Here is a 537,472-nt window from a genome sequence, read left to right on the forward strand (position 1 = left end):
CGAAAGATACAGATTACTAAAGCGAGCTATTGGAAAACTAATGGATTTGTCTTCACTAGAAGTCGTATTATTGGAGGCAACTATCAATTAAATTCTAGGTAGCTATGGTAATATCGTCATACCACAGTTAATTCAACTCACCTAAACTTATTACATAAAGCTCTGTATACGAGTATAACCCTCCCATTTACGTATGATTGAAAAATGCACGATTTTGGAATGTTTTCCACCTCACTCGAGTTGAAGGTAAAAGCTTAAAAAACCAATTTCATAATATATCAAATATGCTATATTGGCATTAGGAAGTCAAATCCAATGCATAAATGCCATCTCATGCATCTATTGAACTACTGAAAGTGTTTCGATGCTCTCTCTATATAACCAAATATGTTACATTTAAAGTTATCATTTATATGCCACCGGCTATATTATAGCTACGCTTGTATTAGCAGCGTTGGGGAATTACATATTTTAGAAACTAATTGTATATCTCTTACGTCTTTCGTCATTTAAAAAATATGTAAAATACTCATTGATTTAAATTTTAAAATTAGTTTTATTTATTAATTTTATTTCAATACAAAATAAACTAATTTATTTTTACAAAATTCGTAAGTACAATATTCGAAACTATCATATATAGAAAAAATATTAAAAATACAATGCTATATCTTCACTATTAATTATAATACATAAAAAAGTTAAATATTTGTTCGCTTAATAGGTTCACTTTATTTAAGTTATAATCAAAATGTTTCATAAAATACTTTAATATATTAATATACAAATTATTTATAATTTTTTTTTTCCTCGTTTCACTCCAAACTAACAAATTTGCTTTACTAAGTTTCTGTGTCTAAGCTCTTTTTTTTATTATATAATTTTTTTCCATTACTTTTAAAAATTTTACAAAATTTATTATATTTTTTCATTTAAAAAATAAGTTTTCTTTTCAAATTAAATTAGCATTTCTTTTATATTATCGCTATAACTAAAAACAAACAATGTTTAAATAAAATCTATGTAATAAATGATTTTTTTATAAATTTTAAAATTATATTTTTCATATTTAAATAAATTTAGTTTTTTAATAATATTTTAATATATATTTTTATAGTATTTTTAAGAAAACTCAGTGTACTTTATTAAACTATTTTTTTAATTATTTACTTTTTAATATAAAGATAAACTTAAGTGATGTCATTCTGCTTCTGCTTAAATTTGAAAGCAGCTCTTTTTAATTACATAACCTGATTTCTGTGCTAACATAAATTAAATGTTGTCATTCAGAAATTGTTTGAACTGTCAAATAATTACTTAATAATGACAGCTAACAACCAATGAACAAGAATTTGCTTGCGAACTTATAAAATAATATACAAATATATACTGTATCAAAAACGGTACTTATTACAAAAACCCTTACGAAGCGAGGATACCTGGTAACCCTTGCTCACATAACGACTATAAAAACTCACGCAATTGAGATGACTAAATAATTTCATCTAAATTTGCTAACTGAACCTTTTTCATCGTATTTTTTTTTTGCTTTTCCTTACAAGTTTAATTTTTCTGCTTTTATTTTTCTTTGTTTTCTTTTTCTTTTAACTCATCCTTAATCTGAAGAGCAACGGCAAACGCAAAAAGCTTGCACTAATTGAGTTATGCTGCTTCCGCATTGTTTTCTCACTATACCACTCACTTGACTTTCACATGTAGTCCACCCTTGACGACCGCTTCGGCTGGCGGAAACCTTCTCGCCTGACTAATGTCACTCTTTCTACGTATGCCAGCGAAAAAGCCGCCACCACGGCGTGGCGCCGTAACAGCACTCGGACGCAGTGATGTAGTCGGCACCACCGATTCGCTAACGGCATCCTCCACAACCTCTGCCACACCGGCCACACCAGCCGTACCAAGCAGCACTTCTGGCACAACTTCCACCTGACCGGTGCCCTCAGCCAAAGGCAATTGATCATTGCTACTGCTACTACGCGCTTCAGATTCCTCATCCACAGCCGGTCGGTATGTGCGTATGCCCGAGTTGGAACGTACGGGCAGCAATGTGACCAATTGTGGTGCCGTTTCCGTTGTGGTATCCGCCGCAAACTGTGATGACTTCAACATTTCCTCGTATTTATTTGGGTCAATGACCTCCACCTCGGCCTCACCCACAACTGGTATGGCCGCACCGATGCCCTCAGAGGATGTGTCTTCCATGAAACTGGACATGGGCTTGATGAATGGCTCTTGTCGTTGTAGCGGAAGTTCAATGAAATGTTCAGTTGTTGCTGTTGTTGTTGTCGGCGTCGAAATTGTTGTTATGGTTATGGCTGGCCTCGTGCGCAATGTTGGCATTGTCGTTGGTGTTGTTGTCGTAGTTGTCATTCTTCTCGTTGTTGTTCCTGTTGATGTCCAAGGCATTTTGGTTGCGGTCGCTGGTACTGCCGTTATTGTGCCTCTTCTAGTTGTGGGCATCCAATACACTGTGGTCATTGTTGCCGGTTTGTCTCTAAACGCTAATGGACGTGCTGTGGTGGTGGTTGTTGTTGGTACTGCCGTCGAGTTTGGCAACTTGGTTCTGCTCTCACTCGTGACCTGTGTGTGCTTGAGCTTGTTCTGCGAGAATGGTGGCACTTTTGTTTGTACCATGGGCGTAATGCCCAACTTGGATGCCAACGTATCGAAGATAAGCGAAATATCTTGTATGTTGGTCGCATTATTTATGCGTGTCTTGATGTCATTAAGCGTGAAGTTATCCTCCGTATTACCGCCCACATCCTCGGATATCCACGCCTGCAGCGTCTTATTGAATACCTTACGCATGTTGCCCGTATGACCGAAACTATTGGTGGCTGAACTGTTCATGAACTCCCATTTCGATTGTGATGGAAAGAGATTGGAGTCATCAAGTATGGTCGGTGGTTTCTGATTGTATGTGGGTCTAGGACGATTCCAATTTGTCACTGGCGGCTTGAGTGTGGGGCTAAAGAGAGTTGGTGGCGTGGTTGGCGTTTTAGTTGTTGGTGTTGTTGTAGGTGTTGGACGTCCGGTTATGTTCTCGATATTGCGCGTTTGGTTTTTAGCCTGATTACGCTTCAGAATAAGTTCTTTAATATTTAAGAAAGTGGGTTTTGCTGTTGTTGCCACTTCTTCAACAACTTCCACCACAGGCTTTTCAACACTCTCAGTTCCAACCGTGGCTGATTCACTCGATGCTGCCGTAACCGTTACGGTAGTTACTTGTACTTCGTCCTCTTCAACCTCCTCATTCGGCAACACTTTAGTTTCTAGTCCGGTCTCCATATCTTCTACATTTTCCTCTGGTTCAATACGTGACTCAATCGGCTCTACTGCCGGTTTGGTCGTATTGCGTGCATTTTCTTTTGGTAAGTTCAACAATCCCATAAAGAATTCACCAATTGTGTCAGCCAACTCAGAGTTAGCGCTCGATTCGATACGATTTATATTCGGCGTACTCACTTTTGGTCTAAATGTCGAGGTTGTAACACCCTCCATAGCGAACTGCTGCAACAATGTTGGTAATTCGGTCTCACTCTCACCATCGCTATCACTGGCAACGACCTCGGTATCGGGTTTCGACTTCTCCTGCCCAGTCGCCAACTCCAACTCGTGCTTCTTAACTATCACACCACCGCCGAGATGCTCAAATTTCTCATTGGTCTCAATCGGCACTTTATCCACGCCTGGTATGAGCGGTTTAAATGGCGGTATGATGACATCATCGATTAGCGGTACCGGCAGTGGATGTGGCTTGACATGCGCGCCTGCGCCTAAACGTTCTATATCTTCAGTGCCGGGCATGAAAACGGGATTACCAAAACTGTGATAGAACATCATATCTTGCGGATTTGTCGCTTCTGCGCTTATTTCCGGCTTACGTACAGCGGTACCAAAGTAACCGGATGCGTATGGATTGAAGGCAGCTGGTGTCGGCGGTGAAGGGTTGTCCGGTATAAACGGCAGCTCCATCTCATCATTTCTTCGTATTGGTAGATCAGGTCTATAGGCCGGTGCGAGTGGTGCGACGAGCATTGGTTTGTCTACGCTAGCGAGTGTTTTTGTAGGAAAGGCTGGCGGTGGCCCAGGCATCAGTTCAGGCACCTCACGATGTATCGGACGCCAGGGTTGTGTATCGAGCACAGGAACTGAAGCAAAGAGGTTAGCATCCAACTTCGGCACGCTCAAAACGATGGACGGTGTAGTCATGGGTGGTAAGCTGAATTGTTGTTTTGGCGAAAAGGCGGTTGGGGATGGAAATGTTAGCGGCAGGATGGTTGCTGGTTTTTCGGTTGTGCTTGTTGTTGTGGTAGACGCAGTAGTTTTAGTTGGTGGTGGCGTCGGTGGTGGTGGTGCTGTTGTAGTTGTGGTAGTAGTGCTGGTGCTGGTGCTAGTGCTTATCGTGGTCGGTTTGCGTGTCGTAGTACTTGTTGTGGGAGTCGTACTAGTGGACGTGGTCGAAGTGGTGCGTGTAGTTTTAGCAGTGCTCGTGCCACGAGTAGTACTTGTCGATGTTGCAGCAGAAGTCGTTGGTGAAGGCTGATTCTGAGGTATAATAGTCGTAAGCTTCTCTATCGATGGTTTCTTCGGCTTGACGCGCAACGCAAATGGCGTTACTGCCTTCGGTGGTAAGCTAGTGTATGCCTTGGTCGGTGTAACCTTCTTGCGTGAGATATCAGCATCAGTTTTAGTAATTTCGAACGAGCCCTCAAAGGAACCTTGTATAACTGGCGCATTCTCGACATCAACATCGGGTTCATCATCAACCGAGTGTGGACGATGTGTAGTACGCGGTTTAACTGTTGTAGCTGGCTTCGAGAGCAGAGTTGGCGCATTCGGTTTCTTCATTAGACGTTTCTCCAGCTGAGACTGACTGGTGGGCTGCTGCACCTAGTAGTTATGAGGTCAAGATAATTATGAGCTCAATAATTATTAAGAATAGTGTGAAAACCTAATAATACTTACAGCATCCTTGAAGAGCGACGCAGCGCGCACCACTGATTCATCCAGTATGCGTTTAATCTCCACCGACTCAGCATCTATACGCAGTGAACGATAAAGCGACTTGGCAGTAGTGGTTTCCAGAAAGAGTGATTCTTTTATGTAGTCCTCAACGCTGTGTATATTTCTGCAATAAACTTTGAGCTTAGTCTTATTCGGTATATAGAAAAAACAGTTTCCAACTCACTGTGGTAATTTTCTCACATCCAAAAATGTGCGAAAAGACACTTTTATCAGCGGTCCCTCACCGAAGCCCCACGTGTCCACACGCAACGGCTGCAAACCGTTATCCATCAGCGAACGTTCAACGAATCGTTTATAAAATTCGATTTTCTGCTTGTAAGTAGTAGTGTGATTGTACTTCAGACCCGTCGAGAAGAGATCACCCTTCGCTATGCGAAACGAACCCTCGAAACCCAACACAGCTGTAAGAGTAAGATAATATTATTTGTAAAAAAAAATGTCATACATTAACGTCAAAATACTCACGATCCTCCATATTCGCTTTTACCGAACTAAAGTAGAACGCTAGTCCGGCTATTGAGATCACGGCGAGTAATACAATAAATACAGCGGTCGTGAGTATAATAGAGAATGAACGCGGCTTCTGGTAGTGTGTATGCGTTTTGGCGGAAAATGTTGAGGGTGCTATATTGCGTCCATCACGCCATATACCCCACGCATTATAACTGTATTGACTATTTAGACTGTGATCGTTCGTATACGAGGGTTGTTTGTTCATGTGGTAGTAAGCCCCAAGTGTCGAGCGACGGCCCAATGTGTTTTGGTAGGTGTAATCGTTGGACTGGAAATAGAGAAAAGAAAATGATTGTAAGGCATTTTATTCATATAAGAATTATCTTATATATTAACTAATATTTTTTAGAAAAAATAGGGAACTAAAATTACCATTGTTTCAATGTAAAGTTTTGTAATAGCTTTTAAAGCTGATTAAAGTCGAAAATACACGAAGGGTACGCTTTATAAAATTTGTGAGCTTTATAAAGGGGCTTTTTTATACATTAAGCTTTACTCGGAAGCTTTTTAATGTCTTTCTGATCCAATATTTCTTAGAAGAAGTCAAAAGCTGAACTACATAAGATTTGTGAGTTTTTAACTGAAGCCTTTTATATACTTTCTGCTTTGGAGAAAAGCTTTTTAAGGCCCAAAAGAGCTAATTATGGCCACAAGAGCTAATTATGGCCGGAGTTGTTCGAGGTGTAAGCTATATAAAAATTGTTAGCTTTATGGAGGGGCTTTTGTTAACTTAAAGCTTTAGTTTGAAGTTTTTTATGGGTTTCGGGGTCTAATATTGTTAAGGAAAACTCAGATGGTGAGTATTACACTGTACTGAGCCTTACACTGCAGTATTTATTAACTATTAACTTTGGTGTGCAGCTTTTCAAGAACTATAGAAGTTTATGGCCAGAGATGCTCGGTGAGTTAGTTTTATGAGACTTATGAGATTAATACCGCCGCTTTTATTATCCTCTTTTAGGGTAAAACACTTCATGATCTTCTAGAGCTACTTATGCTGCACAAAGCTTGAAATGTGACTTGATAAACTTTGTCAGCTTTACAGTGCAGCTTTAATAGAGTGTAAACTTTAATGCGAAGCTTTTTAAGCCATTAAAGGTATAAGTATTCTCGAAGAAGCCTAAAAAATAGGGTTTAAAAGTTTTTGAGCTTTTTTCTGGCGCGTTTTTGTTGTTGAGGCCAAATGTGCTGTCGGAAGCTTTATGGATTCTTCTTTTAAAGTTCATTGGACTCAGAGAGTATTGAAAGCTTAGTTGATTAGCGATGGTACTCTGGAAGATCTATATCTAAAAGTAGTGATTTTTAGAGTCTTAGGAGATGGTAATGCTATTTCTAAAGCTGGCAGCAGCGCAAAAGCTCTTTGTACAAGGCAACATTCGTAACGGCATGCGTTCAACCAAACCTAACCGCTTCATACAAATAGCTGCCGAGACACGAAAAGCAATGAAAGTGATCAAGAATGTGTGGAGATGCGATAATAATAATAAAAATTCCTACAAACTTCCATCCGCGCACTCAGCGCTGCCAGTGCCATGCTGCGATTTTCTGCAGCAACAATTAACAGCAAGCGATTATCAGATACCAGTTATGTGGCAACGCCTAGTTAATTAAAGCTCTACAAGCGGCAAACTTTAAGTGGGCAACAGCATGCTGCGCCGACGTCGACGACAACGCCCAAACTACGAAATTAATATCCGACAGGTACTGCAGAGATGCCAGCGACAGCATCTGATTACACATATATACTAATATATGTGTGTATGTATGTGTTAGTGCTTGGAGTTAGTCCGCCAATTTGTAATCCGACACATGCCACTGCCAATGCTAGTCAACTGATTAACAATTAACCAGTTTTCGTCTGGCAGACAATGATGTCCCGGGGGACAGCACGGGCGCGCATATACACACACATATGCAAATACAACGAAATGAGCGCAAGATAATGCTGGGTTGAGAGATAATGGCTGCAAAAATAACTATTCGAGTCTGTATCTGTGCATATGTATATAGATATATATATGGAAGGCACAAAACTTCATCTCGATTAGCTGCTGCCGACTACACGACTGACTAGCTATTTGATAGGCACTGCATACCAACTAAATTGGCAGTATTGTAATTATAGAAATTTGCCTATAATCGCTGTGTATGCATGTGTGTGTGAACATGTTGCATGTGGGTACATATATATATGTTTGTATGACTGTGTTTGTGCCACTTTGTAGTAAGACCTTCAAAACCGTTTCAAGAGCAGTCATTGCCACAACGAAACTATACATCAAATTCGATATGCTTTGCAGCAGAAATGAGCGCGCATACTAAAAGGATTCCATTGAACTCGCCGGCTGAAGGCAACAAAAGGCTAGCAAACACCAAAAAATGCAAAGAGAAACATTAAAATCATCAGTCGTTAATGGTTTTGCCATTAAAATAAATTACTTGCTTCTAACTACATGATATGGTTGCTAGGCGTACACGCACACACACCCCTACACTAATACAAATGTAGTTGTACGCTTTTATGACTGTAGTGTTATTGTGCGGCAAGCAGCAAATGCAACAGCTTCCTGCATTTAATGGAATTTAATACTTTGTAATACTTAGCAGCACTTTACAGCGGGCCCTTAAGAGCGTAGAGCATACAAATATCATATACACACATATGCATACTCATAACTATATATGTATATTTGTAATTGTGACATAACACATTTTTATACCCTGAATAGGTTACATTAAGTTTGCCATTTGTAACACCCAGAAGAAAACGTCGGAGATCCTATCTATATATGTATATACATAAAAATGATCAACGTGGCGAGCTGAGTCGATTTAGCCCTATCCGTCTGTCTGCATATGCGCGAACTAGTTCTTTAGTTTTGAAAAATCGATCTGAAATTTTGCGCACAGTCTCCATGAAGCTTCTCATCGTCGGAATCATATCAACTAAACGATCAAAAAAATGTCCTTATATGGAAAACTTTTCCATTGGATGAGATATATTCACAAAATTTGGCAAAGTTTATAATCTTTATCAATTGTTTAGATCGGATCAATATAGCGTATAGCTGCCATACAAAATGATCGATTTAAATCAAGTTAGTGTACGGAAAGCTTTTTTATTTTACAATATCCAAAGAAACTGTTCAGATCGGACTACTATATTATATAGCCTCCATACAAACATATCGATCAAACTCAAATCCTTGTATGGGTAACTTTTTTGTTTGATAAGATATTTTTACCAAATTTGACACAGATTATTGCCCAAAGCATGGCTGTAATCCCCGAATATATTATTCAAATCGAATCCAAATCAACATGAACAGCTTTTTATAAACTTATTTTATAATAAATGAAATACGATGAAGGGTATTCTACCTTTGCTTTTCTCTTTTCTTGTGGACATACAATTATAACAGCACTGTTTGAATGCCACCAACATGTTGCTGCCGTTAATAGCTTCCTTCTAGTCACATATACGCATGTTTGTGTATTTATATATGTGTGTGTATGTATGAGACAATTCCGCTGCCCGCTCAAGGCTGTCATAAAGTATTTGTAGCCATACTTATAAGCTCGTGATATCAGTTGCATAGCTTAACTCAATTAAATTGCTTTCAACTGTAAGCATAATGCCGTACATGCCACACATTATTGCAACAATGCGCGCGCCACCAACAGCAGAAAAAATATAAAAGTGTATATTTAGCTACAATTCCTATGCGTTCAATAAATGTGATATTTTTTCACACAAATGTCCATTGAAGCAATACAAATGCTCACCACTACTGTCACATGCACCTTCTGCCATACATATCAATATTCAGCACGTTTATCGAAAGTGTTTACTTTGCACTATGAAATTTTTTTCAGCTTTACGATTCGCATATCAAATCAACTGCTTAATATCAAGAGTAGGTGTCTACCCCACATACAGCCTTATCTACTGTTCTAGCTCTTAGTCACACTCTCTTATAGTTACCCTTTCTAAACCATCCACAAGCAGCTAAAATCATCTTTTAGCCACACTTCACACACCGGTGTTGCTTTCGCTCTTTGTTGCCTTAGTTCATTGAACTGTTTGCCGTCTGCCTGTCAGTTGTCAGATTTATCACTCAAACAGCCATCAATTCTTTTGCTCACAGTGTCCAAGTAGACACATCTAACTGCCTGCTTTTGTGCTCTATTTTTGGCATGGATATGTGTGTGTTTGCCTAAAGGGAGTGAGTGTTAACATCTATATTTACAGCACAAGTCTTCTAACTCATGCGAGGGTTACCACGTATTTTAATGACATTTTTCCAAATAATAAAATTTCAATGATATGAATTTTCATATACCAAAAGGTTCAGGGGTTTTGCCAATTTTCTTTGTTCCTGCTTTTCCAGGATTACAAAATCGTTGCGAAACAGCAGGGGTTAAGTATAATAAATGAACTTTATTATTTTAACCTCAAACTAACAGTTTTATAAGTGGCAACCCTATCGAATCTTATATAAAATGGGGAACAGTATTTTATACCTTTTGTATGAAATTATACGAGTGCTAGATTTAAACATATATTATTTATTGATGGCAAGCCTAAAAAGAAATTAAATGAAAAAGTGTGCACCAATGATTTTAAAATTTGTTCGGCAGAAACTTCAGATGAGCTTGTTCCAAAGAGGTTTTATAAAGTGTTTTCTCAAAATTATTATTTTTATATATAATATTTCTGATATTGACAGTTGGCAACCCCTTTTTTAAAAAAATTGTTATGCCTTATTATTCAAAATTTCTCATATAATACTTTTTTATTTTTTTCGACGACTGTTTTGTTTTAATATTACACATTTTAAACAGTCTGGCAACGCTTAATTTTTTTTTTTTTTATTTAACCAAATTTACTTTTGTTATAATAATTTTCGTCATATTTTTCACCGCATTTAATAAAACAAAAGTTTATATTAGTGGCAACCCTGTTAAAAATAAAATGCAGCGGCGTTTAGGGCCTTTACATAAATTACACATGTTTCTGTCAAATTAGTATATATTATATATGTATATGCAAATACATACATGGATACATATTGCAGTTATTATTTATTAAGGCCACATATGGCAATCCCACAATTCCAAATTTCTGGAATTTCAAATTTCTAAATAAATTGCCATTTCAGAAATTTCTTTTACAAAACTGAGCGGAGTTTTAATTAATATTTATTTTTTTAGGGAACAGGTGGCAACTTTAAAAACATTATTTTATTTTATCTTTTGTGCAATTAATGTAAAATATATTTTTTTACACAGTCATTATTTCCACCTGTATCCATCCTTCATAGTAAATAGTCACCCACGTATCTTTAGCGAATGCCAGCGTCTTTTCAGCAAATATCGATAGTTCTTAATCTTTGTTTGCTTTGCATCGTTTTCATATTACTTCTTCGTATCTTTGCATGCCGGTCTTTGATTTTTTTTTTAAGACTCTTCACTAATGCCGCAAATCCCAGCACACACAAATTCAAGTGGTCGTTTGTTGTTTGCAAGTTCTTCCGTTGCATGCTGTAATGTTTATTTCCCTTCCATCCGTCGTTTTTCACACTTTTTATTTCAAATATTTGCCGATATTACTTTCATGTCGTCTCCTACCCAGCTGTTGACGAAACATCAAACCGCTTGTTGTCAGAAGGCTCGCTCCACTGAACGTTTATTCCGCTTTTGCGATGGATGTTTGCTTGAGTTTTTTCTTTCGTATTGCTGCTTGTTTACACATTCTATTGTCTGCGGCAATAATTGTGGGCCTTTACCGGTCGTTTTGTAGTGCTTTTCTACTCTTAATTTTTGTTTGTTTTCGTTTTCATATCGTTTGGTGTGTGGCGTGTTGCAGGCGTTTTGATTTCCATTTTCTAATCATATTTACAACTGCAATGCTACAACTCTATATATATTTACCTCAAATCGGCATGAACACGACAACGTTTACCTAGGCTGAGTGCAGCAGAAAGGATATAGTTGTTGATCTCTGTTTATGTGCCTCAAATAATGCTTAATAAGAATGCACACGGGTATGTTAATGACTAAATACACACACTTATTTACGTTCATACAGTTTTTAGTGAAATCATTCTACATGCATAATATTTTGAATTTTTTTAGCGCAACAAAGATAAGATTAGAAGTACATATGTAAAACATTATAATTTCATATGAACAAGGGCTCAAAAGAAACAGTAATGTTAGGTGTTAAGAAAATTCTTTACAAAAAAATTAATAATGTGATAGCTGCTTCAGGAGCTTTCACGTTTTGATGAACAACGCTGATATAAAAAAAATTTCGAATAACGAAATCTTAACTTTCAAACTAAAATTAGGTCTCAACAATCTCTTATCTAAGCTAAACAATTATTTAATATATTCTGCTCAAAGGTGCTTCGAAACAAGTGCTTTGAAACAAGTGCCTCGAAATATTATGTTCATCAATGGATGTATTTTTGAGAACATATAATAAAGTGCAAATGGACTTAATGCACAATTCCCTTTTTATTTAGAAATCGCTCGTTGATCGCACCAGTAATAACTGGCAGTAATTTCCGCAATCCCTTGTAAACCTTATCATTATAATTTTACATAGAATTAGAAGCTTCCATTATCAAAAACTCAGTACACAGCTTAAAGAGTTTTTCGTGTCAAGTCGCTTGTTTTGTTTCAAATTCATCCGATCGCTTTATTATATCTTTTCTCATGCTGGGTCAAACTTGTCAGTGCGGGTCAGATCTCAAAGCTATCTGGTTTTGTGCAAATTGAGATTATTAAACTCCATAAATAGATAGAAGTTCGTTTAGAAAAAACTTTCACTTTATTTGAACAGCGAAGATAGTCGTTTTATATGGAAAAAATCACTTGTTAGGAAGACAAAAGATCACTGCCGAACTGTCACTTAATATCTCACTACATTTAATAGCAATAATAAAGTTTCACCTCACTTACCGTTGCTCTGGCTTTTGATCTCTGAAACTAGCATAACCTCAAATATTTTTTATGTACACGGATATGTTAAGTTTCGTATTTATCATTATAATATCATTATAAAATACTTCGGGAAATTACTTAATTTAGAAATGAAAGTACCCATTCCTGAATATATTACGATTTTCATTTTAATGGAGTTAGAATTAAAATTTTATGCTTCTGCCCAACAGCTAATACGCCTAGCGTTCGAAATTCGTAATATTCACTCGATCAGAAATAAATGCGAATTTAAAGTAGAAGAATGAGAAATAATGAATAGCATTTTCTTGGTAAGTCACACGATAATATAGCAAATTGAATTTTGTGCAAAGTTAGTCCAAAATTAAACAGTCTTAATAAAGTTTTGAAAAGGTTTGAAGCTAACTCAAATAGCTTATACATGTGTATATATTTTTAATTATCTTAGGATTACAAAGAACCTAGAAAGTGATTTCAATTGCTATTTTTCTAAAATATATTCAAAAATATTTTTAATTGCAACAATTTTACAATTTTCGTTTGATTTCTTGATAATCACTCTTCAATGCAATAGTGAAAAATTTAATCATAGTTACCTTTTCTAACATTCTCTCACAGTTCACACCAGCTCTTTTAGCCTTATATTGCTTAGAAAGCAGTCAATGATCTTGCTTGCTTTAATATTATATATTAGAAGAAGAGAGCACCCAAAAATCACTTACTTACTATAAATGAAGAGAAGAGAAAGCGCGAAAAACAATTACTTATTGTATGAAAGAGCGTATAGTTAACACAGATTTGCGTCAACCGCCGCTTAGCAAACTAAGCAATTTTTTTCTGACACTAAATAGCACAAAAACTCTTTAAAAATAAAAGAACAGCAGAACATCGATGTGTAAGCTAATAATTATTTTGCATTCAGCCACTACTTCTAAATTAAGTTAACTGTAACAATAGAACGCAGACAATTGATGTCAATAACCTTCATTGTATTTATGTATAAAAATTAATTTGCATAATATTTGTTATTAATAATAATATATTTATTAAGTGCTAGAATTGAATAGTTCTTTATCTACTTAAGCGCATATTAAATATTATCGTGATTGTTTTGGGTGTGTGGTTTTGATCGACATTTTAGCGATTCTAGGTAAATAGAGTTGGGTAAATTTTCTTGCAAAGAAGGCAAAAAGCCTTTAGCGCTTGTAACTTCCTTACGTTTGTAAACCAGTACGGTTCTTTTTAGTCATCAGAACGTTTAACTCGGAATCTGAACTGTCCCGGCCAAACCGGGACTAATGAATGAATGGACTTGAAACTTTCACAGGATCTTCTTAGACATACATATTTGTTAGGTCATGATCGAAGAAGTAAGTTTTTTGCTAATAATTTCGTTTTTTAAGCCACTATAAAGTGTCAATTTTTTCACAAAAACGACTATTTTAGAAAGTCGTCGCATTGTCTCTAATAAATTTTTTAACTAATTCTTCGATCGTTACCAGTGTTATTCTATTGGAATAATAAATTATTTTGGTATACGGATGTGAGATAATTTTCGCAGAAGAATCTGCCTCCCGCCAGATACCATTTTCGTAGGTTCTCGTTTAGATAGGCTGCGGCATTAAAGGAATCCGAAGCTTTTCAAAATGAGTCACCGGTCATTAAAGTACACTAAATTATGTAAATGTGCATTATATATATTTTATTATTATTATTATTAAGTACAATGTACCTACAAAATGAAAATTAACGCAGAAACAGCTTTTCTCTGACATGCAAGTGGGCAGAACCCCTTAAAGATCTCATCGCCTGAGGAAGAAATCGAAGAAGGAAAGAAAAACCAACAAAGGATTCTTAAAAAATATTCAGATGAAACTTCATTTCAAAATCTTACCATACCCGTTGATGTATCTGTTTTTGTTAATATTAAGTAAATTATGGTTTAGATACCTTTTTGCTATAGCTGTGTTATAGTATTAAAATCCTTAAAAAAAAATAGATAAATGGCTCGGCGAATTTACAGTAGTTCGATGATAGAAATGGTTAGCTTAGCTCGCACTTTGCCAAGATAAAGAATTTGAACCAATCGGGAAAATGTATTGCACTACAGCCAGAAACCAGCTCCTGATCTGCACAAACGTATTTAAGGACATAATTTGTAGGAAGCTTTCAATATGTTTCTTTCAAAACCTTTTTCTCGGCTGAGTAGGTCATAGCACTATAAAAAGAACGCGATTAGACAATATTTGCTTTCGATTCACCATTTGTATGCTCAATTAAGCTAAGCTCTACTTGTGAAGAAATTTAGATATGTTAACAGCGTTAACAAAGTGTATTAAATGCGAAAGATTATTTTATGAAAGTGGCATAAAAGCTTGCCCTTCTTTTTCTAATCGTGTATACTAATTCAGCTGACTTATACCAGTTTTTTGTTCGCTTCGTCCAATTTTCCATATTTTGGTGGATTGCCAGCTTACTATTGCTATTCGATTATACCAGTTCAGCTGAATGATACCATTGGATCACTTGCTATTCAATTATAGCAGTCTAGCTGATTTATACCAGTTTTCATTCGATTGGTCCAATTTTAGAAATGTTGGTGGATTTCTTACTATTATATTTTAAAAATGTTGCGTTGCTGTTTGATTGTATTAGTTCAGCTGACTGATACCATTGGATGACTTGCTATTCGATTATACTAGTCTAGCTGACTTATACCAGTTGTTTGTTTGCTTCGTCCAATTTTCCATATTTTGGTGGATCGCTAGCTTTCTGTTGCTATTCGATTATACCAGCGTCCCGTCCAATTTTCTCAATTTTGATGGGTCACTTGCTGTTCGAGTCGTCTAGCCGATTTATACCATTTTTGTGTTCAATTCGAAAAATTTCTAATATTTGGCGAACGGAAACTGCTTATAAATTTTTGATTCTATGCAATCTTAAAAATCTTTGTGTTTTAAAAGTTTGCTAAAAAATGTATCATAACAGGAATTGAGCGATCATTCTGTATCCAGCCTTTTATCGTGGTTTTTAGCTATCTGGATATTTTGAATAGAGCTCTTAAGCTTCATTTAAACTAATATTTTTATTAAAAATAAATTCGGAAAGAATGTGTGTCGGGTTAAGATATACATATATATAGGATATTTTATTTTACTAAAAAACATATCCTATGTACATACCGTTACATCCAGCGCTTATAAAAATGTTGGCGAAGTAAAATATTTAAATCTCACTTTTATATCACACTCAAAATGAGTGACTTTTATTATGCAAATTTATGTTTAGTGCGAAAAAAATGTTGGTTGCAACTGACTGACAGCTGCAACAATGTTGCCAAAATGTGGCATATAAAATATACGCATGCAAAGTGAGCAACAATTGCAAGTGTCAAACAAACTTTTATTAATTTCTTGCCAACCTGAGCAACAGTACGCACGGTAAATATGAAAATAAACACACACACATAAACACGAAATTTTACCGCTTATGCGTCTTTGCGAAAACTTTTGCCAAAATGACGAGCTGCAGCAATTCAGATATTTTTTTTTACGATTCAAATTTTTGTTGTTATTTGCTGCCAAAAAACCAACAAAGGCTAAAAACAACAACAACAAAACATGCATGTGTCATAAACGTGTGCATTTTGACAGCAATTCAGCTGCATTGCATTGCCCGATTTTTTTGCAGCACAAAACTTTTTCCCACACTTCTTTTTCACACACACATACATACATATATGAATGCTTAGGCGCCGCACTGTCGCTTTTGCGTTACGATTTGCTTATGCAGCTCAGCGCAGCTTGAGATGGGCGACCGTTTTTTGGGTTTTTTAACAACAACAAGCATATCCATGCATACTACTTGTATTGTATATGCAACTTGTATGCAAGAAAGTGGCAGCAACGCACTTGAAAGTCATAAAAAAGAACTTGTTGAGTAAAAACTCAGCAACGAGCTGCTTGCCAAGCAAGTTGAGTGTATAAAAAGATGGGTGAACAAAATCTGCCTTTTTAATGCTGCATGCAATACTGACAAATGTTGCAATAGCGCTAGCAGCCGCAGCAAGCAACATTTTTATGACGTATTCAATGCAAAAAACAACGCATATTATTTGTGGCATGAATAGAAGTGTTGTGTCAAAAGAAGCTACATGCCACATAAACACACAGAAACACATACAAACACACACAAACACATACATACACGTACAAACATGCATACATTTATTGCTTTCAAATACGTATGCGCAAGCGGCTATGTACTTTTCTTTGCCGTAAGTTGTGTCTGTTGCAAACAAAAGTTGACATATCGTTGACATATGAAAAATCGCTTTTCTGTCGACAACACACACACAAACGCATGCACACTTTTTTCTTTCTAGCACTCAAAATATAGCAACACTTGGAGGAAGTACTCGTGCAGACGAGTGTTGCAAGCACAGTTGAAGGAGTTGTTGCTGCGCAAAATAAGCAAAGCAACACTTTTTGCAGCAATTGCTTGCCACACGCACACACGGAAACTATTTAAGGCGCTGCAATACACACACACACACACATGATACAAATACACATACATACAAAACAACACATTAAAAAAATAGCTAAGCGTGCCTGTATTGGTTTATAAGGAACAAAATGCAACAACAACAAATACATCAACACGCACAACAAAAACAGCGTGCACAAAATCAAAGCGCCAGCACTCAACACTCTCCTGCTGTGGCAGTCTTTTTCAATTTCGCCATGCTACCCTCTTCAACACTATTTGACTTCTGCTTTATTTTCTTGCTACTTTTTATTATTTCTTATCAATTGCGGTAGATGTAGAAAAAAAACAACAAACAAATTGCAAATAAACGCAGTTACACAGAGATGCAGAGAGATAGTATACGTGTGGTGAAGGAAAAATCAAGCAAATACCATTTGCAACGACAAATTTTCACTATGCTGCTGGCTGCCGTCATTTAATAGTTTTTAACACACACACAAACACACCTACAAACACACACGCACATACACTCACACGCGTTGCAGTGCAAATGCAAAGTGTTTTTTGATTTTCTGTTACCAGCATCATTTACATCCTCTCTCCCTCTACTGCTGCTGCTGCTGCGTTTATTTTTTTCCTGCTTTGCTTTGCCTGCAACCTACATAATCTATCTGGCATTTCCGCTATCCGCTTCACTTCACAACACATCACATTACATTGCTTTGGCATTTTTGCAGTAAAAAGGACGCAAATATTTTTCGGTTTGATATGCCCCTAACCCTGCTGCAACAGCAGCTCGTTGCTGGTAATTTTAATCTGTGACTCCTTCAACTCACTTAGCCATGCATGTTTGTGTGTGTGTGTGTGTGCGTGCACCTACATGCACATGTGTATGCACCTATGCTGCGTCTACTATGCTGCTTCGCTCTTATCCTATTACGATGCTGCTGTGACTCTTTAAGTGGTTTTTTCAGATTCGTGTGACCACAAAAAAGGCTATAAATGAATACAGCATGGTAGCTACATAGATGCATAGGAAATAGCAAATCTATAGTTAGAGTATGCATACAGGGTGATGCAAAAACTCTGATTTACCGCATGAGCTACTAATTGGGTATAAAAGTGTATAAAACGATTTTTATACTGACTTCAATCGGTCAGTTTGTGTGGCAGCTATAAGATATAGTGGTCTGATCTAAAAATTTTTTTCGAAGATTATAGCTTTCTCCTGGACAATAAATCATACCAATTTTTTTGAAGATATATCGTCAAATGAAAACGTTTTCCGTACAAGAGCTGGGTTTTGTTCGGTCAGTTTGTATGGCAGCTATATACTATAGTGATCCGATCTAAACAATTTCTTCGAAAATTACATTATTGCCTTAGAAAATAACTCATGCCAAATTTCGTGAAGATATTATGTTAAATAAAAAAGTTTCCCATATAAGGACTTGCTTCCGATTGTTCAGTTTGTATGGCAGCTATATGCTATAGAGGTCCGATATCGGTCGTTCCGACAAATGAGCAGTTTCTTAGTGGGAAATGTCCAGGTGTAAAATTTCAGATCGATATCTCAAAAATTGAGGGATATATACGTACAGATAAACACACGGACGTGGTTAAATCAACTCAGCTCGTCACGCTAGTCATGCTAATCATTTATAAATATATATACTATAAAGGATCTCTGACGTTTCCTTCTGAATGTTTCAAACTTTGTGGTAAACTTAATATACCGTAATTAGATTTCGAAAAATATCAGTAATTTTGACAAAACAATACCAGCTTTGAGGTTAATGCTCGATCGTTTTTTATTGTAACGGAAGAACTTTTGTTATGACAACCTAATCGAAAAGTATACTCACTAATATAATTGAACTGTTTGTCATTTCTAAGACTTATGGTCAAAGCGTAACTGTCAAAAACCAGTTAACTACAAATTTGTTCAGCAACATATCTTAAACAAGCTGTGAAACAAAAATGCATTACTATTGTAGTTTTTAATCCTCCTTCTATTATTATTAAATTACTTAAATCGAGATGTCAAAAAATAACATGAAAATCTTTAAAAAAATTTCAAAGCAAATGGCATAAAACTGTCAAAGAATATTACACGAAAATGTCAAAAAAATTGCATGAACATGTCATAACTTTAGTATAGTCTATCGCATATAGCTTATGATAAATATATTTTGAAAATTTTCTTTGCTTTGATATAGCTATCAAGTTTTGTCAATATTTTGACACTATTTAGGTACATAGTCAAACAAGTTTTAATATAAAATAAGTAGATATTTATATATATAGATATTAGACAATAAATAAATTTTGTGTATCTACAAGCTTGTACAGTTTTCGTAGACTTGCTAGAATATAAATTTTAATTGCCATATATTGTATTTGTCAAAAAATGGCATTGTCAAAACTGACCATTAATATCATGCTGCGCTACGAAAGTTTGTATATTTGCATAAAAAATTATTTTGAGAACTTAATTCCATTTAAACTTTATAACAAATTAAAATTGCTATAAACTCTTGACAAATTGTTTATTAATGTCAATATTTTTGTCGAAAAAGTGACATCGTCTAAAATGCCTATTATTAACATGACAAATTACGAACTTTTGTAGCTTTGGAGGAAAAAATATTTTGAGGATTCAATCCTGCATAGAAATTTTGTCGCTGAGACTTATGTTACATTAAAATGGCAAAAAGTTTTGACAAACTTTTTTCTAATGTCAAAATATATGTATCAAAAACTATATTATGAATGACAACATATTACGTATGTATCTATATGTAAATTTTTTTCAAAACAGTGGCATCGTCACAATGTTGCAAGTTAAGAAATACAAAATTTGTTTGGGGATTCGATTCAAGTTTTTAAAAACTGATCAACAATGTCAAAACTTTTTTTTTTGAAAAAAAAAAAAACATTTTATACATCCTTTTTCTAAAATATGAGATAAATCATACGTCCAAAACTATGAGGGACGTATCTTACTTAATAATTTTTGAACAAAATTTTTGAAATTTATAAAAAACGTTACACTATGCTTAATATCTTATTAAAAAATTTTCTGGACTTTCGAAATGATTTGACTTTATCAACATAATAATTTATCTGCATAAAGTGGTGGTAATACTGAAAAAGTCTGCGATATCTCTGATGCTATATTGGATCATCTTATAATATAAATAAGTATAGTTATTGGGTCTTATGGAAACTCAACGGAGTGAGTAAGTCACTTTATATATAAATACTGTGCATCTTTAGAGATTGTTCAGTAATATTAAACCATATCGGGATGATATTTTATACCAGTTCATAGGATATATGAACACCTTTTATATAAGGAACTTTAGTGATTCGGTTAAAATGTGTCTGTATAATCAGATATTTATTTAAAAGTATATTAAACTAAGGCTTTACAAAATATGTATAAATTAAACTGCGCTTATACTCCATTTATATGCACACAGCTGTATAACAATTTAAAAATATACTCGTGTTATTTTAAAAAAGTATCTACCGTGAGCAACAACACCATACCTACTCATTAATGCCTGCATCTAGAGGCCAATTTGTAGACACTAATGCACGAAGCATTCACACAGCGCCCCAACCATTTGCATACCTAGCGCTACGCGCCACATCGCCAGCGCTGCCACTTGCACCCCTCATCATTTCAATACTCAAACATTTGCAGCATACGGGTACTTCAGTGAAGCTGCGCGCCATCAACTTATTTACAACGCTGTAACTGATATGGATCGCATTGCTTTTGTTGTTTAGCATATTTTCACCTTTGGGGCATAACACAACACAGGCGCATGTAAGCAGCGTATAATAAGTGACTCCGCACACAGCTTAGGCAGCTCTATTAAGAACAGAAGTATGTGGGTAAGCAAATAAGCACGTAAAAGAGTGTGTAAGTGGGGGAAGAGGGGTGCTACAACAAAACGGAGGCAGCGTTGGCAGATGTAAAGCCGAAAACATCATCAGATATCACTAAAACGTGCCACACGCTGCTGTACGCCTGTACGCCTGCACGCGCAACACACAGTTTAATGCTTTTGCCTTTTTATTTCATTTATTGTTTATAACTTGAACAAGGTGTATTAAGTGTACGAAGTTTGTAGTACACAGAAGGAAAGTATATATACTATAAAGTATGTATATGAATTACGAGCTGAGTTGATTTAGGCCTGTTCGGCTGTCTGTATATACGGGAACTAGTCCCTCAGTTTTTGAGATACCGCTCTGAAATTTCACAGATGTCTTTTTCTATCTCTGGAGCTACTCATTTGTCGAAACCGAAACTAATATCGGAACACTAAAAGATATAGCTGCTGTATAAACTGACCGATCCAACTCAAGTCCTTCTATGGAAAACTTTTTTATTTGACGAGATATCTTAACGTAATTTGGCATGGACTTTTACCAAAGGCAACTCTTTAAACTTCGAATGAAATATTCAGCTCGGATTGCTATAGCAAATTGCTGCCATACAAATTGAACGATCAAAATTCAGTTCTTGTGCAACTGAGAAGGGTACTATAGCTTCGGTGCAGTCGAAATTTACATTTTTTTTCATGTTTAAATTTATTTTATATTTATTTTCTATAAATTGCCTTTTTCTCCGCACTTCTTTATTTCTTCTGCTTTACATACCTTGTGTTCAGGCGCTGGACCCTCAAGGCTACTTTGCTGTATACGAAATGCAATGAGTAATTTAGCGCTGTGGCGCGTTCTAGTTAGCGCAAATTGTATTTTTGTTGTTATTGTTACTGTGATTTTGGCTTTACAGGTTTCGCATCTGCTTTTTTGTGTGCTTTTAGTTGTTCTGTATTGTTGTTGTAATTTTATATTTTGTGGTTTTTTTTATGTATTGTATTTATTGTTGTTGTTGTTTTTTGTAAATTTTTAATACATTCCCCATACTCCACGCTTGACTTTTTGCATTTTTCACGCCTCAAAAGCAGCCCTGCATATGCCACTTTGTATATCTCTGCGTATACATATATGCATTTTTATGTACTTGTGTGTGTGTTTATATTACCCTCACGCTCCGTGTAAAATATGAAAATTAACTTTAATTTGATATTTGCCTTCGGCAATTTTCAATTTGTTTATGCTAGAAATTCACGCCTCAGCGCACGGGCAAGCGGCTGATGAGTATCAGCATCACCGGGCGGATGGGAAGCTCGCTCTCAACGTCATAGCGACCAAGCAAAGCCGTGTCCAACCACTCAGCCTACCCACCTTGTTTCTGCTTGCCCGCTTTGTTCGCTTGCGATATCCACATGTCTGTCTGACTGGAGTCGGTTACGTCTGCCTGTGCCTTGGTGTGTCAGCATCTGTGTGTGTGTGTTGCTGCGTCGGTGTGTCTGTCTGCTTGCGGTTTGTTGTGCGACACCATAGCGCCTGGAGTTCGTGGCACCACTTGAATGTCGCCTTTATGTGCGTCACGCCAAGCATAAAGAGGAAATTCGCACTGATGTTTAATGCTGATGTGAATGAGTATGCTGTGGGGTAGGCAGCGGGACAGGCAAGCGGGCGCACTGGCGGACAGACGGGCATTCTAGCAGCCAGCCGCGTGTAGCTAACAGAGATCTGTTATCAGCCGTGTATCGTCGACGCTGTTGAAGCTGCTGCTGCTGCCACCGACACTGAGCCCCTACAACACTCCACCATAGTCGGCTTCTCGACTCGATGGTTCGTCGGCCTGTCGTTCTGTCACGCTGTGCCGCGGCTTAAGTGTGCTGCCTCAGCTTTGCAGCATCACTTCATCTTTCAGCGATTTTCGTGTGATTTTGTGTGGCATTTGATTTGTGTCGTCCGCTTATAAAGCGATTATGCTGATTTGATGTTGTTGAAAATTTCTAAATACAACTTGACTCGGTGGATGCCACATAAATCTGTTCAAGCGTACAAAAATGTGTGTGCTGAAATATTAATGAGTGTGTGTCTCAGCTACGTGTTGGCAATTTGCATGCAAAATATGCTTAATACCCCCGAACAACCACACATACATATAAGTTCTTTACAACCACCACACACTCAATTCGCATTTCAAAGTCACTTGAAATACATGCACGATTCATGAGAGTACATGTTTTTTTGTATGACAAATGCGGATTTTCCATTATCAACTCATGCACAATTTTTTCCAAGAAAACTAAATTGGATTTTTAGGTATTTTGCGCGCAACTCAAGTGCTTTACCATATATCCGAAAAGCTGTGATTAACATATATACAGATTTGCACTTGTTGAACAAGATTTCACAGCGAAATAGCAAACACAATAGCTAGCAGCTTAGTCCAATCATATTTATATTATTAAATAATTGTACACATATATGTATGTATATAATTTGTGAAATTTGTGAAATAATATATGCAAATATTTTTAATACACAGATTTTTGATTAATTTAAGAATTTTGCATTAAGGCATTCAAATATCTAAAGACCTCTAATGAGCTTATAATAATGAATGTGAAATTCCAATTCTCAAGCAGTGATAATTTTTTCTGAGAAGAAAGTGTTGAGATATTTGATAGTTCTGTTGAAAAAAAGGAGTTCTGAATCAAAATATTTCCAGCACCAGAACCAAATCTACGTGATTCCATTTTTCAAACTCTAACCAGTTCTCAGCTATCAAGAAGGCCTTAAAATACAACACATAAGTCAAACCATGACAGCAAAACTTATACTGTTTTCTTAGGATGAAGATGTCTTCTGATCATTTGCAAATGAAATAGAATAACCGTCTGCTCTCAGCTTAACATCTTGTAACAACTTCTAAAGGAATTTTGAAAATCGAAAGTTAGAGAACATTAAAGTGGACGCAATAAAATTAATAAAATTATTTGTCTCTCGCCGGCTTTCATCGCCGTCTCCGTTGCACTGCGCACTACACCCACAAAATCACTAAATGTCATTTTACAGATGGCACCCCAGAAGCCGCATTGCTGCAAAGTGCACACACGTTCAGGGAAGCTGAATATAAAGCTGGGTATATGAAGGGGTCTAAATAAAGGCACGCCAAAATTTCTTCTCCTTCAACTGCATGCCTGAAAACTTGGATTACTGCGTCGCAGAGGCTACTCGTGGTGGATTTTTTTCTGCTCATATACCGACAAGGGATATGTGGATGGGGAAGTGTCGCGGTTGAAGGAGGTGGAGTTTTCTGTAAGCAGCTCTCCGTCAAGCTTAGCTTTAGGCAACCGTATCACTGTAGTGTTTTTCAGGCAGAAATGTAAAGCCGATGAGTTGTTGACGCATTCTAGCACTGGACCAATAGACCTCGCATGCGCATAGCAAGTCTCATCAAAACCGACTTTCTTCCAAAGCGTCTCCAAAAACCTAAACTCTGATCTCTAACAAACCAACCCTATAGTAATAAAAAAAAAATCCAACAAAGCTGCTTACAAGTGCATACTAGCGACATGCAAAGTACCAGTGTCTTCTTAGTGGTTCTACAAAATCAGTGAACTGCAATATTGGTTGATCTGTGGTAATGAAAGCTGTATGGTTTCTAATTGAAATCGAAGTTACACACAACAAAATATATTTCACGTTGCGTAGAGAGTGTTAGTGTGAGCGACGAGACTCTATTTAGACCCACTCACATATGAAGATCGCCAAATCCACCTATCCACTAGACAAAGATAGCTTTCATAACTAACCCAAGTTCTTCCAGCATATTGTGTGAAATATAAAAGCTACCACCACAAACTCTTTGAGACAGGCTAAGGATTTGAAAACTTTTAGCAATACAGACCTAAATTAATTCTTGTAGAGACCTGGATTAGACAGCTGTTTGCTTTAAGTTGTTCGGAATGACGTTGAGAGCGAATGTTAACTCATTCATATTCAAAAAACACGTTTCTGGAGTCCTCGTTGGTTTTAGATTCTCTAGGCAACTTTTTCGAAACAATAAAAAGAAAACACTAAATAAACCAAAGCTATTCAAGACAAAACTTGAATACTACCTTTATTCGCTTACAAATCGGTTCACACATTTATATATTAGAAACTGTGGATAATTTCCTCTAACAGGAGCTAGCAGCAATGCTTAACTCAATTTCTGACTTGGAAGCTATGGTTAAATCCCCCGTGTCCAAAATTACTGGTCGTGAAGTACCGAAAGTATTCAATGTGTTGGAAACCGTTGTTAGCAGAAGAGGAACAAAACTCATAATGGAAAAACATATTAATGATTTATTGAGAAATCAAATGTAATCCTTTATTCTGTAGAATCTTAGTTAAAACTAGGCCTTTGGAGATGAATCGAACCCTCGACCTTATGAGTTCGAATTTTTCGGCAATTTTTTACTCTTTATTTACTTTTTATTTTTTCTTCATCTTGCCGCCAACACACCTGTATGTTTTAAGCAAAAATTAAGTTTTATAAACTTAAACGCAATTGGAGTGTCACTCAGATAAATTGTGTTGAAGTTTCCGCTCGTTTGCTACCGTCCACAGTTTTGCAACGATAATGAAATTATCATTGCATTTTCATAGATTTAACCAACCTAGACTATTTTAAAGTCAGTTGCCATTGTATTCAGAATGTTTCTTAATCCATTACATATTTCCTATCACTCCTTTCCGCTTCCAACTACTCTTAAGTAATGCAATGAGTGTGGCAAATTCATCGTATCTCAATTAAAATACTGCACATTTCCTTAAGTAAATTACAACTATAACAAGCGCGCACTTAAAAAATTTCCAACACTAAATAAAAACATGGCAGGAGCGCTTTAGCGCTGTTTTGCGCACTTTTTTAAGCTTTCATTGAGCTTTTATCCATGTCTTTTTTCTATTATTATGTATTTTTATTTTTTTTTTTTTGCTTTTGCAATGCCATACTTCATTAATGCTTGCTGCATTTGCTTTTTTACAGCTGCTGCTTATCTACAAAGTCAACGTAGTGCCATAGCTTCCTATAACCCGCATATTGTGTATCTGTGTGAATGGAAAAAAGTGCTAAAAAGCTACAACAGCAGAGAAGCAAATGAAGCGTGTTGCAAACAATGAAAAACCAAAGCATTTGCGCGTTCGCCTCTTAAGACAGACATAATAACAATTAAATTAAAAACGCTTAAAAGGCATTAAATAGCAATTGCAACAACAGCAGCCAAAGCAACTACAAGCAGTACAAAAACAACCGGAACAATGACCATAAGCAAGCATAAGCTGCCAGTAACAGCTAAGCGTATAAAAACCAACAATTACAACTACAAAAACACTAAGCATTAATGCAGAAATCTTATAGAAGTTTTGCTGTGGCAATTGCGCCCTTAATGCGCCCGTGTGCCTGTGTGTGTATGTACACCGACAGCCATCTAAATATGCACACTCACAAGATAGCAGTTCCAGACTGCAACTTGTTGGCTTCAATGCCACCCTTAACCGCTACATACAAGTACAACAATTTTTACACCATGCACCTACTCCTCTTCCTTCACCAACCATGTCTTTTTGTCTTTAAGTGCAATAGACACAGCGTCTCACAGCAAACCAGTTGCAGTTCTTGCACTTAACCAAAGTTATTGAAGCTCTAAAAGCAACTTTAGCACTTGAGCTGTTGTTGTTACCGTTGTTGTTGTACGATGTTGCTGCGTGCGTTGCATGCACACAAGTGGCTCTCAATGCTTTTATGTTTAATATAAAAATTTTTTTTTCTTCGCTTTCACTACACTGTTGCATAGTCATTTTATCTGCCGTCTTCGGTTGCTGCTTGGCTAGAGTCGGTGGCATTTTCTTAATGGTCTATTGGCTGGTTGACTGCTGCTGTTGCCGCATATCGCTTGGTTACTCCTTTTAGCTACCACACTCCGGCCACCACTTCGTCCACATTAGCTTTCATACTGTTAGTTGTTGCCTTTATTTGATTTTTATTGCTTTATAATTGAATCTTCGAACGGCAGCTGCATTATGGCATAGTGAGTGCCGGCAGCAGCAGCAGCTTTGGTTTGTGTAAGGGGCTGACTTGCGAGGATAGGCAAATTGCACGTACGTTGATTATGAGCGGAAATGGTTTTGCAGTTTTCATACTAAATTTTATATGCTGCGAGGCAACGCTTCACTTCTTTAACGCAACGCATCGCAGTAGAATATTGAGAGATGGCAGTGAAGCGAAATTATTATAGAACAAGAAAAAACATTAACTTCAGTCGCACAGAAGCTATAATACCCTTCACAAATAGAAAAAGTTCGGTAGAAGAACTAGATACCGATCGTGCAGCTTGTAGTACAGCTATATGCTATAGTGACTCGATCTGAACACGTTCTTCGGAGATTCCATTATTGCCTTATATAATAACTTCTGCTTAATTTCTTGAAGATATCTCGTCAAATGAAAATTTTTTCCAAGCAAGCAAGCACTTAATTCCGATTGTTCACTTTGTATGGCAGCTATATACTATAGTGGTATGATATCGGCGGTTCCGACAAATGAGTAGCTTCGTTGGGAGACAAGGTCAGGTGCAAAATTTCAGATCGATATCTGAAAAACTGAGGACTAGATCGTATATATACAGACAGACAGCCGGACAGACAAACCGATATATATATTTTATAGCTTCTCCGACATTCTCTTTTGGGTGTTACAAACATCTTGGCAAACTTAGCATACCCTGTTAAGGGTATAAAAAGTATGTAAGTCAAAAACATTCAAACTTGGCATCGTATATAGCCAGAAAGTGAGTTACATAGAGGAAAGAAATCGACTCGGTCTTTCTAAGGTTAATTTTATAGTCTTGAAAAAATTTACTCTATTATCGACACTTTTTTAGAACCTCGGAAAAGTTTCAAAAAGAGGTTTTTAGTATCCGTTCCAGCTTTTGCTGATGCCATCAAGCGTTTTGGTATGACACCTTTTGTGACCCCAAGCTTATTTTGTTTTATGAAAATTGTCTGGAAAATGTTAACTAAAAAATAATGATTTGCCATAATTGGATAAAATTTTAACACCAGAGAGTTAATATTTTTTTTTTTTTGAAATATCATCAAAAAAAATATAACTAAAACATAATTTTTTCGTTATTGTTAAATAAAATTCAGTAAACCTCACGTTGCCTCAGCAAGTTATTCCTTTTTTAATTATCTTGTTACTTTAAACAAAATTTTGTATTACTAAAATGATATTTTATGAGGATCGAATTCGATAAAGCGTAAAATTTAAATTTCAAAAAGGTTTACGAGCTTTTTTAGAGCTATACTACCAAAGCTCTAAAAGCTTTTTTCAATAAAAGTCCAATTTGATAAAGTGAAAACTTGAATTTCCAAAAAACTTTACGAGATTTTTTGAGCTTTTCTACTATTTTCAAAAACTTGCTTTTTTCCATCAAGATCGAATTTAATAAAGCGAACTTTCAAAAAAAAGTTCCAAAAAATTGTACTTCCAAAGAGCTTGACGTGCTTTTGTTCAGAGTTTTAATGCTGTTTCTAAACGCGTTCTTTTTTTATGAAGACGGAATTTATAAAGCGAAAAGTTATAAAATCAAAGAACTTTACGAGCTTTTTAAGAGCTTTTTTGCAGATGATCCCTTGGTGCTTAGAGTGGCATATTTTTCTTGCGCAGTTAATGTTAGTATCAGTTAATTTTATATTTTTTTTTTGTTTTGGAAATGGAATTGCTGTGCTATGTTATTCAAAGTATTGTATATTATATATGCAATCCAAGGTCAATCCAATTTTAAAACTAACAAAAAGCTTTGCGGAACTAACCAATGATATTCTTTTAGGTAGCTTTAAGGTAGTTGAATTTTGTATGAGTAACGTTTCTACTATTTCTTGATATTTTTTTTCTCATCTTTTCTAAATAAATAACCCCTTAACAAGCGCAAAGCCACTTGCAAACAGTGATTGCCGCTGCCAGCAGCATCAGCAATCAGTGCAGTCAACCGCCACTGCCATCACCACCAACACAGGTGACAGGAAACATTAAATGCTACTTGCAATGAAAGCAGTGCCAACGATAGTTGACTCCTGACAGCGGATGCTTGCCGCTTGACTTTCATGTGGCGACAAATAGAACCTGCCACCGACTAGAAATTCAATCAAACGCAAAGCTATGACCCCAAAAGCAACAAAGCGACAGCAGTAAAAGCTCAACAGTGTCGCTATAAAAGGGCTAGTGTTTGTATTAGTGTATGCATGTTTGTTAGCGCCAATCCTTGTGTGTGTGTGTGTGTGTGCAGGTAACTGTAAGACACGAGTGCTTTGCCGAAAATACGAGCACAGCGCTGCCACGAGCAACATAACTGCATTCGGTGCGCATCGCTAGCCAACCAGGTTCATATCGTGTGCGATTCAGGTTCAATGCAATTTGTGAAACTGCACAAATAAGCTGTTGTTGTTGTTGTTATAGTGGTATTTACTATGCGATATGCACAGACCAACAAAGAGGCAGACAAACAGACAGGTAGCCGGTTGGTGAGGTTATGGTGTAAACAAATTTTTAAGGCCAAAAACATTCTGCGACAATTTGTTGCAACGAATGGAAATGTTGCAAAGTGCAAAAAATAGTCACAACAAAAACAAAACAAAAATCTAAAAGCAACGAAAAAACATAGAAAAAACGCAAAGAACTGGCGAAACATTACGAGTGTGGTATTTGTATTTGCATTGAGCGACGTTGAATAAAATATAAAAGCGCAAATGCGGTGGCACATAACGGTAAAAATGTGAGAGAGCAAAAAACAAGGGCTAAAGCAGACATGCTAACAGATGTATGCAACAAAGTGTGGCTAGCATACAGCGACAGACAAGCGAAACAAATGTATTGCATTAAACTCATACATACAAACCGGTCGAACACTTTTTCCCACACACACACACATAAACATGCAGTTGGCAAACTTGACAAAAATGCATGGGAGCGTGAAAGAAAAGTCTTTCAGACAACTTGCTGTAGCCGAAGTTATCTGCCACCCGCCCTTTTGTTAAGCTACTCAACACCTTTTGCATATTAAATGCCAAACTCAAATGCAAATACACACACACATATACCTACACAACGGGTAGCTACACTTACCAGTGCAAGCACGAAAAACTATTGAGCGAAAGGATTAAGTGAAGCTGCATGTAATTGTGGCAAAAAGAAATTGAAAATGGACAGCTTTTATGCGCACGAGATTGATATGGCGGCTCAGACAAGCACGTATCGACTGATAGTTATACTTATATGCGTGTATATGTGTGTTTGTATGGGTGTATGTATGGATATGTATGTGCATACATAACAGTTGAGTGGTAGACGTCTGCAGCTCAATTGTCTACGCATGAATGGAGAGGATGTTGAATTCGAATGGTTGGAAGACTAATTTAAGCAGATACTCATAACTCCAAGTATACGGTGAGCTTACTGATTTTATTTGTATATGCTTTATGCTTTTTTACAAAAAAAATACTTTTTTACTTCTTTAATAATAATAATTTTTAATTACTGAAAATAAATTTTACACTCTTTTTGATAAGCAATCAAAAAATGGCAGGCACCCCTTTGAGGCATTACATTTGCCATAATTTCCTTCATATCTTGCATATTTATGTATAATGTTATATGAGGTGTATGCAAAAGAAACTTTAAGGGACCAAGCTCCTGAAGCGTCTAGCGCATCTCTATCGCTATATGTAAACATGTGTTGTGTCGATGCAACACAAGTCTTCGCCTGTTGGCCAATGCTGGTTACTTCTGGGAGATTACTACCGCCAAACTGTCGTATTGTAAACAGCACGGGTCCGAATTAAGAGTTTGGCTGTCGGGGAGCAGCCTTAGTAAGTGATCTTCTGACAATTTCACCAAACACAAAGCAAAACCTTTCAGATCGTCAATCTTGACTTGGCTGTGGTTTGCGCCAACTCACCGTCGTAAGTAACTCACTTTTGATCATCAGTAACCAGCCACTTCAAAAATTAATATTATATATATATATTTTTTTTTTGCAATTCAGCAACGAATCGCTGATGAAAATTCGGTCCATGACTCATGTGGCACCTATATTTTGGATTCTTTTTGACAATTTACCTCCTAAAGCTTGGTAGATCTTTGACATGAAAAATACCAGATCTACTAGGATAACAACCAGATAGTTTTATCTGCTGTCTTCACTAAGGTGTTCAGAACAGACCGAATAAAATTAACTCGTATCATTCAGTTCTAAAACGTTCAATGAAAGCAATGAATAATGTTGACTGACAGCGGCTTTCAAAGTTCATTACTAGTGCTTAAAATCAGACTATACTCTGTTCTACCGAGGTTTTCATGATACTTTTACTTTTACTTTCCTAATCGGAGATGAAACGGATTGGTTATTCAACTCGCCAAAATACCGCAATTTATACCATACACAGAGAAGAACCAAGCTAATGAAACTTATATACATTTACGCGGTGTGAGAGCTTCAGAGTGCTGAAGATCTCTTACAGTTCAAATCTTGCAGTAACCAATGGCATCACAAGATTATTTATGGATCTTTAAAGAAACTTAAAAGACCTCCAAAGTAAATTTCGCTCATTGATAGCAAGAAAAAACTAGGGTTTATAGTCACTTACTAGGTGTAAAGAAACGTTAAATCTAAAGACTGATATAGACTTTTTAATAACCGTTTCATCTCGCTTTTTCGTCCTTTATTTTATTATCTCCAAACTTACTGAATATTTGTAGTTTCTACGGAGGAAGACAGCAGCTTAATGCAAAACTATATAGAAATGTAATAGTCTTATTTTTTTTTAAGACTAAATCAGTAGCGATTTCTTAAGTTCGGTTTTAGGATAATTAAGGTAAGACTCTGAATCCTGAACTGTCCAATCACAGAACAGAAACGAAATTTAAGTCTTGTCCTTCAATAACTACTTACCATATCCCTTTCGGTTTTGAAAAAATTTCTCTTTAAATTCTTTTTTGTGTAATTTTTCTTTGCTACCAAGTGACCTCGCTTAATAAGTGCAAGATGATAGTTCAGGATGATTGGATGCTTTGAATGATTATGGTCTATCACGAAAAAATTTCATAATGTAGTGGGAATACTGCAATAAATTATTATTTGGTTTAATTATACTGCATAAAGATGGGGAAAATAAGCTTGCATACTAAATACAAAGTAGCTGGAAGACCACGTGAAGCTATTCTTGATCAGTATAATACTTAGAGATCAATAGAAATTATACTAGCAGCGATTCTTGCTTCCATATTCATTGCCGTGGACTTTAATTTTTTCCGCTTTTTCAATTATACATTGTTAAATATCAAAAAAAGGTGCCAGAAAGATACATCGAATGTCACTTTTCAATGTTCTTAAAAGCTTTTAGTGAAGACTTTCAAAATAATTAAGCAGTTGATAGGATCAGAGAGAACTCTAAGCTCTTCTGAAGCAAGTTGAACTAATATCTTCTAACAAGTATGCTTTAACTTCATTACTGAGAGTTTAAGCTAGAACTTATATCAGACTTGATTGAATATATAAAAATTAAATAAGCCCACAAACAACTTCAATGTTGTATAATAATAAATAAGCACGGAAAATTAACCAAGAGTAAAAAAAAAATATATTTTAAATTTAATATGCAATTATGTAATGCACCAAAGCAGAGAAAAAAACATTGTGTAAAACAAACTCAAAAAAGTAGAAAAACTTTGCATACATCAAGGCGCTAAACCGCGCTACCACACTGAAAAGCTGTCAATGGCAGCAACCAAAGGGAAATTTACAACCCGCAAGGACAAAAAAATAGAGACTGCAAAAAATATAAAAAATAAGTAAGTAAATGCAAAGCAAAAACCAAAAAAAAAGAGAAAATGAAAAAAAAGCAAATTGTATAAAGAAATGGTGTAACTGCTTGTTATATGATACTTGTAGCAAGCACACGCAGACACACATACACGCGCAAAAACACGCAATCTAACACACTTGCTTGCTGCTTGCGTAAGTGGCATATGTTAAGTTGCAAAGTACGCTGTAATAACAACAAAGTGCAATAATGTTGCAACACCAAACACTTTGCCACAGCAAAACACAAACAAACAAATAACAAGAAAGACAGTAAAAAAATAAAAATAAAACAGTAAAAGGCAACGAATGCACAAAACACCAAACACTTTTTAGCAGCAGCATAAACAACTGCAACAAAAATGACATCAACAACAACAACAAATCTCCGTAAGTAAGTAAGTGATATGGAAAAAGTAATAAAGCAAGTTCTATGCAAAAGGCGAAAAAACACAATTTGTTGTCGCTGTTGTTGGCAATGTTAATGTAGCATACGCATATACATATGTATGTGAACATTTGTGTGTTTATGTGTGTTGGCAACTACGTGCATATAATGTTGCAGCTTGAAGTGCTGCGCACACAAAAAAAAAGGCCAAGAAATAAACAACACTGTTTAGCAGTTTATTGCATAACAACAACAAAATAAACGTCAACTGCAAAATTTACAGTTGACACTGCAGCTTCTAAAGTAACGAAACAACAACAACAAAATAGTTGCGAAAAATAATAACAAAAATAACAAATATAAAAGTTGCAAATGAAAACATGCGTAAATTGTGTGCGATAACACAGGCAACAACAATAACAAACGTGTGAGTGACAGCAAAACAACAACACAGTAGCTGTCAATCTATTGTTGCAACACTGACATATAAACATATATTTAAGACTTTTAATAGCAAAAATTAAAGATGCTATTGCGCTTACAAGTACCGTAATATGTGGCATTAATTTTTATTTATTTTTTTTTTTTGCTGTAGTTGAATTTTCATTTTCTCACAGGTTTCAAAAACAACCCATGCAGATTTAGCAAGCAAAAACATTAACTTTTGACCAATATCCTTCACGGGTAAATTTTGTGTAGCATAAAAGCGTATAAAAAGTATTAAATTTATTTTTGACCGATCAGTTTGTAGGACAGCTAAATCGACTCAGCTGGTCAAACTGATCATTTTGTATCGTTTTATACTACCTTAAATTTCCTGCTGGTAGTTACAAACTTCACAACAAACTTAATACACCCTGTTCAGGGTATAAGAAGTTTATAAACAGTATTTATATTAGAAACCTTTATATATAATATTTTCTACTGTAACACAAATATGTACCAGGCACAAGGCCTCTATTTCGATAACTCGTTCCCTTATTACTCATATTACGTCGATACATAAGATTCCTCTCACTCTCACTCTCACTCTGAGACAATCAATCGACACGTTGGTTGAACTTGACTAGGAACAAAACTCAACTGCCTTAGACCAAAAGTCATCCAACTGCTTAGCTTCCAACTAAAATTTTATACTTCCAGGTTACATTAGCTTCTCGATAGTCCCATGCGTGTCTGCCGATTTCAAGATTTGTAAAAGTTATACTTGATAGCACCGAATGTTTGAAATGTTTTATTAAAAAAATTTAATTTTTCATAGAAAAGTGTAGTTACTTTTCTTGCAAGGATGTTGACTAAAAACAGAGATAAGGAGATGCCCAACTCGTCTCTCACTGGAAATGAGAGCGGAATTGATAAACGTCAAAACTCAAAGCTCAAGCAACTGTCAAAGTTCAGTAGGTCTGACGTTTAGCAATTGGAAAAAGAGGGACGGCCAGATTAAAATCCCACAGAAAAATATGTGAACAGAGAGATTTGTTGCCGCTGTTGAAGATCACTAACAAAACTTGTAAAACAATTAAAATGAAAGAAAACGCAAAATTGAAATGTATGTGATTAAATCTTTTGTGATGCCATGTTTCGTAGTATTAATTTTCAATTGAAAATGATAAAAAAACATTCACTAATTGAGAGTTAATACATTTTTTTACTCTTTAAGTATTGCAAGTGCAAAAATCAGTTGTTTTAATATATCACAATATCACATAAATGGATTTATATAATTTTTCCATATGTTTAACGCATACATGTGAAATAATATTTAATCTTAATAAATGTTCGGTATTATAATTTAAATGCCCAAAAATTATTATTATGTCCGATCTGGCTACAGTGCAAAATGTTATAAAAAACGCTAATTTTGAGGCGCTCTCACACTGGAAAGAGTTGGGCATCCCATTATCCCTGCTAAAAATATAAATGATTAGCGATAAAACTGGCCACAGAAATGTTTAGTGGTTTTCAACAGGCTTCCAACTATTCCAGAAATTTATTCATTCTTTGCAACTGCGCTCTCTCTCTGTTTCTCTCTTTGTCTGTCACACTCTATCTCTATATATAAGCATGTAGCAGTGGTCTATTATGGCCATCACTCTTTCACTCAAACTAATAAAAGCACAGCACTCTGATGAATTCCCAGATCCTGCTGGACGAAATTGAGGCCATATGCTGCTTGATCGCATATAAAGATCCACGCACCTTGTTTATTCTATATATGTATATCTCTGTCTCTCCTTCCAAATTTTTGTCCCTATCTTTCTCTTTAGTTACAACTGTGTCTCTATACCTTCTTATTCTATATATGTGTATATCTGTATGTCTCTCTTTCGATATTTCTTTCTCTGTCTCTGCCTTTCTATTTAGATATATGCTATAGTTCGCTCTATATTTGTATATATCTGTATCCGTCTCTCGCAATATCTTCGTCTATATATGTTTATGCATATTTGCCTCCAGCTCTTTATACGCCTGTCTCTGTCTTCCGCTTTCCTTCTCTTATTTGTGATTTTGTAAACCTTCTCCTCTTCATTCTTTCTCTCTGCCTTCGTTTTCTCATTTAAATATATTCCCAAATAGCAAGCTGTCTCCATGAATCATTTAAATAAATTTTTAATTTCAATATAAAAATTGAAACTTCATTCAAGTGGCATTAGCACCAACTTTAACAGTAATCGACGCTTTGCTCTTCTCTTTTGAAGCAACAAAGTTTTTCCACAAAAGCAAGTGAAATAACACGTCTAAAACGACAAGCGTAAAAAAGTGAGTTGGCAAACTACAACTTTTCGTCAATGTCTTTCATTTGCTACTTTTATATTTTTAATTCTTCCGACAGCTGGCAGCTTAAACATCAAAAAATAGCCAATAAAAAACCGTTAGTTGGGACATCAAAATTGCAAATGCCCGACGTCTGCATATTTCCAAATGGAATGTGTGTGCGGCACCCACTTTATCCGTCACTTTTATCCAGCTTTGCAATTTTTATATATTTATTTTCATTTTTAGCTGTTTTCATATTTTTCCCCAACAAATAACGGTAAAAGGAGCTACTAATGTCGGCAATGTCAGGCTTTGAGCGCAGCTGAAGTTTGTCAGAAGCTGGCGGAGGTTGTCATAGAAACTCCCGCCGCTGAATGGTCGGGTGAATAGGCTGGGTCGCATGAAATAAGAGCAAAAGCAGAGCACAATAATAACAACAGCAAATGCCGTGACGTGCAAAACTACAGTGGGATGACAACAACAACGGTGCGCTAACAGACAGCCGCAGGAAACGTACTCGTCTACGGAAGCGGATGAGGAATTGCGACAGCCAACGGCGACGGAATGTCACATTCTCGATGCAAAGAATCGGTGGAGTCGCCTGGCTTTTCCCCTCATTTTTTTACCGCCAATTTATTGCAATTGCACTGCGCTTTGCAAGCTCGTGCTTTTTAAGCAATGTTGTCATATTATTTAATATTTGCAAATTCGCGTGCGATTTTAAAAGCATTATAGAGAGACAGGGAAGAAAAACATACAGCTTCCCTTATTCATACTTAAACTATAAGTGTCTGGAAGCAATGTCTTTCCAGTGCCTTTTGTATAATGAGTAAGGCAATGACTACCCTCGCTCAGTTATTTCATTCATGATTTTATGAATGAGCTTTTGTCTGGTCGTGTCTACCAACACGAAGTCTACAAGTAATGTACAGGTTTGTGTTGTTAATTTTGACATCTCAGTCGCTGACGTTAGCATTTTTTTTGCTTTATATAGTTATTTTTTTAATTTTCTCAAGTATCTTTCACTGCTCTTTTCTACACTCTTTCGCTAATCCCTTAGGTGCAAATAAAGGTGCGACATGTTGAGCCGCTTAAGTGGTGCTGATGGTTGCGGTTTGGTGTGTTTCACAAGTTCAACTTGTTGTATTTTGCTGATGCAAATTTAAAAAAACAATTTTTGCGAACCGCACAAGTGCAAGGAAACTTTGAAATTAGTGTTTTATTGTGTTTCACTCTTTCGTTTGAGAGTATGATTTTTAATGACAATCTGGCTTGAAACTGAAATTTAGTTATTAAACTCAATCGTAAAAAATACGTAATTTGTTTGCTTCGTAGTTTAATTGATTACTTATTTTGAAAAGCTGATCCTCGAACCAAAGATATGCAGGATCCTAATTTAACAGCTGTGAAGGCTGATCCTTTCGGATTCCCTATATATGAATCACCAGACTCTGAAAGATCGACGAATCGACCAATCTCAGTCACCTTGCCAAGTTCGCCAAAGTCTGTCCGAGATGTATCTTTTTGTATTCCACTCTGCGCCATAAGAATTTCACAGTCGCACAAGTTTTGATCCCTCGACTAAACAATGTAATAAAAATGTGAGTGGAGAGCTTCTTGCACTTCCTTCTACAATGTTTGCAGAATATCTTGGCTTTATTTATTTCTTTTCCTCCTCGTAAAAGGGGCATGCAAACATCTTTTGTAACATATTTTACTTTTTCGTTGTTATTTAATTTTTGTTCTGTTCTAGACCTACAGATAACGACCACAAATACACTCTTCTTTAATATTAATTTTTTTTACCTTTTTATGCGATAAGAAATGCACCTGTGAAGAATATTATTTTTGCGGTGAAACCAAAGTTAACGTTTTTTCTTTTTTATATTTTTTTGTGCAACTCTCATATAACAGGTTATCCTTATTATACTCCCCATCACCAATGCTTCGTGTGTTGTCTGAGAGAGCAAGCATACAAATAAAAATATGTATAAAGCTAATAAGTACATCATATTTGTGTGTAAATATATATAGTATAGGGCATTGCGGCTCTTGTGTCAAGTAGCCAAAATAGTGGCAGCAAACGCCATTCAAACACAGCGCGCAGGGATGAGAGTTAATTTTTGCTTTAGCTGCTGTAAAATGGCGCTATCACACACACACCTAAACATATGTGAAGAAAAAACCAAAAAGCTGTAATGTACTATAGTCGTTGTTTATTTATTTCAAGTAAAAAAGTGCATAAGTAAAACTAACAGTGAGTGAGTGACTGAGTGCCCTAACATACAATATTATAATGAGGTGAAAAATATATGTAATGTTGCTGGCTGCTGAAAAGTTCTCATGCAAGGTGTTCGTATGTGTGTGTTTGTTGTGCGCTTCCTTTACAAGTAATTTAATTTTTATTTGCCTCCTCTACTTTCTTATTTCTTAATCTTGTCTTCTGCTTTTGGTATTTCCTCTTAAGCGCTTCCTTAGCTTGCACTGCCTTTAGTGTAATGCTGCTCAGTGTGCTTTAGTAGTTTCTCCTGTTTGGCCGCCAGTTAATTAGACATGCTGTAGTAGTTACTTGAGTGCACTTTTACTCGTAAAGCTAATTAAAGTGTAAAATCAACGTAGAAGATGTTAGATATAGGAAATTCAATAAGATGGATCAAACAAAAATATTTTTTATTTATTTTTTTTTTCTGTACCTTTGATAGGCATTGCTATTTGACGCTGAATATCTCGTAAACGCTAAACTTAATCGAAAAATTATACAGCCCATTTTTGAAGATCAAACCAGAAAATCTCTTATAAGACCATGAGCCTTGCAATTTAAAATTATGTTTTTTTTTTATTGAGTTATAAAAGTTTACCTTAAAATAGTGATACTTCAACCGTTAAAATGTTTTAAACGGTAAAGTTTGCGAAAAAACCGTAAGACAGCATTTTGTAGCGGCTTGAATTTCCTACAAAATTCATAAAACGAAATATTTTTTCAAGTAGCTGGAAGCGAGATATGAATTTTTCTATCTGACAATAGGAAAAAATAGAAAACTGTTAGGCAAAGGAACTTCCCGTTAAAATTAAGGGCGCATACTTGGAGAACTTTTCTTAGAGGTTTCTATCAACCAATTTTTTAGAGTACCAAGGGAAAAAGAAACATTCGTGTTTTATTGAGTCACCCTAATATACAGTGTTCTATATTTGCATATTCAAAGAGTTTATTCTCTTGAAAATAATTTTTTTGAAGTGAATTAGAAATTCGATTTTGCTAAATGCGTATTTATTTATATTTCTCAAAATTAAATTTTTTTTATACTATCTAAATAATTCCACATGGTTTTTAGAAGGATGTTTTTGAGGGACTGTTAGTAAATTTGGATGGCGCATACTTTTTAAGAATTCGTTAACACATTAAAGACCTAAAAATTTTGTTTAATTCGGACTTTCAATGAAAGGAGTTTGAGATTTAGTTTTCATTTAGGGTATTATTGGGTTAATTTCTTGTAAAATAATGCTCTTGAAATCAAAAGCTTTTGAAAAACAAATTTTTTTAAATTAACCTGAGTGACTGTATGTCTTATCGATTTTCAGACTCGTTGCATACCTTTAGGTGCCACTGACTGTAGCGTTTCACATAATTTGTGGAGGATTTGTTAGAAATAGGCTGTTAGTAAAATTTTATGACGCAAAATTCGCCAGCACATTTCAACACTCAAATGAATACCGAAATAAATATGTGTAGGGATTTCAATGAAAAGTGTTGAAAGTTATATTTAGAGCAGAGACTGATTAAAATTGGTTGACATTAGTTGTTAAGCGAACAGCTATGGAGCACTCGAAGAGTTTGTTTCTGTTCACAAAAAAAAATCTTTCTTGAAGTTCAATTGAGCAGCTGTATATGCTTTTAACGATTTTTTTGAGATTTGTTGCATACATTTAGGGATAATATTTGTTTTTACAGACTCTAGAGTTTTACATAGTTTGTAAAGGTATTTTTTCTTGGTAAACTTCTACCGTATTTTCATGGCTCATAATTCTCTAGAATACTTTAAACTTCTTGCTACTTGCTTTCACAATTTTTCCAAAAATTCTAACAGAAAATATTCTAAAATGTTGAATTTTGAAAAGATTTTCGATGTTGGTTTTTGAAAAAAAAAAATTATTCTATACACGGAAATATGTCTACTATGCTGCTAAAATTTCGTTGCATAAGTACAAAATATTACTTTGGGATTTTTTAACTTTAGTTTCGGAATTGTTTACTTTCCTTAAAGCTGCACTTTTCTTAACTTAATTTCTATTTCCATGCACCCTGGCGTATTTTTTCACTCTAACCTCTTTGCACTATCATTTGCTTATCAGTTTGTCATTTACTTTCAATACACCATTGAGCTCGCCTTTACAACTCATTACATTGCAAACTATGTATGCAACACTCTGTGGCAACAATGCGGCAGCTGCTTAATGTAATTCATAGCATACGCCGCTGCTGCGACATTGGCTTTTCAATTTATTTTCAAAACACCTACTTTACTTATCGGCGCAACATTGTTGTATGCCATAAGTACAATGTACATAAGCGAGGGCAAACAATGAGCAAGCAACAACAACAACCACAACAATATCAAGAACTTTCAATTCTTGCAAATACTCGTTAACGCCAACGCTTGGCTGAGCGGCACAAACAATCCTTTTTCTATTATGTCATGGCACTTCGCCTGCTGCTGCTTCTTCTTCTTCATCGTCTTCTTCCTTCATTTGATACTCCTTGTGTCACATTGTATAAGCGTTTAAGCTCTGCTGTTGCCATATAACTACTTGGGGAACGAGAAATCGAGCATGCAAAATGTTTTGTAAATTTCACGTACATTGTATGTGTGAGTGAGTATGTGTATGGATGTGTGAGTGCCTTTGTGCCAGGTTTCGGCAGCTTTAAAAGCGCAGCGCAAACAACAAGTGCAACATATGCAATACCAGCAACGTCAAAAAGTCACACTATACGAAAGGCAACTAGGTTGCATGCAACATGCATATGCAACGTTACGTTGCAAGTAAAGACATCAAAAGCGGAAGTCGATACAAAGCGTCTGCCACATAAGTGGTTTCCGATGCAACAAACTCATGAAGTGGCAGTAGTGCAAGCACAACAACAACGACAACAACGCAGCAGGAATGCAGCTTGCAACACACACAAGCAAAATGATAACAATAATAATAATAATAATAATCAGAAAGCGAAATGCGAGTACCAACAATACCAATAATAACAACAACAACAAAAGCGCATTTGATGTAAGTAAAACTTGCGTTGCAACAGTGGAGTGGCAACATCAATGTCACATAACCAGCAGCTACCAGTGACAGCAGTAACTACAATATGAACTCGTATCAACTCGCTCTACATTCATATGCAAATTATGCGCAGCAGCAACAACAACAACCACAACAAAAACAACAAGGAAAGATTTACTTGTACAACTTGAATGAAAATTGAAAAGGCGCCACATGCCACAGCAACATTAACCGGAGCAGTGACACAAGCCAGTATATAACTACCGTTATACGTATGTATATATGTATATACATACATATATATAGCTATGAATATGTGTGCGCCGGAAGTCGCATGCAGATAAAGCAAACAATGCGCTGAAGCTGTGCAACATGCGCATACTAAGTACGCTCCCGATAAAAGCTGGCGGCGTGCGGGTTGCTGCCGTCGACTTGTGCTGTGCACGGCTGTGTGACATTTGCTAGCTTTTTGACTTTTTCCACATTTTGCCGCTTCAACTGCAGCAGCAGCTAGCGCATGTTGTACGTACGCCAACTGTGCAACATCTTCAACTTCAACTTCATTTCTTAATTTTCTTGTTGCTTGCTGTTTGTTTTTCTTTTATACGCGTATATGATTTTTTTGTTGTTTTTTTTTTTGGTTGTTGTAGCTTTTTGCATCTTTTACGCTTGCCTCTCGCTGCATGTAAATGAAGTTGTATCTTGGCTTCTTATGATCTTATATTCTTGTCCTCAAGCATTTTTTTGTTGTTGTGTTTGTTATTGTTGTTGTTTAAATGCCCGCTTGCTGTTTTTGATTACATTTGCTTTTATATATTTTTGATTTTTCTTGCTTGTTGGTTTTTTTAAGAAAATAACATATTATATTGTTTTTGTTGTTTGAAAATTTCGTAATAAATATTTGTATTCTCCTATTACTGAATATTATTATTGCATTTGCTTGCTTTGAGCTTGTTAACAATGCTGGAGAGCATATTAAATAGCACGAAGCATACTTTAAGGCGCTTCAATATTTCTTAAATGCTTTGTACATGAAATTGACTTCAAAAATATTTTTATGAATTGAAAAAATATTTGGTTTTTTGATTTGAAAAAGTCTTAAGCAGAAAAAATCTGCCTTACCGCCGTATACCTTTTTACTGCGGTCTTCCAGCAGATCAGCTAGGAGCTCAAGGGAATTCTAAAATTTTCAAAACGAAACGCCGATTATTAAATACATTAAATTCTGTAAATATTTTTATTTATTTTTTAAATAAAATCACTCTTTAAAAAAATTCACAAGCAAACGTGTTGCGTAGCAAGTGGATATAACCTGTTAATTAAGCTCTAATTGTCCGGCAATCATCATAGTAACTACTTCTACACTTAAATAAAACACTAAAAAAATAAATTCGTTTACTGCGCTAATAAAATTAGCTTCGAGTACATGCACATCTAAGCCTGCTAATGAGCTATTCAATTTAACATAGCACACTTTTAGGTGCTTTGCCCACGTTTGACGCTTATATACTTCACTATTGCATCGCTTTTGTTATCTATGTTGATTAAGAGTTTATTTATATTAATTTCCATTGCTACAACACTATTTTGTGCATCGCTTTATTGCCAATTTTCTGGTACTTTGTAACAATTTTTTTGAAGTGGCTAGTAAAATACTAGAATTAATCTTTGATTCATTGCAACTAGAAGGATCTACAGTTCATTCTTAATTAAATTATGCTTATCTAGTTATTTGTAGTAGTTTAGGTAAATATTATTTTATCATGGAAAAAAAAATGTTTTTCTTTAAAATTGAAACATGAAAATTTCGATTGCATATAATTAAGGTGCTGAACATGCCTCAGAACTGTTTGTTTCTTCTAAAGGCTCATTTCTCTGAAAGACCAATTTAGACTTCTACTTTTGCATTTTTCACTATTAACATAAACAATGTAAAGATCTCTTAAAACCACTGTGCCATTTAGCCTCAAGTCGTGCTCTTTGGAATGCTTTCCAATGAGTCAAAAGTTGTGAAAATAACAATTTAGTCGGAAATAAATATTTCTTTGAGCAAACTACGATCTAAAGATCGATTTTTGTTAGAAGTTATTTGCGCATATATATGGTGGATCTCTTGAAAGGTTCTAGAATCAAGACTTGCAGTAAGATTTCTATATATACGTTTAAGGATGTCGTCTTGATTCCCTTGTTTGAAAAAATGTTATTTATATCAATGTTTGATCAATCTACGTCAAACTTAATCGCGAAAGTCTGACCATAACACATAAATGAAATTGAATCAACTAAGGAGACCAACTGATTATGATTAACATATAAGCACGGTATGATTCTGATCACATTCGAATCATTTTTCATGCTAGAAAAAAGTCTTCAGCCTGCCAGATGGAACTGGAGCATGTATTGTAGTTGCCTTCTGGTTTCTCTGTTTCTTTTCAGGTTTTCCAAAAGAGCTCTAGATATTAAATATACCGTCTGATCAAATTTGATCCGCACTGACAAAAAATTTAATTTAGACGTATTCAAATTATTAAATTTTTTTATCAATTCGGTTGGCGGGCAATGCTGTAATAGACTAGTCCAGGTCAATTTTGAGTTGGTATTACTTGATTTTATAGATATCACTAATGGAAGATAATATTGTATAATCTCCATTGATGAATAGCCATATAATCTAGTATTACATTGCTAGCTCTGAAAGCTCTCCCTTGAAGCATTCATCAAGCAAAACACATCTACTAGAACTCGAAAAAATTCCGTCACTTGTTAAAAACTGTGAAAAATTCGCAACAATAAAATTTATAAGCTCTTAAAAGTTTTTAACATAATTTCTACACCGAATTTTGGCATACAGATGCCGAGACCTATAAGCCAGTAAAAGGTTTTTATGAACTTTTTAAATATAAAATTCACAGCTTATAATTTTGGAATTTTTATTTGAGTGAACAAGCATGACTTACTTGATCCTTTTCAAACAGGTGATATCCCAAGCGTAATATTCGCTGTTCCCCGTTCTTTCCTATAACTCATTTTTTTCACATAAAAAAATTACAATGTATCTAAGTTTCATTTTGTTACTCCTTCCATATTTACTGCCATAAAATCTTTAAGTAGGCTCTTAAGCTATAATCTATTAAATATCTATATTAACCCTATATGCATATTCTACTCGCCACCTTTAATGCTCCCAGCGCTAAATAATGTGTTAACTCCTTACTAAATAAATAACTTTACTGCGCTTGCCGCTAGCAGCTTATTTATATTTTGTTCCAGCATAAAATTGACCCCACGCCAATCATAGCACATTCGCTTAATAGCTCACGACTGCTTAGCAGCTCAATAACACGCACTTACGTTTTTATTATACGCCCTGTAGCAGGCAACAACTACAATACACATATAAGTATATATATATATATATATATATATATGAATATATATGTATACCCTCACTGTAACGCCACTCACTCGCATTAAATAATAGTTCCGTAGTATTTGCTTTGCTCTGTTCTATGCTCGCACCATTTCTTACCCTAGCGGACGGCTGCTGTTGCGCCGCGCGCCTTAAGTGCCAATAAAAGTCAATCTTAACACTTTTCCGATAACCACTTAAGCTTTTCACATATTTCACCAAGACGCCAGCAACTGCATAAATCAGCTAATAAAGGCGTTTGTCGAGCGTTAGAGTGAAATGATGGAGCAAACACAAAATCCTGTAATACTAGTAATAGTTAAGGAAGCCACCCCTTTGGAGTGAGTGTTTTTGTGTTAAACTATTTTCTACTGAAGGATTTTATTGAACAAATGTAAGTGGGATTTTGGTTGTGCTCGTAAAAAATTTGGTTACTTCAAATAGTTGAAGCGTTTTCGGTGTTTCTGTTCATAGGCAGTCAGTTTGCCACTGCGTATGAGTAACCGCAAGCAAGCACAAGTTATTGTAATATTTTCATCAACAATTTAAGAACTTAGGCTGAGCAGATCATAAGAATATTAAGCCAATGAAATTTGGAAGTTTTAAGTATGAAAATATTTTAAATATTTTAAGTATTTCATTAATTTCAACGTAAAATCCTTTGATATGATATTTTGACCGTAATAAAAAATATGACAGTTAGAAAAGTATTAAGTAAAATATATTTTTTTTTAAATTTTGTTTGTAGTTCTTTTTTGTGGTTCCAAATATTTGAATATGAATCTTATAATATTTTATTTTTTTCCATAGGTGCTGTGGCATCTTTTTTTATATTCTGCTGAGTTTAAACTTATGCGATAGATCGCAACTCTATTGTTCAATATATTGTATTTAAATTAGATAATTCGACAATACTTTCCTTCTGATCCCTATACTTGTGTACTTGTATTATACAATTTATTGTGATTTTTTTGTTTAGGTACTTCGGTGCTGCGGGAACACTATATACACTATATAACTATAGACTTTACCACTCTACCACCGACTAAACCATCAATTTTCAACAACATTAAACATATAAACAAAATATATGTTTTTTTTTTAAATTTGGTTAAAAATAATTTCAAATTTTTAATTTATATCAAATGTTTTTTTTCGCCTTTATTCATATTTCTAAAATTTTCAAAATATTCAAATTATTTATTCTACTTCTGTTGTATTAATTACAATTAAAACAGTAAACAAGAAATTGTAACTCAAAAATAATAATTTAATATTAAAAAATTTAAATTAAAATTAATTTTTATTACAAATTATTTAAAAAATAATAATTTTTTGAAAAACTTTGAGTTTTGTAGGTAAAATAAATGAAATTTAAAAAAATTTAAATATGAAGAAAATTTAAAATATTAGGAATTTTTCAAATATCAACTTAATTATTTAATTTTGCAACGATTTTTGTAACTTAGAAATAAAATTTAAATAAAATACATAAAATTTAAAATACTAAGTAATTTTTAAACTTTTTAAAAAAAATTATTTTTTAAATTTTATTTTGAACTTTAAAAAAAAATTTTTAATTTTTTAAATCAAATTTAATTTTTACTTTTTTTTAATACTTCTTAAATTCGTTGAAATTTTGTTTATTAAGCTTTGGTATTAAAAAGATTTCAATAAAAATAAGTGTACAAATGGTAAAGGTTTTCAAAAATTTGCTTTATAATTAGTTTTATTTATAATTTTTTAATTCAAAGTATAACTTATAATTCTTGAATTATTGTTTTTTTTTTAATTTGTGAATTATTTAATTTGTTATTGGAAAACTTATAAATTTATAATTAAAAAAAAGTTTGTAATTTTTACTTTTATTTCTATTTAGTTTTTAATTTTCTTTAATTTTTTAATATTTGTTCAATTTTTGACAATATTAAAATTTTTTTTTTTTTTTTTTTTTAGTTTTTTATTAAACATATTTTAATAAAATGAATATAGGTAACAATAGTAAATATTTTCAAAAATTAATTTTTTAATATTTTTTTATTATATATTTTTTTCTTTTATCTCATTATTATTTAATTTTTATATATTGTATAGATTTTTATTGTTTTTAATGTTTAATTTCTTAATTTTTTCTTTGTTCATAAATAGCATGCTTTTTCTGATTCTTCTTGTTTCTTGTCTTAAGTATTTTCTTAAAAAATAAAAATATTAAATAATTAAAACCATATATACTCACCACAGCGCGGCACGCCGGCGTCCGATAAATATCACTAGCGCCAGAGAGGCTCTGAAAATATTTCTTTGTGCCGTAAACGGTATCCATTTTTGCGCTCCTTATGTAGTCTGCCGTGCTTCTTAATGATGATGTAAAATATGACGAAAAAATAAATATGTCTCACTCTTTTAATTTCGCTGCACTAGTGAGCACTGTGCGTCTATTTATTAACTTCAAAAAAATTCAGTAATAACCACTTGCAACGCAGTATTTTACATTTAACGCTGATTTCGAAAATTTTCATATAAATAAATTTTTTTCACTGACACACAGGATCACATATGCATGTGTATGAGCATCAGCGCTGGCCAGTGGCTGTGAGCGGCATATTGCTAAGTGGATCGCGACAATTTCATTGTCATAACGTGCGTCACTCACACCGTCTTTCATGCAACATATCAACAGCGCCGCTGAAGTGACACCTGAGTCGCAGTTGCAGGCGTCGCGCGAGTATATGCGTGTCTGTAGGTGGCTCAGTGTATGTGTTGCGGCGCGTGGAACTGTATTAATAGCATCAACTAATGAATGCAGCGCAGCAAAAAAACAGAAAAAAAAGTTGGAAAAGTGCAGCTGGTGCTGTTCACGCTTAATATGCGTAATGAAATTGAGTTGGCAATGGTTGTTGTTCTTGTTGTTTTTGTTATCGCTTGCACATTTTTGTTGCTGCTACCCTGCACTGGGTTCCGTTGCCAACCGGCAGCGATTCGGCTTGTAAGTTTGCTTGTTCCGTTGGTTTGTTGTTCAGTCGAGTTGTTGCTGTTGTTGTCGTTTTTGCTTGAAGCATTAACATCAGTGTTGGTTGTCGGCGTTCTGACGTTCGTTGATGATGAGCGATGAGCTGCCGCCGTTGGCTCTTTTTTCTGCTACTCGATGGATTTTATGTGGTAGGTGAGCGCTGTAGCTTCAGGTGAAGTGTTTCATAAATTTTCTGTAAAAAAAATTTTAATTTTGTTAATTTAAGGTATATAATTAATGGAAAGTTTGACAATTTGGATTTATCTTCTTTAAAGCCTTAATTCATAAATACAGATTCTCATATCAGAAAACATATAGTTTTGCATTAATTAGAAACCATTTTTATGTTGTCTTTCCCTGAAACCACTATGAGGAAAATTGAACATAACCTCACAACTAACTGTATGGTGCCTTAACTTAGGTAGAGGTCGCAAACTAAAGTATAATTTAAATAATATCGGACCTCTACTGGTCAGGTATAGAAGAAGCAGCTATTTATATTTACTTCTTCTTAAATTTCAAAAAACCTAATTGGTCAACTCTTTCTCAAATAGCTTGCAATTAATTCGAACGCCGCTACAAAAGTCATTCTTAGAGTAGAGGTCTTCTTACGGCATGTCATATATAAAAGGTATAAAATATGGCAACAACAAAAGAAAATGCACTGGCTCTTTAGAATATACGGGCACAGCAAAATGTCTGCATTGAATGCGATTTTTTGATAGAGCTTTCAGTTCGCTGATACTTTCCCTAATTAACCCTTTGACTTCTTTTTCAAGCTTGCATTTTTAAGACGGTCTTCGGGCTTCCGCGATATCTGCTGTCTTGTGGGTTCCGCTCCAGCTGCAGATTTCATCCATTTGCTGCCGCAAAGTTTATATAAGTCTAACCCTCTTTACGCCTGCATATTTCCTCGGTTATTGGCGTTTGTGGACATCTTGTTCAAAGTTCTGTATTTTGGGTTGCATTTGGCCACCTAATCTTTAAAAATTTATTCAGACACTTATGAACAAACACTTGCATTATGCTTGACGAGGTGTTGCTTATCAACCAAGTCTCGCAACTATAAAATTATGAATAAGCGCCAGATTTTATTGACTTGTAGAAAAGTAATCCAAACTTTGAAGAGTCTGGTGCTTACATCAAGCATTCAGTTTTAGACCCGCTTTGTTTGACTCAGCGAGAAGGACGTTGATTTTGATTTGCTTGGCAGATTTTCTCGAAAAGATTAAGCAGATGTCGTTTACATAGTCAAAATTGTCAAGGTCCCTTAAAGTTTCATCTAATATCACAGTTGCATGCTTTGATCGATGATGAACATAATGTCATCAAACAGACATAAGAGAGCCCTGTCGAACGTCGATAGTCTACGAATATCAATTACGGTGCAGTGTGTCACTCTATCGATTGCTCGACAGAAAAATTTACACCTTAAGAAGTTAAATTGATTTAAAAAGGAGCGGTAATGCCTGAAGCTTGCTGTTTACATATTGAAATATCCAATTTTCTTTTAAGGCGGTTCAGCAGAATCCTTGTTAGCACCTTCGACGGTATAGAAAGTAGCTTGATGCGTATCTAATTGCGGCATTGGCTGTCTTCCTAGCTAATGCGGCTCTATCGACCGGGATAAGGGGTATAACCTTTCATCGCAAAGATGCTGAAATGTATAATGCGCCTAACATATACTGGTTGAGTCGCTCAGGCCTAACACTTGACATGCATCCTTTGAACGGGGCTCTAACTATTCTACTACCATTAAAAAGAATTACAAATTGCTTCACTGAAAAAATTATCACTAACATGAAAATATACTAAGCATTATTTAAGGTCTGAGTAATCAATGAGTAATCCTTCTTATAGATTCCCACAAATTCATTTTGCTTCAAGTCATCTGGATGACCACCAATTTTTTGATAATATTTTCTGCATACATCTCATTTATGCGATGCCAAATAGCCTGTCATTACTTAGTTTATGAGATGTAGTCATACTTCAGGATGCAAACGCTTGACGCGAATTTCGATAGGTTTCGCGGCCTCACTTACAGTGTCTCATACTGTGGAGGCCTCAAATGTTTGTGGTATTGCCTAGATAGTGCGTACCAAACTGTGACCAGTGAGTACTCCCATCATGATCCTACAGTATTTCGTTCAAGAGTCATGAACTTTATGTATTTTTGATTTACTGCGATGTACATAAATTTTACAGTATTGCACACAGGTAGATCATTCGATTAAAAGGTTCCGAAAGCAAAATATTATAATATCATATTATGAAAAAATATATATATATTTGGCTTCCACCATCATTTCAGGCTAATAAGTACCCTGCTTTTACTCTTCTTATCCATATTAACCTATGAGAAAACCCTAATGGTAACGTTCAACATGAGTCTAATCCAGAGATTGAACTCAATATATGTATCCCATGAAATTGCACTTTTTCCATCATTAACCACATATAGTCTAAGTGGACTAGAAAATGTATATCATATACAAGCTTTATTAACATAAAAATCAATTGATTTTAAGGCCAAAGTGACCCATTGCTATTGTCAACGGTTTAAAATCACTCAATTAACATAAGAAAATCAAGGCTAGTCAGCTTTCAAAACTTAGACAGCTGATTTTTTCATTATGTCGTGCTAACAACAGCAATTTGGCAACTCTAACACTTTTATCTTGAATTCTTACCTTACTAGATTTCTATATCAAGCAAAGTAGTCTGAAATTATTTATTTATATCGAACGCAGCATGTCCTTAGTCTACAACAATTTTTCAACAACAACAAAAAATATTAGAAATTAAATTGAACCGAAGTGCTTGAGGATTGCCACCCGCTACGTATTATATTTACTTAATTGTCAAGTCACTTTATTTAGCGCGCAATTTACAGCATACAACTTGTTTCTTTTCTACAACAACAAGAAATATGATATACGCAGCAACAAATGGAAAGAGATAGATAAATTGCAAGTCAGCGAGTTTAAAGGCCAGACAAGTAGTCAAGCCGCGCACAAAGTCAAACTGACTGACAATGCCAATATCACAGCGCCACAGCGAACAAAAGTGGACAATCCTGTTTATGCAACAAACAAGCGGCCGCAAGGAGTGGAGGCAATGGAAAACTGCAAGCGAAAAATTAAAAAAAAAAAACGCTGCAGGGAAATTCTCACTTTTCGGCGAAAACTTCAACGGCAGCAAAAAGCAACAACAACGACGAACAAACAAGTACAAAGCAACGCCCAAAGTCCAAGTCCAAGTCTGAAGCCCACAAACAACGCATCATCCGCTTGGCGACAAATAAATGGCAAAGCAGGAAAAGTGAACAACAGGCGTGTGGAAGCGACCAGCAGTTGCCAACAAGCAAACTGGGGAGTTTTACCAAATTCCACTGCCACAACGGTGACTGCCCGCTTTTGTTTGTTGTTTGCAACAAAATTGAGAACGAGTTTTGCGCGCAGCAAGCGCTAGCAACAAATAGTTGCAAGGAGAATAGTGAAAATTTTCGGTGCAAAAAAAAAGCAAATAAATTGCACATTCAAACAGCCAACAGCTTGCAATGCAATATGGACTATGGACACAATGATAGCAACAAAGATTAGCGCTTCGTAACACAACTTTACAACAAAGCAGCGCTGCTTACTTACAAAGACGCTTTTCTTAGCATTCTTAGACGGAGGAAATGCAGCTAACAGCCGCTAGCAACAGACAGATAGTGGAAATTGGAGCACAAGAGGTGAAGACTACTTAACAGCGGGCGACAATGAGGCGCAGCAACAAAAGCAATGCGCGGGCAGTAGAGATAAAGTTGTGTGATTAGCCAGCGGCTAATGGAGTAAAAGGAAATGGAATGTGTTGGAAATGAGTAGAAAAATGTGAAAAAAGTGAAAAATAATATACAGCTAGTTAAGCTAACATAAATGCTGTATATACAACAGTTGTTGAAAAAACGTATAATACGAACAGAATCTGCTAGCTTTAAGTGCAGTGTTAGGGCTCATATCCACTAGTTTAAAATTAGATATATTTGTTGTTATTTGCTTGTTATTAATAATGGGTTCCTTAAGATCTCGGTTCGCCTTCAAACATCCACTCTGGATACATTTGTCAGGTAATGATCGACAAGATATGATTTTTAGGCCACACATTTAACACCTCAGAAATTTTTTTCACAAGAAACGACTTTTTTTGAGAAGTCACCAATACCCGAATTTATCTATAACAACAAAAAAAAATATTTTTTTTGTTTTGCTTTTTGGATTTGCGCTAATTTTAAACAAAGAGTTCTTTTTCACACAGAGATACATTTTTGTTTTGGAAGTTCTCCTGGAGGAGAACTACAGGATCAAGGGTATCCATAACTATTACAAGCTTGTTGTTTATTTTCTCTCGACTCGCACTTGATAGATACACTTAATTTGAATTTTGATAGCAGCGCCATGAAGTAATCAGTTAGAAAGTAATGTCAATCGACTATGTTAATACTATTTATTACTTGACTGAAATAATTTATTAATTCACCAAAATAATTTTAAAAAAATTTTAACTTAGTAAATTTACATGCTGAATTTGCTAATTAACATAATTAAAACTCATAAACTTAAGAACCATTCGTCTCAATTTAAATATGAACTGAATGTTGATTAAACTATTTAATTTTCTTGCTTATTAATATCAGTTGAAAATTATTGTTTGACCATATTAAAACTTAATACTTTCAATCTGTTAATTCACTAAATTAATATTGTCAATTTGTCAATCGACTTTATTAATATTAATTATTAATTGATAAAATTCAAAATTAATATTTTCAACTTGTTAATTATTTAATTAATGTAGTTAGTTTACTAAATAAATATTGCCGATTTTATTAATTTTAATTATTAATTGACTAAACTTAAACTAAATACTTTCAGTTTGTAAATTGACTCAATAAATATAGGTAAATTAACGCTGTCAATTTATTTATTAACTTTGTCAATTCGTTAATCAACTAAATTAATGCTATTTAATAATTGACTATATTAAAACTTAATACTTTTAATCTGTTATTTCATTAAATTAATATTGTCCATTTGTCAATCGACTTTATTAATATTAATTATTAATTGATTAAATTCAAAATTAATATTTTCAACTTGTTAATTATTTAATTAATGTAGTTAGTTCACTAAATAAATATTGCCAATTTGTCAATCAACTTTATTAATATTAATTATTAATTCACTAAATTTAATATAAATATTTTCAGTTAGTAAATTTACTCAATTAATATAGGTAAATTAACGCCGTCATTTTATTTATTAACTTTGTCAATTCGTTAATCGACTAAATTAATGCTATTTAATAATTGACTAAATTAAAAATTAATACTTAAAATTTTTCAATTCACCAAATATATACTGTCAATTTGCCAATCGACTTTATTAATAATAATTATTAATTGACTAAATTGAAAAATTATAATTTGAATTTATTTATTTACTCAATCAATATAGTTAATTAAATAAAGAAATATTGCCACCTTGCCAATCGACTTTAATTTGATAATTGAGTCACTTAATATAGTTAAATCAACACCGTCAATTTATTTTTTAACTTTGTCAATTCGTTAATCGGCTAAACTAATATTCTCAATTCGTTAATTGTTTCAATTAATGCAGCTAATTTCTTGTTTTACCAAAATAGCACATGCTAATAATTGACTAAATTAAAAGTTTATATTGTCAATTTACTAATTCACTAAATTAATAATTCCTAATACTCAATTAACTATCTTAAGCTTCCTAAAAATACTATTATACGTACTGAAATTTTTTTTGAAGACAACTAAACAAAAATGCATGCATTTCTGCATGAAAATTAATGTTTTTCTTATTTATTGTCATATTACGTATGTCAGTTGCATTCAATTTTAGCAATTTACACGAATATGCGTCACTAGCAAGCTACCAATAAAGTGCAAAAAGCAGGCAGGTGTGGCAAGCGATTTTACTAAAACTATCGAGCATACCAATTTGGCGGATTTTTACCCAATTATGTGTTATTTTTTATTTATTGCTTACTATTTTTTATTTTATGTTGTGAAATTCCAGAAATTGTAAAGAAATTAAATACTTTTCATTCAAGTCAGTTGGGTCCGGCTACCTTTGGTAACAAAGCAAGTTAATAATAGTAAAAAATTTCATCAGCCTGCTCAGTGGCAAGTCTATAAAGCTTTCAAATGCCTGCAAATTTATTGATATTTTACTCAATATGTCACTGAGACGCCAGCAACAATAATTGGAAATTTGAAATGTTGATAACTCCATTAGGGTGCAGCATAGCCTAGCCCGCTACAAAGCACACACCAGCTTAGTGTGGTATTTATTGGCGCTCCGGCACTTTGATATTTCTCTAAACTAAGCATAAATATATCTAAATATGTTGCTGTGTATTGGTAGCGCCACTGAGGCAAGCACATTACTGTCAGCAGCATAGCGCAACCTAACAACATATTAGCCACTCAAATTGTCAGCCAGCAGGTGTTGTTGCGATCAATAGCAGTTCTCTGTGGTGTGCTTATTTTTTTGTTATTGTTGTTGTAGCTTTCTTTCCTTTTTTGCACAATAAAATATGAGAAGTTAATACAAACGCTGGTATTTGCAATTTATAACCAGTTTTACTACTTACTGCCTCACGCCCACAGCCACAAGCAGACACTCCTTTCTTGGCACTTTGCATTTTCTGTATACCATCATCCTTCAATTCACTTCCATCGCAGCTTTGCGCTAGCCGCAACCTTTAATCTTCATCGCTTTTGATTAATCACTAGCTTCTAGCCGCTTTTCTCTCCCTTTCAACGCTCTCTTTTACTTGAATTCACTCACATACACTCACTCTATCTAGCTCTCTCTCAACTTCTCACCTTTTTCCAGCCATCATAACTAAATATTTATATATAATCACACATACATACATATATTTGCAGATACCACCATCCATCTACAGTTGGCATGCGTGTTGCATGCATCTTTGCAACATGAAATTGATGTCATGTCAGCTCGGCATTGCTTGTGTCAAATGCCAGATTGCTACCGCCACTGTCGCCACCGCTATCTCAGCGCCAGCTACTCGTACTGTGGCCTCCACTGTGTGACACCTTGCGGACCCCGCTGTTGCCGCAGTGACAACATCATGCACTTACACACACACACACAAAGGCGCAAGCAGACGAACAGCCAGTTGTTGCAAGATAATCAAATACATTTATTGGAGGTATGTATTTGAGATATATATATATATACCGTATGTGTATACCGTAAAGCGCGCTCTTGGGCATCACAAATATTCACTCCACTCAAAAGCACGCAAAGCTCACACACACATGCACACAGACACAAATATTACTGTTTATGCTTATTTATTTATTTGTATGTATGTATGCATTTGTTATATTGCTTGTAATCAAGCAATGCCAATAGTTTGCGTCAAATATTGATTCAACGCTGATCGATTGGCCAGCCAGCATCACACATACGTGCATACATATACATGGTCGGCTGTGCAGCCAAATGCAAGGAAAGTGATTGAAGAGCTTGTAGTCGTTCTTATTACACATATTGCTGGCGAATATCTATGCATACGTTTTCTTGTTGTTGTACATATGGTACATATAAGTACTTTTACTTGGATTACAGTTTATTCGTGCGGAAGTCTCGTCACTGGCCACGCACGAATTGATACGAACTACTAGTTGCGAATCTAATAACTTCGAGACAAGAAATGCTATAAATGCGGATATTCGTATATAAAGTAAAATTATTTCCGAAATTATAAAATAATTTAATTATATATCTTATTTTTCTTTACTTATTTTGTTCCCTGTCGGTATCGGAACCACTACTACAAATTTAGTAGATTCTAACATCAGCAATTGATTTTATTATTTTTTCTCAAATATATGTTTGTTTAATAAAAGCTGATGACAGCAATTCGATTCCTTTTTCCTCACACTCAGCATAAATTGACATAACCTTTAAGAGAGGGTTTTAAAATATCTTCCATTTATTACCAATACATGGAATTAATTTTAGCAAGATGTAGTGGCAGTATTTTACGAAAATATATCGAAGAAAAATCGTTATTAAACTGTTTCAGCTTTACAACCTTCTGTAATATATTTAATTTTTTTTTTTAATTTAAGTAATTACATAACAAGAAAGTAGGTGGCAACACTCTTTTGAAAAATATTTGAACCTTAAACACCTTTGTATCCTCATGCATTTTGTTTATATCATTAATTATGTTGTTTAAAATTTTTCGAAAAGGTGGCAACCCTTCTTAATAAAAGTTTTAAATTTAAAGGATTTATTAAATTTAAAGCCTGTTCACCATTATTATACCGGTATTGTAGTGGTTTGTGTGATAAAAATTTATTTCTATGAAATTTTTCGAATTGGTGGCAACTTTGTACCTTTTTTGTTTCATCTGTTAACTAATGCACTGATCAATCAAAAGTAATTGTTCATATCAGTTCAAGCTACACTATACTAGTAATCTATACAAAACGTGCGTGACGGTATTTTGTTGCGTAACACAATTTCGTTGCGTTCTACTTTTATATATACTTGTAGTATAGTAAAGTAGAAAGTAGTTTAACTACCACAATAAATATCTTATTCATTTAGGGTAAAGCATTTATTTATCTCAATCTAAATCTGTCTACTTGAAATATAAGCCACGCTCATAGTACACAGTTTGCCACTTACGAGTCGTAGTCGGTTCGTGACAACATTTTACTCCAGTTTACGTGGCGTGGCAGGTACAACAGCGGTTTCACTTCGGCAGCCAAGTTGACCGTGCAAAAGTAAATTTTTGGCACAAACACTCACGTGTGTGTATGTGTGTGTGTCTTTAGCATGTGTGTGTATGAGAAATGTACGCTACAGTATTTAGCAGATTTGAAGAACCGCTGCGGAGCATTTGCATGGGATGAATTTGTTTGTTCCTTCCACATTTTCACCACACAGCGAAACAGCATTGCAAAATACTTGACATCGAACGTGACACACGACTATAACGACTGTCTAACACTTATTTAGGCGGCAAGGTGTTGTTGTTTTCACTTCTCTTTGGCACTCGTGCGTTCATTAGAATTGTTACAATTAAATTTGTCAAAATGTCTGACCAGCGCTGAGGTATCGTGTGAATCGCCAGCAAGCCAGCAAATGTGTCGGCGCCCAGTCACAAAAGTTGCACAAACCAACGCTCTAAAAGCAACGCACCCAAACTGGCGTGCACCTGCCGGTCGCACCTCAACAACTTCAACTTCAGCTCTAACCAGACTAGCTCCACTTCGGCTACTAGCTTTGCTATAATTTTATCAGTTTTTGTGCGCCTTCTCTGCGTTGCTATTCACTCAATCATTTCAGCATGCTTTTGTGTCTCATTTCCTGTCTGCTTACCACAATTGGTTGCCGTTGCCCGCCGTCGGCGCAGACTTCCAGCTAAAACGCCAACTCCAATGCCGATTCTGTCTGACGCGCAGTGAGAGTTAATTCTTTTCGTTTTCTACATTATTATAGATATTAAGTTAGTACGTGCTAGTATGCCCATACATACAAGTATACTTATTTACTTGCCGCATATTGTCAATATGTTAGTAGAAAGGAAATTGTAAATTTCCGTTATTGATGCGATAATGATTATATTTATTTGCGTTCGTTTGCCAGCGGAAAGCACGATTGAGCTTTTAGTAAAAATGCCAGCAAGTTTGTGTGTGTGTGTGTGTTTAGAGGAGAATTTAGCCTCAATGCTTAAGTGTTTCCTAACCTAAATTGTTGTTGAAAAAACAAAAATTTTAATACTGAAGTTAGCAATAATATTTTGTTTGTTTGTGTTTTTTGTTTTGTTTTCTCTTTCGTTGCTTTAGCCAAGAAGGTCAGTGAAATTTTCGTTTGCTCCACTTTTGCAACTAGCGAATTGATAATTAGGTTAATATATCGATTAAATTAACGAATTCTGCTATAAAATAACTTTTGAAATACAGAAACAAACATTAACACCGATTTAGGTCTGCTCAAGTTAATTATCCATAAAACGTAGTGAAGCAGAAAAAGCAGTCATAAATTGCCTAATTTAGTTGGAAAGCTATTATTATTGTAAGTAGTACGGACCTTTAATTTCACTACAAAAATTTTTTTATTTGAATAACATCCTTTGTTTCGTCAGAATTTAACCATTTCGACTGCGTTCTCTAAAGACTAAGCTAGCGCATCGCCACTTTTCTCAGCATAACTAGCCGTATCTCATCAAATAACGCACCGAATGTTGGATAGCTGTGACAATCAAAAATTGGACCGCCTGAAAGAAGCAATTGCCCAGTAGCGACCAGCTTTGGTCAATAGGAGAGGAATTCTGTTCCATCAGTACAAAAACATATTCATCGACAGTGACTTGACAAAAGCTCTGTGAGCTTAGTACGGTGATTCTTACATGCATGGCTATAAGTGATTACTTTTTGTCTCTGTCTATGCCGAATGATTTGGCTGGTGAGAAATTCAAAAAAAGTTTGTGGCTGTGTCCCAGTTTTTTTGGAATAATGACGCGGATTTTTAAGAGATTAGCACTATAAAATTAGCTTCCAAATGGCAACAAGTTAACTAAGTAACAAAGGTGCATATATTTCCTTTTACTACAACTTATATGATTTGGTCACCAATAATTTATCTCAATAAAGTAATAGTAATAGTTTCAAGACCTTTTTGCCCGGCCTGCTGGAACTAGTTAGCATGATAGATATTTATATGTCTTAGATGATGATAGCTCGCTCTTTAGCTTTAAATGTGTGAATCCGTAATAGCTTTGGTATTTAAACTAGGACAGGCTGTAACTTTTGTGAGTTGTGAGTTCCAACCAATTTCGCTTAGTTAGATATCCTTTAGGTCCAAATTAGACTTTAAAGAATTATAGGCTCTAACTTTGATACAGTTCAGAGCAGTTTTTTGTATGATATACTAGCATCATAACAAAGTACCATTCCTTTTAAAATGTATTCAAAAATTTGTAAAGATCAACGTTTCTCCACCATAACTTTTACGGAATTTCAATACTATATCACACCAAGAATTATTCTAGCTCGGAGGAAAGAATGACAGATAGCTATTACGAATCGCGCTCGAGAAAATGAAATACAATGATTGATGTAAGAAAACCCGTATTGAGTTGTAATTTGAGGACTCCCTATGAAGGAAATGCTAAAGTGGTGAGTTAGCGTGTGGCGAGTTCACATATGTTGTACTAAGGTTAAGGTGAGTTAAATAAGCAAAATAACATAATCTGATTTCTTATAACAGAAATTATAAGTTTCAACTCTTGTTTTTTTTTATCTGTTCATTTCTGGGAATATATCTATATATTATTATTTTAAGGCATTATTTTGTAAAAATATATAAAAAATTATCTTTTTCGATTTAAGATTGGACTTTGACATCGAATAACTTTTGAACGTGTTAACTTAACAAAAAATCATTTTAGATCTTTTTTGTAGACTGTTGAATTCGCTACTAGAATATGTTTTAATTTTTACCATACAGGGATTTGTTCAAATTAAGATTAATATTATATTAAGAGCTCTAATTTCAACATAATTCATTTTTTCCATCATTTCGTATCTAAAGTAAAAAAATTAAAAGTTTTTAGCGCACCCTAATGCATATTTTTCATATTTTTGTAGCTCAATGCCGATTCATCTTTGTTATAATTTGTATACCCGAATATACATAAGTAGGCCGAGAAAAGAAAGTGTTATAGAATAAGTCAATTTATAGCTTAGCCATTGCGGATACTTATATAATATTCCTTCGTCTTCCTAAAAAGAATAACTGCGAAAAAATCGTTCAAGATTTTTTCAGCTTAAGTGCGTTAGTATCAAAATATCGTTATTGAGAAATTGTAACTCGGACTTAATCTTGTGAAATATTTTAGAAAACTTCTTTCCTACAGTTTTATAAATTTTAAATATAGATATATTTTAAAATCTTCACCGAAATTGCGTGAAATTTTTCAGAAAAACCGCCCATACCTCCAAACACATTTCAGACATATTTTACACACCTCAAAGCTGCCAGACAATTAAGCATCAATTTAATGCATTTATTCATTCAATATCCCGCACATTACTTTTTGATGCGCCAAACAAAAAGGAAGCGAATTTTACCTTTTACTTGTTTACCCCTTTGCGGTCTCACGCACTTCTCCTTTTGATTTCCCATTACATGTACGCACTTCAGCATTCGGAACGCTTCGATTAAATCGCCGAATAAAAGAGAGGTGTTATTCCAGTCAGATGAGTACTACACACATAAAGCTTTAGCGATCGGAAATTGTGGGGGAAGGTCCAGAAAATTTGCTACGCTTTGTTTAAAAAATTAAAGCGGCCTTTGTAAACTAAGAAACAGGTATGCTCCAAAAGTTATTACAACAACGAGAAGGGAAAAGTGTGAGAAATTAAAAAAAAACGAAGACAAAGTAAATAATATGGAAAGCATAAAAGCTAGTATTCTTCCACATATACCAAAATCAAATAAATAACATAATAAAAGATAGTAAGAACTACGAAAAAAAAGCCAAAACAAAACAACATAAAATGTGGAAAAAGTCGAATTATTGAAAGATTTACTTAAATGTGAAAAAATATTACTAACAAAAAGAAGAGTTCTTACAAAAGCATGAAGGCATGTGACCTACTTTGTTTAAAGTGTTGCGCATGCGCAAGCAACGTTAGCCAAACGCGCAGCCAAGCGCAGAGAGAAACAACGTTTGGGCGCTGTGTTGGCGGTAGAATCTTCAAAGCAGAAACAAAACGCGGTATAGAGACAGATATATACCAACTTACAAACAGACAAAAATACAATTATATACAACAACAAATTGTTTTCTTCTTTTGTAACTTGTTAGGGCTGCATTGAAGAATTCTACATATGCCTGTTTTCATTTAAGGTATTTGCCCGTCTGTGCGCACAAGTAAGCCCATAATTTAAGTGCTTGGCATTGGTCACAGTGTGGTTTTTTTTTTTTTTGTTTTCTTTTGGCTTCTTTTTTTGCCAAACAGTAAGCAGCGGCCGCAACACAAAAAAGTAAAATAACATATAAATGTAGTCACCAAAGCTTAAACGCATAGTAAGTTTTTGTCTTCTTTGAGTTGCGGATAGAAAAGTATGTAAACACCCAGTAGGAATAACAATGTCGAAAAAATATAATTTTAGTAAAGAGACTAGTAACTATTAAGTTGGGACTGGTCTGAAAGTTGTTATATTAACACTAGATGTATATAGACCAATCAATTGAAAATCTATGTCTCTGTTTTGTTTCTTGTTATAAATGGTTTTGAAAAGGGTCTAAATTTTAAAGCTTGTAATTTCATCGTAAAATGCGATCCTCTTTTGGGATCAGCCATATAACCAACCTATAAATATATATATTTACATCTGAGACTTTATTATACATAACTAATTTTACTAAAAATTTATCGAAAAAAAATCGCTTTCAAATTTTTCTCAGCCAAATTAAAAAGCTAAAAGTCATTTGAATTTCATATCAGAGAGGAATCGGGAGCTCAGATGCTTATTTTGCCAAAACGGATTTCCAAATGTTCGCCTACCACCTCATGCATAAGGAGTTAAAAAGTCTTGATTTAATTGCATATAGTTAATAATTGAATACTTATGCTACTGAGATGTTGATTCCTCTCAAAATTTTATTTGTATTTATTATGTACACAAACCATGGGTTAACTGAATATGACTTTAATAATGAGTAGGTCGATTTTTAAGATCTTGGTGTCTATTGCATATCTAAAAACAAACACATTCCTTGACGGCGCTGACAGAATACTCATAGCTAGTCAAACAGTGCATGGCCTCATTAGCAGTAGCATCAAGGCTTGCCTGGGTACCTGGTCACATCGGAATCGCTACAAACTGTAAATCTGAGCTTGAAAGAAAAGGTACCCTTAGCCAAATCAGATCAGGATGAGAACGCGACGTTTCTGACCCGGAGTGAAACGTAAGAGGTTTATTGAACTACTTGCTCTAACTAAGGTTCATCACGCCAAAATTATAGGAGTTCTAATGGGACAGTGCCATTGACACTCACGCAAATTTTGGAGAACACAACTTGTCAAAGCTGCATGGAGGAAGATGATGTGAAATCTTCTAGACATCTCGATTGACATATCTTGTACGAAGCTGGCAAATTGACTTGAATTGATATTAACCGCCTTAATAAAATTGTGACATACTTAAGGCCGTATACTCGTAGACCCGAGCTTTATCGGGAATGAATTTGCGAAAACAATCTATATAAATCTTAGTCGATGCGAAAGCTTTCACGCTGGAAACTTCTAATAGTGTACTTGAGTACCGCCGAAAATAAAAGAGTAGTTGTAATTTATTTATATATTAAGAATTTTTGTATAATTCTTAGTTATTTTCTCCCAACAAATTAAGTGTTTTTTACTAATGATTTGTTCACCTACTTGATATCATTATATCTCTTTTTCCTAATTTCTTCTCCTTCTGCTTATCTTCAACACTTTATACACTAAAAATTGACTTTCCACAATTTTACCAACAACACTCGAAGATTTATCTGCAGTTTCGGTTACATTTTTCACTTCTTCTTCTTTTAGCCACCAACGATACTAACCGAGTGAAATTATGGCAGTCAGTCGACCGATATACATACCTAGCCGTTGGGAGCGTGAGAAATGCGCCAACATCAAAATCAATAAGCATATGTAACATATATGGCTTTGTATTTATATATATATACCATATACATATACAGCACAGCAGCCATTCATTTTAAGCGTTAATTTTGATTTATGAACAGCAGAGTACGTTTTGAACTCGGTGACTTGCTGGATTTATATACCTACAAGTATATACGTATGTGTATACCATATATTTTTTTTTATGATGATTGTATACATGTTTGTATGTATTTATATAGCACAAACTCTAATCTTCATTCGAATATTTTATGCTAAAAACCTCGTTGACTCAACTCAACTAACTAAAAGTTCATTGAGTTGCTTTGTGAGCCCGCACGTGAGCTTGAAGCACTTGAAAATACACAAAATTCAATATATATATATATGCCTGTATGTTTATATATCTCCACTTCAATATAAGTTTTCTAAAAATTTTCACTTCAAGTAGAGTTCAATAGCTGTATAATATTTGTTGTTGTAAGATTTTGATTGTGCCTACTTATAAGAAAGTGTATTTATGTCTACAGCATACAGAATCAATGTCATACAGTGGCTCTCAAAAGCACTTCGTGTGTGTTTCGAGTCGGTTTTGAGTATTCTTTTTAAAGACTTCTCGAAGTTTTGTACACCTTCATATATACACTTGCCGATTATATAGAAGCGCATTTTTATATAAATTATTAAAACAAAATCATGGGCGTACTCTCATAGCTAGGCAAGTAGATAAATTTCCTTTGGAATATGATCAAACCATTACAAAAAAAAACGCGTGTACTTTATCTGCGACGAAGCAATAATACCCTTTGCAGGTGCGTTTCTTTTGGCATAAAAGAGCAAAAAAAAACATCTTCAAATTCATTTATAGCGGCCAGTTTGTATGACAGCTATATGCTATAGTGCTCCGAACTGAACAATTTTCTCTGAAATTATAGAACTATCTTCGGCAATAATCTGTGCCAAATTTCGTGAAGATATCTTCTCACTTAAAGAAGTTTTCCAATACATGAACTTGATTTTGATTGAGCAGTTTGTATGGCAGCTATATTCTATAGGGGCCCGATATTTCCCCATCTCGTGAGAGAACAATCCTCCGCTCATTTTCCACAGGCTGCAATGAATAATGTCCGTACCCTAAAGAAGACTTAGCAAGCAAATTGGGTATCCTCAACTGAAAACCTACATACAGAAATTCATCGAAGGTTTAACAAATTTTTGAACAATTTTTAGAGTTAAAAACTTTTTAAAGAAACTTGCTCAAAATTAAACTCTAAACCCTTTTTTTCAAAATTTCACTGCTTTTGCTTTTCAAAATATGATTTAAATGACTTCTGATATAAAATTTGCCAATAATGTTTTAAATGGAGACAGTAATTGCTTTAACTCTCAAATTTCTCATTACAAATTCACACAATTCGTATTTTCAAAGTTGATTGCTTTTTAAAGAGCGTGTAGGCAATATTAGGCATATTTTTATTGTTAGCAAAAAATATTCCTTAAAATTTACTTTCATAAAATCAATTTTGTTCTGCTAATTGACATAAAAATTCACGCCTGAAGAAATGCAAATTTCAAATTGTTCATTATCAATATTTTTGGCTTCTACTATATATGATACATATGTATGTACTTATGTATACCCATATATACACATAAGTACTGCTGCGCTTTGTGGAAAATTACACACACGAAAACCAGCAAATAATTTTGAATTTATTTCTCTTTTTTAGGAAAACAAATTAAAAAAGATAGATTTGAAACAATAAAATTAAACATGCTTTTTGAATTTGAAAAACAAAATGGTAAAAGTTAATCATATACTGACACGCAGTGTGTACAGTGCTTGGTCAACCGGAAGAACACAAATTATTGAATTGATTTTTTAATATCCATGGAACGTACATTAAGACCAGAAAGTTTCCGGAAAGTGTTGACCCACAATTCTGGCCGTTTAGACGAATGTTTTAGCGCAAACGCCTCAACGCCGTAAAAAAAAATCGCAAGAAGAAGGATTATATTTTGAAGGCTACACAATAAATATTGGTGAAAATTAAAAATGTGTCGTTTTATTTATAATTTCCGGAAACTTTCTGGTCTTAATGTTTACGATTCTGGTCTTAATATACCACTTTTATTAAATTTGGCACATAATGATATAATTAATTTAATTTTATTTATAATTATGTATTAATACTTTCATTAGAACGCCGGTCCGTTGTAGTACCTAAAAACTTCTATATACTGGATCATAACATAAGACCCTTACAGATCGACAAAGCGCTTTAAGTCTATCACAGATTTATTGAGACAGCTAATGTCAGTTTCAGCAATGTCTTCTGGTTTGCCGTAGGTAAGATTACCGAGATGTTTCAGGCTTAGTCTTACAAAGGCTGGACAAAGGAGGAGAAAGTGTCTGGATGTTTCCAGATTCCCCTATACATATAACTTTGACAACTAGCGTCTGATAAACTTTTTAGCCTCACCCCATAAATGCCTTTTGGACAGTGTTCTTTGTTTAGGCAAGCAGTTCAGTGGATCATCTGCGTTCTACTACACATATGTATATTTAACGTTTACATACATACATACATATACATGGGTCATTCCATGTCAAATCGACAAATAAAAGTTCAAAGTCCATGCCAAATCGAAAATTTTGTCTTATCATAAAACAAAGTTATGCAAAAGGAAAAAATTTTGAAATCATTTTCCTACGAACTATGCGAAATAGAAAATTTCACTGTTTTCCCGATTTTATGAGTTTATTTATTTAATATTTCAGAAACTACTGTATATTAAACAAATAACGGTGGTGAGTTTTCAGAGGACACTTAGAGATATGAGAAAAAAATTGTTTTAAAAACAAATTTTGAAAATTACCAAAATTTAAAAATTTTGAATTTTTCAAAAACATAAAAAGTAACCATCGCTGAAAATTGTAGCCTCAAAATTTTTTATATTATATCTCAAACATATATAAAGAATTTCTGAAACTTTCAGCAGGGTGTTCTTTTTCGTATCAAAGATATGAATTTTTGAATTTGGCAAAATAGTTTTTTTTCTGTTTGTTTAGCCAAATTTTTACAAATTGCAACACAAAAGAGAAAGAGCAACAGTATACTCGCAAAAATATTGAAATTATAAAAAACATTTGCATTTTACAAAAACAAGCTTTTTTAATTACCTTTGTTGCTATTGCATGAATCACTGCAACGTTTTGTGTTTACGATGCAACATAATTGCTGAAATATTTTAAATTTTTGTTTTTATTTACAAGTATTTTCTGTGATTTATACTTTTTACAGATATCTGAACTTTTTATACCCTAAACAGGGTATATCAAGTTTGGCACGAAGTTTGTAATACCCCGAAGGAAACATCGAACACCGTATAAATGATCAGCGTGATGAGTTAAAACGAGTTTTTGAGACATCGATCTGAAATTTTGTACACGCCCTTTTCTCTTCAAAAAGCAACTCTTTTGTCGGTCTTTTGCCATACAAGAAAAAAGGTCTTCAAAAAGCAATTTTTTTGTCGGATATTAGACTACTCTAGCATATAGCTGCCATACAAACTAACCCACTGAATTCAAATCTTTTTATACACCAGTGAGCGGTATTATAGCTTTATGTTATTTCCTGATTTTATATACATATATTTAAAATTTTTCATACATTTTTTTTATTAAGTGTTTTTCTGCTGACTAAATTATTTTTGTAAAGTACATATTTTATTTACAACAATAAAATGTTTAATTTTATATTTTCCGTTTTTAAACGATTTTCCATTTTTTAATGTATAATGTTGCAGTTGTTGTTTTTTTACTTATGTCCACTGTTTTTTGCTATTGTTTTTGCTATCGCTCGACTTCTCATTGCTTTTGTTGTTTAAATTTTTGCTGTAGTTGTTATTGATTTTCGTTGTTTTTGCAATTATCATTATTTTGTTTGTTGTTATTATTAATTTTTGTTGTTTTTGTTGTTTCATTATTATAGTATTGTTGTTGTTATTAATATTGTTGTTGTTTTTGCTGTTATCGTAATTATTATTTTTGTTGCTGTTGTGTATTGGCATATTGCCTGCTTTGGACAGCTTCATTTGCTCAATTTGTTTGTGGCCACTCATGCGGTTTTTGTTGTTGTCATTGTTTTGGTACTTTCTGTTGGTATGATTGCATTTTTCCAGCTGAGTTATTTAATAAAGCCAATTAAGCAATGGCAATTAGTGTAATGCTGACACGTTTTCCTACGCTTTTATTTACTTGTACGTATATACTTGTATATTTATATATATAAATATTATCTAACGATAGTTCGAGCTTGCAGTTCGGATGCTCACAAAATTTTGTTTTTGCAAATAAACGACTTTTTTTGGAAAAAAGTATATAAAAATGTAAAGAAATACACTGTAAATATATAATAACCATACATCTTTCTAAAAAGTCTAGAAGACGAATATCGATCAAACAAACCACAAATAATAAAGAGGGGTTGTAAATGCTATTGCAATCACGAGTCCTTCCATAATCAAAACCCTCCCAGGTGGAAATTTATACTCAGAGCAGTTTTGAAGAGCAATTTTGAAGGGTTTGAAACTGGCTGTAGATACAAGTATAAAACTGTAAAGCGTTTTTTTTAAATATGATAAGCAATCAAATCTGTGAATATTAGTTATGGTATTTGTTTCTTACCTACAATTCCTGAATGAAGTCGCGCTGCTGTGAAGAACTATAACTTTCGAAATTTAACATTTAAACCAATGTTAATAAGTACAAATATGCAACAGTATTTTAAAACTCATAAAAATAAAAAATTAATATAAGATTATCATAAATACTTCAAAAATATATATGAAATTTTCTTAAAAAAAATTTATTTCAAAAATTGTTTTGGCACTTTCTATTTTTTTTTTTTAATTTAACTTCTTTCATTTTTTTTTATCAAAGTTTTTAAATTTAAAAAACGTTATTAAAAAGTAATTATATTTTAATTTTGAATTTTGTCTTTTATTTTATAATATTTTTTTTCGCATAAGTGTTTGGTACTTATTTTTTTTTGAAATTTTTTTTTTAATTTTTTCAATTTTTTTCAAATTCAAGAGTAATTATTTTTTAATTTAATTTTTTTTTTGTTAATATTTTTAGACTAATGAAATCCAATACATTTTAAATAATGAAATATTTGTAAGTAAATTAAATTGAAAAATATTAAATTTTAAGTCTTAGCATTTAATATATTTTTTTTAATTTCTATTTTATGTAATCGTAAAATGTTTCGAGTAAGTTATTTGTAAAAATTGTATCTTATAGAATGGTAATATATGGTGAAATACATATTTAATAGTAGACCGCAGTTTTTACTCAAAAAATATAATTAAAAATTGTAAATTTAAAAAATTATCAAAAATTTTTTTTCTGAAAAATTCTTAATTCAATAATTAATTTAAAAATTCAAAAATGAAAACTAAAAATATTTTTTTTTAATTTCAATATTTTATTATAAAAAGAAACCAATAATTTTAAATTAATTTTTTAAGTTCATGTGCATCTGTTCTTTTTTTGTTTTTGCTAAATTTTTTGTCTTTTCGAAAATAAGAATTTTTTTTGTGAAATTTGTATACTTACATATGTATATAGTTAAATTATTTTTTAAAATTCACCATTTTTTTTTCTTTAAAAACTATATTTCAATGAAGATTTATTTGCATTTTGCTAATATTGGTGTTGCAATTTTATTGAAAAAGTTAGAAACTGTCTACCCTTCTTTATAAGAAAACAATTATTTTATAATGTCAAAAGCGCAAACAACGCAAATAAGAATTGGTTTCAAGTACTAGTTACATAATCCCGAGTAAATCTTACACTTCACTATTTTCTATTGAAAAACGCTTGTAATAGAAACGAGTAACAAATTTATTTGGGAAATTCAAATTAAAAAACTGCTTAAAAGCGTGAATAAATAATTACTTTTTTCAATATATAAGTTTGTAGATTCAATTGAAATTATTTTATTAATATTTTTTTGTAGATATTTTATTTATATTGTACATTCATCTTTGTTTTCACTACACACAAGCAACGCATGCAAGTGTTCAGCAGTATTTTTTTTCTACTTATGAGTTCAAGCATCGAAAATAATTCATTGGAAATATATTTGTATACTTATAATAATGTATGTATGTATGTGTTATCTGCACTCTCGCTTTCGCCGCTTTGAGTCCAATGGAATTGCATTGTGAATCATAAAATTCACGTTAAATGCGTCTCTCCATTAGGCAATGAACTTTCAAAACAATTAGAGACAGTATTTGCAGATCGCTTCTGAAACTTAATTCACCGTTATTTAATTTTTTTTTTATAATTTTTCTTTTTATTATTTGTTTATGACAATTTCACTTTCATTGCCGGCCATTTGACAGTTAGCTTTTGAAAGTTGTTGTGCGCTTTTTTGTTTTTGTTGTTAAGGTACATTATTTAAAATTTTATGAATGGAAATATTACAGCTGCCCACTTGGAAAATAGTTAAGTAAGCTAAACGGAATAAGAAGAAGAAGAGGCACTAGAAACAATAATATTTAAACTGTCGCTATTTAGTTAAATGCTCAGCGCTTTTAAGCTTCGTGCGGCGCTCAATTTCTAACTGAAGCCCAGAAGCTTCTTACTATCCACTATAGTCACCATAAGACTTTTTTTGTATTGCTTTTATATTTGTGTTTACAGCTAGCGGCTAGCCATAAGCTGGTGTTCAAGCTGTGGCTGCTGCGTGCTTTTGTCGCCGTAAAATTAAATCGTCTCTCTATAATATTGTTATTGTTGCTCTTCTTAACTACAGAAAGTGCGTCCACGATTTGTTTTTCTGATCTTTACTTCGATTTCCGCTTTTATCTGTTTATTTACATATTTAATTTTATGTTTAACTTTCTTCCATTTGCAGTTTGCTTGGTCAAATTTCTCGGAAAGAATTCTCTATCAGCGCTTGACCCAATTTCGAATTTCGGTGCGGAAATTGCCCTTGAGCTATTTGAAACTCATTATGGTGTGAAATGTTTTGTAAAGACAATGCAGCTAATGAAGCATGAATAATCAGTGGAATTTACTGTGAGTAATGACTTACGTATAATGAAATAAGAATTGTATTTCAATATTGGATAAAAAGTATTTAGGAAATACTAAGAAATATTTTTCAGATACACATACCTATATGCTTTCAACATATCCTCATGAGAGTAATATTCAGAATATTAGTAGAATTTACAGATGTACATATATACTTTCATAAACCGTCTGTCTTTCAGGACATAAGCGAGCTCTTGCTATTTCCAACTTCAATAATTATAGATATGTTCTTCACCTAACAAAAAAATTAATACCAGCAAATACGCTATGGTTTTTCATAAAACATCATTCTACCACTTGAATACTATTATAATATAACTTCCGTTTTTAGATTAGTAAAAAAATCAATTCAAAATCCTATAAATTATACCTGAAGAGAATTTCGGTGGTGCAAGACACGGCTTAGCGGAGACATGAACCCACAAAATATGAATGATATCTCAAACGATTTTGCAATTTATTTTTCTTTTGTTATAAATTGAGCACGCATATCGTATTTTCTAATCAACTTGTAGATATCTTAAATTTCAGATCAATTATACTGACTGACCCTCAACTTAAAGATAAGCTGGAATTAAACCGCTATATATTTTAATTCAGTTTGTATATTTATTGCTTCTTAGTCACTTTTTTAGGGTTAAACCACCGAATTTCGTCTACCTAGTTTTCCTATCTATCGTCATCTATAAATATCATCAGTAAAGCCCCGTCACAAAGTGGAGGGGCCTTTCTGCAACATTTAGGTCATATATCACCATAGTAATCATTATCAACCACAAATTTATTGCCATTTTATTCCTAAAGATGTTTTAAAATCGAACTTTTTATGTAAAATATGCCCTTCTTGAGACAAAAAGAAAAAGAAAAAAAGAGTCCATATGGTCGATGCAGTATATCATCTTTCGTACAAGGTTGATTAAGCAAATTTTAGCTATTCCTAAATTGAACGCAATTAACTATATACAAAATTTAGTTAATTAATAATTATTTTGATGTAAATAGAAAAGAGCTGACAGAGCAAAGTGAGCTCAATTAACATCTTAATTGAGAAACCGTTAACTGCTCAATTAGTTGTTATTATATACTTAATATAATATAATTATGGTTGCTTAAGTTATAAAATGTTAGAAAACTGAAATATTTTGGAAAGCCAGATTCGAGATTAGAGAATTATTCAAGAAATCTACAAGAAATGATGGGCATAACTAAAGGTAATGGAAGACGAATAACTTTCTGAAATTGTTTCTAATGAATTTGCTCAAAATCAGTCTTTGGAAAACACAGCGGAGCTTATAGTCTTCATCCTCATTTCATAATCCAAGTCCATACCGTTAACTAAGAGTGTAAAATGGAGCTTTGTAATTATATATCACCTTACCATTAATTGTATTGCTTATTTCGGATTTTCCGCCTCTACCTTTGATTTGACTAAAGCCTTAAATTTCTTTCTTGCTCTATTTTGTAATTGCTAATGCACAGCATGACAATTCTTGCCACTTAATCTCCATGTAAATCCACCAATTCAATTTCAACTCAATACAATGTACAAGTATTAGAAAATCTGCAAACGATTAAATATGTCACGCCCCAATTGCGTGACCACTCAACGCTGATTGTCGAGCAGATTAATTAAAGTGAGGCAACCAGCGTCACTAATTGATGTAAATAAAATTAAATTTTATTCTCCGCTACATTCTATGTGGAACAAACACAATACAACAATTTTTCGACGGTATAAGAAATATACTTGTAGGTATGTATAAGGGTGGATCCAAATATATTGATTATGATTGGTAGACACTTCAAAAAAAACTCTCTACAAGTATGTTAGTAGGAAGGTCTTTCGCCTTCAGTTTCCTATTTTTTCTTTATTATTAAAAAGAAAAATTCATACCTCTGTATCCACTATTTGAAAAAATTTTTCGTCTCTAATATTTTTAAGAATTTCTCAACTAAAATTGTCTCCGAAATTTTTTTCGCGTACCTTACTGTTTAAAAGTTCTTTGATAAGGAAAATACAGGAAACTATTTAAAAAGCAGAGAACCTTTTTATAAATCTTGGGAGCTCATACTTGGAGAGAACCTTTGGAGACGTCTGTCAACAAACTTTTCAAAATATAAAGTTTAAAAATAGTTTTTTGACACACCCTAGTATGTACATACAAGTATATACCAGCGGTGGCCAATTTGTTTGCAATTTCTTGCAAGAATTTATCAGTTTTTATTTTATTTTTCCTTTTTTGCAGCTAATTAAAATTCTAAAAGTGTCTTCGCCTACATTCGTTTAGTGTCGGCGACGCTTCTACAAAGCTTCTCTTTTATTTCACAAATGCACAGTTATTCATTACGTGCATTTTTTCGACCGTTTATTGCGCGCCGTTTTGGCGCACGCTGCGACTTAATTCCGCCAAGATGTTGTGCCATTTTTTCCATTCCCATTCTTCAACGTATTCACTCGCTACAGACACGTACCATTCCAGCTATTTTTTGCTGCAAATAAGGTGGTTCATTTGTATGCATGTATGTATCGCAGACCGCAAAAAATCACTCAACCCCAGACGGTATGTAAACAGTAGGCCAGCAGTCAACCAACAGCTGATTAATATTTTTAGCCGACTTGTCTTGCATTTGCCTTTATTGTCTGTTGTCGTTGTCGTGTCGCAGTTCGCTGTCAGCGCCGTCGCAACCTATAAAACTTGACATTAGCCAAAGTCGGCTGTAAGCCATAAGCGTCGCTAAGTCGGGCTTGCGTTACGATAGAAAAGGCTATGCAATTTAGGCGCTTGTATAGCCGCGCAATTATTCGCATTTGCAAAGTAAACAAGCAATTAAAGTGTCTACATTTTCGGCGGTCAGATGCAGTTTTTGGTGGGCAATAAATAGCTTAGCATTACAAATGGAATGCAATTTTATGGTACACTATGTCAAATTGCAACAAGGAAACAAGAATATGATGACCAAAATGTTTGCGATATTTGGTTTAATTGAACTACTTGTACACTGTATTCTTAATTGAGTCAATTAGCAATATCAAGTTTACATATCATCGCAGACAATTTGCTAATTGACTAAATTAGGTCACTGCAAGAATTCCAGTTAAAACTGTTACAGGGGCTTATGTAATTTTTTTAATAGTTAGTAACGGCAGCATTGCAGATCAAATCATTTTGTTAAAAGAAATAATCCCTAAAATTCTTCAAATAGTCCGTAATACAGAATATATACTATGAGGTTATGAGAACTATATGGAATGGTCATCTTAATTGCTCTTCCCTCTTTTTTATAGATTTTGTATCAACGAGACTTTGATTTAATCCTTAATTAGTTTAAGCACTTAGCAAAGCTATTAATTGAACTCAATTAACTTTAAAAATATATAAGTTCTAATTTTCATTGTTAATTAAAATTTACTCATTGCAATTAACACCATAACACTCATATAACACACGGCTATAGCCAAGTGCTTCGATAACTCTGAAGAAACAGGCAAAGGTGTTAATTGAAAGTAATTAGCCATATATAAATTTGAATATTAATTGCATAATTAATACATTAACTGCTCAATAAATACCATAATACCTAAGAGTCAAAAAAAAATTGGAAGATCTAGCCGAAGAGGTTATTAGAGAATTGGCTTACGTGTTAACACAACTCAATTAAGCAATTAAAATTAAATTGGTTGAAACAATTGAAGTTGGTATTTTTTTATTAAATACATACTTAGAGCATTTGCTGAAACGGAGATCTTTTCACAAACTCACCATATTCCGTAAAAAATTACTTTTTTATTAAATTTTTAAGTAATAAAAACGTCATCATTTGGGCTCAATTAAGCATTAAAAAAATTAATGAGTTTACATTGAGAACTGAAGCAATTCAATAATGAAAAGGGGATCTTTCTAAAAATATATTCAATTAGATATGACTTTTTTTGAATTGTATTAACGTAATCAGAGTTTAGTGGTTTTCTTATTAATTTTTACGAACACTCATTCATTCAGAGCAATAATGCCAAAATAAAAACCACCGCCAAAAACAACTGAAAACAGTTATTGAACTCGAACTAAATTTAGCAATGTATTTAAGGCGTAAAAGACGATAGTACAATTGAATACAATTTAAATGGAGTTAATTAAACTAGGTTTTTTTTGAGCTCCACACCAATGGCTCGAAAAAGGAAAAACTCAACGCTGGGAATAAATTTTTGGGAAGCAAAAAATCAAAATTAAACTCTCTAGTGAAGAAAAAGCCAGAAATATTTTTTCTCGCAATCACAATAATGCCTACAAGCATTCGCAAGTTTGTGCAATTGCCACAAACACTAATGAGCGCATTAGCCTTCAGGCTTCATTTACTAGAAATGTTGATCTTGAGAAGCCTTTGTTATTTTGGAACGACCGCTTTTCAAGCTTTCTAAAAACATTTTTATATTTAAATTTTGGGGCTTTTTCATTTTACGACAGAGGGTAGTAATGGTTGGCAATAGATGAGAAAATCTTAGAAAATGTGGAGGAAAAAGAAAGTAGTTGTCTACATGTACGAAATCCAACGAATGTAATTATTTTAACTTAAGCTAGACTCTTCGGTTCTTGTGAATTTAATCACTCTTAAGAGATTTTAATTAAAAGTTTTAGCTACTTTTTTCTCTTCTACCTCAAGCACCCCAAACAAATCACAACAGCTCAGAGCTCTGACAAATCGTTCTTTTCCGTTCTACGTAGCTAAATTAGCCAATTAAATGGCTCGTTAAAGTTGTTAAATCATGAAATTTTATTATGAAGCTTCTATACTTCACACCATTATACTCTTATATACATACATATGTACATACATATATATGTACCTCTCATTTTTAGTTTCGCTAATTCAATTCAATTCTCAACTTGCCAACATTTTTCATTACAACTCAAAGAAGAATTAATAAAAAACTACCAACTACATTCACTGATGACAGAGGCGTTACTGAAATAACAGTAAAATTGCGGTACGTCAAGCGATTAAACGGGAAATACGAATGCAATCGGTGACGCGCTATAATGATAGTCACCAAGTTATTGCGGAAACGTCATAAACAGCTAATATAATGCATTACAAACCGAAAAGCCGAATACATTGTGGTAACAAGCTGAAGAAGCGATGAAAGAAACTAAGCTGACAACTGTCAGTTTTGACGATGAGCATGCGAAAATCTACGATAGCACACATTTTTTTTTTTGACAGCTGGTGTTCGCTTGAGTTTATGTACCAGTGGCCTGGTGTGATGACTACTTGCATGCACGAAGTACTGATTCAATTAAACCGTTACAAAATGCCGTTTTGTGGGTAGGGATTTTCTTAGCAAAAAAAAATATATAATTTGACATAACACATTTATGAAATGACGAGCGCATGTTGAACTAAATTATATAACAGTGAACACGTAAGTAGACTAAAAAAATACAAAATATTTGTGACAATCATGCTAACTCAAAAACAAATTATATGTATATATATGTAGGCCAATTATAAGTACGAATATGGATTTATTGGAAGGAGATGTTAAATTGTGAAGTATTATTTTCCAATTCTCTAAATGAAAACTCAGTTTACTACAAAATATATCTTCGCTTGTGTACTGATAAAGGGTTTAACCTCAAAAACGGTCCCTAATATAATTTGTTTGTTGTTCTATGCAACGAAAATAACAATAACAACATTACTTGGGTTTTATTCCACTCTTTGCCAGTTCATTAGCTGCCTCTTTCGCTCTTTCACTCTCTAGTAGTCTGTCTGGCTCTCATACATTTTTTTTGCAAAATTTTTTTTTTTTTTTTAGCGCTACATAGGTATACCTTTGCCTTTACATATGAACCTTGATTGGCTATCAAGATCCGCAACTTTTTCTCTTCTTATATTAATTATAGATATATATTGAGTAACCTAAAGTTTTTGAACTTTTATACACTGAACATCGGCTATTAGGTTTTCCACAAAGTTTTTAATACTCAGAAGGAAACGTTGGCGCTATATAAAGTATATACCAATATATACCATAAATGCTCAGCGTGACGAGCTGAGTTTATTTAGACATGTCTGTCTGTCCGTCTGTATATACGCGAACTAGCCCCCCAGTTTTTGATATATCGACCGCCACAAGTCCTTTAGTTACCAACAAGCTGCTGAGTTGTCGGAATCGACGACTTTTACACTTTAGGATATAACTGCCTTACAAACTTAAGTTCTTGTATGGAAAAATCAAGTTCTTGCATGCAAAACATCCTTATTTGGCAATATATCTTCACAAAATTTGTTACGGATTATTTTCCAAAGCAACGCTTATTCTTGGAATAAATCGTTCAGATCGGACTGCTATAGCACATAGCTGCCATACAAACTTACCGATCAAATTCAAGTTCTTGTATGGAAATCTTTCTAATTTAACAAGATATCTGCACGAAATTCGACACAGATTATTACCAAAGGCAACACAACAATCTCAAAAAAAATGTCTGCTCAATATCAAGTTATAGTTTTTTTTATACCCTCTTGTGCTATAAAAAATGAACCTGTGGAGGGTATTATAGCTTCGAAACAACAAAAGTTAACATATTGTTCTTTATTTTTAGTATCTTTCATTAATATTGTAGTTAAAGTATTACATAAGAATTCCAAGCTGCTGTTCCCAAATAATTAGCACCCGGCAACAAAGTGCTGCAAAGGAAACCTTCACCTCTACAATATATATATAATTTTTTCCAGTAGCATTTTGTTTTTGTTTTGTTAGCTAAATGCGGAAGTTTTAGCAATGTGACTGCGCAAGCGCAACAACACAGGCGTTTTAATGAAACTGGCTTTCCTATGTGGCGAGCGTAGACAAAAACAAGCAATACAGTTTGTCACAGCCATGCACTAACTTGCCAGCGCTCAAATATGCCGCAATCATTTAGTTTGTATTATTTTATTTGTTGTTGTTCTTTTGCTACTTTTTTTCCAACTGTCACGCCAACAGTTGCGATTATTACGGAATTCTCGCGGTGTCACTCTCACAGCTGTGCGCCCACAATTTTACGCTGACGGTGATTTTATAACTTTTTTGTTGTTTTTGCTTTTTTGTTGTTTATAATTCGCTACACCAGATATACCGTTACGTTGGTGTGGTGTTAGGAATACCGCTATATTCGCTACTCAGAGAGCCAGCAAACTGGAGAGTGTGTTTGTATGTATATATCTATGTATAAATATGTATGGAGATATGTGCCGCAGCGTTGACAAGCATTAGCTATCATCACAACAAACAATTATGCCTCAACGTTGACAATTAAAAGTTGGCAAACACTTTGGTGGCAGTAACCCAAGTTTATATATTGTATATGTATATGCGCATATGTGTGAAGCATGGAAATACTAGTAGTGTGAAAAGCCACTTACACACACATGCACACTTTGGGCTTAGGAAGTCGCATAGTTCGCACATAGTCAAGACACTTCATTAGTAGGCATTGTTTGTTGTTGCTTGGTTGACTGCTGTAAAAGTGGGCCATTCGGCGGTTACTCATACGCCACCGCATGCACGCAAATGGTGTCAACTGTAGCACAATTGCACGCTTTTATCGCTTGACAAGCCATATAATAGTTTTGTTGCTCATTCTTTTTTCCATACTAAGACCTCTTTGTTATTGTTGTTTTTGTTGTTTTATGATTGTTGCACGCATTCTTTGCATTTGTGTCTTTCTTTTTGTTGCTTTTTTCCTTTCAAGTGTTGTTATTGTTCTATTGGTTTGGTGCATGTGAATAATAAAGAAGTGACATACCACAATTGCCTCTTCAACGCACAAATGTTTCATTCAAGCAATTTGTTCTTGTTGTTTTGCCATATTTTCGAAGTTGTTTTAACCTGACCTATTGACTTTTATTTTATAAAGCAAGTAACTCGCTAGATAGAAGAATGCATGGAGTTTTCAAGGAAGTGCATTAATCAGAGCGCTGTCAGAACTTTAGTTGAAAAAATAGAAAAGCTAAACTTTTCTTGATAATTTAAAAGGCAAGTATGTTATTATTATCTGCTAGCCTTTCACTGCCACTGCCTTAAAGTGCAGGCTCCCAGCAGCCCCTTCATCGCTTTAATTTTATTTAAGAAAGAGTGGGAGAGTTTCGGCATGCTTATATTTACTTATACCATCTGATCAAAACTGACACGGACTGGTCAATTTGAACTTGCCGTTTAAGCCGAATGAATAATTATTTTATTTCCCTAGATTAGTACAACCTTGTAACGTTCGTGCAAAGTTTAATCCCCATACATCATAGCATTCTTGACAGCTCTTTGTTCACGATGCGAATGGTTTGTCTGTTTTCTTTTTACCATGGAAAAAATTTAACAACGAGTTTGCTTCAAAATGTTTGTTTCCAATCGCATCATGGCGAGGTAATCGGTTAAAATATTGCAGAAGTGTTTTGAGGACTACTTTATCACGAACACAAGTGATTGAGTGGCGCAAAGTATTTAGTGAAGGTCGTCAAGTTATCGAAAAATTGAATCATGCGAGTCGTTCATCCACCTATGTTAATGATAATAACATCACAGGCGTTAAAGAAACTGCGCTTGAAAAAATTAAGAGAGATCGTAAAGGATCTCAACATTTCTTTATGAATGAAGTGCACACATATTGGTTAATGTTTTGGTTATGACGCGTGTCAATGGTAGATTCGAACCAAAAAACCTAAATATTTGGCAAAAACGACGTCGATTAGAGACCAAAAAGAGTTGCCTGACGACGTAGTTGAGAACCCTATATACACCAAACACATCACTACTGTGGACAGGACGTGGGCTTATGAATATAACGTCGAAACTGTTGAACATTCTAGCGATTAGTGCTCCAAAAATTAGCTGAAACCATCCCAGCCGAGGCTTATAACTTGTGTATGAAAATTTTTATGAAACGTTGAAATGTTTGTTTTGGCCTATTTCGAAGTCGATAATAAAGATTTATATAAAAATACGTAAAAAAGTAGTTTTGATGTCTATCCGGCTCAAATTTGATCAGATGTACCCTACAAAACCTCCTAAATTTAGTCTAAAAAGGAATGGATAAATATACCATATATATAATAATAGAAGAGAAAACGAATGCAAGGTGTTTCAAATAGAGATAATTGAAGAAGCTATAAACCAGGTCTATCGTAATTCGCCTCAGTTAAAAAAGTAAAAGTCTCTATCGATAGCTAAGTGGCAAAGTAAAGATCACAGTATCGATACTCAGCTCACATAATTTAACTCCTACACTACTTGTTAAGAAATGATGTTTATCTTCAAGTAACCGAACCTGCAGTGGAAATAGTTATTAATGATTTAATTGCTAATAAGGGATATATTTATTATCTAAATATAAATAAAATCTTTATTACTCTTAATCTTAAAAACGGCATGAAAAGGGAAACCATATATTATTTAATTGTTTTACAGAATTGAAAATATGGCTTTCTTGTTCTATATACCATAAGCATAATTTTTCAGTAATGAAAACATAATTCTTTCTATGACTGCATAAACGAGTAAGTTAATATTTTTAATCAATTTATTATGAATTATAATGTATATACTTTATAAAAGCTGATAACAACAAAAAATCGTTTTAAATACACGAAAATTTCTTTTCGAACTCTCTTTTTATCTGACTACAAGCAGATCAGAATATAAATAATACAAGTAGATCAATTAGAAATAAATCATTAAAAATTGTTTTTCATTTTCCGAATATATTGTAGCATGTACCTACCTTTACAAGCAACCTCAAAATTTAGTTCTTGAAAACAACAGTTTTTCTGCAAAGAAAAATAAAGAATATTGTTAAGTAAATGAAAATTAATTTTTTCACAGATTAATTAGAAGTAAATATAAGTGAGTATAACATAAATAATGTTGTTTAGTTAGGACTAGGTATGTAGGTATATTATTATGCTTTTTTTAGCCGAAACAAGTACAGTAGCGAATCGAACAAACAACTGGTATAGATCTCAAAGATTGATATAATGAAATAGCGACAGAATAGCTAGTTGCTATACCATTTATATGAGTTATCTATAGAATGGGTAACAAATGTTTTGCTTTGTGCAAAAACTGATGTAAACAAACGTATGTGTGTGAGTTTGAATCCCTCTTTAACGCATCGGTATTCGAAATTGATTCACTATATATCTATACTGCTCACTCTCATGTCTTTTTCTGAGTCGTTGCTGACCATAAATCCATCATAGCTGCAAATTGTCAGTTATGACTGTAAATCTTTCTTTATAATTATTTACATAAATATAAAAAAAGAGTGGAACAAGAATATAATTAAATAATAAATTATGAAAAGAAATTTTCACTTAATTCCATGCTTGCTCCTCTCAAAAGCTCTGCTGTACGTATTTCTCCAGTTCATGAATATTGCGGAATTTAAAAATGCCTAAACGAAAATGAAAATTAAATTAAAAAATACATATTATTTTAAACTTAATAATCACTTACGTATATTATATTTGAAAACTCCTTCGTTATTTATTTATTTTTAATAAAACAAAAATTGTTATTACACAGAAGCACGCAACACTTTTGGTTTATCGCACGAAATAACAGCTACATAAGTATTTCACAACTTCTCGAAACTTTTATGGAAATGTATGCGGTCTCCTTTCGACGTATACAGAATTTGCTTTTTGAAAAATCGTAAACATTGACAATCATTTTACTGTTCATTTGACTGTCAGTACTGACAAAATAAATGTGAGTGCAATGGTGAACAAATCAACAGTTTCTTGGAGGGCATATATGTTACTAATACATTTTAAGCTAATATTTTTTGTACACATAGTATTGAAAAATATATTGTAGCCTACAATTAGGCGTTTATTAAAAATTATTGCTTTGAACAATTTACAGCAGAGTTACACACCTTTTTTTGAAATATAGTGCTGAAAAAGTTTATCTACAAAAATACTATAGATATAATATATATAAAAATATTTTAAATTTTCAAAACCTTCAATTTCGTAGTAAATAATTTTACTATAATATGTTCGTATAATTTTGTTGGCTTTTTTCTTAAATATTTTTTTTTTATTATATTGTAAATATATAAGCTAATGTTATCTTTAGTAGAAGAATCCGAGAAAACAAACATCCGCCTACTATATAAATGACCTTAATATTGTAAAGATTTTAAAATTTCTTAAACGTTTAAATTATCGCGTTATAATAACAACACTTACTTTTTCAGTACTTTGTCATAACCTTAACCTACAACCAAAGCCGTAAAGCAACCGCAACCATGTGCGAATTTCACGCAATTAAAGCGTTTCTTTATAAGTGGTATAGTACTGTATGCTTGACAGCCAGTGCTGCCATGACTACGTTAGCCACATGCGACACTTTTGCTCATTAAAAAAAAAGAAAATTTTTTAATCGCTTGTGTGACGAATTCTCATTTCAGAATGGTGTTGCTACTCTTCGGTAAATATATGTATGATTTATTTGTTTTAAGTTGACTGCGTTTTCAGTAATTCATCACACACTTAACCCTTTTAGTCGCTTTTCCAATTAATTACAGCTTATTTAAGTGCATTTTCGTTCTTACCCTCCTGACGTTAATGCCTATAAAACCTAACTGTAATTTTATGCACCGCACCGATTGTTTTTGTTTAAGCAAAATTCTCAGCATTTTTCACACGCTTGCAACAATTATTACCCTTTTCATGCCAAGTCAATGCCGAGGCAGAAAGAAAAAGATATGCAACTCTTTTATCACTTCTACACTCCAATGCATTTTTCTCATCTACAGTTTTTTCTACGCTCTGTTTGCGCGCTTCAAAAAAAGCAAAACCAACAATAACAGCAATAATATGCATAAATTCTTAGCATGCACCATTTCATGTCGCTCAGCCGGCCAATTTTCTCCATTTTCAGCATTTATTAGTCGCATCCAAGCGGCCATTAATAAACATCTGAGACAAATGCCAACAAAAACAATAACAATAGCACTTGTAACGCAAATAAAACTGTCACATTTACACACTTAAAATGTCATTAAAACGTAGCAGAGTAACTCTTTGCCACACATATCTTCATTAGAATTCTAATCTGTGAGAAAATGTCAGTTGACCGCAAAATGGTCTAGAAAATGTTGGCAAGGAAAAGTTTTTATTTATGGAGTAGTCAACAAATGGACCGCAATAAAAATATGAACAATAAAAATTATGCTAAAAAATTAGCTTACAATTTGGCACACCAATGGAAATACAGATAAATCAACAACAAATAAATGTACAGTATTACTGAAAACAAATGGGACAACCATAAACTCATAGTAAAACTAAAATATAAAATTTTAATATGTTAAAATAACTATACAAATATATATTATAAATTTAATTCCCAGTCTACAAATTTATTGTAAAAAAAAACTCCAAACTTTTATAAATTGCGCCTAAAAGTATACACTATCAATACACTCTTTTCTGTACTTAACTTTATTTTGGGTAATGTATTGAGGAGCACAACTAGTATGAAATTTCAAATAATCGAACTTTTTATCACATATCGATAGGTTATATCTTTAAAAATAACATACTAAACTTTTCAATCGATATCTGACAGTATTTTTGAGTTACAGGCTTCTAAAGTGTAGCCGCTCTGTTCAATCAGCTCCGTCAGTTCATGTTCAAAAGCAATTTTTTCGGAAAAACATTTTTCGTATTTGCTCCAGTGATTACTCGGAGACAAATGGTCGAATCAGTAACCAATTTCTACTGTACATAATTCTCCACACAAAGACCTACCAATGATCAGGTAGCAATACGTGTGCCCTTTGATATTTAAAATAATTTCAAAAGTAATAAGACAATAAATAATTTAATAATTTGGCTATATTTTATATTTAAATCAAAATTGTTGCCTACATTTTGGGGTGAAGCTTAGATCAAAAGTTCGTTCAAAAACCGCGTTTTGTTTTACTACTACAAAATACCACGTAATCAGCTAAGACAAGTAAAAATGTGGAATAGATTCGAGATAATATCTATCCACTTAATAACCTCACAGAAGCTCCTACGCAGGTTTTCAATTTCCAATGCTAATGGAAAGATTTATACTAGACTAAAATATTGTTCTGCTTAAAAAATTCATATTTCAGAAATATTTCTTACATTAAGGCAGACAACTAAAGACAACAAAATACAAACTTCCGAAAAGCAAGGCTTAAGACCCTGCTTATTGATACCGAAACAGAATATATTAGGTTTAAAGGAGAATATGTTAATTAAATAAAACAAGGCTGACAGTAGTATAAATGTACATACAAACTACGTATATTTGTTCAATTTTCTTTCTTGCTAAATAGACTCGTAATTTGAAAATGTTGCCTACATTTCAGCGCGAACTTAATTTTAGAAAGAAAAAGCTACCATTTTTATTTGTTTTAATATTATATGTTCAGTCTAATAAAAGTTTACGAACAGATAAGTATGTAGTATGATATATAAGTTTAGGTTAAGTTGTCTCTTCATTAACTGTTATATAAAAGCGGTCATCTTTTACGATAAAAAAAAATAAAGTTTGTGATTAGAAACACGAAGCTTAACATGCATAAAACTGTGTTCCTGCACACACTAGACACCACTTTTTGTGCTTATAGTGATGCAACCCTGGTGCATTGGTTGCTTAAAAAATTAATAAGAGGCTCTACAAACAATGCAAACTTGCGTTTATTCGAGTAGAAATTTAAAAATTTTCTTAAAAATGTTTAAACCACCTCTCTATCTTAAGATTATGCGAAGATTCTCACGCTAAATAATGCAAGATGAGATTCCCTTCAAAGACCATTATATCAATGACCCTTACATTTGGACATTACATGTCGTATCTTCTAACACAAAACTCGTTTCTTGCATATTACCGATTTCGATTTGATTCGTTATAATAGCTATTTATTACATATGTATTCGAATTTATAAAATTAATCCATAGTAATGGTATAAAGAGCAAATTCTATATTTTTTGAGGTTCTTTTCAAGTCTAAACTTTTTTGAATTCTTATGTTCAAATTTCTCCGGCATTACCCATACTTCTAAAGATTTCTCTAGAGTTAAGTTTAGATTAAAACATTTAGGTCTATGCAAACGAAACTACACAGTTTTATAAGCATGACCGTGCTTTAAGTCGCTCAGCATTAAGTGAAGAACTGTTTGTCGCTATAAGAATAATATTATATGATCAAATTTGACCGGACCATGATTTTCATGACAACGCTTAAGCCAATTTCCCATACACTTGCCATAAGTCTCGGCAGGGATGGCTTTCAGTGCCTTCAATAAACTTTGGATTTTCCGGTATCGGCAAATTTTTGGAGCGGCATTCACATAACATAAACCACAGCAGTTATTCGGATCCACTGCTATATTGCTGATACCAACACGCCGATTTTCAAGCACTGAGTCTGTAACCTTCTCGATATTAACTTCATAACCAGAGGTGGGTGAACGACTCATATGAGGAAAGTTTTCGATGAATTCACGAAATCCTGTGTGCTTCTAAAATACTTGTGTTCGGGAAAAAAAACCCCCCTTAAAATACTTCTGCATAATTTTTCATTATATATTAACAATTTCGTAGCTGGCATTTTATTAAAATCATAAAATATCAAGCGAACTCGTTATTCAATTTTTTTTTCCATTGTAAAAATCGCTAGGCAAACTTTTTGCGTCGTAAACAAACAGCTGACAAACGCACGCTAGTTGGCACATGGAGATCAAACAGGGAAAATAACTTTATCGATTCGGCTTGGTAGATAAAATGTTTTAATCCGGGTCAAATTTGATCAGATGGTTACATGACATCTAAGTTATATTGTTACTAAAATATGCTCCCAGAAACACTTCGAGAGAACTCGAAACAATACCTTTGCAGTTTAACCGAGTTTTTTTCGCACGCCACTGTACCAATCATACACAAATTACAAACTCACAAGTCAGCATGTGTAAGTACGAGTGAAATCTTGACAAATGCAAGTATGCAACGAATTAAGTGTCCAAATAACCTGTCGCAAAAGCCAAAGGGCAACACTTACAAACGATGACATGAATTGGCGGACGAAGCGAAAGCATTGCCGTTGGATTGGCAAAAATGCTGAGCGGTCACGTGGAAAATTGCAAATACGACTTTCAACGACATTTGACTTGGCACAAAGTGCCCTATTTTATGTCAAAACAAAATGCAACAACAACAACAACAGCAATGACAACGAGCAAAAGTGCCACACATTGTGGCAAATCATAATAACACACATAATAATAAAAGTAATAAAAATATTAGAGCGCAATAAATGGCAAATGAGGAGGAGAAAATTTGGCAACAACAGCAACAAACTAAACGCCACAGAAATAGGATGTAGAATAGGATGAATGAAGTGCACAATGTTGCACGCTGCATTGCACAAAACTGTCAAAGCGAATGCGCAATATTTGCACGTTCAATAAAAGTCAAAATATTGAAGGCAAAGCGGCAAATTACTAAACAACAACAACGACAGCAACACACCAATCAAAGCCAATGGGCGTTAAAAAGCAGCGAGTGTGGCAAGTATGTAATGTGTGGCAAGCATGCTCAACCGACGCTGGCAATATTACACCTACCAGCTGTCTGTCTGTCTGTCTGCCGCGGCGCTGGCATAGCATGTGAGCCACATTAAGGTTAAAGCGAGCGTTGAACGGTGCAGCAACAGCAAAAACAATAAAGTTTACCACCAACACAAGCACACAGGCAGACGGACATTTTGCACAGCAACGGCATATTGCTTAATAGAACAGAACGAATTCGGTTGCACGTTGCATGTGCCGCACACACGAAGCAAACGTCATAACTGCAATAAATATTGACTGAGTATGTTCAAAGCACAAATCAGCAACAACAAAAACAACTAGACAGATATCGAAAGGAGGCGAGAAAACCTCGTTGCGCGTTGGAAAGATGCAGTAAACCATGCAGTAATGAGCAAATATGCACTCTGCTGGAAAAATTGCAACAACAATAATAGCAACAACGTTATAGTTTTGCTATAAAAATTATATTAGCCACATTTGAAGGTAAAGAAGATTTGAAAAAAAAATTAGAGGCAATTTACTAGATGTCACCATAAATCGAGGCAATTTTGTGCTGAAGTTGTTGTAAATAGATATTGTATATAAAACTTCGTTTAATTTTGCTTGTTTAAGGTACTATGAGGAGTGCCCAATTTATATTATATGTATGTATACTATTTATATATGTCCATAAAATGTAATAGTTGAAAGCTGAAGACAATAAATGCCGGTTTAACCCATCAGTGATGAGACTAAGTCATGACGACCCGTTTTTTTTTCAATTCACTAATTCATGTTAAGGTCTCGTTGTAATGATGAATAAATTATTTCCTTTCCGTTTAAAAAGCATGCGTGTAGATGGACAAAATATTCTGTACTAGGGAAATCATATTATATTTTTCTTTCTCTTCATACTGAGGTAATGAGGTTAGGTTAGGTAAACAGGTTGCTATTTGTAAGGTCAGCGTTATACGATTTTCTCACTTGACAATTGTGATGCCCAGAAATTCTGAGTATGGATCAAAACGATAGTAAAAGGCCTTTATATATAAACGTTAGCTACGAATAAAAAATAAACAGTCCGGGACAGCGTTCAGCAGGCAGAGGCGGTTGCACTGAATTCTTTATACATTCCTAGTGCCTATGATCTCTTTAGCGACATAGCGGGTGTTTTGGCGCCAATTAAAAAAACCATTCATGCCAGCAATATAAGCTTTAATGTATAAACAACCCCAATATGATTTTTTAGGCTTATGTCGTAGGCACGGCAGCAGAGAAGCTTCCAGCGCGGCAACGGTATCGTCCAAAGACTTCTTGGAAGTCTACTACTAGTATGTGTTTAGCCATCAAAGTCTACAATCCTATTAAGCTACCGCTTTAGGCTTATAACTATCACAGGAAACCTACCACCTCGAATAAGCATTAATTTCAACATAGATCAAAACATCAATATCGAAAAGTCTTCGAAGTTGTAACCGTTTATCGAAAAATGCTTTTGTTTCGGCAGTATGCATAACAGCTTTGGAATTGCAAAAAAAATTCTATAGAAATCACGATGGCCTATTCTCCAGTAGGAGATTCGCTGAAGGTATGACAACCGATATGCTTCAACCTAAGTCTGGCTAGCGCTAGATAGTGGAGAAAAAAGTTTCTAGTCGTTTCCACCTCAACACCTCCATGCAACTTTGATAAATTGCGTCTTCCAAAATATTTAGCCTTACCTCCTGACTGACAATAGAACAGTGTTCAGTTAGAACTCCTATAATTTCGGTGAGATGCACCTGACTAAGAGCAAGTAACTCTATAGACCTCTTACGTTCCATTATGAACCAGAAAGATTTCGCAATTGTTAAAGTTTTTATTATTCGTCGCAGCTTTTTTCAACTGAAAACGAGTAAAATCGCGCCCAAATCAACTGTTCAAGGTGTTTTAATCCAGATATCAAGTAATATCAAATTAGCTTCACCAAACTATTTATTGGGAAATTTTCATATTATGTAGTATAGTCAGTAGACTGAATTGAAGAAATATAAATTTTGCTACGCTATAATGGGGATCAGTCCAAAAGCACTCGGGGAAACTTTATAGAGATATACTGTGGCACAACTACCACGGCACAATAAGATCACCGTGACATATCTAGAACATTTATTGATCCACAGAATAGCTTCTTTGTGTTATCTCCATATATAATGACGGATATCTATGGATGATATGTATGGAATAGCATAGAAGAGCATGGAACAACATGGAACAACAACACTTTAATGGGGATAGAGCTTACAACATTTTTAAAAGTTAAATGTTTTAAAATAGAGGAAAAGTGAAGTCTCTCGCAAGTGTTAAATTAGGGTGGTACAGATATTAAAATTTTTTTTTAAATATAATTTTCTGCGAGAATACATAATATTAACGATTCTAAATATAATATGAAAAAAAATATTAATTTCAATTTCTTAAGTCTCTCGCAAGTTTTTTATTAGAGTGGTACAAACATTTATTTTTATTTTTTTGACAATTTTGCTCTAAAATACATAGTATTATCGATTCTAGATCTGAAACAAAGAAAATATTAATATTAATTTTCGGGAAACGGTTTTAATATATTGATTTGAACAAAATTTAAGAACCACCCTTATGTGCATAAAATTATATCGTAATATACTCCTACTTGCCACAAGCGCGTTAGTAAACACATCAAAGTTGAAATGACATACAAAGTAGTAAAAATTGCACGCCTCCTTAATTAAAATCAGACACAGCAATGACTGTATTTTTAAGAGAGTACCCGTTACACCCAGACAGCGCGGATGGGCGTATACACACATAATCAAATGTTAAGTAACTTCCCAGGATCAAGCAACACAATACGTGCAACAGCCGCAGACGATCGTTGATAACGCATTTGTAACATTTAATTACCGTTACTTTATTTGTTAAATCGCGCCTGAAGTTCAGAGCTGATGAAAAAATAAAATTTTGAAGCAAAAAATCTTTTATTTTTAATTTTTTTCTCTTTTAACACAGCGTAGACCGTGTGAGTAACGCAAGAGCACATTTTTCTTTCGCACCAGCAACAACAATAACCACATATAAGTAAGAAACAACAACGGCTACGCGTAAAAGTTCGAGCTGAAGGCAAATGTTGGTGGCAAAAAGGGGCGTACATTGCAGCCAAAGAGTTCGGAAAAGAACGTTATAGAATTTATTGTAGTTTGAGACAGTTTGAGGCAAGAAAAAGCAACAAAAAGAATCGAGAAAAGTGGTATAAACAAAAATGGGCGAAAAAGTTGCACAAACAAACGGTGCACGCATACACAAACATGCGTGACTGTACAGCGACGAAAAGTTACAACAACAAAAACTTGCAACAACAAGAAACATATAACTTGCACGAGAAAAACCAACAACAACACACAAGACTATAAGATTTCATTTGGCTCACATGCGGCAGGCAAGCGGACGGAGTGTGGCAAGCACATAATACCCGCATGGTTGCAGCTAAATGACGCTGCCGCAGATTGAAGCGGAAAAGTGTAGGTAATTTTTCTTCGAGACTTTAAGAGGGCAATGAAAAAAGTTGTAAATTTCCAAGAATGGCAAGCAGGGCACGCATGAGTAGTGGGCGGGCGGCAGCACTGCCGCAAACAAACACACACACAAACAATTGCACTCACACTTGCATAGTAAAAACGTGCTCACACAGGCTACTAACGACTCCCATAAGTGGCGGGACGGACAGCAGTCGTTGAGCGTGTAGCGTTGCAGCAAAGGTACACATGTGAATAAATTGCAAGTTTACTTTGATGCACGTGTATTTGCGCGGGTGTGTGTGTGTGTGTGTGCATGAGTACGTGCAACAAGTTCTCTGCGCGACATGGCATCATAATTCAACGCATAAATGCGCCACTGACACAAAGTGCTGTCGTAAAAAACACCAACAACGCACACTCACAGGCATGCGATATGCAACATGTAACATACTCACATATACAACATGCAATATACTCACATATGCAACATGCAACATACAATATGCGTACATATACTCCGCAAATTGTCGTAATGAAGTTGAAGCGCAGGGAAAAAGTGGAAATTCCTCAAGTGGAAAATAAGTTGCAAACAAATGCAACGAGTGTTTGTGCAACATTTCTGCCAAAGAAAATGTATTGTCATACTTTATTGCCCAGCATTATGGCTTTGTCGTTCTAAAGTGTATGCATTCGGTGGTAATTTATGTTGCATACCGTTGGCAAATAGGTAAGCAATGCTTGAGTTTTATGGTAGAGGGCGCTCTGCAGCAGAAGAACTTGCTATTTATAGCGGACGCTAATGTATTCATAAAAATTGAAAGAAAGTTTGATTTTAGTGCCTCTAAAAAAGCAAGCATCATAATTACCTAACGATCTTTGAAGACTGGAGCCTAAAAGTAGAGCCAGGCCCAGTGGTTCTATACAACAATCACGCAAGGAAGATAATTTTTGGAATTCCAGTCAATATTCGGCAAAACCAAAAGAGGAATTAGACCAGCAATTATGTACATCAATCACTCTGGGAATAAAATTTATTGGATTCCCGTCAATATTCGACCTCTAAGTATAACTTTTGTATTAATTTATCTGCATTGTGAAGATTTCTTCGATACTCAATATTTTCTCACAATCCTTTCAATGAAGTTAAAAATACAATTATCATATTATAATGGCTTTGTAGGTTGACAGTTATTAGAAATAGTTATAACTTGACATTTTCAACTACCCAAAAAAAGAGTTATTATTATATTTTAGACCTTACCCTCACCGAGGTTTTGCTGCCGACTTAACCACTTCAAATCAAACATCACTCTTCTCTTCAAAGATTAACTGAAAGAGAGATTTGCAACCAGTTCATTTTGTATTAGAAAACACTATAGCTTGGCGATATCCAATGATAAAATGGATTTGCCTTCAAATAACTTCGAAAGACTTTAGAAACTTGGATAAAAAAATGGAAAAGATCTGTAACCTAGCCCATTTAACCAAAGATATGGCTTCGAAACATTCAAAAGTCTACCCCAGATTACATAATAACACATCTTAGTGATGTAATAGTATACACCACCGGATGAATATTTCTCATACCGCTCTAACCGAATTTTACTCCAGTATAATTTCGACAAATGTTCTCTGTTATTATTACCAGATTGAAATCTTTTAATCAAGTTTTTTGTGAGATTTACTTCAAAATATATATGGAATTCATATGAATCCGGAATTTTGAAAAACTTTCTATAATTTCTATTATTATTATTCAGATAATAATTTGTTATAAGATCTCGTAAAGTAAAAATTATGAAGCTAGGATACACTGAAGCTAAATAGGTTTCAAAAACATCGTGTTTCTAAAAACTTCAATTTTTATAATCTTTTTCTTCACCTATTTAAAATATATTTGTACGATTTGCTGTTCTTTAACGTTAACTCCAAGTTAGGGTATGCCCAACCTGTTATCAACGGCATCGAGTCACTTCGTGATAAGACTAATATGGAATCAAAAGTAACTGCAAAGCTGACGAGTTGGCAAGAATAGGCACTTTAGCTTTGTTATCAATGAAATGGTTACAGGTCGAAGCTTCCAGCGTATGGTGCGTTCTACTACTTTATAACTAGACTTCGCGTAGTTCTTGCGTTATCACAAGATGTTTTTGGCTTCAAATGGATCGCAAGAGATTCAGTAAGCTTTTTGTCCACACTAAGGCTAGTCTTTCTCTAGTTGTAGGGCCCCTAACTGGTCATTACCCCATCGGTGTGCTCACCGTAAGCTTAAGAATCGTACCGGATGCCAGCTGTAGAAGCTTTGGAAGAAGACGAAGTAGAGTAGAGCTATTATGTGCAAAGAAATTTCAATTCTCTAGCCGAAAATATTATCTCAGCTTCCAGTACCAATAAATTTTTGATTCAGCAGTGATACTTTGTTGGCACACATGTATATGTAGTTGGGAAATAGAGATTACCAACAATCTATTCAGAGCGATTTCGCCAAAAACAGAGAGGGAAAAATATATTGTAGTTACTATTATGTAGGTATGTTTTCACACATGGAGTTAAGTGTTGACTGTTTCGAAACTAATTTAAATTAAAAATTTTATTTTTCATTTCAGCTTTTTCGAAAATTGAACTGAACTAAATGCAATTTTCTTGGAACTTGCAAACGCAAACCTTTATTACACATTATTCACAACTCATGCGCAAGGTTGCATTCGAACTGTCAATTAAAAGTATCCGTAATCATTATATCGGATATTGCTCCGCCAACACTGAGTTCACTGCAACTTTGGCGGCACAAACAAATGTAAATTTTCACCGTTATTTGTCATACGATTTTGATTTATTGCTTTCGCTGTTGTTAGCTACTCAGCAGGCGCTCGCTTTACCCGAAAGCAACGACCTATAGCGACTGCTGGTCAATTTCTCTCTGCCAAGGTGTGTTTCTACGTGTTGCTTTCCTTAGAATTCGCAAATAATCGGTGTACACCTTTGAACTGCGGGTTAATCGCTTGTGATTTTTCTTGCAGCTCGCATGTTTTTGTTGTTGCCATAATTGTTGCCTAGCTGTTTTCTAAATTTTTGCAATTTTCTTCGTTTCTACGGCGTAGCATTGCTGGCCCTACATATCGCTATAATTTCTCGAGCTTTTCTCCGTCGCTGCGTTAATTACATTTGTTGTTGTTTTTCTTATGTTCATTTTTGTTGTTGTTGTGGCTGCCTCATAAACTTTATTCTTGCATATTTTCTATTATTAATGTACTTTTTCTTACTTGCTGTTGATTTTTCCCGCCATCACAACAACACTACGATAAAGATTGCTGCAAGCCAACCCATCTATATTGCCCTTTTGCTTGGCCACGCTCGATTCGGCACACGTGGCTGGTGGGCATTTTGTGTGTATATGTGTATGTGCTTGCGATATTTGTTGCTGCCATAATTATAATTTCTGCCTTTTCCCTCAGCTCTTTAGTTTTCTTTTGTGTTTATACTATAGGTACATGTGGTTGTTGTTGCTGCCGCTTTTAATCGCTTTATTAATTGCTACCGCGAATCACACAATTTTCACTTTTTTCTTTGAATTTTTTTCCGTTGCTTTGCTTTAAGTGGAGCTTCTAGCAGTAAGTTTCGTTTTTATGATTTTGTTCCACAAATGCCAACAACGTTGTTTCGGACCTTTATTGCTCTTTTTTTATAAGCCTACGTTGGTTTTATATGCCACTACATAGGTACTTATATATTAAGATATATTTGACCTTATGTTTAACGGCGTCTTCAATACTTTCTTTGGTAATTATATGTGAATAAAACATTAAAATTTAACTTTTTGGCAAAAGTCGTGTATTTTGTTGGCATAAATTTTAGCATCTAAAAAACTTTTATCATATTTAATTAGCTTATATGAAAGTGTCAATTTATCTGGTTACAAATTGTTATATGTATATACTACAAAGGCAGCTCATTTATATTACTAATTATTCAAGTAATACATACTCGGTTGGGTAAAAAAACACTTTGTGTTCTGGAAAATTGTTTGGCAGACATCTGTATGGGCTCTTTATTTTAATAGAAAAATAAACGGTTTTCAGTTTTCATAGATCAGCATCTGCTTTTTATATTTTATTAATATTTCGAATCTTATATTTGTAGAAAGTTGAATATTATACAAATCTCGTCTATAAAATAAAATTTATTGAAGGTTAAAGTTAAATTACACTGGTCTCCAGTGGTTTTGTTGCCCTATATATAAGATCAGTCTCGAATAAATTTGTTCATGAAACTGTCAACGATTTGGTAGAATTCGCTCTCGTTTATTTTTAAATCCTTATTTTAAACAAAAAAGCAGATATATTTCTAATAATTTTGGATACATCGAAGTAAATAGAGAGACGTATATCCAAAGCATACGTTATATTTCAATAAAGCGCCTTTTATGTGCTTTTATTTTATAATTTTCCAATATCTTTTAAAGAACTGGCAGTACTCTGACATCATGTGTCGATGCCATCAACCTTGATACCTTTCTTCTATCACTTTTAGATGCTGGTGGAATGACTCTCTATTTTCCTCATTATAATATCCTAAATTATTCGAAAATGTATTTAGCTGACTGCGGAGATAGTCTAACTCTAGGGGCAAATATGAGTATCAACATATTTGCTTTTAGAATCAGAAAATTTGTCAGCATATTTCGCACAATTTATTCTTAATTTGTACTTTATGGTCACCTAGGAAATTAGCGACTATCAACACAAAACTCTTTCATGATTCACTCTCTAGAATAGTTATCAATTTGATGAAATCTGCAACTTTCAATCATTGCTGTATCAAATATTACAACTTTCAACTTCCGTACTAAACTTCGGAGATTTTCAACAGATGTAATTAAAACAAGAAAGCTTGGACAAGTTGCTTTATCATTCCTAACTTAATTACACATTAAATCAGTGAGTTCATTTTAGAAAATAACTTTGACATAGATGCTTCACCTTCCCATTGGAATTAAATTGTTTCAGAGTAGTCCATGCGAATTACTTTTAATACGAAAGCGAGCTTTTCATTGAGTAAAACAGAACAATTTGTAAATCGTGTGTGTGATTTCTAGATATGTCCCCGTTTGATTTTTAGTAACACCTTTAAAGCTTTCGCATAACTTACGCATATATTTGGCAAGGAGCCTAAGAGTAGAGATCATGTGATATTTGTTTGCCCGAAAAAGGCCATGGAACCCTAATCATGACTGGAAAAATTAATTTTATTGCTAACAAGCCGATAATTGATTAAAATGTGAGGTAATCGATTTTGTGGGGATTTAGCAGCGATTGCCAGATAGAAATTTGTTCCATGAGGTTCTTTTTGCTTAAACTCGCTTGACACACACACATTGAACTTCTTTTTGTATCTAGCCTTATTGAAGCAACGGTTCAAAATGTTTTTTAAGCAAAATTTAACTTTAATTGGTGAGTCAAACAGTCGGATTAGCAACTGGGTGATCGTGGAAGAAGGTAAGTTGTTCTATAAGAGGAGAGGCTCTATCTTGTATATGGAGTTTAAATATGCCATATTAGATAATTAGTTAAAGAAGGTAGTTCTGAGTAACTGTGTGCGGCTGGAAGGGTGTTTGAAGTTATTCAATGAACTAAGCTGTATAGGGTAAATTACTTTCGAACTCAATAAATACTTCACTTTATTGATAATTTCCAAATTGGCCTTTCCAGAGCGTATTGCACATTTGACATCAAAATTACCGGAAGCGAATTGACGGATATGAAAACTATTTACATTAGGTATTGTGAAACACAAATCACTAAAGCCACCTATAGAAAAATTATGGATTTCTTTTTACTAGACTTTATAGGAGTATATATAATATATATCATATATCGATATATATATCATATATCATATATCGACATATATATATATATATATATATATATATATATTATATATACATGTATAGATGTTTAGATAAACTGAGCATGCTGAAGCGGTAAAACCTCAAATTTTCGTATTGACAGCAATCATTATGCACCATTTTGTCCACAAAAAGGTTAAAGAAATTTAGAACAGAAAATCAGTTCGCTTAATGACACAGAAAGCTAGAAACAAATCAAGTTCTTGTGAAAAAAAAAACTAAAAAATTCTATAAACATCGGAAAAGCATTTCCATAAGCAATTAATGGGTAAAACTGGAAAATAAAACACTGTTGTTGCCCACTATGACAGCAGCGCAACTTTAAATATCCATGTCAACACACTGCACGCAGCAACAACTTTCAATTACCACCAAAAACAGTGTCAACAGCACACCTCAACCGCCACTCGAATAATTATGACAACAATAAAAATAGCAACAACAGCAAAAACGAGTGTTTATGGTATAGAAACTTGCGTGCGGAAGAGAGAATCGCCTGACAGTGATAACACTTAACCTGTATAAGTTGTTGCTGCAACAACAACAACAACAACAAAAATAATAGTATTGAAATGTGTACAGAAAATCTCAAACCAGAAAAAAGCAAAATAAACGTGAAAAAACGTAAATTTTTGTAGACTTCATCAGAAGTAACAACAAAAACAACAACAGCATCAGCTTCCGAGCTCATCGACCACCCGACATTGTTGCAGCGCAACTCTGATGCGACAACTTTATTTCAATTGCCAAGTATTTGTTCGTGTTGTTGTTGCTGTTTATGCTGCTGTGGCTGAGTTCTCACCGCGCCAACCCCTTTCGATTGCATTGTGACAGCTTGTTGCTCATCACAGCCGTGCAGTTGCCACACATACACATACACACGTTGTTGAAGGTAAATTGTTTTATTCTTAATTGTTGTTGTTTTTGTTATTTTTTAGTGGACTTCTTTTTGTGGTTTAACCACTTTCACATTTTTTAATGGAGCCAAACAGTCATACGTACATACATACATACCTCCATACTTACTTGCCGCAATATTCACACATTGAGGTGTGGAAAGAAGCAAAATGTTATACAAATATCCATATAATATGTGTACATATATATCTGTGTATATATGTAGCTGAGTGTTCAGAAGTGTATATTGTGTATCGAGAAGCAACACCTCGGGCAACAGCTTGTCACAACGCGGCGGCGGCATGCTTTATAAAATTCAATAAATACGAGCTGACGACGCCCGAGTGGCGGTCTGGCCATAAAAAAATATTCAAAACTGGATACATATATACATAATTACACACTGATATACATTCTTACTTGCATATATTTATAGAAATTAATTTTGAGGCATATAAGAGGAGTTTTCTGTTAGTCACACTCAGATTTATTCAAAATTATTTATTGTCGGAGTTTTGGAAAATAACTCTTACTACACAGAGGACCTTTATCATCTCTACATTTGTGAAAATTTTTATACTGGACTCATGTACCTCAGGATTCTAGCAGATTCTTTAAAAATCAATTCACAAAATCTATACTTGGTTGTGTCCAATCTTTGCCCTATCTGAAGGTATGTTATTATCGAAAAATATCGATTTTAACCTTAATCGATACTATTGTACAAAACACGCTTTGATAAATATAATATAAATATAAATAAAATCTTGCCATATGTAAGTAACAAAAATACAATTTCTCTCACTTCTTTCAATATAACAACAAATAGGCCGCAGAGAGTGGGTTTTATAACCAGTTACCATGATAGTTGGATATACATAATCATATTGAATCATGACTTATACTCGGCTATCAGCTGCACCAAAACTACTTTTTGTATATTTTATGCCAATACAACAACCACAGTTCTGGGGCCAAAATATTGCGGTTAAGCAGGGTTGAGGCTAAGAAAGTGCTACATATCCTATTTTGACAAGCTAATGAGGTATTCTGCATTTTTTTGTAGTAAGTATAATACTTCAGCTTACGAGCTTTGAATTTTACGAGCAGAGAAATGGCGAATCGCAGACAGCCTTACTAACATTTTAGCCATTTCTGTCTAGCTTTTTTTGAGATATCGATCTGAAATTTTGCATACATCACTTTACCTTTAAAAAGCCGCTCATTTGTCGGAATGGCTGTTGTCGGAGCACTATAATATATAGCTGTCATATAAAATGACCGATCATAGTCAAGTCCTTGTATGGAGAACCTTTTTTATTTGTCAAGATATTTTCACCAAGTTTGGAAGAAATTATTGTTGAAGGCAACGCTACAATCTCCGTGCAAAATGTTTAGATCAGACCACTATACCATATAACGGTCATACAAACCGAACGATGCAAATCGAATAATTGAGTAGATAGAGATCTTTTGATACCCTTTTATGTTATGGAAACTGCACCTGTGAATAATATTAAAGCTTCGGTGCAACCGAAGTTAACGTTTTTTCTTGTTTTTGTATTTTATTTTAATTTAATTTAACTAACCGCCTATATTTACAAACACTTCCAAAGCTCTGCTTCGCCATAAATTCATCAAAATACAATTACAAGGCCAAGAGTTATAAATTTATATATTTTAAATTTGTATAAAAATATTTTAATCCTCTTAAAATGCTGTTATAATATAATTTGCACATTTATGTAGACATTTACTCATACATTTGCTCGTCTATGTATACATTGTACATATATCTACAAAAACTCTATGTATAGATAATTAATAAATTTAAAATTGGCTTTCAATAAATCATTTCATAAACAATTTATGCCACAAAAGTTACAGATTAGAATATTTGCATAGTAAAATTCACATTTACTTTCACATAACCTCAAAAAATATGCAAACAACTTTCTGATTAATGTCAATAAAGGCTTTGACAGACTAACGGTATTTGAAAGAACGCTTTACCAACATACAAAAGCAAATGTTTTATTTCGAACAATACAGAGTAAAATAAATAAATAACAGTAAAAAAAAAACTATATCAAAATATCATAAAGGCTACTTAAGAATTTATATAGAAAATTGCTGAAAATTTCTGTCTGCGAGCGAGCCAATATCTTAAATTTCTTAGAGATTAGCAACGAAAAGTGAAAGCTTGTCAATGAAAGTCCAAAACAAGGCAATTATTATCAAAACAAAAAAATAATAAGCTTAGAAAAAATTCAAATCAGCAATCTGCTTCTAATAAGAAGACACACATCCGCACATAAAATACATATACAACAAATACTTGTAGTATAAACAAATTGTGAGTTTCTAAACCAAATTTTACAGATAAGTGTTATTAAGACACCTTACAACGCTGACAACTAAACGTCAAGGCAAGACAACTGAGAATTCTGCATCTGAATGACAGCATAACTGTTTGCCTGACTAACTGTCTGACCGGTCAACAAATCAGTTGTAGCACACGCTGCTGAAATCTTAAGCCAAGCAAAGCTTTGTGTTTGTAATGTGCTGTTTTGTAGCGACTTCGAATGCTGTAGAAAGTCTTGCACAACATAGACTTGTACAAAAACAACAGCAACAGCCATAATAAGCAGCTTTAAGCTATACATATCGTTAAGAATTGATATTGATTGGATTTTTAAACTTTCACTTGCTGGCGTTTTCAAAGTGATTTATGGATTCTGAAACTTAATAGGAAAGATGAGAAACTGAAATTGATAAGATAACATGGAGAAAATGTCTAATGTTTATGTTTACAAAGCGCTATGTGTGGTGTGAATACGAAAGATGTTGAAAATAAATAAAATAATACAATCAAATATAGCTAAAGGCGACATAAAGAAGGCGGTATAACGATTTGGTGGTGAATCTGATTTTTAGGTTATGTTCATCATTAAATAGATTCTAATATCAAAAAAAGGTTGTCAAAATGTTTGAGTACAGAAGAGGAACACAAATGTCCGAAACATATTTAAAACATCAAAACCGTAAACTCGTGTTTGACAAATATCCAAAACAACTAAAACCTGTAAACTCGTGTTGAACAAATACTCAAAAGACTCTAAGCCTTAAACTCCTGTTTGATAAATACTCAATAATCTCAAAACATTTAACGCGTGTTTAACAAATATTCAAAAAACTCAAAACCTTAAACTCGTGTTTTCAAATATTATTATAACTTGATAACTCAAACTCGCGTTTAACATATATTCATAAAACTCGAAGCATTTAACTCGTTAATTGGAGCCTTTATATCCCTTATTATTGAAATAACAGCAATTTTTCAATTTTATAGAAGAGTAAAATAACCACCATTATAATTACTTTTGCTTAATTATAATTACAGCATTTCTTTTTCGCAACCACTTCCTTATTGTCAGGGTTTTAACCGAAAACTTGCTAACTCTACAAAAGTCACAACAATGTCAATGACAGCAAAGAGTTCAAAGAATAACCAAATCAGGAAAAAATATATAAAAAAGAATATTTATTGTATATATTCTCGTATGCCTCCATGTATGTACATATGCATATACGACAATCGTTCCTAACCTCATTTATTGTACGAATAACGCTCAGCTTAACAAAGCAGCATTCTATAGGCAGCCCGAAAGGTTTTTAGCGCTAGAAAATATAGAAATAAGATAAATAAAAAGTAACACGAACTAAAGAGAAATTAAGAGCAGAAAAAATAATAAAGAACAATTCTTATTTTCATGGCCGTAAAGGTAATGGCTTCCGCTGAACAATGATCATAAAGAAGTCAATTCAAGTTCATTGCAAACACATTGCTTTATATACATACATCTATATGCTATATATACTATACGTATATACATTTGTATGTGTTACTTTTTTTGTCACTATTTCAACGCCAAATTGAAAATATTTCTCACTAACTACAGTGGACAGCGTTGAAAATCGTAATAACAACTAAAAGCAAACTCTTTTGTTGTCTCTATTGTCATTGTCTTAAAATTCGCTAATTATTTTATTTCATTTTTTGTTTTTTTTTTTTGGCAGGCATTTTAAGTGCGACTAATTGTTTCTTGTTCGTGTTTGTATTCTCTTTTTGCTTTCTTTATTCGAGACAGACAATGCCGCCGTCGCTTCTACACGCCACCGAAAGTAACAGATTAGCGAGCGGATTAAGCGTGTCGCCATCGCGTCTGATTGACCACCGATTTGGACAGGCAATTAAACATTAATTGAGATTAAGAAACTTATATTCAATGTTGGCTGAGGATAATGTCTGATAGAAAACTAGAAAACTAAGATAGGGGCATATTGATTGTGTGGAAAGTTGATTTTGGTGGAAAGTGGAAACTTGGGAGATGAGGTTGTAGAAACTCGGTAGGTGGATTACTAACATAATAAGCAAACGATTGCATTACATTAGCTATATATTGAGGGTGAATTTGGAGCTAAAATATTTTTCGGTGAAAAAATTGTTCTTATTGTTGTTTTGTGGGGCTATAACTTTCATTTGATATTATTGAAGAGAGCGTTTTCTACGGATTTCTATCTTCTTGTACTCTTATGAGAAAGTTGACATTCAAAAAACTCGAAACCTTAGACTCGTGTTTAATAAATATTTATAAATCTCAAAACTCTAAACTCGTGTTTAACAAATATTCAAAAAACTTAAAACTTTATACTGGTGTTTAACAAATGTTAAATTTAAAAATAAAATAGAAACCTTAAACTCGTGTTTAATAAATATTCAAAAAAATCGAATACTTTAAACTCGCGTTTAACAAAGGTTATACTTAAAACACACCAAACCTTAAACTCGTGTTTAACAATCATTCTAAAAACTCAAAACTCGGTTTGATAAATATTTATGTAACTCACAACCTTAAACTCGAATTTGAAAAATATTCAAAAATATCCAAACTTTAAACTCATTTTTCACAAATATTCAAAAAAACACAAAAGTTTAAACTCGTGTTTAACAAATGTTGTACTCAAAACACACAAACCTTAAACTCGTGTTTCACAATCATTCTAAAAACTCAAAACTCGTGTTTAATAAATATTCAAAAAAATCCAGAATTTTTAACTAATTTTTAACAAATATTTAAAACCTTAAAATCGCAATTAAGAAACATTTATATACTCAAAACCTTAAAGTCGTGTTTGCCAAATTCAACTGAAATGGGATAAAAGTTTTGAAAAATGGCCAAAACCACCTTCTACCTAGCCTTCCCTGACAAGAGGGATCAAAAAATCCTAGCTAACCATGTAACCAGTCTTTTGCTCAGCAGGCTGCTAATAAAATGTTGGCTACCTAATAAAACTTTACAATATTTATCAGATACAAACAGCCGCAATGGCTTAAATTTCAAAACAACGCGCCATTAAAGACAGAGCAGAGAGCATAAAAAACGACTAAATTGCATTTAAGTGCACCAAACGCGGGCAAAGTACAAGGAAAACTCGCTGGCAGCTGATAAAAGACACAAACTTAACTGCAGATTACAATGATGCACGCAGGCATTTACAAGAGCCATCTTACCTTCGGCAAACTGAGCCCGCTCAGAAGCCTGCCGCACTAAAGTTAATGCCAGGCACAGCTCAAGTGCAACTGCAGTTTACGCGTATGTATAGGTGTGCTGTGCGTGGCAGGATAATGAAATGTGCACAATCTCGCGAACGAAAAGTTTATGTTGCCTATCCTTAGAGGCACGCCTTGCATACGCACAGCGCTTAGGTGCGGGTGTGAGGCACCCTCCTGGCTACTGCCTCCAATATTGCGCACGAATTTGGTGAAGCGTAAAACTGTTATTCGCAGCGTCGAGTTTAAGGTTTAGACTTTCTTAGCTTAACTCTCTGGCAGGTCATATCTTAGGTATCTACCCCTTCAGTACAGCAGCGCTTTCTTTACAGTCATCTTAGTGCACAACTACAACCACCACTGCGACTGTGTATATATTTCATATGGCGCAACTGCGTTTTATGTCATTTGTGTTTTATGACACACTGCACTTGAAAACTTTTAAAGTTCTGCGAGAAATTTTATAGCAGTCACAAGTCAGGCCGTTGCAAGGTAGGAGGGAATGGCGAGAAGTATAAACCAGTGTAGGAGCAATTGTACTGTGGCTTGCCGCAGTGAAAAATCTGCTTCCTTATAGATACTTCTAAGATTGTATGTTGTTTGTAATTCTCTATTTAAAACATTAAATTAGTCGGTTCGAGGTCGGAATTCGGATATAAATAGAGAGGCAATAAAAAATTGTGCTACAATTTTTCAAAGCAATGTTATTCCTTGTGTTCTAAGTTTAGAAATATATTTATTTAGAGACATTTTAGTTAGCTGGGTTTTTTCTTATTTAACTCAATATTTTATTTGACCATTACTTCTGTTAATATCGATAAGTGAAGAATTTATTCCACAAAAGCGAAGTGTCAAGGCACAACCAGAAAAAGTTGTACTGCCAAGCATTATGACTTGTCACGGCCGTGTCATAATTCTGTCAAAAATTTTCACGTTTTAAAAAACGCGATATAGTTTTATATACATAGATCTATACATTTTTATTGCCAGTGCAAAAATAAAGCAAGATATTAACTAAGTGAGATTTTTACTACGTCAAATTCAAGGACAGTTGTAGTCAAAGTAATGTAAACGTTTGCGATTTAGTTCTTTTGGCATTTTCCTAGCGTATCGTTGTAGTTGAATTGAAATTTCAGCATAATTGTTATTTATAGCTTGTTGTCTTTTGATAAATATTGCTCGAAGCACATGTCAACAAAATTAAACTACTGTCAGTTTAGTGTCATTGAATTTGACATGGAAAAAATCTCACGCTAGTCCGTAGGCGTAATATGAGCATGTAGTAAATATTTTATAAATATTGCTAATATGCATGAGGATAAGGCAAAGCTGTTTGAGAAATGTTTCGATTCCAACGCCACCTACCTGACATATTTATTAATCAAATATAATATTTGATGTCAAAGATCAAGACATGAACTAAATTGGTTGATAAGTAAAGGTTTAAGTAATATTTTAAGTTCTAGCGCCACCTATCGTAGAGCGATTTGATCCAAATATTTATTTCCAGTGATAAATATGTAATTCGAATATTACATCAGGCAAACTACACTGTAAAATGACACTTTGTGGAAGAGAGCTTGTATGGAAAACTTTTTTATTTTACAAGATATCTTCACGAAATTTGGCATGAACTATTTTTCAAAACAATGCTACTATCTCCGAATAAAAGGTTCAGATCGAATCACTATAGCAGGTAGCTGTCATACAAACTGACCGACTAAAGTCAAATTCTTGTATGGCAAACTTATTTATTTGGCAAGATATCGTCACGAAATTCGGAATGATTTATTTTCCAAAGCAATGCTATTATTTCCAAAAATATTGTTCAAGTCCTTCCTATATTATAAGCTGCCATACAAACTAACCGATTTAAGTTAAGTTCTGGTATGGAAAACTTTTTTAGTTCACAAGGTATCATCATCAAATTTAGCATTAATTATTGTCCCAGACAGCGCAATAATATCTAGTCAAATTGTTCAGTTCGAAAAACTATAGCATATAACTGCCATTCAAACTGACCGATTTAAATCAAATCCTTATATGGAAAACTTTTTTCTTTGACAAGATATTTTCACCCAATTTTGCATAGATCGTTCAAAATCAAGTAAGAAATGCACCTGTGAAGGGCATTACAGCTTCGGTGTACCAATAATTAACGTATTTTCTTATTATTTTTGGTCTGAATGCCATAACTCATAGAGAAAAATTTATTAAAAATTATGATTTAAAATACTTAAGCTAAAAAAATTCTAAAAAAAAAGTATAAATAACTGTAGTTATTACTACTCACAACAAAGTTATAGTACTCCTTTTACCTTTTCTAACTGAGCAACTTGCAAGTATTAATTTCACTGAATAACCGAAGAACCGAACCGAAAATGCACAAATAACTTTTTATGACAGCCAATAATTTTTGACGAATTTGCAAAAATCTAATAACTTTTTTAAACAAACAGCACTAGAAAATAGTTTAAATATCACTCAAAATGGCTGCAGCGCGGCAAATTCAACTCGAATTATTTTCCTGGCTTTAGTTGCCACACAAAGCGCCCAGCAAAAGTTCGTCAATGAACTTGAGTGGCGAGTTCAAAGTCAGCGTAAATATAAAAATGTGTATGTATGTAAATCAAGGTAGAATGTTGCAAGGTAACAGATTTTGCAAGAAGGAGACGTTCACTGGATGGAATAATTCGAAAATTTTATATAACTAAAATATTCATCTAAAATTTTTATATTTCGAATTTAGATAGTATTTAGTAATTCAAACACGTTCGTTTCTTAAGTCTTTTGTTAAGCACTTGTATACTATATGTAAGTACATATTCACTTATTACTCCTTTTTCTTGCTCTTTCACCACACTCTATGTAGCAAGCATACACACCAACTCGACGCGAGTTTACCCAATTCGAAAGAAGAAGACGAGTCGCTTCTATGTTGCTAACACGCACGCAGTCGCAAGAGAACTGATGGCAGCCGAGCGAGTCAAGGCAAATCACAGTCGCCGCTGAAGAAATTGCTTTTACCACAAGATCAAGTTTAGACTGCTGCAACGGACGGCTGTAATAAGAAAATAGCAAATAAATGTTAGAAGCACAGAAAAAACGTGGAAAAAGACAAATAAAGTAGAGAAAGAAAACAAAGTAGCAAAAGAAAGTTATAAAGCACAAGCTGGCAGAGGCCGAAGCAATGGCCAGCGCGATTGAGAGCGCGATAGAAACAAAAGAAAGCAAATAGTTGATGAGTATCAGTGATGAGTTATTTAAGAAGCGCACAGAAGCAGTGGAGAGAGCAAAGATTGCGAGCAGATAGTTGGCGAAGTGGCAAGCAAGAATTCTAAAGGTGAGTGGAGAAAAAATAGAAGCAATAAAAAACCGCGAAAGCAGACAAAAGAAGAATAGCAGCAATAAAGCATTAACTATCTCGTATATATATATATATATATATATATATGTATATATATATAAATACATATATGCCACTCTATATGTAAATATATATTCCTCCACATAAACGCCCGATAAACGACGATCGCACAGTGTTGCATACGCATAGTCTAATAATACATCAGAAGATCTGCATAAAGCAAAATATACGTTCATATCACTAGTACGCACATATTTACGAGTGTGCTGCTCGCATTTAACGATTATCGTAGTGCGCCGATAGGGTGATGTATATGCGCTAGATGATGCCTTGATTGCCTGGGCAGGCATTGAACCTGACTTTCTGTTGGTGCTATGGCTACAACAATAGTAGCGCATTTTATTAATGTGTGTGCAGAGCGCATGCGCACAAGCAGTATTTGTAGGTGCATGCGTTTAGGTGGTTTTTACCTTAAAGAATTTTTTATTTGTGGAGATAAGAGCACGCCGGTAGAGTAACAAGTGTGTGAGAGAGACTGGAACTCTGAGAAGTTAATCATGTTAAAAGAGAGAGTGATATAGTGTTGAATAAGTTGAGCAATAATATAAGAATGTTGATGAGTAGCAATTTAAGAGAGTACGCGCGGAGAGTTGTATATTTGATGGTAGATCTGTTTCGAGTAAGTAAATCGTAGAGGTGAAAATATTATTTATTATTATTATTGGTAGTTCTGGTTTTTTTTTTATTTTAGTTTTAATAAGTAATAAATATATTATCTCTCTGGTTTTTTGAAATATGTTGCTGATCGGGTAATACCCACCTATGAGATATATGAAAAATAGATTTTTTTTTTGCTTAAACAAATTTCGATTCAGAGATCGGCTTCACAGATTTTTGAGAATATTATCCGGAAATTTGAAGTTACTTCGGCAAATAGTTTGAGAGACAGGAAGCTATTACAAAGAATTTTTTAAGTTACTATAATCGACTCCCAAAACTTAAAACGCCATTTTCCCGAAACGCTGTTTTTAGAGCCGCTGAGGAGGATTTTTCCGAAACGGCAGGACCGATCGACCGAACTAATATAATTTTGAGAATAATTTTGATTTTTTAAGCCACTTTCAAATGTAAATTTTTTCACGCAAGACTTTTATACAAAAACACGATTTTCTCTATTCCTTCGATATTCGACCTGCATTGAGTAAGTTACAATAATAGATTTTGTTGATTTTTTTTTTTGTAAATAAGTTAATTCACTGCTAGACACTCCTTTTCGAAGCTCCTTCTGGAAATAAGCTGATAGATCTAGAGTATCTAAGATTTTTCAAAATGTTTCAAACATTTTCAAAATGCTGTAAATATACATTATTTTTACGAGTATTTACTTATTAAAAGAAATTTCACTTCAAAAATAACTCCCAAAAAGGCGTTTTTGCCTACTCATAATTGAATTTAACCTCTTAAGATATCTAAGTAATGAGTTTCATTTGTTTTTCCCGACGTATTGGGTCAATCCTTAGGCAAGTTTAACAGCCTTTGTTCCCTGTGGTTTGTTTAATTGAACCATTCCGACTCAAATTTTGCTTGAGAGTTGTGTATTAGGTTAAAGGATATGAAGAGTAAATATTTTCGATTTTGTTTGAGCCAGATAAGTTAACCAAGACACTGGATTTTGGTTATGTGTCTATAGATTAGGAGTATTAGAAACATTTTTGGGTACAGATTTATCACTGAATAGTTATAATCAGTAATACTGTAAACATTACACTTAGTTGATCGAATGAAATTCCAATTTGTCTTCATCAAACAAAGATAGCTATCCTCGCCTATCCTAAACCCATAAATTAAAATTTTTTTTTTATCTGAGCTAATTATTTTTCAATTAATTTAACTGATCGAAATAAATGTCCAAATTAACTGGAAGTGTAAGACCTAACATACATATACATGAGAATATTTTAGCCTGTAAACTACAAAACTCCCACATGAAGTGCGAGTTTTACCATTTAAGCAATAAACTCTCAACTCTCCACAAATAAAGCTTCTAGATCCCTGAACGGTTAAAATATTACTTTAAAATATACTACGAAAGATTTTACCAGAAGGTTCAAGGGTTCATAAACAAATTCAACACATCTGAAGTATCGTCTTTAGCACTAGTTCAAGACAAACTTAAAAAGGAACTTTGATGATCGCTAGAGGGTTAAATTATACTTTGAAATATGTAAAGAGGTACCTTATATCTTTTATATTCATGTTTATTGTTCTCGTAGAAAATTTTAACTAATTGAGTTCATCTGAAAGCTTTTTTCGACCCTTATATTCGAAAGGAACGAATTGAGCTATCTATAATGGATTAAAATGTTTTAGAAAATTATTGTTTGGTAAATTTTACCGAAGGTCGACTTGGTCAAAAACTACTAAAGAAGTATGAACCGATGATTCTCTCTACCCATTCCTTAACAATTGTGTAAATGCTTAAGAGTTCGAAATTTTAAATTTTTACTTCAAGAGTCTTTTCTTCTCTTATCTCTTATCTCTGATTTCAAATTTTTTTATTGAACTCCCCTCATACCATTTAGCTCAATGAACCTTTCTCCACTACTCACCGCTATGCCACCGCTAATCACCACTCTCCTCTACTATCTAAATTTACCGTTAAACATATTGAATCCTGTTGAGCCATGGCTTATATTAAGCGCATTATATAACTGTAATTTATCTGCCACACATTCGAACCATATATTGCAACCGGCAAATAAACTGCACCCAGCTGTGAGAAATCAATTCACCTGCAAACAGCCAACAACTATTTTTACAGTAGAAGGATACATTGCTCTCGTTAAGCAACAAGCGACAACAATTCGCTATAAAACACAGCAGTATATTTCCTTGACTTCATGCATTTGCCGCTGTTAAGCAAATCTATTTGTGCATTTGTAGCTCGCATCCGCTCGTTACAAGCTTATCTTATCACTGTGCACTTTATAAGAATGCGAAGTGTCAACAAACTGTGAGCAGCAACGAACAGATGAAAAACAAATGAGCAACAAAGTAAATAGGTAATCTAAATGTAAATATATTTTTCCTAAGAATTCTTTTATCAGTTGATCCAGAAAGAGATGAGATTACTGCTTACAAATTGTCAAGTCGATAAACCGACAGCAACAGTTCATTGGTACTCACGTATAACCGTAGTATTTGCTTATTAAAATCGATAAGCTTGTTTGCATGTATTTGTAAAATGTCGCAAGTTTAGGAAAAGGGCGCGTAGACAAAATGCAATCATTTGGCGATAAGCAAATTGACAATATTCTTAGCAGATGTGCGTGCTAGAGTATAATGCGCAAGGATAACTGTTAAGAATAGTGCTAACGAAGAATTGTTTAGAATTTATTGTAAGCAATTTTAGTTGCAGTATTTTAGCTCTACTTTAAACGCACATCTAGTGTGAAATTTTGACAAAATATATTGTTAATTCTTACACACGTCGCTTTTCTATTCCTTCAAACATAACATACACAAATTTTAAATCGATATCTCAAATAGTTACAGGCTTCTAAAGTGTAGATAATTCGGCTTAATCAGGAGTTTAATTTTAAACGCGCTTTTCTCGAAGTATCATTTTTTGAGTTTTCTACAGTGATTAGCCTGATGAAATGATCTGATCACTAACAAATTTTTACTGCATGTTTGCATAATTCTTCACATAATTACTTACCAGTTTTTTGAACTGATCAAAATTCGAATTTTGGCAGGTAACAACTAAAGTTTTGAGTCAAATTCTGATTAAAAAAGTGCCGCCATTTTGTTAATTTTTTCGACCGTGAGTCACCGTACAGATAAAATTTTCGGGTCAAAAAATTTGTAATAATTTTTTAATTTTTTTCTACGAAATTTGTACTGTCTACTGTTCTAAAGGTATTCTATATTTTTTTTAAAACTTTTAGCTTATAAGCTTTTTCCAAAATATGTTGCCTATATTTCGGGTGTAACGGTATTAGAAAAACTATCTAAGATTACAAAGAAGTGTCACAATAAAAAGTCTCTCTTTTGGCGATTTATTTCGAATTGACAAATCTCTTGAAAAATATAAGCACTTGTTATAAACCTCGGCTGGGATGGCCTTCAGCAAATTTAAATTTTTTCGGTTTCGGTTAATTTTTGAAACGTCATTCGTTAGGACGTCATTCGTTAGGACTGCTTCGACGTCATATTCATAAACTCACGTCTTGTCACCATTAAAGATACATTTGATGAATGTAAGGTGTTCAGCTATATACGTTATCAAGCTGCTTTGTACCCAAAACATTAACCAAAATGTGTTGGGTCGATCCATAAGAGATAGCAATAGAATAAGAGAGAGCAATAGAAATGAGGTTAAAATTTTTTATTGTAATAAATATTTTATGATGCGATGCGACAATTAAAACATGTCAATACTGTGTGCTGTACCATGCTGGTAATTAATTAAACCCCTCGATACACTGTTGCTGAGCTAATTCACGTCGAAATTTGTAAAAAATAATCGCGCGAAAATGTTCGCGATTTATTTCCATTTTTTAGCCGAGATGAATATTTTAAGTTACAATATTTTAAACAAGAAAAATAGCGCTCGTATATCAGAAAGGTCTGAGTTAACATCAAAAATGTCATAATTTACAATAAAGTGGTGAATTACCAGACTGCAACACTAGAGTTGCCAAATCCCGAAATATAAAAGGCAACTTACGTATTTGTTCTAAGAAATTCCTATGGGTTTCAAATAGGATCTCAAGTGTGAGTATTAAATATTTTTGTCTACAGCGCCACCTAGATGATAGAGTTTTAGTTCGAATAGTTTGATTCATGTGATATATATGTATTGAATATATCAATATATAAACTAAATTGGGTGAACAACACTAAACGGTAATGGTTTTATCAGTGAACTGTTTTCAGATTTGCCCCCAAAACATCGGCTAAAGTTTTCTCTAAATTTTTTAAGCCATTTATCGACTGTGCTCTGGCATATTTGCAACAATTTAAAAAAGCTCTCCGAACATATTTTAAGCCCCTGAGTTGCTTTGCCACAACATTCTTCAAAATCTAAGCTCCAATGTGCTAAGAAAGCTGCGAAGAAAAAATAATGAAAATGTAAATAAATAACCGAAATCAAGGAAAACAGTGAACCGCAAAACCTTTGGTGAGAAAGCGCGAAATTTGTAACAAAAATTATTTGCGACTGTCCAATGGGCAAAAAAAATTACAATAATTTGGTAAACAACAAATATACAGACATTCGCTGGGGGCAAATTAAAACCAAGCACGGTAAGTTAACAAAAAGTAATGCAAAAAGGAATGAGAAAAAAAAATTTTTTTTTGAATCTCAGAGAATTGCTAAAAATAACCTTTTTTTTTAAATATACTTACCATATGCATTAAGCACCGTTTTAAACAAAACGTTATAGTTGTAAGCACCAGCTTTTTTTTAAAAGGTAGTGAATGGAAGACTTTCTAGCAGAAAATAATGTTTATATAATGTAGTATTGCAAAAAAGTCATTAAACTTTTCGGTCGCATATCACGCTTAGCGCGCTGAACGTGGCCAAAGCAATGTACACTGCCGCCAATTCTTCAATACTAAGATTTTCCAAAGCTAAGTTTATGTAATAAGCATGCTACCGATTTTCAATGCTAAGAAATGACATAACCAAAGCACGGAAACTAGGCCATTAAACAGAGCGTTGGTTAGCTATAAATATATGCAGGTATATATGTATATGTTTATTTGTGTCTGAAGCGTTAATCAATAAGAAATAAAAATATAGACAACCATCCACAGTTGAAAAGTTCATGCAAAATATGAATGGAGTATGGCAAAATCAACAGAAACATTTATAAAGCACAGCAAAACATTATTTCTATACATACATATATACAAATACATGCATACAAATATACCGATGGCCAACGTGCAACAGTTGCTTGACTTGCCAATTACCAACTTAGAATGGCTATGCGCTAATGAAGCGACCGCCTTTTGGGTGAAAGAAGTATTGAAACACTATATACATATACATATATACATAAATATATATAAGAAAATATGTATATAGGTATAAACACATTAATACGTAATTCTTTGCTTCTGTCTGCTGATTGATTACATGCATCGGCCGTTAGCTGCGCCATTACCAAATTTAGTTGGTTCTTGAATGAAGTTGTTGCCAACGACAAGCGGCTTAAGATCGCTCACTCACACCGTTCACTCTTTTCGCTTACTCATTGCCAGCAGCAGTAGCGTTGTTTTTTCACTCAAACTCCGCTGAACTGCACTCAACTGCGAGCAGCTGTTGACTTTTGGTCTTTAGCCGCTGCTTTGGAAATTGTGTTAGCAGTGGCTTACATTGCGGCACGTTTTATAAGATAACCGTAGCGCCGTTCGCTTGTGATACACCATCTGAAGAATACTTACTAAGAAGACCAAGTCTAAAAATTTTCTAAGTTATTGTCAAGTTGGCTATAAAATTAGAGACTTGATAAAGAAGCTTGATAATATTGCTAATGAGATCATGCTCGCCTTGACTAGCTTTGAGCATACAGTCAGCGAGCTCAGAGCCATTTTAGCCGCACTACTTTTGGAGTGAATACATTTTCGATTGAAAAATATTACAGTGGTCTAATAGCCGGAAGTTAAAGTTGATGAAAAGATATGACCTCCCTTAAAAAAGTTGCTTGATAGACAGACATTTTTTCAGCTTTTTGGAATTTAACATGGAAGAAGTAAGTAAAAACTTTTATTTATATATTTTGCACCTTTTTTCAACTAGATTTCTACGAACTATTTCAAATGCAAAATAAATATTCGCATGCAAATCTTACTAGAGTTGCCAACTTAGGAAATTAGTTGTACTACATGAAAGAGCGCAGAGATGAAGGTGGCAAAAATAGTATGTTTTATAATGCTGAGTAGCACGTTCCTATGATGATCGAATACGAATTTTTCCAATGAAATAAATTTCCCTTAGGTATATTTTGTTAGGGAATTTTCTCTTACATTTGTATTTCATCTGAGCTCAACTACATTTCTATGGAGTATTTGAGATTCAAAAGAAATATTTAAATGATATCCTTACCGAGTTGCCAACTTGGAAAAATATTAATATGAGAAAGATAAGACAAGACTGTTTGATTTCTAGTGCTAATTAGAGATCTCATATATAATCTAATATTTATTAATAATTTTTCTTTTAATTTCGACGAAATTCAAGGGAAAATTTCGAATGATAATTTTTGTAAATGTTGCCGATTTGAAAAAATAGTTATATGGGAATTATAATATATTCGATTTCTAGAGCAAATTAAGGATGAATTTTTAAATTAAAAAAAACTTCCCTCCTGTACATTTTTTAGAAAATTTTCTTTTCTACAATAATCCAGAATGTAAAAATTTGTATCCTTTACTGTTCAAAAGTTATGATATTTTTAATTAAAAAAATGGTTTCCTGTATATGTAAGCTTATTTCATTCTATAAACTCGATAGATTCATTTTTTTTTTTTCATTTTACCAAATAAGTTATCTCTTGTATATTAACCATTCACTTTGCCTGCCGTATTACATATTCTCATACACATCCGCACTTCATTTATAAGTTTGCGTGTGTAAATTATTTCCCTTGCTATATTGTAAGCACATCCTTTGTTCGTCAACTTTTCACATTCCATTTTTCTTTTAAAAATTTTTTATTTTGTCCTTCAATATTTTGTACTCCTGATAATTTTAATTACATGCGTTTAATTACTTCTCAATAAAACAATTACAAGGCCCCACACACTTACCCCAAATTCATTATTATACTTACTCTTTGATAATTTTTAATTAAAAAATTACTTATTACACTCGTGTTCTCAAACGATTGCACACAAAGCAATATGACTGCAATCGTGCAGATACAGAGAAATATTCACATACTATATCGTATGCTTGTGTTCATATACATATAACAAATATAAGACCGTATACAACGTGTTTTAAAATATTGATTTATTGAGAAGGAATTAAGCTATCCACTTCGAGCATGCAAGTAGCTATTTAAGAGCGCGGAATACGTTGAAGAAACTTCGGCCAAAAACGATTTAAGCTCTTTTTTCTTTTGAAATATATTTGGAATATTAAATAAATGAAGGGTGCCCAAATGACATACGGAAAATAATATTCTTATACTACTGTAAAGTATTCGTTCGTGATGCCTAAAAGTATGCAAGAGATCCAGCTCATTGTCAATACATACATATAATACTATATCATATTCTTAATTTGTTCAAATACAAATTTATTACATGCGATTTTTGATCAAATACATATTTATTGCATGCGATTTTTACATTAATATAATATATCCAATCGCAGCGATACCAATTTTTTCAGAAATTTTCTGTTAAATACTAATATATGACTGAAAGTGAGCTTCGAGTGTAACCGTGTAGACTCTCGCAAATTTCAAAGATCAAAGCCGTAGGCATATTTTCCGATGTTACTATAATGTAAATATATAAGATATTAAAAAATGTTGCTAGAGTATTTAAGATTCATTCTTCAACCAAATATGGAATCGACCACATTTATATTTGTTATCTAAATTAAGACAAAGATCACATAACCGCTAAGTCCGAATATTAATATTAATATTATATAAGAGGTGGAGGTTTTCACCAATTTCATTCATATTAAGCTAGTGGTTAGGAAAACACTATATTTCATTAAGACATTGCATATATTGGCCAAAATAAACTGTCTGTAATCGGCTGGAAAGTCGGAAATCAATTTATTAGATATACTATGTGAGCTAGGAGTAGTACTGACCACATTATAATCAACGGCATAAGAACAAACAATGATCATGAAAAGACGTTCTCTGGATTTCATTAAGATGACTCACATATTGGCCGATATAACCGATATATACAGCATAAAGTCTACCAGAGCTAGAGGAGCTATTGCCCCTATTTTAACCATTTTTGATACAAGAGCGCATTATTATCAGGAAACTATATGGTTTTTACAATGTAGCATAAGAATCTCGGGATAATGTAATGCAACAAATTTAGTTGAAATTGCTGCAGTAATTCCTGGATTATGGAATTTCACCCAATGGTTAACATCCTATTTCCGCCATTTTCACAGAGTATGATGAGGTGCTAGAAATGCTATTTTTCGGCACGGCTGGTTGATGTAGCTTTAGTAATTTCTGAGATATGTACATAAAATCTATTAATCCATTCACCACTGTGATGGCCTGTACTAAACTACAGTTTAATGCCATAATTTTATGGCACTTTATAGGCCTGCGCCCAATGCAATCCATTTTCAATGTGTGTTTTTGAAAGTAGGGGTTTGTTTACTGCTGTAGTAATAATTGTATCTTCTTTATTACGAAAAAATTATCTTATGCAAAGCCTTTTACAAATCATATACTCTATGCATCGTTTAAAATATACATGCATTTGCCTCAATTTACCAGATATTTAAGCTTGTAAGGAAAGGAAGCACCTTACTATCTATATCAACCGTATCATCGTAGAAAATCAAACAAATATTTTCTTCCTCATATAGAATGGTATCATGCACATAAACCGTTCCATCGAAACACCAATCACCTACCTCGTCACTGTTTGCTTCCTCACTTCCAGGTAGTGTAATCGGTTTAATGCAAATCGAGATATTCTCACAAATTTCAGTACAGTAATCTGTGATTAACTTGTAGTCGTTATTCATCTCTTTGCCGGTGTCAAAATAGAATTTATAATCCGAACCAAGAGGCCTACACGCATATACTAGGTGGACAATGACAAAAATTATATAATAATGTGTTTTTGAATGTAAGAGTCACTAGTATTTGCATTGTACTTACGTATGAAATCCACCGTTACCACCATTTTGCTAAAGTCAATGGAACAACAATCGTCCTCTAAACAACTCCAAGCCTCTTGTTTTCCACCTTCACATATAATTATATAACGTGCGAAAATAAATGCGCAAATGTTGCCGAACAGACGAGGAGTGATGAACATTTTCTTCAGTGCTTGAATTCGGAAGTACGGAGAATGGCAAGAAAATGAGGCTTTACTGGTTTTATACCGTAAAATTTAGCATAATATTGTTGGGTCATGCTTTAAGCACATTTTGCCTTTATTAAATTACTAATATTTTTATAAAAGGTAATTTTATGGTGAGAGAATTTAAGTAAAGTAGCCGAGTAGGTTGAGTTCATGACACTCGCATAATGGATCGTGAGCTCAAATCCTTGTAAATATTAAAATGGAGGAAACATGGTTCTTAACAGCGATTGGCTCTCGATAGGAAACGTCAAGCCTGAAATCTCCGAGAGAAATTCTTATGTCAAAACATTTATATACGAAGATACCTTTGAGTTAGGGGGAAATTTAATTTGTACCTTTACTAATAGAAACCAAGGGCTGATATATGAGAATACTAAACTCGGCCCAATAAACAGCAAAAGTGTAAAAGATATTTATGTAAACTTATGTATACTTCTAAATTATTTTGATTTTATAATGAAGCGTTACTTGACCTTCAAGTGACATTGTCGGCTTTTATCAGGGTTGCATTTGTATAAATTAAAATACATTCTTGGATATAAAAAAATACCTTTACCGGTTAAGTACAACGTAAGTTTAGGGTCACCTTTTATTTGTTGAGTTTAGGTCCAAACAGCAAAAGCGGCTCGCCAACTAGTATGCTCCCAAAAAAAGGCGATTTTAATTTGTCTGTTTCGGGCGCCGACACTTTATTATACCCTGTACAGGGTATATTAAGTTATTTACGAAGTTTGTAACACCCAGTAGGAAACGTCGGAGACTCTATAAAGTATCTACATATATAGAATACTATATCTATTTCGATTGATGTTTAGGTAACAAACTACTGTTGGGTGAACAATTTCATTTTTTTTTTAATTCGGTTTTCCACAAATATCAAAATACTACCTATAAAATGTGAGAAATGAAGTGCATGTTGCGCTACTCAACGCAAAATTTTATATAAAGATTTTCAAGATAAAACACATTGCTATTTTAAACATCCGCCTTTGCAGAGAAAAAATTTAAGGTCAGAGTAGGGATCAATTTATTTAAAGTTGGTGTAAATATCTAGGCTTTTCATAAGTTTTTTCCAACTGCATTAAAATATTGACTAGCTGGATCTACAGGGAATGTAGATATCAAAATGTCAATTTCTACTCAGCTCTTAGTCAGCTCATGTAAAGAGTAACTCTAATAAAGCAAGCGACTCTTTCGCAAAATTTTCTTGTGTATGAAAATGTTACCTACATCTAGGCGCCAGGTTTTGTTGGAATTAGTCTCAATTAAGCAAAAGTGCAACAAGAAGAATATATTTAGATGATGATAAACATTCTTGACAACTGTGTAAATTAGAGTCAGGAAAAAATATGCACACAGCAGATAGTGTCCAAACAGAACCCTAATTATGGAAAAAAGTTGTAACTTACTAAACACCAGCCGTCAAAAGAATTTTGCGGTCGCCCAATTACTGGTAATTACGCATCATTAGAACCAGCTGTCCCAGAGCAGAATGCATAAGGCCCCTGCTTTCAACTTATTAGCTTTACAGCTTTCATAGCTTCCGCTATGAGCCTGCAACTATATGAAAAACAGTTCGATACAAACGATTTTAAGGTTAAATAATACCTTAGTAATTTTGAGGGCACGATCTATTTTACCACTATTGCAAATGCTTACTTACCTTCCTGAAAGTGTTTACAATTCAAGGCAGTGTATGATTGCAGGAAGTTGCCAAATCAAGCTAAGTGCAGTACTAAACTGAGTAATTCATGTGGAAGGTACCAAAAATATAACATACTTACCAGCAACACTGTCAAAACTCCTAAAACTAAGGCATAGTCACGACAAAACCTCTGCATAATTAGTGTCGAAACAATCAAAAATTATAGCGTAGGTTAGGTTATTTCTGTTCCCACCAGCTCGGTGGCATATCTGAAAGTGTGAGTCCCAACTGTTTAAGTCTTGCAGAGGGCAAAAAGCTTACTATATCTCTTACATTCGATCTTGATAGCCCAGCGCTGGCCATGTTATTGCGAAGCCCAGCTATTCAGTAGTAGAACACATGAGGAGAGTAGATCATCGACATGTTCCTATTCTACTGATAGTGTGCGAATTGAGTGCTTTTCCTTGCCAGCTCAACGACTTTACAGTTTACCTGCGATTCTGCTGTGGTCTTGTACGCATACTAGTTTTATCACAAAGTGACTCGATGCCATTGATAACGTGATTAGGCATTCTTTAACCAGCCTTGAACGCACGGTTAATGAACTCAAACCTAGTATTGGCGCTCTGTGCTCAGAGAGGATAGTCGCTTCTCTGAAGGAGGCTGCACTCCGCAACAATTAATCTATCGCTACCTTAATGACAACAATAGTCAGGAAGTCAGAAACTGAAGTTGATAGAGAGTTCCAAGCTTTGACCCATCCGGACTACTACCAGAGTTAGGTTTGGCGTCTCTATAAGGATTTGCGAATGTTCCTTCATATTTTTATTTATAAAACCAGATTATCTGAGTCTGATAGCAACTTTCGTGGTCATACACCATCCGGCGAGATCTACTCTCTTGTATGGGTACTATATGGAGTATGGCATTAAGTGCAATGGTTGGTGTGAATCTGAGTGCACCACACACACATGTTGATGAGCGCCGCTCCTTGATATTATAACATACTTACCAGCAATGTCTCTGTCTATATAAGTTTAGAAAGACATTAATAGTTATTGTTGTTGTGGTTCATAATGCCAACAGCTTCTAGTACCATATACGTAAACATTAAAACAAATGTATCAATAATTATTTAATTTAAATGGTCTAAATTTTCTCCGCTCCTAAATGTATACTAATTTTACTTTTTTCGTACAAATTTATTTTCGTTTATACCATTAACAGTTATCATAGCTTACTGTGCCTTCATAAGACAATTATTTTTTATATTATAGATGTATACCGTTTTAGTGTTTTCTAGATTTTTTTTTTTATATAAAGAGTTATGTTCGGCCACAAGACACAAAATTGCATTTCACCAAAAGACCTTCGAGTGCATTTTAATTACTTAAAAATACGATCACTTATGTACCTAAAAACATAAACAGAATTTTTTATTAAAATATTACTATTTAAAAATGAAATGGATTGCTTTTCGATTGCGTCTGTTCGCAGAACACGCTTAATGCCAAACCAAATACTGCTGAATCAAATGTCTTTTAGTGAAATTAAAGCACTACAAACTGGCAGCTGTGGTCGAAATTGCTATGCGAAGGCAATGACAGCGCCAAATGTGTCGTCTGCGTTGGTGCCACAGCGACTGGCAGTGTGTGCCACATAAATTCTACGCCATAAATCAATGAGAGAACGTGAACAAAGGAGAGAAAATTAAATGAAAATACAAAAATAAAAAAATTTAAAAATTAAAAAAGTTAAAAAGGAAAATTGCAACGCAACAAAAAACAGAAAATAAATGCAGCAACGAATTGGTGGCATGCAAATAAATAACGTTAATGTGAGCAGACGGCATGCAAGCAGCGCGTGCAGCAAGCGTGATACAAACCAGTAATAATAAGAAAAATATATACAAAAAAAAAATAATAAAAAAATTCAAAAATAAATAAAGCAGTAAATAAAGAAAACTATTGTAAATAATTGCGTGAGAATTGGCAGCGCACTTTTATAGCTGCCAGAGGTGTAGCGCCTGAAAATATGTGAGGCATATTACATATATAAGTATATAAATGAGCGTGTACTTGTGCGTCTCGTGACCAATCAAAGGTAGAAATTACTACAGCATACACTCATTAACGCCGTCAAGCCGCATACGCGCGCACTTGCCGCTGCGTTGTCTCCATTTCTTCAGGCGTCGTTTCACTACCAACTTCCTTCCCGGTTTGTCTCGTTGCATCGCCATCGTCCTTTCCATTTTCATACGCATTTCCTGTTGCATCATCTTCACCAATCGCCTGTCCATTTGTCGTCGCCACTCTTGCACGTTCGTTACGCATCGCTTCATCCGCCTCACGATGATCCACGGGCAGTTTATCGAGCGCATCGAGTACATATTTAATTGTGCGTCCCGCGCGTGGCAACATCGCATCCAGCCAGCTGCTGCGTCGTGCCTTTTTACCAGCGCCCTCTCCGTCATTGTCATCATCGATAAAGTCATCGTCGCCACCAGTCAACGATCGTGCGCCACCCAAGTAGTCGGTGTAGTCATAATCGGACACCAATGGATTTACTTTCGAGTAGTAAATGGCGGCGAAAGTTGAGTAAATAATCAGCAATGCGGTGCCAGTCTGCAAGTGAGTACACAGGAAAGCGAAAAAGAGAATGTTGAAATGAAAATGTGTTTATAATGTCTTATGTTGCAGAGTGATTTCATACTTTCGCAACATGTTGCTACAGAGTCTAATAGTTTTGTTCACCTAACTATTGTTTATATCAGCTAAAACTAAACGAGATGTAGTGTTATATATATATTATATATATAAAATTATGAGGATGAAAAAACGAGTTGAAATCCGATTGACTGTCTGTCCGTCTGTCCATCCGTGCAAGCGATAACTTGAGTAAAAATTGAGATATCTTTATCAAACTTAGCACACATGTTTTTTGGTACCGTCAGACGGTTGGTATTGCAGATGATCGAAATCGGACCAAAGACACGCCCACAAAACGCTATTTATCGAAAACCTATAAAATGCGATAACTAAGCTCTACAATAAGATATAATAAGCCTGTTATTTAGTACTGCGGTTTAAACAAATTTTTTAAAGTGGGCGTCGCCACGCCCTCTTACAGGTTTAACGTACATATAGTCTTAACGTCTAAAGCCATAATAACCAAATTTGCTCAAGGCAAATTTTTATGGCAATTCTACCGAAATGATAAAAATGTATGAAATCGGATTATAACTACGACAATTCGCCATATAACGGTTTTGTTAAAAACTACCAAATACTCGATAAAACAATAACAAAATGCATCATAGACAATAAGTTTTACGGTCGAGATGGTACAAGATGGCTTTATAGAAGCCGGTGTCAAAACTGAACCTTGGGCATGGCACCGCCACATTAAAGTGAAATCACATATCTCAATACCTACAATACCAATTTCAAACAAATTCGCTAGGTAACATTATCCTGGCATATGTTAGGATCCAAAAATGGGAATAATCGGACTACAACCACGCCTATTTCCCATATAACTTCATTTTAAATGTCATCTGATCCTTTCACTTTCCAGTATACAAATCAAGCACCAAATGTTTCACGATAAAACTTTTGACAAATCTTACGCCAAAAAATACTCGAAATCGGACTAAGACTTTTCAAGAACCCAGACACCGAAAATGTGGACCCCAGTTCATATGGTTAATTTTGTTGCGTCGTCTTGTCGGTATCAAAAGTTGTCTTCATCAAAACCATCCAATTCCGGCACGTAAAAGTCATATATCATGTCTCTATAGCGTTCGCTATTTACTGTTAAATCATGGCTGGCTTCATTTTTAAAGAGATGTGGAAAGAGATGTCTCTACCCATAGAGCACACCAAACAGTGACTTTTGAGGATGTGATAGCGTCTCAACAATGGCTTGTGTATTATCAAACGTTGTTCCAGAGTTAGTCTGTTTGCTATAAAATGGCAAACCAAACCGAGTATAAACCAAATAACCAAGCTGCCAAAAAAACACCTCCGAAAAAAGTATTGCCTTATTGAAAACCTCAACACTTAAGATACACCCTTACTTTGTATATCAGATAGCGCCTTTAGCACAAGAGACTAGTGTCAGTCAATACCGACCTTTGAAAAAATGAAATGACAAAACAATAACGTGACAAAAGTTCATAATCCCGTCTTTTTCAGAGCACTGATTGAACATACGGTAGATAGCTGGGAGAGTAGGCATCTCAAAAAACTACGTAGGTCATATAGTGTATACAGCATTGGGCATGAAAAAGTGGACGATTCGATGAATGTCGCGTTAGTCGCTTCGGAAAACCAGCGTCACAGTGAATGCACTTTACTACAGTGATTAACGCTGTTTACGAGCAACCAGAAGAGACCTCATTTCGTGAACTTTGACGAAATATAGATTCACTAATACACACCAGAGTCCAAGAAACTGTCGTAACAGTGGACTTCACCAGCAAAGTATCGTTCAGAAATGTGATGCCCACCATTTTTTAAGATTCCTAAGCTGTGATCTACATCGACTACCTGTAGAAAGAAATAAGTCACAGAACTGTATTATACCAAACCTTTCCGGCGACATTGCTATGAGCTAGAAAAGTGACGCCCAACGTTTTCTGCCTAGAGAAAGGAAAATTAAAGATCACAGAGCTCTACAATACTGAAGCAATGGGCAGATTCGTTGCCAAATTGCAAAAAAAAATAATCCGATTTTGAGAAATTGGTCGAACTAGGCAATAAACTTCTGTTACTTGCACTGTACTATTTCTTATAGTATAATATATGAATGCTCTCGAAGAAAAAAAAAACAAAATTTCAATATATAAAAATTTTTTTTTTCGTTGAAATTCAATAATTTTAACGACTGCAGCGAAATAAACTCGCTACTCAACTGCTGAAAATGGCATTTCAATTATAAATTCGCTGGCACAAGCATGTGCCAGTGTGACTTCATATTGTTATAAGTGTTTATATATGTTGTTATAGACAGAAAGTACAACTGTATTAAATATGAAATTACGCTCATAATTCAGCGTAACAGAAGTATGTCAAACTAGCGTTCGACCGCAAAATTTTAATTTATTAAACGCCGTGATGTATGCTACATATTTTCTGTTATGCATTGTTGTTATACCCTCAACAGTTTTTGAGATATCGATCGGAAATTTTGCACACGTTCTTCTCTCCCTAAGAAGCTGCTTATTTGTAGGAACTGTCGATATCGAATCATTATGGCATACAGCTGTCAAACAAACTGACAGATCAAAATCAAATTATTGTATGGAAAACTTTCTACTATGACAAGATGTTTTCACGAAATTGAACAAGTGTTATTTCCAATGGCAGCGCTACAATATTTGAGCAAATTGTTCAGATCGGACCACTATAGCATATAGCTGTCATACAAACTGGCACATTAAAATCAAGATAATATATTTTTATGCCTATTTATGCTATCAGAAATGCACCAGTGAAGGGTATCATAGCTTCGCTGCAGCCGAAGGTTACGTTCTTTCTTGATTTTTACATTTTTTAGCTGCTGTCTCTTCCCAAACGCGCTGATGCACTCGGCTGCGAAAAATTGTGCATGGCTGCCAATTAAATGACTGACCTTACCTGTACAGCAACAAGAGTATAACCAGATGATAAAAAAATTTAAAAAAAAAAATTTTTTTAAAAAATTAAAAAAGGAAAACAACAACAAGCGCAAACTGAAATCTGAGCAGAAAAACCGCCGTTGAGTAATGATAATTATAACCGCAGGAGAATATCAAGTGAAGAAGAACAATAAAAATGAAGCAAACAAACACACACATGCATACACATGTACAAGGAAAAAACTCACGCATGCTACACAGAAAATGTGGCAATAAAATCTACAGAGAAATATCGTTGAAAATTACATGGAAGGTATTAATTAAAAGTGGGCATTAAAGAAAGCAGAGCGCCCGATGGCACGGAGCAATGGCGGTTTGAAGCGCGTGCAGCTGCAAGTTGCACTCAAATTAAGTGGTGCAGCTCATGTGGCAAGCGGTGATGCTGAAATCTCTTGCGGGTCAAGTCCAGCTGTCAAAAGCACAGAAATGCCGCGCAGCGTTATCTGGTTTACATGTTTTTCATCTAGATTTTCTGCGAAAGTTTACATCTTTGTGCCGGGGCGAGGGCAAAAAGTGGCGTTAATTTCACAAATAGCGAAAATTGTTACGCCAAAAAGCCTAAACACGTTTTTTTGCACAAGCTATAAATGCAAAATGGCATGCAAATATGCGCTTCATTCACCGACGCTAAGCTGATGGCGCTTTTGTGTTGCGCGCTTTCAGGCGCCCACATGGAAAAACTCGTTAAATGAATAGTGATTAACTACGGGTGCGCGTTACGGCAAATGTGAAAAAAAAGTTTATAAGTACACTTCTACATACTATGTATTTATATATTTGTATATGTATACAGTGGAATCCCCTGAAGTTGAACCTTATAAGAAAATAATTCACATAACTTTGGTTTGTAGTTGATCTCTGAGTATTAGAAAACATAATTGTCTATGTTAAAAGATTAAAGAGTATATTTACAAAACAAAAACCTTCTCATTGAATATGCTCACAGTAAGCCCCATCAATGAAAGGTATTTTTCCAACGATTTTTAAATTACCTAGTTTCTATTGTATATCTCACTTTAACGTAATAACTGATTTTGAGAAAAAAAACATTATTCAATAGACTAGCTTGCATTTAATACACATTTTTTATTAGTTAATTTAAAAAGATATATGACAATCCATACCTTTTAGTATCCGTCCCCGTTAAAAATCCATTGATGGCTCTCAACTTCGACAAATAAACCTTCCTTTAGCATTGATATTTTTGAAAATCATTTCATTCATTAAGATATATAAGACACATACTTGTATATATGTAAATAAATACTATGTCGTCTTACAATAGCTTATTCATTTTTAACTACACTTAGGCTTAAATACACTAATTTGGAAAAAAGCATATAACTGTTAAAGTTATGTATCTAAAGATAGTTAAAGATAAAGATTTATTTTGTATGTATATAACTGAATATTTTAAAAAATATAAATAGGTGGCAACCCTACAAAAATATTTTTCAAATACCATATAAGTATTTTTATTGCAGCAAAAGCAACTAAAAATTTAATTTGTGCACTTTTTACTTAAAAAGTTTCACTGGTTTATTTAGCTCTGATAGGAAAAATATGCGGCAAGCCTACCAGAAAAGTCTTTTCATTTCAGCAAAAGTCGCTGAAATTTACAGTTTAAAAAAATGTAAGAAAAATAAAAACTTTTTCATATTTTTTATAACATATAAGTAGCAAACTTAAGAACATTTAGGCTGGAAAATTAAATTAAAATACAAAAGTATTAAAAAACAAGCAAGGGAAAATATGAACGATAACATTTCCATTATAATTATTTTTTTTTTTTGTTTGAAGGGTAGTATTCGAAGTATATTTACCCAAAATATGTTGGTATAAGTCTACTAAAAATGGTACTGAGTAATGTATTGGCAACCCGACGCTATAATTATTTTACTTTTTAAATATAAAAATATGTTCCTCACTTATTAAATAAATTACTTTACCACTGTCTGAGTACATATACAAGATGTATTTATAAAAACTCTACAAAAATAATATGGCAATTATTTTAAAGAAATTATTTTCGTTTTGTTTATAAATTTCAACATACATAATATATTATATTTAAAATGAATGTATAAAATGTTGAATTTATTTTTAATTGAATTAACAATAACTATTAACAAAAACATCCTCAAAATATATTTTTTATAAAATAAGCTATATTTATATTTCATATTATAGACTTTCTCTTATTAATTTACATTAATTATATATTTTCAAAATGTTGGCAACCTTAAATAAATTATTTACAGTTTAATAGTAGGGTATTCACTTTAGGCTGTGTTATTGGAAAGCATCACAACATACTCATCGCCCAGACACTGCATACCTATCATGCTCACAACACACACATATTCAAATACACACACACTTCGTTACACATGCCAGGCTGCGGCTTAACGCTGTTGCGCCCCACAAAATATGCAACGAAATGGAAAATACGCATTCATTGCAGATGCCACGCTAAGCAAAGAAATGTCAAAAAGAAATAATAATAAAGCGAACCGAAGCTATAATACCCTTCATAGGTGTATTTTTTTACCATTAAAGGGTATAAAAATATCATTAACTTGAGTTTGATAAATCAGTTTGTGTGGCGCTATACGCTATATTAGTCCGATCTAAACAATTTGTTCGGAGATTGTAGCGTTTTTTTTTAGAACAATCTTTTTCCATAGATGGGCTGAATTTTTAACGATCAGTTTTTATATCAGCTATATGCTATAGTGGTCAGATTTGAGCAATATGTTCGGATATTGTAACGGTGCCTTTTGCAACAATCTTACCCAATTTGGTAAAGATACCTTTGTCAAATAAAAAAGTTATCCATACAAGATTTGGATGTGTATGGCAGCTATATCCTATAGTGGTCCGATATCGGCGATTCCGACAAATGAGCAGCTACTTTGCGAGAAAAGGATGTTTGCAAAAGTTGCTTTACATACCCCATTCAGGGTATAAAAACAGACAGAAATAGTGTGGAAAAAACTTAAAAAATTTAGATGAAAACGTTTTATTTATATGTAGAGACTATTATCTATGTGTATATTATTTATGTATGCATGTGTGAAAATTTGTTCATAAGTTCGCACTTGTTTAACACCCTTAGTTGCACGTTTTTACGCGCTTAACCGTGTTGTTGTTTTTCGCGCACTGAACCTCGCGGCAATTGCTTTACTCACTTCATGCAGCTATAAGTATGTGTGTCTAAGTCTCATAAGTGCATACTTTTGCCATATTTGTATGTCACAGCTATTCATTTAAATAACTGTATACACTTATACAACGCTCTACCTCTCTCCTACATCTATTAATTTACTCATCCATTTCATTTCTCTCGGTTTTTAGCACCACAAATGCATTCACCTTAATGCAGTCTTCAGGCTTGAATGCCAATTTAGTTCATCCATTAGAATTTGCCACACTCACACATACGTATTTAATCATTTTATGTGAATAAAATATAATGAAATGTAATCAAATGAAAGGAATGGAGTGGAACAAAAACGCCAAAGCATACTTGCCATTTTTCATATTCACACTTAATTCGCTTGTTGTTGCATAGACTAAAAGTACTTATATTCAACGGCTGTCTTACATACATATATATATATATATATACATAAGTCTTTGTAAGTGTGTATGTGCTTTCATTTAACAAATTAAATGCTCTCACCTTTCATTGACTTTGCTCTTGTAAATTTTATTTTCCTTTGAATTTATGCGGTTGGCTGTTGGCATTTACATTTGGTTTTCAAGCGTTAATATTTGTTTAAATATTTAATTAAGTTAAACATATACATCTCTAAAAATATTAGAATTTAAGTTTAATATCTCTTTTATATTATATATTTTTAATAATTTTTATTAATTTTATATGAAAGAATTCAGTTTAAAGGGGTTATATTCACGTGCAAGTCAGAAAATACGTATTTTTTCGTGAATTTTTTTGAAGAGGTATTTTATTTACTAGATAAACATAAAAAAACTACGTTATAGAATTTATTGTACTCTAATAATCGGTGAATCATTGTGAAGCGTCTTAGTTCCTCTTGATACCTTAGCCGATCTTTAGGAGCACCTCCAAAAAAAGGTGTCAGGCTGCGAGGAAGTTTTATCTCAAGTCCGTAAATCGCAAACAATTATTATAACAATACGAGTATATGAATGCAGATGACTTTCGCAAGACTAGTCAAGATTGTGATTTTTAACATCATAGCCGTTCCCAAAAAAGTTCTTGTTTGTAAAAAATTTACACTTCAGAGTGGCTTAAAACATGGAGGTGTCAAAAATATAATCTCCCTTCCGCTTTTTTGTCTTTTGAATTTCGCGGCTATGTACAAAGCGCTACAGAGCTCATATCTGGCAACACTATACATAATTTGAAAGGTCTTGACATAACCTACAAAACAACGCTATGCATGATTAGTTTGGATATTGCGTTCAACAGTTATAGACGTGTAAACATGGAGTTCACTAACGCCGAAATTCGCGCTATTTTAAAGTTTTCCTTCGTTAAAGGCAAATCCGCTAGAGAAACGTTCCGTGAGATTAATGGTGTTTTGGGGGATGGTACTCTATCACTTCGAACCGCGGAGGAATGGTTTCGACGATTCAGAGCCGGTGAAAACGACACCATGGATAAGCCAGCCGGCGGAAGACCTGTGACGACAAATACCGATCAAATCATGGAATACATCGAGTTAGACCGGCATATGGCATCTCGTGACATCGCCCAGGAGATGGGAGTTAGTCACCAAACCATTTTGAACCATCTGCAGAAGGCTGGATATAAAAAAAAGTTTGATGTTTGGGTGCCGCATAATTTGACGCAAAAAAACCTTCTGGACCGAATCAACGCCTGCGATATGCTGCTGAAACGGAACGAACTCGTCCCATTCTTGAAGCGGATGGTGACTGGCGACGAAAAATGGATCACATACGACAATATCAAGCGAAAACGGTCTTGGTCGAAGGCCGGTGAATCGTCCCAAACAGTGGCCAAGCCGGGATTGACGGCCAGGAAGGTTTTGCTGTGTGTTTGGTGGGATTGGAAGGGAATCATCCACTATGAGCTGCTCCCATATGGCCAGACGCTTAATTCTACCATCTGCGAACAACTGGACCGCTTGAAGCAGGCGATCGACCAGAAGCGTCCAGAATTGGCCAACAGGAAGGGTGTAGTGTTCCACCATGACAACGCCAGACCACACACTTCGTTGATGACTCGTCAGAAGCTACGGGAGCTCGGATGGGAGGTTTTATCGCATCCACCATATAGCCCGGACGTAGCGCCAAGTGATTACCACCTGTTCCTGTCCATGGCGAATGCCCTTGGTGGTGTGAAGTTGAACTCAAAAGAGGCTTGTAAAAAGTGGCTGTCCGAATTCTTCGCAAATAAGGAGGGGGCTTCTACGAGGAAGGTATTATGAAGTTGCCGTCTAGATGGAAACAGATCATCGAACAAAACGGCGCATATTTTAACTAAATCCGATCACTGTAACACTTTTTATAAAGCATTGAATGAAGAGCAAAAAAGCGGAAGGGAGATATATAACAACCTTATATTTACCTAACAAATACATCTAGGAAGATCGTGTGAAAATTTCAAGTCGTTCGGTGCAGCAATTTCGTAGCAATTTTTCTCAACGACTCTGAAAGCAATGTTTCAAGAAAAAATCGTTTAAAGTTTTGGGAGCCGATCACACTAACTTAAAAAATTCTTACATATACACTCATATCTCAGAAACTCTTGAATTTTCAAATGTTCGAAGAATATTCTTAAACATATGCACATTCGATATGTATGCAAAAATAATCGATTTTTTGAAATTCACAAGTAGATATAACCCCAGAAAATCTTCTTGAATCAAATTTCTACACATGACAATACCGCAGTAATATCATTTATTCAAGAGTTTTTCGCGATTTCTACATTTTTATGCTCAAAAGCAATATGATTGAATTTTTCTTAGGCTTTGAAGTGACACTAGAAGAATGGTTGATTGGGTTGCCAGAGCAGACTGAATTTTTTATTCTCCTTTAGTAATGTCAGATGGAGGTTCAGTTTAATTTAGGTTGAGTTCTATTCATCATACAGGACGTCAATGCTTTCCACGAACTTTAAGAGCGACTTTATATACATGGGTCTCACCCTGTGGAATAACCATTGGACTGTAAATTGTGACTCGCCTAAATTTAATGACAGTAGAGGTGCTCTATAGTCTTTACAGTAGCACTACATAGACCTAGTAAAACTTTAAGATATAGAGAAAAAGAATATTACCGCTCTCTCTCTGCAACTCGATACTGTCCCATAAAAATCTAGTATCTAATAAAGGCTTTTTTGAATCTTTTGATGCTTAGTTACACCCATTAGGGATCAAAAAGGTCCGTTGGTGATGCTTTATTTTTAAATTTTGAATTTAAAAATATGTGTAAAACAAAAATAGTGGCAACTCTATTGAAAAATTATTTATAAAAATATTTGATCTATGCCTTTCAAGCATTAAGGAGTAAAACTTTTTTTTGTTTTAATTTAAAAAAAGCAACCAATATTTTATATGGATGGCTAAAAAAAAATTCAATTTTTTTTATAGACATTGTCTTGTTGAACAATTTTTGTTATTTCTGTAAAACCTTTTAAATTCGAATATTATTTTAGACAGAATGTTAAACTCTCCATTAAAAAATGCCCACTCTTTTATTGATTCGCTTATTAATTTTAATATTACTCGTAAATTAAAAGCAACATGTTGAAAAGTCCAAAGGGCGGCGCCTCACTTAGCTTTTTTGCCACATAATAATTTCCGGTTTATTTGTCAACAACGTTGGCAATAATGCGCAACCAGACCGGTAAACAATGAAAGGTAAGTGGGCTTACAGGAAATGTACTACAGCACACAAATAAATATAACTATTTTATTTTTTTATGTTTACAGATATATTTTTGTGTATTATATATAACAGTGTATTTGTTTTGCACACAGTTACATGTGGAAATATTACATGTTGCTATTCGTCAGCCGCAAGCTATGTCTATGACAGCAATGGCAGTAAGAAATATTAAAGAGAAGAAAATAAAAATCAAAATCTTGGCAAACTGACAAAGCCAGATTTACAGCAACAGTATGTAAGTGCGGCAAAAAAAAATATGCATCAAATAAAATAGTGGCACAACACATACATGTGGCAACACTATGCACTCGCGTGTCACATTTAAGTAAGACAAATTATTTTCACGCCACTCATTTGGTGCAGCGCATAATTTGTGACCAGCCGTATCCGCGGACTCTTCGTAATGCACAATCGCTGTCGACAACATTCGTACATGTATGTGTAAGTGTTACGTGTGTGTGATTCATTTTTATATGATTTAGAGTGCAACTGTGCGTCGCAGCTACCTTTTATGTCAAACTAATGAATGATTTCTCGACTGCTGTCACGTGTCGTCCGCTTTTTTCGCACCTGCCAACCCAGTTTTGAATGAGTGAGTCTTGTCAACGGACTTTTGCGCCAACTGTAGCCGTTGTCTTAATGCCTGTAATATTTGTAGCATATAATCTTGATGGATGATGTGTGAGAGTAGCGTGAAATACAGTGCAATCGCATGATATGTGTTCTTTTCAGTCGAATCCGCGACAAGAACAGCTGTGGCCTGAAAAGCCTCTGAAAACACTCTGAAATCTGCTTAACAATTATTATATTCTTCTCTGAAATAACTGTGGATTGTATATGGAACCTAAACTAACATATGTGGAAACCAAGAAAATAATTTTATAACTGGCATACCACTAACTTTTTCTAAAAAAAAGCAGGAAATAAATGCATGTGGACTATATATGGAACGTATTTCTTATGTAAAGGAAAGTCAAAAACATATTACAACAAAATTGGTAAAATATGAGGTCATGTTCGCAATTTAAGTGAAATCAGCAAGGCAACAAGAGCCAAACGGAACAGGATATGTATGTATGAGTATATGAGAATTATGCACTGTATGTAGGGAATTAGTAGAATGTATGTGAAATAATTTCTGAAAAGAAATGGAAAAGGATATAAATCGACATAAGAAGACATGTGAACTGTATATGGAACGTATTTCTTAAAAAAAATTAAATGGAAAGCCGAAAAAATATTGATATTATTACCACCAGCCAATTTGGTTTGGACCAGATGATATTTCGTATTAATTTTAACTTAATGTACTGAGGAGCCATTTAGATGAAAAGAAAATTTGATTAGCATTCGTTTCATTCAAAGATTTGTAAGACAAGTCAATTTTTTTCTATGTTGAGCAATGCTAGACTGACCAAAAATTCGGTCACAAGAAAAGTTCTGGCAACCATCGTAAACTGGTTGAAATAAAGAGTAGGGCAAATTCCTATCCGAGAAATTTCTTCTGGCAAACGAGCCGTCATCCAGTGAGATAGAAAGATGGTTACAGATTATCATATTATACAGACAAACCAAGTTCCTTTTCATACAAGGAATGGTTTCGGATTCCAATAACGAAAACAGAAAAAGAGTAAAACATCAGAAAAAGGTAAAAAAGTATATACTTAAATCAAGCCTGGAAGGCAACCTTAAAAAGCATTTCGAAATAGGTTCCCGGTCAAAAGTACTTATACTCCATTGTAACACTCTAGATATAAGATATATATGCATTGTATGTATATTACTCTAATTAGTTAAAAGAGTAACACCATAATTTAACACGTCAAATGCAATCATTATTTCGAAGCACTCACCTGAAAAACAGCCCAGAATTTGTACGAGCCTTCGGTGATGACAAAATCGTAGTAGCCCTTCAGTGGATCGCCTTTGATGTAACGCCCTTCGCCCACATCAGTCGATTCCGACACAGCTGTGTCAGTGGTTTGACGTTTCTCACGGCTACCCTGAGCATTTTGGCGCGCCATCGTATGACCGTTTGAGCCATTGTTTCTTTTGTTGCCGCTACTGCTGCTGTTGGCAACTGTCTCTTCCACTTCGCTGCTCGCCACAAACTCAGTTGAGGTCGTACTTTGCGTTGTTGTTGTTGTTTTTGTCGTCGTTTTAGGATTTTTAGTCGTTCTGTTGTTTGGCTTAACTCGTTTTGCCGCATTTGGGGCAGCTCCGCCCGTCACCTCACTGCTCTCCGCGCTGCTGCTGCTATTCCTTTGTGTGTATTTATCGTTTGCGCCGATTTTGGGCGGCTTTTTCGAATTGATACGCGTTTGTTGTGCGATTTGCTGTTGTCGACGTTTTGCTGCCTCTTGTTGTTGTTGCTCTTGCCGTTCTCGGTGTGTCGCGAGCGTATTCCAAGCGGCAGCAAACGCCTGGTAAATGTCCCACATGGTTTTGAGGCTTTTCAATGTGGATAACAGTGAATTCTCAGTGGGCGAGTTGTTGTTGCTGCTATTGTTGTTGCTGGTGGTGGATGGTCGATTGTGCAGGTCGGCCCCTTGGACCGCCTGCTGTTGTTGTTCTATTATAGTGGTCTGTTGTGGGCGGTTTTGCGGTCTAGGTTGTAGTTGTTGGCGTTTTAATAGCTGTTGTTCGTATTGTTGTTTTTGTAATGGCGTTAAAGCACCAGGATACTCATAATCCTCCATTGGGCCATCGGCATCGTAAGCAGCATAAGGATCACTGTAATGTAAATGAGTTAAAAGCGTTAAAGTATATAATTTTATAACTTTGAATTTTAAAAATGAAAGTCATACAAGTGGTAAATTAACAGTATTTTGCATAAGAAACCAATTTAATGGTATATGTTAAGCCTTATATGGAAATATATAGATATTCAATACACGGCGTAATAAATCGAAAGCCTCCACCTAAAACGATGTCCGACAGCCGTTATTCAAACTATGTTCGGTTAAATTCTTCAACCTTACGAAATACAACTTTTTTAACATCTCCATCTCCACAGTTATGGCATGATATATGTGGCTATTCGATACAAATTCTTTAATAGCTTAAGGGCATAGCTGCTACAAAATTTAGGTTAGTTTATTTTAATCTGGTAGGCTTGTAAGCCAAGCATAGACCAGTTTTGGTTCTTAGCGATGCCTGATGGAGTGCCGTTACGTAGTTCAAGAGAAGTAGTCATTCTTCAGGATGCCTGCACTTGACGTGAGTTTCAATAGACTCCTCCTCACTAACGACACCTCTGCCAGTGTTTCATACAGTGAGGCCCCCAAATGTTTAAAGCGTTGTCTTTGAAGTGCGGTACAAGTGCACAAGAGATGCTCCACTGCTTCCCTTGTGCTTCACATTCCTTGACATTCCCATCGATTATTCCATCGAAATTGAATCTTCCTTGACATACTCTTGCCCAGATCGTCGTCTCTCCCCTGTTGCCCTGATTCTCAACCCACTTCTGCCCGATATGGGCTACAAAGTAATGTATGGATAATTTGACGATAATAATGTACCGTTGTATGATATATGGATAAAATCAGGTCAAAACTTCGCCAAGCCCACATATACGTAATGTAAGGATTTTTAAACTAAAGGAGAATTTTACTGTGTATATCGATCAATATGTGTGATATATTAATGGAATTGCGACAGTATCAAATGTTTGGTTACACGCGCTTTTAGTACTGCCTCACATGTTTTAATTTAGAGATTTGGAGTATATTCCACTGAAAAGATGAACTCACTAACGATGCGTTTTAGTATTAATTATTCCTACCTTTCAAACGCTGTGGTCTGCCATACCCCAACTCGTTCATTGAAGGTTAAATAAAGTTGTTCATACGCACTGTTGTACATCTCTAAAGGTAATTCTTTACCAGTGCACTTATTTTGAGCAATTTTAAGGTCAAAGTAATAACTCAACTAACGCTCGTGCATATTGCCGCTATTAGCAACGGAACAACAACAACAACAACTTGTCAAAAATCAAACCTCATTTGAGCAAAATTGCATGCAACACAAATTTAATGAAAATTCTGTTTGTACCAAGCACAATTACATGCAAACTACACACACGCTATGCACTTGAACCTTTCGTACTCGCCACATTACGCATCTGCTTACAAAGTTCACAGTTAATTTTGTTGCACAGCAATTTTTGATATTTCCGCTGCATTGCCATATTAGCTGCTAATATTCATGCTAATGTTGCAACATGGCGCACAAACGGCATCGCAAATATTTACACCACCACTAGCAGCCATCATTAACCGCACCGTTACGCGGTGGATGAGATGACGTGCACACACACACACATACGATCGATGCAAGCATATAAGTATACTTTAAATAGCTGCTGTGTAGTAAGTACATTGGCAAAGCGTGCGGCAAACGAGCATCAGTCACGCGCAACGCCTCCACCAATCAATGTGGCGCACAAGGACACACACTCACATACACAAAAGATCGAAATGCACACATGACTGCTGCTTGATGGTTGCAAGTTCAGAGCGCGTACGCAAAAATCAACAACTAAATCAGTGTTGCCGCAACCACTACTACCGCTGCTGCCACTAAAAAACATACACACACACTCATATTTACATGTGCACTATAATGGCAATAACAACAGCCACCCACCCACATAGTTGCACACTTCAATGCACTCATTCACTCACTTTGCCGCTTGCGCAAAGCTGGAATTTTTCGCTATAATTTTGCTGTTGTTACAGCCAGCATCATTAAGTTGCAACAGCGTGCATTCCCTGTGCACCGTGTGCCGCATAGTTTGCTAACACGCGTATGTTTGTGTGTCTATATTGAGTGCACAACTAATTTTGCTGGTATCGCAGGCGATAGCTTCACTCGTCGTTGTTGCAACGTCGTCGCGTTGCAAACTTGCAACTTCAAGTATAATGATAATTTTACGCTGAATTTGACAGGGAATTTCATGCATGCCTCACTGTCAGTTACGCGCACAACTAACTACTTGCACTTGCACTTTGAGCGGAACTTCCACCGTGTGAGCGGCATTAGTTGAGCATTTGTTAAGGTGGCGCTGCAGCCGTTTCGCTGATTTCACAGTGCTTTAATCAAACTCTGCTTGAAGTTTTTAAAATATCAAAAGTGCACATATATGACGATAGTGAAGCTTCTTTAATGATTTTATAAGCAACGAAGTGAAGTGAAGCCATCAAATCTATTCGGAAGCAATTCTTACACCAAATAGATAGCTAGAGTTGACATAAAAAGAAAACAGGTGGCTACACTGAACCAATTTTGTTTTTAACTAACAACTATATATTATATAATCCATTAAATTATATTGTATATATTCTAACTTTTTTTAATATTTCAATTATTTGTTGTTTTGAAGTGAATAGTGAATTTTAAAAAAATCGATTTTTAATTCTACATATATATTAAAGGTATATATATTTGAAAATATTTTATTTAAATTATATATTTGATCTGGTAAATATGGGAGTATATGAATCTAAACTTATTTTTAAAAAAAATTTAACCTAGCGTAATCTTCACCCAAAACTTTAAACGCATATGTCCCGAAACGATATTTTCACAGTCGGTAAGGAAAATGTCTCCAAAACGGGTGAACCTATCGTCTTAAAATCTTACACGACCACCTTAAATGCATATGCTTGGTAATTATCGCAGGAATACGGTTTTTGATAATATTGTAATTTCAGTTTTTTAAGCCATATTGTTATGTGAATTTTAATTTTTTTTTGTTTTGGTTAGCCGCCATTTTGCTTAATATCAAAATTTTTACTTCTCCTTCGATCATCACAATAATACAACTACAGTTATGTTCCTTTTTACGCTCGTTTGGATTTAAGATAATTTTAACCAAAAAAAATCTTCTTCACCGTCAAACATTTTGTTTTGGAAGTTCTTCTGTAGATCAGTTTTCAAAATAAATCGCCGATTATCAAAGTGCATTAAATTCGATAAATGTCTTCAAAAAAATTCACAAAAAAGCGTTTTTTCGCGCTTAATAATATACGTATTTTAAATTTTGGTGTGGCATCGTTTACAATCTAAATTTCTGAGAAACGAACTTTTTGAAATAAATATTTAAATATCGTTTAATAATATTTTATTATTTCAAAAACAAAATAAACACAACACTAATAATTATTTTTTATATTAAGTGGCAACACCACTATGCCATAATGCTAAACAAATGTAAATAAAATATTTTAAATAATTGTTTCGACTTTTTTTATTATTTTGATTAAAATAGAATTACAATTTATTTTAAAATTTTCAATTTTTTATTTTTAAATTAGTTGGCAACCATGGTTTACTATGTGTGTGGCAAACTAATTTTTGCCCAGCCCTTCATTAGATTTAATAATATGTTAAGAAAACTAAGTAAAATTCAAATATGTTGTAGCTTATATCTCATTTTCGACCTTATACCAAATAGGTGGCATCACTGCAAACTATTATATTGAAATTCAATCAACATTCGCAACTATTCAGTCTTTATTAAGGTTTAAGGGATGCAAACTCACTTGCATTGTGTTACTAATCCGCATAAAAATTTGATATACAATGTGTGTGGCAACCCTATTCAAAAATGTTGCAATTGTTAATTAATAATTTAATGAAGCCAATTATTTTATACCTTTTTCACTAACTAAAATATGATACAAATTTAATTTTTTCCGTCATGCCACAAAGGTGGCATCACTACAAAAAATTTTTATTGAAATTCTGTCAACATAAGAAACTATTTAATCTCTATTACTTTTTGCATGCATACAATGTATACAAATTTAAAGTGTATTACTAATTTCTGGATATACATTGCATATGGTAACCCTGTTCCAAAATATTGTTAGGGCAAATTGTGATGCCTTCTACTTCCTGTTTATTGTCGTTTATCAATTAGTTACAATTAATTAGGTAAAACTTTTTTTATATAATAACAATATATGGCAACTCTGTAAAAAAGAGGAATATATTTTTTTGCGAAATTTCTTTTCTCTGAAGTCTTGAATTTTATTGTATAGTTTTTTAAAAAATGTTTACTCCAAAGTTGGCAACGCTACTTTGGGCATAGTACAACAGTTTAAATATTTTTCAATCTTTTAAAAAACATTGTTATATAAACAAGTGTTTAATTATAAATTGAGAGCTGAGAAAAAATTTAATATATAAATTACCTTTGGCAAGACTGAAGGTCGAAGTTTCTGCGGTAAAACGTTTACTATTGTAGTTTTTTTAATTTTATAATTTTATAACATTTTTTTTTTATTTGCTAATATTAATCTTGTATATACAATACAAAAAATTTGCCGGGAAATTGTTTAATATTAAATTAATATTCATAAGATTTATTAATATTAATATTTGCTTACGATCTATATTTAAATTTTCAAAATCAAATTAATTATATCTACAATATTTAATTAATTTCTTGTGCCACCAACTCTCACTCCTTATCGCATTTGATTTTGTTGATTTTATATTTTTTTATCAAAACCAGATGGCAACCCTACACATAATTTTTCTAAGGACCTAAATTTTCATTTCAGATACTTTTATTGAGTTAATTTCATTATTTTATCGAAACTAAGTGGCAACTCTGCACTAAATAATATAAAAATTTAGATGTTATCCTTCTTAAAGAGATTTAATTACAATTTTAACCCTTCCGCACAATTTCAAATTCCATTTAAAAGTTGTAAAATAACTGAGTGGCAACTCTGTTAAATATGAATACGGTGTTCTTCTTCTTGAAGACTTCTAGGCACTTAAACTTACGCTTAAATATTTCGGCAGAGGAAATCATCTTAAGTAGACTAATCTCTATAGGTATGCAAACACCATATCAAAGCCCCACACCCCTTTTAGAATAAAGTTTATCTTGCTTAAATTTTAAAATTTTAGACCTACCTGCATTACTCAAAATTCTACGTCTCTCCTGTCATCTGAACAACTTTGCCCTTTAAAATCTAAATGCGTATAAGTAAATGATGCAAAGTTAATTTCAACGTCCGCCACTGCGTATGAGTGATGTAGTGGGGTTAATATCGTAGTACTCTCAGCTGTGGTGCACGCTAATTATTATTGTTTTCTCATTAGCGCACGCGGTTATGCGGCATATTAAAAACGTATTTCAGCAGATATATATTTTGACTACACTCACTAACACATACATACGTACATGCACACACATACGCATTTGAACCGTACTTTATAATTGTGGGTTAACAAGTAGTTATTTATAAAATAAGCGTTATGTAACGAAAAATGGCATATGTGGCAGCATAAAAGAGTGTAGCGAAGAGTTGAATACAAAAGTAAAGATGATAAAAAGATTTAAATGCACTCAAGTCAACCTTGACAGCATATATATGCCTACATATAAATATATATACATAAATGTTGTTATATTATTTTAAAGAAGCGACTGAAATGTTTACGTAAAACTTTGATAAATGTTGTTGACGAAGATAATTGCATTATTTAAGATTACTTTTAATATATATGTATATTAGGGTGAGCCAAAATTTAAAATATATATCGAATTAATGAGTTTTTACTAATAACTAATAGTTAATTATATAAGTAAGGTAGGTAATTATATTAGGTATAGGAGAAAAATTTGTTCACTTTTCAAAGATTTTATATATATGAATTTTTTAATAGTAAAAATCCCCATCGGCAGTTAATTTTATGCTCTAGTATAAATCGTTTCAAAATTTAAGGTATTTTTGTTAAGAAATATTTTTTATGTTTTATTTATAAGGAAAACCTTGAATGTTCACCAATACTTTTTAAAACTAAGCTCAGCTTGCAGGTATATTTTTCATACAATGCACAGGGTATATTGAGTTTGCTATGAAGTTTGTAACACCCATAAAAAACCACGGAGATCCTATAAAATAAATAAATAAATAGTCAGCGTAAAAAGCTGCGCCGATTTAGCCAAGGAACCGCTGATATCACTATAGAATATAGTTGCCTTACAAACGGTCAAAATTAAGTCGAAGTATGGAAAATCTTTTTTTTTTTGACCGAATTTCTTCACGAAATTTGGCACGGAGTATTCTCCAAAGCAATGTTACAATCTTCGTATATATTATTTGATTCGGATTTCTGTAAATCTTATAGCTGTCATATAAACTGATCGATCGAAATCAAATTCTAGTATAGAAAATATTTTTATTTGAGATATTTTCCCCAAATTTGGCACATTTTGTTATCCAAGGCAACTTGATAAGTTTCAAAGAAAATTTTCAGATCAGACTACTATAGCATATAGCTTCCATACAAATCAATCGTTGAAAATTAAGTCCGTATAAAGAAAAGTTTTTTATTTGACAAGATATCAACAGGAAATATTTTTATATAGAGAATATTTTTCAAAACCAGGCTATAATTTCCGAACATATTGTTTGAATCGAACTGCCATAGCATATAACTGTTTTACAAACTGAACAAACAAAATCTAGTCCTTGTATGGACATTTTTTTATTCCAAAAATTATCGTCATTCAGTATAAATTATTATCTGTGGCAACGTAGCAATATCCATATCAACTGGTCTATTAAAATCGAGATAAAGATCTTTGTATACCCTATTTATACTAAATTAAATGTGAAATTATTATAGTTTCAGCTGAAGTTAACATTTTTTCTTGTTTCTGTGTATATAGGCTCAAATTAACCCATTAATTCAATAGGTCACCCTAATACATATGTATATATAAATATATAAATATAATATATGATTGTATGATCCACCAAAAAAAACTGGTCTGTCATGCAAGCGCTGGCATACATTACCAACATGGCTAATTAGGCAAGATGAATTAACGTACACACACACACGTATGTACAAAGAGACGTAGGCACACTCCAGCATTTAAAGAGCGCAAAAAGGCGAAAGCATATCAATTTTCCAGCAGCGAACAGCAAGTTTAAAAATAAGATTATGAAAAACATTTAATTACTTACTTATATAAAAAACGCCACTTGAACGCCTATAATGCGAGCGCTGAAAACTTTTTCATTTACGAAAATTCCAAAGAAAAACAAAGAAGTAAAAAGTAGCAACAACAAAATACCAAGAGCATGCTCTTTTACCCCCTCAATCATATTTATATGAGCGAAGTGAGCACGCGCTTTGCGTAGCATAAATTTGTGAGCAGCCATCTTTTGCATACCGTCAGGCGCTGTAGCCGACAAAAATTTGCTGCCTTTGTTTCACTGCTTCAACGCCTTAATACCGAGCTTTTTAATGCTGCTAAATATACATGCATAAATATCTACATACATATATACAAACATTCAAATATAGATAAAAAACTTGCATACACGCATACATAAATACACACACATGCATTAATATTTCTGTTTTATTTATTCCAACGGCAAGCGAATTTGCATGCCTTTCTTTGGCAGTCAAAATTCGAGTTTGCTTTTGCTTTGAGTTTGTTCTATGGATATATTATACTTTATTTCTTTCGCAAACATTTTTCTTCTTCTCGCGCGTGTGTTTTTCGACTTTTTGTTTAATTTTAATTGGCATTTCTTCTTAACTCGCTAACACTTTTCCAATTTTCATTTTTTGGCTGTTTTTTTGCAGATCTTAGTTAAAATCGCGTTAAAATTTATTGGTTGAAAATTGTGCTGCGCAAATTATGAGCCGAAATGGAAAATGGGTAAAATTAGAATACGAGGATAATGGGTATTTGAATTTAATTTTGGAATTAGTTAAATTTATCGAAAAAGTGTACAAAGCATTCGCGTGCTTAATAGTCATAGAACTGCACATTTTTTTTAATTTTAAAAAACTATAACTGAGTGGTAACCCTAACGCAGAGTAAGTCGTTGTTAAAGTTGCCACCTAGAATTTGTAAACAAAATGTAATTATATTTTAATATAACTTGTTTTTATAAAAAAAAAATTCAACTGAGTGGCAACCACAGCACATAATATAATATGTAGTCACCACCTATAATTTTCAAATAAAATTCAAAATATTCCTTAATATAATTCTATTTCATATAAAAATAAATAAAACTGAGTGGCAACCACAGCACATAGTATGTCGCTGCTAAGACTGCACCCTATAAATTTAAATCAAATTTCAAATTGTATTGTAATATAATTCCATTTTATATAAAAATAATTTTACAACTGAGTGGCAACTCCAGCGCAATATATGTCGTTCTTAAAGCTGAGCCTTAAATTCTTAAAACAGTATCCCAATCACTTAATAATGTAATTAAAATTAGTTTTCCAGCATGTGGCAACGCAAAGTCACTAACATGACAAATTATTAACTATTAAATAAATTTTGTTTAATATGTTTTTGATTAAGCTGTGGCCATATGTTAAAATATCACAAATAAAATTTTGTTAATAGAGAAAAAGTCTATAGTTAGAAATCCGGCATCATAACAAAACTCAAAATAATTGGTATTTTACGTCTTTGTTAAAGCTGTCACCTATAATTAAAAAAAAAAAATTTATAATATAATTAAATATAATTTTCCAAAACGTGCAACGTTTACTAAATATTTAATACATTTTTCTTTCTTTTTTTATTAAATACCTGGCCATACGTTTAATTAGTTTAAAGCGAGTTACGTTAATAGCACAATTTCAATAGGCAACCTTAAGTCACAACAAACGCTAAAATAAGTTGTATTTTATTTAGCTTTATATATATACAACAATATAATTTTTACTAAATCTTTGATAATGCATTAAAATGGCATAAGTCGACTTATGTTAATAAAGAGAATTTTACAATTGTCTGTCGAAATTATTCAAGATTCAACGTTGTACTTCAGTTTAAAAAAATGGTTTGAAACTTTTCGCTTCCAGCTACAGTTATATAGGAACAAAGTGTATATCATGTAAAAATAAAAAATAAACAATACTAGTTAAATTCGATATAAGCTCTTTTAGCACCTTAAATATTATATATATATTGACTATCGCTGCTTTAGAATTATTTTTATTCTCCTGCTTTTTTATACAAATCATTATAATAAAAAAATATTCAGCAATTAAATAAAATGGCAACCCTGCGCATGAATAAAAAAATGTATTTATTGCGATCAAAAAATTTTAGCCTTTGATAGATTTTTATTAAAATAAAATATATTAATCTGTATTATTAAATTGATTATTATTTTATTTCGAAATCATTTTATTAGTTACTTTCATCAGTTTTCTTAGAATAAAATATAAATATTAACAAAATACAAATTTCCTGGCAACTCTGTTATAAAGTATTTATGGAATTTTGCATAATTTTTCTAAATTTGTTTGGCTTCGAAAAACACAATTTGTCGAATACTAAAATATATTTTTTTTTAGAATTGTTTTCTAAAAATTACCTGGCAACTCTGTTGCAAAGTATTTATGACAATTTACATAATTTTTCTACATTTGCTTAGGCTTTGAGAAATTTTCTTGAACACTGAAGTATAAAAACACAAACATTTGTTTTTAAATCGTTGAATCACCCTGTTCCATAGCAAAGTAAGCTCCATATCCAAAACGAACCGTTTATATAATAATATATACAATTAATATATAACCCCCAAATGCTGTCACGACAGCTGCACTTTAAAAAACTGTTCAAGACACATTCAATGCAGTTATGACGCACAACAGCAACAACAAAACCACTTAATTACGAACAATCAAGACTTAAATTAAGCATGACACAATATTAAAACTCCCCACATGACAAGCTGCTTAAAACGGCGCAGCGTACAAAGGGAAAACTTGTCACGTGCATGTATATATATTTGATATGTCATATGACAACGTAGTCGAATACACATATATATATTACCTGTGGCAATATGACACAACAACTGATGTTGTGAATCTTATTGTGAATAAGTTTATCAAATAAGAAATTCTTACAAACTCTTTAAGCTAAATTAGTAGTTTCCAGATATGTATGTAATCTCGCTAGTCTATATTTGCATTACTCCAAAGCGATTACGCATTGAATCAGTGTACAATGCGCCCACTTGCAACAAAAGGTTACAGTTATATGGTGCTCTTAGAATTTCAATAACTGCATCACTCAATTGTGAGTACATCTAATATTTTTCATTTGAACTACCCATACAGTTATGCGCTTTCAAAGCACTAGTAACCCAGTAGCAAAAATTGAGGTGGTTATAAAAAAAAAAAAAAATTTCAGTAAAATTAGATTAAATTCAGAATGTAGAAATTATATGAGTCTGGGTAATCGAGGTGTCAAAAAATGAAGCAATTTTATGCAATTCAGAATACGCCAATACGTCACAAAAGTTTGGCAAATTGAAAAAAGGCAAGAGTTTATTATTCAAAATTATCTGCTCAGAATTTACTTGGACTGTCAGACATTTTTTTTCGACTTCTACTCGACATCGTTTTTACAAATGATTCGTGCCTTTGGGTACTAGTCTAGCATTGACACGATTCATACCCAAAACTTTAACCAAAATATAAGGTCGATGCACAAGAAATGTTGTTCTATCTCCCTGATGCCAACACGACGATTTTCAAGTATTTTCATCTTTTTCGATATTATACTCATTACCAGAGTTGGATGGACGACTCATATGAGGAAAGTTTTCGATATGCCACTCAAATACTTGTGTTCGTGATAAAGTAGACTCCCCAAACCACTTCCAACGATTCCGTAGTCATGATTCCAATCGAAACACAAAATTTCAGAAACGGTCGATCTTCAAATTTTTTCGTCATAAAAATCGCGTCGTAAACAAACGGGCTGCCAAACACACACTAATTGCCACATGGAGATCAAACTTCTCACGAACATAACAAAAGGTTGTACTAATCTAGAAAAAGTTTGTCGGTTCAGTTAGCTGAATTCAAATCCAAAATTCCCATGTCCCTTTTATGGTTTTTTTAAAACCTTAAATAAGAATAAAAAATTTTGAAAAGACCTTCTGAAGTTTTCTGTTATTACCCCACGTGAACTGATCAAAAATATTTAAGTAAACTTTTCGAAGCAACTCAATTGTCTACTTTAAAATGAGCTCCAACTTTTTCTAAAACAATATTTAAAATTTCATAGTAGAAAAAATATTATTAAATATTTTGTTAAAATTTCCTGCAGGGTATTTAAACACAACATCTTTACTGCACTACAGGGTCTGCCGACACCAGCCTTGCCACCTAACAACCACTTTTGTTGCTGCCGCCCCAGTCAAACAGCCAATTATCCAACTCTGTTGCACAAAGTCGAAGTCGAAGTGCAACACGTGCGCACGAATCGACACATGCATACAATAGCATTTAAATGAAGAAAGCGGAATGAAATAAAGCCATCGAAAAAGAATTTTATAATTGTAGATATGTATGTGTAAAGAAAAAAAAATTATATACAAAATAAAAAATATATACATTTAATTGTATAAAAATATGAATTGCACAACATGCCAGTTGCTTGCATAGGCGCCTTTTTTTCTGCGAGTAGCACGCACCGATGTTTATTATGCAGCGCTTGGCTATAAGCAGTCTTTGTTATACAAAAAATGCAGAGGCTTCTTTATTCATATGTATATAGAAAAGTATTTATAAATATGCAAATAGCAGTACTCAGCGATCAAATGAATATTGAAATGTATACTTGCATTCGCACAATATCCTTTATGTAATTATGCAAAGGCAAATTTCCTGTAGTTGAAAGAAAATTCCAAAACAACTTGTATTTGCAACAATACTCTATTATTCGATACATACATATATATATATATATATATATATATATATATACTTATATATAATATATTCTAAATTTTTTTTTTCACATTCAGTGAGTTTTTGTTAAAGCCGCCTTTATATTACAAAGTGATGTCTAGAGAGCGGGTAATATTTATGAGTGTTGCGCTTTAACAGCATAGTATTTAAGGTGTTGGTCTAAACAGTGTAAGGCAGAGTGAGCAACAATACACGTGATACGAATGCTACTTTTACAATAACAATTTTTTTTTTATAAAAATATTAATTTATTCCCTTTGAATACTTTTTGTTTTAACCATTGTGAATAGTCCTAATAATTTGGAACCTTTACGCTAAAGTGACGTCACCTCAAACCAACATATTTACCATACAGACGACTACTCTGTAGAATGTGGACTCTTTTTAATTCAATAAAATAAGTTCGAAGCAGGTACTTAAATTTCTTAGCAAATTTTAACGCATCCAATAACGAGGTTGTAACCTTATTGAGACCAAAAAAAAAGATAAAGTATTGGCGCCCGAGACAGATGAAGCTTAAAGTCTCCTTCCATTTTGAACATATTTGGATAACCACTTATGATATATGAATCGCTCAAGATAGAAATATTGTTTGCTGATAAATTCACGGTCAGAAACCTTTTTTCGTAACCAAAAATGTATTTTAATTTACACAAATGCAACCCTGCAAGAAACCGATAATTCCAGTTGGAGATAAATTAATGATTCATTATAAAACCAAAATAATTTAGAGGCACACATACATAAGTTTACATAAATATCTCGTTCACTTTTGCCCTCTTTTAGGCCGAGCTTCAGATCTTACTAGGCCTCGGTTTGTTGTTGTTGCAAATATGTAAATTTTTCCAAAACTTATGAGTATTATAAAGAATGTTTTGAAATCAGTAATTCTCACACAAATTAGCGGTTTCATATTTTCTATCGAGGAAAAATCGCTGTTGGAAAATTTTCTACTGTACTTGTGTTTAGCAGTGTTTCGAACCCACGATCCTTCACATATAAGTCATGAACTCAACTCTGTCGAATACGTTCACTAAATTCACACTTCATATCAATAACAATTGCCTTTAATAAAAATATGAGCAATTTAATGGAACACAATTTGTTTCAGTTATGACCCATTAATAATATTATGCCAATTTTTACGGTATAAAACCAGTAAAGCGAGAATTCCTTGCCATTTCTCGAATTCATGCTTTGAAGAAAATGTTCGTCACTCGTCATCTGCTCACCAACATTTGCGCATTAATTTTCGCACTTTATATAATTATTTGTGAATGTGGACAAGAAGAGGCTTGGAATTGTTTAGAGGAGCGATGTTGTTCCATTGACTTTAGCAAAATGGTGGTAACGGTTGATTTCTTATGTAAGTACGATGCAATTACTACCGAAACTAACCACAAAAAACAAAACAATTTCAATTATTGTTATTTTGTGAACTCAGTGTATGCGTGTGGTGAAAAGGTGGATAATGAGTGGACGTATAGTTTATTTTTGGACACCGGCGAAGAGATGGACTACATTGCCTATCATCCATATCAGCAGTTGGACGAGACACAATACTGTGGTGAAATTTGTGAGAAAATCTTGGTTTGCATAAAATCGAATACTTTCAAAGTATCCGAGGCTCTAGGCGGTTCCGCTGAGTGGTGTTTCCAAGGAAATGTTGATGTGCATAATGACACTATATATAATGATGAAAATATTTGTTTGACTTTCCACGAAGATGTGGTTGATATACCAAGTAACGTAGTTACTTTTCTTTCAAGCTCAAATATTTGGTAAAATGTGGCATATTTTAAACGTTGCATAGAGTATATGATTTGTAAAAGTCTTTGTATAAGAAATTTTTTTCGTAATAAGGATATAATTTTAGAAAAGAAAATTTTTAAATTAAACGAAACAGTACTACTCCTATACATTAAAACGGTTGTCTTTATAAAGGAATCGCAAATCTTACATCTCGCTTTAAATTTTTTTTATTAAATAAATCTTCCTCTCCTTCCCAATGCCTTCTCTCTCTTTTTCGCCATCGTCTACTCTCTTTTTCTTTGGCTCATTCTCTTCGTCTATTTCATCTTTTCTTTCTCACTACAGTCACTACATCAGCAAAGCTATCAGATATGTGCTTTTGAAGTTAAAAAATCTATCATAGAGATTTGAAATCCACTTAAAATATCCTACCCCTATTAAAGCAAGTAATGCTTACCATTTTTCAACGAAAATCACTTGAAGTTTACGTGAAATTTTCAATATATCAAAGGAATCTGATAGCTTAGTTAAATTACTTCATTTCGCTGCTGAAATTCTGAACCATGGTTCAATAAAAACCTTAATAAATAAATAATTTAATAATACTGTACAGGGTGATATAGTACTGGGCGAGTAAAATTTGAACAATATAAACTCTTGATCACAAATACGATGAAACAGTATATGAATATACTAAGTGACTTAATATATCCAGTTTCTCATAATTGTCTGAAAAGTGAGGTGAAGTTGCTGACAAAATTTGACATATTTGACATTCTCAGAATATGTGCATACCTCATTAAATGCCGTTATTATTAGGAGATAAAATCATATCACACAACCTTAACTAAAAATATATAGATATTTTTCTAAAAATCAATAATTTTTATATTAAATGTAATTACATTTTCCGGAACAAAGTTGCCACTAATTTGAATTGTCATGCTTTTTCGCGAACATTTTTTATGGGAATTTTACACGGCAAAAGCAGTGCGAGTTATTGATTTATATTACCTTTCCACTTAGGCATACTAGAAATGTTATTATGCCGCTCCAAACACTTTCGCTTTTTCATATTAAATGCGTTGGTCCTTGCACTGAGCTTAATTATACTAATCGAATCCAAAAGAGAACATGCATGGCACTGCATGGCTGAGAAATGCTGCTCTATCGATTTTAGTAAAATGATGAAATCTATCGACTATGTGCGTAAGTTAAAATGACATATTTCTACTGAATACTGCTGAATAAACTCTTCTTCTTACCAAGTTTATGCCTGTGGCATAAAGAAGGGCAAGGACTTACATTACAAGCTTTACTTTGACAGTGGTAGCAAAATGGATCTCATCGCCTATGAGCCTATAAAGCAGCTTGATGAGACGGAATATTGTGCTGCTGTATGTGCTGTTGCTGATATTTGCTTTAAGAGCACAACATTCAAAGTAACTCCTGATAATAACGGTACGGCTGAATGGTGTTTCGATGGCAGTGTTATAGTGGAGAATGAAACCGTTTTTTATGAAGAAAATGTATGCATAAAATTTTATAATTCAACAGTGGAATTTCCGCCATATTTAGAAGATTATATGAAGGCACATAAACTTTGGTAGAATGCGACAATGTAATGAATAAAGTTTTAAAAATATTAATCTTTGAGGAAAATCCACAATTTTTTGGCGAAATGAAGAGGTTATAATCGAACAGGGTTGTACGACACTTAATGCTTCGATCATTTTCAAACTCTGAATTTCTCAAGGTGGTTGTAATGTTTCGAGGTTTAATGTTTAGCTCTCTTTCTGAAATCAGAGTTTGAAGCGAAACTTTTTTTTATTTCGACTAGTATGTTTCGAAGTTTCCCCCACTGTAAAAGTGTGATAAATATGTTTACTTTTCTTCCGTTATTCTATCCCAAAAGCAAAGCAAAGCTTCTGTTCAAAACAGAGTAAAAGTTCCACGAGAGATTACAGCATCATTTTACTGTAGCCGTTAGTAGTAAATTGAAATTATTAAATATGAAAGTAAAATTGGGTAATTTTTAAAAAAAGTTTATAGATGAAAATTTTTATGAAGAAAGTTGCCACGTGTATGCGATTTTTATATTTTTAAATATAAACAATCACAATAAATGGTTTCTAAGCTAAAGGGGTTGCAGAAGACTTAAAGCTAAAAAAAATTTCAAAGGTGGTTGCCACCTATTATAAAACTTTAGGTACACAATTTTATAAACTTAAAAAAATAAATATTAATAATGAGTTAAATAGTTTTATAATTACATATTTTAAAATGAAAGTTGCCACCTGTTTGCCATTTTTAAGTCCAAAAATGTATATAACTAAAAACATTACAATATGAGTACTAAACTAAAAGGATATCAGAAGGCTTAGAGTTGAATATATTTAAAACTAAAGTAAAATACTTAGTAAGCTAAAAATATGAAATATGAATATCGAAATAAATAACGTACTTTTAAGTAGTTTATAGTTGAAAATATTATGAAAAAAGTTGCAAGCTTTTTATTTTTTTTCAGTCGATAAATGCATATATTAAAAAATATTTGAATATGTGTACTATACATAAAAGTTTTGGATGGTTTAAAGTTGAAAATATTTCCGAGTCAACTTGCCACATGTTTTAAAATTTTAAGTAAAAACTCGATTAACTAAAAACATTAAATATTGCATGGATATTAAACTAAGTAATTTTAAGGAAATTTTTAAGTGACAATATATTAAAGAAGGCTGTCACATAATTGCAAAATTTAAAACAAATAAGGTGTAAATAAAAATTTTAAATAAGAATATTAAACTAAATAACTTTAAGAAGATTTATGGTTGACAATATATTTGAAGAAGGTTGACACCTAATTAAAATCTGAATATATCTATCTAAATAGTTGAAAATGTTATGAAGAAAGTTGCCAACTATTTGCATTTTTTAAGTCCAAAAGTGTATGAGACAAAAAATATTGGAATAATAGCACCAAGAAAACAGGTTAAAACGGAGTACTTTTGAAAATATTTTGAACAGGGTTGCCATTTAATAAAAAATTAAATTAATTCAGGAGTTCAGAATGTCTGAGTTAACATCTTTTAATTTAATTTAGTATAAAATTTCGTTCGATATACTTTAAATCATTATAAATCAATCAATAATCTAAAGTGTGAAAGCAAGTTTTCACATTCTTAAACTTTCACAAAAATTTCCATCATCTCAATTTCTCTAAAAAAAAACACAAACATAAAAAAACCATTTGATTCACCTAACAAACTCGTGAAGGTCATCGAAGTGTCGCGTCAATCATTTAGTGCTACGCGCAAACTTTCTTCGACACACATACTGATAAGAACCCATCAAAGAACACTGCAGTGCCTAAGCCACTGATCGTAAAATTGACGAAAACTTTTGATTAAGCACACAAACCCCAGTTTTTATTACATTTTTATAGCAGCGTTGAACTCGTCAAATAAAAAACGAACAGCCAATATGCGCCTAAAAGTTCACTACAAATTAGGAAATCGGTAAAATGGCGTTTCGCCGAGTACATGCTCAGCAAATAAACACATTTTTATGAGCCACAAACATTTCAACAAACTGCGCTTAGGTATACAACAACAAAAATGAAAAGTATATAGCATAGATTACTTTATATAAAATATGAGGTGTAAAAGACATAAATAAAAGCATTGGCATGTTGTGCGTGGCCGCTAAACACAGCGCTGCCGCAACTTTGTTATTCATCTTTGCCTTCTTTATTTCATTGACTGTGAGGCAAGTGTGTGGCATGTATGCACGCACATACAAGTATACAAAACAATCTATAAACAGTTTGGCAAAGTTACACATCGTTGGCTGGAGTACGAAAAAATTTTATAATAGGTGAATAGATATCGCGTACAAGCAAGCGTGTTTACTTTCACGTTACTCATACGACCCGTCATATCTGACAATAGAAAAAGTGTGGCTTTTATGTAAAGACGTATATTCACACACTCGCAAGTATACTTTATGAGCTTTTTTTTTTTGGTATACATTTAGGCTTAATTCAAAGCTATCAATTTTCGCTCAAGTGACATCATTGTGACGCGAAAATTTTTGATTTTTTCATAACAAAATTTAGGGTATTGAATTTGTTTTTCATATTTATGGAAAAATGTATTTGTTGACTTAGTGTAAGGAAGCTGATTTATGTAAAATACATATAAAGGGGATTTGTATTTATATTAAAACAGAGTTTATGATCTCGAAGTCATTAGTATGCACTACTATGTCTATTAAAGTGGTTATCTTCAGTTTGACTTTTAGATTTTTTTATGTTTCCAACCATTACTAAACATAATTTTCTTTCACAAAAAGTTGTATTCTTGTATAGACCTATTCTCCGTGAGCTTAGAAAGACAAGTAATACTTTCACTTTGACTGAGCAGCACATTTTTCAACTTCTACCCTTTCTGCAACTTGCAGTTATTTTTTAATTAAGAGGCACACCTTGTATGAAATTTTGAAAAAATCGATTTTTTTACCATTAAAAATAATATACTAATATTCTAAATCGTTTTCTTAAATAATTTTTGAGTTACAGCTTACTAAAGTGTAGCCAAATAGTTCAGTCAGCTTAATCAGTTTGAGTTATTACCAGGAGACAAATCATCTAATCAGGACGCTTTAAATTGAAAATATTTCAAAAAGAAGTTGCCTTCAGTTTTAAAATTTTAATTAAATAAACTGAAAAGTTTAGAATATGAAAAATGCACATCCAGCTAAATAGTTTTCGAAAGGTTTACGATTGAAGCTTTTGTGTTGAAGGTTGCCACCTACTTTAATTATTAAATTCATAAGATGAAACAGTTTTATTATAGAGTATTGGTATTAAACTAGAAGGGTTTCAGAAGACTTTAGGTTAAAAATATTTCTGAAAGAAGTTGCCACTTAGTTTTTTAATTTTAAATAACGAACGTGAAATTATAATAAAAATATAAATACAAATAAGAAAATATAAATATATTCTATATGAAAATAAAACTTAAAAGTTTTATGAAAGCTCATAGTTAAAAAGAGAGTTGCCACTTGAGACAATAAGAAATAAAAATGTTAATTCAGGAGCTGAAAATGCAAAACTCTTTTAAAGCGCAGCCTTTTTTCCAATTTTAAATTTATTTTCGACCGAAATTCACGATAAATACCGAAAATAGCTTTTAATAAAGAATTTTTTCTTTTTCGTTCAATTTTTTTATTATTTAGTTTTCTTTTCAAATTCCCAAAAATCGCAATTTTTTTAACTGTTGTACTTGGTAAGCTCCTTAATACTTATGACAGATAATTGAGTGAGTGTGTATTAACTTGAATAATTTAATTTAAGTTGAAGTAACTATAAAACTAATTTTTTCAATAAAAATAATTTTTACCAATAAATATAAATATTATAGATTTGGTTGCGTATACGCCAGGCAGTCTCAAAGAGAATATCCACGTTGCTGACTGATCATAATAATTTGCGGGGATATTTGATTTTTGGCTTCTCTACTTTTATCGAACTATTTTTTTATACTTTCCTGCTAAATGGTATCATCCTTTCTGGAGCTGTGTTATCTCCTTATTAAATCATCTGCTTGGCTGTGTGGTGGTTGGTCACAAAATATTGGAAAAAATAAAAAACTTCTAGAGAAGAAACTATTGAACTATCCAAAAAATAATATACCTAATAATGCATACAAGAAAAATTCCTCTTCAGAATAGTTAAAAAATAAATAAAAATTATTTTCAATACTAAGCCGCTTAAAAAGTATAAAACAGCTCAATTAAACTTACAGGCAAATCTCTTTAAAACTTTTCTTACTTCTCACAAACTCTACTCACTCGCTCTCTCTCCATTTATATATTCTTTACAGAAAAGTAGATATTTGCAGAAAGCATGAAAGGTACACAAAATATGTAATAAAAATGTAAAATCAAAGATTTAACATTCACTTCCCAAATATATGTGGAACACACAAAGGCTACTTTATGCTCTAATACCTTTGCAACACACTTTTTGTTTTTGGTTTTTTCTATTCTTGTTCATGGCTTCGTAGCACCCACTTAAGCGAAAGTTTTAAGTTCTGTGCCTGAAATTGATTTTTGTCGTCGACACGTGAACCTTAAAGCACCAAAAAACAAACAGAGCAGGCACACGCATTACAAAACTTATCACAGCAATAAAAACAACAAAAGTTTGAAGGAAAAAATATGGAAAATTAGAATACGCGAAATTCAAACGAGCGAAAACTTTGCAAATGGCAACCTTGTAACTTGCAACATGTCAACGTGCCACACGGATACGCCGACAACAGCCAAGAAGTCAAAAATGCGCGCTAAGGACATTGACGAGTAAACGAGCAAAATGCACAAAAAAAAATAGAACAGAGAAAATGCAATGCAAAAATAAATATTAGAAAAAAAAAACAATGTAAACGAAAAACAATTTAAGCGCGCTGACGAAAAGATGCGCAGCAAATCTCTTGCAACATGCTAGCAGCACGCAAAGCGCACGAAATTAAGGCACGTCGCACACTGCATGCAGCGCTGGCAGCAGCGTTGCCAGGAATGGCAAGTAGCGCGCCAATTTATTGAGGAGAAAATCGAGTTGCCGCAGCAAACAGCGGAAAGAGGCATGAACATAGCAAAGGGGTGCGATGGAAGTAAAAGAAAAAACTAAGAAAAAATTTTAGTTTTGATAAAAATTAAAAACAAAAAACACAGAAACTAGTTTCAAAAGGTTGCGCGTACAATGAAAATTACGTAGACAACAATGACTTTAAAGTAAATTTGCTAAATCATTACCCATTGCCTCGCAACAGCGCCACACAATTGCACATAGACACACATACGCGCGCCGATAACTCATTGCTAACAACGGTAATTCGAGAAAATTACTTGTGAAAAAAGCGCGCGCTGTTTAAAGAAAACGCCAACAAACGAAAAGTTTTAGAAAAGTTGCACCAACGTGACGTCTTCAAGCAAAGCGAACGTGCATCAAAAGAAAAATGCAACTCGACGGCAGCAAAGTAGTTAAGCAGTAATAGTAGTGTGCGCTGATGAAGCGCTAGTTTTGCTTACCTTTCGCTTTGTTGGTATGCGTTTGTTTGATTTTCAGCTGCAAAGCGCCTTAGTTGCTAATGGCCAGCAAACTTTTTCAACTTCCGCTGTTTGTTTTTTTTTGCAACTTGTAGTTACTTCTTAATTAATACTTTTGGCAGCTAGTTGTGTGTATGTGTGTATGAATGTATGTAAACTTTATTAATTTAATTTAAATACAAGTCCAAGTAATTATGAAACTACTTTTATGCTTAAAAAATACTTCATACATAGTGATGTCTATTGCAGACTTTGTTGCGTATACGCCGTGGCAGTCTCAAAGAGAATACTCTTGTTGCTTACGGATTATAATAATTTTCAAGATTTTTTTTTCTTCTGAGCTTACTTACTTCTATCGTACACTATTTTTCGCTGTTTGCTCTCAATCATTTTCTGTGCTATATCATGTCATCCGTTTTGGAGTTATGTTATCCTTGTTCTCTATTCTTTATACTAACTATCTCTTCATTTTTCTGAATCATTCCGTGAGTTTACTGTATAAATAGTATACTAGGTATTTTTTCTTAACATATTTCCACCCACTCTATCTATCCTATTCGAACATACCTTATTATATTAAATTATGTTATCCTATCCTATCATATAAAATTTCTCTACACTCTACTAGAGATGATAAAATTTTACTCGGACTGACAAAAACACCACATTCTCACGTATTTTAATACAAATATTTAGTATCGCGAACGTTTAATTTTACATACATTATTTAAAAGCTTCGGTTGAGATGTGCTCACTGCATTCAGCGATTATTTTTCCATTGACACGCTTCATACCCAAAACATTAACCAAAATGTGTTGAGATACTCTGCTATCTTTCTGTTGCCAACATTATGACTTTCATTGTTTCTTTACCTTTTTCGTTACTATCGTCATTAACAGAGGTGGATGAACAACTCGCATGAGTCAAGTTTTCGCAGACTCCATCACCTTCACTTAATACTCTACGTCACTCAAATATTTGAGTTCGTGATAAAGCAGACTCCCCAAAGCACCTCTGCAACATTTTCAACAATACCATTAAAAAAACAAAATTTCAAGCAAATAAAATTTGTTAAATAAAACGCATCAATTAATATATGGAGATCAGACTTTTCACTAACTTAAAAAAAGGTTATATCACTATAGAAAAAAATATGTATTGATTCTGTTCTTAACTTATTCTTTAAAATATTCATATATAATATATATACAATCATAAATTCCATATATCTTATAGATTGTCCAATATTGTGTTGTATAAGTACTTAGATATAGAGACAGAACTGAACTTAGCACTATTAAAGAAGGCAAAATCGTACTTCACGTATTAAGATAGTCCTGGGAAAGTTGATCGAACCAAAATTTGCGCTGAGCCGTAAAACAAGCTTTCATTACTTAGCGAAGACACATACCCATCATGCATATGCCAAGTTCAATTATTGGGACGTTCACTAAGTAATTTCGTTTGATGACAACAGCGGACTTTATTAAATTTTTTTGCAGCCATCTACACACTTAACCGCTTTACCGTTATATATTTGAACAGCTGTTACAAGCCTTACTATTTGTATGCCCTATTAAAGCATTTTAAGCATATTTTACTATCAAAAATGTAAAAATGCGGTACAAGCAAGGCGAAATTATGTGATGTGTACGAAGAAGATGTATTGACCAAACACCAATACCAAAATTGGTTTGCAAAATTTCGTTCCAGCAATTTCGATCTTGATTAACAATAAATTGTGGCTAAAACTTGCGGTAAAAATTAATCAGAGTGCCATAAACTTTTTAAGCACTTAACAAAGTCGCAAACCACATTCAATATAAATAATTAAGTTAATAGTTACTTCATTAATTATTTTAATTTAATTTATAGCGGAATTCACTACATTTGACAACAGCTATTTTAACTGATATTTTGTTACGAATGTAAAAGTAGTTTAAAGTTTTAGTAAAGTAGTTTTAAGTTTGCAAAAACTTAAAGGAATTAATTACAGGAACGTAAAGCTCTTAGCTTAGACGCACACCAACGAGCTTTATATTTTAAAAATTGGTCACGAAATGTCTATTCATAAAGTCAGAATGAAGAGAAAAAAGTTGATATGGGGTTATGACTAAAAGTGTAGGAATCAGAATGGTTCAGAAATTAAAGAGATTATTTGTTTTAAAAGATCGGAAATTAAAAACATTTGTAGAACATATTTATTGCTATTCAAAATACGGTGTTATATCATAAATTATAGCAGAAGCAGTTAACAATTCACAAAACATAAAGTGAGAGTAAAGAAATAAAAAGTAAACACTTTTTCATTTAATACTCGATTATACTGTTGACAAGATTGCTTATAAGAACAGATAATATGACAACTATTTCCAATCATCTTATTGGAAATGAAATTGAAATGCAAATAAAAGAGAATAAGCGAGTCACTGTTCCACCCACATGCCGTCAAAATGATTGCTTCGATCCCACCACAAATCCACCCAATAACTTCAAAATCATTCAATCATTCGAACTAACATTCAACTAGTCATAATTTCAGGAATTTGCGTACTCAAACTGAGCGCAAATAGTTTTCGTCATTCTGTTATTTCGTCATGCATTTTCGCTTTGCAATTCGCTTTCACATTTGAATGCTTGGCAAATGAAAAATGATGATGCAGGATGCATTATCAAAGTGCAGGAAACACTCAACAAGCGCAGTTGTTGTTGCAGCTGTTGTTTTTGTTGGCATGCCAGCCAACGTTGTCCCAGCAGAGGAAGTGGGTATGTTATTGCGCGTGTAGACGGAAATGTTCGCCGGCAGCGACAGGATATGTTTTGAAGCATTTCGGTTTGTTACGGGCATTGTTTTTTTTTTTTTGCGATCTCATCAGAAATTTGCTTGATGTGTGTTATTTGTTTGCATTTTTAGTTGATTGGACAATTTTGACAATATTTGTTATTGGTATTGACTCACTATTTCATTCTGCTTTTGTTGACAAATTCGTGTGAAAAAATATTTATTATTTAAAAGAGGCTATAAGAATACTTAATGATGTTTAGTTAGGAACTTTCTTGCAAGAATCGCAAGAAGTAATCTTTCAGAAAAGTATTAATGATGTTGTAATATTCCGAATATGTATTATTATTAAGGTGAATTTCTCAATGACTGCATAGAAAAAGTTTTTCTGAAATTTGTAATTTTTGTTTTTTTTTATTAGCCACTTAAATATTAAAAAAGTTTAGAAAAAATTAGTACACCCTACCGGAATTTGATTTTAAGCAAGTATTAATGAGACAAACTTGTGAGTATCATTAAAATATAATTGCAAAATTATTTATATAATTTTACTGTGATCAATCTTGTCTGTGGTCAAATACAAAACTTATCATAGAAAACTGCCTATTGTACACCTTTTTTTAAGTCTCTTCTATTCACTACTAATTCGTATTATCATGATAATAGTCGCCTTCGATTCGCCGTTTCTCTTTAACTTTAGTCGCTGTAATAAATTTTACCTGGGAATGCAAAAACAAGGTTAGCGTGTTGAATTCTATACAAGAGAGTATGCCTATATATCTTTAAAATGGTATTGCCATCATCATCAATGCTACCCTGTTCCGATTTACAGGTTTAGACCAATTTTATTAATGCGAATGGCTCAGTGACAAATGTTTGTAAAAAATAAAAATACAAAGATTATTTTCTTTTATTTTAAAAACTTCTAACTTGAAATAAAATATAATTTAAGTATTGATCTAGGATACTTGATTCACTACAATTTAACTTTTGGCGTATCATATCAAAAGCTCAGAACTTGCACTTACAAAAAATCACAAGCAATATATTGTACGGAATTGTAAATACCGTTAAAAAAAGTTTCCAGTGTTTATCAATATTATCATTATTGTTATATTATTATTGTTTACTGAAAATATTGATTTAATCTCTGAATATTTTATCGATCCGCGAAGATAGGACTGTATAAAAGTGACGAAAAAGCGACTACTTGCGTCGGGTGCTTAAGCCATATTTCGTTTACGAAACGTCTAGCCTCGAGCAACACCTCTTAAATCTAGAGTTCTGAAGAGCATTTTTTCTGGATAGACTTGATGAGACTGCCAGGTTGCCATAGCTACCGTGATTTACATTTACTTTGGTGATGCGCACTGTTGCCAATTTTCTTTATCCTTTTTATATAATACAAAAATAATATACAATTTGCAAAGATTTTTAATAGCTCCCGCAATTCACATTTACTTAGGGAATACGCGCTGTTGCCAATTTTCTTGAACACTTTTCCCTGTATTTATATGACTAACTTTGTAAATAAATTTATTTAGTGTACTTTCAGGACTTTTTTTTTGCAAGACTATAGAATTTTTCCACCAAAGAAATTCACTCACAATACATGTATTCGAGTATGCAGTATTAAATCAAGAGCTTCAGTTCTGCTTTCAAGGGGGAAAAATTGGAAATTAAAAGTAGCCGAATTATAATATTGCTCAGGGTCAAATGAACTTACAAACGAAGAATGTTACAAAAAAAACTTGAGTGCAGAATAATTGTTGTTTTAGACCTCTTTCATTTAAAGTATACAACCTTAAACAAGCGTAAAACAAATAACAACCTTAACTTCGCTACCCAAAGCTATTAGACCATTCACAGGTATAGCAACCGAAACTTTAAGTTAAACTACAGTTACTTGATAAAGAAAACATATACTTGTATTTTATGAGGATTGATTTGATTTTGATCGCTCAGTTTGAATGGCAGCTATATACGAGTACTATAGTGGTTCGCTCTAAACAATTCATGCGAAGATTGTACCATGGACCATGACAAAATTTCCTGAAGATATCTTATCAAAAAAAAAGGTGTCCATACAAAGATTTGCTTTAGATCGATTAGCTTGTATCGCAGCTATATCCTTAGTGGTTCGATATTGTGGGCTCCGACCAATAAGCAACTTCTTAGAGATAAATGGACTTGTGCAAAAAAACAATGTCACAAAAATTGAGGGACTAGTTCGCGTATATATAGACAGACAAACAGACGGCCATAACTACATCAACTAATATCGTCTTCATTTATTTATATATTTTCTAGTGTCGCCAACGTCTTTCTAAGAATTACAAAGCTCATGATAAACTAGATACATGCGGTACAGGGTATAATACAATATTGCTAAATTTCAGGTTTTTCACAGAATATAACGGGAATTTTAAATGTTAAAATTTCGCGAGTTTGAAAATTCCAATTTCAAAATTTTTTTTTTCATATTTTTTATTCATTGCAGCCGTGTTTGTGTTCGTGAATTTTTGGCCAAAAACAATACTGTAACGATGTCCGTCCGCGTGACTTTTTCCCATTTTCTAAAAATAAAGATTACTTTTATGGAAAATTCGCTGAAAGAGTTAAAGACTATCCCAAATATCGAGTTTGAGAAGTGCTTCGACAGTTGGAAGTAGCGCTGTCATAAGTGCATAATATCGATGGGGACTATTTTGAAGGCGAGCACCTTAATGTATACGAATGAATGAAAATTTTTTTCAAACAAACAAAAATTCCACTTATTTGTTGAACAAACTTCATATATTTTTATTATATACTGTATATACATTAATTTATATTAAATTAAATATATAAATATATTAAATGTGTGTGAAAATCCCTCTATGAAAGCATGTTGGTATTGGTAGTAATATTAATTTTATATACAATACTTCCAAGTAAATACCAAAAATATTTTTAAAAAAAATTTATATAAACTTTAATAACGGCTAGTCCCGAGATATAGATATCTGCACAAGCATTTGCCAAACATAAATGCCAAAAATGCAAATAAAAGCAAATTAATTAAAATACTCGGACGAAAGAACCAGAAAATCACAAAATGCAATATGACAACAAATACATAAACAAATATTTATGCAATAGAGTCAACTTTAGACTACTGTATAGACAACAAACTACATATGTAACTATTAAGGTGTGTATAAAAAATTCGATTTTTTTTTACTTTTTTCTCTGAAAAATTGGTTGATAAATATCTCACAAAATGATCTCCAAGTATGAGCACCTAATATAAATGGAATATAGAGTAGAATATAAAAAGCAAGCTGTTAAAAGTTAATCTTTAATTATTTAAAGTCATATATTTGCTTTTTCCTCATTTCTTTTTACTTGCTAACAATAAATTATTGCGATACCTTTAATAGCTTTTAAACAGCGAGATTTGTGAAAAAATTGTAACAAACGTTTTTATAGAAAATCCAATTTCCTGTAACAGACGAAATATTTTTTTCAAATTTTATATGCTGAGATATGAATTTTTCATTTCAATGATAAGGAAAAAATAGGAAACTGAAAACTGGAGGACCTTTCTTATAATATTAAGAGTTTCCATTTGGAAAGAATTTTTTAAAGTATCTACCATCATCTTTTCAGAGTGTAAAATTAAAAAAAATAATCGATTTTTTACTTACCCACCATAGTACATACACTTAAATATATCTGTATATAGATATATTTACATAGTTATACAAAATTTGCATTTAATGCCATGAAAGTGCTACCAAAATTATAAGCTGCAAGTATAAATCAGGATTTGCCCAAATTAACTTATACACTCGAAGACAGCTCCAAACATATACATTTCTACATACATATTAATTCATATATACACATATTTACACATACTAAGACATACACTTGCTCCTGTCACTTCGAAAGTTTATTTCAAGCGCATTTTATATGGTATAACAAATTCTGCAACTTGCAACATGCGACACACACACACACATATTCATACATCCAAATAGGCACACACATCTAACCTCACAACTACCACAGCAACAATGTATGCAGCTTATGCAACTCATTATTTCGCACTCAATGTCAGTCAGCTCAAGATGAGCTGTTCTGCACTTGGCGAAAGGATGAACTTGCAGTCCTTGGCAACTTGAAAGCGCTCAGCAGCGACGCCACAGCGACAGAGCTTACATAACGCTTGCCAAGTATAATGACAGTTCAATGGGAATTGGTTGGCTGAGCAGCGCAGAGGTGTCGAAATAATACTTAACTAGACAGCTGCAGAATACAATGATATACATACACACACACATATACAAACACGCAAATGTAACGGTTGTATGTAGTGGTTGTGTTTGTGGGTTTTGTTACGCTTAGTTGCTTAAAATGCATATCATATTGGTAATAATATTATCATCATATTTACTATTGTTATTTCAACTTAAAACTTTATTGTTTTCATTGTGGTTATTGTTGTTGTTCACTCGTAGTGCTTGTAAAATCTGCTGAGTATTTGCATAAAATTAAACTGAGCGTAAAAATAAATAAGCGTGCACCAGCAGAACTTTCTGCGTGTATATGTAAATAAAGATTTATATTTCCACATATAGTACATATATAAGTTAATATATACACTTATATACATACATATATGTTTTAACATTTTTACGTGCAGAGCCACATTTGTAAATATGCAGCTGGAAATATTTTTTATTTCACATGCACATAATTACCGTTTTTTCATACATATGTATGGTATATAAGCAAGTAAATGTGATTTTATGATAATGCGAACACAGTACGTGCAAATAGTATGTATGACGCTGTGATTAATGATTTACTTTTCTGTGCGCAAAATTCGAAAATGGCTGTAACGAATATATGAAGTTGAAAGCTGTTGGAGATTTTATACCTCCATTATTTCAGGAAAAAAATTTATTTCTGAAATACTTTCTAAGATACTCATATAAGTCTAAAATATTACTAAAAAAGAGATAATTAAATTGTAGAAAATTAACGAAAAGCTATTTAGAATGCTTTCAATTAGTCATAATTTGGAATAGAACTGCCACCTAGTTAAAAAATATAAATAAAAAATATTAAAAAATTGTTAAAAACTATTAATCTAAACGTGTTCGGTGTGCCTTTAATGTAGATATATTTTTGAATAGAGTTGCCAGTTCGTTTAAAAATCAAAAATTAATATATTACAAACTGTGGGCAAAAACTAAGCGTCTAAAATTATTCGGTTTGTCAATAATAAAGATACATTTAGGAATAGAGTTACCACATAGTTGAAAATTTGATATAAAAAATATTACTAACTATTCATCTAAAAGTATTCGGTATGGGGTTAATGCAGATATATTTTGGAATAGTGGTGCCACTTTGTTAAAAAATTAAATAATGCTGCCACGTTTTTCGCAATATTACAAAATATATTAAAAACATAGGGTCATTAAGAAAAAAAATTTAAATACTAAATTTTGCAAAATATTGTAGACATTGCTATATTGTAACCTAGATTCACAGGTTAAATGATCAGATTGTGGAGTAAAGAAATTTTGATTCCTGATTATTCGTTTGTGATTTTATAGTATTATTGTCCTTGTAGTATTATTAAGTTAAAACAAAAATTATTGTTGCCTTACTTGCTGGTATTAAATTTTTTATTGGAGAAATAGCACATTACACCAAAAAAAAAAAACCTAAAATACACTAAATAAATTTGTTTGCAAAGTTAGTCACATAAATAAATGGAAAAGGGTTCACGTAAATTGCCAACAGCGCTTATTTCCAAAGTAAATGTGAATAGCGGAAGGTATTAAAAATCTTTGCATATTGAAAATATGTACGTATATGGAAATAGGTTCAATAAAATTGGCAACAGTGCTCATCACCAAAGTAAATGTGAATTGCGAGAGGTATTAAAAGTTTTTGGATATTTTCAGGCGCTATGAGCTTACTTAATTTGATTTTGAATCTCGAGAACATTTTAAATCTATAGCAGCCATCCAAATTAATTTTTTAGAAATTTTTAGATATAGAAGCACATAAAGACCCTTTTTTGGAAGTTCTATGAAATTTTACACCAACTGGATACATACAGAAGAGACATTTACTCCACTTATACAAAGAAACAAGCTTCACTGTAAATAAGGATATAAAAACTTTGAATGTAGTTAACGAAAATTGGCAACAGCGCACATTTGCCAAGTTAATGTGAATTCAGAGTGTTAAAACAAAAAATCAAAATGTTTAAATTTTTCTATACATAGGTTATATTTTTTCAATGAGTGTTATTCAAATCAACTTAGTTTAAATGAAAATTTCGACTTTCGAATTTCTGAAATATTTTAACACTCTAGCTGCCATCCAAATTTTTTTTGTAGATTTTTGGAAATTGAAGATCATAAAGACCCATTATTGGAAGTTTGATCTAGTTGAAATTGACAAAAAAATTATACGCTATGAAATTTTCAGCAGTATACACTAACTAGATGCTGCACTCAGCGGAAACCTTTTTGCAATATTTCTGGAAACTATATATAATTATATTTATTGTACTATATAAAAAATAATATCTGGTGAAAATAAATATTTGAAGCTTCTAAAGCATGATAACGATAATATGATTTATATAATTTTTTATACACAGAAACCAATTTTAAAATATTTTTGCAATTTTTGCAAGCACTGTGAACGAAAGATCTCACAATGCTGCCAGATTGTACCAACTCACTATACAGATATGTAAATTTGCATATGCATAAATGAAAACATTCATTGTATATAGCAAATAAAAAAGCAAGCAAACTGTTTACACATACTTAACAAAAATTAATGACAGACAACAATGTTAAAAAACCAACAACAACAACAATAACAATAAATTTGCAAATAATGCAGTTAAATAAGGGCAAGCACGCATGCACAATATTGCCTCCGCTGTATGCATATGCTGGTTGCATATGTATAAGGTAGTAAAATTTCACACACACAAATACACAAAAAAGTATACAGTTAAGCATAAAAGTCCGCAAATGCGTGCGATCCAGTCCACAACACTTGCAATAAAAGCCTGCAATTATGTGTAATCAACTTGACAGTGAGACTTGGCGCCCGAAGCAATTGCTTGCACAGCAACAACAACGATAATAATAATAAAAGAAATTTTCAACTAACAACAATAATTGAAATAATAATAACTATAACAATGGCACGATACGGCATTAAAAGGCAATAACAACAACATACACACACATGCATACATATATAATGTGTATATAATAAAATACAGAACAGTAAGATTCAAGTACAGCTACCACACAACGTAGAGTTGATGAACAATGGCTGACATTGAATATGCCAATACGAACTAATACACACACAAATACACACACTTATAAATGTATAAGTATGTGTATAAATGTATAAGTATGTGTAGGTAAATATTATTTGCTTAAGCGTGTGTGTCTGCCTTCATTTGTATAATTGTTAATTTAAATTTAACACGGCAAATGCACGTAAATTTGTTTAAATAAATAAATACACATACAGTTGTTCACTCGCATACACACACGCAGACGCACACTGACTTATGTACAATTTTTATTTGGAAACTTTATTCGCACGGAAATTTCAGTCAATTCCGAAGTGAAATTTAATTGGATTTAAAATTTCTCAATCACTTCCGCTTCATACAGTTCGACTTTACCATTAAAGTGGCGTCAATTTACATGCATTTATATACATACATATGTGTATGATCAAATTATAAACACAGCTTTGCATATGTGTGTGTGGAAATATAGTAAATATGCCGTTATTGCAGTGCCTGAGGATGTACGTTTCAGTAAACGCTGTCACTGCTGGCAGGAAAACGTACTTGTATATATTGATAGTGTTTGTTCACTTATGTAAGTTGGTGACTACAAATGTTTATTGGTTTCCTGCGTTTGTCCAGCATTCTTCAAATGCATACAATTGTCGGTGTGTATATTATATATACGTCTATATTTCATTATGCAACCCTGTAGGCACAGTTGTTCATATATTTTATTGAATGCATTTTATTTTGGTCACTTCTATCAGTCGTAAAATTTTCTGGTAGTTTTAATACATTATTATTGCGCCTAAGTGTAGGCAACATTGCATAATTTTAATTTTCATGCATACAGAGTTTTTTAATACGGAGTACAAATGCTATTAAGTGTCCACAATAAATTTTTTTAATTAAATTTCAGATATTAAATGCATTCAAGCTAAACATTTTAAACAAAAGTTGCAAACAAAAAAAATAAAAGTTGCACCATGCAATCCTGTAGGCATATATTTCTTTTTAATTAATATTAGTTTGATCACTTTTAGAACTTTCCTTATAGTTTTAGTTTTTTATTAATTCAATATTGCGCCTAAATGTAGGTAGCGTTACATAATTTTAATTTTTATGCATACAGAGCATACCAATGAGAAAAATAAATGTTGTTAGATGCGCAGAATATTTTTTAAAAATGAAATTTCAGATATTGCATATTTTCAGGAATAGAGTTTTGGGCAAAAGTCATTAAAAATTTAAACTGCACTATGTAGCTCTGTAGGCACAGCTGTTGATATATTTTTTTATATTAAATTTTGTTAACTTCTTTTTCTTTTTTACAACACAAAGTTTTCTGGTTGTTTGAATATATTGACATCTATATATATACATATGGACCACACTTAATACTTTTTACTTTTTAGTATCAACCGCGAGTGTAGTGTACTGGCACTATATGCTACCCAAAATATATTTTAGTAATGAAATTTCGGACATTGCATACTTTAAGGTTCAGAGTACCGAAACAAAAATTACTGTTTTCACAAAATTAACTCCTTTGATACTAATTGATAACTTATAAAAATTTTGAGAAAAATAAAAATTCTTTCACAGGGTGTTTCTTTAGTAATGTTAAGCGGGCTATTTTCGATTTTCAGTGACTTTTAAAACAATTTTTGTGATAAAATTAAACAAAAATGCTATTTCAATCATGTCACGTGAAAAAAATTTGAATTTACTCCAAAAGTATGCTATAAGAGGAGCCAACTTTGCTTGTATTGCTGTTTTTCTGGAGCTGTTTACTTGTAAAATTCAGCTCGTATACTAATTTACAGCAAAATAGTAGTTGAAACCGTTTTATCTATTCTTACATGCCGTGTGATCAAAATTTACCCGGACTGACGAAAAAAATTACATTTGCACGCATTCGAGTCTTTTGGACACGCTTCATACCCAAAACATTAACCAAATGCGTTAAGTCGATCCATAAGAAATGTTAAGACCCTCTACTATCTCTCCAATGCCAACACGACAATTTTCAAGTACTGCTTCTTTGACTTTTTCTGTGTTATCGGCATTATCAGAGGTATATAGACGACTCGCATAAGACAAGTTTTCGATAACTTCAACGACCATTCACTTAATGCTTTGTGCTACTCAAATACTTATGCCCGTGATAAAGTAAACTCCCCAAACACTTCTGCAACATTTTCAACGGTTTCGCTATCGTGAATCCATTGGAAACACAAATATTAAACAAAGGCGTTGTTCAATTTTTGTACCATGGTAAAAATTGTCGGACGAAGGGGTAAAAATTAATAACAAAAAATTATATTTCATTAAGGTTAAAGTCAATTAGTTTATAATAACAAATATGTCGAAATTTTCTTAACTTCCCTGAAATTACAAAATTTTTACCGATATACTATGTAGAAAATCGCAATTAAAAATTGAGAAATGCTTGGTATGTATTTTAAAAAAGCATGACCGTCATTGATTCCTTTTTTTTTTTTTTTTTGATAAGCTAAAAGTTATAACAGTTTTAGCACAAAACTGCTCGAAGTCAGCAACTGCAAGATGCTTCTCCCATTTCCTGCTGGGCATTGTAAAATCATTTAATTATACCTTGGTCAAGTCACTAATGGCTGATTTGGCTCTGTATCAGTTTTCTCACAAATGTTTTACTGCACACAGACATAAGTCAATACGCTTATGGGTGTATATGTGCACTAAGGCAATTTAATTTGTAGTTAATTATACTGAATTACACAGTTACTGAAAGTATAAAATTACATGTGTGTTTGTGCAAAAAGTTTTATATGACATCTAAATTGCTTTACATTTAATAAATACAATCAATACATTTGCAATGCAATTTACTTGCACATTTATGAGTTTATAATTTATTAAAAATCGTGCAATGAATTTAAAACTATGTTAGTTAGTTAAGAAAATTGTTGAAAAATACTATTTAGGTATTTGAAGTTGTATATTAAATATTTGAATCGCTTTTAGATTTTACATATTTTGCTCAAACCATTATGGAAAATATCATTGCGTTCGTTTCTTAATAAAATAAACCCGAAGCATTTCAGCAAGTCTAAAGTGTCTCTCAAATCCTCACATATGAGACTCATGGGCTAATCTTAAAATGAGAAGGGATTACTAACAAAGGCTAAGAAAGCGGCAGCCGCTAAGCTGATAAGTCCGGAACATTTCCTTAGCAGTAAGTCCAAACACTTTCAAAGATGAGCTTCAGGAAAAAGACAAGCCGAGAACGAACGCTTACTGACTATACATGTTTGGATTCTCACTTTCTGGAAAGTTACAACTTCCAAAGCTTCAGACAGACAAATAATTATCATCCATAGAGACAAACACTGAAAGCTTTTAGCATTGTATAACTGCCACCGCAGATTAAAGTTCATATTTACAAGCTGGAAATCTATTTGACAGAATACTTTTGACTATAAAACCCCGGAAGAAACACTAGCGCATCTATACACGTCCATTAGCCCAGTTGCGTTGGTAGGCTTCCTTAATGCACTTAGGTTGGACGAAGTAATGTAAAAGAGGGAACGGCACAATACACCAGAGGAACTTAACTCAAATATTTGTAATAAATTATAATATTTTTTATGAAAGACATACACAGGTTTATTTAGCATTGCAAAACAAACTTATAACCTATGGAGACCCGAATAAGAACATACAACCCAACCGGACCAAAGGTAAAGAATGTGTAAATGGAGAGCTTCGAGAAGACGTAAGAAGATGATTAATTTCCTCTTTTACTCCTATCGGTAATTTGAGCAACCATGGATCGGTTTCCCACTTCGTTTATTCTTGTATATATTGCGCACCCTCAAAGACACCGTACAGTGCGCATCGAAGACGCTATTGCTGCCGTGGTGGCCATTCAACCCGATTTTCACAAGAAAAATTTCGTTGAATGGTTACGTTAATAAACAAAATTGTCGCATTTTGCGTGATCATTATTCACAAACCATTGAGACGAGATTACATCCTCAAAGAATCAATGTATAAAGTTCTCTATGGACAGAGAAAATTATTTCACCATATTTCTTCAAAAATGAAGCCAACATTAATGCTGCAGTCGATGGAGTATGCTATAGAGCCATGATAACTTTTTCATGCCTGAATTGAAAAATGTTGATGTGGGTGACCTTTGGTTCCAACAAGACGGCGCTACATACCATACAGCCAACTAAACAATCCATTTATTGAAGAAAACTTTTTGTGAGCGCATTACCTCGCATCGTGGTCCTGTAGCGTGGCCTCCAAGATCGTGCGAGTCCACTTTGATTTCTACATGAAAACCACATGAAAAAAAACCCGTTCATCTATAAATTTCTAAATCTACCATAAAATATGAATCAAAATCTTTAACTTTTCATACTTACAGTGCAGTTTCCATAACTTTGCCAGCTACAGCCCGACTTATATGTATTTAGTAATAGCACTTGCTTGAAATTTGAAAACACGTAAGACAAACCTAGGTTTGTGAACGAGTAGTGACATATAAACTTTAAGATTATTTTGTATGTGATATGTAAATTATATGCATATGCGAGAGATGTGTTTGAAAAGTTTTCACTGGTAAAGGTACGGACGCGTCATGATTAACTGTACCCTGTAGAATACGTTTCCCAAAATAAATGACAAGAAATTCGTGAAATATGTTATTGAAGCAAAGAAGAACTTTTTTATACTATCACTACATGGTTCCATCAGATCATTATTCTATATCTACTTAAGAGACAGTCAACGCATACAACTTAGATAGGAGTGAAGCTTCACCTTTTGTAGCAAGAGGTTACATGGAGAACACCACCCTTTTAATTATTCATCGGACTTTCATGAATAATGATAGACACATGGTTTCATAGATGGCTCTTTTGAACATTCTTGAGAGAAGCTGTGAAGTCGAAGAAATCTAAAGCCATATCGCCATCTTCCGGTTGCCATCAAGGACATTTTTATTTTGTTCATGGAAATTCATTAGAAATTATTCGATTTACTTGTTCTGGAATAAGTTTGCATACCCTTTAATGGTCAATTGGGTTTATTAAGTTTTCTGTTAGCACAGACGAGGGAACGAGGTGAAGAGCTTACACTTATAATCGATCTCACAACAGTCGGGATGAACACTGGCTCTCAGTCCTTATTCGTCAGTGGAGCTTAGGACCCAGATTCGAAATTGGTCAAGGCTTATCTTCTCGGCAGCAAATCGGAAAAATTAATTCAGGAAGGTATACTGCCATTACAACAACAACAACTACTTCCAGTACTCTTCTTCACGAAATTTTACGCTCAACACACACGCACACCTATATACCACAAGAGTGGGTGTATACAATTGTAATGCGAGCGAAATCCAACATGAAGCATGCAACATGTATGCACATCATAAATTTATGTGGTCGCAACAATGTATTGTAGTAAGCAATGCGTGTGTATGCGTTTTTATTTGCTTACCTATTATGCGACAGACACTATGTGGCAGTGCTGTAGAAATAACAAACAATAACAAAACTAAAACAACAACAAAAGTTGAAGCAAGTGAACTCATAATAATAAACAAAAGTCGCCGTGGCGCACAGACATGCAAACGTCAGTGGCACGCACTAGCAACATTGTGTTGCAAGTACGCGAAATAACGGAAATATTTAGAAGGGGCGTGTAAATGCAACATAGGTGAATATAGGTGGCAACAATGGAATTATATTTGTGTATAATTTAGATGCGTGTGTATGCGTATTCAAATGAAATTAGTTTGCATTGTTGCATTTGTGGCAAGCACGAATTGCAGCCACATTGCGAAGTTGTCAACATGCGACACAAGCATGCGTGCGTTTGTAGACGATTTTATTGCCGCATAGGAGTAGATACTAGTTGGTTCTATGCAGTCCTAATGTTGCAACATGTGTTGCAAGCGCTTGGTGGCAACAAAACAGCTGCTAATTGCTTTATAACGCACGCACAAATCATAAATACACAAGACGTGGATAAGAAATGAATACGCTGCAACAACAACAGCAACATTAACTTAGAATGAAAATACAACAAAAATAGCCACAACTCTGCAGTTTTATAGTATGTGCAACAGCTAGAAGACGTTATTGCTACTCTTCTAATAGCAGTATAACTTTTAACAACAACCATTGTGTGGCAATATGGCTTAACTGCTTTTCGTGCTCGCAGCCGCAATGTTTAATAACCTGCAACATTATGTTGCTTATTAATTAATGCCTCCACTGTTGTTTCGTTGCGTGGTTGAAAGAATTGTTGCTGGTTTTTTGAATCCTATGGATGTGTTGTTGTAATTTTCTCTTCTTAAAGATTATTTAAAGAGATGTAGAACGGGTTTTTGAAAAAGTCATAAGATGATTTTTTTCAGACCCGAATTTATAATATTTTTAATCACAAAAAGCTACTTGAAAATAATTTTTTAATTATTATATTATTTTTTTTCATTCGAATATTTCGAACTTTGTGCTTGAAAAAATACTTTTACGGAGAGTTTTTCTTTATAATTTTAAAATAAAGAAAACTTCAGCCCAATGTGATCGTATTTTGGTGGAAGTTTATGGTGAACATGATCCAGCTAATTAGCTTAGGTTGAGAGAGGTCGATCCTGAGAGGGTCTCACTTGGACTGCTTAGGACACCGGTCTGTAGTGATACCTAAAAACTCCTATATACTAGATCATAAGACCCTTACAAACCTTTCCTGGTCTAGCTGAGCGAAAGTTGATTTGCACGATTTAAAAGTGGTGATTTCTCTTAAAAGACGAAGAACATTACCAAAAGAAATCGTTTTTGCGACCGAACTGTGCTGCGAACGGCTAAAAACTATTTGGAAAACAGCGGCTGGGAAGTTTTGCCTCGGCCGCTTTATAGCCCAGACCTTGTCCCTTCTGACTACCATTTTTTCTGGTCGATGCAGAACACTATCACTGGAATACGATTCACATCGAAACAGCGTATCAAAAATCAGTTATTTTGGGCTGGAACTTGCTTCAGATGGGCAATACTCTGAACAATACTATTGTGCTTGTTTTTCTTAAATAAACCAACAAATTTTGAAAAAAAACTAATACAATTTCAAATATTTGCTATAATTCGATGAAGATTTTGCCAGATATTGTATTAAATTTTGATAATTTTTTAAGTGAAATCATACTACGATCCACCATTCAACTCTTAATAATTAGCGAAAGGTGGGAAACTATCACTCTACTAAATATCACTCACTGCTTGGAAGAACTTTTAGCTAACTCTATCTAACTCTCTTCTTCTCTCCCACTCTTTCAGTCTCCCTCTCTATCTTTCTTTCTGTCTCTTTCTCGTCTTCTCATTTTCCGCACAATCGCCAACCAACACACACTAATTTCTCACTTACCGTTCGGCATTCTGCAACTGCCGATTACCACCGACCTCCCAACCGCCATTCGGTCGCTGTACCGGTGCTGGTGTCGCGTAATGCCATTGCCTGTAGTATGAGTCATAAGCAGAGTTGCCTGCAGCACGTCCCTCACCCACGCTCTCCATCTCACCCCTAACACTCTCCGCTTCACCACCAACACGCTCTTCACCAGCATTACGATCGTCATTATCATCGCCATAATAACCAGCTGCTGGTCGCTGCTCATAAGGATAACCATCGGCGCTCTCCTGTGAGTCATCCTCTTCTTCGTCATCGTACACAGAGCCGGGACGCGCATAATAGGTATCCTGATAAGCGCTTGGCGGCGCACCAAGCGTGGGCAGAGTTTCGGCATGTACGAGTACCGGTTGTTGTTCTTCGTAGTAACCTTGTTTAACGGTACTTTGGTTGCTGTTATTTTGATTATCTGCTGTATTGCCTACATCGCGTTTATATTGTTGGTGTTGTAATTGTTGTTTCTGCTCTTTTATTGTTGTTGTCAACAGTGTTTCGGTATCATTTTCTCGTTCTATATTGACAAGCAAAAATTTCCTGACATTTTCACCATTTGCTGACACTCGTTGATCGTTGGCACTCATTAATACTCTGACCACTGTGGCGTTGACCTCATTTTCTTCATTAATTTCATTTTCTTGTGCCTTCTTATTGCTTTCAGCGCTCTTTGTGTCCTGCAACACTTCCATGAAAGCCAAGGTGGTAATGGAAAATACAAATATTAAAACGAACAGTGTGAGGAGACATCCGCCGGTGGATTTTAAATGTGTTGTAAACTTGTTTGTTGGTTGCAACATTTTTTGGAAAAATTTTCTTCGAACACTTTTATATTATTTTTTGTCTCTTTAAATATTTTTTTGTAGTTCTGAAAACTTTTTAAGTTTATTTTTTTTTTTTTTTTTTTTGTTAATTTAATTGATTTTTTTTCATCTCACGCGCACCGCAAACCACGCGTTACATGTGATTCTTTACTTCACTCTTTTTTCTTTCGCACTAAACTAAATTGACTTTACTGTTTAATACCGTACAGCCTGAGTGCCGGATTGTAACTGTCCTAAAATCTTGTGGCGAACTTTGTTTCCTCAAGTGGCTGACAACCTGCGACAACACTCATGCATACATACAGGTAGTTGCTACACATACATATGTAAGTACCCACATGCTAATACTTGAAAAAAATCTTTCAGAAAGTATTTGAAAGAGTAAGCTCTGATAAATATGTAAATGATTCCACCAATCTTCGATTCTCAAAATATCATCGCTGCTAGTTGTATCTAGAACAATCATCACATGCCCGCCATGCTCAGGCAATTATCAATTATTTCACTCATACACACACACACCTAAACTGTATGTAGAACGAGTAGTAATGCTGTATCCACTTGTCAGGTGCTAATTGCTAAAGCTCGTGCAGCATTCGTACAGTACCCGCTACAAATACACACACACATATACACATTTAAAAAGCGTTCTACTGCTCCAGTTTTAATAGCGATCTAAGCTAGTAGCCGCCAAAGTGCGCTTGTCGTGTGTATCTCCGCTCATCGCTTAACGGTTCTTTAAAGGCGTCTCAGTTGATGCAACGTCATCATTTACCAGCCAATTAGCACTTTATATTAGTATGTACATTTGCTTATGTATGTATGTATATACTCGTTTAGCATTTACTACTAGCTGCGTAATACGAGCATTCGGAACTTCGGAAGAATAGTTTTTGATTGTTTTTTTTTACTGTTATTTATTTATTTGTATACCCTGAACAAAGTATTTTAAGTTTCCCACGAAGTCTGTAGCACCCTGAAGGAAACATCGGAAACTCTATAAAGTATACATATATATAAATAATCAGCATATCGAGCTAAGCCAATTTTGACAGGTCCATCTGTCTTTTTGTATATACTTGTACACGAACTAGTCCCTCAGTGGTTGAGATATCGATCTGAAATTTTGCTCACATCCTTTCCACCTCAACAAGTTTGAACCGCCTATATCGGACCACTATAGCATATAGCTGTCATACAAACTTATCGATCAAAATCAAATTCTTGTATGGAAACCTTTTAGCTTAAGTGCAGCCGAAATTACGATTTTTTCTTGTTTTTACTATTATTAATTTTTTGAATATCAACTATACAGCTTCGTTGTTTCACACCCGTTTTGTTTATGTTTTTTTTTTCCAATGTAGTTGTTTGTTGTTGTACGTCGTACTTTATAGTTTGTTGTTGTACATAACAAGTACTGCTTTTGACCTAAATTCTTTCCGTTAGCTGTTTTCAACGACAATACTCGTTATTTTTCGTTATTCTATTTATTTTTCTCTTCGCCCCTGGCATCGGCACTTACGCATGAAAATCTAATTAAATTGCAATTTTCACTTAATCGAAGTATTTTTATATTTTATTGGACGGAGAAAGTTGTGTAAACATTTGAGAATTTACTAATGTTCTCAATTTTTTGGTTACACAACAAATAGTCGTATTTATGGATCCAATATAATTATGCATGAAGCATGTTTAGTACAAAATCTTAAAACGTTATTTGTTAATTAATTATTTGCTTGAAAAGTATAGAAATAGAAATTAATTATATTATGAGAATACTCGAACTAAATCAAAAGTTCGTGGAGTTCCTGAAATGACATAATGACAGTATATTTTAGGGTTAATTAAATAATTTCATGGTCTTACGAAATTCTCACTCATTAGGTTCCTACAAATTTCCATCATTTTCAATCAAAGTTTTATTATCATTACATAGTTAGAGGACCGGTATCACAAGCTATTTGTATTTAACTATAATATATCCGACATTATGAGTTCACTTAATTTTGCTAAGATATTTTACATCTTGAGCGATATATGCGGTATAAAGTCAACGATTTGAATGTTTGAAATTCTTTATGTTAGCTATATGGGGACTAGGAGATGTATTGTAATGACCCGATTTTACCAATTTTTGACAGAAGTACACATTATTATCAGGAAAAGATTATCTTTGAATTTCAATATTTTATCTCAAAGATGGTAAAAAACTTTCAGTAAAAAGTCAGCTATAGACACTGCGACTAATTTATCCGTTATTGAAAAATCATAGTTCGATTTTAACAATTTTTTGGAAAAAGGTAGCATAATTTTAGGCTATTTCTGCAAAGTTTTGTTCTGATTGATTCATTATTGTCTGATTTATATACTATAAAGTGAATGAATAGTCGTGTTTGGAGTCCGATATCCGCCTATTTTCATACTACATATATTCATAATATCAGTTTTCGAGATTTAATCTGTTTTCACAATATGGGAAGATGCTAGAAACACTTGTTCTCTGGTCGACTTAACTTTAGTAATTTGTCAAATGTACACTTTAAACTTACTTTTTAACTTTTTTTTTAAAACTTTTAAACCACGAATTGCACTCTATACTTCGAACTCTATGCTTAACTACAGTTATTTTTGGTTTATTTATAGCACTTTATAAGTTTATAAGTAGCGAGAACAAGTACATGTGTACTAAGTTTTATCACGTTAACTTAATTTTTACTCAAATTATCGCTCCAACGGGCCGACACGAGGCAGTCAGCCATAATTCAACTCAACACCGGTCATTTTTTTATACATAGCTCTATAACTATATCGATTAATTTTAGTTGTTACAAACAAACGATAAGTAAGTATGCGAAATTGAAATAAAAAAATACAAAAAATAAACGGTTAATTTTAAGATATTTCAAGTTCTTCTTTGTACGTGAGTTGGACACAATAACAATGTGGGCCAATTGGTCTAAGAAATCGACTCAAAGTTGAAACATCAAGTCTTGAGTGCATAGCGGGAGGAGAAAAATACCCAAAGTCAATGCTTAAGACTCTTATTAAAGCATAACCACAACCATAGATATATAAGTAGGCTATTCTCTACCCAGATTTAGACTTAGACGAGGGAATTTTTATCTCCTCATCCTTTTATATTTAAGTTTTAGGCTTTAGCAGCATGAAATAGACTTTTAACCTCATAATCTTACTTCTGTTTATAATGTTAACTGCTAGTCATACATCTGTTGCAGTTTCCTCTCAATTAAGCTTCCTTGTTTTAGCACGACCGAACAAAAACTTCAATACTCTTAAAAGTCTCATCGGGAGTGTTGAAATATGCTTGCTGTTTTAGTACAGCTTGAAACAACTCTTTTTCTTTTTCAAACTGAGATACATAATAACTAGAAAACATCAGATCTTTCAAAAGCGTAATATTGAAAATAACTAAGACAAAACACATCCAAATAGCGACTAAAATTCTCAAAACATTGCGAGGCATTTTCACGTTGTTTTCTTGATCTATGATGAACAATATCAACTTCCAATATCCAATAAATTCAAGCCTTAAAAGCATGGTCATGTAAAAGGCCATTTGCAAATTCATTTAACTAAGAAATATTTATTTTATGTCTTTACACACAATTAAATGATTTATGGTATATTGAATGCTGCTAGGCGCTCAAAATCATTGTTAGCTAATACTAGACTGCCATATTAAATATTGGCGTTGAAAAATACCACCTAATATATGTAATTTAATAACTATAGCTATTTACATATTATACTTTTAAATTATGGTAGATGTACATATACTTGTAATTGTTGCCTACATTTAAGCGCAAAGTGAATTAGATGATAATATTAAAGTATTTACATAATTTTAAATCGTTTGAATAGTTGTTATTTTAAGAACTTCTTAGAAAATCAGCGATATACCAGTTCATTTGCTCTGCCACACAAAATTAGTTGGATAATTGTGTGCGAAAATGCCGCTATTAAGTAGTGTTGAGGCATTTAACGGGCAATACAGAGTCAAATGAATTTTACTCTTAGCGGCAGGGGTGAAGCTTACTGAAGACAACCAACATTAACAGAAACATTAAATTTGCATATTTCCCATGGCGAAAACCCCAAAATGCGATGTGAAGGAGTTAAAGCGTAACCACAAATAAACACAGATAACATATTCATGCCCACACATACATATATAAATATATATATATATATACATATATACGAGGTGTGCTCAAAAAAAAGGGTGAATTTTGAATTTTTTTGAAAAGTACTATTTATTCATCAATATCTATTTTGTAACCTTCAAATGAATCCCCTTCGGATATAATACACTTGTGCCAACGCTTTTCCCAATCTTCGAAGCACTTCTGAAATGCGCTTTCCGATATGGTCATCAGCTCCTTCTTCGATTCTGACTTCAGCTCATCAATTGCAGCGAAACACTTTCCTTTCATTGGTTTCATCTGTTTTGGGAATTGAAAAAGTCGCAGTGGTTGTTGACGTCATTCAACAACTCCTGAGCGATACTAATGCGACATTGCTTTTGTTTAAAATTTAGCAATTTCGGAACAAACTTCGCTGACACACGTTTCATGACCAAAACATTCGAGAAAATTGAGTGGTGTGAGCCGATTGATGTGCCAACATCCTTAGCAACTTCCTTAATGGTTATTCGACGATTTTTATAAACAATTTTTTTTCACTGTATCGATGTTTTCTTCGCTTGTTGACATGGTCGCACCTCCAGGATGCTCCTCGTCATCAACATCTTCTCGGCCTTTTGTAAAGCGCTTGTACCACCTATAAACCCGTTTTTGAGATTAAGTGGACTCATCAAATGTGTCACATTCAACATTTCAAGTGCCTTCGAGCACTTTATTCCATTTTTAACTAAAAATACATATTCTTTGAGCCAATTATTTCAAAAGTACACAACCCGCGAGAAATCAAAATTCACCTTTTCCTTTGAACACACCTCGTAATGAATATACTCTAAAGCTTCTTGCTGCAAAACACTCTATACCTGACCGCCACTTGTACCGCCAGCTCACTTTGGCATCATTTTAATTGCAAATATACATAGCAAATGTTTTTCTTCACACATATACAAACTGACAACACACCCACAAATAGGCATATACATGCACACACGCACAGCAGCAATTCAAATTTGTGGTCAATAGGCTTTGCGGTTGGCGTTTTCCATTAATGTACGCTGCAATTGCAGCATTTCGGTTCGTCAACGTTTTAGTTTTCTTGTTTTTGTACAACAACAAAAGGTGTATTTTAATTGAATTCCATAATACATAGCGAAAAATCAACAGCAACAACAACAACAACAGCATACAAAGTAAAACTACAATCAACGACCACCTGATAGGCATAGCGACCGCAGCAATGACGGTGGCCGGTGCCGACGTTAGTGGCATTGGCAACGTCACCAAGGTAAAAGCACAAAGCATCTAAAACAAAGCCGAAAGTTTGTGGCGAAACATTTTATGTGGCACCATTTTCGTTTTTGGCCACACTCAAATACCCGTTTGTCGCTTTGGCTGCTTTGCAGCGTGCGTAGCGGGCTTTTGTATTTATAAATGTTCGTGTATATTGGTATAACGGTAGTGCGGAGTGTGGGTCATATGCCACCAATTTAAGCCGATTAAATTCGTATTTTGCTTGTTGCGTCATTTGTGCGCAAGCACCTTCAAATCTCCTGTGTGTGTGTGTGTGTTTGTACAAAGCTGCGCCTCATATATAACAAAGACTTCTTTGAATGGCGCTTTTCGTGTCGAAAACAAAGCGTTCGATCGCACGGTCTGTTGCTCGGCCATCTCAGCGTGCGCCTGTTGCGCTCCAAATACGCTTTATAGAAGCACCTTTAGGCTTAATTGCCGCGAACCCTTGCTTACATTGCTCGAACTCGCACCCGGTTTTTTACTTCTATATACCCTGTATGTGTGTACAAGTATATACCATATATGTTTTGTGTGCTTGTAGGCGCCGTCTTTTATGGCTAGGTGTGGATTTTTAGGCGTGAAATAAATTAAGCTTTTCGCTTTTGCCTATAGAAAGCTCGTAATGGACTTTATTGAATGCTTGGAAAAGTAATTGACATTAAATTGAACATTTTAACAGCACTATATATGCTTGAGTTAGCCTGTTTGTGGACAGCCAGGAATGCAGTTCCTTTAAGCTTTCCTGACCATTCAGCATCTTCAAGAATTCTTGTAGCGATGGATTCTAGAAGTACCCCGAGTACAGGGCATACGCTTTAGTCGGTTGAGACGGGTTATCTCCCTCGGCCACCAATGTTTCAATTTAAAAGGCAGTTAGGGTGGAAAAAATTCGATATTTTGTTAAATTATATAATACCAAAGACATCATCTATTTTAGTCCGAAATATCGATATATATATAATAATTGTATTCGAAAATATCAATCACGGATACTCTTTAGACTAGATAACATTTTTCGAAACATTCTTACTTGAGATTTATGTATACTTTTTTTTGCACTATCACCATAATACATTCAATAAAAAAAAGTAGCAAAACAAAAGTAGAGCATTATCAATATACGACACCAAGTCGTATTTAAGATTTAAAGTTTAAGAGCAACTGTATTATCATCGAAATCGGAAAATCTGAGTTTAAAAATTTCGTCTCAGAAGAGTGTTGCATATTTATGAACATCAAAAGAGAGTTGTTTAAGGCAAGTTAAAGAACATTTTTATAATATAAGACATGTGAGCATGATTCTAGTCACCAAACTGATAAATAAACTCGAGTTTATGGTATGAATATACTATTATATACTCTGGGTATCGGACAATGCAATTTTTTTGAGTCTTTCTTGTTCGATTACCGAATTCATCAATAAACTCGAGCTTCTGGATATTGAGCAAAACAATTTTTGTCTAGCCTTTCCTGACTGTTAATCAAACTGGCCAATAAACTCGACGTTATGGTATGAGTATATTACTATATACACTGAATAGCGGACAATAAAATTTCATAACTAAACTTAAGTTTATGGTATGAATATGCTACTATATCCATTGGATATCAGGTAATAGGGTCACATGCGATGAGACTACAAATCTTGTCGAATTGTAATTGCCAAAGCTATGTGGCGGAAGGCAAGGTGGAAGCATCTAGCCACTTTCTTCTCAACTGTCCTGTTTTAGTTATATTATAGATGGAATTGAAATTAGCCTCATTAACAAATTTGTGGTTGGATTAAAGCCCTCCGGCGATCTAAAAGATCTGATTATCCATATCTATAAGCTTTGTGAGTCACAAAGAAATAATCACTTGTACTTGAGTTTTTCTTTTACTATGTGACTATCATACTTGAAATCGTAAACTCATTCAGCCATCAGTGTTTTCGTTAACCTTACCAGTGATGCTCCATGACTTATTCAAAGCCATCGAATCCAAAGTACATGTATATGATTTTTACAATCTCAGGCAACTCGATGGAGCTACATTGATGAGCAAAATACACTATTTAGGTCGTCGAATGGTCAAACCTTGCAGTATGGCTCAAAAGAAAATTACTTTCTTATCAGAAAAATCCGATTTTGGATCAATCAATCCAAATTGATGATTTAGCTCCAAAACTTTATAATGCCTCCGAGAGCACTGATCCAAATGTCTGCCGTGAAATACATAGTAAATCATTATTTTATTTCTCAATAATTAAAGCTTACTATTCAATGAGAATATAAAAATAAAAAAATATTTAAATCTCCTCTAACGAACTAAATTCCGCCAACAACTCAATCACCAACAAAAAAACAAGATTATCTCCACTTTTGCCAAACGCTCTGCACCACAATTTTGATGCTGCACTTTTGAACGCCAATAAGTGTGCTTCAAAATTTGTTTACGCTTTTGCGGTTTATAAACCTCTGCCAGTGTCATTGTCAAAGCTCTTTGCGACCAGTGTCAAAGCCACCAAACTATTGTTTTTGGTATTCTCATTTCATTTGGTTTTGCGTAATTTGCGCCCTTTCTCGACGATACACTTTACGCCGCTTTTGTTAGATAATACATAGTACAATGAAAACACTTAAAAATAGGCGAAAACAATACGATTTGCATTAAAGCAAATCAACGATTAAGAAAAAATGCATAACGACCACGTGGCGTTTAAGTGAAAACATTGTTAGGCATAAGCGAAATCAGCAGCGAAAGGCTGACACGAGAGTAAAAAGTGGCAATTACAATGCTAAGAGCTTCTGTAAGCTTTTTCTTATTTTCACAACAAGATTATGGAGTTTCTATAAATACTTTTAGTCTCGTATTATTGTTTTCATTTTATCGCGATGGTTTTGGACTACCCACTGTCTGCTACTGCTTTTATTTTCTCTTTGTCTTACAGCCATTAAATGTTGGCCATCATTATCCACTTTTGTGTTTACATGCATATTTTTAGATAATCTGGCTGTGCTACAGCCTCCAGTTGTTTTCAACAACAACAAATCTAGTAAGCCCATAAAAAGTTTACCCCATTCAAAGAAAACATGAACTTGCTGCAAATTCTTTGTAACAATTTACACCGAAGCAAGCTTTAAGTTTTAAACTAATTATATATTAAAACTTTTATCAAGCTTATTCAGGTCAAATTTAATCAGTGATGAGTAATGCACCATAATCTTAGGCTGAGAAAGGAATTCTAAAAGGAGTTCGTAAATAAGTCCACATTCCATTGGTCAATGTTCTTTAAAGCATATTTTTAAGTTCTGGATTTACTGCAATAGCAATAACGGGAACTAAAAATGATGTTTCTACGAATATAAAAAATAAATAAAATAATTTTGTTGTTACCAAATGGATCTCGGTTTTAATATCTTTTTTATCGAACTATGATATATTTTTATATCGAAGACCTTCCTTTCCTTCCTTTCTCCTTTAAAAACAGAAATGCTACTTCGCACTATAAGTTTGGTTAAAGAAAAAAGATTCTCAGAAAATATAGGAAGATATCTACTTGTATAAGTACACCATAGATACTGAAAATATTGACGACATATTGTTTAAGATTTGTTCAGTACAACCTAATTAGATTTTGCATTGAATAGAATTAAAAAAGTTTCTAATTGAGCTTTTAATAAGCTTTGGATGCACAGCTTTTAGAAACTGAATGCTTTTGGAGTTTGTATCTTTTTATTGTTCGCATTCCGTCAATCAAGAGATTGTAATATTTTCGCTACTCATTCATAAGCAATGTAAATGTTAAAAGCTTAATTACTCTCTTAAATCATTGACAGATCAAGACTCGACAATTGCCATAACCATAGTCATCTAGTGTGCTTAAAGCTTAAAGCTCTCTACATACATCTAGAATATAAAGGAGACGATTGTGAAAGCTTTTAAGATATAAAATATGCAATTTTGGGCATATATTTGCCATAGTCATCCAATGTGCTTAAAGCTAAAAGCTCTCATCTACATACATCCAGAATATATGTAAATATAATATTTTATTGAGCAGAAAAGCAGCAGATGAATGTGAAAGCTTTCAAAAGCCCGGCTTTATTTCTTTTTTACATTTTACAACAAAAGTATTTCAAATGGTTAAGTGAGAGCTTTTTCCTTAACCAAACGCATTATTTAAAATTACCTGAGCCACAGTCTTAATATAACACTTCATATACCTTATATATTTTCTATAAATATTGCAGGTTTGTGTCATCTAATGTGAAAACTTCCAAAAGCTCAGCTGCTCCATATTCTAAATTCACAATTCTATGGAATCTTCTAATAGAGAATTTAAGTTTCAATTACCGGCAGAAAAGCTTAGAAAGCTCTTCTTCTAGCGCACAAAGCTTCAAATATTTACGTAAAAACTCTTCCCAAAAACGACGACTGCAATTTTAAAATATATCTTAAAACAAAATCGAACATGTTACCTCTTGAACTTTGGCAATCATTTCGAAAAGCACAATAATTACAGCAAAAAACAGCCAAGGCCACTAAGCCTACTGCTGTTACCGAAAAAAATAAATACCTACTTGTTTTCGCTGCCTCTCGGTTATTTTTGTCGACGAAAGCGAGACAAACAAAATAACGCCACACAAACAATAGCAACAACAAAAGCCGCGAAGTACTAAACAACGCTTAGCATGCTTCAAACTTAAGTGCGTGCTTTGTTTTCCCGTTTAATGCAGCAACGGACTACAGCGCGTGCAACAGAAGGGCACCAGCACACCAGCACTCCAGCACAATGCCTTACCTCGGCGGCTGAGTCCTTGCTCACATGTGTGCTTTTTTCTTTGTTTTCGTTTAGAGCCCCACTCTTGCCGAACTGAGGAAGTATGAGCACGTCGTTAGTGTTGCACAATGTGCAAACAATGCTGGCATGCAACGACGTGCTGCCGAAAAAAAACAACAATCAACAACAAGAACTATAACAGCAGCAATCAACATAAAAGCGGGCGCGCCTGTTAAGCAGAAAGTGGAGCTCATATGAGGGCATGGTGTTGCACGAAAAACCGTTTCATTGTTGTTGGTTTTTGTTGTTGTTCTACAGTAGTTTCCCCTTGCTGTTATTGTATGGCACTATTTTAGGCACCTAAATCGCGTAAAACTCTTGCTCTGGGGTGTTGTGGCAATTTTCGTGCAAAGCGGCAGCAGCAACAATGCCGGGCGCAGCAACAACAAAGCCAAGTACAACAACAAAAGCGGAGCACAATCCCAACGTTTGGTAGGAACTGTGGGCTAGCAACGCCTTGCGTTGCACGCAACCAAAAGTGGCGAGTGCGAGCACTGCAGCAAAACTCCAAATGAAATGAACTTTTTTAGCGCACTTTTAGGCGCATACAGGCTTCTGCTCGGTTGCGCTACTAACGCGCGTACATTTTGCTACAACAACGTCTCTGTGTGTGTGTGTGTGTGTGTGCCTTCTGACCACATTTTGTGATTTTCGACGATTGCGATTTACCGCGGTCGCGACTTGTAATTTGAGGAATCGGCGATAAACGAAAATACCCGAAACAGTGCTACCGTTATTTTCTGCCGCTTAGCAGTTTTGGCTGTACTCGCAGTTCGCTTTTATTTGTGACGTCTCCTCTTGGCTACGTGTGTGCGTGTATGCACGCCTGTTTTTTGTTTTTGTTGATTTGCTGCAGTCTTTAGCGTGTTCGCCGCAAAAGTGCTTAACGTTGTAGGCAGCGCTGATATCAGCAAAACAACAAAATGCAACAATACAATAACAACAGCAGGTTTGCTTACAACCGTTTTAGCATGCTGATTGTGCAATTTGTTTGCTTGTTCTCTGCTTGTTCTTGTTACTGCTGCTGGTGTGCGCGCGTACGCGTGTGTGTGTGTGTATGTATGTGCTGAACCATCCAACGTCTACTCGTTTACCGCTATTGTTGTCTGCAATGTTTTTTGTCGCCTTCGCCTGCGCCTCGCGTTTGCCTTCCGGTGGTTGGCAGCAACAAACAATGTCTAAACTAATTGGATTTGTTTTGTTTGCATTTGTTGCAGTTAGCTACGCGAATGTTTGCATACTTTTAGGTGCATTGCAAACAACATTTAGCCGTAACAACCCTGCGCTGATTGCGGTTCTAAGTAGGTATGCAGATTGTGCATAAAGAGTAAAGAAAATGCAAGTTATTCAAACTTAGTAGTGAAGTTCTTTCAATTTTTGTTGTTGGAGCTCTTGAAGATTGCTTTGGATTTATATCTGGTTTATTTAAAAAACTAATGTGCAACTCTTTAACAATTGTATTATTAACCAACATGAAAGGTACCTTTGGGGAGAACAATAAGAGAACATCAAATTAATTTTATGGTTAAATCCTCTTAGATGCATGAAAGCTATTAAGGAACTTTTTCAAAGCTTTTCGGCATATAAGAGATGCTAAGCAGTAAAACATGAAAACGAGGAAATAAATTTTTTTATAACAAAAGCCTCTCGGTTTTATGAAAGCTGTTTAAGAGCTTTTGAAAAGCTTTGTCAGTGCTTTTTGGAATTAAAGAGACACCAAGAATTTATTTTATAACAAACTCCTCTCGGTCTTATGAAAGCTTTTAAAGAGCTTTTGAAAAAGCTTTTTCAAAGCTTTTTGGAATTTAAGAGACACTAAGCAGTAAAACGCAAAGATTAAAAAGTCAAAATTGTATGACGATATTCTCGCTGTTTTATGCAAACTTTTGAAGATTTTTCTTGGAACTTTTCCGAATATTAAAGACTCTAAGCAGTAAAACGCAAAGACAAACAAGTAAAAACTTTATGACGAAATACTCTCGATCATATGGAAACTTTTGAAGAGCTTTTTTGGAGCTTTTCGGAACTAAAAAGACGCTCGACAATACAATGCAAAGACAAGAAGATATTTTTTTAAGGTATCAGCAGTACAAAGACTGCTGATCAGAGTTAGCCTAATAGACATTACGACTTCATATCAAGGGTGGATATTTTAAAACCAAATTCTGTTATTGGAAACTTAAAACGATAATATGAATAAAACAATTACTTTGCTAATTGCACATAAATACGTTATTTAAAATCGAAAACAAAGCTCGGAAAGCCTTACTGCAAAGCTTTAGAGCTTTTTAAGAAGAAACCAATTCGCATAGTAAGGGAGGAAGCCTTCAAGTGCTCAAAGAGCTGCCATAAAACAATATTTAACCTAAAATAATATAAAATAGAAATCGAATGGTGTTCTTAGAAACATGGCTAATATCAGCTCAGGACTTTTGTATGTACTCATACATATATATTTGCAGCAAAACAAGTCTTACATTTAAACGCATGAAAACTAAGGTATTCTACGCCTCAAAATCAGAGGAAATTAGGAATCTGATTCATAAGCAGATCATAGTGATCACTTTGATAGAGCTATCATAACCAGTAATATTTATTAGAAATCTCACGAAGTTCTTGGTTTGTAAATTCGTTTTCATAAATCAGATGCAGGGGACCCAACTTCAGAATGTTTTGACAAGTTTGCAAACATTATTTTCAATACAAAAAGTCAGTGTTTACACAATTTATTTGAAAGCTAAATAATTATCTCTGAGATTTTTATAGAACCCCAGTAAAGTATATTTTATATTTCTTATGGTTGCACAACCTTTAAGTAGTTATTTTTATTAAAAAATAAAAGTTGATAATTAAAAAAAAAACTATTTAATTTCTTGATTAAACAAGCTGTATTAAAATATTGTAAGCTTTGTGTTAGGAATTGAATGAAATTTCAATTTTATTCTTGTATTTCTCATAAAAAAGCATATGTACAATATTTATTGCTCAACTTCTTTATAACATAATATTATAATTCTCTTCACCAATTATGTAAATATATTTATGAAATGTTTTTTATATAGAATTATTATTGTTAAATCACTTTATATATTAATAGATATTTATAATGTTCATGTTACTTTTCCATATCCACACATTTAAGTTAGGATCAATCGTGCCAACTCCAATCCTGACAGCGCTAGTGTTTATTATATAGCCTCGGTGGCGCAGTAGGCAGCGCGTAAGTCTCATAATCTTAAGGTCGTGAGTTCGAGCCTCACCCGGGGCAGAAAGCTTTTTTGTTAATTGTATTTTTAACTATCTACATATTTAACAAATATTTTGTTAAATTATTATTAATTATTTTTCTCTTATATATTATAGACCTTTTTCATAAATTTGTATATAGTTAATTTATTCGACTTCTGAATATAAACAAAAAATAGATTTTTTTGTCAGCTTTCCAATAGTCAATGTATGTATACGTTATGCTCATTCGACTTTTTTTATAACATATAAAAATAAATATTTTGCCAAAAAATTTTTATGTAAATTTTGGATGGAATGACTCGTAAATACCTCACTATTTTGTTAATGGTGTTTTCAGCAGTTTTTGCAAATGATATAACTTCTTTAAAATCTTCACCTCTCAATCATGTAGAACTGGTTCGCGCTAATTAATCAAATATCTGGAAATTGAGATTTTCCGACTCAAATCATCTCAGCAATTTGGATCGCGTACTAACAACTGTACTATTACAAAAATCTAAGTCATTATGTAACATTTTGATTTCCGACAGTTCGTATCTTAAACGCGCTATCCATTTGAACACCGGAAAGTTAATTAACCCCACATACATCTTTATTCGTTTTTTCAATACTGTTAGCTCCCTTAACAAATAGCACATTGCATTCGTTGGTTTCCAATGAAAAAAAAGAAAACCAAAAAAATATGCAAAGCAAATTTTAATCTCAATTTTAGCATTTACCACACACTCGCGCTGCATATGCATAAATGCATACATACTTACGTATGTACATCAATAACGGTATAGAAGTTTCCGGCTAAACGAAATCTGTTTCAGCAAGCTTAGATATTCGCTTTGATTCGATATTATGCTCTCCTCGTTTATTTTTTTTTTTTTTTTGAAATATTCAACTTTTTATTGAGATTTTATAAGCAAACAGTTGCTATATCACTTTTCATTAAGCATACATACTACTTACATACGTACAGGCAACATAACTTTACAATTTGAACTGCAAATGAATATTTTGGAAAACTATTTTTAGCTGCTCTAACGTACATACATTAATATTTGCGTTTGTATCATATTTCCGGCTGATGTAGTTAGTGAACTAAAATCACTTTCAATAAAAATACCGCAGGACAAACTGCATACCCCCCCCCCCACACACACACACACATTCATAGATATGTATTTGCATGTCACGACACGTAAAAGATAAAGTCAACATACAATTCATATTTGCTTATTGAGTAGCCGGATATGGGTTAGGCGGAGCATGTGAGGAAGTATGTGTGTGTTTGTGTTTGGCAACTCTTTCCCTATGCCCTGAACAGGATACATTAAATTTGCAACTAAGTTTTTAATACACAAAAGGAAACGTCCAAAAAAGACTCTTTAAAGTATATATATTAATGATCAACGTGACGAGCTGAGTCGATTTAGCCCTGTCCGTCTGTCTGTATATACGGGAACTATTCCCTCCGTTTTTTAAGTTCCGATTTGAAATTATGTAAACGTCTTTTTCTCTCAAAGAACCTCCTATTTGTTGGAACTGCCGATATCAGGCCACTATAGCTTATTGCTGTCATACAAATTGAACGAACGGAATCAAGTCCTTGTATGAAAAACTTTTATATTTGTCCAGATATTTTCAGGAATTTTTGCATGGATTATTCTCCAATAATATATAGTTCAGATCGATCTACTATAGCATATAGCTGTCATACAAATTAACCGACTAAAATCAAGTTCTTATATAAAAACTTTTTTATTTGATGAGATATCTTCAAAATAGCAAATGCTATAATCTCGAAATAAATTGTTCAGATCGCACTACTACAGTCTCCAGCTGCCATACAAAGTGACCGATCATAGTCAAGAAAAAGAACTTTTTATACCATTATATAATTGTATAAAATGCACCTGTGCAGGGTATGATAGCTTCAGTGTAGCCAAAGCAAACTTTTTTCTTGTTTTTAATATAAATAAAGTCAACGTTACACGCTCATTGGAAGCAGGCGAGACGCATACATGCATCACTGACCAAAATACACGCAATTACAAGCGGATACATATGTACATATAAACACTATTTTTATATCCAAATTTTTTATACACATACATACATATGTACACACGATAGTGTGTATGTGTGTGCAGTTAAATTTTACACAGTCAAAGCGCACTTCCTGCCTGTCTGCGCAATGCAGATTGAATTTTAATTGAACTTCCCGGATAATCTCAGCTCAGGCGTTGGATCAAAAACGCACACTAACACACATACATATACGTGTGCATGTAAGGCACTGCCAAACGTGCAATTACAACAAAAATATAGAAAAAGTCAAAACGAAAAAAAAAATTGTTGCACTTGCAACAGCTGTGCGCCCGCGCTACAAAACTCGCTTCACATTTACATACATATGTACATCATATTCACTTGCATACATACAAGCGCACATTAGCGCATATAAGCAAGCGCAGGACGTGTGTGGTGCATCGTCGAGTGCATAAATTTGTTCATCTGCCAAATACACGAGCACTTATGCTGCCAGCTTGAAATTACAGTTGAGTTCGAAGTGCATAGATTTCACCATAAACGAGCATGCATTGAAGTATGAAGTTGAGAGGATTGCCGACTGCTGAATTTCAAACGCAGCATATAAACATACATGCATACAAAATTCAGTCGGGATAAATTTGAATTTCCAATAAGAATAAGATTATAAGACTCAGTTGGTATCGATTTTTTATTATGAAAATTTAAAAAATTGGGTTGAAATTTATATTTAGAATTAGAAACATCATTTAACTGATATTTTAATCCAAATTCCTAAGGTCCAGTCTCATAAATGATTAAGCGCACCAGTTCCTAAAAATTAACTATATTGTAAGATAGATTAGAGCTTTCTTCGACGCGCGTATTTCTTGTTTTTTATTAAATAATTTCAAATAAGGGATAGCATAAAAGGTTATGCAAAGATATTCATCTTATATGGCTGCTATATGCTATAGTGGTTCGAACCGAACAATATACTCGTAGATTATAATTTCGTGAAAGTATCTCTTCAAATAAAAAAATACATACACTTGATTTTGGCTGATTACTTTATATAGTAGCTATATCTTATAGTGCTTCGATATGTCAGTTCCGAGTAATCAGAAGTTTCTTGGAAAAAAGAACGTTGTTTACATTTGTGGGATCAATCACTCCAACGTTTACCTTTACTCAAGTCAAAGACCTTTGTTTACAATGTCAGTGACAGTTTTGCTAGCAGCTTATTAAGTCAATGACCTTTTAGTTTACACTATGCTAGGGTCAATGACCCCTTTGTTTCCTTTTTATGAGGTCAGTGACCCTTTGGTTTACATTTAGCCAAGCCCACAATCTCAATGTATATTTAGCGCAGTCAACAACCTTTTTTCCATGTGGAATCAATGGCCCTTTTGTTTACTTTTTATGCGATCAATAATCCCATTGTTTACAATATGAGGTAAATGACCTTTTTGTTTACATTTTATAAGGTCAGTGGCCCTTTTTTTAGATTTCGCCAAGTTCACCACCTTTGTTTACATTTAGTCTAGTCAACAACCTCTCTTTACAACTGGTGTCAATGACCCCTTTGTTTACATTTTATATGGTTAGTGGCCCTTTTTTACATTTTATGGGGTCAATGAGGTCGGGAAGAGGAAGAAGCGTGGTTAAATTTTTAAGGGTTAAAAACGGTTTATTCCGATTTCCACAAAACTACGTGTCCTCTAAAAAAAAGTCGTATGGCAATGTTGTAGGTTAAGAAAAGGTCTAAAACTTTTGTTTTAGACTTTTTTCACATTATCTCAAAATTTATGTGAAAATTTCACTCTTAAAATTTCAAACTTACCTTCTTATGTCCCAAACACACTTAATTGTTTTCAATTTAAAATATTGAAGCGAAAGCCTTTTTTCAACGTTAATCAGAAAAAACCCCTAATTTTCAATCAAAAATACCAATTCAAAAGAGAAAATTTTTTATAAATCAGTAAGCCTTATGTTTACTGAAATCGACACTTTCTGAGCGTATAAAGGATATATACATTATTATAGTAAATCTACTCAGAAAATGCGAAACAAGACACCAGCCGAAAATTGCATCAAACGGAGCCCGTTAAGATTTTTTTCATGGCAGTTCTATTCTGCTCGCTTAAATTACTGGACTACCATACTAAATTAAACATTTCCAACTGGAAGCAGATTATCATATCCTCCATAGCTTTCGAAAACAAGGGAATTTAAGCATGACAAAGTAATCGAGAATGTTGTTGTAATAAAAAAACGTAAGTTTCTTAAGAGACAAAGTCACTGATACACTTTATAAACGGTTACAGCATTTATGTCCACTCAGTTATATTATGTTCTGGTGAGTAACGCCAGCTCAACCAATCTCCTTTCTCCCTTACTAGTACATACTTTAAAATTTTCAAAGCGTAAAGACACATTATAAATACATAGCAATAGTATAATTTAATACGCCTCTTAAGTAGTGCATTACTATTAGTGTCGATAATATCGACTTACAGGTATCCTAGGTATATATGTTACATACTTAGATGCTTATAAGTACATGGCTGGAGGCAATCGAATTGCGTATGCATTGAGTCGCTTTCATTTCATGCAATATCCTTTCCATTTCCGGCGCGCATAGCAGGCGCGACCACTTTAGTAAATGCACAGACTTCTATAAAACATATATATGAATGTATGTATAGGAACGTGCCGCATGCATGAGTACTTCCGCCAGTGCCAGGTGCAACGCGTCTTTGTGTCGGACACCTTGCCTGCAAATGCTTTAGTATACCAATTGCATTTTTCACTTCAGGACTAAGCGAAGTTTGCTCATCCTTCATAGTAACAGCCAACCAAATGGTATCTTTAATATAGGTTATCAAACACTTTTTTGATATTATAAAGATCTTATTAAAAATCCCTGTGTACCCATAAATTCAAAATAGTAGTAGACTTTGCAACCATCCTCATTGTCTTATATGTACACATTTCTTTAGGTATAAACCAAAATATTTACAGCCAAATAAATTTAAGTTTGATAATTTAAATTTATAAATTAAATTCGTCATGCGGAATCACCCATAAATCTTACAACATTTCAGTAAATTTTCATTTTTTATTTCCACTATAATTCATATTAATTGCTGCCAATTAAAACTTCACATTGTATAATTATTCAAACTGCTTGCATATACCGTTTTCTTATGCCACATAGTTTCTGCATAAATTTACTACTGATGACTGAATGGAATAATGAATTTCGTCCTATAAATCAATAATAAATGATAAATTTTACTTACACATTCCGTAATTTACTTAATTAGAGAATTAGTGACAACTATGGAATGCCGATATTGCTCAAATTCTACAAGCAACAAATTGTAATTAAATGAAACAAAGATATTATGCAATTAAACATGGTAATTCTAGCAAGCAATCAAGCGAAAACTATGAGACAGCGGAACGATGAACTTTACTTTGTGGTAATAAATCAATTTACAGAATTTTAAATATTTAACAACTTATAAAAAAAAAATAAAGTTTTCTAAATTTAGTTAGTTGGTTAAAACGATAAAGCGAAATAAGAAATTATGCAAAGTTGCATTTTTACAAGTTTGTTCGATTATCGAGATTGACTAAAAACTATCGGTGTGTTGATATATTCCTTTCATTACGAGTAATTTTAACAAATTTATTAAGCCTTTCGAAGACAAGGGACAAATGTTCAAGTTTATCAGAGGTACTGAGCCTAGCTTCAGATTTTGAAAAACCAAATTTTTATACCTACATAGATATGTGTGTTCTAGTACCTTCAAACATCCTTCTGTTGCCGTAAAATTAATAATAATTTCTCCATAAAGATAGTATATAAATCTTGTTCTTTTTCTAACCTAACCTAGCTTTTTTGAAATTAACTTTAAGCCCTAAACTTAACTTTACTTTACTTAACGTAATCTAACATAACTGAACCTAACATCCAAATTATCTGAACTTTGCTCAAACAGACCTAACGCAAATTAACTGGCATATTTTTTTTCAAATCAACGTCCTCAACTCAACTAAACTTGACTTAACGTAACCCAACTTGACACACTGACGTAACTCTACCTAACTCAAAATTTTTTTTTTCAAATCAATCTTACGTCGTCAACTGAACTTTACTTGACTTTAAGTAACCTAACATAACTTAATCTAAAACCTAATACCTAACCTAACGTAATTTGACCAAACTGATTTATTTTTTTTCAAACTTTACGTCCTCAGCTTAACTTAACTAGGCTTAACATAAAATATTTCAATCTACTACTTAACTAAACGTAATTTAATTGAATGTAAACGTTTTTTTCGAATCAACTTTACTTCCTCAACTCAACTTAACTTGACTTAACGTAACGTAACATAACTTAACCTAGTATCTAGTCTAACGTTATTTAGCTTATGTACATAACCCAACCTAGCTCAATCTAACCATATCAAACCTAACCTCAGTAACCTAACTCTAACTATTAATTTAACTTCCCCATACTACCTAACTTAATTTTATCATTCAGCGAATTTCAATTGCATTTTACTTTGCTACTGGTTTTTAATTAAACAATTTCATCTGCAATTGATGTGCTTTCATCCTGATGAAATAGATATATCGTATTCTTGCTGCAGTCATGTGTTTCGACGGAAGCACTCACTAACTCAGCTTATTCCTTTCAACTTATTCCTTTATGCACTAATTCAATTAAGAATGCCATGAAAAATATAATTTCCTAACCCTCATTGGCTTGGCAGTAAACTCTCCATTAACTTGTTTCAAAAACAACACAGCAGGCCAACAATCTCCGCATACTCACTACCACATAATCCCTCTCTCTCTCATTCACTTTCATACCCCTGAGTAATTTAACTATAGTAAATTGTGTTATGCTGGCTGTGACGCACCTGATTGCTGGGTGAACACAACTCAACACTCTCCACTAATTTAGTTGTATTTGTATTTGAAAAAGAGTAATACCTAAGTAAAAAACAACAACAGCAATAACACAAACAAAAGCTTTTTACACTTCCGTTAATGGTGGCCATTACTATTGTTACAATTCCGCATATACAACAACAACCAGTATGGCTAACAAACACCCTTGACTCCATAGCTAAGCAATTACACTCCCTAACGGTAATCCAATTGTGGCCTCTCATGCGGTTGCGGCGGTAGTAAAGTAAACTATTAGTATTCAATTGCATTATAAGTCGGTGTATAGCCCTAGCCGCAGAATTACAACAACATTGGCAGTTAGCTTTATGCTACATATACATATACTCACCGGATCTAACCATATATATATATATATATATATATATATAAAGTAAACTCAAATGAAAGCAACATTACCAATGAGCAAACGTTTAAATTGTCTGCCCGCAAAAGTTTCAAACGGAAATAATTGTAACTCTAACCGCCACCTGCTCGATGCTCATTTCTCTCCAAAAGCCCCGCGCTAACAAAACCAACAATTCTATTTCCATTTGCAGTACGGAGCAGTGGCAGCCCTTACTGTAAAATTTAAGAGAAAAATATGCATGTAAATATGTGAAGCACACGAAATGGGCGTGTCCCTAGGTCATAAATAAATTTCCAACCTTTTTGCCACCGCTTTCAAACGGCTGATTTTTTACTTAATATACGCATTTCTTTGGATTAGCGGTGATTCTAGAGTCACAATATATGTAAATATATATATGTATGTACATATATATCTCTCTCCCCTCTGCCGTCGTCTTTTTCGCTCAACGATTCTACATAGAATTCGTGAACTGCTCTCTCGCTTTCACAGTTTATATTGATAGATCAGCAGTTTTGTGATGTTCGATACGACCTTATAATAAAACCAAAATCCGGCATCTAGCGGTGTTTAACCCATGGTTACTCATCACGCTCTGCTAGAACAACCAGGAACCCATCAGTTGTGCGTGGAGATTTAAGTATAGTAGTTTTATGCGACAATGAAATACTGTCTTTAGAGAGATCATTATACCATCTGATTAATTTTGACCAGGACTGAAAAAGAAGAAACTACATTTTCACATATTTTAATACCAATCTGATCCGCACGTCAATGCTTAATCCAATTTTCCATAAACTTGTTATAAGCTCGGCTGGGATGATCTTCAGTAGATTGAACGAAATTCGATTTTTCCGGTTTCGGCTACTTTTCGGAGCGAAATTCGTTAGATTGCTGGACAGTTTTGACGTCATATTCTAAAACCCACGGCTCGTCACCAGTAGTAAAGTGCTTGATGAATATACTTGTAAGGCCCTTAGCTACCTTGCCAAACATCTCTTTTGCGACCTCTACTCGACGTTGTTTGTGCAAAAGTTTCAAGTCTTTTGTTACGAGTCTAGCATTGACCCAATAATATTCTCTGCTTTCTCTGAAACAAACACGACAATTTTCAAGTATTTTCCGATAGTACCATCATTAACAGAGGTAGATGTAAGATTTGCATAAGGCAAGTTTTCGGTGCCATCACGACCTTCACTGAATGCTTTGTGCCACTCCTAAATGATCACCATATATCAGACTTCATACAAACATAAAAAAAAATGTGTACCAATCTATGGCTCATTTTTTTCGATTCCGGATCAAATTTGATCAGATGGTATACAAGTAACAGATGGTATACAAGTACAGTTAAGATTTCTTAAGCGATAGTTACAAAAATCTAGCTACTTACCTTTTTTGTATTGAAACTACTTCAAAAGCCTATGAAATTGAAATTGGTTGGACAATTTTCACGACATTTCAATATAAGTATCAATAACAGCACCATATTTGTATTTGATCAAGGGCCGTCACATGATCAGCTTTCCTAAAAACTGAACATACTTTATGCTGCCACAACAACCATATTAATAAATATTTTGTGCCATTTAATTTCGTAAACTAACTGATAACTCAAATGGTCGAGAACAACCCGCGGATGCTAGAAATTCGATACGCCGCAACATCAACGCTCCCGTACACAATATTTAACTAAGTACATTCGTTCAACGTCTGCAAATACATTCAAATCGGTTTTGAACTAGCAAAAACTATTAAAACTCCAGTGAAATTTAAATAAATGCGCAAATACAGAGGCGTAACCACCTATTTCCGTTTATATTAGTTAGCTCGGCCACATAATGGTACTGAATAGCGCCTACCGCGAGTTTCAACCTCTACGAGTAATCTATTTGGAGTGTATATTGCAGTGTTACTTCCCAGGAAGTGCGATGAATATCTAAATAGCTTTTGCTAGCTTTAGCTTTTACTTTAGTGATTTTTTATTCAACGCAAGTTTTTTTCTCCTGCCGCAAAACAAGTGGAATGTGGGCTAAGAGTATATGTATATAAATATAATAGAGGCATTGCTATATTGTATGCCAATATATGTTATATAAAGAACGCAATCAGATAGTCTAATGCTAATCACACACTTAAACTTCCTGTATATAGTTGATTGCAGAAAATGAATTGCAATAGGTTATATAAAGGTAATACCTGTTCAAACTTAAACACCTCTCATCAGAAAAAGTAAATTAGATATACATTGCTGTGAATAGTATAGTATACTGAAAATGGTGTCACAAAGATACATTAGTCATTTTTAGGCAGTTTAAAATTTACAGAACCCTTCATTTTAAAGAACAACAAGATCTTCAATTTTGGAAAGGGACTCTCACGGACTGAAGAGGGAAAGGTATCTGATCGTAGGAGACGGCCTTCCGTCAAGACAAGGTAAGACTCTGGAGGAATATAAATAATTAGTATCGTCATTTACAGCATTCTTACATACACTAACGGCCGAAGAGAGTCATCCACCAGAAACCCTTTAGGTGTTAGACCAGTACAGAGTCCTAAAAAAAGATCTGACTTTGTCATACGAATTTATTCTTAAAGCTTTATCAGCTATATATGCTATAGTCATCCGATCTGAACAATTTCTTCGCAGATTGCATTATTGCCTTAAATAATAATCCATGCCAAATTTCGTGAAGACATTACTTCAAATAAAAAAGTTTCCCATACAAGTACTTGATTCCGATTGTTCAGTTTGTATGGCAGCTATATGCAATAGTGGTCCGATTTCGGATATCGTTCCGACAAATGAGCAGCATCTTGATGAGAAAAAGTCAGGCGCAAAATTTCAGATCCTTAACTTAAAAACTGAGGGACTAGTTTGTCTAAACAGACAGACGGACGGACAGACGGACAGATAGACGGACATGGCTAAATCAACTCAGCTCATCATGCTGATCATTTATCTATATAATTAATAGGGTCTCCGCCGTTTCCTTCTGGATGTTACAAACATGGTGGCAAACTTAATATACACTATTCAGGGTATAAAAATGTTGCAGTACTAGAAAAAGTTACTATGAAGGTTTGATTGAAAAGAGTTTCGAGAGAGTTTTACATGCAAGTTCTTTCTCACTTAAATGCTTGAACACTACAGCAGATTGAAGAATAAGTAGTAATCACTTGGTGCCAGGTTTAAACTATAACGTGGCTGCATGCTCCCAACCAAGCTCTCGAAGCTTCTGACGAGTCACAATTGGTGTGTGTGGCCTGGTCTGATAGGACACAATTCCTTTCCTCTTGACCGCTTCCAGGTAATTTCCTCCTTCAAACGTTGTAATTATTGAGATTATTGGTTCGAATAAAGGGTTTGGGAGCATCTTATAATAGATCATTCCCCGTCAATCCCTACAAAAACATAACAAAACCTTGCTGACCGTTAGTGCTGACTTGGCCACCGTTTGCGTCGGCTCACTGCGATTCAACTACGACACGGTGTCATGCGGCACCTATACATCGATCTTCTCTTTGTATCCAGCCTTATTATTATTTAAGAGATTTCAACTAGTATTTTGTGCAATGTTTTGCTCTTCGAAGCAGTGCTTTCACGATGGTCGATATCAACAATTTCCATTATTTTTCGATATATTCGACAATTGGCTTTCGAGAGCGTGGTACATCTTTGACATTAAAATTACCAGAACGGCATCAACGAAATCGAAATCGTGCGGGTTCGGCTGTAATATGTAATCGTAGTATGAGGACTTTAAACACTATTCACATTTTCAGCCGCTTGGCTGACGTTTTCGCTTTTATCGACGAAAAACTGTAAAATATGGCATATATTTTCTTTGCTAGTGTCCATCTTTAGCGCGTGCTCAAACAATACTGAGTAAAGCAATCACAAAAATATCTGAGAAGTTTTTTTTGTGTGAAATCTTATCTTCCTAACGCCATATAGCGTAACCAGATCGCACTTATACAACGCGAAGTACATCTATGAAGCCGTAATACTAGGAATTTTAACTTTATATGTTATGAGCTAGTGATACGTTCAGTGTTAATTCTTTAATTCAGTTTTTTTTTAAGATAAAGCGATTATTAATTACTTATTACCCAAACAATCAATTATCCTCAAATTACATAATATATCTATCATACTTAATGTGTTGGAATTCAATTAACCTATTTTCATGTGGCACCGCAATTTACTGCATTAATTTGATTTGTTTGCCACAACTATTTTGGCCGCGTCCACTAACACCTACAAACATACATACATATATGCCAACGAAGATTTGTATCTACAAATATATATGTAAATACAATATATAAATAAGCAATTGAGTGGTAATAGGTCACCCCGAGTAGTCAAACAAAATACCAAAAGTAACTTAGACAAGCCCATAACCTACAAATATATTTCCGTATTTTCGTATATATATACAAGTATGTATGTAAAAAAAGGGCGAAATGTGTATTCGTTTGCATACCGCGTAGGCGAATAGACAACTGTGCAGACACAGTTGAATTGGTTGAATGTTTCTCTTTCACTTTGTGGCCTGCCACAATTATTTCCGGATGAGTCTGTCTAAATTTCAGTTTGTCTACACATTGCGCACGGCTAACCTACTAGGTAGTAGTACGGTCAATACCTTTGGCGCAAAACACACGTATATAGTGTATATACAAAGAGAAGTGTGTGCGCCTCTGTAGCCAACTTGCCACGCTTTAATAGAGCGATCACTGTGTCAAATGCGGCACGTTTATTTGGTTTGTTTTTGGTATTAGTGTGCGCTTCACACGCCTCTTTATGTGCTTACGTTTTAATTGAAAAAGTTTGCACATCCTCTGCACGTGCACACCGCGCCTGCCCTCCGACAAATAAAGTTCGCACCCACACACACCTACACATTCCGGCTTTTCAATTATAAATTTCTATTAACTTATTTTTAGAATCGAATATAAATATATGAGTAGTACTCATTTAGCAACTTGCAGGAATTAATTACGCTTATTTCTGCTGTTGTTGTTGCTATTATTCACAGTTTAGTTTCTAATTTTAGTTTATATTCTGTGGTTTTAATTTTTTATTTGCAAAACTTTTTCAACATTTATCAGTTACGCCAAAACCGGGTGACACATTTTCATTTGTTTTCTATATTTTCTATATAGAAAACCATTTAACTGTAAATATACATGTTTAATTTTTTAAGCTTGGTGCTTTGAAAAATAGGTTCTTAGACAGCGCTCCGAAAATCTCTTCAAATATAAACTCTTAATTGTAACGGGAAGGTCCTCCAGTCCTCAGTTTTCTATTTTTTTCTTAATATCAGTTGGAAAAATTTATAACTCGCTTCTAAATACCGCAAAAGTTACTCGTTTCAAAAATTTCGTGGGAAATTTAATGCTCTACAAAATGGTTTCTAACGTTTTTTTTCGTAAAGCTAACCGTTTAAAAGATATTAACGGTTGAAATTTGATTATTTTAAGGCACATTTTTTTCTTATGAATATTTTTTTTTAATTGCGAAACTCTTTGTTTTGTCGGAAGCTTACTGCTCTACAAAAACGGTCTCTTATTTTTATTTTATTATTATTTTTTTTATTATTTAATTTTCGTTGATTTTCGACGATGGATATCTCGTAAACTTTTAGCTTTATCAAAAAATTATAAGATTATAAGTAGATGTGTCTAACAAACTATTTTTCGGAGTTCATTTTTTTACCCTCACTAATATATTTATATATTTATTTATTTAATTTACCGCTTTATTTGCGCCACCACTGTTATTTTAACCCACCGTTCCTTTTATTTGTTGATTTTATATATTTTTTTCTCGCTGCCTGCGTGTTAGGCGGTTAACCGTTATAGCTACAACCACAAAATAATAAAAACTATTGCGCCACAAATGGGAAATTTGCGCCGACTAAAGTTAGCAATAGTCGATATTTGTGGCAAATGTGTAGTTAAGTGAAAATGCAAAACTTTCAAACCAATTCGTTCATACTTTTTAATGAAACTGTATTAATAGAAAGTTATATTTTTGCGGTTTTAATTTTATATATTATTCTCACGCGAATATTTTAAGGCGAAAACTATTTATTAATGTTAATTACTGTCTTTATCAGACATATTTACAATATATGTACGAGATGTGTTAAAAAAAAATAATAACGGGAATATTCGTTTTTGGAAAAAACATTTATTCATTCGGCTACATTAATGTTGTCATTTTCAAAATAGGTTCCATTCGATATTATGCACTTATGCCAACGCTGCTTCCCATCGTCCAAATACTTCTCGAACTCGATTTTCAGGATAATTTTTAGCTCTTTCAGCGATTTTAATCTTATAAAATATCTATAAATATATATATAGTACATTAGGGGCATGATCCTTCAAATCCGCGAAATTTTAAATTCATTAAATTTCCCGTTATTTTCTGAACACACCTCATATACATAGCATTCATGTATTCCCAACAAAAAAACCGTTAATACCATCTGATCAAATAATACCCGGACTGACAAAAAAACAACATTTTCATTATTTTAATAAAAAACCTTTATGATCACTCTCAAAATAGGCTTCAGAGCCAATACAGGCAAGCCAACATTTAATGCAAATTTCCATACACTTGTTATCAGCCACAGCTAGGATGGCCTTTCAGTGTCTTCAAATTGACATATCAAACATCACACGTACATAACAAAAAGTTGTACTAATCTTGAACGCAGTTTAAATGAACCAATCGGATTTAAATGTAATAAATAAAATCTGAAACATGGACTACAGTGGAATGCAAAATGAAAAACCAACGTAACTGTTAACCTCTCTCAGCCACTATTTACAGAATCGTTAAGCTACGAATACAGCTTATTGGTTGTTGTTGTTGTAGCGGCAGAATTCTGCCGAGTTGACAGTCCTTGGCCAGATAAAATTCAGTTCCAGTTACGTAGACGAGCCGACTGCCGTGGGAACAGCTGTTTATCGTTATTTGAGGTTAGTTGAGTATTTAAAGGTAAAAAACGTTTTATATAAATTTTTGGCAAAACTACAAGTCCTATGAAAAATAGTTAAATGGCAAAGTTTTAGGTACTAAAAGATCTATAACTTTTGTGTTAACGCTTTGTTCACATGACTTTAAAATTTATGTGCAAATTTTATATAACCAATTTTCAATCACTAGTGGGTTCTTTTTTTACATATTCTGAGAAAATAAATAATAATAATGAGTATTTTTTTGCATCATCCGAAAGTAGAGACTTCAACGTGTAACTGTTCTTAAACTCAAGTGGAGTGGAGCTATTCCACCTGAATGTTCAACTAAATTTTCATTTACGTCTATGGCAAGCTTTGTGAGACTATCATAAAAATAACTAATAAAATCTGAATAACAATATTTATTGTATTATATTTATTGAATGCAATTTAGAACGGTTTAATATGAAACATATTTAAATAGAGCAGAGTTACCATCAAAAATGTAATCATTATAATTCTCAAGAGTACTTTGTAGCAAAAATTAGGGTTATATCCACTTTCACGTCAGAAAAACACGTTTTTTGTGAATTTTTTGATGAAGCATTTTATTTAATAAATAAATAATATTAATAAATAAATTAATAAAAAATTTAAATTTACAGAATTTTATGTACATTAATAATGAGTGCTTCATTTTGAAAAATTTTGGATTCCCTTCATGACGTAGCCGATCTCCGAGAGGACCTCCGATAAAAGATGTCTAGCGGTCAGGAAGACTTTTCTGCTTAAAATTATCCAAAATCCAAAAACCTAAAAAAAAATTATATCTTCAGATGAATACAGGTAATGATCAAAGATTTAGTCAAAATTTTGATTTCTGACAAAACGCTGACTTCCCAAAATAGAAAGATATTCTTTGGGGAAAAACTTACATTACAGACTGAGTAAAAAATCGCAATCATTAAAAATTAATAAAAATCCATCATTTCCTGACAAAAACCAAGGTCATGTGAAAATTTTCCTCACCGACTCTGAAAACAGCGTTTCGAGAAAAACGCGTTCGAAGTTTTGGGAGCAGATTACACTAAGTAAAATATTTCTTTCAAATTTCAATATTTTCCGGATGAACTTCATATTTTCAGAGAGTATTCCTAAATATATGTATATTCAATATATATCGAAACAAAAATCGATTGTTTTTCAAATCACAAGTGATTTAAGCCCTTAAATGTCAGCTAATTGTCAGATTTGACAGCTGATTGACTCCATCAAGTGAGCGTTAAGCATATACTCGTATATATGTACTTTATCTGTAGCCAACTGTATATGCAGAACTTTTTTGATAACATTGCAGCAGATATATAAAGAAATACAATATGTAAATATATAAAGAAACTCCGTTGGCAACCATGTACTAATTTAACCACATCCAATCACATTAATATGAAAAAATACAAAAAATTCAATTGATACTAGACATTTGTTCACAATTTGCACAAATTTTCGAAGGCTTAAAATACTACCACACAAATGAAGCCAACATTTGAAGTCGAGCTAAAATCACATATCTTGCTACTACTTTGCCTAAATATTTGCTCAGCCAGATGGGAGAGTGCGTATGAGCACTTATGTGATAAAAAAGGCTGCAGTTATCTGGTGAGATTGGATGATATTGTGGAGAAGATTCCGCATCAATGTAAGTTTTAAATTGAGTAGATATATGTACCGATATATTAGCATATAGTATATATTAATATTTTTCTTCTTCCAATCACTATACGCTTGCAGTATTTTTCGATTGGGAATGGAACGGCTTTTATACTGTGTATATGGATGAAGAGTCGAACAGTTTTCAGTATGGTCATGAGATATGTGTGGATGTGAACGGCTGTAATGGCACATTTATTTGCGCTCAAATCCATGAAATGACCAAATTAAAGGAGCAGGTGGCTCTTAATGTTGCGGGTCGTGTTCTTGTAAATAATGTGGTGATTTATTCAGACGATGCTATGACATTTACTTTTTCAGGCGTAGAGAATTTAATAGCAATGCCAACGGATGTGGAAAATTTTTTAGTAGAATTGGGTTATTGAATATATGCGTAAATCATAAAATATACAATAAATGAAAATAAGTAAATAAGTAATATATACTAAAAAACCGAAAATCATCCAAAAAACTAACTTTATATCCCAAGCGAAATTGATCCGGTCCAACCAAATAGATAAAAAAAAAAAGTGCCTAGGTTCACACAACCTTTTTTATGTTCGTATGAATTAAACTCCATATATCAATTTGTGTGTGTTTGACTAATTTGGAAGGCGATAATAAAGATTTATATTGAAATACGTGAAAATATATTGATTTTTTGTTAGTCTGGGTCAAATTTGATCATATATACTCGTATATATGTATACAATATACATACTGGTATACAATAAAATATATAACAATGAGTGATAAAAGCAACTGATATTTTTAAATTTAACTCTAGTAGGAAACCGATATGTCAAAATAGCAATATCTTTCTATGGTTAGTCATATATAAGCACATATCAATAAAAAAAAACCACTACGCACTCAGCATTATCAAATAGCTCGAAAAATCACTCAAAAATACCAACGTTAATCGCATCTGTTTATTTTTACAAATTTCGTCATGTGTTGATATTTTTATATGTCCTACGCATTTACCATACAGTAAATAAAACTATATATAATAAGCTTATACAACAATAAATATAATATTAAAGCAATAAATGATTCATAAAAATGAACTCCAATGATGAAACAAAGGAAGAACTCAAGTAAAACGAGAAGGCTTAAATTACTCAGCAAAATAAAAATCTTTATCAATCCTCGATAGTATAGTGGTCAGTATCCCCGCCTGTCACGCGGGAGACCGGGGTTCAATTCCCCGTCGGGGAGTTCAGGATGAAGCTATGATTTTACAGATTTCAAAAGCTTTTTTAAATATATTCCAAAAAGTATTTTAACAACGTTGTATGAGTATATGCATATAAAATAAATGCGGTACTTATATATACTTATACGTACTGATGTATTGTATATGTTTTATTTATTGTTTTGAAAATATAAATGTCAGCAAAAATATTATATTATATTATATTAATATAAAAATAAAATTTAAATAAAAAGGAACAAAACAGTGATTACTCCCCGACGGGGAATTGAACCCCGGTCTCCCGCGTGACAGGCGGGGATACTGACCACTATACTATCGAGGATTGATAATAGTTAAATAACGAAGTATAAATTTATTTGTTTATATAATGTTTTGAATTCACAAAAATTGAGTATTGAAAATCGTCTTATCAATGTTTACAGGTTTTAAGATGCCATAAATAATATAAATGATCAGCATGACGAGCTGAGTCGATTTAGTCCGCCTGTCTATCCGTCTGCATGTGCGCGAACTAGACCCACAGTTTTTGAGATACCGATCTGAAACTGTGCACATGTCCTTTTCTACCGAAGATGCTGCTTATTGGTTGGAACCTATAAGACTATTTGGCTTTGCAATTTAAAATTATTTATTTTTTTTCATTGAATTCTAAAACTCAAAATAATAACACAAATTCGCATTAAAATAGTCCAACTTTGAACATTAATATTTTTTAAACGGTTAAATTTACGAAAAAATCGTAAGAGCATTTTGTATAGCATTAATTTCCTACAAAGTCCACAAGACAAAATATATTTCCATGTAGTTGTAAGCGAGATATGAATTTTTCTATATGATACTCTATAAAGAAAACAGTTAGGCGGAGGACCTTCCCGTTACAATTAAGAGAAATGCTCGGACGAGTCATCGAAAATTCTTTTGAATGATAATAAACATTCTCCATTAAATTTGAATTTTCTGTGTTTTTTTTTTTTTTAATAGGTAACCTCGAAATGGATCACTCTATATACCTGTAAAGAAAAGTGTGTAGTATACTAACCTAAATTAATAGTTGTACACACACTAAGACAGCTACATAAACCCTGAAAATTGATTAAAGCTCTGTAAATCAGAAAAAAAGTATGACAATGGCAAAGTTATTTATAAGTTAATTACATTTATGTAAATATTGGCTTGTTCAGAGTTTTAAGAATTTATATTTACAATGCGATTATTTGAAAGCAATGTTTAGATTATTACCAAGGATGCATATTGGCGATTTCGGCAGCTGAGCACTACATTTTCGCAGCGCAAATATTTAGTAAGTGTGCGCACAATTAGCACGTTTTTTCTAATTCTACTTGTATGTATGTATGTTAGTAGGAGAGTGTGTGTATGCAAATAACAAGCGACACAATTGACACGTTGACAACAGGTGTCGTGTGATAGATGAAAGCTTTTCTCGCGCCAAGTGTTTAAGACAAACACGAAAGTGTGTTATTATGTTTGTATGGAAATGAGAAAAGTGGGCTAAATAAATCTACGAAACTAACGTTTTACGCATGAGCACTTAGATTCTATTTGACTGATGCTGTGCAGGTTTTGCCAACAAATCGGAGCGTGACAATGAGAAGCTTGTTAAAATAGCTCGATAAGAGTTTGGTAACTTTGTTGCTATTGTTAATAGTTTGATTAGTGATTATTGTTGCCATATTTTGTTGTTGCCGATCGGTGACAGGTGTGAAATCGTGCGTATCGTGCAACAAGTACGCACGCGCCATAGAATTTAGTTAACAAGTATTCCCCACTAATTGAGTTAACATGCTTCATTGCATAGCATATATGTATTTACATTCAGTAGAATATTTTAATAGAGAAAGTGCACGTATTTCGAGAAAAATAATTTGTTTAGTACAAATTTAATGAAAAAGCATACTATTTTTACAATTAATCACGTGATGACGTGGGAGAAAATTGTGTTTGTGATTTTGATTATACGAGTATAATTGGAGTGCATATTGGTTTCCAATTGCTCAGAGCAAACTGTTATTTATGAGCTTCTAGAGATGACAAAACCGAGAAGGCCTTGTGATCATAAGCGTCTTAAAACACAATAAAAATACCGAGGTTTGATAAGCATTTATAAACTTGATTTAAGACTTGGTAGTGGTAGTGGAGTTCTTTACCATAATCCATCCGAACTCTCAAGCTTTTGAAGTATTTCCACATTACTTTTTCTTGTTGAATAGCATAGCCATACAAACTGACCCATCAAAATATAGTCCGATATCTTCCCGAAATTTGGCAAGGCTTTTTGTGATTCATTCAATTCAAGTTCTTGTATGCAAACTTTTTTATTTGTGAAGGGTATTATGCTTCGATGCAGACGAAATTAATGCTTTTTTTTTATTAGTTTTTAATAAGTCTTGAACCACATACTTTGTGACTATTATAACATTCCTCGGGCACATGAGAGTTCTATATAAGCTGTATGCTCTTCCTCAAGAACCACATAATTGTCGAATGACAAGGGTCGCTACTCGTATTACATTTTGAAAGACTGAAAAAGTTGTTGTTGCCAAAAGTTATATACAAATAGGCAAATCAATTTACAACACTAGTAATATATAGTATTATCTTATGGTTACTTACCCCATTAAACAGAAAAGATAATTATTTTTATTCCAATCAAACCGATTTCCTCAAAAGAATAATTTTATTTAATACAATTTCAGATAGATGTTCCATTTTTCAAAACGTTTTTGAGCAAAATTGTGGATCAACAACCCTTTTTTTATATAGATCCACCTACCTTAGTAGCTAAGAAAACAATTGAGATATATGAAACTGAAGAATTAGAGAATTCATCTCAGCTGGTTACGTAGCACACATAGCATGAAATTAAAAAAAAACTCGATTTTTTTTCTCAAATTCCTAAAGGTTATACTTTTAAAAATAATATAATAAAAATTTATATCTTAAATAGTTTTTGAGTTACAACCTTTTAATGTGTAGCTGCTCGCTCCAAATAGCTCTATCAGCTTATCTCTAAACGCATTTTTCTCAAAACTATAACTTTAAAGTTTTCTTGAATGATTACTTAGAGACAAATGATCGGACTATTATCTACTTCTTCTGCAATTTCTGTATATAGTGCTCAATACAATGACCGGACCAGTGGTTTGATCTGATCAAGAATTAATGGTAAAAATTATAAATTATAAAATGATAAGTTAATAGTCATTTTTCGGAAGTGGAAAAACAAGATTATATATTTGTTAATATTATATGTACTTTATGTCTTCAGGTACGATAACAGTAAAATCTCTGGACAAAATTTATATTGCCACTTACAAATTATAATAAGGAATATTTAAATAAAAGCACATATTAAAAATGTATAATTTCAACAAAACACATTCGTCAGTATATTTAATTCAAAATTAATTTGATTTTATTTTTCCAAAAAGCTCAATTGCAACCAACACTTTTGTGCAACAATTTTCAAAAATACTGTGCACTTTTGCACTTAAAATATTTACAAAACGCATAATTAAATGATTAGTTAAGTGCACTTAAAGTTTTAATTATTATTGCAAATACGTACAGATGTGTAATTGAATTTTTAAATAAGCAGAAATAGGCATATTTACATTCACATACAGGTTGGTTGAAAAGTTTCTGCTCTCGAAATGAAAAAATACTGTTTTTGGTACGAAATACATTTTTTTATTCAATATAATATCCCTTAACTTCAATACACGTATTCCAATGATCCTCTAATAATTTTATTCTATCCTTATAATGACTTTCCGAAAGCTTTGCAACATAGCCGTGCTGTAATAGCTTCTTCATTCGACGAAAAACGCTTTTTTAGGTGTCCTTCGCGTGGATCGTGTTTAAGCCAAGTACGACGACGTTTAAATTCACCAGAAGGACTCCTTATACACTTCTAAGAATTTTTCATAAATTTCCTTTGCTTTTAAACCTTTCAAAACAAAAAATCTGAACACTGCGCGATATTAAATTTTTTCCGTATTAAAAAATACTCTGACCCGTCAACTTCAAATGGCTTGTAAACGAAGAATTAATTGACAGAATGACCTGTAACTTTGCATGTGTTCCCACGACAGATGCACCAACTTGAGAGAAAAAAAATTGGAGCTAGTAGTGCTATTTCTTGGTGATAGCTAGCAACTTTTCAACCAACCTGTACATTCTTACCATATTTATATTGGTCACAACTGATGGTCAGTTATAAAGAGCAAAATAATTGCTCATAAAGCGACGAAAACTAATCAAAAATTTATAATTATTTAATGTATAAATAATTACAAGCGAATAGCGCTTAAAAGTGCACTCACTGACAGTATATGTAAGGCAAACTTAAAATTAATATTAATCTATTTAAATTTTGTATTGTTGAGTTTTTCATTTACCTCGTTCTAATACTTAAAGCGCTTTGAAACTGCCAACGATTTTGACGAAATCTCTTCTTTATATATCCTGAATTTAAAATTTAAATGAAGCTGCTTATTCCTTGTTATTTCCAAGGCAATCATAAACATTTTCATTATCGCCTTCAAGATAGCCTCCTATTAAGCCAATACAAGCATGACAGGGCATAGTCCAATTTCCCATACCTTGTTATAAGGCTCGGCTGTGATGGCCTTCAGTGCTTTCAACGAATTTGAATTGACAAGCACACACTAATTGACATATGGAGATCAAACTACACACGAACATAAAAAGTGGTTGTATCAATCTAGAATAGAAACCTTAAACGTTTCGGTGAGCAGTTTAAATGGATCAGTCTAAGTCAAATTATGAACAGATGGTATGTGGTAAGTAGAAGTCATTATAAAGCTTTTGGACAATCACTCACTCTTTTCTTTTGGCCCTGACGGACATAATGAGATACTTTTAAAATTTGCGTATATTCGTAAAGAGACACCTTTGTTTCTTACAACGCAACTCAATGCATATGAACCTCCCAACCAAGCTCTCAGAGCTTCTGGCGAGTCACTATCGATGTGTGTGGAATATTGGCCAAATCTGGCCGCTTCTGAGAAATTGATTGTTGACAGTATAAGTCCGTATTAAGAGTTTGGCTATAGCTAATCGCATTAAAAAGTCACGTAATTTACTCAGCGCACTTATACAACGCGATATAGAGTTTACTAAAGTCATATACTAGAAAAATAATGAAGAATCTTTTTACTAGACCAAATTAAAGCTCAAATTGAGGACCAAATATCTAACATTGGTTCTCATCCCTACCTCATTTGAAGAAACATGGTGCTCTCAGCATATTTTTCCCAGCTATTTTGGTATATTAATAAATTGATGTACTAATATTCATATAAATAAAATTGTACTAAAATTTTTTATAATAATATGTGGGTATGCATAAATTTTAGTTTTATATATTGTAGTATTAACAAAAATATATATGTACATATAAACTTTTTTGAACACATTCTAGACTACAACAAAGCCGAATTTTTATTTCAGCCATAACAATTTACAATGTTTCTATTATTTATGCCAAATATCATACATGAATATTCGTAATATATTGCACTGCCAATTTTCGTCTATGCAATTTTATTTAATTATTTATTTACACAATGCAAATCGTCCAACTCTGCTGAAAGTTCATAGCAAATTCGGATTCCGTAAATATTTCATCCAATGCCTGACTTTGTATGCCTGTAAATATGTGTAAAGCTTCAGCATTAGATGCATATGCATACTACACCTATGATATAGATAAATTTTATACGGAAATGCTACAAATAGACTTTTGTGTTTTATTATATTTTCGTGCGAAATTTCGATTTGTTTTGATATTCTAAATTTGTAGCGAATCCGAATTGCGGAAGATAGAGCTTGCAAGTTTTTATAGCAATAAATAATATATCCCCCCATAATCGATTTAAGTCAACTATTTATGCATAAAATATAAATTAAATTCAGATAATTATTTAAAAGTTGATTTTAATGTAATAAACGCTACAAAGCTTCTCAAAGCTTTGGAAACTTATGCTCCTTGTGCTTTCATGCTGTATAAGCTTTATTTCATGTAATACAATAGTTTTAACTCAACTTGCAACAAATTATTGATACAACTTAAACTTCACTTAAGAGAGTATTAAAACAAGAAAAAACGTTAACTTCGGCTTTGAACTTTGAACTTTGATCAGTCATTTTGTATGACAGCTATATGATAAAGTGGTCCTGTCTGAAAAATATGTTCGGAGTTTACACCTATGTTTTCGGCAATAATCCAATGACAAAAGTTGTCCGTACAAGCACTTGATTCCCATCGTTTAGTTTGTATGGCAGCTATATGCTATAGTAAGTGAGCAATATTTTTAGGGATTACACAATTGCCGTTTCAACAAATGAACAGCTTCTTGGTGAGAAAAGAGCGGGTGTAAAATATCAGAAAAATATCTCAAAAACTAAGCTCGTATATATACAGACAAACGGATGGACAAACAGGCGGACATGACTAAATCGACTCAGCTCGTCACGCTGATCATTTATATATAATATATACTTTATAGCGTCTCTGATGTTTCCTTTTGGGTGTTACAACCATTATGGCAAACTTAACTTCACTTAAAAAGATCGTCAGAGAGCCAAGAGGTCCATAAGATTTTGTACTAACAATATTTCTTTTGCTTTTGTTCCATAACATTCAGCAAAACAAGGGTTTCTGCCTTAAAAAATTTGATACTCAATGTATTCTTGACCTATTTATCATATCTTTTGCCGTAAAAGTGCAGAAGTCCAACAATTATTTGCTAAATAAATAAAATTCTCATAGTAAAAGCGGCTAGGCAAGAAACCAAGTTCTCTTCTATTCTAATATATACGAGAGTTACCCGAAAAGTTTCAGGACTATTTATTTTTCATTCATATTTTTAGGTGTTTACAATACGGATAATTCTGATATACACCATACGAAGGTCACCCACAAACTTTGTAAGACTATACATTTTTCATATATGTTTAGAAATTTTTTTCAATATTGTTTTTAAAAGCTAAAAATTATACAAGTATTGTCAGATAGAGTTAATGAAAAAATACTTTAAGTGCACAATAAAAAATATTTATATTTCTAAACTAACCTATAGAAGTTCGACAGTGATATAAGGAGATTTAACTTGGATTAACTTTTCACCAAAAAAAAAATGAATGTAAATTAATAAAATAGCAATGTGTGTAAAAAACTGTGTAGAATATGTCAAACCCAGAAATATTTTGGGTAACCTTAGTATAAAGGTTTCAACAATTATTTTTCTTAGTGAAATCGATAATGGCGTACATATATTTAACATATATGCATAAATAACGGTTGTTGATTTTGATTTCGATATCACGTTCGAGAACATTTGTACGTATGTCTGTATGTAAATATAACCGAATCATTCAGTGTTAAAATGCATTTATGTATTTGTAGGCGCTAATTTTATAGGTCAATAATAGTCGAAAGTGAGGGAATAAGAATTGATGCCAAAAAATGTTTCCATTGAGGAAGTAGTAGTTTGCATAGATATGTATGTGAGAGCTAAAAAAATATGAATCGAACGGGTGAAGCGTATATATTTATATATATATTTAAACTAAGCACCTTTAAAATCAACAACTAAATTCATATTCGGTTATTCTCACGAATTTCGTGTATGACTAGTTCGTGAGTAAATGCAACGGTAACCTCACTCATTACAATATTTGCATTGCATCAAATTGGACACGGATTGGTCCATTTAAACTACGCGCGCAAAACGAATCGGCAACTATTTTTTCCTAAATTGGTACAACTTTTTTCATGTTCGTGTGAAGTTGGGTCTCCATATGTCAATAAGTGTGTGTTTGACAACTATTTTTTTTCGACGCAAAAAAGTTTGTGTGGCGATTTTTTCTATGAAAAAAAAAATAAAATACACATTGGCTTGAAATTTTGTGTTTCCAATGGAACTTCGGAATGTTTTTGGGAGTCTACTTTATCACGAACACAAGTATTTGAAAGGCATGGAGGTCGTGAAGTCATCGCCAACGTGTCTGATGTGAGTCGTCCATACACTTCTTTTAATGACAATAAGATCGAAAAAGGTTAAAAGAAAGCTTGAAAATCGTGTTGGTATCAGAGAAATAGCAAAGGCTGTCAATATCTCTTATAGATCGACTAAACACATTTTGGTTTATGTTTTGGGTATAAAGCGTGTTAATTCCATTCATCATCATTTTAAATGGCAAAGTTTATAGACATGTAGGAAATTTACTGCGCTACAAGAATTGCTTCTCTTTCTTTCTCCTTTTTATGTTTTTTTTTTGTGTTTTCCCTTGATAGGCATTGATGTTTGAGGATGAATATCTCGTAAACGTTTAACTTAATAGAAAAATTATATAGACCATTTTTGTAGAGACTCAATTTCGTACAAAACTCACAAGAAGAATATGTTTTCAAATAGTTGGAAGCGAGATATGAATTTTTCTAAGAGTTCATACTTGGAGAGCCTTTCTTAGAGGTGTCTATCAACCAAATTTTCAGATTACGAAGCGAAAAACAAAACATTGGTTTTTTTGACGCACCCTAATATACATATATACATATCCACACATGTCCCTACTTACTAAGAAACGATCTAACGAAGAGGAAATTAACATTTACCAACAAATATGAAGGGCATTAAATTCAATTAAGAACACCTGCATTCTCACATACTTTTTTACATTAATACTGCAAAATCTTGGCCACCATAGCGCTAACGAGCAATTACTTATGTGTTAGCCAACTAAACGTGCAACTTCCTTTGTAGATCTTGCAAATGGAACACTAACACAAATCCTAATGCAATAAGTGCTTTGAAGCACATGCAAATTAAAACACTAATCTAATTTGTTCATAGGTTGCAAGGAAAGTGTGCAACTGTTAAACAACTTTGCTTTTCTAGTTGTTTAGATGGCAGATAAATGCCTAATATTGTGTTAATTGCTCAGTTGGTTTTTACGCCATTTTATTTATTAGGCTGACCTTTGCCGAATGGAGTTTAAAGAGCGTTTTTACAATGTATTTTATGAGAGATTACAAGCTACGATTCCTTAAGTTAAACGGGTTCAGCTCTTATGTCATATTATTCCAGAAACACTCGACTATCTGTCACTATGAGGTACGACTTCTTTCAGACGTTTGTCGAAAGCTGACATTAAAATGAATTCGTAATAGATATGATGTTGTTGCATTGAGGAATACTTCTAAGGTGACAATTCTTGACCAAACACAAATTTGAGTTTATTCTGGTTTTATACTTGTAGACTCGACTAGCGTAGGAGGTGTTCAAACCCAAAACCTTTGTGGTTATTACATACCTAAACCCAAAGCGTTTTTTTCAGTAATTAATACGAGCAAAAATATCGTATATGTTTTTTTCTCTAGTGATCCGACAGTGGAACATTTATGTAATGAAACTATCCCTGACCGAACTATTGTTCTCAATCTAACAGCTATCAGAACGAAAAATAGAATGAAACGTCGAAAACCCTATAAAGTATACCATATATATAAATGATCAGCTTGACGAGTTGAGTCGATTTAGCGCATGCCTGTCAATCTGTCTGTATACCTATATGTGAACTAGTCTCTCAATTTTTGCGATATCGATCTGAAATTTTGCACAACTGTTCTCCGCAAGCAGCTGCATATTTGTTGGAACCGTCGATATCGGACCACTGTTGCTTATAGCTGTCATACAAACTGGTCGATGAAGATTAAGTCCTTGTATGGAAATCTTTTTTATTTGACAAGGTATCTTCAATTTGGCGTTGATTATTAACCAAAGTAATGGTATAATCTCCGAATAAATGGTTCAGATCGGACAACTATAGCATACAGCTACCATAAAACCCGATCGATCAAAATCAAGTTCTTCTATGAACAACTTTTTTATTTGATAAAGTATTCCGAAATTTGGCATAGATTATAATCCAGGGCCGCGCTACAATTTCCAAGGAAATTGTTCAGATCGGACAAATATAGCATAAACTGACCGTTCAAGATTAAGATAAAGATCTTTCTATACCCTCATCAAGGTCATCATTACTTCGTTAACTTTCATTCGTCTATTATATGAATTTCATTTAACAGTATGTTAAAGTAGCCTTAGTCGACTAATGATAGCGGGACCACATTTAGTTGCTTTCATGAAGAGCTTCGAAATTCAAGTCAATTTTTTGTATTCAGAACACCTAAGCTACAAATAGAGATTAAAGAGAAAAATATCCCGTGTCCAAAATTTACCAACAGTCAAAATGCTCGCTTAGTTTAAGATACTTCACTATTATAAGTTAAATTTTTTTAGTAAATGCCAAGGGCACATTAGAACACTTTCACTTTTTTCCGATTCTAAATTTTTATATATTATTAAAAATAATTAACAAACGTGCATTTTCTTGAATATACATGCATATGGTAGTATACATATAAAACATTCAATTTTTTTTTATCCAACACACGCCACCCATACAATGATTAACAAAATTACGCAGAATTACTAACCTTTCAGAAGCCGATTTATTGTAAAAATCTAATAAGATAATTTACCGTTAACCGGCACTAACCACTACTACGTCAAAATATGTGCTCAGTAGACACATATCTTCGGAAAAAATCACCAATAATGTTAAAAAGTAGTGCACACACAAACTGTGGGGGCACGAGTATAAATTTACATATTTCTTATTTACCAAAAAAAACGAACTATTTAGTATATATATTAACTTCTCGAGAACATGCCATGGGATGAAAGTAACACCTCACTATCACATTAACAGTTGGGGCAGTGCGTTGCTATACCACAAACATGGATCGGGTATTTATTTGTATATTCACTACACACACACATATACATACATATGCTAATGTACGTATGACACATGCACATATGCTTATATATACTTGCAGTTAGGCGCAATATTTATAAGAATGTACGATGATTTGGAGCAAATGAAAGCGCAAAACGTAGAAGCTAATAAATAATAAAAGTAGACCAGTTAAATGATGAAAACTTACTAGGCCAACCAACTTGGTCTGCTGTTACCCCTCCAAAGCACTGCTGATAAAATATGAAAATTTCATTGGTGCGCTTTCAGTCTAGTTTTAGTATTTCAAACGGTCGCCCAGCATTGCTGTGACGGAGTATTTATCCTAAGAACGAAAACGAGTGCTACCAGGAAAAATAATTATACAAAAAAAAAATAATAAACATAAAATTGTTCGAAAATAACGATTATTATACAAAAACACGTGCGCATGCGCAATTACGCATTTTCACATTTCCGCTAAAAAGTGTATCGCTCCGAAATTTAGAAGAAAATGTTAAAAGTAACCGAATTTTGTGCGTGAAATATAAAAACAAAATATATGAATAGAAAAATCACAAAATTAAAAAAAAAAAATTAAATAAAACACAAAACAACAATGTACCAGTGGCATAGACATTTCTCAAAAGTGCTAACCTTGCTTCTCGGCTTTGCCTGTCTTAGTCAACAGCTCGCGCACCCACAAGGCTATGCTCAAGTGCAACATAGCGGCAGTGATAGCGTGAATAATGAAGGACCAAAAATCTTTAAAGCACTCAATATGGATTTAATTTATCCAAGAAGGTAGGTATTTTAGTTAGAAGTGAGTGAGTAAGCATACTTTTTGGCATGTGATAAGCTGTGACTGAACTTGAAGTTGAAAAAATTTTAGAGGTTATATCATTCGTGAGACGCAGTTGCCATACAGACAAAGCCGTAGAGAGAAAACCGCGAACCGGGCAGGATATAGGATGCGGGATCTCTGCTCCATCAATTGTGTGTGAAAAAAAGTGCAAAAAATTCAGACTCGAGAGAAATTATCCGCGATCTCCCTTACCTCCCTCGATCACTGCATAGATATATACTGATTGGCTTTACTTAACATTCTTTTACATCTTAAAAAGTGTTGAGAAATGAGTTTTAGAGTTTTGAAGGTCAAATTCTGGAATTCCGGGATCTGAACTTTATAATTCAATACTATTGTGAATTGATTTGTATCTTTAGTCGATTGTCTTGTATGTCAAGGTAAACCTCTTAGTCGATTGTCTTGTGGACGTCACTAAAATTTATCAAATTTCATCTAGTTCTCAAGAGGTCATATTCCTCAAGGTAAATCTCTTAGTCGGTGGTCTGGAGTACGTCACTAAAATGTTTAAAATATTAACTATTTCTCCAATGTCATATTCCCCAAGGTAAATCTCTTAGTCGTTTTTTCGGAGTACGTCACTAAAATTTGTAAACAACCATCTAATTCTTCGAGGTCAAATACCTCAAGATAAGCATTCTAATCGATTTTCTTGAGTACGTTACTTAAACTTGTAAAACACCATCTAGTTCTCCGAGATAGTATTCTTTCAGGTACAGCTCTTATATAATTAAATCATTCATATTAGTAATTGAGACTCAACCACTTTCAGCAAGTACTCCATACCTATGATATTTTCCCATAACAATAAACCACATTGAAGTCAAGAAAGAATATATTTCCCTAATTTCTTCTGCTGTGATAATTGTGTTCATTGATTTTAGTTCGAGACAATGCTGACCTTACTCAAGAAATTCAAATTCAGAAAGATCTTTTTAAATCTGAGGATCGCGTTCGAAACTGTTAGATTATAAATTCCAACTCTCTTCATACCGATGATCGCATTCGAAACTGAAAGATTAAGAGTTCCAACTCTCTTCGTTACCATGATCAATATGACTATCGTTTACATTAAAGAATTCTATAGTCTCGATCGAAAAATGGAATTTCACTTAGAAATAAAATACATTTCTTATATCACCAAATTACAATATTTTACCCCTTACATCCAATACAGTTTTATATATTATTCTCAATTCCTTTTTGGTTATTTTATTTACAGTTTCAATTCAAGTGACAATGTAATTTCGACTACCGAAACCTCAATAAAACCATCAGAGCCTACCCAGCAATCTCAGCAACGGCTTGAACCTACTTATTCACAAGAAGCTCAAGAGTACGCAGCTGAGCAGCCCATTTTATATGTAACACCACCAACAGGCGGAAAGGATGATGGAAGCAATAGTGAAATTAATACACCACATACAGAGGCAGCCACTATAATGCACGCCAACATTAATCCCGTTTTCACGGTTGATAATGAGCAACAGCAATCAGATGCGTATGACATGCCTGCGGCTTCGACGCTAGCCGAGCCATCGCCAGCTTTACAAGAATATGCCTCGACCGGACGCGCTATCGACTACCATCGGCCAGCATATAATTTTAATCAGCTTATGACGCCTTTAATCAAAAATCCACCATTACCAGCGCCAGCGGTACGTGAAAAGCCGGCTACATCCAACATAGGCAAAATAATCTACCCGCAGGCGTTTAACCAACGCAGACCACCAAACGAAGCGGAAATTAATAAACTCAGCGGTAAAGGTAAGTACATTGCATAGATATATCGTAGTAGAGAGGTAGAGAACTGTTTGTTGTAGGGCGTTGAGATCTATTAAACATTGTGGGACGTAAAGTCGTGGTCGTGCTTAACAATAATACATGGAGTCTAAGGTAAAACATATTTACAAATATTTACAAGGTAGGAAAGGAGCTGTGACACTACCTAACTCCGCGACTGTGTGCAGTTAGTTCATTGATTTTATGCAAAATAGACGTTTTGCACTTAGTTTATGAGTGAAACCATGTTGTGATATAAGGAAACTATCCCGTATATATGGCTTATGTCTTTACTTAAGTCGAATGTTAGCAGCAGCCAACAGGTTAACTGAGACCGCCCGGCAAGTGTTCCGACACGATATGTAAAAATAAAAGTTTAAAGAAATTAATTATTAACTCTTTATATGACAGTCTCCTTTTTTGTTGTCTACCACTGCCAACGTTCTTAAAGCGGGTAGAAGAAAACAAATTTGCTCGGGCTCTTCCGCTCATGGCATTACGTGAAGCAAATTGCCGAAATGAACCAACGGCTGGGGTGCTACGGTAGACAAGGAGGAATATATAGGGAATTTAAGTTTCAAAGAAATACTCAGGATATAGTTAAAGCCTAACTAACCCAAATCAAATGTTAGAGTCTAATTGACGTTGAGTCATTAGAGATCGAAATGGGTTCAGTCAGTTGGCTTTCGATGAAGTCAGTGCTGAAGTGCCAATTTTTCCGATATACATGTTTTATAAAATATATACATTATTGAACAAAAATTTACACATTCTTTCAGCTCAATTTAGTGACCGCTTCACGCCCGGTGAAGCAGTCGCATCTGGTCAATTCGCCAAGCATCGTCAACATGCACACAATCACGCACATTCTTCCAATGCTGGCAACAACAAAGTAGCATCCGCTTCTCAAATTGTGCAACAAACCTACAAACCACCCCAAAATATCTACTCATTTCCACCGAACATAAATTCACATTATTCATCACCTTACCAAGACCCTAAAGCCACCTTACCATCAAGCAATGTAAATAGTTACGCTGCATCGCCATCTGGACCGCTGCTGCCGAATACCAATTTTGCCACAGCTAGCAGTAATGATAACGGTTATAAATATCCGGGACCTACAAGTCCCGACAATCTACCGCCAGCAGGAAAAGATGCCGATGATGCGAAATCGCCAGCAACAAGCAATGATGCTGGCGCCGGTGATGCCAACTCCGATGACACAATTGGCGTGCTACCGGCCAGCGCTATGGATGATGGAGATAAAGACATGAATGGTAAAGATAATACTGGCGCCGATGATATGGAAGCAGATGGTAGGTGTCCTATTATATATATATATTTATATGTGTGTGTATATATTCATTATATATTGTGCTTTAAAGACCATGACCATGACCAAGATCATCCACCACCCGTTGATGATACTGAGTACCCCACACCACCACCAGGTTGGGTAGAACAACAGCCCGACGCAGCACCTATTCATTCATATCCACATCATTCATATCACGATCATTCTTATGGTTTTCATGATCATTTTCCATCATATCCACATTACTACCCGCATTATCCTGAAAGCATTTATGCTGACCATCATCATCACCACGATCATCCAGCACCCACGCTACCACCAGTTACTACAGAAATGCCACCACCCGAACCGCCACCAGAGCCACGTGTCAAGAAATACAGTTACTTTTATATTGGTCGCAAATTGTGGTACATACCGCTGTATTTCACGGTCTGGTTCAGTTTTTACGTACTCTGGCTTATTCTCAAATCGATTGCAAGACATAAGGTACATAATTGTGCAAATACATTGCCTTGACGGAATTTTCACTTACATATCTAAAACATTTTTAGGTTAATTTGCCGAATCATTATGTCAGCAAGCGAAGTCTACCCGATTTTGTTGCGACAGAGACCCGCGCAAAGGAATATATTAATGAACTAACGGTGTCTGTGCTGGAGAGAATAGAAAATTTCCAACGAAATTATTTAACATGACTGAAAATATATGTATGGAAATGGACAATAAATAAAAAATGCTGTATATTTGATAAATAAAAAATGTTTACGAACTGCATTTTCAATCAAGGGGATACTCGTAGGTCTCTTAAGGGGTTATAGCCACTTGCAAGTCAGAAAAAATGCGTTTTCTTGTGTTTTTTTTTTTTGTTTTGAGAAGGCATTTTTTTAATACATATATAAAAAATTGCAGTTAAGTTAATAAGTACGTTAACGTTGATTAATTTGGAATAGTTTGAATGCCCGATCTCCAGGAGTACTTTCGAAAAAAGGCGTCTGGTGGTCAAGAAGATTGTTATACCTTGAACAGGGTATAAATTTACACCCAGAAGAAAAAGTTGGAGACCCAAAAAATATACCGGTGTACCACTTTTATGAAATTCAAATACTAATTTTGAATGGGAAAGTAAAAAAAGTTATTCAAAGTATAGACCATTGCTTTTTACACACGATTGACCACCTTTCTGGCAATTTGTGGATATGATGCCAATAGAAATGTTCGTCTTTTGAAGCAAACGAATCAGATACCCAATTTTCGATCAGTCAATGCGTATTCCATCGATGAAAACCAATGTTAATCGGAAGGTGCCAATTCTGGGGAATACGGCGGATGCGTTAGCAGCTTCCAGTCAAGTTTATTTGATTGTATCCTGAACCGACTTTGCTTTGTGAGCAGGTGCATTTCCGTCTAACAAAATTACTTCGCCATATCTTCTGGCCCATTCTGGTCGTTTTTCGATCAATGTATGATTCAAATTGATCATTTGTTGTCTATAGCGATTAGTATTAACAGTTTCACCAGGTTTTAGAAGCGCCTGATATACCAAACCCTTCTGATCCAACCAAACACAGAGCATTGCTTTCTTACCGAATCGATGTTGTTGTGGTTGTAGTAGCGGCAGAAAACATTCCTGAAGTAATTAAGAAGAATGGTGCCGAGTTGACGATCTTTCCCATAACTCTCAAACGGTCTGAAATTGTTTGTTGTGCAACATTTAACATGGCTGACATTAGCTTTTGACTGAAAGTATCATCGTCATCCAATATTGCTTGCAATTCGGCATTTTCAAACTTTTTGGTGGTCTTCCACGTTCTTCATTTTGCACTACAAAATCACTATCTCCGAACCGTTGACACCATCTTGCATGATCATCGTATGCCTTAACAAGTATTCGATGCGACTCTGCAGCACTTTTCTTCAAATGAACACAAAAAACTTAATGCTTTCCGCAAACCATCACTTTTCCGTAAAAAATTTGACATTTTCAATACAATAAAAAATATGATGTTGTTTGTTCAATGACTGTAGGGTTATTGAATATGTTTGACAGATGTCATGTCAAACAAACAGAAAAAAAATTAAGGCTCGTTCACAACAAATTTTCCCTACCAACACATTTGTATCTTAACGCTCACTTCATACCGGTACATTCGAACCAGTCCCTCAGTTTTTGAGATATCGATTTGAAATTTTGCCCACATCCTTTCCTCAAAAAGCTGTTAGTTTGTCGAAACCGCCGATATTGGATCACTATAGAATATGTTATACAGTCATACAAACTGAACGATCAGAATCAAGTGCTTGTATGGAAACCTTTTTCGTTAAAAGTGATATTTTCACGAAATTTTGAATGAATTATTGCCTAAGGCAATCGCGGAAGAATCGCTCAGATCGGATCACTATAGCATATGTATATCTGCTATACCAGCTGACCGATCAAAATCAAGTTCTTGTGTAGCAGCTTTTGTGGTATTTATGAAGAGTATTATAGCTAGGAGTGCAACCAAAGTTAACGTTTTTTCTTGTTCTACTTAAATTATCTCAAATCCCAAAACCAAATAAATTTATTATTACTTGAAATTAATGGAAACAGTTAATAATCGAATGATTAGTCAAAACTTAGATTTAACAAAACGGCGGCTTCTGAAAAATAGTTTTTGTGAAAAAATTGGCAATTCAAAGTAGTTTAAAAAATCGAATTTATTATCAAAAATCTTATTTCTTCAGCATTACCTGACAAGTATATCTGAGAAGGTCGTGTGAAATTTTCAACCGACTCTAAAACCTGTGTTTCAAGCAAAACTATTTTAAATTTTGGGCGCCGACTGTACTTAGTTGGAAATTTTTTACAAATACGCTCATATATCCGAAACTATTAGCCAAATCAATTTCAAATTTTCAGACAATATGCTCAAATTAATGCATAAGATCCCGCAAGGTAACACAAGTACAATATATCAAATTACATCGTGATATAAATGCAAACACAAAAATCGATTTTGTGAAATTCACATATAACCACTTAAAAACTTAATCGCTTTAAAGATGCGTCTGATAAAAGTGATCTATTATTAAATGTTTATACAACTGTGTTTTTTTTTTGTTTGTTTGTGAATTTAAACCTTTTATTACAGTTATTTAACGAACTACAGCTTAAAAAGAGATTCGTAATAAATTATTACTTCTGTATAACTAAAAATTATGTTTAATTTCATTAATTCTATGTAATGCGTATGTAAGCTACATACTTCAATTCATATTAATATTAAAAATAATTATTATTTTTGCATAAATTTAACATTTTTAAAATGTTTTTTTTTTTGTTTTGTTTTGTATTTCAAAAGTAATTGCTCCGCATTATAACGCGAATAAACGTTGCACAGCAATCACACTATCCATACCATTTGATAATTTGTGTTGTATTTAATAATGCATAAGTGAAACTTATATTTCAGCAATTATTTCATATACAACCATTTCATTATCATCCTCCTCCTCATCATCATCGTCATCACGCAGCAAGTCCGCGTTCAATTCAATAAACTCTGATTCGTCGTCATCTTCAAGATGTAGCGTAGAAGCCGTTGAATGTGTTTGTGTTTCTTCCTCATTTATTTCAACAGCAGCATTTGATTGTGTGTCAGTCGTTTGCTTCGTGGTTTCTTCACGTTTTGCGCGCTCCTCAGCAGCGATTAACAATTGTCGCATGTGTAACGGCAAACCGCCTTGATGTCGCTGCACCCTACGCGGATTACCAACAACATTGGTGCTGAAAATCGATATTTTGTTTATTGGTAGTAAAATCAAACAGAAAAGTAATAGGTTAACTTTTAACGTACCTTGAACGCAGCTCTTCCAGTTTCGGCACCGTTACAGCTTCGGCTTTTTTACCCATTGCCTCTTCCTCAGCCAACTCTTGTGCATGCATTTTCTTCTTGTGCGAACGACAATTGGAGCCATTCGAAAAGGTTTTCTCACAAAAATTACACTTATACGGTCGCATGCCTGTGTGTAGGATTAAGTGATTTTTCAATGCTTTAGTGCGTTTAAATGCTGCGGGACAGAAATCACATTTGTAACGTTTGGCATCCGAATGCACGAGCATGTGCATTTTTAATGTACGTCGCGTGTTCAACTTAAGGCCACACTCTGTACATATATAAGAAGAGTCATTGTGTGTCTCTAAATGTACCTAAGTTTAAAACGAAAACCTCAATTGAATACAAAAACATTATATAATAGAAAAAATATTATTTACCTTTAACCGTGCCTTATTCTTGAAACCTCTCTGGCACACTTCGCATTCGAATGGTGCATCATTGGTATGCACTAATTTGTGTTCAGTTAGCGCCGCTAACGTTCTTAGTGATCGACCACATTCGTCACAAATGTAAGGTTTCTTGTTCTCATGAAATCCCTGCACATGTTGACGCATCACTGCCACTTTTGTGAATTTACGTTCACAATATGGACACGGTATATCGAGTTTGTCCTCCAGTGCGAGATGTGTGCGCGCATGTATTTGCAACTGGCGTTCTGTGGGATAGATTTTATTGCAGGTTTCACATTTAAAATCTGGTATATCCGGTTCCTTGTTATGTTTTTCCATAATATGTTTGCGATAGGATGTCGCATTTTTGTACTTCTTTTGGCATATGCTACACTCATACTTGTAGGATGTAGAAGTTTGGGAATTATCATTTGTATCGGTTGACTCAGCTTCATCTTGTGCACGTTTAGTATTGACACCATATTTCGGTTGACGTCCTCGTCGTTTTTTACGCACCCGACTACTTGAATCAATTTTATTTACTTGCGCTGACTTCTCACCACCACCGACACATTCTTCAGAATCCTCATTTTGTTCGATTTCTTCCTCTTGAACATTATAATTTTCACAAATTTTGTCAGCGTTTTCACTTTTCAAATTATCCTCATGTTCTTCTCTTTTTGAATCTTGCAACTGCTCAATTTCGTCTTCTTCCTCATCATCTCCTCTTAGTTGCCGTAGTAGCTCAACATCATCGAGCTCTACTTCTGTTGCCATATTTTCGATAATAAAATGCTCTTCTGTGTCTTCTTCTGATTCACCCACTAATGCACTGATCGATACTATATTGTCCACATCATTATCTTCATCTTCGTCATGCTCAACATCTTGTCGTTTCCTTTTAGTTCCACGCTTAACAAGTTCAACGGAAAAATTTTCACCCGCTTTACGTTCTCTAACTTCTCTTAACTCAAAAAACTCTTTATTATCTTCACCATCGAGTTCAAAATCGTCTTCATCACTAGATTGTTTTTCACTGCTGATTTTCTTTTCAATATTTCGCTCATGCTTTATAATATGATCAAACTCCATATCCAGTAAGCCATATTGTAGCTTAACTTCATTCAGGTTCATTTTGTTATCAGGGCCAGAATTTTGTAATGCGCAGAACATGGCCTGTACTTTGATAACGCGTTCCGTAAATAGGGTCAATGACGATATTAATGTGTGACATTCAATGCATACATAACTCGATAGTCCATCATTTGGTCTAATCTAAAATCTCAACAAAAAAAATTTAATTAACATACGAACATCTTTGATAATATAGCTTAAAAAAAACAGCATACATTAACCCAGAAAAATTTGCCGATTGTTGTAGCCAAACTGCTGTCCACTAATTTCCCCGGCTCATTGATTTCTGGAAAAACGCACAAATGACTTTCATCATCTTCCTTAGCGCATAATCGACACCAGCGTTTCCAAGCCATGTTGTCATTAGCTGGTGAAATGGACTTATTACACGCCTCTGCAGCTATTGCCTTATGTGGTAATTTGGAGACAAGCATTGTTTAAAGTTTGTCAAACTTAATTTTTTTAGTAAATATGTCTTAAAATCCGACCACTATGAAAGTAACAATTACAATTCTTCGTTTAATTCAATAAAATGTTGATAAAATTTTTTATATTGAAAAATCCAGTCTACAAATGTCAAATGTGTAAACGCAGGGTTGCATTTTCAAACTACGTGAAACCAGAGAACGTATATATTACGTTATATATATGTATTATTCTTTGGATTATATGGAACGTAGTGCATAAAACTGACACAAATATCCCAAAAATTCACTCTTAAATTTATACAATTTATACAAAGCAATTTAAGTACCATATATGTAAATGATAATGAAGTTACCATTTGTAGCTATATATACGAAAATTAAATTATTTTTTATTTATAGTACGAAAAATTTATATTGAAGATTATTACAATGTATTTATTGCACAGTGTGAACCATATTTATGTGATTCGATTTCACTTTAGTCCCTTAGTATCTGAAGGGTACGCAGTGGTAATAAGACTATTTTGTAAACAATAAGGGGAACAATTAGTTTTAATTAAACAATTAAGGCTTCAAAGAATTCTCAACAAGTCGAATATTGCAAGTATGGATTTTGAATGGAGTATCTGGTGTCGATTTTGTGCGAAAGCTGATGTTAAAAATATAAACATATTTTCAGCTCAGGCAACAAAGATCAACAAAATTAATTTGATATCGCCAATTTATAAATTTTTTAATATTGAGGTAAGCACATCATATTTAATCAAAGTTCAAGCTCAATATAAATTAAATCACCAGTTCAACCACCAACAAAAGATGCCTCAAGTTCTATGTGCTGAATGCCTATTAGTGCTAACATCTTTGATAAAATTTGCTGCTCGTGTATGTAAGATACAAGAAATGTATAAGGAAATACTGCAATCAGAAGAAGGCTCAGCGATAGACATGAAGTTCTTATATGAAAAGTATGAAATAGATCAAGATGTTTCACAATTGGCTAAAACATTAAACACAGAAACTAATTTACCTTCCGCGCCGTCAAGTTCAAAAGTTAATCCTTGTAATTCAGCACCATTCATAAACATTCAAACAGCAACATTCTCAGACGTATTAGTTTATGAGCCACACAATGATGGTTTAGATAGCGACCATAATAAAAATAACGACTGCAAAGATCCATTAGATGAAGTTTGCGAATGCGAAAGTAGTGGGTCATCAAACAGCTCTTGCACCTTTGAGGGTATTGTTGCTGCTACAATAAAAAGTGATGAAAAATCTATAGAAAACACAGACGATAAAAAATTTACAAAAGTGGATCGTTTGAACACTGAAAATATGCATGAAAGTGATTTAATTTCTCCCGTAAAGAAAAGCCGAATTGAATGTAAATACATTTGTAAACATTGCCCGAAACGATTTCAACGCCATAATAGCTTTAGATTACATGTAAAGAAGAAGCATGGACTTATTCCACCATTAGCGGAGAATACAGCGTTACCATGTCCTAACTGTGATTTAATATTCCAAAGAAAATCCTTAATGACCCAACATATAAAATCTGTGCATGCTGATAAGACAGCTTTTATATGCGAGAAGTGCGGAGAAATTATGGGCACTAAAGACACATTACGCGACCATATGTACACACACTCAAATTATGCTCCTTTTGAATGTAAAGCGTGTGGCAAATGTTTTAAACAGAAGACACGCCTAATGGTAATGCATTATAGTTATTATTAAATAAATACTTATCATATTATTTGTAGAAACACATGGATATACATGGAGAGAAGCATATTTGTGTTGAGTGTGGCTTACAATTGAGCTCTCGTGCTACACTCTATTCTCATTCATTTGTACATTCCGATGTGATGCCACATAAGTGTGACTATTGTGGACGTGCCTTTAAACGTTCAAAAACTTTGAAAAATCATCTTATTCTACACGCTGGTCTGAAACCATATTCATGTGATTTTTGTGATAAGACCTTTTCAAATGGAACTAGTTGTCGTACACACAAAAAACATGTACATCCGGTAGAATTTGCTGCTCAAGAGGCTTCTGGCGAAAAACCCGTTAAAGCGAAAAATATACCTACGTTGTCTGTTTTAAAAGCGGTGTAAGTATGTTTATACTGCGATTGTTTTACGATTTAATCGTTTGTTTTTACTTTATTTTGGGTAATGATAACTGAAATATTTAGTACCCGAACAGCTAAGAACCTGACACCTGTAGCGCCGAAACAGAGTGGAAATTTTTCTTTAGGCAAGAAACCCAAATTAGATCAAAAATACATGAGTAAAAGTAAAGAAGTTATTACAAAGGAGAAGACTACACTTTAACAAAAAATGTGACTACAGATTTTATTAGCATAAGATTCAATTATATATGCATATGTACGCATAATAATTTTATTAATAATAAAAAGTATAATATCCATTACTTTTGACTAAAACTCGCAAAACTAAAAATCAACACAAATCACATTATAATTTAAATGATTGCATTATGTTCCATGTTTAATAAATTTTATTACCATTTAAACCCTTTACAAATTTTAGAAGTAGTGCAAATTGAAGTATCAAAAAAAATTAGATATAATTATCGGTTTTACAGAAAATCGATTGTTATTGTACATCCCCTTTTGTTTTGTAGAATTAGTGAATTTCTATGTGAATAAGCTGCTGACGTATTTTGTAAACAATGGATAAAAATGCTGCTGAAGATAAACCTCCACTTGAATCCATTTTCATTCCGGCATATCCAATCATTAAGGCGCCTTTCTTACCAACTAAACAACAAATTTTTGTAGCTAGTTTACCTGTAATATGTGAGCCGGACATTGTGATTAAGACAGAAGATGATGATTCTGACATTAAAGATACAAAATGTGAGGACGGAGCTGTTAAAACATCATCAACACCACCACCAACGAGTACAACAACATTTATGGACTATGATGATACAAGTAGCAGCAGCAGCAGCGATGGCTTCGACGCAGTTGACAATAATTATTTTGATGATGTGAAGTATAAAAGTAAAACCAAAACCTCAGAAAAGGGAAGTATTTGTCCAAATAAATCCGTCAAGAATGCGGATGGAACGGAATATATAGTTACCTGTAAAATATGCACAATGGGATTTCAACGGATGAGCAACTATAAAACACACATGAAAAAAAAGCATAAAATTGAGTTAGATGAAGGCACAAAGAGAAAAAACAACAAACGTTTATCGACCGCGGAAAGACGTTTGCTGGAACCTAAGATAACATGTAATATCTGTTCAATGGGTTTTCAACGTAGTAGCAATTATACCAGTCATATGAGAAAAATACATAAGATTGTTGGTGATGCAACGCCGTTTAGTTGTCCAAATTGTCCACGTAAATATGAATTTGAATACGAGTTGAAGCGACACATGAAAAAATACATACCTTTGGATGAAAGGCTCATTTTCCCGTGTCCACAATGTGATCGGAAATTCCAAACAAAAGTGCATGTGACACGACACATTCAATTTGTTCACGACAATTCGCGTCCATTTATCTGTGAAGAATGTGGCGAAGCTGTGCACACTAGGACCATCTTGCGTGAACATATGCTCACACATACTGACTATTCACCATTTGAATGCAAAATATGCGGAAAGAGCTTTAAACGAAAGCAACGACTAAAGGTATTCTAGAATTTTTTCTCCCATTATGTTCTGGTTTTTCAAAATCTTATTTTCATTTATAGAGACATATGGAAATTCATGGGGAAAAGCATATTTGTACCGTATGTGGCAAGGAGTTAAGTTCTCGATGTACACTTAATAAACATTTACTGGTACACACAGAGGATAAGGCTCACAAATGTGAATATTGTGGGCGAGCTTTCAAGCTTATTAAAACTTTGAAAGTACATTTAAATATTCACACCGGTGAAAAAAGATATGAATGTAACTTTTGCGATAAAGTGTTCTCGGCTCCATCCACTCGCCGTCAGCACAAAAAGAAAAAACATCCTGAGAAGCTACTTGAACTAGAGATGTTAAAAGCAGGAAAACATATTAAAAGCGATGAGGGTAGTGAGGATAACTCATTGTAAGTTCAACAACTATGAATATGATAAATATTTACATATTTTAATTTATACATATTTTCGAATTGTTATTTCAATGTGTAGAACGGATAATGCAAATGAAAACGTTAATACTGAGGCAATGGATTTCTCAACAAGTATGAATCAACCAACTACTAGCTCCGCTATGTATTTCAAAAATCCTGCAACCATGAGAGGTAAGAATTCTGTGTGGTGGGATTTTATTATAGAGATAAATTTTTCGTTTTAATTTTTTGCATTATTTCTATTTTCCATAGATTATCCTCTGCCGGACTTCAGAATGTTGGATTTTGTTGGTAGAATGATGTTGGAGTAACAGGAACTTATCGACAATTGAAAACGATATCATTGGCACAATTGCCGCAAAAGCTTTAATATTCGGTAAATGTCAAGCTAAGCGACAGCCATGGAATATCGCTGGCATATATTCATTGTAACATAATTGCATATGAACATGTAGAACTTTGTTTTTAATTTATATTTAAATAAAAATAGACAGAATTTTAGAGAGGTATGTTTATATCCACCAAATCGGAGTTCATCTGGAAATAGTGCACTTTTTAAGAAGCGCTTCATTCCAATGTGTCTAACGTGGGTTAAAAAACCTTATAAATAACAAAGATTGTTTGCAACTATCGTCTCTGAACCTGCTTTATGTTATAAGCCAGTTATTATAAGCTATTATTATATTATGTTAAAAAACTGAAAATTACAAAGTATCGATTATTTAGGTTATGCTCCTCAAACCCAATAGTGGACGTAAGCTATAATTTATCGATATAAGCGTATCGACAAAACCATAGCATATCTAAAGGGTTAATAAAACATTTGTTACAATTTACAGAAAAGCACAACTTACCAGTGTGTATACATAATTAATATTCATAAGCAAATAACATTACATATTTCAAATGCAAATAAATTTCATTGTGCTGGAATAACAAAGTTAATTAAATATCTATTTTTAATATTGACATACTTTACCACTAGGGAAGCCATATATGTGTTGCAAATTGGAGATTATCGCTAATAACAACGGCAATAAATATAACACTTAAAAAATGTCGGTTATTGAATTGAATAAAAAATATCCCTTGGTTCTTGAAGAAAGGAACACTTTCTTTGAGGAATGGAAACGGTGGTGTCGGCTCTGTGCAAAAGCTGAAGTGCAATGTATTAATGCTTTAACAGGACACTATACACAATCCACAATCGCAAGTGATAATTACAACTCGTTAAACATACTTGCTGCTATAGATGAATTTTTTCACGTTCAGGTAAGTGTGTGTGAATAAAAAAATATGTATATTTGATAAACGTAAACATAATTTAAATTTTTTAGATTAAGGAAGATGAGAAGCTCTCACCTTTTGTTTGCACTGAGTGTTTCGATGTGGTAATATCATTTGTTAAATTTAATGATAACATTAAAAAGGTTCAGCAATTGTACCATGAGTTGTTGCATAGCGATGATAAAACCAAAATCAATTTACCAGTTTTATATGATAAGTATGGTATATGTAGAGAAGAGACTATTTCGACACAAACCAGTAGTAACAAAGTGCCAGTGGAAGAAATTTTCATTGCTGATTCGCCTGTGCCGAAGTGTACTAATTTATCAATTCAAATAAAACATGAAAGTTCTGATGAATTCCCGGCAGAAGTGTTTATTAAAGAGTTCGAAAAAAAGGAAGAATTTCAAGATCCATTCGGGGAAGAAGAAGTATTCACTGCATTGCAAAACCGCGCTCCTGTAAATGAAGACGAAAATATTAGCAGAAGTGAAGATTTCAATATGCCAATGGATACCGAAGATACTGATGAAGAAGACGAAGAATTTTGTACAATTAATAAAATTAATAATGACAGCGTAGAGTCGGAAGATTCTACTGAAATAACCAAAGGCACGACACATACTTGTAGTATTTGTTTAATGAGTTTTCATCGTAGATGTAACTATTCGGTACACGTAAAGAAAAGGCATAGCAAACACTTATGCCGGCATTGTCCAAGCTTATTTGATAGCAAACCAATTTTAAAGGAACATATGAAAGATCATCGACAATTGTTTCCCTGCCCGCACTGTGATCGAAAGTTCGTAACAAAAGAATACGTATCGCAACACATAAAATTTATACATGATGACGAACGTCCATTCATTTGCGAAACCTGCGGTGATGCCGTTCGCACGAAAGGACAACTTAAAGAGCACATGTTGACACACACGGACTATTCGCCCTTTGAATGCAAAGAATGTGGAAAATGCTTTAAGCAAAAACAACGTTTGAAGGTATTTAAAAAACATAAATAATCAATAGAACTATATGATATAAAATGCGTAATTTTATTTCAGAGACACATGCAAATACATGGTGACAAACATATTTGTACAGAATGCGGCAAACAACTGAGCACACGCGCTACTCTAAATAGTCACCTACTAGTGCATTCAGATAAGATGCCGCACAAATGCGATTATTGTGGACGTCTTTTCAAACGTGCTAAAACGCTGAAAAATCATTTAATTGCACATACTGGCCTTAGACCGTATTCATGTGACTTTTGTGACAAAACGTTTTCGACGGGACCAAGTTGTCGTTTTCACAAGAAAACTATGCATCCAGTTGAATTGGCTGCTCTGGAGGCCTCGGGGGTGAAAACATATACAAAAAATATACCAAATTTAGATGTATTAAAGGCCGTGTAAGTATATATTTATATTAAATAATATTTACACCCTGAACAAAGTATATTAAAATTGGCACGAAATTTGCAACACCCAGAAAGGAACGTCGTAAAATATATAAATATATGTATATATAAATCATTACGGCGATGAGCTGCGCCGATTTAACCATATCCGGCTGTCTGTAAGTTATATACGCTCGATATGAAATTGACAAATCAAAATCAGTTTCTTTGAAAATTTTTCTATTTGTGAAGTGTATTGCTTCGGTGCAACCGAAGTTAACATGTTTTCTTGTTTTTTAATCATTATGGTCTACATAATTATGTTTATCATTTTCAGATCGCGAACTGCAGAAAACCTTACACCTTTGGCATCCAAACAAAATGGTTATGCTACATTTGACAGAAAAAAAGAACCGCCAAAAGAGGATGTAGAATCCAAACCGAACGAAACAATTATGGCAGTTGATACATAAAAATTTAGCAAAAGCGGCAACTTATTTAAAAATACCGAAATCAGTTTTAGAAAATTGATTTAACAATGACAGTCCCAGGACCTAGGACCTAGGACCCAAGAAAAACTATATATGCATATGTATGTAAAAATCGTTATTGCATTTGAAATATAATATTATTTGGTGTATGTACAAGTAAACAGAAACCTATACACTTTATACATACATGCATATATGTATATCTAAATACATATGAACTCGAACACAAAATGCAATACATTTAATAAAATACAATAAAGATTTTATTAAATACTTCTCTTGGCGTACGATTAATTTAAACTGTCTGAGACTGCACTATTGGGTATGAGAAGCATTTTTGTAATAAATAACTATATAATTCTAACGCAAATCTAAAAACATCAACGAGAATTTCTCTTTGAGAAATATTACTTTCTTTAACAAAAGAACGGACTTACACAAAGTCTATAAGGCATATGTATACCTGAAATATAAATACAATATAATATAAAAGTTAAAAATTAATTGAATTATTCGTATGCGAATCGATAGATAACTTGATGGTGCACTTATCGATATCTCGTTAATCGAATATTTCATTGTTCCATTTCTAAATTCTTGCAACAATAAAATAAATGCAAAACATTTCAGTTTACCGCTGTCTTTAAATTGCTAATTGTCGCATTTGCATGTTTGTAAACTTTTATGCAAATGAAACAAATTTGTGAAGCAACTGTCGATGTTGATACATGTAGTACAAAATTGGAACAATAGTAGACCGTCAGTACACAAGAGCTAAAAATGGCGGATTTGCTTGAAAATAATAGTGAACATATTGGAAACATGACAGAAGACTTTTTAGCCAAAGAATGGAAAAATTGGTGCCGTCTTTGTGCGCGTGCTGACGCCGAATATATTAATATGATATCCGGACAATGGAAATCGCCTATCTCAGCGATTAGTGCTTACAGCAGCAGTAATATTCTTCCTGTTATAGAAGATTTTTTTCGAGTTCAAGTAAACAGTAAATACTTTTTAAAACAAAGCAACATTTGCTTATTTTACTACTTTTCAGATTCAAGAAGATGAGAAGTTATCAAAACTGATATGCACAGATTGTTATCAAGTAATTACTTCCTTAATAAAATTTAGAGATCGGGTGAAGAGAGTTCAAGAAATGTACAGTGATCTACAAAACGAACATTACTCAACCAATTTGTGTCCGAAATCATTGTACGAAAAATACAACATCATTGAAAATGAAATATTTCTGGCAACAAATATCAATAAACTGCCTGTAGAAGAAATTTTCGTTGCTGATTTACCAATCACAAATGTAACAGAGTCAGCAGAAGTTGAAGTAAAAAGTGAAAAGAAATCTGATGAAGTTCCGGCTGAAATTCTGTTAACAGATTTTGAAAAGGATAATGAATTTGTCGACCCAATCGGAGATATAAATGATTGTTTGGGTATTGTCGATTCTCCTATGGCTCAAGAAGATGAGCTGAGTAGTGATAGTGAACAAAGTGAAAGAAAATTTGAAGTTTTAAATAATGATTCAGAAAATATTGAAGAAAGAACTGAGAAAAACGTAAATAAGAATTTTCAAGACTTTGAATATAACTACTTGTGCAAAAGGTGCTCACAAGGTTTCCAACGCCTTAAAAACTATATCTCCCATATGAAACAAAAACATGGCGAAATTATTTGCCCACAATGCACTGATTCCTTTAGAAATGCCATTAAACTAAGACGACATATGAAAACTCATCCAAAAGCGTTTCCATGTACACTTTGCGATAAAAAGTTTGAAACAAAAACCAGATTAGCAAAGCATATCAGTTGTGCACATGAAGATGAACAACCACTGATTTGTGAAGTGTGTGGTGTTACTTTGCGCTCTAGAAAGCAACTCAGAGAACACATGCTGCAACACACTGACTATTCACCATTTGAATGTACAATTTGTGGCACAAGTTTTAAAATAAAAAGCCGACTGAAGGTAAGCTACCATAGATAAAGATGTAAACAAAAATATTGTTTAATTTTAAATTACGCAAATCATATTCAGAGACACATGCAAATACATGGAGACAAGTACATATGCCCTGAATGTGGTAAACAATTGAGTACGCGTGCTACGCTCAAAAGTCATTTGCTTGTTCATTCCGATAAGATGTCGCACAAGTGTGATTATTGTGGACGGCTTTTTAAGCGTGCCAATACCCTTAAGAACCATTTAATTGCCCATACCGACCTTAGACCGTATGCATGTGATTTTTGTGATAAAAGATTCTCAACAGGGCCAAGTTGTAGATTCCATAAAAAAACAATGCATCCGAAGGAGTTGGCTGAACTGGAGGCATCCGGAGCTAAAACATATACCAAAAATATACCCACTTTACATGTTCTAAAGGCAGTGTAAGTAATACAATCAAATAATTTGATTTTGTAGGAAAATAGTATATATGTTTTTGTTGTTAAAGCTCGCGAACGGGTGAGAATTTCAAGCCACTGGCATCAAAACAAAACGGTTGCGTACATTTCGACAAGGAAATACAAGCAAAAACGGTGGTTGCGAATTCAACTGCTACTACAAATGCTACAAGCGACAAATATTAAAAAAAAAACATGTTCAAATTTTTTATTCAAGTTCTAAAAATGTACGTTGACAAATTAGTTGTAACATATAGTATCTAAAATTTATAGTTAGATATACATACATATTTTATGTATGCGTCAATATTTTGCACTTCAATGAAGTGCTGGTGTGGTATCAAATAAGCTTAAAAAATAGTAATTTTATAGATTTAGTAAATTCTGTTTTTATTTTTTCGATTTAGGATTTTTATGTGATTTTTTTTTATATTTGGGATAATTTAGATTAGTAATGTAACAAACAAGCTTTATTTAATAAATTTAAAAATATTTGTTATAGATACATTCATAAATGAATTTCTTTTTATTAAATATCGTATATCAAAGATAAATATTTGTTGCCTTACCATTTGCATTTTAGAGATACTGAATATATACATTCGCTGAATACAACTATCTTAGTTACGAAATATAATTCAAAAGTTATAATGCATTTATTTTTTATTAAATATTTATCAAAGAACAGTGTAAATAATAAATTCGCCATACCATTTCTAATTTTTACAAATTTCACCACTATTTGGAGAATATCATTTTGTTCAAAAATATCGATAAATTATTCACATACCTGTATTTCAGATTTCATAGAAATTAAAAGTGAAAAGTAAACAAACAATCAAATATAAAGAAAACATATTCGCGGTAATGTCGAATGTCCTTTTTTCTGAAAGTGAAAAGTTTTCTACAGATCATATTTATGATGCAAAATGGAAAACTTGGTGCCGGCTCTGTGCTAATGATGATGTAAACGGCGTTAATATTATATCGGGGCAGTGCTCACAAAACCTGAATAGTGATTTCAATGATATTAACATAGTTCACTCAATAGGGGAATTATTTAGAATCTATGTAAGAATACTGACTATTACTTCAAGGAATTTTATAAAAATTTATTGTTTTATAGGTTCAAGAAGATGAAAAACTTTCACAAATAATTTGCCAAGAGTGCTGCAAGTTTGTGAAAAATGTAATTAAATTCAGCGAACGCGTAAACAAAGTCCAACAATTGTACGCTGAACTATGTAATTGTACAGATAAAACAGCACTCGATTTGGGTGTATTATTAGATAAATATGGTATTTACAAAAGTGAATCACTAATAACGGATCAAGGAAGCGAACTGCCAGTTGAAGAAATTTTCGTTGCCGAATTACCAGTTACGTCTGAAGTCGGGCATAATATAAAAAATGAGTGTACAAATGTGACAGAAAAGTTGGACACAATAGTTCAAGGAACAAAAGATGAATTTAATGATCCTATCGGCGATGAAGAAGGAAACTTAAACCAAATGTCATGTACTTCATCTATGTCCGAAGACATGAGCAGTAATGAAGATAATTGCTTTGATGATACAGAATCATCCGATTCTAATATAAAGCCCTACAAGAAATTTGAAGTACATGAAAATATCAAAAAAGAATTAAAACACTTGTGTAGCGTTTGCTCGCAAAGCTTTCAACGTCGTAGTAACTATTCGAGACACATGAAGAAAAAGCATGGTGTAATCGTTTGTCCACAATGTCCTACTTCATTCAAAACAGAATCTACTCTCAAGTTGCATATGGTAAATCATCGAAAGTTGTTCACTTGTCCACAATGTAATGAAAAATTTGAAAGAAAGGGATCGCTAGGTAATCATATTAGGAATGTCCATAAATTTGACAACCCATTGGTCTGTGAAGCATGTGGTGAAGAACTACGTACAAAAAAACAATTGAAGCAACATATGTTGACCCACACAGACTATACACCATTTGTCTGTAAGGAATGTGGTAAGAGTTTCAAAGAAAAATACAGATTAAAGGTAAGCTATAATTCAGTAATTTAATTTAACAACCAATTGAGCAGTTTAAAAAATTTCAGCGACACTTGGAAATACATGGTGATAAACTCATTTGCACTGAATGTGGAAAACAGCTTAGTTGCCGCGCAACATTCAATAGTCATATGTTAGTACATTCCGATAAGATGCCCCACAAATGTGACTATTGTGGACGTACATTTAAGCGCGCCAAAACGTTGAAATATCATTTAATAGCCCATACTGGACTCAGACCGTATTCTTGTGACTTTTGTGACAAAACATTTTCAACTGGCTCAAGTTGCCGTTTTCATAAAAAGACTATGCATCCAGTTGAATTGGCGGCCTTAGAAGCATCTGGGGCAAAGACCTATACAAAAAATGTACCAAATTTGGATGCATTAAGAGCTGTGTAAGTAAATACGTTTGTATTTGTGCTGCCATAATAACTTAATTCAATTTAATATTTTAGGGCGCGTACGGGTCAAAATTTTATACCGTTGACATCCAAACAAAACTGTTATGGAAATTTAAGAAATACTTAAGGGCTGAAGCTATTTCGTTAAAAGTTTAATTACCGATATATGGTATTACAATGAATGAAGGATGTACATTTACATTTATTACGAAATTATTTATTATATTTAATAAACTAGATATTTTAACATTATAAGAATTGAACATGTTTTAATTTTATTAAATTATAAAGTAGTTACTATAAAAAAAGAAGTTAAACTCTGGGAGCTATCGACAAATTTATCACGTTTACCATCTATAGAATTTAATTAGTTTTAATAAAGTCGTGAATCCAGTTAAAATAATTGTGAAATTGTCACAAATTAAAAAGTAAACTGTATCACCGTTTATTTAGGGAAATATTAAATTACGCCATTGGAGTATAGTATTTTGTTAGCTATTTTCGGCAACAGTCTCTTAAAATAATAGTGAATTGACTGAAATTGTGTTTATGTAGATATGTAGCATATAGTTGATAACATAACGTCCTAAATAAAATTACCAACAATATTATATGGCTTACATCTGTTTGTTCAACTATTTTTAATAAATTTAAGCAGCAACTACTAGTATTGCATTAATAACATGGCTACTAGTTAACTTCCGTTTTGGAAATAGATACATATTGTAACGAACACGGATGATAGAACAAAACCGAACCGACGATAAAATGCTAGAAGCAACTAGACGGCGAATTCGTAGTTGCCAAAATGTTGTAGTGGTGAACATTTGTTAAAAATCTACTCTATAAGACCTGCAGTGCAGCAAACACAGTTTTAATTAGAGTGCTGCCGTGTAAAGAGCAATTGAGCTATAAGCAATAAGTTGTAAACTCGAATAACGATATATAGTCATTAAAGTGGACCTTTTATTTAACAATCCAGGTCGAACTCAAGTGTGAATTATGCTAGAACAAGTCACCGACGTTCCGCCCTTCCGTACTTACCGTCCGTATTAAGCGAAATTTGTTGTTGTTGCTGTTGTAGCGGCAGAATTTTGTCAAGTTGACAGTCCTTGGCCGGAAAAAATCCGGGACCGTAGCGGTTACGTAGACCCGACTGTTATGGGCACGAAATTTGTCAATAGTTATGCCCGTAGTGGCAACGTAGAAATCAGTTGTTCTCTTTTGTTTTCATATCAGCAATGTCACCATTGATCAATTTATACACATGATTTTCCACATATTTTGATTATTAGTTTCCAAATATTAAAAATAGTCTACCTATTTATAAATAAATGTATTTGACTGTGATTTTGAGTTAGTTTAGATAAATTAAATAAAAATTTTAATATATTCAAGTTGATTTTTTAATTACTACAAAATATCAAGGCTACCTTTCGTTGCTAGAGAGCAATTAGCTCACTCTTTCTACGAGAAAAATGCATTTTTCGCGCATATCCTACCGTACGGTTTGTAGAAGTGGACGGTAGAAGCGGTGGTGAGGTTCATTTACATAGCGCCCTCATAAGATAAGTCGTATCAGCTGACTCGGTCTACCGTTTTGCGTCGGTGACTGTTTTTAGCATAACAATGTAGACGATTTATCGAGAAATCCGTTACAATAAATTGTCGCGACAAAATATTCATCGATTATCAATTCTCAAGATATCGACAATTTTCTTGCATATACAATGTAGGAGTTGTAAACAATTAGAAACAAATTCAGATTTGCAGCAATTGTTTTGTGTGTTCATAGAATTGAAATATTAAACAAGTAGAGAATTCAAATCTGAAGCAAGTTAATAATTAAAAAGTATAAAAGGCATTACCCCGTGAAAAGTGAATTAATTTTTTTAAAAGGGGCGAAGCATGTGTTATTATTTTCAACTTATACAACTTCTAATATAAAAAGTAAATAAATATTCATAAAAATGTCTGAAACCGATTTAGACAAAAGGAATTCCTGTATAAATTATCACATAATTGCTGAATGGAAAAGTTGGTGTCGCCTTTGTGCTAAAGCCAATGCAAGTTATATCAATGCTCTGACTGGGCAATGTGTGCCAACCATGTCCAATTTTAATGTTTACAATTTAAACAATATAGTATCTGTAATAGCCGATTTTTTTCAAGTACATGTAAGTAATTGAAATTAAATAGTAACATTACACTTTCTTAACTCCTTACTTTACAGATTAATGAAGACGAGAAACTTACGCCCCTTATTTGTACAGATTGCTACAACATAGTTAAATCCTTCGTTGATTTTAGTGAGAATATTAGAAAAGTACAAAAATTTTACGATGATCTATTGCATAGAGATAATACAATGAAAATAGATTTATCAGCTTTGTATGTGAAACATGGCTTATTTAAAGAAGAATTATATATAGCACAAGCCAGCACTGAACTACCAGTGGAAGAAATTTTTATTGCGGATTCACGTGCTGCAAGTACAGCACATACATCGAAATTTCAAATAAAAAATGAAAAATCATCAGAAGCATTATCGCCTGAGGTACTCATTAAAGAACTTGAAAAAGAAGAAGAACTTCAAGACCCTATTGCCGAAGAAAAAATACTTACTGGAGTTGGGATTAGTGCAGCCACAACGAGAAAAAACAATTACGAAGACAATGATGACTATGACATGCAAATGGATTCTTCGGACGAAGATGAGAGAAAGCGGCACAATAGATTGAATAATGAGGATATTGAAACGGATGATTCCGAAGAAGTCACAAAAGAGAGTAAATACACCTGTAATATTTGTTCACATCGTTTTCAACGTAGCGGTAATTATGCTGCACATATGATTAAGAAACATAAAAAAATTATATGCCCACATTGTCCTGGCTCATTTGATAGTGAATCAAATTTAAAGCGTCATATGAAAGAACATCGAGAGTTATACCCGTGTAAACAATGCGATCGCAAATTTCAGCGGAAAGAATACGTTGCCCAACACATTAAATGTGTTCACAACGATGAGCGCCCATTTATTTGTGAAGCATGCGGCGATGCTTTACGATCGAAAGGACAACTTAAAGAGCACATGTTAACTCACACAGATTACTCTCCTTTCGAATGTAAGGAGTGCGGAAAGTGTTTCAAACAGAAACAACGTCTAAAGGTAATATACTAATAAAACTAAACATGATACACTTTCTAATATTTATATACAATTACCAGAGACATATGCAAATACATGGGGATAAACTTATTTGCAACGAATGTGGGAAACAGCTAAGTTGCCGTGCCACATACAATAGTCATATGTTAGTGCATTCCGATAAAATGCAACACAAGTGTGATTATTGCGGCCGAGCATTCAAGCGTGCCAAAACACTTAAAAGCCATTTAATACTCCACAGTGGACTAAAACCATATTCGTGCGAATTTTGTGATAGGACATTTACAAATGGGTCAAATCGACGTACTCATATGAAAAGGACGCATCCAAGTGAATTAGCCGAGTTAGAAGCTTCAGGAGAAAAAATGTATACCAAAAATATACCAGAATTGGCCGTGTTGAAATCTGTGTAAATAAAAACTAACCGTTGTGTTAAATATTGTAAAAATTTTAAACATTTTTTTTACAGTATACGAAAAGCCGAGAACCTTATACCTGTTGTCTCAAAACAAAGTGGAAATTTCGCTTTCGGCAAAAAAACATACTCGAAACCAGTAAATTCTGCGGACACAACGAGTTCCGAATTGAAGAATTAAATAATAATTAGCTATAAATAATATCTTTAGCGTTATTTAAGTATTTTTGTTTTTAATTTAGGCACATCAACATCTATAAAAAATAAAAACAAACATAACAACATCAAAAGCATGAGTATTTAATGAAATTAATTAACAATTACAAATAGTGTAATATTTGTAGTTTATAGCCCTTGTCTTTCATGAGAGAATATATTTAGTTCTTATTTCGCTTATATGAAATTAAAAAAATATATATTTACTTGATTATTTGATAATCTGCTCTATATGCATGAAGAACTATCGACTACAAAACTATTGAGTGCATTCATTCTGTAACGGATTTGTCGATAAATCGTCTACGTTGTAACTCACTTGAGTTCACTCACTGGATTGTTAAATAAAAGTCCCACTTTAATGACTATACACTTATCTTTATTTCTTATTCCAACAACTTAACTTGTCATTCTAGTTTACAACTTAGCTCAATTGCTACACGGCAACATTCTAATTAAAACTGTGTTTGCTGCACAGTCTGGCAGCGTATATAGCAGATCTTTAGCAAAACTTCGTCTCTAGAACAATCTGGCAACTACTGATTCGCTGCCTGGTTGCCCTTATTCCACGCTAGTTGTTTCTGACAATTTATCGTGGATTCAATTTTGTTCTATCATCTGTGTTTGTCACAATATAAAAAGTAAATAAATCTTCGTAAAAATGTCTGAAACCGATTTAGACAAAAGAAATTCCTGTACAAATTATCACATAATTGCTGAATGGAAAAGTTGGTGTCGCCTATGTGCTAAAGCCAATGCAAGTTATATCAATGCTCTAACTGGGCAATGTGTGCCAACCATGTCCAGTTTTAATCTTTACAATTTAAACAATATAGTATCTGTAATAGCCGATTTTTTTCAAGTACATGTAAGTAATTGAAATTAAATAGGAACATTACACTTTTTTAACTCCTTACTTTACAGATTAATGAAGACGAGAAACTTACGCCCCTTATTTGTACAGATTGCTACAACATAGTTAAATCCTTCGTTGATTTTAGTGAGAATATTAGAAAAGTACAAAAATTTTACAATGATCTATTGCATAGAGATAATACAATGAAAATAGATTTATCAGCTTTGTATAAGAAACATGGCTTATTTAAGGAAAAATTAAATACAGCACAAACCAGCACTGAACTACCAGTGGAAGAAATTTTTATAGCCGATTCAGATGCCGCAAGTACAGCACATACATCGAAATTTCAAATAAAAAATGAAAACTCATCAGAAGCATTATCGCCTGAGGTGCTTTTTAAAGAATTTGAAAAAGAAGAAGAACTTCAAGACCCCATTGCCGAAGAAAAAATACTAACCGGAGTTGGAAATTGTGTAGCAACAACGAGAAAAAACAATTATGGAGACAATGATGACTATGACATGCAAATGGATTCTTCTGACGAAGATGAGAGAAAGCGGCACAATAGATTGAATAATGAGGATATTGAAACGGATGATGATGAAGAAGTCACAAAAGAAAGTAAATACACTTGCAGTATTTGTTCAAAACGTTTTCAACGTAGCTGTAACTATGCTGCACATATGATCAAGAAACATGAAAAAATTATATGCCCACATTGCCCTGGTTCATTCGATAGTGAATCAAATTTAAAGCGTCATATGAAAGAACATCGAGAGTTATACACGTGTAAACAATGCGATCGCGAATTTCAGCGTAAAGAAAATGTTGCCCAACACATTAAATGTGTACACAATGATGAGCGCCCATTTATTTGTGAAGCTTGCGGCGATGCTTTACGCTCAAAAGGACAACTTAAAATGCACATGTTAACGCACACAGACTACTCACCATTCGAATGTAAGGAGTGCGGAAAGTGTTTCAAAGAGAAACATCGTTTAAAGGTAATATAATGTTAAAACTCAGCATGATCCACTTTCAAATATTTATATACAATTATCAGAGACACATGCAAATACATGGGGATAAACTTATTTGCAACGAATGTGGGAAAGAGCTAAGTTGCCGTGCCACATACAATAGTCATATGTTAGTACATTCCGATAAAATGCAACACAAATGTGATTATTGCGGCCGAGCATTCAAGCGTGCCAGAGCACTTAAAAGCCATTTAATACTCCACAGTGGACTAAAACCATATTCGTGCGAATTTTGTGATAGGACATTTACAAATGGGTCAAATCGACGTACTCATATGAAAAGGACGCATCCAAGTGAATTAGCCGAGCTAGAAGCTTCAGGAGAAAAAATGTATACCAAAAATATACCAGAATTGGCCGTGTTGAAATCTGTGTAAAAAAAATCCAACCGTTGTGTTAAATATTGTAAAATATTGAAATTTTTTTATTACAGTATACGGAGAGCTGAGAATCTTGTACCTGTTGTCTCAAAACAAAGTGGAAATTTTGCTTTCGGCAAAAAAACAAACTCCAAACCTGTAAATTCTGCGGACACAACGAGTTCCGAATTGAAGAATTAAAAAATAATTAGCTATTACCTTTAGCATTATTTAAATAGTTTTTTTTAATTAGGTGCATCAACATCTATAAAAAAAAAGAAACAAAAGAACATCAAAAGCATGATTTAATGAAATTTATTAACATTTACATATTACCTTTAGAAGTCACACATTATCAATATGTGTGTATTTTGTTGTCCTTTAAATTGCTGCATATTCCTTCCATACTTTCATGAGCAAATATATTTAATTATTATTTCGTTTATTTGAAATTAAGAACAAAATATATCTTGATTATTTGCTTATCTACTCTATGTACAGGAAAATTTATCGATTACGAAACTATCGAGTACATTCATTTTATACAATCGAAACATAACTGCGGACGCTTAGTTTTTATCCTCCCTATCCGAAAAACATCTGTTCTTATTCGGTAATTTTTCACAGCTTTTTCGCTAACATTTTAGTAAACATACGTATTACATGTATTTTGGTGAATAAACAGTGAAATTTTAATTAACATATATCAGTGTATGGAAAGATGAATGTTATGGACGGTTTAGGAGTTGATGAAAAGCTCAATAGCAATATTGATAAAATTGCGTCTTGGCACCTTTGGTGTCGCTTATGTGCAAAGCAAGATGTTCAAAACATTAGTGTTTTTTTCAAAGATGAACATATGGTTGCTACTGCAGGAAATGACGAACAAAATGAACTTGGGCTTAATATTGCTATTGCTAAATACTTTTGTGTGCAAGTAAGTAAACCTTATACTTGTTTAATAATCATATTTATTTTTAAACTAATATTACTTTACCGATTGCTTACAGATAAAAATGAATGATGAACTTCCGGACCGACTGTGTACTGAGTGCTTTTCTTTGGTAACGTCTTTGGTGAATTTCAACGAACGGGTGTTAAAAGTGCAGGAAATGTATGAAACCTTTCAAAGTTTTAGTGGCAATATAGAAATGGATTACCAAACATTACGCTTAAAGTTTGGTGTGCCAATTGATGACCGACCACATGAGTTTATATGCCGTACACTGGGCGAAGTACTCTTGCATGAAGAAAAACCAAAAATAAATGAATTTGATGAAAAAAGTTTTATGGAAGAAGCTGTGATAGATATTTTACCAAAAGTGTGTAGCAATGTAATCGAAATAAAGGAAGAAAATACAATTGAGTTAACACCGCCGGCAGAAGATGAAGATGCGTACGATTTTGAAAATGAAGACGTTTGTGACGAAGACCCTTTCGGTAGTGAAAGTGAAACAAAAAGCGATGAAAATTCTAGTTCCAGCGGGAGTTCAGTGAATAACGCACGAAAAACAAATATAACAAAACATGGTACTGAAAAAGATGAAGCAAATATTAATAATTTTAGAAAGAGAAAAATTAAAGAAAATGATGATTTTAAACAAGCAGAAGAAGGTGGAGATGGTGAATGTAACGAAATATATACATGCAAAGAATGCGCACAGTTATTTAAAAGAATATCTAATTATCGCACACATATGGAACGCAAACATGGACAACTTGCGGTCGTGCCCAAATTCACATGTACCGATTGTCCATTTACATGCAACACTCAAGCACAATTAAATCATCATGCCGTTAAACATTTGCCTCTAACAAAGCGACGTATTGTGCCCTGTCCTCATTGTGACCATAAATTCCCAACAAAGACTTATGTTGCACAGCACATTAAATATGTGCATATGAACGAACGCTCCTTTATTTGTGAGGAATGCGGCGAAGCTGTGCGCTCGAAGGGACAACTTAAACAACATATGCTCACACACACAGACTATGCGCCGTTTGAATGTGAAGTGTGTAAAAAAGGCTTTAAAAATCAAGTGCGACTGAAAGTAAGCAATATTAAATAAATTGTATCATATACTTTACATTATGTTTACTTGAAATGTTTATGTTATTTACAGAAACATATGGAAACTCATAATCCAAATAAGCACATTTGTGCCGAATGCGGTTTGCAATTAAACTCAAAAGCTACATTGAACCGCCATTTGTTGGTGCATTCCGATGTCATGCAACATAAATGTGATTTTTGTGGACGGGCATTTAAGCGTGCAAAGGCACTAAAAAACCACCTTATTCTGCATACAGGTCTCAAACCCTATTCGTGCGACTTTTGTGATAGAACATTTGCCAATGGTTCTAATTGCCGTACACATAAAAGAAAAGCGCATCCTGAAGAATTAGCTGCGTTGGAAGCTTCTGGAGAGAAAGCATATACTAAAAATATACCGAAATTAGCAGTACTGAAGTCTGTGTGAGTAGAATTTAATAAAATATCTGATAACCTATATAATATATAATAATTATACCTATTAAGTTTGCCACGAAGTATCATATCGTATAATAATCAGTAAGAAACGTCGGAGACCCTATAAAATATATATTTACATATGTACAGCTGTGTTCATTGAAATAGCAGTGCAGCAGTTTTTGCATATTCCTTTTCGTTAATTTGCTTAATTTTTATGCTTTTTTTCGAGGTTTTAGTGCAAATTCTTACATTTTTGGCTGTCAATTGATATAGCATTTTTTAATTTTCTTCGATGAAAAGTGTCGAGTATTGAGTTCGATTGAGTATATTATTATAATTTGAGTTACAATGCATTATAACAACACCTCAGCTATGTGCGATCAATTGACGTCAGGAAATATCAAAAAAAAAACCGTTATATATTTTCGCTTCTGCTACACTGCTATTTCATTGGACACAGCTGCATGTAAGTGATCAGTCTGACGAGCTCTGTCGATTTAGCCAAGCTCGTGTGTCTGTACATGTACGAAATAGTCCCTCAGTTTTTGAGATATCGATCTGATATTTTGCACACATACTTTTCTCCCCAAGAAGCTGCTCATTTGTTGGAACCGATCGATATCGGACCACTATAGCATATAGCGGCCATATAAACTGAACGAATAAAATCAAGTTCTTGTGTGGAAACTTTTTTGTGAGGGCTTATTACTTTCGTTTTTTGTTTTTTTGTTTTATAATTGTAATATATTAAATTTAGCTACAAATTTAACAACTATATTCTTTTACACACTCTAGTACGCGTGCGGCTGATAATCTTGCGCCTGTTGTTTCTAAACAAAGTGGAAATTTCGCTTTCGGCAAGAAACCCAAACTGCCACCAGACAGCGTTGGCACTGTGAGCAAAAAACAAGCTAAAACGCTTAAACAATCTATGACTACGCCAATGAAAGCTGCATCTATCGCGGTATCTGGTAACAATAATGCTAATCATGGAATACTTTCCGATGTTCAATCGAATAACCAGCGCATTGACGAGCAGCATAACTCGCTAGGCAGAAATATACCCACAATCGATAATATATATAATCAACTTATGAAGCAAACTACCACTAACAGTGCTTATCCTATGAGTTCTACCTCCATAATGACTCCCATGCATATGGAATTTAAACGCCCACATAGTGAAGACTCATCACCAGCTAATAACAATTGTGTCGTTGATATAACAAATGTCAATGCGCAGCAGCAAACGCCACTTAATCAGCAATTATTAGTGCCAGTGCAAGATTCGGCAATTCAAAATTTTTGTACGGCATTTATAAAGCAACATAAAATAGGTGTAAAACAACAACATACAACCGCTTTACAACAACAGCATGATGAAATATCCATACATAGTCCGGCGAGTCATATTTCCCATCATACAGAAGAGCTCTCCACAGCATCAACAAATGCAGCGGAAGCAAATAGTTTTTATAGCCATATAAGACAACATACACCAGATAGTTATCTTTAAATGTCACTTGATAGCAAAAGAAGACTTTTCTCAACTAAATATGAATGTGAGTGCGTATTGTGAGATCCTTGGTTTGTATTGTTAGATTTGTGTTTGTGTGTATGTATGTATGTGTAGCTTAAAGTATGTACAGGGTAGTGCTAATGTAATTATAATTAATTAGTACTTTTAAATGAAATGTTACACCATAATTAACGGTTACCTTGGTGCTTTTAAGCCAATGTCCACTTTATTTCCACAGTTACATAACCAAATTATGTATTAGAAATCAAAAAAGTAATTTTTTTTACTAACAATAGTTCATAGACGTGCTCGAAAAATATACTTTCGTTTTTCTAACACAATTTCAATAAAAAATTAAGCTATTATATAATTGTTAATAATTAATTTATCTGAAGTTGTTTATACTGTGTAAAGGGTATATCTAAGCTTGAATGTAAGTTTTATGAATATTATATATTCAATACTTGCAATGTTTTAGTGAATAAATTCTTTCTGTCAGTTTTCCGGTCTGATTTAAAAATACTTGCAATAACAATGTGCGTTAATTTTTAGTAATATTTTAGTTGTTAATATTTATTTTATATATAGTTAAGCTAAAAACTAATAAATAGAATAAAATAATTTTTTTTTATCGTAACACAATGTACATAAAAAAATTATAAGCCAAACGTTTTAAATAAATGTTGGAGAAAAATTAAGGATGCATTAATCATTAAACTTTCATTATTATTAGTATTATTTTAAACTTAGTATTAATATTATTTTTTGATTATGCATTATTATTTTTTATTAATTATTCGTTTTTTTTTTAATTATGTATTATTTTGTTTGGTTTTTTCTTTAATTAAGTATTATTTTTATACTCTTGCAACATGTTGCTACAGCGTATAATAGTTTTGTCTACCTAACGGTTGTTTGTTTTACCTAAAACGAAACCAGATAGTATATATAAAAGATCGGGATAACGGGACGAGTTGAAATCATGATGTTTGTCTGTGAGTCCGTCCGCCCGTCTGTCTGTGCAAGCTGTAACTTGAGTAAAAATCCTAAGATAGATATTTTAATGAAACTAGGTACACAGCGAAAATATACGAAATCGGACTAGAACCACTCCTACTTTCCATATAACACACAACAGTATGCAAATTAATGTATCGGAATAAAACTTTGCACGAATAGTGCCTTTTAGGCGCGTCACCGTATTACCAAAAATTGTCCAAATCGGACTAAAACTATTCCAGCTCCGTGATACCGAATATGGGACCACAGTTCCTGCAGCGAACATTTTATCGAAAATATCGGTCAATCTGTGAGATATATTATCGAAATTCCAAGAGAAGCATTTTCTGATATTAATATGTCTGTATGTTAAAAATGGGTTGTATAGAGTCAATAATTTCTTTAGCCCCCATATACCTAATAGAAAGATGTTCGAACTAACTTTATATCGCATATATCGGAAAATAAGTAAGTTACTTTAGCAAAATTGAGTGAACGTGTAATATTGGATAAGCTGTAGTTGGAAATGCATTCACAAATTACCCAAACTACTATATACTACATATACTCGTATTGAATTTCGTGGTTCTAACAAACCTTATGCACCTGAAGGTATGTCCCTGGCTTTGATCCTGGCGATTTGCAAGAGTATGAAATGTTCGGTTACACCCGATTTTAGCTCTTCCTTACTTGTTTTAATTAAATTATTTTTATTTTTTTAATAAAGTATTATTATTTTTTTAATTGTTATTATTATTTAATTAAGTATTATTTTTTACATTGTAGAGTTGCTCAGGTAATAAAGGAATACAAAAAATGTACCAAAACGAAATCTAGTAGCAAATAGTGCATCAATGAGTTTTGGGGTAAGTTGTTTGTATTTCATTGTTTAATATTATATTATATTTTCCTTGTTTTTTATATTTATTATATTTAGTTATATTTTATTTAAAACCATATATAAATTTTTTTCATAATCTATTGAAATTCAGTATACCCTATATTCATTTCCGAGTCAAAAAAAAATCGCATTTTTTTGTGAATTCTTTTTTTGAAGAGCCATTTTATTTAAATAATCATAAAAAAATGTACATTTACATAATGATTCATTTTGAAAAAATTTTATTCCCCTTGATCCAGTAACCGTATTGATCGAAGCACTAGCCAAAATTTAGATTTTTGACAAACAGGCTGATTTCCAAAAAAAAATTTTTTTTTTTTGTGAAAAAATGTATACTCAGAGTGGCTTCAAAAATCAATACAATTATCAAAAATATTATTGCTTCGATAATTACCTGACTAATATAATATCTGTATGAGTATCCAGGGAAGATTTAAAATCGATCGGTCATTTTGGAAAACTTTTTCTCACCGACTCTGAGGACAGCATTTCGAAAAAACGGGTTTAAAGTTTTGGGAGCCGATAACACTAAGTTAAAAAATGCTACAAATACGCTCATATATCTCCGCAACTGCTTGGGCCCACCACAATTTTCTTTGGAGAAAAATCTCAAGTATATGGCCATTCGATACACCATATATGCAAAAAAATATCGATTTTTTGAAATTCACAAGTGGATTATCAAGTGGTTGTCCCTTAAACTGTGTTCGAAATTTGCAAATCCTTGTATAAGTGCCTTCCTAAGCCCAAATACTATCATTCATTTGGCTTAACGCCAAATAATTTACTTTTTTAATCAGCCTAAAACTGTTAGTTATCGTTTCTCGTTTCTCAACCCTGCTATCTTTATAATTTCGAGTGTTTAGTAATGTTAGTTCTAAGAATTAAAATTTATCCATAATCAATTAAACTCCATCTAAGTCACGTTGATTTTTATGTCCTGAAAGTGATATATTAAATTTGCCACGGAATTTGTAGCACCCTAACGCAAACGTCGCTGCCATACAAACTGACCGATCAACTTCTTGTCTTTTTTATATGACAATATATTTTCACGAAATTGGGCGTAGCCTTTTGTTCAACGCAATGCTACAATATTCAAAGAAATTGTTCAGATCGGACCACTTTTTCATTTGGTCCGGGTCCGTTCCGGTTACTTAGATCCGACTGTCGTGGGAACATGGCTTATTGTTTAAGGCAGTGATGCAATCTCGGAAGAAATCGCTGTTTTAAAACTGACCTGAAAAGGTATTGAAAGACGTAATAAAATATTTTATACATAAGTATGTATCTGTTTATTTGAAATTGCATGCATTCTTTTTATGCACACTTTATATTTTTTTTTTTATAAATTTGAATTGCTAATTATGCTTACCTATGCTTGCTACTTTATTGCGCAATATTTCCAATTCAATTTTTTGTTTTCTCGATTTATATGTACTATAGTCGTATGTACTTGGAATTGCTTTGTTAAATTTTCATTACATTTGATTTTGCTTGCTGCATAATCGTATGCTATGCATGAACAATTATAATAATGGAAATAATTTATTAAGTGTTTCAGCACTATATTTTACAACTTCGGTTCCATTTATTCATATTCGCATTATCATTTTTAATTAAGTGTGAATATTTAATTTATAATACAATTTCAAGAATTATCTTAATATGTACATAAAATTTTATTTTATTTCAAACAAAAACGTGTATATAAAAAAATATAAATATTAATTAATTTTTCTAAATACAAAAAACAACATTAGTATCAATTAATTTCTTATTTTTCAAATATTTTTTTGAATACCAAATTTACACAACAATTTAATTTAGTTCGAAAATTCTGCAGAAGTTATTACTGAAATTTGCGGACTATTGTTGCGTTTGCAAAAAGTTTATAATAGTGTCCAACTGATTTCTTGTTAGATTACTAACAGTTCTTCCATAGGGTCAAGGATCGAACTACTGTAAGTCATTTCCACAAATCCAATTTATTGTTGTTTATTTCAACTTGTCTCTCGCATAAAAGAGAAATTAAATTTTTGCTTTAGATGTTCTATTAGTTGAAATTCTAGGACATTATACCTATATTTGTTTCTTTGTTTCAAATTAGACTTAAAAAAAATTAGGTTTAGTTCGATTCTTCCCGAATTTCACTCAGCTACTTGCGTCTTGAGCAGTGTTACCAATAATGCATTTAAAAAATAATTGAATTAACATTTGAATTATTCTGGTGTAATCTCGAAAATCTTAATTTAAAAAATTGTAAATTTTTAATACCAATCGCCGGATTGAAAAAAATTGTAATCCCAAATACCGGAGAGAAAAAAATGTAGTCCCCAAAATCGGAATAAAAATTTGTTTCTTTTAAATTTGTTATTTTTAAACCTAAACTAAAAAAAATAATTTTTCTTTTAATGCCCTGCTTATATAATTAGTAATTTAAAAAATATTTTTGTTTTATAATTAACATTTTTTCGCGTTTGCGTAGTTCGTGTTCATTTTGGTTATTTTTCTCAGGGAAAAGCTTATTTTTACAATAATATAATACCAACAAAGTTCAGCTCCTTTTGTCTAATTTATATTCAATTAGTCTTAATTATAGTGTTTTAGTTAGAAATATGTAAATCTGTCTTTTTTATCATTTTTCATTGCAGCTTTTAATTTCAAAAATGATTTTTCAATTCGTTACTCCAAATTTTTAAATTAAAAAATACTTTCTCAATTTTTAATCCAAGATAATTAGGTTTTGAAATGAAATGAAAAATTTTTATTATTTAATTAGAAAATGAAATTTTCAACCACAAGCATTTTCGAAAATTTAAAATTTAATTTTTTAATCCCAAATCAGAATTAAAAATTTTAATTTTAATTTTTAGCGCAACAACTTAAATTAAAAATTGAAAATTTAATTTTAATGCCAAAATCGGAATTAAAAGCCGAAAAAAAACATATTTTTAAACCAAAATTTTAGAAGAACAAAATTGGCAACCTGTTTGTGAGTAGTTTAATTGCAAAAAGTAAATATTAAAATTATTTAATTTTTTCTGTAATCAGTCACAAAAATAAAACAACAATTTTATTTTTTAATCTTTTAATTTAATAAATATAAAAAATAATAATTTTATATTTTTTCGCTAATAACATTTTATGCCCATGCAACGCCTTCTTTGCTGTTGTTCTAACAAACAAATAGGTAGTTTACATTTCTAATACATATATTAAAATTATTGCACCAAAAAATAATATACAGTTTAGTCATTGTTGTTGTATATATTTTTTGTCTATTTAAAATTAAACATAAATGCTTATCGAAGTTATTTGTTTAAATTTTATATACTACGAGATTTTTTAATATTTTAGATATCATAAAATTACATCAATATTGCTTAGCAATTTGTTTTCACTTTTTAAGTTGTTTGATCCAGTTTAAAATTATATAGCAACAAATGGTTTAGTACTTCTTCGACTTAGTTTCCTCTTTTTAATTAATTTTTATTTTAATAATATTTTGTTTTCTAAATTCAACTAGCAAAGCATAGTTTATCCAAAAGTCACGTTTCGTTAACTTTTATATAATATATTTAGTAGAATTAGAATGTGGAATTTTTCTGCGCTCAAATTATAGAATTTTTTTATTTATTTTTTTTTTAATATTCAGCATGCATGTTTTATTTTTTAAAAAGTAGTAGTTAAAGTAGGCTAATTGCTTACTTGCTTAAAAGAAAAAAATGTCAAAACCTGCTCTTGTAACAGTGACGAGCTTTACTGACGCGCGACCATACTGAGATACGATTATATGGTCGTGTCATCTTCGTTAAATCAGCGAACCGACAGGAGAAGAGATCTCACGGCATAAAGTTTTAAAAAATATCTTAATTTATAAATAAATTCGTGACAATTATTCGCTGCAAGCCAGGTCTGAAACCATCTGCTTATAAATACCGAAAAAATAATAATGCGCATTCCTGCCTGTATGCTTATAAAATGCCTAATATAATTTTTTAAGTAAACTACCTTATTTAAAGTATAATCGGTTCAGAAAGCATATTTTAGCGGTAATATCCACTTGTGAATTTCAAAAAACCGACTATTATTTGAATGTATTGTACATATATTTAAAAATATAGTTAGAAAATTTGAAGGTGATCTATAAGCATTTTTCTTGAAACACTTTCAGAGTCAATGAGTAAAATTTCTCCGAAACGACTAGACCGATCAACTTGAAATTTTCACACGACCGTTAACCTATGTATGTATATTTTTCAGGTAATGATCGAAGAAATAGAAAAAATCGATCAAAGATAAAAACGACTTTTTTTTTTGGAAACCGTCATTTTGTCCAAAATTACAATTTTGCCTAGTCCTTCGATCTTTACCTGTATTCAACTATGATAATAATAGATTTTGTTGTTTTTTGGATTTTAATTAAATTTAAGTAGAGAAATATTCCTCGTTGCCAGACATCTTTTTTCGCAGCGCCTCCTGGAGATGGGCTACGAGATCTAAGGTCTAAAAATTTTTTAAAATTAATTGCCAATTATAAAATTCTTTAAATGCTGTACATTAGTTTATTTATTAATAAAATAAAATGCCACTTCAAACAAAAAAAAAATAAAAATAATAATCACAAAAAAAAAACGCGTTTATTCGACTTGCGAGAAGATATATCTCCTCAAAAAAGAAATATTAATAGCGTTCGCGCCTTTGTCGCCAAAAACAAAATTCGGTGTGTTATTTGATGCTTTTAAAAATATATTAGCAAAACTGTGTTCAATTTTAACTTATAACTTAAAGAATACAAAATATTTGAAAAATAATAAATTAGCAGCAGGATTGCAAATAATTCATTAAAAAATATTTAATTTAACATTTGAATATTTTTTATTATTTTGTAATAATTAAATAATAAAATATAATTTTCAAATAATCTAATCTAAAATATTCGATTGAAAAATTAAAAATAATTTGTTAATTCCAAATATCGGATTGAAAAATAAAAATAATTTCAATTCCAATTTTGTAATTAAAAAGTTAAAAAATTGTTTTTGAATTATATTTTTCGTGCTTCAGTACTTCGTGTTTGACCATATTCAATACTTTAGAGCAGTGTTCGGTAACATTCAAACGATTTATATTTTATCAATTTTTAATATTGATTTTGGACTAAAAATTTAATTTAAAATTTTTAATAACAAATTGAAATAAAAATTTTTAAATCAAATTTTTTATTTAAAAATTTGCAACGTTGCTGCTTAGCTGCGATTTTTTTTAGCTCGTCACTGTATGTACTATATTACTAAGTTAACGATATGTGACAAATGTTTTAACGATTTTCATATTTGCTTTTTTTATAATTTGGATAATTATGCACGCTTCGCACTTTTCTCATTTCAATATTTTTATTTCTACACTAACAAAAATGCATTTTTTTAATTTTTTACGCTTTTCGAAAGCAATATTTTTCAACTACTAACAAATAGCAATATTTGTTTGCTTCTAAACTCATATTTAAGTTTAGTATTATAATAATTTGTTGCTTTTTGTTTTTGTGTGCTTTGAAATAACTTGAATTTATGCGTACTATGCATATAAATATTATAAATATAATCTACTGCTTAGTTAAAACTATATTAAATGTCATCACCGTTAATGAATGCGTAAAATTTTTAAAATTATTTAACTAATTAATTACATAATTACATATGTATGTATGTATGTGTCTAGGGTGTATGTGTTTGTATGCCTAGTGATTTTAACTGTTTGCAAAAAATGCACAACGCCTAAAACTATGCAGTGTAAAAATATCTACGCGTGTTATTTTAAGTATTGTAGTATGCATATAATTTTTCAAAATTATTTAATTCGAGTTTTGTTTTGTTTCGTTTTAAGTATGCGAACATAATACTTATATAATATTAAACTACATAATTAAATTACTACAGTGCTGTACTGCTGATACGTTTTCATGTCGTATGGATAAGTTTGTGTGTATGTATGTGTGTGTGTGTTGTTGTTGTTGGTGTGGGCCTGGGCGGACTTGGGATACGTTATTTCACTCATTCAGCCTGTGTGTTGAAGCACACATTTCACGACCCGCACTTCCAAATTGCTTTTGCGCTAAACGAACTCGTCTTACAAATATGTTTAATATATATTACTTATTACTAAATACGCTTTAATAATTACAAATACATGTTCTCTCTCTCTCTCTCTGTGTGTCTTATGCTGCTGTCGTATTTTTTCGCATTAGCATAGTAACATTGTTCGTTATCTTCTTCTTTGTTTTTAATATTTAACTTCTTCGATATATCACAACAAAATGGTATAAAAAACATAATATAAGCGAGTTAGATACAAATAGAGATTAGGAGACAAACGATTTAGGTTTGTTGTAAAATTGTGTATACGTTACATAATTGCAACATTCACTCAACCTTGAATGAGACCACTTCACGAGAAGGGTGGCGGCAATTCGATTGGATCAAATGTTGCTTGTTGGAAGTTGGTAAAGTTGTCGATTTTACGATAACCCCACAGTTGCATGGCCTCTTCGCAGTTGTTTTGTATATACTGGATCTATAATGGATATTTATAGGCTTGTGTACTCTATATACACATTTATTTATTATATAATTGTAAATACCTCGTCCGGCCGCAGATCTTGCTTCCAATGAAATGGTGCCGATTTCGAGTCTCGATAGGTTGAGCTAACCCCACCGATATTTACTTTTGTATGCGTGTCTAGAAATTCTTCAACCAACGGATCGAACGGTAGTCCATAGAATTGTAGCACCTCTTGTGTCATGTCGTAGGTATTTAGTGAAAGATCCTCATAACGTAGTGTTCTAAAATATGAAATGGAATATTATTAATTTTTTATTTAGTCAATATGCTCTCATTAATAAACATTAATAAAATTAAATTTATTATAAATAATATTTCCCTAAAATAGTGAAATCCAACGTTTCTTATTTAAATAAAATTTTTTTTCGTGTTTGTAAATAACAAAAATAGTATTTTCACTCAGAAATCAGTACCAAACTACAAACTGATCAAGTTTGACCCGGACTAACAAAAAAAAACTACATTTTCATGTATTTTAATGCAAGTCTTTGCTTTTGATGGTCTTCAGAGCTTTCAGCAAATTTGTTTTTGTCGGTTACGGCACCGTTTTTGCAAGAGATTCAGGCCTTGCATCGACACGCTGCATACCCAAAACATTAACCAGAATGTGTTGAGTCGATCCATAAGTGATGTTGAGATCCTCTGTTATTTCTCTGATGCCAACACAACAAACTTCAAGCACTGTTTCCTTAACTTTTTCAATGTTATCGTCATTAAGAGTGGTGGGTGCTTGGACGATTCTCATGAGGCACGTTATCGATGACTTTACGACCTTCATTGAATGCTTTGTGCTGCTCAAATAGTAATAAAGTTGACTCTTCAAAACACTTCTGCAATAGTTTCCACTATTCCGTAGCTGTGATTTCATTGGAAACACGAAATTTTAAGGACACTGGTATTTTTTTTTAATGAAAAAATCGGAGTTCAAAAATTGTGTGCATTATGCATTAAATTTTCGCGCGCAGTTTAAATGGACTAGTCTGGGATAATTTTGATCAGATGATAAAAACATTATCCGTTCAGGGCGCTTCAGGTAGGATCCGACTAATGGACTCTGTGCGACTGTCGGATTTTTATAAGTAGCTTTTTTTACTTTGAGAATACAATTGAATATTTGAAAATCTGCAAGTAATAGCTTTGAATTTCTTTTGATGGCTTGTATGATATTATATGCTATGCGCTCATTTATCTGCGATAAGTTGCATTTCGTTGTTGGTAACTAACATTTCTGATTTCCATGAAATTGTTCTGAAGAATTGTTCTTTGATTGCTATAGAATCTATACTATACAATTTATACGAATATTCTCTTACCTGAAGCGTGATGGATGCTCCTTGAGTAGTTCCACAGCTGCATGATAATCGTCAACTAGATCTTGGCAGACGTAATGCGGATTCTCGCAATCCCTGTTGCCGGCACACCAATCGCGATGTTTGCGCGATTGCATTGTGCCCCGTGGATCGCGCACCAGCAGTATCATTCGCACATTCAAGCTGAAAAAAAGCGTAGAATAAGTAAACAATTAGTAAACTACACATAAAATTTGACAATGTATGAGTGCTTGCGCAAAAGAGTGAAAATGACGTAGAAAATGTGAAGACAACTCAAGTCACTAAATAAAAATATTGGTTAAAGCCAAATAAAGCTCTAGCAGTCATTACCAATTGCACTCATAGCCAAATAGCAATAATTCAAATGCGAATAAGGAGTGTAAAGTCAATCATTTGAAGCGCATGCTGGTCGTAACTGCCATAATGGGTAACTGAGTGAAAATTCTCCAGCATGAGATGTGTAGTTTTTTTGCTTACATTGGTAATCGCTGATATTGATTTCAGTTTCACTTTATGCACAAGTGCTGCAGTAGTATTTGAAGATTTTATAAAATCGAAAACCCCTATATACCATACTAAACTGTATTAAGGGGTACATTTAGTGTGAAATTAAAAAAAATATATATTTATTAAAACCGATATCTGAAATAGTTTTTAGTTACAGCTAGGGTTGCAAATATTGCATTGAAAAAGAATTAAATAAACATTTGAAAAAATGTTTAATAAAATTACAAAATAAAAAAAATGTTAATCCTAACTTCCGAATTGAAAACAAAAATTTTTAAATCAAACATACCGGACCGGAACTCCCGAGCACCTGTTGCTAGACTGCACAGCAGCCTGTACACACAGGATAAAGGCCTTTGGATCGTGGTATTCGAATATGGGTCACATCACCTCAATAGCACCCAGCAGGATACTGACTGGGTGGAGGGCATAACGGCCTTAGGTCGCGGTGCATGCTTGAAACTAATTCTATTTTACTCTATTCTATAACGGTTTAAAATTAAATTTTTACCGGATACCGGATTAAAAACGTATTTTTTCCAACTTCCGGATCGAAAAATAAAATATTTCAATCCCAAGCATATAATTAAGAAATACAAAAAAAAATTATTTTAAAATTAACACTGTTTCGCGTTTAAATACTTCATTTAAATCAAAAAAATTAAATTTTTAATTTTTAATCCCAAACGTCTTAGGTTAGAAATTAAAAATCAAAATTTATCTTAATTTCAACATCGGGATTTAAAACTAAATTTTAAATTTGAATTAAAAATTTCGCAACCCTTGTTACAGCCTTCTAAAGTGTCGCTGCTTGGTTCAAACAGCTTCATCAGTTTGTCTTTAAGCGCCTTTTGCTCAAAACTACAATTTTCAAATTTGCTTGAGTGATTACTCTGTTATGTAATTTAAAAACGACCAAAATGTTGGGTAAGATTCAACTTTTTTTTCTTGTAGAACGTAGGTCATCAAAGATAATTTTTTTTTTAGCTTTCATCCACGTTGAAGGCCGGAATCAATGCAGCAGTCGATGCCATTTTTTTTTAGCACCGTCGGAGATCGCGTGTAACACGAAAAATATTTAATTTTTTTCCTCAAAAATTTTACTGTGTATTATCAAAATAAACCTGGTTCACAGGTTTCAAAACATGACCTTTAGCCGAGCAAATACATAGATCAACATGAACAAATATTATAAGTTTTAAAAAAATTAAAACTACATTTTTACATATTGTAATTTTAATTTTTTTTTTTAATTCCTCATTTCCATCCTTCCAAACATTTCGCCGTCGAGTTCAACAGCAATACCATTGTGGCTTTGCAAGGCATGCGTTTCTATTATCTTAACCATAATGCATTTTGATTGATCCCCCACAGATGAAAAAATTCTATATTTTAATTCGCAGCTGGTACTTTTACGAACAAAAACTGTACAACTTTGGCTAAATTTTTTAGATAAAACCCCATCTAATCAAAACTTGCCAGCTGTCCGTAGTAATCACTCATACTTTATTCCACAATGTAAATGACATAACATGTCAATAAAATGATCGCGATAAAAAATTTCGATCGACATTGAGACAGGTGTTACAATGTTGATAAAAACTAAAAGTCAACACACAAATATTGTCTCAAGAAACATAAAAATTCAATTACTAATATAGTACTTAGTACTGCTTGCTATACATTTTATTTATGTATCTATCTTTATTAGGTTATTTTATGCTATTTACCGAGCAACAGCTGCTTAGCTCTGAACAATAAATGTGAAGTTTGTAGATACATATTTATGCATAAATATTTATTCAATATGGAGCATATACTCGCACATAGTTATGCGAAATAATTAATATTGAAATATTTTAATATTATTTTTTATACTCTTGCAACAGTTGCTACAGAATATAATCGTTTTGTTCACTTAACGGTTGTTTGTATTACCTAAAACTATTGCAAAGGCCAGGGCACCTGCTGTTTGAAAATTTTTAAAAAGTGATCGTGGCATAAAACAAATCCTTTCAACACCTCTGCCTACAGCGTGGAAATAGGTGAAATCGGATCATGACGACGTCCGCCCTCATATAACGGTTTTGTTCAAATCTACTAAAGTGCGAAAAATGAATAACTAAATGCGCCAGGGACAATAAATTTTACACTCGAGATGGTACAGGAGAGCTTCGTAGGACAAGGGGTCAAAATTGGCCCACATTTATGTAAAATCACATATCTCGCGACCTACTGGACGAATTTCAACCAAATTCGGTACATAACATTATTCTTACAATCCTATGTTACGGTGTGAAATCGGACTACAACTCTGCATACTTTCCATATACCACAATTTTAAATTCCATATGCTTCCTACACTTTTCAGTATAGAAATCAAGCACCAAAGAATATATCGGAACAAAAACTCTGTACAAATAGTGCCTACCTCATACCTCAATACCATCTTAAGTCTAAAAATTGTCAAAATCGGACAACTGTTCAAGTCCCCATTTACCGAATAAGGGGATACCAGTGGCTGGTGCTAACTTTTTACCGGAAATAACGGTCAATCTGTAAAATATGGGTATTATTGCAATTCGATGAGAGTTTCTTTCTGATAAGATCAAAAATGTATTGAATCGGGTCAATACTTCCCTTAGTGCTCATATACCTTATCGAAATATTTTCGAACTTCCGGTTTACTTTATACCGCATATATCGGACAATATTGTATGTTATCTGTGTTAATAAAATTAAGTGGAGGCATTTTTTTTATAATGGTTAATTTTTGTGTCTAAAATGTGTAAAATCGGGTGGAAACTTGCCCTAGCCCCATATAACTAATAACAGAATTTTCAAGCTTCCGGTTGGCCTCATGACAGATACAGTCAAACCTGGTTAAGAGAGACTTTAAGGGACCATGTTTTTTTCTCGCTTATAGAGGTTTCTCACTAATGTTCTAGAGCAATAATCCTCGGAGCACAGGGACTTTATGGAGTCTTTAAATTTTATAATAGGTAAATTCCGGTAATCCAATTAGTAATCCGGTAATTCCAATTCACTTAGTATTTCACACCATGATTTTCTCGAGTCAAAGCATTTATAATGTTCAGTTTATCACTTAACAACAACATGTTGATTTTTCGTTTAGACCATATAAGTTGTTGATAGAACTGTACTGTTCGTTGCAAATGATATTTATGAACTGCAGTGAGCATGAAAAATAAGTTAATACAGTTAAATATTATTTCTTTGAATTACAAGAAGACAACATAGTTCCTGATTCCTGAAAAAAAAGACTGAGTCATACATTATAGAGGTTTTTGTTTCTCACTCCTAGAGGTTTTTGAGAGGTTAAAGTTCGGGTCTCAGGTCAGGTTATTCTCACTTATAGAGTTTTCTCGTTTACCCATTTCTCTCTTACTCAGGTTTGACTGTATATCAGTAAATATGTAAGATATCTTAGCAAAATTAACTGATTAATATTGAATATACTATAGTTCAACGTACAATTAATATTGGAATATTACTGTAGTTTAAGGCCGAAAATATGTGAATTTAGTCTACGAATTACCTCAAGTCCCAAATACTACATATGATAATTTTAATTATTCTAACAAACCTTATGCCGAACATATCGTTCAAATTAGCATGTAAATTAATTTCCGATTTTCCACCTGACAAATGTGTAATACTTTAATAAAATTAAATTAACCAATTCTCTTAAAAATTGTGTGGAAATATGAAGAAAATTGGTCTATATTTCACATATAATGAATTGCCATCCTCCGGTTGTCATTTTCACATCAAATCATTATACTAAATTTAGATTCTTCAGTTGAGTTTATATCCCATAGATCTCAGTTGAAGATGATTATAATATAATTTTAGCTGGCGCGAGTTAAAATATAGTAATAAAACTAAGTGAGGGTGTAACCTGTAATATAACTCATTAAAATATTAAATTTGATTGTAATAAATTTACGATTTTGTCGAATAATCAATGCTGAATTATTTCACAACATTTTTAAATAAAAAGCTTTCCTAACACCTGAAGGTATTTTCCCTGCTTTGATTCTTGCTAAAGTATAAAACGCTCGAACTTTGCCCTTTCGTACTTCTTTTCTATTTCGCTTTGTTGAACTGCTGAATCATGGCTCAGAAGAATGACCTGAAAGTCTATACTTAATATCGGGTTTTAAGGTTCCAGCGCACAAAAATTTACTATCAGGCGGTTATTGACTTTTTCAGCGTGAAATATAAAAATACTGCTTATTATTTACTTAAAAATAGTATCACACAGCAAACAAGTAGCGGAAATAAGTGATAAAGCGACTCTGGTTTTTATATACAGCACGCATTAACAAATAAGAGTCGCCTCTTGTTAGAAGAGAAGGGTATTGGGAGAATATGTATATGGTAGATTTGACTTGATGGACAGTCGTCTGTTTTGACGTAATTCCTTAACTGAGCCGAATTTTTGGAATTTGCGGAATTATGTTATACTATTTTATTAAAGTATTTCGAGCATACTACTTCATATATAATTATGTATATTTTGTTATATAGTATATAATATATGATATTTATTAAGAATCTGCACAAACGGCAACCATTATCTGGCTTCAAAGAGAATTTTACTCTCGATTATGAAATACTTTATAATACAGACAGTGCAAGAGAGAGGTTTGTAGCGTTGCCTTGTACGATAATCCATGTCCAATTTCGTGAAGATATCTTGTCAAATAAAAAAGTTCCCCATAAAAAAACTAATTTTGATCGGGCAGTTTGTACATATGTATATGTAGCTATATGATCCGATATTGGCGGTTTCGACCATTGACCATTGGGTAGAAAAATACGTGCACAAAATTTCGCAACTATATCTTAAAAACTGGGAGACTAGTTCGCGGACATATCTAAATTGACTCAGCTCGTCACGCTGATCATTTATATATATATTTTTATGTTGTTTCTGACGTTTCTTTTTGGGTATTACAAACTTCGTGTCAAACTTAATATCCCCTACTCAGGATATAAAAATTCTCATGGGAAATCTGTATGAATCCGTTCACAGTAACAATGAGCAAATTGAATTCTTGATAAAATTATGTAGAATGTGCACCGAATTAAGTATATACATTTTTTTCTACTAAATAGTATACAGTACCAAATTCTTTGCACCACGACTTACCGAGTACAAATTTCAAAACAAAATTTTCATTATTTTACATCTCAAATAATACAATTTAAGTTTTGTATATGGTAAATGTTTATGAACACCCAAATTCCATATCGCCGTGTAATTGCTATTTGATATAATCAGAATTCACTTTTTTGTAACCACATATGGAATATATTTTGTATGTATGTATGTATGTACCTATGCATGAATTTATCTGAAAAATTATTCTCGCCACAAAAATGCACAACAAAACAAAAAGTACATTAACTGATAATTCTACACATTTTTATTCATGAAAATATAGAAATATTTGTGTAAGTAAAACGCATTCATATTTCGCTACTCACAAATACATAATATATGGCAAACGAAAATCGGTCGCATATCTTTACTTATGAAATATTAAAATGCATTGTGTATGTATGCATATAATACGAAACAATTTGAGCTGAAAACAACTCACAACGAATGCGTGGGAATTTTTGTCTGAAAGGCGGAGTGCATGGAAATGAAAATTTAATTCAAATAATGCTTGGAAGAATTATTAGCAACACACATTTTTGAATCAAATACTACATTAATTTATTAAAGTGTAAAAATATTTTATTTGTACGATTTTATCTAAAGAGCTTGGTTTTAAATATTGTGAGCTGCGACGAACAAATTTTGTCTCACTGTTGATAGCTGAGACAAAAGAAGGATTGTGGTTATTATTTCGAAAACAATGTTTAGTTGCGCGAAGTGTCATATTTGAAAGACTCGTTCTGTTTTAATATTACATAGTTTGCCATGAAATTGAATATCAAATGCGTACTCTCAAAAAATGTAAAAATAATTCTTAATTTTTATAACACTATATTTGCTATCTTCGATCCGCCATTTCTCTGCCTGCTACCTTTGCTCGCTACTCTATTGTCAAAAAATTTGCATGTGAAAGCAACAACATAGTTATCGAGTTGAATTGATACAAAAGAGTATGAGAATATCTCGATAAAGTAGTGTAATCACTATCTGCAACGCTGTTAAGCTTGGTTTAACAAATCTTAGCCTTGGAACAGTTTTACTATTATGAATAGTGCATATGATAAAATTCTTTTAAAAATGAAAATACATAAATGTTTAATATTTATTTCCAAAAATGTAAGACTGTAATTGAAATAAATTGTATTTGCTTAAAGAAAACATAAAGCTCGAAATTAAGAGGTTTCTAAAATGATTTTTTGTCGTCGAAAAGCCCCCTTTCCCCCAAAGAAAGAAGCGCAGCATAAATGCGCATGCGTCAAAGGACGTGTTAGCGCAGGGTTGCAACACAAGTGCTGTTTATTTGTTTGAACATCTGGTATAGTTTGTTCGATTCGCTACTCTCCAACGCTTATCGAATCGATGTCAGCAAATGTATAGTTACCAGTTCGCTTTTCTCTCTTCATTAAATTATGCTACTTGTCATCATCCGTCCTTCATATTTATGTATAAATCATTATAAATAATGAAATATTTCCCACGCATTCGATGTTAGTTTTCAGTTTTAATTATTGCGTAGTGTACATACAAATATTGCAGATTTTCAATGTAAACAGTTAGTGTATAAATACATACGCATAAATAAAATGATCAGACTATACATATAGTGTGTGCAAAATATGTGCACGCATATTTTCAAATACCAGCGACCGTAAATCGAAAAGTATTATCAATAATCTGCATGCATTTTTGCTTCAATAAATATTGTTTTCAATTTTAAAAGTCGTGATAATGAAATAGTGATCACGACAGTTCCAATCTCTTATTATTTTTAAAGCACGTTTGGCAGATAAAAAGCTTTGAAAGTGAAGTCGTGAAAGAATGAGTGAAAATACTTTGTCATTCTATATTTCCACTTTTCATTCGCATGTGGGGAAACTTGGAATTACGTCATATTTAATCTAGCTAAACAACAAAATAGTAATAGAAACTCGATCAAATGTACGCTTTATGGAGCTCTTTAAAACCAAAAACAAATATAAATTGAAATCTCCAATAAAAGCGTTCCAATAAAAGCGGCTTTAGTTCGCGGAATGTTGTCTTCAAGCTCCTGAAGCGTTGCAGGTTGATTGACGTAAGCCTTTGATTTAACATACCCCCAGAGAAAATAATCTGGAGGCGTTGAAGCACATGATCTTGGTGGCCATTTGACTGGCCATTTCTCGAAATTACACGCAATGTGTGCACGTCTTTTTCGAAATAGAGATCATCCGCGTCGATTTCCTCAAATTCCGGAAAAAAAAGTCGGCCAACATCGTGTTAACGTTTAACGTTCACTACTGACAGTAACGGCATTTCCTGCCTCATGTCGAAAGAAATAAGGTCCGATGATGCCGCTATACGGCAATTCGCAACTAACGGTTAATTTTTGGAGATGCAATTGCGTTGCCTGAGCCACACGAGGACTTGACGCATCGTAACAGCGACAATTTTGTTTGTTGACGAAGCCATCTGAAAAGATGATTTTTTGGATTTCCAGATTTTCCGAAAATTTTTAATTTGTGTAATAATCTCGGACAGTTTCCAAGCGTTGGACCAAAGTGAAACGTGACATGATGTAATGACACACCTTACTGAACACAGTGACAAAATTTTACACAAAACCGTAAACAAACATGGCCGCCACGAGCTGTCAAAATCACGTCATCCCTATTGGTAGACGATGTACAAGTATGTATGTATATGTAAGTTTAATTAAAACAAGCTGAACATTTCAACAAAGCGCTTATGTTAATATAGTAAGAAGAAGATATTTGAATAAATGACACCAAAATGTCACTGTCAATCATGAGCTCATATTGACAAGCCCCCATTTTGGTGCATATACCGTGAAATAAACCTCCCTTCACTAATGTAATTTCTATTTTTAAATGGAAATATAAGTTTGCGGACATACATTATGCAAGGTTGTATTAATGCATGGATCGTTGCACAGTTCGGTTTGCAAATCTTAACATATGTACATCTTATATCATGTATGAATTTATATGAAATTTACGGCAATGCAACAATACATAAACGTATCCAAATCCATCGCACAATATCCCAAAATATAATACTAATTTTAATGATAATTGGTGCGTACCTCGAAAGGTTACGTATTACAGCTTTCGAAGTATTTGCTGACAAATGCAGGGTTTGCTACCAGTGAATGGATTAAATATAAAACTTAATAAAATAAAGTACTTTAGATATACTTGCAAAAAAAACTTCGACCAAACTTTGTTTTTTCTTTTCAAACTAACAAAAGGGCTTCTTAGTCAACCATTTTATGACGTAAGTATCTATTGCATATCACGAGTGCACTCACGACCTTCCTACCATAAAATATTTAATATTTTACGCTGTACACAAAAAATAAAACAATATCTATTAAATAGCAATGTTGTATATATTTTTTACGAACATTGCATTCAAGCTTTTTTATTTTGTTTTTATAAGCTATTGAAGAGCTCATTAATTTTCTGTCAAGGAGTGGTATCGATGCTAAATAATACCACTTATTGGCAGTGATTACGCAGAATCTCAATAGCAAACAAGTATTTGCCTTCAAATATCAAACAGTTGCGATTAATGGTGTTTTTTATTATTGTTTTTTCACAAGTATTGAATATTGACGTTTAAAGACATTTCATTATTTTGCAATTTTTCTTTTCTCGCGTCTTCTTTTTTGGCTTAAAATATTTAATTTATTTTCTTCTTTATGACTTATTACCAAAAAGTATCTTAGAAGAGGTAAAATATCTATTTCATTCAATAAAAAGACATCCATTATTTTTCTATTGTAATAGATGGCTCTAATCTATACCTCGCGTAGTGTTAGAGCGACCAGGTTACCCTATATGGCGTTAGAAAGATAAGATTTTGTACTAAAAAAACCTTTCAGACAATTTTGTGATGGTTTGAGTCAGTAGTGTTTGAGTACACGTCAATAATGGACACTATTCATACCAGACACCATATTTTACTATTTTACTTCCATAAAGGCGAAAATGCAAATCAAGCAGCTGAAATGTGCATAGTTTTATACTCCTGATATTATAACAGCCAATCCTAAGCAATTTTCGTCAATTCCGTTCTGAACTATGAGTATGAGCTGCTTGCATACAGCGAAACACTTATGGTAATTCGGACCTGTAATATCTAAAATTGGAACGACTGAAGGAAATAATCTGCAAAGGGACCATCTTTGGCCAATAGAAAAGAAATTGTCAGGTTACGTACAGCGATAGTTACTTACTCGCCAGAAGTTCTTAGAGATGTACGGCCCCAGTTGTTTACCCATAGGAACGAAGGTTTCTATATGAGTGTAAACTTGAAATGACTTTAAAAATGGCAACAAGCTATGGAACAAAACGTTGCATATTTGGTCTAAATGGGATAATTCTAACTATGCTAAATAAAAACTTTAATTTAAAGCAAAAGCAATGGATTTTTTTTCTAGACCTATTATGTATTGTATTTGTGATTATGATTATAAAAGTAATGTGCTAATTATCAGAAAGTCTACGTTAATTTTGTAATTTGCCTCTAAACCTATTTAAGTACAGCTGATAGTTTCTACTGCTAATATTATATATAGATATGTATCTACATATTAATATGTAGGTATTATATCAGAACAGCTGTAATTTTAAGTCAACAGTGCATAATTATGTGTAATAATGTTTTTACAATGCATTCGACATCTATTATCAGCTTAGAGAAACATTAATTTTTCTATGTGGTACATGGCACAATTAAATAAAACAGCTTTTCTTGGATTTAACTGCAAATGCCTTATGGTAATGGGGTCAACGATAGTCTGGATGGCAATGTTCATATTTACATATGTAGACTTTAGACTAAGCATACAGATTTATGAAAGTATCTAAAAATATGCAAGCTGTCTGTTAGATGCGAAGAAGACAGTATCACAGATTTTATGATACTGAAAGCAAAAGGGCATTCTAACTTTAAAGAGTATAATTAAAAATAAATTCATAATAATCAAAATATATAATATATACAAAAAACTTGAAACAATTTGAGAGTTCACTATGTTTTCGATTAATTGGTTTATACGCCTATTTGAATCACTTAGAAAATATTATGCCACATAAAAAATCGCAAGTTGTTTTACTACATATTTTGCTATATGCTATAATGCTATATAATATAAAAATTTCGACAAGAGGCGTGTGCAAAATTTCAGATCAATATCTCAAAAACTAAGGGACTAGTTCGCGTATATACAGACTGACAGACAACGGACACAGCTAAATGGACTTAGCTTGTCACACTAATTATTTATATTGTATATATCATACATTTTATAGGGCGTCCGACGTTTACTTTTGTGTGTTACAAAAGTCGTGGCAAACTTTATACACTCTGTTCAGGGTATAAAAATATAGATAGAAAGTGTAAAAATATAAGCATAAACTACAAAATATAATACATTTTATAGTCACTTAAAAAAAATATATAACTGCAGGGTGAATGCAATTTAAATAATCCAAAAAGGGAGGCACTGAACTTTTCTTTACTCGCTACATAAATTAAAAGCGTTTAAGCTTTAAAAAAGTTTTTGTTTTATCTAAATTCTCCCTGTTTAGATTTCTGAAGAGTTTTTGACAACATTTGTAGATTAAAATATTTTTGTAAATCTGTACATAAACATATTACAAATATTTATGTGCATTGTTGCCAGCATATACGAGCTGAGTAATATTTGATCAGTGAACCCTCTCCTTGCTGATATGAAATAAATTCTCCCACAATCCATCAATATTTCGGAAGAAAATTAAAAGCGGTTGACAGTACGTATGAGCAACATTTGTATTTACAAAAATTAAAATTAAATACCAGAATTCAGATAAAATAAATGTGTAGCAGGCATTAAACTTGTATAATAAAAGATCTTAAATATTTGAAAAATAAAATTAATATTCGCAAAGAATAAACATGACCGTGAGCATCACTATTATTGACAGCTTTTATTATAATAACATACATACATAAAGACATGCATATACATATATATATTGTACTTGTACATATATATACGTGAAATAATACGACGACCACCCTTTCAATTTAATATTAACATAAAACAGCTGAGATAGTGAAGGGACACATCGTAAAATATCAGTCTGACAATGCCTTTGAGTAAACTTATGCACACGAATATCAACAATTCTGTGTAGTAAAAGTTGAAAAGCGTGATTTTGTATACACGCGTGTCAGTAAAACATAATCAAATTTCAGCGAAAAGTGTCGAAAAATTTACATTCAACAACGGCAACGAACGCTAAATACATTTGCACACAGCTTACAACAACAACAACAAGGAGCAACGTTACGAAAGCACTGCAAAACAGCAACGACCGACGCACCCGAGCAATAGGCTGGCTATATAAATATGCATTCGCTTTGACTTTTACTTTACTCCTGTTGCAATGGAATTAAGTCAGTTGGTTATTGTGTTGGCGGAGGCATGAACACACACACACACACATCAGCAGCAGTATCGTTGCTTTCGTGCGTATAAATGCCACAAATGCAATAAATTGCTTTATGTCGCCGATGTTTGGTGTACAGATGCAAGTGGGTTGGCATTTGCTTGGCAAAATCAATAAATTTGGAACACGTGAATGCATATATATTATTAGAGTGGTAGAAAAAAAAGACCAAAACAAGAATAAACGTTAACTTTGGCTGCATCGAAACTATAGTATCCTTCACAAATACACAAGATTCCTTACACCAACTTTGATAGGTCAGTTTTTATAGCAGCTATATGCTATATTGGTGCAATCTGTACAATTTGTTTAGAGATTATAGCGTTGCCTTGGACAAAAATTTATAACAAATTTTGTAAAGATATCTTGTCAAATGAAAGGTTTTCCATACAAGCACTATATTCAGATCGGTCAGTTTGTATGTCAGCTATATGCTATAGTGATCTGATCTGAACCATTTCTTCGGAGATTGCACCATTGCCTTAGGCAAAAATCCATGTCTAATTTCGTGAAGATATCTCGTCAAATGAAATAGCATCCATAAAAGCACTTTATTCCGATCGTTCGGTTAGTATGTCAGTTATATGCTATTGTGGTCCGATATCGGTGGTTCCGGCGAATGTGCAGCTTCTTGTGGAGCAAAGAACGTGTGGAAAACTTCAGTTCGATATATCAAAAACTGATGGTATATACCGACAGACAGACTGACATGGCTAAATCGACAAAGCTCAGCCAGACGTACCTATGTATTTATAGGGTTTCCAACGTTTCTTTCTGGGTGCTACAAACTCCGTAACAAACTTAATATACACTATTCAGGGTATACAAATATAATTGTAGATAGAAAAAACAACGAACGGACAGCGCTCGAAGCTCAGTGTTACTATAATATTTTTTTCAAAAAACATGAAGCGCAGACAATTGGTCATGCATAAGAGGACATGTTAACGCACCGTAAGTGTTACCAGTTTGTATGAAAAACAGGTGTAGTTTGTTCGATTCGCTACTCTCCAAATCTTGGCAAATCGAAGGCAGTTATCACTACATATTTATTGAATTAGGTGCTGGTATATAGACATAATGAAATATGTTATAAAATTTACATGTAAAAACCACCCTAATAAGCATACACACAGTTATAAAGATGTGCGATCACAAACGTAATTGTAAGCGAGTTGCATTTTGGCGACAAACAACAAAAACAAGTTGAAAATGCGACATTCAAGTTTTAACTGTGGCAATCAGCAATTTTCGGGAGTTTTTAACTGCATTTAATGTCTCTGTCGCCTGTCATGCGCAGGCCAAGGTAGTTGCCAAAATGTTGTTGCTGCATTTTTTCGCAAGCAATCTGTGCCGGACTACACTTTCGTGCACTAAATATATTTACAATCGTTTGGTTTTTAAATCTCTTCCAGCAAAACGATAAAAGTATTTAAATCTGTAAGAGTGTGACAAGTTTATGGAAACTCGGTCTTAAGTGTAGAGATAAATTTAAAATGAAACACTGAAAGTTGTGACAATGTATAATATATAGTTTGAATTAACGTTGAAATTACACACACACAAAATAAAATAACAAAATTAGTGCAATCTGTGGCTGACAAAAACGTTGCAACGGTATTATTCAATAATGTGAAATTGTATATATTTGCATATTATCTCTAAAGTTAGTCATTAAATGGGATACTGTCACAAAAGAGGTCGTTAATTTTCAATTTACTAAAGGTGTTGGTTTATATGATTCAAAACAAATGTACCAACTGTATATTTTATTTTAAACCACTTTAAATGCATTTCTGCCATGCAAAAACATCTCAGAAAATCCTTAGTAATTCGTGGACGCCTAAAATCTTACGGGGCCAGAATGATATATAAACATATATCGGGTTATGGAGGTTTTAAAAATTTAATGTAAACAAAAAAAATATTAATATATTCGGCTGCACTGAAACTATAAAACCTTTGACAGGTGCATTTCTTATAAACATACAAATGTATAAAAAGAGGTTCATCTTGATTTTGATCGGCCAATTTTTATGGCAGCTATATACTATAATGGTCCGATCTGAACAATTCGTTGTACAAGTAGGCTTGCTTTCAGCAATAATCTAAGCCAAATTGCGTAAAGATATATTGTCAAAAAAATGTTTTTCATATATACAAGGACTTGATTTTCATCGGTCCGTCTGCATAGCAACTGCTTTGCTATATTACTCCGATTCCAGCTTTGAGTTGGGCAATAATAAAACAAGTTTCGATATCTCGTCAGATAAAAAAGTTTTTAATACAAGGACTTAATTTTAATCCATCGGTTTGTGTGCCAGCTATATCTTTTAATGATCCGAAATAGTAAATTTCGACAAATGAGCAGCTTCTTGGAAAACAAAGAAAGTGTGCAAAAAATTAGGTCGATATCTCAAAAATTGCGGGATTAAAAGGACAGACAGACGGAATGGATAAATCGACTCAATTCGTCACGCTGATCATTTATATACAGGTTAAATAATTTTTCAGTGTGTCTTTCAATTCTATGATTATAAATTTGTTTTCTCTAAAATAAAATGAAATTATTTTCAACTTAAATTAATCCTTTTTAATTTCAGTTAAAAGAGTTGGTAAGGAACATTCTATATTATTTGATGATTTAGTAATAAAGCGACAAATATAAAGCCAATATGTTAGCATCGTGACTTCTACCCTGAATTTTGCCAACTGCAAATCAATTAGTTTGAGACAAATTTGAAACCGAAATAATTTCAGTCTCGAAATCCCATGTAGAATCACTCCTGTAAAAAATATATATACTTGATGATAAGAGTATAGCATGTTTTAAGCTACCACTGAACTGATAAAAAAAAGTTTGCTTAAATAAATTGCCTGACTGGGGTTCATCGCCCACATTTTTTTTGAAAAGACCAAAAGTCTTGAATCATCTCTATTCTAACATAACGCGTAGAAGCGAGAATGAGGTTGATACCAGGCCACTGTTGATCGCATCGGTTAATATTGGCCAATCGTGCTCGTTTTACAACAAGTGATACATATTCGAAAAAATAGAAAATTTTCACCTCGAAAAGTTTTGAAAGAAAAGACCAAATCGATTAAGAAACATCAAAAGATTGATTTAGCTTCCATTGTTGTTATAAAATTTACAACTACACTGTATGATAAAAAGGCAATCAATATTATTAATTACTAAAATAAGCCCTGTGCTGGTGAATTAATAACCACAATGTTGAAACGTTCCGCTGTTATTAAAGAAAAATCAGTTCACAATACCTACAAATTCTACAATAATTAGATGCTAATACTTTGATTCTGTATTGTACTTCTATGTATGTCATAAGCGTACACTTTGCCACAACCGGGCATGCACACGAGCATTTTCCTGCTATTCATAACTGTCAAGAAACTAAATCAGTGGACTTACACTAAAGCTGCGCGAGCAAAGTGAAAGGCAGCATACATCAAACTCACTGCTCTCTTTGTGGTTTCCCTTGGCTTCATGTTCATTAATGTTGAAAAGCTTTCATTTTAACGCATTTTGAGGTTGGCACTGACACTGCATTGTGGTTGACAGTAGAGGAACTTGTACGGAAATTGACTTACTTTGATATTAATGAAGATTTGCGTTGAATTGCCAACAAATCATGCCACAGGCGAGCTGTCGTGCATTAACTCGTATATGTGTATACATAAGTAGATATATACGAGTATAAGGATGCCAGCAGTAAGTTCTGTGTGGCACTGCCCACACACATAATCTGTAACATTTAGCTGAACATACGTTTGTATCTAGATATATCTAGAGCCCATTGCAGTTTTACTTATGCATATATAGTATATACATAGCACATATGATGTGTTTAGAACTCATGCCGCATTTTCAGCCACATCCTGTGAGCCCGTGAGCATGCCACACCATACCAACCAACGCAAATACATCATTAGTGCAATGCTCCTTTTAGACTCAAGTGCTGCCAATAAATAATTCAACTATAAGCTTTATACACACTCGAAAGTCGAGTGTTGTATGCTTTAGCAATTTCAGCCTCTTTAAATGGACACACAATCTAGCCAAAAGGCATCACAAACTAAGTAGACTAAAATAGCGCATTTACTTCCTCAATGATTTAATGGTCCAATGCAAAGCTTATGAATGTGCAGTAAGTAAAGGGTGATATGTGCTCGGCCAAAAATGTCAGCTTTTGCATAATTTTCGTAGTGTCCTGACATCAGATAGTAAATTGTTATAAGAGATGGGAACATGTGCGAAAACGGTACTTGTTTTGTCGATATAAAATACGACATACAGGTTTGTTGAAAGGTTTCTGCGCTTGTAATTAAAAAAATACTGTTTTTGGTAGGAAATATATTTTTTCATTCAATATAATCGCCCTTAACTTCAATACACTTATTCTAATGATTATCTAATAAGTTTATTCTATCCTTATAATGACTTTCCGCAAGCTCCGCAAAATACCCGTCTACGGCTGTAATAGCTTCTTTATTCGACAAAAAACGCTTTCCACGAAGCAATTGTTTCAGGTTTCTAAAGAGGTAGTAGTCGCTGGGAACCAAATTTGGATAATACGGTGAATGCTTAAGCAATTCGTACTTTAAAAACTTATTTTTTTGTGCTACAAACTAGGTCTTTTCTCACGAATTTTTTCATCCAGCTGATGCAAAAGGCTGCAATAATATTCGGAGTTGATTGTTTTACCTTTCTGTAGATAATCAATCAACAAAATTTGTTTTGCATCGCAAAAAAACTGATGCCATAACTTTTTTTTTACTGATCGTTGTGAGTTCACCTGCTTTGGGGCTGAACAACCAGCTAAGTCCACTGTAAACGTGGATCATGGTGGTAGATCCAAGTCTCGTCTATAGTTATAAAACGACGCAAGAAATCGGTTTTATTCTGCTTAAAACGCTCCAAATTATGCTGAGAAATTTGTTTTCGATCCAGTTTTTGTTGAATTGTTAACGCTTAGTCAAACTTGGATCTTCACTAACAGTATTATGAACTTGCTGATGATTTTATGATGATTTCTGCTGTGGTTGCGGTATTTCGTCGTCCTCCGCGTGGATCGTCTTCAATCCTAGTACGACCACGTTTAAGTTCAACAGCCCAAAATTTAACGGTGCTGTTTGAAGGTGATGACTCCTTATACACTTCTAACAATAGTTCATAAATTTTCTTTGCTTTTAAACCTTTCAAAACAAAGAATCTAATCACTGGGCGATATTCAATTTATTCCATATTATAAAAGATACTCTGACACGTCAACTTCAAATGGCTTGTAAACGAAGAATTAATTGACAGAATCACTTGTAACTTTGCATGTGTTCCCACGACAGATGTACCAACTTGAAAAAAAAAATGGAGCTAGTATCTAGTAGTGCTATTTCTTGGTGAGAGCAGAAACTTCACAACCAACCTGTAGTATTAGAGATCACAACAATTTTTTGGAGAGCGTTTGGCAGAAAAGTAAGTTGTCATGGTGACGTCATGAACGAAAGAAGAGGAAGATTTTGTTCACAATTGCAAAGAAAGAATAAAAGTTCGTTGGTACGTAGACTTCGCCTAATATTGTATTATACAAGGTGTGTGCTAAAAATAACCGAACTTTTTGGATATACCAAAGGATAAAATGCACACCATATTATCTTGGAAAGTTATTACTTATTCAAAATAGGTTCCGAAAGATTATTACAACGTTTGAAACAATCAACCAGCGCATGCATAGATTTTTTTTATGTCCTTTATAGGAATGTTCTTCAGCACCTCGGTTATGAATACTTGCATATCATCATAAAATTCTCCTTTAATGTTGGTTTTCAGTTTTGGAAATATAATATAAAATAGTCAGATGGTAATAGAGTAGCCAAATACGGAGGGTGGTTGTTGAGAGAAATTCATTTTTTTTATCAAAAACTCGTTCACTTCTTTTGTCTTCATATAATTCATGTCGAACAAAACGGGCACAGAGCTTTATTTTACCCAATTTATCAGTTAAAATTAGTGTATTTACTCGTATTTAATCCCGCAGCCAACATTATCATAGTAAAATTTGTATCAATTCCAATAATTTCACGGACTTTTCCCACCAATTCAAAACCATTATTAGTTTATGGACGATCTGACCTTTGGCCGTAATTTAGTAAATCCTCACGAGTTTTGTAAATCGTGTAAATCACGTATAAACTTGAGTATGACTCATATGATGAGTAAAAAATTGTAAATAAGGAAAAAAATTGTAATTTTATACATATATAATTAGTAATTTTACATCTGTTCTGTATGAAATTTTGACAGAAACAAAACAGTTAATATATTGTTGTTTACGGTTTTGCTCCCAGTCAGCTTAGAGCTTTTACCGTCGCTTAAGCATTAGACAAATAAATTCAGCAGATTTTTTTTGCTAGAGAGATAACTACCATTTACTGTCCATATCTACTTCATATTCGTACTGACAATAATAAAATACTTGAAAGGAAAGAAGTAAGTTTTACGACGTCTATTTGAGTCGTTATCTTATATTGCAACTAAGGTAGCAGCAGTAAATATAAAGTAAATATCAACTTTAGTTTAAAGCAATAGTTATTCACTAAATTAATGGCTACATTTACAACATGCATACAAGTCTTTATAGGTATTGTAACTAATTTAAGGGCTGTGCATATCGCCAATTATAATACAATTGGTATTAATAACGCTTTTATTATATGAACTTGAACGCGTATATTTTACGACTTAACTTATGTCTCATACATTTTAAATTTCTTATTAATAACCGTTGTACTTGCTTAAGTGGCATATAGACTGTTATCGGTAATTAGGTAGCTGGAGAGGAAAGTAAACCGCAAAGCTGCTTGAGAGAACTTTAAAATTTTAAGCTACTTTTCATGTTTTAAGTATTTTCATGTTTTAAGTATACTTTTTTTACTTTATATATGTTATCCTTTTATCTTATACTTTGTATTGCAGGTAAATTAGTTTTTAGACCATTTCTAGAATCGGAGTATATTTCTTATATGAGGAGGCTTCCTATAAAAGCCATCAGTCCTCGAAGAGGTTTAAACCTTATAGGATTATCAATATTCCGAAAATATCACCAAACAAAAGGTTAATTAAAAAGTAATACATTTTTTTGTATTAAATTGAAGTTATATTATTATGGTAAGAATAATTCGATTTAGATCAAATATCCACCGTTCTGTTGAATAACTTGTTGTCATTTTGAATTCAAATCCATAATGCCACTTTCATAGAAAATCTCGTTACTATAGACAAAAACTGGGATAGTCGATTATCAAAAGCTTTTTTTGAGGCGAAGTTTTCAACAGCAAAATCATTCGCCATAGACCGGTACGGGTAGCAATTTCTGGGGTCAAGGTCCGGACTACAAAGTGGATGCATAAGAATTTGCCAACTTAGCTCCCGAAGCTTCATTTGTGCCACTATCGAAGTATATATGTAACTTGACATAGTCCTAATGGAACACAATTTCTTTATTATTGGCTAAAGCTGGTCGCTTTTGGGCGCTTGCTTCCTTCAGGCGGTACAACTGTTGACAATTCAGGTCCGAATTAAGAGTTTGCCCGTAGGGGAGCTACTCATAGTAGATGATTCCTTACCAATCCTACCAAACACATGGCAAAACATTATTGACAATTAATGCTGGCTTGACCACTATTTATGCCGTCTCATAGCTCGACTGCGACCGTTTCCAATTGACGTTGTCGTAAACGATCCGTTTTAAAAATTGTTGCGATTTAGCAGCGGTTCGGAAATGGGAATATGGTAGATGTGGTTTTTTTGAGTTAACTCAAGCGGCACCCATACATCGAGCTTCGTTTTGTATCCAGGCTTACTGAAGTGGTTCCAAACGGTTTTTTGTGCAATGTTTAGCCCCTGGGCAATTAAATTCGTTCTTATATGACGACTCCGACGATTTCTATTATTTAATCGATATTTTGGATAATTGGCCTTCCAGAGCGTGGTGCATCTTTGACATGTAAACTATCGGAATAGAATCGACGAAAGTAAGATTGCGCGTGAATGGCTGTTACAGTATTAAGACCATAAACACCATTCACATTGTTAGACCCTTAGCTTAAGTTTTCACCTTTATCGAAAAACACTGTAAAATATGACGAACTTTCCGGTGGTCAACTTCGACGAGTGCTCAAACAAATCTGAGTCTAGCAATTAACAACTGTCTGAGAAGTTTTTTTAATACAATCTTATCTTTCTAACGCCACAAAACGTAACCCGATCACTCTTGTATAACGCAAGATACAGTCCACTAAAGCCATCTGTTGGAAAAATAATGGATTTCTCTTTTCTAAACCTATTACAAGCAAAAGAAGCTCGGCTAGACATCCAGCTGGAGGTTTAAAGGTAATTACACTGACATTTATTCCTAATTTGTGATAAACCATTTTTGAACTTATTGGTTAAATACCAAAGGAATTTCAATTAAATTTTCTTAAATAACAATTTGGTAAATATAGCTATTTATTTGAACGTTCACTGTTGCTACAGCAACAAGAACTAAATGAATAAAAGAAATACTTTCTCCTCGTAAGCTACCCGATAGTGAAAATTATGGTGGATATTTCTTGACTAAAATTTTTTATGTCTATTCTAAAAATATTAAGCAGCCTACATCCGACTTGTTCACGGTTAAAAGCTTGTTCATGTAAAAAAAACGGAAACCTGGTATTATTTACCCAAGAATTGAAAATAGAAAAATATCTTTCTTTAATTCTGCAATTTTTCGGCACCAAGTTTAAAGATGTGGCCAAAACGTAGATTCTAAAACAATTCACCGCTGTGTCACAAATATACCACACAAATCATATTACAAAATTGTACTTACAATAAAATATAGAGCCAATCAAAGCTTACCTGGAAGTAGAGAAATAATAGATAGATTAATAGATTATACAGTCATTTATTTGTGCACACAGAATCGAAATGAAAGTACATAAATACTAAAGAGTCTAGTAAAAGCACGTGACCATATATTATAAAGACATTGCAAAATCACTGGCATCAGTGCAGCAATTGAGGTTATCAAAAGGCTTAAATCCAGACAATGTGGAAAGCAACCTCCATCCACTCACACTCATAAATCACTCACATCATCGAATCAATTATCCGCGGTAATACCAGCTTAAACTGAACCACAAATCACAAGCCAAATTATAGACTTGGCGTGCGCAATACAAAAGGGTTTGTGAGTGGCAGCAGCAGAAATGCACATACACATATACATGCGAGTACACAACGCTGCAAACCTCCACATTTACCGCACTACATTGTAATGGCGGCGTGGCAAGGCATAGGTACATATGTAGATATGTATGTAGGCAGATACTCGTATGTAGATATGTATGTAGGCCGTTGCAAGTGTTCGTGTGTGTGTGTAAGTACACAAATGCTACGGATTTGTTAGAAGAAAAGCGCTTTTACGCTGTTTGTATTTACATATGTATGTATGTATGTAAGCTGGCAGTTAACAATGTAGCTTTGAATGGCCCAAACGCAAATAGTAAATGCAGATAATATAGCCTGTAATGCTGCTGAACCTGGCCATTTATTGAACAGTGCGCACAAAAATGTATTTGTATTCGAGGAACACCGCTTGTAGTTGGTGGGTGGCTGACGTTGTTGGCGCACTACAATTTCGTATTATTCACACACAACAATGAGCGTTATTAACAACGGCACACAAGAAGAAAGGTTCCTGGCGGCACACAATAGTTGCTGCAACCTCAGCAACTGCAAGACACAATGCGCTTTGAGAGTATAGTTTAGGAAGGAAGTTTACTTAGTGGCAGCACTCTGGAGCAAATAACAAAGCGGCAGCGAAATGACGGTGTTATGCGCATGCAAGACAGTTTGTAAACCACACCATAGCACATGAGCTAATTTAAGTGTGTTGTCTGCCCTCATTTATGCCATACGCTGAACTGTGCTTTTGTTGGAAACGAATAAAAATAAATAATAAAATAGCTACTATAATGGTGGCTTATTATGGCCGTGGAAAGGACTTTTGTGCACATTCAGTTCAAAGAAAAGTTTGGCACAATTGTGCGAAATGCTAAGAAGAGCTTTGGAAAATTACTTGCTATGCGGAAATTATAGTAATAAAGATTAGCTAGTATCAAGGTACATTGAAATTATGTCCTAGAATTCAAAAACGTATAACATTCTTATACCCTAAACAGGGTATATTAAGTTTGCTATGAAGTTAGTAACACCCAGAAGGAAACGTTGGAGACCCTAAAAAATATATATACATGATCAACGTGACGAATCGATTTAGCCACAATCCAAATAAAGTTTTTGAAAAAAAAACTATTGCAGATCGTACCAATATGCGCAATTTCGTTGCACACTTCTTATATTTTCTTTGGTTTGAAAAACCATATTTTAGCGCCAAAAATATTTTAGTGGGCCTTAGTTTGGAAAATCTTCTATACCTTACGTTTTCTATAAATATTAAAAAAAAAATTTAATTAAGAAAAAAATATTTGTATTTTTATTTTGCACATTTAATTTGGCATTTGAGGCAATCACAATAGTAAAACTGGTCTAAATTTTGGTATACAATTTTAAAATATGGGTTTTTACGCATACAGTTGTATTAGAAGCAAATCGCGAACTTTTTTGTTGCAATTGCATGACAAATTTTTAACAAGAGAGCAGTGAAATGAATAATCGAAGATGACTAGCGTTAGCAATAAACTATCATTTTGGCAATTCTACAGACAACATAGCAAGATTATCGAAATAACAACAATTGGCTGTGGAGACAGTAATTTAGGCAAGTCAAATTGATAGTGAAGAATGTAAAAGTTTCGGTTATCTTCAATTTTTTGGAATTGAAGAGTTTTACCAGAAAACCCTCTCTTCTACTCACAATTAAACACAGTTTCTTTGCTTGGTAAAGAATTTTACAATCGCGAATTAATTATTTTTTGGCAATAGCTTACTTTTGGTATATATTAAAAAATATTCTCATAAATGAATATATTTATACATTTCCGAGAACTTAAAAACCATCCTTCGTAGCCTGAAGTGCATCTACTCAACTTCTGCTACAACCATTTTATTAAATAGTCTCTACCAATCGTTAACAGCCTTAAAAAAAGTGAAAAAATCCAACACATTTAGTCAATTAAAGATTTTTTGTAGACTACAGCTACAACGGCACTACAACTTCCGGCACTTTTCCGTCACTTTACAGGTTCATGGCGCTCTCTCTCTTTTCGAACTAAAAAATGTGTAAAAACAACTAATTACCTGAAGATATCCATGCATCAATAAATTAATGATCGGTTGGAGTATAACAAAGCCATTGTTTAGGCAATACAAAAAACAAAAAAAAATTAACGGAACAATCAAACGAATACCGCATACGCTTCACGTTTGTTGTGCTAAGAAAGGAACTATTAAAAGTTTATAGATGCAATGAGTAGCCGTGCTTCCAAACCCTAATTGGCTGTCGTAGCTGCGATAATCATCTGATTCGCGATCACCGTGCATTCATTGAAATACCGGCACTATTATGCGAAATCATTGTAGGTACTGGTACTCGGAAGTTTCTTCACCGCATGCAATTATTGTGAATTATACATAAAATGCAATAATACTAGAGCTGCTGGACAGCAAGTGGAGGTGAATGCCAGAGCACAACGCCAATATATGGTATATAATTTCAGCATCTGCACTGCCAACAATGCAGTTATATATATATTTATACGAATGTAAGATTGTATGCTGCAATAGAAAGGCGAGGTGATGGCACAGCAACGGTGCAACACAATTCAATTACAAAGAAGTGTAAAGTGCGTCCATTAACCACACGTTCTATTAGACACCATAGCATAGAAATGCTGGCCGGAGGTGGTAAAAGGAAGCGATGCACACCCTGTGCCGGTGATTTGGTGCTTGGAAAGTGTATATCTTCAGTTATATGGGTTTTCTTAACACACACACACACACAGCCGCATATACACTACCAGTTTGCTTGTATGAAGTAATCAAAAATTGCATCGCGGCGTTGCTAATTTCTTCACCAGTTTACAATTGCTGCATAACAATAATAACTACAAAGAAAAGAACAAAAAACGGTAACTTCGCCAGCATCGAAGCTATAATACCTTTTACAAGTGTATTTCTTATAGCATAAAAGGGTATAAAAAGAGAGCAATAATCTATTTCCAAATTTTCTTGTGAATTAAAAAAGTTTTCCATACAAGGACTTGATTACGATCGATCAGTTTGTATGGCAGCTATACGCTATAGCGATCTGATCTGAAAAATTTGTCCGCGTATTATAGCGTTGCTTTTAAAAATAATTCATGCCAAATTTCGTGAATATATCTTGTTAAATAAAAAAGCTTTCCATACAAGTATATGATTTTGATCGATCAGTATGTATGGCAACTATATGGTATAGTGTTCCGATATCATCACAAACTGGATGTTACAAACTTCGTGCCATTCTTAATATACCTTGTTCAGGGTATAAAAGTTAAGAAAATTATATGAAAAGCAATGCGAGAGAAAACGGAAGAGATTCTTGCGCATTTTTCCGCAATTTTCACCGCTCAACTAGTAGCATTAGTCGTTCTGGTTGCTGCGCGGACTAGTAGAGCGGCACGCTTAGTCAGGCGCACATCATCAAGGCATCTCTACATATTTACGTACTTGTATGTATGTAAGAATGTAGCGATCATTATAGATATTAACATAAATTCTTCAGAAGAGCAGTAGAATGTGACAAAAAAAAACACGTAAAGCGGCAACATCAACAGCAGTAAAAAATTTGCATAACGAAAGGCTTTCGTAGCGCAACATTATCGGAATCATCAACATTATTGTTGTCGTCGCGACAAAAGCGATCAGACAGCTGACATTCCGCAAGCGTCATTACCGTTGCCGCGATTGAAACGTGCACGAAGTTCAGCGCTTTGTTTTATTAATGCAACTATTTCTGTATACAGATAATTTTAGATGGACATATAAACTTTATTGTGGATGACTTACATGCCATTAAAATAGAAAGGTCCTTTCCAATTATAAACAGCCTAAACGGATGCGAACAATCTTTTAAATCTTTTACTTTCGACAGTGTTTTCTCTTTCTTACCCGAAAATATTGGCATCTAGACACGCTATCATATAACCACTAAATAAAATTAATCGCTTCAAGCTTTTAGAACCTTCAGAAAAGTATGTATTTTTAATGATCGCTAAGCATTTTTTACATCGAAGTCACAAAAGTACCGCACCTTAACCTAAAACGGTCAAAATTTTGGATAAAATTCGACTTAAAAAAACGTTGCAATTTTTTCAATTTTTGATTTCGACCGTAGGCCATTTTACGGACAACAGATAATTTTTTTGGTTTTATCGACGGAGAAGGCTGGAAGCACTTCAGCAGTCTACAATATTTTTCACCATCGTCGAAGATCGCGTGTAACTGGAAAATTATTTCTTTTTTTTTTCTTAAAAAATTTGACTGATTTGATATGTATTAACATGCCCTTAAAGTTTCAAAACCATTGATTCAGTGAGTTTCTAAAAATCTGGATTTAGGCTGTCGCACTAATTGATTTTCGTAATAAAGAACTGAAACCGATGATCTTTAAAAACCGGACAACACTACCACATGGAGTCACAAATATAGAATTTTGTACTACACATTTCGCGCTTAATGTTCGTCAGAAATTCCGAACAAACACTGCAACCGCAGGAAGATATTGCTTATTCCTAAATTATACGTGTTCCTTCCCTAAGTAAAAGGGTGAATCTTTCACTAAATGAAATGGTGGGATTATATGTAGTTTTGTTAGTAGTACTTGATATTATCTTGGGTTTATTATTTCTTTTCGTTTCAACAATTTGAAGTGCATTTATAATTTAATTTTAATTTATTGTGATTTATTGCTTCATTAATCAGATAGGCACTTGACAAAAAAATCAAAAATAAATTTCAAATAAGGAGGTATTCTAGTCTACACATAAAAAATAAAATCGATTTTTTTTTGATATCTTTTTATATTTTCAAAGTTTAACTATTCAGGAATATGTCCACAATAGGATTTTTCAAAATTCAAATTATTTTCGAAGATGTACATGGGTATTTTGCTGACCGGGCATCCAAACTAGTTCGACCAGTTCACGAAACTTTAAACACGTTTTTCTTGAAACTGCTTTTTTCAAAACGATACCCACGATTTTTCAAGTTCCGCTGGAGCGATTTACCTGACATTTTTATAGCGTCTTCCTTGTAGACATATCTATGTCTGGAACTAGCCCTACCCCCAATTTGCAATTTTACTAAAATTCGAAACTGTCAAAAAATTGTTTTTTTTTTCGGCAGTCACCATTTCGTAAAAAAATGTTTTACAAACTTATCGTAGTTTCACACATTATGACATTATTGTAGACTAATAATTGTTTTTCTTTTTTGGCTTCAGATTGCTAGTAGGGTATGAAATCGTGGGTATGGTCACGTGCCAATTTTTTGAGACCCCACCATCAGCTGCTAATTTTGGAAATTTTTAACTTTTTTTATTTTGTGTCTTTTTCCGAAACTTTAAAAGTTATCAGAAATTCATGCCTCTAGACAAGAATACCCCCTTAAAGCGTATCAGGGGAAATCTTGGAATTATTATTTAGAATTTATATAATTTATAACTGGTAATATATAGTAATTATGTCAATGTCGTCTTCTTTGCTAAGTATTTGTGAACTCTGTTATCTTATCAACAAATTTACATGTGAATACAACAATAGAGTTATCAATTCGAATTCAAAACAAGGGTGTAAGTGTATACCTCATTATATATGTTATATCCGTTTTTATCTCTATTTTATTGCGTTATTATAAATACATTGGTGTATATATAATACAATATTCCACCAGCTCGACTCGTTACTCTCCAAGGTTTGACGAATCAACAAAGCTATTAAATGCTAACGAGCAATTACTTGTGAAAATAAACTTAACTACCAATTATCTTTTTTTTTAATTATCAGCAATGTGGAAAGATTCGGCCAATATGATTAAAATAGGTTGCAAATAATTACTTGATATACTGACTTATAATACATATTAATAAATCTTTTCACAACTACCATATAACTAAATTATAAATAAAAACGTTACTTCTGTTTCTGTTCACAAGTTTAGTTTCAAATAACTTGGCTTTATTACGTGTAAATATTCCAATAAAATGCGTAATATTGTAAACAAAGTCAGAAACACGTCAGATATGTATACATTTATACAAAGCAATATACGCCAATATATATAATATAAATTTATTTGCCTAGTGATACCGAATTTTATTGCTTGCAAACAAACGTGCGTGATATATTTGTGCTGTAATTTGTTGTAACTATTTTTTCGTGATAGAATTCAAATAGTTTATTGAACGCTCTACTTGAACATAAGCACACGCTAAGCGATTTTCGAAGCCTTTTAGCTGAAAAGAATTTGTCGATTGGTGGAAAAAATGCCATAATTTGAAGGTATTGAAATTTGAAATAATAAAAAATAGTATTGTACATTATATAATCTCGCAATTTGTAAGAGCCAAAGACGTGGAAATATTTACAGGTGATAGTAAAACTCTACGTTTAAAAATGTAATATATGGATATAATATTATTTATTAGAAATTAAAATTATGACCCGATTACAATTACCCACGAAAACGGAAATCATTATATTGGGAATGTAAGTGATGATGGTCCATATGGGACCGTTTTCATCGTTCTTAAAAGTCTCACTTAGTATGAAATTTTGAAAATATTGTTTTTTGTTATTATTTGCATGTATTAAAATCTTTAAAAATTCCATACTAAAATTTTAAAAGAATATTCCAAATAGTTTTTGTGTTACAGGCTCTGAGTGTTTCTGCTCAGTTCACTTAGTTCAATCATCTCTATCAGTTTATCTTTAAACGCGTTGTTCCAAAAACATCAAAAACGAATCTTTATCAGCCAAAAACGCGTTGGGTAAAATTCTACTCTTTTTTAAACGCCACCATTTTGTAAATTTTGGTCTTATTTTCGACCATAGGTCATTTTGCGGACAATATAGTTAGAGATTTATTTTTTAGATTTCTTCCATGGAGAGAACCACTGCAACTGTAGAGTTTTTTAGAGCTGCCGGAGATTGATAATTAAATTTAATATTTTTCTTCAAAAATGTTACTTTGTATCCTTAAAATATGTATAATTATACCCTTAACATTTTAAGACAGTTGTTTGGAGTAGTTTTTTTTTACTATGTGTGCAACTTAAAATATTATATTTCAGATATTAACAGACATACCATACATATACGGTATAAAGTCGACAGGACCGGTTTAAAACCACTTAATTTGCTATATCGGGACTAGAGCAAGATCTGGACCGATTCAATATGTGTTGGCATTACACTAAAGTAAGATCAAAAAAATATGTAATTTTATTAAGTCAACTCGCACATTGGTCAATATTTGTGGTGTAAAATCAACCACAATAACGAAAATATTATATTAACCATTTGGGAGCCAGAGACTACTGATTTTATCCGTACCAGACCACATTTTTGTAAAAAACAAAAAATGCTAACTAAAATTCTTTAAGTATCGGAGCGGTTTAGAAATAATTTTATAGAATATCACCAAGAACCGCCAGATTATTTAAAAAGCCAGTGCCAAAAACCTCTTACAAAGCTTTAAGCATCACATCATTAGTATTACTTAAAACGTCTATGATTTCTTCGAATTTATAAATGGATTATAGATCGATTTGTAGACCACAATGTGTGGTGTATAAAATTACGATCAAACAGTTACGCCGTTAAATAAAAAGACATTTACGCAGGATGCCGTTCATTAAAGCTTGACGATCAGCAATCATTTAAAAACTGCTCGCAATTACGATTTCCAGTTAAAAGAAACAAAAGGAAGCATAAACGGATGAAATGCACAACGAATGAGTGATTGTTTTAGCACTTGGTTAAGACAGTGGCATAAACTACCGACATATGTACATACTATACTTATGTATACAGATTGCGTAGAAGTATGCAGAAAATCAGGCATCACTGCCGCTAAAGCGAGAAATGTGTTGACAATTCTTAACAATCTATTATATAATTATTGTTTTTTTTTTTTTGTTTTTTCATATCATATCAATTCTTCGCCATCACGCTGCTCTTCCAGTTAAATGTCATTATGGCAATTGTTATTTTAACTATTACCTCTGTGTGTGCGATAATTTGTGACCATACCCGTTGCCGTTGGCTGTCTAGTGCCAGTGGCACTTAATTAAAAGCATTTTGCAGTAGCAGCAGCGGTTTGCGGTTGCGGTTGTGGCAAGTCGTTGGTCAAGGCGTGTCAGTGGCACAAATATGCAACGCTGCGTGAGTGATGGCCACAATGCACAATGCTCGCAAGATAGGCAGCTAACAAGTGGTATAATGACAGAGTTGCATTTATATGCACATAAATGTATTCAATTAAATGAAATAATTGCGAAGATAACTTATCAAACAATAGAGCGCACATTTATGGGGTGCATAGGGTCTATATGTAAAATACACATACATATGTATTTATATTAATAATATTTATATGTATGCATAAAAATGCATGTTAAATATAATTAATTCAAAATTATATGGGAGCACATTTGTCTGTAATGTAATTTTCGCTGATTTATACGCTTCAACAGCTTTTGACGCCCTTGAACTCATGTCTAGTCCCACACAATCGAGTAGTGTCACTATTTTTTAGTATGTTCATTTATCACTTTTTAGTGTATGTACATACTTGTATGTATGTATTTTGTAAACAATATGTACGACAGCACAATACATGGTAGCCGCAACTGATTTTCTTATCTACAGTGGCATGTATTTTTTTGCTTTACTTCAACAACGAACACTGGGAGATTTTGAGCAAAAATAATTTACATCTGAATTTCTTATCCAAAATAGCCACATTCTCATTCGTGATATCTTATTTGCAATGAATTGCTGAAAATTGCTTTACCAGCAGGTTATGACACACAAATGCATCTTAGTTCTTTTTGTAAATTAGACGCTTTTGACCTAATGATTTGGACATACGTAGTTTATTAAGTATTATTAAGATCTAGCCAACTTAAAAAAAGTGATTTTTGGGAATTAAAAACTACTATACCTATATAATTGGTTAAAAATGTTAAGGGTATACATGTTTTTTTATATTTTAAGAATACACAGGAAAATTTTTCAAGAAAAAATCAAATATATAATCAGAAGATATTATCTGTACAATGACCCATTATGGTAATATTTTTATAAACAATTTACTGCTAGTTTTCTTTAAAAAAATTTAACATTTTTGACATTGACGGTATTTTCTGAAAAATTAATGTAACACTAAAAAATGCGCACTTTACTAGCAAATTTTATGTAGATTAACATCGGTTTTTATTTCGTTTCAGTTCAGAATACGTGTGTACCTAGAATAACCTTCAAGGTGATTCCGAAAACTGATCGAGTAGCCGCCATTTTATAACAAAATGTCAATATAAAAATATTTTATACGCTCAAATCAAAAGTATAAAAATTTTAAAATATGCAAAATACGACCAAAATTATTTTTAGTAAATATAGCATAATATTAGGTGTAGTAAAAAAGAAATCCATTATTTTTCCAGTGGTTGGCGTTATTCATCTGTATCTCGCGTGTATACATCCGATCGGGTTCGGCTAGATGGTGTTAGAAAGATGACATTTCGTACTAAAAAAGATTTTCTGACAGTTTTGTGATTGGTTGATTCAGTTTTGTTTGAGCGCGCGTCAAAGATGGACACTAGCAAAGAGAAAATAACTATATTTTATAGTTTTTCTTCGATAAGGGCGAAAACGCAAGCCAGGCGGCTAACAATGTGAATAGCGTTTATGGTCAAATGTCAATCAACGATGTCAAAGATGCACCACACTCTGGAAGACCAATTATCGAAAAACTCGATTAAATAATGGAAATCGCCAAGTCCAAACATTGATTACGATTGTCCAGGACCTAAACATTGCACAAAAAACCGTTTGGAACCATTTGACTAAGGCTGGATACGAAAAGTAATAATTAAAACATTCAATTTCATGCAAAAATAATGGATTTCTTTTTACTACACCAATATTTATGGCCCACCGTGCGGAACGATCTACGTATTGCATTGTTAGTCAGTATATAAAAAAAATTAAGTGCTCGCTTTTTCGGCTTGAAGCAACGCTGTGACGTCCTCGCTTGTGTTCACCTTGGGCTGACAGTTGACAATTCACTTTTTTCTCACCTCAGTATTGTTTTGTGTCCCTTGACCGCCTCTCATGATGTTTTTTTATGTCGTTTAGGAAAGCAACCTTTTTTTTTTGATATATATAACTGTAGCATATATGTTTGTACGCTGCATATTTTTCGCTGACAGTCAGTTGACCGCACTTGGTCGCAATGTGTTGCAAATAATTAAAACAAATGCAAGCTCAGCGATAACAACAATCGCATACAACTACATTGCCGGATAAAGTGAAAGGAGTGGACTGCGAATGTCATAGGGGCAATGCACTTCAGTACATCAAGCATTTTAAAAGTATTTTTATGTTGTTCGAACTACGTAAGAAGCGATAAATTACAGGGATTAAGAAACTTTAATTAGCTTGATTTTACTACAATACTTTAGTGTAATTAATATGAAGTGATTGAGTCGGAATTTTCAAGATAACACTGGATTTAACGACTTTTGAGGCTCGTTCGGGTTCACGTTGAAAAAAATTACTGCATTATAGATTCAAAATAATTATTTTTTTCAATTCCGTGAGACATGACACATTGTTTCGATTGTGGACTCGTGTGGCACCCTCTTCCCACAGAACACTCGTTGTTTTTTTGAATCTTTACAGTGGCAGCCTCTTTGGAATATACATTATTTAAAAGAAACGTGTAAAACTGTCAGACCTGAACCAGGTACTAAAGTTTGCCACGAAGTTTGTAATACTTAAAAGGAAACATCAGAGATCTTATAAAGTATATATATATATATATAACTTCGTGGCAAACTCACTATATATATATACAATATATAGATGATCAGCGTGATGAGCCGAATCGATGTAGCTATGTCCGCCTGACTGTCCGTCCGTCTGTATACACACGAATTAGTCCGTAAGTTTTTGATATATCGATCTGAAATTTTTCACACGTTCTTTTTTATCCAAAAAGCTGCTCAACTGTTGGAGCCGCCAATATCGGACCTATATAAGATATATGTAACTGCCATAAAAACTGATCAATGAAAATCAAGTCATTGTATGGAAAACTTTTTTATTTGACAAGATATCTTCACGAAATGTGGCACAGATTATTGTCCGTAACAATGCTGCAATCTCCGAACTTATTGCTCAGTTCTGACCATTATGACATATCGCTTACACAAAACTGTAATGCTGCTAATTTTTGAAAAGTAATATCAGGCATACCTAAACTATGAATTTTGTTTTTGAAATCGTTATGTTAGTGTAATGTCAAAAAAAGCCTAGTAAGTTACGTAGTGACATTTCTGTTTTTCAAAAATATAGCATGCAAATTAGGCTTATGTAAGTGTACAACTTTCGTTCTAATCCGCATGGAAAACAAATAAAAGTCGAGGTGGGGATAAAAAGAATTGAAAGAATTGGGTAATCAAAAATCTACATACTGCGTGGTTGTTGTTGTTGTTGAAAAAAGTGAATAACACAGAAAGTGCTGGAAATATCAAAACACTGCAAGTAACACGAAAGCCAGGCATGCGACGCAAGCACCGTAGCCAAGTGTGGGAGCATGCATGTGAGCGTATGCAGAAGGCTTACTACCTCATCGTATTATTTGTGGCACATTCACGCGAAAAACAAACTAGAATATTTACATAGGTGTGTTTTACTGCGGATGTGGCAAAATGTGTACAATGCGAAATGCAATTGCATGTTGTTTTTGTTTTTCTTACTTTACTTTGTTGACACAAATTCTAAATTCCGGGAAATAAATACAGCGTAAAAGCGTTGGCGGAATCCATTGTGCACATATTCACACATACATACATACGTATATGCATGTGTGCCTATGTCCATATGAATGCATTCCGTTGCCCTATTTGTACGTGACTTACGCAAGATATATTATACGCTCCTAGAATTTAAGAGTGAATTTGTTAACAACTGTATCCAGTTTTTATTTATTAACATTAATTGCATTTTTTCAGCAATATTTTATGTTTGGAAAAAGAATATTTAGAAAATTTTATAGAATCATGCAGTTTCACTAGAAACGTTTCTCAGCAATAATCCTGTGATGTTCGGAACTTTTTTAATTTTCCGGTAATTCTGATGTCAAAGATGTAAATCGCTCTAAAAGCAAATTGTCGTAAATATATAGATCAAATTAAGTAAATCGTCGAGCCCGACCTTCATGTAAGCACTTTGTCCAGGTTAACTAAACCGTGCACAAAAAACAGTGTGGAATTACATATATCAATAAAAGAAGAAAAAGGAAGCTCGAGTTACCGCAAAAAACTACGATTGACTGATGAACTGATTTCCCTCTGCGAATCGCAACAAAATCAACCGATTTCTGAAGCGGTGGCCAAGCCAGAATTGACAATTAAATAAGTTTGCTGCGTTTGTTGAGATCTGCAGAAAATCATCTACTATCTATGAACTGCTCCCCCACGGCCAAAATCTTAATTTGGGTATGTACTAACCACAGTTGGACCACCTGAAAAGAGAAATCACCCAAAAGCGGTCAGCTTTGGCCAGTAGGAGAGAAATTGTATTCTATCAAGACAACTTCAGACCACACACATCGTTAATCACTCGCCAGAAACTAGGGGAGCTTGGTTGGGAGATTCTTATACAATACATCCACTTTATAGCTCAGATATGACAACAAGTAATTATTATATGTTCTTGTCTATGGCGAATAATTTTGCTGGTGAAAAATTCGCCTCAAGAGAAATTTGTGAAAATCGACTAACCCAGTTGTTTGCCAATAAGAACAAGAGTTTCTATAAGAGTGGCATTATGAAATTTGCTTCAAAGTAGCAAACTACCTTTTTTTACAAAATCGGATAATTCGAATTTTTTGCTAAATAAAACCTTGAATTTAAAGCAAAAATAGTGGAGTTATTTTGATTAGATCTTATACTTTAAAAGGTTAGGGCTGGGCGTAAGCGCAATGGAAGTTTTTGGAAAGAAAATAAAGAATGTTAATAACAATGCCTGCGGAAAAAGGAAGATGACTTCAAGGTTTTAAGTCAAAATGCCGCAACAATGAGTTAATTCCAATTTAACTTCTTATATCAATCAATGGGAAACAAGCGTACACCATGAGACCATTTAGATATTTACGCTATATTTTGAGAGATATGGGGTTATCATACTAAAAAAATATTTGGTTAAACTCAATGCATAAGAATTTTTGAATAAATTTTTACGATACCGCTGTAAAAAGTTGCATTTCCCACATGGTAAGATAACGAAAGATCTCAAACCACACGCTATCTATACAAGTATGTGCCGGTTCATTGGAATACAGTGGAGCGACACTGAAAGTGGATACATGTCATCTAAGATATTTAAGATGTATTTATTTGCCCACAATGTGAGTTCACGAGTAAAAGCGCTGGCATAAACTAAAAATAAAATAAAAATGAATTAGTGGCTGAGAGCGGGTAAATCTGCTACGAACAATCTAAGAAAATTCACAACATTCATGCACAATAAAATAAATAAATGTGAGTAACATCTGCTAAGACAGGAAATATTCATATACAGGGTGATTAATAGCAAATGTCGGTATGTACTTAAGTTTAAAAAGCAGCTTTTGGATTTTAGATATTTTTGTTTAACCCTAACATTTTGGGCTCGTCAATGATCCGAGGATTTTTTTTCGTAAACCTGGTCAGAGAAGTCAAATCTGGAGATCTTTCTGTCAAAGATTTAATTTCAACTCTTTTTGACATCAGACTAGTAGAACTATTTCGTGCGAGCACACATAGTGTATCAACATCCATCGACTGTTTAATAAAATATCGCCGATCCAAAGAGTCAAAATTTTTCTATTCCCCACAGAAGACAATTTTTCTATTTCATGTTATATTAAATGTGTACAATGAGTTAAAAGAACTGAAATACTGTTTTCAATGTAAAGCTTATATATTCGGCACGATATTTCGATCTGAAACGATTCATGGTAAGGATTTTACCAAATTACGGTTTCTAAACCATGTCTAACTGACTCTATCATTAACGAAGTTATACAGTGTTAATATAGCGACATGACAAATGGCACACCCTTTACATTTTCCGATGTACGTAATACGCGAATGAGACTGAAATACGTAAGCAATTGCAAACAAAACAAAGACTTTGAATACAACTTCTACTGGCATTTTTGTTTACTTTAGAAACTAAAAGGAATCAAAAAGTTCTCTCCACTATTGGAGCGCTTCCGCAAACGAACAACTAAATCGCCTAAAAGAACCAAACCAAACTAGTTGACGTAAATACATATGTATGTACATACAATCGCATTCAGCAAGTAAGTTGGTGAGTCAGTTTTGACCCAGAAAATGGAAAGTTGCCGCTTAGCTAGAAAACTGCAGCCGCAGCATCAACAGCAAGCAGTTGGCAGTTGTCTGTGTATTTATAGAAGCAGTAACAACAATGCCTAGCACGTGACCAAAAATGCTCATGCACATAGAATTCTTGTTCTGGGTTCTGCTGCTCCTTGCTGTCGTTGAGGGTCATCACGCGATTACGTAAAAGTTTCTCTTACAATATATATTTGCAGAAAGACAGAGAGAGAGAAAGTTGTTTGAGTGAAAAGTAATCGTGGGAGTTTAAAAACGGTTTGGATATTGCAAAATTTGTAATAATAAATATTTGAGCTGCCATATGTATCTTTATTGTTTCTTGAATGAAGATTTTACCAGATTTTTTATCTGAGTTTTAACAGAACACATCAAACTTTGAGGTTAGGAGTCAACCAATTAATTTTGGTAATAAAAAGTAAGTTCCTCAAGATAATTATCGTCATTATGTCCATACTCCTAGAAGAAGTAGTATTCTTGGAAAAGTTGAGAAAGTTCATGATTAGCACATGGTGTGTCTCTAGCCAGAAAATGTAGTTTGTGGATAAAACAAGGATGCGCGCCATAGAGAAAATGTATTCCATGAAATATATATGAAAAGCAACTAATACTATGGGTATTCTGTGTAAAATTGACTGCTGAGACTGCAGATATGAACTTTTAACATATTTGTAAGTCGTGATAGTATTTAGGCAGCCCGAGTCGAGAAAAGAAATATTAAGAGGTAAAAAAAAGTTTTAAATATAAAAGGCAATTAGTGTAAACTCCTGTTATCTTCCACGCCTTCAACAAACTCAAAGTTAACTTTGCTTTTACACTTTCTTGCAAAAAATCGAATGAATTTCACCTTCACCTACACAAAGCGGAGCAAACTTAAAAATATCAAAAATGAATACATGGAATACATGGTCTTCAGTGTAGGCAGGAGAAACTCGCATAATACGCACACAAAGTAGGAATTGGAGAAAAGCCAAAAAATGTAATCGAATTGAGAGAGTGAAAACGTTTTTCCCCCTCAAGCAACGCATCGCGCCTGACAGCCACTCCAACCAACAAGCCTTTCGCCGGTGCCTGTGCTGTGTGGCACTTAACCTCACTACATCTAGCACTCACTTATTTATGCCATCACACTGATTGACGCTCATTCGCTATGCGCCTTCGCAGCAGCACTGGCACCACTTTACCAATACATGAGTTGGCCCCCACAGCCAGTTCGGCGGGCAGGCGCAAACGTTTTAATACCTTCACTTTTTTGGCACACGGCCAAAAAATATCTTTTTTCGTCGACTTCAGCACTTTTCATTACCGGCGAGCTAGCTGGCTAGCTGGCTAGCTGGCTGGTCATAGTGCAAATATGTATTCCTTACATATATAGCTACATTGAAGCAATGGAAGAAATGTGCTGAAAACAAATATATTATATAAAGGTATTACATATTTTGGAAATACGAACGCTTGCATCTTATAGTTGGACGTAATTGAGGAATTACGTAGATAAACAATAAATAAATAAAAGGAACAATAATTGATGATAAGAGTAAATCCCTTAATGTAATATTTTGGTTCGAAAACAAAATATTAACAAGTAAGAAAGTGCTAAGTTCGGGTGTAACCGAACATTTCATACTTTTGCAACTTGATCAAAGCCTCTTGCCCGGATCAAATCCGGGGAAATACCTCATTGTTCGGAGAAATAGTAAATAGATTACAATCAAATTTGGTATCATATTAACTTATTTTTAAGGTCATATACTGACTTAGATTTAATACCATATTTTACTTCCTGTCAGCGAAAATTATATTAAAATCATTGGGGACATAGAAATGGAAGGGCTGATTGCATTAATATTTGATATTGCTCCGGTATATTTGCGAACTTTTTTTCAAACAATTTAATAAATATTTACGTAAATATAATCATATATATAGAGTAAAAAAGTCAGCCGAACATTTCAAAATCGTAAATATCAGTTATATGGCTGCTAAGGCTAGTTTACGCAATATTTTATCCATTTGAATCACAAAGATACACTGATATTAGAATAACACCCTTTCTCAATTTTATTAAAATAACTCCCACATATATGTGGTAGAAAGTCAACTGGAAGTTCGAATTTCTTTATATTAGGTATATGGGGGGAAGTATTGATCCGATTCAACCCAATTTTGACACATAGGTATATTATTATCAAAAAAACATTTACCCTGAATTTGAATTATATTATATATCTCACAGATTGATCGATATTTTCGGCAAGAAGTCCGTCATAGGCTCTGGGGTCCACATTTGCGGTATCTGGGGGCTTGAATAGTTATGGTCCGTGCAAAATCTTATCCAGATATTTTAAATAGTGCTTGATTTGTATACTGGAAAATCTAATGGAATTTAAAGTTGTGATATAGGGGAAGTAGGCGTGGTTACGATTTCGCACAATTTTAAACTGTTACATGGGAATGTCAAAATAATGTTATATACCAAATTTAGTTGAAATTGGTGAAGTAGGTTCGGAGATATCTGATTTTACCTAAATGTTGGCGGTGCCATCTGATTCTATTAAGCTTTTTTGTGTCATCTCGGATGTAAAATTTAATATCTCTGACGCATTTTATTATTGATTTATCACAGTTTTGGTGGTTTTTAACAAAGCCGTTATACGACGAACAGACAGATAGTAACTCGGATAGTAAGTCCAACATAAAATCCTACTTCTCGTAAGCTGTTTGCTTTTGGCGAAACCCACGTTAAGTAGAGATCGAAAAGGAGATTCTTGATAACGTAGCTGAGGACCTTACATTCATCAAAGGCATAATAACTGGTAACCAGGTGTGGATTTATCAATATGACGTCGAAAACGTACAGACGTTGGAATGCTTGTATTAGCACAGGTACCTAATTTGAAGGTGAAAATTAAAAACGTGATAAAATTTTTTTTGTTAGCCTGGGTAAAATTTGATCAGATGATAAAAATCGGTAAACCGTTGCAAGATTAGATTGAATGCTCTTCTTACAATGTCTAACGCAAAAAGCTGATTTTTTAGGTCCTGCTAAATATTACATAACGTCAGAATATTCTTCGTAATATTCATAGATTCAACACTATACGTATATCACAAGCACTACAGTTAATGAAAAAATATTGTAATTAACAAAAATACAATAAAAATGTGTCAACTAAATAGTAGCAATAACGCAGTAATAACTCTATTAAATATACAATGCAATATTTATTACAATTACCCTTTTAAACGTTGAGAGCACATAACGAAATTACCGGCGACCGTTGAAGGTCAGGTGATAGTGAGCCATTATAACTGACACTGCCACCTACATTTTCCACAAAGCACTGTCAACCACATAACGCGGCATATCATTTACCTTCCATTAGCGCACTACATGCAACATTCTATATGCACAGCACAGATCGCTATCGCGAATGCCCTAAAATGCTAGTTGTAGGCGTGGCATGGTGGTACTTTCGTTTATACTTTGTCAGCAGTCCACATTACACCCCACGCGGCACGTGGAAGTTAGCGAGCACAGCCAATGTGTACGCTTCACTTTCATTGCGTTTGTATGTGCTTATGTACGCGAAACCAAATACTCGTATGTAAGTGTCGTCATGCTTTATTTGGCTTTTTATTTTCTAAAAAGAATTATGCAAGCTGTGTGTTTTTTTTTTTTTTGTTTCACTTTTATTTTATTTTTACTTCACATTTGTATAATATTCTCTTTCACAATTTCTATTGTATAATTTCTCCATATAAAAATGTATGTACGTACTTGTACTTTTTTTTAGACACTTATTGTGTTGTTTTTCCTGCAGTGATGCAGTTTTCTCCACATTTTTCAACACTCCCAAGCAAATAAATGTGTACAAGTGCCACTGAGTCGAAAATTATATGCCGTAGGTGAAAGGACAAACACAATGTGTTAGAAAGCCAACGAAAACAAGTGGAATCGTAAACAAAGTTTACAAACGTGTTTGTTTTTATATTCTCTGATGATATGAGAGAATGCTGTTTCGTTTATGAATAATGCATGGAATGAAAAATGTTAGCCTTTACTTTACACCATAAACAAAAAAATTTGTATTTTTGTATTAGAGTACAACCTTTAAGTTAAATGAGTTTTCAGGATACTTTAAGAGTTTATCATCCTACTCATCGTTCTCAAGTTATTTGTCTCAAAGTAACGCTAAATACGTCATTTTTGTTGACAGTTTCGTGTTTTGATAAAATTTTGATTTTTTTCCGATTTTCTGTTGGTAAAAGAACAACGTTAATGCAAACAATGGCTTAAATCGTGTTAAGTCAAATTTCCCACAGAATACTTAAGGATTAAGTACTGATTTGCGGATTTTCGTAGTAACCGTACCTGCAAAAAATAATGCACTCTGCCCAGTAAGCCCTAAGAGCTACTAACTCCAGGAAACACTGCCAAAATTCGTGAAATTTTGTTTGGGGACCGTAAGATGAAATGGAGTAAGCTGGTTAGCATGATTGGTATTTCAAAAACGGATAACCTACCCATTTTGGAGATACTCACGAAGAAATTCACGAAGAAAAGGTTTGCTGCGATGGCTGCCACGTTTTTTGTACATCTTTTAAAAAGACAAACGAGTTTGAGTTAGAAAGAAAAATCTAACAAAGATCGAACATAATAATAATGAGTTTCTGCGCCGATTTTTGAAAATGGATAAAACTTAGATGCACGATAGCACACCTGGATTCATTAGTGTAATCGGCTAACAAAAAACACTGTTTTCAGAGATATTTTCTCCAAGATAATAATCCGAAACGACTGAACCGATCGACTTGAAATTTTCACATCACTTTCTTAGATTTTTTAATCGAATGAATAATATTTTTGACAATAATTTCGATTTTTTTGCCACTTTGACGTATAAATTTTTCTCACAAAAATCTACTTTTCCGAGAAACTCCTATTATTTCGAAAATTAAATTTTTTAATAATACTTCAATCATTACCGATGCTCATCTAATTTAAGATAATTTTAAACAGAAAAATCTTCACAGTTGGGCACCCATTTTCAAAGGTCTTCCTGGAAATCGGCTACAGGATCAAGGGAATCCAATTTTTTTCTAAATGAATAGCCGTTTTTGAAAGTTCATCAAATTCTTTAGATGTACATTTTACACGTTTTTTCTGACTTGCAAGTGGATATAACCTCTTAAGCGTGATTATAGTAATTCAACGAACGAGAATCGGTTAATTGTTTGCCCGGTTACTACAATCAAGTATTGTGCAGCTTCCAAAGTTTTTTAGCGTTTATTTAATGACTAGTAAATATCATATAAACTTTATGAAGCGAAAAAGGCCGTGAAATATATGGCCTTCAAAAAAATTGTCCACTATCACTTCTTCGATGAAAACCTTTTCTGTTTTCCCCACCGACAAGGATTAAATTAATTTTTTTTAAGTTATAACATAACTATTATATCTAGTATGGGTTTCATGCAAAGTCAATTATGTATTTAAGTGTATGAACACATAAAATGTATATATAGAACACCATAATGCGGCTTTACACTCTAATTACTTCACTATGACCCACTTTGTTTATGATATAGACATGTGAGGTATGTATGAAAGTATTTACAGCAAGATAAGTTGTGTATGCAAATAAAAAAATTCAGCTACAGTAACTAAATTATAAGAGCAATAGCATTTGAGCATGCGACATATTCACACATGGAGAGATAATTTCGCATGCGGATACAAGCGCTTATCGCTTCCACGAGTACATAAATATAACCACTATAGACAACAACCACAACAGCGTGCAGCAGCGTTAAATCGTAGTTAATTATTAAGTATTAAACAAAGAGAAATATGCAGTCAAGCGTGGCAATATACCAAACGACATGAACACAACAACAATACCCCAAGCAGAATCACTTAGCTGGCAAGTAACAGAATATTAGTGTACATACTCAAATACGTGTTAAAGCCTAATCAGAGCGGTTGACCCCGCGTGGATTCATATTTTTTACCTAAATATATATAATAAGTAATATATAATAAGTATATAGTAATATATATTTTATGTAGTACCATCGAATTACCCGCTAACCAAAAGATTCATTAAAGTATGATGACAAAAGGTGTTAAATATCCTACATACATACATATGTACATACATAGTAGATAAATATGCAGTTATTTGTGTAATGAATTGTGACGTACTATTTGCAGCAATCCAGCGAGGAAAAGCAAAATAAAAACGCAAAATAAATAAAGAATAATAATCATTATCATTTACAAAGAGGAGGTGGTTTCGATTAACTGTTTGGCGGCGGTTGGTCAGCAAAAGTAGGTAACAGACGTTCTATCGTACTTACACACTAGGGTGGATCATTTTTAGGCGATTTTTGCATCAAATAATCATATATTATAGACATTAAAAAACTTGATTTTGATCGCTCAATTTGTATGGCAGCTGTATACTATGGAGATCTGATATCGGCGGTTCCGACAAATAAAATGCTTCCTGGTGAGAAAAAGACGGTCATGGTTAAATCAACTCATTTCGTCACGCTGATCATTCATATAAGTATATTATGTATATTTTTTATACGGCCTACAACGCTTTCTTATGGGTGGCAATATACCATATTCTGGGTATATTAATAACAATATTTAGAAATCTAATAATTTATTTTTACAATTTTTTTTCTATCTGTGGCAAATTTTATGGTCTACAAAAGCTAAGCAAATGAAAAAAAAAATATACACTTCAAAACTCAACTTAAAAACGATGGCGAAATTAAACTCGTGAATGACTTAAGCCACTATTGCACGTAAAACCAGTCATCCGGCGAAATAATTTTTATATTTCTTCTAAAGTATGAGATTTTTAAGTAACACATAGAAAAAATAAAAATCGTCTTAAAATAAAGCACCCTAATACACGCACACACATAAATACGTACATTATAGACTTCACTCGAGGTTAAAGCCATTTGTACTCATCATTAACCAAAATCAGAAGCAGTTAAGTTTATTTGTGTTAAGCGTTGACCGGCCATAAAAATAACTGCGGTCTACCTTAAGCTAACCATTTAATTTTTTTGTTTTTGTTTTTGTTTTTTGCTGCCTTTCTCTCTTTTGGCGGCGTTGTTACTCATTCGAAATTGGTAACTCATTGTTGGCCTTTTGGTGCGTTATCAACAACCACAATACATATATACATACATATACAACTTATATACTACTTGTATGTACTTAGATTATTTTGAATGCCTGAGAAAGCGAACGCTGGCGGTTTGTTGTCTAGCTGGCTGTCTAAAATTACACAGCAGCGACCTTTTTTTCTGGTATTTATTTATAGCTGCGGAAAACCACTTAAATGCGGCATCAGCTGTGTCGCATCTGCCAGTCAGCGCAAACACGGCAAAGCATTATCTTATTGCTTTCTATTTTGCCAAACCGCTAAATTCGATTGTTTGCAAAGTATTCATTACAATCGCCGCACTGCAATCAGCAATGCGTGTTAGGAGGTTACAGACGTTAGGACGATCGATTTGAAGTTTAGCAAACATTCGCTGTGATTTCTCTGCTGACCACAAACTTTTAGCGCTGCTTTACTTTACAGTTGGCCCAAAATTCTATATTTTAACTGTAGCGTGATTTTAATTAGGAAATTAAGTAGGTTAAAAACGAATGATGATTGTGTTTTAGTTGTGCGGAGTCAAGCGTTACTTTTCTTTTTTAAAGAAGTAAATTGGTCAAATTGTGACAATTATTACCTTTACTAGAGCAAAAAATATAAAATTTAGATAATTTATGCAAAATTTATATTTTTGTCTGAAAATATCAAGAAAGAGTAATTTAAATAAGTGTTTTTTTTAATACTTAAGGCATTTTGACCTACATTTATAAGACAGCAATACCACAAACCACAGCTGTACCCAAATTTATTTTGGTAGTACAAAACAGATTCCAAAATTTTAAAATAGTTTGGTTAAACTATTGTTCGTACCAAGCAGAATCCGGAATTTGGAAATTTGGTTGAATTCAAGTTAAGTAAATATTTCACGAAAACCCTGATACGTTTATACTATATATAGGCTATACAAGAGGCCTCCTAGGAAACAAACAGTTAAGGAATATCCCACCGTAGCCAAGTACTCGGCTAGACAAAATCTAAAGTTATAGAATAAATAGTGACAAGAAATGTCAAACCGGAGTTTCTCAACAAGTTCATTAACCTTTTTGAGAACACAGGATTCGGAAGCGTGAAAAACTCGAAAAAAGGAAGGATATTGACCTGTATTCATCCATTTTTATGGTTATATTTTAGATATATAACATACCTATACAATGTTTCTACAAAATTAAATGCCAACTCTTGAAATAACTCAAATTAATGTTAAAACTATATATTAAAATCCGACTAACCAAAATCTAAAGATTTAGAATCAAACAAATAAAACATTAACTTCGGTTGCGTCGAAGCGAGAATACCGTTCACAAGTAAAAAAAAAAAAAAAAGGTCTATATTTTGATTTTGATCGATTAGTTTGTCTTAACAATTTTTTCGGAGATCCTACCGTTGCCTTGGATATTAACTCATGCCAAATCTCGTCAAATAAAGAAGTTTTCCATACAAGCACTTGATTCCAATTGTTCAGTTTGTATGTCAGCTACATGCTATAGTGATCCAAAATCGGTGGCCAGTTTTCTGGAGATGAAAGGACATGTGCAAAATTTCAGACCGATATCTCAGAAACAGACAGGACAGACTGACGGACATGTTTTGATCGACCCAACTCGTCAAGCTGATCATTTATACATATATTTTATAAGGTCTCCGACGTTTCCTTTTTAGGGTATAAGTGACAAGAAATGTCCAACTGGCTAGAGCTTCTCAATAAATCCATTAGCCTTTCTGATAACACAGGATAATAAGTACTTTAGCACATTTTCGCGCCTCTGGTTAACTTCTAAGATAACTTTATTTCGAATTCACAAAAAATTGTAATATTTTGTGAATATGTAGGTGGTTTACTGTCAGATGTATATACATTTAGGCCATAAGAAATCTATTTTTGATAGGTCTAGTAATAGGGGTAAAATACTACTTTAAAAACTTGCAAGCCAACTATCAGTTAAATCATAGGTTAATTACCCGAAATCACTATCATAAATTTTTGTTAAAGTTTCTATGAGTTTCATAAGGTCGCAAATATAACCGAAACTCATGTGTACATGTGATCGTTCATCCCTTTCTTACGCACAGGGCTTATGAGTTGTACGATGTGTATGTGTTATTTTTCATGAAAACTCGTTCAATATATTAGAGTTACAGTAGTCGTGATTTGCTAGAATGAAATAATAACTACAACTAACGGCTGTTCCATGTCCCATCCAATGACGAAGTTACAATAATTTCCAAAAATCTATTTGAGTATATTACATAAGTTTTCCGAATTCATTATTTCTACTATGTTAAAAGTTTTGCAGTTCTCAAAACCTGTAGGGTTTACAAATTACTTTGTATTTAGGTCCACTACATATCTCATGCAATTTTATGTATTGTACATAAGCAGACGTTGTTTTTAAAGAAGTAATCACAGTCAACGCTGTTCTTATCATTTCAAAGAATTCTTTAACGCTAAATCACAAAAATATTTTTCCACCAAAGCTGCGCCACAAGTTCATATTTCCCAACGACTCATATTCTATGGTGTAGGAACGCTACATGCATAAAAGTAGCCTCATTATTTCCATTTTAGTGCGCGGAACAAAAGCGTGGCATGGAACAATCTACAGTTAAAATACACACACACATGCACGGTGGCATAAACTTCTACATACATTCACGCAATGGCTGTAACACAAAGCACATAAAACAAAGCATGGAAAATGCAACATAAAATACACACACTTACAAATAACTTTATATTTGTGTACGTGTGTGTGTGTACATAGCTGAAATTCTTGCTGTGCTTTGGAAGTGTGAAAGGCACTAAGTTATTAACTGAAAATGTGTGGTTATTATTATTTAGAGCGTAATGAGTAATTAAAAATATACATACATATACAACAACAGTAGTGGCAACTCTTTTGGTCCATAGATTTGTACTTGTGTTTATGAGCAACACAAAGGTATGTTGCAAGTAGAAGTGTACTTTGCGAATAGTTAGGTATGGAAGTTGTGCAACTGAAAGCAGTTGTTAGTCATGGAAAATAGGAAAATGAAACAGAAGAGGAAAAGTGCACACAAAATGGGTGTGAACAAAATAGAGGAAACGTTTCTTGACATTTGGTGTTAAAATGGCAGAGCAAATCGTTGTCATGAAAAAAATCTGAAAAATAAAGTACATTTACATAATTTAAATTACTTTAATAACTGGCGATTCGTATATATAAGGACGTGTGAAAATTTCAAGTCAGTTGGTCCAACCTTTTACTACAAATGCGCTTATATCTCCAAAACTATTTGCAGGATTAACTTCGAATTTTTAAAGCATATTTTCATATATAAATATGGACTTATGTATATACATATGTATATCGGAAACAGTTCACTCTTCTTCACTGAAAACACTTAATACGTTCAGGTAATTTTGGCCAGAAGGCCAATAATGGAACGTGTCAAGTCCGACTGTCAGTTATCTACTGTTTCAATTGCCCAGGAGCTAAACATTGCACAAAAAACCGTTCGGAACCAATTACATAAGGCTAAATACAAAAAGAAACTTGATGAATGAGTGCAAAACGAGTTCCCATAAAAAACTTGGGGACCGAGTTTCCAACTGCGAATCGCTGCTGAATCCCAACAAAATCGATACATTTCTAAAGCGTATGATTTCTGGTGATAAAGAATGGGTTACTTAGGACAACATCAGACGAAAACGGTACAACCGTAAAATCGCGTTGAGTCGGCTCAAACAGTGGCCAAGCCAGGAATGACTGTCAGGAATGCTTTGTTAAGTGTTTGGTGGGATTGGCAGGGAATCATCTACTATGAACTTCTCCCTTACGACCAAACTCTTAATTTCCACCGCCATATCAACAATTTGACCATGTTAAGGAAGCAATCGCAAGAAGCGGCCAGCTTTGGCCAATTGGGAGAGATCTTGTGTTCCATAAGGGCAACGCTAGGCGACACACTTCGACAGTGACTCGCCAGAAACTCGGGGAACTTGCATTCATCTTATAGTCCGGAGCTGACACCAAGCGATTACTACCCTTTCTTTATAACTACCAAAATGTATGAAGACAGCTCGGCTCAGCTTTTATTTCATTGCGATGAAACTGTAAATTATTAAAGCACTTTCAAAATTGAGATGCCAACATTATTAAAGCTCCTTTGAGGTAAAGTTATAAGCGCACATATGCCCGCTTAACCTCCTTTTTGTAACATTTTTGAATGCAATTTACACTTTTAATACTACGTCTAACGGTATTATCGAAAAAACATGGCATAGAATATTAAAAAGATTCTTTAGGTATTATAACGAAACTGGCTGTGTGCTGATATGCACGTCTATTCACCCCACGTAGTAATGAATCGGATACTTTTCAAAAATGGACTAGTGTTTAACCAATCAAGAACTTACGATTTCGAATGAGCCATTTCTTTACACACATAATAGACGCTCACTTCTTCGTTACATGCCAGCTGAGCATACAGCATCATTGTGCTGATGGATTTTATAAAAAGCCTTATAAAGCTATAAGAATCGAAACGATAACCGGCTGAAAGTTCGGCATTGCCTGCCGAGGAACGACAGTTATAATAAAACCTTTTTGATATTAATGGGAGCAAGTAAACCTAGTCCAGTGTAAAAGGTCACCTCTCAAACAGTCTCCAATTTGTCATTTAGAGGGAAAATTAGTTAAAACCAAATTCATAAAAAAAAAACGAAAAACGAATTGGATACAAAACCATGTAACTTCAGACAATTCATTACATTTATGGTCATTTATCTTATTGACACATTAATTGAAGGAGAAATTGCGAGTTACTAGTACTGGTAATATCAGGTGCTGTTTGCAATTCAAGGTGAGTTCGTATTACTGCAAAGCATTTAGTGTATATATACTTATATACAGACGAATCGGTGTTAGTGCTTTCAAAGAACACGAAAAGCCAAACCAACTTGCGGCAAGCCATTTCAAACTTAGCGTCATACTTTTAAAGTTGGCCGTGTCTGGTTGCCGAACTGGAATAAAGTGGCGACGAGACGAAAATATTTCATGGCATTGCTTTTCATTTCGTATTGGCGTTGTTGTAGCAAAGTGTTATTTTTCACTTTTGTCAAAATTGTATTAAGCTGTATAGACTATGCATTTCCGACAACATGAAAATTGCCAAACCGCTCTCGTTGCTGGCAGATTGACCCAAATTGTTGTGCATTAAATAACTGAAATGTTGTAAATCTTGTTCGCATATCTGCATTTATTTTGTATTTATGTCTTTTATATACAATTGCGGCTATTAATTATCGGTGCAGTAAAAGTAACAAGCGGATTATGCTTTTGAGTTATGAAATCGCATATATAAAGCGATTTCCAGTTATATTTAATGGTGTCGGAAAAAGATAATATTGACTTAAATTTAATTTATTTTATCGTAATTTTTCACAATTAGCTTTGATGTTTTACTACACTTTGAAATCTACCATTATGCTAGCAAATAACGGAAGAGGTCTTCACTCCGTTATAGAAAATAGTGCAAACTAACTTGTCATATAACTATACAAACCGCCAATAAATTTGGATATGTGGTTCTGCCTAGGGGTACAAAACAAAACAAAAAGTTTTTCTATTGTCATAAATTCTAATATTGCTGTGGGTTCCAATCAATAAGCGAAACAAGAGGAAGCTTAAAAAAAAAACGTTTGGAACCATTTAAATAAGTCTGGATACAAAAAGAAGCTTGAGGAAAGGGGGTCACACGAGTTTTGGCAAAAAAAAAATCACATGGACCGAATTTCAGTTCATGATTACTGCGGATGAAAAGTTGGTCACTTACGACAAACTGTGTACAAGCCAATATTGACGGTCAGGAAGGTTTTGTTATGTGTTTGTTGGGATTGGCAGGAAATTATCTACTATGAGCTGCTCCCCCACGGACTCCAGACTCTTAATTCGGAACTGTACTGTGTACAACCTAAAGTTCTAATGGTTCAGACAATGCTATATCATACATAACACAGACTCATATCATCACAGACTCGCAATAAGCTTCCGCAGCTCCATTGGGTACTTCCTATTCATCCAACTTATAGTTTAGGCCGAGCACCAAGCGATTATTATCTCTTTCGGTCTATGGCGGTGAATGCGAAATGTGAATATGGCTAGTGAAAAATTCGCCTCAAGAGAAGCTTGTGAAAATCGACTTCGCAATTTTTGCAGATAAGGTTCTATGAGAGTGCCATTATGAAATTAACTTCAAAATGGCAACAAGTTATCGACCAAGACGTTGCATATTTGACCGAAATCGCATTTAATGGTATTCTAAAACAATCTGGATAATTAGTTCATTTCAATAAAAATTAAATGAGTGTGTAATTTTATTACAATATTCAACTAGTGAAATTAGTTAAATTTATATTAAACTATTTATCGTTCAACTTTTGAAAGTAATTAAAATGTATGCATGCACTTCAACAACACTCAGCAAGAGCTTTTCCCTCCCTGGCAATTGCCATTACCATTATTGTATTAAAACAGTAGAAAGAAATATTGTTACTTTTTTGTTGCAATTAAATGCACTTTATAAGTATAGAGAGAAAGAAAAACTTTTACTCGTCATTAAAAGTGCTGACAGCAGCAATACCACTACGACTGCAATAACAACAACCGTTGTAAATGGCAACATAACCGAATATGAATGTGAGCTAACAGCAGCAGGAGCGGCAATAGCAAACACACTAACAGCGCAGCACACTTAACTTGCCAGTCATTAAAAGAGCGGCGACTGCAATGTGACAGTGGCAAAGTAAATAAGAAACACTGCAAATACTGATCAACGGTTAATAGTTAACGTTACGTAGTGACAATGAATACTCGTTAAAGTGAACAATATGAGCATTGAACTGATATGAGTAGAAATAATCGTGTGACGTTATCTGAAAAAAGAAGCGTTAGGCAATTGAAAAAAAAATAAATTAATTTCCAGCGAAGCGTAAGCCGTTTAGAAAGCCGGCAAATGCAATGCACTCAATCATTGTGGAGACTCCTTTGTCCGTTTCTACTTGCAGCTAATGCCGGTATGAGCTAAGCGCATAAAGAAATTACGAGATTTATAGCTGGCGATTAGAAAGCACTAATTCGTGTGAAATTTTCATCTTTTTTGGTTAATTGAGTTAGAAATCAGCGTTTAATAGCTGTGAACAATTAAAATGCACATCATTCTAAGCATAAATAACTTATGCGCTATAAATGATTTGTTTGCTTGACTTTACAGGTTTCTAATTGAAGCTATTTGATAGAATTAAAGTCAGCTAAATTGCTTAGAGGAACGGTATTAGAAAAAAAGTTGATATTTACACAATAGTATAATAATATATTCATATATTAAACTAAAGTGTATTTATAGGTATTTATAGAAAAATACAGTCAAATTAAAAAAAAAAAAAATAAGTATATCTGACAGCGCTAAAAAAAACAGATCCTTCACTGCGGCATTGGTTCCGGCCTTCTCCTTGCATGAAATTGACAAAATGGCTGCCAAAATTGCATATTTCATCAGCTCAAAAAAAACTTAATAATCATTTGTCTCGGAATAAACACTGCAAAGTCGAAAAAAACTATTTCGAAAAATGCTGTTTCGAAAAAAAAGCGTTTAAAGATAAACTGATAGAGATGACTGGATTGGATGGCTATACTTTAGAAGCCTGTAACTCAAGAAATACGAACTCGTATTTGAAACATTCAGTTAAAATATTAGGATGGTATTTTTAAAGGTGTAGGCTATCGAAATTTGCCATTTGAAAAACTGAAAATCAAATTAAATCGAAGACCGTTATTAATGAAAATTTGTAAAAAATTGAAAACACCGATTTTAATAAATTTAATATAATTCCAATTTCAGCAGGTTATGGTTATATAATTTAAAGATAGTAATGGCGTTGTTTTTAGAATATTTTATTTAAGGTGTTATATCAGTTTAGAACTTTCAAAATACCGAATTATTATTATTTTTTTTTTGTTGCTTAATACATTTTATTGAATTGTTGAAATAGTGAGAAATAATAATTTTTCGCTGCAAAATTCACTGTATTACCGAAACGTTTGGAACGGTCAGTTTTAGCATCTAAATCCTTAAACACATTTTACTCGTATCTGCATTTTTCAAATCGGACGAAGACGGTGCTTGCGGTCCGATCAAGTATGAAAACTTGTTGATTCAAAAAGATATCTTCACAAATTTTGGCATGTATTATTGTCCTAGGCAACGCTACAATCTCCGAACATATTGTTCAAATCAGCCCACTATAGCATATAGCTGCCATTTAAACTGGTTGATCAAACTCAAGATAAAGATCTTCATAAAAGATCCCTCTTATTTATGTATTAAGTAACCTTTATTAGACTTAAAGGTTATTTCTATCAAAAAATGTTGCTAGAAAGAACTTTCAAAAAAAAACTATCCGTTGGAATGAATTAACCTTCGGAATGGATATTCAAAGTTGGGCATTTTAAGGGCTATTACGATACAAAATCTCGAGCAATTTTTCATACATTACAGTCCATCAAGTTTGCATATATCGTGATACTTGATGACTTTGTCAAACACCTTATAACATATTAAGGTCTACGTTTATTGGCTCGAAGAGCTTAAAGATCTCGCGCCCGAGATATAATTTACAGAATGTTTTAAACTTAAGATGTTAGAGATAGCCTTGTTTGAAAGTGACTGCTCCTCGGTTGGCGATCACATTCTTCAGATTTTTTCCTTCCGAAAACGTTTTTCATAAATCTTTTAAACATACTGAGGAAACTAACACTTTTTAAACTTTCCTTTCTATACTTAAATAGTGGTAAAATAGTCAGGAAAGTATCAGGCTATTAGTGCCAATTCTGTATGTATAATACTGACGTGGCGTTAAAAAATTCTTTCAATTAACGACATTTGTACAACATTACATAATATGTTATAGCAGAAGTTGAATCAGCTGACGCTAACGGTGACCTATTGACGGCATAAAAAACCTGATGCAAATGTCAGCGCTATGTTATTGAAAAAAAAATATATATAAATACGCTTAAACGCAACGCCAAAAGCACAACTTTAATATAATGGAAAAACTAACAGCACACGCTCGTATAATGGAAAATAAATGGAAAATAACAAACAAAACTTAATTTTAAGCAAATCGAATAGAGGTATGTAGCCAACACAAACCATAGCTACAAATAACTGAAGTCGGTACGAAATAAAATGTTGGGAGTCATTGAACCGCACACAACAGCAGTACCGGCATGTGGCAGTGTATGCAAGCCCGGCTTGGTGCTGCTGCCGGTAAACAGTTGACTGGTTTTTCTAAGACTATTGCGGTGCCTACAGTCACCAACTGCACATATATGCATGTATATGTTCATATTGCAATTTTCTATGTGTTATATGCATTATTTAGCTTTTCCAGCCGTCATTTTTTGCCCATTCAAATTCACTTGTTTTGTTGTTATGTTTTTCATGTTTTTGTATTATTTTTAGTCAAACAAGTAAGTTTTTCCATTTTGTATTTTTTTGCAATTTTGTCTTTTGTCATTTGGTTTTAGTTGGTCGTTTCGCTTCAACTATATGACTGATGACTGCCACAATGTGCTCAGTACAAGACAAGCGCCCCCTTTACGTTCTCCCACTGCTGAATGTTTTTTTTTTTTTTACATTTTTGGTCATTATTTACTGATTGAGTGTCGCGTGGTCTACCCACCGGCCTGCCTAACCGCCTTTTTATATATTCCGCACCGCCTGCTCCCGTGTATTCAGCAGCCATTAGCGACTGGCCCCTTCCAAAACCAGCGTAGAAACCGGCTAATGTTCGAAAGCGTTTAACACATTCAACGGGTGTTCGCTTCTGCTGTCTTTCTGTCTGTCTGTTCACATTGCCCATGACTATTAGCTTGTTCAGCTGGTATATACAAATAAACATACATGTATGAATGTACATATTTATGTAGCTATTGAGGTGCGCCCCCTTACTTTTCATATCAGTTTGTGTATATGTATGTTTAAATGAATAAAAATATATATTTTTATGAGCATATGTATGTATGTATAAACAGTGAAAGTGATTGACTTTTCCTTCACTTTTACGCTGAGCAAATACACTCAGCGCTAAGTTGAGCTCAGTAGTCGTATGTACATAAGTATGTGTGTATGTGTGTATACATATGTATGTATGTATGTACATAGTACAAGTGGTGATTTAAAAGTGATTTGCATGGATTTCGCTGTGCAGTAACTGGCGCGCATACGGCGACTGAGTGCTTAAGATTACATTATAGGAATAAATAAATATAATTTGTAAGTACTTATATATGTATGTATGTAATATGAATATACGATAGCTTGAATCATTTTATTAAGTAGGTAAATTCCAGCAGCAGCAGCTGCGCATACAAATCGTTAGTGTTAATTTTATTTATTTTTATTTATGTTGATAACATTTTTTGCTATTGTTTACACTTTTTCACATCAACAAATTGTATAATGAAGTGAAACAAGTTGATATGGGTAGAATTTGTGTATGTATGCAGGTAGGTGTGTAACAAGTAAAAGTACTAGTTATTTTTTAGAAATGGATTATTAATCTTCGGAATATACTACAAATATTACACTCTTCGTTTTAATTGCCTTTAGCCGGCTAAAATTCTTGACAATGAAATAAATTGTGTATGTTCTTTCTGACATGAACACACACGGTGTTTGAGGATTGACAGCCATTTAACTTCGAGACAACGGCAAAATAAGCAAGGAAGGTCTACATTTGACCAAAATAGAAACTGAAGCGCAGAAAATAAAAAGAAAATGCGTTAGCTTCGGCTGCATCGAAACTATAAAATCATTCACAGGTGCATTTCTTATAGCATAAAATTGTATAAAAATATCTCTATCTTGATTTTGATTCTTCAGTCGGCAATTATAAGCTATAGAGTTCTGATCTGAACAATATATTCGATGACCTGTCTTGGACAATAATCCCTTGACAAATTTCGTGAGGATATCTCGTAAAATAAAAAGCTTTACATACAAGGACTTGATTTTGATCAGTTTGTATGGCAGCTATATGCTTTTTGATGGGAAAAGGACGAGAGAAAATTTTTAAATTGATAAATCAAAATTTGAGAGACTAGTTCGCGTATATACAAGCAGACAGACGGACGCACGGAAAAACTTACGGTCGGGCAAACGGACATAGCTAAACCAACTCTGCTCATCACGCTGTTCATTTTTCTGAATGTTACAAATTTTGATGGAGAACTTTATATACCCTGTTCAGTATATATAAAATGAGAAAAGAAAAGAAGAGATGTAACATCTATAGAATATATTTTCTTGTTGCTACTCTTGTCAAATACTTTGAGGAACTGACAACGAATCATGAAATCGACGAAACCATAGCTCAATTATCCTATTGGAAGCGCTCAAATAAGTCAAAATGGAAAAAAGTACGTCCACAAGTCGCACTATTTACTTTCATTTCCTACATAAGCGATGTTTTCTTACGACAAGGTCGTATAGCCATAAGAGAGTATTACCTTGAAGTTAGTCGCCGTTTACGTAAAGCGAAAGAGAAGAACAAAACAATATCAAAATTGTGCTGCTTCTATCACATTCATGGGGCTAAGTTTCCATAACATTCGACTTATGGACGTAGAAAAAAATCGTACTATAGAAAAGTTCGCTATAAGGGAATTCGTTATAAGGAGAGCGAAACTTGCTGAAATTTACTTACTGAAAGCTTTTATCTTTTGTTGACTAAACTGAAAAAAAGCATAAACAATTCGTACAAAATTATATAATATTAATCTACAGTATGTAGATGTATGGAGCTTCACAGATTTAAACCGCAGCAGCAATGCAAAAAAAAATCAAGCGGATACACTTATCTTGACACTTGGGACTTTTTGGTACGCTATGCTTCGAAACTGTATGAAATTGTTTGTGGTTGAAAAAGTTGGATAAAAATTTGAAAAAAATATTGTTGACTTTTATTCGGAAATTTGAAAATATTTTTGTTACTATACATATTTGTTACTAACCAAGTTTCAGAAGGAAGGTGCATGCAATTTATTCTACATTATTGTTGATAAACTATTGTATTGTATATTGAAGCCACTAATAAAGGGGGTATTCTATGTCTGGAGACATGAATTTTAGGTAATTTTTAAAGTGTCGTAAAAAGAAGGCAATCAATATTTTTACCATCGATTTTTATCAGTTATTTATTAATGTTACAAGAGTAGTTTTTGACGAAATGGCGACTGTTTGAAAAAAAAAAAAGATTTTTATAAAATTTTTTTTTTACTTGTATTTTTTAAAAATAGTAAAAATTGAAATTTGAGGATGAGGCCAGTTCATACTGGAGAGGTCTATAAAGCAGATTCTCTGAAAAAAATTGCAGTAGAACTCGAGAAATCGTGGGTATCGTATTGAAAAAGTCTAGTGTGAGAAAAACGCATTTAAAGTTTCGCGTAAAGTCTTTTGTTCGATTAGACACAGCCGAACCAGTTTGGGGGCCATGTCTATATCTCCGAAAAAGGAGATTCTTAATAGTTAAACTTTGCAAATATGAAAAAAATCGATTTTTTTGAAATTCTACACTAGAATACCCTCTAAAGCAAAGAAAAAACAATTTTTTTTATTAACAAGAAGGAACTCTAACTTCGGCTGCATCAAAACTATAATATTTTTTACAAGTGCATTTCTTATAGCTTAACAGCGTATAAAAATATCTTTATCTAGATTTTGATCGGTCAGTTTTTTTGGCCGGTACATGCTAAAGTGGTTTGATCTGAATAAAATGTTCGAAGACTGTACGTTCCCTGGACAATAAGCTATGCCGAATTTTATGAAAATATCTATTCAAATAAAAAAGTTTTCTATGCAAAAACTTGATTTTGATCGGTCAGTTTGCATAGCAGCTATCTGCTATTGTTTCTCTGCGAAACGCAAAGCTCTCTAAAGCTATAAAAAAATAATTAATGTTGCGACATCTTCGAAAATTTTCTAGCTTAGCAGAGAAAAGGTTAGAAGCAAAACTCCAAATTAGGCATGCTTTCCAATTAGGTAAACCTATGTACACATATACATTCATTCTAAAGTAGTTTTTCACACTGCTGAGTAAACAGACACAAATGTATGTATGAAATATGAAAGATTCATAAAATAATACAAATAAAAGCAATATTTACACTTCAGGCATACAATATTTGCTAACAATGACGTTAAATTAAAATGTGTGTAGATATGTACATATGTATCTAGCTGTGTATGTTTGTATACGTTAGAAACATGTTGCATGGGGAAAAGTTACATATCAAAGTCACTATGTTATAATTAATTCGAAAAAAATGTTTATTGCAAAAATTTTATTATCTTGCTCAGTCGCCAATTAGCACTATATTCACATGCATGCATACATACATACGAGTATATGGTATGTAGGTACAGGGGTTTTCGATGAGATTGTATTGCAATAGAGTAAAACTTCATTTGGCAGATTTAACATTTGATTTGAAAACAATAATTTTCAATCGAATATTTGCAGTGAAAACATCTTTGCATTCAGCCGTAAATTGAAAAAAATTCCAAATTTTTAAATTTATAGCTAGAAATTTTTATGAAAAAATTTACAACTTGTAGTTTATTTATTTAACAATATATTATATTTATTTACCTTTCTCAACATAACATTTTATACTTTTGTACAGAATTATTGAAAACCCCTTTACGTATTACGTTTAGAATTTTTAATTACCTTTATTAAAAAATTTATGCACATAAGTTCATACATATTTACTATATAACAGAACTGGTTTGATTGCAGAGACATTATACAAAATGCTAAATCATGATGCGCAACAAATATTTAATAGTTTTGCAAATCGCAATTAAATATTATTCTTTTGAAGAAAATTCAGTTAATTAAAAATTAACAAAAAAAATTTAAAAAAAAAACTTAAATTTATGCTAAGCTTTAAAAGCATTAATAGCGTACATGCTTGTATTAAATTATAATTAAAAAGGTATGATATCCGCTTTGGCGTGCACGGCTAATGCATATAACCTAATATGTGTGTATATGTGTAGTATTTGAAGTACTGAAAATGGGATTCAATCTGACAAGTAAACATACCGACATTTATTTCATTGCACAGCAGTTATAATAAAACTATTTATAGACTATGGTATAAAGAAGTTAATAAGTATGTATGGTACATATTTGCACCCAAATAAATTTGTATATAAATATATACTTATTGTAAGAAAACTTACGGGAAATTAAAAGCGTGCCTCGAAAACCATATAAATTACAGCGTACGTACGCATTCACAGCAGTACGTAAAATATAGTTGTATAAGTAGTTACATAACTGAACAGACCAATTTGGTTTTTCAACGAAGAAATCATATTGATTTTTCAAATTCCCTTCCTTACTGATTTTTATTTGTTTCGTTATATAAACATAACTATAAATGTATGTATACATAGTATGTATGTGTATGAGTAAGAATGTGCCAATTATTTTTGGTAAAACCTTGTAAGGACATATGAGAAGTAATTTAATTAGTTAACCGTCTGCGTATTCGATTTCGAATCGGATTCGAGTTTTTATAACCGCATTACTAGTTGGGGTTTTTTACGTCGTAGCTGAAACGGAAAGTACCCTACCAGAACATTGACTGTCATTTTACTGTTCATTTGACTGTCAGTGCAGACAAAATAAATGTGAGTGCATTGGTGAACCCATCAGCAGTATCTTGTAGGGTAGCTTGTGTTTTAAAGAAGCTAACAGAAGAATAATTTTCTCGTCTTACTTTGTCGAATAGCAAATTAATCATTGTAGCATTAAACACATTGCAAACGAGGGATAAAATAACAAAAATTAAAGGAAAAATAATTTACTGGCTATCTGAGGTCGAGAAATGAAAGGAGAGGGTGTAGTTGAATTTTTAAGGGTTAAAAATGGTTTAGCTGTTTTTTTGGCAAAATTACGTGTAATATAGAAAAAAGTTATAAGTTATAAAAAGATCGACACCTTTGGTATTCACTTTTCACATAACCTAAAAATTTATGTGATATATTCAAATAACCAAAATTTTGAGTTTTTTTTTTTCTCTTGTACAAATAAGATTCTTTACCGAAATTGGGTGTAAACTTATCTTGTGTTCCAGACACGTTGTATTTTTTTTTTAATATTAAGGAGAAACCTTATTTTGACTTTAAATCGAAAAAAACTTAAATTTTCGTTCAAAAATTCTCACTTCAAACTATGACGTTTTTTTTTTAAATTCTTGTGTTTGTTGGTATCTCTACTTTCTGATGCTATAAAAAATATACATACATTATTGAAAAATACATGTATGTACATATATATTTCTATAGTAAATTTTCTATGCAAATGCAAAAAAAACGCCAATGCGGTTTTTTGGATTAAAAATTTATTATTTTAAATTTATTTTTCCAATCCGTGATTTAGGACTAAAAATTAAAGAATTATTTGTAATTAAGTTTTTCGAGATTAAAAAAAAATAATAACTTAAATGTTAACTCAACTATCTTTTTAATGCATTATTTGTAGACCCTGCAAATATGTAATTAGTAAAAAGTTAAGTAACAATGTACATAAGTATTAATTGTCTACAATCATCTTAGTAAGGCTTTTGTGGAGCTTTACGACTTATTTGTCTTGACAGTGTCGTGATTTTATTATCTTATCCCACATGTTTATAGAACCGTAACTGGATTATTTTAAAGAAGCTTTCCCATGTCCGAAACACAAGATGACCAAGCAGTTTTAGAAAATTTCATTTGTTGTTGTAGAAATATAAACTTTGCGCGAATAATTTTGGAAAATGTTGGTAAAGTGAAACTAAGGTTACATTGACTCAGCTGTAACGTGAACGGAGTTGGGTCATACTTAGCGGTAGCTTGGTTCGGGTATTTTTAAAATTGGAATGGTTTCCACAAAATCATCACAACTTATATAATATTACACCAACGTTTAGTTTGATGCGAAAATCTTCTTCCCCTTTTTATCTCTTGCATACATATGTACATACATACAAACATATTTACACATAAGAATGTGAAAATGTATAAAGGTATGTAGCTACATTTAAAAAAGTTAGTTTTCGCTTTAATATTATTTTGCACCTTAGTTTACATTGTTTTTGCTTTAGTTTCGCTAAGCAAAACAAATCGGGTCACTAAACACCTTTAACAATATATATGTGAATGTCTACTTATTTATTCGTGTTTTGTGTATATTTATGCATAACTCGGGCGGTAATAAGGTGGTGTCTAACAAACAAGCAAGCCAACTAACCAACCAAGCAAAACCGCATTTGTAATTTAAGAACCTACTCTAGTGGTGAGTTATTACTGTAAGTGCCGTTACTGAAGGAATGTGTAAATGAAAATACCTACACAAACATACAGAGATACATGCATATGTAGGTATGTACATAAGAACTTGAAACTTTGGTGCAACTCATTAAGAATATTCAATACTTCACGATTAGTGTTCTTCTAGTGTGCCTTTTGCACCTATTTCCTCTTTACTAAGTCTTCTGACCAGTCAGTAAAGAAATACTTATAAACAATTACGATTTCGAAAACATAGCACCTGCAAAATTTTATATTTAGAGCAAAATTATATGTTATTGTAAAAATAACTAGGAAACGGTGTGAAGCCGAGTGTACCGCGTACTTAATTCCGAAATAATATAGTTAAAATATCTTTAAAATTAACAAAATATTAACAAATAAGTTTGTTTAAAGTGGAAATTTTGTTTCTAAGGACACCAAACCACAATGAAGTAGATCGGCAAGGAAGCAAATTCGTAGTATAAAACTGAAAATATTGGCAGAGAAAGAAAGTGTCTTATATAAACAGAATTACGATCGAGTCTGTTGAAGTAGTCATATTTTTGTTATTAATAGACTGCTTGGCTGCTGTCAACGTCGGTGGCCCACTTGAATGTCCACTAACGTTACTAACTAACCACCAACGTCATTGTGTTAGTTAGGTGTCACAGTGTCTCACAATATTTGCTCTACTTTTTTACTGTTACGTTTCATTGCCTCATTGTGGCGTACCGCATATATTGTATTTTTTTTTTTATGTATGTTTATTTCTTTTTTTTACTTTCTTTGCAGAGAACTTTACTGACACTTTGGTTTACAAAAAGAACGGTGGAAGATTGAGCGGTAAGGCAGTTGAGAATCTACACAACATTTGAGTTACGCATATTGGAATGCGATTTGGAGCGAAAAACCAAATTAATTTATCGATTAATTTGCCACTCTGCAATAGTTAATTTTTTTATTTTTATGCTTAAATGTATTTGTTAACAGTATTTTTTTTAGCATTAATATTAACATTTATTCAGCTTTTTTTATATGAGAAAATATTACAATTTAAACATAGAACGCTTTGAGGTATTTTCATTTAGTTATTTCTACAAACCTTATTATTTGCTATGCACATTTTTTAAAGAGTTAAATCAGTGAACCACTTACCTTTTGTCATCAAGTAACTCCTTCGCCAACGATAATCGTAAACGCACCACTTTCATGCTCTGCATTGGAAAAAGTTTACATGTGGGTGAGAGAAATTTCGGTCGCCAACAATAGTGGGGAAACTCTTTGCACACACTCCATAAACGTTCATTATGCTCAAACAGATATGAATGTTCTTTACCGTACTCAAGATATTCCTGCATATCTGAGTAGTTACAGTTAAGCAAATGCCGTAACATATGCAACGCTTCGCTGCCCTCCGAGGGATCGCGTACTTGATTAATACCAAATGATAATAGCGGTTCATAATGATAATAATTGCCAGGCATGGCATTCAATATGTCTCCCAAGAATGTTGAGCCCGAACGCCAAGTTGTTATGATAACACTACGTACCGGTGTACCGTTTGTTTCAGGTGTCATATCAGATAATTTTTCCGCATCAACACCAAAACGTCCTTGTGGATATTCGAAGTTTTCCATTTCGGTAAGAATCTTCGAGCGTTGCGCCGCCAGGACATCCGCTATTGTAGCAGTCATATTATATGCTACGCTCGCAGTGCCCACATGATGCCGATCGACATAACCGGTCTGTACGCCTGATATGTCACCAACGCCAACGGACATGCCGTTAGATATGGTCATAGAGGCAGGTCGATGTTGGGTTGTCGCTATCAGCAATAATATGCACAGACTGCTAACGCCACAAATGCCTATCAGATTAGCGCGACGTGACATTTTTCGTCGTTTTGTTGTTAGGCTGATGCGTTGCTGAGCGCGTGTCCTGCTGACGCTATCCACAGATGCTCCAGTAAGCAATGAAATAGTTGTTGAATCTGTTTTGGACATTCGACTTCAAAAGGCACAAAACTTGACGCGTAATCTTAGTAAAGAATGCACACGAAACTTAAAATACTGAACACCGTTATTCAGCAGCAAACACTTACAAAATTCACTTATTCACTTTTTAACGCAAACTTATAATTACTTTTATTTTCTTATACATGTAATCATTGGATATGCAAAGTATTTATGCATATTACTTGTTCAAAAATTTATATAAATTTTTCAAGTACTTAATAACTTTCACACACACGTACTAATATAAATACAACAACACTTCGCATAATGATACTTAATTATAAATTATTGCGTCTGCACTTCAAAAAAAACAAATCCCTGTTTTCACTTAGTTCGTAGGTGTAGCAGCATCCTTTACATATAATTTCAAAATATTATTCCAATAGCACACACACTCTATACATTTAAGCCCAAGGAAATTAAAACACTTTTCTAATTTATCGTCCTACATAAAACTCCGCGATATTAAACTATACGACTCAAGAGCAAACCAATAACAAAAAGAACTCCATTCAGCTTCTTCATTATGTTAGCTTTTTACATTTTCTTTTCCCTTTATTTATGTCCCAGCAGCTGTCAAATGTAAACAGTGTAAAAGGTTACCAGATGTAAAGTATGTATATTAAATTGGATCTCAAGAATAATGCAATGCAACGCTTAAGTTAAGGAGTATTATTAATAAATGGAATTATATAGTGTATACTTTCATTATGAATATATTATGTGTTTGTTAAAAATCAAATTTATGTTTCATTGATTTTGATATGGTTTAAATTTTTTTAAAGATGTGGTAGGACTTTTGTTGCCAGTAGGACGCAATGTTGCATTAATCTGGTTACAAATCTAATTTTTTTTGGAATGAAGCATTAATAAAGTTTATTAATTAAATAAAAGTTTATTTAATATAAATGTAATAAATAAACAACAACAGTGGCTGCGTAAGTCACACAAGATACGTTATTTTTGAATTTGTTAGATTTGAATTTCAACTTCACATATTAACGTTAAACAGATTTAAGCTAAATGTTTAAAATAATTGGAATAAAAAATATTTATGAAACTTTGTGATTACTTTATAATGACTAAAGCTATGGTTTAATTAAAAATTAAATCGCTCACCTCCTATCATTTAACATTTGCCCAATATCTTTAAGCAGCAACTTATACACAATCATTGTTAAAAACGGATACATTTTGCATACTTCGGCTAGAAAAACTTTGTTCCAGCAATGTAAAGGATATTTTCTGCACAGCTTCCGCTGATGCCCATAAAGTGAATAGAATGTAAAATGTTTTTTAGCCATCTTTAATAGGAGATCAGTGTTATTGTAATCACATAGTAATAATTGCTTTAAAGATTTCATTGCGTCTGATATTCCTGGAGATGAACGTATAATTTGATATTTCGAATTATACAATGGTGAGAAATGTTGATAGTATCCCGGAGCACGGTGGAAATATTTAACAAGGCGGCTGGAACCCGACAACCACCTTGTGACAATCACATTACGAATTGGATCTTTGCTGCCAAATGAAATTGACTGACTAGATGTGCGTAAGAAGTTAATTTCTTTTCTTACAGTTTGTCTTTGTTCAAACAACGCTTCCCTCATATTTGGTTTCTTGGGAAATATGGTAAAAATTGCGAGAAACCAAATACAAACACCACAATAAATAAACAATTGTAGTTTCCACATGTTGATCACGTAAATGTTCTAGGTTTTACTAATATTGCGGAAATAAAACTTAACGCTCCGTTCAGTAGTATATGTAATTGTTTTGATAGCTATTTTGCGTAGAAATATATTTGACAAAAAATTCAATGCTTCAGGTAAAAACAAAATCTTTCTCTCCAATAAAGTTTCCAATTTCGGTTGCAAGTTTTTTTTATTTCAAACAGCAAAAAGAAATTTTTTAAAAATTGTAAAGTTTTAAAGAAATCTACCTTAATTCATTGTAGTGCAAAAACCATAAACATTATTATTTTTACGTACTTATTTATAAAATGAAGCAGCACGGTATATTATAATAAGCAAAAGCAACCATGTATACTCTACGAAAAGTCTTTTAGATTTTAAATGTCAGACACAATTCTGCCTCACACCTTTCAAGTAGTAAATACGCCAACCACCCATATTCGCCATGCGTATAATTCGCTTTTATTCAGATATTCCTCAGAGAGGTGGTTTGCGGGCTCAATTGACTCTCATTTGACGGCGAATATCTGTTACAGTTGCGGCGAACAACAACACCAAAATGTCACAAAATGTGTTATTCCAATCGAAAACATCGAATTTTGTTCATTTTCTTCGGGAAAAAATCAAGAAGAAAACAAAACGACCACAATACAATAGAAGGCAGCACGGCGAAAATCACATTTAACTTGCGACATATGAATTATTGCACAAGTAGTCAATTATTCGCCGTCGAATGTGGATATTCTCAAGTTGTAGTGCTATTAAAGTGCGCCGGGCCATTAATTCATTCGTTTTTTTGTGTAAAACAATTCGAATTTCCATTAACCAGTAGATCACGTAGACATATTTATTGTTTAATTACTCGAGAGTGCCTGTGAAATACCAAATTTGAGTAATTTTGCGCGCTGTAAACTTTGATATAGAAAGAAGTGTAGGGGCGACTAACAGGCAGCCTCATGTGAAAAAGAGGAATATTCGCAGTGAAAAAATGAGTTCTGTGATTGTATTGGACTCTTCGGACGAAGATGAGGTAAAATGGCAACAAAGTGTAAATAAAAAAGAGGGCGATAAAAGTAGTACGAGTATTATACTGACAAACTGAAACTATGAATACATTTTTAATTTGTATTCGGTAAGGCCAATTATTTGACGAGTTGTCTGTCGGTTGCTGTTGATCTGTGCTGCCGACGGCACATTTTTCTATGTGTGTTTTGCGTTGGCGCTATAATTGTATGGCTAATAATCGCAACTACAGTCAATAGAAGTCGGCGTCATTGACGTGCATTGTGCTTAGTATAGTTCGCCTGCAGAAATAATGGTCAGCAGGGCATATTACATGTGTTTATTAAGTAGAGATATGTTTATGTGTGTGCAAGGTTTATACTTGCTCAATTTAAAGGTATAATATAACTCTACAAGATGTAGTAGCGAAGTTCATATTGGAGACTTCAATTTTCCGATTGCATGCGAATACCACAACAATCGGAATGATGGTGGTGGTGAATAGTTGAGCAAACGAAGAACATTACTGAAATAGGCGAAAATACACATATACATACACAGATCAACAATAAGCGCCAGCAAATAGTTAAATTTCTTGAAAGTAGTGTTAGATTAATGGGAGTAGTCGTTGTCTTTCGCGGTATTATAGTGGTAATGCTATGCCAGGGTTGCACATGATTTCGTAAACTGTGAGTTCAGTTGTGAGGTTCATACAATCGCGGCGAATTCATAGAAAGACGACAAACAGTTGACAAATGTTTGTTTACGTTTTGTGGTTGTTTATTATTTTCAATTTGCAGTACACATTCAAATAATTGTGTGTACGATAGTTTTAAAATGATGTCCACTTTTTCATTATTTCAATATTAAATTATATCAAACGATTAATTGAAATTGTGACTTCTAACGATATTGCGGATGTCATCGATGTGTAATACAAGTAGAACGAATTTTTCATTGTTTATTCGAATGTATGCAAGTTATCACAAACCCTTTGTCGTTTATTATATTAAACTCAGTGGCATGGGTATATGATTAATCATAATTTATCACGCTCGTATTCGTATAAAAATTAAACAGAAATTAATACCTACAATCGCTAGTACAACAACCGAAGTTACATAAAGCAGCTGAAAACTCAAAACTTATGTTTATAGTGGATAAGTTTTTCTACTCTGAAGCACATGATGGTATGTTTACATCGTTTAGCTACTGCAGTTAATTTTGGCGCCTCTATTTTATCAATCAACGCCGACTGCGCAGTCGGTAGTTGGTGTTTACGCTGCCGATGCGATGTTTTCGAAAATGTCTCCACATTATTAGCTTGCTCGTGAAGCAGAGATTTTGTTTTGCTCCACTACAAGTCTCCACTTTAAATTTTCCCGCCTTTTATTTTTTGATGTTTTTAGTTGTAAGTGGGCGAATAGGCAAAGTAAGAGAGAGATACTTTGAGGCAAGTGGGTGGTGTTAAGCAATATATGTATTGTACATCCATATACTTTTGTATTTGTAAATTTCGTTTACCAAAGAAATATTATTAATCTCGTAAATTTATATTTTATAGGCAGTGATTATTAATTATTCTTAAAATCTCTTACATGTTGCTTAGATAAGTTATAGTTATAGACATTAGTAGAGCTAGGAATTTCGTCTAAATTTTTCATTAATTTGTATTATAATATTTTTACCTCATATGCTTTAGATTTCTTTGATTATTATTTAATAACAATTTTTTTTCTCTTAGGTACCAACAAAGAAGGCCTTTATTGCTCCATCAATTCCAGCCACGATAACACCAATAAAGGGAACGGCCACAAAATGTTCTGCAAATGTGGCAGCAAATCAACTTAAACATAAAAAAACAAAACCACGTCCAATTCCCAGCGGCATAACAATCACTCGACGCAGTCCTGTTGATATTGGTTCATCCAATGCTACTAACAGCAACGCTGTCGGCCGAATTACAGTGTCAAATATAACTGAGACGGCAGCAAAAATTTCAGCGGAAACAGTAGCTGCAACCAGTAAATTAATTTTGTCTAAGACAGCTGCGACAAGTCTTTTAAAAATTAATGCAACTACTGCGATAGCTAGCTTGAAGGAAAAACAAACGCCCACGCCACCAAGACATTTAACACAAACGCTAAACCCAAAACAATACACACAGCAACAACAGACACAGGTTGCGAACAAACAGCAGCAACAACAACAGAAACATTTGTCGCAGCAGCAATCACAACAAGGCGTACAATTACCACTTTTATCACAATTACCGCAACTGCAGCCATCACCGTCAGTGTTACGTAAGCGCTTATCGACAACATCATCACCTACACAACAATTGCAAATACCACCACAACAACAACCACAACCACCAAAGTTGCAGAAATCAAAACAGCAGCAGCATAATCCGCCAAAATTGCAGCAGCAGCAGCAGCAACAACTACAAAAACAACAGCTTACGCTAAAATTTGATTCACAAGTGCGTAAACTAAATACGCCACCTGCTACGATCAGTCCCAGCACCATATCAACACCTTCCACATCAAATACTACGCTGTTGCCATTAATCTCATCCGTGCAATCGATGGCGGCTGGTGCCACACCACCGCTACAATTGCTAGCTACACCACCCCATAGTGCGGCTACAACGTTTAGTGATCATCAATTGTTTAGTCCAAAATTGATGCATACAACATGTAGTTTGCCGCCGTCCACATCGGTTACAGCGGCGCGCACCCAATTGTCCAGCAGCATTAATACAAACATTAACAACAATACTAACAACAGTAGTAACACTAGCAATAATAATAGAAATATTAATAATAACTTTAAAATTATGTTACCACCAAAAAATAGCAATAACAATGTTGTTAGCGTGAATGTAACGACGTCATCAATAGCTTCGGCAACCGTAGCTACTTCACTAGCCACACCAGTAGCATTGCAACAATCAAGTTCCGGACCACGTATCGCATATGTGAATAGTCTTGCCACACAAATGAGTCCAACAATTAATAAAACAAATAGCTATAATCCGGTAAATTATGGCCAAAAAGTCAAAACTTCGCCAGCACCTATAGTTCCAATAGCAATCACACCGGCCACGTCTGTGGTAACGTTGGGCATGAGTACAACTTCAGCTGCAATTACAACAACACCGGCTACTACAAATTCATTGGCAGGAGGAGTTCGTCGCGTTAAGCCGACAACATTATTACGTAAAAACGACGAAGCATGGCTAAAACGCGCAGCTACACCAACCACTACCGCGAAAAATTTTAACGATGATGATTTAGTATTAGAACTATTACCACATACCACCAATACTAAAACGCAACCGCCTACATCAACAACGACTGTAGAACCTGTTAAAAATGCGGCAAAGACGCAATTAATAAAAACTACAAAAGCGCCAGAGACAACGACAAAATCAACATTTATCAAATCTACTTTTCCACTAAAAATAGACTTAACAGATTCGCCTGAAAAGACAACCACTTCACGTCGCAATGAAATTATTACAATTTCACCAACAATATCACCATCACAAACCAAATCTGTGAAAAATAAGTCCAACTCTTCAATTGCCAACGGTGATGCTAAAATACAACAACCTGCTAAATGTACAACTCCTATTGCTAATGAAAAAAGTGGTAAAACAACTGAAGAGCGATTGCCGCTCACCAGTGAATATGAGGAGCTGTTAAAGGTATGCCAAGAGGCGGATACGTCGGCAGATATGGAAAAACTTGTTAAGACGAAATTAATCAAATATTATTATAACGTACATCCCGATTTCGTGCGTTCTAAGGGCTTTGGCAAGAATTTGCGTACGATTATTACAAATATACAAAAAGAACCGGATTTAGTGTATTTACACCTAAAGACAATAGTTGATGAGCTAAAGGTGCGTAGTAATAATAAGGAAACATTACTGCCGGTGTTGATAAAAGACGAGGAGAAAAGTGATAGCCCAAGTGGTGAGAAAGATAAAGAAAAAGATACTGCTGTTGGCGACGACAACAATGGGCCACCTGTCGATGACATTAGCAGTACTGGTAATAAACACACTGATGAGCAGATCAAGAAGTTGAATAAAGCATTGTATATACTAACAAAGCGTATTGAAGTATTAGAGTCTGCTGAGGTGGATTGGGATGATGAAGATTCCAGTTATCTGCAAGTGGAGCGTTTCAAAAAACGCGCATGTCAGGTATGAAATAGAATGTATTGTTATGTAGAGTTCACCCTTTGCCACGAAGTTTGTAACATCCAGAAGGCAACGTTAGAGACCCTATAAAGTATATACATATGTACAAGTATATAAATGGTCGGCGTGATGAGCTGTCAATTTTGCCACGTCCGTCTGTATATACGCGCTTAGTTTGTGAGATGTCTATCAGAAATTTTGCACACGTCGTTTTCTACCCAAGAAGCTGCTCATTCCTCGCCACCGCCGATGTCGTACGACTATACTTGTAGTATATAACTGCTATACTGTTCGATCAACCTCAAGTCACTGTATGGAAAACTTTTTTATTTGAAAGGGTATCTTCACGAAATTTGGCATATTCTTATTGTCTAAAGCAGCGCTACAATCTTCGAAGAAATTGTTCAGATCGGACAACTATAGCATATAGCTGCCATACAAACTGACCATTTAAACTCAAATCCTTATATGGAAACATTTTTATTTTTGAAAGCTATTATAGCTTCGGTGAAGCCTAAGTTTTTTCTGTTAAAACTTTTATTATAAATGTTAATATATACTAATTTTTAGATATACGAGAAAATTTGTGATCTTACCGGTGAGAGCAAGAATGCACATCGTTTGGTAAAAAAGCCCATACATTTTAATGGCACAACGTACACGCAATTCAATAAGACATTGCAGGCGTACATAAATCGTACGAAGGAGTTTCCCGACTATTTCGACGTGCTTCGTATGCTCGAACACTGCAATCGGCAGTATGACTATGCTTTGGCAAATTTCGAAATGAAGCGCATCGGTGAGTGCCTGTCGGTGTTGCAGCCGTAAGCCGTGTAATACTTGTGTTATTGTTTATTAATTACTTTAAAAGGTTGGAAAAATACCTAACGCATTTTTTTATTTCATTGTTAATCTTTTTTCGTAAAGCGCATGATGCCTTCGTAAAGGTTGGAAAGTTATTGCAGTCGCGTCGTAAAACTGATCTCTATGAGACCGTAACACATTTTACAGCACATGAAAAGGATCCGGCCACCATCGACGCGTTGCTGCAAGCAAAACTAAGTGAGAATCAAAAGAAACGAACACGCATTAGTGACGTGATTGAAAAGTGAGTTGAATATTGTATTTTTCAATACGAGTACTTGAAAGTTTATTATAAATTATGTATTTATGATTTATATATATACAGATATGCGCGCGAACAAGACATGATCAAAGAGGAATTAAAGGAAGCACGTCAGGCAAAAGTTGTGAAGGCCTTAAAAAGCGAAAGCAACGATGATAATGATGAGGATGACGATGCGGTTGCTAGCACCAGCGCCAATGCGGCGAAAATTGCTGCGTTACGGAAAAGCAAACACAAAAACGAAAGTGGCGATATTTTAAGTAATAATGATAGGAGAAAAGATAATGATGACACATTAGATACGGATGAAGACGACGACGATGATGATGAAGATGAGGAGGATGATGAAGAACAAGTGAATGGTAGTGATTTAGAGGCCGATGTAGAGAAGCTAGCTAATGGTATACTATCAGACGTTGAATCAGATATTGAAATTGTTATAAACAGTTCCACAGAAGAAGCGAAACAACGAGTTGAGATAGATTCTGAAGCAGCAGTAAACAAAACTTTAACGGAACTTTCACCAACTGACAGTTCAGCAAGCACCAAAACGAAAACTGTAGCTAAAACAGACTTAGTGAACACACAAAAAGCTGTCACAGTTACAAAAACTGATAAAGAAAGCAGCGCAGCAATGCAAACAAATTATACTGTAAATAACAATTTGGTGAGACAAAAGACTGCAGATCCATTAGCCAACGATCAACAAAAGGCCACCATCAAGTCAACTATAGCAACAAATGACATTGATAGCAGACAAACGACGATAGCCATAGCCAACGGGCGTACAAAGATTGGTGTCACACCAAGTAACGTCAATAATCCCACAGCAATAGCACACGCAGCAACTATAAAAATTGTTTCCGTTTCCAGCTTAAAAAGTGTAAATATTGTGGATAGTGAAAACGCCAGTAGTATAGATACAAAGGCGACAAATCGCAATACGGTGCAGACGAAAATGCAAAATCCGAATACAGCAGTGAAAGAAATAAAACGACAACGCACTGTGGCAGAAATAGTAATTTCTGATGAGGAATCGTAGTTATGGCTGAAAGCGTTGCAACAACTCACTTAAGTTGGATGCACAAAAGCTACTAAATTTTGTTGTGTGTGTATAAACAAGGCATAGTAGCATAGCTATTGTTTAAACTTAAGTTGAAATTAATTTATTTAATTTGCAAGCCAAATAGTTTACAGCGCTACCCTCGTGTAGAAATTTAACTTAGCCGATTTGTACAATAATGTAAAATTTTTTAAGAACAACTTCAATTAAACATAACTCCAAAAACTTGCTATTCTATACTAGTTATGCAACGTTTATTAATTCGTTTGAATATGTACTTTGCCATACCTGCAACACACATTTTTTGTAACTCGAATTTTTTTTTTTTTTTTTTTTTACAACTGTTGCTAAATATCTCTTTCAAAGTGCGCAGCTCTATACTTATATCTGTAGGTTGTAAATAGTCTTTAGGATCACGCATATACATACATACGTATACTTTTGTTAAACCATTTTTTTTTTTATAAAGAAATCGTGACATATTTATTGACTTCAATAAATTAAGCTGTTTTCGTGATAGGCCTGAGCAAAAAAAATATATATATACATATATATTAATTCAGAATTCAAACGTACTCAATTTTGCATTTGGTATTCCAATTATACTTTTTCATAATAACATGGTAGCCATCATGTGCGCTGTAGTTATGTTTTCGACATACATAAATATGTAAAACAAATTCCTTGTGGTAACACTTTGCTAGTTGACATTTGACACATCTCTCTTTATATTGCGCTTTAGCACTCAAAATTGTAACCAAAAAATAAATAAATTTGGCAAAAATGTGCGAAACACTTATACCCATACTATTGTGACACAAAATTTATCATTTAACTGTAAATTGTAAATTAACGTAGAAATTTAAGTAATTAATCATAAATTAAAAGAAAAGAAAAAAACAAAAACATTAGAATAGTACGCAGTGAGAATACAGGTGCTGAGCGTACATGTGTTAAGTAAATGTGTTCTCTATGTCTAAATATAACTACAAATTATTTGTACGTCAAACATAATATACTATATACTTTAATGTGTCTAACATATATTAGTTATAATTAATATGTATATCAGAATGCATATATTTTTTAAAATCTCTTTAGGCCTAAGCACATTTGATCGTATGCGTAATTATTTCAAACACTAAACGGCAATAAATTTTAAGAATTTATATATATAATATAGATATTTAAACTGTTTTTCTTTTCAATTGCAAATTTAAATTGTTTGTAATAAAATCAAGAAAAAACATTTACTTCGGCTGCAGCTATAAGACTCTTGGCAGGTGCAATACTTATAACGTAGAAGGGAATGCAAACGATCTTGATTTTTATCGGTCAGTTTGTATGGCAGTTATATGTATCTAGATACATAACTTACTGCGATCTGAACAATTTCTTCAAAGATTGTAGCGTTGCCTTGGAAAATAATCTATGCCAAATTTCGTGAAGGTATCTGTTCAAATAAAAAAGTATTCCTTGATTTTAATCGATCAGTTTGTAAGGCAGCTAAATCGGCGGTTTCGACATATAGGTATGATTGGTTTTTTTGAAGAGAAAAGTATGTGTGCAAAATTTCAGATCGATATTTCAAAGTCTGAGGGACTAACTTGCTTATATACAGACAGACATGGCTAAATCGACTCAGCTCATCACGCTGATCATTTATATATGTACATATGTATACCTATATTTTGCAGGGTCTCTGATGTTTCCATCTAAGTGTTACCAACTTCATGGTAAAATATACCCTATTCTGGTTATAAAAATAATAAAATCGTTGACACATTTCAACATAGGATTTTAACGATAACACAACGCCGGTATGATAAGAAACATCTACATAAATACGTGGTCGCATCAACTATGTGTATGTAATAAATTTGCACCATACATGTCCATTCTACCGTTCTTGAGATTACTGTCTGTCATCAATGAATCTACATACTTACACACATATGCATATACATATGTTGCTAAGATTCATACGGCTTCATTAACTCAAACGCGATCAGTCTAAAGATTAGAAAACGTAGCAGTATTTCAGAAGTTGTGTGAATATTATTAAGTAGGACAGCAGTTTGTGTAACAAGTAAAAATGTATGCAGCAAATGTTGGTGGTGATGCTAACGAAATTGATTTGAATAAGGAATATTCACCCACAAAGAATTCAAAGCGTTTTTTAGAAGTCGCAGAGCCTGATAAAGCAGTAATCGAGCATTTTTTAATGGTCACAACGAAACGTAAGCTTACTACTAAATAGATACTGTATACATATGTACAGTTAAAATTCTTTTTTTTAGAAACTGAAGCGGCACGAGAAAAATATAAAGTTCGACACGATGTTTCTTATGGAAAGAACTTTAAATACAGTGTAAATACTTTGGATAACCAAATGGTAGACATATACTATAAGGATGAGGAAAATGGTATGACATGAATTTGTATAAATTATATTCACCTTACTTTTAATATATATATATATGTATGTATATAGGCACACCTATTTTCGTTTATATACATGGTGGCTACTGGCAAGAATTGGATAGAAGTACATCTGGTTCATTCGTAGAACCGTTAGTTGAACAAGGCTTTCGTGTAATTGCAGTTGATTACAATTTATGCCCCTCCGTGTCACTTGCCACACTTAATGAACAAATAAAAGATTTGTTTGAATGGTTGTATGCATATGCAAGAGACACTGAAGCAAGGTACATATATAAAACTCAAAATATTTAATAGGATACATTAGGCCACATATTTGTACTAATTATTTGTACTACAATTTTTCAGTAAAATCTCAATAAGTGGTCATTCAGCAGGTGCCTACATGCTGACGCTATTGTTCAATAATAGCTTACTAAAATTACCATTTGCTGACAATACGATGTCGTTTTTCTTGATCAGTGGCATTTTTGATTTACGTGAATGTTGGAATTTACCAAGCGTTAATCCCGCAAACATATTGAATTTAGATTTAGTTGGTGCCGAAGAACTCTCACCAATATGTCGGAAATTGGATGCAAAATTCATCGAGTTTGCGAAAGAAATAAAAATACGTATTCACGTATTAGTGGCGGAAAATGATAGTGTAACTTTTAAAGAACAGTCTCTAGCATTTGCAAAGAAATTGACAGATGCTGGTTTAGAAATCGAATTTAAAATATTTGAGAGATATGATCATTTTGATATAATAGAAAATGTGCCTGTTAAAGGATCTGAGATAAATACTTACTTATTAAAAAATTTAGTGTAGTAAATAAATAAGATCAAAGTGTAAAAGCAAAGTCCAGAATAAAAATTAAATCAATTTAACAGTTAGTGCACACAACATTTAAAGTAAAAATAAATGCAACTTGAAGAAATTTAACTATTAAAATGTTTATCAAAATTTGTCTTTAATATTCCACAAGATTTAAAATTTTATCCAACGCTCGAACGCCATAGCTTTCAAACGGTCTGCAATTGACTCAAAGTATCATCGTCATATTGTTTGCAGTTTTCAAACTTTTTTGATGGTCTTCCACGTCCTTCATTTCTCACATCAAAATCATTATCTCTGAACCGTTGAAGCCTTATTTTGCATGTTGCTTCTGATAGAGCATGATCACCATATGCTTCAACAAGCATTCGATGCCACTCTGCAGCACTTTTCTTCAAATGCTTCTATGCTTTCCGCAAATCAGCACAATCCTATACAAAATTTGACATTTTCAATACAATGAAAAAATATGACGTTTGTCAATGACTGTAAGCAGAGAACGTATAACATATATCTATAATATAATATACGTTCTCTATCATGTATGTATAATATACGTACACTGCTTACAGACCTTATCTATAATATACGTGCTCTGCCTACAGGCATTTACAATGCGCAAACGACTGTGCATATAATTTATACATATTCTATTTATTTGGTATCAAAGTGCATAAGTATCTCCATACTAATATTTGTATTATTACCTAAATATTTAATTAATATAGGTTTCATAAATAATATGTTTATATATTTATTTGCTTTGGAAAAGTTTTGATAACATTTTAAAAGACCAAAGATATACGTTCTCTGATATAAGGTTTTGCACATACCGCAGAAAAAAATTAATTACACCCTGTATTAAAATATGCCATGATTGTGAATAGCGGATTTAATTTGACACTGCATTGACATTGTTTTTGTTACACGTCATTTGTGGACAGTTCCAAATTATATTGAACACTGAAAAAGAATAAAATTTAACTAATATTCATAACAATTATTATCAGAATGAGTAAAGCAGTGCAGAACGAAGAAGACACCAATTCTACATTATTTTACGCACGCAATGAGTACTATATTGGAAATTTCATGGGCTCTATTAACTTTGTGCTTCCCGAACAAGGTACTGCCACCACGGATCTACTCTCGTATATGTATCTCTCATACTTGGCTATTGATTCTGGTCGCCTAATTGCAACCGATATAAAGGAGAATAACAACACTGCTTTGCTAGCATTACGTTATGTGAATGAAGCCTTCGAACAGCCTGCAAAAATTGAAAGTATACTTGAAAAGCTAACTGATAAAGTTGCTAGCGAAGAGGACGAAACTAATATTTGGCATATCGCCACCGCAATTGTCTATTGTTATGATGGACAATTTGAAAATGCCTTAAAAATTTTACATGGATCAACAAACCTCGAATCGATGGCTTTATCTGTACAATGTTTATTGAGATTGAATCGTATAGATTTGGCAAAGCAATTAGTTGCTAAAATGCAAGAAATTTCGGATGATGCAACCTTAACACAGTTGGCTCAAGCGTGGATTGCACTAAGCCTTGGCACTGAACAAATGCAAGATGCATTTCATATTTTTCAGGAATTTTGTGAAAAACACAATCCTACACCATTGCTTTTAAATGGTCAGGCAGTCGTCCATTTGGGTTTGGAACGGTATGAAGAAGCGGAAGCTGTTTTACGTGATGCTTTAACTAAAAAGCACAATGATTACGATACACTAATCAACATGATGGTACTGGCCCACTTGACTGGAAAGTCGTATGAAACGATTGCTCGCTATTGGGAACAATTGAAACAATTTCATCCGAAAAGTGAATTTGTTGCCGATTTAGAAAAAAAGTCAACGGAATTTGATAAGCTTTGTTTACAGTATTCACTGAGTGGAGACGAAGCTGTGCAAGCGTAGAATTATTAAACTTAAACTAAACTATTACTCTAATCGTACTTGTATACATTTCAAATAAAAAATAAAATAATAATCACTTTGAATGAATTCACAATTTTTTTTGTTGATTTGAGGTATATTCTAAGTTTGCTTGATAAATTTACATATTTTATGGATTGAAGTATAAAATATAGGTATATATAATATCCAATGCTAATAGCTGAAAATATAGAATAGAAACGTGTATGTTAGTAATGAAAGATGAAATTAAAAATGCAATCTATGTACATACTTTTGCTTGAATCCATATTTTTTTCGTTCATAGAACAAATCAGTTTTGGAGCTTCCAAGGTTTACAATTTTCGGACAACCATCACGCTAAAAATATCAATATTATATAGCAGGTTAAATGTCACGTATGAACACTTACGTCTTTTTCCTGTATTGTACACTCTTTACAATAGTAAGCATCGGAAACACCTGGTCCGCCACATATAACACAACGCCCCTGATAAGATCCATAATTGCATTCATCGCATATACGTACTAATGTGCATGGTCGAACATAAGAATCGCAAATTACACATTTGCCATCACATTTTTCACACAATCGGCCAATAGCTACATATTTAAATAAATATTACAAAACTTAAAATTTCTAAAAAATTTAAAACTTACCAACTCCAGGCTGTTTACGACAAAAAATTAAATCTGGATGATGTTTAGCCATTTATTTAATTTTAATGTTAAACTCAATTATTTGTTTACTTACACCGGTTGGAATTGAGTAGATAGTACAATAGTTGCACGCTGCTACTTACTTACTAGTGAAACAATTGTGAATGGAACACAATAGAAAGTGAAGTTCATCTATTACATTCTCCTCAGGTATCAGCAGAGAACGTATATTATATATATTATATAGACATTCGTTCTCTGGTATCAGTTGTATTTTTATAAACAAATTGATTTTATAATGAATAATTAACAGTGGAAGCGATAACTTTCTTTCAGATCTAACCAAAAAGTTATTCCAAATAAGTCAGTTGTAACAACAACGATTACTCATCTACATATACGTAAATATATCCACATTAAAATTTTTCCTGTCGAACAGGCATTTATTTAAATTCATTCACTACTTAAGCCATATACATAACTATTGATCAGTAAGTAAGCAAGTAAGTATTTATTTTAAATAGGAAAATATTTAATTATATAATGTGTTTGAATAAAACGATTTGAAATCCCCTCATACAAGTGTCAAATCTATAATTTGTTTTTGTTTCCGCCTATAGTATCACATTTTGAAATTTTACAACAAAAATTATAATACTTTTGTGATTAAAAATTAATAAAGCAATATTTTTGTTTTTGCTTTAAATAATCGTATAGTAAAATTATAGGTAGTAACGCAGATTATTTATTTTATATTGTGCACTTACAATGTTCAAATATTGCAAAAGTTTGTAAGCGGCTCACACACACTTCATCATTCCAGATGCTACTTTCGATCAATACTTCACACTCGTGATAACTAAATCGTTGAAATTAAGTAATTTTCCTTTTTTCGCGTTATAAACAACGGTTCATATAATATTTTCTTTAATCATATTTAGAGGAATTAGCACCCAGTATAGAACGAATTGAACTGGTTGGTGAGCCACTGTCAGTGACTGTCTCCAAACCATTACCGCCCTTATAAGGCCGTGATAAACAATTGTTAATAAATGAACATACGCAATGGATGTACTGTGACGGATATTTTGTGTAAATTTTTACATGTTCGGCATCTTCAAAACATGCAGCTGATACATCCACTCCACGCTCTTGTCGGATTTTAATGAATTTTTCAATGTCCTACATTTAAGAAATATGAATAAATATATTATTATTTTCCCATAATGGCAATCCTTGCGAAATAAGTACCTGATAAGGAATCACCACGTCTCCCTTCGAATACACGAACAATTGTGGAAATTGTGTAGCCTCATTTTTCAAATCGCTAAAGGGATTTGTTTGTACCGGTTCAGATTTGAAAAACAAACTTTTAAAAGCGGCAAACGTTTCCTAGCAAACATTATATTTTATAAATCATTAGCGTAATATTTGCAGTTATTTAAACTAGAAAAATACCGCGCTCGCTGTTTTGAGCATACTCACCTCAACAAACCACATAATGCTTAAAGTCAGAGTTATAATTAGTGCTGTTACAGAATGGCATTTTTTCCTCTCTTTTCCATAAATTGCTGTCACAGCACGATATAAACCCAAAACACGACGCTCACCAGGTGCAGAATCTAAAATCATGCCACGTATTTGTATGGGCGTCTTATGTTTACGCATTGCTAACGATATGTGTTGATACAGGTAAGCGCCGCCATTCGAAAAAATATGCACAATCACCGGATGTGAATCGAAATTCATATCATACATTAGTTTCAGTATTTTTTCACCAATAGGAATCATTGCAGTGCGTTTCCAAAAGAGCGTATCCACTGGAGCCGTATAACGAACGGTAATTAAACTGGAAGGAAATGGATTATGTTATTGGAATAAAACAAAATTCGAGGGAGATAAATCATAATTCTATTTACAAATTAAACAATTCGCACCAACAAAAAAAAATTTTTTAAATTATTATGGTGGTATGCACGTATAAGATAACCTTTAAAAAGTTATGAGTTACTACATTTGTATTTAATAATAGGCTCGAATTTCTAAGGGGCTCTCGGTGCTCTGCAATAATTTTTTGCACATATTTTTCTTCACCATTTCACTAAAATTGTTGTTATTATGAATTACTATCATTTCTTAACAATAATTGCATATAATATTATAGTTTACAATTATGCTCCTGCTGGCTTCTCAGCAGTCAATATCAATTAAAAACACATTTTTTTCGCATTAATGTTTCTTCTGTATGCTTTACCCGATCATTATCAAGTTATTATATAGGTACTTGAGTTTATGTGACCTCAACCAAAAGTACACATATGGTAAAAAGAAGCTAATTTTTGCTCAAAATCAACAAAATTTTTATATATAATATCAATAAATTGATGGATATTTAAAATTCTAAGTATGTAATATAGGGAATCTCCTGATTTCTAGATAAACGTTTTCGAATTTTGAAATAATCACTTACCCGCGGTCTTCATATATCTTCGAATATTTCATTAGGTAACGATCCTGGCAACCGGCCCAACCGAGCAACATGACAATAGGAACATTTGAATCATTGTATACAAATACAAAGTCCGAATCGCCTGCATCCATTGCATCGCTGCGGTAATTTGGTGTGGGAAATTTTATGAAATATTCCAAATTATCCTCATTCTGTATAGCGTCACTATATTGTTGTTGCTGTTGTTGCCGTTGCGCTACCTGCATAGAGCGGCTCGGTGAAGCATTGTCTTCACGTTGTGTTTGTTGTTGATTTTGAGAATTATATTGATTTGCGGTCATAATGCGTTTATTCGGTGCAGCAGAATCCAGACGTCGGATAGTAGATACACCTCCTTTTTGCTTGGCACCTTCAATGGGTGGTATTGTTGCGTTTGTTGAGGCAGCAGTGGCAGCGGCGGCAGCCGGCACACCATACGGATGATTAAAGGAATTCGGTGCGGCCATTCTTGATTCTTGAATAGATGAATTTCTAATAGCTTTTAAATTTACTATAATTCGGTTGATCAATTGCTTTGGAATTTTCTTTTTGGCAACAGAGCGCAAGTTTTCGCCCTTTATTTTTCAGTTTCAATATATATCTCGCGATAGGTACTGAAAAGGGCATACAAAAAGTTTGGGATTTAAAAGTTTTATTTTTGACATAAAAACATTTATGTGTGTATGTATTCTTATTTTATGTAAAATGCATAAATAAAACTAGTTTGCACTATATTGATAGAAATATTTTTAAATACCTACGCTTTAGTTATGTCTTCATTTAGTTTTTTTATGTAAAAATAGATTTACCCTATTTGAACTTATAGCTTTAGGACGATTTAAATATTTCTATTCAAAATTAGTAACTTTGAAATGTAATAATATTGTTTAAACGTATTGTTTTTTATCGATTTTAATTAAATACGCCCGTTTTGAAGTTGGGGTTACGTTTTTATTTACGTTTATAGCAAAACGTGTATCGTTTTTCTTTTTGTAAATCAATTATTAGGCAATCATTCGCATTCCAGGTAATTTCGATTTTCCGCAGCGTTGTTGCAATTTCGTATAGCCTACTTTTAGGCCACAGCACACACAGATTTGCAGTTGCTAAGCTTATATTTGCCGTTAGTTCCGTATCCTTGGACGTTTTATTTTTATTTTATTAAAATTTCTTTTAAATATGCTCGCATAAGCTTAACCTTACACTTTCGCCGCAAATATTAAATATGCACCAAATGTCTGCATAAATTTGGTCGTCCTGCAAGTGTGTGTGAATATTCTTGACCTTCTTACTGTCAAACTTCTTCACCTCTTTCAACACCCAGCTCCCATTAGAAAGCCGACAATTATTTTTTTTTATTAATGCTCACTAGACAATGTTTATACGTACGCATATAATCTGACATTATTGAAAAATCTACATAAATATATACTTTGATTTAGATTTGGCATAAGTATGTGTGTTTGAATAAGACTTTCTAAAACCGCTACTAAATAATCAAATTATTAACTTGCTTACGTGGTTTTGGACAAAATTCCTGTCACCATTATCACCAAGGTAGCAGTGTAACTGTGAATCAGAAATGTGTTGACTGTGTCGAAACCTAACCATATTGAAATAAAACAATTAGACCAACAACAACTTCAATCATGTTTTCCGAATTCGTCATATGGGAGCATATGTAAATAGCGAAACATAAATCATTGCACATGCGCCAAAAATAGAAATTCATTGAAGTTTCCATGACATTCGTGAAACTTATTGAGCAAAAAATAAGATTTAATTGGCGTATATACACAGACATACGCCTTTAGTTCTTGTGATAACAAACATAGTAGTATATATTAACATTCCACAAGAAAACAATATTAAATTGTTGTGATTGATTATACTTTCTAAAGCATCTACTAACAAACGTAGACTTCTGCAATAACGCTTTTCCATGATATTTATTATAATAAAAGCCTCTGAGAATTTTAACGAAAGTCAATATACTTTTATCTTTAGAAATCATTTTATATACATACTAATTTATTACTTTAGATACCTTTTAAAGTGTAAATCCACATATGACACCATGCATAAGCGCCTATGTCAACGTAATTACATTTACCATTTAATATTAAATGCAGTGTTCATTTTTTCCACTGCGTGATAGCTGGTGTGTAATAACATTTTCGCTTTGTCAGTGTGTGCTCCATCGAAGAACTTATTGTAAATTTGCTTTGTATCTTCATTTTCTGGTCTTGATTTCGGCAACTGTTTGTAAAGTTCTTCTAACTGTTGATTCAATTCATGTATGGGAACGCCAGTGGATGGTCGCACTTGGGCACCACCATTAATACAACCTTAAAATAAATGGGAATAATTTAATATAAGCATATTAAAAAAATAAAACATACCAGAAGGACAAGCCATGACCTCAACGAAATCGTATGCCGCTTTTCCTCGTTTAAGTTTTTGTACCAAATTTTGTATGTTGCGGAAACCATTAGCAATGGCAAATTTAAGTACTACCTGACCATCATGTTCTAAAGTAATTTCACGAAAATCTGGGTTTCTGACATTAAAAAACAATTATATATATACATATATACTAATTTCAGACAATAATTTAATAATGAACCTCAAATTTTTATACTCCAGTACTTCCACATTCTCATCATAGAGTTCTTTAGCAGCGTATTTAAAGATGTGATCTGCATATCCCCCTGAAGTGGAAAATTCGTGCGCCCATACTGACGCCTCTGGCCTACCAGAGTGCCATGGCCAGTCAATTTCCGATGGAGCATATGTATGCAACGGCGTATCAGCACTGATAAGCATTTGCTCAATTTCAACTTAAAAAAATTAAAAATGTTATTATGAATATGTATGGTATATATCTTTAAAACATTGCAAAATTTTAAATTGAAATTTCATTCAATAGCAGTAAGTTTCATAGTACAAGGGTAAATTTACATAGTAAACCCACACACTTACTTGAAGTTATAACGCAATCCACATCACGCGAGTTATTTGCATCACTGTAGAAGTCCTCGCGTGAAGCTTCCAACTTTTTGTCATAACATGGCATTACCGTTACATGATATATTCGCTCTGCCGGATAATCTAATTTTCTTGCTAACCATTGTTTTACCAACACACCCATTATTTGCTGTGGTGAACGTGTGGTAGCAATATAAGGCAAAATTAAATTACCATGCGTTTTCTCTGCATAACAAACCCAACCCGGGCAAGAAGATGAAAGCATTGGCAGAGGTGTTGCGGCAGCTTCGTCAGCACTTTTAGAATCACGAAAGCGCTCAACGAATTCATTACGACACTCAAGCAATGCTAGATCATCAGCAATTTTTGTATTCAGCACATAATCCGCACCAAGCGAACGAAAATAACCACTTAAGTGTTTGGCAGCCTCCTCTGGCTTTAGGTTGTAACGTTGAGCTAAGCTAATCACAGGCTGTGGTGAAATTGTTACAACAATTGTACGCACTCCTTCGCTGGCACTTTGACTTTTTAATGTTGTATTTTCCCGGAGCACTCTTAATAGTTCCTCTTGACTTTGTTGGGTAATAAGTACACCTTCGGCTGATGTGATACAGCCAGAGCAAGCGAGACAATCCTGCAGTGTTATTTCTACTTTTTGTAGTTTTTGCTTGCCAGCCTGTAGTATACAAAGTATTTAGATAAACGAAATTAAAAAGTCTTATGTATGTATACCTCAGTTTCTTCATAATAACCATCGCCCTGTATGGTAATTTTAGCACCAGTTTTCGACTTGCTCTTTTCTATGGGAACCGGCTTGATGCATTCCTGTTATTTGTTATTATAGTCATGATTTTTGTTTTTTTTTTTAAATAAAGAAATCTTAATTAAATATTCTTGCCTGTGAAGGAGTAATGAAATCGTCCAGATCAGTTAATTGTAGTGCTCCACTGAAGCGCGACATTTTTCCACTTTGTTTATCAGTAGAATAGTCGCAAAGGTGCAGCAAATGAGATAGTTCTTATCGCCAGCTGTTTTCCATATGAGACACAGAGTAGCCAGAGTTGTTATTGTACACGTACTTTTTATAAAAATTAGAAAAAAATTAAGCAATTAATTTTAATAATTAAAAAAATTAAACCTCTAAAATCGTTATTCTTATCTATATTTTCGTTTACATATTATCTCTTATTATAATTTCGTTTACATATTTTTTATATGCTATACAAACTATTACAGTTGTACAAGCACTGGACAAACTATTTACACTTACACCAGAGAACATAGATGAATTTACGTCCTCTGATTAGATAGTGACTTGAAAACACTCTAAACTGCCATAAAGATGACGACAGGTTCTTTGAGGCAGAGAAACAATGGAAATAAGCAAAAGTATCAGAATGTTAACGCTACCACCAACGGTGGGACTACAAAACTTCAGAGTAAACTGTAAGTTTTTATTTAATTCAGTATTATTTTAATATAGTTATTGATTTTTCATTTTGAACAACATTAGAGCAACCATTAGTGCCGAATTACAGCATGCGACTCAGGCTTCCACACATCGTTTATGGACTCGGGCCGTGATAGCAGCTTCTGTGATGATTGTTGTTTATTTTTATTCTCAACAACATAGCAGTAAAGAAACAAAATTTGCCTTAATAAAGGAGAAACTGCCATTACGGATACAGAAGTTTGAATGTTCAAAAAGCTACAAAGCGGAGATACGTCGATATCCGAACTGCGTACCAAAGAAGTGTGGACGCTTTGTCAGTGATCAGCTAGTAGAGGAGGATGAAGTAGATACGCTCTTAAATCTGGCGCGTACCATATTGTCTATGGCGGGCTCATCTGGAGGCGCTTCCATTTTAAACTTACACACTGGGGCCCTTTCATATAAGGAACAATTTGTAAATGCATACCGCGTGCCAAAAGTAGTAGCCGAGTTACGAGAGCACCATTTAACGGTATATAATGTAAGTATATGTTATAACTTTTGATATGACATAACATATTAATATTTTTAGACCGTCAAAAACAAAATTAAAAAAGCTATAGCTGAGCAATTTGGAATACCTGCCGAAAGTCTTTATCTAACCGATCCCACATTTTTTTCACGACTGACAAACGCAACCGCCAGAACAATGAATGATGAATATTGGCATGAACATATAGATAAGGCAAGTTAATAAGCTAAAAGGGTATTAAAAATAAGAAAGTGCCAAGAGATTTCTTTTTTTTTTGCAGGATACTTATGAATCCTTTCACTATACATCTTTGCTTTATTTAAACACATATGAAAAAGATTACAAAGGAGGTCGTTTCATTTTCATTGATGGGAGCAATGAAAATCTAACCAAGACAGCCATTGAACCGAAAAAAGCTAGAGTTAGCGCATTTACTTCGGGTGCTGAAAATTTACATCACGTTGAACAAGTTGCCGAAGGAGAGAGGTACTTCCTGGTATTTTGGTCTTATAATCACTTTTTAAATAATTTGTATTTTATTTTTGTATATATGTACTAGATATGCCATTACGATTTCATTTACTTGTGATCCTGATCAGGCGATATCCGACCTCCACATTAAGAAACCCAATTTATAAAATTAAAGTAGTAAACAAATTAAGACTAGAAAATGAAAATGTAGGCAATGTTACAAATTACACATACATATTAATTAGTTAAATGCACTGAAAACAAGAGTGTGCAAGAACTTATGTATACCATCCTAAAAATGATATAGTTTTGAATTTAAATGAATCCCAAGAATTAAAAGTTTAATGATTGTTATTATTTAATATGTTATAGAATTTTACAAATAAACCCTAATAATATTATCTAATAGATACTTAATCAATTTAATGTAATTGAAAACTTTTGAATTTGTCGAAATTATAGAAACCAGCGCGTACTTGACGTCCACCAAAGAAACGCCCATTCAAATCAACTACCGCTGTTAAACCAGAGAATTTATATTTGAGGTGTATGTTTTGTAATAAAGAATTTACTTAATACAATATTATGATTACCTTTAATGGCGCTTTCGATTCGTTTAAATTCGACGAATATTTTCACTGCTTCTTCTGGTGTCGTGCCAAATGCCTCGTGTATTATAACATTTGCTACTTCGCCATATTTAGTATTGCATTCGTCTTTAACTTCAGGTTCCAAATCTTCATCAACATCTCCTGGACCGACCATATTCTGCAAATAAAGAGAAAAATTAAAACTATTTTGTTAAGATATTGTATAGAAATTACCCGTAATAAAACCACTTTGCTGGGCTCTTTCATGATTTCTGTAATGCTAGGTTCAGACGCTGGAACTTCAGCCACGGCTTGTGCTAATGTTAGGGAGGGCGTGCTTGGGGCTGGTGTTGCTGGTGGTGCCATGCTTGCAGGTGGACTGTTAGGTGCTGGTGGTGGTGGCAAAAACACATCCTTTTCATGTATTATGCGACCGCCACGCTTTGAAGTTTTTTCCACCTGCAAGGCCATGGACATACCCTGCTCCTGTTTGCCCAGTCCCTGACCATCTTTAAAGCCGTATTTTGCCATAATTTTTGCAGCAACAGAGCTTGCGGAGTAGGGTATGGTTACATTTGAAGAGCCATCACCATTTTCGTTGTTTATAGAAATTTCCTGCAGCGACGGTGGGGGCGCAATTGCAGCACCTCCTTTACTCGACACGGATCCTTGAGGTGATGGACTATAATTCTCTTCTTCCGTTTGACGTTGACCAAAACCAGAAAACTTAACTGGCGGTGATGAATCTCGTGTATTATTTCGGCCACGACCACGTTTTCGTTCACTACCTCGTCCACTGCCTGCACCACCACCGCCTTTATGATCTTTCTCTTTATTTTGATTTTTGTCCTTTAATTTTTCATACTCATTCGGCCACGCCGGGTCATATTCATCTACAAAATCCCAGCAATCATCTGATTTTACATTTTCAATTACTGGCTCTAAAGGTTTGGCTGTAATAACTGGTTTAGGCGTCATTAGAGGTGTTTCAATTTTTGTGTTGTTCAATTGGTTTGCTTCTGCTTCTGCTGCGACTTTCTTTGCTCGCAAGTTGACCACTGGTGTCATCAGCTACTTGACATTATTACATTTGTTCAAAAATGCAAAAAAATATATATTAAAAATGGACACTATATAAATATGCAAAGTTTACCGGTTTCTTGGGTGGCTCTTTTGGTCCTTGTGCCTTCTTAATGGCAAGTTGTGTTTGCAACATTTTGATACCCGATGACCAGCCGTCAATTTGGCTGGCTCGCGGTTTGGTGTCAATATCATCGTACAAGTCCATTATTATTAACTTTATTAATAAATTACATATGAGACAATATCTGATAAGTTAACTCATGAAAATCTACCTCCTATAGACTAAAGTTGACATTTCTGTTTATAGCGTAAATGCATAAATTCGGTAACCCGTTCAGAGCATAGTTGCATTTAAAAAAAATTAAAACGGTCAATTTATGTTTTTATTTTACCATTTATACTTTATATTGTTAGTGTTATTAGAAATAAAATTGCATATTGTGTACTGCATGAAATTATGATATTTAATATTCGTTATACAAAGAATTTTATTTGGATTTTTCCACAAGTGTAAGTTTACTTTTGAAAATGATCCACTATTGAAATAACTGTTTATACGTGTCGTTGTCATGTTATTATGCAATGCAAATGAAATCATAATAAGGTAAGCATACACATTTTGGCATTTGTTTCCGAGAGATGAACTATCAAAATATTTCATAAAATATCTAATATTAATCGATGCAGCCCTGTGTACGAAAAAAGGCGAGAAATCGCCATCTTGGAAATTAGACAAAAAGGACTGGAAGAAGAAGAAAAATCGAAACAATTGACAGCGCCAGCGAGCAGAAAATCGCGACAAAAATTTAGTTATTTCTTACAATTAGCTAAAATTCCGTCACCAAAAACATTTCCAAGCAGACAAAATCGAATTGGCAAACGCGCTAACTGAAAATTGTGTAAAAACAGCTTAAAACTGGAGCAACAGAAAAAGCGAAAAAAAGTTGAAGAAGCAGCTCTTAAAAGAAGAAAAGAAAAAATTGCGAAGGCGACGAGTAGGAAAAAGTTTCGTTTTCCCTTTTGCGTTGCTCTTGCCGTTGCGTTTTCCGCCAGCCGAAAAGAAATTATAATTTGCAAGTGTTTGGAAATAAACGCATTGCAAACAATATTAAGTTAGCCCACAACGTGCTTATTTTTTATCCCTAGTATAGTGTGAAACACTTTTATTAACGGTACTGGATTTTCACTTGTGTTATTGGAACGCCAATCGAAAGAAGGGAAGAACGACGGTATTCACTCGTTTCATATACATCTACCAATCAATCTGTCAAAGCCTCCATCCCTTTTAAAGCATCGTACGTTAAGTGCAACATTCGTTCATACATTCATAATTATTAATCTTCTTATGGGTACGATTAGAAAACTGCATTAATTGCAGTATTACCGTTGTGGGATCGCTGTGATAGCATCGCAAATAATATCATCATACTCAACATCTTATGCGGTCAATTTCATTCCAAAAGCTGCAGCGAATACAACATTAACTGTGGCTAAGAGGTTACAACAAAATCGGCTTAGGCAGTTGTTAATCACATGCGACTTATTCAAAGATAATCATTTAAAAGGAAACAATCATAATATACTTCACCTTACTGTGTGTTTCAACTGTGAAGTTTATCCGTCGCTTAACATAATTTGGGTTCTATTGGACTATGTCTGAGCATTTGCATCGTCGAATACAAACACACACATAGCCATGGCTGCGACGAGAAAGTTGCAAGGTGAGCAATCATCACTATCAGTTGGGAGGTATTAACATGTAAATATGAGTATCAGCTGATTTTCTTAGCATCTCTAATATGAAAAATTCTTTAAAATGTTACAGTATTTTTAGGATACATAGATATGAAAGCTAGGTGATAATTAAAACTGATTTTTGTTTAAAACTCGTATATGTTTTGAGTATTTAATAGTGTTAAATAATAGGCTCTGTACAAAAAGTTAAAGAGTATTTTCTCGTATATTAAATTATAAGTTGATAATTGATTGATTCCTTAATCCGCAAAAAAAAAAAAAATTTGTGCTGATTTGTTCTAACAGTTTGCTGCAAGTAACACATTTCTTTGATTGCTTTATGATAAATGAATGCTTTATTGACAAATAAATATACCTGAATATAAAGGCATATTTAAGTATAATTTTTTTACATCAAAAATGAAACATATATCAATATTATCTAATACTCTGAAAAATATCCAAATAGGGAATAACTGTAGCCTTTTGTGCCCTCGCGCAGCCATAGAATACCATATATAATCTACAAGAGAAGCTTAATTAAGACTCAAATACTGGTCAGGTGTTAAAAATATATTTCATGTGTCAGATAATTTTTTGGAATCATAGCCATTGCAGTTAGAAAGTTTAAATCTACTCTTGTATAGGCTGAACGCCGGTGAGAACTACATTGTCATTAATAGCAATTAATTTATGTTTATTTGATTAATATAAGAATTAATAATTGTGATTTTAACATCGTCTTCATAAGTTGATTACTATACACATATTTACATACATACATATGCATAAGTATATATACATTATTATCAAAAGTAAGTTTGATGAAGTTCTTTTGGTAGATCATATTTATTTTGTTTATATTTTGAGGGTTCGTTTGTTATATTGACACATTTTTGTTTGCTGTCATTTCTTATGATTTATTTTTGCTGGTTTTATAATCAGTTTGCTGGATGCAGTGAAAACAATAATTATCTCTATTTCTTGTATATAGTAATATTAGATATTGAGAAACAAAAGTTTGTATTACTTCCATAGAAAGTGTGTGTTTTTATCGTCTTTTACATTGTTGGAAAAATTGGGTCATTGCAATGACTGTGCCATGACATTAATATTACATATGTTGGTATACACACACACACAACCACATACATATATTCATTGCATTTATCCACGCGTAGCGTTGAATGAATACTTAGTGCATGCGCACGGATTGAATTGTGATATATTCGCTTTAAATATTCCAAAGGATTTTTCCTATCATCAGAATATCTAATAATAATTGCCTAATTATTAAAAATTAGATTATGTGTATGTGTTTTACTTATGTACAAAGTTTCAATGAATATCTATTCATTAATCAGCACTTGTAGTATATGCAGCAATCAATGCTACATTTCTGAGCAAGTAATTACTCCACTGCGAGCCGATGGACAACTCAAAATAAAGAAACACGTATTCACTGCAAAGTTGACAACAGTGTTGATACAATTTGACCACCCACTCGCCGCCCAACCGACCCCACTGGGCATATAAACAAACGAGTAGTTAACTACCCGTCTCACGTGCGCACTCGTACATTTTTATTTCTGCTCGTTCAACCCTTGACTCTGGAAGCATATGTACGTGACCAGTGGGCAATGTAAAGCGCTACACTACCACAATACTATACGCACTGTAGATAACATGCTCCTTATAGAATGTTTTGATTAAATTTTTTATACAATAAGTTTTGTTTGTTTTAATGCGCTGGGTCATATTTACATATAAATACATGTATAGATATGGCATATTATTTAAATTATTACATTTTTTTCAGGTGAAATAGACAGATGTCTGAAAAAAGTTGCGGAAGGGGTGGAAACATTCGAGGATATATGGAAAAAAGTGCATAATGCTACAAACAGTAATCAGAAGGTATGGCCGCTTGTAATTTGTTTGCACTTATAAAACAGTTTTATGCATAGGTTAATACTTAATTTTGTAGTGGTTCAGTATTTTTAAATTTGTAGACTTATCAATTGTCTTAGTTCGTCAGCTAAAAATAAATGGAATTTTGCCGAATTAAACTCTGTGTTGTGGTTTTTCGATAAAAATATGACATTCTTGTAATAAGTTGTTTTGTAGCTGAAAAAAATATTCCTGATATTAATTTAATAAACAAAAACCCGTTTACGTAATAGTCATTACAAGTATATTATTTATTTTAAGGAAAAGTATGAAGCAGATCTTAAAAAAGAAATCAAGAAGTTACAAAGGCTTCGAGATCAAATTAAATCATGGATTGCTTCGGGGGAGATTAAAGATAAAAGCCAGCTGCTGGAGAATAGGCGTCTCATTGAAACGGTAAGAACGGTTTCACCTATCTATGCTTATAACCAAGGTTGCGAATTCTCCAACTAAAAATTGATTTTAAAATTTTAATTCGATCTTGGGATTAAAAATAAAATTCCAAAATTAGAAATTATTTTCAAATTAAAAGCTTTAATGAATAGGTATAAAAAATTAAATACTTACATATTTTTAACTGAAACACTATAAATATAAGCAATTAAATATATATAAGACAAAAAGAGCAAAACTATAATGATATTTTATTAAAAATAAGCTTTGCTTTTCAAAAGATAACCAAATTGGTAGAACACGAATAACGCAAAATCTAAAAAGTGTCAATTCTACAAAAAATTCTTTTTTTAATTTTAATTATAAGCTTGGGGTACAAAAATTTTTAATTTTTAATCCGATTTTTGAAATTAGGTTTCTTTTTAACTGAATTAAAAATTTAATTCTAATTTTTGACTCCAGTATTTTGTATTAAAAATTTGAAAATTATTTTTAATTAAGATTTTTGGGATACAAAATAAAAAACCAATTTAAATGTTAGTTCAATTATTTTTGCAATGCATTATTTGCAACCCTGCTTATATTGAAATCTTTAATAATATAAACATTTAATAATTTTTTAACCTTGACATTAGCAAATGGAGCGTTTCAAAATTGTAGAACGTGAAACGAAAACGAAAGCTTATTCGAAAGAAGGACTGGGCGCTGCACAAAAAACAGATCCAGCTCAACGTAAAAAAGATGAGGCGCGCAACTGGTTAACATCGTCTATTAGTTCATTGCAATTGCAAATAGACCAATATGAAAGTGAGATTGAATCGTTATTGGCGGCAAAGAAGAAACGCCTCGACCGCGACAAACAAGATCGAATGGATGAGTTTCGCGCCAAGTTGGATCGTAATAAATTCCATGTTATGAAACTGGAAACCGTGTTAAGATTACTGGATAATGACGGTGTTGAAGCAGAACAAGTAAGTAAAAACTATTTGCAGCAAAAACAAATTCAATTGCTATTTTATGCCATATTCCATATTTCACAGGTAAACAAAATTAAGGATGATGTTGAATATTACATTGAATCCTCACAAGAGCCGAATTTCGAAGAGAATGAGTTTCTTTATGATGACATTATTGGCCTGGACGATGTGGAGTTATCTGGCACAGGTGAGTTGTGTGCATTGAGGATTTTTGTGTGAATGATTATACAGTTATATAAAAACCTAGTGTTAGGTATAATGAAATGTAGCGCCATGCAAAGCATGTTTTCGCACATACAAATGAGCTTAATCATTGTATGTGCATATGCATTAGGATTTATTATAGATAAATAAATTTTTTAATACATATTTACACTTTGAAAGTTTTTTGTGCAGACGTATACTTATACATATATATATGTTTCTGCCTTTATTTTCATATTTTACTCTGAATATCATCCACATCAACGGCTTAACATAATTATGTTCTCAATGTGATTAAAAACCACAATATCCACAAAAACAAAACTAAAAAAAAATATCCCGTAAAATGTGTTGAATGAAAATGATTTGATTTGTTGAACAACAACGTCCATCCATCGGCCATCTAACAACTCACAACAAACACACAAATTATGTTTTGGCAATACAACCGAATTTGTGCGACAATTTGTGTGCATTTTTATATTACTACAACATTATCTAACGAATAACTGTATGCCATATATTAAATATAATATATAAATAACAATTATCAAATACACACAAAAAAATTAATAAACAAACGAAATTGATATGATTTCGTTAAATTTGTTTAAAACGCTGTGGATCCTGTGCTACATCAACAACAAATTGTTGTCTGAATGATGTTGAATGAATGACGGATTTGTGGTGTTGATTGAATTTTCTACTAAAGGTGTTTCACTTGGTATTCCATCATCAGCCACTACCGACAGCAATAACAGCAACGAGACCAGCGGTTCGCCAAGCAGTATAACATCGGGTGGCAGTCCAGTGCAATCGCCAGCGCCAGGAACGGGTATACAACAGCAGCAGGTGCAACAACAGTCTGCGGCAACGGCGGCGGCGGCGACAACGGCGTTGACGTCTACAATTAATTCGACGGCAGCGGTGGCGACTACGGCGCAGCAACAACAGCAGCAAAGCAGTAATAACAGCAACAGCATGAATTATGCAGCAGAAGCGGCCGCGGCGGCGGCGGCAGCCACAACGTCGGCGACCAATAACACAGATGCGACAGCCAGCGATAAAAGGAACAAAAACGAGAGTAATTCTAGTAGCAAAACAAAAGTAAGTATACGCTGTCAAAATATACGCACAAATTTATACATTTTTATTAAAAAATCTGTATTTTTATTTTACGTTTTAGCAACCTGTTAAACCAACGGCAGTGCGTGCAGCTAATAACAGCGGTAAATCTTCTAGCGGTACAACATCAGAAAGTTTGTTTCACTTCAATAGTTGCAATATACAAGTAGTATGTATACAATTAATGAATTTCATTATATTTTTAGCGTCTTCAAATAAAGCAGTTAGTTCGACGCCCAATAAGAATCATAACCAACAACAACAGCAACAGCCTACGGCAGCGGCAATAGTCGCTGCAGCTATGGGTGGTCAAGCAGCGCCAACGTCTGTAACCAGCACAGCAAATAGCATAGTTGGGGGTGCGCCCACGTTGGCCGCCACCGTTGCCGCCATGGCTGCCGGCCATAGTCCTGCTTTGCAACAGCATGCGCCAGCGCCCAGTTTGAATGCGACAAATGCAACGGCGCCGGTTGGTGGTGGCGCGACAACGGTGGCAGCCACAGTGGTGGCTAACAATGGTAGTAGCAACAGTAATAACAACATTCAAGGCCAATCTGTGATTCAAGCGACGCCAACAATTGCATTTGCGGCCGTAGCGAAAAACAACACATGTAAGTGGAAAAATTTTATAAATTAAATTAAATATTTATAACCTAAACAGGGTATATTAAGTTTGCCACGAAAACTGTAACTCCCAGAAGTAAACGTGAGAGACCTTATAAAAAATATTTATAAATGGTCGGCATTACGAGCTTCCATACACACAATTTTAAAGTTTTTTTCTTGTTTTTATTTGACTTATCGTTTAATAAATATTATTTTAGCACATCTTGAGAACGGACCTGTGCATCCGGCGACATCATACGCGATGACGGCTCCCACGGTAGCAACCAATTCGCAGCATCAGCAACAACAACAATTATCCAATCTTCAAACGAATTCCTCACATTTACAAAACGGTTTGTGCATCGATACATATACACATATGAACATTTTTGAGTACTTAAATTGTGTTGTTTTTGTTGTTTAGCGCATAATAACACTTCCAATAACAACGCATCAAATAGTTTAGCGAACGCTGTGCAGCAAGGAAGCGCAGCCGTTGCCGCAGCCGCAGCCGCTGCCGGTGTAGTGGTGAATAATGTTGGCGGTAATAATTTGGTAAATTGCATTTCTCCAAACGGTATATCGCAAGTAATAGGAGCACAGCAGCAGCAGCAACAACAAGTTATTGGTGTAACTAATAATGGCTCCCGAGTTTCGCCGGGTTTGCTGTCGCCGAAGCATATGAATGGCATGCCTGTGTCCGCGCCCAACATTAACAACAATAATAACAACAACAATAACAATAATAATTCGATGGATGCGATTTCATTGAAGACAATAGCTCAGGAAGCTATTAATCGGTCGGTAATCGATACCAATTCATTGACGCAAGGACCCGGACAACAGATTGACAATAGGCAGCAGCAACAGCAACAACAACAGCAAGCGCCACAATCACAGCAGGTCTTACAGCATTTCTCAACCGATACAACTGCCAATCAACAACAACAGCAACAACAACAACAACAGCAGCAACAACAACAACAACAATCCGGCGGTTTAGCAGCAGCAGCAGTAGCCTTTGCAGCAGCAACAAATGGACCGGCAACAGCAGGTGCCGGCCCAGTCGGTAGTGCAGTTCAAAGTGGTTTAGGCGGTATGACGAATGCAGCGGTGGGTCAACCGGGCGCTGGTAATGGCGGTGTTAATGCACCAGTTGGTAGCAAGCCAATGCAACAGCAACAACAACAACAACAGCAACCCACAAATGAAGCGCATATAACGCCGCTACTTGGCGTAGCACCCCTGGGCACATTACCGCTACATAAAGATCATCAATTACAATTCAAAATGATGGAAGCCGCTTACTATCACCTCCCGACACCAGCCGACTCGGAGAGATTAAATATATATCTGCCGCGAACGCCAGTGCCGACACCACTGCATTATCCTCAGGTGCGTCTAAATATTGAATGTGTATATTGTTTTTCTTATTATTATATAAAAATATATTTATTACAATAGCAACAGCTTCCACTCTACGATACCGTTGAATTTTATCAACGACTCTCAACCGAAACGCTCTTCTTTGTTTTCTATTATATGGAAGGTTCGAAGGCGCAATATTTAGCAGCGAAAGCATTGAAAAAGCAAAGCTGGCGATTTCACACAAAGTACATGATGTGGTTCCAAAGGCATGAGGAACCAAAAATTATTAACGATGATTACGAGCAGGTGTGTTAATTTTATTTGTGTGTATATACATGTATCATCTGATCAAATTTGACCCAGACTGACAAAAACAGAAAACGTATTTTAATACAAATCGTTATTATCGCATTCAAAATGGCGTCCTGAGTTAATACAAGCATGTTAACGCTTAATTCAATTTTCCATATACTTGTTATAAGCCTCGGTTGCGATGGCTTTCAGTGCCTTCAGCGAATTTGGGTTTTTCGGAGCGCCATTCGCTAGTTTGTAGGATTGTGTTCGAAGTCATATTAATAAACCCACGTCTCGTCACCAGTAGTGCTGTATTTGATAAATGTGGGGTCCTAACTTTCTCTCTTTTGTGACCTCTACTCGACATTTTTAGGTCTTTTGGTACAAATATAGCATTTACACGCTTCATACCCAAAACATTAACCAAAATGTGTTGACTTGATCCAACACAAAGATTTTCAAGCGCTGTTTCTTTAACTTTTTCGATGTTAGCATCATTAAACGAACGTAGATAAACGACTCGCATGAGGCAAATTTTCAATGACTTCAGGATCTTCGCTGAATGTTTTGTGCCACTGAAATATTTGTGTTCGTGATAAATTAGACTCAGCCAAAACATTTTCCTACATTTTTAACGATTTCGTAGCCGTGATTCCGTTGGAAACATAAAATTCGTTGTTAATTTTTTTCACTAGTAAATATGGCCCGACAAATTTTTCGCGTCGTAAACACACAGCTGCCAAACACACAATAATTGACATATGGACTGGATCAAACTTCACACAAACATTAAAAATTCAATTTAATTTAATTTTCGGTTCGGTTGACACGCGCAGTTTAATTGAATCAGTTCGAGTCCAATTCGTTGAGCGTATTATTATTTGCAACAACATTTCGTGTTTGAAATACTGATATTTATTTATATGAAAATACTAATGCATAATTTTACTCATATCTCTAGGGTACGTACATCTATTTTGATTACGAGAAATGGAGTCAACGCAAAAAGGAGGGATTTACTTTTGAATACAAGTACTTAGAAGACAAGGAGTTGAATTGATCGCTGTATGTTGTGCAGCCAATGTATAAAAGAAACTTTTGTTATAGAAAACATATGAATAACTTCTAAGCTACATCAGCCAACAACAGCAACAAAAACATCAGTACCACCTCTTTTAACAGCTAACAACAACAGCGAAAAATTTATCAAACTACCAACTAGAACAAGAAGTACTGTATACGTTTACAAAATACCTGTAAATTTTTTCCCCTATGTTGTTCCTTTTTTTGAATTTGCTATGTTAATTTTTTTTACTGTTTATGAGTTAACACGAGAAAAGAAAGCTAAAGATATCAAATCTACAACATACAATCATACATCATATAAAAATAGTACATAAAAATCTACTGAAAATTCTAAAATGCAAAGAATTATGATTTGAGAATACTTAAATTGCTCTAGGTCGTCAGTAAAAAAAAAAAACGCAATTCAACATAGCAAACTACTACAACAAACATTAATTTGCGGCGAAAAATGTTACTTTAGTTAAAAATTCGCATTTAATACAACTATTTTAGCATTTGCCGGAAATTATTTTAAACACAAGTAGTTATAATTGTAGCAAAACTTTAAAAAGGAACATGAAAGGAAGCATCTGCCGCTGCCTCTGCTGCCAATAAATGCCACTACAGTTTCTGCAGCAGCTGCGCGACCGCAAACGTTGCAGATAACACATTTTAGTTCAAGAATCGAAAAAATGAGTCTCGGCAACTATTGTGCTGTCATCGCATTCATACCTCCTTACACAATTATACATAGTATATATATACAATTATTAAATGAGCTACCCATTAGCAAAAGTTGCTTCATTTCCCCTCCTTGCCCTCCCCTACTATCCCTTTACTCAAATTTATACAAACTTTATTTGGGCGCATTATATGTCGCCCAACTACGATTACCTAATTTCTCTAGGTCTACTTTTTAGTTTTTTCATTTTGTATTCATTCATTGAACATAAAACATACATTTTGCAATTAAACAAAAATGGAAAAACCCCCCCAACTATACATATATAATACTTTATAAAAGATGAAAATGTTTACAAAAGCAAACAACAAGAAAAAATTGAAAAAATGGTAAAAAAAAGAGGTGAAGTTAAAAGAATATGATAACAAAGAACTTTGAAGAACAAAAATCATCAAATGAAAAGTAAATACAAAACAAAACAACAAAAAAAGAAAATTTAAATCTTTTGAAAAGAGGATTTAAGCTAATTTTTAAAATAAAATTTAAAATATTATTACAAAAAAAAAAATGCAATGTCTTATTTAATATTTTTTGCTTTGGCTCATGTGACATCATTGTTACCTTATTTATTTAAACCTTTACATTTTCGGTTAAATCATAATGGTTTTAGCACTTTACTATTTGGTACTATAAGCCATTTGCGTAAATAATGGATTTTTAAATAAGGTGACGCTGCTGTGAAAAATATGTTCATCTCCATCATCTCCTGCATCTCCCATTGGAGCGTAGGGTCTCAAAAAAAAAAACAGATGGTTCTTCAAAAATATGAATTTTTTCAGAATTTTAAATAAGTTATCATTTAACAATTTTGTTATAGGAATTTCAAAATATTATTTGCAATTTTAGTAGTATAGAACAGCCCAGAGTTTTGGTTCGTGATCGATTAACTTGGTGTGTAACATATCGGCAATTAATATATATGCATAAAGTACGAACCCCATAGTACGATTTCGAAGATAAAACAGTTTTCTCTACGAATTTGAGAAGTTTCAACCGATCTCTGATATTTATTTCTGCCGATAAGAGATATATGGTACCATATTTGCAAAGCACGACAGTAACAGCAACACCAATTAAAAAATATTCAAGTAAGTTTTTAGGATTAGAGATTTTTAGTTTTAAATAAACACGCTACTTTTAGCGCACTTAAACCGTTAGTAATTCACACGCTATTACACTAATTTAAAAGTAATATTTTGATTTACTGCATCATTCATAAAGTAATTTAAGTTAATTTTTTTTATTAATTTATTATTTTTTATATGGAAACTTGAAGGTGGAATTTTTTTACTAATACAACAATTTACCTATTTTATAAAAAAAGAGAAAAAAAATACTGATACAAAGCAATGTTTTACAATTTGTTGACGATTTTCAAATGATGTGAAAATTCAGAAATGAAAATTTTAAGTTACAAAAATTATTTTTAGTTCTAAACAGGCAAATAATAATAGAAAAAAAGTTAACAATTGGAAGTTTTTATTTTTAATTTTTGCTTTGTTAAGGAAAAATTTTAATCCAGTAATATTTTTATACTTTGAACAACTTATACTCGTATTAAGCTAAAATATGTAGGCTTAGTCGATTTAACCATGTCCGTCTGTCTGTACATACATATACATATACGCGAATTAGTTTCTCAGTTTTTGAGATATCGATTTGAAATTGTGCACACTTCATTTTCCTCGCTAGAAGCTGCTCATTTGTTGGAATGACTGATATTGGACCACTATAGCATATAGCTGCTATACAAACTGAACGATCGGAATCAAGTGCTTGTATGGAAAACTTTTTCATCTGACGAGATATCTTCACGAAATTTGGCATAGATTATTATCTAAGAAAATGGCGCAAATTCCGAAGAAATTGTTTAGATATGATTACTATAGCATGTAGCTGCCATACAAGTTGAGCGTTGCAAATCAAGTTCTTGTAAGGAAAACTTTTTTATTTGACAAAATTTCTTCACGAAAATTGGCATGAATTATTGTCCAACCCAACGTTACAATCTGCAAACATATTGTTCAGATCGGACCACTAATGCATTTAGTTGCCATACAAACTGAACGATCAAAATCAAATTAATTTTATTTGTGAATTATGGCCTTGGTGCAGTTGTAATTAACGTTTTTTCTGCTTTTATTATCATTTTCATAATTTTTTAAAAAAAAAACGCGGAAACATATACATATGTTTATTAACTCAAGAAATAGCATTTATTTATTCTATTTTTTTTTATTAAAAAAAGTTGTTTTTCTTGACATTTTTTTAAATAATTTAGAACCAAATGACATATTAACACAAGCATTTGTAATTGTACTAAAAATTTTACATAAAAGAAGTAATAAAATATGCCGTTTACTGTTTTCAGTGCAATTTCTAGTCAAAAGGCTGCAATGCTTTCGGATTTTCTGAAATATTAATATTATTGATGAGTTTAAATTTAAATACACTCACGAATCGCATGGATATACGAAAAAATACCAAATAGCATATTTCGCAAATACAAAGTTTTCATAAAAATTGTTGCGCGAAAAAAATAAATTTGAGAAAATTCATACAGAGAGATACAATACATTGTTTAATAAATTAAAAGTTTTGCATGAAAACATTTACACTCAACGAAAAAAATCAACTCGTATTTATTATACACGAGCACCTGAGTATTTGCTGCTGATTTAGATTTAGGAAATAATGCGAACACAAGCACATGCGCAGCTGCACACGTATGCACAGCCAAGTGAACGGCATGAATCTATATAAAGTTTGCAACTAGCGAAAAATCATTAGTAATGTAAAAACAAAAAATCATTGATTGAGACTGTTGCTGGCAACTCACCCCTTACAGATGCATTGTTTTTGAGCATTTGGTCACACTGTGCACATGCGCGGCACTATAAGCACTTTTAATGATACAAAATCGAGTAGTATGCATATACATATATAAACATAGACAATTTAAACGACTTAAATTGAAAACAATTATAAGCATATATGTGTATATGTACATTTTTTTTAGCAGACAGTGTACCAAAGGCACAATTCGATCACCAAAAATTCCATTCGTATTGAATGCTGCTAATTAGTATCGTCGTAGGCGCATGACAATATTTTTCATGTCAATACACTGCATTCATTTTGTAGCAGCGCAAAAATGATAAACAAAATAACAAAAACAAAAAAAAATACACTTCAACAAATTTTAACATGAGAAACGTAAATTTACATAAAATGAATTACGAAAAAAAGTTATAAAATAAAAAATAAAAACAGTAGTGCTGCATACAAGTGTATGTATGTATAAAGCGTTTAGCTAATGTCTAAAACAACTTGATAAAATTTTTCGAAAAATCGATTATTATAGCAAAGATCACACAAAGAAGTATGTACATATGTACATATGTATGTATAATGAATAAAAATAATTGAAATGCGCAACATAAAACCTTTTTAGAAAACTAAAACAACAAAAAATTACAAATTATTTAAAAGTATCACATTTATGAAATATACTAAAGTATTTGAGAGAAAAATTAAAACTGCGAAGTGTTTTACTAAATATCTTAAAAATAATGTACAGTTACAGAATTTAATTGAAATAAATAATCGGCGATTCATTTTAAATTTTTTTTTATTGTAATTTCTTGATCCTGTAGCCGATGGAGAACCTCCAAGAAAACGTGTTTGGAGGTAAGGAAGATTTTTCCGCTAAAAATAATCGCAAATCCAAAAACAAAAAAAAAAATTATAATTGCAAAATCAAAATTTAATGTTTGACAAAATGGCGGCTTCAAAAAAACTGTTAATTTTTGTGCAATCAAACTTGCACCCCAGAGTGGGTAAAATATAGAAGTTATTAACAAAAATCTTATTCATGCGATTATTACCTAACAACAAAAATATATAAGTAGTGTGAAAATTTCAAATCGTTCGATTCAGCCGTTTGGCAGAAATTTTACTCACCGACTTTAAAAACAGGGTTTCGAGAAAAACGCGTTGAAAGTTCGAAGACGATTACACCATGTAAACTAATTCTTACTAATACGTTCATATCTCCGAAACTATTTGCCGATTTATCTTCAAATGTTTTGGAGAATTTCTTAAATTTATGTACATACATTCGATATACATACATACATACATATTCGTACATGCAACAATTTTTTTTGTTTGTAATTCAGAAGTATGTAGAAGAAGAAATAGAATGTTAATGAATATTATACATTTAATCTAGGATGTTGGATTTTTACTTAAAATCTTTAAAAAACCAACATCCTGGATTAAAAACTTACAATTTCATTTTTTAATTTTATAGTAAAAATTGATTTCCTAAAATCAGAATTAAAAATTGATAAAAATAAAATGATAGAACACGAAGTGCGAAAACGTAAAAAATGTCAATTCTAAAAAATATTTTTTTTTATTTTAAATTATATGCTTGGAATTAAACTTTTTTATTTATATCGTATTGAATTTGGGATTAAAAATTAAATATGAATTTAATGCGGTTTTTGCCATCACATTTTTTTTTATTTTCCAATCTCGTATTTATTATTAACTTTTTTTTATTTTTCAATACGGTATTTGGGATTAAATTTGTTTTTTTCGGTATTTGGGATAAAAATTTAAAAAATATTTTTTGTTAAGATTTTCGAGATGATAAAATAAAAAAATTTAATTCGAATGTTAATTCAATTATTATTTAATGCATTATTTGCAAACCTGATACCACAACACTCCAATTAAAATTAGATTCGAATATCAATTTTTTACGATACGATTTCCAGTTTAGATAAAACACGTTATATTTTTTTGTCAGGGTATAATACCAATTTACTGCCATTGTTAATATTTTTTTTTATTGTTCAAGTTCATAGTTAATATTCTTATTTAGAATCACTTTACTGCACTAACATGGAGGTATCTACAACAATGTTTTATGTGTGGGTGTAATATTTTTACTTTACCGTAAATTTTCAAACAATATTACAAATTCCAATAAAATTGGTCTGTGGAAATACCACCCAAAATGAATTATTTTAAACTGACAAATTATATCAGTGCACTTTTTTTACAGGCACATTAATATTTGATCTAAATACAAAAGCAACATATGAACAATTTTAACAAGTTGTGTTGACATTTATAACTTTGTTGTAAACTGCCGAAGTACGGCAGTGACATTACGTTTCCATTTCCTACACTGCAATATATTCATACTATTCCTTCCACACGTCCTCCACATCATCATCGTCCATACCCCAGCCATCACCAGCGGCAGCTGTGTCATCCGCATTGATTGCCGCTGCAGCAAAACGACTACTATCGATCACTATAACTTCATTTTCATTTTTATTTGGCAATTTCGTTGTATTTGTAGTTGAATTTGTGGTTGAAATCCCTGTTTCCATTGTTTTGCTGCTTCTTGATTCGATAACGGGTTCCATGTCTTTAAAGAAGTCAAACTCAGCACTCTTCTCATTCGTTATTGACGCTGTCTTTTGCACAATGATGTCGAAGGCGTTGAGATCATCGTTGATTTTCAGTTTCCGTGCTTCTTTACTACTTGCCTGTGTTAAAGAAATACATGTAAATAGGTGTAATAATATAAGTTTTATATGTCTGTTACCTCTAACTTATTATCCTTTATGATTTCGCTAGCAATTTTAGATTTCGCTTGCAACGCTGCATCTTCAACACTATTCAAAGGCAGTGTGGTTGAAAGTGTATGCGTGGCTATTTGCATTGCATTCGCAGAAGGCGACGAATCAGCGTCTGTGGTTTTGTTCAGTTTTTGTAGTTCATCGGTTTCCCAATCAGACCACTCTTCGTCCTCATCGCTATTTTCAACAACGTTACGACTGTGAAAACCATTAATTGTTGCCTTTTCAAAATCATCTGTGCTCGCAGTTGGTTCATTTAGACATATATCCAAGCTATCATTTATAATTTGATTAACACTTTGATTAATTAAGCTCACGGCGTCAGCATTGATTAGAATTTCTGGCTCCTCTATCGTTTCGTTAGTACTCTCCACATCATTTACTTGTTGTTGACATATTCCGCCGTTTGCACCGTCGGCAATAACAACACTTTTATTATCTTCACCACCATCTGGACTTAAGCGCGGTGGCATATCCGAGTGCTCGCTCAATTCGACCTGCGGCAGTGAATTAAAACTGCTACTTAAGTCCACGTGATCCGGCAATGGGCTATCCGACACCATGTAATCTATGTTGTTACCCAACACAGGCGTAATCGAACGTGGTTCCACCCAATGTGTAGTGGCATCGGAAACGGCTGCTTGTGGACGCCCATCCGAGAAGATGCGCGTACGATTTCCGCCAATTACCGTGTACGCACCAAGTATTGGTACTAAATCCGCCATACAACGTAATGTTTTCGCAACTAACACATCGTTCGTATCATTCATACCTTCTAGCAAATAAGGTAGTATGCACTCTAGAAGTTCGTCTTTTGAAAGTAAGCGTACAAATTCCATAAAATACTCGAGTAATATTAAACGTATTTGCGCATCGCGCAGACGAAACATTTTCTTTATATGTGGCATGATGTATCGTTGGTATGTGTGATTGGAAAATAATGCCGCCGAGTGGTCGATTTTCGTTTTCAACACATACGGTGTAACGCACAACTGTGCTGTGGGGTCAAGTAATACCATGCGTGAAAGTAGATCTGCAGCTAATTGAGCGCCCACAACTTCTTCATTGAAATAGCGTAAACGATCGATAAGTCCGGTAAAGAAATCCTGCTTCTCTTGTATACCTTTTAAGGGCAGTTCGAATAAGAAGGAATGTATAAGCACAAATTCATGATTGAAATATGGATGCAATAGTACTGCCGAGAGGCGAGGTCGCAATTGGACATTACTGTGTTTTAGGTGGGTGGCACAATAACTACGAAACTCTTGCGCATGTGGTGTTTCAGTGGACTCCTTTTTGCTACATTTATTCAATACTTCTTCACATAGTGTTGCAAAGGCAAACTGCTCAATAGCATCGCTACTATTGTCTTTATGCTCATTGGCATCTACTGCAGCAGAATATCGATATGTTTTCACTAAATCTAGTAATGATTTTGTAATCTCTTTATGCTTCCATACATATTCAAAGCCAGCTAACCGCCAGCTATCATTGTCTGTGACGTAAATTGATGAGATGCATATGTTGAGATGGCGTCCCATAGCCTATGGAATTATTTTGATAAGATATTAACATGATATGAGTATTATACCACATATTTCAAGTAATCAAGTTAAAAAACAATAACCAAAATACGTAGGAAAAAAATTTGAATTTAAATTGTTTATATGATTTTTCTTGAACAGCAGTGATAACAACGTTACCGCTTTATGACTGAAAATCAAGTAAACATGAAAATCAACTCACCTTCTCCACCAAAAAAATCAAACTACAGAGAATTGTTCGTAATCCAAGGCAAACTTGTAAACTGCTTTGTGTGGATAATACCATAGTTAAAGGGCGTACTCTTTCTGTAGCTAAATGCTTTTGGCCCCCTTGTTCCCAAGTAGTCACATATTTTAATATATATGGATGCCGATATATCTTCAAATTCTAATAATTGGTAATATAGTTTAGAAAGTATTCATTTTACACTTTTATTATTGTTGTTTTACCTTTATAGCTCGTTCCAATGGCACCTGTATTACCCATAATTGTCCATTCACTACCGCTTCACCTTGAAATATTGAAAGTAGTTGTCGACCATCTTCGTTCGAGGTTGTTGGTGATTCGGCATTGTATAGCGTCCAGAAGTCGTTTGCTTCCACAGAACTCTTATCAATTACTAACCCCTTTAGACGGCTGGTATCATTGCCCATCACTTTAGCTTTGCCGGTAACGCCACCTCACACAAAAGCCTATGCACAATTATTTAATTATTATTTTTAATAGGTTTACTTTTTCTTGATACATTTACTTCAATTTAATATTTTTTCATTATAATTTATCGGTATACAATTAGATTTAAAATCTTTCCACATACACAATTTGACAATAGATGCACTTCAGTTTTGACATTTGTATTATGTTTGTGAACTATATGTTCGAGACTCGTTTAAACAGCTGTTAGAAACGTAGTCAAATTTTGTTAACTAAATTTTGAAAGTCAATATGTTTTAGCAATGCATATATAAGTATAATATTACGTTATTTATATTTTTAAATTTAAACTAAATAGAGTTAACTTGTTGAGAAAAAACAATGCTTTGAATAAAATATATATGTATTTTAATAGAATTACAACCCTGTAACCATTCAACGAAGTTGGCTGAGTTTAGTATTTTAATTTTTGCTTCCGTTCTGTCAAAATAATAAGTTATATTGTCATCCCTTTCATTCTTCTTTCATCCTTTCTTTTTTCTTTCACCTACGTGTGAACACATCGCGTATATCACGTCGGTGTAAATTAAATATTAAAATTCGTAAAAATGGTGAGTTAATAAATTAAAATTCTGTGGAAAGTACTACCGCGATATTTCAGTGAACATGAATGAAATAAAATTTTTTTAAAAATTGTGCAGATGGTTTTGAAAATCATTGATTGAGAATCGTATCATAAACTAAATAAGAGTGTGTGGCTAATCAGAGATTTTACATATTTGCAGGGTTTCGTTAAAGTAGTCAAGAATAAGCAGTACTTCAAGCGGTACCAAGTCAAATTCCGCAGGCGTCGTGAGGGTAAAACTGATTACTATGCCAGGAAACGTTTGATCTTCCAAGACAAAAATAAGTACAACACACCCAAATATCGTTTGATTGTACGTCTGTCCAACAAGGATATCACCGTACAAATCGCTTATGCTAGAATTGAAGGTGATCGTGTTGTGTGCGCTGCATATTCCCATGAGTTACCCAAGTATGGCGTTAAGGTAAGCAATTTTTAATCTCCGTTTAATTGAAAACGGTGGAAAATGAGGTTATGTGCTAGTTATTATTGTTGATATAAGGTTCGGTATTAATACATTTTTGTTTTTATGTTACAGGTCGGTTTGACCAACTATGCTGCATCATACTGTACTGGTTTGTTGGTTGCTCGTCGCATTCTCCACAAATTGGGTCTGGATACCCTTTATGGTGGTTGCACTGAGGTGACAGGTGAGGAATACAATGTTGAACCTGTCGATGAAGGTCCAGGCGCTTTCCGTTGCTACTTGGATGTTGGTCTTGCACGTACAACCACTGGTGCTCGTGTGTTCGGTGCCATGAAGGGTGCTGTTGATGGTGGTTTGAACATCCCACACTCCGTGAAGCGTTTCCCTGGCTACAATGCTGAGGCTAAAAACTTCAATGCTGATGTACATCGTGCTCACATTTTCGGTCAACATGTTGCCGATTACATGCGCACCCTTGAAGAAAACGATGAAGAGAGCTTCAAACGCCAATTCAGCCGTTACATCAAATTGGGAATCCGTGCTGATGATGTGAGTATACGTGTGTTTTATTAGTGTATTACAATATAACATGTACGTCCATTTTCAAAATTACCGCTGTGTCTTGTTACCCACGACGCTGGCTGTGCCAAAAGTGGACCACATTAAAAGCTAGGGACCTGTGTTCGAAATCTATCATTTCAATATGATATATTTCCTGTTATGGTCACACATTGTTTACATACATAATTTTAGTTATTGTGTTTATGTTGCGCGTCGTTTACTAAAAATAACTATTTTTTTTTACAGCTTGAAACTATCTACAAAAAAGCCCACCAAGCTATTCGCTCTGATCCTACCCACAAGAAGAAGGACCAGAAGAGCGGAGTTGTCAAGAAACGGTGGAATGCTAAGAAACTCACGAATGAACAGCGTAAGGTTAAGGTTGCTGAACACAAGGCCGCCTATATTGCCAAGCTGAAGTCCGAGTCTGAAGCTTAAATAAGTTTTAGCGGATTTGTGGGAAAAAATTTGAAATAATTTTCTCTAAAATTCTATTATTATTATGATAATAATATAGGCTTTTATTTACAGTAAAATTTGTTGTTATTTAATTGATGCCTAGTTTAAAAAAATTCACCCGTTTACTTGTAGTATAGGATTGTTGTAGGTGTCTAAAATGCTGTCGTCCCATGACAGTTAGGTATACGTTAGCGAAATGCAGCATTACTCCAAATTACTACAGGAATGCTTTCTGCGGCTACAACAAAAACAATATGTTCGCAATATAATTTTGCAAATAAATAGTATAAAATTGCATATAAAAAGCTTTATTTAAAAAATAATAAACTGCATATATTTACAAAAGGTATGCTCTATTGTGGTGTTGTGGTCAAAAATTGGGAGAAATGGGTTAGATTAACAAGATAACATGAGAGAGGCTTGCTTATGCTTATTTACTGCAAGAATATAATACATTGTATAGAATTTTCGCTTTTTGGCTTAAATTAAGTAGGAAGATTCTTTTTCGAATATTATATTGCGTTAACAAAAAGTAGTATTAATTGTTAATTATTATAGTCGTAGTCTTTTTAAATAAGTTCAGCGTCACCGATTTGGTGTTTTGGTTTAATTATCAACTTAATGGTCTTGAAATAATATATATTTTTTTGTGAAAATTTTCTATTCTAAAAGCAGTGCAAAGCCCTCTTCTTTGTTAAAATCGCTAGGATTACAAAGTTCGCAGTGCTCATTGTCAGGGCCACCAGGCACACAGTTTGTATGATAAACGTGGCCACATAAGAAAGCCACAACATCATTAAGGGGTGGAATGTGTTCATTCATGCTAATGAGTGGACGATTACATATCAAACACCGCTCTGACGAAGGAATGCAACGTCCACGATTTTGTCTTTTCACGACTCTGGCATGACGCTCATAATAAAACTCCCATTGAATTTTTTGTGCACTCTTGCGAATTTGAACCTAAAAAGGAAATAACGCTTTAGTGGTGTGCAAAAAGTGATTAGCAACTCAGTACACATACCTGCAAACGATAGTCCCACAAAAGTTTTACGACGGCGTCGCGCAAGCCGGGAATGTTTTGACCAAGTTTGATTTTCTCAACAACAGCAACCGGATCGACGTAGTCTATCAAAAATTATTAACATTTCGTCAAACATATCTATATATATGTGTGATATTTTTTTTAAAGGAAGAAAACATACCAACTATGCCATCCAAGAGTTTCAATACAATGTTAGGCTCTTTCACTGACTCATCAATCAGTATATTCCATAAATCCGAATCATTGTGCTCCTTACAAAACTCAATAGCCATTTCAATGTCTTGGATCTGCGAGATAGTATCATTGTATATAATAAGTAAAATGCGTTTGCTATTCATTACCTTTTCAATAATTATGTTTAAGGCCTCGATAGTATTGCCCATTTGACCCAACAAGTATACCATCTCAGGATAGAATAATTCGCGTTTGCAAACATCCAAAGCTTCTTGCATTGGATAGTGATTGGAACGTTTTAGAAATGGTAATAACTTTTCCGGCTCATATTTCGCATAGAGATTTACTAATTTCCAATGGTATTTACCACTTTTATCCACTTTGTCTAAAGCATCCAAATACTATAGAAATAACGCGTACTTAGTATATATATATTTTTTGTATTGTAGAATACAGACTCACCCAATATAAATACTCTTGATTTTGCTCCAATTGCTGCACAACAATTTCCGGTGAAATTTTATTCTTTTCGAATAAAACTTTAAAGGCACGCTCACGATTCAGCTGTATAAGTGGTATAATCATTTTATGTGTAGCATCATAGAGATCATAACGACGTATCATTTCAAAAACATCTGCATTTTGTAGTCTGCAATTAAAAATAATGTAAAATTAATAATTTAGAAGTGTTGTAAAAAAAATTATGATTGTCAACTCACTTCAAGTACATTCGCAATGCACTCTCATAGTCGCGCTGATGCAAATAGAGTATGGCCAATGCTTCCAACAATTCATTAGCATTTTGCTTACGGAAATTGTCGTGTATTGCATTAATGACTGCCGCGCAATTGTATAAGTTTGATGGCCATTCTTTAATAAGATTTAAAAATCCTTTGGCATCGTGCTTCAAATATTCATATAATACCAACTCGTAAATATGCGGATCAAGTTTACAATCATCGGAGGTAGGTAGATAAGCGCTAACCGAACGTAACTGATGACGTTCAAAGAATTTGAATACTTCTTCTTCCCACAGTGATTTTTTATTGCCCAAAACACGTAAACACAACTTCGCAGCATCGTCGAATTGATTCAGCGCCAATAAATGATTTATATATAATCTGTTGGGTTCATTAAAAAGAATGGTTTTAAACTTAACAATTGAAATTAAAAGCAAATCTGCATGTGTATGTACTTGGCCACTGATAGCAACGACCAACTGCCGCCGTGTGTCGATATCACTTCCATTGCTTCCTCGAATTTTCTATAATATAGGAAAATGCAGTTAAATACCAAATATATTATTGTTATATGTATAGATATGAATTCTTATTTCCTTTAACAGTGTTGCGCCTTTTACAGACGTCTACAGCGGAAGTAAAGTGTTGTACGTAAATACTTATAAACCATCGACATGGCAACGCTATATTTACTTTGGCAATAAAACAAATGGAAAAATCGGTAGCAAGTAGATTTTGTCACAGCGCGTATTGTAAACGCATATTTAATAGTTTTATGTATCGGTATGTAGTAATTTATAATATAAATTATTTTTACTAAGTAATGTTTTCTATTTTTCAGTTGAATAGCTGTATATGCAATTTGTGCGCAACATGTAAGGTTGAGTCAAAAAATTACTGCTGCACACACACATACTAATACATGAATTGGAGGACCAGGCACCCGGGCACAGTGCGAGTATAGTTTAATTGACTTTTACCAACTACAGTTGCACTTAAAGCTTCAAAATTATTCGTCCAACTGCACGTTCACACCAAACACGCCAGACGCAGCGTGAATTCAAGACTTCCAGCACTGTTCATACACACAAAATGAGGCGTATGAATAATTTAATAACACTCTTTACCGCAATGGTAGCTTTTTTCTTTGGCTGCTTTTTGAGTAATATGCTGAATAACGCCGAAAAATGCTTGACACATAAAAGCGGTGTTAGCCGAATTGATCCACATCCGGAAATTTTCCTTATGATATTAGTTACAACAGCGCCACAAAATGTTAATCGTCGATTAACAATGCGTCAAACTTGGTTGCGACTCGGACAGCCATTGGATATGACTTACTACCCTGAAAATTTAGTTTACATGCCCAAATATGACGAGAGTGGTCATTTGCAAATGGAGACAGTGTCCGATCAATCGAATCGTTTGGCAGCGTATCTGCATTGGTACGATAACAATCTAAATAATCCTGAATCAACACGTAGAATGATTAAAATCAAACATTTCTTCGCTATTGGTACGGCGGATATGCCGGCTGGTTTACGCGCAGAATTGGACCGTGAACAGAAACTTTATGGTGATATGTTGCTTTTGCCACGCCTAAAGGACAACTTTGAAAATTTAACTGAAAAGATGTTGCACTCTATAGAAGCGCTCACACATCACTACGAATACAGTTATCTACTTAAAACGGACGACGATACATACGTAAAGTTGGATATTTTGCTTAATGAACTGATATCGTATGATCGAAAATTGGTACGTAAAACGCAAGAATACAATGGACAACCGCTGCCAGCTTTATATTGGGGCTACTTTCTCGGCAGAGCCAATGTAAAGGCAAAGGGGAAGTGGCGTGATTTAAATTACCATCTATCAACACATTATATAACCTATGCTTTGGGTGGCGGTTATGTAATTTCACGAAAAATCTGTGAACACATTTCAGCAAATGCACAATTCCTTTCCGCCTATACGAATGAGGATATTTCCATGGGTTTGTGGGTGGCGCCGTTTCGATATGTGTATCGCCGACATGATCCACGTTTCGACACACAATATAAACCACGTAAATGTCGACGTTATCATATTGTGTTACACAAACTTAATGAAGAAGAAATGCAGCAAATTGACGATGGTAGCATTTGTATCAGAGGTGACAAAGAGGATGAAAAAGACGATGAACAAAGTACATCTTTAAGGCCATATTTTTATGATTGGACGAAATCGGCTGATAAATGCTGTGATACATTCGTAAAATAAACTCGTAAGCACAAAATTCAGCATACAATAGCAGCGAATAATATTTAGCACATCTTTTTTATAAATATATGCAAGCGGATACGAGCATAAAACGCACCGTAGATAGTAGTTAGAAAATTCGTGTCTCTAGTGAATACTTAATAGAAAATGAATATCGAATATAAATAAAAAAAAACCAAGCTAAACTGTGTTAACTGTTGTTTAGTTTGCTTTACCGAATCTATAATACCCTTGAAAGACTCATTTCTACTAACAAAGGAGAGTGTAAACAAATCTTTATCTTGATTTTGATCGCTTCGTATTTCAGTGGCAACTAAGTATATGATATAGTGATTCGATCTGAACAGGTTGTTTGGAGATTGTAGCACTTTCTTAAAGAATAATCTATGTCCAATTTTGTGAAGATAGCTTGTCAAATAAAAAAATTTTCCATACAAGGACTTTATTTTGATCAATCAATTTGTATGGCAGCTATATGATATAGTGGTCCGATAGTGGCAATTTCGACATATGATCGGCTTCTTGGAGAGAAATTGATATGTGCAAAATTTCAGATCAATATCTCAAAATCTAGTTTGCTTATGTAATGAGGGACATAGCAAAATTGATTCAGCACATCACGTTGATCATTTATATGTGTTCTTTATAGGGTCTATATATATATTGTACAGGTACCATACCATCCCATGTTGTAAAACTGCTAGTTATATACTATAAAAAATGTGAAAAGTTAAAAAACACTTACCGATGGTCCACAAGCCATTTAACTCTATCATCTGTTTCATATAGACTAGCAACAACTATATCTTTTGGTGCAACAATGAAGTAGCGGTTTTCTTCTATAATACATCCTAAATTATAATCATTGACGGTATATTCTTGATAACTGCAATTAACAATAATTTGCATATTATTTTTTATTGTTTGGTTACAATGAGAATTCCGAGTTTTATGCTCACCCACGCAATGAGAGACTATCAGTGCAAATTTCTTCACTGCTATTTAATTTATACTCCATAACACATAGTACGGGCCGCAACGACTTTCGTTCTCCATCTTTCTCTTTTGGACAACCCAGCACAACCAATTGATTGGAGGTGAGTGGTGCCAGGCCAGAAATGTAAAAAGTGGTTTGAAATGTTGATACTGAAATAATAAAAAAAAAATGATTTTCCATGTAGATATTGCATATCAATTTATTTACTTGGATCAACTATAAAGCCGGGTAAATCCCTGGAAGCCACTTCTATTGAATTTCGTCTACGTATTACGCAAATTCTTATTGTATCGACCCAACCTATTAGCAATGTAGTAGCGTTTGACCAACGGAAATTGCAGCGGAAATTCTCTAAACGTGCGCTGAAATTAATTATAAAATATTAATCAATAATCACCGTGAGAAGGAATATTTAAATATCCTACTTAACAGGCTCTTCCCACTTCATAAGACCTAACGAGCACTTTTCATTCAGATCATAGACACGCACACCCAGATAGCTTGCCCAAGCGACAAACGAATCATTCCAACAAACGGATAATACATAACCTTCGGCGCTGGATAATACGGTTGTTTTTAATTTTTTCAGAAAATTTCTTTCATATAACGTGAGCTTGTCGTCACCTAAGGCGTATCATATATATATATTTTACAATTTATTCTCACTTCACTAAGCTATTTGCTATGCCAATTCTGCTTACCAATGACAAATCTTTTACCAGCTACTGCCTTGGGATCTGGATCGAGTGCCACTGCTTTTATCGATTTCCCAAATTTTAGATTTTGATTGCTTTCGTCGCTAAATAAACCAGTAATATTCACCTGAAATATTATATTAAAAATATTTGCCAAAACATTTTGAAATTTGTTTTACACAACCTTTCCGTCATCTGAGCAGGTGGCCACATATTCTGCTTTTGCGTCTACATCAATATGATTGACTGCAACAGTATGTGAAAAATCATTCGGTCCATCTGAGAGATGTGATGTTACCGAATTGCCTTGATGATCGAATATATAGACACGCCCCAAAAAAGTGCCAAATATCAAAAACTATAAGAAAAGTTGGCATAGCTATTAGATGATAAGATAAAAAGTTTATATTATTGCCCAAACCTTTGGGTGCACCGCACTACAGGTGACCACGTCGGAGTTTAAAATTTTTCTTAGGTCATTGGCAATACGTTGGTATTTAAACTTCGGTTCAATTTCATCCTCAGTGCTTTCTGTTTCTGTATCCTAAAAATTATTATTTTTAATGTGAAACCTTTTGCAGTTGAAATGTTTACATGTTTCACCTACACTATTATTAACAGCTTCCTGTTCTGCCATAGTGAAGTTAGGAAAAGAAGAGTTTTGGTGAAACGCTTTTGTGATTATAAAAAATACTCTGCTATTTATTTTTGCACCATTTAACGTATCATCAGTTAATTTTATATATAAAACTACCAAAATTATTTTTTGTTGGATCAAAACAAAATTCACGTCAAATATCTCAATCAATCAGCTGTTTACGAAATTCGCAACAATGTTGCATTTTTGGCTTTTTGCCCTTTTAAGGTATTTTTCACATTTTTCCCTTATAACCAACGTATGTAATTTAGTTGAGATATCCAACTTTTTTGCCTAAAAAACTTCGAACTTATTTCAATATTATAAAATTTATTACAATTTCGTTGATATTCAAAATATTGTCTTAGAGTGGAATTATTGATTTTATACCAGCATATTTAAAACGTTTTTGGTGAAGTTAAATTTGTTTTTAACAGCCGGTACATATTTGTTTCATTATGATGTGAGTATTTTTGATTGAAAATTGGGGTCTTTTCTCGATATTAAGTCAAAATAAAAAGGTGAATTAAATATTTTAAATAAAGAAAAGTTACAGTGTATTTGGGATCTAAAAGATAAATTTACACCAAATAAAAAAATGCAAAAGATAAAAAACCAAAAACTATGTTATATAAATTTTTCAGATCTAAGGTTATGAGAAAAAAGTGTTAATACAAAAGTTGTTGATCTTTACATTACCTACAACTTTGCCATATAATTTTTTTCCTCAGGAACCGTAGCTTTACCATAAATCGAGATAAACCGTTTTTAATTCTTGAAAATTCAACCATGCCACGCCACTTTCTCTTTCCGATCTCAGGTCCCCCATACATTATTTTTCCTTCAATTTTTGCTATTTGCTTTTTCTGATCCAAGGGCTTTCATCATGCATTTATTTACTTTTTATTTTATTTTAGAAATTATATATCTTGGTCTACAGTTAATTTGTATGTAAATAAAACGCCATTTTTTCATTTTTGTAATTTCCTTTATTTTTGATTTAAATAGTTTTTTTAGCACTTTCTAATAACTTTGCTTCGTTAAATTTTTTTATTTTTTCGTAGCGCTCTATATATTCTATGTGTATGTATGTATATGTAAAATTTCATTTTTCAAAATACAATAAACGTTTATAAATATGTATTATGTATCTTTTTTTTACTTGCTATTTATAATTTATTTCTTCGCTACTGTGTTGTTTTTTTTATTATTTTTTTTGAAATACTAATAAAAAGAAATGTGTGCACTACTTAATTGTATGAAGTAGCCATGTACAGTATGCACTCATATATGTATGAAGATATAAGAAAAAATGGACTTTTTGTGTGACAATACTAAAAATGTTAATTGTGACCAATATGATTTTTATTATCAGTTGCTTTATATTAGGTGTTTCGATTGAATTTTGTGAATATACACATTTTTTGGGTAAAAAGTAGATTATAAAAGTAGTTACACGGTATTAAAACAACGGTTAATTATTTTAAATTATATTGATTAATGTTAACAGCAATGCGGCATGTATATACTTGAGGGCTGCTTAGTTAGCTTATTTCGATATCTCCTTCTTTTACCACTAACCAAGAAGTTATGCGGATTATTCTTGAAAATCGATGTCTGAACCTAGCAACTATTACCTTTACACACATATTCGTGATTAGTTGTAGAAAAGGAATGAAAAATTTTGCTTTTAACCAATTTGAATTACGGCATAAAATAGGTCACATACAATGCACATATATCGTCGAACTTTTAAAAACGATTTAGAAGTGTTGTAAACATTTCATAAATATTTATATTCTCAAAAATGTAGCAGCGTTTATTTTTTTATATTTTTTTTCGTTAATCACTAATTTATACACTTCGCGAATAATTCGCAAAAAAATCGCTAACCAAACCTTGAAAGCACAGCAGTGTTGTAAGGTGCAAAGTTGTGAAAAACAAATACTTTAAAATATATAAAATAATACAATTCTTATCTTTTAAATTATTATTTAAAATTTCAAATTTAATAAGCATATATGCATACAAAACTCTAATCAGTAGTTAAATAGCATTTTAAGGGACATGTTTTTTTGCATTTAAAATGAAAATTAAAATATATAACAACAGAAAAAACATAAAAATATAATACAACTAACCCTTATCGCAGTAGCACTAACAATAAACATTTTAACATAGGTAGAAAATAATACACAAAGTGGATAAAATAGATAGATCTGTGGAAAATATCAGCCTGGGACAGAGAGTTGATGTCTCTTACAATAAAAACCAATTAAAATTTACGTAAAAAATATTTATATAAAAAATATACACTAATAAGTTGGTGTTTTTTTCGTTAGCGTTTCGATTTGTTGTTTTTTGAATTCGTACAATTTTGCTTTTACAGTGATATTTCCACTGACTTTCTAATGCGCAGGCGAGGAGATTTTCGTATGATATTAGCGCATCCTTTTAATTATTTATCGCGCGTAATAAATTTTGCCACCACTTTCATAAATGTGCTTTAATTTTGCCCATATTGAAGCAAGAACTATGAATACTATAGTTTAATAAAATACTTAAGCATACATATATGCGCATGTGTATATATATGTATGTAAGTTCGTGTTTTATGTGTGTGTATGTATAATGAATGTATTTAGTTAAGTCGCTGTTAATTGATGTGTGGCGTTTTTAAAAGATTTGCGACAATAATTTATAACGCCTATAAAACTCTTCAATAATTTCGTTTGTTTTGCTCTTTTCTTCTTTTCCGCATATAAATAAATTTTCGTTAAATATAATTTTTAATAAGCAATTAAATACATAATACTAAAACTACGCCCCCAGAAACTAAACCTATATGTATGTATATATTTATATATGTGTTTACGTCGACAAACAAGCAGCTTCCTAAACTAGCTATAGACCTAATATGTGATCATAACATTCTTGTTTTTGCTGTTTGCAACGTTTTCCCACCCGTTATTTCAACGCATTTAGGCAGTCAATTCAACTGCTATAATCATTACATTCACCCAATGTCCAGTAGTGATCCAATATATCCTCGCTGGTGAAACGCACTTCGGGATCCGATTGCAGCATGTTAGCAATGAGATCGCGTACACCATCACCAATGTCCGACCAGTAAGGTTCGGGGAATTCATATACACCGGATATAATGGCATCAAATAGCGGTTCCTGTTGATTGTCGGGCGAAACGAATGGTGGAAAGCCGCAAAGCAAGATGTAAAGTATTATACCAGCAGCCCAAACATCGATCTGCAAAAGAATGTTTGTATAAAAAATTAATATCAAACATTGCGTAAATATGTTGAAAAAAGCGCGTTCGAAACTTACCTTTAGACCGTAACCTGTTTCCATTAGGATTTCTGGTGCAACATAAGTTGGCGTGCCGCATACAGCAAATAATGGTTCAGTTACCTCACATGCCAAACCGAAATCAGCCAATTTCAGTTCAGTTACATAGCCATTGGCATCCAGCTCAACCTGTATTATTTAAGTGAACAAATAAAAGCACATTTTTAAACTATACGAGTATGTAAAAAGCGAGCTTACCAATAGATTCTCGGGCTTGATGTCACGATGCACAATGCTCATGGAATGTAAATAGGCCATGGCGGAGGCCAAATGCTTAATCATTACACGTGACTGATTCTCAGAGAAGCGTGTTACACGTGTTATAGCATCAAAAAGATCACCACCTACGCACGAAATAGAAATATAAAATACATATAATTAATATTCTCTTAAAAAAAGAAGTTTTACTTTTTTAACTTACCGCTTACATACTCCAGCACCAAGTACATATTCGCTTGCTGATCGACATCCATGATTAAAGAAATAATGTGTGGATGTTGTAATTTCTTCATTACACGCACCTCAGCATCGATGTAATGCTCCTTGCCTTTACATTTGCTTTTATCGATGATTTTCAACGCATATGGCAAGCCGCTATGCCGATCTTTGATCTTTAATACAACAGCGAAATTGCCATCACCTATAATCTGACCCAATGCGTAACGTTCACGTATTACACCAGGCAGTTCGCTTGCATCGATGCCGCTCTCATTTAACGCGGCCAAATCTTCGTCAACAATTTGATCACACGGTTCTTGTTGATGATTTTGCTGATGTTTTGCGCTATTTAGATTTTTACTTTTTACTGGCATTTTAGGTTTGGGACCTTTGTAAGTCGTACCGGCTGTACGCAGGGACTTTCGTATGGCCTGTATGGCTTTGTGTTCGTCAGGTTCAAGTTTGAAATCATCTGGATTATTAACACGTTCTGTGCCATAGGCAAAGAAAATGTCATCGGGACCGAAGAAATCGGCCAACTGTACAACCGGGCTACCAGAGAGCGTAAACACTTTGCGCACATAACCTGTATCAAGGCGTACCACTTGCGTGATGGCGGTTAATACATGATCAAAGCTCGGACTGTTGCGTTTGTTTAACAGTAGGCGCATAATCTATAAACAAACATGATGAAAACGGTGTAATGTATGTAAAAATAAATAAAAAATTTTTGAAGAAAAAAAGAACAAAAAAACATTAACTACGGCTGCACCGATGCAGTAATACCCTTCACAGATACTTTCCTATAGCTTTAAGGGTATTAAAAGATCTACATCTTAATTTTGATTAGACAGCTTAAATAGCAGCTATAGTGCTCCGATCTGAACAACTTGTTCGGAGATTGTAACTTTGCCTGTGCATACCGAATTTCGTGAATATAATTTGCCAAATAAGAAAGTTTTTCATACAAGAACTTGATTTTGATCGGTCAGTTTGTATGGCAGGTCCAATCTGAACAATTTGTTCAGAGATTGTAGCGGTGCTTTAGATAATAATCCATGATAAATTTTGTACAGATATCTAGTCAAATAAAAAAGAAGAAAAAGGGCGCATGCAAAATTTCAGATCGATACCTCAAAAACTTAGTGACTTGGCTAATAATCTAATCTTGTCAAATGAAAAGATTTTCCATACGAGGATTTGATTTTGATCGAGCAGTTTGTATGGAAGCTATAGCGGTTTGACATAGGTGGTTCCAACAAATTAGTATCAGCTTGGGGAGAAAAGGGCGTGTGCAAAATATCAGAACGATATCTCAAAAACTGCGACACTAGTTCGCATATATCGCATATATACAGACGGACATGGCTAAATCGATCCACATCGTCGGGCTGATCATTTATACATATACTTTATAGGGTCTGCGACTTTTCTTCTGGGTGTTACAAACTGTGTGGTAAACTTATTATATCCATTTCAGGGTATAAAATTAATTGCAAAATAAATAGCTTCACTTACAGTTCGTGGCTTGGTGCCGTTTCTTATCAGTGTCACAATACGGGGATGTACTACACGGTCGCGTTCGCTAAGTTTAAGTACTGGACTGCCATTAGTGGCACCAGCTGTTGCATTTGTGCCATTACCGGTTACGCCACCCCCAGCTACGCCGCCACCGCCGCTATTGTAAGTGGCCGTACCATTCTTAAGCGGTGATGATGGACGATAAGCTTTGGACAAACGATTGTTTGTCTTGTTGGAGAGTGTTAAGTTGGCCAACGGTTGTGAGGAGGTGTTGTATTCGATTTTCTTGAAATTCTCATTATTACAGGAACAAATGTAACTTTGGCCGTCCTCGAGTTCGTCCAAAGTGGAGATCTAAGAAAATAAAAAATTAATATGTAAATAGTTTAAAGAGACGAGTAAACGACTGACCTTTTTGCCACACATGGTATAAATGGTGCGCACAGCCCCTGGAATTTTTACGTTATCTTCTAATAAACGTGTTAAGTCTTCAAAAAGGCTCTCGAATGATCTGTAATCATTTATCAATTACATAAAAAGATTTCAATAAAATATTAAAAGCTGATTTCACTTGCCTATAACGTTCATTTGAGACTGGAATGGTAATACCCGGATAGAAACGATCGCCATTGCGATAGAATTTTATTCGTCTCGCTTTACGTGTTGGTGTTCGGCTGCTAGAAATACGCTTCTTCACCTGTGACACTGCTAAGGTGTTAATTGTTGTATTTGTAGCGTCAGCACCATTGCCATTGATTAAGGCTTCGGTAGAAGAAGTTGTTTTTATACCTGCTGCAGCGGCTGCGGTGGTCACTGACGTTGTTAGGCCCGTTGTCGAGCTGGTAGTGGAGGCACCGCTTAACGAACCATTCGATTTACAATTGAGATCGGCACCCAAACTGACACTGCCACTATTCAGCGAACTATTTAAATCCAAATCTTGCAACTCTTTTTCAATTTCTGAATTCGAACTGGCCGGACTGTTACTGCGACTAAGTGTGATGATACTGTTATTCAGTTGCGCTTGCTGTGATTGTGACAAGCCTGGCGGTGATATGAGGGAATTGTTTAGGTGATTATTCACCGTCTGAACTTCCATTCTAGAAAATATAAAAATAACAAGATAAAGAAGTTTAGTTACTTGTTTCATTTACTGTCATTATAAGCAACTGGTTTTAAAAATGGCAATGGTTGATTATTATAAGTTTACAAGTATATGTACAACAGCAAAGGTACATTGCAAAACCGACATAATTTTAATAATTTTAGCACAGTGTAGTGGTGTGTGCAACGTTTTTTTTGCTTAAGAATTTGTGTAAATTGTTGTCATAAAATATGTGTTATTAGTGTATGTACATATTATGTATAAACGAATATAAATCTCTTATTCACTTTATCTAGTATATTTTTTAAATTCTTTTATCAACTAAATGAGTGTTTATTAGCGTCGTACACTTAAAATCGTGGAAAATACATTAGCAACAAATTACTTTTAATAAGTTGGATAAAATACTTAGAATACTTGAAGTGAGTTCGTACTCAGGTGTTTAAAGAAATATTGTGTGCAGAGAAGATTTCTTACTTATACAGTTGTGGGATGGTAGAGCTAGAAGCCGCTGGAGAAGTGGGCTTTTTTTAAGGATGATTCAAAGCTAGGAGGAAAGGATGGTGGAAGGAAATATTGTCAGGAGCTCTGCCATAAAAGTAGCGGTCGATTTACTGCTCCGGAGTGCATCCTCCTTCAGAGAAGTGACTATTCACTCTGTGGGGCTAGTAGCCGTAGGGCATTGCTTTATCTTCGTTCATGCTGTTCGATTAAGAATCTTACTGGATGCGAGCTGTAGAAGATGTATGGAAGAAGACGAGATGGCAACATCTCAACAGTTACTTATTACCAAAATTGTCCCGCTTATGCGAGATGAAGGCTTAAACACTTGGGAGCACACATTTTAAGATATCCCACATTACAAGCAAGTAGATTAAGTTCCTTTTTTGTTTTTGATTTTTAGAATCAGCGTCGACATAAAAGCCTTATTGAAAAAATTAATTCCGAAAATTTGCCTAGTAGCCGATATTTCATATAAATATTTCAATATAAAATTTTTATGACACTCAAATACAACTTTTATAAAGTTCGAATGAGAGAAATTCAATTCTCTCTTACCTACTTTCAAAAGAAATTGTTTAAGTGAGGTATTAGGTATTAGGTACACTTTAGGGTATTTGTATTGATAATAAAAAAAAACTAAGAATTTTAGTTGGAGGTAATGTTTTCGAGCATACAATAGTATTCGTATTATAAATACCGTTATGTTAAAAAAATTAAGACTAGTTAATTTTTTTGTGATCATTGAGTTTATTCAATTACTTTTTAAAATAACTAATTGCCTTCATAATGCAAATAAAATGGCTTTCTGTTGAAAAATTAGTATTATTATTCCTCACAAAATAAAATTAATTTGTTTCACTATTTAAACAAAAAATATATTTAAACCAAATTTTCACTGGGAAATTTACCACTTTAACATATCCCCTCATTTTTCAAACTTAATAAATTTTTTGTACGTATACACATACAGACATATTATATTTATGTATGAGTAAAGAAAATGTACTCGACTATGACGACAGCTTACGTAGGCATATTAATATAACATATTGAAGTATGTATAGGTATTATTTTTAAATTATGCGTGCACATAATAATTTTGCACTGAAAATCGCACAAACAGGTTTGGCAAAACGTGGGTGGGTATTTGTAGGTGAAATGCGCTTGCAGACAGGCTGTCTGCGGGCAAAACAATGCTGTAATATAGTCAAAAAGGAAATTTAATAAGACTAATTGCAAGTGCTTGTTACATAAATTAGCTATTTGAATGCATATATGTGTACACATATGTGTGTAAAGTTATTAACAATACTTTCACCTAATACTTGCGTTGAAATCAAGCGAATTTTCAACACAATGATTGAGAGAATCAGTCATCATCAGAGTATTGATATGAAAGCAAAGGGAGGGCGTCCTATTATCGGCGTTATTATACTCATATTTTCCCCATATATACATTTTAAGTACATATTTCATTAGTAATCGAAAATTTTCTTCTCTCTTTGCAATAGATAATTTATTACGTTATAAAACACACATCGTAAATGCGCATACATAAGTTATCGATATGAAATACACATACATGAATATTCACTATTAAATTAACAGCACTTTCATTCGCCGTTTAATTAGTTTGTATATGTGTGTGTGTTCGTTTTTTTTATTAAAACGTCCAAAAATATAACGCCTGCAGTTAATCACAGTAATCAAGTTATAAAATTTGAATGGCAATGTAAATTTGTATGCACAAACGGTTTTATTGCAGTCATAAAATATACACATACTCAGCAACAAAGTATGGATATTTGGCAAATTGTTGGGCTATATTGTGTGTTTGAAAAGTCACACCATATAAATTAGAAGCTATAAAAACGATGCTGAATGAAAAGCGTTGATTTAATTGCAAATATGCATACAAAGATATTTGCGAAACTATAAAAAATGAGACTCCTAATGGTATTAGGAACATTTTGGTACGATTTGCTGCATTTCGATTCAGATTTTTTTTTTATCGCGTGATGTTGAGTTTACACGGATAATGGTTAGGTTGGACCTTACTTGAAATAAAGGGGCACACCTTGTGTGTAATTAAAAAAAAATCGATTCCTTTAAAAATAACATACTAAACTTTCAAATCGATATCTCAAATAATTTTTGAGCTACTGACACCTAATGTGGAGCTAGATCAGTTTATCTTCAAATACATTTTTCTCTAAAATTTGCTGCAATGATTACTCGGAGGCAAATGATCTGATCACTATCACTTTTTTTCTGCATGTTCCGTATATTTTTCTCCATACATACTTGTAGGTTACAGTTTTTTTATCTGAACAAAAACCCAATTTTGCCAGGCCAATTTTGTTTTTTTTTTAGACCGTAGGTCATTTTACGGTCAATATCTACTAGTTGAGACTTTTTTTTAGGTTTCATGACTTTTGGAGGACTTTTTTTGAGCGCCATTGAAAATAGCATGTAACTCGAAAAATATTTAATTTTTTCTTAAAAATTTTTATTGTGTATTCTTAAAATATGAATAAATATACCCTAACTTTTAAAACGCAAAAAAATTGATACAGTATTTTTTTTTTAATTCCCAAAAATCGCCTTTTTTAGACATTACACTAGGTGTAATATATAAATATTTTCTAAAAACTTTTTTATGAATGCGCCAAAATGTAGGTATCTTTGTACAATATGATACTCCGTAATCTACCAATCTCAATTTAAAATACCAAAATACATCGGTGATTTCCACGGCATTGCTAAAACTATCTTAAGGGGTTATTGTATCCAGTTGCAAGTGATAAAAACTCCGCTTTTTTATAATTTTTTTTGAAAATCATTTTATTTGGATTCACTTGATCCCGTAGCCGATCTCGAGGAGGACCTCCGAAAAAAGATTCCTGGCGGTGAGGAATATTTTTTTGCTTGAAATTATTTTGAATCCAAAAAATTTAAGAAAAAAAAAATATTGATGAATAGAGGTCATGATCGAAGGACAAGTTTACATTTAGATTTTGACAAAATGGCGTCTAACCAAAAATCAGACGTTTTTTCTAAATTTACACTTCAGTGTGGCTTAAAAAATCGAAATTACAATATTATCAGTAGTCATAACGTCACAAATATATTTAAGAAGGTTGTGTGTAACCAACTCTGAAAAGAGCGTTTGGACAAAGCATTTACAGTTTCGAGAGTCGCCAACACTAATTTGAAATATTCTTACAAAATGAGTTATATCTCCGAAACTATCTGCCGGATCAACTTAAAAATTTCGGCGTATATTCTCAAATATATATACAATAAGTTCTATATACATACATGCAAAAAATAATCGATTTTTGGAATTTTCAAATTCATATGGATATAACTTGAACCTACGTATATATGTGACATACTTGAAAACCACGTCATTTTTGCGCACTGAATATAGATATTGTTCTAAAATACTAACAAAAATCCACACATTTCCCAACGCATTTTTCGATTTTGGTTTAAAATTCTACTACATAGTTTGAACCGACCTCATTTAAGTTCATCAAACTCTCTAAGGACCTACAAAGGCAACAATTTACATGTAAAATGACAGTGTTGGACGACGATGATAATCAGCTTAATGGAATATTAACGCACACCTAGTTTACATATGTGTTTTTGCAATAAAGAAAGCCCAATAATGTATGTAGATATATATATATACATATATACATATATGTCAATTGATATAGTTGGAGGTGTTTCAGAAGAGAGAAGCGTGTTTGCATAATTATAATAAATTAAATAAATATAATAAAATAAGTATGTGCCACTAATTTTATGAATATTAAGGATGGTGCGAATATGCAATGCTGGAAAAGGTCTGCGTAACACAATGCTATATATTATATTTACCTTTCGAAATACCATAATAAAATTTTAAATGAATATTTTAAATATTTTTTCAGTTACAACCTTCTATACTGTTGCCGGTTAGCTCAATCAGCTCCATTAAAGCAACTTTAAGCGAGTTTTTCTCAAAACAACATTTTTCAAAATTGCTTGAGTGATTAATCGGAGACAAATGATACGATAACTATTAACTTTTTTCTGTATTTAGGTCTCCATACAATGAGCTACCAGTTCTTCTATCTGAACAAAACCGAATTTTGACAGATGGGAAAATACCAAAATTTTACGTAAAATTCAACTTTTTTTTAAATGACGCCATTTGGTCAATTTTAGATATTTTTTCTCGACTGTAGATCATTGTACTAAGAATATTTTTTAGGAATTTTTTTTTTTAACTTTTCATCCACCAGGAATCACTGCGGAGTGGCGAATCTTTTTTTTAGCTTCGTCGGAGATCGCGTGTAACTCGAAAAATATTTAGTCTTTTTTACGGGATTAATTAGCCTACCTAGTGTTCTTTTGCGAACATACAAGTTGTATATGTCTGTTAATAAGAACTAAATAAATATACCTCCAATAAAGTGTGTCATATAGCGGTAAAAGTGAGGCATTCTTCTTCAGCAAGTGATTACCTCAATAAACATGTGTACATACATGTGTATTATCACGCTTCGCAGGAGCTACTGGACTCCGGGGCATCCTTAGCTTACTCTTCTAAATTAACGGCTAGAAATAATTACATAAGCATATATTATATATATACATATATATGCATATACATAGTATATTTACATTGCCCACAGAACGCACCTTTTTCAGTATTCTCATGGCATATACAACTACTGACGGCAGTTTATGAAGGCACCAGCACAAAATTAGAACGTCGAATGTAGCGAAATTATAAACCAACATTAAATGTTTGCTCCTACAAAGTATACATTACGTAGCTAAAAGTGCCTTTCAGTCTCACCATCTTATAATTATACAAGAACGTCAGTATTGTAAAGCGTTACGCGCCCAGTGTCCTAATTTGCACTTTCAACAATATTTATTAACTGATGGTTTTCTATATAGTCACGCCTCGAAATGACGGAGACGAAAGAATGCAACCAAGGAATGAGCGTACTAACAAATGTAATGCGAATAAGCGCAAAAATATCAGTGTAAAAAAGAAAGTAAAAATGTATGTAGAGCAATCGGCAGTAGTCCAGAAATATGGAGGTAGTTAGGTAGTCGGCAAAAGCCCACTGATTAACAGACTTACAACCTTAAGGCTTTTAACGAATTTCATGCCATTTTTACGTTTAACGCGCATGCAAAAGACGCACCCATATTGGTCTCATTCGTTAACCGACTGGCAGAAGGTAGGTGAGATTTTTCATTTTTCTTTAGTGAATGGCGTTTTTTCACACTTTAGATAGCATTTAGCCGCTAAATGGCGAATGGACAAAAAGGTAGTGGCGAAAAATTGTTTGAGGTCATAGAGACTCGGCTCTCTTCCATATCATTATATTTGCGTACAGTTGTGGTAATTTAACTGGAACGGGTTTCATAGAACATTTTTGAATAATGTTGAAGATTTCCTGGCGCCGCATTAAATTAAATAACATTAAATTGGAAAATAGTAAATTGTTCGTAAAATTCACAAAAGTAATCTTAAGTTTAATGAAATTCTTTAAGCAAAAACAAACGAGCAAAAAATATTAAGGACCAGCCCAAACTAAATGTATCTGCGGACTTTCTTAGGCCTCACCTCTAAGATTCTCTAATACAGAGTTTGCATTACAAATGCAGACATGCCCTGAAATAAGAAAATACATCGTTCTAAATACGAAGAAAGCTTAAAAATTAAAAAGAAAATAGTTTTGTTTTAAGAAAATAATGTCTAAACCTTTATATTTTTGTATAACTGAATACACTTATACATATAATTAATTTTTATACTCTGAACAGGGTATATTAAGTAAAAAGCTTGTAATACCCAGAAAGAAACGTCGAAGACCCTATAAAAGAGATATGTACATATATAAATGATCAGCATGACGAGCTGAGTCGATTTAGCCTTGTCCGTTTGTCTGTCAGTCTATTAGTTTTTGAGATATTGATCTGAAATTTTACATATGTATGTTTCTCCCCAAGATCTGATCTTTTGTTAGAACCACCGATATCGAATCATTATAGAATATATTTGCTATACAATCTAATCGATCACACTGAAGTCCTTGCATGGAAAACTTTTTTATTCGACAAGGTACCTTCATTTGGCGAAGATTATTGTCCAAGTCACTGCTACAATCTTTGAACTGCCGAATTGACCGATAAGATAAGGATATTTTAAAGCATTTTTTGGTATAAGAAATGCACCTGTGTAGGGTATCTTAGCTGCAGTGCAATAGAAGTTATTATTTTTTCTTGTTATTTATACAAAATTGTTTCTTATTAGATGACCAGCACTGTAAATATACAAAAATACTGTATCTGAATTTCGCTATTCTCACTGAGCTAAATGATTCGAACGTTTTTCCAAGTAATAGATGTGGTATTAAACTTCAATTTTAGCTATAAAAACCTACATTAGTATAATTATACGGCCTTTTATGATTTTAGCGGCGCTATTAAGCCTATTAGAAAATTAAAATGTCAGTATTTTATTAACAGTGAAATTAAACTTTGTTGGGTGGAAGAAGGTGAATGTGAAACGAACTAGCCTATACATTTTTCAGTTGAAAGTTTGAGGCGTACAGCCAGTATTTTAATTAAAAAATGTTAATTCCAATATTTATATTGTGCATAACACACACTTTTACACATTGATGATGTGTGAATACTTAAATTAAAAAACTTACGATATCATAAATACTGATGTAATATTTGATTTTTATTATTGTATTTTTCTTAAATTGCTTAAGCAGTCATCCCATGAGAACCGCCCACAATTTTCATGCTGCAATCAACTGGTTGCATGAACGGAAAACTGGTTTCCATTATGTAGTGGTTTATGACTCATGACTAATGTTGCAGCAATGCAGGCGAGCCGGCGAACTGAAGCTGCCTTTTACTTTACTCAAAATAAAAAAATAAATACGCAAAAGAAAAATCAGCGAAAAATGATTATGTTGTGCTTTCTGGCACTTCGCGATACTCACACAATGTGGCAACTCGATGCCTCCACAAGTTATACATAAAAAATGTGTAAGTGTAATCGTGTATATATTTATGGATTCAAATTTGGTAGCCTTATATCTTGCATAACAAACATAAAAATAAAAGCCATACTCACTACATAATCGTATTAATGAACAACGACCTAAATCATTTCGTTAGTTTTAATTCCTTCTTCATTTCTCACATTAAATTCACGTTTTGTGCGCTTTCATTGAATCTCAACTCTGCTTACGAGTGTGTGTGACTTTATGTTATGGCTGAAGTCAAAGCTTCATTCCTGTTTATGGACATGGATAGGCACACACGAAAAATACGCGCATAGCGATACGAAAGCACATTTTTTCCTCTGAGTACGTGTATGTCCGAATTTTTGTATTCGTCATAAGTAAAATTGATTTATTAATGTAATAAATTTAAAATATGCATTTGATACGAGTGTGCGCTTTTTTTATTAAAGCAAATTTTGCTTGATGACCAATTGATCATATACATATGAATGTATGTAAATATACACGTGATTCGAAATTATATATACCTAATTAACTAAAACCGATAGTCGATTTGAAGCGGAGTCGGAGACCCTATAATGTATATACATGTATGCATTTTTAAATGAGCAGCGTGACGAGCTGAGTCGATTTAACCATTTCCGTATGCCTGGCGGTCTGCATATACGCCAACTAGTTTTTGGGATATCGATATGAAATTTTGCACATGTTCGTTTCTCACCAAGAACTGCTCATTTGTCGAAATGGCCGTAATCGGACCACTATGGCATATAGCTGCTATACGAACTGACCGGTCAAAATCAAGTAATTGTACGGACATTTTTTTTATATATATCTTATTAAACCTATATATATAAATCTTATTAAACCTGATTTTGAAGTTAAAGTTTTGAAATATTTTAGTCATTGAAGATTCCGATTCATGTCTATTACTTAAAATAAAACGCACGATGAGTCTCGAAGAAGTTGCTAAATATAGGTAAATTTAATTCTTTTCATTAACTTAACTGAACTTAAGTTACTTTAACACGAAAATATGTATTGTATATGTATTATGTATATCATATTTTCTTAATTTTGTCAATGGTTTTAAAATTATCCGGCAATTGTAGAGCCCTAAATATTTTCAGAAGCATCTGAACGGCTAAGCAATATTTATAAGAAGCTTGTTATGCTCAGAAAGTTTATGTTATTGCGGGGTAAAGCTACTACGCAATATTTCTACTATAATCTTAACTATTGCTTATCTAAAGAGGGGAACTCAGAATCCACAGAACGATTGTCAATGCTAATTATTCCTTCTCCGCATGAATAAACACAAATGGGTTCTAAATGGATTATTGATAATATATCATAGCTGACGTGCATTTACGATAATAAATACATCTTAGGAAATCAAATTTGTTTTCTCAGTTTTTAGCTTAGATACTTACTTAGGTACATCCATCTCATTTGCTAAACATTACAATATACATATTACACACACACATTCATATCCCTAAAAAAGTTTACTTCCTGTCGAGCTATTCATAACTTAGCGGTTCTTGAAAACACAGTTGTTTCATATCACTTTCATAGCGATCTGATTATTTAGACTAAAGCTTTTTCCCGCAGTTTTCCATGATTACGCACATGTTTGCTTTCCGCTGTCATCCTGCATTTCCTACATTTTTGTTTAGTTGCATTTTTTCTCTAGATGAGTATATTGAAATAGTTTTTCTTATTTGACCTATTTCACTTTTCTTTAAACACATAATTTACATACACATGTACGCGTACTCGTATGTACGCATATGGCGCGTACGGCATACATATGGCATGCCACATGAATGACTGTAGCATATTCAATGGAAAAGTGTATTATATGAAAAATATATGCTGGGTTTGAACGGCATATAATCAGGTGTTTTTGTTAACATGTTGGTATGCACAGTGTGGCAAAATAAGGATACAACGAAAATATAAACAACTGAATAGAAAAAATGTACATTTGCCGCCGTAATCAGGCTTTTCTTCAGCTAATTTTTATATGATGTTGCCATATATTGGTTTGCTATCGAATTGAGATGTCAAATAGCAGAAGCTTGTATATGTTCTTCACAGGATCGCTCCTACTAAAAAAATATTAATTATTTATAGTTAAAAGTCAATCGTGGGTGGGTGAAAAACTCAAGAAACAAATAAAATAATAAAGTTTGGTTATGATAAAGAATCATAGCCCCAGTAGCGCCCAAACGAGTACCAAATATAAAAAAGTACCTTTGTTAAAGTTTACAAATGTCCTTATTAAACATTTGTAAACCTTATTATAGCGCCCGATTTTTACTACATATTGTTAAACATGGGGAGAAAACATGGCTGAATCGACTTAGCTCGTCACGCTAATCATTTGTATACGAGTATTTATACTAATATATGGTTTCCGACGTTTCCTTCTGGGTGTTATATATATATACTTCATTGCAATTTTGGGTATAATTATCGAAAATCGAACTAAAAATTTGCATATACTAATAAATTTATAATTATACGATTGTTTATAATAATCTTTAAAAGTACTCATTTGAATTAATAAGTACTTGCAATCTACTTGTAAACTTTGTTTTGTCACACTGTTACGATTTTCAATTAAAATTCGTGTGCTTTCAGGTATAAAATAATATTTCTAAAAATAGGTTGAGTCTATTTTTAATACAATGAATTAAAATAGAAACAAATGTACTGAAATAAAAAATTAATATTTTCTACAGAAACAAATTAAATAATCAATTCAAAACAAATTACATCGAAAATTATCTAAGTATGTTCTATTTTCCATCAACAATTTATGCTACATACTCCCATTACAGTTATTAAAATCTTCTGGTAATAGCAACGCAATCAAATTACCTTGTCAATCGTACGATAGGATCATCAGAGTTCCAACTATATTTTCTATATTTGCGATATCTCATTTTCTAGCACTGGTTAAGCGAAAAATTACTTGTAACAAACAGAATTTGATTGATTACTTTAAGACAATTTCGTAGACACTATAGATAGGTATAGCCTTATGTGTACCTGAAGGGCAGCGCTACTTGACCGGCTTGTATGAACACTTCACTGACTGCCAGCCAATTCGAATTGTATGATTACTTCTGTTCTGCTTTGGCAAACTATTTATCACACAGATAATCGCAAGGGTTTACATTATTTGTTGTGCTACTACTACGTGCACTATATTGTTGATACAATTGTCTTTTGCAACAGCACGGACAACTTTATGTGACCGGTGAACTTATTTGTAGATTTCGATTTCTTTATTATTGGTTTTTTTTTTTTATTGCGTTGCTGCTTTCGCTTTGATGTAGGGTTGCGCACTTTGTTACTTAAACGTCTTCAATCAATGTAGAGCACAAGCATTGTTAAAACGGCTTGAACTTCTGACATTTCAGTGTCAGTTTGACTTTTGTTTTTATTGCTATATTTTATACAAGTACACACGTTTCGCATTTAATATTGATTACTTCAGGCAGTTATTTATTCATGATCGCCAATTGAAAAGGAAATGGTAATGATTTTGGCGCTGGAAATCGAGTAAATTATTTAATACAACAAATAAGCGAAGAAAGATTTGAATTTGAATGTTTGCGTTGTAATGTATAAAAAATTGATTTTATATATCGCGAAATGTAGAAGTTAAAAGACAGATCAGTCGTATATGGGGCGAGAATGTAAACGGTATGAATGTTCAGTGAATATTCCTATACTTCCTTAGTGTTCACAATTACTTAGTTATACATTAACAAAATATGTTTATTGTAATTTTTAAATTATGTTATTTACTTAAACAAAATAATGCGTTAAAGTGCCTAATTTCAACATGTCGAAATAAAAAATATGTAATTTTTAGAAATTCCATCTTCTCTTTTTACTTCACGAGACTCTATGCTTACACTTTTATTTTTAATTTTTTATACAATTATTCGTAATCAGGCCACTTATTATATAGTATTTTCTCGAAAATTTTAAAAAGGCGAATTTGATGACTAATCTGGATACGTGACTTCGAAAAGGTTCAGTTCAAACCTATATACGCTGTTTATTATTATATTAAATCATTCATTAAATCTTTGAAAAACACAAATGGTTTTGTGGTTTTATAGTCTACAAGCGCACTGGATCGCCCTTTTTTATTAAGTAATGATTCAAGTCCATTTAGTTGATTTTATTAATATTTATTATTTTTAACCTCAAATAAATATCTCAGAAAACTTACTCATTTGGCCTACGAAATAAAATTAATATATTTAGCACTTCCTTTGGGCTAAAAATTAATATCTAAAGAAACTATACAATGTATATTAGTTTAAAACGGAAGTTTTTAAAATATATGTACATGAAGAATTACATAAATACATACATACATATATACCATCTGCTCAAGTCATTCGGACTGATAATAACAAAACTATATTTTCACGTATTTAAATATAAATCTTTATTATCACAATTATGCCAATTTGTCATACACTTGACGGCCTTCAGCGAATTTAGTTTTTTTTTACTTTCAGTTCGATTTTGAAGCGCTATATTGTTGTGCAGTTTCGACGTCGTAGTCATAAACTCACGTCTCGTCATCAGTATTCATGCGTTTGATGAAGGTAGGATCCTCAGCTACGTTGTCAGACATCTCTTTTGCGACCGCGACGTCACTTTTGCAAAAGATTTAAGTCTTTTGGTACGAATCTGGCATTGACACGCTTCATACCCAAAACATTAACCAAAATATGCAAAGTCCATAAAACAATATTAGGATCCTCTTCTATCTCTCTGATGCCAAGATGACGATTTTCAAGCACTGTTTCTTTAACTTATACGATATTATTGTCATTAACAGAGGTGGATGGACGACTCGCACGAAACAAGTTTTCGATGACTTCACAACTTTCACTGAATGCTTTAAGCCCCTTAAATACTTGTGTTGGTGATAAAGTAGAATTCTCAAAACATCTCTATAAATCTATAATAGAAAATGAACTTCTCGTTTAATCTTTGCGTTATATATTTGTTGGGACGGTATATAAAAATTTTTTTCTACAAATTGTTATTACCTACTACTTGAATGAATATTATGAAAACGAAGTAATGCCACTCAAAACAAGCCACTTAGGAGTTTTACGGCATAAAAACACGACTTCTTGCAACCACATAAATAGCCCTTAAATTATTACGACTTTTTATAGCAAAATTGACGTTAGAATTCAACAAGAAATTATAAATGAAAATATGAAGTAACCGCGATAAAATCTAATGGCAAATACTGAAATTGTATACCGTATATACGTACATATGTGTGCATACGAGTACTATACAAAAACACGCAACGTCTGCATGAAAGTTTCTACTGTGTTAAAACATTGTTACTTGCCACAAATCGATAAGAGTAAAACAGAACAAAGTTTCATATGCGACATTTAATGGACAAGTATTACTAGAAAGTAATACAAAGTGAGCATAGAGAAAGTGTAAAGAAATTTGGCAACGTCATAGTTGAACTTTGGTTTGGTAAGAGCACAACAGCAATTGGCTGCTGATGCTTTTAAATTGGAGGCCAGAAAGTCAGAACAATGCCACGAAGATACATCAATATTTGTATGTATATATACTTTTCTAACAAAAAAACATACTTAGTAGGATGAACACCATTGGAAGCGAAAAATAAAATAACAAATATTAAAGGAAAAATAATTTAGGGGCGATCCGAGTTCGAAAAAAACTTTCCTTTTTGAGGATCATCACGATTTCCGGCAAAACTACGAGTCCTATAGAAAAAAGGTATATGGCAATGTTGTACGTAATAAAAAGATCTACGAGTATAAATTTTTTATATAGACCTTTTTCACATAACCTCAAAAGTTACTCAAACAATTTCTCGTAAACGGCGCGATTAATGGGCTGAAAACTTATGAATTTTTCACCACGATAATGCGTCGTCACATTCTAGCATGATTGTGACTGACTTTTTGGCCAAACACGAAATAAGAGCCATCGTATTCCCTAAATTTGGCTTCCTGTGTGTGTGTGTGTTTTCTGGTTTCGAAACTGAAAAATTCGCTACGGAAAACGCGCCATGAGTCTGTTGAAGCCATTAAAAGTCATTCGCTAAAGAAACTGAAGGCCATCCCAGCCGCAGCTTATACCAAGTGTATGGAAAATTAGATTAAGCGTTGGCATGTTTGTATTAGTTCAGGAGCCTATTTTGAAGACGATAATATAGATTTGTAATAAAATACGGAAACATTTAGTTTTTTTCTTGTCAGTGTGGGTCAATTTTGATCAGATGGTATGTACATATGTGTATACATATATATTATATCGAACACTTGTACTAATATTCATATATATTTTATAAAATATGGTATTTGTGTAACGAAATGTCATAGATTCTACTGATTAGACATCTCAGCTGTTTTGTTATAAACAGTGTTGATTTATAATTTACCTTTCGTTTTAACAATGGTTTGCAATGTTTATAAGTTTTTACTATGCAATTTACCTAGAAAGAAAACAAGATAAATATTATTTTCAAATATTTCATTAGCATATTACAAAGTTATAAGAATAGTAAACATTTAAAATAATAATCATTATTTATTTATCTTAAAAACTACATTATGAATAATTAACTAACAAGTGATAAGTTTGTCACAAAGCCAGGACTAAAAACAAAATCAGCAATTGAAAACTAAGCAAATGTATGTGAAAAATGTATAAGTTGTTTCCAGACATATATTTTTAAATTTCTGATGAAAATTTACTTATTCCAAATTTGCATGTGTCATTAAGAAAATTATGCAGGTTGAATTGAATAAATTTTGGCAATGCCACACCTAAATATCCACACCCGCCGCCATGCCATAAATAGTTACAACACCAATAAAATGCTAGATGACAAAATCGAACGAGCGAGTGGGTGCTCGTAGAAGCCAACACTTGACGGAAACAGCAAGTGCTGCTATGCGGCAGATAACCTTCGGTGGTTATGAAAACGTGGGAAACTTAAAATATTTAACTGTATGTCTGCTGTAACGTCTGAGTGCATCTAACTGTCGGTATACTATAATCATTGAAATGAGAATTTTCGAATGTCTTGTATACGTTGAAGTGTTTGGCGTAAACGGAAGGCGAATATTGTTGCTACTGCAATTTCGTTTGCTGTGCATTTCACGAAATGCCAAAGTTCGCTCTGACTTCAGCAAAACACTGACTGTGCTAACACACTAACGTTTATTATATGCTTACGATAGTTATAAAGTTATACTATAGCGTTATAAGAGAGAAAGCGTTGCCGCATTTTTTGTAATTCGCAGTAACAAAATTAATTACAATTTTCTGTGTAAATTGCAAAGGTATTTCATTGTTTTGAATTTTCATTTAGATTACAGTTATGAAAGTGGAAAATGAGCGCGTTAAAAACATGCATGTAAATTTGTATGAATATTATTTAGAGGTATAGAATTTCCTATATAGTCGTCAAAACCAGCTGTCAAAGTAAAAACATATATTTTACAGTTATGTACAATATGTTTAGTACACTTTGACATGTTACCATGCAAATATTGTATATTAAAGATATTATTGGTTCATACCTTCTACAATTCAGAATGGAGCCAAAGTTACTGTTAATGGCGAGTACCGTAGGCAAAAGGTTTGCGACTGTTTGGTTTCTCATGTTAGTTAGACAGAAACTTCAGAGCTCGATAAATCTTTACTATTTCGGACAAAGTGCTTTTGACCCATTATATCAAGAGTAAAATGATCACGCAGGTAAATTGTTTTAATAAGGTTATGCTACTTTTTGGGAGGCTCAAATCGATTGGCTATGCCGGTACACTAGTCACGACTTTTTAGCAGAAAATCAGCTTAGACTTGTTACTTATGAACTAAAACGGTATATGCTGGGAGATATTGTGCATTATTGGACCAACAAGATGGTTTTCATACCATGCCATCGCGGTGGTGAAGTCAGAGTGACCCTCGCACAACTTCGTTTAGGATACTGCAGCGGACTAAATTACTATTTATCCAGAATAAGTTCTGATATAATCAACATTTCCTGTTTCAACGGTGTCGAAACAGCTGGTTTTTCTGACCTTCCGTTAGATTCCGATCTAATTTACTTTTCCTGACAATATGACACAAAATAAACAATTTCCTTAAAAATAGGCTCCTAAATCAGTATAGGCATACCAACGCTTTATCCAATTTACACTTAGTATAGCCCTCGGCTGGGATGATCTTCAGTGCCGTCAGCGAATTTTGGTTTTTTCGGTTTCGGATTAATTTTTGGTTTTGGGTATATCGGTATTACTTACAGGTTCTATTGAAAAGTGCGGACGTTGGTACATTGGTTTTTATTTTTTTTAAGTCGCTTGATCGCAATATAACACATTATTTCTTAAAACAAACATTTAATTAAATATAATAACTCAACAAAGCCGAATGCAAGTCATACAAAAGATGCAAATTTTGACCATTTCGCGTGCAGTGAAGAAATGAACTTTGACTTCAACTGATTAATCAATATTTTAATTGGCACAATAATAAAGAAATGCAAAATAAATATATATATTTTATTTTTCAAGTTTAACTGTAAAGAGTGCTTATTGCTTAACTGATTAACTAACGATTTCTACACAATTGCCTTTCTGCGCTGAAATTTCGTTGTTTTGCTTTTCTCTTTGCTTGTGACAAATAAAAATCATTGTTCCGTTGAGCGCGGACAATCACAACGCATGCCGTCGTTAATGAAAACGCTATAAAAAAATGTTACTTTAAAAACGAATGAGATACAAAATCAAGGTGAAGTAAAGAAAATAAATAAACAATCAACAAAACACAATGCCAACAACAAATGCAGGTAAACAGAAAAACCGGCGAACTAATAGATGAGTGAGCATGGCAAGAAGGAACTCAAAGCTTTTGTATACGATTTAGTTTCTAAGCCGCAATGCGCAATGCGGCAGCAAATACACCGTTGATTAATTTTCGATAAGGGAGAAATACCTATGCGAATATTGAGATATGCACGAGTATGTGTATGTTGATATCTATATATGTGTCTTTGCATATTTTGCCAATTTTACAACAGCGTAAGAAAGTGGAATAATGCATTACGAGTGTACGAAAGTCTGTTATAACGCGGGTGGTTGAACAGTGCACCGTAATCTAGAGTGTGTATGTACGCGCTCACTGTGTGGGTGAACTGTATATACATATGTGTGTATGTATGTTCTGAAGCCCATGCAGGTTACAATAACTGAAATGCCTTACTTCGCTTGGTTGGTTCACCGGTTGGTTGGTTGGCCGTTGGCGTAACAGTCTACGGTAATGCCCGGAAGACATTTTCAATACCACGGCATACAAAAGTCATGATTAGGCTTTCGCATTAGCTATTCACCTTTCTTTACAAGAAGATAGCACTAACTTCCACGCGATTTGCATGTACGAGTACATATTAGGGTGATCAGTGCCACATTTTTAAACCGAATTTTTGAAATTCTTGATATCGAAATAATTTATTATCAAAGAAAAAAGGCTTATACTTGCAATTTTACGTAAGTTTGAGACAATATGATTTGAAGAAGAATCCAGTCTGAATTTTAGAAAAATCGTCTCAAAGTAGATTTTAAGGTTTTAAAAACATTATTAAATTAATAGAAGTGAAAAAAAAGTTTCCCTTTTTTATTCTTGTAGTGTCGGAGCTCTTGAAAAAGGCGATTCCCACGATTGGCCCAGTCGCCGCATACATTTTTTTAAAAACTCAAAAAAAGTCTGAAAAATTAAATTCGATTTATTTTTTCGTACTCCCAGAATAAATTGTCAAGGTTAAGAAATTTGTAAGGGCTCTAGACTGGTCTAACCCCTTAAGATATTTTATTTGTTAATAATTTAACAGTTTTCATTGACAATTTTATAATTTAATTAGTTTCATGAGTTTTTTATATTAAAATCTAAGTAATTTTGATGCTTATTTTTAGTTAAAATAATAAAATTATCAATTTTTTAATTTACCAAAAATTCGTCATTCGAGAAAAAAACAAAAAACAAAATTACCCTAATAACCACCGCGAAGCACACTGCAATATGAGTATGACTTTCAAGTGCAAAAGGCGTCTGATGATTACAACTTCATTGTTTAGTTGTTGTTATTGTTCTTCATGTGCCATGACAAATGCTGCTGAGTGGCAAGACATTTATTTCCTACATAAATTGTGCTTATACTGTTGTCACCGGCTTTCTGAAGTTGGCCTTTACATATGACTGGATGAATAAGTCAGCTTTAAACAAGTAATTTGAGTGGTTGCATTGCCGGCAACATTGATTGTGGCGGTTATTCTATGGACATATATATTTTACTATATTTTAGCCGCTAGCGCCAATAAGCACATGCAAACTCAGCGGCAGCACGACGGGCAGTGGAACAATTATTTTTTTTTATAATACATAAATGTTTCTCCAATGGAGACTCGCATTGAAATGCATTTATGCAAAAACACGTTTTGATAAAAAAAAACATGTATGAAAGCGATTTGACGTTGCGAAGAAATACAGTTGTTTGTGCTTCTTGAGACTTGAAATTCAGTCCTTGAATAAAAATAGGTAGTTCTTCAATAAATTCGCTTGGCGTATTCTCTACTCATACTTTTATCATATTTTCTTATGGTGAATCGCAGATTTGTATAAGAAACTTTATAGCTAGCTTACAAACAACAAGCAATTAAGCGTTTTAGGTGCTATGTCGTTGCAGCTTTATTGAAAATATTTTATTTCATTGCTTTTTATTATTGGTATGGATTTCAATCGACTTTTTAATAGTCTCGAGATTACAACAATAAATTTTAGAATATCAAAAATATGTACATTCATGGTCATAAAAATCCATATACTGAGTTTCTTAGAGGCAATGCACGCCAAATTAAAGTTTCAAGATTGAAACTCATATAAATATGTTTGTTTTCAAAAAACGATTCGTACATAACATTTCTGGTTAAAATCAGGAAAAAAAATTGTCGAATAAAATAAATTATACGAACTTCTCGGATTAGAACTAGTAAAAATGAAAAAAAAAAAATTTACTCAGAGCGAGAAAATAATGTCAACTTCACAGGTGTATTTCTTATAGCGTAAAGGTATTTTACTTGATTTTCATCGGTCAATTTGTATGTCCATGGGTATATGCTATAGTGGTCCGATCTGAACACTTTTTTTTGAGATTGTACCGTTGCCTTAAACAATAATTCATGTAAAATTTCGTGAAAATATCTTGTCGAATAAAAAAGTGTTCCATACAAAGTCTTGTTGTTTATGAATCTGACAAATTTGGTCGGATTGACTTGGACAGTAATACTTGAAATTTTCATGAAGATATCTTGTCAAATAAAAAAGTTCTTACACAAGGAGTTGCTTTTGTTGTGGTCAAAAATCGGCGGTTTCGGCAAATGGACGTGTGTCGAAAACTAGTACCTCAGTTTCGCGCATATACAGACAGACAGACACATGAACTGGCTAGCTCGCCACGCAGATCAGTTATATAAGTATATACTTTATAAGGTCTCCGACCACTTCGTATTAAACTTAATATAGCCTGTTCAGGGTATAATATAATAATACCCAAATTTATTAAAATTTATAAAATACCCAAAATATGGAAATATATTACAAATATATACTCTTCAAAAGAATCCATTTATTCAAGTAATTAATTATATAATATTTTATGTAAATAATCACAATATTTCTGTTTAATAAATTTACCAGAATTTACTACACCAAAATCTTCGGACTAAAACTAATAAGCTATGTTAAAGAGAATGAGAAAGTGACTCTCAATAACTCACTCAAACGTCTTCTCTTAAACTAGTTGTCGCGGATAGGACGTTTTATATTAAATTCTGTTGAATTTTAGTAAAAAAATGGTAAATTCAGATTTTTTCGGAACGAAAATTGAAATATATTTGTAAAGTAGAAATATACAATATATTGTACAAGCTTCCAATTTTCTGTAAGCCACTGTAGTTGTAATATTCTCAATAAAAAAGCGATGACATAAATATCGGTGCATGACATCAATTAAAATCGATTAGCAATTAATTGTGAACTTCGATCGAAATCTAAGGCTTAATAGTATACTTCTACATATCTATACATAATAACGCTTTATTTAACGGACATTAAAATATATTGAAGATATTCAAAGCATATTTTCGCTATCATAAAAATTCTACAGTCGCATGCATGCGATTTAAAACAGGAAAGCAAATTTAAGTGCGCACAGCAGAACTCTAGTATATAAGATGACTTATAGCTCAGTGGATCGTGGTTTTAAATATTTTTTTCTAGCAGACGTTTTTTTTCTCAGCAGGCAATGCCAAAATTATGAGTAATTTTCCGACATTTAAAGGCTTTTGAAAAAAAATCTCTCATATAAAAACTACTTCTCACTCCCGCGATATCTTTGTTAAAACGACTTTATTAACTTACTAAATAGAATAAATAACATATTATAATATAAGAAAATGTTGACGAACTAATGATATCATGAATATTAATGAAAATTCTCATACATTTTTTTTTACAAAGCACATTATTAGCCTCTTCAGGTCTGCTCTTATAATTATGTTACGAAAATTAACCAACTACCAGCCATGTAGCTATCGAGCAACTAAAACAAAAGTGTGTTAGCTTAATTAACTAAATACAATATGTAAGTGAAAAGGTACGCACTTCACCTATGATGCTTAAATCTTAATTATTCAAAATGGGGCAAAGTGGTTAACGCCTGAGCTGTGAGTTATTACCGTTAACAAAGAGTAAAAAAAAATAATATGGTATATAGTTGGCTTCAATATCGCTAATGACATACGACGTGGCTAAACGAATGCTAACGACGTAAGAAAAAGTTACGGAAAAGTGTAAGAAAAGTAATGCAAACAAAACTCAGTCATTTAAAAATATAGTAAAAGTTGCCGACAAGAAAAAGTTATAGTATTTATTGATATTACTGTATGCGTATGCAAACACGTTAGGGGTTAAGAAAAAATATTAAAGTGAATGGTGGTAACTGAATTGGGAGCAAACAATCTATATAACAAGAATAGAAAGGCACGCAAGGTCACGTTTATGCGGCTATGTCTTTGTTAATGACCGTAAGACGTATGAAAAAGTCTAATTTTTCTCAAACGTAACGGATATATTACACTAAACCAAAAAAATTACGTTTACGAAACAAAAAGCTAGAATTTTTTATTTAATTACCACAGAAAGTTTTCACTTCTCATGTGTCGCGTGACAAACGTTTGCATTAGAAATGTATGACGGGCGCAAATCCTTGAACTTTTCACATACTTTCGATAGTTTTAATGCTATTTCCCAAGCAAATATGTAAGTAGTACAATATATACAGTATATGCCAGTATTTAGCAACTAACAATGTACTTATATAATGCACAGCTGAGCACGCAAGGAAGCAGTCGGCAGCATCCATTGTTGCTTGTGCGAAGCTATCCATAATCTAACCTAGCTTTTTGCTTTATACTTTTTGGTTGGTGCTTGGCAATGTGCGTTGGCAAACAAGTGCTGGCATTATTATTTTTGCTTTGGATTGTGTTGTAGTTGTTTTTTTTTTTGCATTCTTATGAGTATATTTTAAGAACAAAAACGTTTTTCATTGCAAATCCAGTGCAGTTGAACAAACAGTATACAAGAAATCATATGAGATAATGCACCATTGGTTGAATGGAGATAAATAGAAGAACCGAAAAAGAGATAGGAGATGGATCTACGTGCATATGCATAGATGGAAGTGTGTTAAAATTGCAACATAATATAAATTTGCATTTAAATTTTGATCCATAAATAAGTTTTAACCATTTCACATGCATGATTTAGCCTAAAGTATATACATTTATAGGTTTCATTATTATGTATTTATAAAAGTGCCTAGGGCAGTTTAGAATTTTCAAAAATTAATTTTTTTATTCGAGAAATTTTCCTTAAAATTTGCGTTTCAATGCGTCCGTTTTTCACTTTTTTTCCTTCGTCTAATACCTACCTTATGGCCTTAATTGAACTTATTTTTTTCTTTCTACTTTAAATGTCCTGTAAGAAGTTCTGCTACCAACGCGTAGACACTTTTTTCCTTACTTCATTTTTATATGAAAAAAATTATTATTGAAATAGGCCATTTTTTGCTCGAGGAAACCCATGTAACTTCTCAAATTGCAATTAAGCACTCATACTGCTATTGAGTACCAATTACGTAGATACAAAGTTAAATTAACATGACTCAGCCTTTTAAATAAATTTATGGTTATCACTTTCCATAGAATATTCTTGCAATAAATAATAATATATTATTAACATGTTTATAGCGATTGTACTATTCATCTTTTTAATAAAATATGCATGAGAATGGAAGAAGGCTGTAAGACTGCTTCTAAGTGATGAATTCAATAGAAGATTATAAGTATTTTTAAACAGTGACTAAATATGCACTTTTTATTATCACAAATCAGCATATAAAGAGAAGAAAGCGAGACGCCTACTTTGAAAAATAAAATATGTATAATATTTATATACAAGCATGTATGTAAATGCTACAGTCTGCTCAGCCAACGCTTTAACACAAAGCAGTCCGTTTTTAGCAATGAATTCCCTCGTACTTGCAATATTTGTACAATAAATGGCTGTAATATCAGTGCACGGAGTGTTAACGAACTCAAGTTCAATTGCCAACACACAAAGCAAAGTAAATTGACTGCGACTGACTAACTGACCACTCACTACCCACTGCAGAAACTAAATAAAAGGCGCGACGCTGAGCCTGCATTCTTCAGCAATAAACGAAAATCACAATAATAAATATTATTAATGTTATTAAAAGCGTAATAGTAGTTAGTAGAATTGAAAAATTACTAGTTTTTCAACAATCCTGTTATATTTAAATTTGCACATGACACTTGAATTTCAACACTGAATTTCAACGCTTTTCAACAACAATTGTGTATAATAAACCGGGAATCACAACTCGGAGTATGTTGACTTTTTATACAACAACCGTTTTCACTCGTGTTGCTATTTTTTTAATATAACTATTTTTAGTGTATATGATAATTAATTCGCCTAACACACTGACAGTATTTGATAAAACAATTTACTTCGTCTGCCAACATTTACCTATGCAATTTGGCTATTTATATGTTTTATGGCTTGAACTGGGCGTTAGCAAGTCATCAATATATTTAAGTATATATTTTGACAGTTAGTAGATAATGATACGCAAATGACTGAAATAAAAATTGAGTAGAAACTGTCATGTCAACATATTCTGAAGTGAATAACATCAATCACTATAGAAAGAAGAAATAATGATAGAAGTGTTAAGAAAATAGTGGAAGTAGCTTGACAAAACATATTTCTATTGTAGTTTCTAAATTGTATTTATTATTATTAGCAAATCATTGATTTTACCTGTCAATGGGTAATTACACGTCTTGGTAATGTACAATGACCGCGGGTATACTCATACATGTCTACTGTAGTGCTCGGCTGTTAACTATAACCGCGTTTCAAAAAACATTTTCCGAGAAAAACTTTAAAACTCAATCAAGTATTGACATCTCGACGATCACGTGCGAGTATTTGACCCATTTGCGTAAGTTACGTTCGTTCACATAACCACTTAGTAAGAATTTGTTGTCAATCCAGTCAATACGTCACATGACTCAAAGAAACAAATGTATTAACAACCGTTATTTGATTAGCGACAAATATACGTTTTAAAACGAAAATATGTAAATATTTATGAGAACTATGCACATGCTTTTGCGCCTCAGACATTTAGCGCTATTTTATTGACGAAAGTACAATGAAAGCGGAATTTTCACCTATTTGCTAATTTTTGCTAAACTCCGTGAATTGAGAGATGTATAGACACATACATACATAAGTATGAGTAAACGTAAATTTCATTAGCTGCTAACAATACGAGTATAAACTGCTTACGAACTGAATTTTTAAGAATTTTCGGAATATGGTATCTCAAAGATTTGTCACATCATGGAATTTTTTCACGAAAAATAAATGACAAATAAAATTGCTAATGTTGATGAAAAAAATGTTATAGAGGAAATGATGGTCAGAAAGAGCTTGCTACGTATTTGGTGATATTGGCAGAAAATTATCCACAATTTGATCGTCTGAATAACGCAATCGCACAAAAGGGTCCAGCTTTGACCAAAATGCCAGGAAATAGTTCTTATAGTCCAGACCTCGAACGAAGTGATCACTACCTGCTTCTGTCTATGGCAAATGATTGTGTATTCCCAGCTTTTTGCCGAGAGGGACGAAGATTTCTATGACAGTGGTATTATAAAATTATATTAAAAATTGCAACAGGTTGTCGAACAGAACGGTGCGTGTTTAACCTAAAACGAATAATTCTAAATCAAAATTTCAATTTAACGCAACAATTATGAACTTCGTTTTACTAGGTAGGTAGGTAAAGTGGCTGTCTTTCGACCCACCTAGGCCTTTAGGAGGCCCATTGTGTTTTCGTTTTACTAAACCTTATAAAATTGCAGTGTAGCTTGATGAATGATTTTATATTATAGGTTAGGTTCTCCAATTGTTTGTTTCTATGATCCATATTTTCAACAATTTTAAATCAGTCATTTTTGGATGATTGAAAGTAATTTATATGAGTAAACCGCTTACTTTGATTCTAAAATGGAAAATGATGTTCGCACTTCATATTATCAAAGCGTTGTTGTTTCAAAAACTCAAGTAAAAAACAATTTTAACATAAATAATAGTAAACAATTTCATACAATAATTGACTAATAATTTTTATGAAATCTAAGTTTCTATGCAGAAAAAAATAGATAACAAATAATGTGCATACATTTTTTCTACACACAATTTTCTAAAATAAAGTATATTATCTCTTTTTAATTCAAATTTGTTTATTATCTAACTATGTATCTGTACCTGTATTTATCGATTTTTTGCACACGCTATTTATTATAATATTTATTAGACAACGCTAACGTGATAAGATTGCACCATTACACAAACAAATAGCTGAAATGTTCACTAAATAAATAATTAAATCAAGTATGGTAACGCGAACGCATGCGAACAGGTCACTATCGATTAATGAATATTTAACGCACCCACAAAAACAAACGAACAACAAAGTGGGTTACAGCAGAAGCAAGAACGTATAATTACGATTAGGCAAGGTCGGAAATGCCGTTAATCAATTTTTAATACTATTTCAAGTAAATTACAAGTTTGGGACAAAAATATTCGTTTGATTTTTTTACGCTACTAATTATCCCGATGGTGTAGACGGAGTAATAATACGTCAACAGTTGTGGACTTTTCGTCTTTTGTAATAAACGAAAAAGAAATAGTAACAATAGTTATTCTTGATTAATTATTGAAAAATGTGCGTGAGTTCAGGTTTAACACGCTTTTATTTTTACTATTGTGTTCTCATGTTTTATTTATATATGTTCTAGTGCTTTTGTATCGGATACGTACTCCATTCTGGAAAAAAAGTAGATTAGCTCAGTTTCACCGAAAGTGGATTAGATCAAACTTATACTTGTACGTACACATAAATTATTGCGCTTATTGTTATTAGTTTCGGAATTTGGTTTGTTTATATCGCTTTTGTTATTTTAACACGTGGGACTGCAATACGTGAACGTATTACGGAAGCAGGCGATTAGTAAAAGTAAGTACGAGTATGTATGTGGGTACATATGAACATTTACGATTTTTATACCTTAAACAGGGTGTATTAAGTTTTCCACGATGTTTGTAACACCCAAAAGGAAACGTCGAAGACTCTATAAAGTAAATACCGATCAAACTCATGTCCTTGTATAGACTTTCTTTTGACAAGGTATTTTTACCAAATTTGGCACAGATTATTACTCGAGGCATCGCTACAAGCTCCGAAAAATTCAGATCGGACAACTATAGCATATAGCATCCATATTAATTGTCCGATTAAAATCAAGATAAAGATATTTTTATGCTCTTTAAGCTATAAAAAATGCCTAAGAAGGGCATTTTAGCTTCAGTGCAGCCGAAGTTAACGTTTTCTCTTGTTATATGCGATAAAGAAAAATGATCGGCAGTAACTCAATCCATTCATTTATCAATTTTAGTGTACATCTCACGATTTTATTTAGGTGAATTCTAGTGAGTGACCTATTTTCATGTTTGCATATGGCGGTGAAAGTTTCGGGTCAAATTTGGTTCACTTAATTTTTTGCGCATTTAGTAACAAATATATTGGCAGATTCGAAAGAGGGCGTGGAACTTGTGATAAGTCGAATAAATTGATGATTACAATGGGGTTTTTTACTCGTTAGACGTTAACTTATATATTTTATTTTATTATCACTATGTTAACAAGTAAACAATATCAAACTAGCAGGAGTCTTCATCGATTCGCCAATTATTGCTCGCTTTACCTGAACATTCCTTCTCTAACAACTTGTTGCAGTTGAATTTAATTAAAGAGAGTATGTGCATACTTTCATAAAGCAGTTATAACGAATTACTATTCTATCTAAATTTTATTATGCTACTCCATTTGATATACCTGATGATATTTGACTCGGACTGATTAATTGAAACTGGTACAGCCCTTTTTATGCTCGTGTGAAGTTTAATCTTCTTATATCTTCTGGTGTGTGTTTGGCAGTTATTGTTTACGAAGGGAAAAGTTTATCCTGGAGATTTTTTACCATAGAACAAATATTGCATAAGTGTTTTCGGGTGTCTCTTTATCATAAACACAAGTATTTGGGTGGTACAAAGGATTCAGTGAAGGTCGTGAAATTATCGCAATATCGTCCCATGCAAGTCGTCTAGCCACCTCTATTAATGACAACAACATCAAAAAAGTTTTCAGTGCTTGAAAATCATCGTTTTGGCATTAGAGAGATAGCAGGGGATCTCAACTTCACTTATGGATCGAATCATCAGATTTTGGTTAATTTTTTGGGTATGTAGCGTGCCAATGCTGTATCTTTTGCGAAATGAACATCGAGTAGAGGTCACAAAATAGATGCTTGACAGCCAAAGACCCTATATTTATAAAACTAAGCCGAAACCGGAAAAACCAAAATTTGCTGAAGGCACTGAAGGTTATCCCAGTCGAGGCTCATAGAAAGTGTATAGAAAATTTGGATTTAGCGATAATAAAGATTTGTATAAAAATATGTGAAAATGTATTTTCTTTATCAGTCCGGGTCAAATATGATCAAATTAAACAGCCATAACGGCTTGTAATTCAATTGATATTTATGTTAGTACTAGTGTAATGTAAAAGCTATTTGTTTGATTCGACACTCTCTAATGCTTGGCAAATCGAAAGCAGTTAGTAACTTAAACGTAATCAATTAGCAACTGATAAAAGGTAATAATCCAGTTAGGAATACCATTTAGATTGTAATTATATAATCAATGCAGTACATAAGTTTATATATAATTAAACTTTCTCCAACATTAACTGTATTATTATATTTTTCCTTACTTACTAACTGAAAATTGTAAACCACACTTTCATGCTTATATGCACATATACGTCGAGTATCACCCAACAAGAATGTCTGATAAAAAGACTTTTCATTTGTATGCCTCAACCATACGCTAAACCCTCAGTTAATTCTTATTCCCCACAGTGAGTGTGGCACAATAAAAACAAGATACATACACAGAATAAGAAACACACACAGAGATAAACATAATATGTAGGTTAGAAAGTGGAAAGAGATTCCAGACAAATGTACCAGAAGTACCAATGCATATAAGAGGAAGTTAATTTTAAATTCCAAGCACATCTTAGCTTCTGAAGTGTGTTTTACATGGAAAAAGTAACAGACAAAAGCTTAGTATACCTGAAAGTAATGCGCAAAGTATCGGTATACGTTAGGCATGAATGTATGTATGTATGTATGTTTCTCTCACATAGGTACAAATATTTTTCTGTTAAAATAACACTTTTTTTATATTTAAATATTTTTATACAGTAGATTATTATAAATTTTATACAAGATAAGCTTTGAAATACACAAAATCAAGTTTTGTTGTTCTACTTCTACAAAAAAATTCCTCAATCTGCGAAATTATGAAAAAAACACATGAAAAAAACGTTAACTTTGGTTACACCGGCGCTGTAATACCTTTCATAGATGCATTTCTTATAGCATAAAAGGATTTCGATCGGTCATTTTGTATGGTAGCGATATGCTATAGTGGTCCGATCTCAAAATTTTGTTCGGATATTGTAGCGATGCCTTGAGTAATAATTTGTGCCAAATTTCGTGAAGATATCCTGTCAAATAAAAAAGTTTTATACACAAGGACGTCATTTTGATCGATTTGTTTGTATGGCTATATATGCTTGTATGGTACTTTATAGGGTTTCCGACGTTTCCTTTTGGGAGTTAGAAACTTCGTGAAAAACTTAATATATCCTGTTCAGTGTTTTAATATATATAAAGACAAAAAATGTCACATTTCAATTAAAACACATAAACCTAACCTTAAAAATTGGCATCGCTTGCCTTGACCACACGTATAATATAATATGTGTACAATACATAAATATAAATTTTAAGCGAAAGGACATGGAAAAAGGAAACGAAACAAGATGACGATAAGAATGTCATGGTGGTAAAAAAAATAAATTACAGAGAAGTTTACTCATCGCAAACAAAAAGAAAATTGTAATAAAAATGTAGAAATAATAAAAATGAAGATAAAAAGGAAATAAATGCAACAAAAGACCAGTTGTTGGACAATATTCCAATACTTGTACATACTTATGTATGTATGTGAGTATTGTTTACGACACGCATGTCACATAACATGTAGCAATATAATGTTGATGGGATGTCACGTCTATGTTTCACACTAAATAACTCAGCATTTACCGAAAACGGATGGTTTTAAGGAATCTTGCAATGCAATCTCATAAACCGATTGGACGCAGCGTTAGCCAGCTACTGAGAGTGGAGCGACATGCGACATTGGTAACATTTCCACAGACGACGCTGTGAGCATCTGCTTTTGACTGACTGGGAATTCGTATACATTACAAAAATATGTATGGTTTTTTGGTTTTGTGAAGACATGACAGCTATGACGCTAATATAAGTGCATGCCCTGCTACCCCTGCCTGTCTAGCGGTGATTTCCATTTGTATACAAACATATGTATGTATATATTATTGTGTACGGCAAAGCTTAAATGTTGATGCTTCCTTTTTTGGTAAAACAAAAGCCGCATGTAGACAAAGCATTGCGCCAAGTAGAGTAGGTAATCCTCGCACAGGAGCTAAACGTATTGGTATGTCAATTTCTTTATCCCGTCTGGCTGTTGGACTGTCTGTCCAATTCAACTGTCTGGTTGGAGCATCTGCACATTTGTCAACACAAATTGCAGATTACATTGTAGAGATGTGTGTACGGATGTGTGTAGATAATTACGTAGACATTGGCCTTGATATACATGCATATGTATATATACTACTGATATGCAATATATGCATGAGTATCTATAGGTGAAATGCTGAAAAATCTGCTACTGTAACCGTAGTCTAGTGCTAATTCTCCACTTCAGCATCTGTTAACATTTTTTTTTGGTTAAATGGCAACACGGTAAGTAAGCGCTTTGCCCTCTAGTTTTTTTCCTTTGTGGAAGTTGAAATTGAAACTGTTTGTTCTTTTCTTTAGTCAAATAATTATTTTCGGCTGGTCAACCAAAAAAAAATGTAGATAATTCATACAGATATACAGAAAGCGTAAATAATATTGTTAAATCTTGGGTTAAATATAGAACTGATTAACTCGAATTTAAAATGCGAAAAAATTGAACAGCGAGTTTGCTAAAATTTTTGAGTTTCCAATGTAACACGGCGACGAAACTGTTATAAACGTTGCAAAAATGTTTCGGAGATTCTACTATATCACGAACACAAGTATTTGAGTAGAACAAGGCATTGAGTAAAAGTCCTAAATTCATCGAGCAGTTGCCTCAAGCGAGTCGTACATCCAGCTCTGCTAATGACGTTAACATCGAAAAAGTTTGAGAAATAGTGCTTGAAAATCATTGGGTTGGACTTAGAGAGATAGGAAAACATCCCAATATCGCCTAATACATTTTAGTTAATATTTTGGATATCTAGCGCGTTAATGCTAGACTCGTACCAAAAGATTTGAATCTTTTGTAAAAACGATGTCGAGTAGAGGTGGCAAGAGAAATGCTTGAGAACGTAACTGAAGACCCTATATTCATCAAACGCAACATTACTACGAAACGTGGGCTTATGAATACCACGTCGAAACTGTCCAATTTTGTATTTGTTCAGAAGCCTATTTTGAAGGCTATAATAAATATTTGTATTATGTAAGCACGTGAAAATGTAGTATTTTCCATCACAGGTCAAATATCATCAAATGGTATAGTATGTATGTGTACTCGTATATTTAGATAACCAAAATATTTCCCCGCAATCCCACTATCAGTTAAACTACTGGTTACACATTTACAAGAGCGCTACCAGAAATTTAGATTAAACTTACTACTTGTGTACGTGCGATCGTTCAACCCTTTCTTACGCTTAGGGAAGAATCAATTCAATGTATTGGAGTTTCGGTAGTCATTTCTTGCTGGTTATAATATTACATTTACTCCAGATAATTGCCACTATCCCTATCGCAATAGTTGTAATACAATAATAATTAATGAAATAAACACTGCTTATCGTAATTGCTACAACAAATACTTTTAGCATTCCTGCCAAATAAAAAATTCGTGGAAAGGTTTTGCAAAGTATAAATAAAAACAATTATCGGTTAAATGGCAAAGTTTATCAATACTCCAACTGAGCGTATACTTTTACAAATACGTACATATGTACCATATATAATATTAAATATATAAGGTGTATGTATACAAGCACGTAGAGGTAAAGTTGTATTTATATACATTTATAACTAGCCTTATTAACATACTAAATGCCAAGAATTAACAACTAGTTTACATAAAAACTAAGACAGCTACAAGTTTTAAACTTTCAACCAACCATACTCATTATGCTAACATTACCCGATCACAAAAAAGACTACTTTTGTGTATTGATTACTTATTTAAAATACAAATTTGTAAAGGCTCTTCGCAAATATGTTATAAAGTCCGATTTTTACTTATAAGGATCTACGTATCAATAATTATCCACGATTGCAAAATTATGAATTCGCAATATACATGGGCGCGGCGAAAATCAATGATTACGGCACTTGTTTATTTCAATTATGGCAAATAGCAACAATAAAAATTATTAAAGTAAGCAATTTAGCTTTTTATCTATTTCCGTTTATTAACAACATGGATTTATATGCATGATTATCATTTATTTAATTTGCCATTTCAGCAACGGCAAGCCAGAAATATCATTATTGATTTTTCTTTTAAATGAACTTCGTAAAATGCAACAAGCAAATATCACGGGAAAAAGAAAAAAAGGGCATTTTTTGCAAAAATTACAGCGGGGTTTTAATATGTTTTTTTTTTAATTTTATTTTACATTATTTCCTTTACGCCGCTCTATGATTCGTTAACATAATAATTTTAGCGTCAAAGTTCAATGAATTCTTAAGCTTTTCCCTATAGTATTTCGCTCTTATTCGTTGTGTTGCATCGACATTAGCCGAAAGTAGCACATAGAATGCTTGAATGAATGATTGACTGTGCTTAATGTGGATACAGTGTGTGTTTGGCAGGCACACTCTGTTCTATTGTTCATCGGATAACCGCAGAGTGTACGATTTTTAGTCAATCTGACTAGTGTAGCGCTCGTTATGCCCTGAACAGGGTATATTTAATTTGCCATGTAGCTTGTTACACCCAGAAGAAAAGGTTGGAGACCCTATAAAAGGTATATATGTATAAACAATTAGCTTGACGAGCGGCGTCGATTAAGCCACGCGAACTTGTTTAGTTTTTGAGATATCGGTCACACGTCCTCCGTTCTCCCCACAAAAGGTGCTCACTTTTCGGAACCGCCAATATCGGATCACTAGAGGATATAGCTGCCATACGATCAAAATCAAGTCTTAGTAAGGAAAATGTTTCTATTTGACAAGATGTCTTTATGAAATTCGGTATGGATTATTGTCCAAGGTAACGCTACAATCAGATCAGACAACTACTGGATATACATATGTAGCTGTCACACAAACTGATTGACCTAACTCAAGTCCTTGTATGGAAAAATGTTTAACTTGACAAAGTATTCACGAAATTTTACATATAATACCTATACAAGTATTATTATCGAAGGCAGTGCTACAATCTCCAAACAATTTGTTTAGAAGATAAACATCTTTTATATCTGTTTATGCAATAACAACTGCACCTGTGAAGGGTATTATTGCTTCGGTACAGCCGAAGTTAACGTTTTTTCTTGTTTTTCATTTACCTCAGTGGTGAAAGAAAAGCGCTTAAAGAAATGAGAGCAAAGTAAATGTAAATTATACCCATGAGCAATACGCAAAAAATATTTATGTACAACGTACTTGAGTTATGTTTATTTCTTTCTCTTTGGTTATTTCTCTGCTAAGGTAGATGATTTTTTCTTATATTTCTAGTATTTATGCTGTAAAAGCAAACGTAAGTACTTAGAATCTGAGTGCTTTGTGCGGAAAGTACTTCGAAAATCATCGAACTCATGCTTGTGGCGACACGAATATGGAAAAGATTTATGAATGTATTTTTTCACTTTTAATTTATGCTTAATGCAGTAGTCAAATCTAAAAAAAAAAGTACTGAATTTTTTTTTCTAATATACATAAATACATACATACCTACTCATCTATAATATATTTCTCTAAATTAGCATACTTATACCTATGTACATATGTACATGTGTAGTAACATCAATAACTCATTAAGTGAAATTTTACAAACTTCCACTTCAACGAATTTCCCAGCCAAAAGCAGAGAATGAACCAAAAGTGAAGTTTTGAAAAACAAAAAAAAATCTAACGACTTTCAATATCACGTGCCAAATTCATTAAAGCCATGTTGTATCAAAATAAATGACAGTGTATGTTTGTAGTCACCGCATCACTCAATGCTGGGAGAAAGGTACATAACTAGATAACTAAGCGAAAGCCAGTCAAGCACTGAGCTAATGCTTGGAATCATAACTTATTTAAGGTTGGATTTTTTTGCAGCATGAGTACTTGAAGTTTGTGCTTATATGAATATGTGTATATGTATATGTAATACAATATATATTTTCTGTTTGACTAATGGAGTAAAGTTTATGTTCAATAGCCAATTATTTAACCAACGTGAGAGTTAAAGTAATGGTAGCAGCTGCTACATTTGATGCATATGCTAGCTTTAATGAAAAAACTTTTGCTGGCCAACAAGAGAAAGTTGAGTAGAGTTTTATATGCATATGCAAATAATGAAAGCTTTTAATGATTGAATATGTGACGAGAATATAATTCACTTTAAGTTATATGCAAAAATTAAACAGAATACAGAGGTATAAAGATATTTGGTAGTTAGTAATACACCACATCGGACGATTTTACAAACTTTATTAACTCAGAAAATTGCAACTGATAAAGGCAAATTGTTTCAGTGCTTACTGTCATTTATAAAATGTGCTGATTCAGTAATATTTGAGTAATGAATTAGTTCAAAAATCAAGTAGAAGATCAAGGATGGACAAAAGCAGTTTTTTTTTACATAAGGAATCTTTATAATATAAGGTGTTTTAAAGAGAAATTCATTTTTTTTTCAATAGATAGCTGGAGTAATCTGTATCTCGCGTTGTAAATATAAGTGATTCAGTTCCGCTATACGGCGTTTAAATGGTAAGATTTCGTACTAAAAAAAACTTCTCAGACAATTTTGTAATTGCTTGACTCAGTATTGTTTCAGCACGCAGCAAATATGGATACCAGAAAAAAGAAAATACGCCATATTTTACATGTTTTCTTCGATAAAAGCGAAAATTCAAATTAGATAGCTGAAGATGTTCATGATCCTGATACTGTAACAGCCGATCGCGGTTACGTCAATTCTGTTCCGATAAACACCAAAGATCCACCACGCTCTGAAAGGCCTGTTGTCGAAAATATTGATAAAATAATTGAAATCGGCGAGTTTGGTCGTAATGTTTTCAATCTATTTAGTTTGCCCAAAAGCGAAACATTTAAGTAAAGCTGGTTACGAAAAGAAGCTCGTAATGTGCGGGTGTAACACGAATTAATGCAAAAAACATCATGGACCGAATTTCCATCTGTGAATCACTTCTGAATCCCAACCAAATAATAATAAATTTCTGACGAGGATGGTTACTGGTGATGACAACTGGGTCGTAGTTAAATCGCGATGAGTCGGTGCAAACGATCAGGAATCTTCTGCTATGCATGTACAATATATGGTAGGAATCTTCTACTATAAGTTGCTCCTCCTACGCCAAACTTTTAATTCAGATTGTACTGTCAACAAGTACTGTACTGTTGACAAGAAGCTCCGGGAGCTTAGTTAGGAAGTTCTTACGCATTCATCTTATAGTCCGGACTTAGCACTAAATGATTACAACTTGTCCTTAAGAGAAGCTTGTGAAAATCGACTGTCTCAGTTTTTCGCCAATAGGGACGAGGATTTCTATAATAAGAGCTTTATGGATTTACCTCCAAATGTCAATAATCGAACCAAGCAAATTATGCTAAATAAAATCTTCAATGTAATGCAAAAGTGACGGATTTATTTTTACTAAGTAATAGTTAAAAGTTTTCTGTACGAATATATAAAGTTTTTTCAGATAGAAGCGTTTTTTGACATGTAGCTTGGGTACACATACAGATCACCGTAACCATCTTTAAACGAGCTCGAAATTTATATGTGAATTTGAAAAAAAATCGGTAGGTTTGTTTTATTAAAAATGTTATATACGAATATATTTTCTATAGTTTTTTTTTTTAATTGTATTTTATTATTTTCTAAGCATACAATGCAGAGAATTCATATAAAATTTAGAACTATAGCAAGAATATAGTACTTATTATTTTTTTTTTTAAGCCAATAATTTTTACTTCAAAAAGTTTCTCCGCATTTTTTCAACAACTAAAAGTATTGATTACATTTTTGTTAAGCATTAATAACAGAAAAACTTTTTACGTACAAAACACTTGCAATTATTAACACGAATGTGTACATATTAATGAAAATTGGTTTTTTGACATTTGAGTTATAAACGAAAGACAATCAATGTGTCATCGTCTGACTTTTATGCAATAGCCAACAAGTCAAACCACTTGCCAAGAGCATTTGTTGTTTACATTTTTATTTTTATGCTATTTGATGCAATTGCAATGTCGTCATCTTTTGTGAAGTCTGCATATCTACTCGCTTGTTTGTCCTACACACAAGAAAATGTGGATGATTAATATGACATTGGTGTTGTTACAAACGTGCGTGTTGGTTAAAAAGAAAATGCACCGAAAGCAAATTCAACGTACGCGTAGAAAGCCAACGCAAAATAAAAATCTAACAAACATTTATGTGATGAAACCAGAAAAGGTGTACCGAACGAAGAGTCAACAACACGTGTATTTTTGTATGCCGGCGCAAAAACAAAACAGACGTGGGCCAATGTAACGTATGAGCTGTCATAGGAATTTCTTAGTTTTTATTTCTCTCCTTAAGTGTAAGCCAACAGTCAATGCGTATGATGTGTGAATTCAAATGCGTTTATGTGCATGGCTGATAGCAATACAGGGGATGGGCAATGCAGTGCATATATAATATGTAAGTATATTAGGGTGAGCAAAAAAAAAACGGTATTTCGAATTGATGGGTTTAAATAAATCTTTGTACAAAGAAAAATTATATTTTAAAATATAAAATGTTCAGGATATAAAAATATCTCTGTAAGGCAGAATTTTTAGCTTAAAATTATTTTAAAAGGTTTTCAATTGAAAAATTTGGATATTTGAAAGCTTTGAAAAGTGAAAAAAATAATTACTGACCAGAAAAAAGACGAGAGCAAATATGATGGAAACAAAATTACTGTAACGAAAACACAACTTGAACCGATTTGTTCAAAAGATATTTAGTTATTACCGAACTTTTTAAATATTGAACTGGAACATTGGGCAAAAAACACAAATAGCAGAACTTTTGTTAAGCAATCTAGCTTATAAACAGGGTTGCGACTTTTTTAATTAAAAAATGTTGGTTTGAAAATTATATTTTCAATTTTTATTTCTGAGATGTTGTAAATTTACATTTTCTTGCCGATTTGGAGATTAAAAATTTTAGATGTTTGGAATTAAAAATTGGTAATTAAAAATTTAATTTTTTTTATTTGTTTTTAAAATTTGAAAATTTAATTTTGAATACCAAACATATTGGAATAAAAATTAAAAATATTTTTTTTTTTAATTTTAAATTGGAGTAACATATAAAAAAAATATTTTTCAAATGAAAAGCTGGAAGTAGTCGAAATAACAAAGGAAATATTTGCAAATTTCTAACTGGAACCTTTATAATTAAAAGCAATTCAATAAAAATAAGACAAAAAGTGCTAAACTATGTCGATATTTTATTAACAGTAATCTTTCATTTTTAAAAGATACCCAAATTGGTAGAACACGAAGTACGCAATCACGAAAAAACTTAAATTGTAAAGCAAATATATTTTTCAATTTTTAATTACAAACTTGGAATCAACAATTTTTTTTTATTTTTTTAATAAGGCATTTATTTTCATTTGCTTAATTTTAATCCTGGATTAAATTTTTTTTTCAATCCAGTATTTGGAATGAAAAATTTATTTTTAAATTTTACTCAGGTATTGGGAATAGAAAATAAATTTTTTTTATATTTTAAATAAGATTTTCGGGATTACCAAATTAAAATCTTTTTTTACTTTATTATTTGCAACCGTGCTTTTAGCCCAAAAATTCGATATTAGTTTTTATTTTACCCACCCTAATGTGCATACGTACATTATATACATACTTATATTCATAGTTATATACAAACATATGTATATGTGTATTTCACTTTTCGGGCTACCTGGACTGCTCAAGCAAGTGTCGCTGATTGCGTGCCGTAGTCAGCGTTACAATCAGCTGCATATTGCTTCATATACTAAATTAAAAAAACAAAAAGCATAAATGACTAAACAACACTTTAAATACATAGGCTCTATATATTGTTTTATTTTTATATCGGTGTTGTTATACTCTTACACATTGCGTGACGTGTTTTCAAGTGATTATTTTTTATTGCACGTTTTACATTTTTTTCTTGCCGCTTCTGTGCGAGACTGTGACTGCATTCCATTGAAGTGCACTGATCTGTATTGGCACTGGCATGCGCACCACCTTGTTTTTTTTTTACTAATTTGCAACATGATGCAAAGCCATATGTATTTATTTATGCACATCTATGTACTTATAAATAGATATATAGTATAAGTAAGCGAAAATATGTGGGCAACCTAAGAAGCTAACGGATTGCGCTTGTCAAACAGCTGTTTGTGTTTACCTTTCGCAAGCTGTTCGTTTCGCATTCGTGAATATCGGCACTATACTAATGTAAGGCAATTCAATACACGCAATGTCCATTATACATAATTATCTACATGCACACAAGTATCCGAGTGATCGAGTTTGTGCAAATACATATATAGGTGTTGTGTGTTGGATAATGCGAACACATGCGATGCTTTTCCGATGCAGTATTTCGCCGCTAATTGCACTATGAAAATTGAAAAATGTTTGGTTTCATTAGTTAGGAGATCAACTAACTCTAGTCAATTACTAGAACGACATTTAACTAATTTTAGTTGAAATTTTTATCAAATAATCGTGGTAATTTTTTGTAATAACCGTATAAATTAAAGATATTTTCTACGAGATTATATTTTTAGTTTTTCATAATATGAGGGAAAACCAATTATCCCTTTAAGGGGTTATATCCACTTTCAAGTCAGAAAAAAAAACGTCTTTTGTGATTTTTTTTTTAGTAAGCATTTTATTTAATAATCGATAAAAATAATGTACATTTACAGAATATTTAGAGAATTGAATGTACTTTATTAATAATCGGCGATTAATTAGGAAAAATTTTAGATTCACTTGAATCCGTAACTGATCGCCAGTAGAATCTACGTAAAAAGATAACAGGCGGTGAGGAAGATTTTTCTGCTTTAAATTATCTCAAATTCAAAAACCACAAAAATTTATTATTACTAAATATGGGGATAAGTAATGATGGACGCATCAAAATTTTAATTTGTTGACAAAATGGGGGCTTCCAAAAAATTACACTTAAAAATGGCTTTAAAAGTATAATTTATTATCAAAACTCATATTCACTTTATGTTTACCTGACAAATATTTCTGAAAAGATTGTGTAAAAATTTCAAGTCGATCGGTTCAGCTGTTTCTGAAAAATTATCCTCGCCTACTCTAAAAACAGCGTTTCGAGAAAACGGCGTTTGAAGTTTTGGGAGCCAGTAAATTAAAAAAATGTTACATATACGCTCATATATCTATAACTATTTGAGAGATCAACTTCAAATTATTCGAGAATATTTTTAAATATATTTAAATTCGACATTTTGATTTTTTGAGATATACTCGAACAAGTGAATATAAACCCTTAAATTAGGCGGGCACATCGTCCTGTACATATATATATTGCAAATAATAAATTTTCTACCGACCACGTTATTGACATTTATTTACTGGGCTATACTGTATGTTATATATAAATATTCACCAATTTCATAGCAACAATTTGCAAGTCTTTTGTATAACTCTGTTATACATTTTATTCTATCTATTATAATCCATCCTACTTTCACTTTTCAGCAACGAAATGGTCTGCATGTTAAAAATGCATATGAGTTTGTATACATGTACGGGCAATATATTGTTTGCGGAGGGTGTAGCGTTCCTAACTTTCGATTCCTCCTCTTTTTCACGCTAAGTTGTTGAAGAAGTACAATTATTTTAACACTTAATTTTTATTTTTACAATTAATGTTTATTGGTGGAAGCAAGAAAACACATTTCGGCTGCCCGATAACTTTCACAGGTGCCTTTCTTATAGCATAAAATAGTGTAAAAGATCTTTTTCTTGATATATTATATTTTGATCGATCAGTTTGTATGGCAACTACAAGTATATGCTAAAGTGGTCCGACCTATCAATATGTGCAATTGTAATATTGTCTTGGACAATAATTTATGCCAAATTTCGTGAAGATATCTTCAAAATATAGAGCTGTTACTACAACCTACCATATAATTTGGCAATGGAAAATTTATATGAGTTTTTAACTTTCTACTTTCCACAAGGTTAACAGCTATGATGCTCGTTTTACGTTCGACAAAATAACCTTGTTTACGAAATGTAAAACAAAGCAAAAGAAATGGATTTGCAAATTAATAGCGAGCACAATTCGTGTACCAGCAAAGGGTGTTAACTATGAAAGACGACATCAAAATCGCAAAGCTGTGAGACATTAAGAAATTCAAGCTATACAAAGTAGCAATCACAAGACGTTGAATAATCACGAAGCTTCAACAAAACGAAACATAAATAAAACAGGATATATGTATGTACATATGTATATACAAAACCTTAACTTAACGAAATAAACTTTTATATGAGCACTCCTTCGCCTTCAAAGCTTACTATGAGGTTTCGCTATCAGCGTTTTGTTATAGCGTCATCATCACACATCTACACGACAAGACAACCATCAAGGCGGTGATGCGACGAACAGCTTTATAAACATTGACACTGCATATTCATATTTCGTTGTATATTTTTTGTTCGTTAACTGAAGCGACTGACGCCCGCTCTAGCGAGACGTCAATGAAAGTTGACAACTAGCAGGAAAAACATGATATTGGCGAATCGTTGTAGTTATTTTTTAATATAAACGAAACTTTTTCGCACAACATGGTTATAGCGACACGTAGCCATTGCGAATATAACGGTACAAATAACAGTTGTTGCTAATAATAAACCATATTGCCACAAAGTTAGCAACAATACCAACAGCAAGTTAACTGATGACAACAATACCCACAGTGCTGACATTTGAAATCTGAGCTCAATATCATTAAAGCGGCGTGGGCGTTCAAGCTGAAGTCGGTTGATGAGCTTACTATACGCTTGACAGACGTAACTACACACATAGTACATACATATGTATGTATGTATGTATGTGCAAAATGTCATTCAGTGACGTGCATTGTCTGGTCAAAATAAAATAAGAATATGCATATTTGGGTGAGCCAAACAAAAAAAAACTAATATATTATTAATAGGTTAGAATGAATTTTTATATTCACTTTCAAAACTTTTTATATATGCGAATATTTTAATAAAACAAAAACGATAATGTAGATTTTTTTTTGGGAAATTTATGCTCTGCACGAATGCGCAATGTTAAAACGTGTTACTTATATAAGAAACTTTGAATGTTCGCTAAAACCCGCCTTTCAGGATATTTTTGCTCGGTATAATATATTTTTTTTTACTCACACTAATGCATATGAAAAAAATGTGTGATTTAGTGTGACAGCCTAAAAAAGCTAATTTCGGGAATTATTGTAAAAAAAAAAAAAAAAAAAAATTAAAAGGTAGATACATGTGTATATTTATACATATTTTAAGAATACACACTAAAATTTTTGAATTTTTTGGAGTTACTAGTGATCTAAAAAATTTCTTACACTGCTGAACACGGTTGCTTACAACGGTTAAAAAAAAATTGAAAAATTACAGCGTTTCTTTTTAGGTTGAATTGCCAATATTAGATTTTTGATCAAATCAAAATACAGAATTAGCAAAAATTCGAAAATTGTAGTTTTGAGAAAAACTAATTGAACTGAGCGGTTACCCGTTAGAAGGCAGTAACTCAAAAACAATTTGAGATATTGATTTAGAATTGAGTATGTTATTTTTATTGACACAACCTTTCGAAATATGAATAAAAAATATTTTTCTTTTAATTTCACTCTAGGTGTACCTCTTATGAATAACAAAAAAATTAATTTTAGAGGATATTGTATAATACACAAATACATCTTCTTTCTTAACAATTGACTATATGTATTTATTACAAAAAACTTTTTATGTATCGAAAAGTAAGAATTTTTTTTAGTTTTCCGTCTTATTGTAAGTATGTTCGTATGATCATAGTACAACAAAAAGCATTAAACCAAGAAACAACAAAGCCAAAAGGGCTCTTATATACAAAATATATTTTGCATATAACATTAAAAGTAACTGGCAAAAGGGCAAATAAATTACATTACCATAACAGCACTACCCAAAAACAAAGCAAAAAGCAACTTGAAAACAAACAAATCCATAAATATGCTAATTTTATAAACCGTACATATTTACACACATTTAAGGCACGCGAATTACGAATTAGGACAGTGTGGCGTATGCGCAATGGACAAATAGCAAGATAAACAAGTAAGGAAGGGCTAAGTTTGGATGTAACCGAACATTTTATACTCTCGCAAAGTCAAATGGTATACTCGTTTGAGATTTCTTTGTGGATTGACTGATATTTTCGGTAGAAGGTCAACTATAGGCACTGGGGCCCACATTTTTAGTACTTAGAGGCTTGAACAGTTTTGGTTCGATTTAGACAATTTTTGGCCGCAAGGTGGCATACTTTAATTGTTACCTGATTTGCATAGTGGAAAGTGAAAGAATCAGATGGAATTGAAAATGGTGTTACATGGGAAGTAAGCGTGGTTGTAGTCCGATTTCGCCCATTTTCGCACTATGACATAGAAACATGAGAAGAACGTTATGCACCGAATTTGGTTGAAATCGGTTGAGCAGATCTCAAGATATGGGTTTTCACCTAAAAGTGGGCTGTGCCACGCCCACTGTCTAATTTTGAACGCGGTTCCTATAAAGTCATCTTATACCATCTCAGAGATAAAATTTAATGTCTCTGGCGTGTTTAGTGCTTGATTTATCGCGCTTTTAGTAGTTTTTAAAAGTACCGTTATATGGGGAGTGGGCGGAGTTGCCACCCGATTTCAACTATTTTCACACCGTCAATAGAAGTGCTAAAAGCATTTGCTTCTAGTGAATTTTGTTATTATAGCATAAGCGGTTTAGGAGATATGCACATTAAACCTATTAGAGGCGGGACCACGCCCACTTTTTTAAAAAAAGTTTTAACTGCAGATGCCCCTCCCTAATGTGATCCTGTGTACCAAATAACAGTCTTGTATCTTATTGCGGAGCTTAGTTATGGCAAGTTATTTGTTTTTGATTAATGGCGTTTTGTGGGCGTGGCAATGGTCCGATTACGCCCATCTGCAATACCAACCATCTTACGGTACCAAGAAACATGTCTACTAAGTTTCATAAAGATATCTCAATTTTTACTCAAGTTAGAGCTTGCACGGACGGACGGACGGACGGACGGACAGACAGTCAACCGGATTTCAACTCGTCTCTTCATCCTGATCATTTATATATATATAACCCTATATCTACCTCAATTAGTTTTAGGTGATACAAACAACCGTTAGGTGAACAAAACTATTATACTCTGTAGCAACAGGTTGCGAGAGTATAAAAATTAGTGTTTGCTAGGAATACATACATACATATGTAGCTACAACAATTTTCAAATATTCTTTCATAAAATGCATTGATGTACATATATGTTTATATATATACTATTAACACTGATATTAGTTTAGTTAATGCAACGCGAATCATTTAAATTATTCTAGCGATAAATGAATTACACAAAAATAAAATAAATACGATTCATTTACACTTGTACATATGCATATATGAGTACGCATACATATACATATGCATGTAGGCGTGAAAGTGTGAGTTCAAATTAGTACTACTTGAATACATATGTATATACATTTTGTGTAGGCGGTCAAACCGACACGCCACCGCCAACCAAACAACAAAACGTATAAGTCAACATGAGCCAGTGAACCCGCCAACACACACTCAACCGTTCAACAGCCCATCTGCCAAACCGTCTGTGATCTGTATCGGCTAAGCGTTGCGCTGATAATGATGATCGCATTAATACTATTTACAGTTTATTGTTGTTGCTGTGGGCACATTACATTTCTTTGGGTTTGTGTCATTATGCGGAGGATGACTTAACAACTGAATGTCCCTGTAGGAAAATGTTTAATATGAAAATTTAGTGCCGATTTGCCGATACAAAAAAAATTGGATGCTAGTACAGACGCGTGCATACAGACGGACAAACAAGCGGGCATGGTAAAATCGACTTATATTATTATCGACATATGTATATAATTTTTTATGGGGTCTTCGACGTTTCATTTTGGTTATTACAAACATTGTGGCAAGCTTAGTATACCCTGCTCAGGGTATAAAAACAGACAGTACCTACGTAATTACACAAGCTGAATTCAATACAATTATGCAGTGGATACATCAAAAGAGAGCAGATTTATTAGAACGATTGATTTTATTCTCAAGATTCTTATATTTATATCTGTTGTTGTTAAATGATAAGACAAGCAACATTAATAGATAGCCTAACTAACGCTCAAGTTTATCAGTACACAAATGATATATAAACACCCATGAATACAAATCTCCAAGCATGAAATTGAATACAATTTTAAAATTAAACGCAGCTTTAAAATGACAAATAACGAAAAGTACAGCGAGGATGCGTTCACATTCCCGGAGTGGTTGAACGTGGGATTTATCAAAAATATCGTTAAAAAAAAAACTTCGTTTATTACGTCACAAATTTAGAGCTGAAACCAGAAACATGATAACTAGCGTTTAGCTTTGAGACAAAGTAACCTATAGAGTGCAGTCGCAGTCGGCGCAAGAGAAGGGTTTATCATTCATATTAAAAGTCGATCGAATCTTTCATGAACGAAAATAAGAAAGAAATTACAGTTTATTCCATAAAGAAAAACCATGTATTCTAAAGTACTGGCGGCAAAACCACTTTTGGACCAAAGTGAGAAACCAATTTGAAAAACAACAAGTAAGGAAGGGCTAAGTTCGGATGTAACCGAACATTTTATACTCTCGCAAAGTCAAATGGTATACTCGTTTGAGATTTCTTTGTGGATTGACTGATATTTTCGGTAGAAGGTCAACTCTAGGCACTGGGGTCCACATATTAAGTACTTAGGGGTTTGAACAGTTTTGGTTCGATTTAGACAATTTTTGGCCGCAAGGTGGCATACTTTAATTGCATTATTCACGCAAAGTTTTACCCCGATATAATCATTGTTACCTGATTTGCATAGTGGAAAGTGAAAGAATCAGATGGAATTTAAAATGGTGTTACATAGGAAGTAAGCGTGGTTGTAGTCCGATTTCGCCCATTTTCGCACTGTAACATAGAAACATGAAAAGAACGATATGCACCGAATTTGATTGAAATCGGTTGAGCAGATCTCAACATATGGGTTTTCACCGAAAAGTGGGCTGTGCCACGCCCACTGACTAATTTTGAACGCGGTTCCTATAAAGCCAATTTATACCATCTCAGAGATAAAATTTAATGTCTCTGGCGTGTTTAGTGCTTGATTTATCGCGCTTTTAGTAGTTTTTAACAGTACCGTTATATGGGGAGTGGGCGGAGTTGCCACCCGATTTCAACTATTTTCTCACCGTCAATAGAAGTGCTAAAAACATTTGCTTCCAGTGAATTTTGTTATTATAGCATTAGCGGTTTAGGAGATATGCACATTAAACCTATTAGAGGCGGGACCACGCCCACTTTTTAAAAAAAATTTTGACTGCAGATGCCCCTCCCTAATGTGATCCTGTGTACCAAATAACAGTCTTGTATCTTATTGCGGAGCTTAGTTATGGCAAGTTATTTGTTTTTGATTAATGGCGTTTTGTGGGCGTGGCAGTGGTCCGATTACGCCCATCTGCAATACCAACCGTCTCACGGTACCATGAAACATGTCTACCAAGTTTCATAAAGATATCTCAATTTTTACTCAAGTTAGAGCTTGCACTGACGGACGGACAGACGGACGGACGGACAGACGGACGGACGGACAGACAGTCACCCGGATTTCAACTCGTCTCTTCATCCTGATCATTTATATATATATAACCCTATATCCAACTCGATTAATTTTAGGTGATACAAACAACCGTTAGGTGAACAAAACTATTATACTCTGTAGCAACAGGTTGCGAGAGTATAAAAACAAAAGATGGACAAAGAGAGTAAATGTTTAACATATTTTGGGAAAATGCTCATCGCCTCCAACACCACCGCGCCATGGTATGTGGTTTTCGAATATTTAGCACTCAAAGACTACAGCACAATTGGCTACCACCATCTTGATTTAGATGAAATATTAATTACCCTGCTTAAACTGACGAAATTGCATGTGGTCAGCTACAAACTGTGCAAAGAGGAGGTGAGATTTCCATCTCGATATTATTTTCAACCAATACACTGATGCGCAACTTTTTAGGAAGCAGATATAATAACTACCTTAGACTAAATATAGTATTAGACTTCTCAAGGAGGTTCTAAGCACACACAATGACTTGGAAACAATTTGTGCCGCACATTCAATCAGTCGTAACATTTACTATTGTCAAAGACGATCTATTTGTATAACGAAGGCAGCATTGGTAAACGAGATGGCATTTTGTGACTTTAAAAAAAAATTACGACAAACTGACTGACGTTATGCTGGTAATCAAAGCAGTTTACTATATAAGTTAAAACAAAATTGGATGGTATTTGCTTTCTCTCTATTCTATGCGCAGCTTGATTATCAGCTCAGCCAGCGATTGATCTGCACTTTGCGTTCACCGTGGTGTTTAGACCCGAATTAAGACGTGACCACCATGATGAGCTACTCTATTTCAATATCGAGAATTTTCAGGATACACTGCACAAAACGGAATACAAAAGACATATTCCGACACATATTGAAATTCGCCAGAAATTGTCAAAACATAGATATTAGGATAAGTTAGGCGGTAATGCTACAAATTCATTCTCTAGATTACTACGAGCTTGTTTATGTTCGTGTGAAGTTTAATCTCCATATATCAATTAGTGTGTGTTTGACAGCTGTTTGTTTACGCCGTGACATGGTCATGCTAGAATGTGACGGCGCACTATCGTGGTGAAAAATCCATAATTTTTCCCCCACAAATTCACAATAGCATTATCTTTGCTAGATTGTTTTACAGTCTCGACGTCATATTGATAAACCCACGTCTCGAAACCAGTAATGATGCATTTGAGGATTGTAGGATTCTCGGCTACGTTGCCAAGCCTCTCTGTTCGACCTCTACTCGACCTCGGTTTTGTAAATGATTAAGGTATTTTGGTACGGGTCTAGCATTGACACACCACATGGCACGTACCTATTTATAACCGTAATTATTATATTTAGCTCTTTATACGAATAAAAGACAATACCAAGTCCGCGGCTACACAACAGAGGACCGAGAAGGAACACAAATTTTGCGCCCGTCTTTTTTATATTTTGAAACAACAAAAAAAATCGGTTGATGCGTTCGCCTAATTCGACCAATTTTCCCATAGCGACAGCGAAATGCGAGCCAGTGTGTTGTCATGATGGAAGAGCAAAAAGTATCTCGTCAAATAAAGAAGTTTTTCTGCAAATCGGCGTCGAATCTATCTAATAATTCTGTATAGTACTGCATAGTAAAAGTCTTGTGATTGCTTTGCTCTTCTGCAAGTAGTCGATGTAGATCACACATTGTGAAAACAAGAAAACTGTGGATATTCCTTTCCAGCCGATAATACAGTCTTCGACTACCGACGAGGGAGATGTGGACTGGAGAAGAGAAGCTGTAAGCTTTTTCACGGATGGGGCGAAGCTAGGTGGGAAGGTTGGAGTAGGAGTAAAGAGCTCACCGTCAATTTTAGAACCACTGTATTGTTTTTCGGGCAGAAGTGGCCGCTATCAAGATGGCGGTAGACGTACTGGCTCTTTCAGAGAGATAAGCATTCACTCCGACAGCAGAGCGTCAATACTAGCACTAGGCTCGCTAACTGTGCGCTGAAAGCTAGTCAAGAAGTGTCTGTCCTCTCTAGAAATAGCACCAAGCTACTTCATCATTTATGCGGTAAGGCTAAAAATCTTGTTGGACGCTAGTTATCTGGAGGAGAGTGGAGTCGAAACCTCTAGGCACTTTGTCCCCGATTGTCCAGCTTTTGTAAGACTTAGGCTGAAACTTCTCGGTAGTCTTACCTTCGGCGAACCAAAAGACAAAGCCGGTACATTACCCGACTCAACAAATTTGTGATAGGCTCCAAGCGCTTTGTATATTTGTAAGGGTCTTATGTTCCAGGTGGAGTTTTTTGGTTACCTTACCACAACCTACTGATACCATATATACATATATGGAAAAATTCTGCTTTTTTAAAACACCGCTATTTTATCAATTTTTGTTTTTTTTTTTCAACCGTATGTCATTGTACGGACAATATATTCTAGAGACAATACACGGAGAAGGTCGGAATTACTGCAGCTGTGGATGACTTTTGTTTAGCCTCCTCGGATAACGCGTGTAACTCGAAAAATATTTAATTGCGTTTTTCAAAAATTTTACTGTGTATTCTTAAAATATATATTTGAATGAAATACAGTAAAATGAAAGATGCAGACAATTTAGGTCGTCGCTTTTATGCCTCCTAAATTGCGGGTGTAATATACATATGTTCATTCATATTCGAAATTAGTTCTTCTTAGTAAGTAGTAATTAAATGAAATTAGCGGAAAAGTTTCGCAAAATAAAAATTCTCAATCGTATACAATAATCTAAATTCGAATTTTTCCGATTGGGCTTTTACGCGCCTTTAACACAACATCATAGCTGTAGCTGGCTCGCAGCAGTAGTGTTTATTTGCCGGCAAATTGCCAAATCTACGTGTGGCACTGCCCTAACGAGAAAGGCTGGTGGCGACGCTGACGTCGATTGGTGGGCGGTTGTGCTGTTGAGTCTGGCAAACCATTTTCATGCATTCAATTGTTTATTTTTAATTATATTTGAAATTACGTATTTTTCGGTGTATTTTTGGCATGCGGTCATTTATCCACATTCGAACTGATGTTTGGTAATTTATTTTTTCGTTTTTGTATTTGGCGATCGCGATTGAACTTTCGATTTCATTTTTAATGATTTATATTATACAATATTTTTAAATGCCATAAATATGCGGCTTTTCTCAACAGTTTCGGTGTAGATACATATGTATGTGTGTATGTAGGTTTAACACACTTATTGTTTTTAATTGATTCTTCTAATGCCAATTATAAAAATATGCTTACCAAATTGATTGCACATAGTATGTATATACATATGTATGTTTGTATGTATTTATGTATTTTATTTCTAAGTCATCTGAAAAGTTTAATGTACTCATGTTTGCTTTATTTAATATTTCTTTGTCCATTAGCACATAGAAATTCCTCTGATCGTGGGGAAAGTTTATTAAAAAAATTCAGTGGCACGAATGAAATTGTAATTAAAAATAATTGAGCAAGCGAAGTAATATTTAACGGCAATTATCTATATGCACTTATATGTATAAATAAATGAAAATATTATATACTTACAGCGCTACTGATAAGCATTAGTCGTTGTTGGTGGTTGTTGAATAAATATCGGTTTAAATTTAAGAAAGCATCTAAATAGCAAATACACCGAAAAGTTATCAACTATTTTTTGTTGTTATTCGGTAAATATTTAGAACGTCTACCTTTGAAATAAATACCTTATCAGCATATTATATATAGAAGTTAAAAAAGTGCCAACTTTCGACCGTCTTATCTTCCAAAAGAATTCTCGATTACTAAGAGATACCATATATTATACAATATTATGTTATTTAAAAATTAAAAAAATTAAATAAAATTCAACCGAAATTATGGGAGCTATCATTATTATTACAACAGCGAAACAACAACAGAATTTTTGCAAAATGCGGATCCACATGGAGCGATAAATATAACTGCTACATAGTAGAAATAACAAAAGCACTTATGTACATATATATGGTGTATGTATAGATAGGTATGTATATCCAACTAACACTTCGGCTTCTATGTGCGAATTTAAAAGTTATTTTATATACTTTTGTGTACACGAGTTTGTTATGAATCATCACATGCTTTATAAGCTCGGCGCATAGTGTGTTAAAACTGAAAGGAAACCAAAAACAAATACATATGGCTACATACATATGCATGTAGATACGTGTGCACATGTACATAGTATAACTAATTATAAATAATTTTATCATAAATGTTAGCAGTATTTCTGCATTGGAATTTAAACTGAGCATGGCAGTAATTAATAAGCAGTAACAACGGGAAATATAATAAGTAAAGTTCACACTATATATTTACTATGTTTTTTGGTATATGCAGTGAAAGGTGCCCCATAAAAATTCCCAAATAAAAAAACATTTTATTGCAAAATCACGTTTTTCACACACACATACTTACATACATATGTAAATATTTGCAAAAGATAAATCACAATACATAATTATTAAGTATATGTTCATAAATTTGGCAAACAGTTTGAGCGCTTGAAGAATACACAAATTTAAATATTTTTGCATCAGGTTTTGCAGTAAAAAAAATAACCAGTTAGTGATGGCGTTAACTGCCTGAAGCATTTGAAATTCGATAGAATTAGGCAGTGAAAAGAATGCCGGACAAATTCTTAAAATTAACGTGTTTGTACACTTTATCTGGGTTAAACAAATAAAAGCTGATATTAAGTGTTCGCATAAAGCGATAGTTCAATTTCAAAAAACATATATGTAAGCATGTTTGTAGTAAAATTAAGAATATAATGAATTTTAACAATTTTTACCTTATAATAATTATAATTTTATTTTGCGGATGTAAAAAAAACTTACCTCATTGATTATTTTTTCACCGGCGTAAGCGGAAATTTATAAAGTACGGAATCAGGAATATGGGGTTGTTTTCTATATTGTTGTTATTATCGTGATATGTTGCTTATCTTGAATTATTGCTTAACTTTCTTTAACACATATATAAAGCTGCTAATTCTTAATGCACATAACAAAGGCAAACGAATTAGCACGTTATTAGTTTTTTGGTATTTTTGGTACGTTAAGCCAATTAGAATAGCATAAGTTACGTCTACATATATAAAAAATTTCCCATTAAAATTGAAGTTAAAGAAGTTATCAAAAGAGGAATGAAAAATTGTAATTTTTTAATTCCAATATGTTTAATATATAACTTTTTAAATAAGTACAATAGCAATACAACTTTGATAATTGTTTCTCTGAAGTTGCCGAAATCGCAATAAAAAAAAAAAATAATTAGACACAATAATTTTCGTAACAATTATTATAAATAGATAAATATATAATTACAGAGTAATCTTAAATTAACAATCGATTTTAACTATTCTAGCGGTTTTAAGTTGGCAACCCTTGAACTGAAGAAGTATTTATTCGTTAGTTACTGCCACTGTTTGCTCCACTCTTTTCCCTTCCATTTTTTCTTTTCCTATTCAACTTATTGTCGGTTTTCCTGTTCCCCTCCCCTTAACATTCCAATTGCTATTGCAAATTGCCGTCTTTGTATTAGAACAATATTTTAATACTTCAGCAGAACACAAAACATTGCCTTCTTAATTAAATTTTACAATATATTGCAACACATTTGCAATTAGTACATTGCATTAACATTACGGCTTTTCATTTAACACAAAAGTTTAAGCTGAACACTCACACATAAGCACTTAACAAAAACGAAGGCAGGTTGGCTGATCACACGCCCCTATATGTACGTACGTTGCTGATAAACGACCAACACAAATATATATTAACATATATATATATATGTTGTTCTTTTTTTTTTAATTTTAGTCAATCACCGAAAGACACTACACAATGATTTATTTCATTTCACTTCACATAAAATTCACAAATTTAAAAAATATGTAGCAAATTCGCCGCAATTAGCACTCGTACACATCAGAGAAAAAACGAAACTGACAACTCACAATTGTACCGATGACAGAGCAATGCACAAAGCAGTCAAAGATGTGAAAGAAGAAGCAGATCAATAGTGAGGTTTAGCTGATGAAAATTCTCACACCCTAACATGACAGAGTTGCTCAGGTATATTATATTTGTGTACATATAAAATATATGACAAAAAGATTAATAAAATTATTTAAAATATTTGCAATATTCCACTCTCGACAGTTCTTTTCGAACGTTTTAGCACATGTAGGAACTCAACTTAATTCAAATGCAACTCTGAACTATTGTGAATAACAGTCTCACTTCCGATAATTTATCGAATCTATACATATTTTATATTAATTTGATATAAAGCTAAGTTGCCTCCAACTTAAATATCAAATGAAAATTTAGAAAAAATATTATTACTTACATTTGATAATACTCTTAATTTAATTATTAATTTTTTTTCTTTCCTATTTGTTTCATGTTTACCGGGTGACTCCAGTTACATGATTATAATTTTGACTACCGGAAAAGGATATTCCATGTTTCAAGACGGAAATGTTATAAAACCTTTATCTAACCAAATTTGCTCTTTGTAACATTGCGATTTACACGAAACAAATTTAGCATTTTTCATCAATAGCCTTAAAGTAAACACACATAAACGCATACAACAACTAATTGCAACCATCTTTAAATTGCAGTTATTCGCCGATAATTACGTGACTGTCATTTCAATTAATTTCTGCCTACTTTTCTTACTTACTGCAGCTTTTATTTCGTTTATATATATTGTTTGCATATATCAACACATTGAGTAATAAAAATGTGCAAAAAGAATGTTTAAAAGCAATCACGCTAATATTATTAAGACAGTAATTAAATCAAATAGTGCGAGGTTTACATGCTGATTGTAATTTCTTTTGAAGTAACTTTATTAAATACATACATAAAAGTTTTTATTTATGCAAGTGTTTATACTATATGTATGTATTTACATTCTATGATTTGGTGGGAAGAAAATATTTCAAAGAATTAAGTAATAACAACAATTACATACAGACTGCATATGCTACTTACATGCGACGCAATCGCCATGACATTGCGGTTAGGTTTGATTCGCTGCCAACTAATAAGCAGGCAGACCAACTGAGAAGCAGGTGTGCGAAGAAATTGAGCATCAATAACGACGTAGTGTCTAGCCACATAGTACATATATATGTACATAGAGAATGTGATATTCCGTATGTTTGCATTTTTCTGCAGTTCATACACATATACTTACATGTGTATATGATATATGTATATCGTTAATATTTTTGATATAAATCAGTAGTAATTATGCAATTGCTAGATGTTTACCACAAGTTCCCGTCGGTTATTGTAAAAGTGATATATGTTAGGAATGTTTTTTTTTTAATTTTTCTTAAGAAAATAATACATACACTCGCATACGAATTTTGATTGTTTTTATTCGTGATTTCTTTATCTTCTATATTTCGTATTTCGATTTCAATAAGATGCGTGATTGGTTGTGTATCGCATTTAATAGCATATAAAATACACTACATAATTTACGCAAAAATTTTCAAATAATATTACATACATATTTCGCCTGTTTTGCATATTACATTTTTTTTTGTTTTATAAAATTATATTATTACAAATTATGATAATAATTTCAACTAAAAACTAACAATTTAAATAATATTATGATAATAGCAGTAGATAATAATCAATAATTAATGTAGAGCACACAATTTGCAAATTTTTAAATAAAAAAAAAACAGCTGCATTGCTTCACAAGCACATACACACACACACATTATGCGTTAGTGTAAAGCGGTCTAAAATTTATAAACAAAAACAGATCAGGTGTTATTTTTTTCTATAATTAATCAACAGAAATTACCAGCAATTTTCAATAAACAAACAATGGTTTTGCAATATAATTCAAAGCGAATCATATTTGTAGTGGAGCGGGCGAGCGGTTTAGAAGTAATTGGGTTTTAATGATAAAACAATATATTTTGGGTACATTGAGACAGCAAATGAAGTGTAGCATAACAAATTGTAGAATTACAAGTATAGCAAAGTATTAACGCACATTAACACCTATGTTTTGTCAAAAATAAGGTGAAATGTTAAATGTATAATAATTGAATTATGGCGTGATCTGCTTTAGAAATTGCTGAACGATGTACTTCGAAAAATATGTGAATGTATTAAACATAAACGGGTTTTTCGTACATGTTTGCTGTTATAATCACGCAAATGATAATAATTTTTTATTATAGTAAATACGAGTATGTAAATATGAATGTAAGTTAATGTAAATGTTAAATAAGCGCCGTAAGAGTATAGAATAAGCATATAGTTTTGTGATTGTGTTACGATTTCATAATAGCATTTACGAATACGTGTTCCTATAAAATGTACGCGTGTTTACTATTTACTATATATATATGCATAAAGGCTTATATATATTTCTTTTTGTGAGTCTACGTATGCAATAATTTAAATTAAGTTTAAACAAATGCAATATTCGCTTAATTGCAACGCACTATGAATGCTACAGCAATTAGGTAACAGCCAAGCAAGCAGCAGAGATGAGTGGGGCTTAGAGTTTAGTGTTTTAAATGTATTTCAAAGTTTTCGTTTTTGTTTTTTTCTGAAAATAAACGCCACACTTAATTTAAATGCACACATGCACACACAAATTTATACAGTTCATTTTTATCATAAATAATATTTTTTTTTTGCTTCACAAAATTATTTTTGCACTCATTGTTGTGCACACTCTTAATGTTGACCATATATTTCGGCGTTTGGTTTAGCCTATGCTTGTTTTTCTGTGTTGTCATTAAAGCTATATATTGTACACATTATATATTTAATATTATTTAATTTAGCTTTCATTTTATATGTATTGGTGTTTGTTTTTATATGCGTTTAATTAGCTTAATTCGATTACCTTAGTAATATGTTTTTGTTTTGTGGCAATTTAAATTTGTTTACAAACTAAAAGTTTGCTAATATCTACAAGAATTCGTAATGGATCTAATTATTTCACATTGTTATGGATTTTACTTGTGGCGTATGAGTGTGTGTGTTTCAAATCTATGCTGGGCAAGAAAATATGCCGAAAATTTTGCCATGTTGCCGCATATTAGTTCAAATTTTTGCTTTAGAAAAATGTATTATAATGAAAAACATATTGTTTTTTTTTTTTTTAATTTGAACTAACATTTGGTTTAGATTTGGGCGCTACATGTTGAGTTGCATATAGCTTATGCCACCAGCAGCACAAACTGACTGTTTATCGCATTACATGTATGTAGCGAGCCACTTTAATTGTATGTACACTGTACAGCAGTTTAATCGCAACTTTTTGCAAAATTTTCCATTTCTAATATTTGCCACCATATATTTGTTCGTTTCATTCGGATTTCTTGAATTTAGCTTCCATACTAATGCATTTTTTATATATTGCATTTATCTCTTTGCTCCACATATCGAATTGCTTACCATTTTGACAGATACCGCGTAGAAGGCAGCAAAGGGCCGCCTTAGAAATACATTGTGATAAAGTAAACGATAATTGCCACCACCACGACACCGTAAGCCAGCAATTGCTTGACCATATGCGTTTGCGCTTGTGTACCGGATTTCAGTAGCAGCTCCGCCATCTCGTTGCGTAACTGCAGATTGTCGTTTTGTGTCTTCTCCAATCGCTCTTTGTACACGATCAGCTCCTCTTCGCGTTGCAAAGCACTGCTATTTAAGGCCGCCAAATCATCATGCAGCTGCGTTTCGAAATCGGACTCCAATGTACTCGCGGTGTATGGCTTATTATCTGCGTTTTGCAATTCAACGTCGCTTCGCTCAGGCAATGTGCTAGCCGTTTCCTTGACCCTAACTTCGGTTGACAATTCGGCTACGCTAACGGGTACCTTCGTTTCCGCGTCACTGTGTTCGTCAAGTGCGGCGCGTTGTTGTTCTGCTTGCAGTTGTACGTTTTCTACCCTGACCGCACGTTTATCAAGCAATAACTCGAGTTCCTGTTTTTCTTCGCAGGCTTTTTGCACAACTTTTGATAATTCAGCGAGTTTTTCTTTGTATGTGTCACATTCTATTTGCATTATTTCAAGCGTATTTTGTGCGTCACTCTCGACTTGCTCTAGCTTAAGGTTTAATTCCTTGATCTGTCCTTTATAGGCGCGCACTTCATCCCTTAAAGTCACTTCTTCGCCTGCTATAACGTTCGCAACGATTGTGGACGGTGTAGTCACTGTGACGCATTCTTCACTTTGCGCTTCATCATTCGCTGTTTGCTCTGTTTGTAATTTATTTTCAACCAAATCATCTTCATCCTCAGCAGCTTCTATTAGTGGCTTCAAAGTATCTTGTGGTATCAGCTTATTGGCCGAAGTGGCACTGGTGTTGAATGACGGTGCATAACTTTGGAATTGTGTTTGCACCGTGATCGCAGGTGGCGGTGACAGCTCCTTTGCGTCTTCGATCAATGCTTTCTGTAACTCATGTTCGTTCAGATTGTCACATATCTCTTTGTATGCTTCACTCAATATGGCTACGCTACGTTTGAGTAATAACAATTTCTGTTCATTATCCATGGGTGCGCAGCCCCCTTCATTGCGTGTTTCTTTTAAAGCCTCATTTTCTGTATCTGCAGCATTGTGCTCTGTTGTATTAGCACAAGGTGATTTGTAGAACTCTTTTGACATTTCCGTCTCCACCAATTGACATAAAATGTTCTGTACGCTTTGTAATTTATTTTTCGATTTTTTATATTTTAATTTTATATCCTCCATTGAGGTACCAATACCACTTTCGCTATCGATGACGACATCGTTTTCAAGTAATGGAAGATCTTGTTCGTCACTCGAATCCGACTCATTACAAATCGCCTTAAAGATATCAATGGAACCTTCTTTTTGGTTCAAATCCGAATTTTGCAGCCATTTGAGTATTGTGGACTCCTTGGCATTGCTTTTTTGCTTATCCTCTTTTTGTGAAACATCAGATCTGGACGTACTGTTTAAGACCTAGAGAAAAGCGGAAGATACTTGGTATATTTTTCGTATATAAAAGCAATCAAAATTTTAAAATGATGTTATCACACAATTTTTTATATCCTGAACAAAGTAAGTTAAGCCAGAAATAAACGTCGGAGACCCTAGAAAGTATATATGTATGTATTACTTATATAAATGATCAGCATGACGACCATATCAGTCTGTCTGTATATATGCGAACTAGTTCTTCAGTTTATGAGATATTGACCTGAAGTTTTGCGCACGTCTTTTTCCCACCGATAAAGCAACTCATTTCGTCGTCGAAACCGCCGATATCGGACAACTTGAGCATATAGCTGCCATACAAACTGAACGATCATAACCATGCCCTTGTATGGAAAACTTTTTTATTTGGCAATATATCTTTACGAAATGACACGGATTATAACTTAAGGCAACAGTATAATCTCCGAGGAAATTGTTAAGATAGGACCACTATAGCATAAAGTTGCATACAAACTGACCGATCAAAATTAAGTATCTGTATGGAAACTTTGATATTTGTGAAGGGTGTTTTAGCTTCGGTGCAACCGAAGTTAACTTTTTTTTTTGTTTAAACATCACCGATCTTAAATTTTTTACCTCCTTTTCATCATTGCTATGCGAGAATTGTGTTCCCACGCCATTCATTATCTCAAGGCTTTTCGTCACTCGCGATGAACGCAATTCTTTGTAACTAGAATCTTTCTCATTTCCATCTTCCTTGTGTTCCCCATCACCTTCATCAAATTTATCTTCATTATCTTCATTATCGTCGTTTTCTTCCACTTCATTATCATCGTCGTCATCATCTCCCAAATCCATGTCGCCTATAGCTGCGTCTAGCTTCTCAATGGCCCGTTTTTCCTCCTCATCTACCAGTTCAGCACGCTGCAGCATGAATTCGGAAACACGGCGTCGCAAATCATCACATTCCTGTTCGCGTTGATGCAATTTCTCGGACATTTCAGCGAGACGATGTTCTTCTTGCTCTTTGATTTCTTGTTGCTTGCGTTCCGCATCTTCTTTATATTCATTGTAATCGGTTTCGAGTCGTTGCAAACGCGTATTGACATCCTGCAGTGATTGCTTGGTATTCATTATTTGATCGCGTAAGATTTTACATTCACCATCCGAGTTTGCGTATGCTAATTCCATTTTTGAGAGCATTTGCAGTGCATCACAACGCTCTTGGTAGACTTTGCGTAAGGCTTCTTTGGCTGTAAGTTGATATGAGTTTTTATCTTCGAGCAATTTTATTACCTTAAATAAAATAGAAACCAAAAATATAATTTTTGCAAGAGAATTTATATATGTATGTATATTTATAATTTGAATATTAATATTTTTCACCATAATTAAGTACCTCGTTTCGCAGTACGCTCTCTGGCACATTTTTTTCCATAATTTGCAATTTCTTCTCGAGCGAATTGATGCGGTGCAATAATTGGTCCTCGGCAATGAGCGACTGCCAGCATAGCGCCGAATTCTTACGCGTCGCATCCAAAACATTTTGTATATTGAAAAGTTTCGATTTAAGCGCCTTCTCACGCTGCGAGACCTCTTGCATGTACAAATTCAAGCGATGCATTTCCTCGTAGCTAATACGATCTTCGCCCGAGTACTGTGAACGTTGTGCAGTCGCATCGATTGATATCGCTTCACGGCCGTCCGGCAAGTACAGCTTTACAAAAGCAATAATACAGCCATGCACCTCTTTGCGTGAATTCTCTAGCACATCAACGCCAAACTTGACAATATCACCGAAATGCAGCTCTGCCGCCTCAGTGCCAAGTTTGTTTTCATTAATGAATGTACCGTTTGATGATTTTGTATCCTTCACCCAAAATTTACAATCATCCGTGTACCATAACACGGCATGATTACGTGATAATACCTTACAATCGAATATAGCATTCGATTCGGATGCTTTACTCTTTGCTATCAGACGACCCACTTTACATTCGATGTTTGGTGTGAGGTTTATGGTACGTGTCTGGAACGGATGTGAGTTGGCCTCGCAGAGGAGTATGATTTTCGCTTGACCATTGTTTTCTGCCGTCTCCAAATTCATACTGGCATTGCTGCTGGTACCCACATTTTGTACGGCATTGCTACCATTATTTGTTATATTCGTTTGTGCCTCCACCAAACCGCTAACGAAAGCTGTGCCTAACTCTTTCGCAGCCTGTCCAATATCCATGCCTATTGTGTTTAGAAAAGTATTTTGTAGATTACCCACCGCTGCATTGGCAGAGTTGACATTATTGCTAGCATTCATAACGGATTGAAGTGCGCTGCTTAACGCTTGCGGTGTAATGGGACTGCTGAGTGGCAAATTACCGCCCGACAGCGCAGTGCCTGTGGTAATAGTAACCGCTTTCGATTGACGTACAATGGGTGATTGTAGGGTGCTCGCATTTGAACTTGGATTCGAGTACAAGTTGGCATTATTGGTGCTTGTGTTACTGTTTGATATTTGGGCTGAACTCTCATTGGCATTTGTAATGCTGCCATTCTCACCGCTATTGTCACTAATGCTGGAATTAATATTGCTATTGGCATTAGCGGTATTCGCATTCGTATTTGAAGTATCACAGTTCAACACTTCCCTATTATTATTGACAACTTCTCGTGTACTAGACACCTCATCGTTCGCTTCGTTATTTGCGGCAGGCAGAATATCGTTGATATTATTTTTTAGTTGTTGCGCTAACTGCTCTTGTTGATCATGCGATTCACTATTTGGATTTTCAGACATAATTTCGTTATTTGCGTTGGCAGTGCCCGTTGTTGTTACTGGTGCTGTAATTGGGACTGCTGGAATTGCTGTATTATTAGTGCTGGTGATCTCTGTCGTCCTTGCAAGAACTTCCGTTGTGCCTGCGATGTCGCGATTACCTGCGTCTGTTGTGTTAGTTGCTGTTGCTGTTTGTGTGCTTCCCGATGTTCTCTTTTGTTCATCTTCGCTATTGTTGAGCCATTCGTTGCTGGCTAAAACCATACCTGGAGCGAAAATTGTTTAAATCACAATAAGTTATAGAAAATATATTACAAAATAATAAACATAAGTATGTGCGTAAAAAACATTTCAACTCATCAGCAATATTGAAGCAGTGATATGACGTTCTATGTACACACATAAATTTCATTAAGTGCAGTAAGTGAATTGCAGTTAAAAAATTAAGTAGCAAAAAGCACCAGGTATTAATTTAAAAAATATATTTTTTCAGCACTGCTGGTTGTCAAATACAATTTTTTATTTTTCTTTTTTTTCTTTAAATATAAACATTACTCATCGAGTGTTATATGTGCTGCTTTTAGAAATAAATCATTTATGAGCAAAGGTATGCATAGTTAGTAAGTAAACGCCGCCATTTGAACACGTTGTTTTGTTTTTTAATGAATCGAAATTTATTAGAATTAGAAATTCTAAAATCGAAATTGATACAAACAACCATTATATAAACAAAAATCGTGCTTCAAAAAAGAAAAATTAACTCAGTAAATTGACCATTTGTTTATTTAGGTTAAAATTTTCAGGTTATGTTTTCCAAACATAAAGTAAAACGATTATTATGTGGATTTTATTTCTTTATAATTGATTAACAAATTTAGTATAAATCTTAAGTTAAATATTATCAAATTGATAAATATTGGTTATTTTAATTAACGTGGTTTATAGATTCTACGCTAAAAATTATAATTATGCATATGTACATACACATAAATTTATAGTCAGCACAAGCTGAACGTGTTGCATGCTCACGTAAAGTAAACAAACTAACAAGTATCCATACAATGAATACTAGAGGCAATAACCCAGAAACTCTTGAAACATATTGCATTTTCAACAAATAATACTTCACAATGAATTGCTTTCTCACACAAACCATTGAAATAAGTTGGGAAACATATTTCTTTAAAAATAGCAAGAATGTCTGGTAAAATTATGTATGCATATACTTGTGTTTACATATATTGTTGTAAGAATATATTTATATATACATATATGTATGTACATGTTAAATTGTAAATATATTTTTTATATGGTAAATGGAGCTAGTTTTTAGATTTAATTATTTAATTCGAAGGGTAAGTATTTTTACATGATTAACCCAACTGATTTGTGTCATTTATATTTGATTTCGTTGTCAACAAATCGAAGACCAATCTTATGTTAAATTATACAAACTTTTTTTCGTGAAGTGTCAGCGAAACAGCAACGTTTGAAAATCATATAAGTAAATTAAGCTTTGAATAACTAAAAAAAAATACGATTTCTATAATAGTCAAAATAATATTAAAAAAATTAGCATATAAATACACTATGTTTGGCACAGCACCTTAACGTACATATGTATGTCAAATAGCTCATAACTGTGCATCAATAAAAACCAGAAAATACATAATGGCAACGTGGACACCAAAAACTAAGCTAGAAATGAAAAAAAGGCATTAATATGCAATAAGTATCGATAACATCCAATGACGAAAGAAAGAAAGTTGTATGGAGAGTATAATTGAGATAGAATGAGTTTCTGATTAAATTTGAAGCAAAATACAATTTGAAAATGTGTTCAATAAAAAAGCAAACTAATGTTGTTCATAAATGTAGCACCTGCATATTAATGTTTGTAAAATGTGAGTTATAGTGGTTCCCACTTATGGCGTGCAATGTGAAGCGACAAACACGCTGTGCGCATACACTGACCAGTTCCATACCAGCAAAACTGCAACTGCTACAGACCCGCTTTTATGCAGCAAATTGCATTTCTATTACACTCTAGTCACTATATATGTTTTTGTTATGTATTTCGTTGCTGCACTCCACCCGTGGCTTTTGGTACGAGTCGATTACACTGACACAATGGTACTATGGCTATAATGTTAATGGCTCCGCAAGACAATTTGACCGAGTAATCACTACACTGTCGTTGACGAGTAGCGTTTTACTGCTGCACAAAATGACAAAGTAGAAATTCTTTATTATGCGCAATTAACGAATATTTAAGAGGCGACTAAAACACTATTGGTGGCGGGGATATTCACTATACAAAAATATGCTCGGTTTGGCACTTCTGTGCTTACTTATTCCAACTCCAGTTATAAGACAACTTATGCACAACACACCAAATTAATATATAAATTAATTCAACTTTAAATTGCTTAATTGAGTTTAATTGCACTTGTGACACAAACGTCGTTATGGGCAACTGTTCGCTGTTGTTGCCCTTTTGTTATCTCACTAACTGTTTTGCCACAGAGTTTCTACTTCATCCATGTTTATCTTTCTTGGTTGGTATATAGGCACTTGGCACTTTACGGCTATATTTACTGTATTCAATTTTTTTCTTCCTGATTTAAATATATTTTCATTGCCTATATTTTTTCGCATTTCATATAATCGATTGTATTTCTTTTCTTTATTCACGCTCGCTTTTTAAACCTGACAATCTCGTATTTCGTTTTCTATTGTTCGCTGTTCCTTTATATTCCCGCTGCTTACTCCTCACCGACGTCGTTGATTCTATATGGCTGTTTCTTCTGCCTGCCCTGTCCACACAACTACTTTTGCTACAACAACACACATAATATCTACATGAACACACACTCACCTCACAAATCGTTTGCAAAACTTTGTTCGCAATTAATTAGAAATTTTTTTTAATTAAATTAAATTTTGTAACTGGATAACATTAACTGAATGTATCGCATTTAAAACGTAAAATTATTCTATTTATTCGTATTTTTTAATTCTTATTATATTCACAGGAATTTTTTCAGTCGTTTCGTGCAGAAGAGAAGAAATTGATTGAAAATCGTAACAAAGTGTTGCCATATTGTCAATACAACTTGAAGTATGTGATAAGATAGTTGTTTTTTATGGCTGCGACTAAAACTTATTGCGTGGAAAATCCTTTCGCCGACTTTTAATAGGTCAACTTTGATTTTAAAGTTTCGTAAGTATGTATAAAAAGTCTATTATACTATTAAGATCTTTTTTAAGTTTTTCAATATAAATTTTATTATATAATAACAAAATAAAAAAAATCTCTGAAGTTTCGTAAGTGTATTGCAACCATATCATAACCTTGAAAAGCAAAATATATTATCATATTTATTATACAAACATTTTATTTAACAACAACATTTACAAACAATATTTATTATTGAAACAATTTTTAAATTTTATACAAATTACAAAATATTGATGGATGTGTACACGCTATAAATCTCTATGCATCCCATAAAAGCCATCAGCTGATTTTTGTTTACATCGTGTTAGAATTTAATTTTCACAATTGTTTTGCTGCAAGATGCTTCGAGCCAAATTGCTATATTTATGTAAGGTACAATAACATAATTAAATATTGCTTTCCTGAATTCACACATTGTAATTTTCAGCGATCATTTGCTACGCATTTGACACCAAAACAACAGGAACTTATGGCGCGTGGTCTACCTAAAAAAGCGCCACTGCCAGGTGTTACGAATATAGTGATTGTAGCTTCTGGAAAAGGTGGTGTAGGCAAATCCACTGTAGCCGGTATGTGACATGCTAACTAGTGCTCAAATAATATTCTATATATTGTATATTATTTATATTTTAAGTCAATCTGGCTGTTAGTCTTGCAAATATGGGTAAACATGTAGGATTATTGGATGCAGACATATTTGGACCATCTGTGCCTCTAATGATGAACATACATGAAGAACCTTTAGTTGATGAAAATAATATGATGATACCACCAATTAACTACGGTGTTAAATGTCTATCAATGGGCCTGCTTGCCAAACAATCGGAGGCAATAATATGGCGTGGTCCTCTCGTAATGTCTGCAGTGCAACGACTTTTAAAAGGCGCAGTTTGGTCTCCACTTGATATACTTATTGTGGATACACCACCCGGCACAGGTGATGTACACCTTTCACTTGCTCAAAATGTGCCAATAGCCGGCGTGTTATTAGTTAGTACACCACAAAGAGCAGCGTTAGAAGTGACACTGCGTGGTGCACAAATGTATCGTAAATTGAGCGTACCGATTATAGGCTTGACTGAAAACATGGGTCATACCATTTGTGGCAATTGTCAGACGCGAATGGAAATTTTCCAGAATGCAACCGATTATTTTACTAAACAAATTGGAACAAATGTTTTGGCATCCATTCCATTAGATGGAAATATTACAGAATGTTGTGATAATGGTGTACCTTCTGTAATTAAATATCCAGAGACAGAGTATGCAAAAAGTTACCAAAAATTAGCAGAATCTCTTGTGCAGGCGCTGCAGAAGAGCGCAACCGGGGAGCAGGAAAATAAATAATATTTTTATGTTTTAATTTATTAACACAATTTTATTTAAGAAAAGAAATTAAGACTTATTTTTCTTCTGCTTTTTCATTTTTTGCATCGCTTTGCGATGTGCATATTTTTCACGACGTGCAATAACTTCTTTAAACTTTCGCTTTGTAAAATTTTGCGCAGCTTCGTCCTCTAGCAAGTCATCCACTAATGAACGTTTTTTGTGACGTGTTCCACGCTCGCTGTAGTAATCCAAAGGCGAATGTTGTACAGTGCCAATCTGAAATTGCCACATTATGTTTATTAATTGTTTTTTAAGCCTAAATACGACTTACTTGGAAATATTTTGGCAGGACTTTCAGATCATTCTTCTTGTAGAAATGCTTAGGATCAAGTACGGAGCGCATTTGGAGTATTTTAAGCTCATTCGTTGTTTCTTCTGTCTGTTCTGTAGCTGGTAGGTTATACCATCCAGGACCTTTCGTTTTAGAGCGCTCAACCTTTGCAGAAAGAATTTATTAATAAATAATTCTAATAAATCAGCGCAAGCAATAATACTTTTTTTGAACATTCAGTTTACTAAAGAAGTCATCAATGTGTACCTTAAGGCATCTCGGAAGATTTCATGTTATATATACATATATTGACAAAACAGTGCGTTTCAAAAAATTAATTAATGTGTGTTCCAAATTAAATCATCGGCATAAAACTTAATTACCGTTGACAGTCTAATATTGTAAACATTACTGTCCCGCCGGCCTTACAGCAGTTGTCACAAGCTCTGACACAACTGCTAAGATTACAACGGGTGAAACTATTGTTTTGCTTGCGAATTATGCACGAGTCTTTAGATGAAATCTTCTTCAAACAATGCGAAAAGGCAACGACCACACTATTTAAGTAGCAGCTTAAGATGTCGAATATATCATCAGAAGATTTGTGTTTTATATAATTTAATTATGTTCACTGTACACAGTGAATAACTTACCCTATTAATTTCCCGTTGTTTCTTTTTAGTAAGGAACGGTAGTTCTTTTAGTCTACCAAAACCAGGTACTAATTGTGATTTCGCCATTTCCTTCTCTACATCAGTTTTAACTTGATGTTCTACATCAAACTTTCCGGTCCTTGGATTGTAATCGGAAAAATCCATTTTATTGTAACCTCTTTCGGGAATTTTTATAGGTTTTTCCTTCATTTGCAAGAGGACCGAATCAATTCTTTCAGTAAGTTTATCTAATTTTTCTTCAATATCACTTTTAGGTGTATGCAGTTTTGCCAGTTCCTCTTTGATGATTTGTGAAATGTCAACGTTGGGTGGTGGCAAACCTGAAATTAATTTGTACAATGAATTGATTTTGAAATTCTATACTTTAATTTAATTACCAAAGTAATCATCATCTTCAACATCATTTTCCCCTTCTGCTTCTTCGTTGACCGCTTCAAGACCTTTTCTGACGCCTTCTTCCAAAGTACGCCATTGTGTATTGCTTTCAACTGTAGCGGTGCCATGTGATGCACGTTCTAGCAAATTTGTATCACCAGCGGTATCCAAAACAAATAAAGACATTTTTAAATTTGTTATAAATATAAATATTTACATTGAAATTTGGAAATATTAAAATAAAATATTCACTGCCAAACACGCGTGAATTTGGAAAACGTTGTGTAAATGAAAAAACATAAATGTCAAAAATGAAAATGCTGCCAGATTATTTAATTAAAACATACAAATATAATAAGTTTAAAGTTGGAGAAATAATTTTTTAAATCATACGTTTTATTCTAGGTGTTTTTTTTTTCTTTCTAAAAATTCCATGTTACGTAAAGTTAAGAGGTAAAAAAAAAGAATATTTTTAATCAGTTAAGTAATATAGAACACAAAAAAAACAAAAATTAGGTAACCATGTCAAATTGCCGAATTCCCATATGATTCTGCCGCCTTTTTGTTTTGTTTTGCGTGAAAATAAATTTGTTTTGTTTTATGTTAACAATAAAAATAATTTCTAATGAAGTACATTTAAATCAATCAGAAAAATTAAACTTGTTCAATTTCAATGGTATAAAATTCATTAGATATTATGGATGACAGCGTATGTATTTTAAATTATTATAAAACAACGTCAATGAAATCTTTAATTTTACAGCGGTACAATACAGGTCTTACTGGTAATCAAGGATCTCTAATTAACCATAAAGCAGGCAGATTTATATGTCATATCTGCAATAAGCGATTTACAAAACCATCTCTTTTACGCCGCCATGAAGTTGTGCATTTGCCAAATAAACCCTTTGAGGTAAAAAAGATTTTATTTTTATATATTAACTTATAAAACATTATTTGCTTGATTAGTGCTCGGAATGTCACAAGCGCTTTTCACAAACTTCCTCAATGCGACGGCACTATTTAGAGAAACACGATTTAAATTTAAAGCGATTCCAATGCAATAAATGTCCACTCAGGTAAGTCACGAATCTTTCAGATATTTTATATTAATATAGTTAGAAGTCAAACTTTTTTCAAAACAGCTTTGCTCAAAAAAGTAATTTACGTTTACATGCTGAAAAGGTGCATCCGTCAAAAACATTAGAACATGCAGAAAGCTACGCTTGCGACCGTTGTCCATCTGTGTATGGGAACAAACAAAAGCTTAGCAGACACATAAATTTGGTGCACAAGGATGGCAACAAATCTCAAATTGCTTTTGATAAACTAGAAGAAGAAGATGATTTGGCATTAACTCAAAGCGTTTTGGAACAATTGAAAACATTTCAAATGGAAATGAATTCCTTAGAAACGCCAGTTTTGGAAGTTGAAGAGAATTTAGATACAACAAACACAAATGTTTTACACAACCACAAAGATTTTAGTAAAGTGCCAACACAGCAACAAGAAGACCAACGTACAATCGATGAGGTGCAACTTAAAGATCGTTTAAATGCACATGGCATTGAATGCTACCTGAGTGTGCAGCGCACTGTAAGGAAAGATGGATATGCTGTATATATATGTGAATTTTGCGCTAAAGAATTTCGAAAACCATACGATTACATAAGGTTAGCACATTACATAAAATATGTGAACTATAACCATATATGAATCAATAAATAATTGCAATTATTTAAGACACCGACGCGTGCATACAAGCGAGCGGCCCTACAACTGTGGATTGTGTGAGCGTGCATTCAGCACCAAATCGAAACTGCATGAGCATATAAAGATACATCGTTTAGATGAGCAGCAAGGCATACTGGCAAAATATTATCCCTGCGCAGTTTGTAGTAAAGGATTTAGTTCACTGCGATTGCTGGACAAACATATGAGGTATTTTTTTAATATATACATTTAATAATAAATAAATATATACTTTTGTTGTTAATGATTTTAGCAACCACGAGCAAATTTGTCAAGTCGCATATAAATGCAAAATATGCGAAGAAATGTTCAAATGCAGCATCGCACTTACTTCCCACAAACATAAACAAGTTGATGCGGACTCTGAATTTTTGCAACAACTATTACCGACACCTAAAATCTGTACAAATGCTAATGACACTGTAAGCAATTGCGAAATACCAACTTCTTCTGCTGCAGATTGCATAACAGCAACAGCAAATGTTTTGCAACACGTACGACGTACGCGTACACGATGTACGGTATCTAAATGGAAATGCATTACATGCGAAAGGTTTTTTTTTACTACTTTTATCTTAAATGTCAATTAATTTTCGTTTTTGCAGACATTTTTCAAATTCCTCCATACTACGTGATCACCGTCGCATATATCATGGAATTTATAACCGTAAACGACGCATTTCCGCTTTGGCTGTTCTTCGTTGCTTCAAATGCACTTATTGCGCGCGTGGCTTTGAGACTAAAGCGCGTTGTAAAGCGCACATGTTGACACACTTGAAACGTTTACAAAACACAGAAAAATCCAATCAGTCACCGAATGAAAGAAATATAGTTAATGCCTTAGTGTTTGTATCGAGCGCAACAAATCCTGCCTCCGTTAAAATTGTGGAATTTAAAGTAATAACAAAAAGTCGTGCAACAAAGGTGAAACATATAATTGAAAAGCACGCGAAAAATTTACCGCTACTTCATAAATGTCATATTTGTGCGTGTCAATTCCGTAAACAATGCGATTTAAAACGTCATTTAGTTGTGCATACAGGTGAGCGTTTACAGAAATGTACCACATGTAATAAAAGTTTTAGTTTGAGTAGTACATTGAAGCAGCATATGCTAACACACAACGCAGAACGTGCAAAACACATTTGTATCGTTTGTGCGAAAACTTATTTAACTAAGAAGGCGCTCAATGTGCATTTGCGGCTGCATACCGGTGTGCAGCCGTTTCAATGTGAGCACTGTGAGCTCGGATTCCGCACTTCTGGCCAGAGAATCGCACATTTAAAAGTGAAACATGGTATACAGAAATTGAAACCGACCAATAAAAAATAAAGCGTACTATAGTTCATTGTATGCATATTATTTTGATTTCACTGCTGTATAATATAATGCAATATATCAAACTCAAATAATTTCATTGTTATATGGAAAATTAATATTTTTTACAAGTCTTACAATAGTCTATACTTTTAACGCTAAAGTATCTATTAAAGTAGCTTAAACATTTTGTTGCACAAATATTTTAGGTTAAATATCAAAACAAAAAAAATTAAATTACTAAAAATCACAACTTTTAAACATAAAAAAGTATGGTTTTGTAAATAATAAACCTAGCGCAACATTTGAAACAAAGTTACTAAATAATGGAAACAGCATCAATACGCCAATATCAGTCCATTTACATATGAAAACCCGGCGATAGTCCGTATGTGAATTGCGCTTCGCGCTCCTGACTACGCGCTAAATCCATAATTTTTTGCCGCTTATCAGCTACTATGAAATCATCAATATCATCACACATTTCGGAATCGCCACGTTTGCGTTGATGCAACGGCGACATATGTTTGGCAACTACGGATGCCTCCTCAGCTTCACTGGCTTGGTATTGCAGATAGTGTGGTGTGATTTTTCTCTCTGACCTAAAATGTCAAAAAAGTATTAACATTTCAATTACATACACAACAATAACTAATACGTACATTTTCAACAAATACGGATCAAATGGGAAGAATGTGTCAAGTGTTTCTTCTGGTGTAGCTGTATCATGAGCATACACTGTTGCTAATTTACGACGTGCATTTCGTTCTAATATCGCATGACAATAGGCTAGCTGATAGGCGCGCGTTACGCCAGCGAACGCAGTGGCCACTGCAGGCAGACAGACGCGCAGTGGATTAAAGTTGCAAGTAACTATTGCTGAGAGTTGTAGAGATTGTAAGAATAGTAAACCTGCAAATTGTAAGTTTTTATTATAGATATATGTGTTTGAAAATTGTAAAGAAAAACATACATTTCCTGTCAGCCGTTAAATCGCGACTACGAAATGCTATTACATAGAAAACCGCTTGACACAGTGAGAAAAATACAATGTTCGCTTTCAAGGAACCATTTTGACGGTACTGATCACAACGTTGAATATACTGATGCGCCCAATCACAGAGTTCTTTTAAATAGTACTTTAGTATGCTAAAAAAATATTAAATTTTAAAATAATATTAAAAAAAAAATGTAAAAATTTAAAATAACATTAAATTTAAAATAATATCAAAAAAAAAAAAGTCAAATTTAAAATAATATTAAAAAAAAAATGTAAAAATTTAAAATAATATTAAAAAAAAATGTAAAAATTTAAAATAATATTAAAAACAAATGTAAAAATTTAAAATAATATTAAAAAAAAATGTAAAAATTTAAAATAATATTAAAAAAACAATGTAAAAATTTAAAATATTTTTGAAAAAAAAAATGTAAAAATTTAAAATAACATTAAATTCAAAATAATATTTAAAAAAATATTTAACACTTACTGTAGTGGCACAAATTTTGCACGCGCCAAAAAACTGGCTATATAACCGACTGCTGTCTGTCGTATAACTGCCGACACATTTGGATTTTTAATTTTGTCCCAGAGTGATTGTAGAAAAGCCTCTGCGATTGTGTTCTGTATTATTAGGTAAATGCAAAAGTATAATTATTTTAAAATATATATTACGGCTTTTAAAAAAGGTAACTTGCCTTAAAACTAGAGTAGTACAATAATAAAAACTGCACATGGTGCGTATTGTGGGAAGGCAATATCACATTATCAAAAGCTGTAAGCAGCACTTTCCAAAATTTGTTCAATTGCAGTCGTTGTTCTGCGTTAGCGTTGAGTACATTCGGGTTTCTTGTATCTAAGAAATTAAACATTTTCTCCATGCAAATATCGAGTGTATGCGCAATTGCATGCTTCATCGGCAACATATCTTCATACTTTTGATTAGCGGTAGTAGCTGAAAGTGAGAAAGCGTTGTTAGCTTACATAAATTTAAGAAATTATTAAAATAAAATTTATACTAACATTTTTGACAATCGTCCATTTCAAAAATTTCTTGCTCTTCATTCTCTTCTTCCAACTCTTCATCATCCTCACATTCTATTTCCTCTATTTCACTTCTTGGTGCATTAACATCCAGCATAACCAGTCTAAAAAAGTGAAAAATTCAAATTGACACCATCAAATCTTTCATACAAAATATTTAACTTACTTTTGCATTAACAATTGCATGACGAAATCTGTGAAAATGGGTTTATATTCAGTTAACCAAAGCACGTTATGTACATAACCGGCGATTACGTGTGTTGTTCTTTTGAAATATGGAAACCTAGTTTCAATAGTTTCCAGCACCGCTTCAAAACTCATAGGTATGGCAGTTAAAATGCGATCCAGCAAGTTATGTATAGCCTCTAATTCTGTCTTAACATTATCTATTGGCGTGCCATTTGGCCACATTGCCTCATCGCCATCAGCTGGTATCCACAGTGAAATCAACTTTGGTATGCCGAATTCCACATATTTATTGTGTGCAACCATAATGTCTATATAAAATTCTGTATAAGCCTTCAATGCCGCTGGTTGTCTTTTTGTCCATGATAGCGAGATTAGTGCCTCTACCAGATTTGTAAATTTTGGACTTAGATCATATATTAATTTGTGTGCATCCGACATTATTTGTGAAAATTCAATGTCCTACAATTGTAATGAAAAAAAGAATAAAATAAATGTATATTAGTATATACTGTACACAATATACTTACGCTTATTTCGGTTTCTTTTAGAAATGATACAAATTCATTTAAAGGCTGAAAGTTGTTGTGTTCATTGACGGCTTCGACTGCATCCAAGATACCCTTTTGTTTGGGTATCTCAAAACGAACCTTGTTGATGGCTATGTTTTTAGCCCTTTCTCGTTCAGCCGGTGAATATGCTTTTAGTATGGACGAAAGCCCCGTTTTAGCACTATATACCGACGACATTATTGCACAGTTAAATTTCGTTTCAAAGCGAAACCCACTAGTTCTACAAATATTTTGTAAAACGTCACTTATGGGCTATAATAGGGATGGCTATTTAAGAATGTACCACTGAAATGTGATTAACCTCCGCCGCAGCTGGGTGTATACTTTTATGAAACTCAAGTGTATGTGATGTTCTTTTACTTCCGCGCTTTAATTGAATAACTTCACCTGTACTAAACTTCGTTACTTCTACTTCACAATTTCCTAACATTTCTTGTTTAACTTAAAAAAACCAAATTTTTTGGTTTTCCGACGATTAAGTCGTATCTGAAAATAATTGCAGACGTGTGCGAGAAAAGTTAAAAAGCACGTTGCGGAAATTTTCTTCAAATTTGGTAAATGTCAAAACTAGTGTTGTAAAAAGACCAGAGAACGTATATTAGTATAATATATATGGTATTAGCAGGCCGTCAGGGATGTATTTTGACGGCCACAGAATGGCCCAGTGAAATACAAGTAATTTTTAAATAAGTAGTGAGTACTTGATTTTTTATTACTGTATAATGGATTTTGCTTTGTTTATCAAACTGAAATATAAAAATTTTTAAATTATATATTTATTACTCCAGTTAAAATTTGATTTTCATAAAATATAAAACGATATTAAGAAAAATAAATTAATATTCTCAAAAGTTCTAACGGTTTATTAATTAGAATGTTTATGTAGAGTTAAAGTTCTCCATACTGCTTTATTGAACTTATATATTGAATGTAAGAACTTAATTTAAAACTTTATATTTATAGGTTCTTCTTTTAATATTTAATAAAACATCTGTATATTATCTTCAAATCTAACACTTCTTTCCAATAAAGGCAACAAAAGTTCAATTTCCATAGAATTTGTTTCTATATATTTATTTTCACATACTTTCTAAAAAACTGATTTTACATACATAAAAAAGCCCCGCTTAAGCAACAAATTCGTATGGAATTGGTGCCAATTGGATTGGTTCCTCAATCTTCTTAACGAAGTGAGCTGTTTTAGGGGCTTTAGGTTGACGTTTCAAATTCACATATACGCCCTTAGCTTTAGCTTCCTTCAATTTGAGTTCATTCTCCTTAACACGGCGCAAGAAATCCTCACGGCACTTGGAGTGATGAACATGTTCAATACGTACATTAATACGTTTGGGTAGGATCTTACCGCGCACACGTTTGTTTACAATGACACCAACGGCATGTGGGGTAACGTTGTATACACGACCAGTTTTACCGTGGTAAGCTTTGTAGGGCATACCCTTTTGTACGGCACCATGTCCTTTAATGTCGACAATATCGCCGATTTTGAACACACGCATGTATGTGGAGAGGGGAATGGTACCATGCTTGCGGAAGGGGCGCGAGAACATGTCTCGGGTGCCGCGACGATAACCCTTTGAATTGGTCATATTATTGCTTGTCTTGGTTGCCTGCAAAATTCACAAATATTTAGTACGAATTTCATTATTGGGAATTTATTTTGTTGTTTTATACACTTATTAGGTGTTTTTAGTATGTATTTTGCGTTATTTGAGCACTTTTTCACGAACATTTCACTAACCTTTAGGAAATGATGTCCACGCGGTCCAAGATGGAGTCGAGAAAGAAAGAAAGAAAGAAATAAAGAAGAGAAAGAAATCGGTTTTGACAGTTCGAAATTTTGACAGTTGACGAGGGGTTAGTTCATCAAAGTGGTAATGGATGAAACAGAGTAAAAACAAAAACTTAAACTAATGATAGTACACACACTATATTTCCTGACATATTGCGTTTAGTGGACATATTTGGCCTTTTTGTAAAATTGTAAAAATTGTCTTGTAGAAAATTAGTATACCTAAATCATACCGAACATTGTATTAGCAAATGAAACTGGATGTTCGAAATTTTAATGTCAATTAGCAGCTCTCGATCGAAGTGTCACAATCAGCTGTTTATACCCACTGTGTACAATAAAAATTTGTAAAGTATACAAGCTATTTTAACAGATTGTGCAAATTCATATATAATACCTAAAAAATACCTTTGGGGAAATAAAATGGAACAATTCAAAGGATCAGCGAAAACACTTTTCATTTGGACACAATCATCCCTTGTACAGGCCAGTACAGAAAAATTGCAGGAGGCAACTGGCGGTGAGGTTATCTTAGAGAATATCAATCGCTTGACTTTTGGTAAGAGCTATTTCGCAAAAATAAATGACTCAGCTGAAATTTATTTGAAAACATTTATCTCACAACACACTAAATGCAGCTACTTACGGCGAATCTACGTTCGATCTAATTGTAATTGAAAATGCACAGTTGACAGATGCCTTCGATAAATTACTGCGCTTGCTGAAACCAAACGGAAAATTATATTTAGCCAGTATTTTTGGTACACCAGAAGTTTTTCAACAAGAGCTAAAACTTTCTGGTTTTATCAATGTGAGTATAAATAAGGAGGACGGCACTTTGACTAGTCAGAAACCAAATTATGAAACTGGCTCAGCAATCATGCTGTCCTTTGCTAAAAAGGATGGCAAAACACCATCAGTATGGAAAGTAAATGGTGATGGTGATGAAGAGCTAATCGATGAAGATGATTTATTGGATGAAGAGGATAAGAAGAAACCAGATCCTGAAAGTCTAAGAGGTAAACAAAAATGTGCTGGCCCTATATATAATATTAATTATTTTCTCATTATGTGCAGTTTGTGGGACCACTGGTAAACGAAAGGCCTGCAAAAATTGTTCTTGTGGATTAGCGGAAGAGCTTGAATCCGAAGCAGCACAAAAGTCTAAGGCTGACACAGCAAATGCCAAATCCAGCTGTGGCAATGTAAGCTACACTTGTTTATTTACGTTAAATTTTAATTCACGAATTTCTTTTTAGTGCTACTTAGGTGATGCATTCCGTTGTTCATCATGTCCATACCTTGGCATGCCTGCGTTTAAGCCTGGTGAAAAAGTAGAACTAGCTGGCAATTTACTTAATGACGATATCTAAGAAATCTGCAATACATTTTACTGTGATTTACATACATGTATTCGTATTTAATAATATCGTGTAAACTTATCTGGGAATTAATATAGCATATTTAATTCCGACTGATGTGGGGAAATAGTTTTAGGAAACCGAGATAATTTCTTTCTATTTCATGTATGCTAAAAAATATTGCCAAACCTTTGCAGCAATTTACAGAATTTCCCTACACAGCTTAAACTTTTCCAGATACCATAAAAATAATAATATTTCGCATATGTACAAGTTTTTATATATGTAATTTATTTTTCATTCATAAAATCACAATATGTGTGCTTGAAGAATTTTTAAAACGAGAAGTAAACAATAAAATTTTGCACATAACAATAATTTAAAACATAATGTGTTAAAATTTGTGCCACGCATAAATATATAGTTATTAAAATGCATTATGCTGCATACTAGCACTCGACTCCTACCAACGTTGTACGTTCAAAGAGTATTAAGCTTGACAAGGTGTACCCTTGATAAGCTCGCGATTGTTGCCACTCAAAACGCGATAATTTACCGCTGAGGGATCCAATTCTTTGTACAAATATGTTGGCATCTTATCCGACAGCACCCACACAGTACCTTCATTATCGATTTTCATGTCGTTAGGAAACACGAGCGTATGTGTATCAGAGTCGATAAGGCCTTGTGATTCCAAATCATATGGGCGTTTCGCATTCCAACATGCAATAGCATCCTTATTGACTTGTGTATAGAATATAACACCAGTTTCCTTGTCATACACTTCCGCTGTGGATTGCCCATTCATGCCACGATCACCAACATATTCAAAATCGTAATAAGCCGCTGGACTCGTTACATGTGTTTCATTTTGTAATACACGATTGGAGACTTTGAATTCTTTAGTGCTGGCTAAAGCATGGAAATATATATCTTTGGTGTGATCAGCTTTCAAGGGACCAACCGCCAAACCGAATACACCATCTGTCCATTGGAAGTTGACGCCGCCAACATTGAAGTCACCTTGTAATGGATCGAAATGGAAGAAATTGTGCTTAACGCGATACGAGCGATTGTCGCGGAATGAGTAAACCACGAGTCCATAAGCGCCCAAATCGGGTATGTATGCGTAGGCGTCATTGCATTCCGTGCGTTCCACATCAATCACCTTAAAATAAAATAAAGTATGTGGTTTGTTAAGCCCTACCAATTTACACATACATATGTATGCAATCACTTACAATATTTGCAAAGAAACTGTCGTCCTTTATCTGATCTTTTGGTAACGGGAAACGTCGCAGCACTTTGTCAGTTTTTAAGTCGAAGATAACGATAGAATTGGGCGTGACTTGCTTGGGGTTGCCCAAAATATCTGCAAGTCCAGTATCCAAAACCCATAAACGATCACAAGCGTCGGCTTGTATGCGGAAGGTGGAAATAATCGTTGCATTATCTTTCAATGTGGTTTCTACCGATTGCGGCTTCTCTGCATCCAAACGACCACCAGATGGAGTTTTAGATTCTTGTGGTTGTACATCGATTGGTAGTGTATTTGCTTCCCAGCTTGGGTACGGACGTAATTTTGGAGATTTGCCTCCAGTATTAAGATCAACGTAGTTGAGTGAAGCTGCTACTCCGGCCTTCCATCTAGAAATACAAAAGGAAGTTTTTATGAGCATACGCTTTTATATGGCTAATGCTTAGGCAAATTTTTGTCATATATTAATTTATTTTATTTTTTAAAGTGTTCATATGAAACTTGGTGACCGTTATTTTATTTTAAAAATTGTGGAACAAGTTATGTGAAATTTCATATCAAAATCAATAGAGGTCTCTCAACACAGGGTGACTACAAGTACAGAAATCGAAGAAGTTGCAATTATAGTATTAATGAACAAATAATAAAAAAATTTATTTGAATGTGTATGTGTATTATTGGATTTTTTAAAATACAATTCAAAATAGTATTACGAAAATTTTCATGTAATTAAAAATAAAATTATAAATAAAAAAATTGCAGATCAAATATTTCAAATCAAATTTTAAAAATAATTCTAAAATATTATTATTTAAAATCCGGGTTGCAAATAATGCATTATATTTTAAACTATTTTGTTAATATCTTAAATAAAACCATTTTTTACATTTATAATCGGAAATATCGGAATTGGGTTAGGAAATAAAAAGAATTGCAATCATAACAACAAAATTACAAAAAAAATTTTAATTCCAAATACCGGATTGAAAAAAAAATATTATCCCAAGCATTCAATTAAAAAATAAAAAAATAAATAGTTTTAGAAATTTAAATTTTTTGCGTTTGCGTTCTTCGTCTACCATTTGGAACTAGTGAGAGTACAGAGCCATCATTTTCAATGCCATAGAGCTCTGGTCGGCAAACTAACACATTTAAAACGATTTAATTGTTGATGATTCTAGTTTTGGAATTAAATTTTTTTTTTTTTAGGTTTTACTATTAAATTAAAATAGAAATTGAATAAAATTTTCATATTTCAATCCGAGGATTTGGTAAAAATTTGAAAATTTAACTTTTAGTTCCAGATGTGTATTTTAATCCAAATTCGTAATCGTGATAAAAATATATATTAAAAAATTATACTTACTATATATTAAATTTATTACTTTAATTAAGTTAAGCAAAAACGAAAACAAAAAATGAATTGAAATCAGTATAAGCTTTTGATTTGCAATTCGCTAAATCCTCCATTCAGAAGTAATAAAACAAAAACAAATATTAACACTCTTTACACAAATAAATCACGTTTCCAATGAACTCTTTCGCAACCAAAAGCAAAAAACTCAAAGTCACTGCAAATTAACCTCAAATCGGTTGATGATTTCGCGCCGCAATTGTGTTGCCCATCAGATTGAGAGCTGCCAATAGTATAATTAACAGTTTACGGAGATTTACTAGGTAGTGTTTGTATTTATGTATACATGTAAATGTAACGTTATGCAATTTGCCATTGTAAGCGATTACAAGAAAGAATCGCTTGTAAAAGCTTCGGCAATAACTACTTTGCATAATTACAGTTAGAATGTTGCAATGTAATGCACACAGCAACAAATTGCTGTAAGCCGCGTAGCAAAAACTACGAAAATCAAATTATTTGGTACCTAGTTGGCAGTTAAATTCTGTAAACGTTTTTTCAACGCAAACACAGGGTCTACCAAAAATTGCGGTTAAATGGGGCATCAAGGGTAAAGTGGGTCAAAACATGTTTTCCATTAAGTTTAATTACATTGAGCTAAGTTCACTTACGCAGTCACGATGATAATTAGAAATTTAACGGTAATTGAATATGATATCACATTACAAGTACTTTTGACAACATTGGTAATGGCGTTGCAAGCGTCACAAAATTGTGAAATTGATAACTGTGAATGGATTTGTTTATTGGCAAATGCCATAACTAAAGCTGATTATAAAAGATGTCGGTGTATTAATTGCAAAAGCCTTTAAATATAAGAAATGAGGTTTGAATAATGCATGAAATAACAAAGCAACGATGATTTGGCAGAAATATGCAATATATAGAAAATAGTATATGCATGAATGTTTATGTGTGTTACAAGTACTTTTCTAATGCGGTGTGTAATGACTGTATAACCATTTTAAATAAGCCTTTTCATTTTGAAATTTACATAAAAATAAAAGTAAATGAGGGAAATTAATGCAAAAAATTAATATATAATATAAGCATAATGATATTTTTATACGATTAAAACATAAATAAAACTCGCTGTTGAATTGCTATTTACTTCTAATAACAACCGTTTCTTTTGTTTAGGGATCGCAACTTTCAAAATAGACAAACAAACACACAGTTACTACGACTCGTTAATCGCTGTCTACTAGTTATGATTTCGCTTTGCGGCATTTTGACAGTTCGAAATTAAATTCAAAAAGAACGCGCAGAGAAATGCATGTGCAATTTACTTTTAATATTTAAGTGTTAAAAAGTGGGCATACTACAAAATATATGCTAAAACATAAACGCAATACCTTAGCGCTGCTTTAAACACAAAAGTTGGGAGCAATTGATACAGGCAATAGCGATCTTAAGTCTGCAGCACCTGCAGCGGCGCAAGTGACACATATGTATGTGGATTGGAGATTATTTAGGGACGCGGAGTGGCGTTTAAATAAAAAATACCATTTGCAGGCGATAAACATCAATTCTAGCAATGAAATTGATTATAACGTCGAGTTTCTAACAATAAAATACAATACGATATATAAGAAGTAAAGATTTGGTTGCTACAATCGGAAATCCGTCTTTGTGCGTGCATGTGTGTTGCTTGGAACGGAAATGTTAGAAGTGTTCGTTCTAATGTACATGTGTATGTATGTAGACTTCTGTGCAACAATTATAAATGTAATATGTATGTATGTAAAATATGCGCAAGACGCAACCCTTGTTTTGTTTGCGCTTTGTTTTTGACATTTCGGCAAAAAATTGTTAGCAAGTGAGTGCCACAAAAATTAATTAGCTAAAAAAATATTAATAGTGCGATGTTCGCAACAAAATGTGTGGTTATGCACTAAATAATTGGATGTGCGTATTTGATTATTAAAGAAGCTTTACAAAAAATGTGATTGCTGAAAGAAAAGTTTTGAAGAAAAAGCATATCGCAAACGTGAACTTCAAAGGCAATTGAAAAGCGTGATTAAGTAGTGCTTATACAAAATCGTATAAAAATTAATGAGAGAATGGGTTATTAGGTATTCTAAATGTGATAATTCATTCGCGCACAACAAGGTGATTGTTGAAAATATAAATTAATAAATAAAAAGTTAAAACATAAATGTAACATATCGAAAAAATGTGATCACCCAGAAAAATTAAACCGTTAATATTTTTCAGTTTCTGCGGCTCAATAGTAAAAGTGGTTAGAAAGGCGAAAAGGTGCTGGTTTTTGTTTCGAGTAGAATTCCGGTATTTTCTACAATGCGTTCTAAACAGGAAAGAGAAATCTAGATACTCAAAAGAAAGCCAAATTCTAGTACATATGTATACAAGTATGTTACACTATACATCCACTTTTTCCATAGTAAAAATCGACAAACAAATTTTTCTAAACAAACAGATATCAAACACACACTAATTGACGTATAAAGATCAAACTTTACACCAACATAAAAAATAGTATACCAATCTATGGGAAAAAATGTTTATCGATTCAGTATGATAATAAATTAAAAATGTGTGAAAGATAATTGGGAACTTTTATCTAAAAAAATTAAATAAATACATATAATAAATGTTAGTGTGAAAAGTGTAAAGTGTTATCAAAATTCTTAATTTTTTATTATATATAAATTATAGTGGTGTGTGTTTAAATAAAATAAATAAAAAAAGTGAAAATGTGTATTTCAAAATTGTTAGGGAAGAAATCATTTTAGGCATTAGTTAATCTAAAATACGAGTATACGAAATGTTTGTCTGAAATGTGTTAGAAATGATGTTCTTAAGTGTTAAAGTTGTCCTAAAGCTTTTATAGGAGAAGGCACTTGAAGCCTCAATTTATCTTAAATATGTGAAATTTATAATATACGCGGAAATAATGTTGTGTTTTATGTTTTTTTATTCTAAAATTTTTAAAATATAAGTCTCAAATGTATGTAAAAAATCAGTCATTATTTTTAGTGGTTTTTTATTAGTGTCTGCTTCATAAAAGAAGGCATTTGAAGCCTCACTTAATCTAAAATATATGAAGGGTTTGGTGGAAAATTGTATGTTAAAATGAAATTAAAATATATATTTAATATTGAAAAGTGTGAAAATAAAAAAATTTTTATAAAAGAAAGTTGAGCTTTGTCTGTTCTTATATTCATATTAAAGAGGGAATTTTAAGGCTCACTCAATTAAATCAATTCAAAATATATGCAAGTCATACATATGTGAGGCAAACAACAAAACTGTGCCAATATAAAATAAGTGTAAAATTTGATAATAAAAATGTGATTGTTCTAAATATATTGTGTAGAGAAAACAAATTTATGGCTAAATAGAAAAAATATTTATTTTTCGCGAGAAGCAGTTACTGTAAAATTAATATAAAAAGCAGCAAATGTGTAAGTAACGAATATTTTTTTTACAAATTTATTTGCTATATTTTATGTATATTTTTTTTCTCTACTAATTCGTGATTTAGTTAAAGCTTATTAAACTAAATGAAATTTGCAATAACAAGAAAAAACTTCGGTTGCACTGAAGCTATAATAACCTTTACAGGTGAATTTCTTATAGCATAAAAGAGCATGAAAAGATCTTTATCTTGATTTTGATTTGGCGGCCATATAACATAGTTGTCCAATCTGAACAATTTATTTGGAGATTGTATCGTAGTTATGGACAATAATCTGTGCTAAATTGAAGATATCTTGACAAATAAAGAAGTTTTCCAAACAAGAACTTAAATTTGTTCGGTCAGTTTTTATGGCAGCTGTATCCTATAGTGCGAGTATGTTAGTCCGTTAGGGGTGGTTCCGACAAATGAGTAGCTTCTTGGAGAGAGAAGAATGTGTGTGAAACTTTGAGTACGATATCTAAAAACTAAGAAGCTAGCACGCGTTTATAAAGACGGGCAGACAGACAGACGGACATGGCTAAATGGACTCAGCTCATAACGCTGATCATTTATATAATTATATATATTTTCTAGAGTCTCCGACGTTTACTTCTGGGCGTTACAAACTTCGTGGCAAACTTAATATACCCATTTTATGGTAAAATGTAAAATGCTTAACTATATTTACTAAACTATGAATATACACGCATAAACAGTTACATTTACCGCTATATATACAAGTAAATATATGGCTTTTAGGTGCGGTTCTTACTGCTTTACTTATCATGAACTTGACAAACTAAATCTATGACAAGAAAACCGGTAGTGAAAACTAGTTGGTTTACATTTCTGGCTTTCGGTTAGTTGTTTTTTTTATTCTTTGCATAAATTAAAACCGTTTGATATTAAGAACCAAACATTTGTTGTGTGTGTCATAAGAATTGAAGTACAAAACAATGACAATTAATGTAAAACACGCTTTGAACTGAAGCAGCACGCTTTTTATAATTTTACTTAGAAATGTATTAACATTATTTGCAAGCAAAAACCGCAAACAATTATATTAATACACTTCATTAAATGGTAAACAAAGCTAGTTTTGCCTTTTAAGTATTCTATCGCTACAACTAAAATAAAATTAAATTTAAATTCACGTTGACTGTTCGAATTTATTCTAAATTTATTTACTTTTAAATTTTCCTTTCATATTCACGACACACAAAATCTAAGTACATTTGCACTAATGTTGCCAATATTGCTCAATGCATCATTGACGTAATATTTTTATGTCATTCAATTATTTATACAATTTTATGTGATTTCACCATTTATGTAACCATTACCTTGGCACAGTGATAAACAATTTGTCATTCCAACGCTCCAAGCCCAAAGGCAAATTATTCTCGGGCACATACTGACCCTTGCTGATGGCCGCTTTTTCAGCTTGTTCACTTGGCCATTCAAACTCCAGTTGTTTCCACGAAAACTTCTCTACTAACTTTGCTTTGCCGAAGACTATGCCCGCACAGAGCAGCGTGGCGAAAAAGATATACTTCATCGTTTTTCTTTTTCAAAACAATTTAACGTATGAAAAATGTATTGATTTTGTCTTTTCGCTAATTGCTATTAATATTCGTAAAATCAAGCAAGTCGTTACCGTTGAAATTCACGCTGTTACTGTCACTCGCGCCGCTTTTACACTGCGTTCAGTTTAAGCTTGACTTTGGCTTTTTATTAATTGCTCGATTTGGCGCTGCTGGCTCAGTCAGCCTATTGCAAAACATTTAAAATGAGACAGAACTTGTTGGTTAGCACCAAAACGTTTCTCGGCTAATGCTTTTCCGATGTACTCATTTCGTATTACTTGTTTGTTCTGCAACATTGCTAATTGAGGCTGTCAACATGTTGCTTGGTTCCGTTTATTAGTTTGTTTAAGCAAGTTACAGTTTTGTTGTTGGCGTTAAAGAGGCTGGAATATATGTATTTTTATTTGGTGTAAGTTATCTTAAGTAACTTCAGATTTTACGCTTGATCTCCAAAACGGTGATTACTCTTAGATAGCTTGAGTTGTATTGTTTGTGCTGGCAGAAAGCTGTAGTAACTTATGTATACGAAAAGTGCATTGAACCCAACACAAACCTTCATACGTCATTTATTTTCATTCCAATTTTTGAGGGTATAAACATATTTCAAAAATTACAACTATAACAATTTAAACGCTAACCATGAAATTCTGTTCAATATTTTAACCAAGGAACAAAACGAGAACTAGTTAAGTCAAATATCTCAGATCTTCAAGCCTGTTCCATGCATATGGCACGAACAGAAAGAGGTTCGAGTAGCGTGACTGAGTTGAAAAATGATTCGTGGTGAAAAAAAACTGTGCATACATTCAAGTTAAATTTCCAGCTCAGAGATCCTGATAAATGTGTGGACCAGATACCCAGTTCCACATTTTTAACAAAGTTGTAGTTTCCATCATTTGTTAATTCGTTACTGGTCTTCAAAAAATTTTGGTAATATAAGTTCGGAACAGTTCTTGGGTATCTAGGCCACGAGTAGTCTAAGTCAAAGTCTTAGAGTCCTACAGTTGGTGCAATAATATCATTAGTCATATAATGCTTGAAAAAGGTGTAGTTTCTGTGCAGGTGGGATATTCTAAAGGGAGTGCCCAATTCCAATTTGTTAAGACCAGTCGAGTTAGAGTACACTATATTACTACTTTATATTTTATTCCATTATTTTGTAAATTTGTCTAGAAAATTTATCAACATAGCATTTGAGGTTTGAATTGAGTAATTACTAAATATATAAACTCTTATATTATTTGAGGTGAAACTGGTTTTGCTGAAACCAAACGATATTACTTTTAATGTAACTGATGTTATATATTTATATAAATCCACAATTAACACATCAACGCCTCCTCCAGACATTCTGCTTTCCAGACATTAAACTTGGTTGACAGTTTTGGATTGAATTGGTAAAAAAGTAAATTATACAATTTTACAGTATTTGTCGCTCATTATGTAATTACAAATCGGTTATTCTTATAAATATAGTATGTACAGAAATCAATTTGCATATTAAATGCCAATTTTTACATGACACTAATTTTAGTGTTATTAACTTTTTTTTTGTTTGACACTTGGTGAGTTTAAATATTGTTGTCTGTCAGTTCAATTTTAACTTTCGATATTCAATTTTATTTTAGTTTCATTTTATTAATGATTACCCAGCGTGTCTGTTTTTTTTTTTGGGTATGTCTCTGCCATCGCGGTTTTTGTTCTTGTGCAGTCAATGAAATCGCCTAAACAAAACATAACAAATATAAAGCAGCTAATAATATGACAAACTGATGGCGTGTGCGGTATCGTTCTATTTGTGGAGCGAACCATAAATTTTGGCATGAGCAGCGGCGTCCGTCAGAGTTGATTTCGCTTATGTTAATTATATAATAATTATATAATTTGCAAGTTTTTTATGTAAATTAATATTTTTTTGCATGAATTTTAGTCAAATGATAACCAAATGTATGATAAATTATATTTGTAGTAATATGAATTTGATTGACAAGTGAAATTAAGTTGATTTTTTTTTCTTTCCGTAACAACTGTAATATTAATTCTTTGTGCAATTTCAATAATGTTAGCTCATGTTGGTTTTATAATATTTCATTATAATATGCATTAATTTTAGTTATTCAAAAAATTATAGCTGAAATAAAATCATTTTTTTTTAATGCTTTTCATTACCTTACCAACTTTAAGTTCGTTCTTAATATTTCATACTTAAATATTGCCAAGGGATATGTTTGACATTATCATACATATTTTAAAGTATTGTACAACGCTTTCTTTCTAGGAAAAAGAAAAAATAAATTATTACAATATTTAATAGAAATATACCCCATAAATAGGCATTTGAATTCTTCGGCTTTAAGATTCGACTATTGTCGGATGAACAAGGCCAGAGTGGCGTTTGGACGGCTGCAATCGCTGTGGGCAAATCTGCAAAAGGACAAATCTCAGAATATTTTTCGCATGCGTAAAGTGGACGCTGTTGTATGGGAGCTAAACATGGCTGGTCTTGAACTTCATCACTCAGAGACTACGAGCATTCAGCTACAAGTGCCAAGTGCCCCAAAATTACCATAAAAATGATCAAGCGGTATGAAGTTTAACGAATGAGAAACGCGAAAAACAAATTATGTGCAGAATATGGCGCTGGATAAGCCATACTCTACTAAATACTCCAGACAGCCTTACGTGTATATCGCTTAACTGAAATCCGCAAAGAAGTCGCATCTTAACAAAATTAACATGGAGATTGTCGGTCCGGCGGGAATTAGCCAATTCAAAAATCACTTGAAATGGCATAAAGAACACAGTCCTCCAACATGTGAGACGGCGCGAACTTGTAGAGCTCCTATGCTTCGAAGAGGAGTTAAAAGAAAACAAATTGTATGAAGAACAAATATTGAAGTTTTCAATGAATTATCCCAGTATTTTCAGTACTTTAAAGTATCTATCGAACTTCATTATCGAACTATTTTAATGGCCTTTTTGTATAGTACTTAGTACTTTGGGTTTGTTTTGAATATGTGATGATCTTAGACTAGGGTTTGCTTCGATAACTTCAGATCTTTGTACATACATTCATTTCAAAGGTCTTGAGTTAGAACTATCCCTTCAATGTTTGAAACTGTCAGATGAGATTATAATCTTTAATAAAAATGAGCGAGTTATAAGTAATGTCCTGAATGATGAACAATAGAGTAGGAAGTAATTTGTATCCAGCTAATTCAAATACAATCTTTAATACTACTCGTAATATACCGTTTAATCTGTGCATTTTCATTTCTGCGTCTTCAATAACAGTAATAATACAACTATAAAGCTTTGGTTTTGTTTACCAAATTTTCCGTAATTCAATTCCCATTCCATTTAAACTTTTTGAAAGAAAGACCAGTTTAGCTATTGAAAAAATACTTTCATTTCGCGAACAAACAGCACAACAAACATCATACAAATTTAGACACCACTAACTTTGTTGTTTATTATTCTTTGAAATCGCTTGTGCTCGCGCTTATTTGTTTATATTTTTGAATGCGGCATTTAAAGCTCAAATCGAATGCATGACTCACACTTGAAGCTGTGTGGAATTTCTTTTTGATTGGCTTCCTTATTTACAATTCTGGTTAGTCTATTTGTAATGAATTTAACGCGGTCGTTACGCTTGTTTTGTTTGACGTTTTTACGTTTTTACGCGTCGTAAGTTTTACTAATAAACGCCCATAAAAAGTAGAAATAATATCGGAGGTATAAATGTTTGTATGATTGTTGTTCGGTGTTTTTAAGGGGTTTCCAAATAAAATGTGCCAAGCAAGCTAATGTGAAAATTTGTTTTTCATTGTTTTTGAATAGAGATTTCCTATAGCTCGACCAGTTATGCTAATTTCTTTTCATTCTAATTCTTTTCATGCAACATTGTTGTGTATATTTTGAAACATATACTGATTAAGTAATTTGGATGTTCATGAATTTTGCAATTAAATTGGAGTAATTTTGAGCTCAAATCTTTTCAAGTGTAAAGTAAATTTTCAATTTACAATAAATCCCTAGTAATTTTTAATGCTATTTTATTTCCATTTTCCTACTACAAAATCCCGTTGCCAAATTTCTCGTTAGATTTTCATCTCATATAAATCTCACAAAAAATACATAAGATATCTTTTTTTATCATATACCTATCCATGCTTTTTGTAGATCTAATTGGAAAAAGTTGTCTCATAGTTCTACAGCAGAGGCCTTGTTTGATCAGATTCGGTGACAAGACTTCGCTCCAATACTTGTATACATTTTTTCTCCATTTCTCTCCATGGGGAACTTAAGGCCACTTTTTAAACATTGCGACGTAATCAATCCAGTCCCACCAGTATTCTTAAACTTCTCTAGTTAGAAATTGATGGTCTGTTTTGTGAGCTACATCATCAAACGTTTGCCGCATTTATTTTTATATTTATAGAATTGTTTATTTATAAAAATATAACCGGCAACTTAACATAGCAAGGTTCCAAAGCTTGATTACCCATGTTGCAGTTACGACCTCAACTCACTCGGCATTCCGATTCCTCTTTAGTGCTGTGTAGTTTATTTATAGGGCTACCGGTTATTTGTTTTGCTTTCAAAATATTTTATAGTACATACATCCGGTATGTGTTGGATAATTACAAAACTCAAAGCTAACGGGAGAGATATAATTGTTGCTTGAAATTCGTATCTTGTTCTGATATAGGTATATGTTAATATGTACTTATGTAGGTATGCATTATCGGAATCAAGTTTCCATATCATATGTGCTTTATATTGTTTTTGTTATTATTACTTTTATGAATATTTATATGTTTATTAAGTGCATGCAAGTGTTCCAAAAATTATAATTTAAGATGTTTTAATGTGAAGCGCGTGCCGATATCTCAAAATAATTTTCCGCAGTTAAAAACCTTTAGAAGCCCTGATAAGAAGAAAAGGAGATAGCACTTGACACTTGTTCGATGTACTTGTATCTTATTAATGTGTCTAACTGCTTTTTAGTCTATCATTTTTTTTTGTTTTAATTGTCTTCGATTCGCCATTTCTCTGCTCGCAATCTTTGCGCGCAGCTCTCTCTTTTTAAAAGTTACATGTAAAAGTAACAACAAAGTTATCGACTTGAATTCGTACAATAGAGTACGTCGATACCTTATTAAATTGTTATAATTGCTATTTTTAATGCTACCAAGTTTTGTTTTGCAAATTTTACATCACTTTTACTATTATAGCTCAAATGAAAACATAAATTTATTTTTATTCTTTGATTTTAAAAACTTAAGACTTAAAATCAATTACTATAGTTTATAGAAAACAAAATGAAGAGGTTACTAAAATGTTCTTTGACACGGGAAAAAGAATTTCTCCACCAAAAAGAATAGTTGGATTGCACTATAAGTGCTGCCTGTTTGTTTGAACATCTCGTATAGCTTGTTCGATTGACTACCCGCCAACGTTTGGCGAATCGGAGACAGCTTTTGACAGTATAGCTAGTCTCCAAAAGCTTAAGATTGAAAAACAGCTTATATTAAATTCAATATAGGCGAGCTAAGGTCTTTGCTTTACTTCATATTTACGTAAGAAGCCAATAAATATTGAAATGACTAATTGAACATAGTAAATCCCGAAAATACTTATGAGTAATGAATGTGTTGGGCTTGAGCATAGTTTGCATTACTATCTTGAATACACAAGTATAAACATTGTAGACACAAAAATTATTCGCGCTAAACGCGGCATTACATTTGCTTTTGTCAGAAATGTAAACACCTTTCTTTAATATTTGTATTATTCTTCTGTTTGGGCGTCAAACTAGAATAGTAATTATTGCACAATCTAAGATGCGACAAGGTGAAAAGGCGAAAGGAAATGATGGTATTGTACTGCAGGCAATTACAGCAGCAATAATTGTAACGATAATAATGGAAGCGGCAACTTGAGAAAGGTGAAAATATTGAGTTCATTTTGTATACAAATTGCAATAGCAGAGAGACTAGAAATGCTGGTAGAGTTGAAGGTGGAAATTTCTTGAATAGCAAAGTAACAAAATATACTCTTTAGCGGTGAAGGGCGTCTAATTGTGGTGTTGCTGCTTTAAATATTAATTTGTAGTCAAATGCAACGCCATTGTTATTTCTGAGCGCCTTCTTCGCCGCCGTAACCGGAGGAAATGCTTATTGGGGGTTTAAAAGATGCTCAAATTGAATTAGTAGATAATTTGGAGTGGAACGAATTTTACACAATGTTGCAATTTGGTTGTAAGAAAAATTGAAAATATCTCGCAATAAAAATATCCTCTTAAATACCTAACTCAATCACAAATGTTCAAATATGACAATTTTTCTGAAGACTTAAATAACACTATACTCTTATAAACTAAGAACCTGTCTCTAATATACTTTATATTCTACTAGATTATATATTCTGGTTATTAACTATTATTATAAGTGTGCATTTGAAAGCTGTTTGTTTTTGGCGCGAAAAGTTTGTCTGGCGTTTTTAACTTCGAAAAAAGATTTTACAACGAGTTTGCTTTAAAATTTTGTATTCGAATTCTACTGCTACGGAGTCATTGAAAGTATTGCAGAAGCGTTTTGGGGAGTCTACTTTATCACAAACACAAGTATTTGAGTGGCTCAGAGCATTCAGTGCAGATCGTATAGTAATTGAAAACTTGACTTATGCGAATCGTTTATCTCCCTCTGCTAATGACGACAACATCGAAAAAGTTAAAGAAACAATGTTTGAAAATCGTCGTGTTTGCATCAGAGAGATAGCGGAGAATCTCAACATCCCTTATGGATCGACTCAACACATTTTAGTTAATGTTTTGGGTATACAGCGTTTCAATGCTAGACTCGTACCAAAATACCTGAATCTCTCGCAAAAACGTCTTCTAGGAGAGGCCACAAAAGAGATGCTTGACAACGTAGTAAAAGGCCCTATATTCATCAACCGTATCATTACTGGTGACGAAACGTGGGCACGATGTCGAGACACTCCAACGATCTAGTGAATGGCGCTCTAAAACCGGTATTCGCTAAATATGCTGACACTTGGATGTCCTAGCCGAAAGTTATAATAAGTGTATTGAATATCGAGTTTAGTGTTGGGATGCTTGTAATATGAGTCAATAGAAGTAATCCAAAAAACTGATTTGGGTTTATAAATATCTGACATAGGCAATGGCAACGATCGGTAAAAAAAAGTACCGACGCAGTAAGGCAAAGAGTTTTAATGTGTAAACACACAGAAAGGTGTAACAATATCACGAAGAAAAAGAATATTTACTTTTCGATTGTTTGTTTGTGAATTTGTAATGTTTGAGTATGCTTTATTCCACATAAATCCCTTAAGGCTTTTTGACTTATGAACAAGCTTTCGTTAGCAAAATATTATTCACTCATCCATTTTGAGCATTTGGGTAATTGAGTAATAAGCTTTAAAGCATCCTGGCTGCTTTTCGTCTTATGGTTCGGGCCATATCACTGTAAGTTTCTTTTCTTCTTCATTCAGTATTCAGTGTGATAAGGCAACTCACGCCCTTAGCTCATAAATTGAGAATTCATATCGTCTACATTTTCGTGTATACGTTTGTATGCCGATGTGCATGTTAAAAGCTTGCAATGAGACTAAAACAATAAATTTGATTTATGATTGCCCACGATTTCCAAAAATCAAACTTATGCATATGGTCGCACACACATTCAAAAACTCTTACAGAGAGCGGATTCGTATGGTTCATACAGTTTGGTTTGCACTAAAAAATATGCAAAAGCTCACAGGCATCATCAAACTAACGACGTTTTGGCATACACTCAAGTGATTTATTTTATACACTTTTCCCTCCTGATATTATTTGATAGTTGCATTGTTATGATTGTTGTTATGCCACTTGCTTCACGACTGGTTATTGCCGCTGATGCTCATATTTATGATGATGATGATGATGATGCCTTTGCTGGTTATGTGTGCTTCAGACATTCTTATGTTGATGCACATGTGTGTGTTCTTCCTAGCTTGCATTATGCCAAATATGAATATGCAAGTTGTTATGTGCTGCTGATAGACATTTGAGTACTCGACGTAATTTCGAGTTTGCTTACGCTCTTCACTTTATCGCTGCAAAAGCGCTGATTTGGGAAATAAGTGATTTTTCTTCATCGGAGCATTATTTTGAAATTTTTGTGGAAATATTGAATGCTGCTGTGCTTTGTGTCGGTATAAATTGATGGTATCCTTGATTACTACTTGCTTTAAGTGAGTGATTTGTTCGGAATGTTAGGATATGCAGATTGAATTTGCTTTAACTTAATTAATGACTTTGCTTGGCTTTATTGGGCTCATTGCGCGTTCCCCAAAACGGATTTTTCAGTATCGAAAATAGAAAAAAGTCAGAGGGAGCCAAATCTGGCGAATACGGTGGCTGAGCGATGACTCTCATTTCGTGTTCGGTCAAAAAGTCAGTCACAATCATGCCAGAATTTGACGGCGTATTATCGTGGTAGAAAATCCATAAATCTTCTGCCCAAAAACCCGGTTTACGACGAATTGCTTCATGAGACGCCTCAAAACGGCCTAGTAGTATTCCTTATTGACCGTTGGACTCTGTGGAACGAGTTCATGGTAAACCAAGCCACGATAATCAAAACAACCGATAAGCATTACTTTAATTTTTGACCGACTTTGACGTGTTTTTTCGGTTTCGCCTCATTTTTGACATATTCATACACCTATGTTTCGTTAAAAATAATGATGCCTTTGATGAATGTAGGTCCCGATCGATTCGGTTCACACGCGTAGTTTGAATAAACCAGTCCGAGTTATATTTGATCAGATGGTAATATAGGATTTCCGAGCAAATGTAGTTGTGTCTTACTATAACAAAACTAAGACTTGAAGTATGTATATCCTGTTTACAGTTCAGTTTTTGCATCGCAGCTATTTTCATTGGCTCTTCATCTATTCTTAGTGAGAAATTTGCAAACTACTGAAAATGTTAGTAATTGGTCCTGCCAAATCCAAGGAATGATATATTTGAAATACTAAAGATAGGTAGGTGGGAGTGCTGCCACTATGGTCTCAAGTAGCGCTGGATGCGCCATTTTGATGCACTATCGTAGGACCTTATAATCTTGCTATCCTGTTTTATCGTTGCGCTAAAACTAATTGGTTCCTTGCGGGCATGGTATTGACCTCGCTTCGGATTCATCTAGCTTTGCCAACTCATATACCTTTTCGTTGTCGAAAGTCTTCCTGTGACCGGGAACCCAAATTCTGGACAAGTGGAGTTAACCTGCTAGTGAGCTTAAAGCCTTCCTGCAGTTGTTGACTACGTTGGAATTAATCTGTGGTGTCTACAAGGTCAGAAATGTCGCTCGTCTGACCCAGTATATGGTTGCCTTCTGTATCCTCCCGTAGTTATTCAATAGAGCACCACAACACCCTCTCTATACCTAGTACTTCCGTTTATAAGATGCTGCCTAGTTTGGTAGTCGGATAGAGAAAGAAATATCGAGACCATCGAGATCGCGGAGTAGGGACGGGTGTATACCTTACTCCGCAATCCATTTTGGACCCGTCAGTATAGGTAGAGGTAGTAATCTCTTCTCCATTGACGTCTAGAAGGATACCTCACACGAAAGTGACTATTAAAATCTAACCTTGGGAGGATATAGTCTCATTTACTTATGTTTAGGATAGTGTGAATATAAAAATAGCACTGACTTTTTAATAAGTTGTTCTAGTAAGCGCAGCTAATAACAGTAGACTTCAAATATCTCACCCAGAAGCTGAAACTGGACATGACAACGAAACTATCTTTAGAGTCGGAAAGCTTTACAGTTTAAAGTCAGAAGGCCCATATAGTTGTATTCGAAGTTGAAACCTTTTACACATTTTTTTATCGTCAGAATCACTGGGTCACGAAATGCTTTAAACTAGCTATCTTCCACCTAGGTATGTACAGCGTCAAATTAGAACCAGTAATGGGGGTTCCCTCAGTTAACCAAACTATATTTCGCAATTCAGGTTTAGGTTCTAAGGATAATTTAAAGCTTACAAGGCTTCAATATTTTTTCTGATGCTTAATGTGAGTGAACTAAGAACAGATGAATTCAGACTACCGATTTACTCGCGCCCCTGTTTTGGACTTACTATCTGATAAATTGCAAGGCCAGGATCCAGCAGCAGCGACTTTCGATGGAACTGTGAACAGCTTTTGTAAGGTACAGCTACCATATGTATTTAGTTTACAAGCTCTGTATTCATGGTGGAATCGACCGGAAGTTCTTTTGAAATTTTATATATTGACGAAGCAAGTGAGAGTTTATTTCCATTTTGGTGAAATTTGATTGATGATTGAAGTTTCCACCACACAAAAATGTATGTGTATTTATATTCTGCCAAGAACTCACCTCCCTACGTAGATATGTACTCACATACTGGTCTTTAATAAAGAGATTTAATGACAGCCACATATATATGTACCTATACACCCCTATTAAATACTAAGTGAGAGTATATCCTCTATTGCCCACACCTTACGCCTGTTTGACCATGAGCAACACGTGTGCATGTTCACAAGTCAATTAGGGTAGACCCTGAAGTTGGCATTGCTGAGGATATATGGCACAAAAAAAAAACTATACATTTCACTAATATAATCATATCTATTATACATATCAAAACATAGTGTAAATAGACTTATGGTTACCACGTCACTAAGCTGCTCACTCGGCTGGTGCCGTCAACACGAGCAACCCAACAAATTTAAGTGGACCCAAAACCGATTGCAACGAAACGAGTACACTACACACATACCTACGCATATGCATGCATGTATGTGTAGACCTGAATTTATGTGGTAGCGGTGTATGTATTTCAATATCCTTGTAAATTACTGTACTCATATATTATTATTACTGGCTGCCATTGTTAGTGCCGCAGCCGAGTGTGCCGTTGTTATAGTCATAGTGGCAACCATAACCGAATGCCACAAGTGGGACCAGACTGTACGGTAATGATTTCAACCTACCGCAACAGTAGCAGCAGCAACAACAACCACAACAATAACGACTAAAACAACACATACTCATATTACTTGCTTCGATGAGTGTGTATGTGTTGCTTAAGTAGGTTTGAGTTGCCGCAGTTTACGGTAGGTTATGCTTAGGTAAACAGCTTCATGCCACACTAAGAAGCGCACATATATTTGTAGTATATAAAATATATGTACGCATATGTATGTATACGAAGGTACCTTTATGCAACTGCTCCTACTGGTGGCAATTGCCAACTTGTGGCAAGTACATGTTAGCAAGCGGTGTGACGATATTTCCTGCTTAAGTAGACTTTAATGACACTCGGGTAAATACGAGTAGTATGCCGTGCATATATACGCGACTATTTATCTCTGCACATATACTCATACAAATGTACTATCATATATACTAGTGGCTGGTGCTAAAAACAGTCGAACCTATGAAGGTACAAGTAGTTTGACTTGCAAGCTATTTCTTCTTCTTATTTTGAAGTGTCGCCACGGGAAGCGAAAAGTTATGCCAATGTGTTGCTTTCGAAGTTGTTTTTGAAAGTATTTTAATGTGTAGCACACACACATATCCTAAAAATGTCACTTTACTCTACATTAGACGAGTAAAAAATAGCAAGCGCTGAGAGAGTGGTATTGGTTAAAATTTAAATCAAATAGTTGACACAACAAACACGATAGGATAATTGCCTAGATGCGGAAAGTAAATTTTGGATGTTGCAAGTTCACCTACGCAAGTTTAGCTTGTAAACTTTCAGTACATTAAGTCATCTGGCGTGATTATATGTTGACATTTATATAGAGAGCGAGAGAGAGACGTACGTCGTTTACCTCATTCATCGTAACGTCATTAGACATGAAGGAACATGTCTCCCCTATAATATGAAAGATGCATGGATATTCCGTTCCTTTTCCAAAAGCTGGTAGAGCACTATTTTAGGGGTAAAAATGGGTGTTCATATATATATCTTTAGTTTAAATTAGTGAAACATTGTCTTGAGTCAAATTTCCAAAAAAAAAATACAAAGTTAGCCGACTGCACAACCTTTAACGGTACTCAGCAAGCTTCTGCGGTAGTTCTTGCTGTTTTGTTAGTTCCATTTCTAGAAGATCCGTAATTTATCCGGGAAAAAAGTGCTGGAAGGCTCTTTTAAAATGAAGTACTAACATATTTCTGATGTATAGTAAAATCTTATAGGAAGTGTTAAGTAGAGCTTTTGTTACCTTCTATTCTCAAAATCGGAACTTTATGGTTATTCTGTAATAGATTGGGAATAAACTTTTATAACCTGACTAGTGTATATTAAGTTTGCCATGAAGTGTGTTAACACCGAGAAGAAAACGTCAAAGACCCTATAAAATAAACGGAAACATATATGTAAATGACCAGCCGACGACTAAAGTCGATTTAGCCACATCCGCCTGTCCATCTATTCATATATTCGCGAACTAGTCCCGCAGTTTTGGAGATATCGATTTGAAATTGTGTATAGGTATGTGCTTTTCTCTGTTGACTATCGATATCGTAGCACTATAGTATATAGCTGCCATACAAACTGAATGATCAAAAACATGCTCTTGTATGGAAAACTCTTTCATATGATAAGATAACTGTATGAAATTTGGCAAGGTTCCGATGAAGTTATTGAGATCGAACCACTACAGAATAAAGCTGGGATACAAAATGAACGGTCAAATTCTTGTATGTAATCTTTAGTATTTTTGAAGTGTATTATAGCTTCGGTGTATGTTTTCTCTTGTTTTATTATGCTTTTGTTGCCAGGGAGTAAGTTTGGGTTTTGTTGTTTGAATCGAATTTCTGAATTGTTGATGATGTTCCAAAAGTGTTGTTTTCTAGAACCACAGTATTTCAATGATATAAGACGCATAGCGAAGTGAGATGTTAGAGATGCCACCTAATCCGATATATCACCTCCATAAATGAGAATCCTTGTAACTCGTTTGTTCGCACTTCCGCGCCGAGGCCGACTGAGTGAGAAAAAGAAATTTGCTAAGTAACTAAATGTTATATCGGTCGAGGCCAATTATTGCTTAGGTTAGGTAGGTTAAGGGGCAATTGAGATGTTTCAATTTCGCCTTCCTTTAGAAAAATTTAACAGTTGGTGTTTGTTATGATTTTTAGCGCATAATAAAACAACGGAAAATTGGCAGTAAAAAGAAGAAAAAAAGGTGGAAAATTTAGTTTTTACGGAATCAAGTGATGTTTTAAGCTTTTTTGCTATGCTAGTTTAGGCCTATTAGGCTCACTTAAGAAGCCTTCGATTGGATTATGCATTGCAATGGAAAAAGTTGTCTGTCAGAACTCACCGAGAATTAATGATGCATTCGAAAAAATCGTTTAAACTATTTTATAAACATAAAACCACGTACATGCTACTGTAATGCACTACGTTATTAGAGTTCTATTAGCATCATAGCTCTAAAAAACAACAAGAAATACACTACTTTTAACTAACGACCTCTAATGCTAAAAAAATTGGCCAGGTAAATTTCCCAATCTCTCAGAGGCATCTATTGTTTTAATATACCTTAGCAGTTCTAATCTCAATCTATTCAACTCTACTCATTTCAAAGAAAATATAATCCATAAAGGATTTGCCATATTTGCGTAAGTCCATGCATATACAGATATACCATACACTTAATTCAAGCACCTTGGCTTGTATTTTCAATGACACGGACACATACACACATAGGAACATACTTAAGTAAATATATGCACCTTTAAATAGTTTTGCCAAGGTATTCCCCTATGCGCCCAGCACTTTTATGGCAATTAAAAATAAATGCACTTTTGTAGTCTGTCGTCATTGCCGTCGTTTTGGCGGCGGCTCACCCTTGACATTCTTTGCATTGTTTGTCGCTCTCATTATACTGCACCAATTTAAATTACTCAAATTGTCAGCACTAATTGCAAGTGATCTGACTGCTAATTATGGCTGTCACTTGCGGCGTTTACTCTCCACGCTCGGTGCTCTTAGCACGAGCTCCTTTATGCAACTTGACTAATTTGACAACCGTTGTCATTTATCCGGCGTTGCGTGTCAACGTACCGTTTGCTGTTTGCCAATCTTACTTTTAGTCATTTTGCAGTTGCTAAACGTAGATATACTCGTACTACATGTGACTTACTTGGATCCCTCACATATAGTATATACATACATATATATGTGTGTGTGAGTCCCTTAGCTATTTTGGTTCCGCTTTAAGTTTTAGTTTTGCATCCGTCGCTTCCTCATTTTATACGCTGTCATGACTTTGGAAAATTATGCACCCACCCTGCAGCATAACTGAGCACTTTTCTTCGTCTGACTTTCATTCTTACTTGCTTTGTTCTACTCATGTGTATGCTAGTAAAAAAGGATAATTTCACGCTTCTCGCATTAACTGCTTGCCTAAGCTCGCATTGAAGAGCGGAGTTGCATTTATTTACATACAAGTATATGTTAGTTTGTGCGACACATTTCTCAATTCAAGCGGCTCTTAAGGCCCTGATGTTATGTGTATATTGACATTTGGGTTTAATTTGTATGCGGTTTTCTGCTGTTTACACATCTAGTGCAGTCTAACGAGATGACACGCACACCTTATACATACATACATGCGCTCAATGTCTGTGTCAATATGTGTTTAACATCAAACGGACAAGTATCGACCCACTTAACCCGCTTCATCTCACTTATACGCGCTTTATATCCCACAATCCATCGTGCACTTACCTCCTTACTTGAAGAAGCATCTGCAGTTTGTGGTCAGCTGTGATGGATGCGCTGTGCCAAGTTTCTCTGAATTAATGGAAATGAAATATTTAAGTCAAAATCTACTCAAGTACAGTGGTAATAACACTCTTTAAGTCAACGTTGACTGGTTGACGATGTGGGAATGGCGGTGTTTGCATGATTTAAATAAAGTAATATTGGATAGATAGCACGTTTGGTTTGACTAAGTTTATTTACACATTTGATTTGAAATACAAATTTTCTAAATCGATTGCGAATTATTGCTAGAAATTAGTGCGGCATGAATCAGCATGAAGAGATACTTCATTCGAAAATTGGTCAGTTTTTTGCATCGACTTTTCCATAGAAATATCAAAGCATGAATATTTTTAATAACAATTGTCCCGTTCAGAACTGTTCAGTTTTAGGTGGCTAATAGGGCTTGAAGTGAGTCAAAGACTTTCTGGTTATACCTAAATATAATATATTGCAGCCCTGTAAAGTGTTTGGAATAGAACTGTACTTAGTTCACTTAATACTAATTATTAAACAATTTGGTACTCAATAAGTATCGATAACCAAATCCATTAACAGCTTATGAGTACAAAACTGTTTTATACTCCCGCAACATGTTGATACAGAATGTAATGTTTTGTTCACCTAACGGTTGTTGTAACACTTGGAACTAATTGAGATGGATATAGAGTTATATATATGGTATATAAATTATAAGGACGACGAGGCACGGTAAAATTCATATTCTTTACACTCTGTGGACATTGATATTGCATCAGAAGCATTAACTTTACAGCTAAGTTGGTCATTAAGAGTTTCAAAAGAAACGGTGTAAAAATTGGACAGTGGGCGTCGTAGAGCTTCAATACTTACTCTCCATATAACACAATTTTAAATTTCATTTGATTTTTTCGCACTTCAAAACATATAAATCAGCAATGAATATATCGAAACAAAACTTTGCGCAAATAGTGCCTGCAAGATATATCAGCTCTTATCCAGGTCTTTTCTCATGAACGAATATCGAATATATGAATCTCAGTATCTATGTCTGCCTTTATACCGAAAATATGGGTTAGTCTTTGAGATATATTATTGAAATTCAGTTAGAATATATTCTTGGATAAAATCGGCTCAGCACTTTCGCTTTTTCATATAACTAAAATAAAAATTTTCGAACTTCCAGCTGTCTTGTATTATCGATCCATATCGGTTAACATGTTAGTAATTTTAATTAAACTCAGAGATCATCGTTATCTGGTAATAGTATGTCGTGATGCCAAAATTGGATAGTTCCCATTTACCTCATTTAAGAATTTCAAATATCCGGTTGCTTTTATACCGCATATGGCGCAACATTCGCTCAGTGTGCCAGGTCAAAAATTTTTGGTCTTCGATTTTGTTGAAGCTCACACAAGTTGTTGCTTTTATGATTAAGAATCATAGTTGCAAACTATTTTGCACTTGCATCGTTCATTCTAAAGTTATGAAGTGTTATAAATTTTCAATTTCAATACTTTTTTCTTCGGATCGCTTCCATTATAAAATTCACAACTTCTGTTAAGCTCTTCAGAAAATATTCATATTCAGTGAACTTTTATAATTTTTTTCGTACTTTCTAATAGAACTTTACGTTTTTTGCAAAAAAAAAAAAAATAATTGTGCAAAAAATTTAAATTTTTTTAAAACTTGCATTTTTTAAAATTTTGTATTTTTTAAAATTTTGCATTTTTTCAAAAAATGTTTTCTTTCAATTTTTTTTCAAAATAGCATAAATTTGCAGTGTATTTAGTGACATTCAACATATAAAACATTTAGAGTTGGAAAAGCAAGTAGAAGGGCATTTTTTCGTATTTGTACAATATGTGCGCGGTCCTGCCTATTGAATAGCTGCTTCTCTTTACGTTGTTACGTAGCAGATGTTAGTTTATAAATATAAAATAATAATTTATGAAAGAAACTCATATTTTTACACCGAACTTAGCTTTTTCCTTCTTGTTTAACAATAATACATACTGATATTTGTTTTCATTGGAAGCTTTTGTTGTATATATAGTTGATTTACTTACTTATTTTTGTGAATTGGCCCTATATACTTAAACTATATAATAATTATATTTAATTAGAACGCTTTCGTCTTTAATTTTGTGCATTCCAGTTCCTACGCATCTGAGCCACCCTGTGTATACAGCATATAACTTTGTTACTAAACACCTATTAAGTATGCTTATACATACTTACGCATATTCAGTATCAAATCATACTCAATATGCTTGAACAGCCGCAATTATTTGCTTTATAAGCCCATTCAGGCAGGCATAAAGTACACGATGTAATCTTAATTATTGCAAATTTGCAAACATAAATCCCATGTAAGCTACATACTTATGCACATATGTATGTAATACATAAGCAAACGCATTCTGTAAATTTATATACATACAGGTTGGTTGAAAAGTTTCGGCGCTCGAAAAGAAAAAATATTGTTTTTGGTACGAAATATATTTTTTCATTCCATATAATATCCCTTAACTTCAATACACTTATTACAATGATCCGCCAATAATTTTATGCCATCTCTATAATGATTTTCCGGAAGCTCTGCAACATACCCCTCTATGGCTTTAATACCTTCTTCATCCTAAAAAACTGATGCCATAACCTTCTTTGCTGTTCGTTGTGACTTCACCTGCTTTGGAGCTAAACAACCAGCTTCAGTACACTGCAAACGTTCTTGTTTCAATTTTGGATCATAGTGGTAGATCCAAGTCTCATCCATAGTTATAAAACGACGCAAGAAATCGGTTTTATTCTGCTTAAAACGCTCCAAATAAGAAATTTGTTTGCGATCCAGTTTTTGTTGAATTGTTAACGTGTGCGGCACTAACTTTCTAAACAGTTTTTTCATATGTAATTCTTCATGTAAAATAAGGAGTACTCATTCGTTTGAGATACCTATGGCATTGGCAATTTTACGCTTAGTCAAACTTGGATCTTCACTAACAATATTATGAATTGCGCAATGATTTCTGCTGTGGTGGCGGTTTTTGGTCGGTTTGGTTGGTAAATTCAACAGCACAAAATTCAACGGTGCGTTTTGAAGGTGAGGACTCAGTTTACACTTCTAACAATGATTCATAAATTTCCTTTGCTTTTAAATCTTTCAAAACAAAGAATCTAATCACTGTGCGATATTCAATTTGTTCCATATTAAAAAAATACTCTGACAAGTCAAGTTCAAATGGCTTGTAAACGAAGAATTAATTGACAGAATGACTTGTAACTTTGCATGTGTACTGACGACAGATGTACCAACTTGAGAATAAAAATTTGGAGCTAGTAGTGCCATTTCTTGGTGAGACCAGCCAACTTTTCAACTAATCTGTATGTAGGTATGTTTACTTATTTCAGTTGACCAGCAGCTGTTTCTCTATGAAATGAGTTAACGGTAACAAAACATAAATATTTACATATATATGTATGCTTGGCTGTAACGGTATTTAAGTAAATAGCCTAGAAAATATGTACCCAAGTATATTACAACAGCAAACTAGGCGCAAGTCAATATTAGGTCGATTCTTGTGGCATTGTCTCGGCCATAGTTAAAGTGCATGATAAATAGCTGTACTAATACCTTAGAATAGCTGCTTATGCAATCGATAATATTTTCAAGACAAGAACATTAGGCAAATGCATATGTACTATTTAGTTTATAAAAGCAGTACTAACACTCTTTGTATGTGTGTGTGTGTGTGTAGAAGCGACCGCATAGCCTGCTGACATTGTTTTCGTTGCCTATACACATTCGCTTGTACGTTTCTTGTTGTAGTTGTTTAATTCAACTACGACCCATAATTAACAGTAGCCGGTAGTAGTAACTGCAAGCTAACCGCAACAGCCACCGTACATGCACACCCACATATACATGCATACAAAGTTCTCCACTAAGCACACATACATCCATTTCTGCTTGACAATGAATTGAGTTAAGGAAGTTTGGCTTAGACATTGGCCTTGCTCGCTGTAATTTACTATGCAAATACTATGTTACATACACATACCTACATATACATATATGCACTTATATATTGTAGTATGCAAGTGCATTGCACATGCTGGTGTGGTGTGATGTTTGGAGTCTACGTGTGGGTGCTTGCATGTATCCTTAGGAGTCCTCACTGTCTGCCCTATTCATTTTTATACATTATATATATTGTTATAAATGTGTGTGCGTGTTTAAATAATAGCAACGGAAACGGATGTGGAAGTCATTAATAAGGAAAATTAACGTACATTTATTTGTGGTTACTTATATGCTATGCAATAAATAAAATAACAACAAAACCAATGGAACAAAATGTTGCATTTAGCTATAATACATAACAATACTAATGTTTTGGTTTCTTAGGGTTAATCCAGATCGAAAGTATAAAATCATGTAACATTTTTCTGTTTTAGAACTTGAGCTTTCTGGGTTGATATACCAAAATTTGAACTGTGTCCCGAAGTAAGCGAAATTCTGTTTCAATAACTTGATGGTTATTTGATTTTAATACGAATTACCGTAGAAGGGAAGCTCACCGGACGATTGCCATACCAGATTTCGTTCTGAAAGCAGGCGACAATATCGAAATTCTCATGTTCTAGTATACTCATATTAATAAAGTGCTCCAAAAACAGTTGCGTTCTATAAATTGCTGTTGAGATAACATTCTTGACTGAATATATAAGTGCGGCTTACTTACGAGTAGACCCAACATTTGCAGAAATGGAAAAATTTGTTCCACATATTATTGAAATCGCAGTTAGGAAGCTGACCCAAGGAAAAATTCGTCCGTTGCTAATACAGAAACATAGTGAAAAGCGTTTTGCAGTTATATGTATTTCCAAAATATTTGTGAGAAATAAAGAGAATATAGTGAGGTAAGAGAACGGTTATAGCTGGACTGTACTACAACCGACAAATCAAGTATATGTTACCTTCTCGCAGTCGGAATTGATGTCTTGATAAATTTTTACGACATAAATATTATATACCATAGAAAATATCAATTAATCAAATTCGATTCGAACCGACATTTTCACGTATTTATTTTAAAATAAATCTTTATGATCGCCTACTAAATAGGCTTTTGGAGCGCCAATCGCTAGATTGTTGTACAGTTTCGACCTCATATTCATAAATCCACGTGTCGTCACCAGTAGTAGTGAATTTTATGAATATAGGGTTCTCAGCTACATTGTCAAGCATCTCATGTAGACCTATAATCGATGTCTGTTTTGCAAAAGATTCCGGTCTTTTGGTACGAGTCTAATATTGACACACTTCACACCCATAACATCAAACAACATGTGCTAAGACCAACCAAAAGAGATGTTGACTTTCTGATGCTAAAACGACGATTGTCAAGCGATGTTATCGTCATTAATAGAGTTGAATGGACATGAGGCAAGTTTTTGATGACTTCACGAGCTTTACTGAATGCTTTTAGCCACTTAAATAGTTGTGTTCGTCATAAGGTAGACTTCCCAAAACACTTCGGCAACATTTTCAACGATTCCATAACCGTTATTCCACTGGAAATACACAATTTCCAGCAAGCTCTTTGGTAAACATTTTTTTTATGAGTAAAATTCGCTGAACAAACTTTTAGTGTCGTAAACAAACAGCTGTCAAACACACACTAATTGACATGTGGAGATCAAACTTCACACGAATATAAAACAAGGTATTATATAGGTCTGCATTAATCCAGAACGATTTTAATCGATTATGTTTGCGCGCGTAGCCTTAATGGTACAGTCTGGGTCAAATTTGATCAACTGTCGCTTACATAAACTAAATGCTTTAAAATTCTGCTTGACAGTCATAGCGCGGAACGCGGCTGCATAAATAATAAAATAATATTTAGAATATAAAAATTAAGCATAAAAGCGGTCCAATCCATTTCATAAGAACTTGGCTAAGAGAGAAAAGTTCCAGAGTCTTGCAGAAATGAAGCAATATAGTGTTAACATATTGCCAATAACGGTACTTTTATAAATATGTTTTGTAAAAAATTGGTGAAAGTTTAAAAACTAAAAACATTTTAGTAGAGCTTATTATTGTAAACACTACTTTTGGAATTACCCTTGAAGAATATGCGCACAATTTAACGCTATGTATCAATATATTAAATTATTATATCCAATTTATGCTTCCGTTCTTTGCTTCCGCACACATTTCATAACAACTATCGAAAAAAATTACCAGCATTTTGTTTAAACCAACAACTTTGCACCTTCGGCTAAGTACTCCTGTATTATGCTCGTTTACAAAATTGGCGCTGCGGTTTGCGGTTAAAATTTTGCACTGTTTTAATTGTCCTTAATAAGCATTTTTTCTTACATATAATTCCACATAACCTCCATATTTTTATATTTATTTATTTACATATAATATAGATATTATATAAAATTTGGGTGTGTATATATATTTAATCTATATTTTTTTGAACAAAACGACTGCAAGTTCATGCCTTTTGTTTTTGTGCATTCCATTTTGATTTTGCTACGAGTAGTTTCTGCCCTCTGGTACTTTTTAATTAATTGATGTGCACAACAAAAAAATTTATGGTTTACCTTACCATTCGTTTGCAATGAACGTTGGGGTTTCCTCGTTTTAATTTGATTCGCACTTTTTTATTTTTTGTTTTTATTGTGTTTTTGTTATTTCGTAGTTACATTTGATTTTTGCGGTTTTCATGAACGTAAGCCGTGACCGACTGATGACTCTAACTAATTGCATTTATTAATTCCGTTATTTAATGAACCGATAACGCAAAGGTTTCAACAAAAGGGGGAGAAGAGAAGTGGCTGCATTGATTTTGCAATAATCCGCTATAAACAAGTTAAGTTGAGTATCGGCGTTAAGTACAAAAGAGATTAAGTAATATTAATATGCAATTGTATTGCATAATTATTTTTTATTTATCAAAAAATTATATTTAATAATATGCAAATGAACTTTTTAATGAAAGCTTTGTGAAGTCAACACAAAGTTAAATGCAACTATAAATTATTTTTACTGGTTATTCTAAAAGTAATTTTATAATCTCACAATATGTTGCACAGCGTATAAAAGTTTGATTTACCTAACGGTTGTTCAATGACATCTTTAAAGTAGTCAAGTTATATTATATATATCAAAAGGAATAGGATGACGCAACGGATTAGTTTCCGGATGTCTGTCTGTCAATCTGTCCGTCCATCATGATCCTTAGCTGAATTTAGTTTGACCACGCATGACCACTAACTTAAACTACCTTGATACCTAGCTTGACTTATTTTGTTCCCACTTGATTTGAACTAACTTAATGCGTGACTTGCCAACGGTTGACACTTAGCTAGATTAGACCCTTGGTTTGTCTTCGCGTGCCTCTAACTTGAACACCCTTAACTTTCAAATTGACCCATAGCTTCATCTCCTTTGACTTGCAGCTTTACTTACCTTGATATTTGCCTTGACCTCCCGAGATTTCTCAATTTGATCCAGAACTTGCCAACGCTTGACTCATAACCTAATTTCGCTGGACCCTTGACTTGATCTCGCGTACCTCTAATTTGAACTCCCCTAACCGCTGACTTTTTCTTACTTGTCACATAGCTTGATCTCCGTTGACTTGCGGCTTAACCCACATTGACTCGCTTGACTTCTAGTAAGTTAGTGTAGTTGTGGGGAATTTATCCTTATATACTCTTAGCTTAATCTTGCTGGACTGTTGACTTGATTTCGCTTACCCCTAACTTGAACTCCCTTAACAGCTGACTTTTTTTGTCTCATAGCTTGATCTGCGTTGACTTGCGGCTTGACCTTCATTAAATTTTAGCTTTACCTCGCTTGACTACTAGTAAGTTAGTTTAGTTGTGGGATATTTATCCTTATATATATTTATCCTTGATCTCTAAGTTGACCTCGCCTGACTTTAACCAATTTGATGTTTAACTTGCCAACGCTTGACACCTAGCTTAATCTCGCTGTACGCTTGCTCTTTATAAGTATAGGAGGGAAATTGTTTCTTTCAACAGTCGGATGATAATCTGTATTTAGGAGAATTTCATCTTTATCAACATTTCTTAAAAAACTGTTTATGTAGGTTGGGAATGAACGGCAATAATTTATTATGTTTTTCAACTTTGTAGTGAAAAATATTATTTATAGAGTCACTTGAATCAGAGGGCTTCTTAAGCGATGGTCGCTAGCTTATGTCAGCGGCAAGTTTTTGCTATTCGATTCTTGCCTTAAAAATACAGAATTATCTTAGACTTAAATTATATATAGATAAAAACAATTTACGCGGACCTTATGTATCGGGAAAGCGCTTTGAACTTATCACTAGGGTATGAGGCTCAAGGTTTTTCGTCGTTGATCTCGCAATGAACGAAAAATCGTAAGGGTAGTCTTCCGAAACAGTACACTCTGTCAAGTGTTCAACCACACAACTTTTACGTTTCTACGTGGACAATGATCAGGAAACACCTACGAATAGGGAATGATAAACATAAGAGCGAAGAGCCACTTTAGGGCCCAGAAGTACTTTGCTACTGCGTATTTGACCTCGTCAAGTTCACATGAAACCCAGCCAAAATTTCCCAGCCCCGAAATTTCCTTGCAATCGCATGAGTTTTACAATAACCTAAAGTTTCGCTCTAGTCAGTCACTCGTACGCTGCCAGAACATGACTGTCTGGGGAACGAAAGGTTTTTGTATTCATCTTATTTCTTTACCTGCTATATTTTCGAAAAAATTATGATATATATCAACTTTTTTTCCTTTTCACGAACATCACGACTAGGTAAAATGGCACACCTGCCTCTGTGCACGAAGTTAACATACTCTATATACCTATACGTATACGAGTATGTAGCATATGTAAGACTTAATTTGGCTCAGCGAATATTTACTTGTGTCAACTATTATAATTATATTTAAATAATGGCATAACAACCTGTGGCGCTAATTAGCGCAGCTGCGGCGTTGATATGTGGTGAATTGAAGCGCGACCACCTGCGGTTCGTGTGTGGGCTTTTGCTGTAATTTGATTTTACATAAATGTTTTATATCTCATTTAATTACATATCGCTTCATTAATATAAATATTTGTAAACACATATATTATAACAAATTGAATGTGGTTTACATGCTAAGAATTTGTAAGTCAACCGCTATAACGAAGAGAGCTTGGGTTACAATGTCCAAAGAGAAAGAACTTCGACAAAGACGCAGAATTTTATTGGGCAATAAAAAATATTTTTATTATAAGAATATGCAATCTTCTGCCTTTCGCAACATCCCTTAAGTTGGCTATTGGTTGGTTCGTTAGCGAAAAAGCGCGGGAGCGCAGCCGGATGCACTTAGGCCAACATTAAGTCCATTGTGGCCCCGAGTAGTAACCAATTAATCCAGCAACTATGTGGTTTTGGTAAAATACCTGATTGTTTTACCCCCTATTTCTGGACAGATATCCCGTCTCAACCGGTTGAAGGCTGGGCATTCGCAGAGGTAATCTTCCAGCGTCTCATTGTTCTCCACGCGTGCTGCATGTCGAATCCACTTTATTAATTTTTTAAGGCAGGATCTTAAGCGTACGTGCGCTGTGGTGACTCCTACAACTTTACTAAGTTTTATAGAAGCTTTTTGGTCTGTCTACCTCAAAGCACCTTTTGCTCTGTGTTGTTAATATTCCAAGACCTGCGGTGTTCCTCTAGAGTCCATTGCTTCAAGTAATCATTGAAGGAGCTGAATGGTCTGCGACAACGTAGTGAATACAATTGTCTTTCTGGCTGTCCCGAGCTGACCAAGTCATTTGCCTTTTCGTTTCTTACTATTCCTATATGACTAGATAACCAGATAATTTTTAGCGAGTTTCCCACTGAGAGTTTAGTTATTGTTTCCTTGCAAAACTTTTCCCGTTAGTACAGACGCTACGGATAGCCTTAATTGCTACTTCGCTGTCCACTAGAAGGTTAATGGACACGCTGGCGCAGAAGCCCACTTGGCACCTTCTGTAATGCTAAAAATTTCGGCCGGAAAGACTGAATTGTAGTCATATAGTTTCAGGCTACCTACTGCATGTGGATTACTACAGAAGAAGCTCGCTCTTGTTCCTATTTCAACCTTTGGTCCATCGGTGAATACATATACTTTGCCGTTGGAACTTACAATCACAGAATCATTGCTTCATACTTCTCTACTGGGTAATGAAAACGTTAGTTTTAAGTCCCTCTCATGCGTTTACTCGGTCGCATTCGCAATTTATCACAAGTTTAATAACATGTTTGAATATTATACCATGCTCGCACGGACGCCGTAATCATTGCATGCAGCTTCACTTGAATATGTATTGGCCGGATATCGAGGATGACCGCCAGAGTCTTTGTTGATTTAATTTTCATTGCGCCCGTAATCCAAAGCAAATAGGCCCATTGCACCTATTCCAGGGTTTAAACGCGGAATTTTCTCGATAGAATGGGCCATAAATTGTTATTTAAAAATATTTCTATTTCCCGATAAATTCACTGCACAGTTGTGGTCCATTCTCAAACTATTTTGCTTTAATTAATTTGTCCGCTTACTTGCTGGTGTTCGCCAAAAGAATTTCAAACTAATTTGAGTTCAAACTCAGCCACGCATTACATTGGTTAAAAGTGTCTTAAGTTTGCTAGTAGACAAAGCGCTAACACACACAAATAAACAGTTATTCGTACATATGTAAACAAATTTACACTGCAAGGGTCAGAAAATCGGTTGGAGGCAAGGCGAAAGTGCGCTCGCAGCGCCAAACAGTGCCAGCAGCTGATACACATACACACATATGTGTGTAGAAAACATGTGCTTACATAAACTTGTGCAAAGGACATGCCACAACTTAAAAAAAAAAGCGAAAATTGTTCGTGGCAAGTGTGAACGCTGCAGGTTGTTTACATTTGTGTGTGTGAGTGTGTGTGCCAGCGGCATTATGTACACACACATTTTTTACTTCTGCATGCGTGTGTTTGCATGAAGTACCCGCTTGATTGTTGCTGGCCAGCGGCAGCCGGGATGTGGTGCAACAACAATAAAAATGCTAAGTTTAAAGTTGAAGGCTAATTTTGCAGCAGCAAGCGACTAAGGGAGTTCTGCGTAAGTGCCACAATGCTTGTGGGTGGCGGAGCACAGGGAGTTGAGTCGCTTGCGCTTGTGTATGTGTGCGTGTGTACGGCTGCTTTATGCAAAACAAACTTTAGTGCAGTTGATGTGGTAGTTGCTGTATTTGTGCGTGTGTGTTTATGCCTGCCATTGTTTCGCAGCAGTCAAGGACTGTTTGTCGAGTTTCAATGTTGCATGTTGCATGTTGAATGTGGCACGCACGCACGCATACTTAGCATATGGCTATTTACTGGCCTCATAATGCTTCGCAAAAGTACGTTCCGAGCAAACATCACAATAAAATAAAGAATAAAAATTAATGAGCATGTGTGAGTGCGAGGTTATGTACTTTGATTTGAGGACTCTGTCGAGCGGTTAGTGGTGAATATCAACTATTCATGTTTAACTTTAAAAGTTGTGGCAGTAGTGCATATACTTTTATATATTAAAGTTACAGGGTTATATAAAATTATATGTGTAATTAGAATTTTTAATCAAGCATATAGTATATAAACTTGTTGCAAGCTTCTAAGACCACTATAAAGCATAAAATATCGATGCGTTAATGTGTTACTGTTATAATATTATATGTAAGTATATATATGTATATATTTTAATCACATACCGGTTGCCTCAAAAAATTGCTCTAACGAATAAAATACTTACTGTCAACATAGCCGACACCTAGTCTCAAAGTAGCATGCCACATATTGTTGCAAGCTCAGTGCAATGTGGTGCATACTTTCACTCTTTCTACTCTCGCATTCCAGCTTAGCAATTGAACTTAATCCTTATTATGCTGTGCTTACGTGACTACTTATGAGCTTAAATTTATCCATAAACATGACTTAGCATACGTTGCATGCCACATATGCACTTTTTATGTGTTGCTATTGAATTTTGCTGCTGTTGTTGTTGAAATTGCCTGCTGTTGCTGAACTTTATATTGTTTCATATATGTTTTTGTATGGTTACCCTGGAAGTAAGTCTTTTGTAAGGTGTAATTGATTGCCTCATAAATAGTTGCAAATTGAGGTAAGCAAACGTTGCACCAGTTGATTACTCAGACGGTGCCGGTTATCGTGAGTAGAATACCTTCAGGCGGTTCAGTCAGTCAGTTCAGTTAGAAACTGTATTTATTCAATCTAAAAAGTTTCTTCGGAGATTACACCGCTGCCTTGGACAACAACTCATGCCAAATTTCTTGGCGATATATCGTCAAATGAAAAAGTTTTCCAAACAAGCACTTGAATCCGATCGTTCAGTTTGTATGGCAGCTATATGTTATAGTGATCCGTTATCGGCGTTTCCGACAAATGAGCAGCTTCTTGGGGAGAAAATCGATATCTCAAAAACTGAGCGACTAGTTCGTGTATATGCAGACAGACGGACGGACATGGCTAAATCGGCTCAGCTTTTCATGCTTAATTTTTATATATACAATATATTTTATATGGCTTTGACGTTTCCTACTGGGTATTACAAATTTTGTGGCAAACTCGGGGTATAATGCCTATAAAGATGCCTCCACAATAGGAATACGAGTCGTATAAGTTCTGGTTAAAAGAAATTTATTATTTTAGCATTAAATTGAAGAATGTATTGCGCATAGTTAGAGTGATCCGATTTAGGTTCTTTGTGCAACGTTTTGTTTGAAAACTTTTTGCCATTTCGAGGGTAAACTCATAATGCTACTTTCATAGACACCTTCGTTCCTATTGGCAAAAAACTGGGACAGTCGATTTTCACAAGCTTTTCTTGACGCAAATTTTTCTCCAGAAAAATCATATCCATATACGTAGACACAAACAGGTAGTAATGACTAGGCTCCAGATCCAGACTTTAAGCTGGATGCATAGGAACATCCCAACAAACCTTCTGGCATCGCAGTATCGATATGTGTGGCCTGGCATTTCCCTGTTGGAACACAATTCCTCTCCTATTGGTCTAAGCTGCCCGCTTTTGGGCGATTACTTTAAGCAACGATTTGCAGATGGCCAATCGGTTAATGCATATTTACTCGGGTGGCACCCATACATGAAACTTCTTATTGTATCCAGCCCTATTAAAATGATTCCCAATGGCCTTTAGAAAATTGGCCTTCAAGACTCATATAATACTGAATCAAGCAATCACAAAACTATCTGAGAAGTATGTTTATTAAGTGATTTTTTTACTAGACCTAATATATAGTTGGATTTCTCAATCAACATTGTTTCTGCGAAAATTTTAAAGAAAGAAATAAAGCTGTTAATATCCTTTCTTTCTTTACCTTCGTCAAAAATCCTGAAAGTTACCAACACCCGACTGTCTCCAATATAATACATTCTGAAAATTATTTGGCGCCTATTGCAAAAGTCCGTCTGGTATTATTTCGCTGAATCGGTCCATAGTTGCTGGGTTCCAGAGGCTTATTTTTCGAAGGATTTTGGGTCCAACATTTTAAGTACTTGCTGTCGGCAAAAAAAAAAAATTATGAAATAATAACTTACGACATCGAGACTTGTTCAATCTAAAGTGTTAATACTATGAGGATGGTCAAATCGGAAATTTATATATAAGAACAGTTTTTAAGAAACCCAACTCATGGAATCGAGATTTGTAATTGTAAAAAAGAAAAAATGCATGAAGATCAGCTTGCACTATACTTTCGGAAATTGCAGATTTCGATCGGAACCTTATTTAGTACTTTATAAATGGTAAATACACATCAGCCAAAGCGTCGCCTATGTCTGACGGCAAATGGGCAAAAAGTGGAATAGCGGTACTCCTTTTTAAGTAAAACTTCAGCAAGACTATTGTATAAACCAGTCGTGAAACTAACAATGTTCGCAATCTGACAAGAAGTGGTTTTGAAATGTCACAAACCAACAACAAAAACACAAGCAAATAACATGAATTAACGTCACTGCCGCAATGAGGCGGGAACGTGTAAAAATGGCAACGTTAGCGCAAAATGGGAGGCAAAAAAAAAGGCAACAACAACAACAATTAACAGGTAAAAGGCAACAGCAAAACGTTGCCAAGGAAAAATCACTACACATTTATTTGTCACTTCCATTTGTCGGACAGAACGTGTGACCGCAGCGAAAAGAAAAGCGCGCGTATGGGAGTAAAAAGGATATAAAACAGCAGACAACAAAGAGTCAGCAAAAAGTCGAAACAAGGTAGATAGGAGAATACGCAAAGGTAGAAAAATGTGCACAAAAAGAAGAAATAAATAACAAGAAAAAACGTAAACTTCGGCTGCACCGCAGCAATAATACCCTACACACGTACATTTCTTATAGCAGCTGTATGAATGACTAAATCTGAAAACGATTGATATAAACAACCTTCAAGTCGAATTAAAGTTACCTAACAATGGTCGTATATCGGTGATTCTGACAAATAAGCAGTTTCCTGAGGAGAAAACCACGTGTGCCGAATTTCAGATGGATAACTCATAAACTGAGAGTCTAGTTCGCCTATATACAGATATACGGATATAGCTAAGGGTCTTTATAGGGCTTTATAGGGCCTCCGACGTTTCTTTTGGTGTGTTACAAACTTCCTGGCAAACTTAATATACCCTGTTCTCGGTATAAAAAACAAGCTGATATGTCGAATTGAAGACGCAAGTGAAGGTGAAGTATACGCCGTGGTGGCAAAAGCGGGAAATTGCAGGGAACGCATATGTACATGTATAAGTAAGGATGTGTACATGTACTTATAAACGCATGTGTGTCGTAATGCAGACATACACACACATTTACACCCATACACACATACCTATGCATGTAAGTGCCCCACTAGTGGCCGTTAGAGCAGTGCTTTCCGCCGAAACCTAGTGACATGCAAATAACTCGTAACAAATAGGCGTGTCAGCGGATGTGAGTGCTTGTTGCACTTACTTTTGTATCTTTTTTTGTAGCAATTTTATTTTTTTTTTGTTATAGCTTTTTTATTTTTTGTTGCTGATTTTGCTTTTGTTGCACACTCTTAGTTGACATTTTAAATTTCTGTGTTGATGTCATGTCAGCTGAAAACTGCCCTCATCGCGTTCGCTTCAAAATGCTCGCATGTATGTGTGCATATACATATTTATCACATGTATGTATATATACATATATGCTCTGCTATGGATAATGTTTGAATGCATGTTAGTCACTGCTTGGCATCTTAATGCACTTCCAGTTGATGTGCGTCCTGATATGTTTTTGTTTGTTGTTGTTACTTGTTTTTTGTTTTTGCTAAAGTTTTCGAGTGCAGAGTCATTTCCTCTGACATTATTCGGACAAAACGGATGCATTCGTGAATACGTGTCAGCATTGATGGCATGAGATGGGTGAGAATAAAAATTTGTTGCGTTCAAAAGATTTCGCTCGCAATGAATTTTAGCTGGTTGTTGTACTAAATGCCTTGGAAAGTGGAAGGTGTAATGGAGTCAAAGAAAACTTTTCAAATTCACTTATTATACATTTATTTTTATTTTAACACTGTTGTTTAAAAAATATTAAACAGAAATCCATTATTTTTCGAACAGATAGCTTTAGTAATTTGTATCTCGCCATGTAGAAGTGATATCGTGCATTAGAAAGATAAGTTATTGTACTAAGAAAACTGCACAACAGTTTTTCAAAAAATGGAAATGAAATAAAAAATTTTAATCCAGAATTTTTGAATCAAAAATTTTGCAACCTTTACAGTGACTCACCACAAGCTCCGGGAGCTTGGTTAGGAGGTTTTTATGCATACACCTTATAGTCCTGTCTATGGTGAATGAATCCTAATAAGATAGCGACCAATAATCTCGAGTACTTCGTCAACTTCAATCAATTTGTTGAGGGAAGACAAGAAAGCCGTCATAACCATACAAGTACTAATGTTAGACTAAGTTAGCTTGTCTGTCTAAAAGAAGACCAAAAAGAAGAGAGCATGTAGTTATAGGTACTCAAAAGATTTCACTAGTTGATGCAATGATTTCGAGTCTGTCTCTAATGATAAGCTCATTAGGTTTATCATTAGTTCTTATAGGTTTAACATTATTCATTTGAATATTTGGTTGTCATAAAACAAGATCGCCAACATTAAAATTTTCGTGAGTTTTTGATCTGCCGCTTCCTTAATGGCTACCTGCCCAGCTTGAAGTAGGAAAACCCAAATATTAACTTAAAGTAAAGCTCGTTGAATTAAACCCTAAATTTCAAAGATCTACTTATAGGTCACATCCCATTATCTGGTCTTTTACGTGATGAACTCGTCTGTAGAAACTAGTTGAGCTTGTTGTTTAAGTGAGAGTTCTTTTGCTACTCGCCTACGTGAGAATTAAAAAAACTGTCTGCAAAAATCATACCATACTTATGTGCTCCAAAAATATTTGCGCAAATGAAAGGAATTAACTGTAGTTTCCAATTATACTTAAATGAAAATAAAACAAGTAAGGAAGGTCTAAGCTCGGGTGTAATCGAACATTTTATACTCTCGAAAGGTAAAGTGAAATATGGGATTTTCGTATATATTTCAATTAAAAGTAGGAAGTCTTGCATTCACTATTAACAATCACAGGCAAGAATATACACAGTTAATAGAAATAAACTATTTCTGAATTTCATTAAGATTTCTTACATATTGACCAATAGAAGTCAAGTGGAAGTTCGAAAATATTTATATTAGGTATGTGGAGGCTAAGGTAGGTATTGATCCGAATTTTAAAATTTTTGGCACAAGGGCATGTAGTCATCACAAAAATATTCTGCCCGAATTTCAATACTAAAACTCACAGATTGTTCGATATGTTAGGTAAAAAATCAACCAAATGCACTGAGGTTCAGATATCTGGTGTCTGGCCGCTTGAAAAGTCATACCCCGATTTCGACAAGTCTTGGGCATAAGATTACATACATACCTTATGGGCATTACTTGTTCAAAGTTTTATCCCGATTTATTCATTGGTGTTTGATTAGTATACTGAAAGTGGAAGAATCAGATGGAATTTTAAGTTTTTTATTTATATGGAAAATAAGATTGGTTGTTGTCCGGTTTGTAGTCATCACAAAAATATTCTGCCCGAATTTCAATACTAAAACTCACAGATTGTTCGATATGTTAGGTAAAAAATCAACCAAATGCACTGAGGTTCAGATATCTGGTGTCTGGCCGCTTGAAAAGTCATACCCCGATTTCGACAAGTCTTGGGCATAAGATTACATACATACCTTATGGGCATTACTTGTTCAAAGTTTTATCCCGATTTATTCATTGGTGTTTGATTAGTATACTGAAAGTGGAAGAATCAGATGGAATTTTAAGTTTTTTATTTATATGGAAAATAAGATTGGTTGTTGTCCGGTTTCGTCCAATTTCACAGTGTTTAATAGCAATGATTTTGTAACCTCTCACACCAAATTTGTATGAAGAAGTGCTTTGGTTGAGTTAGCTTCAGCGGCTTGGAAGATATGTACATTAAACCATTTTGGGGACGAGGCTACGCTCACTTTTGGAAAAATTTTAGCCAACAGGTGTTCTTTGTTTCAATCATCCCTTGTATAGAATTATTGTACTTTATAGGTTTTCGTTTATTGGCGTTTTGTGAGCGTGGAAGTGATCCGATTAGGAACATATCCATGTCAAGGAACATATAAAGCAAGTTTCATCAGGATATCTCAATTTTCACTCAAGTTATCGTTTGGACAGTTAGAGGGACAGACGGACGTACAGACAGGCATTCGGAATTCAACTCGTCTTGTTATACTGAACATTTATATACTTGTATACATAACCCTAAACCTGTCCCGTTTGGTTTTAGCTGATACAAACAACCGTTAGGCGAACAAAGCTATTATACTCTGTAGCAACATGTTGCGAGAGTATAAAAAGTACAATAACGGTAAGTACGAAATGTGGTACGCGCAAATGTGAAGAGATAAGAATTTTTATTTACTCCTATTGACGCTGCCGGCGCAGCCACTTCACTGTGTGCGGCGTTGCTCGCATTTTTGAAATATTTATCGCTCAACACACATTTCGGTGGTACCATATCATTCACGCTGACATTTGGCATTTTCACAATTTCACTTTTGACATTTAGCGACATTCGCTCGCATTGAGCTCATTAGCATTACACGCTCGGCGACGGCGACGGTGGCTTCGTTTCACGAGTGCACAATTCATAGAATGCGGTGCTTTACGGCCGTCAGCCACCGCCATTGACCCTCCGCCGGCTAACACCACGAATGCGTCCCAAATTGCGCTAAATTGTAATGAATGTGGTGTGGTGAGTTGTGGTGTGTTGGGGAGGAACTGGCTCGGCTTCATGGACGCGCAATGGCGGTTCATTTCGCTACGTCGGCCACGGAAATCATTTAACTTTGCGAAATTAAAATTGGAAATTTGTGCGACCACAATTGCTGCAGCTGAAACTGCAGTTTCTAAACTCCAGCTCCACGCTGACATGGCACGAACGCATACATAACTGTGGCAACATTATCATATTTGCATTATTAACTTTTGTCGGGTTTGCCATTGTCGCTGTTGTTGGTGTTTGTTGTGCGCACCTGTTTGACAAATTATCGAATGCAAACAGCATATATATATTTATTAGAAACATACATAAGCCTGTATATAATAACGTCTGTGTGCCGCAATCGTGAGTTTATTACGTTCTCGACTCTGTGCCAGCGAACGACTTTATCGCCGTTGGTCGTTTTAATTAGCTCTATCGTATGTAAATATATATGTATGTATACGCTCTCAGTTTTAATATAGAGCGCACTTCAACTTTCGCCTTAATTCGCTAGACACCTTCTTGTTACACTTGCATATTAATTAACCTCATCACTGGCAATATGCCATTATATCATATATATGTACAGTCTTGCTAATTAGTATGTTGACTAAAATAAAATAATTTTGAATTGCATTATTATTGTTTGTACTGGTTTGATTCGATAGATCGAATTTCTAGCTCGTGAAATTTGAAATTCGTGTACTCGGACTGAACTCAATTCGGATTAACATTCTTCAAAGCAAACGCAAATGAAAATTGGAAATTGTAGAAATACTCAAATTTGACCCAGAATGACAACAAAATTATCTTTTCACATTTACATTTTTGTTGAAAAATTTATTGTTCTCACCAAAAAATAGCACTACTAGCTCCAATTGTTTTTTCAATTTGGTAAATCTATCGTATGAACACATGCAAAGTTAAAAGTCATTCTGTCAATTAATACTTTGTTGATTATCCATTTGAAGTTGACGTGTCAGAGTATTTTTTTTAATATGGAACAAATTGAATATCGCACAGTGATTAGATTCTTTGTTTTGAAAGATTTAAAAGCAAAGGAAATTTATGAACCATTGTTAGAAGTGTATAAGTAGTCCTCACCTTCAAAACGCACCGTTGAATTTTGGGCTGTTGAATTTAAACGTGATCGTACTAGGCTTGAAGACGATCCACGCGTAGGACGACCAAAAACCGCAATCATTGCGCAAGTTCATAGTATTGTTAGTGAATGTCCAAGTTTGACTAAGCGTGAAATTGTTAATTCCTTAAGCATATGAAAAAGCTGTTTGGAAAGTTAGTGCCGCACACGTTAACAATTCAACAAAAACTGGTTCGCAAACAAATTTCTCAGCATAATTTGGAGAGTTTTAAGCAGAATAAAACCGATTTCTTGCGTCGGTTTATAACTATGGATGAGATTTGGTCCTAAATTGAAACAAAAAGACGGGTATATTGCATAGCTTCTGGAAAGTCATTATAGGGATGGCATAAAATTGTTGGAGGATCCTTGGCATAAGTGCAATGAAGTTAAGGGAGATTATAGTGTATTAAAAATATATTTCGTACCAAAAACAGTATTTTTTCTTTTCGAGCGCAGAAACTTTTAAATCAACCTGTGCATATACATTCCTTACTCAGAAACTACTAGAAATGGAAGAAACTTTAATACAATTTAACATAAAGCTTTAGTTATTAATTCTTCCTGCATAATAAACTCAAAGAAGGCATGTTCCGAGTTATGACCATATGACCATGTAAGCAAACGATTAAAAAAAAAGTCGCTACAAAGACATCCATTAGAAGATGCAATGATTCTATAACAACTTTCTGGAAAATTACTGCACTTTATATATCTCTTAAAGCTAGTTAGATGGTCAGGTCAGTTAAAAAATACATGCGATTTTTATGTAAATATAAAGTGCGGTGCAGATATGTCAACTCCCGTGCGTTAAAGGGTTAACGTTTGCATTAATGTAATACCATGATGAAAATAATTTTATTTTCACGGTTAACATTATTAATTTTAACATACCAATTCTACGAGTTGTAAACTATAAAAAAATATATTAAATATATAAAATGCTGAATAAGTGATCTATTTGTCAGTATCGTTTCAACACCGTTTTATACAGTTACAAAATTATCTAAAACGACGGCACTGTATGGGCCGTCGTAATAAATGCAAAATAGACTTATTGGCCAATTTAAAATACTATTAGCTTTGTTTGTTGAGCTACGATCTGGTTGAGTAAAAACAACAAGAAAATATTTTTCTATCTTGTTTGTGATCGGTCAGTTGGAATGACAGCTATACGCTATAGGGATCCAATCTTGTAAATTTGCTCGGAGATTGTAATATTGTCTTGGAAAATAGTCTGTGCCAAATTTTGTGAAGATATCTTATCAAATAAAACTTTTCCATGCAAGGACCTGATTTCATTTGAAATGATCAGCTTCTTTGAGAGAGAAGTAATCCAATATAGAAATTCTGGAATCTTATAAAGGGCGACCGACACGAGGCTCCAGATCTCCAGGTGCCAACAAAGGGTTGAAATAGAAGAGATTGATTTTTTGAATGGTTTTGAGTTAATTTAATGCCTCTCTCTTGCATGTAATGCAGTTTATTTTTTGGCTTAAAGTACACTTGGGAATCCCTTGAAGCTAGTTATATTAGGGTTCTAAAGCACAGAGATAGTTCTCACACATTTTGCTAACACATGAAAATCCATCATACCGTAACAAAAGGCATAGACGGTCTAACAGATATGATCGATGTCGAAATATAGCTTATGAGTGCGCTAATTTCGGTTACTGTTTCTAATAAGAAATGAAATGGCAGAATCCTTGCAGTTATTAACTTCGCTAGAGACCGAACCTAGCATATCGTCCTAATTTTCAAGTTAAAAAAAAGTGAGGATCTGCAGTTTCTAACGCTACTACATGCAGCTAACTAACGAAATTTTCATGAGAAACTTTTTTAATGGCCGAAAATTTCTAAAAATTCTGCTTTAAACTCGTAGTTTGAGCCACCATTTGCCCCATAATATTCCGAAGTAGCAAAAGAAGAAGGGTAAAAATCTTGCAATTAGATACACATTTATATACCCTTCCTCCGCCAGTACTGGGTTCATATATTTTGCTTACGGCAAGACTGTCATAACTCAGAATTTTGATCTTTCAAGAAAAACGTTTTAAAGTTTTCTGGTTTTGCTCACTTTTTACGAAATAATAACGACACATATATACATTCCTCACGCCGAAACTATTAGTAATAGAAACATGAAACTTTGACGCAATATAAAGCTTTAGTTAACGGTCATTCCTGCATAATTATTTTAAATTCATTTATCGAGTTATGACGATCTTGCAATAAGCAAGCGCTATAAATTCATTATGAACGGATCATTTGACAAGAGTCTTGATGTACTTCGTAGTTAAGTTTACTAAACGTATAATTATATGTACATGTGCTCTACATTCTACCTTACTTTAACTCTCATAAAATATTGAGAAAGAAAATAAGAGTTGTTGTTAAAAACCCACGAGAAGTCAGCCTACTCATACGGCACATATAATTAAATGTACTCAGTTCAAAAGAATGGCTTAGAAGACGTAATGAATCTACAATAACTTCAAGGAAAATTATTATAATTTTTAATGTATATTCCTTAAAGGCAGTTAGATGGTCATAGCTCTCATTGCTCTTCGTCGACCACAATAAATTGTTACCGTTTTGCACTACTTTCATACCACAGCCTTCATCAGAATGTAGTTTAATGATTTCGAAGTAATTTTATTTTCAAGACTCTCTCTTCAAGTTGTATCTCCTCAGGTCAGTCGAAAAGTATATACTCAAATTTGAAGAGCGGTGCAGAAATGTCCACTCCCGTGCGATAAAGGGTTAAAGTTTTCATTAGTGACTTACTGTGATGGAACAAATTTCATTTTAACGGTAAAAATTATGAAATCTACCATAAAAACTTCTATAAAATTTGAACTACGGAAATATATATAAAATGCTGAATACGTGACCTATTTGTCAGTACCAGTTTATCACCGTTTTTTAAAACCGTCTGAATAATGATACAGAAAGGGATACTATTCTTGCTCGTAGCCATGATGGTTATTCAGGTAGATAAATTATTTACTTTAAAATTAAGTCTATAGCCTTTCCTCTTTCCAGTTAGTTGCTGCACAAACCTCACAAAATTACCAAAGTGCCTGGCCATATTACCATGTTGCCTAACCGGTACCGCCGAGACAAAAGCAGGAGGCAGGGGTAAAAAAAGTTGGGGGTCCCCACTATACAGGAGTATTTCTAATGCTTTATAAATTGTGTTAGCTATCTTCCCACTTACTACTTCAGTGTTTTGAAGAATAAGTCAAATATGCCGTTGTGTTTTCTGGTCTCATCACATCTGTATTAAATTTGCTTTCTTGTTGGTGTTCGATGGAACAAATTTCTTTTGTATGATTTTGAAAATCAATAAGGTCATATATATCAGCTTTTAAAGCAGCACTTTGAGTCAAAAACATTTGCTCAGATTATACCTGAGTAAAGGAATATAGGCATAACAGGCCTTGACAGTTAATAGAAAGACAGAAACAACTCCTTCAAACACATTTTTATCGATCTTATTAATGAGAAAATGATTCTTTTGAAATTAGTTGACTATCATGATTAAGTTTTTGAACATGCGGTTTAAAATCCGCCAGTTGTCAATTATTTGTAAGTTCGCGTGTAACCGAACATTTTATAGTCACGCAATTTTCAAAGATTCAATACGGGGAATATTTTCAGGTTTGGCAAAACTCTATACTAAATAATAGCATATATCGTTTTATTTCATATTTGGGGACTAAAGTATGCTCAAGCCAGCCAAGATGTTGACTAATATGTTGTCCAAGTACATATTTCCGCGTAAATTTATTGAGATAATTCAAAACTTGGGCGCTTTCAGATATTTTGGTCACCAAACTACAGTATTGATTCGATTTTAAAAATTTTTAACTTTAGGACACATTATTTTCGGGAATATATTCTTTCGAAATTTTATTAATATTTAATATCACACAGATTGACAGATATTTTTAGTAAAAAGTCGGCCGTAGCCACTGGGGTCGACATATTCGGCATTTAGAGGCTTGAAAATTTATGGCACTATTTCGACAGTTTTTAGACACAGTTATATGCTCATATCTGCATTTATGCTTGGTTTATATACTGTAAAGTGAACGAAACAGATGGAATTTAATATTGTGTCATATGGCAGATAAGCTTGGTTGTAGTCTGATTTTGCTGTTTTCATGCTGTGAAATTCGTTGAAATCGGTCGAGTAGTTCCTGAGGTAAATGCTAATATTTCAAAACCTTCAGTTCATTACATTAGACAAACTCTCAACAATAACGGTATTTTGAATATTTAAAAATTGGAATTTAGACGTAAACTGACAGTATTCACTGGAATCTTTCACTTTCTTATTCGTTTTAAAAGCTCTATTGCTTCTCACCAAAATAGTAATTATTCCTGACATTTTGATTCCCCAAATGCGCAAATTGTCAGTGTTATTTTACTTGACCTCAACATTGTTTCTCTTTAGAACAGTACACATTCCATTGTTGCCTTCGAAATGTTCCTTAGTGATATGCATTTGCACAACAACCTGCCCTTCCAATACACAACCAATAAAACTCTCTCCAATACTACTTTTAATTTGCAGCGTTTGTACATCACTTTTTCCAGCTTTAGAGTTGCCATCTGCTGCGCTTGTCGGTCAGCACTCAGCACTGAGCAGTCGTTAACATATTTGCATACGATTTTAACGGTACTTTTCATTTCCATCGCCTTAATGCTGCACTTGTCGTCATCGCCTTCAACGATTGTTATGTCACTGTGGTTGTTGCTGTTGTTGCTGTCGTTGTTTAAGTTATTTTGTTGCCGATGTCATGGTAGTGATTTGCGTTGGTCACCCAAGCGTCCACTCAGTCGGTCGATTGCTGTGCAAAAAAAAAAGTTTTTCTTTTTGTTATCGTTGTTGCTGCTGCTGTTGCCCGGTTGCTTAATGCCACTTTGGTGAGTTACAAGCAGTTTGGTGTTCTTGCACTTGCTCCGGGTTTGGTATGCTCTCCCACTTGTCATCTGTTTTGCCATGTGTTGCTGCGCTTAACAATGCTTTTGTAAATCCAATTGCGCTTCTCTCATGTTGCCACTTTTTTGCCGGCAATGACATTCATTAAAAATTTCGTCTCTCTCCGGTAATGATGTTAATTGAATTTGATTTGATATGCTGCCCTCTACATTTTGTTGTTTGGTTGTAGCGATTGCCTGTTCCATTTTGTTATTGCTTTTGCTTGGCTCTTCTTTATTGTGTTTTTATTTTTTATTTTTATTTTTCTTTTTGGTTTTGTTTTGGTTATTTGGTCATGTTACTCGTGTCATTTGCATTTTTTCATTTGCCATTACAGTTCGAAAATTTGTATGCATTTCTTGCAAATTGTCTCATTCGTTCGGGTGTTACATTTAATTGTCGTCCTTCACGTTTGCCAACTCACTCACTAACGCTCGTGGGAAGGTATGCTCGTTGTGACAGTTGGGAAATTTATGATCGCACCAATTTGTTTAACTTGACACAATGCAAAATGGTAGTTGACATTGATTGGTGTTTGGCCAATGCTTTGCTGCTTTCAAAGAAATTTGAATAATTCATTGCTTGTTCTTCTTTTTTTTTTGAAATTTGTAACTCTTCGTGTTGACTGGTTGTGTTGCGAAAGCGTATTGGTATTGACAGCAAGCGGATTATAAAAGGTTTTGAGAGTACAAGTTGCTTTTAAATTGCAAATTTTAGATAATCTTTGCATTATTCCTTTGTGAAATAAAATCGAGTGCCGGTGGTAATCGCTTGCGTCAAAATAGCTGCGGATAACTGTCTTAAATTTGAATACGATCCGCAGTCAGCGGCTGAGTGCGTGGTAAAGGTTATTTTAAATATTGTTTCAGACATCGGGTCGGTGTAAAAAGAGGTCGTAAAATGAAGATCTGAATGATGGTTCGGAACTGAAGAAATCAGCTCTACCTCAATTGCAAAAGGGCAAAAGAGGGGTGAGACAAAACTTCTCAACCGCTGTTTTCCAAATAGTTTTTAACCGGTATTGCAATGTGAGGCGGAGCGTTTGTATAATGGGAAAATTCCATTCCAGGAATTTTTTAGCCTACCGTCGGTAGTATTCCGCATTTATAGTTTCACCCGAAGCTCATAATACAGCATGTCGTTTTGATCCCACCAAGTAAAGAACAATCCCTTGTTGTGATTGCTTAACCGTTGGCTTAACTGGTAGTTGTAGTTTGTAATGGAACCACAATTATTATTAATTACAATCTAATGAAAAAATACTTCATTTTGTAGCGTTCAAGCAGCTTTTCTGATATGCAAAATCGTATTTCACCGTCCCTTGGCTTCAATTCATATTGCACCTTGCTTTTGAATGTATCCGACTGCTTTTAAACGTTTCGAAATTTTTGCTTGAATGACTCCCAAAGATTCGGCGAGCTCGTCTTGTGTTCGGCAACAATCTTCATGGAGTACTGCTTCCAATCCCTCAAACTTTTTCGGCCGCCCAGAATGTTTTTCGTCTTGCAAACCAAATTCAGCACTTTTAAATCGTGCAAACCACTTTTGGAACCTTCGCCTAACTTGAGCATGTTCACTATAAACTTCCACCAAAATACTATGACTTTCGGCTGAGCTTTTCTTCATATTAAAATAATGAAAAAGAACTCATCGCGCAAACGCTTCTTCACGCACAAGTTTCGACATATTTGGGTAAAAAATTTATTTTCCATCTCTTGGTAAACCACAATAATATAGTTATAGATCCAATAGACTGCCATGCTAAATGCATACTTTGGTATACGGTTGCCTAGCGGCTACTATAATTGCGCTAGCCAATAGGTGTATTGAACGCCACTCCATGCCACGCAATCATATACATATATGAGTCAAACTGAAACGTTTGCTGCGATTTTTACTAAAAACATGAATACAGCGCCAACTAGTGATTGATTTTTTCCAACAAAAATATTGAAAAAATCAAAGAGTAGATTAAAGCTAAAATTTTGAGAAAAATTAAAGCGAAGATTAAAAGAAATGCGCAGCGGTTTAGATGTTTTATCACAGTAAAGATCTTTAACATTGGAATGATTTCAGAGCTGTGCAATTTTTCACATGCAAGCACAAACTCAATTGCTGACAATTTCACCCCTTCACATATGCTAGTATAATTAAGGAAAGTTGCTCCCCTCAAATAAGTTCCACATACAAACTATTTCCCCTCATACTCGTCGACACTGTGGAAACTTTGAACAACCATATTTTAACCCCATTATGCTAGAGGGTTTACAAATACACACAAACTTACATCAGCACTCGACTGCCTGTTTTTGAATCCCTTCAGCTTAAATATACTTTCCGCACTATCTCTAACAATGTCCATTTGGAAAAAAAAAGTATATTGGCAAACAAATTAATATTTGCTCCTACACATGATTTCCCCCATTTTGCTGCTCTTGCTGATGCTCTTCATATAACTGTACTTTTTTCTACCACAGCCATGCATATTGTATTGCAGCGTACGAGACTACTTTTGTTGTTGTAGAAAAGTTTTTGATATTGGCAGAATATTAACCAACTATGTACCAATTTATAGTATATACTATACATACCCCTTCCCGTTCAAGCACATCATGTGCATTCTTTCTCCTCTTAAACACGAAACATGAACTTCAAAGCATGAAAATAAATTTTAGTTATAGCATCGATTAAGTAAGTTTGCATGAGTCTCTAAGGGCACGAATATCAAGAACAACATACATATGCAGAGACAACAACAATGCCATTTACATACTTAATATATAATATAGGTATGCTCGCAAATGATGGCTGCTTAGCGGCTTCTAGAGTTTACAGAGCCCTTACATACTTACATATGTACATGCACGATTATGGCTTGGGTTCTCTCTGTGGTATTAAAAGGAAGAAGAAGATAAATGTTGTTGTTGCAATATGTGGTTGTGGCATCATAAAATAAAAATAAATTACCATTTAATTTAGTAGCATTGCTCTCGCTTGCCACGAAGTTCGCTAATTCGCTTGAATTTCAAGTATCTTTTGGCAGAATAATCGCGGAGCGATGTCAAACGCTGAACGATCCACTTTTTTGCTCTTAAAATTAAATTTCATTTTTTTTTATAAGAAAAGTTTTAGTACTTTAGTCCTTTAAACTGCCGAGAAACTACTCATGTATTTTTATGAGAAGCTGTTTTAACCTAGAAATATACTCAGAAGCTTGATATTGGTTTCCGATGTTTTTATTGATTGTATTAGACTAAAGCTTTAAAAAAGCCTTAAAAGCACCCAAAGCTTCATAATCACAAACTAATCACAATCGAGGGAAGCTTCTTTGGTACAAAAGTACATACGCTGAGCTGAAAGCTTGTATAGCGTAGGAAACATGTATAAATTATGTGCTCTTTAGGGAACCACAATGATGACTTTGATTGGTATAAAATCTTACAAGCTGCCATAATTGGTTTCTGGGAAAAAACGTTTAGTTCCTTGAACCGTTTTGTATCGAACTCTCCAAGAAACAGCCTCGCCTATCGAAGCCCATGCACTTGTTGCCAGTGACGTTTTCTACTCTTTCCTTTTTCCATAGCTTTTCTCGTAAAGTGGAGATGTCGTCTTTAAGAAAGAGTGCCATCGGTAGACTCTCTCCAATGACACTCTGTTTCTGAGCTCATATTACTCTCTTATTACCATGTCCTGATTTCCACTACGATATGGAGCGAAGCGCGATTTAAGGAACACCTCTAGATCACACGGTTGGACACTTGCACATGGCACCTCTGATATATACACATGCCAGCCTCTGCACTTTCGTCAGATGTTTCTTTCTACCTATATGTGACCATTGCTCTGACTATCACGGCCCCAGGTTTGCACACAATTAACGCTTTCGTGGCTTTTGCAATCGTGATATTTTATTTCATTAACCGTAGCCACTTCCACTCCATTTAGCGTTGGGCCTTTCAGGGAGGGAATAATTCTACTTCTTCTGAAAGAATGAGAATGACAGTAGTTGTCATCCAGAATTTAATCTATAACTATGCTCCTCAGCAAAAGCGACAGCACTGCCCCCTGATGGCATCCCTTTGTTGTTCCCATGAGCATTGGGTTTAGCGATTCTCGTTCTGAAAACCGCATCCACCCATCTTATAATGGGTTTATTAACTTTCTTCCTTCAAGAAAGACGCATCTGCTATCTCCAGAAATACGCATAGTACCCCTTCCCGTTTACAAGAGTATCCTCAATGTCGGTAACCGACTATATGGAGCAGTGTGCGTGGACATACCAGTTCTGTACGCATGCTGGTTCGTATGCAGTGGATTTTGTTCTCAGGCAGTTGTCTGACGTAGTTACAAACTAGCTTCTCCACGCCATTTAGTAGGAAAAAGGTAAGGCAAATCGGCCTGTAGGATTTGGTTAGAGAATAGTCCCCCTTTTTACTTTCGGTTATAAGATAACTAATGCAGTTCTAAGCTTTTGTGGAATATATGCCTGCATAAGGCAGTTCCTCATCAGTTTTACAAGGTGCTTTTTCTTTTCTGGAGTAAGGCAGGAAAATTCCGTCAGCACCTAGTCTTTTAAATATGGTAAATGATACCACTAGCAACTTTCCAGTCCATGGGGCCTGGTCTATAATCGGTGGTAAGGATTATTAGTTCTTCAGAGACAAAAAAAATAGACCTTTAGAAATTCACAAGTGGATTAAGTCTCTTAAGGCAGTCGAGTGGTTAAAATAGGAACCATTCAGCTTAGGTAGTGTTTCCATATTTACCATTAATTTCAGCTACATCATCATCAATGGAGAGCTTAACCATCTGAGACTGATTATGTGTTTGACACGCTCTCGCGACGAAACTTTAAATTATCGGTGACACTGGACAATAAATCCGAACATTTTACGACACGAATTGCATTCTTAACTTTCTTCTTTCATTATTTGTCGGATGACACTCGCTATACAAGTTGTCGAATAAGCTCTAGTAAACTTCTCTCTTTTCAATATTGTACATAAAAAGTTGAATCGTACTGTTCAAGTCACGTTTTACTCACTCTCTTTTTCAATTATTTGCCCAATGCACTCGCTGACATCACTTAATTACCACCTGTGTACATGGCGAATGTTATTTGGTAGTTTTGATTTTCGCACGTGTTTCGATTACAACAAATTGTTGTATGTATGTAAACTTGTAGTTTTATTGTAGAACAATTACTCCTCTCTCAATGTAACAGTAATGTTAGTATGTATCTTGGAGCTAGTATGAGCCCCAAACTCAACTGTCGGCAAAGTCCAACCAGATGCCAATTGCCAGATATCGGCTGAGAAGAACTATTTCAAACAAGTGCAAAAAGTAAGTATGAAATTTAGTTCAATAATGGACCATTACAACTTGATTGGGCTCAAATCAGTGAGGAAATCATGCCACACACTCATATATCTTTTTTACTTCAATGCAAAAACCTTGGATAAAAAAAACTTTTACAAACATCAAATAGACATCGTCTATCACTTTTTGGACTAGTACAATACATTTTCACACCCGAAGTTCTAGTTGTAAACCAGTATTTCTTCTAACTGGTTCCAATTTCAATTTCGCTACAGGGTACATGTAAAGCGTACAACTATTATTGCTAAGGTCGCAAGTTGATCATTACACATATTTATATATATATATATATAATACATATATTATATATTTAAACATATATGTATACTGATATGTACTGGCTGTATGAAAATATAATATAATTTTGTGGTAATAACTTGGAAGAAAAAAATAAAAACTCATCACTATGTTAGTGTTCTTAGCATTGTGTGCAATAAAAAACTGAAAACTGCTTGTAGAATTTACACTTAAATATTATACATAAACCATACTTAATATTCCAGATAGCGTTAATGTTATAGAGAAAGAATACTTGCTGTATCTTTAGATCGCGTTCGGCATATAAATGTCTTTTGCGAATATCAAAGGCCTTACGTCGGCAATAAGATAGCTCTCAGTGTATTACAGACTAGAGAAAGCTTTTTGTTTGACATATCAGTAATTTAGAGGTGGCTCAAATGAGCTCACGTCGCTTTATTATTTGCGTTTGAGGTAAATTTTCTTGTAAATAAAAATAACATCTACAAAGAAAGCATTATTCAAGTTTTGCAGTTGAAAAGAGTATGTAGAAACTCACTCTTAAAAATATATGTATTAAAGTGGCATCAATTCCCACTGTTTAATATTTTTGCAAAAGTTCGACCGTTGCGCCACCTAACGTTACGAACTTTCTCTATACCTAGTTTGGCGCTCAATGCAATCGAATGAGAAGCACCATTTTTCTGAGCGCAGTTCCCTTTATCTGCACTCAGTTTGAAGTTCATTCCAATCAAAGCAGTCGTACTGTTTTTTACAAGCGTATTTCTGTTTCAGTACACGTAGTTTGAAGCTTATTCCAATCGAAGCAGATACTTGATTTTCGAGAACAATCTGGCTATACCACGAGGTTTTCGGTATTACTTCAGGTGTTATTAGAATACCGAAAAATTGAAGTAAATAAGTTCAGAGTTTTAGGAGTCCATAGAATACATTTAAAGAAATATAGGTATATATATTCAATTCTATGTAAGGATATCTATAAAGAAAATGTACAGTTTTACGGCCTTCGTAACCTTAATTTGCTGCATTTTAATGGAATGTATAAATTAATTATGCCGGCTGGTTGTTCGATTCATCACTCTCTAGTTTCTGCTAATTGAAGACTGCTACAGAAAATTTAAAAAAAAAATTATGTAAACTGTTGAAGCAAATAAATTTTCAGGCTGATGGTGACTCTTACAAATATATCCGAACTTCACACGAACACTGTTTTAAATACTTATAGATATAAATATGAGCTTGTGTATCATTAAATGTTTGCTTGGATATCCGGGAAATGGTATTTGGGAAAATAGAGACAAAAACGTTTAGATAAGAGCTTCAATAAAGCTTTGCCACAATGAAAAAAGTTTAAGAAAAAACGTTAACTTCAGTTGTACCGAAGCTATAATACCCTTCACAAATACAAAAGGTGGCTTACAAGAACTTTATTCCGATCGTTCGATTTGTATGGCAGCTATATGATATAGTGATCTGATCTTACTAATTTCTTACATTGTTGCCTTAAACAATAACTCGTGCCAAATTACATGAAGATATCTCGTTAAATGAAAAGGCTTTCCATGCAAGTACTTATTGCAATCGTTCAGTAAATATGACTGTAATATGCTATAGTGACCCGATCTAAACAATTTCTTTGGCGATTACAGTTCTGCCTAAATAATGATTGGGAAAAGGACAGGTGAAAAATTTCAGATCGATAGCTTGAAAGCTGGGGTATTAGTTCGTATATATACAGATAGACGGACATGGCTAAATCAAGTCAGCTCATCATGCTGTTCATTTATGTATATATTTTATAGGCTCTCCGACGTTGCCTTCTGACTGTTACAAACTTCGTGGCAAACTTAATATACCCTGTTCAGGATACAAAAAAAAAGGAAATAAACGAAAATCTTTTAAAGAAGTAATAATACATATTAATAATTAATGGGAAATAAGGTGATTTCAGTGTGAATAGTGAGAGAAAAAAACAATTATTTGTATTTGAGAAAAATGAGGCTATGAAGCTAGTTAAAGGGTTATATTCACTTGCAAGTCGTTGTTTTGTAAATATTTAAAATGTTAAATAAATAAATAAATTTACAGAATTTAATTTACTTTAACAATCGGTTATTCATCTTGAAAATTTTTGGCCCTTGTCCCTAGTCCCTTGAACACGCAACCGATCACCAGTAGAACCTCCGACAAAATGTGTCTGAAAGAAATTTCTGCTTAAAATTATCTCAAATTCAAAAATTAAAAATTTGTATTATTATACTGCTAATGGACTCGAATAATTAGTAAACATTTTGGTTTTTGACAAAATGTCGGCTTCCAAAAAAAACCGATCTCTGTTAAAAATTTACATTTCCGATTACACACGTTAAAAACTTCTTACGTGTACACTTATATCTCCAAAGCTTTTTGCCGGATCAACTTCAATTAAATTTTCGGAGTACATTCTCAAATATATGTACTTTCGATAAGTTATATATATGCTAACCAAAAAGTCAATTTTTTGAAATGCCCGAGTGGATATATGTAAACCGTTCAGAAAATAATAATTTCTAATTCAACAATGTGAGATTTAAAATTGAAAATATAAAGCAAAAACTAAGAAATATTTAGCTTGGAATATTTGTTGAAATATTTCTGTTCGCTTTGAAAAGTAAAAGTAATTACGAAAATACCAATCTTTGCGGTTATACGAGGTGTGTTCAAAGGAAAAGGTGAATTTTGAATTTTTTTGAAAAGTACTTATTTATTCATCAATATCCATTTTGTCTCCTTAAAATTAATCCCTTTCGGATATAATACTCTTGTGCCAATGCTTTTTCCAACCCTCCAAGGACTTCTAAAATGCGCTTTTCGGTATAGCCATCAGCTCTTTCTTTGATTTTGACTTGATGTCATCAATTGTGGCAGAACGCGCTCCCTTCATTGGTTTCTTCAGTTTTAGGAATAGAAAAAGGTCGCAGGGAGCCAAATCTGATAAATATGTTGGTTGAGGCATGATTATGGTTTTGTTTCTGGTCAAAAAATCACGAATAAACATTGATGTGTGAGCTGGTGCATTATCGTGATGCAGATCTGCCACACGCTGCCACTCGTTTCGTGCCCAAAATATTCCAGAAAATTGATTGCCATGAGCCGATTGATATGCCAACATCCTCTGCAACTTTCCTAATAGTGATTCGACGATTTTCAAGAACAATTTTTTTCACTGTTTCGATGTTTTCTTCGCTTGTTAACATAGTCGCACCTCCAGAATGCTCATCGTTATCAACATCTTCTCGGCCTTCTGTAAAGCGCTTGTACCACTTATAAATACTTTTTTGAGACAAAGTGGACTGACTGAATGCCACAGTCAACATTTCAAGTGCTTTGGAGCACTTTATTCCATTTTTAACGCAAAATTTAATACATATTATTTCTGATCCACTTCCTTCAAAAGTCAAAAATCGAAGAGCATACAAAAACGGGACTAACCTTTGCTGTTGTCAAAAACAAACTATTAATTGAAATTGGCTCCTAATGCAAGCACATGATAAACATATGTGTTCAATTATAACAAACACAAAATATACATAACCAAATATACACAGCCCACGAAAAATCAAAATTAGCCTTTTCCTTTGAACGCACCTCGTACATATAGGTATTAAATTTTTGCCTTTTTGTATTAGCTCGAGCTATGTTTACTTGGTAATCATATAATTTTCGAGGCGCAAATAAAAATGTATACATTTTTCATTTTATATAAAGTAATAAAACGTGACTTGAGTGTTAAGCTAACAGTTCGAAGAGCGCCTAGAACGGTTGGAGCTGTAGTTATGTATTATAGGCGCACTAGAGAGCGGAAGTGCCATTGGGGTAAGAAAACGTGCAATAATACTTAAATTTACACGCTAATTTTAATGCGCATTTTAACAATTAGAAAGCGCTAATTAATTTAAAGCAATAAAAGTGGCTGTGCTGTTATTTTATGTATGAGATTTTGTGACATTTTTCAGTAAAACGCATTTTATTTGTAATAGTGTTTTTATAATTTCTACTCAAACAATTATGTTTGAGTGAATATACATTTTTTTCTAATTACTCTTCTGTCTTCTGAAATTAGGAAAAATATTAAATTTTATAAAAATTCTACTTACTTTTATCCTACCCTTGTATGCATAAATCTGTATGTGGCACGCTGCTTTTATCATTTAGAGCATATATTTTACTGTCAACCACTTCAACTTATGTAAGCGGCTTTTTGTGGTTTCATTAAGCGCCTTAAACTATATGCAAACATGCTGTTCAAAAAAAAAAAACATTTATAAAATTTATGCAACTATTTTCTCTTTTAGTGCTTATAAATAAACTGCGAGCGTAAAAAATAATTATCACACAAATATAACACTTTAAAGAGGCAAAGCACAACTTGCAAAGCACCTTTTTTCAAGATTTTCCAAGAAGAAAAAAGATTTCGCTTCAAAGCAAAAACCTTGAATAAGAAAAACTTTTTATAACATCAGCACTTCCAAGCAAAACTAACGGCACATATATTTAGCATGCCACAATCTCCGCCCTTCCACAGCAGCACTCAGCGGTTAACACTTGTCTTTAGCGAGTGTGCGAGAAATTAGCAGCGGCTATTGTTGTGGCAGATAAATAGACTTCTGACTGACTTTGTATGCGAGCAAGTAAAGGAAAGGTAGTGTAAAAGAAGAATATCTTTCATGTGGGCGCTTCAAGGCTTAGCAACAAATAGAAAGAGATTAAAATAAAAAGTTGCAAATGAATGTGTGGTAAATGCTCAAGCGCTTGTGCGTGTGCGAATAAGTGTGTATAAGCTTGTGTTTGTGTGTACTTATGCCGCTTTAAAAGTTAGCTCACTTATTCTTATGCGTGTTTTTTATTGTTTCCTTCCTTTCCTTGCGGTGGTTATTTGTTAAGTGCTGCAAACATTTAAAATAATCCCTTTTTCGCCTTTTAGAGCATACTTAAAAGTGCGCTAAGTTATGCCTCAGCTGACTTACATTATGTTTTGAGTTTTATTAAAAAATATATATTATTTTGTGGCAATATTAAAAAACGTATGTATGTAATTTATTCAGCCTGCTTAAGAGCTCTATGAATTTTAGTTGATTTTTTAAACAATATTTCGTTAAGGGGGTATTCTGGTCTAGAAATTTGAAAAAATCGATTTTGCATATTTTCCAAGTTTAGACCTTCAAAAATATCTCTCTAACAGGATTCTTCAAAATTAGAATGATTTTCGAAGTTACAGCCGTTTGAGTGTCGTGGCAACTGGAGCGGTTTAGCGTAAGATGAAACTTCAGTCTTTCTCGAAACTGTTTTTTTTGAGTGGTTGACATGAAATTTTTGAAATTTATAAAAATATCTTTGTTATACATCATTCTATAGCGCTTGCCTCAGATTTTGGAAAATTTTAATTTGAAGCATTTTTTTAAATATTCGAAAATGTCTAAAAAAGGAGTTAAAATATTTATACATTTCCAGTCGACGCCATTTTATGAATTTTTTTTCTTTGCCAAAGCGCAATCCGATAGCGACATCTATACTTGTGAAGAATTTTTTTCAATTTATTTTTTTTTTGAGATTACTATTTGGGTTGAAATCATGTCAAACAGTAAGCGACGGTTTTTTTTGCAACCTCCACTCCACCGGCCTGTAATTCGACGATTTTTTTTATTTTTTTTTATTTATTTTTTATTCTTCACTGTACTTTGAATATGTATAGGCAATTTTTCTTAATTTTTTTCATCTTAGTTTAAAAAATGCCAAAAATTTTGGCGTCTAGACCAGAATACCGCTTTAAGCTTATATGTTGTAGAATTTTAAAATATAAGATTTAAAAAAAAAATCCAATAATATGAACATATATCTTAGGCGTTAATACTTCTGTGTTTACTCTTCTGTTAAGGTGGTTAGGTGTATCCCTCTAGTGTATAAACAAAAAAAAAACAATTTTCTATATGCATGCATATAGCGTTAGTTTATACTTGTACCTTTAAATATAATATATTAAAAATTTAAATCGATATTTGAAATAGTTTTGGAGCTAAGGCTGTGCTTCCATCAGCTGTAAGAGTTCATCTTTAAACACGTTTTTCTCAAAATTAAAATTTTTCAAATTTGCTTGAGCGATGGAGATAGAGTGAAGACAAATGTTCCGATCACTACAATTTCCTCTGTATAATCTGTATACAGGTATAGTTCTCCATACAACTACCTAGCAGTTTTTTGAACTAATCAAAAATCAAAATTTGACCAAATTTAACCAAAAACTTAAACAAAACAAAAATATTCAACTTTTTTTTTGAGTTTTTTTCACCCATGGATCGTATTAGGGATAACATCTTGCAAGAGCGAATTTTTTTTTAGGTTTCAGCCACGGAACTATTTAGTTTTTCTCCTCAAAAATTGTACTTTGTATTCTTTAAATATGTTTAAATATACCCTTGGTATTTTTAAACAAGTGATATAGTAGTTGTGTTTAATACCCAAAAATCGACTCTTTTTTGGCTGTCAGATGTTAATTTATATATCGTTAAAATGTAATATGTTGAATTTTATATTTTGTTCTAACTATTATTGATGTCCGATCAACGATATCTTTCACAACAATTTATTTGGAAAAGATTTTGTGCAATTTTTTAAAGTAATTTCAGCTATTTCTTTTAATAAAATAGTACAGTTTTTCCAAAATTTTTTTTTATATATTTCTATATTGAAAATATTTATTATATATATTTTTGTAATAATAGTTTTGGAATAAATAAATTAATTCAAATTTTTTGTTAAATTTGATATAAAAATATTTTAAGCGTAGTTTATATAATTTCGGAAATGAAAACAAATTTTTTATAACTAATATATAAAAAATATTTAAAAAAGTCTAATTTTATTATTTAAAACAGCATTTAAACACATATTTCCTTTCAATATATAATATTTTAACATTTTTTTATACAATTAGTTTTGATAATATTTCATGCAATTTTTTTTTATAATTTTAGAAATTTTTTTATCAAGTTTTTTCATAAAAACATATTTGTTTTTATATTATTATATTTTTGAATATTATAATTTTAGAAAAAAAATATTTCTTTTAATTTGTTTTTTATTTTAATTGTACATAGGTTTATAAAAAATATATGAATCATAATTTTTTACGATGTTAGAATCAATTTTTTTTTCGCAATTTTTATTTGTTATCCAAAAATTTAGAACTTCTTTCTTTAAAATTGTATTTATCTACAAGTTTCTTTCCATATATCTAATTTTTTTTGTTGACATAATATTTGTAACCTAAACAGTGTATATAAAATTTGCTACGATGTTTGTAATACCTAAAAGGAAACATTAGAGACCCTATAAAATGTATATCTAAATGATCAGCATGATGAGCTGAGTCGATTTAGCCGCGTCCGTCGGTCGGTCTGTATATACACGATCTAGTTCCTCAGTTTTTGAGATATCGATCTGAAATTTTGCATATGTTTTTTTCTACACAAGAAGCTGTTTATTTGTCGGAATCGCCGATATCGGCATATAGCTGCCATACAAACTGAACGATCGGAATAAAGTGCTTGTATGGAAGACTTTTTCATTTGACGAGATATCTTTACGAAACTTACTACAGATTATTTTCCAAGACAACGCTATAATATCTGACGAAATTTTCCAGATCGGACTATTATATTATATAGCTGTCATACAAACTGACGATGAAAATCAAGTTCTTGTATGGAAACTTCGTTATTTATGAAGGCTATTCAAGCTTTGGTGCAGAAAAAGTTAACGTTTTTTCATGTTTTTAAAATTAATATGCTTGAAATTTTTTCATGCTTTATTTTTTGCTATTAAATAGTTTTATGTTTATATATATTTTTTATTACTTTTAAAACATACTTAAATTTTATTTTATCTTTTTATTATGAAAAATTATATTTTTTTATATAATTATTAATAACTTTTCTTAAACAAGAAAATTAGTTTCATAATTAAACATTTTTTTATTTCAGTATTTTGAGAAATTGTTTATAGCTTAGTTAGAAAATTTGTTATTTGCGCTTAAAACAAAAAATGCAAAGTCTAGCTAATCTATATTGGTAACAATATAATTTCTGAGAGGTGTGTTTATGTAAGATATTATTTCCCCCCAAATTCACCTATTTCACACCATAGTTTGGGATGACAAAAGGCAATGTTCTCTACAAGTTTTCTTAGTCTAGCTTAAGTGGTTTGTAAGATATATGCATTAAACATATTTGATGGCGAGTCAATGCTCTTGAAAACCAAGCATGCTGTGGAAATCAAGCATATTCCATTCCACTTTGAAAATATCATATTTTTATTTTTTATAAAGCAATTTTTTTTTCAAAAAATGTCATAACGTGTAGCCCCGACACCATGCACTTGCTAGGAGAAACTATAATGCTACGAGAAATATGCTGCGAGAGCATTAAAATTTAGTTTTAGTTTAAATAGCAGTTTTTGTGTTGCATTAAAAAATAATAATCTCGTAAAAGTACCACCCATTTAAAACCAACGGAAAAATCTTATATTGTAGGCACTAACTTAAACTTTTCTATACATACAATTATAGGAAATGTAACCTAAAATTACATATGCCACTTTAAGAGCACAAAGAACATGTGAAACACATTAAATGGAAATATTCATAAAAATTTAACAAAACTTAACTTTTCCATACATATAATTATAGGAAATGTAACCTAAAATTACATATGCCACTTTAAAAGCACAAAGAACATGTAAAACAAATTAAATGGAAATATTCATCAAAATTTAATACGTGAAAACAAACAATATGTAGGTTTGTATATATATGTATGAGTACACATATTTACAAGTACACGTCCAAGTACACTTGTAAATTTTCTTATCTCTCCGAGCAAATAAGTGAAAAATTGTGTACTCAACCAAGCACATAGAGATGACATATATCTAGGTGTATATGTATGTATGTCAAATGTTCTCAAAACTATTTCCCTGCTTAAATTTGCTGCTTCTATTTTTCATATTGTTTATATTTTTGTGCCGCTTATTTTAACGCATATTCATAACCCTCGCAACATTTTTATTTGCACTTGTGTTATGTGCCCACGTGCTTACCATGTAGCAGATCTTAAAGACACAATGCCAGTATGTAACTAAATTGGGAACTTTTTGTGAGTGTTACCTTAAGAAAATGCGTGTTCGGGTCCCTATACTCACATCGCTTCCTGTCAACTGTCAAAGTGAAATAACAAAAGTTTTCGTCTCAACTTTACTCACACATACTATCATATTATATATAGAAAAGTGATTGTTGTTCGTTTTTGTCAAAAGAAATTATAAACTTTTATTAGCAAAAGTTTTCGAAATAGACGTATTGGTCATAAACCGCCTACTAACGAAATATACCTATGTAGATATATGTACATTTATACATATGTAAGTGCCTTATATGCATATCACATGCTAAAAATGGCTGCTGGACAAAGTATTTGTTTTCTTAAAGGTTGATGTCAGTGAACTCAACCTGTAGTCACACATTTAAATCATCCCAGTAAAGAAATTTTATTCAAAACTAAACTATTTTCCAAAATGTGCTTAGTTAGTTCTTATATGATTTTGAGAGTACATATACAATCGCTTGAACTTTGCTGGTGATGGAGGGAAGTGATTCTTTACCATATCGCCATGGGTAAAAGTAGTGAGTTTTTAGAAAAAATCGAGAAAAATACTTTTTTAAATACTGAACTTTTTATGTTGAATTACTGAATTTTAAACCATATTTTTATCGTTTATTATTTAAAAAAAAGTTTTCTAGTTCCATCACTAGTTATCGATAACTCTTAGGCGTAATATATCGATACATTTTGGCAAGATATCTTCACGAAATTTGGCATGTATTATTTGCGAAAGTAGTGATGAACTATCCTATCTTACAAATTTACCAATCGACCTTTCAACGGTATTGCTTAAACATATTATCGAAAATATTGAGCGTTAGTATTTCGACCTACCGAATTTAAAACCATATTTTTATCGATAGTTTTTTAAGAAAAAATTATTTGAAGGATTCTTTGATATTTATCGATAACTATTGCGTACAATATAACGAAGTAAGGACACTCTGTACCAGTAAACAATATTATCGACAGTTATAAAATTAACAAGTTGATACTTTCGACTTTTAAATAATATTGTGATCGATAAGTTTGAGTTAGTATATCGACTTAAAGACTTTTTATTTTGATAAATAATGTAATGTTATAGTTATCGAGCATAATTTATCGATAAATACACTTTTGAAATAGGTAAGATAAATCGTAGATATCTCAAAAATATTTGAAATCATTGCCAATTAAGATAATCCTTTCATTTCAATATAATTAAAAATTTATATAATAATCATTTGCAAAATCATTGCAAAAATGCAGAAATTGTTTGCACAATTTAAGTTGAACCGTTTTTTGAGGAACGGTGGTAAGCTATCTATCGATAATTACTGGTAAGGAATATATATCTATGATGAATTTTTCATCGGAAAACAATGTTGTCGATAGTTATTGAACTCAACATTAATAATATGGTATTATCGATACTTTTAATGCGATATATAGACACAGTCACTATTGACCTTGATAAATACTATGGGTGATATTCATAAAGTTAGCTATTTTAGAATATCTCCTTTAAGCGTGTGTCCATTAATATTTTGATTCTAGAAAAAATTGCAATAATTCCTAATATATTTTAAAATTTCCGACATAAAATGTTATGTAATTAGTTCTAAAAAATGTATGTGGATTAGTTTTATCGATATTTATCGAACTTAATATCTTTATATATCGACTTTAATTATATAGTTTTATCGATAATTTTGTTGTGACACAGTCTTTTTTTAATTTTGATATGTATTTATCGAAATATTTTTTGATATGTATTTATCGAAATATTGGCTTTAAATATTTATCCAATAATATTTTGATACAAAAAAAGTTATTGCAATATTATTGTATCGAATTAAAATGTTGATTAATACTGCAAAAGTCATATCATATAGTTTTTGGAGAATCGTTGTACAATCGATTGTATATATCAAAATATTCATCGACTTATCGAAAATTGTAATAAACAAATTAATCGATATTTTTTAGACATGGAATGAAAAGTCATAACGTGTATATATACGCGTATAGCAACCATTTCTCATAAATTAGCGACATTTTGATAAAAAGACAATAAAATTATTTAAACAATTTATCTAATAATATTTTTAAACTATAAAAGTTAAGACATTATTTTCCTATCGAGGTAAAATGTTAATTATTACTGCATAATTTAGATCGAACAGTTTTTTTAGAATCGATCGATTAAAATATTCATCGAGTTATTGAAATTTTTAATATATAAATTAAACGATATTTGTTTTTACTTATGGCATGAAAAGTCCTAGGATGTACGTACACTCGAATATTTAAAATTTTCATCTCATGCCACTCTTTTTCTTATATTTTAGCATGACTAAATTTACATAAGAACCTTAGCCAAACAAATCTTCATCAATTCAAAATTGAAGTTATCGCTCTTCAAGCAAATTAAGCTGTATTCAATTATGTTTTTCCAAACAAACTTCGCGTATTAGCTGCTATTGTCAACCATACACTTGAAAGTTAAATCGCAAATTGAGAAAAATGTTCATAACTAAATTTAAGAAATTCTCTAAACTTGACAAGCACTTGAAGCATTCATGCCACTTACACACAGATACACATAAACAACCAACAATTGTGTCATTATGAAACCCAAAAAAACATTTAAAACGACCAAAAAATACAATTTCACGAATTTCAAGAATTTTATACAAAATATATTTTACACAAATGTAAATTTACATATTTGCATACTTTATTGCCCGCTTTGTTTGTGTATACAGATGTGTGTGCGTGTGTTTAAGTCAGCGGCGTGAAAGTGTTGACAGTAGACAACCGCAATAACATTTTCTGCGCTCGATTTGGCGTAGCGGTTTGCGGTGACGCCTAAAAGCAGACTTTACACATTTGCATATATATATTGAGAACTTGTTTACTGCTTACCCCGCATTCCTTTTACCTTTTTATTGTTGTCGCGATGTACTCTTGTCTGCTTTCTTTACACTGCTGCCTGCTTGATTGAAATGAAGCGAAAATCCCGAAATAACATTTGCCTTGGTTTTGTTCTGATTGCAAAGCGTCTGTAGGCATGAAAGTTGTGGTTAAAACACACACACACACACACATACAAAACAAACTTATTGACAATATATAAAACTTCATACGTTTGTAAATATCTAAACATCTGCCTATTTATCGTGTTTACTTGTGTGTGTAGCGCTGTTAATTTGCGTCCAAATGTTTGCTACAAAAATTGAAAATAACTTGAAATTGCGTAAGAGACACGCATTCGAACATTTTTCTGTTTACCGGTTTTCCCTTTCGAGTTGGTGCTTTTCAATTCAAACCCGTTCCCTACACATACATATATTGATACATACATACAAATATATGCATATGTAAATAAACGCGCCGTGTAATTGCAAGGCAACTTGGCTTTCACAGTTTCGGCGGCTTTTATCACTTTTGTGCCACAAATATGCTTACATGGAAAACACATAAAAACCGGTATATAGGCGGTGGTTTGGCTCTTTCAATTTATTACAGCTTGGCGGAGCGCTTTTTCAAAATTCAATAGATGCCATATTGAAAGCGTCACGCAGCCAAGTTAAAAAGGTAGGAAAATATAAAAAATTGCAAAAATATATAAAAAAGATATATAGAAATATTATATACATATACATAAATATATATTGATATATAGAAATATATGTATATATATATAAATATATGTATATATATAATAAAACGTAACGGGATATGTGTGCCGGTCAAAGTGTGTAACTGCTTTTGAACTCACGTGCACATTTTTTGCGGCTGGAAATTTTGTATTGAAAATTTATTCATTTATGCTCAAAAAAATAAAAATTTAACACAAAAAATATGTCCTTTGAGTTTCATATTATTATTATTGTATTTGCATGAGCGCGTGTGTTTTATGTATGTGGCTTTTAGGCGCAATTATTCAATTTCTTTTGTCTGTGGCTTTTAAGAGTTCGATATATTGATTTAATTTGTGGGAACACTTCAATATACTTAAATTTTTTACATTTTATTTGCCAGTCACTATTTCAAATAATGCAGATCTGCTTAAGGTTAAAACACTAGAACTTTTTTAATATAAAAATAAAACTCTATGGAACGACTTTTTATTGTAAGTGTGAAGTTATACCAGTTTATATGAATCAATCCGATAACTGAACGGTATCACGAGTATTATATAATCGCTTTTGCCTTTTTGTGAGTAGTTAAAGTAAGATTTTCGTTCAATTTGTAGTTTGCTTTTGTGCTTTAGGATAAATGGTGGGTTAAAAATATTCAGTCGATTCGGATTAGCAGTTGAGTTGAGAAGGAGTTTTCCGTGCGCAAAATAGTCAGACGGATTTGAGTTTGCTTGTCGTTTAACGACTAATATCATTAGCTAGAGTTAGTTATAGACTTTTTTTGAGCCTGAACTTGAACTCACAATGAGTTCGTAAGTTTGAAACATTTGCATCGTACGGTAAATGATTAATGTAAGCTAAAGCTATTAATAATAGTAATCGCATAATGATTGAAACTTCCACAGCTGAAGGTGAATATATAAATATTTAATGAAAAATCTATCTCATAATGTATACAATTACATCTAAGGGGGTTTTATACTTGCTAGTCAGAAAAAACGCATTTTTTGTGATTTTTTGTTGAAAGAGGCATGTTTTATAATAATTATATCAAAAATGTACATTTACAGAATTTAATGTACTTTAATAATTGGTGATTTATTTTTAAAAGTTTAGGCTTTCCGTAGCCGGTCTTTAGGAGCACCTCCGAAGAAAGTGCCTGGCGATGTTGCAGATTTTTCTGTCTAAAATTACTCTTAAGAGTGTCTTAACAATCGAAATTATTACCAAAATCTTACTACTTTATTTATTATCTGATGCATATACATATGTAAAAAAGTTGCATGAAAAATTTAAACTAATCGACTAACTAAGTTAAAAAATCTTTACAAATATGCTCATAAAATTAAAGAAAATCAATCTATTAAAAAAATTTTTTTTTCTTAATTTATTAATAAATTAATAAAATAAAATTTTTATATTAATTAATAATTAATAAAACATAAATAATAAAAAAAAATATAAATAATAATTTAAATAATAATAAGAATAACCCTTAAATAAATATTTATGTTATTGTATTTTATAATTAAGGGTTTGAAAATTATTTTCTTCCTAGTTCGTTTATCTCCGATCCCCGATCCGATCGCTCAAAAACAAAAAAATCGAAATCGTTGCCTACAAGCGGGCGCAATGTTCAAATTTCATCCAAGTCGCATACTTCTTTAAAAGAAACATACATTTTTAGAATATTATACAAAAAATTAAACATTTTAGTGAATGTGCGCTAAAAAATATAAAGTAGAAAATATTTCTGTTGAAATGTTTATATTTTTACAAAGATTTTAGCATAGATTTTTGATAACTAATTAATTTATGTAATCAAACCATTTATTGTTGGTAGTATTAGAGGTGATTTTTGGAATATTCTAATAATTTGTACATATTTCTCCTACTTGCAGCGAGGTAAGCTGATCTGACCAAAGGCGATTACAAATGATTACAGATTAATTGATGAATAAACAAGAAAAAACGGTAACTTCGGTTACACCGAAGCTATAATACTCTTCACAGATACAAAGGTTCCTTACAATAACTTGATTCTTGATTCAGATTCTAATTGCCGATTCAATAAAAAATAAAATTTTTTTTCATGCAGGCATTTTACTCCGATCGTTCAATTTATAGGATAGCTATATGACATAGCGATCCGATCTAAACAATTTTTTCGGAGATTATATTCTTGCCTTAGAAAATAACTCATGCCAAATTTTGTCAAGATACCTCGTCAAATGAAAAAGTTTTCCATATAAGCACTTGATTCCGATCGTTCAGTTTGTATAGCAGCTATATGCTATGGTCATCCGATCTATACAATTTCTTCGGGAATTACAATGTTACCTTAGAAAATAACTCATGCCAAATTTCGTGAAGATATTACGTCAAATAAAAAAGTTTTCTATACAAGGACTTGCTTCCGATTGTTCAGTTTGTATGGCAGCTATATGCTATAGTGGTCCGATATCGGCCGTTCCTACAAATGAGCAGCTTCTTAGTGAGAAAAGGGCAGGTACAAAATTTCAGATCGATAGCTTAAAAACTGAGCGACTAGTTTTCATATAAACGGACGGACGGACGGACAGACGGACATGGCTAAATAAACTCAGCTGGCCAAAGGAATTAAGTACCGTTACTTTTAAGCATATCATTGTAAGTAATGAACACAATCTTTTTCGATTTTATTCAAAAAATTTATTTGACAGTTTTTAAATTTTTTGGTATTAAAAGCATTCACATACAAGTATAGAAGACTACTCGAAAAGCTTCGAGATATTTAAAAATTATAGAATAACATTTACGTCAGATACGCCGAAGCTATAACACCTTTCATAAGCAATTTTCTATAGCACTAACGGGTATCTCGATTTCGATCGTTCAGTTTAATTTCATAGCATATCATGTTAATATAGTGATTTGATCTGTCCTATATATCTGGAGATTTTAGCATTGCTTAGAGCAACAATTTGCGCCACATTTCTTGAAATTTTTTTTTCAAATAATGAAGTTTTCCATACAAGGTTTTCATTTTTATCGGTTAGCGTGTATGGTAGTTGTAACCTATAGAGGTCAGATTAGCAGCTTCTTGGAGAGGAAAAGGACGTGTGCAAAGTTTCAATGATATCTTAAAAACTAAGGTAGCAGTTAACGTATATGCTGATAGGTAGGCGGACATGGCTAAATCGACTCTGCTCCTGACCTTGATAATTTACACTCCAGATCAAATTGGACCCGAACAGATTTATATAAACTGTGCGCACAAATCGAAAACTAATTTTTTCCTAGTTTAGCATAAGCTTGCTTATATTGGTTCGAAGTTCGATCTCCATATGTTAATGACGTCAATCACATCGCGTGGAGGTGGCAAAAGAGATGCTTTACAACGTAGCTGAGGACTTTATATTTATCAAACGCATCATTACTGGTGGCTGGTGGTTAGCGAAAAAAGAGCCGAAACCGAAAAATCCACATCAAAGTCTGTCACAAATCAAAGTGATCCGAATCGTTTTCTTTGATAACCATGCCGTTTTTCACCATAAATTCTTTCCACGAGGTCAAACGGTCAATTAAGAACACTATTTTGCCGTTGTGAGGCATCTACGTGAAGAAAACGACCGGATTCGTGGTTAGGAAATTTATGGATTTTTGATCACAATAAGGCGTCGTCACATTTTTGCATGATTGTGACTGAACTTTGGCCAAACATGAAAGGAAAATTATCTCTCAGTCAACGTATTCACCGGGTCTGGCACTCTTTGACTTTTTTCTGTTTTCAAAAAGTATGTTTTTTGTCAATCTGAGGCGAACTTGATCGGTCGGTGTAAAGCAATTCTTGTAAAGCTTCGAGAAATTTTAAAATTACAAAAAAAAAAACAGAGTGATAATCGTATGTTGTAAGTAAAATATATTCGACTACAACAGATCTTGAATTCTCGGGTGCTATTTAATTAGAGCCGATTTTTATTTTTATTTTGAATATACTCATACACAATATTCAGTCCTTACTTCTCAACTCCATATTAACTCGAAAACTCTCTCTTACTTCCAGGCTGACTCCATTAAATTTATATGTGAGTTCCTTCCCACTCGTTTCGCTCGTTTTATCCGTTATTGCTGTCGCACACATTTTCCGCTCGCCCATTTATCCTTAACCTTTTGCCAGCGCATTTCTCAAGTGTTGACACATAGCTACAATACCTCACTTACATACATCTATGGTTGTGTATATGTGTAGCTGTACTAGTGTATGTGTGCCTTTGCTTGCAGTGCGCTTTCAAGAATGTTGGTTTGGAAAACTTTTCCTGCTCTTTTCCATTCCATATGTCAGCACACATATTTGACTTGCCATTTTGCACGTACTTTTTTTTATGTTGCAGCACACTCGTAAACATTTTGTTTTGTTGCATTTTCCAACACACACACATATGCATATACATGCAAGCAAGCGCATTGAAAGAGTGCTTCACACGCACACACATATTATTTGCATAGAAAATCCGTTAGCATGAAAATGCAATCGTGATTTAGTTGCTAGCAATATTTGAAGCAACAAAAACTACAATAACAACAGCAAAGCAACCGGCATGTGGATTGCTTTTGCATTTTCAATGCGTCAGAAGTCCGTTTTTCATTTCCGTTGCAGCGTCCATGTGTTCGTCTGACCAGCAAAGCGAGCAAAGGGAGTTAGAAGAAGCGACGAAGGCGAGTGGCGAGCGCATTCATTTATTTGGCACAGCACCGCATAGCACAGCTTGGCATAGCACGCGGCGAATGTGTATGCAAAAGCTCAAGCAATGGAAAGTGAATGTGTTTTGTATAGATATACATTTACATATATATATATTACATATATATTATATATATACTACGTAAATATTTATTTTATGTGCAAATATACTGTGTGTATGTGTGTGTATACATTGAGCAGGATATTAATTTTGGTCAGGTAGAAAGTGTTGTCGGCAAACAAAAAACAGTGAAACACCAGAGTGTGTAGAATTTAAAGAATTTACATACATATTCACTAGGGTGTTCGATATTTTCCAAGTTGATTTTTTATACCTTGCACAAGGTATATTAAGTTTGACACGTAGTTTCAGGAGAAAATGTCGGACATCATATAAAATATTTATATAAATATAAATGATCCGCATGACGAGTTGAGCCATGTCCGTCTGACTGTCTGTATATACACGAACTAGTCCCTCAGTTTTTGAGATAACGATCTGAAATTTTGCACACGTCCTTTCTCTACAAGAAGCTGCTCATTTGTTCGAACCGCCGATGTCGATCTATAACATATATCTTCTATACAAACTGAACAATCAAAATTAAGTCCTTGTATGGAAACAGTTTTAATTTGAAAAAATATCTTCACAAAGTTCGACATGGATTAATTTCTAAAGCAATGGTACAATCTGCGCAGATATTATTCTGATCGAGTCATTATAGCATATATCTCCCATATAAACTGAACGATCGGTATCAAGTACTTGTATGAAAAGCCTTACCATTTGACGAGATATCTTCAAGAAATTTGGCATGGGTTATTGTCTAAGGCAAAGGTGTAGTCTTCGATGAAATTGTTCAGAACGAATCACTATAGCTTATCACTTAACTGAAAACGAAAATCAACTTGGAAATAGTGGATACCCCAATACTCACACACATACATACATGAAATGCATCGTATGCACCTTTTCGCCTGCTCGTAAAAGCGTTGGGCTATTATTTCATTTTGCTGTTTGTTTTGACTTTGGCACACTTCAATATTTTAGCACGTTGATTTGCCGTTCGTTAGCCGGTGCAACTAAATGCCAAGTGTTGGCCACTTGCATATGCAAAGTATTTTTTCACGCGCTGCTATTTGCGTCATGTGAGATAAAACTCCACAAAACACACACTTCAACACACTAACCAAACTTTGACTGAAGAGTCGTGAAGGGGTTGGCTGCTGGTATTTTGGTTGACCTCGCCTAATTTCACGTTGTATGTGCAGCTTCACGCTGCATCATTTGTTTTAGTACAAAGCATTCTTGACATTTCATGTCGAAACTCGGTGTAAATGGCGTGTTGTTTTTAAGTTAAATGTGAGTTTTTTGGGTTATATATATAACTAATGTGCTGAGAATTGTTTAGTCACCCTGTTTCCATTATATTCGCTCCCTTTGAGATCGTTCTAAACGTTGTTTTATTGCAGAACTATCTTGAAGTTAAATAACGTTGCCTACAATTGGGCGCATTATTAAAAGTTTAGCTTAATTAGACACCTTTTGGTTCTTTAAGCTACTAGGAAGTGGGATTAATATTATTTATTTGTAATATTAGGTTAGTTTCATGATTTCAGTTACAGTAGTCCATCATGTCAGAAAGTTAGAGATTCGCGTATTTCGAGCGTTTTTTTTGGCAATCGCTATCTTTACAATTAAATTTTTTATACCTTTTTTTTATATTTCCAAAGCGAACAATATAAATTTTGTAATAAATAAAAGTGGAGACCAAAAATTCCAATTCCTCGTCGTCATGATTTTTACCCTTCAGTTCAATTCACAAATAAAGCCTTAAAAATTCGAAAATGTCGTCATCTTATGAATCAATAAAAGTGAAAAACAAAAATTATTTTTCAAAAATGGTGACTACTCGAAAAAATTTGTACAATTAGAAATTTTCAGTTTATTTCGATTCATATAATAAGCATATTTACACCAAATTTTACTTGAAATATCGTGACGATTGCAAAAAAGTCATTTCGAGAAGAATGCGTTTAAAGTTTTGAGTTAAGACAAAACCTGCCAAGTTGGCATGACACTTAAACGGCTGTAACTTCGAAAATAATTTGAGTTTTTAAAAATTCTTTCTTCTTCTTCTTTTTTTTGTTTTGAATATTAAATTCGATTTATTTTAATTCTAGACCAGTTTAACCTATGTAGAATTTATTATTAATCACAAAAGCTTAACTGCAAATTTCTCCCCAATGTATCCACCTATAAAATATAATATTTTAAATTTTATTACCTTATTTCCAAACATTGCGATTTTCAAAATTATTTCAATTCACGACACGTACATAGTTTTGTTTGTATTACGCGCTGAGCTGATTGCTTCTACCGGATATTTTTGGTCTCCTCGTCCAGGCACTTACACACTCTTTCAACACTGTGAAACACTAATAGTAGTGTATTTGGGTATGTGTGCTCACAAAATATTCGTACTTATGTAAATATGTTAATGCGCACAATTGCGTGCTCATCCGCAATACAAACAACACAAACAGAATGTCAAAGTAAGTAAATTGCATTATTGTTCGGCGCAACGACGTGAGCTCGCTGTTGTGTTTTGTTTGGCTAAAGTGCGACGAAAGGTGAAGAAACTTTGCGCAGCGCTGCTAATTTGCTCTGGTCCCATTTCACTTACTCACGCAGTCGCCTAATTGCAGGTTCCTAAGCAAATAAACAGATTGGTGCTTTGCACTTTTAGTTATGTTGATAATATTTCCGGCCGTTTGCGGTAAAATTTGTATTCATTCTTAGTTAACTTCATTTGCGATGTTTATGTTAAATACCGTTATTTGTATTCGTATTTGCTAAAATTTAGTAATTTAGTTAGAAATGTATATAAGACACTACATTGACGAGAACGTGACCTACACCCAATGGGTTGTGCGTTCAAATCACAGCAGCTGCAATACTTATACTCTCGCAACATGTTGCTACAGAGTATACCATAATAGTTTAGTTCACCTAACGGTTTTTAGTATTACCTACAACTAATCGAGATAGATATAGAGTTATTTATATATAAATGAACAAGATGTCAAACATTGCCATACCCACAAACTATCAGTAAGTGAAATCCTATAAAGTGCTATAATTCTGTTCCTAATTAAGCTGCATACTTTAATTTGGTACAAGGGATCGCAGTAGCAAGAAGCTTCTGTAGGTTTGGAATTTTCAAAAAGTGGATGTGACCACGTCCCCTAATCGGTCTTATGTACATAGTGTGAAAATTGGTGAAATCGTCTTATAACCATGCCCACTACATAAATAACGTTGTTGAAAACTAAAAAATATGTTCTCATTTAATTAAATAAATACGTCAAAAACAGTAAACTTCATAACTTCCACTGTATGTTGACTAGGGTGGCGAGAAAAAGATTTTTTTTTTTCTTAGCCTGAGGGTAAAATCTGTAGATTATAAGAAAAAGAAAATTGTTGGACAAAAAAAATTTTTTTTTTAACATCTAGACGCTCCATCTAGAGGAGCCAGTTTTGAATTATATTTCGAGTTAGATCTAGATGTTAAAAAAATTTATTTTTTTTTTGTTCAAAAATTTTATTTTTTTATAATCTACAGATTTGCAGTTGCATTTCATACAAAATCGTTTTGGCTTGACAATATCGATTTTTAATTAGATCAAGAAACTGGTGAGCAGGGTTGCTAATTTTTCCAATAAAAAATTTGGAATTAAAATTTAGGTTTTTATTTTTTAATACCGATGTTGGGACTAAAAATTGGATTTTCATTTTTTAATCCCGATGTTGGGGTTAAAAATTCAATATCTTAATCCAAGATTTTTGTGATTAAAAATTGAAAATACTACTTTTTGATTCGAATGAAAAAATGTTGATTCTAAAACAAATTCTATTTTTAATTCTTAATTATATGCTTAAGATTGAAATTTTTATTATTATTTTTTATCCAATTTTGTTTTTTTTTTTTAACCGGTATGCGGTGTTAAAATTTTTTTTGTATTTTTTAATTCCGTAAGTGTAATTAAAAAAAAAATTAATTCAAATGTTAATTCAATTATTTTTATAATGCATTATTTGCAACCCTGCTGGTGAGTCATTGTATGCAGAACAATATACAGAACATGCGGAAAAAATTTGATAGTAATTGGGCCATTTGTCGGCGTGTGACAACTGCAGTAAATTTGAAAAATGTTTTTTGAGTTTTGAGAAAAACGTGTTTAAGATAAAACGATGGAGATGACTGAACTGAGCAGCTTTACCTGAGAAACCTCTTACTATTTAAGATATTGATATTATTATGTTATTTGTAAAGCTAAAACCCTTAAAAATATGAAAAAGAGGATTTTTTTAATTTTCACACTAGGTGTACTCACTTCAGTTCAGGATATCCAAAAACTTATTTTTTGGCTTAAAGTATAAACTTCTAAAAATCAACCATTCTATTGGTATAAAAGTTAGCTTCAGCGTGTAAAATTTTAAAAGAGTTTTTCTTTAAACCGCTTCTTTCTAAATAGTATCATTGCTTAAGTATGAATTTGGGTCAAACTAAAATTTTTAAAAGTGCGCAATTTTGCAAAAATTAGTATAAAACTAAAGATGTATATATTTTACCAGCAAGCTTTACGTAGATTAAACTCGCGTTACTCAAATACAAGTTAAGTAAAACTAGAAGGCGAGAAGTTCAATTCTACTTTACTTACTTCCCGAAAGTATTGTGACTTTTGTTCGAGCGCTCTAATTTTCAAATACTAAAGCTGATTTTTTAAAAATACTATTTTAGTAAACATTTTCAAAACTTCAAGCATAGCGCCATCTGTTAGTTTAGTATTAACAGCTTTAACATTTTTATTTTTATAAATTTTTTTCTTTGTCATCAAGAAAGTTTATCAACTCAGAGGCAAAAGTAGCTTGCAGTTCATTGAAATTTCATAGACATTTTTTTTCTATCATATATGTTGTATGTAGGTATGTAACTTAACCGGGTCTTTCCGCAAAACTCTATATAATTCTAAACCACAAAAATAGTTATTTAAAGCTTGTTTCACTTCATAAAACTTTCTGACAAAATTTTCCATATTTTCACTTCATTCGTTACATAATCTTCCATTTAGAGAGCCATTAAACTCATTATTTAGCAATTATTGCGAAAAGCATATTTTCCATAAAATAACCATAGAATAAAAATATTGGCTCAAATGTCAAATAAATGATCTTAAGCTTATACATCTGCACAGTGTGCCAATAAATGTAGTAGTTTTGCAGTTGTCAAACTATTTTACATTTTCCAAGCATTTATTTTGCCAACTTTACTTTGGCTGTTGTTGAATTTAAGCTTAAAGGCTTTTAATGACAGGTTGTTAGAATTAACAAATATTTTCGACGTTTGTTTCATTTATTTGACTTACTTAAAGCTAAATTTAGCATTTGCTTTTTGTAAATGACGAGAAATCATTTACTGGCTGCCTGCCAATGATTTTGATTCCTTATGGCATTAACTAAAATTTGCTTTAGTGACTGTAATAAATATTTTTGAATAAAAATAAATTTTACTGAGATAATGTATATATTATATTATGCATATAATATTTAAGTTAAATTGCTACATCAAATAATTATTTGAGTGATTTTTCATTTTCCATTGAATTAACCAAGTAGCTGTAGAACGAAATTTCGAATATATTTATCTCATATTGAAATACACATGTTTAACTCTCGTACAACTAACGCACTCTCGAAATAAATCTTCTCCCACTACTCAGCATCAATTTTTATCTTTATGCATCGCCACCCTCGATGTTCACCCTCACCATCTTCATTACTGTCAACGCAGTAAATATTTTTTGTTAGCCAAGTCGCACACCTGCCATCGTTACGCTGCATTGCCGCTCATTTGCAATTCAACTAAAAATAGTTTTCAATTTTCTTTTTCGCGTTTTAAGCTTTATTTGCGTCACATTTACTTTGCAAATTCCTATTTACTTAACTGACAAATAGTTTTTGCTGGCATTTTTATATTTTATTTACCCGATTTTGTGGTGCAGCAGCTGCGCTTTGACATTATTTACAGTTATTATTCGTATTTTGCAAACAATAATAATATTGGATGAAGTTCAATGAATTTTTTTCTAAACGAGCAGGCAGGTGTAAAAAATTTGGTTGGAGAGAGACTGGTATCACGAATACCATATTCAATTTAGGAACGGTATTCCAGTATAGAAATTGAAAAACAAGCGAACATTTTTTGTTTCAGATTGCGATAGTAAAAAATATCTTCCTCAAAGTATTTTTTAAAATTCGAATAATTTTCAAAGTTAAAGCTTTTTTAGCGTCGTGACAATTAGGCTGATTTAAGCATACGACGAAACTTTAAACGCGTTTTTCTCGAAGCTACGCTTCAGTCAGTTTGTGATATCACCCTCATGTATGCTACTTATATCAAAATTTTTATACTCTGAACCAGCGTTGCGAATTTTTTAATTAAAAAAATTAGTTTTACAAATTTAATTTTTAGTTTTTAATTCCGATGTTTTAATTTGTTTTCAGGGATTTAAATTTTTTAATTTAATTTTTTAATTCGGTTTTTGGGATTAAAATTTTTTTTGTAAATTTTAATCCGGTATGCGGGATTAAAAATATTCTTTTTATTTGTTAAGCCCGTATTTGGGACTACAAAATAAAAATAATTCCAACTTGAATTCAATAAATTTTTTAATGCATTATTCGCAACCCAGCTCTGAGCAGTGTATATTATATTTCGCAGAAAGAAACGTCTTTTTTTTTAATTTGAAACTTATTGTGTTTAGTTTGTTATTTTTAACTGAAAAACTTGCCTACATTTTGGGGCAAATTATTGAATTGTTAAAGTGTAACTGTAAAAATGTTAAGAATTTTCAAAGAAAATTCTCTGACAATCAGAAATGCTAATTTTTTTCAATTGCTTAAAGTATGAGTCCTCATATAATATAACGTCGATACCACCTGGGCGTATGAGTAACTATTTTTAGCAATCTTTTCTGAAAAATTATATTTCACCGAAACACCCTCACAAACAAAACTTTAATAATAATTTTGGGTAACAAAATACTTTTATGTTTTTATAATATTTTTAATCTCAGTTTTCCTACTATCTTAACAAAAAAAGATGAGCAAAAACGAAGTGCGTACAAAAAGTTGCAGCAAAATTTATCTGTAAAGCAGATAATAAAGCATGTTTCATTCTCGTATTTATCGTCTCTCCTTATGTATGCTTTACGCTTCATTCCGCCTGCTGGCAATAAGAAAAATTTCCTTGAACAAGCAATAATTTTAAATTAATATCGCGTAGCCTGTCGTGTATTGCTGTCGTCTTAATATTACACTACTTTATATGTGTGTGTGTATTTGTGACTGTAAATTAACCAGCATTTATTGACATATATACAATGCGCATTGTTATCTCATTTCATACGCAATTGCCATTTCATGCGTATCCCTATTTGTTGAAATTTTACCTTGCCATCTTGCATTTCATTTGCTGATTTTATTTTCTGAACTCCTCGCCGCTGTAGCCACCAACACCGCCATTTGGAATATCCTCGCATTACCCAAGTGCTTGTATTTCCGTACAGTTAACTTGTGCTGCTTCGGCGGTTATTTTATGCTATGTTCTTGTTATTTTTGTTGCATGTATATTTGTCTCCATTTGTATGTGTGTGTTTGCGTTATCTGCAATATTCGTTTCGTTGCGTTCCTTGCTACGCTGACATTCGATTATCCACCTGCCAGTATTGCCAGATCTGAAGCGACCTAATTAAGGCGGCAAATGTACAAACACACATATTTATATACATACATATGTATATACTGTGAATCTTAATTTTTATATATGTAAAATATATGTATGTGCATGTGTGGCAATTGGATTACATGTGTCTTAATATTACCGTGTAAACTTTTTGTGCAAGTACACAAACATATGTTGAAATATCCGCATTAAAATGACTGTGGAAAGATCTGAATTCGTTATGTTGCCTGCTAAATGGATGCAGTAAGGGGTTATACTCACTCGCAAGTCAGAAAAAAATCATTTCTTTTATTAATTTTTTTAAGAGACATTTTATTTCGTAAATAAATAAAAAACGTTCATTTACATAATTTAATGTACTTTTATAGGAAAGAAGAGTTTTTTGTTTAAAATTATTTCAATAATAAAAATTCAAAATAATCAGCATTTTTATTTTTGTCAAAAAGACAGTTTCCCAAAAAAAATTATTTCAGGGTAACTTTAGAAATCGAAAATATTACCAAAATATTGTTCCTTCAATTCTTAACTGACAAATATATTTAAGAGGTCGTGTAGAAATTTCAAGCCGATTAGTCTAGGCATTTCGGAGTAGTTTTCCTCACCGAGTTTGAAAGCAGCGTTTTCACTAAGCTAAAAAATTCTTACTAATACGTATATATCTCCGAAACTATTTGCTGGACTAACTTCAAATTTTCGAAGAATATTCAAACAAAAAAGTACATTCGATATATATGCAAAAAAAATATATATATTTCGAAATTCACCAGTAACAAAGCAGCCTTTACCTTGATTTACTTTTTAATCATATAATTGATGGTAGAGTTAGTGCTCTTAAAGAAAATTTCTAGGAGTTGATTTTATTACGAGACACCCACCCACGATCTAGCAAATTTCAATTTGGAGACATTTTTTATTCATCACAAAATAAATTAATCTTAAATTTATGATTATGAGTTGTTTTTGATGAAATATAACAATAATTTTTGTCAATCAATTATGCAACACTATCAATGAAGCGTTGCCTACATTTAGGCACATTTTAGCAAAGTCGCATACCAGCGGTTAAAAGTTATGAGAGAAACATTTTGAACCATGCCATTAAGTGGTTTAAAATTGTTTTTTGTTAAATACTGATTTACCAGCAGCTCAAAGTTGACTCGTTCTGATCCATTTAAACTGCCCGCGCAAATCGAATCAATAACAATTATTTTCTAGATTGATACTACCTTTTTTATGTTCGTGTGAACTTTGATCACCATATGTCAATTAGTGTGTGTTTGATAGCTGTTTATTAACTACGGAAAAGTTGGTTTGACGATTTTTAACTTAAAATTAAACGAGTTTGTATGAAACTTTGTATTTCCAATGGAAATACGGCTTTGTAAACGTTGAACATATTTCGGAAGTGTTTTGAGATGTATACTTCATCACCATCACTAATATTCGAGTGACACAAAGCTTTCAGTGATTGTCGTAAAGTCATCGAAAACTTAACTCCTGCCAATCGTCAATTCAACGAAAGAGTTAAAGAAAAAGTGCTTGAAAGTCGTCGTGTTGGCATCAGAGAGAAAGCAGAGAATCTCACATCTTTTATGAATCGTCTCAACCATTTTGGTTATTGTTCTAGTCAATGCTAGACTCATACCAAAAGCACAGAATCTTTTGTAAAAGTGACGTCGTGTAGAGGTCGCAAAAGTGATACTTTGGCTGAGAACTCTACATTCATCAAAAGTCAACGTTAGCAATCAAGCATAAGGCGCTCCAAAAGTGAGCCAAAATCGAAAAACCAAAATTCGCCGAAGGCACTGAAAGCTATCCCGGGCTATGTATAGAAAATAAGTGTATAGAAAATTAGATAAAGCATTGGTAAACTTGGATTGATTCAAAAGCGGTCTATTTTGAAGGCAACAATAGAAACTTTTTTTTATTATAATTTTATGTTTTAAAATATTTGAAATTAGTTTTGTTTGTCAGTCGTGGTCAAATTTATATAGATGTTAAAGAAAATAAAACTTTTTCAAATTGAACTATAAAATATTTTTTAAATCGTATGATCATTAGTTTTGTCTGAAACTTTGGTTTTTCGAGCTATATATTTGCAGATTTTATCAAATATTTTTTGGAAAGTATCGAGTAATTTTTTTTAATGTATTTTCTCTTTTTCCCTGTATTAACCTTTGAGTCTTGCCTCGCAATTAGTAAAGCTAAGAGCACTCATGCACTTGTCACTTAATTTATCTACTTCACGCATTTTTAACTTGCTTGCATTTTTGCAATAAACTCACTGTCTTACGCTGTCACACGTTGGAGCTTTATTAATTTCAGCGCTTAGCGTTTGCAAGCGGAAGCCACACGTACGCTCGCTTATTTATGAACACCCATTTCCATACAAACATACACATGGATACACAAACTCAATAGCAATTCATTTCCGTTGCAGATTTTGGCTTTTAATTTTGCGTATGTTGAACTCACACACACACACATACATATATACATATATATGGTATATGTAAAAAGAAGTATTCCTAGTTCCTGTTTTTTAGCGCAAAAATAAAGAAAACGTAATTTTCGCATTTATTTTCTTCGTAGCACTTGAACGCTACCCCCGCACGCTCATTCGCAACGGTTATTTGTTTGCGTTTAAAAAGTTTTTAATTTACCGTAATAACAGCAAGCAAATGGCAGACAACCGTCAGCGCTGAGCACAGCGATAAGCATACTTGTATTCCTGTTTGTTTCTATATGTATATATATATCTATATACATATGTGTGTCTTCATTTTCCCTACTCACATCCGCCGCCGAGTATCGTTCAACATCTGGCGGAAGCAAAAATTTCGGCGCTGCGCATGTGATTAATGAAGTTTAAACGATGTGCGTACGCGACGTGACTTTGTCGCCGCAAAGCGTCTTAACGCAACGACTTGCGTGCGTCTGCCCGTAGCGTAAAGCCGTAAACGCTTTTAACGTTGCCAGAATACAGCTAGTGCTGCTCGCTGCCAACTGTGTAAACAAAATGCGGAAAATGCCATTTCAGCGCGTATGCTTGAACTTCGGCAGCAAGCAGAGACGCGCGCTTGAGCGTCTTACTTATGTGTGAAAGTTGATTTTGGCGCTCGAAATAAATTTTCCAATTTCCATATTACTCTTCGCCATTTTCCAATGTGTAATGGGTATGTGTGCGCTTATATAGAGTTACTTAAGCCGGAAACGCGTTGCATTTCAGGCTTAACTTTGTTGTCAACGGGGCGGATAGGCGAAGTCGGCTGTGTTTCACAGTTGAAGTTGTTATTGGGATTCGTTAAGTTAATGTTTCTTTCGAAAATTGCAAAAGAAATTGATTTTTTCGTTGCAAGTGGATTTTACGAAATATATGTACGTTCAATAATTTGAATTAAAACTGTTTTTGAGGCTCCGAAGCTTTCACAAGAAACCGTTTCACTACAAGAATGGGTATAATGTGTATGAAAAAAAGTTAAAAAATCAATTATATGTGTTAAATATACATATGATCAAAACTGACCCGGATTGACAAATTTTTACTTTTAAACCTATTTTTAAACCAAACCTAATTATCGCCTTCAAATTAGCCTTTCGGCTGTAATGGCATTCAGTGCCTTCAGCGAATTTTGGTTTCTTCAGTTTCGACTCATTTTTGATGCGACATTCGCTAGATTGTTTGACAGTTTCGATGTCATATTCTGAAATCCATGTTTTACCAACAGTTTGATCAACAGTTTCATTTGACGAGTCGATCCAGAAAAGATGTTGAGATCTTCTGCTATCTCTCTGATGTTAACACGACCATTTTCAAGCACTGTTTTCTTAACTTTTACGTATTATCGTTATGAAGAGTGGTGGATAGATGACTCACATTAGGCAAGTTTTCAATTACTTCAAAATCTTCAATAAATGCTTTGTGCCACTCAAATACTTGTTTTTGTGCTAAAGTAGATTACTTTTAACATTTCTGCAACATTTTCAACAATTCCGTTTCCATTGGAAACACAACATTTCTAGCAAACTCTTTGTAATTTTTTTCCGTGGTAAACATTGTCAGACAAAATTTTCGCGTCACAAACAAACAGCTGTCAAACTAATTGACATATAGAGATCAAACTTCACACGAACATTAAAAACGTTTGTTTCAATTGCGCGTGTAGTTTAAGTCGACCAAACCGGTTCCGATTTACCGTCTCTAGAAGGCACTGAGTCATCTAGCCTTATTGTGTAACAGAAAATCCTCATTATTTGTCTATGTTGTTGTTGTAACGGTAGAGAGTACATTTATAATAATTTTGAGGAATTTTGTTGATTCGTTGAAGGCTTGACTGGATAAAAATCCTGGTCTATTCCGGTTAAAACTCTTGGAAAGCGGACAAACCGCTGTCAAATATTTTTTTACAATTTTGAAGCTCTTATAGTTTTATAAGTTTTAGGACTCCATATAAGTATTTGCTCTTAAAAGTCCAAATGCAAGGGTAAAAGCCATCTACTTTATAATAAATTTCTTGAAACAACTTACCCATTTAGATTCATCTAACGTTTAGCACATCGTGAAATAAGAACTAAAGGAGCGTAAAATCTAATATAAAGAGACTTGACATAGTTGGGGCGCTATGAGCTTCTGACGCTAAAACGTTTCGTTTTCTACCTCATCTTCTCCACCTCTCTGATTTTCTCTTCCATTTAATATGTCCTCAGCCTTATCTTCTAATTCCTTTCATTTGCCAGTATTCCTAAAAATAGCTATTTTCATCTACAAATATTAAAACAACAGTCTACTAAATTCATATTTAATTTAATTTCATTTATTTATATTTTTTTGCTTTCATTTTTCGTTTAATAATTTATTTTTATTGCAAAGTTTGTTTTCTTTGATTTCTTATTCTAACATTGTTTTTGTTGTCTGTTTGTTTTTTGTTTTTTGTTTTTCAATTCAATAAAATGTGCGATTATTCTCTGTTGATTAGTTTCAGTATTTTTGTAGTTTCTTTCTGCTTCCGTTTTGTTCTCTTTTGTGGCAATTTAATAGTTCATTTAATTACATAATTCGTTTCTTAAATTTGCTGTGGATTCATAAGTTTTCATGCAGTTCATAATATTCGAATATTTTTCTTCAATTTTCAGTTTTGACTGATAATTTATGAGTAACCTATGCTTCTCATGTTTGTTATATATTGTTTTTAATTTTTATTTGTTTTTTAGTAAGTCTACTTGCCATTTACTATAATACAATAATTAGCTATGCTAATGGTTTTAGTATTTTATTTTAGCTCTAACGGTCGTACAATTTAGGATTACAGTTTGCTTTTAACATTTTTAAATTTATGTTTTTGAAAGAAAATTGTAGTAAAGTAGGTTTAAAATATTGAATTTAAAAGAAGTACTCCAAATATAATTTTCATAATAATTTTCAGTGTGATATAAGTCTTAGTTCCTTTTAAATTCTTTGAAGACTTGAAGTAAGAGTTAAAATAAACAACTCATTTAATTTTCTTCTAATATTTTTATTAAATAAATATACAGGAAAATATAAAAAAAATATTTTTTTTCATATAAAAATTTATTATTTTTAATATTCTAAAATAATCAAGATTTTTTTACAATAAATAACAATATAAAATAATAACTTTTACCCACACAATTTTTTTATTAACAAAATTAATTTTTATAAAGTAGTATATTAAAAAATAAAAAGAAATTAATGAAATTTTAAAAATATCTAAATAATCTACAATTAAGAGACAATAAAAATTCTAAATCTTTCAAAATTAAAATTTCTTTGTTTGTTTAGAAATATAAAATAATTAACAATTTTTGTAAATTTGTATCAATATTAAAAAAAAAAAATTTAATTTCGTACAAATAAATGAATTTTTAAAAGCAAATAACACAGCTCCACAAAAAATAATACCTTATGTTGCTGCCCTGGATATATTAGCAAATTTCGATGGTTTCAAGAGTCCAGATTACGGATTTATTCATGAAAGTATTGAAGGTGTTTTGTTTTTGTTTTTATGTTTTTGATATTTGCATTGCTTATATTTTGGTCAATTATCGGATTATTGGTAATAAAATTAATTTTTCCAGCCATTATTAGGGTTCTCTTTTCCTCCCTCTTTTTCGAAAATACAAACAAACACAGAAATCGGTACAATCTATTAGGATAGAGAAACAGAGAGAGAGACAGAGAAAGCTGTTTTACTAGGACCTAAAAGTGATGTAAGAACGGTATCAAGGTTGATGGGATCGCACCGTTATTTCTGATCCTTAAAAATAGATTTTTAACTGCCAAATTATAAAGGAAGAACTCATAAAAAATGTTTAAATGAGATATAACATATGTCTTCGACATTTGTGTATCTGTTTACTCGATCCTTAATTTTCAAAATTAAACTGATGTTATAAATAGATCTGCTACTTTGATACCTGTACATGCTACCTGATTTCTGTAATTGTAAAATTAAATAAAGATTTAAAAATAAACTACAGCAAACCTTACAAAATCATTATACAATAGTATAATCAATTGTGAGCAAAAATGTATCCAATAGAGGTCTTATATCAATGACAACAGAAGCACTGTAAACCAATTTACCATTATAAAAAGTTATTATACTTTGTTATTCATAAATAAATCTAAATGTTAGAAACATTTTTTTAAATAAAAATATTAAAAGAATTAACAACATTAACATTAACGAAAAATTGGGAAACCTGAATAAATCACATTTTATACTTTAAAATACCTACACTATATTTATACAACAATTACTAATAAGCGTCTCATACCAAGCTGCTATTGAACCAAACCGGTTTTGAACTGAGCCAATATCCAAACCTTAAGTTTTTACAAATTTCTTATTCGAACTTAATAATTGTAACTTAATAATTTTAATTTCTTTTGTTGTAATTTATTAATGTTGTAATTTAATTATGTATTATGAGCATCTTGGCTGAAATTTTGAGAGATTTAGGAAACGTTTAAGTAAGGCCAAAAATCAAATTATTACACTGCTAAAAAAAAAGATATTTCTAAAGACTATAAATTGGAAAATAGCTTTTATAAAATTTATTAAAAAAAAATAAATAAAATAACACTAATTCAAACAAAAAATTGAAAAAAATAGGAGATAGTTTTTGTTATAAAATAAAAAGTGTTTTTACAAAAAACTATGTCGTATACAAAATAAAAAAAAGCAATATATATGTCCTCTCAAAAACCACGATATATTTACCAAATATAAATTGCATAAATTTAATTATTTTAGTGCAATAAACAAATATTATAAAAAACCCTAAAAGGTAAAACAAAAAATAATAAAAATTTCATAAAAAAATTTAAAAAATACGAAATAAAATTTTGTAATTTCATACTTAATTATTATCAAAACCTCGCGAACAAAATATATATATATATTACTTAATTAAAGAAAAAATTTAATTAAGTAATTAATTATTATAAGTAAAATAAGTTACTAAAAAATTGTAACACAATAATTTATAAATTATAATATATATAATATAATATAATATATAAGACTCTATTTAAATTTAAAAAAATATATAATTAATGACTATAAAAACCTCTCAAAACAGAAAAGAGTAATAATAATGTAAAAAGTATATTTAAAAACTATTTAAATTTAAGTAATAATAATAGTATATAAAATATAATATATATTCACAAATAAAAATTTAATTATATTTAAAATATTATAGAATAATTAATGAGTTATTATGAAGTCCTCTCAAAAAAAGGATTAATAATATATAATTTATTTAAAAATAATAATTAATGAATTATTATGAAATCCTCTCAAAAAAAAAAAGGATTAATAATATATAATATAATTTATTTAAAAATAATAATTAATTGAAAAAAAATCCTTTCAAACAAAAAAAAGAGGATTAATAATATGCAATTGAATTTAAAAAATCGTATTTGTTAAAAATTATAATTATTTATAAAATATAATATATTACACTGGTCTGCAAAAAAAAAAAATTTTTTTCTCCTTCTGGTTTTCATGCATGAATTCTTTATATTTTGTGCTCTAAACACGGAATTTGACATACAAATAAGTACCACACGTAGATTTTTCATAAATTATTTATTTAATTAAAAAACAGAATTATTAAGGTATCAATATTATTATAAGAAAATGAAAAAATATTACGGTCCAAGTTTTACAGTGAAAAATCTTAAAGTATGATTTTATGATGATAAGATGATGTTATTTTGTAGTTTTTTTCCTTTTCATTGTTTCCATTGGAGTTTCTCGGCGAAGTGACCAACAGAAATCAGCAAGCATTGCTGCTGACCATTTCCCATTGTAGCGTTTTTCAATCTGCATTATATCTTGATGAAACCTTTCACCATGCTCATCTGATACGGCTCCAAGATTTTCAGGAAAGAAATCCAAATGTGAGTCCAAAAAATGAATCTTGAGTGACATATTGCATCCTAAAGATTTATAAGCAGAAAGAAGCTCCCGAATGATTTGTCGGTAGTTGTCAACTTTGGTATTCCCAAGAAAATTATGACACACTTTCACAAACGCCACCCAAGCTCTTTTTTCTGTTTTGCTCAACTTCGATTCAAAAGCTTCATCTTTCATTAGCTCACGTATCTGCGGACCTACAAAAATCCCTTCCTTCAATTTTGCGTCACTGATTCGAGGAAATTTGGTTTTTAAATATTGAAAACCTCCACCATCTTTATTCATCGCTTTCACAAAGTTTTTCATAAGTCCCAACTTTATGTGAAGTGGTGGCAGAAAAATTTTATTAGGATTATTTTATATTTATTTACTCTGCTTATGCAACATACACTAACTACACATAAAATACTTAAAACCAATATAGGGAACATAAACTTCATGCAAAACTTACCAAAATAATTGATATAGAGGTATAGGTAACGGTGATCAGCATCAGGTGATGATGCTCTCAATATGTAATACATTATTATGATAGCTTAATTATTGTATGTAAGAGAGATAGCAGTAGTGTAACTCTTAGGATAACAATGTAAAGTAGAATGTAGGATAACTTAACCCTCAGTTGTACTAATATAAATGAACTTAATATTAACCTGTGAATGCATGAATTAAATAAATTTAAAGATATGTTTAATGTGGGTGTCGCCACATATACACGGCTTGTAACGTAGACACACAAAAAAGTGGAAAAAAACCCAAATTTTTGAAATATAAAAAAAAAATTCATATAAAAAAATCTAGACGTGATGGAGAAAATCGGCCAACGGTAATCGATTCAGGACATTTGAATCGTCATATTTATGACCAAATTTTTTAAAGGAGGATTTCATTGCAGACCAGTGTTATAGAATGATTAATAACTTATTCGGAAAAGCGCTCAAAATAAAACAATAATAATTATATTGTTAAATAATTTTTTTATTTAATAACAAAAGAATAAAAAAATGTCTGCGAAATAGTATTGCAAAAATCAATTGCATAATATTAGCACGTTTTGTATGAAATGTGTCACTTCTTTCTATTTTTTAAATATTTTCCTTTTTATTCTATGCGTAGTTGTTCACTCTTGTATATATTTGCCTATATTCACAATTCAATTCAACATTTAACTATACTAATTAAAATTTTTTTAACTACACAAATTATTTACTCAATCTTTATGCTAAACTTAGGACTAATTTAACTATTAATGCTACTAACATCTTTTCACCTGCGCTCTTTACTATATTCTTATTATTATAGTATTTTCTAGTTCTTAAGTTGCCACAGTGTTTATATTATATAATTAATATTATATGAGCTAACTTTAAATTAACTGTATTTTATTTGGTTTATTTACAACATTGTAGTACCCGTGAAGTCGCGTTTATCGTTTGGTTTATAATTACAATTCTTCTCCATCTTATTCTTGTTTTTCATCTTTTAGCTACTTTCTCACCATACTATAAATATTCTATTAATACTCGCTCATTATGTATTTACTTTTTTGTTTTCGTAATATTTGCTAATTTACATACATGTCCAACAATTTTCGTTTATTTCTCGCATTCATAATTATATTCAATTCAAAATGCATTTCCTTTTAGCGTGAGTGTTTTCTTACCCACACTTTCGAATTTTTTGCTTTAGAATTATTTCAAACTTTTTCTGCTTTATTTACTTACCTATTTTCATACATATGTAGGTGTGTTTATATATAAGTATATTTATTTTTGTTTTTATTTTATTTTTTGTTTTTGTATTTACTCAAAGTCTTTCATTTCATAGGAATTTTTATATCTTCATAATACGCTTCTTTTGTTACTGCTATTTTTGTTTTTGTTTGCTGGTTCGTGAGTTTCGAATTAAAATGCAGAAGTTTAGCGAGTTGGTGAATTATTTACATATTTTTTCGCGTTAAATTTTTTTACTCTGTGGTATAAAAGTCGCAGTGTTTTGTGTCTCATGAGTATAAGCATAAATTTTTTGGAAAGTTTTTTCGTTTACTTGCTATTTTTATTATTTATGTTTTTATGGTTTATGTTTAGTTATGGTATATGACAGTTTTTGGTATAAGTTGTCAGTTAGCAAGTAATAAAGTAAAATTTTAAGTAAAAAAAATATTATAAAAAAATAAACTTTTTAAGTAAATAAAAATTAAAAAAATAATAGTGGAAAAAGTAATACAAAATTATATCTTCGCTGTTAACAATATTGAAAAATTAAAACATTGCAATTATTTTAATAAATATTTTGTAAAAATTTTCACATTGCTGCATACAGTAGGCTATGAACATAGTGAAATGCAATGTAAGGCATTGAACAGAGCGGAAAAACATTTTTTTTTACTTTCTTATTTTTATAAAAATATTTATGCTCTTTACACTGTGATGTAGTAGCTGCCTTCTATGAGTATTTCAGTACTTAGACAAATATGAGGGTGCATCACAAGCCGAAAGTTTTAAAATTAATTTTTATTTTCAATCCGTTTTATAGAAAGCTTGCAGTATGCGCAAAAAACATACTGTATATAGTGTACACGATACTAAGTCATTGGCTTAGGCTTGATTGTAGAAGATTTCACGATTTATTATATGGCTTAGTCTTTGTTCTTAAAAATAAAAATAAAATGTTTGCTTTCAATACTATTTTTTGTATGCTGTATCGAATCGATAGTAGTCGTTTGTATTCGTGGAATCTAGCACATATATACAAGTATTAGAGTGTAATAAAAATATATAGGTAAAAAAAATGTTAAAATGGAAAAAATAAGATTAATAGTATAATTCCGCAAAAACCGATGAGTTTAAATATAATACATGAATTATTAAAAGTGAATAAGTGTAAATATTTAATTTATTTGGTTTCTGACAAGCGAAGTCGTCTTTCTCCGTAACTTGACTTCAATTCATAAGTCCACCAATTTCCTTGCTTTTGAATATATCTGACTGCTTTTAAGTTTGACAATAAACTTCATTGAGTATTAATTTTAGTTTCTCCTCTTTGAACTTTTTTGCCCGCCCAGGACGTTCTCCGTCTTCCAAGCAAAATTCACCACTTTAAATCGTACAAACCACTTTTGACACGTTCGTCCAGCTAGCGCATAAATCTGCATGCTAAAGTATAGAAGAAGAATTCCACGAAAAAACTCTTTTACATAGTCAAAGCTCGACATATTTGAGTGAAAAAATATTTGTGTCGTCTACGCTTCAAATAAATGACATATACTGAAAAAGACGCACAAGGAAAGTAGCCTTCCAACGCATGTTCGGAATATTGAAACATTGAAATAATAATTAAGTTACGTCTCTTAGGAAACTTCAAGCATATAATTATAGATTATTAATATAATATTTAAAATAAATAAAAAATTAGAAAATAAAACATAAAAAAGTGAAACAACTAAAATAAATATAAAACATTTAGTATATAATTATTGACTATTATTATAATATTAAAAATTCAATAAAAATTAGAAAAATACTTTAAAATTGGAAAAAATTAAAATAAATATAAAATATTTGGTATTTCCTGTCTTATTAATAAAATAGTAACAGTAATAACAATATTAATAATAATAATAACAATATGAATACATATACATATCTAATATCTAGACACTTTTAGTTTAGAAACTGCTTATTTTCATCATTCGTTTTTAATTTTTAGTTAGTCTAATTAGTTTTCATTGTCTTACAAATGTTTAGAACATT

General features: G+C 33.3%; 37 protein-coding genes, 2 long non-coding RNA genes, 4 other non-coding genes and 1 pseudogene across 69 annotated transcripts; 26 read left to right on the forward strand and 18 right to left on the reverse strand.

The window, feature by feature from the left end:
- Positions 1-1,124: 1,124 nt before the first annotated feature.
- On the reverse strand, positions 1,125-104,107 carry LOC106615312 (mucin-2). The gene is made up of 7 exons (XM_036359759.2): positions 103,360-104,107; positions 79,279-79,324; positions 46,878-47,844; positions 5,512-5,827; positions 5,210-5,447; positions 4,987-5,149; positions 1,125-4,911 (listed from the first exon to the last, which is right to left on the reverse strand). Exons 3-7 carry the CDS (start codon positions 46,962-46,964, stop codon positions 1,699-1,701), a joined length of 4,017 nt encoding a protein of 1,338 aa, XP_036215652.1. The 5' UTR covers positions 46,965-47,844; positions 79,279-79,324; positions 103,360-104,107; the 3' UTR covers positions 1,125-1,698.
- A 13,227-nt stretch (positions 104,108-117,334) lies between these two features.
- LOC106615022 (uncharacterized) lies at positions 117,335-171,017 on the reverse strand. Its single transcript, XM_014231042.3, has 3 exons — positions 169,956-171,017; positions 130,619-131,498; positions 117,335-118,803 (listed from the first exon to the last, which is right to left on the reverse strand). Exons 1-3 carry the CDS (start codon positions 170,789-170,791, stop codon positions 118,318-118,320), a joined length of 2,202 nt encoding a protein of 733 aa, XP_014086517.3. The 5' UTR covers positions 170,792-171,017; the 3' UTR covers positions 117,335-118,317.
- On the forward strand, positions 144,724-145,479 carry LOC106615030 (uncharacterized). Its single transcript, XM_014231055.3, has 2 exons — positions 144,724-144,918; positions 144,997-145,479. Exons 1-2 carry the CDS (start codon positions 144,759-144,761, stop codon positions 145,335-145,337), a joined length of 501 nt encoding a protein of 166 aa, XP_014086530.1. The 5' UTR covers positions 144,724-144,758; the 3' UTR covers positions 145,338-145,479.
- On the forward strand, positions 146,323-146,966 carry LOC118680377 (uncharacterized). Its single transcript, XM_036359760.2, has 2 exons — positions 146,323-146,513; positions 146,574-146,966. Exons 1-2 carry the CDS (start codon positions 146,342-146,344, stop codon positions 146,912-146,914), a joined length of 513 nt encoding a protein of 170 aa, XP_036215653.2. The 5' UTR covers positions 146,323-146,341; the 3' UTR covers positions 146,915-146,966.
- Positions 171,018-184,285: 13,268 nt separating the features above from the next.
- TRNAM-CAU (transfer RNA methionine (anticodon CAU)) lies at positions 184,286-184,358 on the forward strand. Its single transcript has one exon. It is a non-coding gene; the product is annotated as a tRNA-Met (tRNA).
- A 15,803-nt stretch (positions 184,359-200,161) lies between these two features.
- Positions 200,162-201,034, forward strand: LOC106615378 (uncharacterized). The gene is made up of 2 exons (XM_014231578.3): positions 200,162-200,374; positions 200,467-201,034. Exons 1-2 carry the CDS (start codon positions 200,209-200,211, stop codon positions 200,769-200,771), a joined length of 471 nt encoding a protein of 156 aa, XP_014087053.2. The 5' UTR covers positions 200,162-200,208; the 3' UTR covers positions 200,772-201,034.
- Positions 201,035-201,534: 500 nt separating this feature from the next.
- On the forward strand, positions 201,535-201,606 carry TRNAD-GUC (transfer RNA aspartic acid (anticodon GUC)). Its single transcript has one exon. It is a non-coding gene; the product is annotated as a tRNA-Asp (tRNA).
- Positions 201,607-201,854: 248 nt separating this feature from the next.
- TRNAD-GUC (transfer RNA aspartic acid (anticodon GUC)) lies at positions 201,855-201,926 on the reverse strand. Its single transcript has one exon. It is a non-coding gene; the product is annotated as a tRNA-Asp (tRNA).
- A 10,835-nt stretch (positions 201,927-212,761) lies between these two features.
- LOC106615075 (uncharacterized) lies at positions 212,762-217,176 on the forward strand. The gene is made up of 5 exons (XM_070107123.1): positions 212,762-213,256; positions 214,540-215,084; positions 215,879-216,418; positions 216,488-216,903; positions 216,969-217,176. Exons 1-5 carry the CDS (start codon positions 213,072-213,074, stop codon positions 217,110-217,112), a joined length of 1,830 nt encoding a protein of 609 aa, XP_069963224.1. The 5' UTR covers positions 212,762-213,071; the 3' UTR covers positions 217,113-217,176.
- Positions 217,177-219,703: 2,527 nt separating this feature from the next.
- Positions 219,704-222,379, reverse strand: LOC106614932 (zinc finger protein weckle). Its single transcript, XM_014230883.3, has 4 exons — positions 222,034-222,379; positions 220,673-221,959; positions 220,254-220,606; positions 219,704-220,183 (listed from the first exon to the last, which is right to left on the reverse strand). The coding sequence occupies exons 1-4, from the start codon at positions 222,250-222,252 to the stop codon at positions 219,859-219,861; spliced, it is 2,184 nt and encodes a 727-aa protein (XP_014086358.1). The 5' UTR covers positions 222,253-222,379; the 3' UTR covers positions 219,704-219,858.
- Positions 222,380-222,737: 358 nt separating this feature from the next.
- On the forward strand, positions 222,738-224,701 carry LOC138856328 (zinc finger protein weckle-like). Of its 2 annotated transcripts, XM_070107127.1 has the most exons (5): positions 222,743-222,850; positions 222,926-222,990; positions 223,045-223,962; positions 224,013-224,365; positions 224,450-224,701. In XM_070107127.1, exons 3-5 carry the CDS (start codon positions 223,063-223,065, stop codon positions 224,586-224,588), a joined length of 1,392 nt encoding a protein of 463 aa, XP_069963228.1. In that variant the 5' UTR covers positions 222,743-222,850; positions 222,926-222,990; positions 223,045-223,062; the 3' UTR covers positions 224,589-224,701. The 2 variants fall into 2 exon arrangements, with proteins under 2 accessions (XP_069963227.1, XP_069963228.1); XM_070107126.1 differs by having other exon boundaries at positions 222,738-222,990.
- A 180-nt stretch (positions 224,702-224,881) lies between these two features.
- On the forward strand, positions 224,882-226,858 carry LOC106615684 (zinc finger protein OZF). Its single transcript, XM_014232005.3, has 4 exons — positions 224,882-225,924; positions 225,987-226,333; positions 226,416-226,528; positions 226,610-226,858. Exons 1-4 carry the CDS (start codon positions 224,950-224,952, stop codon positions 226,666-226,668), a joined length of 1,494 nt encoding a protein of 497 aa, XP_014087480.3. The 5' UTR covers positions 224,882-224,949; the 3' UTR covers positions 226,669-226,858.
- A 154-nt stretch (positions 226,859-227,012) lies between these two features.
- On the forward strand, positions 227,013-244,829 carry LOC106615647 (zinc finger protein 107). The gene is made up of 8 exons (XM_014231963.3): positions 227,013-227,629; positions 227,695-228,642; positions 228,706-229,055; positions 229,381-229,513; positions 241,152-241,388; positions 241,462-242,502; positions 242,575-242,927; positions 243,720-244,829. Exons 1-8 carry the CDS (start codon positions 227,414-227,416, stop codon positions 244,438-244,440), a joined length of 3,999 nt encoding a protein of 1,332 aa, XP_014087438.3. The 5' UTR covers positions 227,013-227,413; the 3' UTR covers positions 244,441-244,829.
- LOC138856327 (zinc finger protein weckle-like) lies at positions 229,517-232,854 on the forward strand. Of its 2 annotated transcripts, XM_070107125.1 has the most exons (5): positions 229,517-230,530; positions 230,589-231,515; positions 231,585-231,934; positions 232,000-232,176; positions 232,751-232,854. In XM_070107125.1, exons 1-4 carry the CDS (start codon positions 230,315-230,317, stop codon positions 232,133-232,135), a joined length of 1,629 nt encoding a protein of 542 aa, XP_069963226.1. In that variant the 5' UTR covers positions 229,517-230,314; the 3' UTR covers positions 232,136-232,176; positions 232,751-232,854. The 2 variants fall into 2 exon arrangements, with proteins under 2 accessions (XP_069963226.1, XP_069963225.1); XM_070107124.1 differs by lacking the exon at positions 232,751-232,854 and having other exon boundaries at positions 232,000-232,464.
- On the forward strand, positions 232,817-234,648 carry LOC106615673 (zinc finger protein weckle). Its single transcript, XM_014231993.3, has 4 exons — positions 232,817-233,020; positions 233,076-233,975; positions 234,035-234,384; positions 234,445-234,648. The coding sequence occupies exons 1-4, from the start codon at positions 232,817-232,819 to the stop codon at positions 234,515-234,517; spliced, it is 1,527 nt and encodes a 508-aa protein (XP_014087468.3). The 3' UTR covers positions 234,518-234,648.
- Positions 236,106-238,563, forward strand: LOC106615709 (zinc finger protein weckle). Its single transcript, XM_014232041.3, has 4 exons — positions 236,106-236,567; positions 236,624-237,562; positions 237,622-237,971; positions 238,032-238,563. The coding sequence occupies exons 1-4, from the start codon at positions 236,361-236,363 to the stop codon at positions 238,156-238,158; spliced, it is 1,623 nt and encodes a 540-aa protein (XP_014087516.2). The 5' UTR covers positions 236,106-236,360; the 3' UTR covers positions 238,159-238,563.
- On the forward strand, positions 238,748-240,917 carry LOC106615701 (zinc finger protein weckle). The gene is made up of 4 exons (XM_014232029.3): positions 238,748-239,061; positions 239,118-240,056; positions 240,116-240,465; positions 240,526-240,917. Exons 1-4 carry the CDS (start codon positions 238,855-238,857, stop codon positions 240,650-240,652), a joined length of 1,623 nt encoding a protein of 540 aa, XP_014087504.2. The 5' UTR covers positions 238,748-238,854; the 3' UTR covers positions 240,653-240,917.
- A 1,287-nt stretch (positions 244,830-246,116) lies between the features above and the next one.
- Positions 246,117-314,594, forward strand: LOC138856329 (uncharacterized). Its single transcript, XR_011395529.1, has 2 exons — positions 246,117-246,308; positions 314,561-314,594. It is a non-coding gene; the product is annotated as an uncharacterized lncRNA (long non-coding RNA).
- Positions 247,608-317,584, reverse strand: LOC106616255 (carbohydrate sulfotransferase 4). Of its 2 annotated transcripts, none has more exons than XM_014232840.3 (4): positions 316,903-317,584; positions 254,281-254,460; positions 252,987-253,188; positions 247,608-252,919 (listed from the first exon to the last, which is right to left on the reverse strand). In XM_014232840.3, the coding sequence occupies exons 1-4, from the start codon at positions 317,478-317,480 to the stop codon at positions 252,794-252,796; spliced, it is 1,086 nt and encodes a 361-aa protein (XP_014088315.3). In that variant the 5' UTR covers positions 317,481-317,584; the 3' UTR covers positions 247,608-252,793. The 2 variants fall into 2 exon arrangements, with proteins under 2 accessions (XP_014088315.3, XP_069963229.1); XM_070107128.1 differs by lacking the exon at positions 316,903-317,584 and adding an exon at positions 314,924-315,771.
- A 344-nt stretch (positions 317,585-317,928) lies between these two features.
- On the forward strand, positions 317,929-326,099 carry Daxx (Daxx-like protein). 2 transcript variants are annotated; one of them, XM_014232601.3, is made up of 5 exons: positions 317,929-318,510; positions 320,227-322,698; positions 323,266-323,494; positions 323,623-323,803; positions 323,885-326,099. In XM_014232601.3, exons 1-5 carry the CDS (start codon positions 318,469-318,471, stop codon positions 324,861-324,863), a joined length of 3,903 nt encoding a protein of 1,300 aa, XP_014088076.3. In that variant the 5' UTR covers positions 317,929-318,468; the 3' UTR covers positions 324,864-326,099. The 2 variants fall into 2 exon arrangements, with proteins under 2 accessions (XP_014088076.3, XP_014088084.3); XM_014232609.3 differs by lacking the exon at positions 317,929-318,510 and adding an exon at positions 319,575-319,672.
- Positions 326,100-326,645: 546 nt separating this feature from the next.
- KFase (kynurenine formamidase) lies at positions 326,646-328,272 on the forward strand. The gene is made up of 4 exons (XM_014231370.3): positions 326,646-327,124; positions 327,185-327,310; positions 327,379-327,592; positions 327,675-328,272. Exons 1-4 carry the CDS (start codon positions 326,980-326,982, stop codon positions 328,135-328,137), a joined length of 948 nt encoding a protein of 315 aa, XP_014086845.3. The 5' UTR covers positions 326,646-326,979; the 3' UTR covers positions 328,138-328,272.
- Positions 328,273-329,045: 773 nt separating this feature from the next.
- epsilonCOP (coatomer subunit epsilon) lies at positions 329,046-330,162 on the forward strand. The gene has a single exon (XM_014230851.3). The coding sequence runs from the start codon at positions 329,155-329,157 to the stop codon at positions 330,073-330,075; it is 921 nt and encodes a 306-aa protein (XP_014086326.1). The 5' UTR covers positions 329,046-329,154; the 3' UTR covers positions 330,076-330,162.
- Positions 330,153-330,891, reverse strand: Phf5a (PHD finger protein 5a). The gene is made up of 4 exons (XM_014230860.3): positions 330,733-330,891; positions 330,485-330,675; positions 330,347-330,432; positions 330,153-330,274 (listed from the first exon to the last, which is right to left on the reverse strand). The coding sequence occupies exons 1-4, from the start codon at positions 330,782-330,784 to the stop codon at positions 330,268-330,270; spliced, it is 336 nt and encodes a 111-aa protein (XP_014086335.1). The 5' UTR covers positions 330,785-330,891; the 3' UTR covers positions 330,153-330,267.
- A 257-nt stretch (positions 330,892-331,148) lies between these two features.
- Positions 331,149-335,146, reverse strand: LOC106615187 (transmembrane protein 53). Of its 5 annotated transcripts, none has more exons than XM_014231295.3 (5): positions 334,739-335,146; positions 333,203-333,834; positions 332,218-332,581; positions 331,984-332,124; positions 331,149-331,914 (listed from the first exon to the last, which is right to left on the reverse strand). In XM_014231295.3, exons 2-5 carry the CDS (start codon positions 333,685-333,687, stop codon positions 331,660-331,662), a joined length of 1,245 nt encoding a protein of 414 aa, XP_014086770.3. In that variant the 5' UTR covers positions 333,688-333,834; positions 334,739-335,146; the 3' UTR covers positions 331,149-331,659. The 5 variants fall into 5 exon arrangements, with proteins under 5 accessions (XP_014086770.3, XP_069963230.1, XP_036215667.2 ...); XM_070107129.1 differs by lacking the exon at positions 334,739-335,146 and adding an exon at positions 334,180-334,532; XM_036359774.2 differs by lacking the exon at positions 334,739-335,146 and adding an exon at positions 334,030-334,532.
- Positions 335,147-335,194: 48 nt separating this feature from the next.
- On the reverse strand, positions 335,195-337,354 carry LOC106615962 (probable cytosolic Fe-S cluster assembly factor GJ13047). Its single transcript, XM_036359770.2, has 6 exons — positions 337,107-337,354; positions 336,941-337,033; positions 336,203-336,884; positions 335,847-336,060; positions 335,623-335,780; positions 335,195-335,568 (listed from the first exon to the last, which is right to left on the reverse strand). Exons 1-6 carry the CDS (start codon positions 337,167-337,169, stop codon positions 335,330-335,332), a joined length of 1,449 nt encoding a protein of 482 aa, XP_036215663.2. The 5' UTR covers positions 337,170-337,354; the 3' UTR covers positions 335,195-335,329.
- A 103-nt stretch (positions 337,355-337,457) lies between these two features.
- LOC106615980 (2-oxoglutarate and iron-dependent oxygenase domain-containing protein 3) lies at positions 337,458-339,224 on the forward strand. The gene is made up of 5 exons (XM_014232417.3): positions 337,458-337,654; positions 337,722-338,181; positions 338,233-338,385; positions 338,453-338,658; positions 338,732-339,224. Exons 1-5 carry the CDS (start codon positions 337,551-337,553, stop codon positions 338,808-338,810), a joined length of 1,002 nt encoding a protein of 333 aa, XP_014087892.3. The 5' UTR covers positions 337,458-337,550; the 3' UTR covers positions 338,811-339,224.
- Positions 338,977-340,618, reverse strand: Spf45 (splicing factor 45). The gene is made up of 4 exons (XM_036359776.2): positions 340,387-340,618; positions 339,468-340,304; positions 339,237-339,411; positions 338,977-339,160 (listed from the first exon to the last, which is right to left on the reverse strand). Exons 1-4 carry the CDS (start codon positions 340,519-340,521, stop codon positions 339,066-339,068), a joined length of 1,242 nt encoding a protein of 413 aa, XP_036215669.2. The 5' UTR covers positions 340,522-340,618; the 3' UTR covers positions 338,977-339,065.
- Positions 340,619-341,040: 422 nt separating this feature from the next.
- Positions 341,041-351,055, forward strand: Not3 (CCR4-associated factor Not3). Of its 5 annotated transcripts, XM_014232250.3 has the most exons (13): positions 341,042-341,611; positions 341,676-342,037; positions 343,870-343,967; positions 344,262-344,396; positions 345,029-345,364; positions 345,434-345,557; positions 346,287-346,681; positions 346,761-346,833; positions 346,906-347,310; positions 347,524-347,658; positions 347,730-348,700; positions 348,770-348,979; positions 349,929-351,055. In XM_014232250.3, exons 2-13 carry the CDS (start codon positions 342,013-342,015, stop codon positions 350,025-350,027), a joined length of 3,006 nt encoding a protein of 1,001 aa, XP_014087725.3. In that variant the 5' UTR covers positions 341,042-341,611; positions 341,676-342,012; the 3' UTR covers positions 350,028-351,055. The 5 variants fall into 5 exon arrangements, with proteins under 5 accessions (XP_014087741.3, XP_014087725.3, XP_014087717.3 ...); XM_014232266.3 differs by having other exon boundaries at positions 341,041-342,037; positions 348,776-348,979; XM_014232242.3 differs by having other exon boundaries at positions 341,042-342,037.
- A 4,551-nt stretch (positions 351,056-355,606) lies between these two features.
- On the reverse strand, positions 355,607-358,871 carry LOC106616226 (protein-associating with the carboxyl-terminal domain of ezrin). 2 transcript variants are annotated; one of them, XM_014232809.3, is made up of 5 exons: positions 358,800-358,871; positions 358,432-358,674; positions 358,184-358,369; positions 356,404-357,981; positions 355,607-356,344 (listed from the first exon to the last, which is right to left on the reverse strand). In XM_014232809.3, the coding sequence occupies exons 2-5, from the start codon at positions 358,633-358,635 to the stop codon at positions 355,994-355,996; spliced, it is 2,319 nt and encodes a 772-aa protein (XP_014088284.3). In that variant the 5' UTR covers positions 358,636-358,674; positions 358,800-358,871; the 3' UTR covers positions 355,607-355,993. The 2 variants fall into 2 exon arrangements, with proteins under 2 accessions (XP_014088284.3, XP_014088277.3); XM_014232802.3 differs by having other exon boundaries at positions 358,734-358,845.
- Positions 358,872-359,088: 217 nt separating this feature from the next.
- RpL5 (ribosomal protein L5) lies at positions 359,089-360,785 on the forward strand. The gene is made up of 4 exons (XM_014232081.3): positions 359,089-359,247; positions 359,422-359,685; positions 359,800-360,237; positions 360,496-360,785. The coding sequence occupies exons 1-4, from the start codon at positions 359,245-359,247 to the stop codon at positions 360,685-360,687; spliced, it is 897 nt and encodes a 298-aa protein (XP_014087556.1). The 5' UTR covers positions 359,089-359,244; the 3' UTR covers positions 360,688-360,785.
- Positions 360,786-361,000: 215 nt separating this feature from the next.
- Positions 361,001-367,418, reverse strand: lt (vacuolar protein sorting-associated protein light). The gene is made up of 15 exons (XM_014232052.3): positions 367,229-367,418; positions 367,043-367,165; positions 366,806-366,979; positions 366,628-366,748; positions 366,352-366,550; positions 366,134-366,288; positions 365,889-366,075; positions 365,675-365,815; positions 363,123-363,191; positions 362,647-363,048; positions 362,390-362,576; positions 362,095-362,328; positions 361,914-362,040; positions 361,733-361,836; positions 361,001-361,671 (listed from the first exon to the last, which is right to left on the reverse strand). Exons 1-15 carry the CDS (start codon positions 367,256-367,258, stop codon positions 361,369-361,371), a joined length of 2,556 nt encoding a protein of 851 aa, XP_014087527.3. The 5' UTR covers positions 367,259-367,418; the 3' UTR covers positions 361,001-361,368.
- On the forward strand, positions 363,322-365,155 carry beta3GalTII (beta-1,3-galactosyltransferase 6). 2 transcript variants are annotated; one of them, XM_014232069.3, is made up of 2 exons: positions 363,322-363,450; positions 363,509-365,155. In XM_014232069.3, exon 2 carries the CDS (start codon positions 363,760-363,762, stop codon positions 364,927-364,929), a length of 1,170 nt encoding a protein of 389 aa, XP_014087544.2. In that variant the 5' UTR covers positions 363,322-363,450; positions 363,509-363,759; the 3' UTR covers positions 364,930-365,155. The 2 variants fall into 2 exon arrangements, with proteins under 2 accessions (XP_014087544.2, XP_069963231.1); XM_070107130.1 differs by having other exon boundaries at positions 363,357-363,450; positions 363,517-365,155.
- A 1,319-nt stretch (positions 367,419-368,737) lies between the features above and the next one.
- On the reverse strand, positions 368,738-424,410 carry LOC106616148 (serine/threonine-protein kinase GL21140). Of its 4 annotated transcripts, none has more exons than XM_036359792.2 (10): positions 424,238-424,410; positions 423,326-423,575; positions 384,140-384,815; positions 373,156-373,680; positions 372,992-373,091; positions 372,578-372,934; positions 371,043-371,733; positions 370,820-370,965; positions 370,601-370,750; positions 368,738-370,522 (listed from the first exon to the last, which is right to left on the reverse strand). In XM_036359792.2, the coding sequence occupies exons 3-10, from the start codon at positions 384,202-384,204 to the stop codon at positions 370,253-370,255; spliced, it is 2,304 nt and encodes a 767-aa protein (XP_036215685.1). In that variant the 5' UTR covers positions 384,205-384,815; positions 423,326-423,575; positions 424,238-424,410; the 3' UTR covers positions 368,738-370,252. The 4 variants fall into 4 exon arrangements, with proteins under 4 accessions (XP_036215685.1, XP_036215682.1, XP_014088154.1 ...); XM_036359789.2 differs by having other exon boundaries at positions 424,176-424,340; XM_014232679.3 differs by lacking the exon at positions 384,140-384,815 and adding an exon at positions 387,735-387,788 and having other exon boundaries at positions 424,176-424,339.
- Positions 418,653-419,384, forward strand: LOC138856455 (uncharacterized; annotated as a pseudogene).
- A 1,465-nt stretch (positions 424,411-425,875) lies between the features above and the next one.
- Slmap (Sarcolemma associated protein) lies at positions 425,876-435,258 on the reverse strand. Of its 6 annotated transcripts, XM_036359784.2 has the most exons (5): positions 435,111-435,224; positions 434,207-434,450; positions 430,859-432,498; positions 430,096-430,755; positions 425,876-429,483 (listed from the first exon to the last, which is right to left on the reverse strand). In XM_036359784.2, exons 3-5 carry the CDS (start codon positions 432,494-432,496, stop codon positions 427,987-427,989), a joined length of 3,795 nt encoding a protein of 1,264 aa, XP_036215677.2. In that variant the 5' UTR covers positions 432,497-432,498; positions 434,207-434,450; positions 435,111-435,224; the 3' UTR covers positions 425,876-427,986. The 6 variants fall into 6 exon arrangements, with proteins under 6 accessions (XP_036215677.2, XP_014087318.3, XP_014087325.3 ...); XM_014231843.3 differs by lacking the exon at positions 434,207-434,450 and having other exon boundaries at positions 435,111-435,258; XM_014231850.3 differs by lacking the exons at positions 434,207-434,450; positions 435,111-435,224 and adding an exon at positions 434,584-434,822.
- Positions 435,259-435,315: 57 nt separating this feature from the next.
- On the forward strand, positions 435,316-436,878 carry Nubpl (NUBP iron-sulfur cluster assembly factor, mitochondrial). 3 transcript variants are annotated; one of them, XM_014231936.3, is made up of 4 exons: positions 435,316-435,455; positions 435,750-435,845; positions 435,901-436,042; positions 436,108-436,878. In XM_014231936.3, exons 2-4 carry the CDS (start codon positions 435,813-435,815, stop codon positions 436,818-436,820), a joined length of 888 nt encoding a protein of 295 aa, XP_014087411.2. In that variant the 5' UTR covers positions 435,316-435,455; positions 435,750-435,812; the 3' UTR covers positions 436,821-436,878. The 3 variants fall into 3 exon arrangements, with proteins under 3 accessions (XP_014087411.2, XP_014087427.2, XP_069963234.1); XM_014231952.3 differs by lacking the exon at positions 435,750-435,845 and having other exon boundaries at positions 435,331-435,455; XM_070107133.1 differs by lacking the exon at positions 435,316-435,455 and having other exon boundaries at positions 435,760-435,840.
- On the reverse strand, positions 436,823-438,473 carry LOC106615614 (deoxynucleotidyltransferase terminal-interacting protein 2). Its single transcript, XM_014231924.3, has 4 exons — positions 438,185-438,473; positions 437,787-438,127; positions 437,134-437,298; positions 436,823-437,078 (listed from the first exon to the last, which is right to left on the reverse strand). Exons 1-4 carry the CDS (start codon positions 438,366-438,368, stop codon positions 436,869-436,871), a joined length of 900 nt encoding a protein of 299 aa, XP_014087399.3. The 5' UTR covers positions 438,369-438,473; the 3' UTR covers positions 436,823-436,868.
- On the reverse strand, positions 437,440-437,624 carry LOC118680428 (small nucleolar RNA U85). Its single transcript, XR_004975970.1, has one exon. It is a non-coding gene; the product is annotated as a small nucleolar RNA U85 (small nucleolar RNA).
- A 259-nt stretch (positions 438,474-438,732) lies between the features above and the next one.
- Positions 438,733-442,416, forward strand: LOC106616132 (zinc finger protein ZFP2). Of its 2 annotated transcripts, XM_036359800.2 has the most exons (7): positions 438,733-438,891; positions 438,946-439,095; positions 439,152-439,261; positions 439,328-439,855; positions 439,926-440,123; positions 440,188-440,487; positions 440,540-442,416. In XM_036359800.2, exons 1-7 carry the CDS (start codon positions 438,880-438,882, stop codon positions 441,264-441,266), a joined length of 2,025 nt encoding a protein of 674 aa, XP_036215693.2. In that variant the 5' UTR covers positions 438,733-438,879; the 3' UTR covers positions 441,267-442,416. The 2 variants fall into 2 exon arrangements, with proteins under 2 accessions (XP_036215693.2, XP_036215694.2); XM_036359801.2 differs by lacking the exon at positions 438,733-438,891 and having other exon boundaries at positions 438,954-439,095; positions 439,305-439,855.
- Tif-IA (RNA polymerase I-specific transcription initiation factor RRN3 homolog Tif-IA) lies at positions 441,274-444,613 on the reverse strand. Its single transcript, XM_014232621.3, has 8 exons — positions 444,012-444,613; positions 443,462-443,943; positions 443,275-443,399; positions 442,950-443,206; positions 442,742-442,875; positions 442,225-442,400; positions 441,914-442,163; positions 441,274-441,853 (listed from the first exon to the last, which is right to left on the reverse strand). The coding sequence occupies exons 1-8, from the start codon at positions 444,228-444,230 to the stop codon at positions 441,613-441,615; spliced, it is 1,884 nt and encodes a 627-aa protein (XP_014088096.3). The 5' UTR covers positions 444,231-444,613; the 3' UTR covers positions 441,274-441,612.
- A 482-nt stretch (positions 444,614-445,095) lies between these two features.
- On the reverse strand, positions 445,096-445,917 carry RpL21 (ribosomal protein L21). Of its 2 annotated transcripts, none has more exons than XM_014231101.3 (2): positions 445,813-445,917; positions 445,096-445,681 (listed from the first exon to the last, which is right to left on the reverse strand). In XM_014231101.3, exon 2 carries the CDS (start codon positions 445,658-445,660, stop codon positions 445,181-445,183), a length of 480 nt encoding a protein of 159 aa, XP_014086576.1. In that variant the 5' UTR covers positions 445,661-445,681; positions 445,813-445,917; the 3' UTR covers positions 445,096-445,180. The 2 variants fall into 2 exon arrangements, with proteins under 2 accessions (XP_014086576.1, XP_036215699.1); XM_036359806.2 differs by lacking the exon at positions 445,813-445,917 and adding an exon at positions 445,746-445,768.
- A 245-nt stretch (positions 445,918-446,162) lies between these two features.
- CIAPIN1 (cytokine induced apoptosis inhibitor 1) lies at positions 446,163-447,614 on the forward strand. Its single transcript, XM_014232703.3, has 4 exons — positions 446,163-446,422; positions 446,502-446,882; positions 446,941-447,068; positions 447,123-447,614. Exons 1-4 carry the CDS (start codon positions 446,287-446,289, stop codon positions 447,234-447,236), a joined length of 759 nt encoding a protein of 252 aa, XP_014088178.1. The 5' UTR covers positions 446,163-446,286; the 3' UTR covers positions 447,237-447,614.
- On the reverse strand, positions 447,493-455,034 carry yellow-c (L-dopachrome tautomerase yellow-c). The gene is made up of 3 exons (XM_014232691.3): positions 454,664-455,034; positions 448,466-448,871; positions 447,493-448,392 (listed from the first exon to the last, which is right to left on the reverse strand). Exons 1-3 carry the CDS (start codon positions 454,876-454,878, stop codon positions 447,715-447,717), a joined length of 1,299 nt encoding a protein of 432 aa, XP_014088166.3. The 5' UTR covers positions 454,879-455,034; the 3' UTR covers positions 447,493-447,714.
- Positions 455,035-492,195: 37,161 nt separating this feature from the next.
- On the forward strand, positions 492,196-492,611 carry LOC138856000 (uncharacterized). The gene is made up of 2 exons (XR_011395146.1): positions 492,196-492,282; positions 492,335-492,611. It is a non-coding gene; the product is annotated as an uncharacterized lncRNA (long non-coding RNA).
- Positions 492,612-537,472: the final 44,861 nt, after the last annotated feature.

The sequence above is a fragment of the Bactrocera oleae genome, chromosome 3 (genome assembly GCF_042242935.1).
Source record: "Bactrocera oleae isolate idBacOlea1 chromosome 3, idBacOlea1, whole genome shotgun sequence".
In the NCBI taxonomy this organism is placed as follows: Eukaryota; Metazoa; Arthropoda; class Insecta; order Diptera; family Tephritidae; genus Bactrocera; species Bactrocera oleae.

Excerpts from the sequence above, each read along its gene's own strand:
- LOC106615312 (XM_036359759.2), bottom strand. The coding sequence starts at position 46,964 with ATGGATACCGTTTACGGCACAAAGAAATATTTTCAGAGCCTCTCTGGC. Across the intron at positions 5,448-5,511 it reads AAAAGCGAATATGGAGGATC|CTGTGTTGGGTTTCGAGGGT; the intron begins GTGAGTATTTTG and ends TTACTCTTACAG. Across the intron at positions 5,150-5,209 it reads GATGTGAGAAAATTACCACA|AAATATACACAGCGTTGAGG; the intron begins GTGAGTTGGAAA and ends AGTTTATTGCAG.
- LOC106615030 (XM_014231055.3), top strand. The coding sequence starts at position 144,759 with ATGTTCGTCACTCGTCATCTGCTCACCAACATTTGCGCATTAATTTTC. Across the intron at positions 144,919-144,996 it reads GGTAACGGTTGATTTCTTAT|TGTATGCGTGTGGTGAAAAG; the intron begins GTAAGTACGATG and ends TTGTGAACTCAG.
- LOC118680377 (XM_036359760.2), top strand. The coding sequence starts at position 146,342 with ATGTTATTATGCCGCTCCAAACACTTTCGCTTTTTCATATTAAATGCG. Across the intron at positions 146,514-146,573 it reads GAAATCTATCGACTATGTGC|TTTATGCCTGTGGCATAAAG; the intron begins GTAAGTTAAAAT and ends CTTCTTACCAAG.
- LOC106615022 (XM_014231042.3), bottom strand. The coding sequence starts at position 170,791 with ATGTTGCAACCAACAAACAAGTTTACAACACATTTAAAATCCACCGGC. Across the intron at positions 131,499-169,955 it reads CAGTTGCAGAATGCCGAACG|TGATCCTTATGCTGCTTACG; the intron begins GTAAGTGAGAAA and ends TTTACATTACAG. Across the intron at positions 118,804-130,618 it reads AATTCTGGGCTGTTTTTCAG|ACTGGCACCGCATTGCTGAT; the intron begins GTGAGTGCTTCG and ends ACTCACTTGCAG.
- LOC106615378 (XM_014231578.3), top strand. The coding sequence starts at position 200,209 with ATGAAGCCAACATTTGAAGTCGAGCTAAAATCACATATCTTGCTACTA. Across the intron at positions 200,375-200,466 it reads GGAGAAGATTCCGCATCAAT|TATTTTTCGATTGGGAATGG; the intron begins GTAAGTTTTAAA and ends ATACGCTTGCAG.
- LOC106615075 (XM_070107123.1), top strand. The coding sequence starts at position 213,072 with ATGTACCAGTGGCATAGACATTTCTCAAAAGTGCTAACCTTGCTTCTC. Across the intron at positions 213,257-214,539 it reads GATTTAATTTATCCAAGAAG|TTTCAATTCAAGTGACAATG; the intron begins GTAGGTATTTTA and ends TTTTATTTACAG. Across the intron at positions 215,085-215,878 it reads TAATAAACTCAGCGGTAAAG|CTCAATTTAGTGACCGCTTC; the intron begins GTAAGTACATTG and ends ACATTCTTTCAG.
- LOC106614932 (XM_014230883.3), bottom strand. The coding sequence starts at position 222,252 with ATGCTTGTCTCCAAATTACCACATAAGGCAATAGCTGCAGAGGCGTGT. Across the intron at positions 220,607-220,672 it reads AGAATAAGGCACGGTTAAAG|GTACATTTAGAGACACACAA; the intron begins GTAAATAATATT and ends TTTTAAACTTAG. Across the intron at positions 220,184-220,253 it reads CTGGAAGAGCTGCGTTCAAG|CACCAATGTTGTTGGTAATC; the intron begins GTACGTTAAAAG and ends ATCGATTTTCAG.
- LOC138856328 (XM_070107126.1), top strand. The coding sequence starts at position 222,853 with ATGGATTTTGAATGGAGTATCTGGTGTCGATTTTGTGCGAAAGCTGAT. Across the intron at positions 223,963-224,012 it reads AACAGAAGACACGCCTAATG|AAACACATGGATATACATGG; the intron begins GTAATGCATTAT and ends TATTATTTGTAG. Across the intron at positions 224,366-224,449 it reads TTGTCTGTTTTAAAAGCGGT|TACCCGAACAGCTAAGAACC; the intron begins GTAAGTATGTTT and ends TGAAATATTTAG.
- LOC106615684 (XM_014232005.3), top strand. The coding sequence starts at position 224,950 with ATGGATAAAAATGCTGCTGAAGATAAACCTCCACTTGAATCCATTTTC. Across the intron at positions 225,925-225,986 it reads AACGAAAGCAACGACTAAAG|AGACATATGGAAATTCATGG; the intron begins GTATTCTAGAAT and ends TTTCATTTATAG. Across the intron at positions 226,334-226,415 it reads GGTAGTGAGGATAACTCATT|AACGGATAATGCAAATGAAA; the intron begins GTAAGTTCAACA and ends TTCAATGTGTAG.
- LOC106615647 (XM_014231963.3), top strand. The coding sequence starts at position 227,414 with ATGTCGGTTATTGAATTGAATAAAAAATATCCCTTGGTTCTTGAAGAA. Across the intron at positions 241,389-241,461 it reads CTAAATACTTTTGTGTGCAA|ATAAAAATGAATGATGAACT; the intron begins GTAAGTAAACCT and ends GATTGCTTACAG. Across the intron at positions 242,503-242,574 it reads AAAATCAAGTGCGACTGAAA|AAACATATGGAAACTCATAA; the intron begins GTAAGCAATATT and ends TGTTATTTACAG.
- LOC138856327 (XM_070107125.1), top strand. The coding sequence starts at position 230,315 with ATGGCGGATTTGCTTGAAAATAATAGTGAACATATTGGAAACATGACA. Across the intron at positions 230,531-230,588 it reads AAGATTTTTTTCGAGTTCAA|ATTCAAGAAGATGAGAAGTT; the intron begins GTAAACAGTAAA and ends ACTACTTTTCAG. Across the intron at positions 231,935-231,999 it reads TTACATGTTCTAAAGGCAGT|CTCGCGAACGGGTGAGAATT; the intron begins GTAAGTAATACA and ends TTGTTGTTAAAG.
- LOC106615673 (XM_014231993.3), top strand. The coding sequence starts at position 232,817 with ATGTCGAATGTCCTTTTTTCTGAAAGTGAAAAGTTTTCTACAGATCAT. Across the intron at positions 233,976-234,034 it reads AAGAAAAATACAGATTAAAG|CGACACTTGGAAATACATGG; the intron begins GTAAGCTATAAT and ends AAAAAATTTCAG. Across the intron at positions 234,385-234,444 it reads TTGGATGCATTAAGAGCTGT|GGCGCGTACGGGTCAAAATT; the intron begins GTAAGTAAATAC and ends TTAATATTTTAG.
- LOC106615709 (XM_014232041.3), top strand. The coding sequence starts at position 236,361 with ATGTCTGAAACCGATTTAGACAAAAGGAATTCCTGTATAAATTATCAC. Across the intron at positions 236,568-236,623 it reads CCGATTTTTTTCAAGTACAT|ATTAATGAAGACGAGAAACT; the intron begins GTAAGTAATTGA and ends CTTACTTTACAG. Across the intron at positions 237,972-238,031 it reads TTGGCCGTGTTGAAATCTGT|TATACGAAAAGCCGAGAACC; the intron begins GTAAATAAAAAC and ends TTTTTTTTACAG.
- LOC106615701 (XM_014232029.3), top strand. The coding sequence starts at position 238,855 with ATGTCTGAAACCGATTTAGACAAAAGAAATTCCTGTACAAATTATCAC. Across the intron at positions 239,062-239,117 it reads CCGATTTTTTTCAAGTACAT|ATTAATGAAGACGAGAAACT; the intron begins GTAAGTAATTGA and ends CTTACTTTACAG. Across the intron at positions 240,466-240,525 it reads TTGGCCGTGTTGAAATCTGT|TATACGGAGAGCTGAGAATC; the intron begins GTAAAAAAAATC and ends TTTTTATTACAG.
- LOC106616255 (XM_070107128.1), bottom strand. The coding sequence starts at position 315,771 with ATGTCCAAAACAGATTCAACAACTATTTCATTGCTTACTGGAGCATCT. Across the intron at positions 254,461-314,923 it reads GAGTTACTTGATGACAAAAG|CTTGAATGTGCGAATGATAC; the intron begins GTAAGTGGTTCA and ends GCTTTTTTTCAG. Across the intron at positions 253,189-254,280 it reads GAGCATCCATCACGCTTCAG|AACACTACGTTATGAGGATC; the intron begins GTAAGAGAATAT and ends TTCATATTTTAG.
- Daxx (XM_014232601.3), top strand. The coding sequence starts at position 318,469 with ATGAGTTCTGTGATTGTATTGGACTCTTCGGACGAAGATGAG. Across the intron at positions 318,511-320,226 it reads ACTCTTCGGACGAAGATGAG|GTACCAACAAAGAAGGCCTT; the intron begins GTAAAATGGCAA and ends TTTTTCTCTTAG. Across the intron at positions 323,804-323,884 it reads ATTAGTGACGTGATTGAAAA|ATATGCGCGCGAACAAGACA; the intron begins GTGAGTTGAATA and ends ATATATATACAG.
- KFase (XM_014231370.3), top strand. The coding sequence starts at position 326,980 with ATGTATGCAGCAAATGTTGGTGGTGATGCTAACGAAATTGATTTGAAT. Across the intron at positions 327,125-327,184 it reads TTTAATGGTCACAACGAAAC|AAACTGAAGCGGCACGAGAA; the intron begins GTAAGCTTACTA and ends TCTTTTTTTTAG. Across the intron at positions 327,311-327,378 it reads CTATAAGGATGAGGAAAATG|GCACACCTATTTTCGTTTAT; the intron begins GTATGACATGAA and ends GTATGTATATAG.
- epsilonCOP (XM_014230851.3), top strand. The coding sequence starts at position 329,155 with ATGAGTAAAGCAGTGCAGAACGAAGAAGACACCAATTCTACATTATTT.
- Phf5a (XM_014230860.3), bottom strand. The coding sequence starts at position 330,784 with ATGGCTAAACATCATCCAGATTTAATTTTTTGTCGTAAACAGCCTGGA. Across the intron at positions 330,676-330,732 it reads TCGTAAACAGCCTGGAGTTG|CTATTGGCCGATTGTGTGAA; the intron begins GTAAGTTTTAAA and ends TTAAATATGTAG. Across the intron at positions 330,433-330,484 it reads GTACAATACAGGAAAAAGAC|CGTGATGGTTGTCCGAAAAT; the intron begins GTAAGTGTTCAT and ends TGATATTTTTAG.
- LOC106615187 (XM_014231295.3), bottom strand. The coding sequence starts at position 333,687 with ATGGCCGCACCGAATTCCTTTAATCATCCGTATGGTGTGCCGGCTGCC. Across the intron at positions 332,125-332,217 it reads GCATTATGTGGTTTGTTGAG|GAAACGTTTGCCGCTTTTAA; the intron begins GTGAGTATGCTC and ends AATGTTTGCTAG. Across the intron at positions 331,915-331,983 it reads ACGTGGTGATTCCTTATCAG|GACATTGAAAAATTCATTAA; the intron begins GTACTTATTTCG and ends TCTTAAATGTAG.
- LOC106615962 (XM_036359770.2), bottom strand. The coding sequence starts at position 337,169 with ATGTCGCGCTTCAGTGGAGCACTACAATTAACTGATCTGGACGATTTC. Across the intron at positions 337,034-337,106 it reads ATTTCATTACTCCTTCACAG|GAATGCATCAAGCCGGTTCC; the intron begins GCAAGAATATTT and ends AACAAATAACAG. Across the intron at positions 335,781-335,846 it reads CTGGAGTATAAAAATTTGAG|AAACCCAGATTTTCGTGAAA; the intron begins GTTCATTATTAA and ends TTTTAATGTCAG.
- LOC106615980 (XM_014232417.3), top strand. The coding sequence starts at position 337,551 with ATGACGACAGGTTCTTTGAGGCAGAGAAACAATGGAAATAAGCAAAAG. Across the intron at positions 338,182-338,232 it reads ACCATTTAACGGTATATAAT|ACCGTCAAAAACAAAATTAA; the intron begins GTAAGTATATGT and ends TAATATTTTTAG. Across the intron at positions 338,386-338,452 it reads GGCATGAACATATAGATAAG|GATACTTATGAATCCTTTCA; the intron begins GCAAGTTAATAA and ends TTTTTTTTGCAG.
- Spf45 (XM_036359776.2), bottom strand. The coding sequence starts at position 340,521 with ATGGACTTGTACGATGATATTGACACCAAACCGCGAGCCAGCCAAATT. Across the intron at positions 340,305-340,386 it reads AAGAGCCACCCAAGAAACCG|CTGATGACACCAGTGGTCAA; the intron begins GTAAACTTTGCA and ends AATGTCAAGTAG. Across the intron at positions 339,412-339,467 it reads GCAAAGTGGTTTTATTACGG|AATATGGTCGGTCCAGGAGA; the intron begins GTAATTTCTATA and ends CTTTATTTGCAG.
- Not3 (XM_014232242.3), top strand. The coding sequence starts at position 342,013 with ATGGCTGCGACGAGAAAGTTGCAAG. Across the intron at positions 346,682-346,760 it reads ATTCTAGTAGCAAAACAAAA|CAACCTGTTAAACCAACGGC; the intron begins GTAAGTATACGC and ends TTTACGTTTTAG. Across the intron at positions 347,311-347,523 it reads CGTAGCGAAAAACAACACAT|CACATCTTGAGAACGGACCT; the intron begins GTAAGTGGAAAA and ends ATATTATTTTAG.
- LOC106616226 (XM_014232809.3), bottom strand. The coding sequence starts at position 358,635 with ATGGGCAATGATACCAGCCGTCTAAAGGGGTTAGTAATTGATAAGAGT. Across the intron at positions 357,982-358,183 it reads TGATTTTTTTGGTGGAGAAG|GCTATGGGACGCCATCTCAA; the intron begins GTGAGTTGATTT and ends ATAATTCCATAG. Across the intron at positions 356,345-356,403 it reads TAAAGGATAATAAGTTAGAG|GCAAGTAGTAAAGAAGCACG; the intron begins GTAACAGACATA and ends TCTTTAACACAG.
- RpL5 (XM_014232081.3), top strand. Across the intron at positions 359,686-359,799 it reads TACCCAAGTATGGCGTTAAG|GTCGGTTTGACCAACTATGC; the intron begins GTAAGCAATTTT and ends TTTATGTTACAG. Across the intron at positions 360,238-360,495 it reads TGGGAATCCGTGCTGATGAT|CTTGAAACTATCTACAAAAA; the intron begins GTGAGTATACGT and ends TTTTTTTTACAG.
- beta3GalTII (XM_014232069.3), top strand. The coding sequence starts at position 363,760 with ATGAGGCGTATGAATAATTTAATAACACTCTTTACCGCAATGGTAGCT.
- lt (XM_014232052.3), bottom strand. The coding sequence starts at position 367,258 with ATGGCAGAACAGGAAGCTGTTAATAATAGT. Across the intron at positions 366,289-366,351 it reads AAGTGGGAAGAGCCTGTTAA|CGCACGTTTAGAGAATTTCC; the intron begins GTAGGATATTTA and ends AATTAATTTCAG. Across the intron at positions 365,816-365,888 it reads GATAGTCTCTCATTGCGTGG|TTATCAAGAATATACCGTCA; the intron begins GTGAGCATAAAA and ends TGTTAATTGCAG.
- LOC106616148 (XM_036359792.2), bottom strand. The coding sequence starts at position 384,204 with ATGAGATATCGCAAATATAGAAAATATAGTTGGAACTCTGATGATCCT. Across the intron at positions 372,935-372,991 it reads ATACCATGTGTGGCAAAAAG|ATCTCCACTTTGGACGAACT; the intron begins GTCAGTCGTTTA and ends TTATTTTCTTAG. Across the intron at positions 370,751-370,819 it reads TCAAGCCCGAGAATCTATTG|GTTGAGCTGGATGCCAATGG; the intron begins GTAAGCTCGCTT and ends TAAATAATACAG.
- Slmap (XM_014231843.3), bottom strand. The coding sequence starts at position 432,496 with ATGGTTTTAGCCAGCAACGAATGGCTCAACAATAGCGAAGATGAACAA. Across the intron at positions 430,756-430,858 it reads AGAGCGTACTGCGAAACGAG|GTAATAAAATTGCTCGAAGA; the intron begins GTACTTAATTAT and ends ATTTTATTTAAG. Across the intron at positions 429,484-430,095 it reads ATAGCAATGATGAAAAGGAG|GTCTTAAACAGTACGTCCAG; the intron begins GTAAAAAATTTA and ends GCTTTTCTCTAG.
- Nubpl (XM_014231936.3), top strand. The coding sequence starts at position 435,813 with ATGCTTCGAGCCAAATTGCTATATTTATGTAAG. Across the intron at positions 435,846-435,900 it reads AATTGCTATATTTATGTAAG|CGATCATTTGCTACGCATTT; the intron begins GTACAATAACAT and ends TGTAATTTTCAG. Across the intron at positions 436,043-436,107 it reads AGGCAAATCCACTGTAGCCG|TCAATCTGGCTGTTAGTCTT; the intron begins GTATGTGACATG and ends TTATATTTTAAG.
- LOC106615614 (XM_014231924.3), bottom strand. The coding sequence starts at position 438,368 with ATGTCTTTATTTGTTTTGGATACCGCTGGTGATACAAATTTGCTAGAA. Across the intron at positions 438,128-438,184 it reads TGAAGATGATGATTACTTTG|GTTTGCCACCACCCAACGTT; the intron begins GTAATTAAATTA and ends AATTAATTTCAG. Across the intron at positions 437,079-437,133 it reads TCCTGCCAAAATATTTCCAA|ATTGGCACTGTACAACATTC; the intron begins GTAAGTCGTATT and ends TGGCAATTTCAG.
- LOC106616132 (XM_036359800.2), top strand. Across the intron at positions 440,124-440,187 it reads TTGCTGGACAAACATATGAG|CAACCACGAGCAAATTTGTC; the intron begins GTATTTTTTTAA and ends TAATGATTTTAG. Across the intron at positions 440,488-440,539 it reads AAATGCATTACATGCGAAAG|ACATTTTTCAAATTCCTCCA; the intron begins GTTTTTTTTTAC and ends TCGTTTTTGCAG.
- Tif-IA (XM_014232621.3), bottom strand. The coding sequence starts at position 444,230 with ATGTCGTCGGTATATAGTGCTAAAACGGGGCTTTCGTCCATACTAAAA. Across the intron at positions 443,207-443,274 it reads AATGGACGATTGTCAAAAAT|CTACTACCGCTAATCAAAAG; the intron begins GTTAGTATAAAT and ends TCTCACTTTCAG. Across the intron at positions 442,876-442,949 it reads TGTACTACTCTAGTTTTAAG|AACACAATCGCAGAGGCTTT; the intron begins GCAAGTTACCTT and ends CTAATAATACAG.
- RpL21 (XM_014231101.3), bottom strand. The coding sequence starts at position 445,660 with ATGACCAATTCAAAGGGTTATCGTCGCGGCACCCGAGACATGTTCTCG.
- CIAPIN1 (XM_014232703.3), top strand. The coding sequence starts at position 446,287 with ATGGAACAATTCAAAGGATCAGCGAAAACACTTTTCATTTGGACACAA. Across the intron at positions 446,423-446,501 it reads TATCAATCGCTTGACTTTTG|CTACTTACGGCGAATCTACG; the intron begins GTAAGAGCTATT and ends CACTAAATGCAG. Across the intron at positions 446,883-446,940 it reads AGATCCTGAAAGTCTAAGAG|TTTGTGGGACCACTGGTAAA; the intron begins GTAAACAAAAAT and ends CATTATGTGCAG.
- yellow-c (XM_014232691.3), bottom strand. The coding sequence starts at position 454,878 with ATGAAGTATATCTTTTTCGCCACGCTGCTCTGTGCGGGCATAGTCTTC. Across the intron at positions 448,872-454,663 it reads TTGTTTATCACTGTGCCAAG|ATGGAAGGCCGGAGTAGCAG; the intron begins GTAATGGTTACA and ends TTGTATTTCTAG. Across the intron at positions 448,393-448,465 it reads ACAGTTTCTTTGCAAATATT|GTGATTGATGTGGAACGCAC; the intron begins GTAAGTGATTGC and ends TTTTATTTTAAG.